The 576716-nt window shown below is 34.9% G+C and overlaps 1 protein-coding gene and 3 pseudogenes across 9 annotated transcripts; 1 reads left to right on the top strand and 3 right to left on the bottom strand.

Moving 5' to 3' along the window:
- The first annotated feature begins 39654 nt into the window (after positions 1-39654).
- On the top strand, positions 39655-52272 carry LOC149544206 (transportin-1 pseudogene; annotated as a pseudogene).
- An 89449-nt stretch (positions 52273-141721) lies between these two features.
- On the bottom strand, positions 141722-471242 carry ARP9 (actin-related protein 9). Of its 9 annotated transcripts, none has more exons than XM_089798716.1 (20): positions 471108-471242; positions 470892-470964; positions 469397-469524; positions 441010-441069; positions 440752-440817; positions 410613-410709; positions 398665-398861; positions 398316-398436; positions 365077-365141; positions 342933-343022; positions 342685-342735; positions 287079-287210; positions 282430-282519; positions 277518-277588; positions 277173-277372; positions 276974-277017; positions 276815-276864; positions 258863-258908; positions 217813-217863; positions 141722-142112 (listed from the first exon to the last, which is right to left on the bottom strand). In XM_089798716.1, the coding sequence occupies exons 1-20, from the start codon at positions 471108-471110 to the stop codon at positions 142065-142067; spliced, it is 1683 nt and encodes a 560-aa protein (XP_089654842.1). In that variant the 5' UTR covers positions 471111-471242; the 3' UTR covers positions 141722-142064. The 9 variants fall into 9 exon arrangements, 7 of the variants coding, with proteins under 7 accessions (XP_089654842.1, XP_089654845.1, XP_089654840.1 ...); XR_016355759.1 differs by lacking the exon at positions 141722-142112 and adding an exon at positions 205228-205674 and having other exon boundaries at positions 276969-277017; XM_089798714.1 differs by lacking the exon at positions 141722-142112 and adding an exon at positions 205228-205674.
- An 18887-nt stretch (positions 471243-490129) lies between these two features.
- On the bottom strand, positions 490130-491138 carry LOC149544204 (la protein 1 pseudogene; annotated as a pseudogene).
- An 11334-nt stretch (positions 491139-502472) lies between these two features.
- LOC149544203 (la protein 1 pseudogene) lies at positions 502473-503478 on the bottom strand (annotated as a pseudogene).
- Between the last annotated feature and the right edge of the window lie 73238 nt (positions 503479-576716).

The raw sequence follows: 576716 nt of genomic DNA, 5'->3' as shown, positions 1-576716 counted from the left end.
TAGATACCTAAAAGGAACACCAGAGTTCAAATTGTGGTATGATAGATCTAATGATTTCACTTTATATGCTTATACTAATGTTGATTGGGCAAGTTGTATGGATGATAGAAACAACACCGGTGGTGAAGCCTTCTTTCTTAGAGAAATATTGATTTCTTGGCTAAGCAAGAAGCATGACTGTACCTCATAAAGTGCAATAGAAGTAGAATATGTTGCAGCAATAAACAATTGTAATCAAGTTGTTTGGATGAAGTAGATGTTGAAGGCTATAAGGATAGAATTCAGTGAACCTATTGTCATATATTGTGAAAACACAAGCATAATGAATATGTTCAAGAATCTAGTATTGCATCCTAAGACTAAGCACATATCAAGTATCACATGTTGAGAAAGAAAGTTGCAGAAAAGAAAATTAGATTGGAGTATGTAAGCACTAAAAAAAAGATTGCAGATATCTTCACTAAGCCTCTTCCCAAAGAGACTATTGAGTATTTGTGAGGTATGGTAATGGTTATGCCCCTTCCTACATTAGAGTAGATGATGCAAGAGTGCATCAGTCTAGTGTAATAGAGCACTATTGTTTGTCTAGACTGAATGCTGATGCTTCTTGTATGGGGGAGTATCTATGATGAATATAGTCATCTAGGACTATTGTTTGATGTTTTTTTAATAGTTTCTTTGGATACACTTGAGTAGGTTAGAGATAGTTGTTACAAAGAGTGATGTTTGCTGAAACCTTTGACATTAATGTCAATGGGGGAGAAGTACAAGATGAAAAACAATTTGGGAGAAGTACAACAATCAAATAGTATGAGCATGGAATTTTTTTTTGATATAGAGCACATTGAGGTATATCAATAGGAAAGAATGATTGATGAAGAGGATTTGAAAAGAAAGGTTAACAATCTTTTATAGTTGGTATTTTTTGAACTAGATATTTTTCATCTATGTTGCCAACAATGCCAAAGGGGGAGATTGTTGGAAGTATGAATGCTGATGATACTTCTATAAGGGAGTATTGTAGAAACATGATTAGATCATTATCATGATGATATGTTACATTCATGACTATGCTCGTCATTGATGTCAACATAGAAGTTTTCTATGGTATCTGATAGCGGAACAAAAAAAAGATCAAGTTGGTATGGATAGATCGTTGAGTATTTTCAGTAGGAGAGGTTAAAGGGAGATACTACTAAGTGTCTAGTAGATGCAACTAACCTTGGAAGCATAAGATATTAAGTCTAGAAGAAGAAATGTAAGTTTTGATAAAGACTATTCTGAGATATAGTTTATAGAGGCATGTTTTGGTAAATTTGTTATATCTCTTAGTAGAGTTGTTATTCTAAGAAGCCAAAGTTAAAGATGTTAAGAAGACATTTTGGAGATGACATAGCTAAGCTTGATCATCATAATGTTACATGTAAGAAAAGTTATTCAAGTTACAAGGTGAAAGATTAATGTTATTACTAAGTGTAACATGTTCTTAATGAGGTCCTGTACTAATTAATTGAGAAGGTGTAATAGCTAACTCAAGTAATTTTTGTATGGATTCAATATAAAGGAAGGACATTGTGCTTTATCATGTATGAGATGTATGAATGATTGCAAGAAGAATGAAGACCGAAATGTGAAGATAAGCAGAGTAGAGCAAAGGTGAAGAAAACTTCATTGCCAAGGTTTTATTGTGTGATCTGAAGTTTGATACTTGGATCTAAAGTTCATGACCTAGTCTACAAGGTCTAACAGTGACTGGTCCAGTTGATAGGATAGAGAAGGAAGTTGAAGAATAGTACAAATGATTATTATACAAGAAATAGTTGAGAGATCAATTGGACAGTGAGTTTAGTGGTCTTGCCCCAGAAGCTATTTGGATAGTGGTGTTGGAATTAAAGGTAGGGTAATTGAGAGGGGGGGTGAATTAGTTACTCACAAAAATTAATCCACATATCCCTTAGATGTATTAAAGATCTAGTTACTGTTGATACTCAATAAACATAAAAAAATGTTGTAACTTGGCAAATGAAACTGTTACTTATCTTCAAGCAAACATGCATGCAATTGAAAAGAAGATGAACGCAAGAGACACTAGATTTAACGTGGAAACCCAATATGGGAAAAACCACCAAGTAACTAGTCACCAATTTTTCACTCTTCTGAGGTGAGCCCTATTAGGAGCCAACCCTATTAAAGGTTACAATACACACTATTAGGTGTGACCCTATTAAAGGATTTAATCACCTTGTTAGGAGTAGCCTTGCTAGAGGTCTTTATTACAATTTAGCATAACTGTCACCTTGTCAGAGGATTTACAAAATAGTTGTTAAACCAACTCTGTTAAGAGATTTGAAATCATTGCTATAATGGTTAGAAAGAAACAATGAATTGACCTAAGCAAGATGTAACTAAATTTGCTGACTACAGGTCTTTGTTCAACATTATTAGATCCTCCTTGATCAAGTATAGCTTTGCTGCTCCTTAATGATCTCTGATCATCCTTCCAATTCACTTCCACAATAATCAATCTTCATATTACATTAATTCCACACACTTCCACTACACATTTAAAATTTGCAACTTGACCTTTTAATTATACCATTCAGATTGTCAAGTCGGCCCATTTACATGTTACATTTACCAATACATTATACATCAGTCCGCTACAAATATTACTCTAAACAAATAAATGTTATTTCATAAAACAATGAAATCTTTTACTGGCCGAACCTGCTCGGTAAATACTACTTCCAAAAATTTCCTAAGTTAAACTTCTTGACTCGGTTAACATTGCAATATCCATAAAATCCTTTGGCTGCCAAGTTTACTCAATAAGAACTAAATTCATTCATGAGAGCTCGGTAAGAACTGCTTCTGCCACATTTCCTTTGATGATCGAGTGAGCTTGGTAGTAACTCTTTCTGCCACATTTCTTTTGATGACCAAGTGAGCTCGGTAAGAACTATTTCTACCACATTTCATTTCATTACTGAGTTAGCTCAGTAAGAAATATTTTTGCCACATTTCCTTTGATGACCAAGTGAGCTCAATAAGAACTGTTTACTTGGTAGATACTGCAAGTTTTCTTTACTAACCTTCTGTGCTCGGTAGATTTTGTCCTTTTACCTTGCTGACCTTTTGAGCTCGGTAGACACTATCCTTTGCCTTGTTGACCTTCTGAGCTTGGTAGACTCTATCCTTTACCTTGCTAACTTTCTAAGCTCGATAGACACTATCCTTTGCCTTGCTAACCTTCTAAGCTCGATAGACTCTATCTGATGACTGATATGAAATTCGTGTGTCATCAAAGACAACACACAATTGAACAATTGTATCCAACAATCTCCCTCTTTGGCATTGATAGAAACACAACATGTCATAGCAAAATGAAATTTGAAAACAAGTCTTTTATTGACAGAATACTTCACTTTTTTTTTTTTAATATAGCAAACTCCCTCTTTCATAATAATCTCTCCCTCTTGCACAAACTCTTATTATTTTGTAAATTTCAAAAATATATGGAAGGATACTCTCCCTCTTTGACAACACATGCCAAAGACAACTCAAAACAACTAAATAGCATTGTACTTGATATATTGATTCATATGCAATGTCTTCATTGGTTTGCTGCATCAACTGATAGATCTTCAATTCTCTTTCTATTAATGCATCGCTAGAATTGTATTTTAGTGAGCTTCAGATAGGGTAATGACCCCTAACTTACCTATTAGATACAAGAATGCATCCTTAGGTAAAGGCTTTGTGAATATGTCAACAATTTGTTCCTTTGTATGGACATATTCTAGTCTTATTTCCTTTTCTTGCACCAATTCTCTAACAAAGTGATACTTTACGGAAATATGCTTGGTTTTTTAATCCATCACTGGACTCTTGGAGATGTTAATTGCACTTGTGTTATTACAAAACATAACAACAGGTTCTTTGATTTCTTGCTTCATACCTTCTAATAATTATTTGAACCACACAATGTTTGAGCAATTTAGTGTTGCTGCAACATATTTAGCCTCTGCTGTGGATTGAGATGTACAACTCTGCTTTTTGCTTGTTCAAGAAACCAACATTTTTCCAAGAAAGAAAGCTCCTCCACTTGTGCTCTTTCTATAATCAATATTTCCTACCTAATCTACATCAGTGAACACCTTTAAATCTAGATTTCTTCCAAGTTTATACCATAATCCATATTCTTCAGTTCCTTTTAAGTATCTCATGATCCTTTTGATTGCCATCATAAGATTTTCTTTTGGTTTTTCTGAGAATCTTGCTACAATTCCTACTACAAGGACAATGTCTGGTCTTATGTGCACTACATATTGCAACTTTCCAATCAAAGATCTATACAATGTCTGATCTACTTCCTTTTATTCATCATCTTTGGTAAGTTTTAATCTAGTACACATGGGAGTCTCAACTGGTTTGTAGTCTTCCATACCAAACTTTTTCAATATCTCCTTGATATATTTAGAATGAGTGATATAGATGCCATTCTTATTCTATTGAATTTGAAGACCAACAAAGAATTTGATTTCATGAAACATTGAAATTTCAAATTCCTTGTTCATTTGTTCTAAAAATTCTTTGCAAAGATCATCATTTCCTATGAACAAAGTATCATCTACAAGTATTTCTACCAAAACAATCTTATTATCTAATCCTTCCTTTATGTACAAACTATTGTTGTCATTAGTTTTTTGAAAACCAATCTGAATAAGATAGTTATGCAATCTTTCATACCATGCTCTAGGGGATTTTTTTAGACCATATAATGCTTTATGCAATTTGCAGACCATGTCCTTCTTGTCTAGATCAGAAAAACCTTTAGGTGGTTCAATGTAAACATCTTCATCCAATATGCCATTGAGAAATGTTGACTTGACATCCATCTGATAAAATTTGAATCTTTTGAATGCAACATATGCAAGTAAGGTTCTGACACCTTCCAATCTTGTGATAGGAGCAAAAGTTTCTCCATAGTCTACACCTTCTTCTTGAGAGTATCCTTTGTAGACCAGTCTAGCTTTGTTTCTTGATACCTTACCATCTTCATTTAGTTTGTTTCTGAATACCCACTTTGTTCCAATCACATTTTTGTCTTTGGGTCTTGGTACAAGAGTCCATGTTTTTTTTTTCTCTATTTTTTCTATCTCTTCATTCATAGCTTCAACCCAACTTTCATTGTCTAGTGCATCTTTAACATTTATAGGTTCAAAATTAGCAAGTAAACAAGTGCCTTTCAACTTACTTCTTGTCATTGTTCCTTCTAATTTATCTCCAACAATCTGATTTGGTACATGATACTTTCTGACATACTTGGCTAACATGAGCTCCTTTCCTTTTGAATGACTTGCATTTTTATCCTTCTATGTCTCAACTTCTAGTTCTTGTTCTAGTTCCTTGGGCTTGGTAGATGCTAACTCAATAGCTTCTGTTTGCAACTCAAATTATTGCAGCTCAGTAGGTACTGACTTAGTTTAAACTTCTTGCGACTCGGTTAATGAAGACTCTGGAGTTGAGGATTCCTGATTAATAGGCATACTTGGCATTGTATCAAGTTTGATGTAAAAAAATCTTCTATAGTCTTCAGGTTCCTTTTTGCTTTCTTCTTTTGTTCTTTCTACAAACTCAACAACTTTCACATGTGCACTTTCTATGACTTAATGAGTAGATAAGTTCAAACATCTTTATGCTTTGCTTTTGCAAGAGTATCCAAAAAATATTCCTTCATCACTTTTTACATAAAATTTACCTTTTCTAGATTCTTTCAAATTGTAACATTTTCTTCCAAATACTTTTAGATAACTTACATAGGGTTTGTAGCCATACCACAATTCATAGGGTGTTTTGAATGAGTCTTTTTTTAACTGTACTCGGTTCAAGGTATGAACTATAGTGTTGATAGATTCCTTCCAGTATTTGATAGCAATGCCTTTCTCAATCATTAAGGTTCTTGCACGAGCCATGATAGATATGTTCCTTCTTTCTATTATTCCATTTTTTTCAGGAGTTCTAGGTGTTGAAACCTATCTTTTGATTCCCCTTTCAATGAAAAAGTTATTGAACTCATGTGAAATGAATTCACCACCTTTGTCAGTTCTTAAGCATTACAATCTTTTGTCAGTTTCATTTTCTACTCTGGCCAAATACCATTTGAACTTTTCAAATGCTTTTGATTTCTCTCTTAAGTACATGATAGTCATCATTCTTGAATAATCATCAACAAACAGAATGAAGAATTTTTCACCAGTATAACTTTCAATACCAATAGGTCCACACAAATCAGTATGCATAATTTCTAGAACTTCTTCAGTCTGATAGTTCTTGCTTCTAAAACTAGTCTTTCCCATTTTACCAATTTGACAATTCTTGCATAGACCAACCTCAAGTTTCTTTATGTTAGGAATACCTCTTACTTTTGTCAATTTACTGATCTTTATCAAGTTGCCAAAGTTTATATGACATAACCTCTTATGCCATAACCAACTTTCTTCAATTTGAGCAATGAAACATGAACATTTACCAAGTTCAAGATAAAATAAGTTACATTTTGTTTGAGTGCCTGATCCAATCAGCTTTCCTTTGCCATCCAACAATCTTGCTTTTCCATGCATAAATTCTACTTTGAATCCATTATTGAGTAGTTGTGCCACACTCAACAAATTATGCTTTAGTCCTTCTATCCAATATGCATTATCACATACAAGTTCCTTGGTTAGTGAGATTCTTCCTTTTCCTCTTATACAACAAGGTTCATTGTTACAAAGTCTTACACTACCACCATCATAGTCTTCAAAGTATAAAAACTTAGTTTTATCACCAGTCATGTGATGAGAACAACCACTATCTATGATCCATGTATCATTTTTGCTCATATGAGAAATGAATGCCATTTCTTCATCATTATTAGATTCATCTTTTACAACAATGTAGACAACTTCTTCTTCTTCTTCATCATTAGAATCATTAGAATATTTAGCCATGAAACCTATTTTCTTACCTTTATCCTTGAATAATTTGAAGTCTTTCTTGCTATTGTACTTGTGACCTTTCTTCTCATCTTTGTTCTGCTTATTTGGACACCTAGCTGCAATATGTCCAATTTCTTCACAAGAAAAGAAGATTAGAGGAACCTTACCTTTGTATTTCCCTTTGCCTCTTGAATATTTTCTTGCTAGTAGAGCTTCAACCACCTCAAGATCACTGTCTAAAATTTGTTTTGATTCTTCATCACTATCTGATTACGGATCCTTCATCTTTTTCCATTTTTCTTTGAGTGAAAGCTTGGCTTTAAATGTTGATTCAATGTTCTTGACGGCTGAAACATAATTGTCATAGTTGTCTAGCTCAAATGTAGTCAATCTTCCAACTATGGCCTCTAAATTTATTTTATGATTTGCCTCACATCTTCTTTCTTGAATTGTAGAGATTCTGATTGCATAAATGGGAAGTAGAGTTCTAAGAACTTTACTTATAACTGTCTCTTCATTGATATCTCCTCTAGATGCTTTGATTGCACTAACACATGCTTTAACTCTTTCAACATTCTTTGCAATGTTTTCATCCTCTCTCAAATTCATTTGATCAAATTGTCCTCTCAAATTTTCTTCTTTGGCTCTTCTCACATTATCATCTCCTCCATAGATCTCTTTTAGCTTGTTCCACATTTCAAAGGTAGTTTTGCAATCCTTGATGCCATAAAATTCTTCATAACTTAGAGTAGAAGCTATATCTATCATCATGTTGTTGTGAGTCTTCTTTTCAACAATATCATTGATAGATTATGTACGAGAAGGTTCTTCATATTTTTCATCGAGGTAATTTAGCCCTGTATCACTAATAGAAGCCAGATGAAGCCTCATCAATCCTTTCCATACTGAGAAGTTGTCCCTATTAAGTTTTGGAATTTTCCTTTTGTAAGGCATCCTGATCTTTAGCTTAGATCCTTGAAATCTTTTCCTGTAAGCACCAAAAGCTCTGACACCAATTTTTGGAATTAAAGTAGAGTAACTGAGAGGGGGGGGGGGGTGTGAATCAGTTACTCACAAAAATTAATCCATAGATCTCTTAGATGTCTTAAAGATCTAGTTACTGCTGATACTCGGTAAACATAAAAAAATGTTGTAACTCGGTAAATTAAACTGTTACTTATCTTCAAGCAAACATGCATGCAATTGAAAACAAGATGAACACAAGAGACACCAAATTTAACGTGAAAACCTAATATGAGAAAAACCACCAAGTAACTAGTCACCAATTTTTCACTCTTTTGAGGTGAGCCTTGTTAGGAGCCAACCTTGTTAAAAGTTACAATACACATTGTTAGGTGTGACGCTATTAGAGGATTTAATCACCCTATTAGGAGTGACCTTGCTAGAGGTCTTTAGAACAATTTAGCAGAGTTGTCACCTTGTTAGAGGATTTACAAAATGGTTGTTAAATCAACTCTATTAAGAGATTTGAAATCACTGCTACAATGGTTAGAAAGAAAAAATGAATTGACCTGAGCAAGATGCAACTAAATTTGCTGACTACAGATCTCTATTTAGCATTATTAGATCATCCTTGATCAAGTATAGATTTGTTGCTCCTTAATGATCTCTAATCATCCTTCCAATTCACTTCCACAATTATTATTCTTTATATTACATTAATTCCACACACTTCCACTACACACTTAGAATTCGCAACTTGACCTTTTAATTATACCATTTAGATTGTCAAGTTGGTCCATTTACATGTTACATTTACCAATAAACTATACATCAGTCGGCTACAAATATTACTCTAAGCAAATAAATATTAATTCATAAAACAATGAAATCCTTTACTGGCTGACCCTGCTCGGTAAATACTGCTTTCAAAAATTTCTCAAGTTAACCTTCTTGACTTGGTTAACATTGAAATATCCATAAAATCCTTTGGCTACCAAGTTTACTTGATAGGAACTAAATTCCTTTATGAGAGCTCAGTAAGAACTGCTTCTGCCACATTTCCTTTGATGACCAAGTGAGCTCGATAAGAACTATTTCTACAACATTTCCTTTGATGACTGAGTGAGCTTGGTAAGAACTATTTCTGCCACATTTCCTTTGATGATCAAGTTAGCTTGATAAGAACTATTTCTACCACATTTTATTTGATGACTGAGTGAGCTCGATAAGAACTGTTTACTCGGTAGATACTACAAGTTTTCTTTACTAACTTTCTAGGCTTGGTAGATTCTGCCCTTTATCCTTGTTGACATTTTGAACTTGGTAGACACTATCGTTTTCCTTGCTGACCTTTTGAGCTTGATAGACTCTATCATTTTCCTTGCTGACCTTCTGAGCTCGGTAGACACTATCCTTTGCCTTGCTGACCTTTTGAGCTTGGTAGAGTCTATCTGATGACTGATATGACATTTGTGTGACATCAAAGACAACACATAGTTGAACAATTGTATCCAACAAGTGGGACCTTGTATCTTCTACAACTCCTAATAGGGTTATCATAACTCCTAACAGGGTTGGAATCTTCTAACAAGGATTCAAAGTCTCTTAACAAGGACTCATACGTACTAAATTTTGTAATTGACTCTAATAGGGTCCATCCTCTAATAAAGAATATTTATATTAGTACATCATCTTGTGGGAAAAATTCCCACTAGGGTTTTTCCTCTAATCAAGGGTTTCCCTTGTTAACATATGTGGTGTAATTGTGTATATGCATCTTGTTATGGTTGTTGTTTACTTTGGTTGACTAGTTAAGATTATTTAATTGGATAAATGTTTTAATTGTTGGATAACTGATTCACCCCTCACCCCCCATCCCTTAGTTATCTTGGTGGACTATTGTTTCTAACAATGACCTATACAAAGATATAAGGTGCCTACTTTCACGCCTTTTGCTACTACTAAGGAACCTTTTGAAAATTTTCAATTCCTACCATTAAAAATAGCTCTGCAACCCTCTTCACCCAATTTTCTCACAACATGTCTTACCTCTTGTAGTAGCCAATGATTCCCATTCTACAACTTATTCTTAATTTCCCCCTTTCTAACAATCTAACAGGGTTCATTATCTCCCAAATAGACTAGCTCAAAATTCCCATGGACATAATCAAGAAAATAACTTCCATGGGGTGTAGCATGAAATCAAGCCCTTGAATCTAAAACTCATGAATCATCAACATTTTCTAAGAAAAGAAGCAAAGAATCCTCTTTGGATTTATAACTCACTATATTTTCCTCCTCGTTTCCATCTTTTTTGTCTCCTTCATTATTCTTCCAAGACCAAAAATCTTTCTTCTTTTGCCTTCGTTTCCCACATTACCAAAAACCTCTTGGTCTTCTACATTGAGACTTCTTTCTCTTTGTTTTTTCTCTTGATTTCACACAATTTTTATAGTTATTTCCTCTCTCATTTGATCGACCTTTTCTTTATGTGTTCAAGAAAATTCCTAATGTCGATCCACTTGAGATTTTCCTATGACCTTCCTCACTCAGAATAACACCAATAACATCATCAAATTTTAGGGTATTAAACCTAGAAGCATAGTTACTTACAACTATTACCAAGCCATTCCAAATTTTGGAAAATGAAAAAATAAATCAAGAGATTTGTAACTTCTTCATCAAAATTGACATTTATAGAAGATGTCTAACTTGTAACTATATTAAACTCATTTAAATGATAAAAAATAGACCCACCTTCTAACATCTTCATATTATATAATACTTCATGGGAAATACCTTGTTTGAAGTGAAATGATTTTCATACAACTTTTCTAGGGTTTTCAACTCCTCATATATCTTCACTTTCATAATAATAAATGTCATTGATTGTACCAAGCATAAATGATTACATCCAAGTTCCTTATTGTCCAAAATATCCCAGTCCTCATATGAAATATTTGCATCTTTCATGGTTTTTGCTCCCCATGGCTGCCATAAATCCTTCTGATAATGACAATCCTCCATTTTCATTTTCCATAACTAAAAGCTTCACCCATTAAATTTCTCAAACTTCAGCTTACCCTCACCTACCATTTCTCCCACTCAACTATGAGACTCTCACTAAATTGTGAGACCTTCCTATAAAAGATAACTAAAACAACCTCCCTTTGATACCACTTGTTAGGATTAGAGAGACATAAATAATAATTACATGCAAATATAAACAATATCAAGAAATAATAATGCACATAGAAGAGAACACAAGACACAAAGATTCAATGTGTTTCACACAATCCTTGGGTTATGTCTACCAGACAATGAGTCAAATATTCTTATTATCTAGCAATTTCAACAAAATTACAATTTGCAATACCTTGTAATTCAATGCCACTGCAAGAAGCTACTAAATCATCATCACAATCAAAATCCATAACCCTAAGCCATTTTATACAAGCTTTGTGCCTTAGACTCTAGTTGAGAACTTGAAGCCTTGGAATCTTATAGTGATTCCAAATGGGTATTTGGATATCCAATTATTTTAGTGGCTATTTTCTGAAAATTTTGAGTTATTTTCCAAAAACTAAAATTGGAGGCCTAATTCTACTCGGTCTATTTTAGGCCTAAGTGTTGATTCATGTTGTGGGTATTGGAATACCACCTTGTAACTTTGGGAACACTGGGTATTGGAATAGAACCCTATAACTTTGGGAATAATTGGAAATAGGTTATAAAAAATGTCAATTCCTCTATAATTCTCCTTGGATGCCTTGTGGTGGTAGTTGTGCAAAGATCCTAGGGGGGTGCTTATGAAGCTTGAGGAAAGTAAGAATTCAAATTGGAGTTAGGTGAGTTGTGGATGTGCAAGAAGGAACAAGGGGTTGGAGAGTGATTAGGTGGATTTAAAAGTGACCATCACCTATTTACTTGTGGCCTAAACCATATTGGGAAGCATTTTGGTTTTGGGAGCTTACTTAGACTAGTTTGGATTTTACCTAGTCCCTGTGCAACCTTACTAGCATCAATTTGGTATCAAATCCATACCAAGTAGTTTGTGATTAGTTTTCCAAATTGAAAAGGCAACATGCCTCCTAAAGGAGTTAAGAATTTTGAGAAGGTGATTTAATAGATGGAGAAAAGAAATGAGAATAAGTGGGAAGAGAGGTAGAAAAGGATGTTGGCCAAGATGAAGGCCAAAGGGGATAATTCAAATAGTGAAGAAGAAGAAGAAGATGAGAAAGATGTAGCGCCCTACTAAAGAACCCAAGATAAATTAACCTACAAGATGCTATGTTTTCCAAAAAATAAATTTAGAATTAAATAAATAAAAGGTAATAATCTAGAAGCAAATAAGCATACGTAAGTAAAGTAGAATGGGCTACATTCCTCTAGGGTTCCATAACAATGAATCACATATAAAGTTTCATTAAGGATTAAGTTCAAGATTAAACAAGTATACATCACATAAATAATCTCATGTACTAAAATATTTAAGAGAATATATAGGTAAGATATATGTATACTCATCCACTGCACATGTCGCAGGGTATGAGTGTTGGAAATGTAATATAGACTAGGTGAGTGAGGGGGGGGGGGGTTGGTGGTGGTGGTGAATCAGGAACCAATAAAACTTTAAACTTAATTCACCAATTAAACATTCACTATGCAATATGATCTAGTTGCATGCATGAAAGAATGCAAGCAATAAAACATTCATAAATTTTTAACACAATCCAAAAAACCTTCCAAAATAGAAAGTAAAACTGGGGTGGGCATGATACCCATAAGGTTTATGACTACAATATAAAGTTGGCCTATTAAGGCTTACAATTGACCACTTCTGGTGATCTACCTGGTTAGGAGAAATAAGGACTATTAGATCCATCTTGTTAAAGGATTTACAAACATACAATGAAGTATGCACTCTGTTAAGAGAATTGGAATAAGACTATTAAGTCCACCTTGTTAGAGGATTTGACTAATGCTCCTATTAGGATGAACTAGTGATTGATCTCTGATCTACAACTTTGATTTGTTGAATGAGATTCCTTGAATTATAATTATGACATGACTATGATAGATAGTCTCTACTATTTCTTATACTTCTTGTAGCCTTCTTTAGTTTGCACTCATCTACTTCTTACTAGTTCACATACTTGTTACTTTTTATTTTTGGATATGATATAATACATTACATATATACCAATCCAATTATTTACCTTTTGGAATTGTCTACAATATCAAATTCATCATAATTCACAAAGTCGACCCACTATTGTAACTTGGGTTTTGAAGATAACTCTGTGATGTTCTAATACTTGACAAACACTATCAACACTTGGCAGAATTTGACACTCAGTTGACATTGAAGCTTAGTCCATACTGAGTGGTAGGAACTCAGTCAACACTATATGACTCGATGAAATTGACATACTTGGTTAACACTAAAGAGCTTGGTTAACGCTAAGATTTTCATCACTTGTACTGGAAATCTTGGTAGACTCTTCTATACTTAGGCAATACTATAAACTGTCTTAGATGCTCGGTAGATACTATGAAGCTTGCTAGCAATTGAAACACTTGGTTAACACTGCTAGAAGAGTGATAAGCTTAGTAGCAACTATAGAGCTTGGTAGAAATGAAACCAACTAACTAAGTGTTAAGTTACTATTAGAAAAATTGACCTTAATGTCAAAAATCTCCCCCTTTGGCATTAGTGACAAAAAAATTATCATACATAAAATCTAAATTCTCAAAATTACAAGTCAAAACTCCCCTTGTCAACAATTTGGATCTTTGACCGATGCTTACTATTGTTTCTCGATAACCTCTTACTCTATTTTACTTTATTTTTTATTTTTTTCTATTTGTATAACATGTGTTTCCTTTCATATTACTACTCCTCCATACATATATCTCTCCCTCATACATATATCTGGAGTAGGACAATATAACAATAATCTTCTCCCCTTTTTGACATAAATGTTAAAGGTAAAAATATTTACAAGTTAATACCGAAATGTGATAAGAAAACACTATGTACCTTTAAAATGATTTCCATGGTCTTGTCCCAATTCTCTTGCAATACCTTGGATGCATGCAGTGCTATCTATACTTCTGGTAAAAGTTCCATCATGTGGTCAACAATGGAGAAATTATTGTCATGGATCAATGTCTTTGCATGTACAATATGATTTTGTAGTGCATCCATGTTGGAAAGGATCATGCCTTAAATATCTACAAGTGTGTCCCTAATCATAGCTTCTTCCCTTAATAATTCTACCTGAAGACGATTTTCACAAAATGTGTAGGGTTACAACTAGGATCAAGTGACAATTGCTATGCACTTTCCTTCATGTCCTCATCTATCTTGGATAGTTTATCCTTTATTTCCTTAGTGAAGATAGATATATCACTTGACAAATAAAGAAACAACATTATTTATATAAGTTTCAAGTGTAGCATGAATAATAGATAATTCTACTTGATCAATAGCTATCTTCTGTGCTACCTACTCCAAAATTTTATTTTCAAATTTTCTCTCTACCTTCTGTAGTAGTCTTTCTTGTCCATTCAGCTCCTCATTATGCTTGTGAATAATTTCAACAAGTTGGTCCAAAATTGGTTGCTTCTCATCAACCTCAATACTTAGTGCATCAATGAATATGCCCTTGATATCTTCAAGAACTTGATTTTTCTTTTTCTTCTCTTCTCTAAGCTTCTACTATTTAGCCCTTTTCTTCCATAGCTCACCCACGGTATCCACTTGATCAAGATTTAGATTGGAAAGATCCTAATATGGTATTATAATGTCCTCCTCTAGATCAATTTCCTTAGTAGATGCTTCTACTTTTTTTCTTTCTTTCTTTTGGATAACAGAAGGAATAGTTTATTTTCTTTTGCTAAAAACATCTATGCTCAGTTGAGGATTGACCTTAATTATCATTACACTTATTACGGATACACTCGGCAAAGAAAAATAGTAGAATCGGTAGAAAAAACAACAAAAGTAGAAGAAATAATACTAACAGCAGGAATACCTTGCTATTGCTTGGTAATGCTTGATGCTGGAAAGAATGGAGTCTGTTGTTTGGTAGATGAAGTGATAGAATCTTTATTCATAATGATACTTGGTAATGTTGCTCCAAAGATTGGTTGGGTGCTTGGTAATGCATTTTTTACCTCAACCAACTCGGTATAAGATTTCTCTAAGCTAGGTTGCACTAAGGCTTTTCTTAGAGAATGAGGAAAGGAGGCCATAACCTCTACTTCTATCATCATTGCATTAGATTCCTAAATACTCTAAATCTTAGGAAGATCTCCTCTTGTAGCTTCTTGATCTTCTTCATTTTTAGCATCAAAATTATCACTGTTATCAATTTCTTTATCATCTATTTCTTCATTATCTTTCTCAACACCTTCTTCATCATCAACTTGCACAACCTAATCACTAGGCTTGTGCAACCCATAGATGTTCTTCCATGCTATGGTATTGGACTTCATAGCTAACTCAATATCCTTTGACAAGATCAATAATGCATTGAATTTTGGTGTCAATTTTGTTTCATTCTCCTTCAATGATTTCTTTACTTCTTTATCACTGAGACTCAGCATGAGTTGTATCAAGGTCTATTCTATAATTTATTTGGAAACATTTATTACATTTTCCCATATTGGTGCAACTGCCTTGTGAATTACATCAGGAACTTGTGCTTTTAGCTCATCTAGAGAGTATTTCCATTTTACCATTTTTGCCATTTTTGCCACTAGGGCACCCTCATTTTGTTTCTTCTCCTATGCACTTCTAGTGTCATACCTAAGAGACTTGAAGTATCCCATGCCACCTCCTTCTAATCTTTTTAATCTCTTTGCAAAGGTAGGGGTAGTCTTCAGAAATATTATTCGTTCAGCTTTATTTTCATCCTCTCTAAGCTTAAGTTTCTTCCCAAATTTTGCTGCTCTTCTTGTGAACACATTAGGGGATGAATTTGCAAGTTTGGTTATAATGACCTTTCCCTTTTTCTTGGGAGGTTCCTCTTCTTCATATTCTTCTTCCTTTACATCTTCTTTGTAACCTTCTTCTTCTTTAAGATCATCATCTTTTCCTTTAGTTAGCATGAGAGGGGAACTTGATGATTTTGTGTTATTTAATAATTTATGTACCTTCTTCCTTCCTCTCTCCATTGCCTGCAGTAACTTGATTTCAAATTCTATTTGGCCTTAGCCTCCTCATAGGTGGAAAATAAGGTTCCTTGGGGTCTACTAGCTCATTTAGGAGATCCTCAACGATTTCCTTGGTGTAATCTATGTTAACCTCATATCCTAGAGGTTTAACCCATGCCACTCTAGGCCTTATTACCTGGATATAGACCTTTTCACAATCAACCAGAAAGAAAATGTCCTTCTTATATTCCTCTACCAACTTCCTTGGTATTCTGAATTTGTTTTGCATTTTCTCTTTGAAGGTCTCAAAGTAATTATCAATTATACTTTTGATATTTTCACCCATCTCTGCTATAAAATCATTGATTTGATATAACATTGGTGTATCATTTTTCCACACCATAGTTCCTTTTGAAGTGAAAAAATTTTGTACATAGAAGAATAAAAAAGTAAAAAAAGAACCAAAATTACATGGCTTGTTCTTCAAGACTCAGATGCTCTCCATGTTCTTGTTGAATTGGTTTAGCATTAGCTTAGCAATGTTGAAAGATAGGTTATTCTTCACCAAATTTAGTGCTAGGTCAACAACTTCACATGATATGTTGTTCAGATATCTTGAGCTATATATCTTATGTACTATCACATGGATGCAAAACTTCAACTCCATGTTTGTAACTCCACTTAGCTTCATGCCTCTTCCATCCTACTCAACAAGAGTTCTCTTAGCCAGTTCAACTTGACCTAGGGTTTTCGTGGTCTTTGCCTTGTTCAACATTGGCAACCTAACAATTTAATGTATCATCTTCTAATTTGGATAGGGTGATCCAACCACAAATGCATTTTGTGGACTCATCTCAGGATGAACCTAATCCACTTTCCTTGGAAACCCCTTGACATATGTCAAATATGCATCAAACCCTTCATCTCCAAATGTTTATGCTCAGTTTTCAAAACACCATCCACACATAGCTCATTATATTCCTGGTTCATCTCTAGGGTTCCCAATTCTTGAAATGAGCAATGATAAAATGACCTAATGTCATGTACAAGGAGTACCTTTGGTGGAATTTGAGATTGCACTCCAGTAGGGTCAAGTACCTTTGCAACTGTTGAACTTAACTTGAATACAAGAGCCTTGTAATCAACTCCATGACCCAACATTTTTTAACCCTTTTTCACCTTGCTACAGAAAGATGCCATTTTCTCAGTAATTTTTTGAACATGAGAGAAGTCTCCAACAACAACTACTTGAATTGCTTGAGGGATCTAAAATTTCTCTTTTCTCTAAGCTCTAAAAATTCATGATGAAATGATACATTTGATTTCCTCCTTTTAAAAAATTTTAGTCTTTACCATCGCCATTAATGCTTTGTATAAATGTTCACTCATTGAAAATCTATCCTCCACTTAGTTTGATCTTTATTTCTTAGAAGATACCTTCAACTCAGAAATGTCTCTTAACTTGGTAGGAACTACCACCACTTTTTCTAAACTTGGTACTTACTAGAGTCACCAACTTGGAATCTGCATCCAAAACTTGGTAAGGATATGAAACTTGACCTTTCTTGATTAGATCTTGTGACTCGATCTTATTTGATAAAGTCTTTTGCTATCATCATAGCTCAATGAGCCTTGTGCATATTGAATACTAATATGGATCTTTTGCTTGCTGACTAAAACTATTATGGGATGTCTTCTTCTGAATGTCAATTCTAGTAATTTCTATGGATGTCTAAGTTGAAATGGTTGAGTCACCCAACTCATTGACTTGGGTGTCAATAGTTTTAGGAGTTTGACTTGCATTCTCTGGAGATTTTTAGCACCCATTGCTACCTCAATTATTTTATGATATTGTCAGCCTTTGCTTTCTTTTCATCTTTAGCTCTTCCTTAGTTCATATAGTTCTTGGAAAGATGTCCAAGTTTTGTACATACCAAACATCTCTTTGTAGTGTCTCTCTTCCTTGTGTGATGTTTTATGTGATTTGCTTCAATGTGCCCAAATTCACCATAGTAGTAACATCTACACCATGTATTATAATCCCAATCAAATGTAGCTTTCACAATTTGTTCTGTTGGGTTCCATTTCTTGGTCTTTAACTTTGAAGATTTGTGTCCTCATTTTTTGCAATTGTGACACTTTCCTTCAAACGTAGGTTTCTTTGTTATTCACTTGCTCTATGTTCTAATTTGATACAACTGTAACATTTTTTACTAAACTTTGATTTACCATTGCTCCAACACTTGTTTTATCTATGGTATATCTTACCATAATGATTGCAAGTAGGTCTTTTATTCTTTTGAGCTCCTTGCTGAGATGATTCACCTTCTCTTGTGTATCCTAATCCAACTTTAACTTTGTTTCTAAATTGAGTTTTCTTATCCAACTGGTTCATGATTTCTTGTGAATTCGTTATCCTCTCATTGGCTTGCTTCTCTATGTTGAGATCATTCTTCAATCTTTAATTTTTTGTCCTCAAGTTGATAAGCTCTTGATTTGCATCATTGAGTTGATCAATCAAATCTATTTGCTAAAGAGATAGTTGATTAATCTCATTGTCCTTTTCTTCTATTTTTTCATTGGCTTTGTCCTTTTGTTCCATGACTTCACAAATCTTGACTTATTGGATTTCTTTCTCTCTTGTTAGCTTTCTAACTTCTTTTTAAAGATTGAGATTCTTCTCAAGTAGGTCTTTGATTGCTGCATTAGCTTTATTTGAACCTTTCTCTTGGCATAAGTCTTCAATTCTTTCTTCAATGAAAAGATTATCATTCATTTGTACTGCAATATCTTTTCTTCTTTGCAAGGATTGAGAGAGATGCTCCTTTCCTTTCTTTATTTGTCCAATGGCCAATCGTAGATCCAACTTGTCATTCTCAATAGCCTTTTCTAGCCTATATACCTCCATTGCCTCTGATCTTTTCTTAAGCTATTAGACTTTTGATGTGAGAACCAATAGCTCTGATACCAATTATTGGAATGTAATATAGACTAGGTGACGGGGGTGGGGGGGTGTGAATTAAGAACCAATAAAATTTTAAACTTAATTCACCATCAAGGTATAGTTTAGTGGCTAATATTCGCAAATTGGCTAATATTAGATTTTTTTGGCTAGTAATTTTGCTAATAACATAAGATTTGGTACAACCTAAATCATAATAGTTTTATAAAATTTAGTTCTAGAATATTTAAAATCACTCAATAATTTATTTTATTAAAAAAATTTAAATTCAAATATTTCCCATAATATTTGTTACATGATTAGATTTGAGTCACTATATTATTGGAGAAATTAAATTGAACTAAACAATAATTATCATAATTATTAGTTACTTTAAGGATATATCACTAATATTTAGTTTTCACTATTAATTTAAAGTATATGTAATGATCCTCATAATATTCCATGAGGTAAAAAAATGTTCAATTTTCATTTGTAACATTCCATGGTGATTAATGAACTTCCTATTATTATTATTATTGAGATTTGTCAATATTTTAAACAAAACAAAAAATGTTTAAAAAATAATTCCCAATATTAATCATATTTAGAATAAAAATTTGAGAAATTCGCTAATAGAAATAATTTTGTTTTTTCAAAATAATGAAAAATTTACCAATATTTTACATCCTTCTTTGGAGGCGACTTTCTTAAAGTTTACCCTGTTCACAATGTAATGTGATCTAGTTGCATGCATGAAAGACTGAAATCAATAAAACATTCATAACACTTTGACACAATATTGGTAACATAGAAACCTTTCAAATAGAAAGTAAAACTAGGGTGGCGATGATACCCACAAGCTTTATGACTACACTATAAAGTTGGCCTATTAAGGCTTACAATTGACCACTTCTACTAATCTTCACTATTGGGAGCAATAAGGACTATTAGGTCCACCTTGTTAAAGAATTTACAAACATACAATGAAATATGCACTCTGTTAGGAGATTTGGAATAAGATTGTTAAGTCCACCTTGTTAGAGGATTTGACTAATGCACATGTTAGGGTGAACTGGTGATTGATCTCTAATCTGCAACTTTGATTTGCTGAATGAGATTCCTTGAATTACAATGATCACCTAACTATGATAGATAGTCTCTACTTTTCCTTATACTGCTTGTAGCCTTCTTTAGTTCACACTCATCTACTTCTTACTTGTTCACATACTTGTTACTTCTTATTTTTGGATATGATATAATATATTTCATATATACGAATCCACTTAATTACCTTCTAGAGTCGGCTACAATACCAAATTCATCATAATTCAAAAAGTTGACCCACTACTATAACTCAAGTTTTGAAGACAAATCGGTGATGTTTTGATGCTAAAAAACACTATCAACACTCGGTTGACATTGAAGATTATGTTAGAATGTATAGTCCATTGATATAACTGGGGGTGGGGGGTAAATCAGTTATCCAACTAATATCACAAATAATAAATTTAGACAATCTTAACCATATGAGTAATGTAAATTGAAACTACAACAAGGTACTCATACATAATAACACTAGATATGTTAACTAGGGAAACCCTTGATCAGAGGGAAAACCCTAGTGGGGATGGTACCCAAAAGATGATGTACTAATATAAATATTCCTTGTTAGAGGATAGACCCTATTAGGAGTCTGTTACAACATTCAATACATATGAGTCCCTATTAGGAGACTTTGAATCCCTATTAGGAGATTTGAACCATGTTAGGAGTTGTACCAACCCCATTAGGAGTTGTGGAAGACAACTGGACCCACTGCCCAAACAACTTCAAGGATAAGACCAATGAACTCACTATCCAAATAATCTCTATATTATTCCTTGCAGAATAATAGAACTGAATTGTACTTTCTTCCTATGTCTCTATCCTATCAACCAAACTTTTTCTCCTGATATTATAACCAAATCATGAATTATGCAACCAATAATCCTTTGGATTGCTTATACACATTCAATCAAAACTCTACTCCTTTTCACACTTCACACATACAATGATCACAAAAGGTCTTATGTAATCACTGATATCATTACCTAATTGTCTTCTATCTCTGGCTGACTGTGCATCACCTCATTATATCTTAGCTAAAAGATATAATATAAACATCAAAAACTTCCAAACAAATGCTCTTTTTCTGTGCTACCCACAATAAATCAAACATAATTGCCATACATCTTCAACTTAGACTTCATCCTCTTAACCATGTAATCAAGAAACTCTTAGGAACATGTCTATAATTGTGCATCACTTAAACCTTAATCAGTTACTATGCAACATAAGATCTCTAACTACTATTCTTCCAGTCTCTACAAAAACCATTCTATGTTGTCATCAATGACAAACATAGTCATGAATGCAACATGCCAATGATATCCAATACTTAAGATATTCCCCCAAAGTAGTATCAATAGTATTCATGCTAACAATCTCTCTTTTTGGCATTGATGGTAACATAGATGAAAAACATCTAAGTTCCAAGAATACCAAAATGCATATCTCCCTCATAAAGATATCTTATTGCACACTTACACTTGCTTCTGCTCACTTACATGAATCTTTCTATAACTCTCACCCATTGCTATCTCAATAGGTGCTTCTCTCCCTATAATGTAGGATATGTTTATGTACATTTCCTCCCCCATTGACATCAATGTCAAAGGTGTCAAACAAAATACAAATTGTTATATACCAATTACTAACCTACTGCTCCAAGTCATTAACCAGATCGAGTGTCCAAAGACACTATTCATTACCAAAAGTCAAATACCAAGAGTCCTTAATGAATCAATACATACCAGATACTACCCCATAAAGGAAGCATCATTATAAAATATACTCAAATAATAGTTCTCTTTGCCACTAGATTGATGTATTCTCTGCATCAACTATTTAGACATAGGCAAGGGCATCACCCCAAGCATACCTCTCAAGTACTCAAAACTATCTTTAGGAAAGGCCTTTGTAAAGATATCTACAATCTGATCCTTAGTGCTTACATACTCCAATCTGATCTCCTTTGCTTCTACTTTCTCTCTCAATACATGATACTTAATAGATATATGCTATGTATTAGAATACAATGCAAGATTCTTAGACATACTCATTATACTTATTTTATCATAGATAAATGATAACAGGTTCTTTAATCTCAATTCTAATGTCCTTCAACATTTTATTCATCCACATAACCTGATTATAGTTGTTTGTTGCTGCAATATACTCTGCCTCAGTAGTGCTCTACGAAACACCATCTTGCTTCTATCTTAACCAAGAAACCAACCTTCCTCCATGAAATAATGCTCCAGCACTAGTGCTTTTTATGTCATCCATATAGCCTACCCAATCAACATTAGTATATGCACACAAAGTGAAATCATTTGACCTATCATACCAAATTCCATAGTCAGATGTCCCTTTCAGATATCTAAATATTTTCTTTACTACTGCAAAAATGATATTCTTTAGGATCAACTTGAAATCTAGCCACTATCCCATCTGCATTTGCTCTATCTAGTCTGGTGTGAGTTAGATATTGCAAACCTCCAATCATTGATCTATACTTCTTCTACTCTATTGCAGGTGTCTCATCTTTGTTTGATAACTTGTGACCAGTTATCATAGGTGTGCCAATAGGTTTGCAACTTTCCAAACCAAACCTTTTCAACTAATCTTTTAGGTACTTAGTTTGTGAAATGAATAACCTATCATTATTATGCACAATATGAAATCCTAGGAAAAAATTCATTTCTCCTATCATGCTCATTTCAAATTCATTCTTCATCTCTTCAACAAATTCATCACTAGCTTTATAATTGCCTCCAAAAATGATGTCATCAATAAATATTACAATGATCAATAAACCATCTTCAATTTCTTTTAGATACAAGTTACTATCTATCATACTTTTAGTAAATCAAAACTTTTCCAAGTAACTGCCAAACCTTGCATACCAAGTTCTTGGTGCTTGCTTTAGACCATAAAGAGCTTTCTTCAATTTACATACCATGACTTTATTTTCTTATAAGGGAAATCCTTTAAGCTTCTCAATATAGACTTCCTCTTCTAGTTCTCCATTTAGAAATGCTAATTTAACATCCATATGATAAACCTTAAATTTCTTATTTGTTGAATGTGCCAAGAACACCCTTACTACTTCCATTCTTGCTACAGATGTATATGTTTCTTCATAATCAATACCTTCTTGCTATGAATAACCTTTACAAACAAGTATGGCCTTGTTTCTCACAACTTCTCCTTGCTCATTCATCTTATTCCTAAAAATTGATTTAGTTCCTATCACATTCTTGTCTTTTGGTTTAGGAAAAAATTCCCATGTATCATTCTTTACGATCTAATCCAATTCTTTCTTCATTGCTTGGATCCAATGATTGTCTTTGACTACTTCATCTACGCACTTGGGTTCAACTTGAGGTATCAAACATATCTCCTCATTTATTCTGTTTCTTCTCATAATACCTTTTTCTTTACTTCCAATTATCTACTTAGGTGGGTGATTCCTTGTCAGGTTTCTATTAGGAGTAGTAGTTGACATTTCAACTCTTAACTCTTCTCTAGGTTTAGAGCTTTATTCTTCTCTATGCTCAAAAGTTAGCACATCATTATGCAAGTCATTTTTAGTCTTAAACAAAACTTCAACATTTTGTTTAGTGATTCTAGAGTTATCCTCTTCTTCATCTGAATTATAATATACCATCTTTTCTTTGGTTCCAAACTTCTCATCAATCCTTACATTTGTACATTCAACTATTGTTTTAGTTCTATAGTTGAAACATCTACAAGCCTTACTTTTCAAAGAGTAGCCATGAAACATACCTTCATTGCTTCTTGGATCAAACTTACCAATGTCATTGTCTCTCTTAATATGAAATTTTCTCCCAAATATTATGAAATATTTGACTGACAGTGAATGTCCAAACCATAACTCATAAGGTGTCTTGTCCATACCTTTTCTAATATGTACTTTGTTTAGAGTATATACTACTATGTTTATTGCTTCTCTCTAGAATGACCTAGAAACATCATTCTCAAATAGCATTGCTCTAGCTTCTTTTGCTATTGACTTATTCCTTCTCTCAAAAATCCTATTCTGTTCATGTGTTCTAGGTGAAGACAACTGTCTTTTGATTCCATTCTCTTCACACAACATGCCAAACTCTCTAGAGGTGAATTCTCCTCCTCTATCTAATCTTAAACACTTTATCTTTACACTAGATTCATTCTCAACTCTATTCTTAAATATCTTAAACTTCTAAAAGATTCAAACTTCTCCTTAAGAAATGCTACCCACATCATTCTAGTGAAATCATCAACAAAAATCATAAAATACCTTTCACCATAAAATCCTCTGGTTCATGCAGGACCAATCAAATTTGTGTGAACAATCTCCAATTTCTCTATAGTAGAGAACTTCTTACTAGGAAAAGACATTTTGCTCTTTTTATCCAAAATACATTCCTTGCATATGATGTTAGTAGGCTTAACAATCTTAGGCAGATCTCTTTCTGCAAATGTACTACTAACCTTCACAATAATATCAAAGTTTATATGACAAAATCTTCTATGCCACAACCAATTATTATTAACTTTTGCTACCAGTCATATCATCTCAGTAGGATTCAACTGAAATACATTACCTATGGATCTTGTGCTAGTTCCAATCATCTTACCATCTTTGTCTTTGATAGTACAGGTCTTCTCAATGAACTACAACTAATAACCTTTGTCCACTAACTATCCAACACTCAATAAGTTATGCTTCAATTCATCTACAAAATAGACATCATCATTGTTAGTTTTAACATCAAGAGTAATGGATCCAATTCCTATTATATGACAAGATGCATTGTTACCAACTCTAATAATACCTCCATCATGATTCATGAACTTAACAAATTTATTCATATCACCAGTCATGTGATGTGAACAATCACTATCAATTATCCAAGCATATTTCTTTTATACTTGGGTAACTAGACCTCTTTCTTCTCTAATTTCTCTATCAAGTTTGTCTTCCTTGATAGACACAAATCCTAATTCATCATCACTTTCATTTTGACCTTTCTCATTAGATTCTTCATCTTCATTTGCATACAAAAGATTTCTATCTCTATCTCTTCTAGGTTTGAACCATCCCTTATAATTCTTTTCTCTTTTTGGATATTTAGATGCATAATGACAAAATTCATTACAAGTCCAATATTTAAAGATTTTCTTACCATCCTTTTCTCTTCTCACCAGAAGGGATATTCCTTCCTCAATCTTCTTGTCCCTATTAGCTCTACTGCTGCCAACAAAATCTCCATAGGTGCTTGGAATCCTTATCAAAATGTTTAGGGCACTACAAGCTATGTTGACTCTTACAAGTTCACCAGACTATCTCAAATCTACTTCTACTAATTCTAATCTTCCAAGCAATATTTCCTTAGTGAAATCCTTAGTGCAAGGCATCACTAGCTAAATCATTTGCGCTATTGGCTTGAAAGGTGGTGAAATTTTTTCAAGATCTTCCATATGACTTCATCATCTTTGGTTCCACCATGATACAGAATACCTGCAACCATTTATAATATTCTACCAATATAACTTCTTACAAATTTACCTTCCATCATCTTAGCATCTTGATATGCACATATCCAACTTTGTAATCTCATTCTTTTTGCATGATCATCACCTTCAAAAGTAGATTCTATACTTTCTAAATTTCATGAGATGTTGCAAATGACTTTACTTGACTGTACTCATTCTCTAGAAGAGATATTTGTAGGGTTTCTCTTGCTCTCATGTTACACATGAATATATCTCTCTCTTCTTGACTACAACCTTCAAGTTTTTCTTCTTTAATGGTTGTCTTCAATCTTTTTGTCAAGAACCAATATCCTGGACCCATGCACAATAGACAAGTCTTAATTTTTTATTTCCAACTATACTAGTTGGCTCCATTGAATCTAGGACTATCTTTTTTGAAAAGATTTTCCATCGATCTCCTAAAGCTATTAAACTTATCCTTCAAGGACCTGAAACTTTGATACCAATTGTTAGAATATATAGTCCACTGATATAATTGGGGGGGGGGGGGGGGATGAATAAGTTATCCAACTAATATCAAAAATAATAACTTTAAACAATATTAACCATATGTTAAAACCACAATAAGATACTCATAAACAATAACACTAGATATATTATCTAGGGAAACCCTTGATTAGAGGGAAAACCCCAGTGGGGGTGGTACCCATAAGATGATGTACTAATATAAATGTTCCTTGTTAGAGGATAGACCTTGTTAGGAGTTTGTTACAACATTTAGTACATATGAGTCCCTATTAGGAGACTTTGAATCCCTGTTAGGAGATTCCAACCCTATTAGGAGTTGTGAAAGATAACTGGACCCACTACCCAAATAGCTTCAAGGATAAGACCAATGAACCCACTGTCCATATGATCTCTATATTATTCCTTGTAGAATAATAGAACTAAAAATTTATAATTTTTTACTCTATCTCTTTCCTTTCAACTAGACTTCTGCTCCTTCTGATCTTGTAACCAAATCACAAACTACACAACCAATAATCCCTTGGATTTCTTACACATATTCAATAAAAACTCTACTCCTTTTCGCACTTCACAAATATAATGATCACAAAAATTCTACTCCTTCTATATTCAAATAAGGAAAATATCTTTACTTTATACCATATCTTCATAATAATTCCTTGAGTCAGCATTGAGGCTTTCCTAATTAATTAAAACAAGATATATAATTAATTACAATTACAATAGAACTATTGGCTCACAGTCTATTACAAAAATTTACATGTGCAACTCTAGGTCTTGTGCACTCGCTAATATCATCACCTAACTATCCTTTGTCTTGGTTGACTGTGCATCACCTCATTATATTTTGGCTAAAAGATATAATGCAAACATCAAAAGCTACCAAATAGACACTCTCTTTCTGCACTACCCATAGTAAATCAAACATAACTATCATACATCTTTGACTCAGACTTCATCCTCTTAACCATGTCATCAAGAAAATCTCAAGAACATGTCCATAACCATGCATTGAACTTAACCCTTAGTTACTACACAATATAAGATCTCTTACTACTATTCTTCCAGTCTCCATATAAACCATACTATGTTGTCATCAATGACAAACACAATCATTAATGCAACATGTGAATGTTCTCCACTGCCCAAGATACTCCCCCAAAGTAGTATCATCAACATTCATGCTAATAGCTTAGTCTATACTGATCACTTTGAGTAGTAGGAACTCAGTTAGCACTATATGACTAAGTGAATAATGAGAAACTCCATAGATATTGAATTACTTAGTTGACACTGCATGACTTAGTCAACACTGAATTCACTTTGTTAACACTATGAGATTGATAGACATTGACATACTTGTTTAACACTACAGAGCTTGGTTAACACTAAGATCTTCATCACTTCTACTAGAAAGCTCAGTCAACTCTACTACTTTTGGGCAATACTGTAAACTATCTTAGATGCTTGGTAGATACTATGAAACTTGGTAGCAACTAAAACACTTGCTTAACACTAATAGAAGAGTGATAAAATTGATAGCAACTATAGAGCTTTTTAGCAATAAAACCAACTAACAGTGTTAAGTCACTAATAGAAAAATTGACCTTAATGTCTATAATGAGTTACATCATCATCTAAAGTATAACTTCCAAGAACATATAGACTAGTAGAAGGAATGAGACATTTGCATCAAAGGTACATACCACATTGGTATCCAAGTATTGGATCTCAATGACAAAGAATCACTACCATCCGACCTTGTGGAACCTAAGTGGCCCCACTCCCACCATGCTGAGGAGATAGTACCAAGTCCCAAATGGTTGACAAACCCAAAATCACAAAGAACTATAAGTCAAGGGATCCTAATAGCAGTCTAACTCATGAGGTGTTAAGTACAAAAGGCAATATCCATTCCCGGAGGCAACAAGATGCATAGGAAACCTAGAATGCATATGAGCAAGCGTCATCACATGAGTCAACTCTAAGGTTACCTTGGTAGTCACTCAAGACCCTGATCCCCTAGTGACTCTATGTGGCATTAGTATCCTTTCATGTAGACAAGGTATACCAATTAAGCAAGGTCGCAACCAAGCACCCTATCTATTCCCATCCTAGTATGTACTAGCTCTCGAGGCATGGGTGAGGAACACACTAACTCTTGTTAATTCATTTTAGCCCCATTAATTAGAATGTTATCACTTATTAAAAACCACCCACACTGGGTTACCCAAGTAGCCTCTTTAGGGCTCCAACCCCCATTCCAAGCCACTCCTCAACATGCACCTAAGTAACCTACCCTAGGATCATAACAAAAAGTGTCCCACAGAATCACCATAATCCCATGAGTAGGAAATTGAAATACAATTAGACCATATGTCAAAATTTAGGTCATGTCATAGAAAACACAACACCTAATAAGGGACTAATCTTCACCACTGAAACACATGAGACCAAACCACATTGGCTGAAGATGAAAAATAACCGTGACAAAAAAACATCATAAACAAAAACACTTCTCGGGCCTTTGGTAACAATCCTATTTGGTCAAACTACCTGATTTTCCAAACTCAACCATGCGAATAAAACATGACATCACAAGAGAGAAATAAACAAGTGTATAAATCATATAAAATTCCCCAAGGTTTGATTTACAAAGAGTTCCAAATTTCATTTTATAGCCTGTTCTACAATAGACTATAGGTTTCTATTTTTAGATGAGATCAAATGATCACAACCTAATCTCACATTTATATTTTCTTAAAAACCTATGTATTTATTAAAGCACAATAATAATAAGAAATTCATGTAAATAAATGCTTTATTTATTCCTCCTAAAATAATTTGTATTTAAAAGTATTATAAATTTAATAATGAGATTGATTAAAAAAAGCATTATTTTAACCATTCAAATTTTTTTTATAAAACTCAAAAAAACCATATAATAAATTAACTTACAAATTATTTTTTAATTAACTAATAATAAAAACACATTATTTAACTTTAAAAACCTACAAATAAATTTAAATTAACTAATATTAAGCTAAATTAAAACTATATTCTAATTCTTTAAAAATAAAAAATAAATAAATAAAATATATATATATATATATATATATTTAAAAATTATATAAAATAAAATTATATATTTTTTAAGAGAAAAAAAATTAATAAAGGATTTATTCCCCTTTTTGGGATTGACAGCCTAACGGTTTGCCAAGGCAACTGTTATGCTACCCTAGGTAGTTGCAGCATCGCCAAGGCAACAGCTACTGCCTTGCATAATGTGGGTTACAAGCCAAGGAGGTGGGGGTGGGGATGTAGTGGCTCACACCCCTCCTTCAATATAATAATAATAATAATAATAATAATAATAATAATAATAATAATAGTAATAATAATAATTTTTTTTTTTTACTAAAACCCCAAGAAAAAAATGCATAGTTTATTTTAGATTATTATTATTTTTTTTTTGGAAAGAACTCTAATTGATTATAATCATTTTTCCCAATAGAGATCTATATACAGATCTATTTGATTCCCAATTTATTTAAAAAACAATACTTTAACACAATTAAACCCCTAGAGATTTTTCCATATATTCAAACACAAAAAACATAGGAAAAGAGAAAAAAGAATTGGAAGATTCTTTTAAAAATAAAAATAAACAATTAAACAAAAAAACCTTACCTGAATTTGATGCTCAATCTAAAACAAATGGATTCCCTGAGCTCGCAAAATCCTGTCTCCAAAAACCTCCCTCCTAAAAAATGAACCCCAAAGCCTCTTTTATAAATTTCTAACTCATAGACAGGTTTATGTGTTTCAAAAACAAACTCCCACTAGACAAGGAAACTTCCATTCCTATCTAATACATGATTTCACTTACATTATTAGGCATGCACTTTTATACTTTAGTGTTTTTATTCTATGTAATCCAATATTTATGAACCACTATTATTTAATGTTTTGTTTAATTTATTCTCATTAGGCTTTAATTTAAACAAAGTATATTTTAAAAAATAGAGATATTATTTATATTACAATAATATTTAATTCACAATAAAGATCAATCCTACTAAATAATAATTAAATTACTAAAAATTAACTTTTGTTCAGGAATAGTTTTAATAAAATTTCATGTTAGACTTTTGATACTCATTATTTTATTTATTTATTTCAACACTATTATTTAATTAATTTCATAATTAATTAAATAAAATGAAGTAATGTTTCCTTACTAAGGTTTTCCATTTAATTTATTAATTTAATACCTTTGGCTGACTAACTACACTAAACATCACAAAGTAAACCACATACTTAGAAGAAACTTGACAATCAGGCAAACATAGAAAGTCATACCCAAGGCTTAGGTCATCAAATTCATGTCACTCTGACAAATTCAGAAGGTAAGGGAAACTTAGATACTTGTCCTTCTCCATAGGACAAAATGGTCCATGGTTGGTATTTGGACTTGAAACTATGTCCACTTGTTACCATTGAGATTTTGCGATAGGGCACACTAATCTTGGCAATTAAGGGAAGTCAATACTTGGTACTATTAGGATAAACCAGGGATAGAAATAAAAACTACGTGCAAATATAACCAATAACAGAAAATAATAGATCACACAGAAATGAACACAAGGCACCAAGATTTAATGTGGTTCACCCAATCCTTGGGCTACGTCCACCAAACTACAAGTCTAATATTATTACAATCCAGTGATTACAACCTGAGTACAATCTGTAATCCCTTACAACTCAATACTGTCACAAGAAGGAATTTCTCATCACAACATAATGAAAATACCCAACCCTAAACCCTTTTATACAAGTATTAAACCACTTTAGGGTTATAACATGTCAGCCTGATGTAGGAGCATCCAGAGGTATAAGGGCAATCCTGTGTCAACCAAAAAAATGTACTTAGACTCAGTTTTTGTTTCATGTGTTTTCATTTCTGGATACCCATTTGAGTCAAATAAAGGTTTAAACTCTCACAGTTCCATTATCAGTGTTCTAAGATAGAGTATTTGAACACCTTGGGATACGTGTAAATGTTAAAAAAATAGGAATATGTAATGGAGCTATCATTTTGGTGAACTAGAAGGTTTAAATTGGATAGATGAATGTAATTATAATTTAGAGTATTCTAGAAAAAGAATCAGGTCAAAAGGCCCCACGGTTTGAAAGTTATTGCAGTTTTTTCAATTTTTGAAGACCTCCTAAGAATGCTTCAAAGTCAGGTTAGGAGCATTAAATGACCTCGAATAGGGCCAAAAAATGGGAGATGAGCAAAGCTGGTCATAGGGCTATAAAGCACTTCAAGAGCTTTCCGAAAATGTAAATGGTTCGTCAATCGAAGCTACAGTTCAAAAGTTATGCCCCCCAAAAGTTTGGTTACCATTTTTGGATTCTTCTAGATTTGCGTCGACTTCTAACGCAGTTTCTGGAGCCTTCTATTTGGTCGGTGGATGCCTACTAGCACTTTCTAGAATGTATTCCTAATCCTTAACCCTCCGGGGTCTATTTAAGAACATTTCTGGCATTGTAAAAGGCAGTTCAGAGTGGAGTTTGAGAGGAGGTACAAAAAGGAGAAATTATCTCCAGACTTATACTATTGTAAGCCCTTAGGGCATGTTTTGAAGTCTATTTTCTCTGTACTAAATGTACTAGCATATTTTCACAATTAATAAAATTTCCCCTTTCCTATTGTATCCATTCTGTGCTTGGGTTGTGTCACCATCACGACCATAAATTAGCCATAACTTTAGTGGCGAATGTACGAATGGCGAATCTATGAATAGTACCAAATTTATTTTTTTCGAGGCGATGTTTGAACCCCACTAATTATGGAGTATGTATAGTACTTTCCTAATCAGTCACCATAATCTAACAATCTCCCACTCGGGGACTGATCAGGCTCCACACTAAACAACAATCTCCCACTTGGAGATTGATCCTGTAGAAATACCACTACCACATGGGGCTCCCACTAGATCAAACCACCCTAGACTTTGTTGTTCTTTTATTCATTTTCAGTCTAAAAGACCAACCGAAGCTGAAGAGGAGTTTAGCTTCTCCCTTGTTACAACCTTTGTCAACATATTTGCTAGATTGTCATTTGTATGTATCTTCTCCGGCTTTAACTGTCCATTCTCCAAAACTGACCGAATGAAATGGTACCACAACTGTATGTGTTTGGTCTTAGAATGAAGAGCTGAATTCTTTACAAGATGAATGAAACTCTAACTATCTATGAACAAATAATTATCCTTTTGAGGATGTCCCAATTCTTCCAAGAAGAACTGAAGCCATATCATCTCCCTGGCTGCCTTTGTAGCAGCAACATACTCTGCCTCTATAGTGGATAGAGCATTAATCTTCTGTAACTTAGAAACATAGCTCATGGCTACCCCACCAACAATAAAGACATAACCTATAGTACTTCACCTGGTATCAATGTCCCCTACCAAATCTGAGTCAACATAGCCCTGCAAATCAGTAGTAGAGCCCCCAAAGTGTAAACACTTATTAGATGTTCCTCTCAAATATTTGAGAATCCACTTGACAACAATCCAATGCTCAAATCCTGGATGACTCATATACCTGCTAACGACTCCCACTGCATGTGCAATATCTGGCCTAGTGCATACTATAGCATACATCAAGCTTCCTACAGCTGAAGCATAGGGTACCTTGGACATCTTATCCTCCTCTTCCTGTGTCTCAGGACACATCTCCTTAGTCAACTTCAAATTATCAGGTAAAGGTGTGCTGACAGCTTTAGCATTCTCCATAGAGAAACATTGCAACACCTTCTCAACATAATCAGCCTGAAATAGCATTAATGTTCTATTCTTCCTATCTCTTAAAATCTTCATACCAAGGATTTATTTTTTAGCCCCTAAATCCTTCATAGCAAATGCATGTGCTAACTGGCATTTTAGCCCCATAATATGATCCATGTTAGACCCAGCTACAAGCATATCATCAACATATAAACATAAAATAATGTAGCTATCATCATCCAACCTCTTAAAATAAACACAGTAATCTAAATGACACCTATGATATCCATGCTCATGCATAAAATTGTCAAATTTCAGATACCATTGCCAAGGTGCTTGCTTCAAGCCATATAAACTTTTCTTCAATTTGCACACTAAGTTCTCCTTACCTTTGACCTCAAATCCTTCTGGCTGAGCCATTTATATTTTTCATCCAAATCACCATGAAGGAAGGTTGTTTTAACATCCAACTGCTCTAAATGAAAATCTTCAGTAGCCACACGACTTAAAATAGTATGGATAGAAGTCATTTTAACAACAGGAGAAAATATCTCATCAAAATCAATTCCCTTTTTCTGTGCAAATCCTTTTACAACTAACCTAGCCTTAAATCTTTTCTTACCTCCTTCTTCTTCTTTCAACCTGTAAACTCACTTATTCTGTAAATCCTTTTTACCTGTAGGCAACTTGCATAAATCCCATGTCTTATTCTTTAGCAAAGAGTCCATTTCATCTTTCATTGTAGACTCCCACTGAATCTTAGTATCCACCTGCACAACTTCATCATAACTTTTAGGTTCACCAGTATCAGTAAGTAAAATAGAATACAAAGAGGGAGAAAATCTTTGTGGAGGTCTAATTTGTAATGCCCCGCCCGGAGATCCTTGGAAACAAGGATGAAAACAAGCCAAAATACATTTTTTTAAACAAGTGTAAGTGCACATGACAACAACATACACAGATCATACAGATCGTAACGGAAGACTTAACGACCATCCTAGCACCCAATGGATCTCCAAACATCACCACTAACCAAAATGCAAAAAAGAAAACATAAGAGATCGACCAAGCTAAAAGATCAAAATAGACTCCTGAAAATTGGCTAAGTCTAAATTCTGAAGTCCTAAAATTTCTTAGAATCTTTATCTTAACCCGTAGAGGTCTGAAACCCATCTCAAATGAATCGTCGCATATATTAAAATATATCTTAAGTATAAGTTGATGTAAATAAATATACATCAACTTATACTTAAATGATATATTTTAAACCCTGAAGAACTATAATAGGAACCCAAAAATTGGGTTTCAAGAGAAACCATCTGAAATCAAAATGCAACAACATAGGGTCGAAGAACATCCAAAAGGGCACCCAAATCAAATCTCAAAAAGTTTGGATCAACTCGAAAAGTACTTGCTATCTGCTCGCACAGGTTTTTACAAAAACTATGTGATACTTTAATGCAACATAGAAAAGTGTCGCACGAAATTTCTCAAAAAGGAGTATGACACTTTCAGGGATTGGGTGATACTTTTCATTAAGGTGTGCAACACTTTAATAGTCTCGTACGACCTTTCTCTAAGAGGCATTCAATACTAGAAAGTGTCACGTGACACTTATCTAAAAGGTGTGCAATATGTTGCACAACATTTCTTAAGAAGGCGTGCGATACTTTACAGTATCATATGATACAATTTGTATGGGCGTGTGATACTTTTTAAATATCGCACATTTTTGAACAAATGTTGCCCATAGAAGGAAAAAAAACTTCCAAAACTCAGAAAGGGGAAAAACAAACCAAAGAACCTCCACACCGGAGAGTACCGGATCCACACTTTGAGGCTAAAACACTCGAACAAGAACTAAGTAACTGAAATACAAAAAATTGGAATCTAACCATCTAACAAATAGAAAAGGAACAGTACAGAAAGGAAACATCACAACAACTGAAATAACATCGCACTAAATAGAATAACCAACTAAGTACGCAGTTCCTCCCAACCATCAATGGCATCATAAGACCATCGTGGGCCCTAGTCATCCCCTGCGCATAACATCCCAAGCCACCGATTAGATCATCGATGCTGTCGTGATGGGGATATCACTACTAAACATGCTACAATATAAGTAAATGAAATCTAACATCCTAGTAGAAAGCATAAGATAATTCTGTAATCAGATAACATCATCTACTACATGCTAAACATCAAAACAAGGAATGCGTTAAAATCAACATCATCTAAAGATGATAAACAACATCCCAAGGAAAGCATAAATCACAAGAAATCATACTCTGTGAATCGAAGTACCAAGTGACCACATCCAGCAACGGTCGCACTAGGATACAAGACTGTCTCTGTACACTAGTCCCTAGTAGTGGTGAAGGTAGCTATGCCTCCCAACCATGTGGCACCCATAGGTCCACACCCACCGTACTGATGGAGATAATGATCCAACCACAAACACACAAGACAACACTCAAGGCTATCACACACACCAAATAGAATGATGACTGAATCTAATACAAAGACAATGCATAACTATAGGTCTTAGTCAGACATCTCAATAGGCTACTAAGTAGGGGCTGACATCTTGGAGAGTCACTTGGCATCCAAAAGCCCAAGCTCAGATCACATGTGGCAACACTCTCAAGGGACTCCCTTGAAACCATCAAATGAATGAAGATCTTTTCATTATCTTAAGTTTTATTAACTCTCACAATTTTATTTAGTTATCACTTACTTAAAACTTCTTATCCTCCATCAACCTTCAGCACCATAATGTCGAACTGTGAGATAGAAGCCCCCTCCAGATGCCACCCTACCCTACCCATGCTCATCCAATGATGAGTGCCCGTAGGCATGCAAATTCCCAACCCAACCCCAATGATCAAAACTTCCAGAAAATACATGGAAGGTCGAGACTCACAAGTCCTCCGACAAACATACGTGCACATACTCATGTGTGGCACACCACCATCATAAAGATCATAACATAAGGACAGGATGAGAATGCAAAGAGAAATCAATCAATCGAACCATAATCGGGATGACGGATGCTACATGCATCCTAAAGTAACAAAAGATGCAAAAGTGTTCTGAATGGTATCCAAATAGATCATTCAGGTCCACGAACCACAATGTGTTGAGAAAACCTGAGAAAACATGGTGCCATGCAAAACAAGGTAAAAACCCCAAATTTTGGGAAAATTCCAAAATTAAAACCCATTTAACTTTTGGGTTCAAAAACCTCAAAAATCCAAAAATAAATGAAATTGGACATCGTATGCAAAAATGATCAGCATAACGGCTCAAAATCTCACACCCCCATCCCAAAAATAGGGAAAATGTTCATACCCAACCAACTGGGTAGAACTAGCAAACAGAAATGGAGGGGAACACTAGTTCTCAACCTCCTAACATAATGCTACACGAAATGAAAGCTGAAATGGAGCAAAAACAATAAAACGAGAAGGCCCTACCTAAAGGAAAAAGAGGCAAAAACTGAAATCCACATAATAAAATAAACCACTCATCAAAACAGTTGAAAATGATGGCAAAGCATAAACTCCTCGAGCCGAATCCAACAAGACCAACCTCACAGAGATCCCATGCTCACAACTCCCAGAATGAACAAAACAAGAATCCTTCAGAAGAGGATTTCCAAATTTTCTCTACAATTCTATTTTCAAATTGTGAGAAGTGAATAATGAATTCACTTTTTTCAATACTTATTCACTTTTTGAGTGAATAGTCAATTCTGGAAAATAGCTAGCTGGAGTAGCTAAACTCTGAATCAACCCAAATGAAAATAGGTTATTATCCGTAATGGAAATTCACCTAAGGCAAAGCTGCCAAAAATTAAATCCGAAAAGATTTAAAACTCAAAAATCCAAAATCACAGAAAATTACTAAACACTTTTGCAACTAAAGCGAACTTCTAAATGCATAGACACGCTTACTGGTCTAGTTATATAATGCAGATGAGTTTGGATTTACTAATCACCAAAAGGTTTTAAATAAAAATAATAATTTAAATAAGGATATGTCGATCACACAGGGATGACATTGGTAAATATGAATAGTTGAATCACTAACTCCATCTGCCACTGCCAGGGATATAATTCTTGCACACTAAAACACACGATCAAGTGCAATTGCATATAATATCATAGCCAAAGCAACATGTATTAAAATACCTATTTAATCCATTTACATCACTCACGTTCGCAGAAGCATAAAGAACATAAATATGGTAAATAACCATAGTATAGAATTCATCTCATAATATAATCAACAAACATGTCCAATACATCATATAACTAGATATCATCATAGATCTACTGTCATCTCAAAGTAGCATCAACATGCAAATATGATAAACTAAACAGCATAGCAATATAGCATCGATGGTACTGAATCAAAGTATAACATCCGACCCTCGGGTCATCATAAGGTACAAAATAAGAGTATCAAATATCTCTCGAATCAAAATAGATAAGGTACAGATTGCAAACACGAGAGGCACTACATAATTTGCCTTTTTGACCATCTAAGATCCACTGGTGTGTGTGGTATTTGTTGTTGCGATTGTTGCACATCATGAGAAATGGCTGGAACATCATCTTTTGGAATATCATCCAACACTACATAATCATCTTCTTTCTTCTCATGTTGCTGCAATAGATCTTTGTACAACACTTTCTAATTGAATATGACATCCCAACTTCTAACAATTTTATGATTTTCCAAATTCCAAAGCCTATAACCAAATTCATTAATGCCATATCCAACAAAGACACATTTCTTTGATTTAGGTTCTAGCTTGGTTCTATTTTCAAATTATATATGAGCAAAAGCTTCACATCCGAAGGTCTTGAGAAAAGAATAACTCACCTTCTTACCATTCCATGCCTCCTCTGGAATACCATAGCCCAAAGGAGTAGAGTGACCTCTATTAATCAAATATACAACAACATTGACAGCCTTCGCCCACGTGTAAGGGCAACCCAACATGCAACCTCATGCTCCTTGTGTGCTCCATTATAGTCCTGTTCATGTGTTCAGCCACTCCATTTTCCTGTGGAGTCCTTGGAACATTTTTCTATCTATGAATACCATTAGTGGAGCAATAATCTTCAAATTCATGATTGTAATACTCACCACCATTATTAGATCTGAGACATTTTAATTTCTTACTGTTGGTGTAAATAAGTATTTACTTATTACACTTACTTAAGTTTTACTTAGGTTAATGCATTATTTAATTATTTAGCATTATTTTATTATTATTTTAGATGATACACTTAGGAGTTTGTGAACTCTCATTGAGTTACGCAACTCTAATTAGGCACATGGTGTCTACAACACAGGAGTATGCATCACTCACTGAGTTGTCATGATGACAACACATTTTTCTGCACTCCTCATTTAGCACATGTTGTCTACTCCATTGATTTGCATGCTACACCATTGTAGTCTTATCCTCACATCATCGTACTTAATCCTGTGCTTAATGGAGGATAATCCATATCTAGTGGACATGTGCTTGGTTGTATGACATGTCATGGTGTTAACTTCTAGGCATTCTAGAAGCTCTCTTGAGGCCTTTATAATCAAGCACTCCTAGTGTACTCTTGCATCTAATTATTGAATGAATATCATCATTCTAATCATACTCTACCTATTTTGAACTACTATGTGCTTGTGTTGAGTTCTTTAGTTCTTGGGTGAATTCTGGCCTAAGCCAAATTCTTACATGGTATCAGAGCTGAGGAGGGTTCTCATCACATAGCCATTTGAGACCGTTCATGATTTAGCACCTTGATTTTAGAGGATCCACAGAAATTGGGAGCATCTAGAGCCATATCTGACCTCTTTGTTATGTCCGGAGCGCTAAATCGGTGAAGATTGACTATAAATTTGCCTATCTTGGGTGAAAGTTGATCGTGAGGCAAATTTTTTTTGCAAACTGGCACCCGAGGGCACCGATTTGCTATTGGGTATGATCATTTCATTGATTTGATTCTCTGTATTTTTCGAAATATTTGTTTGTATTTTCAAAATTATTTAGCCTAATCAAATAGGCTAGTCGCAGAGAATTTTTTTTACAGAACCAAGCTATCAGATCCTGGCTCTATATTTTGGGATATATTTATTTTGCAAGTTTTACTATACATTAACCGAAAATTGGTGGCTGCGCACACAACTTTTGGCATACACTGCACTCAAATCGGCAAAACAAATCACATCCCACCGGTGGTTTATTTTTGGCAGTCGATTCATAAATCGGAGGCCTAATCCATCCGATGACCAAATTGTAGCCTGGGTGCCGTGGTCGTTTCTAGCTGACAACACTTCATTGAATTGTCTGTGGCCTCTTCTATTTAAAAGACATGTAGACACCCGCTCCCACCAATGTGGGACTAAAACCCATTGCTCTGGTGATAGCAAACCTATCTGCGGCATCCTGCAGTGAATAACCCGACATCGTCTCCACATTTTTTGGTGCTTGCTGCAACATTCAACGTGGATTGGGAAATTCTGACTTTTGACCTGCTGTGCCCACATTTCGACGATCTTTGCAACACTACTCTCCTATGCCACACGGTGCCTCAACACTCGCCCATGTGGACAACACTTAGCACAGTAAAAAGTTGATACGTCAGCCACCTACACAGCCATGTCCGCCTCTACACAGTACTCTGCATTTCACCACGTGGCACCCTTTGCCACACAATCAGTCGCCATGTCACACTGTGACTTAGATCCTATCAGCATCCAACTGGATCACCACATCACTTGCACATTCAAATTTGTCTGTACAATCCGTATGATACAGAACTGCCATGTTAGCCAGTGGGTCCTTTTTTTGTTGATGTCATCAATTTCATGAGCTTAAAATTGATGCTCGTTTGGACATCAAAATAGGCCATTTTATAACTACTGCAATGGCTGTATGACCATCAAATTTAACCCCATATTTTGCTGGTGCAACCCCTCACCAAATTAATTTTGGTTTTGGCAGTCTGACTTCAAGAGGTCATAACTTGCACATTTAGACTGTAAATCAGATGGAATTTTTTTGAAATTGGGTAAAATTTCCTAAATTTTTTTAGTGGTGTAGCTATTTTTTAGTTTTGGTGCATGAATTGTTCAGAATTTTCATTTTTTGGCAACTATACCTGAATAATCCTACATTTTGCAACTTCAAATGCTCCGTTCGGGCACATCTAGAGTCGAAAATAGGTTTTTTTTTTTGAAAGTGCATAATTTTTTGTTTACTTTCTAGATCTAGTATCAGATTGTAGTGTTGTGTGGACAAAATTGTCACTTTTAGTAATAGGGCCTTTCTTTGCTTTGTAATGCTTCAGAATTGTAGCACATTGTAAAGTTTCAAATTTATACTCTATCAAGAAGTTGTAGCAAGAAAAATTAGAAGTCCATGAAGGCCAAATTGGCAAGTGGCCCATTGTACTCGCACTACTGATAAAGTGCCCAAAGCATCTATTTTGGGGGGTTCTGTATTTAGTGAAAAGGGGGGGTGTTCTTGGTGTTGTGTTCTCTCTTTTCTGCAGTTTGCTTTCATTTTTCTGCATTATGGGCAACTTTAAGTTTGCTAAATTAACTCTTCATAACTATGCTTCGTGGTCAATCAAAATGTTGTATCACTTAATGCATAATGGAGTTTCACAATATGTAAATGGTACTCTTCCTAAACCAGCAAGTGATAATGTATTTACAAGTGAAATTTCAAATTGGGTAGCCATGGATAGAAAAGCCCTAGGTGATATATGTTTGGGGGTAGATGATAAAATCATGTATCAAATCAAAAAATCTACTACATCCAAGGAAGCTTGGGATACCCTTGAAAGCCTTTATGGTAAAGTGTCTGAAGAAGATGTGTTCAAAATAGAAGATGAGCTAGCTTCCTTAGATCCTAAGTCGTATGACTCAATATAGGACTTCATCATTAAGGTGAATGAATTAAGGACAAAGCTTACTGATTATGGTAATTCTATTAAAGATGACAGACTAGTCTATCTCATTCATAACAAGCTACCATCTAAATATTTCACATTTGTATCTTCTTTTAACACCTCAAAGACTACCTTAGGGTCTACCTACAAGAAAGTCACTTTTGATGAATATGCTAAACTATTGGATGATGAAGAAAAGAAGTTGAAAACAATGGGGATTCTCAAATCACCTCAGTCCAAAGCATTGGTGGCCAATGAGAGTTCTCAACATTCAACTGGATAGTCTTCAAACAAAGGAAAGGGTAAGAAGAAATGGAAGAGCAAATCTGAGGATGCAGAAAAGACAACACCTCAATCAAATCAACAAGGAAAGTCCTCAAATTCCAACAAGAAAGAGGACAATAATAAGGAGAAAAAGAAGTGTGCTTATTGCAAGAAATCTTGTCATGAAGAGCATGAGTGTTATCACAAATAGATTGATGAATTAACAAACATCATGAGGAAACATAATGTTCCATTTCCTAATGCTTACAAGGAGAAGGGATCTTCTTCAGATTCAAAGGGCAAAGGGCAAGCACTCATGGCAAATGCAAACTCTTCAAAGGAATGGATATTTGACTCTAGTGCTTCATATCATATGGGTTCTTCAAAGGAGGATTTTTCTTCAATGGATCACTCAAAGGTACCACACATCTTCATGGGGAATGATATCAAAATGGAAGTTGAAGGGAAAGGAAACGTGGAGATGGAAAATGGAGAGTTTCAAGAAGTTCTCTATGTTCCAAACCTAAGTTCGAATCTCCTTTCAATCTACCGAGTCACTCACCTTGGAGATGGACATAGAGTTGAGTTCCTTCCTGACTCAGTAAAAGTGCACAGTCTTAAAGACGATTCCTTGATTGCAGTAGGGAAAGTGAATGATCACAAGAGGTTGTACTCTTTCTTGCATTTTGTACCCAAGACTCCTTCAAAGGCCTTTTTAACTCAATCTCATTCAAACATGCAATTATGGCATGAGCAGTATGGTCATCTTGACTATCTCTATCTTCAGCAACTTTGCACATACCACATGGTCAAAGGTCTACCTCAAATCAACTTTTCTAGGGATAAGTGTTCATCAAATTTAGTGGATATGCAACCAGAGGGGAAGTTACAAAGAGGGACGTCTTCTAGAGCAACAAGTGTTCTTCAAATGGTTCACATGGTATTAGTAGGTCATTTTGCATTTAGCCAGGGTTGCTACATACTTATCTTAGTTGATGACTTTTCAAGGTTCACTTGGGTCTACTTTCTGCATAGTAAGGGTGAAGTTTTGGATGCATTTCTAGACTTCAAGGCTCATGTAGAATGAAAATCTAGAAAGGCCAGCAAAGTACTCCAAATGGATAATGGAAACATAGATGTGAACAGAAGACTTAAGGACTTTTGCAGACATAAGGGCATTGATCTTTAGATTCCTTCAGCATTCAGATCACATAAGATAGATGTTGCAGCATTGAGGATTAGAACTCTTAAGTCTATGGCAATTTGCATGATTCAAGCCAAGTCTCTAGATCCATCATTAGAAGTCAAAGCAATCTCAAGTGCCACTCACATTCTAAATCATTCCCCTTATCTAGCCTTAGATGGAAAAACTCCTTTTGAGGCATAGTGTGGTAGAAAACCTATTGTGACACACTTCAGAGTCTTCGATTGTCCACCATGGGAAAATAGATCTTCCAGGGGTCGCAAGGCACAAACATCTCAGCCTTATAATTTCATTGGTTATAAAGACATGTGAAGGCAGACAGACTTCTAGATCCTGAGACACATCAAATTTTTGTGGAGAAGGAATTACATTTTGAGGAAAGTTCTCCGAGCTTGTCCTCTACTCCTCTACGTAGATCCTATAGTGTGGATACTGATAGTGACACCAATGATAGTGCTTCAGCAGATTTAGATATGTGGAGTTCTGTCAACAGATATAGTGAGAGGTCACTTCTTCAGTTCAGTCCACATGCATACATCGCCACAATGATAGGTCCAGAACAACAAGGTACATCTTGTCTTCTAGATACAGGTTCAATGATAGATTTGGGAGATAGTATTGATGATTTACCTCTACTTCTTGATGCAAAATTACCTTATTCAGTTGTCACAAGGGTTTTAGACTCTCTTGTTCATTCTCTACAAGATCAATCATCACAGGTTGAAGTGATTGTGGATACTTATGATCAACAGTTGTAGCAGGGATCTTCATCAGTTGCAGGGATAGATAGTTCTTTAGGATAGGTTCTTCAGCCAGTTGAGAAAGTTTTAGAGACATCACTTATCAATGGGATTCTTTCCATGCACAGTGGAAGCATCTCATTTGTACCCTTGGCATCATTTCTTCCTAAGGGGAGGAACACCATTCTGTAATCTTGGATCAGCTTCTTCATTAGAACATTCACTATTTGGCATTCTTCTTTGAGGGGGGGCACCCATCCTATCTCTCTACCTCTTCTCATTATTCTCTTATGTATATACAGAATGTATGTCATAATGGGGGGTCTTGATTACTCCATCCATCAATGCATCCTTCTTTATCTCTCTTTTTGGGGGAGGGTTTTTGCCATGAGGTTTTTCCTCTTTCCTCACTTTATGGGAGATTTGCATATCATTATGTACATGGGTACCTAACATGGCCTTGTAGCTGGGACCCATATTGCATTTCATCCTAGATTGCATAAGCTTAAGGGCATTCCCCTAACTTGCACTTAAGGGGGGGTGTTGGTGTAAATAAGTATTTACTTATTATACTTACTTAAATTTTACTTAGGTTAATGCATTATTTAATTATTTTATTATTATTTTAGATGAGACACTTAGGAGTTTTTGAAATCTTATTGAGTTACGCAACTCTAATTAGGGACATGGTGTCTACAACACAGGAGTATGCATCATTCACTGAGTTGTCATGATGACAACATAGTTTTTTGCACTCTTTATTTAGCACATGTTGTCTACTGTATTGATTTGCATGCTACACCATTATCATCTTATCCTCACATCATTGCACTTAATCCCATGCTTTAATGGAGGATAATCCATATCTGGTGGGCATGTGCCTGGTTGTATGACATATCATGGTGCTAACTTCTAGGCATTCTAGAAGCTCTCTTGAGGCCTTTATAATCAGGCACTCCTAGTGTACTCTTGCATCCAATTATTGAATGAATATCATCATTCTTATCATACTCTACCTATTTTGGACTATTGTGTGCTTGTGTTGAGTTCTTTAGTTCTTGGGTGAATTCTGGCCTAAGCCAAATTCTTACACTTACCAGTCTCATTTTCAACCAAGCATTTTCATTTCTTAAAAGTTTGAAATACATCAAAATTTTGTCTAAGGAAATAAACCCATACTATTCTAGTTTCATCATCAAAAAATGTAACATAATAATGAGAGCCACCAAGGGAAGATACATGAGATGTCCCCATACGTCTGTATGCACAAGCTCTAATTTCTCCTTTTTGTTTTCCTTCCCAGTCTTTACAAAACTCACTCTCTTTTGTTTTCCATACACACAACTTTCACAAAAATCTATATTAACACATTTTAGACCTGGTAAAACTTTCTTTGAATGAATTACTTTCATACCTTTCTCACTCATGTGCCCAAGTCTGTTGTGCCACAGCGCTATATCAAAATTTACAGCAGCTATTTGTTCTCCTTGCTCAACTGCAGTAATTGTTCCTGAACATTTATTTTTCTCTAAAAAAATCAAAGTAGAAGGAACAATATAACCTGTACAAAGATATAAGGTGCCTACTTTCACACCTTTTTCTACTAAAAGGGAACCTTTTGAAACCTTCCAATTTTTATCATTAAAAGTAACCACACAACCCTCATCACCGAGTTGCCCCACTGAAATTAAATTCCTACTCAGCCTTGGAACATGTCTTACCTCATGTAGTAGCCAATGATTCCCATTCTGCAACTTAATCTTAATTTTTACCTTTCCAACAATTTGATAGGGTTCATTATCCCCCAAATAAACAAGCCCAAAATCCCCTTGGACATAATCAATGAAATAACCTCTATGAGGTGTAGCATGAAATGAAGCAACAAAATCTAAAACCCATGAATCATCAACACTTTCTAAAGACAGAAGCAAAGCATCCTCTTTGGATTTTTTACCTACCACATTTGCCTCCTTATCTCCATCTAATTTATGTTCTTCATTTTTCTTTTGATTCCAATAATCTTTCTTTTTGTGCCTTGGTTTCCCACAGTACCAGCAGTCATTTGGTCCTCTTGATTGAGACCTCTTCCCCTTTGACTTTTCTCTTGATTTCCCACGATTTCCAAAGTTACTTCCTCTCTCAATTGTTCTGCCCCTGCTTTGTGCATTCAAAGCACTTCCCGATGTAGATCCACCTGAGGATTTCCTATGAGTTTTCTCACTCAAGACAACACCGATCACATCATCATATTTTAGGATATTAGATCTAAGAACATAATTACTCACAACCATTACCAAGCCATTCTAGCTTTCGGGCAAAGAACACAAAATCAAGAGAGCCCTAATTTTTTCATCAAAATTGATACCCACAAAAGATAATTGACTAGTAATAGTATTAAACTCATTTAAATGATCTGCAACAGATCCACCTTCTGTCATTTTCATATTAAATAAATGCTTCATGTGAAATACCTTGTTTGAAGCAGAGGGCTTTTCATACAGTGTCGCTAGGGTTTTCATCAACTCTTTTGTCAACTTTGCTTTTGTAATATTAAATGTCACCGATGGTGCCAAGCATAACTAAATGCTTCCAAGTGCCTTTCTATCCAAAAGATCCCATTTAGCATCTGACATAGATCCCTGATTCTTGGCTTTGCCTTCCAACAGCTTCCATAAATCCTTCTGATAAAGATAGTCTTCCATTTGCATCTTCCATAACTAGAAGTTCTGCCCATTAAACCTATCAACCCTCAGCTTACCCTCATCTACCATTGCTCCCACTCAACCGTGAGACTCCTACTCAACTATGAAACTTTCCTTCATAGGATAACTAAAAAAACAACTAGGCTCTGATACCACTTGTTAGGATAAACCACGGACAGAAATAAAAATTACATGCAAATATAACCAATAACAGAAAATAATAGATCACACAGAAATGAACACAAGGCACCAAGATTTAATGTGGTTCACCCTATCCTTGGGCTACGTCCACCAAATTGCAAGTCCAATATTATTACAATCCAGTGATTACAACCTGATTACAATCTATAATCCCTTACAACTCAATACTGTCACAAGAAGCGATTTGGCATCACAACATAATGAAAATACCCAACCCTAAACCCTTTTATACAAGTATTAAACCACTTTAGGGTTATAACATGTCGGCCATAAATTAGCCATAACTTTAGTGGTGAATCTACGAATAGTACCAAATTTTTTTTTTTTGGGGCGATGCCCCAAACCCCACTAATTATGGAGTATGTACAGTACTTTCCTAATCAATCACCATAATCTAAAAAGTACCTACAACCTCCACAAAAGCCAAGAATGCACATATGAATATATAGATCTCTAAACTAAACATGCAATAATGGGGATTGGTACATCATAAAGATCCCAACTTTTAGGTGGCTATGACACCCTCCCTCAACCGCATTAGTTATGACATACATAAATGTAAAACATACACACACACACCATACACATGCAAGTATTGGGTAAGTATCCATAATAACCTAAAACATCATCATAATCATAACTATAATCATTATAGAAAATATTATCACCTAATTAACCATGAATCAAAATCATATAAAATATTCCAAACATGAAGTATCACATCACATGTATAAGAAAAATAGGAAAATAATATCAAATCATCTAGGTAACCAACTACCACTACATAAAATAACATGACATGAGTACTAGTCTAAAAGTGTTTGTCAATAAGACTGAAAGAAAAATGGGGTAGGTACTACACAAGAAGAGGCAAAAGAATAGAATCAAGAAACTGTTGATCCAAGGGTTAGTGCCAAATATGAGGCTAGACAACAACAACAAGCATTTCTTGATGCTATAAAAAACTCAAAGAAAGAGACCTTCAAGGTTGAAGTACCTAATTTTAGTGGAAAGATGGATGGTGAAGAGTTGACAATTGGATAACAATATTTGACATCTATTTGATTTGAATGATGTGGAAGAGGATAAGAAGGTCATATATGCAAGGACCAAGATCAAGAGTTCTACCATCATTTGGTGGAAAAATATAATTAGAATGAAAGAGAGAGGAATGGTAAGAAACCTATTACCAAATGGATTAGGAATATTGTCATGATGAAGAGTAATTTTATGCCAACAAATTTTGAAGTGCAAATGATAAGGAAATATAACATTTAGGATGACATTAGTTAGTACCTAGGTGTGTGAATGGATTGAAATATAACATTCAAGATGGAATTAGTTTGTTACTTCCTAAGACTATGGGTAAGTGTTTCCAACTAGCCATTAGGGCTAAGGAGAAGCTCAAAAGAAAAGGGTGATAATAGTAATAGGGGCAGAAGAGGTAGGAACATCAGTATGGGTAGATGTAATTTTGGCAGAGGATAGCTTAGTAGGAATGATGAGAATTAGAGAAATGAGTCCAAAGGTGAGAATAATAGAAGAGGCGGATAGAATATCATAAAAAAAATAAAGCCTTTCAACATAAGTAGAGGAAACTCTAGAGGTTCAGGTAGAGGAAGTATAGACTTTTTTGGTAAGTGTTTCAATTATTTTTAGTATGGACACACAAAGAATCAATGTCCTACTACACCTTCCACTTCATCTGCAACTAGAGATAGGAGAAACAAACTACTTTTAGAGGATGAAGGTAGTTGTAGTAGTGTACATGCACTAGTTGGGAGTGTATCTCCTATTCTAGATGTTAAGAACATGATGATCAAGATGAAACTTTCGAAAGTCCCATTAAAGTAGGAGCCACCTTAGAGAAAAAATCCTTTTAGGAAACAAGGTAAAGAATATGGAGAGTTGTGTAAGATTATTGTGGATTCACAATCAACTAAAAATGGTGTTTCTACATCAATGGTGGAGAAGCTCAAGCTTAGGATATTATCCCATACATCACCACATAACATCTCTCAGCTCAAAATAAATTGGAATTATACTCTAGAAGAGTAGGCTTAGGTGGAGTTTGAAATAGGTGATATAAAGATAGGATTCTTTGTGAAATAATTCTAATGGATGATTTCCATTTAGTACTAGGTAGGCCTTGGAAATTTGATGTAAAGGCCCAACATGGTGGAGAAAGAAACACCTATTTGATTACCAAAATTGGTAGGAAATTAAAGATGGATCCTCTTCCTATACAATATTGCAAGCAGAAAGATGATTCTACCTTAATTTTGATAGGGGTAAGGAATTCTAAAGGATCAAAAAGGAGAATGATTTTCAAGGGTATGTAGGAAGTGTCAAGCTCAAAGAAGATGTAAAGAATCAAGATTCATTACCAAGGGAGGTAGATAATTTACTCAAACAATTTCCTACTATTGTTGTAGGAGAACAACTTGAAATTTTCCCACCAATCAGAAGCATAAGTCACAAAATTGACTTAATTCTAGGTGCTACATTCATTAATAAGGCTGCCTATAAGTTGACATCCAAAATAATGCAAATATTAGTAAGTTATTGATCTCTAAGCCCAATTTGCCTATTAGTTTCTAACACTTAGTCATTTTTAGGTAGTGTTGGTTGGTCATCACTACAATTGAGTCATCCAGATAAGGTCAAGCTACAAAAGACTTGTTTATACTTAATTAGTATATGCCAAAGAAGTCAAAGGTTTTTGAACACCCTAGTAGAGATCGAGTCAACATATATGTCGAGTAACATAGTAGAGACTGAGCATTGGTAAAGTTAATTAATACTGAGTGAATTAGTTTATGCCAAACCTTTAGAAGCCAAGTGCCATCATGAATCCTAGTTATGACTGAGCATCAAAACATTCAAGTGCCGAGTAAACTAGTTTTGACATATGAGTATGTAATGACACAAACACTTATGTAAATCATTTTAGCCAACTTGTACACAATATTTAAAGATTGTAGAGATAGTTAAGGAGTAGATTATGCATTTTGTCAGAAGACATTAATCCCAAGAAAAGAAGATTAACATATCAAAAAATTAGAAGTGTAAAATAGAAAAAGGATAAAATATGGATAGCTAATTAAGATCTAGAACTTTTTATGATTATCTATTTAAGAAGGGTTCTAACCCTAAATCATTGTGGTGAGTGGAAGCAAGAATAAAGGAACAAAGAAACTTAGAATAGAGAAAGGAAGGCTAAGTTTGAAAGGAGGTCAAATAGAGAAACCTAGTAGTGTAGGACATAACAAAGCATATTAGATAAGGAGATCAGTTTGAGATATTGAAGAGAGGAGACCCATAAACAAATTTCAAAGAAAATTGAAGGATTAGATACTAATATATTCTAGTAGATGAATAAGGAAAAATTTCTTTACATAATGGTTTTAATAGACATTTAAATCTCCTAATAGAGTCCTTACTTCATTGTAATTGTAAAATCCTTTAATCAAGGTAAGACCTAATAGTCTTGTAAATATTTTAATAGAGTAGATCTCTAATAGGCTAGATCACCAGAAGTGATCAAATTGTATCTCTAATAGGAAAACTTTATTGTTGCAGCAGTAAAGATTTGTGAGTTTCATCCCCACCCTAGTTTTAACTTCACCTTGAAGTGTTTCTCGCTTATCAAAATCTTTGTGTTATGTGTTTATGTTTTCATGGATGTTAGATAGATTTCATCTCAGTATTCACTACTACATTTGGGCCCAAATTGTGATGGCCACCTATCACCTGAGTGACAGTAACAACAATTGGCCCTCGTCCGACAAGCGTCAAACTTTTTTTGTAGCAAATTGTGATGGAAAGGGCATCTATCACAATGGAAATGGACAAAGCCATCACAATTTGGAAAAAAATGGGTGAAGAATTTCTCTTCATGCCACCATATTTTTGATGGTTTATCATCACAACTATGATAACATACATTTTCAGACAACTATTCCAATTTTGACTATATTGCTATAGGCTTGATCGGCATTTTCTAGAAGGTGTGTTGCAACATCGACAACATCTGACAACAATTCCATAATTGGAGTGACTACCATCTATTAGTAGTGTCCATTGTAATTATGATGATGTGCAATGACAATGTCATTTGAACAATGACTACCCATTGGACAAGCTATCACAATTTCAATAGGTTGCTACATTATCACAATTGCGACAAGTTGCTACATTATCAAAAAAAAAGAAAAAAACTATTGCTGCATTCAATGATCTATTTGAAACCTAAGCTAACTTTTATATATCTAGGATAGTATTAGGCATTACAATTATGAAGTCATTAGGGAATGAATCTGACAAGAATAAAGAGAACTTAGGGGAGACAAAGAAAAATAGAAATCTAACTCAATAAGGGAAAAAATAAATTGTAATTAGATTGAATAAGAAATGAAACCAATAACATACTTATGGAATATCATGGCTCTAAAATCAGAATTAAATATGGATAAATTTTGAGTGGAAACATTACAATATATTAGATAAAACCTCAAATTATTGTGCCAAGATTACACATCCATATCTAAGATGACAACTATGATGAAACAAGACACTAAGTAACATAATTAACAAAACAAGTAAATTGTATAAGGGAGTTTGCAAATTTGTATATCTACAATCAATAATTGCACCGTATGAGTTAAAAAGGACATGATATAGGACAAAATATAAAGAGATCCCAAAGGGGGACATTATAATCATATAAAAAGAGGAAGAGATACTCCATTATATCCAATTGATGAAATTCATGCTTGCTGATTTGAATATCAATTATGAGTCTTACATAGGTAATATCATCAATATTAGCCATGCAAGTTCCAAATTTGTGATCTAAGTGAAGTATCAGTTAGTAAGAAGTATCCTTCAATAAAATTTAAAGAAATCAATCAAAAATCTTATAGAATAGGATAGGGGATATTACAGGCAAGCAATAAGGCTCCTCTTGGAAAAAAATCTAAACACCAATTTTACATTGATCACACCTTATCAACAATACATCCAATTAGAGTTGCTTCCTTGTTTGAGGACACCAGAAAAACCTTTATTCTTCAATGGGAATTATTGTTAGTGAATTATAGTCCAACAAAGACAAGTACATGGTTGGCTGAAATTTTTGCAGGCATTGGTTCAATGGTTTGATAGAAATGATTTCAATTTGATGGAAGGTGCTCTTGATACATTATCAAAGATCAATGAAGATATACAAGAGGGGTTGGATGCTAGTGTACTAGGCTTTTAGGAGTGACCCATCAATATTTTTTTTACCTAGATTATTTTAGTCTTTTTAGTCACCATATGTTTCTCTCAAGAAACTAGCACTTAGCTCTATGAACTAGTATATTGAGCTTATCCCTAAAATATTTCTATTATCTATGGATAAGTATCTTTAGGGTCTATTTAGTCTTTCTCATGATCTGGCTATTGAAGTGAGGAAGTTGGTATTATTTTGCATTGGTTTAGCTCCTTAAGGCTCAACCTAATATTCTAAAGCCCCATATGAGAAATGTAATTGTATATATGTTTTAGGAAAATCAAGATGCTGATGAAGAAGTGGCTCTAAAGTCATGTGAATTTTGGTCTATGTTTTGTGAATCCCATCTTCATCCACAAATATTGAGGGAGTTTCTACCCCACTTGATTGTGGTTCTATTGTCAAACATGGTGTATACAGATAATGATGAGGAACTTGTTGGTGTAGAGGCTGATGAAATTATTTTTGACAGGGTTCAAGATTTGAAACCTAGATTGTTTTATTCACAAGCACAAGGGGCATATGGAACTTATGATGGAGAAGAGGAAGAAGATATCATCAATTCATAATATTTGAGAAAATGTAGTGCTGTAAAACTTGATGGTTTATTTTCTTGTGCCTCTTCTTGAGGACAAGTATCCTTTGGAGTGAAGCATCAAATGTTGGACTCTTTCTCAGTATAATATATAGATTGTTCAGATCGCAGGTCATCTAGAAGGATATGAATAGTTTATTAATTTAATGGTCTTCTTAGATGAATTTTAGAAAACAATAAGAGAGTTTAGGAGGTTTCTTGCTCTTCATTTTCTACCCTTAAAAGTCTGGTTACAAGGAGTTATTTAGAAATCTTCTTTTACAATGTTGTGGAGATGAGGCTATTGATGTTTGTCAAAGTGCTAGTGCACTACTTGGTGACCTTGCAAAAGTATGTGTAGTGTATTTGCAACCAAATTTGGCTAATTTCCTAAATGTTGCCACAAAACTACAACTAGCAGAAGTAAAGAAAATTATATATGTTGCATTTGTCATTAGATTAGGCTTCATGTTTGTTCATTTGTTATATTTCTCTAGGGATATCTCTTGAATCACATGACAAATCTTTACCATTTTTTGCTTAATTTTTTTTTGTTTGTTCTGAAATTGTGCACATAATAATGGCACAAGGATTTTTTGACAAAAATAATGTGCGATACATTAGCAACAGTAAAATAGCTAAAGAAGTTAAATCTTATTTGAATCTTACAATGTAAAAGCTGCACTGGTCATTATTGCAGAAAAAGTTCAACAATTCATTCAAATTTAACCAAATAACTGGCTATATATCCAATGCCAAAGTTGGGACCCTGAGAATACCAAACAAATCACTAAATGAGTCACAATTTTTTGTAAATCAATCAAAGGAAAACCATGACTAAATTGGTATAAATAGTTGGTAAATTGATGAAAAGAGAGAAATTAGTTCTAACTACCTGTAAAATGCATGGATCTTGAAGCAATTCAACACATTCTATATATCATAAACTGGAAGGGCCATATACAATATAAACACACACATTCTATAACACTAGAAAAATAAGTCCATCTATAAATCTTCATGTTAACAATTCATAATTTTTGTTTGAGCATTTTGAAATATATTATGTAATTTTTTTTCTTTTAGGAAGATTTGAATCAAATTCTATAATTCATTGTCATCATGAGTTATTGAATGAAATTCTACGATTTGATGTCATGATGAGCTATTCAATAAAGAAATAAATTTAGGATCAAATGCTATGATTCAATGCCATAATAAGCTATCCAGTAGTCAGTTATAGATAGTAAAAAATATGATAGAAATGTTGAAAAAAGAAAAATTACATAATCCAATTTAAATATATTCAAACTTACGCATAAACTACAGGAACAAAAATGTATTGAACATCAAAGTTTAGACAACAAATAAAAAACTAGTAGTTGTTTTTTCACGCTGATCACATTTCATTCTTATTGTTGTTTCATCTAATGGAGCATGTCATATAGTATTTTTCAAAGCTATTTCAAACAAGAACATGAACCTTATCAAAACAAGAAGATTATGGATTATGTTGTAAGGGAAAGCAAATCAGCACCATAAGCATAAATTTGTTTTATCTTGAGGCATTTGGCCACTTTGCCAACCTTAAGTGGGAGACTCTCGACCATGAGATCCCTCCATGTAGAAGTAACATATATTCTAGCCCTTTTCTATACTATGATCCATGGCCCCACATATGCATCTACAAATATGCATTTATAATCCCCACAAATCACATTCAAAAGATTCTAAATTAGACCTTCACTCATCAATCATATTTTTGTCACAATATATGATCAACATAAATTAGATTCAAATTTAGGCCTTGCACTCATTAAAAACCATATTTTAATTAGTAAGTATAATCTCAACAATAGAATACCTTAGAGAGGAATAATTTGAGGCAATCCCATAGAAAGCCATTCTTTTGAATACTTTATACGCTGCAACTAAATTTCATAAATTAATGAGTTTGACCATGGCATCCTTCTGCATTGCCTGAAACCAAGAGATTCACATAGTTAGTTGTCATGCAACCATAGGTTAATGTTGAGCTTCACTTGGTTTCAAGAATAGTTTAATGTTCTCTACTAATTATGACCAACCATGTGAAGGTGGAAGCTCATTTGACTCCACCCCCACTAACATCTAAATTCTTTGTTAACATCTAAAATTCTTTCATTCTATTAATAAATTGATAACATTCATGAATTATCACATGATAACATTCATTAACACATAAGTTTCATTAGAAAATTCACATTAACATTAAAACATAAGATTGATTAGAACATTCAGTAGAACATAAATAAAACATCTAGACATAAACACCAGTCATTATCAAATAAGTTACATAAGCTCACATGAATCATTTTATTTGTCTTTTTACTTTTTTTGTCCTTCCCTATATTGTTGTAGAGGCATATCCATGTCATCATCAATATTTCTTCTCATCGATGGACATGCACTTGCTATCCTTTGTAAAGGAAAATCCTCTACAATAACAAATAAAAGGGTTAAATTTTAAAAAGTTGACACTTTAAATATTTTAATGAACATTGTAGTGCTCTTTACCTTGTTAGCTAATCAAACACCCCTTGGCCATTGATATTATTCTTTATACATATCATCATCAGGATCATCATTATTGTTGATATCATCACTATCACTATCCTAGTCATCCTCATCGTTGTCGACATTTTCACCATCACCATCACCATCACCACCATCCTCCTCCTCCTCCTCATCATCATGATCAGTAGAAGCATCATTATCATGATTAGTAGCAACATCATTTGCATCAGAAGCATCATCAACTAACTCTCGATTGTGGTCCACTTCTTCCTCTTCCTCTTCCTCGGCGTCTTCTTCTTCCATTGAATTATACTTTATTGGCCTTCCCCTTGGATCATGTCTAACAAAAAATAACCAACCTAGTTAATGTGGAACCTCTTAGTAAAATACCTACTCACATTGTCTTAGAAGAACATAGGGCTCATCTCCAATTGGCTCAAACAATCTTGTATTAATCATTGGAAATCCATTCTCATGCTCAAATAGTTCTAACAAGATCATTTTGATTGATTTGTAGTCTATACCATTTGATGATGAAGAGAACTAATTTGAAGGAATTAAAGTCACAACCAAGTATATCAAGCAAAATGCCATAGTATCAATTTTGAGTTTCTCAAGGATGTAAGTCATTTCTAGATGAAATATTGGTCACCTAGAAGACTACACTTATCCTAGAATCACAAGTTCTCTTTGTGTTATCTAAATCTTTGATGTGAAATTTATAATGATTGCATAACATAGACTTGTGATGTTTCACCAATGATAATGTCAAATATGTATAAATTATTGCATCATGAGTTCAAAAACATATGGTTGATTAACAAACTTATAAGTACCTAGAGATCTCTTAAATCATATGCTAAATCTATTTCCTTTTGTGTAACATTGGGATCTCCATTATAATGAGCTTGTTTAACCAATGAAGAGACGTATTCCCATTTTAATCTATGACCAAAATGTTGACATTGTTCAATCCATACCACCATCCAATCTTTGATTGTTTGCAATAAAAAAATGTATTGCATCCCACTCTTTAGCAGTTTACAAAAGTAAATAGATGACTTACAACAGATTTATTTTTAAGATTAAGAATTAATTAACTACAATAACATCTCATAATTTATTACCTTTCAATTTCCTAAATCTACCATTCCTCACCAATTACTCCCCTTCAAATTTTCTAATGGAGTTGAGATCCCAAATGCAATCTATATGGGTCTTTTCTGGAAGATTGAGAAGATATTGAGTAACATACACCATCATCTGGTATACCATATATCCCTCAATCATAGAACCCTTGGGATGTGCTCTTTATCAAACCAAACCCTTCAAAATTTTCTAGTATCTCTCAACCATCCACATTGACCTAGGTTGTATAGGTCCACACAATTCATTCTCCTCAACTAGGTGTATGAGGTAGTGTTCTTGTGCATTGAAAAAAGTCTAAGGTAAACACTTTTGCATTTCACAATTTTTTTATTTCTATATTTTATATCTTCTTTATGGATTTCTTTAGATGACAACCACATACAATGGATTCAAGACACAAAAAAATATAAATAAGAGACTTTACAATATATTACTTATTTGATATATTGAACAAATATAATTGCTTACCTCATGTATTTTCCAAGATCATATATCACTTGTTTGATATTATTGTTGAAGTTGTTTGGGAGTGATAGGAATAGCACATACTGCAATAATTGTGAAATGACCATTTCATTCTTTTCTAACATAATACAATGAAAATTGAATTTAGTTTCACAAATATATTGTAAATACAAAAGACCATGACTTACCTTGATTAAGGTATCCCACTCATGCATTTTCAGCCCTGGGCCAAATTCACTCTTCTTTGATATGAGATTGTTTATATTCATAACAAATCTTGTAGGAAATTGAATTTTTTGTATGACTTCTTTTATGGCATTACTTTGCCACTTTGTTAATAACCAAGGAAGGGCACTTGCATTAATCTAATCTCCATTGCTATTTGATTCAATGATATTTTTCATTACATGATTGGAATCATGAATGTCACTACAAATTTTGGCAAGTTTTTCTTTGTCACATCTTCCATCCAATATCTTTCATAGTGTCTTTGTTACATTCTTTCCAATATGCATAATATCAAAAAAATGCACAATTTGTAGAATATAACTAGGTTATGACTTCTTTCTTTTTAAAAATATCTACTATGATATGTTTTTGTAAAATTTCTTGCGAACTCTGCCCATTTTTTTGGTTTGTATTATTTTTGTGCAGGATCTTGAGCTAAGTCACTTAGCACAGGTTGAGTGAGTTTTATTGTTTTATTATTTGGATTCTGGAATATGTATGCAATTGGATCAATTTTTCTGTTGTGTTAATATTTAATAAGCACCTTCAAAAAGATCTCTCTGTATATATAAAGACTACAAGTTGTGCAATTTTTCATGTATTACATATGCATTTGCTTTGCCATTTTTTATAAGAGTGTTTAAAGGTTGGGAACCACTTCAACATCCTTTGCATGGTTTAGAGGTAATGTCATTGTGGCAATGACTTCTGAAAGGGAATGAGCCTCATGATTATGACATTTACACATAAGAAAAATTGGCTTCTTCAACTCCTTTCACTCAACTCTTCATTTAAGTTATTCTTCTAGTAGTGAGAATAGTTGCTACAAATTATTGGGAGCCAAGGAACCCTAAACCTATACTACATTATTTGGAGACATGGGAGAAGTTACTACTAGATTCGATACTTTATAACATAATGGATGATATAGGATGCCCAAATTAACAACAATAGATACTTGGAATCCTTGTAGGGAGAGTGTGCCAATACATGCATGGTTACATCCTTGGCTTCCATTGTTGGGCCATTCTATGGAGCCTTTATATCTAACCATTCCTTATAAGTTTGGGAATGCACTTCATGCCTAACATGCAAGTGATGCATTTTTATATGCAATTTTATCACCTTGAAAATTTGTATTTGGTCCTGCTATTTGGGAACAACTAATTATTCATTTTATTGTACCTAATATGATGATATTTCTATAGGAATTTGTAATCAACCTAGCTAATCAGAAACTAGACCAATTTAACTAGGTTATGACTTGTTTCTTTCCAAAAATATCTACTATGATATATTTTTGAAAAATTTCTTGCGAACTTTGCCCATTTTTTGTGGTCTGCATTATTTTTGTGTAGGATCTTGAGCTAAGTCACTTATCACGGGTTGAGTGAGTTTTATTATTTTATTATCTAGATTCTAGAATATGTATGCAATTGGATCAATTTTTCTATTGTGCTAATATATAATAAGCACCTTCAAAAAGATCTCTTTATATATAAAGACTAGTTTATGGCTTGTTTCTTTCTAAAAATATCTTCTATAATATGTTTTTGTAAAATTTCTTGTGAAATCTACCCATTTTTTGTGGTCTGCATTATTTTTGTGTAGGATCTCAAGGTAAGTCATTTAGCATGAGTTGAGTGAGTTTTATTATTTTATTATTTGGATCCTAGAATATGTATGCAGTTGGATCAATGTTTTTGTTGTGAGCTAATATGTAATAAGAACCTTAAAAAAGACTTCTCTAAATATATAAAGAGATACATGTTTAGAAGGAAAAGAGAAGAACATTTACATAGGAACCTCTTCTCACCCTTGAAGTAAATCACAGAGCAAGGGCACATAGATCAAAAGAGCATGACACAAAAATGAAATCATAGAGCTACAAGGGCAAAATAATGAAATGCATATATTACAAGGGCACAAAAATGTAATACACCTATTACAAGGGCATGATAACATTCACAACTCTCAACCCTCATTCAGAGGTCTCCACCTCTTTCATGCACAGTTGTTCACAATCAAAACAAATGGGGAATGATTTATCTCATACAAGGGCATGAAAAAATAATGAAATAATAGAGTTGCAAAGGCACAACAATGAAATATAGAGATCACAAGGGCACATTAATGAAACACATTGATCACAAGTGCACGACAACATTCATAAATCTTCACCTCTTTCGCATGCAACTCTCCATAATTGAAACAAATGGGAAATGATTTTTGTCATTTTTTTTTAATGCTCATGTGACCATCACAATTGCAATGTTAATGCCAATATTGTGATGGTCTCAGGGATAACTGCAAAAAAAAAAATGAAAATGAGCACAAATTACACTGTTGTTGCAAATTGTCGTCGCAATATAACCCCAAATGTACTAGTGATTAGAAGTTTATGATTATATGGTATGAGATCTAAAGATATGAGATGGATTATGAGTGAATAAAATTAAATTGAGATATTTTTTTAATAGTGAAAATGTTTACATTTCTTGCTTCAGCCCCCTCCTAGTATCTTATTTCTCAATAAGACTTCCAACAATTAGTATCAGATCTTAGTTCTCTTGAAAGAAGTCCAATAGTTTAAGAGGATTAGATCTTGGAAATGAATGAATACAAATTGGGAAAGATCATCAAGAAATATATGACTGAAATTCAGATCATACTGTAACAACTTGAAGGAGCAAAAGAGGAGTTAAGAAAATCCTTAAAGAAAAGGAAAAATATTTCCATTCAAAAGAATGACACACTATATAAGGAAGTTGAAGTTAGAGAATTTATTAATAGTGGAAATATAGGTGATAGTGATGCAGCAATAGAAGATCTATTGGAGAAGAATAACATTCTAACTAAAGAAGTTAGAGAACTCAAAAGAGAATAGGAAACTCAATCAGTAAGATTGTGAAGTGACTAAACAAAAGAAGAAAGAGGAAGAAGATAAGATCATGGCTGAAGATGATAAAAGAAAAATGGCTACCAAACTTGAAGAAAGATCATTTGATGTGTAGAAGCTTACAAATACTTAGTTGGATGTGGTGAATCATTTGTTACTTACAAATCAAGAGTTGAACATAAAGGACATGGAGATTACAAATATGAGATCACATATTGACCAACTAAGGAATGAATTGATATCTACAAATTAAATTTTGGAAAGAATGAAAAAATCAAGTGGAGCTATTACAAACTTTAAATAACTAATGAGTTCACCAAGGTCATCTGGTGATACTTTTGGTCTAGGACATATCAAACACTCTTCATCTCCTGAAGTGGAAAAATCATCAAATAGTGGAGAGCAAAGAAATGAAAAATCCAAAGGAAAACCTACATGTAAACATTTTGGTAAGCTTGGACATACAATGAACATTTGCAGACATAAACATGGTATGCAACACCCTAAACCTAATTTTACTGGTAACTATTTTAATTGCAAGAAACAAGGACACTAAGCACATGAATGTAAGTCAAAGACAAGTGATGCACTCTCTAAACCTATATTTGAAGGACATTGTTACAACTATCATAAATATGTACATAGATCTCAAGAATGTAGATCTAAAGGTAAATCCAATTAGATATCTAGAAAGAAAACGCATGCACTTAAGCAAGGTAACTCTTAAAATTGGGATTACAACACATGGTATAATTGTTATTATTGTGGAGAGTTTGGGAACATTCCAGAGAATTGCATTAAGACACATTTTAGAGGAAATTACAAGAAATGGTTGAATGGAAACCTAGTTTGTTTCAGTTGTCTTAAGGTTGGACATGTTAGTAAGAATTGCAAGACCTGAACAACAATGCCAAACAATGAAAGCAACAAAGGAAAATTGAAAGTTAAGATGAGTTAATCATGGAAAGAGATAATAGAAGCTGGAAGTAGTGAATCAAGCTAAGTTGAGATCACCTTATCCAATGGATCAGGTGATTACACCATATCTAACTAAACAAATAAGGTATGTAAGGGATTGCATAATCAAATGTTATATTAGACACCAGTTCCTAACAAGAAATATGATTCAAAGTCAATACTAGCATGAATAAAGATGCATTAGGACAAATTTGAGAAAAGAATTAGGCAATGGAATAAGTTATACAATTAAGTGCTGAGCATCAGTAATACAGTCTATATTGATTAAGCATTGAAATATAGATCGAGAGCTTACATCAACCAAGCTGATGTATTGGATGAACAAAATGGTATTAACCAAGCAAAGTGATAGTGACTGAGTATTTGAATGGAAAGAAGCATGAACACAACTTGTGAAGGTTGGGACAACTATTGAACACCTACCAAAGTACAAATGCATTTTTCCATACCCAAAAATTAGGGAAAAAACACAACAATGATTTTTTTTTTTAAAAGTTAATAACCACTACATTTATCACATACTAAATTGATTATGTTACGAGAAGTTTGACAAAGGATAAAAGTGGGTTCCGAATTTTGTTTTCTAATATACACATGGAACAACATCACAATAATGGCATATTTAGGTTTTTTCCTTGCTTGATGGTTAATTCAACCTTACCAGATCATTTTTCTTTCACATTATTATGTTCATTAAATTTCATAAGATACATTAGATCATAATTTGATTCTATCCCTTTTTCACTTTACTAGGTCAATCCATTAGAAGAAACTAATTTTGAATTTTAAAGGTTAATCTATCATAACATACTAATACTTAATTCTGGATACTATCATAACCTATTTGAAGCTAATTAAAAATATTAAATACTTAACAATAGACTATTCACAATATCTAACTCATCTTCTAGCATAATCTGAGTCATAACACTTCCCAATACACTAACCACCTCTTAGGTGAAACTTCTGATTAAATTTAAATACATAATGTCCCAATACTATATTCATCACATAAAATTTAAATTCCAAAAAAATATTAATAGCATTAAAATTCTAACAAATCCATTACTTAACTACTAAGAGGATGTTATAAATTAACAACTAATACTAGTCTTGACATAATAGATTTTAGACCCCAATGCACATTAATATCCTACCCCTCAATTAAAATAAGACCAATAACCACTAATCAATATATTATAAAACTCTTGATTCACATATTTTAAATTTCACCCCAATACTATATCATCAAAGATATAACATTTTGAAATTATCTACACACTAATCTTCCCATAGTAAAACCTAGTCCATGCTTATTATTTAATTACTCAACCAATAAAATATTATTTCCTAAACAAAACTTTATCTGATACTAATTAAATAGGATAACTAATGTGCCTTGTACTAAACACAATTAATAACTACTAATTTCTATTTAAACCTAAATTTAACTACTCCTAACCCTTACTAACACCCTGCACCTAACCATGGCCACTTGGCCCACTTGCCTCCCACTACCCTATACTTCTCAGTGTGCTTTACCAAAAGAGGGCTTGATTTCAAGGTTAGATGCAACCAAGGGGAGTGTCACATCCCTACCTCCAAGAATATGGAGGCCCAAGATAAAGGAAAGGGGTTGTTTAAAGCCAAGTATTAATGGAAAGAGAGATGGGTGGTATTGAAGATATGGTTTCCCATTAAAAATTTTACTTTTGTATTGACTTGTCCTTTGAAGAGACCTGCAAAAATTTGGAGGTGGATAGGAATGTGTAAGCATGACATGGGGTTGGGGTAATTCCAATGTATGGGCACAAGTAAAAGGATGGTAGTTTCCAAAAAGGTGAGTTGGAGTATGAATATGTTTTTCCTTTTAATGTCATTTTTTACTTCTAAATCTTTCCCCAACACTCAAATCAAGGTCAGACTACCAATCAAATTTTTCTTTTAATCAACCAACTCCTTCATTTTCCATGCATTCACTCCTAGGGGACATGTCAGGTTTGACATGGGAGGATGTGTAAGGTTGGAATCTTAGACCTTTAAGTCATGTCAATGTATGTGGAGTGGAGATTTCAAAAGGGGGATAAAGGTAAGTATACATGTTGCCAAAGTTAAGTAGGTGAGAGGAAAAGGATTGAGATATTATATATATGTTTTTATTTTCTTCCGTATATTATTTTTACAAACAATATTTAATATTAATGTAATGATTGTCATGTATTTTGAAAATTAAATATTTTTTCACATACAAAAGACAACATCATGTAGGTGCTTCTTTTTCACCTTTTTTTTCTCTCTCACATAAGGTGTTTGTTCCTAGGTCTATTTATATGGTATATTTCTATTTCATTATGGGTTGAGGTGATTTATAAGGTAGAATGCAATAGTTATAATATGGTTATAATCGTATTATTCTAACAATTAAATATTATATTTAAATTTAAGGTGCAACTATAAGGAAGTGGATCATTTCAAACATAGAATTTGATTAATGAACTCAAGTAAATCTTTCCACAATTCATTTTGATTTCTTCATACAATGTTATGACTAATGTTTAATAAAAAAATCCTTTGTTCTTTCATGATTGAAACCAATTACAAGGGGATGGATTTTCAATATGATACAAATCAATAGTTAACAATCCCATTTGTTATTTCTATTTACTAACAATACTCACAATGAGAGAACTATTGAAATATTATAATAATTCAATGAAACTTTTCTCCTATAAGGAACTATAATTTTATTAAAAACCTAATTCAATGACTCAATCAAGAAGGAATAAGGGAAGAAAACTCGATATCGTTATCCTTACATATATAAAGTTAGCAATGATTTGTGAAACACTATGTTTCTACATTCATTCTAAACCAATCTATTTTCAAGGGATTTACCATGAAATCTATTTAACATGTTCTCATTTCTACTATCAAATTTTATACATCAAGATCATATTTCCTAAGCAGAAATCTCCATAATAGTGGACTCAAGAAACCATGAAGACTCTGAATCTAGTTTTGCTCCATTTCAAGGTATTATCCAAGCAATCTATAAATTTACGTAATGATAACCATGGAGAGCTCACCTCCCAACCAAGGCCTTGATGTGAGGCCCCTCCCAGAGATTAGGAGAACTAAAATCAATCAGGTGACAAATCAAATACAATCACATTGACAGACTCAACAAACAAACCTCATCTTAGGTTTGCACAATAGGTTCCATATTGAACCAAGACTAGGGAGAAGGTGAATTTTTCTAGGGTAGGAGATGTCAATCAAAAACACAAAACATATGCCTCTTCTGAGGCTAATAATCACAATGAACTTCCATTCTTTCTCTCCTTACCTCCCCAAACAAAAAAGTAGTTTGTAGTGAAAAGTAAGGACCCATAACACCTTACTTTTTCCCTCTCCTCATCATGAGGAGAGAATCTGCACCAATCCAGAATCCAACTAAGGCCCTCCTCCCATACATGGACACTTCTTCCCTATCCAAGGGTGAGTAATGCCAACACACCTTAACAATTTTTCCCATAAAAAAAATGGAAAACATGAAAGGAAAGAAAATAGAAAACCCACAAATACCCATCTCTCACATCTTTCATCACAAACACAAAATAAACACATGCAAGATATTTACATAATGAAGAACAAGGCCATGAAGAATCATACCTTCACAAAGGTTATGGAAATAGAGTTTTGAGATGAGATAATCCTCCTTCCTCCTCAATTCCAAGCTTGACTCTCTCTAAATGTAGAGAATGGATGAACACCCTTCAACTCTCAAAATTACCACTAAATAGGCTTCTAAATGAACCCACCTAAAATGGCAGTAACTCCAAATTTGACTTAAGCCTTCTAGGGTATTCCCACTTGATCCTACCATTAAGACAACTTTTTAGGAGAAGTGTATACTTGGCTTACTTCAAGGAGATGTTCAATTTTCGCACTAAAGAGAAAATGAGACATTTAAGGGGTCATAAAAGTCAACAAAAGGGTCTATAAGGGTGGAAAAGGTTCCCAACCCATACCCATACCCCTTGGTCACTTGGATTGCATTAATTTAGCCTCTAAGATAATTTTAGGACCTATATAATTGTCTTGAAATATTATAACCTTTTAAAAAAAACTTAAGAATGAATCATTTCCACTAAACCCTAATTAGGATAATTAATCTAGGTTACTAACTAATTAGTCTTAGATTACTAACTTAATCAATCTCAAATTAATGAGTTACTTTGCTAACCCTAATTAACATGTTGATTCACATATACAAATTATGACTGTCAAGTGACACCATAAGATTCACTGTTATGTAACATTAAATACCTTAAAATTACATAATGATACATACATTCAGATTACAATACAAATAAAATATGAAACAATGAGGCTTTCATCTCTTCATTAGACTCAAACTTGGTTTCACAGATAGTACATAGGGCCAATTACCAATTTTTTGATAAATTCCATGGTTAATAATCCTATACATTCAATTCACACATCATTAGTTCGATAACATCATATTCATATATTTAAACCAAATTGCATAATCACATTGATCAAAACATCAAACTTTCATTTAAATAACCTTTATCTCATTTCTGCATACATATTTAATCATTACAAATCTCATAATTGAATCATCACAACATATTCATCAGTTTGAATTAAAATACTGAAATAATCATCCTAATGAATATGTATACCCAAACATCATAACATCATCAATAAGGCATACTGAACTATCTAAATGCATATAACCTAATTATCAAAGTACCATAATTAACATCTATTGACATCTCGGTCAAGTTTGTTATTAGTGACACACGCTTATATAGATTATGTACAACTACTAAGCTTATTGAATAGTTTACAATGTTTTCCATATAATTCAGTCACCGTCGAGCTTCTCCAGTTGCTACCGAGTCCTTTGGACCAACTCCAATAGTTGCTGAGTAGATTCAATGAGTGTAAAGTTTAGCAGTTCAAACTAAGTAGATTCAGTTAGTGTGAAGTTTAGTAGTTCAAACCAAGCAGTTTTGTGTATACCAAGTTTGTCAGTGGTTATTTAGTTCGTAGTTCATGTGATGTGAAGCCAATGGTTACCATGCATTACAATGTCTACTGAGTTCTTAGTTCATGTGATGTGAAGAAAGTGTTAACTAAGCCACTCCATGGTAACCAAGTAATTCAGTGTTTTCCAAGTTGCACAGTATCTACTGAGTCACCAATGCAGACTGAGTTCAAGACTACTTGAAAGTGATTAGTATGAACCAAGATTCTACATCTACCAAGAGAATGATGATGCCAAATAGTGATAGATGTCAAGTATCATAACCTCACTAAGTCAATCTTAAGAACCTGAGTATCTTCATGTGGGTCGACTTTGTAATATTTGTGTTAACTTGTGTCATGGCCAACTTTATAATTTTGTAAATTGGATTGATGTGTGTGTGTGTGTGTGTGTGTGTGTGTGTGTGTGTGAAATGTAATGAGAAAGGTATGTGGAATGAAAGTGCAAGAATGCAAATGTGAAATTAAATGTATTATGTAAGCAACAGATAAAGATTTATGAAGGCCATATTAGTACAAGGAGCAGTAGTGAAAAATCTATCACAGAAAGGTGATTACTGCACTAAGGATTCTCTATCAGCAAAATCAGTTGCAAGCCAAAGATCTATTGCTTCATCCTAACAGGTGAACCAATCAAAAATCTCTAACAAGGTAGACCTAATAGTCTATTTTTAAATCTTTTTACCGAGTGCATACTTCATTGTATGTTTGTAAATCCTCTCACAAGGTGGACCTAGCAGTCCTATTTTCTCCTAATAGGGTAGATCATCAGAAGTGATCAATGTAAGCCTTAAGAGGCCAACTTTATGTTGTAGTACTAAAGTTTGTGGGTATCATCTCCACCCTAGTTTAACTTTCTATTTGGAAGGCTTCTGGGTCACCAAAGCTTTGTGTTCAAATGTTGTGAATGCTTTTATATTTTTAGTTTCTCATGCATGCAATTAGATTAGATGTGATGAATTAAATGCTAAATGATTTATTGAATTAAGAATTGAAATTGGTAGAAGTTTTAGAAGTTATTGATTCACCCCTCCCCTCTTTATAACTTAGCATAGTCTTAAATATTTCCAACAATTGGTATTAGAGCTTTGTGGTTCTTAGGAGAAAGTTTAATAGCTTGAGCAAAGATCAAGGACATGGAGATATTTAGACTTGACAAAGCTATTAACAATGAAAAGTTAGATCTGGAAATGACCATTGCCCAACTCAAGAAAGCTAAGGAGCAACTTTCCCAATGCCTAAAAAGAAGAAATGAACTTGTAAATCAAATAAATGATCATCTCTACATTGAAGAAAGAATTGAAGATTTTTTCCCCTCAAGCAGTTCATATGAAGCAAATGATGCAATCAAAGAACTCCTAGAGAAGAATTGCTCCCTGCAAGAAGAAGTAAGAAAGCTGAAAAGAGAACAAGAAATTTAGTTAATAAGGTTATGTGAAGTCCTCAAATAGAGAAAAAAGATAAAAGAAGAAATGGATTGAAGAAACATTGAGATCTAGAACCAATCCCTTCAGCATGCAGACCTTGTTAATCAAATCTCCAATGCAAATGAGGAGATCATGAGCCAAAGACAAATCAATGAAAGATTAAGAAATGATCTAAATTTTGAAAGAAAAATCAATGTAAGAATAAGAAATAAGCTAAGATTTGAAAAGAAAATTAGTGAAAGAATGAAAATTGTCTTAAACACTGAGAAGGAAATCAATGAAAGGATGATGAAATCTCAACCAAACACGATTCAATTGAATGAGAAAAATCTCTATAGGAAAAAAGAAAAAGTAGGAATTGAATACAAAGAAGAATGTGAATCTTCCAAACAAGGTGCTCAAAGGAATCAAAGACCTACTTGCAATTATTTAGGTAAGATAGTTCATACATCTAACAAATGTTGGAGTAATGGAAAAGCAAAATTCAATGGAAAATGCTACAATTGCAATCAGCATGGTCACAGGGCTAATGAATGCAAAGAGAAACCTAAATTTAAAGGCAACTATCATAATGTAAGAAACATGGACACAAGGCATCAAAATGCAAAACAAAGACATTGAATCCTATAGAACAAATTGTAAAAGCAATATTTGGTTGGGATTACAACACCTGGTGTAGATGTCATTACTATGGAGAATTTGGACACATTAGTATGAATCATGTTAAACTTCATATGAGGAAAAGGGATACCACTAAAATATGTTACATTTGTACAAAATTTGGCCATATTGCCAAAAATTGTATGAATACTGGTAAGATTAAAGATGAGAAGAAGGCAAAAGTTGATAACATTCAAAAGCAGATGAGATAGTAATGGATTCCTAAGTCTACCAAGGATACTAGTCTAAGAAATAATGGTCAAGTCACTCGAGTATTGAGTAACTCTATCATTTCCAATTAAGTTCTTAAGGAAGAATTGGAACCAAGCTATCAAAGAAGACATCAGAATCAATTCTAGTTGAAAGGTGTCAAAGATCCAAATTTGTATGCAAGATACAAAGGGATCACTGAGCAAGATCTGTATCAGTCATTACTGAGTTATCTTCTCTACCAAGAAAGGCCAAAAGTAATGAAGGTAGTTATGGTTACTGAATCACAAAGACTTTGCCGAGTGATCAATACAAAGTAGTGGATGACAGCTTATCAAGCATAATGGTAACTCATCTACCTCCGTACCAAGCATTAATGGAATTTTTAAAACAAAATGCATGGAAGTGAATTCATTTTTCACCGTGAATTTTTGAGAGCTATTGTGAAGTGCTATTTTCTATGCAATCAAGTGACTTGAGTGAATTTCCTACAATTATTTTTGAAGTTCTCTCAAGTTACCAAGAAAATTGGCATCCAACAACAACAAGGAAATGACAAGTTCTACTATGTTGGTTTGTGGTTTTGAATGGAAGGTGCGAGACTTCAAGCTCATGCCTACAGTTGTAGAAACCTAGACCCCAGTGGAGCTCAATCACAGATCTCTCCCAAGGTACTTCTTGTTAATGACATTCAAACTTATTTTAAATGCACAATTCAAGAAATTGGTACTGTTGAGATGGATGATGCCCTAGCTCAATTGTGTGTTGATGGAACCCTGAAACTCAACCATCAACATTTGGAAACAAAAGGACTAACTCACATTCCCCATATGCTCTGAGAGTTTCAAATAAAATAGATTATTATATCCTTCGTCAGGTGCACAATGATCTATTGTGATTTGAGCAACCACCATTGATAATGAAAAAGATGATTCATCAAAATATTGGCCTTCCAATGCTCACCAAAGCCAAAACCACCAAAACCCTAGGTCAAGCTGAATTGGAAAAGAAAACCCTAGCTAAGTGGGACAACAAAGGCATGAAAATAAATAGTGTTACAAATGCAAAACTCAAGTTTGGTATTCATGTTATAGCCCACAAGACATACAGTTTAAGTCATCTCAATAATGTATCATGTGAAGCTGTGGACTTGGCATACAAAGTGGTGAAGTATAACTTGTCTTATGACCTTGCTAAGTTATTACTGAGACAATTCAATAAGAATATGGAAAGTATTAGGACTTCCAAGAATAACCCATGCAAATTTAATTCTTTCTTAACATGTTTATTCTTTTATGTTCAAAAGTTTTTCACTTACAAAGGCACTATAGTCTAGAGAAAGGATGTGCCAATATTGTACCAAATAAATAAATACATTGCAGAAATGGGAGAAAAATATGGCAACATCATGGAAAACTACTTTGATATGTTTAAGGATAAAATGAACAATAGGTTCAGGATACCTAAGAAGTTGGTTAAGGACTACAAGGATGATGTGTGCTTCATGGTTGATTGTGACAAGGTATACATCTAGGTAGTCAAGCCTAGAATTGTGTGGGTTAAGCCTCTTGGTTATGAGGTAAACATTGATGAGACCAAGGATATCATTAAAGCCATTGTTAATGAACCTGTGGACCCCAAGGCCCCTTACATTAGTACTTATGAAGAGGTAAAGGAAAGAATAGAGTTGGAGATAAAGCTACCTCAAGCAGTTAACAAAGGAAAGAGAAGGATAGCCAAACTAAAATCTAGTGCACCTCTCATGTTAATCGAGGGCAAAGGTGAGGATGAAGAGCAGGCAGAGGATGTAGAAGAAACATAAGAAGAATAACCTTTGAAGAAAAAGGGCAAGGTGATCATCACCAAGCCTCCAAAGGCATCCACTACAGTCTTCACAAGGAGGTTCAGGAAGAAAGGAAGTGACATTGTACTTAGCAGACCTCCTCCCACCTTTCAAGAAAAGTTAAAGAAAATGGAAGAAGGTGTTGGTATAACAAATTTTAAATCTTTGAAGTATGAGACAAGGACAAAGGTAGAGCAAAAACAAGTTGAAGAGCTGGTCCTAACCAAAATGGGAAAATGGAAGTATTCACCAGACTAGATTGCCTCTCAAATCTCTAATGAATTATTGGAGAAAATAAAGCCAAGATGGGATTTTACAATGCAAATAGTAAAAGACATATATGCACAAATCCTGAGGTAGTTACTACTGAGCATATCAAATGCTGAGGGTAAAGAGTCTTTAAAGAAAAATGAAGAAAAATTGACTCTAAGGTGTAATACCTGTTTATTTTTTATTAAGGATATAGAGCATGTTGTGAGAAATGCTACTAACACTTGGAAGAATACTTATTAGCTACATAAACCAAGTGATTTTCCAACGAATGTAAAGGATGATGAAGATGAAGAAGGTAAGGATGAAGAGAATGATGAAGGATCAATTTATTATGTTACTATTGATTATGAAGAGTATAAGGAGCAAGAAGCTAAAGAAAATGAAGATGAAGAGGAGCAAGGGGAAGAAGCTACCAAGGAAGATAAGGAAAATGATGAGGAGACCAACCTAGTAAAGATAAAAGATGCAGTCATTGCCTCACTTCCTCACTCCATGAGCAAAGCTTTGTCTACATCAAGTTTAGAGACAACTTCAACAAGTTTGGTTGTGACTACTATAGATGCATCAAATGTCCAATCACTCTTTGCACCAATACAACTCAACATATCATTGATAGAAGTGACTTCCACTTCATCAACTGAGCTGTAGTCTCCCTCTTCATCTGCTGAGTTAAGTTCTTTAGTCATCTCCTCTCCAATTTTGAATTCTTTAGTTTTGAGCTCATCCATGGTAAGAACTCCAATTTTTTCTACTTTACTTTTGGATTCTACAATTTTGGCTTCATCAATTTTGGATTCTTCTAGCATCTCTGTAAATATTCCACCAGTCAGTGCTATAACAATTTTCACTACAAGCTTAGTATGTCTACTATTCTTTCTATTCCAAGCACTAAAGCAATAAGTGCAAGGATAGTTGAATCTAAGGTTCAACTGGGTAGAAAATTTTTGAAAGGAAAGGAGATAGAAGAAGATATATATTTGGATGAGGAAATAGAAATTTCCAAATGGAATTTCTACAATCTTTCTACAGACCACATGCACATAGTTGGTGAACTCTTCTAGAAAAAGGCCATGCAAAAAAGATTGAGAGAGGAAAGAGACAAAGAATACAAGATATTAGATGATGCTAAGAACATTTTATCTGAGGCTATTGGAATTGAGGTTGATTCTTCTCAACCTATTTTATTTTAACTTGGTGAAGTAGTCCAAAAGTTTAAACAGGACACCAAGGGACAAGAGAAATTGGTTGAAAAGGTAGAAAATAAGTTCAATAATAAAGTGTTGGAGCACATTGCTCAGCAAATTTCTATTAATAAAGTTGAATTATCAACAATTTTGGCCAATCTTGAGGTGTCCCATTCCAATGTGTCATCACTTTTTGCAAAGCTATGTGATGTCACCGAGTATACCAAAGAAGTTAAGAACAAATTATCCAAAATTGATACTGATCTTAAGGCAACTGCTTAGCAATTACAACTTGACCCCAGTTCAAGCTCTGCACATTTTAAGAAGATCAAATTTTTTGACAGACATGCAAGCAGAGTTGTTAAGAGAAGAAGCAAGGATCTATTTCACACTAGTTGATATACAAAATATGATCATTCCAGTCATGGACTCTATGTAGAAACACATTGTTTATTCAAAAATTATGATTCATGATAACAACTTCTTTGTTGCTGACCACATGATTGAACTATTAGCTAAAGTGGAAATTGCCATCCATAAATGTAAGGTTCTTCAAGAGAACTGGGATAAAAAATTGGCAATTACCCTCAAGGTACACTTTGAATTCTTATCTCATTTTGGTGTCTCCATGTAAATATGTTAGAATAAATCTTTGGCATTACTATCAAAAAGGGGGAGGAGAGCAGAGTTATAGGGGAGATGAGATATGAGAAGAGAAGAGTTACAAGGGGAGATATGTATATAAGATAAAGTTACATGTACACAATAGATCACATAGTATGGGGGACATATATGCTATGATGTAGATATACTCTGTATATATCTTACAAAGATCAATTTTGAAAAATCTCAAAAATAGACAAAGCTTGTATCACATGGTGATGAATACAAGGTATTCAGTTTTGGGCTAATAAGTGTTTTTGTCACTAATGCCAAAGGGGGAGATTTTTGACATATTAGTCAAGTTTGTTATTAGTGACACACACTTATTTAAATTATGTACAACTATCGAGCTTGTTGAACAATTTACAATGTTTTTCATGTAATTCAATAGCCACCAAGCTTCTATAGTTGATATCGAGTCCTTTGGACCAAATCCAATGGTTACCAAGCAGATTCAGTTAGTGTGAAGTTCAATAGTTCAAATCGAGTAGATTCAGTTAATATGAAGTTCAACAGTTCAAATTGAGAAATTTTGTGCTACTAAGTTTATCAATGGTTATTGAGTTCGCAATTCATGTGATGTTAAGCCAGTGGTTACCTAGCATTACAATGTCTACCGAGTTCTCAATTCATGCTATGTGAAGATAGTGTTAACCAAGCCACTCCATGCTAACCAAGTAATTCAATGTTTGCCAAGTTGCATAGTATCTACCGAGTCACCAGTGCAGACTGAGTTCAAGACTTCTTGAAAGTGATTAGTATGGACCGAGCTTCTACATCTACCAAGAGCATGATGATGCTAAGCAATGACAGTGGATGTTGAGTATAAGAACCTCATTGAGTCAGTCTTCAGAACCCAAGTATCGTCATGTGGGCCGACTTTGTAATATTTGTGTTAACTTGTGTCATGGTTGACTTTGTAATTTTTTAAATTGGATATATATATATATATATATATATATATATAGTATCATATCCAGTGTAATATGTGAAATGTAATGAGAAAGGTATATGGAATGCAAGTGCAAGAATGCGAATGTGAAAGAAAATGTATTATGTAAGCATCAGATAAAGATTTATGAAGGCCATATTAGTACAAGGAGCAATAGTGACAAATCTATCACAGAAAGGTGATCAGTGCACTAAGGATTCTCTTTTAGCAAACTCAATTGCAAGCCAGAGGTCTATTGCTTCATCCTAACAGGTGAACCAGTCAAAATCCTCTAACAAGGTAGACCTAATAGTCTTTTTTTAAATCTCTTTACCAAGTGCATAGTTTATTGTATGTTTGTAAATCCTCTCACAAGGTCGACCTAACAATCCTATTTACTCCTAATAGGTCAGATCATCAGAATTGATCAATGTAAGCCTTAATAGGCCAAGTTTATGGTGTAGTACTAAAGTTTGTGGGTATCATCCCCACCCCAATTTTACTTTCTATTTGAAAGGTTTCTAGGTCACCAAAACTTTGTGTTCAAGTGTTGTGAATTCTTTTATATTTTTAGTTTCTCATGCATGCAATTAGATCAAATGTGATGAATTAAATGCTAAATGGTTTATTGAATTGAGAATTGAAATTGGTAGAAGTTTTAGAAGTTATTGATTCACCCCTCCCCTCTTAATAACTTAGCATAGTCTTGAATATTTCCAACAAACATTGTCATCATATGGTGAAACACCTCGTGTCATTGTTAGTGAAAATCAATGTTTGAATACTCGAGATAATGTAGTAAGTCTCAAAACATGGAGTATTAAAACATGAATATATCAACTGATCTCAATTTCCAATAGGATACCTAAACCATAAAATATTAATTCATATTTAACATCATAATTAGTATACATGAGATAGTCATAGTTTATCTTGATGTCCTCTACATGTCTTCTAGTAAGAACAAAAAAATTTCTCCTTACCATTGCCTTGTGCTCATATATTTATTCAAATATCCTATAAAGGATTTAATAGAGAAAATTCATTATTTAAATAAGTACATATGAGGAGGGGTCTTACACATTTATTGTAGACCTAAATAGACAAGATTGAAGGTATATATCAAATTTTGGTACTCATTTTCATTTTACCAAGCAATTTTCAATACTCAAGTGATTCAAAGGTGATTTAGGTGATTTCAACAACATAACAAGAAAATTATAGTTTGCCTTTGGAAAAATTGGAAGAACTCAATAAGTAAAGTTTAAGTGCCAAGTTAAATCATTTTTGAAGTTGTTGAAGTAAATTTGATAAAACCCTAGTTTAGAAATGACATCCTTTGTATCTACATCTGCAAAGGAAATATTGAGGGAGAGAAATACACAAATTGTGAGGAGTGATATGTGTTCTCCACTAAAATTCAAGGAATATCTTAACATTGTATTGTCTTGTGATGAGTCTGGCACCCTATCATAAATTCCACCAAGAGTGTTAATGATTCACGATGTATGACCATTTTATATTTGCAAAGTGACATAAATTAGAGATTATAAACTTCAAGTAGTGTATGAAAAAATGTGTGATAATGGAGTTTTGAAGGATGAGAACAAATTATTTTCTAAGAAAATGATGACTCATGGCCTAGCCTTTCCAAAGGTTTTTAAGGTCAAATGGATAAAGATTGTGTTAAGTCAAGTTCATGATATGAAGATATGGTTAGAGGGTGGACCAATCAAGATTAACAAGGCTATTATTCACCAAGTTATTGGTTACCCTACTTTGTACAAACCAAAGACAATGAGGTGTAATGCAAAAGATGTCCCTGAACAACTAATGAAGGAAAAATAGAATGATCATGGAATGTCGATCGATGGGATCACAGATCCAATTATTCAATTTGTAGCACATGTGACTACACACAAATTCTATCAGTTGAGTCAGCTAAATAGTGTACCTTGCATTGTAGTGGACCTAGGATATAAGATTGTAAAGAAAGATCATAGTTATGATCTTACCAAGCTGCAATTGCAACAACTATCTAAGAATCTTCGAGTGACAAGGAAGGCAAAGAATACTTCATGTAAGTTTGGATTTTTACTTGTCTATATATTTTTATATGTACAAAAATTTATCCCCCACCATCAACATAGTTTCATGGGACATGAGTAGAATGACAATAGAGCAGATAAGTGGCCTAATCAATCAATTGGGAGAATATTTTGAGGCGATAATCAAAAATTACTTTAAAGAATTCAAGAATAAGATGAAAATAGGATAGGGATACCTTAGTCAATGGTAGATAAGTATTTTTATGATATATTATTTATGGTAGATAGAAATTTCATCTATGTACATGCAGTGCTACCAAGGGTTGCATGGCTAAGGCCAATGCAATATGAAGTTATTATTGATGAAGTTACAACCAAAATGACTGCATTATTATTTGAAGAGATTGATAGGAATGTTGATCCATTCAGTACCTATGAGACAACCAAGATTAAAATGTTAATGGAAATAAAAGTGCCCAAGATAGATAGGAAAATAAAGAGAATTATTAAAGATCTTGAGGGAAAACTTGGCAAAGGTCAACTTTAGATAAATGAAGGCAAAGGAGAGGATGAGGAATTTGAGGAAGAAGCTGAAGCTCAAGAATCAAAGGGTAAAGAGCTAGTTGTTGCTAAGTCTAGGGAAACAAAAAAGAAAAGAAAAAAAGTGGTGATTATTGATCCAAAGGTAATGGAGGATTTGAAGAAATTTGTGAAGAAGGTTGTCACACCACTAGAGCCAGAGCCAAAGATAAGATTTATCACAAGATAAAAGGAAACTTAGTCCCCAACCATGAAAGAGAAATAAATTCCAACAAAGAGGAAGTTGACCAAAGCACATGCAGAAGAAAAGCTTGTCTAAGAGGCCAAGGAGAAAACTGGTCATGACACCTAATGAGGAGGAAGATGAAGAAGAAATAAAGTCTAATGATTTGAAAAAACTTAAAATTGTTCATAGACAACCTCCAATGACTATTAACCAGTTATGTAAAGAGATTAGGGATTCAACTAGTTTTACAGGTTTTAAGAATATTAATTATGATTCTTTAAATGTAGATGATCAAGTGAAGCTTGAAAAAACTATGATGGACATGATGATAAAGTTTAGGTATACACCTATAGATTTGGGTGAAGGCATTCTTGAAGATTTGTTTAAAAAATTAAATGCTAAGTGGAAGTGGCCATTTTCCACTGAAAGAAAAATAAGGAGACCACTTTAGAAATGAAAATGCTTGATTTGGGAAAGAAGCATATGTCTATAGCCCTAAAATATTTTGTAAATAAATCTATACCTAAGGAGAGGGCATACAAAATTTGAAATAATAGGCTCATGAAATTTAAAAAGAGAGCATTCTTATATGGAAAGAAGCATTTGAATTGCTTGCTCCATTGGCTGATAAATAAAAAGATGAAGAAGGTAGAATGCAGTAGAGGTAGAAGAGCAAGATAAAGAAGTTGCCAAGCTAGTAGAAGAAATAAAAAAATTAGTAGAAGGGTGTGAAAAAAAAGATTTTGTTACCATTGAGGACATTCCTAATTCATCTCCACCAAATTAGAATGTATTAATTGAGGAATATTTTAAAAATGCTACACCAGATGCCTTAGATAGCTCTCTACCATGCACCAATCTAGTTTTTTTACAAATACAAGATTATCCAAGGATTGGAAGTGCAAAAATTTGATAATTTTAAAGTTACATCAATTAGAGTTACTTCTAAGATGAGTGTCAAGCAACAGGGTAAGGTAATAACTATGTTTCCATAATTCACTCATGTCATAGATGATAAACTAGATGAGAAAGAGGTAGAAGAGGAAAAAGAACTGAAAGAGTTGCAGAAAAACCCAAATAACAAGAGGCTATTTAAGCTCTTATACAACTGTCGAGTGCCATGCCAACAATGACATTAACTACTACACATGTATAATAGGTTATATCAACTCCACAAGAGAAACCATCTAGATCACTTGCAAAGGGAAAAATACTGCAAGTATCACTACATAGTGATAAAATCCCTCAATCATAGATAATGACACAGAAAGATGAAACACCAGAGGAGGTAGTGAGCTTAGATGAAGTCATCACCTTGCCTATGTATGATCTAAATAACATGACTCTGGAATAGATGCAAGATTTGAAAACTTTGCTAAGTCATAGGACAAAGCAACAACAGTAGAGAAGAGAACACACAAAAAAAAAGGTATTACATAATATCGAGGATATTTTTGTTGATTCTTTTGAGATTTTTGATGTTAATGAGAAACATCAAATTTTGGATCAATTTGTGTATATAGTTGATAAGGTTCAAATAGGAGATATAGAGAGAAATAATAAATTGATGAGATGGTTTGAAAAGAAATTTGAGCACAAAGTTTTGGAGAGAAAGTCTCAATAGAACTTTCAATTAGGGAAGTTAGCTTTCTAACCTTACCACTTAGTTGGAAGGAATTTTAAAAGTAATTCATTCTTTGCATATGAAACTTTGTGATGTTGATTTCTTCACATTGGAGAATCAATGTTCTATTGATATGATGTAGGCATATATGAAGGCTTGTATAATTCTATTGGGAAACAACACAAGTTCAAGCTCATCTTCATACAATAAATTGGTATTTGATCAACAGAGATTAGTTGAGTTAATGGCTAGAGACAGTGGCATAAGGAATAAATTTATTTCTATTCAATTCATGCTACTACCCCATTTGGAGACAATTTAGAAGGAATTGTCTATGGTTCAAAATTTAACAAGGAAAGATCCACATCTTTCAACAAGAGAGAGCCTAATTGATCTAGCTACCCAACTAGAAATTCACATTCAAGTTATGGAATCAACAAGAGATAGATGGAATAAAGGACTTGAAGCAATTTTAGCAAGTCATCAAACATTTTTGGATAAATACAAAATGACCCTTGTAAACCCCAAGCCATAAGTGTTAAAGACAAGGGGAAACTATCTTCATGACATAAATTAAGGGGGAAATCTACTCATGAAAGCCACAAAGGGGGAGGCAAACATCATTCAGACAAGGAAAATGATTTCTACACAAGAAAATCAAATGATCAAAAAAAAATTACTGGATGAGTCAACATCAAAAGATATGTATATATTGTATAACAGAGATAAGTTTTTGAAGTCTGAATCATAATCTTAGGGGGAGCACTACTTTTGATTTTGTATGGATAGCTAAGTCATGCTAGTGTTTTTACCACTAATGTCAAGTGGGGAGATTTTTGATCTCTAAGCCCAAGTTTCCTATTAGTGTCTAACACTTAGTCATTTTCAAGGCAATATTGGTCAATCATCACTATGACTGAGCCATCTAGAGAAGGTTGAGCTACAAAGGACTTGTTTATACTTCATCATATGCTGAAAAAGTCAAAGGTTGTTGAGCACCCCAGTAGAGACCAAGTCAACATATTTTCTGAGAAACAAAGTAGAGATTGAGAATTGTTTAAGTTAATTAATGTCAAGTGAATTATTTTATGCCAAACCCATAAAAGCCAAGTGAGAACATGAATGTTAGTTATGTTCGAGTGTCAAAACATTCAAGTGTTGAGTAAACAAATTTTAACATATGAGTTTGTAATAACACAAAAACTTTTGTAAATTATTTTAGCTAACTTCTACATGACATTTAAAGATTGTAGAGACAGCAAAGGGGCATATTACACATTTTTCTTAGAAGGCATTAATCCCAAGAAAAGAAGATTAACCAATCAAAAAATTAGAAGGGTAAAATGACAAAAGGATGAAATATGGATGGTTGATTAACATCTAGAAATTTATACAATTATCTATTTAAGAAGGGTTCTAACCCTAAATCACTATGATGAGTAGAACCAACCCTAAAGGAGAAAACAAGCTTACAACAAAGCAAGGAATGTTGAGTCTGAAAAAGAAACCAGACATAGAAACCTAGTAGTGAAGAAAAAATAAAGCATATTAGATAAGGAGATCAATTTGAGATTTTGAAGAGATGAGATCCATAAACAAATTTTAGAGAAAATTGAAGGATCGGGCACTAAGATATTCTGATAGATAAATCAAGGAAAATATCTTAACATAGTGGTTTTAATAGACCTATTTATATCTCCTAATAGAGTCGTTACTTCATTGTAATTCTAAAATCCTTTAATCAAGGCAAGACCTAACAGTCTTGTAAAGCTTTTGACCGAGCATACCCCTCATAGGGTAGATCATTAGAAGTGATCAAATTATAGCCCTAACAAGAAAAAATTGTTGTTGCAACAATAAATATTTTTGGGTTTCATCTCCACCCCAATTTTACCTTCACCTTGAAGTATTTATAGGTTATCAAAATCTTTGTGTTATGTGTTTATATTTTAAGGGATATTATGCTTAGATAGATTTCATTTCTACATTAAATTTTTATGATTATATGGTATGAGATCTAAGATATGAGATGGATTGGGAGGGAATACAGTTAAATTGAAATATTGTTTTAATAGTGAAAAGTTTTATAGTTCTTGATTCACCCCCCCTCTAAATATCTTGTTTCCCCATAAGACTTCCAACATAAGAAAGTGCAGGAATTGCTTGATAAAGGACTAATAAGGAAAATCTCAAGTCCTTGTGCAATACCATTAGTTTTGGCCCCTAAAAGAGATGGAAGGTGTTGGCTTTGTGTAGACTCCAAAGCCATAAAGAAAATCACAATAAGTTATAGGTTCCCAATGCCAAGGATTGAGGACCTATTGGATTATTTGGGTAGATCATGTTACTATTCAAATATTGATCTCAAATCTAGTTACCATCAAATACGAATCATACGTGAGGATGGGTGGAAGACATCATTCAAAACCAATGAAGAGTTATACAAATGGCTTGTCATGTCATTTGGATTAAGAAATTCTTCAAGAACCTTTGTGAGATTGATGAATGAGGTTCTAGTTTAATTTATTGGTAGATTTTTCATTGTTTATCTCGATTATGTCTTAGTGTCTAGTAGGTCAAAGGGAAGTACTTTGAGAATTTGAGATCAGTGATGAAAAATCTTGAGGAGAAGTTGAAGATACACTTGGAAAAGTGTGAGTTCCTAAAGACTAAACATGTTTACTTTGGTTTTTTTAATCTCTTAAGGTAGTTTGAAAATGGATCCATCAAAAGTAGATGCCATTCTAAATTGGCCAACTCCAACTTCAGTAGGAGAAGTTAGGAGTTTTCCTCACCTTTCTATTTTATATGGATATTTTATTAGGGAATTCAATAGAATATGTGCTCCTATATTTAACAAAATCAAAAGGGCTATAAAATGTAAGTTTTAATGGACTAAAGAAGTAGATGATAGTTTTTAATACCTCAAGAAAAGGGAAGTGAAATTATCGAAACTTGTATTTCCAAATTTTGATATGGTGTTTGAGGTGTTAATCCCTAAGCTATGTTATCTATTAGTGCTTAACACTTACTCATTCACAAGGAAATATTATTTAGTGATCACTATAATCAATTCATCCTATATAGGCAAAGCCAAGGAATGAAGACTTGTACATATTTTGAGTAGTGTGTTGAGTAGTAGTTACTGTTGAGCAAAATAATGATCACTAAGTACTCCAATGTTTGTAGAGATTATCACAGCTAATTAGAGTTAACAATAGATGCCGAGTTAGTCACAGTTTAGTGGAAGCCAAGCATTATAGAGGCTGATTTATTTAGTTCATGTCAAGAATAGTTAAGGCCAAGGGACATTGTGAAGAAGCAATTTATGCCGAGCGCCAATGTGATGTTGGTGCTCAATAATATGGTTTCACATTTTTGTTTGGAATGGAACTAAATCCTATGTTAATCATTTTTGTTGAGATAGAAGCATATTTTGAAGATCAAGGAAGTAATTAAGGAGGTGATATGCATTCAAAGAGAGATCATTAATTCTTAGGCATCCACCAAATAGAAAAATGCAAGGACCAGACAACAAAAATATTGATTCTAGATCATTTATTTGGATCTAGAAGGTTTACCCAATCATCTATTTAAGGAGAGACTTTGACCTAATTCATGATGAATGAGATGTATGTGTGTGAATAGGTGAAGAATGAAGTTTTGAAAGTGAATCAAAGTGTAGAGACCCATCATTGTAGTGAAGAGTTTTGAGTAGAGATAGAGGAGATCTATCTCAATTAGGTGATATTTTATTGGATAGAGGTGATATATTATCAAGCATTAAAGTGCTAACAAAAGGATTATGCAGTGAACATTATAATAGGAATTTTAGGGTTTAAATCTCTTAACAAATTAGCTTTAATAGGCTTATGTAAATCTCCTAATAGAATACTCAATTGTGATTTAAAAATCCTTTAACCAAGTTAGAACCTAGCAATTCTTTTAGCCTTTACCAAGGTAGACCCCTCACATAGTATATCACCACAAGTGATCAAATCATTATAGCCTTAACATACACAACTTTATTGTTGTAGTAGTGAAGATTTTGTGGGTGTCATCCCCACTACAATTTTACCTTCACCTTGGAAAGTTTCTACATTACCAAATTTTTGTATTAATGTGTGATGTGTTTATAAGTTTATATTTATGCAATTAGAAGATAGATTTGATATTATATTAATGCAATTAGTTTCATTGATATGGGATGTATGTCTAATGAGGGTTATTATGTGGTGATATCAAATATGTTTCATGTGCAAAGTCTAACCACTTGGGAGTAAATGATCTTGAAGATGAAAGCCTACAAATTAGGAAAGGTAATTGAGAACCAAAAGATTGATGTTCAGCTTGCATATGAACAAGTGAAGGCCACAAAGGAAACATTAAGGTAATCCTTGAAGAGAAGGAAGGAGATGGCTATTCAACAAAATGACACCCAATATCAAGAAGAAACTGTTGAAGAACTATTTGATGAAGGAATTTCCAATGAATCTAATGTAGTAATAATAGATCTATTGGAGAGGAACAATACCCTAAATGGAGAAGTTAGAGCATTGAAAAGAGAACATGAAATCCAAGCACTAAGGCCATGCAAAGTGACCAAACAAAAGAAAAAGGCTGAAGAAGACAAAGCAAAGGATGAAGATTACAAGGTAATAGATGATAAAGACAAGATGTAATTGGTTACAAGACTTGATGAAAGATCAAAGAAGTAAAGAAGATAACAAATAATTAGTTTGATATGCTCAATTAGTTGCTAAGTAAAAATTTGAGATTGCAAGAAAGGAATTAGAGATTACAAATCTGAAATCTAAAAATGACAAGATGACAAATACATTAAAAGCTAAAAAGGAATATGTTGAGAGGTTGAACAAACCAAAAGAGGCTATGAGATTTTTGAATGAATAGATGAAAGTAGCTAGGAGACCCCATAACACCTTTGGACTAGGATATGATGAGTTCTTATCAGGTGCCAAGAAAGGAGAATCATCAAAGCAAGGAGAACAAAGGAATGAGAATACAAAGCCAAAGAACAAGAAGCCTACATGCTATCACTACGAAAAACTAGACCACACAATAAACATTTGCAAGAGAAAGAATGGTAAGTCAAACCTTAAACCAAAATTCAATGGTTATTGTTTTTGTTGCAACAAACAAGGTCATCAAGCACATGAGTGTAGATCAAAGGTCAATAAATCACTAAATGTTTCTAGATTTGAAGGTGACTGTTATACATGTTAGAAATATAGTCATAAGTCACAAAATTATAGATCTAAGACAAAGAATAATTGGAGACCTAAAGGTCAAGGCAAAGCACCTAGGCAAGGTAATACCATTAATTTTGATTACAATACCTCGGCAAATTGTCAATATTATGGAAAGTATTGACACATTACAACTAATTGTGCTAGAATATATCTCAAAGGAAGATCTACTAATAAGAGAAATTTTGGACCAATATGTTTTAATTGTCAGAAGGTTGGTCATCTAAAAAAGGACTGTATGAACCATGTGTCAACACCAAATGTCAATGTAAATAATGGAAAGGAAAAGGTTAATACTAAAGAAGTAAGGAATGAAATGAATCAATCATAGAGAAATATGTCAGATAAAGGCAATAGTTCAAATAGGGAAGTTGTGATCACCAAATCCAATGGATCAAGTGTTCTCCCACTTCAAACTAAATGAAAAGGTATGTATGGAACTATGTTTCAAATTTCTATATCATACAATAATTCCTAATATTACATGCATGTAAGTCAAAATCAACATTATTGAAGATTCATAAGGACATATGTTAATATTTGAGTTGAAGATGAATTGTGGTACCAAGTTGAAGATTTGGTAGAGATTGAGTACTAGTTTTGAATGTTAGTATGACCCAAGTTTCTATATTGACCAAGCAACATTGAAGGTTGTGTATGTGCCAATTTTTATTGAGTAAGCTAAGACAACTATTGTACACCTAGTGTATACCTAATATTAGTAGATAGAATTAAATGGAAGCTCAATTCAACTATTTGAAGCTATTTAGTTGATTTGAAATTAATTTTGACTCACCAAGTTATTGAGTTTTTAGAATGAAGAATTAAGATGATTTTCAGAGGGATTTGTGCAAAGTCCGAAGAGATTCTATTATGTAGTAAAAATATATTTGAACCAAGTTTTATAGCTATGAAGTTATTGATTGAGAAACCCTAGATTACAAAGAATGACATCATTTGCATTTGCAAGTGAGAAGAATTTGGCATTGAAGGGGAGAAATATGCAAATTATTCATAACGATACATGCCCTCCACCTAAGTTAAGAGAATTCCCTAACATTGAATTGATTAGAGATTCGTCAGGAGTCTTATCTATGATTCTACCTAGAGTCATTATGGTTCATGATGTAAGATCATTTTATATGTGTAAGATTGGAGAAATATGCAATTTTGAGCTAAGGAATGCCTAAGAAAAGTTGTCTGAAAATGGGATATTGAAAGACAAGAAAAAGGTCATGCATGAGAAAGGTTTAACTCACACCCTAATATTTCCAAAAGTGTTTAGAGTTAAATAGATGAAGATCATGTTGAGAAGGATACATGACATGAAGTTATGGCTAGAGAATGAGCCAGTCAAGTTCACAAAGTCTATCATTCATCATTAGACTAGTTACCCTATTTTGGACCAAGTGAAGAGTGTTTGTTTCCAAGTGAGGATGTGATTGAAAACCTCAAAAATGAAAAGTGGAATTATTGAGGTATGTCAATAAACACAATTGGGGATCCTATGATCCAGTTTGCAGTTCATGTGATTGCTCATAAGTTTTATGAGTTGAGTCAACTAAAATGTGTGCCATGTGTAGCTATTGAGATGAGATACAAATTGGTCAAGAAGGGCCACAACTATGATTTGGCCAAGTTGTAGCTGATACAACTTGTAGAGAACCTTGGAGCTATAAGGAAATAAAATAATACATCGAGTAAGTTTGGTTCTTTCATCTTATGTATATTATTCTATGTACACAATTATTTTTCCATTGTGGGGAGATATTATTTAGGATAAGACCAAGCTAGTGACTGAATAGATAAATAAATTTATTACTTAGATAGGCGATAATTTTGAGACCATTATGCATGGCTATTTTCAAGAATTCAAGAGAAAGATGAAGAATAGGTTTAGAATACCAAAGTTGGTTGTTGATCATCACTATGATCAAATATGTTTTCTTTTTTATACAGATTACACATAAGTACAAGTTGTTATACCTAGGATGGCATGGCTAAAACCTATGCATTATGAAGTCAATGTTGATGAAGTGTCAATTGCCATTACAAATTTTCTAGATGAAGATATTGACAAGAATGTTGAGCCATTCGAAACATATGAGAAATATTTGGAAGAAGAGAAAAATGATCAAGTATAGAAATCTACTATTGGTAGTGAGAGGCCAAACGACTTTGGACCTCTAAATGAGGGAAAAAAGGAGATAGGGTAATATAAGACTAGTGAACTTGCACTGACCAAGGAATAGAGACCTACAGAGAAGCCAATAGGTATCGAGGGAACTCAAACAATTGATTATAGACCAAGTCTAGAGCTCTAGATTCAAGGTGTACAATTATCATTGTCAAGCTCTAGTACCTAGATTCTAAAGGAAAGAGGATTAAAAAGAAGAAGGCTTTGTCACCGAGGAAGCCAGTGACATTAGATGAAGTTATTGTGATTCCTAATTGAGACACTAATAACTTAACCTATGAGAAAAAGAAACCTTGCAAGATTTATTGGCAATGAAGACAAGACAAGAAGACCTGAGAAGGGAGCAACAATATAAGAAAGTATTACATTAGATTAAGGATATATTCCTCAAAGCTTTTGATGTGTAAAAAATTAATGAAAAAGCTCTTATTATGATTCAGTTAGTTCAAATTGTGGAGAAGGTCAATGACACATACATTGATGCAAATGAGAAGTTGATCCAATAGTCTACAAGGAAATATGAGAAGAAGGTTATAGAAAAAGTTTCTACTGCAGTTTCATTTAAGGCAAGTACATCTTTCAAACCTTGTAAATATTGTAGAAGTTGTCAAGAATATTCATTCTTTATACAAAAAATTTTTGTGATGTTATTTTACTAAGGAAAATCAAGAGGATATAGATAAGTTTCAAGCCAATTTATAGTATTCAAGAAGAATACTAATTGTGGATGCAAGTATAGGCTTATTTCATTTCAATAAGTTAACATTTTCCCATTCAAGGTTAGTTTTAACATTTTCCCTTTCAAGGTTAGCCAAGTTGACAGATGAATATGGGAGAATAAGGGCTAAGCTTATTTCTATTTAGAAAATGTTGATACCTCACTTGGAGGTTATGTAGAGAGAGTTTCAATCAACAAAGGAGGTAGTGCAACAAGATCCAAATATCTCAACTGCTAATAATTTGGTAGATCTAGCTGCTATACTAGAAATAAAGATTCAAATTTTTGAATTTGTAAGGACAAGTTGGGATCATGCTCTAGCCATGATATTGTATGTATATACTAAGTGTAAAGTCAGAATGTGTACAATGTAAACTAAGTGAAGGTATGGATTATATTCTGAGGGGAGTACTTGTATTTCAATTTTGCATCGAAGAGTTTTGAAAGTTCATGGCGAAGTACTTTTGCCACTAATATCAAAGGGGGAGATTGTTGATCCCTATGCCATGTTGTCCATTAGTGTCAAACACTTAATCATTCACAAGGAATGATTATTTGATCATCGCTACAACCAACTCATCCTATACAAGCCAAGCTAAGGAATAAAGACTTGTACATATTTCAAGTAATGTGTCGATCAATAGTTACTTCCAAGAAAACTAATGGTCACCAAGTACTCCAATGTTTACTGATCTTATCAAAGCTAATCAAAGTTAACAATGGGTGATGAGTAAGTTAGAGTTTAATGGAAGCTGAGTGTTATAGAGGTTGAGTTATTCAACCCATGCCGATCAAATTAAAGGTCGAGGGACAACATTAAGAAATAGTTTATGCCAAGTTTCAGTGTGATGTAAGTGGCGAGTAATACAGTTTCACATTTTTATTTGGAATGGTGTTGAATCTAATGTCAACCTTTTTTGTTGAGATGGAAGTGTGTTTTGAAGATTAAGGTGGTAATTGTAAGAATTTTCCTTAGGGAAAAATCACCCAAGATCAAGGAACTCAAGCACAAGCACATAATAGACCAAAGTATGATTAGAATAACAATATCAAAATCAATTGATGTGATTTCATGCACATACACACTAGGAGTACCTAAATATAAAGGCCTCTAGAATGCTTCTAGAATGTTTAGGAGTTAGCACACTAATAAGTCTTACAACAAGGCACATGTCCACCAAGAGTGGATTATCCTCCATTAAGCAGAGGAGTTAGTGCGATGATGAGAGGATAAGCCTAAAAAGGTGTGTCACGTAAAATTATGTTGTAGACACCATGTGCTTGATTAAGAGTGTGAACTATTGTGTTGTCTACATGAAAACTCAGTTAATTATACAAACTCCAATGTTATAGACACCATGTGCTAAATTAGAGTTGCTTACTTCTATGTTGCTCCCAATGCAGAATACCGATGAGTGATAGTTTCTCCAATGTAGAAGTTGATCAATGACTGCTGTATAATGTTCCTTCCCTTTGGAAGAAACAATATCATAGGTACATTTGAGATGCTTACCCAATCTGTAGAAATAATCCTAATGATGAATGGTGTCTCTAAAACATACTCAACTATCCCTGTGTCAATACTGACTATCGCCCCTTGCAATACTACTAAAAAGAAGAATGTCAGATCTAGCAAGGATGGATGTAGAACATATTCCAAAGAACCAACTATCTGCTCAAGTGATAAAGAGACCTCCTTTAATTGTTGTACATAAGGATCCATAATCATATCAACCTGGAAAGACTGATCATGTAGAGAATGGAAAGGAGGGTCAGAGTGAGCCCTCACAACAATTGAAGAAGGATCTTCTTTATCAAAGAGAAGATGTATATCATCAATGATGTCTCCCAAATATGCTATGTGTGACTCCATAAACAAACTTGAAATATTTGTCATATAGTCATCCCCTGATGCTGGAACTAGAAGACAAGTTGTACCCAATTGTACTGAATTGCATGGACTTATCACTGTAGCAATGTATTCATGTGGAATGTGTTGATACTATGACCTTGTTTTGCATCTGTCAATAGGATCCCACATATCTGAATCTATTGAATCACTATCAATTTCTACAATGTATGAAGCATGAGAGGATTAGAGGATAAGCTAGGTGAATTTTCCTCAAAGTGAACATTCCTCTCTATAAAGATCTCATGAGTCTTAGGATCCTTAAGTCTATATGCCTTAACACTGTCTTCATATTTGATGAAAGTACAAGGCCTTGTTGGTGGTGCCTAGCATTTCCTAGAAGATATGTTTGCCCATGCTGGACAACCAAAAAGTTTGAAGTGTTTCACAACTAGTTTTTTGCCGCACCATGCCTCAAAAAGAGTTTTTCCATTTCAGACATAATGAGGAGACCTATTAAGTATGTGATTGGCATTGGTTATAGCTTCCACTTCAAGTGATAGATCATGAGACTAAGCTTGAATCATGCAACTTGCCATTGAATTAACAGTTTCAATCCTCATTTCTACAACACTTGTCTTTTGCAGACTGAATGCTACTAGATTATGAAGATGAATACCCTCAAGTTAACAAAAGTCTCAAAGTCTTGAATTCACATATCTACTTTCATTGTCCATACGAAGAACCTTGATGGCTTTACTTGATTGCTTCTCAACATGACTCTTGAAGGCTATAAACTTATCAAACACTTCATTCTTGTGATCAAGAGAGTAGACCCATGTGTAGTGTGAAAATTCATCAATGAAAGTGAGGATGTAGTGACCTTAGCTAATTAATGTTATTGCAAAAGGACCTACTAGAACTATGTGAACCAACTCAATTGATGCTCTCCAAGACTTCCCTTTATCAATATTCTCTTCTAGATGTATATCCATTGAAAAATTTGAACATTCACCCTTAGAAAATTTGATTGTAGGTAGACCTTTGACCATATTGTTTGAGCAAAGTTGATGAAGATAGCAAAAGGCAAGATGTCCATAATTTTCTTTGTGAATGAGATTGTGTCAACAAGGCATGTGAAGGAGATTTAGGTGCAAAGTGAGAGAAGCAATAAAGCCTTTTGTCATGATTGACTTTACCCAGTGTAACCAATAAATCATCTTTAAGATTGTGCACCATTACTGAATCAGGAAGGAACTCAACCTTTATTTCCATCTCGATAGTGATTGATTTGGTATATTTAAAGGAGATTAGAGCTAAGGTTAGGAATGTAGAGAACTTCTTTGAACTCTCCATTTTCCATCTCAACTTGTCCTTTCCCTTCAACTTCCATTTTTGTATCATCTCCTACAAATGTGTGAGGTATCTTAGACTGCTTCAATGAAGAAATGTCTCCTTTTGAAGAACCCATATGATATGAGGCACTTGAGTCAAGAATCCATTCCCCTGAAGAACTTGAACCAGCCATAAGTGCTTGCCCTTTTTCCTTTGAAGTGGATGGAGTTGAATCCTTGGAAGCATTTGGCACATTGATTTTTTTCTTCCTAAGTAAGTTTTCCAACTCATCAATTCTCTTAGTCTTGCAATGATGCTCATCATGATTTGGTTTCTTGCAATGATGCTCATCATGATTTGGTTTCTTGCAATATGCACAAAATAGCTTATCCTTCTTAGAATTGTCCCCATTCTTGTTGGAAGAAGAACTGCCTTGCTGTGGGGAGGAATATTGTTGTGTCTTTGACTATGATTTTTGCTTCCGCTACTTCTTGCTATTGGTAGAACTTTTGCCTTGTTGAGTTGATTGGTTCTCGTGATTGGCTGACATTAGCAAAAAATCCTGCTTGCTAACATGGCAGGTGATGTCAGGATGATGTGAGTAGTGTATGAATGTGATGTGGCATAGTATGATAAAGCTGACATGGATGTATGATGTGTCAATGCTAGCTAAGTAGGTATAGACTTTACATTGTGCTATCAATGTTAATCGAGTAGATGATGTAACAACTCTATCAACGACTGATGTGTTCGATTGTGTTATGGAGTGAGTGTCACCATGTAGCATTGAGCTATTTTCTTGGGCAGACTGCATCACAGGTAGACACGTGGATACTATAACTTATGTCATGTGGTAGGAGCTAAAAAGAAGGACCGACAGTGTATTCTAGGCTGAAAATGATGGTCAAATGACCATTAATTTTAACACAACAAAATGCTTACATTAGCAAGAAATGGCTCCCCTAATGATGTGGTAGATGACATCAGTAGTATAGACGGGTTGACCAGGTGTATGATTATGATGACATCAACATGATGAGGACGGATGAATAGTTGTATGGCTGAGTGTGGTGGCACCTGACATGTCAAGTGAGATGGAGGACACATATTGCTGGTGACATTACGAGGTCTATGTGGCAGACTATCGACATTGGCAGGATATGCCATGTGGGTGGTCTTTTTTCATGCGGCATGGTAGGGAAACTTGTTTAGTGTGGACTAAAAAGTCTATTTTCTGTGCCAAAAATTCAAAGATGCTGGTGAGACGATAAAAAATAGTAGGCCACACCAAATTTCCATGAATAGCTAGAGGGAGCTTTAGATCGCTGGAGGTTTCCAATAGATGAAGAGAGTTTCATTGCTAGTGGTGTGGGTTAATAATCCCACATTGCCTCAAAGATATGCAAAGTGTTGTTTTAAAAAAATAGGCAACCAAATGTGAAATGAAAGAATGCCATCGAAGATTGGTGAATATTGTGGTTTGTTAGGTTTGGCCACCAATGGTTGAGTTGTGTAGTCCATCGGTACATACCAATTGCTGTGGAATATGATAAGTGGCCAAAATATGTTAAATGTCACTAATTAAAAAAAGAATATTCCCTACGAGGGTCGGGGTTTGCCCACCCAATTCCTACAAAAAACAATTCTCTACAGGCCTAGTAGGCCTAAAAAAAATTTGAAAAATTGCTCTAAAAAATGCAAAAAAAATCTGACAAAAATTGCAGAGAAAATAACACCGATATGAAAATAAATTAAATAGATCTAATAAATGATCATACTAAATTTTCAAATTGGGCCCTTGGGTGTCGATTTGTAAAATGTTTTCCCTCAAATTCAACTATGGCCTAGGGTAGGTGAATTTATAGGCAAATTTCACAAAATCAATGTTTTGGACACAATGACAAGGTCCACTTTGGCTCTAGATGCTCCCAATGACTGTGATACCCCAAATCTAGGTTGAGGTCTTCTAAGAGGTGAAGTAAGAAGATGGTCACCAATTTCTATGTTAAGAGAAATTTCCCTCAACTCTAAGACCATGTAAGAATTTTCCTTAGGGAAAAATCACCCAAGATCAAGGAACTCAAGAACAAGGACAAAATAGACCAAAGTATGATCAAAATAACAATATCAAAATGAATTGATGTAATGTCATGTACATACACACTAGGAGTGCCTGAATATAAAGTCCTCTGGAATGCTTCTAGAATGTTTTGGAGTTAGCACACTGATAAGTCTTACAACAAGGCACATGTCCACTAGGAGTGGATTATCCTCCATTAAGCATAGGAGTTAGTGCGATGATGAGAGGATAAGCCTACAAAGGTGTGTCACGTAAAATTATGTTGTAGACACCATGTGCTTAATTAAGAATGCGAACTACTTTGTTGTCTACATGACAACTCAGTTAATCATGCAAACTCTGGTGTTGTAGACACCATGTGCTAAATTAGAGTTGCTTACTTCTATGTTGTCAACATGACAACTCATAAGAGTATGCAAACTCCTAGGTGTCAAAATAATAAATAATAAAATAATGTATTGACCTAAGTAAACTTAAGTAAAGTGTAAATAGTGAATACTTATTTATAGATATCATTAATCCTTAGGCATGGCAATCCATTAATCAGAAAAAGGAAAGGACCAAATGGAAAAATGTTTGATTCTAGATCATTGATTTGGATCTAGAAGGTTTAGCCAATCATCTATTTAAGGAGGGTCTTTGCCCTAATTCATGATGGATGAGATGTATGTGTGTAAATAGGTGAAGAGATAAGTTTTAAATTTGAATTAGAGTGTAGAGATCAAATAGTACAGTGAAGATTTTTCAGTAGAGACATAGAAGATCTATCATAGTTAGGTGATATTTAGTTGAATAGAGGAGATATGTTATCAAGAATTAAAGTGATAAGCAAAGGATCATGTACTAAAATTTTAACACATGTTTCAAAGTTAAAATCTCTTAATAGAGTATTATGTAAATCTCCTAATAGAGTACTCACGTCATTGTGATGTAAAAATCCTCTAACTAAGGTAGAACCTAGTAATTATTTTATCCTTTAACAGGGTAGATCACCAGAAGTGATCAAATCATTGTAGAATTAACATGCACAATTTTATTGCTATAGTAGTGAAGATTTTGTGGTGTCATGCCCACTAAAATTTTAATTTCACCTTGGAGGGTTTCTACATTACTGAATTTGTGTGTTAATATGTGACACATTTATGAGTTTATATTTATGTAGTTAGAAGGTGGATTTGATATTATATTGATGTGATTAGTTTCACTGATATGAGATTAATGTTAAATAAGGGTTTTTATGGGGTGATATCAAATATGTTTCATGTGTGAAGTGCAATACTTTTTATAGATCTCAATTCACCCCCCCTCTTAGTATCACACTTTCCCTATTACATTTCCAATGTGAGCTTGAGTGTGATGCTAGCAATCAGGCAATTGGAGCAATCTTGAGTCAAGAATGGTACTCCATAACCTTTTTCTAAGAAAATTTGAATGATACCAAGAAAAGGTACAATTTCCATGACCTTGAACTTCATGTAATGGTGCAAGCATTAGGAAAGTAGAGGTATTACCTCCTGCTCAAGAAATTTTTGGTGTTTACAAATAACCATGCTTTAAGTTTCCTCAATAGGAAGGACAAGTTGAATCATAAACATTCAAATGGATGGAGCAACTTTTGTCTTTCATGTTTATAATTAAATATAAGAAAGAATAAAATAATAAGGCAATTGATGCTTTGAGTAGGAGGGTCTTGGAAATCCAAGAAATTCAGTTGCAAAGTCTTGGATTAGATCAGATTAAAGGTCTATACTAGGAGGATGATGATTTCAAGGAAGCCTACAAACTATGCTCTGGTTTTACTAATAATTTTCATGGCGACTTCTCTGATTTTGTGTTGTAGGAAGGCATTATATTCAAGAGATGCTGGTTGTGTATTCCCAAGTTATCTATGAGGGTAAATATAATTAAAGAAAAACATAATGGGGATCTAGGTGAACACTTTGGAGAAAATAAGACCTTAGAGTAGGTTGCAAGGTTCTACTATTGGCCTGGATGACAAAGAGAAGTTAGAAGGTATGTGAAATGTTTTGGAATATGTTAGAGGGATAAAGGAATTTATTCAAACTTATGTTTGTATCAACCCTTTCAAATTCTTAATAAGCCTTGGGATAACATCAATATGGATTTTGATTTGGGGTTGCCTAAAATTGCTAGAAATATGGATATGATGTTTGTGGTGGTAGATAGATTTAGTAAGATGGTTCACTTTGTGCCATGAGGGAGAAACAACGATGTCTCTTAAATCATTAATTTTTTTTCAAGGAAGTGGTTAGGATCCATGGATTTTCATTGTCTATTATAATTGATACGGTTACTAAGTTTGTGGACCACTTTTGAAGGACCCTATGGAAGAGTTTGGGTACCAAAATCACATTTTCGTCAGTCTACCATCCACAAATGGATGGCTAAATAGAGGTTGTTAATAAGACACTTCTAAAACTCCTAAGATGTTAGACAAAGAAACATGGAGCACCTTGGGATATGATTTTAGGCCATACAAAGTATGCATATAATGATTTAGTCAATAGGTCAACATGAAATACTCCATTTAAAGTGGTGTATGGTTACCATCCTAGAGGACTGTTATCTATTTTGCCTCCCGCCAAAATTTGATTTTGAATACCTCGGCCCACCCAATGGCTACTTCCCATCTTTAATATTATTTTAATGCCATGGAAATATGAAAAATAAATGATTAAACCTCATGGTATTTCTTATTTTCCTAATTTATTCTGCTTTCTTGCAACTTTCTACACCGTCAAATCTTGCATAGATCTACAGTGGGCGCTTCCTCGCATTTTGAAAAAGCACTACCTTTACGTAATCTAAGGAAGCCCCTTTGTGACACATGGATCAGTGGGTCCTTTCATTTTGTGTGGGCCATAGAAGGGAAGAAGGTTAGTCCAGCCAATGATTCTATTGGCACCCGCTTTCCTGCATCCTAAGCTTCGTCAGACTTTCTGACAATGCAGGCAAGTGCCTTGCTGCTGTGTGTCTCTATGAGACATGTTTCTTGTATAGGCCATAGGATGGTGCCAGTTGGATGCCAGGTTAGATGCTGAGTGTTTTGTGGGCCCAAAATTTTGAAGATCAAGTGCAATAATATGGAGATCTTTCACAATTGTTGATCTCATAAAGATCAATGTTTAGGGCTTTCTCGCATTATGAAGTTACGAGGAAGTTAAGCAATGTGGGGAAGCGCCTGAGGGACACGTGTCTTTGCAGGCCCGAGGAGATACATTATGGTTAGGGTATTAATAGAAAGGAAAATGGTTATGAGACATCATGGTCAAGGTTTTGAGGAGGTGGCGCAATTAGTAAAAAAGATATGGTCAACCACGTGGAGACTCTGCGGAGTGGCAAAACAAAAGAAAATTATTGGCCACGTGGTCTATTCTAATCGTACAGCTCAATTAACTATTTGACCTTGTTGATTCATGAGCTAGAAACAAGGGAAATCAAGTTTTGTTGCGTGATCTAATCCTTGTGATCAATGCTAACCACTCTTGGGTGAATGCTAATCCCAAGAGCACTCCACCACCACAGTTGTTTATCTATCTACTTGGTCAAAACTATTTAATGGCACTATTTCTATCTTCTCAGGGCTCTGTTCCAACAAAGATCAGATATCATTGCATCTGGATCCATGCTTAGGTCAAATTTTCCCTAGATCTGCATGACTTTCTCTATAAGATTTAATGGAATTGGTTGTGGAGTAACTTCAGTAAGAGGACATCTCAGTTATGCCTAAACTATAAAGGAAATTTTTGTAGATTTTGTTCTGGTCGACTCTTCTCTGACTTCTCTGATATCGCTCTGCAATTTCATGTGTAAATTCCCTTTGCCTCTGAACTGTATGACATTTTGCCTTATCTCCTCTAACCATTGATGTAAAGTGCAAGAACTATTTGCCTCTCATTGGTGTATTGTAGAGATCTCCAATCTTGCATGACTGTATCTCTTTTGGCCTATGAATGGTATATAAGTGAATCCTCTCTTTCCTTGTGTCATTCATTTGGGTTTTGTGATCTGCATGTGATTGTTAGATTAAAGCAAGTTTGGATGTGTATATATTTTGGTGTCATGATGGTTCAATAGTGCATGTATGGGTAGAGATTGGTTTGAACACTCTATTTTGGTGCATCACCCCCTTTGGTCAGAGTAGGTAGATTTTCTTTCATGCATTCCTTCTCCCTTTTTCTCTCCAAGAGTAGTTAGGTGCACCCTGATAATAAAGGAAGCTGACCTTCTTTGGAAACTCGACCTCACATTTCAAGTCCCACAGCTTGGAGTTTTTTTCCATGTTTCACAAGTTTGTCCTTAGGTAAAAACTTTGGACGTGGGTGCAAACTTTTGTGGCAACAGTTTTTGGCATGCTCGGTGGGACACCAAGAAGTTTCAACTATATAAGTTTGCTGGTTAGCCAATTAATCCTAATACACTAAGAATTTGGGTGTTATTCTTAGTGCCATTAGCCTTTGGAGGCATCCAATCAAACACCATGGTAACTCTAGTGCAAATCTACTAGTTTCAAGTAGAAATAGTGTTGGTATGTAAAGATCATCTTTGATCTTTTTGTGATTTTCAAGTTTTCTATGAGATTGCAATGTTTTATGAAGCTTTGTCCATGGATACAATTCATAGAAATAGTTATTATTCCCCCCATAACATGAAAATTTTATTCCTTAGCCTTCATATTGCCAATTTTAATCTCAACCCCATGTTGCTTATAGCCAGGCCACTCAAAACTATTACTCTCTTCCTATATCTCCTCCATTTGTCCCAACATCCTCATATGAGAAGCTTAAAGATATGATGTTGAGTTACAAAGGTAGACTGACTGCAAACTCTAGGAGAGAAGTATGAGAATAGACTAGAGGCTATGTGAACAAAATGAGTTGTTGTTGGACATTGATAGGTGGCTTGATGAGGTTGCAAGGCAACAAGAACTTGAGAGACAATAGGAGGAGATGGCCTACCAGGCCTATCTCCAAGAAGAAGAAGAAGAGAGGGAGAGACAGAGACGTTTTGAGGAGAATCTTGCAAGGCAAGTTGCTATAGCAAGAGAGGAGGAAATGAGGCTCCAGCCAACTCATTTTCAAGTCAAGGAGGCAAATACCACCCCCCCCCCCCCCCTCTCCAAAATATGTCATCCCAAGCTTAAAGAAGCCCCCTCCCTCACAAGAGTCTTCTATTGTAGCCCCTCCATCCCCTATAAGAGAGAGTTGGACTAGTCATGAACCCCCCAAACCTATCACTACTGTCCTATTTCTAGGTGGGCCGATTGTATGGATGCCTGATGGTCCAAATATGGAGTTTCAGGAGAGTGAGTCCAAACTCACAAAGATTCCATGTGAGGAGTTGCAATTTTTTGAGGAGAAAAAAGAAGACACTGCTAAGCCAAAGGAAGAGGACCCAACCCTCTTATCTGAAGGATTTTCCTCTTTTGTTGAGGAAGAAGAAGAAGACAATAAGGTTGTTCCTCCCCTTGAGGAACAAGTTATGGCTTTTGAGCCCTTGCCAGTGAACAAGGATCTACTGATAGAGAAAGAAGAAGATCATTTGTTGTAGTAGACAACCCTCTATGATGTGGAGGATGGACAAGAAGGCCTCAAGGATAGCTTTGTCCTTGAGGAGGAATATGCTAACCTACATGAGGTTTCCCCCCAACCTATGCATGTCTTTGCAGCTGTAATAGAGGAGATCAATGATGAGGATGATCTTTTGGATGCCATCTGCTCTTCCATGGGTATTGAATCAGTATCTCCTATATATGAGGAGCATGTTCCATAACAACAACAAGTGGAAGGTCACACCATACCAGTAGATCCAAAGGAAGTGGTTCATGGGTAGCATGAACAAGATATGGAAAAAAAACAAGAGGACGAGCCACTTCAAAACCAGTTGAAGACCACCATTGCAGAGCAAAGTCAAGTGGTCAAGGATGATTCTTCTTGCCCTACACCATCAAGAGGATGCCCCATAAGGTATCTAGCTCTATAACAAATCTACAAGTTGCCCCTAGTCATGCTCACTCTAGAGCATGAGGAAGATTATCACAAAGAGGAGCAAGTATGTTTTGCTCCACAAGGAAACACCCTAGTGCTAGAAAGTTTCACTATTTTCAACATTGGGAAAGAGGTGTTCCATGCAGCAGGGTGCTTGTCATACCTATTGATTCACCTAATTGCCATTATGCATGGAACAAGAAACCAGTTGATAAGGAAGGGTAGCTATTTCAGCAAACTAATCAATGGGTTTGTTTGAACCCTCTCTTTGTAAATATTTGTATATATTAGAGTAGTTTTCTTTTTTTTGGTTTCCTACTTTCCAAGAAGTGTAGGAGCACAGGTTTCTCTCTGTGAGATAGCTAGTTTCTTCGAAGTTTTGAAGGTTGCAGAAGATTTTTTAGTCCCCAACACTAGTTGTAGAGGAGCAAAGACAGAGCTTTAGGGTTTTTTTTCACGGAGGTAGGGTTAGGGTTTCATAGTGCAAAAGAACCATAGTTTTTATGAATTTTTAGCCCAATGGATGCATAAGGCCACTGGTCATACCCATAGCTAGCTTGCATCCCCTCTAAGTCGCCAGAAATGTTACCTATTTTACCTCCTGCCAAAATTTGATTTCGAATACCTCGGCCCACCCAATGGCTACTTCCCATCTTTAATATTATTTTAACACCATGTAAATATGAAAAATAAATGATTAAAACTCATGGTATTTCTTATTTTCCTAATTTATTCTGCTTCCCTATAACTTTTCGTGCTGTCAGATCTTGCATAGATCTACGATGGGCGCTTCCCCACATTTTTAAAAAAGTACTACATTTACAGAATGCAGGGAAGCACCTTTGTGACACATGGATCGGTGGGCCCTTTCATTTTGTGTGGGCCACAGAAGGGAAGAAGGTTAGTCCAGCTGGCGATTCTATTGGCACCCACTTTCCTGCATCCTAAGTTTTGTCAAACTTTCTGACAACGCGGGCAAGCTCCTTGTTGTTGCATGTCTCTATGGGGCCTATTTCTTGTATAGGCCATAGGATGGTGCTAGTTGGATGCTAGGTCAGATGTCAAGTGTTTTGTGGGCCCATAATTTTGAAGAGTAAGTGCAGTAATATGGGGATCTTTCATGATCGTTGATCTCATAGAGATCAATGATCAGGGCTTTCTCACATTATGAAGTTACAAGGAAGTTAAGCAATACAAGGAAGTTCCTGAGGGACATGTGTCTTTGTAGGCTCAAGGAGATACATTACGGCTAGGGTATTAATAGAAAGGCTGACGGTTATGAGACATCGTAGTCAGGGTTTTGAGGAGATGGCACAGTTAGTAAAAAAGATATGGTCAACCGCATGGAGACTCTACAGAGTGGAAAAACAAAAGAAAATCATTGGCTCACGTGGTCTATTATGATTTTAGAGCTCAGTTGACTATTTGACCTTGCTAATTCACGAGCTAGAAACAAGGGAAATCAAGTTTTTTTGTGCGATTTGATCCTTGTGTTCAATGCCAACCACTCTTGGGTGAATGCTAATCCCAAGAGAACACTCCACCACCATAGTTGATCTATCTATTTGCTCTAAACTATTTAATGGCATCGGTTCTATCTTCTCAAGGCCCTGTTCCAACAAAGATCAGATATCATTGCATATGGAGCTATGCTAAGGTCATATTTTCCCTAGATCTGCATGATTATTCTTTGTAAGACTTAATGGAAGTGGTTGTGGAGTAACTTCAGTAAGAGGACATCTCAGTTATGCCTGAACTATAAAGGCAATTTTTGTAGGTTTTTTCTGGTCAACTCTTCTCTGACTTCTCTGACATTGCTCTGCAATTTCATGTGTAAATTCCCTTTGCCTTTGAACTGTATGACATTTTTCCTTATTTCCTCCAGCCATTGGTGTAAAGTGCAAGAACTATTTGCCTCTCATTGGTGTATTGTAGAGATCTGCAATCTTGCATGATTGTATCTCTTTTGGCCTATGAATGGTATATAAGTGAATCCTCTCTTTCCTTGTGTCATTCATTTGGGTTTTCTGATCTACGTGTGATTGTTAGAATAAAACAAGTATGGATGTGCATATCTTTTGTTGTCATGATGGTTCAATAGTGCATGTATGGGAAAAGATTGGTTTGAACACTCTATTTTGGTGCATCACCCCCTTAGGTTAGAGTATGTATATTTTCTTTCATGCATTCCTTCTCCCTTTTCCTCTCCAAGAGTTGTTAGGTGCACCCTAATAGTAAAGGAAGCCGGCCTTCTTCGAAGACTCGACCTCACAGTTCAAGTCCCACAGCTTGGAGGTTGTTTCCATGTTTCACAAGGTTGTCTTTAGGTAAAAACTTTGGACGTGGGTGCAAACTTTTGTGACAAAAAGGACCTATGAAGTTTAGGAAATTCATAACATCTAGGGAAGAAGTTCCATTGGATAAACATTTTTTGAGGCTACCAAGTCTGCTCATGAAGAAGTGAAAACTTGGTTGGAAAAATTAGTAGCAAAGTCCAAAGAGAAGAAAGATTAGACAAGGAAGGAGAAAAACTTCAAAGTTGGTTACTTGGTGTTGGCATATTTGAGGAAGGAGAGGCTTCTTAAAGGGAAATATAGTAAGATCCTCATGAAGAAGAGAGGACCATGTTGGGTTCCTCATAAATATGGTGTCAATGCATATGAGATAGAGCTTCCACCTAATATTTGGGATATCACCCATCTTCAACATGGAAGATTTGACTTTGTTAAAAGAAGATAATGAGGCCAATGATCAGACCAAGATAGAGGACACCTTAGAGAATGTATAATGGGTTAAGGAATTTCCACCAAATAGACACATGAAATTGGAATGTATTCTTGACACTAAGGTGATTGGAAGACAAGGTAGGGCACCTATAAGGAATATTTGGTCAAATGGAAAGGTCTTCTTGAAGCTGAGGCAGTATGGATGTCAGAGAATGACATAATCAAACATGGAGTCTCATTGCAAGATATGACAACTCAATGAACTTGAGTTTTTCTATTATGGGGAGCATGATGCAGGTGCATCATATATGATCCTACCATTCTCATTCCAATTTTGGAATTTTGGTTACTAGGTGCTTGAATTTAGGATTTTTATGCATATGTGGGTCATTTCATGTTGATTTATAACCAATTGGCATATCCTTGCATCAATTATTCATTGTTTGTTCATGGGTCCATTGGAGTCAACATTAATCAATGGGTAGTCAAAGTTTCAATTTGGGTTGATAACATTATAAAGTTGGTATTGGAATTTTTTTGAGCCAATTGGATAAGCTTGTAAGTGTCACATGTTATTTTGCATGTAAGTTTTCACAAAATTTCAAAATATGTTGCAAAGTTGCATAATGCAACTTTTTCAAAATTGCAGAAGTTGAAGTCATAGTGGCTTTTGGTCAAGTTGGTGCATGTAGGGAGTTGAAAATCCATATCCCATGAGGATTTATGGATGATGTAAGTAATTTCATTAGGTTAATGAAGATTTGGCATGATTTTTAGGTGTGAAATTTCATGACAATGATAATTGTTAACTACATGTTCATTTGCAACATTTAATTTCATTGAACATCGATACTTGTTAATGAATTGAATTCATGGTGGATGTTTTTATACTTTTTTTACACAAATTAAGTGATCTAGGTAGTTGAATTGGGGAGTTTAGACAAATTATTTTTCTTGTTGGCCTTGTTTTGGCCTAAACCTAGGGTTTGTGAAACAATGGCCTATTTCTCTTGATTTCACTAGTGAATATTCTTGATTCTTTGTAAGAGGGACAAGAATTTATGCTAAAGGATTCCATTGTAAAATTTATTTTCATTCATTGAACATTGGTGAAATGTAGTTAATTTAAGGCTAGGCATGTGCATGTAAGTGGCTAGGAGAACATAATAGTATATAATAGTAGAAGGTTATTAAGGTGCAGGATGAACTTGAAAGGCATAACATATATATTTGGGACATCCTTGAAGTGATGAAAGTGTTAGTTTAATTAGATTTTTTTTTGGAAACATTGAGATTGTGGAAGCCCTTGTTGAATAGGCTTGAAACCCTCCTTTATTAAGCAATTTGCACTAGTACATTATAGGTCAAATTTTGGCCTAGATTTTTGACCAACTTGGATAGAGAGTTGTTCAATACCTTTTTTTAAGGTTTTTATGCTGAGTTGGTTGAAATTTCAGCCAACTTAGGGTTTCCCAAGTTGGTCAAAATTTTGACCAACTCAGGTTTGTAATTAAAAAAAGAAAATCGTGATTCGTTATTTCTTATTTCATGACATTTGTTTTTAGCAGTGCTCTGCATGCATGCGAGAGATATTTGATGTTTATTTGATTTTCTTAGGAGCTATTTCATGGCAATTTTATTTGCTTGCTACCCACACAAAGCTCCAACCTGAGATTTGGCAAAAAGGTGTTTATTTGTTATTTTTTTGCACATTGTGGGAGCAATTTAGAATCATTAGGAGTCTTATTATAAAGGATTTAGTTGAACAATTTACTTTGGTGACATATAGAGAATGTATTTATAGAGTTTTAATAAGGAATGCTATAACATTATTTACAGTTGTGAATGTGAAAGATGTTGAAGCTAGAAATAGGATTCTTATTGAGTATAATTGACAGTGTAACATATAGTTCTATTTAGTCTTAAATGGGAAGATTGGATTTTTTAGGAGTGACCAATGACTATCTTTTATCCGTAGGAGTTTTATGATACCTATAACTTTAGTTTAACAAAAACAAGTCTATATGTGATGTGATGTCAGATTCTTGATTTCATTGAGGGTAGTAGATTGATTAGTGTATTTATAAGAATTGATCTTATAGACAAACTATCATGGAAGATATGAGTGAAATACTAATTCAAAAGTCCTTTATACAATGTTGAGAGAAGAGGAATTAACTACTATGCCTCTGGCAGTTGATAATATAGACTAACTGTAATGCAAGGTTTGAGTAAAGATGTTGAATTGGAATTTTATTGGCACTTATAAATTTTTTTGCTAATGGAAAATCTAAAAAGAGAAATGTGCATTCATTTATCATTTTGTTTCTTCCATTATGTAAGTGAATCTTTTTTTTTTTTAATGGTTTGAAGTGGGATTAGTGACTTTTAAATAGATTATTTGTTTATCAATCAAAATGAGGATGAGTTTTTCAAATTTATGTATAAGTGGAAGTCACATGCATCTATAGTTTAGCTTCATTCACAACTTCTCTTTTACTCATCTTTAAAGACAATATCTAGAATAACAATTTGCTTCCAACTACTTAAAATAGACTAATGTTGAGAGTTTCTAATCTAACTACTATATCTATTGGAATCAATCTTGTAGATCAAGTGTCATCCTAGGTTTGAGTACAAAATGCTAACATCTATAAAAACAATAGAGTATTTTAGAACTATAATTACTTAGAGATGTTATAAAATAGAGTGAATATAAAACATAGTTGATTGCACCCCAAACACAATAGGGTGTGATACTATAATTCAAATTCTAAATGATTATGAAAAGGGGAGGGAATGAAATTTTCTCATATTTTCATGGATGATTAGAAATGTTGTCATTAGTCTGGAAGCACCTAGTTGATTGCCCAACAAAAGAGTTGTTTAGCGGAAGAAAAACTTTGTTAGAATTGGTATCATTGATTTAACTTATAAATATGTTTCTATTGTTATCAATTTGATATTTTTAATCTATGTTAAATGTGGTCTTTATCCATCTACAAATAAATCATAGTCCATCGGTTATGTTTCTATGTTTGATTACTTTTTGGTGTCATCATTCTTGGCTTTCAAATTGTTCTAACAATTACAATCTCCTTCTACCCCAATTAAATCATTGTAAAAAAAATTTCATGCTCAAAATTTATGAGACAAAACACAACCAAGGATTTTTTTTTTTGAAAGGTGAACTAAAAGTATTATGTATCGATCTTTACTTGTTTGAATGTTCTATTCAAACTGTGAGGTATGACCTAATAGTTAGGTAATGTTATCATATTAAAATTCACATCCTATCCTCAAAGCGAATCATTACTTATGTTATTGTGAACCACAAACTTCTGCATTAGTGTGGTTATAATGGTTTTGTAGTTATTTTTGTGAAGATGTTTTACCACGAGATATTTTAAATTGTTTATCATTTATTCATTCTCCAAATTATATGATGTATTATGATTTACTAATCGCTTGTTATTACCTGGAAAATATACCATTACTGTTTAATGAAAATAAATAAGGTAATATAAAAATTCAATCAAGAATTACAATTCTTAGATTATTCCTCCACTTAGCAAATTTATGTTTCTAATTAGCAAGCATTACCTAATTACCAACTATTTAACCATTGCTAACACATATACTTACCAATCTGTTTCTAAATAAATCCTACCATACTATGTTGATTCACTACAATCAATGAATCTATATTTCTTTAAAATATTAAATGTCTACTAATCGACTTTATCCTACTAACTACTAATTGCATTCACATCTCTTCCTTACTTACAAATATTAATTTAAAACCACACCCACATTTCTTATTGCCTACAAAACTATATTAATGCCAACCATCTTACTACTTTAATTATTACCATTACATATATTTATTCATCTAATACCTATATGTAAGTTATTCACTTTATAATTACTATATTAATTCTATAATCCAATGTCTATTCTCTATAACATAGTTACTTTATAATTTTTTAAATAATCCTAATAATCCTGATTAATTAAATGCATTCCCATTTATTCCTTTTTAATAACATACATTATTAGTTAGTTAACCCCTAATCATAACTACACCAAACTTAAGATAATTAAAACACCCAAAATAAAGTAACCTACTTTAATGTGCTACTAAACTATACTATATTTCTAACCCAACGTATATACTTCCTAACTACTAGCACATGTCACAAAACAACTAACCCTGAACATGTTAATAAAGGGAAACTCACTTAATAAAATCCATTCCTCAACCATTCTAATACTTCCATTTTATAACATACATTTTTTCCCTATATTTATTACATAAATATGGAAGTAGAAACAAACTAAATTTAATAGCATCCCCAAGAAAATTTCCTAAGTCTCATGTACCCTTATCTCTCCCTCCAAGGAATTTAACGCTGATGTTTTTACCTCCCGCACAAAGCACCTATTTGCAAGGACAAGTCACATTGATCCTAAGGTGTCAAATCAGACATGGTCATGTTCCCAAGCTTTATTTCCTCTCCCACTTTCCAAATGCCTAACTCCCTTTTTTTCTAGGCTTGATGTGGTTGAAGAAGTCAAATTTTAATTTTTGCACAATCCCAAATGTGGTAGGCACCTAGGAAGGGGAAAGAAAGTTTTATGTCATATCTAAGGGTCTCCATCATTACCCTTTTCCATAGGTTCAAGAGGAGACAAAGAAAAGACATCTAATGGGGACCACAACACTCTTCTCCCATATGTGAATATGTAATCTTGTTGCAACAAAGGTAACGCCTAGACTGAGCAATGTTTTGATTTTGTTTTAAAAATATATGTATTTTGGGTTTGGTTTAAGTGTCATATTTTTGTATTTCTTTACTCTTTTCTTTTCCCATCATCCTATCCCATCATAGACCTATGACATATATGCTTTAGCTTAAGTTTATTATATTTATTTATTATTTTATTATATTTTTTTGTGTTTAGGGGGTTGACCTTCATGGAACTCTTTTTGAGAGATTCCAAGGGATATTCCCTAGTTTAAAATATTAGATTGTAATAGGGAGGAGACTTTTTGTCTCTCCCATACAAAATCCAGAGAATAATTTATGCACATATAGGCCTATTATTTTATGAAGTCTCATACTATGAATTCCTACTCATCCCTTCTCCTTGCTAAAGTGTTTTGTGACATGAGATTATTTTCAGGTATTAAGTTTAATGTCTATTTTAACATACTAAATAATGCATCTTCTTGTGAGTTCTATGGAAGCCTATTGACTTATTGAATTTGAAACTTTATGAATCAAATTCTACAAATTTACACGAAACAATAATTATAAATTTGGTGACACATAAAATGAACTATCAAAATATGACAATTTTCTTCTATTTCATAACATATAAATTTTACAATCAACCATCTATGTTTTGAATCAAATCAACTATGTCCATAAGAATCTTCCACACATCAACTATGGAGTATTTCTACCAAGTGATTTACACTCAACATAAGGAGGGTCTCATTTCATAACCTCCCCATGGTACACCAGATTACATACTGTGAGGCTCACAATGAAAATTTCCTTACAAGAGAACTATATACAATTTCTCAATCCTTCCTTACACATTTTCAACAACATGCATTAAAATAGAAAATTTCACTTTACATCACATTGAAACAAAATAGAGATTAATCATCACAACACAATTTGTGATAACATGGGAAGGTTGGTCTCTCTACACACTTGAGATTTCAAAAATGTTAAGGGTGAAACCCTAATATCTTCAAGGAATCCATCTTCACAAAACTTGCACATACACAAACTAGGAACCATGGAGGCTCACCTTCCATCCTAGGCTTCTATGAAGCCACCCACCAAGTAGGGGAATCGAGATCCAAATAGGATACACACACACCACATTTGATAATGCATGAGAACATACAACACAACACATAACACTCACTCACAAGGTTTACACATTGATTCACCATTGGAATCATTATCACATTGGGTGAAGGTGGGCTCTTCAAAGAGGATATGCCATAATCAAAAATAAACATCATATTGCAATTGCAATTGCATTTTTCTCTCAAGGCCATCATAAAAATTTCCTTCTTCTTACACACAAAACCTCTTGTATCTCCAGAAAATAATAAGGTATATGGCTTCAATGGAGCTCATACTCCATGAAAGAAGAACAAATCCTCATCATGAGGTAAATTTTCTCAACTAAAATGTTGAGCCCAACTAATCCCTTCACCTAAGGCTTCTCTTCCCTCCCAAGGGTGAGTGAAGCATTCACACCCATGATCACTTTCAACATCCAAAGCAAACAAGAAAATTCAAAAAAGAAACCCAAGAAATTTACAAGAACATAATACACATTTACAACATCACAACACAATGACAAATTCTTCAATACAAGATTCACAACAACATTGCATGAACCCATAACAATATCTCCATACTTGTAGATTTATTATGCCAAACTAAGAGAAACAAAAATGAACATGGTTTGGATCACCAACCTTGGTCCAAGCTAAAGGAAATGATATTTGTTGTAGAGCTCCCTTAATCTCCCTCCAAACCCTAACTATCTCTAAACTTAGAGACTGGGTGAACAACCCATTAATTTGACTAAGATTCTCTAATAAGGCCTTCTCACTAACTATTTTAGCAAAGAAACCTACCCACTTCCTCTTACAAACCTGTCTCCTCTAAATTTGCTATATTTGACTTAGTGGGAATATGAGAGAAAACACATGTGACAACTCCAATTTCGAATTGATGAAAGAATGGATGGGTAAAGGGACCCCCTAGACTCTCTAGGCACTCACATGGTCAAAATTAGGTCCCTAACTTGATATACTATCATATGGGTAACTTATTTTCACCTAAAAGACACTTTGGGACCACTTAATGACCACTCTAAACTCAAATTTCTTTTGATTGTGACCCATCCCATGTCAAGTGGGTTTACTTACTCATTAACAATATAGTTAGTTTAAGGGTAAATTGCCACCATGATCAAAACCCTAAATGACATGTCAATTACACACAAAGTCCACAAGTGTCAAGTGACACATAAAAACACATTCCACATCACCATGACATGCCCCTAATGCATCTTTATGATTAAACATTTCCATATACAAGAAAACTCACATTTACAAAGAAAAATACTTTCACAACGAAGCTTTTGAATCTTTCAAAGATTCACCTTAGTTAAACCGTGTTCACAAAGGTTTGAAACTTCTTTTCCCCAAGAATTTCCACGGTTCCACTTCCTGCACATTAAACTCGAGCATCAGTAGTCCAAGGAGGTCATATAATATATATGTCATAAATGCATAGAATTTCAAATTTTACAAAATCCCTATTAGCATAATTCAAATTAAATGTCCTTTCCTAATTAGTTCAAATAAATCATTCAAGATGTTAGAATATCAAATCTGCATATCGTAAACCATTGTAATCAATTTAACATCTATCTACATGTCATAAATCATCATAATCAATTAAACATTTGTCTGCATATCATAAATCATCATAATCAAATTAACATTTTTCATCGCATTATAATCTAATACTATCCTATCATAAAGTTGCATTGTAGTGCTTGCCCCTAGGTCACATATTTGTTATCATTGTCGAACTCTTTTAGGGCTAGTTTTATGTTGATGGTTAGTAGCATTTTTTTGAGACCATCTGATATTGTGCTATGGATTTAGTTGATATGTGATGAAACTACTTAGACTTTACATTTCATATATGCATGATGATTATTTTCTGTGTTTGCAATTATTAATGATGATTAGTAAGATGATTTATTATCATATGTGTTTTCTTATGGATACTTACCACATACTTGCATGTGTATGGTGTGCATGTTTGTTCTTATGTATGGCATGTCTGATGTGGTTAAGGAAGGGAGTTGTAGTCACCTGCTAGTCAGGATCTACACGATACACCACTTCCTGCCATTGTGTTTTTAGTTTAGTGTATATTGTGCTTGTACATGCATGATTTTTATGTAGGTTGCAGGTACCGGGTATCGACTTCCCTAAATTGCCAGGATGAGCATACCCTATCACATTATCTCAATGATAAGAGAGGGGAGATAAATTCTCAAGTCCAAATCGCAACCTTTTAAGCCATTTGTTCTAATTGGAAATTAGGACAAGTATCTGAGTTGAGTACCCTCCGAGTATGTCGGATGACGTAAGTCATGATATTAACCCTTTTGGTTTGATTTTGTATGTGTTTTGCTATGATGAGTTTTCGTATTTTACCTTGTGAGTCTTTGATGTATCTTCTATTAATTAAGCTTAATTAAAAGATTTAATTAATGGTTTAATTTAATGGAAAATTAATATGATATTTTAATATTTATTTTATTTAATTAATTGAGAAATTAATTGAATAAAATAATTAAATTTGAAGATAAAAGTTATAATTTTAAAGTTGGAATGTGATAATATTTATTTAAATTAATAAATATTTTAGCAATTAAGTCTCAAAAATAAATGTAAAAGTGGAAAAGATATTAAAATTATTAAAAGATTCTAGATTTCATGGGATTAAAATATAAATATATTAAGATAAAACAAGTGGATTATTAAAGTTAGTGCATGAGATTTAATAAATTAATTAATTAAATTGAAAAGAGTAAAGTAAATATTATATTAATTAATGTGCATTATTTTAATGTTTTCTCATATAGGAGTTTGCAAATTCTCGAGAGTTGTCATGTAGACAACACAAGAGTTTGCACTCTAAGAATGCATGAGTTGTCTACACTTAGGAGTTAACATATTATTTGAGCACATGGTGTCTACAACCTTATGACTCATCTAGAAGGTTGGAAAAGACTCATGCTTAGTTGTCATGCTTATCTTCTAGTTGTTTCTAGAGATATTCTAGATGCGTCTTAGAGGCCTTTAAATAGAGGATCTCCTAGTGTGTTTGGACAAGCTTCAAAGCTTGCATGCATTTGAGAAGCTCATATGCTTCTACATGCTCATATGTTTCTACATGATCATATGCTTCTACATGCTCATATGTTTCTACATGCTCATATGCTTCTACGTGCTCATATGTTCCTACATGCTTCTATGCTTCTTCAAGCACTTCTAGTCACTTGGAGGTTTCGGTTGGCTTGAATCTTGGAGGAATTGCGAATGTTGGAGAAGGAAGGGATTTTCTATGGACTTCTGAGGCATGGCAAATTAGCATCAGTGTCCAGGTGCACTCGTGATATTCACATATTCCCTTTGCACTCTTTCTCTTTCTGTCTTCATCATGTCTGTTATGTGTCTAAATAATCTCTGTGATTGAATCTACAATTTTGAAATTGGAATCTAGTTATGTATGTTTTTATTTGGTTACAAAGAAAACATTAGAAAACCCTAGCTTCCATTCATTAAAGAAATTAGATTTGAATCGGGTTTGGGTTCGAATTGTATTGGAATCGAAGATTTGATTAGACAAGGATTTGTATTTTAATGAAGAAATTCTAAGTTAAAATTTATGATCAAACCTATTAGACGAATTAATAGGTAAATCTGAAGAACGGTTATTATGAGTAAATTTAGAGACCATTATTTTAAAAGGAAATTCTTAATTTAAAGAATTAGAAGGCCCTTTTTATTTAAAACTATGTATATGTTCTCATTTTATATATATAAATCTGCACATATATATATATATATATATATATATATATATATATATATGTGTGTGTTTATGATTGAAATACTGTAATGCTTAAATTCTATGTACATACATACATACATATATATATATTTTTATTTTTATTTTAAAATGCTCTTTTCATTATCGCAGTAGAAAAGTGGTTAATGAAATTCTTTATAGAAAATTTTGCAAATGCCGAACGTTTTAAAAAATAATAGCGCAAGGTACCCACTGCCTCGCAAGGTACCTACCATCGCAGGTATTGCAACGACAGGCGGTACTATGTAGCGCTATCGTCGCAGGCCTTGCGACAGCAAGGTCCCGCATACTAGCGGTTATCTTTGCAATAAGTTTTGTTATATATGTTATAAAAACATTTATGTTATATGTTATATGTGATTTGATTTTTCATGGGTTCGAAATTGAATTTTCACAATTCAATTTTTATAACGTTTTGAAATATTATCATTAAATATTAATAACTATATATATATATATGTATATATATATATATATGTAAGTATGTATATATGTTATTAATAATTAATAATTATTATATTTGATAAATTTGTTTTAAGAGAACTCTAATGTTATATCATTTTAAATTGATATATCATTTAACTTTTATATTTAAATTAATAATATTGTTAATGGGAATTATCTTCATTGTTGAATAAATGGAGATCGAATTTAATGAGTATGAATTGTACTTGTTTACATTGAAATTTTCCATGTCTTTCATAGAACACGATGGGGGTCTTTTTCAACATTGTATACTTTTGGATACATCTCAATATTGATTTAATTGAGTTATGGGAAGATACTTTTATTACATGGGTTATTATTAATAACCATTTAAATAATGTTTAATAAATTACTATTAATAATAAGTTCAATTGAGTTATTTAAATTATGAAAACTCTTAGTAGAGTTTCAATTAAGATATTATTAACTGATATTCATTGGGTCGTTGATATTGATATGTAATTATTAATTAAATTAATTAATTAAAGTTAATTAGATTTAATTAATAATTAAGTTATGAAATAGAGTTTTAATTGATATGCTAGTATCGATTATTTTAGTGAAGTTGCTAAGTATTTACATTGAAATTGATAAAGTCTTATTCTAATGACTTGAATAATGACTTTAGATATTTTAATGGTTATTAGTGATGATTTAATTATTGTAATGATTAAATTAAGAGACTTAAGATTTAGTAATATTTAATTGAGTTTTAATTAAATGATAAAGGTCATGGATTATGTACCTATGTTAATTGATTGATTTAATTGATCATTTTAATAAAGTTATAATCTTCTTATTCGAAGATTGATAATTAGCTCTCTTATAATTTAACGAATAATGATCATGTTGAAAAGATGAATTAATGATAAGGAAGAGTTATTCAATTAGTAACATCGATCTTAGCGAAATAAAGTGAATGATTTTATTAAGTGTCGAATGATTTAATGAGTAAATATTTATCCTTCAGTTATTCTTATAATATTATTTTAAATAACGAAAGGATAATGTTATCAAGGGAACAAACGGGTTGACTTGTAGGTCAAATGATTAATCTTATATACTTCAAGTATACTTGCAAACAGAAACTGAAACCTTCACACTCAATTTAATTATGTGATTTTAGTAAACCAAAACATGTGTTTACATTGTGTTTTCTCTATGCTATTTGTTTTGGATTTTTGGGTTTACTAGTGTTGACCAGACTTAGGTTGTTACCAGAGGCTTGGGGATTATGAGATGTGATGGCATGTTGATCTTATTTGGTCTCAATCTTTAGAAACCCAACCATGGTAATGTGATCGTATGCTCTATGAGATGTTTGTATTTACTGATTGTTATTGCTTTTCAGTCTTCTCGAGTGAAGCTGAGTTATATGTATCTGAGACACTTGACTTAACCATTTTTGAGTCATCAATCAGTTATCCTTGGATTACTTTCTAGTCACCATGATGGGACTGAAGTGTTGATTTATTTATTAATGATGTTATGTTGTGACATGTTTGACTCAACCATTTTGGAGTCTTCAATCAGTATGATTTTGAGATATATTTTGGTTATTGAGAATCAATGGATACTTTTGATTATCAGTGATACCTTCAGTTGCCAATAGAGAACTATTGTGGTCATGATTTTCTATGGATGCTTTTCAATTGCTCATAGAGATTTGATGCTTTTATTGTGGATATTTGATGATTCTTATTGTGGATTATCTTTTGGTATTTCTTTCGAGTCACTTGTATAGGACTGGGGTGATTTTATGATTCCATGAGCTTAGGGTAGGTTATCTACTTGTAGTATTGGGAAGTGGCTTGCAATGGGGGCTAGGGCCCTAAGTGGCTGCCAGGGTAACTCATTGTAAGTTTTGTTAATAAGTGATAACATTTACACACTAAAATGGGGATTAAATGAACCTAAAAAGTTAATTGTTTTAGTTCTCGCCCATGCCTCAAGTGCTTGTACAAATTAGGATGGGAGTAGAGAGAACGTTTGGTTGCGACCTTGCAGTCCATAATATGCCTCGTCAGTATGAGAGGATACTAGTGGCCACATGAGGATCAGTAGGGACCCATGGAGTTTAGATAACTGCCAAGGTAACTTCTACATGATATATGCGATGACACTTTCCCGCTTGCAGAGTAGGTTTCCTACATGTCATTGTGTGCCTCTGGGAATTAGATGTCGATTTTGTGATTGGAACCTTTGACTTAGTATACTCTTAGGATTCCTGGACTTAGAGAGTACTGTTGATTATGTGATTTGATAGCCTGTTTGGGACTTGAGATTATCTCCTCAGCATGGTGGGAGTAGACCAGTTAGGTTCCACGTAGTCGTGTGGTAGTGTATTTCCACTCTTATCATTTGAGATCCGTCCGAGACACTGTGGCTGGAGCATTCTTGGTTGGTGTTTATCTTCATTCTGTTCTTGAATCATTATGATAGATGATATACCCTATGTTGGTTGTATTTACTGGTATGTTTCTTATATTGATGATTTGCATATGTTAGATGATGTTATCTTATGCTTTACTTTGCATGTTAGATTACTTTCTGCATATGATGTAGTATGATTTAGGAGTGACATTCCTACTATGATAATACCGATGATCTCTTTGGTGATTTGGAATGTTACGCATGGAGGGATGGCTAGGATCCACGATGGTCTAATGATGCTATTTACGGTTGGGAGGAACCGTGCATTTAGATTAGATGTGTTTTATGATCATGGCTATCTTTTATGATGGATGTTTATATCTTTATGGTGATGATGTATCATGTATGCCATGTGGTTTCATTTTCTTTAATTGCATCATGGATTAATATTGGATGATGATGTACTTTATTTACATGGATGCATATTCTTTTAAGCCTTTTTATACCCTCTGACATGTACATTGGATGATTGAGCAATCTAAAATGTAATTACAAAAAGGACACTTGTATAATGTTTAAGAACATTGGATGTATCATTGTTATTTCATAAGGAGGTGATGAATAGTTATGATTAGATGTGATTCAACGTTAAGGGATCCATGAAGAATGAAACTTGTTATGTATGTTATGTTTATTTGAATTTTTGTTATTGCTTCCGTTATTATGTATAAATTGTGAATGGTTTATCTTTCATGTTTAAAAAAATAAAATTGTTTGGCAAACTTAGTGAAATTTTAGATTCATTCTTTGGATCCCTTGGCGGGGCATTACATGCATCCATATGTGTTTGATCATTCCATTCACAATATCAAGTTTATAGTACATATCATAAATGTAAAACTCTACTAAAATATCAAAATCAATAGATAAAGCAATCCACTATCCATCTAAGTCTCAAATAACTGTCAAAATATCAAAGTCTTGAATATCAAAATAATAGTAACATGTCTATGCTATGACAGATCGGGGTGAGGCCTTACAAAAATCTTCATATCATTATACTAGTCATACATGTCTTTCCGGACTTCAACCCAATGCTATACATTTTTGGGTCATTTATATGATACTACTTGTATTGTAATAAGCTGAAAATTGAGATCCTTCATTAACACCTTCTTGACCAAGTCTTTGTATAAGCTTATTTTGAAATAAAACTCTCATATGATGCCAAGGCAATTTTTTTTGAGAAGAGATTGTTGATTTCCCATAACAACAACATAATCACCCAACGTTGAGGAACATGCAATACTAATTTTCTTGCCAATTATGTAATTATGAGAGTGCAATATTATCTTTTAGTTTAGTCCATTTAGCATCATCAATAACCTCTAATATCTAGGTCACATCTCTAAGAATAATTTCTCTCAACACATAATTGGATATGAATTTAGATGCAATGTATCAATTGAATCTAGAAATACCTAACTACCTTCAGCTCCCAAGCCAATTCTCAATCTTTCAATAGATATCTTGTGTCTATGGGTGTTGAGGTGATCCATCTCCTAAAAGAAAAGGATCCACCATTTTATGGCTTTCAATCCAACTTCAATCTAACTACATTTAGGCTTCTAATTTCTCCACCTTTTGTCAAATTACTATCTAAAAAAATAATCACACATACTCATTTTTTTCAAAGCTCCCACTTTGAATGTGAAGGGATCATGCAAAAGATTTATGTAGTTCAAAGTCTCCAAATTCAACAAAATTTGATTTTTAGTGGTTCATTTGAAATCATTCAATTTCATGAGCACATAAAAAATCTATAAACATTTATAAAAAAAATTAATTCTATTCAATTTTGCACACATGCCTAATGAAATATTTGTGAAAATAACAAGTAAAAATATTTGATTTTTAGTGGGTTCATTTTAAATCATTCAATTTCATGAGCACATAAAAACTCTATTAACACTTATACAAAATTTTAGTGCTATTGCACACATGCCTAATGAAATATTTGTGAAGATAAAAAGTAAAAATATTTTATTTACTACCATGTAGTGAGGATTGAAGAAAAGTTAGCTATCGAAGAATTGGAATTCATCATTGAGAGTGCATGTGGAGGTATTTCTTTCACTTTCTTTGGTTTGTCAAATTTACAAATTTTGTTTTTATTAGTTTCCAGTATCATGATCTTCTCTTGAACAATCCTTTCTTCATTCCGAGTATAGAAATATTTTTGGCAAAAATGCTAACATAATATTGGAAAAAGTAAAATTTCATTCAAACAATTTTTTAGAAAAGATGTGGAATATCAATGGAAGTTTTATGGATTGAACTGTAAATATATTTATAATCCATATGTTTAAACTAATGCCAAATGAATTATCATTAAAATGAGAAAATAATGATTACTAAATAGTGAGGTTCATATCCACAATTCTATACTCATTATTTCCTCATTCTAATGATGAATATTAGATATAATTCAAAGCATAGATTAAAAATATATTTAATGATATGATTGATCTTCTGAGAAAATAGGAAAAAGTCATTTTAATTGGAACCATAGTTTTAAGAAGACAAGAAAATGATTTGTGTCTTATACTGAAAGAGTCCAAGTTGTGCCTTGTCGATGCCCTAAAAAAATAGAATGACTTTTCAAGAATAAGATTTTGTTACCACTTGTTATTAAGAGCCATAAGCAAATATACTCTTATCATACTAACTGCAAATATACTTAATCATTGTACATGGTATCTTCTAGTAATGACGTCTCATTATATTAGTGAAAAAAAACTAACACTTAATAAGATTTTGTTAGCACTTGTTATTAAGAGCTATAAGAAAATATACTCTTATCATACTGTCTGCAAATATACTTACTGTCTATGGTATCTTCTAGTAATGATGTCTTATTATATTAGCGAAAAAAAACTAACACTTAATAAGGAAACTCTTTTTATTATAAATATCATATCTTAGAGGAAAATATACTTGCAATAAATAATTCTTTCTTGCAATCTTGTGTGTTCTAGCTATGCCTTTTTCTGAATGTGCCTACCTTGGTAATTGCTAGCTTCAAAGGGCTTCACAGTAAATCATGGCTTCTCTGTGATCTCACATGTTTTAATATTATGGATCTCACTTATTTTTTGGAGATATTGTATTCATCTTAGGGATCTAGATTGTGTTTACATCGGATGGCTTTTTTTGGTGTCATGGTTACAATTTGAATTCTAGATCAAAATCAATGAGGGCAGCTTTTATGCCCATTTTCAGCTTGGCTCTCTAGTGTTCATTTTGTCATTAGATAATGATTGGATTAACACTTATCTTTATATGATCATTGAGCTCTTTTGTAAATCATAATGTAATCAACATGTATATTACATTATGTAGGTAGAGTATTAGGTAGTAATTTGGGGATTAATTTTGAATAGCTCCCCTCTTTTGGAGCTTTTATGTAATGAGCTAACTATATTGGGTTCTAGATTTCGCAAGCTTATTTCATAGGGAAGCCTGGAAGTATAGTTAGCCAACAGATAAATCATTGCCTCTACATTAAGAGACTCCAATTCTATATAGTCTATGGTCTTGCATTGACCCATTACCATCTTCTTGTCATCATGAAACTCTTTTGCAACTTCATTCCTCTGATTACATTATGTCTGATTCCAATATTGCTTGCCAATAATAGAAAAAAGTTTAGCCTCTCCAAGGGCCATGTCCCTATTCTTCACATAGATTGAGGTCTTTTCTACCTCTTTCACTAATCCAATCTTCAAATGGCCTTTCCCTTTGCTATTGCCATCAACATTTACAATCACAATGATAACTATTTGCTCTATGTATCCTTCATGCTTCAAGGAATTTACTACATAATCATGGTCTAACTCTCCTTATGTGTCCTCTTCACCATTACTGTCCTCTATTTTAGATATTTTTTCTCCCCTTGGATTTGTTATTTGGTCTATCTCAGTGATCATTCCTTTCCATTTGCTTGATCATTTGCCTTGACAGTTCCTCAACATCTTTATCTTCTTTACTGTCCAATTTCTATTCAGCTTCTTCCTCTACTTGCTGCCTTATTAATACCTCTAGTCTCTTTCCATTTTCTTCATTCAGCTCACAAAGATCATAAATCTCAATCAGCTCATACATTAAGAAAATACATTCTAACCTTTAGTTGATTCCATGTAATAGTTTAAATACACTAAGATCTACTTACTCTTGTATAACTAAGAGATGTGTTCAAAAATATAGATAAATGCAATATTGCTAAAGATTATGACATTGAAAAATTAAGCTTAAAAAGGATAAGGGATCCTAGCCTTCCCTTGCAACTAGTTTGGTGGATAGAAACTAGGTGATAACGAGGAGATTGTAGAGGTGGCATGTATTCGATTTATAGCAGAGTTTCCCATTTTTGGCAAGGTTAGCATATTAGCTATATTTTGATTGCTTATTAGATATCTTTATTAGATATTTTAGGGGTAATGTTTTTGTAAAATAATTGATTTTTTTTCAAGTTTCATTTAACTAGTAAACAAAGTAGTATGTAGTAGTGAGTAAATATTTAATGTGTATATGAACAAGAGTAAAATAACAGTAAATAAGTTATTTTTTCCTATAATTTATGTCTCCCACAATTCATGTCTTTGTGTTTACAAATCAAATAGGGGATGACACAACTAGATTAGGGAAAAGGTGCTTTATGATGGATTTTGAATTGGATATGGAAGTTACAGCCTAGGCTACATTATCATCAGTTGGTCAACTATGATCAACAACACATACAATTTGGATATGTAAGCACAAAAATTGTTGAGGAATATGTCGTGCTATATCATCACACTCCACAAAAAATTCATGAAGAAATTAAAACTTATTAGGTCAACATGATTAGAGGAAATTTACCACCTCTACTCAAAGTTGCTCCACATGAACCAATATTTTTCAACTTTACACAAGGTTTACCTTTCCTTGGTGACATAAATACCATACTTTGACTGCTCAACATACCAATTGCCAAAAATGATGGCTTCGTCCAATTCAACAACTTTAACCTTACTATTTTCACTTCATTTTTCTGCACTTCAACTGCATTTATTGTCCATGGATAACTCATTACCTATGTATTAAGAGATTCCAATTCTATACTATCTGTGGTCTTGCATTGACCCATCACCATCTTCTTGTCATCATGATCCTCTTCTGCAACTTCATTCCTCTGATTGCTTGTCAAAATAGTACTTGTTGTTTGCACTTATTTTTCCACCAAAAAATGTTTTATTGATTCAAATTTCGTACATCACAAAACCAAAAACCTTCCTAGGTTGAAGAACATTCAATTCATAGGCCAAGCCTCTTGACCATAATATTAAACTCTACTTGTTTGATAAAAACACAACTGTGACTGTTGACATTCCAAATTTGCAAGAAAAGTTGCATGACAACATTTTGATAATTTTTACAACTTTTCAATATTTCCAAACAAATGACTTCAAATGCCTACAAAAACTTGATAAATCATGCAATAATTCTAAAAAACATAAAATTGAAGATTTTTGGTCAACTCATAACATTGACCAACGTTGACTGACCTACAACTTACCCATAAGCCTTATAACAACATGCAATAAATTTTCCTAAAATGCATTCTAGGATGCTTGAGATTGACTTATTGCCATGTGTCAACTTGGACACTTATCAATCACCTTATCTATCCAAAATTTGATGTTTGATCATCTTGTTTAGGACCTTGGGCCCCTACACCACTACCCCACTTTGGCTTTTTGTACATCGAACATATAAGATTTCCAATTTTTTGGAAGATTTAACAATTTTGAGTTTATTGGAGCCTTGTCCAACTCTTCTGCTTCTCCATTTTGCATTTTTACAAATTCTTTCTTTTTGTTTATGTGATTGGATTTTGGGAGGTGATACTTGTAATGAAATCTTTGGCTTCTTCTAACTTTTTTCCTTGGTTCCTTGCCAATTTCTTTAATAATAAATCTTTAACCACAAATAATTGAATTTTATGTAAGTGAACAACTTTTCATTGATTATAATATGGGTGAATTTGAGCAAGGTGACCAAATTTTTCTTTCAAAACCATATGTGTAGATATAAACATTAAGTACAATATGTCCAATATATTTTTATAGATATACACATTAATTAGACCAAATTTTTCTTTCAAAACCATATGTGCAGATGTAAAAATTAAGTAAAACATGTTCAATATTTTTTGCAGATATACACATTAATTACACCAAATTTTTCTTTCAAAACCATATGTAAAGATATAAACATTAAGTACAACATGTCCAATAATTTTTTAGATATATTTTCTTGTGAAGAAAGATCGCACTTGACAATATGAATCCAGAAGAAAATAATGAGACAATTGCTAGATTGTGGTCTCAGTTCTAAAGAAAAGTTGATAAATGTAATTGTCCTTACAAAAAGTGTAAGGGTTTGAAGAATCAAAGAATTATATAATCACAACATCCCAGAGTCATTGTAGGCAACATGGTCACATTGAAGGGGGGCACGATTTTTTTCGATTGGTGAATGTGGATTTTCAATTAGAAGAACATAAAAGTTGATAAATATAATTGTCCTTGCAAAAAGTTTAAGGGATTGAAGAATCAAAGAATTATATAATCACAACATCCTAGAGTCATTGTAGGCAACATGGTCACGTTGAAGGGGGGCACGATTTTTGTCGATTGGTGAATGTGGATTTCCAATTAGAGGAACATGAAAGTGTGAACATCCAAGCTCAGGATAACACTTCCATGGAAGAAGATGATAATGTGCCAGAGGACATGATTGAAGAAGATGGTATTGGTGTAGCTGACGAAGATGCTCACGATGATGGTACTAGTGCATCTAATAATGATGATGAAGATGGTCTTGATATACCTATACTTGAGAAGACACACATGCCCCTATACCAAGTCTTCCAAACAACTCTTCTCTTTGCTATAGTGTTTTTGGTGAACTTGATGGTTATGAATGGTTTATATCCAATGTAGCAATGTCATGTATTCTAAGGTATGCCATTTTTGTCATCTTCAATGTTAGCATACCATTACTATTCATTATATTAATAATTCATAGTTGTTGCTGTAGGTTGATAGGTAAGTTTTTTTTACCATCATCAAACATTCTACCTCATTCGTATTGAGAATTATCTATCATTATGAATCAAATTGGAATAAAGTATCAGACAATACATACATGTCCCAATAATCACATTCTATATCATAAACAAAATGAATTTGCAACAAAATGCCCTAATTTTCATATTAGTAGATATTTGTCATATCAAATAACAAAAAAGGTGCCTCACAAGGTTCTTCGGTACATTCCCATTATTCCACGTCTTGAATAATTATTCAAGTGCACTAGCTTGGCATAATTTATGGATTACCATGCATGCAATAGAAGTCAATATGACATTATATGAATTCCTGCAAATGGTTCTACATTTAAAGAGATAAAATAAACATGGTGACACTTTAAAGAAGAACTTCATAATCTCAATATTTCATTGGCAACAGATGGTGTTAATTCATTTGGAGATATGAGATCTATTTACTCAATGTGGCTTGCTTTTGTTATTAATAATAACATTCCTCCTTGGATGTCCATAAAGAGGGAGCACATAATATTGTCAACAATTGTACTAGGCATTTTTTCATTTAATAATTATCTAAATTAATTTATAAAAAATGCATCAAAATGGTCATAATAATTATGTAATATTTTTGTTCATTCAATTACTAGGTAAGTATCAATTTAAATATATGAACATGTATATTGAGCCCTTTATTTGCGAGTTGTTGAAGTCATGGAATGAGGTCACCATGTATGACATCTCTAGACCAATAAGACAAAAACAATTTCAATTACATGCAATGCTTGTATGGATAATACATGATGCTAGTGGGCTAACTCATTTTTTATGTATGTTATATTATTAAGGTCACATATTTTTGGTTTGTTATAGTCATTACATATTATTTTTGTATGCTTAAGTTTTCCATGATAGTTGTACATAATATTTTAGTTCTTCAGACAAAGAGAAAATTTGCATGTTCAGTTTGTGGTCCAAAGATGAAATCTCATTATTCAAAAAGTTTAGGACAACAGGTGTTCGATGAGTTTAGACACTTTCTCCACAATAATTATAAGTATCGAATTACTGAAAAACATCTTTTTAATGAGAAAGAACAACATCAAGGCCATGAAGAATGACACCTCATCTATGGAAGTTTAAATATGATAGGCTAAATCGTTGAGGTAATGTCCAATTTGTGATCCAAAGTTTGAAATTTATATTTTGATATTGTCTTTTATTTAGTAATGATGTAACTGATGCTCATGAAGGTTGTCAAGGCATTAATGACCAACTTCTTAGAGGAATAAAAAGTTATCCTAATCAATTTAGTAGTTTGTCGTACTACAAGGATATCTCAATCATGCATTTGTTTGATATTACGCATATTGGAAAGAATATAATAGAGACATTATAAAAAATATTAGATCGAAGGCGTGATAGAGAAAAAATTGCCAAAATTTGTAATAATATTCATTATTCCAACTATGCATTAAAAGATTTCATTGAATTAAAAAGCAATGGAGACTGCATAAATATGAGTGCTCTTCCTTGGTTATTAATGGAATAACAAAGTGATGCATTAAAAGAAGTCATAAAAAAATTAAATTTTTTTATAAGATTTGCTACAAATATAAGCAGTCTTGTATCAAAGGAAAGAGATTTTGGGCCAAGGTTTAAAACACATGATTGACATACCTTTTTCAAGATAAGTCATATTCTCTATTTACAATATATTTGTAAAACTACATATATCTATTATATTATTTTATAATATATTTTTAAAATTATTTTTTAATAATTGCAGTATGTCCTACCTCTATCCATTCCATACTAGTTTGATAAAAATATTAAAGAAATTATATATGATATTGGAAAATACATGAGGTTAGAAGTGTTATTTCTTAGATCTGTTGTACATATATTATATTTATAACTTGCTTTACTTTTTATGTAATTTATTGTATATTTTTATCTGAAATCTCATTTATATGTTGTTGTGTGTTGAATCTCTTTTAGGTGGTTATCATCCAAAAAAATTTATTAAAAAAATATAATATTGGAAGAGAAAAATTTCACAGTTTATGTATGAAATACAAAATTGTCTACCTTCAACTTTTTTCAATGCTCAAGAACACTACCTCATACATCAAGTTGGGGAGATTGAATTGTGTGAACATGTACAAACTAAGTCAATGTGGATGGTTGAGAGACAGTTAAAATTTATGAAGAGTTTGGTTTGACAAAGAGCACATTTCGAGGGTTCTATGGTAGAGGGATATATGGTATACCAAACCATGGTGTACATTAGTGAATATCTTCCCAAGTTTACATCAAAGATCCATGTAAATTGCATTTGAGATCCTAACTCCATTAACAGATTTGAAGGGGAGTACTTGATGGAGAAATGTAGACTGAGAAAAGTCAGAGATAATTATAAGATATTACTGTAGTTAATTAATTCTTATCCATCATCAATATAAGTTGTTTCTAAATGGTCTAGTTGTTTTCTTTATAGTGAGTTGTGAGTGAAATGCACTACATTTGTATATTGCAAATAATCTTGATTGGATGACAATATGGATTAAACAGCCTCAAGAATATGATCACTCATTAACATTTGATGGTATTGCATCATCGGTGAAAGAAGCTCATCGTAATGGAGATTCCAATGTTATGCCAATGGTACTTGATCTAACATATAACTTAACAGATAGAAAGGTACATAGAAGATTACTAATCATAACCCATTAGTTTAATATCAACTCACAGATTGATGCAAATAATATTGACATGTTTGAATAATTGTAAATCAAACACCACAAAGCTTTGTACTAACATGGCCATAAATTTTGTATGAAAAAGTTAGACAAAAAAAAGAAAACTTGTGATTCTGAGATAAGTGCAATCTTCAAGGTCACCAATATTTTGTCTAAAAATGACATACATCCTCAACAATTTGAAAATTGATACTCTGACATTTTGGATAAAATACTTAAGTGTGACTTTAATTCATTCAAATTAGTTTTATTTGTCATCAAATGGTACAGGCTACAGTTGAATCAAAATAATTATGATAGGACTTTTATTGAGCATGATAGTGGATTTACAATGATTAATATAGGGTCATTTGAACTAGTTAGAGATGAGCCCTATGTTCTTCAAAGCCAATATAAGTGTTTTACTTCGGTGTTCTACATAAAATAGGTTGGTCATTTGTTGTTAGACACGATCCAAGAGGAAGGTCAATAAAGTATAATGTGATGGAAGAAGAATATATTGAAGAATCAAAAGATAAAGTAAATGATGATCACAAACAACTATTACATGATGATGATGATGATGAAGAAGATGATGATTCTAATGATGCTGACAATGATGGTGATGATGGTGATGAAGATAGTAATGATCAAGGTGATGATGATCATTATGATGATGGTCATGATAATGGTGATAAAGATGATGATGATGGCGATGAAAATGGTGGTGGTGACAAAGATGATCAAAGTGACAAGTACGATGATGGTGATGATGATGATGACATGGATGAAGATAATGATCAATGACATGATCAATTAAATGTCTATTGATGTATGATCAATACCAAGTGTGATGGGGTCATGATTTATTTATAGAAATTTATTTGATTTGTATGTTTTTATAATTAATTATTATGTATTAAACTCTACTATCATGAAGTATATACAATGATATTGCATAGCTACCACAAATAAATTAGAGATAAGAAATTAAAAAATATACAATGATTTTGATGAATGCACCATGTAATTTTTGTCTTCTATGTAATTTGTAGTACATAGAGCATTGTAAATGGACAACTTTTCATTGATTATAATATCCATGAATTTGAGTGAGGTGATCAAAATTTTCTTTCCAAACCATATGTTTAGATATAAACATTAAGTACAACATGCCCAATATTTTTGTAAATATAAACATTAATTAGACCAATTTTTTTGGCTAACTTAAGATAAATGATTTACATATGTAGCCTATTCAATGCCTTTGACCAAGATCTTGCACATTCACATGGATTGACATGTATAAGTCAATACACCCTATAGATACAATTTTTTATTTGCATATCTTCTTTTTACCATCAACATCAACTTTAGTCCTAGTATGTCTTTCATTTTATGGATTCCAGGTATCACCAAATAGGTATTTGTCTGATCTATCTTCCTCGAGTGAGAAAAATGCAGGAATAGAAGACAAAAGTTTGACATCTAGTAGGTCTAAAATAGGGAGATCGACTAAAGGTCAAAATACTAGAAGAAAATTCAATAAACAAATGCATTTTTTTCTTGCTGAAGGGGGGTTATGTTCTTTGTTGGAATTGTTTTAAAATAATTGAGAGGTGAGTGAATTAGTTATTCAAGGTCCAAATGTACAAATAAAACTTTTCACAATTCAGTGAACCCATAAAAAATTCATACCCATGCATGCATTCATTGTGTATCAACTAAAACTCATATTTTACTATCAAATCAACTTGCAGAAATGTAAAGCATGAAATACAACACATCCATCAACACATTTGACATAATGATTTAACGTGGAAACCCAATTTGGGAAAAACCACCAGTAACATGTTACTCATTTTTCACTCTTCTGAAGTGATGCCCTGTTAAAAGTTACAATACACACTATTAAATATGACTCGATTAAGGAATTTTAGTCACCCTGTTAAAAGTGAGCCTTGTAAGAAGACTTTAGGCCATTCAATTGGAATACCACCTTATAAAAGGATTTTCCAATTACTGTTAAGTCAACCTTATTCCAAAGGATTTACCCTAGATTGATACAATTGTTAGAAAATAACAGTAGAGGTTTGACCTAATATAACTTACAACCTCACTTGTAGATTATAGACTTCTATTCAATCCTCAACTCTACTTGGCTTCCATTCTTTGTAGCTCTAATAGCTTGTTCACCTTCAAGCATCATCTTCTTAAGCCTTCTTGCTTAGTACGCCATTGCAGACATCTTCACTTGGGTCACTTGATGAAGCAAAACCCATTTCTCCTTCTCCTTATTAGATTCTCACCTCAAACTCTCTAACTCTTTTGCTTCGTGACCAGACATTCCTATACATAGGAAATTAGAACATTTTTTTGCTCATTATTCATCGTCTAAATTAGGGTTTTTGAATGGATTAGGTAGGATACAATGTATCTACCCCATATCTTGTCTTCTCTAGAAACTTCTCTTAAAATCCATTTGAATTCACCTCCAAAACGGTTTACATAAGATTTTGTGCCACCAGCTCATCAATCTTATCTTCCTTCTAATTCACAAGTTCAAAAAAAAAACTTCGATCGACTTTTATTTGGTGAATCTTTGATCTTTGTCATAATGTTGTAGCTCGACATTATCAATCTGTTGATGCTCGACACATATTGTGTCACTCGACATCAATTGCAAAATCACTCAACATCAACTAGATTTTACTAGTGCTTGATATCAACTAAAAATTACTCGGCATTAACTGAATTTTACTAGTGCTTGACATCAACTGAAAATTACTCGGCACCTACTAACATTTTGCTCAGGTTGAACTAACTTTTCTCGGCACCTACTATCCACTTGGTCAAGCTTCACAAATTAACTTTGTTTAACTTATCTTGCTAAACTTTCTAAGTGTAGCCAACCATTTTGTAACCTCAAGTAGATCATCAATACATTATGTTATCACTATTTATCACTGTATTAACTGATTCTTGTACTTCATTACATAATCATAACTCAACCTTTCCTTTAGGTACTTTTGTTACATCTTGTTGATCAAATCTCTCTTATCAATCAACTAAGTGATATTACTTGAAACATATAAGCAATTGTCTTACTGAAAAATAGCAAGTTTGACATCAGCGACAAAACAATGATTGAAACAAATAGTCTTCTTCAACAATCTTTCTAATCAAAGATCTTTTCAATCAGATATCAACAATCTCCCTCTTTAGCATTGATGGAAAACCAAACTAATCAACCAAGTCAAACAAATGATGAACATCTTGTTCCATCAAACTAACTAGGTTAAAACAATAAGACAATACCAAAAGGAAAACTTGTTTCTCCCTCTATCAACAACTTCCATCTTCTGATTAGGTTACAAAATATAACTCCCTCTGAGTTCCTTCTATATCTTCTCTCTTTCTTATTGAATTGATCAGTAGAATATCTCCCTCTTTGTTCTGATCCTTCCTCTGATTGCTTTCTGTTTTCTCCCTCTTTCTTTCTTTTGATCTTCTGATCCTCTGATGATGCACTTTCTCCATTGTTCCTCTTGCACTTGATCAGTTTAATATACTTTCTCCCTCTTTGAAAACAATGCCAAAGACATATAATCAACACTTGGCATCTTTAGTATATGCAAATATAGGCTTTTCTAGGTTCTTCAACTTCTCCTTTTGTCACCTTTCTTGTGACTGATTTGTAGTTCCAATTCTGTGATTACTTTAGGCAATTCCTAAATTAAGATCCACTGCATCAATTTTTATTAAATGAATGTCATCTTGATTGATGCAAGGCACTCCCTCTGTCTTTTATATATCCTTTGATAGGGGTATCACCCATAGTTTACCTCTTAGATACTCATAAGAATCCTTAGGTAATACTTTTGTGAAGATATCAATAATTTTCTCCTTTGTGTTAATAGATTCCATCTTCACCTCTTTATCTTGAACTAATTCCCTTTCATAATGATACTTGATTGCAATGTGATTTGTCTTTGTATGCGTCACAAGATTCTTTGATATATTGATAGCACTTGTATTGTCACAATAAAGTGTCATTGGTTCTGTGATTTATTCCTTCATTCCCTTAAGTAACTGTTTGATCCATACGATGTTTGTGCAGTTAATAGCAGCAACAACATACTCTTCTTCAATAGTAAATTGGAAAGTACAACTCTACTTCTTGCTAGTCTATGTAACAAGTCTTTTGCCTAAGAAGAATGCACCTCTATTGGTGCCCTTTCTATCATCAATATTGCCAGCCCAATCAAGATTAGTGTAGGCTCTCAATTCAAACTTTTCATTCTTCTTATAGTATAAACCGAACTCTTCTATTCCTTTCAAGTATCTCATTATCCTTTTCACGGCCATTAACTGATTCTCTCTGGGATTAGTAGAGAATATTGCAACTATCCCCATAGCTAATGCAATATCAGGTTGTTGTGTACTACATATTGCAATTTTCCAGACATGGATCTATATAATGTTTGATTTACCTAAATCATCATTCTTTGATAGCTTGAGTGTTGTTACCATAGGTGTACTTACTGATTTGGAATCCTCTAGTCCAAATGTCTTCAATATTTCTTTGACATATTTTGACTGAGTGATATATATACCATATACAAAGAATTTGATCTCACCAAATATTGACATTTCAAATTCTTGCTTCATCTAATTCGCAAAATCTTTACACAAAGCATCTTGTCCTCCAAATATGATAACATTAACAAATATTTCAGGTAACAGTATACATTTGTCCTTATCTATCTTCATATACAAATTGTTGTTATCATCAGTCCTTTCAAATCTAGTCTTCACAAGATAAGTATGAAGTCTCACATACCATACTCTTGGTGCTTGTTTCAATCCATATAAGGCTTTGTGCAGTCTACATACCATGTTCTTGTTATTTTTTTCAATAAATCCTTCTGGTTGTTTTATGTAGACTTCTTCTTCTAGTATCTCATTCAGAAATGCAGACTTGACATCCATCTGATAAACTTTGAAACCTTTGTATGCAACATAAGCAAATAGAATTCTCACTCCTTCCATTCTTGCAACAGGGGCAAATGTCTCACCATAGTCAATTCCTTCTTCTTCTGCATACCTTTTGCAAACCAGTCTTGCTTTGTTCCTTGTCACTTCACCATTCTCATCTATCTTGTTTCTGAATAGCCATTTGGTACCAATCACATTCTTATCTTCTGGTCTAGCAACTAAACTCTATGTCTTGTTCTTCTCTATCTACTGATTTCTTCTTCCATAGCCTTGTATCAGTCATCATCTTCCAATGCATCTTTCATTGTCTTAGGTTCCTTCATGCTTAATAAACATGATTCACTTCTCAATCTATTTCTTTTCATTGGCCTTGCATCTTTGTCTCCAATGATTTGATCTGCAGGATGATGTCTTTTGACATATTTGGACAATATTGGCTCAGTCCTTGTAACTACATTTTGTCTCTTAACTTCAATGTCATTGTGTACATCTCTTTTAGGTGTTTTAACATCTCTTTCATGTGTGTTGATCTTAGAGTCAAAATGTACATTTTCCTCATTCTACAACTTGACATCTGAATGTAGCTCGATTCCTGAATGCAACTCGGCATTCACAGGTTGTGACTCGATAGTTATTGAGACTTGATATTGGTTTGCAACTTGATTTGTAGCGTCTTCTTCAACAGACATTCTTTCATAGAAATATACAAATGATTTGTATTCTTTTGGGTCCTTTGTAGGTTCAGCGTCATGTACTTCTGTAAACTCATCAAAATTCACATTTGCACTTTCCACAATTTTATTAGTGTTAGTATTTAAACACTTGTAAGCTTTAATTCTTGTGGAGTAACTAAGGAATATACCTTCTTCACTTTTTGCATCAATTTTTCCACTCCTAACATCTTTAAGAATATAGCATTTATTTTCAAATACTTTAAAGTATTTCACATTAGGTGGATATCCATACCATAGTTCAAAAGGTGTTGAATGAATACCTTTCTTGACTTGCACACAGTTCAAGGTACATACAATTGTACTTACAGCTTCTCTCTAGTATTTTAGAGCAACATTCTTCTCCATCATGAGTGTTCTGGCATAGTCCATTATAGACCTATTTCCTCTTTCAGCAATTCCATTTTGTGGAGGGGTCCTAGGTGTAGATGTCTATCTTTTGATTCCTCCGTAGTTACAAAACATCTCAAACTCATTTGAAGTGAATTCTCCTCCTTTGTCTAATCTCAAGCATTTCAAATTTTTACATGTTTCTTTTTCAACTCTTGCCAAGTACCACTTGAACATTTGAAAAGCATCAGATTTTTCTTTTAGAAACATGATTGTCATCATCCTAGAGTAATCATCAACAAATAGCATTATGTACTTATCTCCTTTGTAGCTTTGCACTTCAATTGGTCCACACAAGTTAGTATGAACAATTTCTAGTATTTCTTTAGAGGTATAAGTTTTACTTTAAAATCTTGACTTTATCATCTTGCCTAGCTGACATTGTTTGCATACTATATTATCTGTTTTCTTCAACTTAGAAAAACCTCTAACCCTTTTCATGTTACTGATATTGATAAGGTTATCAAAATTAACATGACATAATCTCTTGTACCAAAGCCATACATCATCAAATTTTGCAATGAGAGAAGTAGCATCTTCTATATCCAGATAGAACAATATAATTCTAGTTTGATCACCTTTTCTAATCAAGTTTTCCTTTGTGTCATATATCTTGGTAGTTTTATTTTCAAACTCAAATTTGCATCCCAAATTATTCAATTGTGACACACTTAACAAGTTATAATTCAATCCTTCAATATAGTATGCATTGTAACATGAAATCTTGTCTGAATTTGATAGACCCTTTTCCTTTTATCAAGCATGGTGCATCATTAACAAACCTTACATTATTTCCATCATAACAAGTTAAGGTAACAAATTTACTTTTGTCTCTAGTCATGTGATGTGAGCATCCATTGTCAATGATCCATTTGTCATTCTTGTTCACACAAGTCACTAGTGCAATTGCGTCGTCCTCATCAGATTTGTCCTTCATTGCAACATATACCACTTCATCATCATGTTCATCTGAGTCATGTTCATCAGCAATGTAGCATGACTTCTTGCCTTTGTCTCTGTAGTCTCTACCGTCATCCTCTCTTTTGTTTTTGTGCATGTTTCCTTCTTTGTAGTTCTTCTTCTATGGACATCTTGTAGCTATATGACCAACTTCATTGCAATTGAAACAAATGATGGGTAACTTACCTTTGAACTTGCATTTTCCTCTGTGAAATATTTTTGCCAACAATGCTTCCAATTGTTCAATGTCTTCCTTATCTGTGTTGTTGTCACTGGATGCATATATTATATTTCATTTATATTTTGGTGCATTTTCTTGGCTGGCTCTTTTGTTTGCATGCTTAATCCCATAAACCATTTCGATTTTTCGTGGACATTAATAATTTTATCTTATCTTATCTTATCTTATCTTCTTTACCTCCTTAGAATCCTTCAATAACAATTTTTCTTTGAAAGTTGATTCAATACTCTCTAGTTTGTAGTTGTCAAAATTAGCTAACTCAGAAGTAGTGAGTCTACCTACTAGACCTTCAAGGGTTAGATCATTTCCTAGTATACATCTTATGTCATGCCCAGACTACGAGGGCAAAAACACACACATTTTTTTTTTAAAATAAATAATAATTAAACATTCTCTAAGTTTGATATGATTGAGATAGAAGTTTTAGCACAGGTTCTTTACATTACATCCTAAGATTTTAAACATGAGGACAATAACATCATTAAAATTTTGAAACTTTTGTTATTAGATTAATATCGATAAACTTATGATATTACATCAACTTACAATGATATGCAAACAAAATTTCTTAAATAACAATGTACATGAATTCGGATTTAAAATTACTTGCATTATCGAATCAATCAAACCTACATTAAAACTTATTTAAATAGCCAATTAACCGATAAATTTAATCTACTTAATGGTTAAAACAATTAGATTACATTGAAATTAAAACTAACTAAATTAGTATTTACAAAATTAAGCATTAAATTAGATCTTTCTAAATTAGTTAAACAACTAAATTAATTAAAACTATACTATCTAAATCGAAATTTAATTAAAATTCATAACCAACTAACCCTTAATAACAAAACGACTATCAAGCTTAATACAAAAATAAATGTAATAAAATTACTATAACTAATATACTAAAATAAATTAGATTACATTTTAACTTTCTAATAAACTTAACACTGCTCATATTAAACAAACTAAATATCTAATAATAAAAGATGTAACTAGTTATACTAAACTAACCACATAATAATACACTAACTAAAGCAATGTTAATAAATTAACTAATTATACTAACAAAATAAACTAACAAACATACTAAACATAACTAAATCTTAACACTAAAACAATTTTAAATCTAACTAAAACAAATAAATTAAACAATACAATACAATTCCACTAAACTAACCTACCTACTAACTACTCTAACCACTAACCCTACGAAACCCACCTGCCTAGCCTAAATCCCACATGCTTGGGCGGCTTCCCAAGAGCAGTGTGCTGTCCCAAGTCTGCAACCGCAGACCTGGCACCCTTCTCCTCCCCTTGCGTGCCAAAGTTGGCTTAAAACTAGCGCAGGGTAAGTCTCAAAAAAAGATAGAACCAGCTAAGTTCCCCCCTTCCATAAAGGAGAAAGAAAGAGGAGCGCTCGACTCCAAAATAGAAAGGTACGGTGGTGATAAGATGGTGAACACCAACTCTTACAAACCCCACATTAAAAATTGCCAACCTAAGAAAAGGTACAGGAGAGGTGGCGACCAAAGGAAACAGGGGCCAAAGATTTGGTCAAATAACATTTCAACTTGCTCCCTCCAAAGTTTGCTCACGTGACCCAAGGTGGCTGCGAAATCCATGAGGGGTGATAAGCATTTATCATATAAAGTTTTATAGGTGAAAGGAGGATATTTAGTTTATATTGGTTTTAAATTAGGTTATACAAAATTTCAAATATCATTATTATTCTAATTTAATTTTACAAGTTTTAACATATGATTTTAAAAGAGGATATTTAAAAGAATATTCTCTGTTCCATAAAATTCTAATTGTCAAGCCCATAAAAAAGGCAGAGAATTTTCTTACTCTCTTGGGCCACTTTTTGAAAATTTTCTAAGTATAGGATTACAAGCAAAGCATGAATATATTTTTTTTGTCTATATAATTTGGAATAGAATTAAAACATAGATTTAACCATTTACTCCATAATGCAAGTTTGATTAATATCCAATAATCCTAAAACTAATTTTACATGAATGAACATAATTTTCCATTTCCAACATATATGAACAACTTGATATAATGCCAAACTGAATATCATCCATTCTATTCAAATTTTAAAAATCATCCATCTAAAATTAAAATTTACAATTAAATCACATGACCAACAATTATGCTCAAAACGCCAATTTTATTGGCAAACCTGATTCAAGGCTCAGTCGGGAAAGAATCAGGAAGAAAACTCGGCTTCGTTGCCATATACAATAAGGTTTAAAAATACAAATTTACAATAGGATCTCAATCCCAAATTTCAACATTTTTATCAAATTTTCTTCATGATCAAATCAAGGAGTTTGTAATATTTTCGGAATCTCATTACAAGAACCATGGAGGAAACCAATATCTGATCGGGTGACAACCAAGCAAAACCAAGAGAACATCAAGCATGCATAATCATACATGGTTTACAGAATAGGATTCACAACGAATCAAGACTAGGGAAAGGTGGATTCTTCCAACAGGAGAAGTCAGGCACAACACCAATTCAGATGCCCAATCGGGGCTAATAACCAAGAACTTTCATTCTTCCATTTAAACTTGTCATACTCATACCGGGTTTGTGCTGACGGGTAGGGGCCCATAACACCCTACCCTTTATCCCTCTTCTCATCCTGAGAAGAGACTCTACACAGGTTGGAGTCCAACTAAACAGACCTTTCCCAAAATTGGTCACTTCTGCCCTCTCCAAGGGTGAGTAATACCAAAACACCCATGTAAGGAAAACTCAAAATTTCAAACATAAACAAGAAAGGAAAACAACCAAAATGACATGGTTTTCAAATCTTCCCACATACCCAAAACCATACAACAGTGAAACAACAACAAGGTAACATGAACATGAAACCAAACATAAAAACTGAATAAGGGAGATGAGAATTTCCTACCTTCACAAAGAGGTAATGGCAATGAACAAGTTTGAGTAGAGTATCCCTTTCCTTCCTTCAAGCTTCAAGAAATCTTCTCTAAATGTAGAGATTGGGTAACAACCAACTAGTCCAAGGAAGGCCTCTAAATAAGCCTCCAACCAAACCACCCAAAAGGAGCAATAACTATAACTACCCACTACCAAATCTAGAAACTCCTAACTCAACCTACACCATGGTTAAACCCTAGGTGGAGATGAGGTGAGGTAACTCAAGATAGCCATGGTCAATTTTCGTACAAAGGCAAAAAGTGACTTTTTGAGTGACCTCAAAAGTCAAAAAAGGGGGCTTAGGGGTTGGAAAAGACCCCTAACCCATACCCATACCCTTTAGTTAGAATAATAACAAGTTTTAAAGCCTTAGAAAAGAGGTTTAGAGTCAAATAAAATTTAGGAATAAAATAGGTCCAACTTACTACTTTAACTTGCAAATAAGCACTAATCCGGATTAAGGGATGACTAACCTTGATTAAGAACCTAATAGAAAACTGACACTAACTTGAACCAACTTGAGTCCAAAGGTTAAACAATTAACCCTAAATAGCACACCGAAGCACATAAACATTTTACGAGTGTCAAGCGACACTGAAAGAACATAATTACGAACATTAACATCCACTGAACAAGGAAGATGCATACATACATCTCACAATACAAAAAAATGTGAATTACGAACAACAAGGTTTTCAAATTTAGCACATAGAGATCAATTTTGTTCCTCCGTAGGGTTTCTCAGCTAAAATATCTGCACACTCATTGCAAACATTAGTAGTCCCGTAAAATCACATGTACCTAAATGTATACATATTCAAAAATTCACATAAATTAAAACATACATCAATAAGGGTTTCTTTATCCTACTTAATTCTTAATCATTTAAAATCTCGTAAAACAAAGTCTCAATCCTACATTTACTGATTTCATCAACATACATATATATGAAACATTAAATGACAATCATCAAATATATCTGAAAATAACATCACACAACATGAAATAATAAAATATGTTCTAAGCATCAGATATTGTCTCGACATCTCGAGTCGTGAATAAAAAAATAAGGGTAATGTATCACTATGCTATGATGGGTCGGGGCGAGGCCTCACATCTTAGCTATTGGATTGCATAAACTTTAATGGCATACATAGGCAATAATGTCCTCGAGACTTTGCTTAGCATAGTATCATCATCTATTTTACCAGCAGCAACTTTTATTGCACTAACAACTTCTTTTATCCTAGCAACATATTGAGCAATATTCTCACCTTCTTCCATTCTCATGTCATCAAACTTACCTCTAAGGCTCTTTGACTTTGTCATGCCCAAAATACAAGGGCAAAAATACACATAATTTTTTTTTTTTTTTAAAAGCAATAATAATTAAATTCACTAAGTTCGATATGTTTGTTTACTCAAGTTAAAGTACATGTATAATGTAAGACAAAATAGGTTATCTTATGGATAACTTGACATTCCATTTAAGTTTACAGTCAATGTGTAGGAGTTGATCAATAAATTTGAACATTCGTTATTAGATTGATTTCAACATTTATTCATTTTTATAATCGACCCCAAACTAACACTCTCTCTACCTATCTTTACTAGCTAGCTCACCCTTATAAAGTTAATCTTAAATTTCACTAATTAATATTAATAAGATTAATGCCGTCTATCACAATTTAAACATTACTAATGTTAATCACATCTTACATGGTAAAAAAATATATATTTTAATAAAATTTAAATTAATCTAAAGCAATATTAATTTAATTTACTTTTTAAAATTTTATGCACATTAATCCACAAAATTAAATTATATCAACTAACTAACCATCCACTAAAAAAAACATAAATTAAAAACTAAAACTAATTTAAATAATATTATCTTAACCAATGTAATATTAGTTAAAACAAAATATTAATTAATCATGCAATTAAATTACTCTAATAACAAATTAATAAATCTAAGTCATTAAAATAACTAACTATTAATTTAACATCTAAAAATATTCTAACATTCCCAACTTAAAATTATAACTACAATATTAACACAAGAATAATAAATTAACTAATTACAACTAACACTAACCACTAATTTTAACTACACTAAACTAAATTAATTAATAAAATAATCTAACCCATATACCAATTATATCCTAACATATTCTATTTAACAATATCTAATTTAAAACTTACAAAAATCAAATTTTAAAATACTAACTAAACTTATCTAAAACTAAATAAAATTTAACTTTATATCTATCAAGAGTTGATGTGAAAAGGGAGAGGATGGAGGGCTATTTTCTTTTCAAATTAAAATTTTGAAAGGGTAAGAATTAAATGCGATTCCTCCTTTCTTGACCTTCCCATTCCAAGGTTTGCACCAAATCATGTTGAGTAAAGGCAATGTAATCTAAACCAAATTGCCTTCTTTTCTTGCATTAAGTTATGTTGACTTTTGCGCAGGGAGACAGTAAGTTGAGTAGGGTGAGAATGAGAGGTAGTCTTGGGTTTAGGATATTTGGAAATTTTTTTTACTTTATTCATTTCTTTTTATTTTTTTCTTTTTGTTTAAATTTAAAATATTTATAATATTAAATTAAGATATTTAAGAGAATCTTATAAGATGCTCTATTTCAAAAAAAAGGCAATTAACTTTTTTTTTTTTTACTCCATACAATTTTCAAATAGCATAATTGCTCTAATGTGGTAAAAAAAAATTGCGAGTCCATTTTTTTTTCTAAGTGTTGACGAAATTTGTATGTAAGTAATAACTTCAATATAAAGGGAAAAATTATATATCTATATATTTATTTTTTTAAGTTAAATTTTTTTTAAAATTATTTAATTTACCAAGGGGAATGTTATTATTATTATTTTTATGCCCTTTATTTTCTCTAAGTATTGAATTGAATTTTATTTTTTTATTTTTTAAAAATCCACTCAGTTAACCAAAAGGGACTTTTTTTCCTTTTTCTAAAGTTGATTATAGAATCGGGTTTAACATTTGTTTAAACAATGACGTAAGATTATTTTACTTTCTAATATTCACGAAAATACAATGAAGTCCAAATCAAGCATTGAAATTTCTTTAATATTCTTTGAAACTTAAATTACATAATAGTATATCATCATTCTATCTATTTTTCAATACGCACATGCATAAACTGAATTACAAGAAGAAACTCATATGAAGGAATACTATTTTTTAAAATTATTATTGAACTACCTGATTCAAAGGGTCCGTCGGGAAAGAACCAAGAAGAAAACCCACCATCATTGCCACTTCACCAATAAGTTAACAATAACGTTTTTACATAGGATTTCAATCCCGAGGAGAAATCTCCCAACATAACTAAATTTTCAATAACAATTCTAAATTTCCTTCTTGGCTCCACAATAGGGGAAACCATCACCAATTTCTACAACACATTATGGTGATCATGGAGAGAACGAAAACTGACCAGGTGACAAAAGCACATAACAAGGAGACAACAAAAGTCATTCTTTCCCAAACCGGGTTCTCACAACAGGTTTGACATTGAATCAACACTAAGGAGAAGGTGGATTTTTCCAACAGGAGATGTCAGACACAACATCAAAACAGGTGCCCAATCGGGGCTATAACTCAAGAACTTCCGTTCTTCCATTCTTACATGCCAAAACTCATACGTGATTTGTGCTGACAGGTAGGGGCCTATAACACCCTACCCTCTCTCCCTCTTCTCGTCTTGAGAAGAGACTCTACACTATTGGAGTCCAACTGAAGACCTTTTTCGAAATTAGCCACTTCTGCCCTATCCGAGGGTGAGTAATGCCAAAACACCCATACAAGAAAACTTCAAAATTCAAGAAAAATATGAAGGACAAGCATTCAAGAAATCATGTTTCAATCCTTCCCAAGCATATCCCACATACATACAAGCATACTAATGAACAACACAATAACATAAGCATGAACCAAGCATGAAACAACATGAGCAACATGAACGACATGAACAAAGGAGATAAAGAAATCCTACCTTCACAAAGAGGTTATGGTAAAATGAACAAGTTGAGAAGAGCTTTTCCTTCCTTGCTTTTAATGTTCCAAAACTTCACTCTAAAAACTAGAGATTGGGTAACAACCAAAACTTCTCAAAAAAACCCTCCAAATAAGATCCAAACTCAACCACCTAAAAAGGGAAATAACTTCCCCCACTTGCCTAAAAATCTAGAGGTTTCTAACCCAACTAAACGTAAGGTTAACCTCAAGGTGGGGTTAGGGTCATTCAACCCATGGTGAAAACATTCTATTTTCGCACTAAAGCAAAAATGGATTTTTTGAGTGACCATAAAAGTCAACAAAAGAGGCTAGGGGGGTGGAAAATGCCTCCAACCCATACCCATACCCCTTGGGTATTTAGATTTCATGATTTTAGGCCTTAGGGATTAATTAGGGACCTATCAAAAGCTAAAAAAATTTAGGGCTTCCTAACAGCCTTCAAAAAATGCAGATTAAACACTAATCTAGATTAGGAGTAATTAATCTCAATTACTAATTGATTAGTAAAAAGGTCACTAACCTAGTCCAACTTAGATCTTTAGGTTACCTAGTTAACCCTAACTATCATGTTGGAATGCATAAACAGTTCACGAGTGTCAAGCGACACCATAAAAAAACACTGTTACGAACATTAACATTTAAAGATTACAAAAATGATGCATTCATTCAATCTATGATACAAATAAAACACGAACAATGGGGTTCGCATCCTTTGTTGGATTCAACCTTGGTTTCCACAATCGATACATAGGGTTCAATTTCATCTCTCCATTAGATTTCCCAACTATAATGTCCTGCACACTCATTACACACATCAATAGTTCAAGAAATCACATGCATATATGTATATAACGTATCAAGGAAATCACATAACTAAAATATCCATCTTTCAAATAATTAGTTGTTTAATTCATTTCTGCTCACATTTAATCATCAGTAAACACATAATCAATATAACACAACTTATTCATTAATTCATATTAACATACTAGAATAATCATCGTTAGGCATGCATATACCTAACATCATAAACATCTTTAACTAAGAAATATTGAACTATCTAAAAGCATATAACCTAATCATCAGGGTACCATAATCAATGTCATCATCATCAAATGAAAACACCTCGTATCATCTTTAGTGAAATTGTTATGTTTAAACAATCGAGACACCGTAGTAGTTCTCAAATCACTAAGCATTAAAACATGGATGTGTCAACTGCTCTCAATTTTATTAGGACATTCACAATATAAACATTACTTCATATCCATTTAAATCTCTTATGATGGTTTTAATAGAGAATTCATATTTAATAATTACATACAAGGAGGGACCTTACAAACTTGGCTCTTTCAACATTTTTGTCCCCTCCATAGATGGTGGCTAGGGCATCCAACATCTTCTTTGCACTATTAAGACCTTTGATATCATCAAATTTGGCATAGCTTAGGGCAGAGGCAATCTCCAACATTACCTAATTGTGTTCCTTCTTTTTCTTCACATCTTTAGTAGTTAGGGCTCCTACTGGATCAACATACTCCACCGAAATGCAAGATTGTGCATAATATCCAAGTCTTCCAAGGTGTAGCTTCATCAAACTTTGCCATGCAAGGAAGTTGTCTCTATTGAGCTTGGGTACTTCTCTTTTTGACATCTTGATCTTTGTGCTTCTAGTATCTTAAAACTAATCCTCTTAAGAAAATGGCTTTGATACCAATTGTTGGAATTCTTTTATAATAACTGAGAGGGGGGGTGAATCAGTTATTCAAGGTCCAGATGTACAAATAAAACTTTTCACAATTCAATAAAGCCATAAAACATTCATACCTATGCATGCATTCATTGTGTATCAACTAAGACTTATATGTTATTGTCAAATCAACTTGTAAAAATGTAAAGCATGAAATACAACACATCCATCAGCACATTTGACACAATGATTTAACGTGAAAACCCAATTTGGGAAAAACCACCAGTAACATGCTACTCATTTTTCACTCTTCTGAAGTGATGCTCTGTTAAAAGCCAATCTTGTTAAAGGTTACAATACACATTGTTAAATGTGACCTAGTTAAGAGATTTCAGTCACCCTGTTAAAACCGAGCCTTGTTAGAGGACTTTAGGCCATTCACTTGAAATGCCACCCTGTTAAAGAATTTTCCAATGACTGTTAAGTCAACCTTATTTTAAAAGATTTACCCTAGACTGATACAATTATTAGAAAGTAATAGTAGAGCTTTGATATGATAGAACTTACAACCTCACTTGTAGATTACAGATCTCTTTTTAGTCCTCAACTCTTCTTGGCTTCCATTCTTTGCAACTCTGACAACTTGTTTACCTTTCAAGCATTCATCTTCTTAAGCCTTATTGCTTAGTACACCATTGCAAACTTCTTCACTTGAGTCACTTAATGAAGCAAAACCTCTTTCTCATTCTCCTTATCAAATTCTCGCCTCAAACTCTCTAACTCTTTTGCTTCATGACCAAACATTCCTATATATAGGAAATTAGAACATTTTCTCACTCATTATACATCGTCTAAATTAGGATTTTTGGATGGATTAGGTAGGATACAATGTATCTACCCCATATCTTGTCTTCTCTAGAAATTTCTCTTAGAATCCATTTGAATTCACCTCCAAAATGGTTTACATAAGATTCTGTGCCACCAACTCATCAATCTTATCTTCCTCCTGATTCACAAGTTCTAAGAAAACAAACTTGTCAACTTTTATTTGGCGAATCTTCAATCTTTCTCATAATGCAGCAACTCAACATTATCAATCTTTTGATGCTCGGCACATACTGCGTCTCTCGGCATCAACTGGACTTCAGTAGTGCTCAACATCAATTGAAAATTACTTAGCATCAACTGGATTTTACTGGTGTTTAACATCAATTGAAAATTACTCGACACCTACTAACATTTTTCTCGGCTTGAACTAAATTTGCTCGGCACCTACTATCCACTTGGTCAAGTTTGGAAAATGAACTTTGTTTAACTTATCCTTCTGAACTTTCTAAGTGTAGCCAATCATTTTGTAACCTCAAGTAGATCATTAATACATTATGTTATCACTATTTATCACTGTCTTAATTGATTCTTGTACTTCATTACATAATCATAACTCAACCTTTCCTCTAAGTACTTTTGTTACATCTTGTTGATCAAATCTCCCTCATCAATCAATTAAATGATAGTACTTGAAACATATTAGCAATTTTCTTACCAAAAAATAACAGGTTTGACATCAGTGACAAAACAATGATGGAAACACATAGTCTTCTTCAACAATCTTTCTAATCAAAGATCTTTTCAATTAGATATCAATAGTTCTTATGATAATGAGAGCGAAGGTGGTAGGAAGGTTTCTTTAAGGTACACGCATCTTCAAAATAATGGGTACCCAAGGAACTACCTCCGGTTAACACTAATTTTTCTGTTAATGAAATGATATATCACATAGCTCCATCTTTATTACATGGTTCATGCTTGTTTTCCATGGATGGCACAAAGGTCAATTACAATAAAGTTGTTGAATTGATGGATTATGTAGGACCTTGTTACAATTACAACAATTGGATGCAGATTGTACAATAAAAAAAGAAGTATGCGTAGGTATGCATTGTCACCAAATTATATACAATGCAAAGAAAATGATCAAAGTAAAAGGATCGCTATGTATATTGATGAAAGGCCAAAAGCAACAGGCAGCATTACAAGATCTATAAATAGTTCTTGACCTGTGTCAACTAATAAGTGCAGGGGAAGAGCTTCTGATAGATTACAATTTGAATTGTATAGATTCAAAAAAAAATTCTATCATGGGACTGGTAAGTATAACATTTAAAGCAATTGCCTCTAATTAATATTGACTCCAATACACAATCTACTATTTTATTAATATATTTTTCTAGTAAGTCTATTACTTTCATTTCTTTGTTGATTGCTAAGAATTACTAATCTTTTTTCACAAGGTAAAATGGATAAACCACGACACATAGGCAAGGATGTACCAACTCACACACCTTCAATGAAGGTAAACCTTAATTATTGTAATTGCAAAAATTATATAGAAATAAATATTGTATTATTATGTTCTTTTCTTTATGGCTTTAGATTTATTTTGATGGAATTTTATTGATATTGATGTCACAACTTGATACTTATTGATAGGGAAAAGTGAAAATGACAACATATCAAATGTGATCTAAAACACATGCGTCATTTCTAGATGATATCGCATGTATTGCAGACCCTGTATTCGTGGCCTATAAACTCATACAAAAATACAATCATGAAATTCATAACATTATCCTCGAGAAAATAACCAAGGAGACAAAGGCACTGAAAGAAGAATTGATACTTAGAGTCAATTCTTTGAAGGTGAGTAGTAATTAATCTTAAGAAATAATAAAAATTGAATAGATGTTTATATTTTGTAGTATATTATGGATCATGATCTAAAATATTATGTGTTCTTCTACATAATTTTGTGACACCTGCGAGACCGCATGGTCAATATGGTGAGGGTTGTAGCGCACAACCTTCATGTAAGTAACACTTTGTCTTTACAACATTATAACACTTAACTTTGATCTTTATCCATTAAAAATAAAAATAAACAATGTTGCAAATGTCTTTACTAACAATGTGACTTTCTCCTTTGGATGTCCTTGAAAATCATGGTTTTTATTTATGCTCCAAAGTCCATAAAGCAACTACTATAAGAAGAAAGAATGTAACAGTTGTACACATTGTGAAACAATATGAGCAATAATAGAATTTTGTGGCCCTACTAATGCAACATTATTTATTTTCATCAACATTATAACACTTCAATTTTAATTTTAGATGCTTCTAGCTAGTATCTCATTTAATATTTATCCATTGCAAATGTCTTTTCTAACAATGTATTCTTCAACTTGTGATGAAGTTCAGATGCCTCCTTCGGTCCTCGCTCTAATATTGCCAAGTGCATTGTCAACAACAAGGAGCTTGCAAACATCTTCAACTTGCCAACTACAACTGGTAAAACTTTTTTTTTGTTATATTTTGTAATGTGCTAATCATGCATTTTTATTTATTTTTGGTGGATTTTATACTCATGGACCTATTTTGTGCACTAATAGATAGACCTTCGACTGATAGAACAAAAAAGACCAGTACTACTGAAGCTGAACCATTTCTTGGAGCATCCCATGTCACTAGTACTAGTTCATTTGTGGGGACATTGTTGTTGAACAAGAAAACTATGTTTCCATTAAAATTATGAAAGCTTTCAGGTGCTTTAAAATTGTTATTATTTAGAGTATAATTGTAGTTTACTTATACATAACTCATTTTGGACTAATAATCCCATGATGTTTTTGTAGGAAATGATGTTTTCATTGATCATCTTTTTGATATGACATTGAAGCTATTTGGATCCACCATACGTAAAAGGTACGTAGTTTCATATCATTGCTACAATATTTTTCTTTTCTTCCATTTATTATACTATATTAAAGTTATTGATCTAACAATTTTTTTTTATTAAAGGTGGAATGAACAGGGTCATGAATTAAAAAATCAGTTCATTACATCTTTTGAGGACCTTTTTGGAAATAAAATATTTTGACACCACCTCACTTCTCAAAAGAGCATCCAAACATATAAAGGCTATGAGGAACCAATATAGAAGGCATCTAATGGATAACCCAAAATATGACCATCCTCCTATGATTCCACCAATGGAGTGGAATGAAATAATAGATGATGCAAAAGAGATAAGGCTATGTGATAATGAAAATGAACTAGAAAAGGGAAAAATAAGGTATGTCATGATAGTATTAAGTAGAATTTAATCATGCACTAATTAGTAATCTTTGTAAATATATAATCTAACATGTTTCAAACTTTTCATAGACTGCAGGACACATCAAAGGCTACAAAAGAATGACTACAAAAGATTGACCAACACAAACTTGGCTCTGGTGGCTATATGAATCTTCAGTCTCGACTTGTAAGTAGCAGTAATGAAATTTCATATAATTTTTTTTAATATAATGTTGCAAACAATTTTGTTTAATCAAATCATACATGCAAAACTGACAATATGAAGAAAAAAATACAAGGCACAAAATTCAATGTAGAGCCCACGGATGAAGATAAAAAAAAATTGCCTTGAAGGAAGGCTATAAAGTCATCGCTGTATGCCTACACCAAGAATCTGAAAGCCATACCCAAGAATCTGGTGCACCAAATTAGACATAGGTAAATTGGTCAAATGAAAAGTAAATCAAATTGAATAGTTGAAATATATTTTTTTTAAGTTAATTTTCAACATAAATTGACTGCATAACAATGCGCATAACATTTCACTGTATCCTTCATATCCTATCACTGAACTTGTGCATTATGTAGGTCATGATGTGCATCATAGTAGTGGAGGTATCAATTTTCTGTTGGAAATTAATTATGCAATTATGAATACAACTTAATATCTTCAATTGCAATTTGATTTGTAACCTTTTTTTGAATATTTTAGAGCATGTTGAACATCATGGTGAAGGAGTGGAGCATGTTCCAAGTGTTCAACATGTTGAGGTGGTGACGGATCAAAATGTTATTATACATAATGTAGAATTTTCAAGTAAGAAAAATGCATTTTATGTTCTACTGGTTAATTAAATACTTGTAACAGTTTTTTTTAAAAAAAGAGTATGTCAATTTAACCCATTTACTTGTTATTGCAACAGAGCCCCCTTTAGTGCAGTAGTCTCATGCTTCTCAAAATAGGAGGAGGCATCATAATTTGACATTACATGTGCCAAGGGACAAGGAGAATGAGGAAGATATTGATGCTCCTATCAGCCTTTACCTTAAGAAAGATAAAAAAAACAAAAAGAATAAATTATTTTTAAAAAATGCTCTTTGATAAAGCTTGTTTGATAAACTTTGTTGGATAAAGAAAGAACTTTGTTTTAAGTAATTACCTATGAATGTTGCATATTAATATTGATTTTTATGGCATGTTAATGAATATTGTTATGTGTTGATGAAATCTTGATTAGTATTGTGTATTAATGAATGCTATGTGGTTAGGAGGAATTATGATCCGTGTAAGGATCCTGGTGCAGAGGTTAAAGTAGTGGACCTTATTTACCAACTAAGTTTTCTAATTTGGCTTAGAAACCCACACTTTTCCCAAAGGTACACAATGGCTTTATAAGACTCCACCCGACCAAGACTTTTCATAATGAAAACTAATGATAGATTTGAAGTTTTTCATGTATATAAGGATGGATTAAGGTGGTTTTCAGGTTTCTAGACTTATCTTCCACTCACAATAGAAAAAGGTTAAGAAATAGTCCTAAAGGCCTTAAAAAATCAGCATTTAGCCCTTTTGTCTTCAAACACAAAACTTTCCCAAAAGATGTAACAAATAAATGGTATATTTGGATACCCTTTTACTACTAACACAACATACTACAAGATCTCCATATACTCTTTTGGACCAAGAATGATTGTCCTCACTATGTGACTTATCAAACTTTAAAGACAATAAGGACTTGAGAATTTTGTATATGTTTGCAAATAAGTAGGTCATAGATAAGAAATTTGAGAACAAGGTAGAATGGGGCATTGATTTAGCACCAGAGCATGAAAGATATGCAAAGCATAAGATTCCATATGTTTTGCTGGAATATGCTAGAATCATTGACAAAAAAAATATGATTATAAATGCACTATCCACTTTCATGAGAGTGTTGGATCCATCTTTTGGGAAAAGGTATGATATTTTTAGTTCCCAATTGTTGCAGATATTTAACTGAGGTGATATTTTAAAAGCCAATTATTGTGTACAACTATCAAAAAATGATCAAGGCAGTTTACATGCGACTTAATGAGGATGATAAAACTATTGCTACTATAGATGTATTTGTACCAAAGGTAGGTTCCTCATCTCCTAATATGTTTAGGTAGTGAGCCTTGATGTAAGAAATAAAATGCACATTAACCATGATGTGATTCTTTGGGATTGAGGTAAACTCGATGATATGTGCACTACTTCATAGGTTGGGGAGCTAATACATGGGAACCAAAGGGAGGAGCGATTGCAAGTTAGTGAGAAAAGGTATGTGGTACAATGGGTTGTCTTTTTTCGTTCTTTGTAAAAAAAATCATTTGAAAAATACTCTTTTTTTCATGCATAACTTATTTTTGATGTATGGTTGTAGCACTGCTGAAGAGCCACCTTAAGTTAGCAATCATTGACAATATCTTAATTTGAGATAGCTACATTTACTTGGTTATTAGAAAAAAAATTCATATTCCATAAAACCAATGGAAGATGAGAGCTGGACTTCTTTTTCAATCTATATGATACTTTTATAAAGATAATTACATAGACTTGATTGTGGACTAGGTCATTGCAAGAAGAAATGTTTCATTGTTATCTCTAGCTGTGACTTGGTCTAAAAATTTTCACTTGTTATAAGCATTAATATCATGTTAAAGTATATTATGTAAACTGAGTTGTATGATGTGAGAATCTCAATTTTCAGAGATATAGAGGATGATAGATAAATTAATTCCAAAATATGAAATTTGTTCAATTATCTTCCAGTACTAAAGATGCTTAGATGTTTAAAAATGCCCAAGACACAATTTTTAGGTGTGATTATATAAGTGTTGTAACCCAATGTACTTTCAATAGCATTTACAAAGAAAATTAGAGATTTGAGATGGAGCTAACAATGACATGGCCTCTTATTGTGGCAGGAGTTGCTACAATTTATGTTGCTTTTTTTCTACTAAAAAGCCTTGCAAGCTCTAATAACAAGAACTGTCTTCCTCCAAGCTCGAGCAGTCTTCCCCTAATTGGGCACTTCCATATTCTTCTTGACAGTAAAACGCCAACTCACTAGATCTTAGCTTCTCTTGCTAAAAGCTATGGGCCAGTCATGCATGTTAAATTTGGAAGTCACCTTGTTTCGACAATAAGCTATGCAGAGTTAGTGAGAGATTATTTCATAGTGAATGACAAGGCCTTGGGATTGAATCATTAACTTTCACAAGGGAAACATTTGGGGTACAATTATTCAATGGTTTCTTGGGATACATATGGCCCCGTCAAGAGAATTGCTCAAAGGATTTGTGTTCTTGAGCTTCTCTCTCCCAAGAGAATCAAGTCTTTTTCTCCCAAGAGATCTCAACGACTTTGCTAAGGAGCCACTTCTTTGTTTGAGCAGGCTCAGATGTAGAATAGTCTTAACATGAAGATGTTCTTCTCCTTCTTGAACTTCAAGATGCTCATGTCTATGATCTTTAATGAGAAGTGTTTTGGAGAGGAGTCAGGGGTCTCAGAAGAGATTATTTCCAAGGTGATTGAGGAGTCTTTTGTGTATCATGGGTGTTTTAATATTGGGGATTATATTCCCTGGTTGAAGTGGCTTGATTTGCAAGGGTATGAGAGGAAAATGATCAAGGTACAATCATATTTGGACTTGTGTATGCAGACAATACCAAAGAACCTCATCCATCTATAGCCACTTCTAGTGCCATCAATATAGGTCTGTGAAATCTCATCTTAAGGTGGTGGTAGACCCACCAAAGACCTAGAGATAAATATCCAAACGAATCATTGACCAAGCTATCGTCGGTGATTACTTTGGATATTTATTTTCCAGTAATTTTGTTTTTAAACAAATCATGTTGGTCAAAATTTCCACCAAAGATTTGTCAAAATTTTGACCAATGCATTAATTGGTCGCAAGTTTGGCATGCTAGTCGATCAAGGACCAACATTGGTTAAATTTTGACCAAACTTTGGTGGAAATTTTGAGCAATTCATTAGTCCTACATTTCGTATGCTAGTCAATCAAGGGGCAACATTGGTTGAACTTTCAACCAATATTTGGTGCAAATTTTAACCAAATTTGGTTGAAATTTTGGCCAATAGTCCTCACAACAATAGAAGTTGTTTTCAACCAAATTCTTGGTTGAACTTCCAACAAATGCAAGAGTTGGTCAAGATTTCAATGACAATAATAGCGAAAAAGCAATTGGTCAAAAATTTGACCAACATGGGTCAAAAATTTGACCAATTTTCATCAAAAAATGAGTCAAAATGTACTACTATTGGTGCTTTGTGCCTTGACTCCAGTTGAGAAGTTGAAACTATGGAATTTTATAGTACTTCTAAATGGGCATTTGGATATCCAATTAGTTCAGTAGATATTTTGTAAATTCTTTGAGTTATTTCCAAAAAATGAGATTGGAGGCCTAATTCTATTTGGTTTGTTTTAGGCCTAAGTGTTGATTCATGTTGTGGGTGTTGGAATATGACCTTGTAGCTTTGGGAATAGTTTGAAACAAATTAGAAAAGATATCAAATACCTACGTAATGCCCCTTAGATGCCTTTTGGGGGTAGTTGTGAACATAAGTGAAGATTGAGGAAGGTAAGGAGTCAAATATGTGGGAGCAAGAACAAGGGGTTGGAGAGCGATTAGGTGGATTGGAAAGTAACCATCACCTATTTCCTTATGGCCAAATCCATATTAGGAAGTAGTTTGGCTTTGGTAGCTCACCTAGACTAGTTTGGACTTTACCTAGTCTTTGTGCAACCTTACTTGCATCAACAAATGCTTGATCAAATGAGTGATTCATATACCCAATTGGGACCTTTATAACATACTTCAATTGTATTTACCAACTCCTTTCCTAACACACTCACCTAAGTAGGCCTAATAGGGCTAATTAGGCCTAATTAACAAAAGGAACCCTACTAAATTGATTGTTTGTCTAAACCAACACTTGGAAGAGTTTATTATGTATGTCAAACCACTACTTCCACCCTTAATCCTTTTTCAACACAAGTCTAGAAGCCTTTGTTATGTCAAAATGCATGTTTCCTTAACCAGTCACATCCAAAATACCTAATTAGGGCTTGATCATTCTTAGAACTCCCTTGACGTCTTGCCCTGACACCAAATGAATCTTGGAATATATTCACAAGGCTCACTTTCCACTTAAGTCCATGAATTTCCTACAATGAAAAGGGGAGTTATTTGCATTTTTATTCCAACCCCTAAGTTTGACATGGTTTCCTAGTTGCAAAGACAAAAATAACAATATCTTGCAATGGAGATTGAGTTAAAACTTCAAGCCCAAAACATTGAAAGGTTAGCTCACATATGTAACATGCAATTACAATTGATCCTTTGCAAACTCGCATAATTCTTCATAATCACCAAAAACATCTATGAATAGGAAAATCAATATGGTTGTATAATGCAGTCCTTCCAAATCCTTCAACAATATTGAAGATTCATTCCCATGGACATTCCCTCTTCTCAACTAATTCAACCAAAATCAAACAACCCCAAAGTGGTTAGTAGTTGGATTTTTAAAATGGTAACTGTTGCATTGTTTTTGCTAAGCAACTTTTGCAATTTCGCAAAGTTGCCTCAACAACTTTTACAACTTTTTGGAAATGACCCATCCCATTGTCTTATTGATCCCAAATCCATCCAACACTCTTAATTATACCTAAAAAATTTATTTCCATGATGGCATCCCATGCCCCTTGAACCTATAAGATCATATGGCACTAGGGTGCCCTTGTACCAATAGATAAGTAGAGATGGAAAGGGCAAGTGAGAGAGTGATAAGTGAAGAGGGATCATGAGAAGGAAAGACAAAGATATAATAGTTGAGAGAGAGAGAGAGAGAGAGAGAGAGAGAGAGAGAGAGAGAGAGAGAGAGAGAGAGAGAGAGATACCATAAAGGAGCTTTTCTCTTTCATTTATACATTACTTGTACATATAATTTCAATTTTTGTAAACAAGATATCATAGAAAAGATAATTCCATGAGCCCCCAAATGGTAGAAATTTCATCATCAAGTTTTATTGTGGAAGAGGGTGAATGATATGAAGAAATATATGTCCAAAGATCAAAGGATACAAAGAGAGTGAAATAGAGATAGAAAACGATGACACTAGTTTAGTGATTATTGAAATCTTATTGAATTTAAGTAATTATAAGATATAGAGCTTGGGGAGAGAGAAGAGAGTGAAATAGATAGAAGGTGAGGAGAAGGAGATTGATAGGGAAATAGATATGTCTAGGGATTGGTGGATAGACATAGTACAAGATATAATAAAAGAGCTTTTCTCTTTTCTTTTTAACATTACTTGGGCATATAATTTCATTTTTGTTAAACAAGATATCATAGAAAAGATAATTCCATGGACTCTCAAATAAGGAAATTTCATCGTCAAATTTTATTGTGAGTAGAATTTATCACCTATTGAAGATAAAACATACTTTTTTTCTTTAGAGATTATAATGTTTCCCTATATCTCTAATATTTTCAATTCAAATAATATTCAAAATATCTTGTAGTAGTCTTGAAATCTATGTATACACTTTTTTGAAAACTAATTCGAGTAATTTTTATTCAATTCATTGTTGTTTTACATTTTAGCCCTTGAAAATGTTTTTTTTGGTGAGTGTCTTCACTTGATCTACTTTAAATGCATGCATTAAGGTCGTTGGTCTCTAATTTTAGCATTTGAGAAGGCACCAAGAGTTTTTTGGTTATTTATTCATCTTTAAAAATAATAATGTGTTCTGGCAAAAAATAATGACACGTTTCAAGTACCTTAATCTTTTCACTTATATTTATGTGCTATTACCTAAACAAAACATAGTTGATGTTAAATCAAGTTAGGGTAATATTGTTGACTATGATATACGTGATTTATTTTAATGTGTATTAAGACATTGTGCTACATTAGATATTGAATTCCTTTACACTTAATACTTATGTTTGGGATGTTCATGGAAATCCTTGTAACACTAAATTCTCACTCACTCTTGTTTAAAATTCTCATTTGCCAATGATGATGCAAATAATATGCCAATTGATAATGATACTTCAGAGGAGATTGAATTTACCACAAATCATGTTTGAGTGGCTTAAATACTTGTTTACATGTTCACATTCTTCCTCTTATATTATTTCTAACCAAATTAGCATCACTACTATTGATCTCTACACCTATGTTTCCTGTTAGTGTCCAAGAACTTAGTCATTTACTAGGCAAGGATGAACGGTCATCACTGTGATCGAGTCATTTAGTAAAGGTCGAGCATATAAGGACTTGTTTATTCTACATTAGATGCCATTAAAGTTAGTGATTGCCAGGCACCCTAGTTGAGACCAAGCGCATATATAAGTCGAGCTAACACAATAGAGACTGAGTAAACTTGAAGACATTTTTTGCCAAGAAAACAATGAGAAACATGTATATATAAGCTGAGTGCCAGCATGAATGCTAGCAATGACTAAGTGTCAGAACATTCAAATGCCGAGTAGCCCAATTTTACAATATGATTTTGTAATTGCACAAACAACTATGTAAATCATTTTGTTTGACTTCTATATGATTTTTAATGTTTGTAGAGATCGTTAAGATGGAGATTACACGTAATTGTAGAAGGTAATGATCTCGGGGAAGGAAAATAAACCAATCAGAAAATCAGGAAGAAACAACAAAACAGGATGTATTGTAAACCATTGATTGTGATCTATAACTTTTGGAGAACATCTATTTAAGGAGGGTTCTAACCGTAGGATGAAAGCAGTGTCTGAATAGAGAGAGAGAGATGGAATGCATAGATGACTGAAAGTGTGAATGTACAAGTGAAGAAGAAAACAAGGATAGAACAAAGCAAGAAAGGCTAAGTCTAGAATCAGATCCGATAAGGACAATCCAAACAGTGAAGGACTAAAAGGAGATATCAAATTAAGAGATCAGATCAAGACATTGTACATAGGAGATCCAAAATAAGCTTACAAAGAAAATTGAGGATCAAATACTAAATCAATTTTTAATAGGATTGAATAAGGGAAAATCTCTTAACCGAGTGATCCTAACATATATATGTAAATATTCTAACAGAGTCCTTAATTGTAAGTGTAAAATCCTTTAGTAGGGTAGGACTTAATAGTCTTGAAGCTTCTACCAAGGTAGACCCCTCACGGGGTAGATCATATATTATAGTCAAACATTGTAACCCTAACATGTTAACTTTATTGTTGCAATAGTGAAGATTTGTGGGTTTCATCCCCACCCCAATTTTAACTTCACATTGACGTGTTTCCAGGTTACCAAATCATTTGTGTTATGTGCTGAGTTTTTCATGGATGTTATATTTTCAACATTATAGTTTTTATGTTACATGAGATGAATTAGGTGTGAAATCAATAATTTGGTTTTGTAAGTAAACGTTTAAGATCCTGGTTCATCCCCCCTCTCAATATCCTGTTTCCCATTAAATCCTTCCAATGCACTATATCAATGACTCTTAATTGAATCAATGCAACAAGACATTACTTCTCTTCTAAACACAACTAATTGGCATTCATATATGTTAGCACTTTTCCTTGTTTATAGAGTCCAATATTAATTTTTTTGAAGAATAATTTTGAGCAATTTCATCTCATTTTTCATTATTTTAATCTTTGGAGTTTATTTCAAGCCAATAGTCACTAGATTCTAAATTAACGTTATCTTGTTCCAAGATTTGAACATTTAAATAGTTTTCAAAGGCACACATGATTTGGATCTTGAGTCTTTAGTCATCCAAATTAAAGGGATGTATTCTCCTAACACTAGTGGATGTGTTTCTTATGTAGAGAAGAAATTTTTTTTACACGAAATCTATAATATAGTCTTCAATTTTATTCCATTGATGCAAGAGTTACTTTCTTATTGGGTAGATTCATATTCTCATATATTCTATTAGGGTGAAGTCTATTGTACTAATGTGATAGAAACAATCCTTCAGAAGTCACTTTATTTTTATTTCATTTTGTAATGCATCTTTTCAATCTTAAGTTTTTTAGTAAGAGATATCTATTGCATTAATGTGATAGAAACAATCCTTGAGAAGTCATTTTGTTTTTATTTCGTTTTGCAATGCATATTTTCACTTTTAAATTTTTTAGTAAGAGATTCACTTAACCATACATGCATTTGTCATTAGCAATCTAACTTCTCTCAAAGTTAAACTCAAGGGATTTTTTGAAGCAAAATAAGCATTTCATGTAATTAATTAGGCCCCAATTCACTTAAATATATTTAAATTAAATATAGGAATGTTTTTCAATATTTAGGTCAATATTTATTTTGATCCAAAATTCTTTTTCATTTAGAAAGATTGATTATTATACAATATAATCAACCAACATTCATTTTCAACAATTGCTTTTGTAGATCAATTTTCTTCTCAAGGTTACATAATATCATCAATCTCATTATGTCTCTTCATGTGTTATATGTTTTGTCTATAGATGATCATAAGAATAATAAAGTTCACCATCAATACCAATGATTTGTAGCAATAAGTTTCAAAGATTGTTGCTAGTTTTTCATTCCCTCCTTTCATTTACAATTACAAACCAAAATTATTAACTATGTATTCTATATTTATAAATCAATATTTTATAGTCTAGTGCCCATTCCCTTTCATTTGGTTTAAGAAATTTTATTTATTTATTTTGTTCTACCATTTTAGTAGATTAATTTATTAAAATTAAAATCATAGAAGTGTTTCATTTCATTGTATTCAAGTGATACTGGTTGTAAACTTCAAAAACATTTACATAAAGATAACTTTTCTAAACTAAAACAATCCATTTTTTCAAAAAGCCTCCTAAAATAATTCTAAAACTTTAGTCACTTTTTTTAATGCTTAACTAAAAAAATTAGTTGATAGGAATGTGATTCCATTCTCTTCCTAAAAATGGTTGGGAGGTTTGAAACTTTATATCCCTTCCAATATCATAAATTAAGTACTTACAAGATTACTATAGTAATAAAAGTATTAGTTGACTTTACACTTGAACAATAGTCTCTTATCATGCAACTAAAAAAAAAATTAACTTTAAAGACAACAATCTTCATGATAAGGTTCCTAATACATATAGAGGATTTTAGTATAAGCAAGTGGAATCTTCTTTTCGATCAAGCAACAAAGATATTTTATAATTAAATAAGATTGATATTACATCCAAAGTTCTTATTTGTAGAGATACTCCTATAGGAAACACCATAAACACAATTATCGACCCCATCCCTATTGGAAATACAATAGGGAAACTAAACTCTAAGAGGGGGGAGGGGGGTGAATCAACACTTCAACCATAAAATCATTCACCACACATCCATCTCACTATTGTGCATGTAAACTGAAATACCGAGTTAAGCATATACATCCATAGCATAAAAACAAATAAATATACATATGATACAAGATATGATTACCCAGAAACCCTCCAATGAGAAAGTAAAACTAGGGTTGGGATGACACCCACAAATCTTCACTACTGCAGTTGTAAAGTGTATCCAATGAATGTTACAATGTTTGATCATGAAACATGACCTACTTGTGAAAGGTCTACCCTGTTAAAAGCTTACAAGATTGTTAAATCTTACCTTGTTAAAGGATTTCAACACCTTGTTAGAAGTGTTCTTGGTTAAAGGAATTCAATCTTACAATGAAGTGAGCACCCTGTATAAGATTTACAACAACTTGTTAAGACTAATCTATTAAGAGATTTAATTGATCCAGCTATTAGAATGTCTTAGCAATGATCCTGAGGTTAGCACTCTACTACTATATAATATATCACCTCATTGCATGTATCTTTGATCCTCCTCTGATTAAATGTATCTCTTCTACCCTCTAATTCCTTTCCTCTATTCTCCTCTAACTGATTATGCAATTCATACACTATGATCACTCTTCCTTAATCACACCTAAATGCTCTGTTTGCACATGCAAACTTCTCTCTTCACTCACACCATGTTTTAGGGTTTACCTTCCTTTAAGAAAATCTAGGTAACTAGGGTTAGGTATGAATCAATGATTGTAATTGAGCCATCTAGCTGCTCAATTCATCCCTTTAATTGATTGGCTGCATGTATTGCATAGGGATTCTCAATTAAGATTCGTTCTTATCATCTAGGATTGCAAAACAATCCTTAAGTCAGCTCCAAAACGGTTTACATAGTAGTTTGTGCCATTACAAACAACTATGTCAAAACTATTTTACTCATATGTCAAAACCAATCTAAGATCAACAATCTCCCCCTTTGAGATGAGTGGAAAAAACACTTGGTCATGCATGAATGATCTTAACTTATGATCATAACTCAGATACTCACTATCTCTATTCAGCATATGTACAAAATTTCAAAATTTCAAAATTTTGCAAAACTTCACTTAACAGTCATACCTCAAAATCTTATAACTCCCACTGAGTTAATTCTATTGTTATGAATTTGAACCAATACTCCTAATTACATATGCATATTTTGAATTGTGTTGTATTGTATTTCTATCTATGACTCCCCCTTAGTTTGGTCTCCCCCAAAACTATATTCATTCTCTCCTTGGAGTCATTAACTCTTTCCTTATTTCTTCTTCTTATTTTTCCCCAAAACTTATTTCTCCCCCTTTTTGACACTTATGTCAAAGGGTTATACACGTATAGTGTGTTTGCCCAAGAAAGCTTTATGGACCTTGTTAGCGTTATTTTGAGTTGCCATTATTCTTGATTTTTCTAAGCTCTTCCTAAACATGCTCAGTTCGGTTATCAAAGTCTCCTACCTTCATCTCATGTTTCCTCGGTCATATAAAAACATTGTACAAAATTAATTGTACTATATGTTGCATCTTGTGTATTCTAAACCTCTTTGAACCCCTTTGAACCTCAATTCAAAGTAGTTCAAAGAAGTTCAACCAAAGGGATTTATACTAACCATTTTCCTACAGGTAATGTGCGCCAAGGACTACAACGTGTTCCTTTGAACTACTTTGAACCTCTTTGAATCTCGGTTTGAAGTAGTTCGAAGTGGTTCTATAACTAAGGCTTTTCGATAGAAAGTGATTATGGTTGGCTAAAAACTCATGGTTCCCAAGGCATTAATTGACACGTCAGGAGGCAATAATTAAAAGGTGCACCTTAATTTCAAGCATGAGGGAAGTCATCATCATGACTTGAGATGGGAAATCTTTCACCCGAGAAGAAGATTGAGTGTCAGATGAAAGTAATCATTGTCAGAACAGCTGCAAAGGGAAGTTATTTAATAAAGGGTCTTGTCAAAGGATTTCAAATGTGTGAGTCCAACAACAACTAATTTTCCATGAATGCCTCATTATGAGGCCATAATTTTTCCTATATGTTCCCTTTTTCCTTCAAAAAGAACATAAGTTTTCTCTTTGTTTATTATGCGAAAGAAAGATTTGAAGGAGGAGCGGCTAAGAGATAAGGAAAAGAGGTCATTTTTCTTAGCGAGTTACAGGTGAGAACATAGAAAAACCTTCTCTTTGTTCTACCATCTATGTTCTTTTGAAGATAAAATCAGTTTTGGGCTTTACTTTCTTTGTTTGAGATGAAATCTGTACTACATTTCTTCGGGAATGTTTCAAGTCTGGAATGCAAGAGACCCATCATTAGTGATACCAATTTAGAAGGTGTTAGAGTAGAAAAATTGTAATCCAATTTCCTTGAGCGAGTCGATGAAATGAATGGTTGTATGGAAATGTTGACTAGTGGCCTAATTGAAGCCGTAGCTTTCCCTCCTGCCCTGTTAAGCACTAAATTGCTTCAACTTTGTATTGATCATTATGATGTGAGAAGTAAAAGTATCTTAAACAAAGATGGAGAATTTGTGTTGTCTATTTCTAGGGAAACCATTGCCTCGATTTTACACCTTCCCAAATGCACATTTGCTGCATTTTCTCCTATCCAATCCCTAGCTGAGTATCAAGAAAGCCCAAGTAAATATCATAACATCCTATCCAAGAAGTGGACAGAAACCAATTATGGTGGAGGTTCAAGATTTCCCAAGATAGTCACTAAAGATCATATGAAACCCATATTCATGATCTTGTAGTGTTGTTGCATCAGGTTAAGGGTTTAGCTAATGTTTTCCTTTTTGAAGAATGAATGTTTCGCTATGTAGAGATCATTTTAAAAGGGGAGCAATGGATGGATTGAGCTGAAGTAATTGCAAGTTCATTAAGAAGCCAACTCAAACACGCTAAGGAGTCTAAGGAATTTTTTTACATGGCCTCTTACCTCACATATTGCATTACTTGTGTTAGTAAGATCACCTCCCTCCCACATGAAACACGGAGTGAAGAAATAACAACCTATCAATACTGCCCTCTACTTCAAAAGGATAGGGTGTTAGAAAATTTTAGAAAGGTACATGATGTGTTGATAGAAAGTGTGCACTTGGCCCTGAAAAAGGCGCCCATGCCTAGATTGTCCTCAAAAGCCCAAAAATTGGTTTAGAACTATGGAAGTTATTTCATCCAATTTCCTAGAGTAGGTGGGTTCAAGGATGAACCAATGAAGTTGCCACATTATGCGCTTGAGTGTTTTGTTTTGGCTAAACTTTGTAGACAACTGTTTTATGTAATTAGAGATAATCTACCCCAAGAAAGTTGGGAGTCAGTGTTTCCTATCAAACTCAGTTCTTTAACTTGTAGTAGCATGATTAATGCCTTAGTCATAGGGAGTAACTTGCTTGGTTTTGGTTTTGGGTCTTATCAAGGAAGAAGAGATTTTGATAGTAAAAGATTTGTAGCTCAAGTTCTTGGCTTAAAAGGTCAATCATCTACAGTTCCAACTTTTAGAAGACTTGTGGCAAGATTGAAAAAATGAGGAAGAGCAGTCAAAGAGAGACCATTCAAGGCTAACACTTCAACAAATTAATTCCCTCAAACTGAAATTTCAATTAGAAGGGGTACTTGAAGATGGTTCAAACATTATTGAACTAGGATGGGAAGAGGCCAGTGAGTTAAACTAGTTTGAAGTGGACTAGAATCAGGAAGAGGAGGATGACATAAATCTAAGAACTAAATCCATCCTCACCCACACAGACAACTGGCTAAGGAGACAAAGCATGAAAATAGTAAGTGAACCACCATTTGGAAAATCTCCAAAAATAGTTTCTTTTTCTGAACCACTAACTTCTGACATTCAAGTTTCATCTCTTATTGCAGGTAGTATATCGACTCCTAGTAGGCAGAAAAGAACGTCATCCCCTGTACAAAAGATGGCTCCTAGAACTAGATCTAAAACCAAGTCTGAAGCCCTCATGCAACAAGAACTTTAGAAGGAGAAGATGATGACCCATGGACAGGATCTAGGCGATAGTCTCAGTTTCTCAGAAAATCCTGATGGTGATGTTCAAATGATTGAAGCCCCCAAAACAGACCAACCCAGGTTCATGACTCCTACCAAAGATACTCAAGGAATCTCTACTAGTCCTATTATTCCATCCTGGCTATCCAACTCGGTTAGCAAGAAAAGGAACCTGCAGTCTGTGAGGCCTCGCCCCGACCCATCGTAGCATAGTGATACATTACCCTTATTTTGTTATTCACGACTCGAGATGTCGAGACATTATCCGATGCTTAGAACATATTTTATTATTTCATGTTGTGTGATGTTATTTCTAGATATATTTGATGATTGTCATTTAATGTTCATGTATATGTATGTTGACGAAATCAGTAGATGTAGGATTGAGATTTGATTTAAGATATTTCAAATGGTTAAGAATTATAAAGGATGAAGAAACTTTATTGATGTATGTTTTAAATTATGAAAATTTCTGATACATATACGTTTATATACATGTGATTTTACGGGACTACTGATGGGTGCAATGAGTGTGCAGATATTTAGCCGAGGAACCCTACGGAGGAACAAAACTGATCTCCATGTGCTAAAATTTGGAAACCCTATTGTTCGTAATTATGTTCTTTCAGTGTCGCTTGACACTCGTAAAATGTTTATGTGCTTAATTTTTGCTAGTTAGAGTTGTTAGATAGATCTATCTTATTCCTAAATTTTATTTGTCTCTAAACCTCTTTCCTAAGGCTTTAAAACATGTTTTTTTTCTAACCTATGGGTGTGGGTATGGGTTAGGGGTCTTTTCCAACCCCTAAGCCCGTAGCTTTGACTTTTGAGGGCACTCAAAAAGTCCCTTTTTGCCCTTGTGCGAAAATTGCAAGCGGTTGTCATGAGTTGTCTTACCCCACCTCCTTTTAGGGTTTAACCATGGTGTAGGTTGAGTTAGGAGTTTCTAGCGTGGCTAGTGGGTGGAAATAGTTATTGCTCCTTTTTGGGTGGTTGAGTTGGAGGCTTATTTAGAGGCCTTCCTTGGTCTAGTGGTTTTGTTACCCAATCTCTATTTTTAGAGAAGATTTCTTGAAGCTTGAAGGAAGGAGGGATACTCTACTCAAATTGGTTCATTGCCATTACCTCTTTGTGAAGGTAGGAAACTCCCATCTCCCTTATTCAGTTTTTATGATTTGTTTCATGTTCTTGTTACCTTGTTATTGTTTTACTGTTGTATGGTTGTGGGTATGTTGGGAAGATTTGTAAACGTTGTTATTTTGGTTGTTTTCCTTTCTTGTTTATGTTTGAAATTTTGAGTTTCCTTGCATGGGTGTTTTGGTATTACTCACCCTAGGAGAGGGCAGAAGTGACCAATTTTGGGAGAGGTCTGTTTAGTTGGACTCCAACCTGTGTAGAGTCTCTTCTCAGGATGAGAAGAGGGATAAAGGGTAGGGTGTTATGGGCCCCTACCCATCAGCACAAACCTGGTATGAGTATGGCAAGTTTAAATGGAAGAACGAAAGTTCTTGGTTATAGGCCCCGATTGGGCATCTAAATTGGTGTTGTGCTTGACTTCTCCAGTTGGAAGAATCCACCTCTCCCTAGTCTTGATTCACTGCGAATCTTATTGTGTAAACCATGTATGATTATGCATGCTTGATGTTCTTTTGGTTCTGCTTGGTTGTCACCCGATCAGTTATTGGTTTCCTCCATGGTTCTTGAAATGAGATTCAGAAAACAGTACAAACTCCTTAATTATGATCATGAAGAAAATTTGATTAAATTGTTGAAATTTGGGATTGAGATCCTATTGTAAATTGTATTTTTAAACCTTATTTTAAATGGCAACGAAGCCGGGTTTTCTTCCTGATTCTTTCCCGGCTGAGCCTTGAATCAGGATTACCAATAAAATTGGTGCTGAGCATATTTGATTTTCATGTGATTTAAATTGTGTATTAAATTTAATATGGTTGCACATTAAAAACAAATAATTAAGAATAATGGATAATGTTATGAATTATGATATTTCAAGTTTTTAAATTGTTATAGAAGAACAATTTGATCGAATGGATTCCAAGTTGATGTATAAGTATTAGATGAATCAGGATCTCTACATGGAGAATTCAAATTATCTCTTCCTTGTTTAATTTCCTTTTTGAACGAATAAATTGGACTAAGAGATTATGTATCTCCTTAAATGCTAAAGCATAAATCTGTTAGTTCTCTTTAACCTTGCTATGGATTGTTTTTCGGCTGCATTAAGTTTTATGTTGATTGTTATATGAATTATCACCTTAAACTTAAACTAGTCCAATGAATAACTCACATTATCAATTGTAATATCTTATCATGAGGAACTTAGACTACTGAAGTAGGAAACCAAATAGGAAGAAATCAATGATGCTAAATTTGGCAAATTTTCCAAGCTTTCATATATGATGGAACGAAGACTATGATCATGCATACAGTTTCATTTTTCTTTTATGATTGTTAGATCCTCATGATAAAGCATTGCTTTATTGAACGGAATGAATAATTCAACTCTTGATAGACTCTGGATGTACCAAGTCATTATCGATTTGTCTATAAAGGAAATTAATAATGTATTTAACCCTTGAATCAATCCATTTTAGAAGTGATAGAAATTGCATTGAATCCTATCTTAATCATCGAATAGATTTAAAGAAGCACTATTAATTTTGCAAGCCATAAGAAACGTTAAGAATTAATACTTGGGATAGCATTAGTAATATGGTAACCTTTCAATTTTTGATCTAACAAAAAAGAGAGTAAATTAACTTTTCATACCATCCCTTAAAAAAAAAAAAATTCAAAAAAAACATCCACCTACAGGATGCTGGAAATTGTATGGAGAAAAGATTTATTCCCTGGTTGAACAGAGAATATTTCATTTGATTCTTGATTTCAAATTTTATTAATAATCAATAGTTTAATTGTGATTAACCCAAGTAACTTATTATAGTCTTTAATATCTTATTTAATATCTTAAGTATCTAAACTTGCAACCATAAAACTTTATGGCATAAATGCCCCACCTCCTTCTTCAACGTCAGTATGGAGGGAAGAGTATAGTAATGTTTTGAATTATATATGCAAGTCTAAGTCATCATAAACGATGACGTCACCCTCGTCCCCTCATCTCACCTTGGGCCAAGCGTCCTGAGAAAAAGGGTAGCTCACGTCTTCTTTGGCTTGGATGCATTAGTTTCAAAGGTTGTTTGTTTTAATTTTCCCCCTTGTTTATCGCTGACCTTGGGGGCTCGTCCTTGCTAGATGGGACGGAGTACACTGACGTAGGTCAGTGAGCTTGGGTAGCGCGCTCAGCTCTTGGAAAGAGCACAGGCTTTGGGCAGGGGGGGGGGGTTTGGGTAGAGTTAGTAGGTGTGTAGGGGGGGAGCTTAGAATAGGGGGCTAGTTGTAGGTAGTTTCACATTTAAGTTTTCTTTTAGTTGTAATTAGTATGATTAGTTAGTTTATTAATTATTTTAAGTTGTGTTTTATTAAAATGTTATTAAAATGTTAGAGTGTTAAGAGTTTAGTTAAGTTGTAGTTAGATTAGGAGATAGTGTTTAGTTAGTTTTAAACTTTAAGTTTAGTCTTAGATTAGTTAGTTATTTAATTATTTGATCTTAGTTTCTTTATTAATATTATTTTTTACATATATATATCTAGTTAGTTTAAAATGAAACTTTAATTTGTTAAAGTGTACTTAGTTTAATTTAATAAAGTTTTAAGTTAACGTTGAAATTATTTTAAATCTTTTAATTATTAAGTTAGTTGATAACTAGGTTGTGTAATTTTGAGTTGGTTTTAGGTTATCCGTTTTAATATATTTAGTATAAATTTTAAACATTTAAGGTTTTAGCAAACTCATTATGAAACTATTATCTTGTTCCATTACATTAGCATATGTTAAACAAATAGAGAATGTTGGATTGTTTCCTTTATCATTTAGCCAAAAGTTAAGTGTAACTTACATTGTTAGTATCTTTTGATATGTTTAATTCTTAAATAGCATAACTCAAGATCGATATCAATCTAATAACAAAAGTTTTAAAATCTTAATGATGTAATCGCCCTCATGTTTATAACCTTAATACGTAAAGTAAAGAACCTGTACTAAAACTATTATCAATCATTTCAAACCTAGGGCATGTTTAATTATTAATTCAAAAAAAAAAAAATTGTTTGTGTGTTTTTGCCTTCAAGTTTTGGGCATGACACAGTTGGTGTCTACACCAGTGAAGGACATTGTAACCAAGTATGCGGCTCATGGCTCCAAAGTTAAGAAGCTAAAAACTGATGCTCATTTGATTAAAGATCTCGTGACTAGAAAAATAACAGTAGTAGCCACCTATAAGCAGAAAATTGAATTTGGCAATATTGACACTGAAGGTCTTAAGGTTACTTTTTTCGAATTAGGAACTATTAACAGGAGCACAGGTAACCAATTTTTCAAGTTCTCTATGGATCACATGCTAATCCAGTCAGATAAAGATAGTAGAGAAAAGAAGGAACTCAAGGCATTGGTAGTGACCATGGCTGCCTACATAGATTTGTTGATGAATCTCGGAGCCCTTGCAGTGGTTCAGGCACCACAGTTCTTTGATCCTAATTCTATTAACAACCAACAATTGGTTAAACAAATGCAAAAAGGGAAACTGCTTTCGGATGCAGTGTAGGACTGGATAACTTCAATCCTTAAAGAGGGCAACACATTTATTCTAGATTTCACTACTACATATGCTAAAGGGGAAACACTCTTGGGTGAAATTCAAACTCTTACACCAGGATGGGAGTCCGACTGAAACTGATGTCAAGCCATTGTGTTTTAGATTACTGAAGTTGGAAAATATAGGATACTCAAATTTCTAGGCGAAAATCCTATGAAAATCGTAGATTCTTGTATGTTGTTTATCCTAAAAAATAATATGGGCTGGAAAGAATCAATCTACAGGGAGGCTATTAAAGAAATGCAATCCATTGAAAATAAGATTGTCGGGATGCATGAAGAGCTTTTAAAGGATATGAATGTGGTAAACCCTACATGAATTTCGCAATTCAACAATGGCAATATGGATTCTGAGACATTGAAAAAAAGCTTCAATGATGAAATTATGAAGATTAAAGACACTGACACACCCACTGCTAATGATTTCACCATGCTAGCAAATATTGAATCCATGTTGTATTTGAACAGGAATGTCATGCTACGACAAAGTCTAAAGATCAAAGAGTTCAGGTGGCAAAAAGATGCTTGTAGATCCAAGGTGTTGAGTTTAAAGAACCCACACTCTCATGCGATTCAAGAGTTCATGAACACCTTCAGGAGCTGGAAGCTAGTGAGGAAAATTGTGGGTGAGGAGGATAAGACCGGCGATGAAGTCTGATCGGAACAGTTACTTTCTGTTGTTTCTTTTTGAAACTGTTTCAAAACTATTTTTATTTACTGTAATGGTTTTAACCAAAAGGTTGGACTTTAATGGAGGCCTTTTCGGATATGTTTAAAAACTATAAATGTTGGGGCATTAAACGAGTTAAGGGTTAGAATTTAGTAAGTTAGAATACACTCTAATAAAGTTAGTTCTTTTGATATAACCGAAATACCAATAGATAGAATATGTATAAACACTCTTTTGGATTACTATGTGCTGAAGAAAGTTTCTGAATATATATATATATGTATGTATATCTTTGATCGTGCTTTAAAACTTGGAGTTTGAAGTGACTTAGTCATTGTTACTTTGTGAACACATAATCTATTGTATGGGATATCTATTACTATCTCTCTGTAGTTTATGTTAATTAGTTTTCCTGAATGATTACTCTAAAGTTACCGTAATATTTAGTTTCTTCTGGTTAAGATTGTTTTTGGTGAAAGGACTATGGGATTTTCATTCTTTCTTGTGAGCAAATAAATGTACTATCACCTCACTAACTAAGAGTATGTGAGAGTACCTTATGCGCTTTCTAGTAAAAGTGCGCAATTGATTTGTGTTAATTTCCTTGAATTCATTGATAGATTTTACAGAGGGAGTCGTACCTATAAATGCAGAGAGAAAATGAATAATATGAAGTTTTCTCAACTGTTGTGAACATTATTGTGTTTACTATATCTTGGGTATAGGGTAAATTATTATTGTGTAATTGGAAAAGACAACCTGTTCACTAACAGACCTCAAGTATTATCTTCAGTGTTGCATCCCAATTATTACATGCTACCTCCAATGATTTGATTTGGATAGTTAACTCGACAGCAAGGTGAACTAAGCCTTCATGTGTGGAAAGATGGGAATCTTCCTTCATCATTGTTTCTGCAAAGGCTAGTTCCTTGTGTAGTATCTTCATGTGTGAGATCAACATGGACTAGATGTTGATTAGTATAGCCCGAATGTTTACATCTTGAGTATGTAGGGCTGCCAACTGACCTTGGGAGTTCATCAAATCTATGCAATGCTTTTGACTTTGACTTGGAGAATTGGGTAGAGTAGTACCTATTTTCTTTATATCTCTCTCCAGATTATCAATATGTTGTTGTAGTTCTTGTGTGAACAGAGTTGTATCACACAACTTGGTGTAAAGAGAGAAAATATTCTCTAATACTTTCTTTACACTGTGAATCTTGGTTGCTAATTCAACTTGAATAGGTGTGTAATGACACTTGATATCTTTTCATTGACTTTGCTTTGAAATTTCCTTTCAAACCATTCAAGAAGTTTTACATTTGAATCTAGGTCTATATCATTAATCTTTTCTACTATGCTTGTCAACTGCTCCATGATAGGCTAGTCTACTTTAGATACAGGCAGGATGCATGCATCAAGAAAAATGCCCTTCATATCTTGCAATGCTTGCTTCTTCCTATGCTCCCTTCTGAGCAGTTCTTGGTGCTTTTTCCATGTAAGAGCATCCTAAAGTATGCTCATCTATTCAATAGTGATTGTTTCAAGATCAAACTTTGGCAACATAACCACTTATCGAAGTTAACATCACCAAATGATGTAATTTCATCTACCTTGGATGTGCTAGGACTAGGCCTTGATGACTGCAATGGTGTAGCTTCTACATTAGGCCTATGAAGATCTTGTTAGAGTAAATAATTAATTGTTAATTATTTATTCTATTGCTTAAGCTTACTTAGGTCATGCATTTATTTAATATTTTATATTTAATGCATGTAGTGGTTAGTTGTTGACAACACGGGAGTTTTTTCCCTTCTAGTTGTCACACTTATCTTCTACCACTTTCCAGCTTGTTCTACAAGCTTCCATGAGCTCTTTATATTCGAGCTCTCCTCTTTGTATTATCACAATATCAAGTCATTTCATTGTAAATACATTTCTTATTGTGTTTGCATTTTTGGCTCTCATGTCCGTTTAGGTTTTTTGCCCGTGCTCCATGCTCTTCCCTTCTATGGCTTCTCTTTGATAGGTTTCGCATGCAGGTGATCTTGGCGTCTTCAGAGTTGGCTTTCCTCAACTCCAACATGGTATCAAAGCCTTCCTACTGCAGCTTTGTTGAAGAAATTTTGAAGCCGTGATTTGAAGTCACAAACCCTAGTTTGTTTGTGCTTTTTTTTCAAATCAGGGGGTCAGCAAATTTTCGGAGCATTTTCAGCCCAAACGGACATCACCAATGGATCCGGAAGGCCGTTTGCAGTCAAGATTCATATAAAGCTTTTCGATTTTGGAGACAAAGCTCCGGGAGGCAAATTTTTTTTTTTTTTTGCAGGGCTTCCGTACGGATCATACGGACGATTTCGGCATCAAAAAATATTTTAAAAAAATATTTTTCGGGCGCTCAGCCGGGCGGCCACCCAGCGGCCACTGCCGCACCACCCAGCGGCCGCCGCCGCTGAGCCGCTGCGGCTCGGCGCCGCCCTTCGGCCACCGCCGCTCGGCCAGCACGCAACCTCTGCCATTTGTTCCGCAGCTCCTCCGCCCGCCGCGTGGCGTCACGTCACCAGTCGCGTCTGACACTTTGGCAGTGACACGTGGCGTCTTCTGCCGCGTCCTGTCTTGCTGACGTCAGTGCTGTGTCATCAAACCTTGCATGCACCTCTCCTAATTTGGTTTTGGACCTACTTGTGGTTTTTTGGCCATAGCTTTTACATACGGAGGTATTTTTTCGATCTGAAAGAAGCGCCAGAAAGCTGGTTCTGAGACAGAGATTTTGGTGCAGGTATTTTTTGGTTTTGATCTTTTTTTATTGCCTTTTTTTTCTGTTAAAGTCTGAAGTCCTGTTTTTGACTCCGGCATGCATATCTTTTACATCCCATGTCAATTTTTTGAAAACTTTATATTTCTGGAAAGCTGGTTCTATGTAATTTTCAGAAAAGTAGTCCCTTTTCTTTGTTTTTGGCCTCTGCTCTTTCTCTCATAGTTTTGGCATTTTTTCTCTATGGTGGATATTTTGAGTATTTTAGGCCCGAGGATCGTTTTCCTGGCATGGTTTGCTTTCTTTTCGGCTGTACTTTCTTTTGGTTCAGCTCTTTTTCAGTTCTGATCATTGTAGCTATCTTTTTGAAGCACTTTTTATTCTCGCACTGAGATAAACTGTTACTTTTGTATTTCGGGAGTCATGAACGTTGTTTTGAGTCAGCTGTGCATGCACTATTTCATAAAGCACCATGGGGGGGATTATTTGTTTGCTGTTTTAGGCATTCTCCCTTTGTCAAGTGAGTGTCCCTTCCACGACATTAGCCCCATGCAGAGTTAGTTAGACCGTGTCTTTATCGGTGTCTGTACTTCTTTTCCTCTCTCCTCGTTCTTGGTTCGTTTGCAGGAGATTTTGGCTCACCTTCTCAGTTGCCTGTCATCACACCCCGTCTACATTAAGGGGGGGTTATGCTATGTTCTAATGCATCCTTGGTTCGATGGTTCGATAGTGTGAACTATGTATTCAGTGGTTGATCCTATGTACAAGGCGATTGCAGTGGCTGGCTACCTATGCATTTCGGTGAGATGGATCATCTACCATATAGACATGCTCGATTCGTGCCTTCTTCTTCCATGGAGGTTCTTCAGATCAGCAGTTTGGCAGATTTTGCGGCTTCTTCATGCTTTAGTGATGCTGCTTCTTCATGATCATTCCTTGTTCCTGTTTTAGGGGACAATTTCCCTAGTTGGAGACTTCTTCCGTTCTTCACTAGGTTCTTACCTCTTTTTGGGGGAGGGTTTTTCCCATGTGGTTTTCTTTCTTTCCTCGCTTACAGAGGTTGCATTCTTCTTGCATTGTACATGGGTACCTAACATGGCCTCGTTGCCGGGACCCATTATGTATTCATCTTAGCTTTGTGAGCTTAAGACATTTCCCTAAGTTGCACTTAAGGGGGGTGTTAGAGTAAATAATTAATTGTTAATTATTTATTCTATTGCTTAAGCTTACTTAGGTCATGCATTTATTTAATATTTTATATTTAATGCATGTAGTGGTTAGTGGTTGACAACACGGGAGTTTTTTCCCTTCTAGTTGTCACACTTATCTTCTACCACTTTCCAGCTTGTTCTACAAGCTTCCATGAGCTCTTTATATTCGAGCTCTCCTCTTTGTATTATCACAATATCAAGTCATTTCATTGTAAATACATTTCTTATTGTGTTTGCATTTTTGGCTCTCATGTCTGTTTAGGTTTTTTGCCCGTGCTCCATGCTCTTCCCTTCTATGGCTTCTCTTTGACAGGTTTCGCATGCAGGTGATCTTGGCGTCTTCAGATTTGGCTTTCCTCAACTCCAACAGATCTTCACTTGGAGGAGTAGCAATTTTTAACAAAGTAGCCAGTGCTTGTATTGTTAATTGCTCCTTAGGCTTGGTAGTCATTACTAACTCTTTAGTCCTATCCTGTTCTTACTTTTCAATCTTAGTTGCACCTTGAGTTTGTGTTGTAGGTACAGTAGTATCTTCCTAACCTATTTGAACTTGTGTCCCATCTTTCTCATCTTTTCCTTCATTTTCATCTTTTTCATCTACTGAGACTATTGGTACTGTATCATTTTGCACCATTGTGCTGACATTAGATGTTGTTGTCTCCTTCCTTTGATACACTACAACAGGCATTGGAGATTGTACCATTGTAAATTGAGGAGGGGCTATATATATTTCTTGTGTTTGTGTTTTCTCCCCTCTAGATGCCATGTGTGCCTTCTCAATCTCATCTACACTCACCAATACAAGATGACTACATAGTTGTGCCTTGGTCGTGGAATCTACCAATATCTTCTTCATATCTTATATTTCTCCTTCAATATTTTGTTCTCACATAATTTTCCACATAGGTCTCTAATCTCCATGTCACCTTTTCTACCCGCCTTACATGTGTAACAACATCTTACATCTTGAATCATTAAAACTTGTGGTGGTATCATCGATAGCGGACCAGATACGTCTTGCTTGTATGCAATGTCAGGAATTTCTCTAAAGTTTGGTTGTTTGGTCTCATTATTGATTAATTGAATATTTAAAACTTACTTTCCCTCTTTAACCTTAGTAGTAGAAGAACTAGACACCATATCGATTACCTAGGGTTTGCAAAAATTCAAACAACATAGCTTGGTACACAATAAATACCTTCACAAATCTGATGAATGGTGTCGAATAGTGGTTGAATCCAGTTTGCAAATGCTTGGAACAATCTCCTCAATTCGCCAAAAGATCTTTGTGCTCTCTCCAAATTTGAATGATGTCAAATGAATCGAAAATTGATCATATAGCCCTTAAAACTTCACAATTAATGCTTAATGCTTACATAGTTGTAAGCTTGGCTTCAATAGCAATTCCAACTCACTCGACTTCCATGTAATTTACTTCACGCTCGAAAAACACTATCACCTATGATAGCTCGACATCAACTAGATTTCACTCAGTAGCTTAAGTGAAACTTTTGATGCCCAGCAATAACATGAAAACTGACAAAACTTAAAGATTTATTCTAAGTTCTAAACAACACTTTGCATCTTTCTTCATGCATATATAATCTACATGTAATTTAATTCACGCTTGGAAAACACTAACACCTATGATAGCTCGACATCAACTAGATCTCACTCGGTAGCTTAAGTGAAACTTTCGATGCTTGGCAGTAACATGAAAACTGACAAAACTTAAAGATTTATTCCAGGTTCTAAACAACACTTTGCATCTTTCTTCATGCATATATAATCTTTTCAGAACTAAATCCTTGGAGCTGATGTATGGTATATCATTTAAATATAAGTCACACACATACCTCTTGATTTCTTAATTGGGGGTGGTGTGATCACCTGACCCTTTGGGTGAAGTGATCCCATTTGAACTTGATTAATTGCAATACTCCTTCTTCTTCCATGTTCTATTCATTTGCACTTTGACTTCTTCAACATCTACCTTTTCTTTGCCTTTGTTGAACACAGTTCTTGGTGCCTTTGACTTTGTTGGACTAGGAACTTAAAACCATTATGCTTTTGAACTTAACTAAAACTTTAATTGTGTAGGATGCCTCCTGTTACATGAAGCAACCATCGAGGCAGAGGTCGTAGGGCGAGAGGTGGCTGAGCGGAATAGGCGGATGGACCACCACCTCCACCACCACCCCCACCAATGAACCCGAACCAGGACATTTTGGATGCCCTCCAGACATTGATTGGCGTAGTCCAATAGAGGATAGCACCTATAGTACAATCAGTACAGTCAGGGCAACAGATTCCTGAAGGGGAAGCATAGGGTCCCGGAGGAGGCAGGGCCGGAGATAGAGAGGGGAGTAGGAGTTCCCCACTGAGGCAGGTTGAGGGACAGGGTGAGCATGAGGATGAGTCGATACATCAGAGAGGACCACCACTCAACAAACCTCCTAGGAATATAGGAGATGATATCATAGAGTTGATATGACTTGGACTACCACTCTTTACCGGTTCCACAAAGGGGACAGTAGCAGAGGCCTAGTTACAGAGTCTTCAGTTGTGCTTTGGATTACGTCCTTATGGAAGTAATCTGAAGGCACGTCTTGTAGTCCATTAGCTGAGAGGAGATGCCTCCAATTGGTGGCATCAGGAGGAGACTATAGGAGGAGTGAGCATGGATACCCTCACATGGGAGTCATTCTTAGAGAGATTCAGAGAACGATACCTGTCTAAGCACTTCAGACAGAAGAAGATTGAGGAGTTTCATTCACTATATCAGAGGGGCCTCACTGTACCTCAGTATGAGAGCGGATTTCTCAAGCTCCTTTCGTATGTTGAATACATGAAGGACGAGAAAAAGTAAGTGCATCGATTCATCATGGGCCTAAATTTCTCACTCTAGAGTCTAGTTCGTATGGCCTTTCCTACTACCTTCAGACAGGTAGTTGAGGTAGCGCTAGTTACAAAGGATACTCATAGTAGACAGGAGTCATGGGATCGGTCGTAGAACTGAAACTCCACCCAGCAGAAACCCCCTTGGAAAGGGAATCAGAACTACACAGCAGGGTCCTCTAAGGGCCAACAGTTTCAGCAGCAGAAACCTCAACAACAGAAACCCTCACAAGATTATCAAGGCTCCAAGACCAAGCAGTGGCACTCACAGGGTCCGATGCAGGATCAAAAAGTATAAGCCCCACAGTCATAGTGAGTGAAGACTCAACAGTCTTCTAAGGGTGGTTTCAGCGGATCTAATAGGTCAGGAGGCCCACAGCAGTCTGGATCTCAAGGTGCATGATCTTATACACGAGGACCATGTTACACTTGTGGTGGCATGAGTCATATTGCTAGAGAGTGTCCTTAGGGACAGTCCTCCAGTGGTTAGAGAGGGGCATTTTCAGAGCTGACAGTTGGCGATGTAGGTAGATCTCACAGAGTTTTTGCAGCAGTTGATAACTGACTGGCTTAGCATTAGGCTACAGTTATCGAGGCTATAGGTATTATACAGGGTAGCATGGTTACTATTTTATTTGATTTCGGAGCTACTGATTCATTTATATCTCCTTATGTTGTGGAGCGTTGCGGGCTGGTGGCAGTTAGGCAGGATGTCAGTTGGGAGGTAGAGCTAGCCTCAGGAGCCAAAATGTCAGTTAGTTTTATGGTGCATAATTGCTCGATTCAGATTGGAGACATGTCCACGATGTCTGATCTATGCATTACCCATCTAAGTTCTTATGATGTTATTCTTGGCATGGATTAGCTTTATGCCCACAGTGCCAAGATGGATTGTCGACAAAAAAGGGTGGAATGTGTGGATGAGGATGGTATATCTAGAGTGATCCTTGGGGTTAAGAGACCCATATCCCTTCGTATGATTTCCGCTATGCAGCTTAGAAAGTGCATACGAAAGGGATTTTAATTATTCGCTATCACCATCAGTGACAGGGACAAAGATTCAGAGGGGGAGCCATCCCTCGATGATTTTCCAATATTGCAGGAGTTTGTAGATGTCTTTCCTTCAGAGCTCCCTAGTAGACCTCCACCTAGAGCAGTGGATTTTCATATTGATCTTGTGCCAAGAGTAGAGCCAGTATTGAGACCACCATACATGATGACTACTCATGAGCTTAGTGAACTGAAGATTCGGTTGGAGGAACTCTTGGAGAAGGGGCATATTCAACCTAGTGTGTCACCCTGGGGAGCACCAATGATCTTCGTTAAGAAGAATGACCGATCACTTAGGTTGTGTATTGATTATCGGCAATTGAACAAAGTAACCATCAAGAATTGATAACCTCTTCCTAGGATTGATGACCTCTTTGATCAGTTGTAGGGTGCCCGAGTATTTTCAAAGATTGATCTCAAGTCAGGTTATCATCAGTTGAGGATTGTGGATAGTGATATCCCTGAGACTGCATTCTGTACTAGGTATGGTCTTTACGAGTTCACCATGGTACCATTTGGCCTCACGAATGCTCCAGTTGTATTCATGAGCCTCATGAATGGAGTATTTCATACCTTTTTGGATAAGTTTGTGGTTGTTCTCCTGGATGACATCCTGATATATTCTCGTAATGAGAAAGAGCATAAAGAGCACCTGAGACAGGTATTGCAGAAATTGAGAGAGAATCAGTTGTTTGGTAGCTTGTTGAAGTGTGCATTCTTTAAACATGAGATACATTATTTGGGTCATGTTATATCAGGCAATGGTGTCTCAGTAGACCCTTCGAAGATTAGGGCCATCATGAATTGACCAGCAGCCACCAGTGTCACTGAGGTGAGGAGCTTTATGGGGCTAGCAAGCTATTATCGACGCTTCATTGCAGGATTCTCTAGATTGGCATACCCAATCACATCTCTTCAGAGGAAGGGAAAGAAGTATGAGTGGACAGAGAAGTGTGATAGAGCTTTTCAAGAGCTCAAGAGAGCCCTCACGAGTGCACCGATTCCTGCAGTACCAAAGCCATCTGCGAATTTTGTGGTGTGCACTGATACATCTTTGGATGGTATAGGGGTAGTGCTTATGCAACATGGCCGACCTATTTCCTTTGAGTCTAGAAAGTTGAAGACTCATGAACTCAATTACCCTACTCATGACCTAGAGCTTGTAGTAGTGGTTAATACTTTAGTGAGGTGGCGACACTTCCTACTAGGTCATAGATTTGAGCTTCATTCTGATCACCAGAGCTTGCAATACATATTCACGCAGCCGAACCTTAATGTTAGGCAGAGAAGGTGGATGGAGTTCTTTTGTGAGTACGATTTTGATGTCCATTACATCAAGGGAAAGAAAAATGTCGTGGTAGATGCCTTAAGTAGAAGGTGTCATGAGCTATCATCTATGACTACTAGTACCGACTTGAGAGAGCGGATTCTTCAGCACTTCCCAATAGATGAGCTTTATGCAGAGGTTAGTCAGATGGTGCATTCTCAGATACCCTTGGAAATGAAGTATTCATAATGTTCTTTGGAGTCTGATGGACTCTTGCGTCATAGAGGACATATATATGTACCTTCCATTGGGGGTTTGTGTGAGCTCATTATACTTGAGGCTCACAGAGCACCTTATGCAGCGCACCCTGGTGTTAAGAAGTTACATGCAAATTTGAGACAGTTGTATCATTGGCCAGGCATGAGAGTGTGATTGCTAACATAGTTTCGAGATGCCTCGAGTGTCAGAGGGTGAAGGTAGAGCATCGTCACCCCAGTGGGCTCCTTCAACCTCATGAGATTGCAGAGTGGAAGTGGGATGCTATATCTATGGATTTTATTGTTGGACTTCCCATGTCATCTCACCACCACAATGCCATTTTGGTGACAGTTGACACATTGACCAAGGTTTCCTATTTCTCACTTGCGTGTACTACATACACAGCACGGAACATAGCTTAGGTGTTTTTGTAGGGCATTGTCAAGCTTCATGGCGTTCCTCGTAAGATCATCTCTGATAGGGACTCATTGTTCACTTCATCCTTCTAGAGAGAGTTGCAGGCAACATTGGGCACTAGGCTCAATTTCAATACAACATACCATCCTCAGACCGATGGTCAGACCGAGCGAGTGAATCAAATTTTGGAGGATATGTTACGTATGTACGTGATGGACCATCAGGTCAAGTGGGAGGAATACCTACACCTTGTTGAGTTTTCCTATAACAATAGGCACCATTCCTCCATAGGTATGCCACCCTCTGAGGCCTTGTATGGAAGACCTTGCACGAAGCCTTTGAGTTGGGACAGGATCGAGGATCGAGTATCTATTGGTCCTCAATTAGTTAAGGAGATGGAGCAGCAGGCGACCCTGATTAGGCAGCACCTGAGAGAGGCACATGATTGATAGAAGAAGTATGTTGATGTGAAGAGGATAGATTGAGAGTATCAGGTTGGAGATAGAGTTTTTTTGAGAGTGCAGCCGCACAAGAGTCCAATTCAATTTGGAAAGGGCTCTAAGTTGGCACCAAGGTTCGTTGGACCGTTTGAAATCCTAGAGAGGATATGACCAGTTGCTTACCGTTTAGCCTTGCCACCTAGCCTGTCACGCATCCATGATGTGTTTAATATTTCAGTACTTAGAGGATACATTTATGATAAGTCCCATATTATAGATTGGGATGCTTTGCAGGTGGAGTCGGACGACTAGTTAGCATTGGAGTCTATCAGTATTATTGCCCAACGAACCCTAGCACTTAGAGGTCGAGAGCTGGACTAGGTTAGCGTCCAATAGGATTGCTATGATGAGGTTATGGCTTCATAGGAGGATGCGGCATGGATGCGATCTCAGTACCCATATCTTTTTTATGAACACCAGGAGGAAGTTCATGCCTAGTGGGGGAGGATGTGAGGCCTCGCCTCGACCCATCATAGCATAGTGGATATATTACTATTTTGACTCTCATGACTTGATATGTCGGGACACTATTTGATGCACCAAACATTATTATGTTAATTTATGAGTGCGATGCTTTACTTCTAAATATTTGAGTTCGTCATTTAATGCTCTATGAACATGTATAATGATGAAGTAAATGAATGCAAAACTAACACTTTGATTATGCAATTTTAATGGTCGAAAATATAAGTAGAATAAGATAAACAATTGACTATTAAAAAAATGGATGTTTTAATTTATATGATTTTTCTGATACGTAATTTACATAATGCATGTGATTTCTTAGACTACTAATGGGTGTAATGAGAGTGCAAGATATTTAGTCAGGAAACCTAATGGAAAGAAGAAACTGAACCCCTTGTTATTTGTGCTAATTTGCATTGTCTTTCTTTGAAGGTTGTTATATAGTCTTAAAAATTCTCCTAGCTTTTGATTGGTTCCTATTAAGTCTTTAAGGCCTAAAAACATTAAATTTAAGTGCTCTAGGGGTAAGGGTATGGGTTGGGAGTACTTTCCACCCCCTTAGCCTCTTTGGTTCACTTTTAGGGTCACTTAAAAACCCTACTTTTGGTTGATTGCAAAAATTGATTTGTCTCCTTCATGAGTTAGTGACTCAAACTCCACCTTGGGGTTACCTAAAGCCTAGTTGAGTTAGGGTCATATTTAGAGGCATTTTGGAGAAGCTTTGAGTTGTTACCCAATCTGTAGTTTTTAGAGAGAAGTTAGAAGATTGAAGGAAAGAAAGGAAAAAGCTCTTCTGAACTTGTCATATTACCATAACTTTTTGTGAAGTAGGGTTCTTCACTCTTTTGACCATGTTTCTTCTTATTGTTCATGCTTGATTCATGCATAAGGCATTGTGATGATCTTTGTATTGTTTGTATGTGTGTTGAGGGTGTTTTGGGAGGGATATTAACTTGTTCTTGGATGTCATTATTATGCTTTGCTTTGAAATTTTGAGTGGATTTCATGGGAATTGTTTTGACATTACTCACCCTTGGATAAGGAGGAAGTGATCGAGTATGGGGGAAGGGCCTTAGTTGGACGTCAATAGTGTAGAGTCGCCTCTCATGGTGAGAAGCGGGAAAGAGGGTAGGGTGTATGGGTCCATACTTGTCATCACATACCTTGTATGAAAATTTGAATTCTTGAAGAGGAGAATGAATGAAAAGAACCCTTGTTATATTGGCCTCGAAAGGCCATTTGTAGAAGAATGAAAGTTCTTGAATTTTAGCCCTTAAAGGGTTATGTTATGGCATGGTGATTGACATTTCCTATTGAGAAAATCCACCTCCCCCCTATTTTGGTTCAATGTTGAACCTATTGTGCAAAACCGGGTTGGGAATGCATGCTTGAATTGTTCATCGTATTATGTTGTTTTACCTCCATGTTGGTTCTTGTCTCTCCCATGGTTCCCTTGGTGCATTGAAGATATTGGAAAAGACCTCTTGTGAAATATCTAGAAGAGAATTCAATTGAATTGTAACATTATGTAAAAATGTATTTAAATTTTGATGTATTTGGCAAAGATGTTGGATTTTCTTACTGGTTCTTTCTTAATGGAGCCTTGAACTAGGTTAATTAATAGAGAGAAATGATTGAGAAAACCTCCTTGCATTATATAATGTGTTATTTCAATTCATGTAAATGTGTGTGGAGGAATAATTCAAATGTTGATGTTTTCGAACTATGCAATTTTTAAGTTTCCATTATGTTAAGGAAGAAATTTTGTTATGTTGAAATATTTTAATTTGACTCATTCTTATTGGGAGATAAAACAAACCTCACATAGTTGATAAACAAAATTTATTCAACCCTCTTGTTAACAAAATAATTGGTGAATTCAATTTGAAGAGGAAGAAGATATAAACCTCCTTGTATAAAAATCCTTAAGACACAAAAAAAACATGCCTTGGAGAAATTATGCATGTTAGAAAATATTCTACACTAAAATAAAAAAAATGTACATACCGAGGAGCATTTTGCTCTCTGGAATTTGTATGAGAGACAAAAATTTAATCCTTGGAGACAACAAAGCATATTCCAATTGATTCCCTTTTTTTTTAAAATCTATTTTCAAATCCCTTTAAATATAAAAATAAGTAATTTTGGCATTAAAAACAATAAATAATGCAAAAAAATACATTGATATAATTCTATCCTAAAACTCACTTAAATAACTTTTTACATTTAATACCCACCCTCTATCCTAAGTCTCTAACCCACTACCCCAACTCATCATTCCATAGCCCACGAAATTAATGACGACATGGCCTTGTACCCCCCTCAGCTTTCGCATGGACCACGTGGGTGGGCAAGGAAGTGGGTGAGATGGAGATTCAACTTCATGCAAACATATTTGTTTTCAAAAATAAACTTTTTAACTCCTCACTCCCCTATTCCAAGCGCACACAACATGGAGGCATAGCATTGTACATTGTAGGGACAAGATCTGTGCCAACGCAGACTTGGAAGCAACGCCAAGGTCTTGGGTTCTACCCAAGCACTTGGGATGTGGGGGTGGCAAAGTGGCCAAGTGGGCAAGGCAGATAGGTAGGAGGGTAGTAGGTGTAGGTTAGCTAGGCAATATGTAGGTTAGTGTGATTTGTTAAGTTTTGTCATGTAAGTTAGTTATTGTATTACTTAGTGTTAGCATTCAATTTAAAAGTTTTATGTTATTGGGTGATAGGTTAGTTAAGATTTTTTTGCTGTGGGTTAGTTTTGGAATATGTTTATTTTATATAAATTAATTTATGTGTAGTTTTGAAGTATGAGCATTATGTTAGTTAATTAGTTAATAAAAGTAGTATTAATAGATGTTGTTATTCTTAATTTGTTAGAAATTCACTTAATGTGCCTTAGTATTGAATAATTTTTTAAGATATTAGTATGAGTAGAGTTTTAAGTTTCATTTAGATTTATTTTATAATATTATATGTTAACATCATTATGATTTAGTGTTAATGTGTAGAAATTTTTACTTTTAAAGACAATAGTAGGAAATGTTATTGTTGTTTTATTTAATTAGTATTTCAACTTTATCATTTTTAGACTAACATGAAGAGAAAGGAATTGGTATAAATAAAGGAAGAAATTGTAGATGATGCTTTAAATTGACTAAAACGTTTATTTAATATTAGCATTGATAAAAAAATGGTTGTTAGATTAGAGTTCTATTAATTCAGGGGCATTCAAATCATTAAATCATATAGGTTAAATGGTAATTGGCATAATCAAAATTATAATGATTAAAGCGGATAAGGTTTAAATTTATTGTAAACAATGATTTAATATTGTTCTAAGAAGGCAAGATTTTTCTTAGGGTAATTAAAAGTAAATGTGTGCTAGATCCTTCAATTAACTTAATTGGGTTTGTTTACATTAATTAATCAACTAAGCAATAAGAGTTCTAATTGTCATTTTAAGAGTGATTATAAATAATCATATGATAGGCCTTTTTAATTAATTGAATTTTTGTTTGTTTAAGTTAATTAATGGATTATCAACGAACGTTTAGGTTAGCAACCTACGTCTTCTAGGTGTTATTATCTGAATTGTAGTCTCACAGTTTTTTTTTGGAGGTTTGTATCCATCCTCAATGATCTTTTGTTCTAACTGAATTATTGTTTCAAACTTAGTAATCTTAATGTAGTAAACCTATTTCTTCACTTGTGAATCAACTATTAAACCTTAGTGAACCTAATTATTATTATTTAAATTTTAAAAAAAACTGTGTTTTCGCCCCTCGTATTTTGGGCATGACATCTGTGTGTGCTCATTGTCTTGGTTCTACATTCATGTGCCTGATGTCCTTGCTTGTTGCACTTGTGGTAGTGACCCATGAACTTTTGCTTAGGATTTTGATTTGTAGTCTTGCTCCTATAAACATTAGGAGTATGTCCTAATTTTCCACAATTATGACAAGTAGGTTTGGAGTCCTTACCTTTGTTACTTCTTTCCCCACCACTTTTAGATGATTATCCTTCTTTGGTGTTGGTGTATCCTAATCCATTAGTATCATCATTGGATATGGGGGATCTCATCAGTTTTTCAAAGTACTTGATGGCTTCACTTGGTTTGTTGAAACTTTGAGCAAATTCCTTTTCCCTTCTTAGATCATTACTCAAGTGTTCATTCTATAATTCAAGGTTATGATCACAATGTCTTTACCATTTAATTCATGATTGACAATCATGACTTGATTTATCGTCTCCAATTGCATACTAGCAATCCTTTGCACTTCTGATGTCTTTTCTTCTAGTCTATTGGTCAGTATCTTTTTTGCATCTTCAGCTTTCTTTTTTAGCTCAATCACCTCACATAGCAATACCGGTTGGACTTCTTGTTCTATCTTAAGATTTCTGACCTCTTCAGCTAGGATTTTATTCTTTTCCATCAAATCTACAATCGTTGCATCAAATTCACTTGTATTTCCATCTGCAAACAATTCAATAGAGTCAATCTTTTGGTATTGTGTGTCATTCTCTTCAATAGCTATCTCTTTCCTTCTCTTCAATGATCAATTCAACTCATCTCTTGCTTCATTCAAATGATGTAGGACAAACTAGATTTCAAGCTTATGGTTCTCAATAGTCTTTCCCAACTATAAACCTTTCCTTTCTAGAGAACTAACATTTTGATATCAATTGTTGGAAATACAATAGGGAAAGTAAACTCTAAGTAGGGGAGGTGTGAATCAACACTTCAAAACTTCAACCATAAAATCATTCACCACACATCCATATCACTATTGTGCATGTAAACTAAAATACTAAATTAAGCATATACATCCATAGCATGAAAAAAAATAAACATTCACACATATGACACTAGATATGATTAGCCAGAAACCCTCCAACGAGAAGGTAAAACTGGGTTGGGGATGACACCCACAAATCTTCACTACTGCAGTTGTAAAGTGTATCCAATGAAGGTTACAATGTTTGACCATGAAACATGATCTACCCTATGAAAGGTCTATCGTGTTAAATGCTTACAAGATTGTTAAATCTTACCCTATTAAAGGATTACAACACCCTATTAGAAGTGTGCCTGATTAAAGGACTTCAATCTTACAATGAGGTAAGCACCATATTAAAGGATTTACAAAAAACTATTAGGACTACTCTGTTAAGAGATTTAATTGATTCACCTATAAGAATGTTTCAACAATGATCATGTGGTTAGCACTCTGTTGCTAGATAACAAATCACCTCTTTGCATGTATCCTTGATCCTCCTTTGATCAAATATATCTCTTCTATCCTCTAATTCCTTTCTTTTGTTCTCCTCTAACTGATTCTACAATTCATACACTATGGTCACTCTTCCTTAGTCACACCTCAATGCTTTGTTTGCACATGCAAACTTCTCTCTTCACTCACACCATGTTTTATGGTTTACCTTCCTTTAAGAAGATATAGGTAACTAGGGTTAGGTATGAGTCAATGATTGTAATTCATCCATCTAGACGCTCAATTCATCCCTTTAACTGATTGGTTGCATGTACTGCATATGGATTCTCAATTAAGATTTGTTCTTATCATCTAAGATCACAAAACAATCCTTAAATCAGCTCTGAAATAGTTTACATAGTAGTTTGTGCCATTACAAAAAACTATGTCAAAATGGTTTTACTCCGCATCTGAAGTCCCTGATACTCATCATCAACTGCAACTTCAATGTTGTCACTCGACATCTGAATAACTCGGCACATATTGACTTCTCAAAACTTGAGTGACTTGGCACTAACTATTTACTTGGCAGTTACTGAGTAATTCACTCGGCATGCACTATCTGACATGTTATTCTCGGCATGCATTACTTGTTTGGCATGAACTAAGTTATAATTTGTAAATGACTTAAGTGTATAGACACTCATATGTCAAAACCGAATTGAGATCAACAATCCCATCCCAAAAAAGCTACATATTCTTAGCATCCCTTACCCAACTACTCTTCTATATACAACATTTCCATCATCAAAAAATGTCAAAGTAACAAAATATAAGGAGGCCATCAAGAGACATACACAACTACAAAATTAAGCCATTAACAACACATATTACAGATACAAAGACATGTATTTAATGAATGACCTTGCAACCCTTACTTCTTAGCACACATGGTCTTCACCTTCTTTTCCTTTTTGATCTCTTCCTTAAAGTTTGAGCCTTCCAATACCGACACCCCCCTTTGATGCTGCGTTTCCCACCAAGACATGACATGGGACGAGCACCCACTAACTTTCTTGTAATTCTCTTCTTGAGCTCCCTATTGCATGCTTATTCTGTCTCCTCTACTTCCTTTTATTTCACAAATTCTTAAAATCATTCCATGTAGTTCATGCCCTAGCCATCCTAATCTCCTTCTACTTAGACATTATCTACATGAGAAATGGTTGTCAATTTTGTTAGGATTAACCATGGAGAAGAAATAACAATTACATGCAAATATAACCAATATCAGAAAATAACAAATCGCATCGAACACAAGACACAAAGATTTAACATGCTTCACCCAATTCCTAGGCTATGTCCACCAAATAAGAAGTCCAATATTATTATTATTATCTAGTGATTACAACCTGATTACAATCTATAATCCTTTATTGTTGAGTAAACATGGATCAGTTTTTGCAATTGTAATTACACTACCATTGTTATCGATATGTTCCAAATGTAGACCCCAATCTCTTATAAATATAAGAGTAGGATACATGTCTCTATGATTAATCATTATTAGTTAATATATATTAACAATATAAATCACAATATAACATATATATATATATATATATATATATATATATATCAACATTGTATGTTAAGATTAAATCAATCCAACTGTAGCTATAATCTTAACACTCCCTCTTAGTTAGAGAGGATTGATATAGAACACATTATGCTCTTAAGTATATAAAGAGATATCATCTCAGTATGAAATTCTTGAAATACTATATTTAAGGCTATCAACATAAATCCATCAACACACACACACACACATATTAACATATATTATATATGGAATTTTCTACAATTCACCATGAGGCTAAATTTCTCAACACTCCCTCTTTAGAAAAGAGAAAATTAAAGCAATAATAATATAAGATTTGAGCACCACCTTAAGTGTGGTCTAAGATAAATTTAAGTTATGTTGCCCAGCAAGATCCGACCCGAAGAACCATAACAATTGATTTTCATGGTGTCCGAAAAATTCCAAGCTAAAGAACTATGATGAGTTGATCATCAAGGTGTCTGGCAAAATCTAGCCCGAAGAACCATGATAACACTTGCTCCAACACATTTTGTTTTTAGGAGAGATCAAGTATTGATAAAGTTGTCGCCTTACAATAGTGACCCCATGCATATGAAAGCTCATCACCTTTCATAACACACAATTGAAAAAATTTAATCTTTTCGTGACAACAACTTAATGAACTTTGTTATGATAAATTCGTTATCATGACTTTCAGTACTCTGGGATAACAACTTGATGAATTTTGTCATGATAATAGGTCTACCATTTATAACATTGTCATCTTACAATGATTACCTTTTGTTTATATATGTCAATGAAAGATTCTCACCTTCATTACATATCATATGCGAAATAGTAACCACCATGAACCAAGTCAGAGGTTGGTACAAAGCCTTTCACCTCAATTCTCTCTCATAGAGAAGAATGCATTACAATGAATTTCACTTAGAACTTCTCATAGAGAAGATATCATTTACAAGTGATTTCACCTCAAAATTCTCCCTCTAAACAATGATCCTAGGAAGTCAGGTTCAGTAGTCACTCCCTTAGAGGCTCTCTTCCCCCAAGGATTCTTGTCAAACTCACTCTAAATCTAATCTTTTGATTTTCTAGTGGTAAGGCAATACTTCCTCATGATGCACTCAAGAGTAGGCCCATCAAAATCATGTAGTCACACACATATTTCTAGACTCCCTCTGATTATTAATCTTCTGAGCTCCAATGTTGCCTTAGAAGAAGTGTTAGACTCCCTCGTAATATAGAAGGATACTCATAATCTCAATCATTATGGATATTTTCTTCAAGATCCCCATTTTATCCAACTTGATCATTAGAAGACTAATGAATTTTAGATCACAACTTCTTTGGAGCTACTTCAGAAGATTGAGTCTATACCACTCTTGTTTTCCTGCAAGATCATCTTTAGATACAAAGGAAAAGATAAAGGGAAATGGTTCATATGATACACATAGAAATACAAATAAGAGAGATTAAAATAGATAAATGTAATACTTAAGAATAATAAATACTTATCCTTGATACCAATTGCTCCGATGAAGATCCATATGCACCAAATCGAAAAATTCCTCCAATGGAGAACGAAACATTGGTTAAGGTAATCATTCAACTCCCCTCAATGTAGAATTCCCACATGCTTCATTATTATAGAGGTTTTTAATTACTATCAAGTCTAATGAGAGACAATTATCCATGGATGATATCAACCTCTACCTCTTGTTATTAACTTCTTCTTTCTTCTTTCTATTTTTATCCTTTCATCCAATGAAGATAAAACTTACATAAAGCTTATCAATAGAAGAAATGAGTATTATCTTTCCTCTAAACCCATCTACCATACTTCAATATCATGATGTAAAGTTCCCTTCTAGGTTCACCTCATTTCTCTCTTTTCTTGGTCAAGTAGATATACCCTAATTGATTCTTCTCCTAGTATGGTTTCTTCTCCATTTTGTTGATCAAGAATGAGTTATTCCTATGTGATGTAACTCTTCTAAATTTTAATTTTACTAGAACTTGAAATATTTGTTCATAATCATCACATCGATCTCAATGCTCCTTGGAAAGGCCCGATGAAAGATATCTTGGTGATTTCAACACTATTTCTTCCATTTGGTTTTCTTGTACGTAATATGTGATGGTAATATAAACTCCAAACTATTGTGTGATATACTTATTTGTAATAGTTGTGGTTACATGTCCCATAGGAATAATCATATTACTCATATTTTGTAATTCCTCAAGGATGCGAAAAGGGGAGTTTTAAATGTCCATGATTTTCACAAAATCAACACACTCAAACTCACATTCATGTGAGAGAGATAGTTTCCTTGTACCAATTGGTGACTTGATATGGTTGCATTAGAGGGATGCTCATTATAGCAACTATAGGAACAATGGTACTAATTTATTTGACTCATTATTATCCATATTTATGAGCCTCCCTTCTGTGTGATGAATGTTATATCGATAATCTCCTATGGATTAGTTCTTAGATAATGATGTCATCAATAGAAGAATCATCTACAGAGTAACCCATTATGGATGTTTATCCAACTTGGTGACTAATGCATCTATTACTGTTATCATTTGTTGTATATTCCTTTCACTAGAGTTATACTTCTATTGGTCGCCCCTAGTCACTGATTATATTATCTCTCATTGTTTGATGTTGTCACAAGTGAAGGCTTAGTTTGATTTATCTGTTGTTTTCAACAAGTACGGTATTCCTCCAAAACTACTTGTTGGCCTCAACATTCATTGGCCTATTCTTGTATATATGTGTGTGTGTGCGCGTGTGCGCACATGTGTGTATCAGATGCATCCTCTTAGTGGCAATTGGTTTTCATTTAATTTAGTGAATTTCTGAAGTTTGACTGAGACTTTGACTTAGAAAAGTTTCTATGCTTTCTTCTTCTTCTTCTTTTGTTGTACTTGTTCTTTTGTGGTCACCGTTTGGTGCTCCATTTGTTTGCTATTTTCTTGATGTAAGCTTCTAGTCCCATAGACCCTCGTTGTGGTCTTTTGTTGGACATTAATATTATTATCTTATCTTATCTTATCTCATCTGCATATCAAAGATTTTATTTGCAGACATGGATATTGTATCATTATATATCTTCTTCCATGGGTGAGGTATTTTCTTACATGAGATTGCTCTTATGTCTTGAGAAGTTCACTCCATTTGATGAATAATCTAATCAATGAACTAATATTCTATTAGTTATCACACCATCTAGCAATGTTTCTTATTAATTAACTCACATTACTCTTTCATAATAATATTGATTTCTTTGACCAATGATAATTAGTATCACCACATCTTTTACAAGTAAATTAATCTGATTACGCAAGCAATTAGTTACTTCCATATGTTACATTTGATAATATCTTATACATCAATTTCCAAGATGACTAGTCACTTATCTCTTTGACATTTAATGCATTGCTTATATAAGAAGTATTTCCAAGAGCTGTGAACACATGAAGGCACTGCAGAATATAGACTGGATTCCTTTCTTTGTATTTTATTGTTTTCTAATTTTTTTTTCACTCTTTCCTTGTTGATTGGATCACATTCTTACTGGTGATTGGGATGTATGAATGATGAGTTCATATATTCTACTAAATAGGATTATTCATATGACTAGTTTGTTTCCTAATTTATTTGATCTGAATAATATTCTTTACTCAATATTTTATGACACTCTGATGACTCCAAGTTGAACTAATTTGATGAATGATATCTCCCACAAAATAATGATATTATCATGGGAGGCAAAATTCTAAATTTTGTCTTAGATATTTTTGTTCGCTCTGTAATTTTTGACTGGGGATGTCTTGTTTTAATTTAAATACTCTGCTTTATGAATGGTTGTGTAAACTTCCTAACTGACTTGTTCAATATCCTATCCAATGTCTGTAGAATTTATTTTAATCTGACTCCCTTTCTCAGTCTCACTTAAGTGTTGATTCTCTGAAATTACACATTGGTTTGATAATGTATTTATGCAACAATAATGATATCATTTCTGATAGATGAATTGTAGCCCGAGTTTCCAAATGGACATTCACTCCCTCTTACTTGATGCTAGAGGTAATATGAACTTCTTACAAATTTGTCATTGATTGAGGCATTTGATCAGCATTGGTTGTAGTGTAAGGTTAGACCAATTTATCACCCTCTTTTGGTTCACCTTTGTCAACAACGAGTTCCAAGCACATATTTTGTTGGTTAGAATTTGTCATTCCTTTCCATTTACAGTAATATTTGTTTTCACATTTTATAATACACTTGCACTTTGGCTATAATACCATGTTGAGTAAACATGGATAGGATTCTGCAAATGTAATTACACTGCCATTGTTATTGTTATGTTCTAAATGAAGTTCTCAATCTCTTATAAATATAAGAGTAGGAGACATGTCTCATGAAGAGACATATGATTAATCATTATTAGTTTATATATATTAACAATATAAATCACAATATACATATGTATTATATATATGTAATATATAAATATAATATATTTATAATATTATATATATAGTATAATTATAATATATTATATCAACATTGTATGTTAAGATTAAATCAATTTGACTGTAGCTATAATCTTAACACTTATAGTTCAATATTGCCACAAGAAGAAATTATTGCATCAACCATTATGAAATCCCTAACCCTAAGCCATTTCATACAAGTATTTTTGTTGTTTTAGGGTTAAAATTAGTTACAACATATCAGCCCAAAAAATGCAGATTAAATAGCCTCAAACCCCGCCAAGGAATTATGGAACATGTACAATACTTCCCTAATCAGTCACCATAAACTAACAATCTCCCACTCGGGGACTAATCAGGCTCTAGACCAGACAATAATCACAGACAAGAAATAAAAATTACATGCAAATATAACCAATATCAGAAAATAACAAATCTCACAAAATAGAACACAAGACACAAAGATTTAATGTGGTTCACCCAATCCTTGGGCTCCATCCACCAAACAATGAGTCCAATAGTATTATTTGTCAAGGTTTGGATCTCTGCAAATGTAATAATATTGCCATTATAATTGATATTTTTCAAATGTAGATCCCAAACTCTTATAAATATAAGAGTAAGAGACATGTCTCTATGAATAATTATTATTAGTTAATATATATTAACAATATAAATCTCTCTCTCTCTCTCACACACACACACATTGTATCTTAAGATTAAATCAATCCGACTATAGCTATAATCTTAGCACTCCCTCTTAGCTAGGGAGGATTTGTTATGGAACACAATATGCTCTTAAGCATATGCAAATATATCATCTCGAAGTGACATTCCTGAAATGACATATATAGAGATATTAACATAAATCCATCAACACACACACACACACACACACACACACACACACACACACACACACACACACATTAACATATATTACATATGAAATTTGCTACCTCTATAACAAGGAGAGAATTAAAGCAATTATAATACAAGATTTGAACACAACCTTAAGTATGGTCTAAGATAGATTTAAGGTATGGTGTCTAGCAAGATTTGGCTTGAAGAACCATAAAATTGATTTTCACGGTGTTTGGCAAAATTTGGCTCAAAGAAGCATGATGAGTTGATTATCAAGGTGTCTAGCAAAATTCAGCTCGAAGAACCATGATAAGTTCATTATCAAGGTCTCTGGCAAAATTCAGCCCGAAGAACTGATAACACTTGCTCCAGCTTATTTTGGTGTTAGGAGATAGCTCAGTTATTGATAAGATCGTCACCTTACAATATTTACCTTTAATTTGTTATCATAACTTCCAACACTCAGGGCAACAACTTAATATAGTCTGTTATGATAAGAGGTCCATCTATTGATAAGATCATCACCTTTCAATAGCTCCCCTCTAAATATATACATCAATGAAAGATTTTCACCTTTCATGACATAATCACAACAACATTATGTAGTAACTCACATGATATCCACCATGAACCAAGTTAGAGGGTGGACCCACCATAGATGCTACTAGAGAGTGGAACAAGGGTTTTCACCTCAGACTTCTCTCTCATATAGGATATCATATTACAAAGAATTTCACTTAGAATTTCTTCGTCATAGAGAAGATATCATCCACAAAGGATTTTACCTCAAAATTCTCCCTCTGAACATCGATCCTGGAAAGTAAGGTCTTCTAATTACTTCCTCAGAAGCTCTCTTCACCCCAGGATGCTTGTCAAACTCACTTTGAATTTTATATCAATCTTTTGATTTTCTAGTCATAAGTAAATACTTCCTCATGATGCACTTAAGAGTAGGCCCATCAAAATTATGCAATCATACACATGTATTTCTAGACTCCCTCTAAGTATCAATTTTCTAAGTTCCTACATTGTCTTCGAAGAAGCATCATACTCCCTATTAATGTGGAAGAATCTTATAATCTTAATCATTAAATATGTTTGCTTCCAAAACCTCATTTTATCCATCTTGATCATCAAGGTCTTTGGAGCTACTATCATTTTGCACAAAATCTGGTAGCATGTGTAAAATACCAATTTTCTTTTCCTACAAGAATATCCTCATACATAAACAAAAAGATGAAGCCAAATAACTCTTCTACTATGTAAACAATTACAAATTGGAGAGAGACTACAATAAGTAGATGAATGCAAAAGAGAAGAATACTTATCTGCACATGAGGGTTAAGAAGTTGCCTTTGTTAAGGTTGTATCTTCTGTCAGGTTTATTTTATTACAAGATACCTTGTTGATGGTAAATCATCTTTAAGATAAAAATCTTATATATGTAATAAATATTATATATGTAATATATTATATATTATATATAATAACATATTACATTTATGCTTAAAGATGAGTTATACATATGGTTATATTAACTAATGATGATAAACTATAGAGACATGTCTCTTCATGAGATATTTCTCCTCTCATATTTATGAGTCTTCAAATCTACATTTGGAAGACATCAATCACATTGGAAATGTTAGTACATTTGAATAAAATGATCCATGTTACTTAACATAGTATTAGATCTAGGTTGCAAGTGTGAGAAATAACAAAAATGAAATGGAGAAGAATTCATACAAGTAGGAAACAAATAGAAAGCAACGATATAGAAAATTACAACTTTAGTGCTGTCCAAAACCAACAATTTATTAAAATCTTCTTGGAAGTGCTTGGATTTCAATCGGAATGAACTACGACGGGGGGAATGGAATACAAGGATTCAGAGAAGAGGGATAAAGCTAGGAGAGACAAACAAATTAGGGATTGTTATATATTTTCACGTCAGCGTTCATGATCTCTAGATCAACATATATTCAGACAATAATCATACAGGAATGCAAATTAGAAACTATTTACCAATAGTGCCAAATTGAAGGAATTGCTTGCAAACCATATATATTATATATTCGGAATGATTCAATAAAATTGGCGCATAAGAGTGGAAAGAATGGGATGCATTGAAGCATTACAATATGACTTCCTTTATGAACATCATGATGCCATCTACAATGGTTTCTAGGACTGGTTAGGACATATCATGTGGATGATTTCATGGGACACTGGATTCTGATTTCATCACATCATAGCCATAGTATAAGTTAAACGTGCACGTTGTTTGTTGTGGCTATCAAGATATTAGGATTCCATAGTAATAATATAAAGGCTACAATATTCAATCTATCCAGGCCTATCAATTAGTGGGTCTACGTACTTGGAGGAAATGGAATGCTAAGATTCCTTCGATGGAGATAGTATAAAGTAGTGATGTCAGGGTTTTAAGTAATAAGGCGAAGTGACTGAAACTACACACCAGAAGAAGGGAATATTTGAATAACGCATACCCTATTAAAGTCATGCATGCAAATATATAAGTTTTGAATAAGCATCAAATTATATGAGCATTTGGTCTCATTCCAAATAAAGCGGCTTTGTTTGCATTGTCTACACAAATAAGCAATAACAAAAATCAAAACATCCTTGAGAAGGAGGTTATAAATATTACTAAGAAAGGATGAAAATGGAGCATCAAAATGTGCTTTTGTTCTTTCCATAATTGAATATGATTCAAAATTGTTCGACAATATAAAAGTGGGAACTTCGGGGGGGGGGCGGAAGAGGGGGGATGATAAACAATGTTCTATTCATGTGCAGATAAGTATATGTTGTCCCTAAGTATTACATTTATCTACTTGTTGTATTCTCTCTAAAATTTTATTTCTACATGTATTATAAAAATTCATTTTACTTGATCTTTTCCTTTATGGTTGAGGAAATTCTTCCAAGAAAAGAAGGTTGGTACTTTACACATGCTACTGAATATTGCGCAGACAAGAATTCATTAGTCATCTGATGATCAAGATGGACAAAGTGAGGCTCTTGAAGGAAACATCTTTAATGATTGAGATTACAAGATCCTTCTACATTAAGAGGGAGTATGACACCTCTTCTAAAATAATACAGGAGCTTAGAAAATTGATACTCAGAGGGAGTCTAGAAATACATGTGCGTAATTGCATGATTTTGATGGGCATACTCTTGAGTGCATTGTGAGGAAGTATTGACTTATCACTAGAAAATCAAAAGATTGATATAAGATTCAGAGTGAGTTTGATAGACATCCTTGGGTGAAAAGAGTTTCTGATGGAGTAACTATAAGACCTGACTTCCCAAGATCATTGTTCAAAAGGAGAAATTTTGAGATGCAATCCCTTGTGGATATATCTTCTCAATGAGGAGAAGTTCTAGGTGAAATTCCTTGTCATGTGCTCTCCTCTATAAGAGAGAAGTCTAAGGTGAAAATCCTTGTTCCACCCTCTAGTAGCAGTTATGGTGGTTCATGTTAGATATCACCTAAGTTACTACATGATGTTGTTATGATATGTAATGAAAGGTAACGATCTTTCATTGACATATATAAACAAAAGATAACCATTATAAGATGACGATCTTATAAATGGTAGACATGTTATCATGACAAACTTCATTAAATTTTTGTCCTAGAGTGTTGGAAATCATGATAACAAACATACAAAAGGTAACCATTGTAAGGTGGTGATCTTATAAATGGTAGACTTGTTATCATGGTTCTTTAGGCCGGATTTTGCCAGACACCATAATAACCAACTTGTTATGATTCTTCGGGTCGGATCTTGTCGGACACCATATAGACCACACTTAAGGTGGTGTTTTTAAAGTTATGGAAATTGCTTCAATTGTGTAGTATGAAAGGTAAAAAATTTAGCCTCATAGTGAATTGAATATCATACCGAGATGATACCACTTCTTATTCTTCAGAGCATAACATGTTCTATAAATCCTGCCTAGTTAAGAGGGAGTGTTAAGGTTGTAGCTTCTATGGGATTGATTTGATCATGAGATACCTTGTTGATGGTAAATCATCTTTAAGATAAATATCTTATATATATAATAAAAATTATATATGTAATATAATATATATTATATATTATACATTATATATTATTATATAATAATATGATCATATATTATATATTATTATACAATAATATAATAACATCTTACATATATGCTTAAAGATGAATTATACATATGATTATATTAACTATAGACGTGCCTCTTCATGAGCCATGTCTACTCTTTAACTAATCATTAACTAATAATGATTGATTTTATCATGAAATACCTTGTTGATGGTAAATCATATTTAAGATAAATATCTTATATATATAATAAATATTATATATGTAATATAATATATATTATACATTATATATTATTATATAGTAATATAATAATATAATAATATATTATGCATTATTATATAATAATATAATAACATACAACATATATGCTTAATGATGAGTTATACATATGGTTATATTAATTGATGATGATTAACTATAGAGACGTGCCTCTTCATGAAACATGTCTCCTCCTCTCATATTTATAAGTTTTCAAATCTACATTTCAAAGACATAAATCACATTGGCAATGTTAGTATATTTGCAGAAAACGATCCATGTTACTTAACAACCTTCTTAGATTATTTGAAAATGACTTATTTCCCCTTTAAAGACGGCGAGAATGAAAAATTTGTTATTTGACTGGGTCTCTTTATTGGTCTTGTCGATCGATGTGCCCAGTATTACCAAGGAGCGTATGCAGTATGTTTATCTCCTACTAAGGCTATCAGGTAACATGCAAAAGAAGACTGTGTTTGGGATTGGTTCCTTCTGTTTGGAATGCATAAATACCAACCATCTACCGTGCATGCAAGGTAGTATTCTATTATCTTTAAAATGTGTTTGTACTCTCCATGCTTCCTATAGCCACTCTTAGAACCAGATGATAACTGGGATTTGGTCTCTTATCTTCCTATTTTCTCTTTCAACTTCTAAAGATCGCTCAATCAATGATGACTTGTACAGTAATTATTTTGTTCAACCTGTCTTTTTCCTAATTTTCCTGGTATGTATATTATTGCGTACCTTGATATGGAACATGTTTATGTTTTGGAGAGAGTAAGTATTCTTCTCCAACCATGCGACTAACTATTGCATGTTGATCACCCTGTGCTCTATTTATCAACCATGGTTAGTTTTGACTCCCAATTATTTATCAACTATCAAGATAGCACACGGGCAACCAATACTAGATCCTGAAGTTTTAAAAAAAAATCATTTATATGGCACGAACAAAAGTATAATCAACTCCAAGGAAGTTTTGTGCAAAGAAGCATCGTTGTTGAGACAACTTAAAGTTGGTGTGAAATAAATTTTCCTATTGCCTCAACCCTATTTCCAACATTGCTCACCCCATCTGTAGACGTCTCTTTCATCTTTATCATCATCGTATCTTTTTTTTCCTTTAAACAAAGTCTCCCAAGAAAGTTGAGCACAAAGAAAATCAGTGCACGTAAATAATATAATTCCTAGAAGACCAATTGTCTATAAGCCGTCTGTTTGCCTTGCACATACATGAATACTTATTATATTAATACATTATTCCTAGGTAATTATTGCTGACAGTATATTTCTTACGAATTATATGTCTGCTCCATGTAGTGTATCCAAATCCCTCTTACTTTTGATAATACAAAATCCTATATTTGATTTTATTATAGCAGAGCTTATGTATTAATGAAGATACAATTTTTCTATTGCATCTTAGGTATTCCTTCAATAAATTTGCAGCCTGGCTCTGATACCATGATAAGGTTTGGATCTCTGCAAATGTAATAATATTGCCGTTATAAATGATATTTTTCAAATGTAGATCCCAAACTCTTATAAATATAAAAGTAGGAGACAAGTCTCTATGAATAATTGTTATTAGTTAATATATATTAAAAAGATAAATCACTATATATATATATATATATATATATATATATATATATATATATATATATATATATATATATATATATATATATATATATATATATAATATATTATATATATAAATAATATGATACATAATATGATATATATAATATTATATGTGTGTGTGTGTGTAGTATATATATCAACATTGTATCTTAAGATTAAATCAATCCAACTCTAGCTATAATCTTAACATTATTATCCAATTATTAAAACTTGATTACAATCTGTAATCCTTTACAACTAAATACCGTTGCAAGTAATTATCGCATCACCCATTATGAAATCCCTAACCCTAAGCCATTTTATACAAGTATTTTTGTCGCTTTAAGGTTAAAATTAGTTACAACATGTCGACCCAAAAATGTCGATTAAATAGTGTTGAACCTCACCGAGGAATTATGGTGTATGTACAGTACTTCCCTGATCAATCACCACAAACTAAAAATATCCCACTTAGAGACTAATTAAACTCGATACCAGACAACAATCTCCCACTTGGAGATTGATCCTATAGCAATGTCACTACTCCATGAGGCTCCCAGTGGATCAAACCACCCCAGACTCAGTTGTACCTTTATTTTGTTCAGTTCAGAAGACCAACCAAAGCTGAAGAGGAGTTAAACTTCTCCTTTGTCACTACCTTTGTAAACATATCTATTGGATTGTCATCTGTATGTATCTTGTCCAACTTTAACTTTCCATCATCCAAAACTGACCAAATGAAATGGTACCACAACTGTATGTGTTTTGTCTTTGAATGCAGAGTAGAATTCTTGGCAAGATGAATGACACTCTAGCTATCTGTAAACAAACTAATTATCCCTTTGTGGGTGTCCCAATTCTTCCAAGAAGAACTAAAGCCATATCATCTCCTTGGATGCCTCCATAGAAGCAACATACTTTGCTTATGTAGTGGATAAAGCATTCACCTTCTGTAACTGAGAAACCCAACTCACCACTACCCCACCAACAGTAAATACATAACATGTAGTACTCCACCTAGTATCAATATCCCCTACCAAATCTAGGTCAACATAGCCTTGTAAGTCAGTAGTAGAGCCCCCAAAATGTAAACACTTACTAGATGTTCCTCTCAAATATCTGAGAATCCATTTTACTATATTCCAATGCTCAATTCCTAGATGACTCATATACCTGCTAATGACTCCCACTGCATGTGCAATATCTAGCCTTGTACATACCATAGCATACATCAAGCTTCCTACAACTGAAGCATAATGTACCTTGGACATCTTATCCTCCTCTTCTTGTATCTTTGGGCACATCTCCTTAGTCAACTTCAATTGATCAAGTACATTTGTGCTGACAACTTTAGCATTCTCCATAGAAACATTGCAACATCTTCTCAATTGTATCTTATGTAACATGTGATATCTAGTGTTGTATTTCATGGGTCATAGTTTTATGCATTTCATTAAGTGAGTTGTTTATATGAGTATTGATAATAGGCACTTTTCATTTATTTAGCAATATGATTAATAATCCATTAACCATCATGACATTCCTAGATAAGTGTAAGGTGCAATATTGGTTTTGAAGTATAAAAGTTGAACATGGGATTAACACTCATAATCCTAGAAATGATTTTATTGCAACTAATATTTAAATGATGCATACATAAAAATCTTATAGAACAACTTTTGAATACATTGAATAAAATCCAAGATTTCATGAAAGGACTATGAAGTATACAACTTGAGATTTATGCAAAGCAATATATTTTGAGAGCAAGGTAGGGTTTGCAACCCAATAAACTAAATCACACAACTTTCTTGTTTTCTCCTAATGACTACACTTCTATTATCATTATTGGAGTTACAACATTTGATCCATCTCATTAAAAATTCATCTTCAACAAGAATCCACAATACAATCAAACGAGAAGTCTCCAACACAAGACATCAAGAACAACTTCAATGCTCTGATTTCGAAATAGCTGCATCATGAGGCCTATCCAAAATCTGCAAAAAAACATAAAGAACTAACCATGGAGTGCTCACCTCCCATCCTAGGCCTCAAATGGCCACCCATCGAGCTCGGAGAAACCGTAACCGACCAGGTGACATTCAAGATCCAAACACCAGGACATAAACATAACATACAATTCTCATCCAAGGTATTCACAACAAGTTTCATCTTGAACCTGTGACAAGGGAGAAGGTGGATCTTTCATGTAGGAGAAGCCAATGTCAAAACATACAAAAATATGCCTCTTCCAAGGCTACAACCTCGCATAGATTCTTATCTTTCATACTCCTTTTCTCTCCAAACAAAATCAATAGGCAGTGACATGCAAGGGCCCATACACCTTGCATTTTATCCCCCTTCTCATCATGAGAAGGGACTCTGCACTAATATGAAATGCAACTAACCCCTTCCCCTTACATGGCCACTTCTACCCTATTCGGGCGTGAGTAATGTCAACACTCGCTTCATAGTTTTCCCAACAAAACAAGGAAAAGAACATGAAAAGAAAAACAAGTAAAAACCTACAATACCCATCCCTCGCATGGTACAAAACATAAACACGATACAATATAAAAGAAATTTACACATACAAGCAATGAACAAATCAATCTAACCATGGCAATGGAGAGGCTCCCTTCACAGTTTCCCCAACAAACAAAGAAAAGAACATGAAAAGAAAAACAAGTAAAAACCCACAATACTCATTCCCTCACATGGTACAAAACACAAACATGATACAATATAAAAGAAATTTACACATACAAGCAATGAACAAATGAATCTAACCATGGCAATGGAGAAGCTACCTTCACAAAGGTTATGAAAAGAGTGAGTTTTGAGATGAGTTAAATCCTCTCCTTGCAAATCCAAACTTGACTTCTCCAAATCTAGAGAATGACTGAACAAACCTCAACTCTTCAAAATGGCCACTAAATAGCTTCTAAACTTATGTACCCAAAATAACAATAACTCCAATCATGACTTTAAGCCTCCTATGGTTTTCTCACTTGCCCCTTCCATCAAGACAACCCTTTTGCAAAAGTGTAAACTTGGGTAACCTCATGAAGATGATCCATTTTCGCACAAAAAAGGAATTCGAGATATTTTAGGGATAATAAATGTTACTAGGAAGTTCTAGAATGGTGAAATAGGTTCCCAACCCATACACATACAACTTCGGTACTTGAATTACATTAAATTTGGCTTCTATGATCAATTTATGACCTATACAAGTGGCTTGAAATATTTGATCTCCAAAATCCTAAGGATGTAACCTTTCCACTAAATCCTAATCAAGGGAAGTTAATTTAGGTTACTAAATAAAACAATCTTAGGTTAACGGGTTACATTGCCAACCCTAATTGACATGTTAGTACTCATATGGTTATAAGAGTGTCAAGAGACACCATAAGATTACTTTTACATAACATTTGACACGTCACAAAATGTAGAATGATACACAAACATTCATATTAGATACAAATAAAACACTTGACAATGAGGTTCAAATCACTTTATTGGATTCAACCTTGGTCTTACAGTTTGCACATAGGTTCGATTACTGTTTCTTCGATTAATTCTATGTTTATTTTCCTACACACTCAATGCGAATATTAGTAGTTTGATAAAATCACTTATATATATATATCAAATTGATCAAAACATTATAACTTTCATTTAAATAAACTTTTCCCATTTATGCACATAGATTAACATCACTAATCTCATAATTGAATCATCGTGACATATTCATCAGTTTGAACTAAACTACTAAAAATAATCATCATAATGCATACATATACTCCAAACAACATAAACATCATCAATAAAGCATACTGAACTACCTGAGTCTGTATATCCTAATCATCAAGTTACCATAATTAACATCATCATCATAAGGTGAAACGCCTCATATCATCATTAGTACAAATCAATGTTTAAATAGTTGAACAATGTAGTAAGTCTTGAATCATGAAGTATCGAAACATGAACATATCAAATGATCTCAATTGTCATTATGACACCTAAAGCATAAAACGTTAATTCATATACATCATCGTAACCATTATACATAAGATAGCCATAATTTATCATGATGTCCTCTATATGGTTTCTAGCAAAGACAACACCATTTTGCCATACCATTGTCTTGTCGTTCTAATAAATCCATTGGAATCTCCTATAAAGGATTTAACAAAAAAATTCATACTTAAATAAGTACATACGAGAAGGGGTCTTACACTATTTACTCTGTAAATCCCTTTTACCTACAAACAACTTACATAAATTCCAAGTCTTATTATTCAACAAGGAGTCCATTTTTTCTATCAGCACAAACTCCCACCAAATCTAAGTATCCACTTACATAGCTTCATCACAACATTCAAGTTCACCAACACCATTTAGTAAAATAGAGTACAAAGAGAGAGAAAATATTTTTGGAGGTCTACTTAGCCTTCTTGACCGTCTAACATTTGCTAGGGTGTGTGGTATTTGTTGTTGCAATTGTTGCAAAGCATGAGAAACTATTGGAACATCATCTTTTGGAGTATCATCTAGCACTACATAACCATATTATTTCTTCTCATACTGTTGCAACAGATCTTTGTACAACACTTTCTCATTGAATATGACATCCATGTTTCTAACAATTTTATGATTTTCAAAATCCCAAAGCTTATAACCAAATTCATCAATGTCATATCCAACAAATACACATTTCTTTGACCTAGCGTCCAGCTTGGTTCTATTTTTAAAATCCATGTGCAAATGCTTCACAACTGAAGGTTTTGAGAAAAGAATAACTCACCTTCTTACAATTCCATGATTTTTTTAGAATATCACAACCCAAAGGAGTAAAGGGACCTTTATATACAACAGTATTGACAACCTTTGCCCATATGTTTAGGGCATCAGGCACTACAATCCTTCCTCTTTCCCTGCCTTCTACTTAGACTAATGTTAACACCTCTTCTCAGCCCAACATGCAACCTCATGCTCCCTGTACACACCATTGTTGTCATGTTCATGCATTCAGCCACTCCATTTTATTGTGGAGTCATTCGAACAGTTTTCAGTTTGCAAATATCATTAGTGGATAAATAATCTTCAAATTCATAACTGCAATACTCACCACCATTATTAGATCAATGACATTTTAATCTCTTACCAGTCTCATTTTCAACCAAGCATTTCTATTTCTTAAAGGTTTGAAATACATTAGATTTATGTCTAAGGAAATAAACCCATACTTTTTTAGTTGCATCATCAATAAATGTAACATAACAATGAGAGCCACCAAAGGAAGATACCTGAGCTAGTCCCCCATACATTTGTATGCACAAGCTTTAATTTCTCATTTTTCTTTTCTTCCCACTCTTCACAAAACTCACTCTCTTTTATTTTCCATACACACAATTTTCACAACAATCCATATGGACACATCTCAAACTTTCTTTGAATGAAGTAATTTCATACATTTCTCAATCATGTGCCCAAGTCTATTGTGTCATAGCGTTATATCAGAATCTATAAAAATTGTTTGTTCTCCCTTCTCAATTGCAATAATTGTTGTTGAACATTCATTATTCTTTGAAACAATTAAAGTAAAAGGAACAATATGACCTATACAAAGATATAAGGTGCCTACTTTCACACCTTTTTTCCTACTATAAGGAAACCTTTTGAAAACCTTTTGAAACCTTCCATTTTTTATCATTAAAAGTAACTACACAACCCTCATCACCAAGTTGCCCTGCTGAAATTAAATTCCTACCTAGCCTTGGAACATGTCTTACCTCATGTAGTAGCCAATGATTTTCATTTTGCAAATTAATTTTAACTTTTCTATTTCCAATAATCTGACCTGGTTCACTATCCCCCAAATAAATAAGCCCAAAATTCCCTTGGACATAGCCAATAAAATAACCTCTATGGGGTGTAGCATGAAATGAAGCCCCAAAATCTAAAACTCAAGAATCATCAACACTTTCTAAAGAAAGAAGCAAAGCAACCTCTTTGGATTCGTTACTTGCCACATTGGCCTCTTTGTTCCCTTTTGGTTTATCTCCTTCATTGTTCTTCCAAGTCCAACAATCTTTCTTCTTGTGTCTTGGTTTCCCACATTACCAACAATCTCTTGATCCAATTGATTAAGACCTCTTCCCCTTTGATTTTTCTCTTGATTTCCCAAAATTTTCAAAATTACTTCATCTATCAGTCGTTCTACCTCTGCTTTGTGTGTTCAAAGCACTTCCTAATGTAGATCCACCTAAGGTTTTCCTACAAGTTTCCTCACTCAGAATAACACCAATCACATCATTAAATTTTAGGGTTTTTGATCTAGAAACAAAATTACTCACAACCATTTTTGTGTCATTCCAGCTTTCAAGCAAGAAACACAAACTCAAGAGAGCCCTAATTTTTTCATCAAAATTGACATTCACAAAAGATAACTGACAACTAACTATATTAAACTCTAAATGATCTATAACAAATCCACCTTATGTCATCTTCATATTAAATAAATGCTTCATGAGAAATACCTTATTTGAAGTGGAGGGCTTTTTATACAACTTTGATAGGGTTTGCATCAACTCTTCTGTCATCTTCGCTTTTGTAATGTTAAATGTCATTGATGGTGTCAGGCATAATCAAATACTTCCAAGTTCCTTTCTATCTAAAATCTCTCAGTACTCATCTGTCAAAGTTCCCAGATTCTTGGTTTTTCCTTCCAATGGCTTCCATTAATCCTTATGATAAAGATAGTCCTCCATTTACATTTTCCATAGCTGAAAGTTCTTCCCATTAAACTTCTCAACCTTCAACTTACCCTTGTCTGTCATCACTCCCACTCAACCATGAGACTTTCCTACAGAGGCTAACTGAAAATTTAAAGGAAAAAAAAAAAAACTCACTCTGATACCACTTGTTAGAATTAACCATAGATAAGAAATAAAAATTACATGCAAATATAACCAATATCAAAAAATAACAAATCACACAGAAGAGAACCCAAGACAAAGATTTAACATAGTTCACCCAGTCCTTGGGCTACATCCACCAAACAATGAATCCAATATTATTATTACCCAGTGATCACAATCTAATTACAATATGTAATCCCTTACAACTCAATAGCACCTCAAGAAGCAATTATCTCATCACCCATTATGAAATCCATAACCTTAAGCCATTTTTATACAAGTATTTTTGTCACTTTAGGGTTAAAATTAGTTACAACATATCAGCCCAAAAATGTCAATTAAATAGCCTCAAACCTTGGCAAGAAATTATGGAGTATGTATAGTACTTCCCTAATAAGTCACCACAAGCAAACATATTTTATCCAAAACCCATGAGATGTTACCAACCCTCCTTGGCAACCATGAACTCAAGCCTTGGGACTGCATATGCAAGTTTTATTTAAAACTTTTATATATTATAAATTAAGTACTTTAAAGATTAATATAGTAATGAAAGTATTATTTTTGACGTTAGACTTCAACAATAGTCTCTCATTCATGCAACTAAAAAAATGTTAATTCTAAAGACAACAATCTTCACAATAAGGTTCTTGATACATATAGAAACTCTTAGTAGTAGCACATGCAATCTTTTTTTTGATTGGGCAAAAAAGATATTTTATAATTAAATAAGTTTGATATTACATCCAAAGTTCATATTTGCAGAGATACTCCTACAAGTAACACCATAAGCACCATTATTAACCCCATCCCATCCCAAGAAAGCTACATATTCTTGGCATCCCTTACCTAACTACTCTGCTATATACAACATTTCCATCATCACAAGATGTCAAAGTAACAAAACTTGAAGAGGCCATTGAGAGACATACACAACTACAACATTGGGCCATTAAAAGCTCATTATATAGATTTGAAGACATGTCTTTAACAAATGACCTTACACAAACCCTTGCTTCTTAGCACATATGGTCTTCACCTTCTTTGCCTTTTTGATCTTTGTCTTCTAGTTCAAGCCTTCCAATACTGACATCCTACTTTGACATCATGTTTCCCACCAAGATGCAGCATAGGAGAAGCACCCATTAACTGGCTTGTAATTCTCTTCTTGAGCTCCCTATTTTGAGCTTACTTTATTTCCTCTACTTCCTTTTCTTTCACAAATTCCTTAAAATCATTCCATTTAGTTGGTTGCCTAGCCATCTAATGCAGAACAAGCTAGGACAATCCCCAAAGGAGATGTCATAGCCCTCAACAATCAATGACACAAGATGCAGCATGGGATGAGCACCCATTGACTATCTTGTAATTCTCTTCTTGAGCTCCCTGTTTTGAGCTTACTTTATTCCCTCTACTTCCTTTTCTTTCACAAATTCCTTAAAATCATTCCATGTAGCTAGTGGCCTAGCCATTTGATGCAGAACAAGACAAGACAATCCCCAAAGGAGATGTCATAGCCCCCAACAATTAACCACACAATAAAATATAAATGATAACATGAATATTTAGGTCCAAAACACTATCAATTCTCATAATAGAATCATAAAATTTAGATCCAGCATGCCTAACTATAAGGCCTTATGGGTTATGACCAGATACATTAGTAATTAGAATAACCATTCTGCAAGACCTCGCAAGATCCAAACTCTAGCTATCCCAAATAAACAATTTGTAGAAAACCCCAAGAAGAATCTAAACTTATGCTCGCAAGCCACCAAACAACCTTCTTATTTTCCCAAGACCACACTTAGCTACTAGCTCTTGCCAATCTTCAATCCTCTCAACTACTCCACGTTGAACTCATGCTCACTAAATAATGACTCTAGACAAGACAAGACCCTCTACTTATATTAAACCAAGCCATAGGTCGGCCTAGCAAGTTACATTAAATAGGAACTCACATTAAATAAACTCTCAAGCCAGAAGTCAGCTTGGCAACAAACATTAAATAACTAAATACTTAGGATAGGCCCCAAGTTTACAATCGTAACTAACATGTAAGACCAGATAAGAGTACATGTACTTAGACATAGATCCATATGACAACCAACTATCCAAATCCAAGAGCGCATAAGCCAAATCCCTTGAATCGAAGCTCATGAATACAATTTGCAAGCTCTATCAGTAAATCAAGAACACGTTACCAGCAACCACCAAAAAAGGTCTAACTCCAAAACAATTATTCAATCATTATGTGCACTTCAGAAAAGGTTGTTGAATATGTCTCGAACATAACCATAAATGTGCAAACCACAAGTGCACAAATCCAAGCTTGATGCTCCTGCATCAAACACCCCAAGTATGAAGATAAGATGTTCTTAACAACTTGAAGAACATCTTTTAGGGTTCATCACATAAACCTCAAACTACTTCTTCACATACATGTCCTCCAAGTTAAGAACATGTACACTCTTTCCTTAATTCAACTTCTTCAAACCTTTTCTTGCAACTGTCATCTTTACATTTGTCCTCGGTGTGCAATTAGTATATTTTCCATGTCAATCTCTAACCCTTCAAGAATCCTTCAACTCAACTCAATTTGGCTATCAAAACTCAAGTTCCTCCTACCAAGCTCTATATTCTACAAACGAAAAAGGGAATGCTTCCTACTAACCTTTTCAACAATAAACACACTCTTGACACAATCATGCATTGCTCTGCAATCATACTGCCAAGGTCTACCAAGCAATATGTGACAACTACTCATGTCCACAATATCACACAACACCTGATCCACACATTGTCCACTCCAAAAATTAACAAGACATTGCTCCTTCACTTCCAAAGCATGTTCATCTTGCAACCAACTGATCCTCTAAGGACAAGGATGTCTCACTCTCTTTAATACAAGTTTCTGAACCATTTCCTCAACAACTAGGTTATCAGTATTAACACCATTCGCAACACCTTCCAATATTTACTTGCAGATTTACGAGTCCTACACAGATTCCTCTTTTGACAAGGTTCTAATATCTTCTTACCAAGCAACACTCTTTGAAACAACAAATTATCCCCCTCTATCTCAGGCTCATAACTCTCAAACCACACAATGACTTGGCAACAAACATTAAATACATGAAATAACTAAATATGTAGGACAAGCCCAAAGTTTACAATCATAAGTAACTCATAAGACCAAATAAGAGTATGTACACTTAGACATAGGTCCAAGTTCCAACTAACTATCAAAACTCAAAAGTGCATAAGCCAATTCCCTTGGATAGAAACTTGCAAATATAATCTCCAAGGTTTGCCAATAAATTAGGAAAACATTACCAAAAGGGTCTAACTCCAAGACGATTACTCCATCATTATGTGCACTTAGGACAAGGTTGCCCACTATGTCTCGAATGTTAGCTTATGGTGACTGATGAGGGAAGTATTGTAAATGCTCCATAATTCCATGACAGGGTTTTTTTTGGGGCTATTTTATCAGCATTTTTGGGGCCGACATGTTGTACTAATTTTAACCCTAAAGCGGCAAAATTACTTGTATAAAATGGCTTAGGGTTAGTGATTTCAAAATGTGTGATGTGAAAATTACTTTTTGTGGCAGTATTGAACTGTAAGAGATTACAAAGTGTAATAAGGTTGTAATCATCGGATAATAAAAATATTGGACTTTCTATTTGGTGGATGTAGCCCAGGGATTAGGTGAACCACGTTAAATATGTGTCTTGTGTTCTATTCTATGTGATTTATTATTTTCTGATATTGGTTATATTTGCATTATTGTTATCTTTGTCTCTTTAAATCCTAACATCAAACATAACCCTAACTGCGTGAACCATAAGTCCACAAATCCAAGCTCGATGCTCCTACATACAAGATTACTAACTACCCTAAGATGCTCCTACATCACCATCCTAATCTCCTTCTACTCAAATATTCTCCACTTGGGAAATGGTTGTCAATTTTCTGAAGAATGCATGAGATGTCACCAACCCTCCTTGGCAACTATGAAATCGAGCCTTGCCACTACGTATGCAACTTTTATTTCCCTTCCAATATTATAAATCAAGTACTTCAAAGATTACAATACTAATGAAAGTATTACTTTTGACTTTTGACTTCAACAATAGTTTCTTATTCATGAAAATAAAAAAATCTTAATTCTAAAAATTGTTAACAATCTTTAGGATAAGGTTTTTTATACATATAGAAATGTTTAGTACAAGCGTGTGCAATCCTTTTTTGATCAAGCAATAAAGATATTTTATAGTTAAATAAGTTTGATATTACATGGAAGTTCATATTTGCAAAGATACTCCAATAGGCAAAACACCATAAACACCATTATCTACCACATCCCATGTCAAGGAAGCTACATATTCTTAGCATCCCTTACCCAACTACTCTACTATATACAACATTTTCATCGTCATAAAATGTCAAAGTAACAAAATTTGAAGAGGCCATCAAGAGTCATACATAACTACAAAGTTTGGTCATTAACAACTAATATTAAAGATATAAAGACATGTATTTAATGAATGATACACAAACCCTTGCTACTTAGGACACATGGTCTTCATCCTCTTTGCCTTTTTGATCTCCTTCTTCAAGTTTGAGCCTTCCAATACCAACATCCCCCTTTGACATTGTGTTTCCCACCAAGACGCAGCATGGGATGAGTACCCACTGATTTTCTTGTAATTATATTCTTCACCTCTTTGTTTTGAGCTTACTATGCCTCCTCTCCAATCTACCCTAACAATAGCCCGGTGAACCCCCATTACTCCTCATGTCTTCCCAACTTCATTGCCCAAGCCATAAGTACCAATGTGATATCAACATTAACTCTACATTTGTACTCTATTTCCAAAAAATCAACTCCCAACAATGACTATTATCTAAAAAAACCTGGTTATCAACCTTCACCTAGAGATTTTCCTACAGAAAGACTACTGGGTTCTCAAAGTCTTAAGAGAGAAATCTGTTTCCATTATGTTGTCCGCAATTTTGTATTTGCAAAATTGGGAGAACACTATAATTTGTTTTTAGTTTAACTCTCTAAGATAACTTCTTGGTTGCATTGTGTGTTTTTTTATTTTATTTTTCATCTCGAGTACGTTGTTTTTTGAGTTCCACTCATTTTGAGCTATCATAGGCCTAATGCAAAGCTATATTCTAAGAGATTATAAGGAATTGACTTACCAACAATTTTAAGCCTAGCCACACATCCATGTTCTTTTTCTAAAGTTCGCAATGTGGAATCAAAAGTCCACCAAGACCTCTTAAGTCATTAAATATGAGCTTTTTGTGAATTATTACATATTGTCTTGGGTGTCAATCACTTATGATAAAGAAATTAAAATCCACCATTACATATGTGAAAGAAAAATTGTAAAATATAGTGGAATTTAACAATGTCAGTAGACCTTTAAAGTCTAAATGCTTTGCTTCTTTTTTACTCAAAATGCTTGTAAAAGTTAACGTACAACCTACATTTTGCTTGAAGTCACTATTTTTTCTAAGGCATTACCAGTCTTAATTTTAAAAGTTAATGATATAAGTGGACCTCTAAAGCCTATTTGCAATCATTCATTTTGACTTCTATAGCATAAGCATGCCTGTAGTTAAGTCTTAAAAGCCCAAACAACATATAGTTATTTGTTTTGTCTCGAAAAATGACTTAAAATATGTGACTTGTATATTCATGTCTATAAAACTCATCTATGCCTTGACATGTCGTTTTATAATGTAAATGAAAGTGAATTTTATATTGTGGATGGCCATCTTACGTTTTAACATAAAACCTTTATATACTTGCAAACACTGCATAGCACGTTATCTCCATTATTACTTTATTTTAATAACTCAAATCAGCTAACAATCAACTTCCAAAAGCTCAACACCAATAATATTAAAATAATTTTATGAATATTACATATGTGAAGAGGCATTAAAAGACCCTCACAGGTATTGGTAACACATTTCATGTTCATGAGGCAATGTTTGGAGTTAACACGTTGAATCAAAAGCCTGTACTAAGGCTTTAACAAGTTGTTTTTAAAAAACAAATGCATTTCCAACTTGCGGTGTTAATACAAAACTCCATCACTATTATTTCTAGACACGTTGAACATGTGCAACATTACAATAAAAGTCCATCTAGGGCAAATACAATTGATTTTGCAAAGGAGGTCATTTCAAGATTGTAATATGAGTCTCAAAGCCTATCTAATGGGGAAAAAAACCATTTGTAGCTTGTAATAAGCAATGCAAGCTACATTTCACTCTCACGGCATCGTTTCCTAAGTTTTGGAGAAAAGATTTTAAAGTATGTTTTTAAGTTTGTGCAAGTTGTTTTTTTTTTCTTGCTGATTGAAAAGAGGATTCTTCGCTTTAAAAGTTTGAAGAGTATTATTTGTAAAGCCCTACCAATTTTCCCAAAAATGATGCAAGTTGAAATACAGGATTTCACCCCAAAGAAAAAAATTCAAGAACGTGTATTTTCCCCACTTGCAAATGAAATCAAAATCCCTATTTGTAAATTCATTTTGCTATTAAAGAGATAAGTTTTCACCCTACTTGCAAGTGGGCTTTAAAACCCCACTTGCAAGTGCCTTCAAAGCACAAATGAAGTATATTTACCAACTTGCACGGGGGCTTTATAAACTCGTTTCCAAGCAACGAACCTTTCCAAAATGACTTGTAATCCAATTAAGCTATCGCAGTTATAAGTGCATACCCACACTTATGTCTCCGTGTGTGCACATTATTTTGACACCAAGTATATGCATTTTATTTAACTGCAATGCTCTAGAAAAGCTTTGTATTTCATCTTTTCTCCCATTTGACACCATGTACTTGTATTTCATGCATTCACAATGCTCTGGAAAAACTTTGTATTTCATCTCTCCTTCTAATTTAAGAGCTAATTCCTTATGTTTTCCCTTACGATTTGATTGTCCAACATGTATAGCTCTAGATTTAACCAAGTCATCATTTTGACACCAAGTATATGCATTTCATTTAGCTGCAATGCTCTAGAAAAGCTTTCTAGTTCATCTTTTCTCCCATTTGACACCGTGTACTTGTATTTCATTCACTCGTAATGCTCTAGAAAAACTCTGTATTTCATCTCTCCTTCCAATTTAAGAGCTAATTCTTTCTGTTTTCCCATAAGATTTGATTTTCCATCATGCATAGCTCTACATTTACCAAGTCCTAGTTTAGACGAAAGATCCACAACTTCACCTATTTTGCCCATATAATCTACTTAAGTAACAAATCATGACGTAGTCTTATTTTGCAAACAGATTCCAAGACTAATCACATGAAAGAGCCATATAAGGAAACAGATGAGTGACGAAATGATTGCGAACATGGGATGCTTTCAAGGAAGAGATGAAAAGAAGTGTTGAGAGGATGCTTTTCCAATAAAGGCTTACGTGATGCAAAATGATCTAAAATCGAAGGTTCAAAACTCTATTTGCCTTCCCTGCTCAGACATGGCTATCTGAACTACTCAATATTTTATTATGTGCAATCAAATTTTTAATAGATGGATTATGGTATCAATTATTAAAACTAGACAAATGTCTACTAAACAATCCAATTACTATTAAGTAATTCACTATTTTATGTTACTTTTATACATGAAAAATCATTAAGATTTAACCAAAAATAATAAACAATTCAAAAATTGTTTATGGTTATGATTTCAAATCAAAATCCAAATGAAGACTACAATGCCAACAGAAAAATTGAAAAATTGAGGTCTCAAGCACTCATTGCCAAATTAACAAGAGCAACATATGTTGGCATTATAAATATTTAATTTTGAGAAATTTATCTTTTTCTTTTAAATTTAGGCAAATGAATGAGAGTACAAATACATTTCTAGGCTTTTAATATATGATTCACATCTAATTATTTATATATCATGATGCTTGTGTTTGCAACAAGATCAAGTCTTTGTACATTCGACCACTCTATGAATTCCACTACACACCTAATAAATGTTAGAGCACAAATACATTTCTAGGCTTTTACCATATGATTCACATCTAATTATTTATATACCATGAGGTTTGTGTTTGGAACAAGATTGAATCTTTGTACTTTTGACCACTCCCTATATGAATTCCCCTACGCACCCAATGTTCTCGTTGAATCCATGCATCTCGACCAAAATCTAAATTACCAAGAACCTACAAAAAAAGGAAGAATTTGTAGTTTTATACAAAAACAAAACAAAATTGATGTATATAAAGAATATAAGAGGCAAAATTGGAGCATAATAAAGAACCTACATTATTTACAACTATATTAGATACATTGCAATACTAATAAAGATGGCAATGTCAAAGTGCATGCCAAATATAGGAGTAAAATATATCTTTATTTGTTCACAATTAAAGGCTAATGGCAAGAGTGTAAATAAGGACTCAACATGCAAACAAAAAGTTGTATTGTAGTTCCAAGAATCAAATTGAAGTGTGGGAGGTTACACCCCTTGCAAGGATCTGGCAACAATGCCTAGTGCATGCTCCCCATCATGATATAAGGCAAGGATGAGGGATGGAGCCTATGGCACAAACCAAATTAAGGCCTTCATAACAACATTGAATTACATGGTATACATCATTTCAGGACTAAATCCACATATGGCATTCTCAACAATGAACACATGAGAAAGCCAAAAAATGTGTTTTAAATTTGCTTGGGCATCTTAGCCAACAAGTCCTTAGCATGGTCTTGTGAGTCTTGACCCCAGATTCCTAGTTGAAGCCCAAAGACACACAAGTCTTACAATAGGACTCGCTGGTCTTAGCTCTCGAGTTTGTGGCGAGTTGACTCAAACCAACACAAGACTCACTAGACATGTGAGTTTTCCAATTACAATCCTAATTTTTATTATTGCCTAGATCACTTCTACAAATCTATGGGAAAAGAACAAAAATGCATGCTGATTTGTCCAAGCAATTGCAAAAGTAATGGAATTTCAACTAGCTTTTCATGCTACGGTTGATGAGCATCCATGTTGTAAGGACTAGGGGTGAATTTGGTTGAAATAACAAATGTATTTATGTTTAAAATGTACACAAGTGATGTCTTTTTTCCCTATAATCGGTAATGGGTCAAAGACTAGATTAATTATTATTATATGTTAAACTTGAGTAGATTTGAACCCAAGACCTTCCAGATCAGAGGTTCACAAGTTAATGTTGTGCTATAAGCTATTGCCTTATATGCAGGTGATGTTGATAAGGCTACGTGATCTACATAATTTTGCTATGGTTGTGATTGGTGTAAGGTCAATGTTATTTTCCACTTTGATGTCATTTATGTAATAGATAGTCTTGGTCGAAAGAGATCTACAAGGCTTGGTTTTAGATAAATGCAATTGTTATATAAAATGGCTATAAATGTCAATGGTGTTGTCTTTGGCTATATTCAATATAATGGAAGATAATCTTCTTCGAGTGCATCTAGAATGCACTTTCATTGACTCCCACCTCATGATCTTTGCATTTCTAACTTGCATAGCTAAGCTCAATTTTTTGGTGGATAATAATATAAACATGAAAATTAGATCCAATGATCTCCTTGCTAATAGAGTATTAGTGTCAATATTCTATTAGTTTTTACTTGTAAATAAGAGAGACATAACTTGTTGATATGGCATAAATAGAATAAACCATCTATTTATTAGATTAAATTGTAGTAATTGAAAGATCTAATTCATTAATGTTAACCTAGTCATATATATCTTATCCTATTTAAATCATCCTTTAAAAATTTGTTTTGCATTTTAGATTTGTCAATATTTAAATTCTATTAGAGAAATACTTTATTTTGAAAACTTTGTCTTGGTTAACTTTTTGTCCTACAATAGGGACTAATTCACGATTTTGCTAAGGTTGTGATTGGTGTTAGGTCAATGTTATTTTCCACTTTGATGTCATTTATGTAATAGATAGTCTTGGTTGAAAGAGATCTATAAGGCTTGGTTTTAGATAAATGCAATTGTTATATAAAATGGCTATAAATGTCAATGATGTTGTCTTTGGCTATGTTCAATATAATGAAAGATAATCTTCTTCGATTGCATCTAGAATGCACTTTCATTGACTCCCACCTCATGATCTTTGCATTTCTAACTTCCATAGCTAAGCTCAATTTTTTGGTGGATAATAATATAAACATAAGAATTAGATCTAATGATCTCCTTGCTAATAGAGTACAAGTGTCAACATTCTATTAGTTTTTACTTGTAAATAAAAAAGACAACTTGTTGATATGGCATAAAAAGAATAAACCATCTATTTATAAAATTAAAATTGTAGGATTTGAAAGATCTAATTCATTAATGTTAACCTAACCCTATATATCTTACCCCATTTAAATCATCCTTTAAAAAGTTGTTTTATATTTTAGATTTGTCAATATTTAAATTCTTTTACAGAAATACTTTATTTTGAAAACTTTGTCTTGGTTAAGTTTTTGTGCTACTAAAGGGACTAGTTCACAATTTTGCTAAGGTTGTGATTGGTTTTAGGTCAATATTATTTTCTACTTTGATGTAATTTATGTAATAGATAGTCTTGGTCGAAAGAGATCTACAAGGCTCAGTTTTAGATAAATGCATTTGTTATATAAAATGGCTATAAATGTCAATGATGTTGTCTTTGGCTATGTTCAATATAATGGAAGATAATCTTCTTCAGCTGCATCTAGAATGCACCATTATTCACTCCCACCTCATGATCTTTGCATTTCTAACTTGCATAGCTAAGCTCAATTTTTTGGTGGATAATAATATAAACATGAAAATCAGATATAATGATCTCCTTGCTAACAGAGTACAAGTGTCACCATTCTATTAGTTTGTACTTGTAAATAAAAAAGACATAACTTATCGATATGCCATAAATAGAATAAACCATCTATTTATTAGATTAAATATTGTAGGAATTGAAAGATCTAATTCATTAATGTTAACCTAATCCTATATATCTTACCCCATTTAAATCATCCTTTAAAACTTTGTTTTATATTTTAGATTTGTCAATATTTAAATTATGTTAGAGAAATACTTTATTTTGAAAATGATAAATAATCTTTTTAAGAAAAAAATGTTGGATTAATTTAATTTTTTCTATAAGTTTCGTAGAACTATTTTATCATTTACTCATGTTAAGATTATTATTTACATGTCAAGTTGTAAACATCATTTAAGCTAATAAAATCAATAATATCAATAGTCCATTGAAGTTAATACCATCCATGCTTGAGTGGGCCCCACTTGCATTGCACTCTTTTGTTTGTTCTAGTCCTCACATTCCCCCACAAAGGGTGGAATCTACAAACCTTCCCATCTGCCTCTCATTTTTTCATCCCAATATGTAATGTTTGTCTTTCTTTAACTCATAATCCTACTTTAAGTAGTTTCTATAATGGTTGCCCCTATCTTATTTGCCAATTGTACCCATTCCATTTTCCTATCCTTGAATATTCTCTCATTTTGGTTCTTCCATATCTCTCATATTAATGTTAAAGGGGCAATAATCCATATGATTGTTCTAATCAATGACAGGCTAGCATTGAAATAGGCTTAGTTAGAGATTTGTTAGGGGGAGTAATGATCCATCTTAGTTTATTGCATAGCCATTGCTTGATGTGACTAGTATACTCACAACTTAGAAGAATATGATCTATTGATTCTTTTTCTTTTTCACATAGTAGACACATGTTGGGTCCTTCGTATAGTCCATTTTGATGGACTCGTCTCCTGCAACAATCCTCTTATGTAGGTAATCTAGTTTAACAATCCTACTTTTAGCAAGCAATTCCTATCCCAACACAACCTTATTGGGATCTTTATTTTCTAACTTTGTTGTTTTTTGATTAGGTACTTATAGATGTCTTTTGTATTGTACTCTTGTTTTTTAGCGAACCCGCACCAATCTATCCTTATCTTGTGAAGATTATTATTTACATGTCAAGTTGTAAAAATCATTTAAGCTAATAAAATCATGTTGGAGTCTTTCTTCAACTCATAATCCTACTATGCCATGTTGGAGTCTTTCTTTAGCTCATAATCCTACTATAAACAGTTTCTATGATGGTTGCCCCTATCTTATTTGCTAGTTGTACCCATTCCATTTTCCTATCCTCAAATACTCTCTCATTTCAAACCTTAAGTATCTCCTATATTAATATTGAAGGGGCAATAAACTATATGGTTGTTTGGATCAATGATGGTCTAGCATTGAAATAGTTTAAGAGGTTTGTTAAGGAGAGTAGTGATCCATCTTAGTTTATTACATCGCCATTGCTAGTAGTGGTTACTATACTGACAATTGAGAAGAATATAATCTATTGATTCTTCTGCTTGTTCATAGAGTGGAAACTTGTTGGGTCCTTCATAGCACATTTTGATGGACTCATCTACTGTAACAATCCTCTTTTGTTAGTAATCTAAGTTAACAATCCTACTTTTAGCAAGTAATTCCTATGTCAACACAACCTTACTGGGGTCTCAATTTTCTAGCTTTGTTGTTTTTTGATTAGGTACTTATAGCCATCTTTTGTGTTGTACTCTCTTGTTTTTAGCCAGCCAATACCAATCTATCCTTATCTTCTGAAGATTATTATTTACATGTCAAGTTGTAAAAATCATTTACATGTTAAGCTAATAAAATAATGTTGGAGTCTTTCTTTAACTCATAATCCTACTATAAATAGTTTCTATGATGGTTGCTAATATCTTATTTGCCAGTTGTACACATTCCATTTTCCTACCTTGAATACTCTCTCATTTTGGTCCTTCCATATCTCCCATATTAATGTTGATCGGGCAATAACCCATATGGTTGTTTTGATCAATGGTGGGCTAGCTTTGAAATATATTTAGAGATTTGTTAGTGAGAGTAGTGATCCATCTTAGTTTATTATAGTCATTGCTAACAGTGATTAGTATATTGACAATTGAGAAGAACATGATCTATTGATTGTTCTACTTGTTCACATAGTCGACACCTATTGGGTCCTTCGTAGCCCATTTTGATGGACTAGTCCAATGTGACAATCCTCTTATGTATGCAATCTAGGTTAACAATCTTACTTTTAGCAAGCAATTCCTATGGCAACACAACCTTACTAGGATTTGTATTTTTTGGCTTTGTTGTTTTTTGATTAGGTAATTATAGTTATCTTTTGTGTTGAAGTCTCTTGTTTTAGAGCCAACCCACACCAATATATCCTTATTTTGTTTTATCATTATATTCCAATTGTTTTCACCCCCCTCCCCCTCGCACCACCTTTTGGGGTGTTGAGATTGTTCAATGACTTCCATTACCATCTTAGAGATAAGTTTCCTCTTGGAATTTCTCCACCATGTCCTTTTGTTGTGTCTTCTCTTTCCTATATAAGCAGGGCTCCTTGTACATTTATACACACCTCACTCAATACAATCTTGTATTGATCAATTCTATCTTTTGATGGATCTCTAGAGATTGGGTTATAGTTATAGGATAGCTTTTTCTAACACGTGCTTCTTATATTCCTTCGATGTCGTCAAGATTAGTTAGATTATCTATTGCATCATATCCCCACCACCCCAAGAGTTGCTCTAGACTAAGGTCACTTATTCCTAAATTCCCAATAAGCTCATATGCATTAATTTTTCAACATTCCAACATAAACTTCCAAATATGTAATCCTTTAGGTGGTGAAGCAATCCTAAAAATATTGATAGAATATCTTTAAATCAATTATTTGTGTCTTATAATTTTGGGTAATTTAAGATTCAATTGCTATACATTTTCCATTCTAATTTGGCCCCAAAGGCCTTACTCTATTTGTTGAGGTTCTCAATTCATAAGCGTACTTCATATTTTGGTTTGCAAATATTATCCCATGCCACTGATGATATCTTTTTCTTTCCTGTCATTCCTTGCCAAACAAGAGTCTTGAAGTCCTTTAGTATATTTTCATTTGTTTCTACTCGAAGATTATCCGAGATGGTTGATATATAGGGATGATGTCATTCCAACAATGGATAGCCACTCACCTTTCCAGGAGTTTGTTTCTTTCCCCATCTTTGCCACTACATAGTCCCATAGCTTCTTTAGTTTGTTGCCTTTATCTAGGGAAAGTCCTAGAAACACGCATGGTAGCTCACCATTCATGAATTTCAAGATATTGTTAATTTTTCTCTCTTTGCTTTGCTCTGTATTAAAAAAGAAAATCTTTGACCTTCCCTTCTAATTTCCAATCCTTATGATTGTGCACAAGTCTCATATTTTCTTTATCTCCTTGGCTTCTTACTTCTTTCCCTTTCCAAAGAGCATTGTATCGTCTGTGAACTGCTGATGTGTAATTGAGTCCAATCTACTAGTCACTATGATCCCTTCTAGTAATCCATTCTCCTTACCTTTGATAATAGCCCCACCTAATGCTTATACTATAATGATAAATAAGAATATAGAGATAGGGTCTCCTTGTCTCATTCCTCTTTAGATGTTAAAGAAGCCATTTGGTGTACTACTAACCAACAATGAGAATCTTAATTGAGATACAATCAAATATCAAATTATCCAATGCCTAGCAAAACCAAATACATCTAAAAACTTGCATCCAAAACACCAATCCATCTTATCATGGTTTCCTTATATCTAATTTAATAATCACATTTCTATTGAGGTTCTCTTGAACACAATGAATAACTTCTTGTGCTACTATCACACCAGCATAACTAGATCTTCCAAGGATGAACCCTAGTTGTTCATGACTAATTAGCTCTAGTAGAAAAAATTGTACTATGTTTGCACGCCTTTTGTGAGTATCTTATAGATAGCATTACATAATGAGATTAGTCTAAAATCATTAAGGTTTTTTGGTTTTTGTTTCTTGGGTATGAGAGTAAATAAAAAATGTACTTTCCAATGCCTCCATTGACTCATCACCTAAAAGTGCCAACATTTTTAGAAGAATACAATTGGGAAACCATGTGGTCTCGGGGCCTTATCCATACATACTTATTTCACAACTGGTTCTATTTTAGACATAGTGAATTTAGCTTTAGACACTTTAATTTGCCCTTTTGGTAATTATCTTTTGGATATTTTCCAGGATTTTCTTTTGGTGTTCTAAATATGACCCTTCCCAATTATTTAATATGTCTTCATAGTATCTTTTTGCTTTACAACAATTTGTTAAGGATTATCTATAATCACTCAATTTCTGTCTTTGATCTTTCTTATTCTATTGTTGATAATCTCCTTTATTATGTGTTGTTGCGAAAGAATTTTGTGTTCTTATCTCCCTCTTCCAATCAAGTTTCTTTGGATTTTTGTTGCCAAAATAACCCTTCTTTTGCTAATAAACTTCATATTCTGCCAATAATATTATTTTATCTATGAAACTTCTCTTGATCCATCTCTTTGTATATTAACTCCTTATTTAGCTTTTCTATCTCTTCCTTGATTCTCTCTTTTGATTCAAAGATGTTACCCAAATGATCCTTGTTCCATTGAAGGAGCTTGATATTAATTGTCTTTAATTTGGAGACATCAATATAATTTTGATCCTAGAACCTCCTCTCTACTATTGTTCCAATATCTTAATAAGATTTTTATCTCTGTACCACATTTTCCCGAATTCAAACAAGCATCTATTGGGTTTCATATCCTCATTGATAGTCAACTATACAAGGAAATGGTTAAAACTTGTGTATAAAAGAATGCCATTTGTAAGATTGTAGGAAATCTGCCCAATTCCCTTTCAAAAGGAAGTTGTGCAATATTTTAACTGTGACAAAACCCTTGCCTTCTTTTGTTCCAAGTATATGTTCCTTAATTTTATTTTTTGTCATATTATATCTACTTACCAAATTCTTGAAGTCAATTGTCAATCGTGTTTCTTTTTTGATCTCTCCCTATTTCTCTTTTGGATTTAATACAGGACTAAAATCACCTCCAACGATATATATGATTTGGGATACTCTCTAAAAATGTTCTATTTCACTCCATGCTACCCTTTCTCTTGGTTTTGTATTGGGCCTGTACATTGACTAACATAAAACTTAGATTGCTTCTAATGGTACTACACATCCAATTTTTTATTGCAACTATGCTTGGAAAATGTGAGTGAACTGGGGCACATATAATTCCTAGGCCGCTAGATGCCCCTTTAGCTAGAAACACATCCATGTTCCATACTCCTATTTTCTTTTTAAATGAAACCATTTTCTCCAAATTTATATATCTCTTGTAGCGATATCATTTATGCGTTTGATACAAAGATGCAAAATTTTATATTTCATTGCTTCTTAGGGGCATTTATGCCTTTAAAATTCCACATGTTGATCTTCATGGCACACTATGAAGGAACTTCCCCTTCTGTACATTAAATAATATTGTTATCTTGGCATAATCCTTTGCAGACCAATCTTTTAGCCTTAATTCAGTCTAGGACTTTCTTTCTCTCTTCTTGTTTATTTAGGAGTTATTTTTTACCCTAGTTGATTTTTGCAATTCCTAGAATAGTCCACATTGGTTCCTTACCTATATCTTCTAACCTCCCCACCTTCCTTCACCTGATTCTCCTCTTCCTCTATTTCTAGAATCTTGGCTATGATCACCTGCTTTTCTAATGATCCCTCAGGTTTCATCCTCCAACCCAACTAAGAGATCCCCTAAAATTTCCTTACTTATCTTCCCATGATCTCAAAAATCAACATTAAACAGAGCTACAATATCTTTCATATCCCTTGCTTCTATTTCCTTGTCTTTGTTTGCAAGTTCCTTTCATTCTTCTATTCTTTTTCACCCTCCTTTGCCCATTATCCTTTCTTGCATCCTTTCCCATGAGTTCCCTTCCTACCCTTTTTAGGGAGCACTTTTCCTCCCTCTCTACAATTTATCCTTCTCTATATCATTGACCAAATACTTGTTTTCTTGGTCCTACTTCCTAGTTGCTAACCTATTTTTATACATTTCACCAAGTGCGGCCAACTCTTTCTTGACAACTACTAAGAAACCATTTATTATGATAGCTTACCAAGAAGGCATCTAAAAATAAAAATAAAAATAAGTACCCTAAGTGGTAAATAATCTGAATAAATGGTTGGGTAGTCGATGCCCTCTTTCTCAACTCATCTTGCAAGGAACTTACCTCATTTAAAAATTAATTGAGCTTCTCTTAGCTTTCCACCACTTTCTCCTTTACATCCTTCATTTTTCTACTCTGATTCGTTTACTTCCCTATTTGCCCTTTTTAGCAAAATCCCAAATGAACCCACCTATCTCATTATTAGATTCAATTTTGTATATCTCTGATTAGGGTTGTTGTGCTAGGACATAACTTTCACAATGGAAACAATATGGTTGCACCATTCTTTCAGATGGATGGATGAATGGGAAAACCTTTATCATCATCTTTTTTTTTGTTTCTTGAAAAAATGATGTGTGGTTTTTTCTGAGATTTGTGGATGCCTCTAACAAGGTAAATATAGTTGAAACTTTGACTCTAATGTTAGAGCAACTTGTAATGGAGGTGGGAATTGAGATATGGTGAAAATCATGACCGACAATCCAATGGCCTATGTAGCAGTAGTTAGAACCCTCCAAGAACAACATTGTGTTGAAACTCATAACCGACAATGTTGTGGCCTATGTGGCAATAGGTAGGACACTTCATTGGACTTCTTCTACAATGCATGTCTTTGACCTACTTTTGGAGGACATTCGAAATTTAGATTGGGTGGCATAAAGGTTGTAGAGGATTAAAGAAAGATAACAAATTACATTTAGAAGCACCCTTGGATTCTTCACTTGATGAGAGAACACATGCAAGCGAAGGAGGTGGTTGGAGTGAGAGTCGCAAAGTTTGCAACAATTTTCTTAACGATGCAAAGTTTTTTACTTTGCCAAATTTGAAGCAATTGTTTGGCGACTTGATTCATTTTCTTTATCAAGCAACTTGCACAAAGAGCTACAAAAATTGTGAAGGTAACTTGGAAACATAGAAATTTGATTTTGGTGACTTGAATTCATTTTCTTTGTCAACCAATTTGCACAAAGCGCTAAAAAATTGTGAAGATTAGTTGGAAACTTCAAAAGTTGATTTTTTTATTTATTCTTAATATTTAAGTCTTTTATTATTAATTTGCAGCGCTAGTGATTAATGATACTTTTCTTTTACTTTTCAATTGTAAGAGTTAGAGTGCTTGGTTAGAGTTGTTTGCTTGGCAAATAGGGATCAAGCCATAATGGGTTATCATTATAAGGCCATGGATAGGACCAAAGAGGATATTAAAAATTACAAGGGGCAAAACCTCAAATTTGCCCCCATATGGGAAATTACTAGAAGGTCACACAATCAGCTCCACTCACCCATTCATGTGGTGGAGTACTTCTACATCCTTTATTTTTGCTTTTCTCCATCCTACTAGGACCCCAATGGAGAGGTCATTGAGGACCTCACTAAATGCATGTAGAGGATTACACCTAAGGTTGAAGTGAGAGACCTCAATGTGTTTGAGTTGGATAGGTATCAAGATGCAAGGGGCAAGTTATTCTCTCTAGACATGACAAAGAGGAAGAATGACTCAATCCCCGGGTATAATATTTGATGGTGACCAATCCATAAGAATTCTTCATGTACTGCTTTTGAAACCAATTGTGTAAGGGTTTTTTTCCCATCAATGTTTGGGATCACACTCTATGATCCATCTTTAGGATGAAATAGAGAAAGCAATAGGAGAGAAATGATTGATCACGGAGTGTGATCCGAAACATTGATGAAAAAATCTCCTTACACAATCAATTCTAGAAGTTTTGTACAATATTTGAGTTTTTGGAGTCTTTAACATTCATGAGAGGTAGATAAAAGCTAAAATAAGTTTTCACCTTGCTTTCTAACTCTTCAATTTGTTATTTTGTAAATGGTTGGTGGCGAAATTGGGGTGAAAATGCCCAAAATCTACAAAGACTTGTCCTCTAGATCTTATGCCAACCTTGTAGTTCATCTAGTTGTGATCACAATTGAAGCTTGTTTGGTCCTATCCACACAAAGAAGAGGAACAAATTGGCGTGGAACACTTCACTGACCTTGTCTTGTGCAAAATTACCTTCGGTTGAAAGAACACCAACTGATCCACTTGATTTGAATGACATATATCCTTACTATGATTGGATATCATTGGAACAACCTTTTCTGTTTATAGAGGATGAGATCTTTGATTTGGAGAGGCAAGTTATGGAGGGTGGATTTACAGTGTGATTGGATGACATTCAGGAGGATGGGGGCAAGGGAGATGCAACATCATTGACAGTGTCAACAACATCTACATCACCAATGGGGGTCAAGTGACAACCACTTGTGCAGAGGGAGGAGGCATGGCCACAATGGGCTTCTAAGACTAGACTCTATACTCCTCTAGTAGTTTTTACTAAAGTTGCTAGTAAGCGGAACAAGAAGATGCAAACTATTTTAATGTTGCACGTCTTTACTTATAGTTTTACCAAGACAATTCACTACTTTTAGTTTGCTTCAAAGTTCAAACTTACAACCTATGGCTACCAGCCATCAACATTCCAAACGAGGATGTCATTTTGTACCCTATTTGCATTTACATATATTTAAACTCTATTTGTTTGTTTTGTTTACTCAATTATTAATTGAGTAGATGCATCCCCTACTCGACTTTTGCAAAAACATGCATCTCTAATTAAATGTAAGCAATTTATTTAGTTCCTGATTTTTTACTGACAAGTTGTTGACTAACTTTGATTTTTTACCCTTTTTTTGGCCCTTGGTCATAAGTTGCCTATAACAATATTTTCAATTATGGTTACTTTTACTACTTACATAAACATTATCCTAAAAATGTTTGCTTCCTTTAAATTACCCACCAAAAAAGTTTTCCAATGTTATTAATTGGCAAACTTGTTTATCTAAGTTGTTTTTAACTATCCTCTCTAGTCAGATTTTGGGGATGGCATGCTAATGCTACGTAATTACTGGATTTCTTAATCACATAGTAGCAATAATTTCTTTACTTTGGAATCCACTCGAGGTCTCTAATATTGATTTTCATTGACCTTGTATATAATTAATTAATGTTTAACTGATGATTTTGGCATCTATAAAGGGAGTGAAGGTCAATAGGAGGTCCAAGAAAATCAACACACAAGTTCCACAAAAGAGGCCTTGAGAATTTCAGAATAGGTCAAGATTACAAAACATTGAGTACATGAACATAGCCTATGAGGTACATGAATATTGTTCGTAAAGAAATTGAAAACAAAAAAAGTATACTGTAACTTGGAAATACTTACAGCACCTCCTTTCCAGACGATTGTGAGTGGATCTGTTCTAGGCTGCAACACCTAGCAAATAATTAGAACAAAACTGCACATCAGTAAATCAAAATCTTTGAAGGTCATGTCTAATATTAAGGTAGTCAAAATGGACCTGAGAGCCAAAATTCATGTACACATACCCACAGGGCTATCAAATAAATGATTTGTCCAATAAAGCCTTCAGAGATCTACTGAAAGAATTCTCAAAGAACTCATTTTACCATAAAGAATAATAACTAGGGAGAAAAGGTAAAAACACAAGCTTACACATTTAAGTATCAAAATAAGATTTGATATTATGCCCATGTGAAAATTTCAACTAGTACATTTGAGTTCAGTTATTAGTTGCTCAAAGGGTCAAACTCTTTAAAATAATGTTGCATAGAGGAGATGCTTGGAGTGATATATCAATTCCCTAGAGTTACCACATTTAATTTTATGTCAGACATTTTACAACTTTCTGAATCAAATGTCCTTGTTTTTGCTGAATGGGAAAATATAAATAAATATTTGAAATACCTTGTTTAAATAAGGTGAAAAAAGCATTAATTGATTCTGAATACTCTATTTCTACTGTTAAATTTATTGTCATCTTTAGGCGGTACTACCAGGATTTAGAGGTATTCAACACACTTCCTATCAATTCCTATCATTGATTTCTAAGGTTCAAATCAATTGAATTATTATGACTATGCAAATCATTTTTAGAGCTGTGAAAAATTGATACCAATATGCTTATTGAACAAAATGATTTTGAAAATGGTAAGGAAGGTTGAAACAACTCAGGCAAGAGCCACCTATTGGTACAAGGAATTCTCAATATGATGGATCTAAAGCAACCACAAGGGTTATAACATCTTGTTCCCTTCAAGGATTTAAGAGTAATAATTTCAGTTTTTAATACTGCATGCACATAAAACTTTGATAAACAGCCAATGAAAGTAGAAGGAAAGATGCTTAATTTCCTTATCAACAAAGTTCCAATGCTGCGAAAATTAATTAATCAAGTAGTTTGCATCAACAGTAGTGATTTACAGACCACAATGAACATTCATAACTGTACACAAAGTAATGTGCAATGCAAGTTACTCTGTCCAGAAAAAAAAAATTGTAACTCTTATTGTGTAGAGGGAAGTTGTGGAAAATGATGACCAAGTAGAATATATAATTTTCAGCTGGTGAGGCTTAAGAAAATTTGCCGTGGTCAGTAGGATGCCAACAATCAAAGCTCGGCAATGGAAATTATGCATTGATTGCAGTAACATCTAAATAATGTGTGTTTTAACCTAATTCTAGGGGCAATTGCTTGTCCTGATAAATTGCAAAATCTCAAAATTCTGATCCCTACATAACTTGGAAAAGTCTTGGTCCTATCCAATTGGCTACTTTATGGAACGCCGAGCAATTAGCTGTTTGAGAAACCTTTTGGCCAAGTTTATTGTAATCACCCCAAACCTAAATGCCCCTTATCCAAAAAGAAGAGTAACAAACTTGAAATGAGATAATAAATGAAAATGTGTGTCAGTCGAAAGGGTTATGGTATGGCCTAATCTGATTACAGAACACAAACAGAAAAGAGTTTGTGCTATTGGGAGCCATACAATTTGTCACCAATTTCATTACATTGCAAAATACAGCAGCTTCATTAATATTTCTCAGGCTGATGTTAAAAGAAATTCAGAGGGTGGACTATCCTTGCTCAAGAAAAGTTAACAGGAAAAAGCATGAATACCATTTGTATTAGTTTGCTAAAAAGTGGATGACAGTTCAAATCAGCACAGAAGTATTCTTATCAATGGGAATTAATTTTCATTGATTGTTGTAAATAAATATTGTGGCTGTGGCTGTTTGTAGGACAGTACTGAGAACCTTGACTGTGTACACATGAATTGAACACATTGTGACTCCAACATGTACTATGGTTATGCTTGTTCCTGGGCAGCAATTATATTGAAACTGTTGCAACTATCTTATTTTCAAAAAGGATTTAAATTGTTTATTGTTTTATATTTTTGTCCTGAATGCTATGTTTATTTAACATTTTTTTCTTTTTAAATGTGAAATCTGTACAAAATCATACATTCCATGTTGATCTGAGTGCAAATAAGGATAAGATCACACACCTGCACCTAGATGGTAGCCTGCAAGACACATTCAACTTTAGCATTCTCAGTGGTATGCAATTTAATGAAGCATGTACTAATATTATGGTAAATCGATGTTGTATTAAATTCTCATTTACAAAGATGTTGTTTCTAAAAGAAAAAAAATTAACGAAAGACAGAATAGGAAACTTTCCTAAACAAACTAAAGACAACTAGATGACCATTAAAGAAACATTCTATTATCCTAATACCCTCCCTTAGTAGTCACCGTCTAACTACCCTGCAGAATACTTCATGTCTTGTGGTCATAAATTCATTAAAACATTATGCCATTACTAAGACTCTCCTTCAATTTGCAAAATGTTAATCACCAAAAAGCCATCGAATGTGATGTTGAAACAAAAGTATTACTCCCTTTAGCCAGAGACAAGGAGATCATACGAAACTTAAACCACGATTTTGAGGAAAAATGCCAAATCCTTTCACAAATGACCACTACACCCCAAAACAGACTATAAGCTAATTCACCAAGAACTTTTCCAAATGACCACTATGTCTCAAAATAGACAGCAAGAAGCCACAATTTTCAAGGAGAAAAATTGGAAAAATAAAACACAAACTTTGAGGGGAAAATTTGATCAAAGTCATAAACAAAATCCAAGACATGGATCAACAACACTTCATTTTTGAGGAAAAGCGGTAAAACCCAACAGATAATTTTTGAGGAAAAAATTATTAAAGCCCAACATATAATTTTTGAGAAAAAAAATATTAAAACCCAACAAATAAATTCTGACAATTTTTTTATTAAAATTTAAAATCCAATAGATATTTCTTGAGGAGAAAGTTATTAAAACCCATCACAGAAACCTTCATGTGGCAAAACATGAGACTTCACATGCTAAAACAACACATTTGATAACATGCAACTCACAAAATGCATATGCAAGATAATGCAACTCACATGCAACAAACATGCAAGTACATGAAACCTTCAAAAATCAAAGACTCCTGCTTACACCAAAACAGTGCATGATCAAAAACGTCAAGTAGGCTTGTGATTTTCAGCAAAAATCTTAGAAGACAATGAACAAAATTTTCATAAAGTGCCTCTAATGATTTTTATTTTAAAAAATTGAAAAACAAATTTCTAGACACAATTCCAGATTAGAAGAGGCTTGAATTTTCTAAATCTTTCTTCCAAATTTTAAAAAATCCCATCAAGCCACTTTAATACCATGTTATAGTAAATAGATGTTGTTGTGTTAAACAAAGGAATCAAAGTTCCTTATATAGATTTACAAAGACGTTTCTAAAATGAACAAACATTAACAAAAGACAAAATCGAAAACATCAAAAGAATATAATGGAAGCTTCTAATTAATGGTGTGTTGGTGAAGCCAAGTGGATTATAAAAGATGGCTTCATGAAGCAATGAATCATCTGATTGTCTATTTCCTTTTGTTGCTTGCAAAGAATTTTGTGAGGCTTATGATTTTTATGCCCTTGCTGAAGTATAAGGGTTTGTAGTTGAGAAGTGTATTAAATCACTGCTGAGGTATAGTGATTTAATTATATTTTGGAATTGGTTGAATCTCCTTTGCTGTATTTCTCTATGGCTGTGAGGTATTGTTTTTTGTTGAGAAACATTACCTTGCTGAGGAATCTAAGATCAGCATTTCTAAGAATTCTGGAGCGTCTTCTATTTCTGTGTTTATTGTGGCTTGGAAGACAGTGATTTGTTGGAGTTAGTCTATATATTTCACTTGCAATTGATAAGTTAGATTGATAAAGGAAGCCTGATCAAACTTTGCATTTCATTTGTGGGAGACGCCTACATTGACACCACTTATTTCATGTGTTGAGGGTTCGACCTGCATTGGGAGGGCTATTGTTTTACTTAAAGGCAGCAAATTGACATTTTCTTGGGCGAAGATTCCACCTGGGAGGCCTGTGCCTAGCCTAAGTTAGCCTGCAATCACTTATTAGGGCCTTGCGTCACAATTTCTTGGCCTGCGAACATACTTTCTACACTGTGATTTACTCTTGGGCCTGCACTTGCATTATCAGGGCCTGTAACTCATTACAGAGGCCAACGTTAGCAAGGTGGTGTCCAGTGAATTGGTTTAGGAGAACTGTGTGAGGGGTGCAAACATAGTTGGGAGCCCTACACTTGGGTCTGAAGGAGTCTACAGCCAGCTTATTCAATTCTAGGGCTGCACATTGAGTTGGGACAGTAGTTTTGAGTCAATTCCATCAAGTAAACAGGTACCATCATTATCTGTTATAATTCTTCCTTATTGTTGTAGTTGGGACTGTTATTAAATAATTGTAAATTTTCAAACTTCCAGAACAAGGTGTTGTTTGCACATTGGGAATTCAAGAAATTGAGTTGGAAACAATAAGAGCCATTCAATTAGTAAAATTATATTTGCTTGACCATTTGAAGGTGACCAATAGTTATGAATGGTAGAATATTTGAAAATTTGAAAGGTGAAACAATGTATTGCAAAACACAACTACCTTACATGGAACTATGGTTATAAAATATTCGCTCTCATTTTATCCTTGTATTTTAAGTTGGTTTAGGCATTGACAATAAAACTGCTATTTCACAAAAATCCAAATACATAATTTCCTGGTTTGTTGTGATGAGCCAGCAAGGGATATTATAGTGGTATCAAAGAGGTTTTTTGTCATCCTCTGAGGTAAGCAAATAAAAAATATTGTGCATATATAACAACTATGGCCACCAATCAGAAACAATGGGATGGTATTGTGAAGCAATTGAATGTGTTAGTGAATGAGTTGAATCAAAACCACAGACGGATAACAAAACTGATTTCATATCCAAAATTTGAACACAACATAATATCATTTTTCCAAAGAAAGAAATGTGATGGTATAGTGCACACTATTAGAGAGCCAGAAAATGTTTCCAGTCAAAACTCTAAGTCTAATTTTTACGTCAGCAGTGGCCAATGTGAGATTACAGTTGCACCTGGCGTCATAGAAAAGTTCGAAAATGTTGTCGATAGAGAATGAACGATTGTGTGCATGTTATCAATTATATTGAGGAAGATAACATGGATATTGATAGTCACATTAGTTCCGATTTGCATGACAATAGTGAGGATTTTTGGCATCATGATGATACAATGGTAGCTACAAATGCACAAGACATTCCTTTTGAGTTGCCACATGTCAGTGCTCAAGTGTTGGACACATTGGATGTGGGGTGTAATTGGAATTCATGTCAGGTTGAGTCAGATGATGTTGTTGTTGGCATGAGTTCCCACGATCGTGCATTTGATGGCGATGTAGTGATAGTGGGAATGCGAGCGTGCAATGTACTGTCATATCAGCAACTACTTCCATGATAGATGACCCATCCAGCAAGGTACCCATCAGCTATGACAGTACATTGCATTGATGATAGCACACATGATGTAGAGATGTCATGTTAAAGTATAGAACCACATAGTTATGTAGTGATGTAGAGATCTAACCTTGCCATTGCATCCAAGTGGTCGTTTCCATGAATTTTGACTATAAACTTGCTTATATTGGGTAAAAATCAAAATCGAGACAAATTTCTTTTGCAAATCAGGCTTAGCAACTCAATCTTCAAAATATGGGAAAAAAATTCAAATTTATTTTGATTTTTGGATATATTGTTATTCGTTATTATTTAGCATATATTTCTTGGCATATATTTTTTCACAAATTTTTCAGTCTTGATGAAAGAACCCCTAACCAGTTACGGACTTGTCTAACTCCAGTTGTTCTAACTATTCAGTCATTTGCCATTTGGTCAAACACTTTGCCAATGAACTTCGATATCACTATGATAAAGCCTATGACAGTTTGGCATTTAAATAAGAACCTCAAAATATGTCACCAAGACAACAAAAGCAAATAAATATTCAATTGAATGCTTTTCTCATCAAAGGGGCTCATATTTATAATCTCCAATTGGCCCAAGTTTCCCAAATGAACTTCACTTAAGAAGTTTCCTCCAGACAATATTAAAATATAATAAAGTGTCATATAATATAATTTATTAATTGTGTTTTGCTTGAAAAATGACATTTTCCACTATAACATGATATTCTAACACAGAAGGCCATTGTTTCTTGTGTGAACGATTTAAAACTTTTCGTTCTAGTTCCAAGAAGCTATGATACTAAGGTGAACAACAGACACCACCAACAAAAATAGCAACCTCAGCGTATTTAGATGAATAATAATAATAATTTACCTATCTTGTGAAAACAACTAAAAAAGCATCAAAATCAAAATCCGACAACACCAAAGAAATCCTGATGAAGAAAGATGAAAGAAGTTGACAGGGCAACTTACTATAAATAGACACTCCCTCCAAAATTCTTGGACCCCAAACAAGAACCCCAAAATAAAAACTGAGAGCATAGCTCAACTCCTCTTACTAAAATGAGTTTATCGGAACCACAAGTTTGACTTACTATAAATAGTAAGTCCCTCAAATGGAGCCAAAACAAACCATAGACTGTTGGAAAGCCTATAACCCCACAATTGAGACCCTCAAATCCCACTATCAGCTCACAAGGGTTGCAATGGTGAATTGACCAATCCAACTACAGGAATCTACTAAAAATGGGCACATTACACTCTAGGTCACTGTTTCATGTCAAAAGATAAACATTTTCATCATAGTGAGAAGGTGTAACCAGAGTTGCACTATAAACCCCACTCAAACAAGAGACACTTATCAGCTTCGTCATTTGTCAATCATTAGAGTGGGCGGTCTGCATATCTAAGGCAATTAATCAATCGAGTTACTATATGTGGGATCATTTGTGGATTTGGTGATTCCTAGCAACCCAAAATGTGCATTTTGGTAGCCAAACCACTAACATAATATGTAGCAAACTAAATCAACACGCTAGCGACATTGATCCATAGCGATCCTCAAGGTCGAGTTCACGTTTAACAATTTGCTAAGGGTTCCTTCTGCTTTGACATTGGCATCACCATATCTACGCTCACACCTAGCACTAACAAGTGGGTAGCACAGACAATAATGAGCAGCTCAACATTACACAAATCGCAACTGAGATCTAATCCGACATTCAATCCCAACTCGATCAAAACCAAATCTCACACCTTTCGAGACTTGATTCTCAGCACCTCATGTTGGATCTAGATTTGCAAGTGTCCTCTGAGTTGAAGTGCATCCAATCCGCCCATCATTTTTTATTTAAAGACTTCACAATTCGCTCACATCCAGTCATCAACAATCGTGTGTCAAGAGGGCATTCACAATCCAAGAACTGTGTGCGCTGCATTGCATCGCCACATTGCAATCTCAATCCATCACCAAGCCTGAGGGTTGAACATACATCAAGCACCGTGAAAAGGGTCCAACATTTGCGATCATTTGCTCATAGTCATACACAACTTGATCAGATTCATTGTTGCAATTCTCTAGTAATTTTATTTAAAAATGTTTTTGCATTTTGAAGCTTTTTCATTGTGTTAACTTTGATGCCTGTTTGAATGTCATCCAACATATTTTTCTTTTTTTTGTGACGAGACCCAAACCATCAATTTCAAGCCAATGAATGCATCAACTATGAACATGTTAAATTTATCGGCTGAATAAACATCATTCTTGAGTATTTTTTTTGCCACGACATTTGTTTGACCGTAAAATTTAGTATCAAAAGTTTGCCAACATCATCAAATTTTAAAATTGTAGACACCTCACCATATGCATTTTTTATTTGGCAATTCACATTTGGGAGGCCATAACTTGGTCATCTGAGCTCCAAATTAAGTGCAATTTTTTTTTTTTTGGCCTAAATTTTTAGAACTTTTTAGTAGTTTAGCTATTTTATGGTTTTGGTTAATAGAATTTGCAAATTCTAGTAACTATACCTATCCAATCCTAGTTTTTACAACTTTAGAGGCTCTGTTCGAACTCATACACATTTTTAGGTGTAATGTTTTTGAAAGTGCAAACTTCTATGTGTCTACATGATAACTAATATGAAAATGCATTATCCTAAGTAAACTTTAGTAAAGTGTAATTGGTAATATTTTATTACACCAACACACCCCCTTAAGTGCAGCTTAGGGTAATGCACTCAAGCTTACAAAAGCTAGATGACAATAGATGATGGATCTCGTGAGTTTTCCCTCTTTCTCTACTCTACGAGAGATTGAATTGAATTTGTCCATGCATGTTGTACATGGGTACCTAACATGGCCTAATAGTCAAAACCCATCATGCATTATAATCTGGCTTTTGTAAGCTTGAGTATATTCTACTAAGTTGCACTTTGGGGTGGAGAGAGTGTTGATGTAATTAAATATTACTAATTACACTGTACATAAGTTTGCTTAGGCTAATGCATTTTCATATTAGTTGTCATGCAGACACATAGGGGTTTGCACTTTATTTGAGCACATGTTGTCTTGCACCTCTCTTTGTGTCATACACCTTTTGTGTTCTTATCACAATATTCCTCTCATTGGTGCACAAGTTGCGCATACTTTGTTACACAATGGAGGATGATCCACCTTTAGTGGACATCTGATTATACCTTGTGTGGTTAGCTTATCTCTATCAGATGAATTTATTGTCATTGATGTCAAAGCAATGAAGATAGAATAGTAAATTTTTTGAAGACATATAGTTAAGCTAAAAGACTTGAATATAAAAGGAACGATAAAGAACCAAAATAACAACAATCTAGCCACAGAGAGTAACTATACACTCTTGTCATAAGACAGACGATGAACAATAGTATTGAAGAAATAAACAGCTACAACAAGTTGATATTGAAAAACTATACAATATTAACATGCAGATTTTATATAGGACAGAGATAATAGTGATGAACACAATGTATACCATTGATGACCGTGTACAAGAATTCCAACATTGACAACAATAACACAAAAAAAGTATGGATCAGTACATATAGATTTAATATAAAAATCTTAAGTATCAATAGCAAAAATAGTCATACTTGGACAGATGACAAGATGTGATGAAGTTTAGAAGAAGAATTTATTGTAGTGATTTGAAGTTATGATATTGATATATATATATCAATAAAGGTGCACTCATCTACAGTGACCATATTAAACAGCAACGATATCTCATATAATGAAGAAGCGTTCGGAGTTAAGAACAAATCATATATGGCAAAAAATTGAAGATTCTAGTTTCCACCAATATGTTAAATTCATCTTTTCTATTAAAAAAGGCAGCTATACTGGTAATGGTCAAATTGGAGCAGAGAAACATACAAAACTCAACAAAGACGTGACTAAAGAAAAGTGGAAATTAAAAACAAAAGCACTGTATATTTCAAAGAATCTATGCGGATACGTATTGTATCCCTGTCAGTATATGAATTGGAATGTGCATTCGCAAAAGCCGGGCAACATAAGAGAGTGATTAAATACAACAAAATCTCATAGTATAAATTCACGTGAATGAACGTGAATGAATATTTTAAAGACAAAGATGATACTTATGTTCTGGAAGTTAGTGATTAAATGCTCTGACCATATGCAGTGATCAAAATCTCATCAATTTGAAGTATAATGTGGAGCGTACAATACGAATCTTGACATAGAATTGAAATTAATTGAGCCATGAAATAAGGCAGCCATAAATGTTAGAAAATATATAGAGCCCAATAATTCAAAGGGTCGATGATACCAAACTATACAAAAAAAAAAGCCTGCAACTCAATATTAAAAGTCATTGATTCATTTGAAAGCAGCGACCAGGAAATGATGAAGTTCTGACGGTAATAATATGGAGTTTAAAAGCAACGAACTGTATGCAAAGAAGGCAGCAAACAAGTATGATGAATCTATTGTACTGCATTGTAGGTAACAATACGAAACTCTTTCAAACTAGACTCGCATTTCTCTAAGTTGAATTTGTTATTCAATTGCCTAATGTTGATCGATCAATCAACTTCAATTCATATAGAAAATTCTTTTACGAAAGGCTTTCGTCGAGTCTTTTTCTTTTTTTTGTCTGTCGAGCCTATGCTTGATTTTTGAGGCCTTCATTGTCCTCTTGTTTTTTGAGTGTGTTCCTTAGTTTTTGGTCATTTGGTTTTGCCCAAGTCAGTGCTTTTGGTTTTCCCTTCGATTTGATCTAACTTAGAGCTTAATCAGAGTTAGCAATCAAAAGATATGACCATTTTAGTGCCCAAAAAGTGAACCTCTTTTATGCAACTACATGAATTAAAAATATCATGTTATACTTTTAATTTGACATTCACTTTTTGAAAAATATAACTTAAACTCACTTTATGTTATGTTTTTAAGTTACTTTATCATTTAAATTTTCACTTAAAGTAACTATAGTGCACTTTATGTTATATTTTTTAATTTAAGTTTACATTTTGATTTTTCACTACAGTGCACTTTATGTTATATTTTTAAATTTGAGTTTACATTTTGATTTTTCACTTAAGTGACTATATTATCTATATAGTTCAATTTAATTTTTGATATTTAAATCAAATGCTCTACTAAATATTACTTATTAAATGATATTTACACATTATTAAATGACATCAAAAAGTTGAGGTACATGTGTTATATGCATATGCACCAAAAAGGTGAGTTTTTGCCTTGAGTTGCATGTGCATGTAACTTAAACAAAAGTGTGTTTTGCACCAAAGACATCTAATTGCACCTCCAAAACCCGTTTTAGGGAAAGAAGCATGTTTTTAAAACATGCATATGCACAAAAAAGGTGTGTTTTTGTCTTGGGAGAGCCCATTACATGTTTTTTAACACCAAAAAGGTGAGCTTTGCCTTGGAGGTCAATTTTAAAACATTTCATGGCACCAAAAAGGTCATTTTTGCTTTTAACATATGCATTTGCATCCTAAAAACCTTTTTTTGAAGATTCAAGGGCAAACAACTTGATGTTTTCTTCCTCCAAGAACACGTTTTTCATCAAAAATGTTTAGATCTATCCATATAATGGCTTCAAATCCATCACAAGAGGGGCATTCTTGAGTTTTAATGCATATATATGTGTTTGGGGGTCATGGTTTTGCATATTCAAGACAAAAATGACTCATATATTTGCATTTTTGAGCCACTTTTTTGCTAAAAACGCCCAGATTTGGGGCTTCAAATTTCACGTTTTGGCCAAATGAGGGGTCGTTTTGGAGTTTTGATATTTGTACATGCATTCCGAAAAGACGTTTTTGCATTCACAAGTCAAAAATGACTCAAAAACATGCATTATATGGCCAAGTTTTTGCAAAAACAGCCCAGATTTTTGCATTAAAAAGCCACATTTTTGTTAAAAAAACTTTTTAAATGGCATTTCAGCCCATACATTTGGATCAAGAGGGATCGTTCTTGAGTTTTAATGCATGCTATTGTCTTTGGAGACTATGGTTTTGGCATTCTCAAGTCAAATTCGACCAATGAATGCCCATTACATACAAGTATGGAAGAAATCAAAAAGTTGTTTGAAAATCCGGATTTGCGGGACAATTGGTCTTCAAGTCTATAAAACTTGCTATTTTGGCTCTTTGATCATCAAGCAAGTAGACAACTTCCTTCTTGCTAATTAATTTGTGTTTATTGTGCTGATTTTGTGCATATTTTAGCTTGATGTTTTACACTTGTTGATTTTGCTGCCATGGAAAGTGGTTTGCTTGTTTACATGTTTGAGTCTTTTGCCCAAGATATGTTTTTCTTTTCAAGTTTTCTTTTTGTGTTTTTTGTGTTTGCTTTTAGATTTTTCTCCATTTTGGAAAAGTTGCAAGTTCTTTCCCAAGAACTTGGTCATGTTTCACTTCACTCCATCTTCTATTTCATGCTAGATCATCATCACATTCCATTTCCATCTTTCCATGCCACAACACTTCACATCTCATTCGTCAAATGCGATTACATGTATTTCATCCCATTCGTCATCTACACGTACATGTAATCTCATTTTCCATTTCCATTTTCATTCATCTCACTTTCCGTACTCAATTGCATGACATGATTACATAAAAATTCTTTTACACGTAATTGCATCTCTAAAACCCATCTTTGACTAAAAGTCACTTTTTAAAAGGTCAAAAATGTCATGTGCATGTTTTCCCATGTAATTTGACTTTACTTTTCCTCAAAAGCATCTATAAAGTTAACTTTGCCTCAAGTTACACTGCATTTTCATCTTTCCATATGAACTTACACCTCCATGAGAAAATACATGTTATTCCACTTCCCTTGTCATTATGCACTTCATCTCATCCATCATGCGCACTTACGTGTAAGCTCATTCTCCATCCACATTCACATGTCATCTCACTTTCCATTCCTCATTACATGTAATCCATTTTCCGTGTAATGACATCTTGAAAGCCCAAGTCACTTTTTAAAAGTCAAAAGTTTTCATTTACACATTCCCATGCGTTCCACTTTCATGTCCCAAAGCATATCCATCACCCACTTTATGTTCTCTCTCACCACCTACCGTTTTCCATCCTCTACATATGCTTTCCGGTTCATTTACAGCCATCACATGTATTTCATAAGTATCTAATCCAAACTTCGAATACCCACTCCTCATGGATTCAATCCCATTGAAACTTTCATGTTGCAACAAGTCAAGATATGCCAAAATTTCTATAAAGAATGAAAACATCCAATAAAGAAGGTGTACTTTGAATCAAAGAAGCGGTAATTCATTTGGTCTCCATTTTCCCAATGGTTGTCTGAGAACCTGAGCTTGTGTGGGAATGTGCCAAGAACATCCAAACATCGTTAAGGTCTTCTAAGTGTTGAAGACTCCAAAATGTGTCAATCTACAAAGGAGAATTCACGTCAACTTGAACGAGAAAAAGCTTGATCACATCAAGTTTTCAAATGAAAACAGACAACTCATCAAAGAAAGTCAAAGGTTATCAAAAGACGCAACAGCATGGTTATCAAAGTGAATGCGGTGGCACAAAATACAGGAACTTCTAATCCTATGATCATCCAAGATTGCATTGCCAAGTACAAGGCCCTTTAGAACAATCCTTAAGACTGTTTCCTTCTTTCTTCTTCTTTCATGTTTGTAATAGGAGAGGATGCATTGCGTGAAAAGATGTAATTACATGTAATGCGAGTTGCATGTGCAGTTTCATGTAACCTAATAATTTCTCTTCTACTTAGACTTGGTCAAAGCTAGCTGAGTTGCTCCCACTTTTTCCTCCATCTTTTTCTCAACTTCTTTGCCTATATAAAGGAGTGCCCCCTTATGGTAAAAATCATCTTTTGTTGTATGCAAGAAAGCTTTGCCAGACCTGTGCAAGCATAACTTTGACTGTGTAGTATGAATTTGGGAGAAAACTAAATAAAAGAAGCAATTGAATTCCAAGCTTTGACTCGAAAAAATTGCAATAGAGCAAATTAGAAGCTTTGACTGTAATTTGTGCCTATTGTCTTTGATTCATGTTATTATTGTGTGTTCAATACTAGAGCATAGTGAGTTAAGAAGCAATCGGAGCTGAAGCTTTAATTGGAAGTGATTGTGGTGATACATAGACTAGAAGCTTTGACTGTAGCTTGTATTATCATCTTAAATTCATGAAAAATAGTTAGAATTCCCCTACTTTTGAAAGTCTTTGTGCCCCAATGGTAGAGGTTTTTCTTATAGAATAGATTAAAACAGGACTTAAAGTCAAACTGGTACACTTTCAGCTAGCCTTTGAGTTAGTGTTGGTTTATTGGTATCACGGTTTACAACTTTAGATAGAAGTGTACTTTGAGGTTTCATCTTTCCCATTACTCGCTCCATGGGTAAGTGGATTCTTTCTTGAAAGCTAAGAGGAAAGAATATTAGTAATACCCCTTACAAAATCTCTCAACTTCTTGCTTACCTTAAGTTGATCCAAAGAACAGTAAAAAAGGGTAGCCTTGCCTTTAAGGTAGGAGAGACCGTGTCTCACATGCTATGGCTAGTCATCCTATTTTGCGACTGTATTTTACCCAAAACTGTCGGTTGCAAAATATCCACCCAACATAATCAAACAAAGGTAAAGACTCAATAATACATTAAGTCAAAACTGGAATTTAAGGCAAACATATATATTGTAGCTTGATATAATTTTTGTGAAGGCCTGATACAACATAAAAAGGAAAAATAAATTAATGATTGTGTTTGAACAAGAAAAGGCGAAGATGGACTTCAGTTTTTCTTTGTGTGCACCCACGATATATGTGATAAATGAAATGAATCAGAAAGCATCAAAAGAACCGTATACAAAGCAGGAGAAACACATACAGTCAACGTATAAGGGGCCACACAAATGAGAAAATAATATTTATAATATATAGTGTCTCAATTGATGCGTTATATTATACATATCAAACATGAGTAACAAGCAATATGATGAATTGAACCACATCAAACAACAGCGACAATAGGAAGATGGAGCCCTTGTTAGACATAGTCTTCAAAATTCCTTGATCTTTTACTCTGTTGTTTGGTCAAGCATTACATAAGTGATCTATCTTGGCTTGCACTGTCAAGATTTCAACATTACTATCTTCTTCTTTATCAACATGATTTAAACAATCACTTTGTCTTGTCAAAGTCTAACTAATCAAATGTCCAGTGTAGCTTTCTTTTCATAACTCAACCTTTCCTCTAAGTGTTTTTGTTATGACCAACTTCTCAAACCCTCTTCACCAATCAAATAGATATGACATTTAGATCAAATAGCAAACTATCTTATCAATAGATTTAACATCAATGACAATACAACAATTGTTCCTGTTGTAGTTTCCAACAATCTCCCTCTTTGGCATTGATGGCAACACCTTGATATTTCAACATGAATATTTGCAGAAATACTTCATGTTACCATACAATCCAAAATTGTATAGACTTTGAGTAGCACTCTCAATGTATCAGATCTTTTTGATTAATATCCTTAGTTTCATTTTGAACTCCCTCAAGGTAATCAAGGTCTCTTTCTTGAGTGATCTCCCTCTAGCATTTTGTGTAATCAATCTCTCCCTCTTTCTTTCTAATATTTCTATTCAATCTCTCCCTCTTTGACAACAATGCCAAAGAAACTATCTATATACTTCATACATCTTGATTATGTACATGGGGGCATGTCAGGTCTAAATTCTTCATATGTCATCAATCTATGATAGATCCATTATGTTCTTCTTCTTTACTACTACCTAAGGCAACTCCTAAAGTAGAACTTTCTGCACCAATGTGTAAGATAAGTTGTTCAACACATTTAATGCAATGCCTCTTTGTAGCTTAAGCAACATTGTTCAGAGGAATCACCCCCAGTTTACCTCTAAGATATTCATGAGCATCTTTAGGTAAGGTTTTAGTGAATATGTCAGCAATTTGTTCTTTTGTGTGCACATATTCTAACTTCACTTCTTTATCTTGAACTAGTTATCTCAAGTACCGATATTTAATAGCAATGTGCTTTGTTTTTGTGTGCATCACAGGATTCTTTGATATGTTGATAGCATTTGTGTTATCACAATAGATAACCACTGGCTCTGTAATCTCTTCCTTCATTCCTTGCAGTAACTACTTGATCCACATGATGTTTGAACAGTTCACTACAACTGCCACATACACGGCTTGAACTGTTGATTGGGAAATATAGTTTTGTTTCTTGGTTGTCCATGACAACAGTGTCTTTCCTAGAAAGAATGCACCTCCACTAGTATTTTTTTTGTCATCAATATTTCCTGCCCAATCAGAGTCAATGAATACCTTCAGTTCAAATCTATCACTCATCTTGTAATACAGTCCATAGTCTTATGTACCTTTCAGATATCTCAATATCCTTTTCACTACCATCATATGGTTCTCCTTAGGATTTGTTGAAAATCTAGCAACTATCCCAATAGCTAATGCAATATCAGGTCTACTCTGAACAACATATTGCAATTCACCAATCATTGCTCTATATTATGTTTGGTTCACATCAGCAAATTCATCACTTTTAGATAACTTATGTCCTATAGACATAGGTGTGCTCACTGGTCTTGATTCTTCCATTCCAAAAGTTTCTAGTATCTCCTTGATATATTTGAACCGAGTAATGAAAAGACTAGATTTCATTTGATATGCTTGTAAGCCAACCAAGAATTTGATTTCACCAAACATTGACATTTCAAATTCCTTCTTCATTTTATCAACAAATGATTTGCATAATGCTTCTTTTCCTCCAAATATAATGTCATCAACAAAAATTTCACATAGTATTACCTCATCATTCTCTCCAGTCTTCAAGTACAGATTGCTTTTATCATTTGTCCTTTCAAAAGCAATCTTTAACAAGTAATTGTGCACTCTTTAATACCATGCTTTTGGAGCTTGTTTCAATCTATATAGAGCTTTGTGCAATTTACATACCATATTCTTCTTGTCTAGGTCCACAAATCCTTTAGATTGTTCTATGTACACTTCTTCCTCAAGTATCCCATTCGGAAATGCGGATTTCACATCCATTTGATATACCTTAAAGTTTTTATAGGATGAATATGCAAGCAAAATTCTGACTCCTCTTAGTCTTGCTACAAGAGCAAAAGTTTCTCCATAGTCAACTCCTTCTTCAGCGTATCCTTTGCATACCAATCTAGCCTTGTTCCTTATAACTTCAAATTCTTCATTTAGCTTATTCTTGAAAACCCACTTTGTTCCAATTAAATTGTTGTCATTTGGTCTAGGTACTAAGGTCCAAGTGTTGTTCTATTCAATTTGTTCAATTTCTTCATTCATTCCCTGAATCCAATCTTGATTATCTAGAGCATCTTTCATTGATTTAGGCTCAAATTCACAAAGTAAGCATATATCACTTCTGAGGCTCTTCCTTGTCATAACACTAGATTTTGCATCTCCAATAACATTTTCAGGTTTATGACGCTTTCTTACATACTTAGCTAGCATAGGTGGTCTCCTTCTTCGTTCTTCAACAAGTTCATCTTGAAATATAATCTCAAGCTCATTATCTCTTTATTGTTCAAGTTTTGGTTACAGTTCTACATGCTCGACATTGCTTACCTAACGATCGGCATTATCTGTCTATGACTAGGCATCTTCTGCCTGTTGCTCGGCAATCAATTGTTGCACCTCAAGGATTTCTTATCTATTGGGAAACTACAACTTGGTTTTCTTGTTCAATAGGAGTACTAGGGGCCTCATCATCCACATATATGAATGTATTGTAATCTTGAGGTTCTTTCTTACATTCAACATCATTTCTTTTTGTAAATTCATCAACTTTCACATTTGCACTTTCCACAACTTTGTTAGTGTTAGAGTTTAAAAACTTGTAAGCTTTACTCTTGGTCAACCTTCACATTTGCACCTTCCATTCCTATTATCTTTGAATATGTAGCATTTGCACCCAAAGATTTTGAAATATTTCACATTAAAAGCATATCCATAGCATAGTTCAAAAGATGTAGCATTTGTACCTTTCTTGACTTGCACTCTGTTCAAGGTATAAACATCAGTATTATTAACTTCTATCCAATATTTTTGAGACGTTCTTCTCCATCATCAATGTTCTAGCACAATCCATTATTGATTTGTTTCTCCTTTCAGCCATCTCATTCTAAGGATGGGTCCTTGATGATGACATCTGTCTTTTAATTCCTCTATCATTACAGAATGTGTTGAACTCATTGGAGATGAATTCACCACCTCTGTCAAATCTCAAACACTTCAGACTCTGCCTTCTTTCTTTTTCAATTCTGGTCAAATACCACTTAAATAACTGAAAAATATCAAATTTAGCTTTGAGAAACATCATAGTCATCATCCTAGAGTAATCATCAACAAATAGAATGAAATACTTATCTCCACAATAGTTTTGAACATCAATAGGTCCACATAGATCAATATGAACCAATTCCAAAATATCACTGGATGTGTATGTTTTGCTCTTGAAACTAGACTTTGTCATTTTTCCCAATTGACATTTTTTACACATAGCATTACTAGGTTTCTTTAGTTTTGGCAGCCCTCTTACTTTCTTCATCTTACTAATATTCACCAAATTGTCGAAGTTCACATGACATAACCTTTTGTGCCACAACCAAACATCTTGTTGTACAAACAAACAAGTCTCATCAGATAAATCTAGATAGAACAAGTTATCTCTTGTTCGATCACCACTTCCAATCAACTTGCCATCAATATCATATATCTTGGCCTTTATGTGATGGAATTCAACTCTGTAACCTGATTTGTTTAACTATGAAACACTCAACAGATTATAGTTAAGTCCTTCCAGCCAATAAATATTGCCACACTTGATTTCATCAATCAATTGAATTGTACCTTTACCTCTTATGAGACATGGAATATCATTACCAAATTTAACACAACCACCCTTGTATGGTCCAATGTCCTCAAATTTACTTCTATCACCACTCATATGATTAGAGCAACCACTATCAATTATCCACCTGTCAATTCTGTTCACATATGAAACTAAAGTTGTTTTCTCATCTTCATCAAAATCTTCTTTCATAGCAGCATAGACAACTTCATCATCATTACTTTCAGATTCAGTGTCAGTTTCTTCTCCAGCAATGTAACATTATTTCTTACCTTTTTCATTCTTGTTCTTGTTGTAGTCTCAGTCATCTCTCCTTCCTTTGTACTTGCTTTCATTTCTCTCATCCTTGTCTTCTCTGTCAAGACACCTTGCAACAATATGACCAACCTTGTTACATGAAAAACAAATTATCAATAACTTACCTTTGTATTTACCTCTGCCTCTTCCGAATCTTTTTGCAATAAGTGTTTCAAGTTCATCAAGCTCATCATCAGAACTAGCACTATCACCCTTCACATTGCATTTTCTTTTGCTAAGAACCAATTGTGACTTAAAAAAAGATTCAATGGTAGCAAGTGTGTAGTTATCAAAATTAGACATCACAGAAGTAGTAGTAAGTCTACCAATTACACCTTCCAAAGTCAAATTGTTACCTAGAGTGCATATCATCTCTTGTATTGGAAAAACCATAATGGCATATATAAGAAGTAAAGTCCTCAATACCTTGCTTATCACTGTTTCGTCTTTAATCGCTCCATTCGCACCTCAAATAGCATTAACAACTTCCTTGATTCTTGTGCAACATTGCACTATGTTCTCATCTTCCATCATTCTGATTTCATCAAATTTTCCTCTCAGGCTCTCTAATTTGGCTCTCAAAACATTGTCATCTCTTCCATATATGGTCTTCAGTTTGTCCCACATATGGTTTGCACTATCACAATCGTTTTGTCATCGAACTCGGCATAGCTCAGGGCTGAAGCAATCTCCAATATTGCCCAACTATGTTCTTGCTTTTCTTTCAATTGTTGAGCAGTCAAAGGAAGAGTTGTTATCTTCACATATTCATTGTCCACAAAGTTTCGCAGCATCACAAATACTAGATATGTGTAGCCTAATCAGCATTTTCCATACAAGAAAGTTCTCTTTGTTCAGCCTTGGTACCTCCCTTTTGTGAGTCATGATCTTTAGCTTTGAGTACCTTCAAACTTCTCTTTCTAAGCACCTTGGCTCTAATACAAATTGTTACAATGCTCAGAATAACTAAGAGCAGGGGGCGGGGAATCAGTTACTCAAGGTCCATCAGTACCATTTGAACAATCAAGAACTTAAATATTTTTCTTTCTTACTTATCTTGCTGCTCGGTTTGTACTATAATCTCAATAACAATATTAACTAGTAGTTTATTGTCTCAAAATAACACTCTTGTTGAATGTAAACATTTGAAATGTAAAACACCATAAAGACATTCAACACAAGTTTGACACTAGGATTTAACATGAAAACCCAATTTGGAAAAAGCCCCCAGCAACATGTTACAACTTTTTCACTCTTCAAAAGTGAGCCCTATTAGGAGCCAACCCTATTAAAGGTTACAATACACAATTAAAATGTGACCTGGTTTAACAATTTAATCACCCTATTAGAAGTCCTTGTCAGAGGACTTTAGAATGTCACCCTATTAAAGAATTTTCATAGACTATTAAGTCCTTAATGATTATTAGGCCAACCTTTGGCTAAAAATATTTCAATTCAAAGTGTTTACAATGATTAGAAAGAAAATAGTAGTGTTTGATCTGTATGATTACAACTCACTTTGAAGTTTTAGATCTCTGTTATGTTCATGTGTTCATTCTCTGATAAGCCTTCCTTGTCACCTTTGTCCTTGATTTGCTTGGCAGTCCTTCAGGAAATCACCCTACTCTTCATAACAAACTTAAGCCTTTTGCTTAGATTAGCTTATCAACCTCAGCAGCTTTGTTCCATCTCACTGGAAATCTTTCAAGCATGCACAATTTCTCTACTCTTTTTGCTTCTTCGCATCCTCACTCCCACACACTTTAAAATTTGTCTCTATGCCTCAGATAATTCTCATCCTTTGTCATTTTTTGCAATCACCAATGATCTTGGGGTTTGCGATTCAATTCATCAGATTCATTGTATCTAATCACCATTTTGTTTTTCTCCTTTTCTAAAAACTTCTTGAATTTATCTCTTAGATCGTTTACATAATCCTCTCCTGGAATTAAATGATCCAACTCATCAATCCTTATCGTCAACACATTTTCCATATCCCAAGAAATCAACTAAGTCAGTTGGAAATCACGATTTCTCATACGCATTCAAAATACTATCACTCGATCATTACTAAGTTCTGACAATCAATCATCACTAGGTTCTAACACTCGATCATCACTGGATCACTTGCTCGATACTTACACTGTTTACTCGGTCGATACAAATGCTCAGTCAATATTGAATTTGCTCGGCACTTACTATAGCTCGGTTGACACTAGCATCACTCAACATAGTCTTCAAAATTCCTTGATCTTTTACTCTGTTGTTCGGTCAAGCATTACATAAGTGATCTATCTTGGCTTGCACTATCAAGACTTGAACATTACTATCTTCTTCTTTATCAACATGATTTAAACAATCACTTTGTCTTGTAAAAGTCTAACTAATCAAATGTCCATTGTAGCTTTCTTTTCATAACTCAATCTTTCCTCTAGGTGCTTTTGTTATGAGCAACTTCTCAAATCCTCCTCAACAATCAAATAGAAATGACATTAAGATCAGATAGCAAACGATCTTATCAATAGATTTGACATCAATGACAATACAACAATTATTCCTATTGTAGTTTCCAACAACCCTGAAACAAGACAACGATGACAAACAGAAATCCGTATCGCAAGAGCAACAATGCCCCATTTGAAAGCTTCCCAACATACAAACCTTTGGAGCATCAGACGTGAGTTTGGTAAGGAATGATTGATATATCTAATATGAACAAAGCAAATAGTATGGACGGTGAAAATATACGAAAGAAGTAAACTTCATATAAATTTGGACTTTAATATATGCCAATCAATCTATAAAAGGAGGTTGCATATTATAAACATCATTAAGATTCTAATTAGAGGAGATACAAAGACAACGGTTTGATTACTGTCCATAGTAATTAATAAAAGAATAAAAAGGGAACCGCCAACCCTAGTCTATTAATTGATGTGATTATTATTAGAGAAGGTGTAGTTTAATTTGCAAGAGACATGACTTTTTGGATATGAAAAGACACATCTATTTATATAGAAAAATATATATAAGGGAAAAAAAACTATTCTCAAAGTTAAAAAGAAGCGAATAAGTAGAGTGAGAAAAGGGTAGGCGGCAGCCAAGAGAGATGTGAGCAGTGGACAAAAGAGTAGATCAAAAGAATGTGTAGAAGAATAAAAACACAAGAATATTTGCAATGAAAGTTCAAAAGAGAAGTAAAAGTAAAAAAATAAGGATATGAAGTAAAAAGAGGTGTAAGAGGTGAATGAAAGAGGAGTGAAAATTATATCAGAATATTAAGAGGGAGAATAAAGAATATATATTTAAATATATACTGATATTAAAGAGAAGATATAAATTGGATAAGAAGGGCTGTTGTTGTCATGAAGAATTTATAAAGAAGGGTATTTTTTGATATGAAAATGGTTTTAAAGAAAATATTTATATCCATTTAAAGGTGAAGTAGTTGTGCTCGAGAAACATCAATAATCAGTTGGGTAACCAACATTGGCAAGGTGGAAAAGAAGTTTGTTTGTAGTGAGTTGGTGCTTCCAGTAGGATAGAGCCTGCGAAGTGTGGGAGTTGGTGCTTCCAGCCTGTGGAGTGTGGGAGTTGGAGCTTTCAATGAGTCGGTGAACATAAACATAAGGTCATAACCTCTAGTAGGTTAAAACATACAAACCAATTTGTAAAGAACAGGTTATATAAGAAAGCATTTATTTGCCATGGTTTACTCCCGCATTGGGTGTCTACGTAAATCGTTGTATCACTGTGTTCATGTGCATAATTGTTGATTTTAGCATTTAAAGAAATTAATTGGATAAAAGTTTTAAATTGGCAAAAGTTGTTAATATATTGATTCACCCTGTTGGTTCCCAAAACTGCAGATTGGAAATCCAAGAGCCTGCCACTTGTCCGGTAGGACTTCTCAATCGGTTCTGGCCAACGAACAAGAATACTTTTTGATTCCCCTGCACTTCAGGCTCCACGACACCCAGGCGGGTAGACCTTCACCTTGAACAATGACTACTCAATTCAAGGGTTTTCTATAGCGAATTTAAACTTTGCGAGTTCCTAGGCTAGCAAGGTCCTTGAACTCGATTAGAATGAAACTGGATGCTAAGTATTTGGATAAAATTTTAATAATAATGAATTCGATTTTTTGTGAGAAGGATATTTTAAATTTTCTGACTTTAATAACAAAAGACCAGTGCTTTGTTAATTCGGGCGATAGAGTCAACTTCGGTGAACTTTCACGTACAACTTCATAATGTCCAATGCACTTATACTACCAATAATTTTAATAATCCAATGCAATAGACCAATTATAATGCAATCTTAAATTAGTCCAAATTGAATTTTAACTCCGCTGAGAAGGAGACAAACTGGACAGAGGTACGAAAACAATTTAATATTTCACAACACCTATGCTGATCAAATCTAAAATGCTAATTGACCATGTCCACTTATCTGATATCAAAATCATATACAGAATTCCAAAATATAATTATGAAGGACGATTCGCCTGTAGTTTAAATCTCCATGCCATTAATGATAAACAAAGAACATTTTTATTTTATTATTAAAATAAAATAATTTTATAATAATAAAATAATGAAATTTCATTATAAAGTCATATTGAGCCCTTATTCCTCTTTACAAAAATATATAAATATAAAAATGCTTCTTTTTAATATCTGAATGGATGTTCCTATATGTTCTTGCTTACAAATACATCTTCTATTTATATTCCTCCTATTCAAATGAAATGACGTGACTTTTAGCCAAAACCTGTCTTTCAAAGCTTTGCACTTCTTCAATTATTTAATCGCACCTTTTCTTGATCAAAACCATCTTTAAGTTATTTTAACAAAGTCAGCTACTTTTAGGAGGCTTCGATTAACTCAGGCACACCATGCTTATTATTAATGTGTGCTATTTCTTTACATAGAACATTATTCAAACTCACGATGCCAATATTTCCAAACTGTTCTGACATCGTCTGAGGGCTAAGTGATTATCGGGCCTTTCAAAATTTTTATTTTTATTTTTTTAAAATATTTTCAATTGCCGCTCATGTGTAAGACAAGTCAATCTTTTAATGATTAATGGCAACACTGTTTCATTGAATTATCTTATTCTGTTTGTGTAGCTGTATATTGACTCCTCTGTATCGGACGAACCTTTCTTTAGACATGTTTGATTCTTAACCACATTTGACCCTTTTATATTTTATTTCCCCTCAAATCAGGTAAGACAAAAGTCATTTGTCTCTGCTGTCTATAATATACGCTATGCTGTCAAATATGGACTGAATTTGTCTTCTCTTATTTATCATTGCCTTCAAACAAATCACATATAAATTTGTTTCTTTGCATGATGTGGCATTTTTAGCCTCTTCTTTATTTCTGTTTATAACCACTTCATAAATTATCGATAGCTGTCTTTTACTGATATTAAATTACATTAGACACAGTTTGTCTTTACCTGATAGTTTGTCTTTATTCTAATTTGTCTCATGTGATTTTTATTTCCGATACAAGGTAGTATCTTTATCACTCATGGGACTTTCCTTTTATGTTTAAATAGGACAAACTAAATTTGTCTTTTCTAATTTTTGTCTTATCCAGGGCTCGTATTATTGCTGCAGTCCATTCAATACCTGTATCTTCTGAGTATATGTTTAAGTATTCCTTTGTTTAGTATGCATCGTGCTACTGTTGATGCTTTCCATTAATACTTTGAACTTATTGTTTGGAAACTCCTTATCATTGAGTCTGATTTATATTTTTCTTTTATTGCTTCAAGCTGAATCAGTTTACTCGGCATTATGTTCTATATGGGCCATCAAAGAATTTGACCATCAGGATTGCTGCTATCTGAAACAGTCACTGCTATTATAACACAGTCAATCTGCTACCACACATTATTGTCTGTTTACTCTTATAGAAAAGGAAGTTGCCATTATTATTGGTTTTTCTTATACTCTCAGCATCGACAACAATGTTTTATGAAAACTCCAACATCAAATCTCAAGTGGAGACTCAATTTTTTGCAAAAAAATCAGAGCTCCATCACACCCTCCCCCCCTCTTAGTATATTTGTCTGCTCTTCACTGTCATCACTCCTAGTTATCGTGCATGTGCCTATATATTTAGGCACATCTACATGTATCATATCTGAATATATGATTATATCTTTATGTCTAATCATCAATGAATCAAGTCATTTGAGGATCATATCATTTTGTCTCTCTTATGCTATCTATTGAGCTTCTTGATCTTGACAGTTTTCATTCTTTGCCTTAGGCAAATTCTTACAAATATTACAGGTTTTCGATTTTTTGGGACATCCCTATTTCCCAAACGGGCAAAATTATGTCGGAAACATGTCCTCGGGTAACATTGATGTAGACAAAACATTTCTTCTTGATGCAGGCAAACATTCATTGTTAACGTATTTTGAGCTTGCTCTAATTCTAAGGAAACCATTGTTAGTAACTTAGTATAGTATAGCCTAGATATGGTTTTTCTTTATATTAAACAAGGGGCACACAAAATCTTTTTTTAGATTAACTAAGTTTATCAACAGAGTATAACAAAAAGAGTATAAACAAAGACACCTTTACAACAAGGTCAGCCAGACATTAAAATTCCTGACCACTACCAAAAAGATTAAAAGTTATAGATAAATGCCTAAACTAGAATATATCACTACAACATAGTCTTAGTAACCTGATACAACAAAGAAACTATATTATCAGTGACTTCAAAACTAGCTTAGTGGCCTAGGCTATTGCCTAAACTGTCAACTGCAGGTACCAGATCTTCAAAGTTATCTTCAATTTGGCTGATGGTTTCTCCAAATTCAGGTCCCATGTAAGATTCCTGGTTTATTCTATGCTTGTCGTCATAATAAAGATCAGTGCTGAAGTTTTCTTAAGTTGTGTGTTCCAAATCTTTCGATAAAAGCTCATGGTTCATCCTCAAGTGAAATGTCTTGTGTCAATATGTTCTAACGAATCTTGTCCAATGTTGTCCAAACCATTGTAAGTTTGAATGTCCTTTCTGGAAATGACCAAGGCTCCATCTTTCAAATGGAATTGAATCTATCTCTTGAAACATCCTAAGTAATAGTGACCTATGACATAGTGTAGAAATGTGTTAGTTTAATGTGAAACTCAATAAGCTCCTGCTTCTCCTTTTGGAAAATCTCCCCGTTCCTCCATTTCCAAATGCACCATAAAATGTGACCAATGAGCACAAACCAAAATTTGTTCAGCTTATCATCAAACCCAGCCACAAAGGCAGCAAGAATTTCATGGCAAGATATATTGTTCCTCGAATTCCAAATGAATGACTTGTTAGAAAGTAAAGTCCACCAAGATAACCTTCTCTTTTTTTGGGGGGGGTGGGGGGGCGGAGGGGGGGGTGTAAATTAGTCATCCAATTATTAAAATATTCATCGACCTTATTTATCCTTAACCATGTGAACAATATAACCAACAACCATAAGATGATACACATACACAATAACACCAGCTATATTAAATACGAAAACCCTTGATCAAAGGGAAAACCACGATGAGGATGGCACCCACAAAATAATGTACTAATAAAAAACTTCCTTGTAAGAGGATGGACTTTGTTAAGATTCAATGAAATACATTCAATACATATCAATCCTTGTTAGGAGACTTTGAATCCTTGTTAGGAGATTCTAAATCTGTTAGGAGTTGTAGAAGCCAAAAGGACCCACTGTCTAAACAGCTTCAAGGGCAAGACCACCAAACTCATTGTCCAACTGATCTTTGTATTATTCTTTGCAGAATAATAGAAATGACTAATCTCGAACTCCTCTGTTCTCTTAACTAGACCAAACCTCTTTCAGATCTCAATACTAGATCGCAAACTTCGCATCCAATAATCGCTTGGATCGCTTACATGTGTTTACCAACTTCCATATCACTTGCTCACAAACAATAGAATTCGCACTTGCATCCATACTTCACGACAAGGAAAATAACCTTCCTTTATACCATATCCTCGTAATAATTCCTTCAATCAACCTTGAGGCTTTCCCAATTAATTATAATAGGACCTCATTAAGATATTGCGATTCATTATATTTTTTCACAATTATAAAACATTGTTGGCTCTCAGTAAATACAACTTCTCACACATGCAACCTCTAACCTTGTGCACTCGCTGACATCATCATCGCGTTGTCTCTTGTCACTGTCTAACTTCGCTCATTACAATTATATCCATGTTAACAGATACAATTCAAACATCAGAAACCACTTCTAAGATACTCTATCTACACACTATCCTCTGTAATTCTTGAATAACTCTCGCATGTCTTCAACTCTCTGTACACACACTTGTCCACTTCATCAGGACACAATGTACTATGCTTGACCTCATCCTCAATACACAGTCCATACGACCTCATTCTTTGTTTGCTATTCTGCCAGTCTTCACATAAACAATACTATGTTGAGATTGATGACAAACACAATCATGAATGCAACATGTCAATCATGCTAACAAACTCTCCAATGCTTAGGATACTCCCCCAAATGAATACCATCAGCATTCATGCTAACATGATAAACCAAAAAAAGGAGACCAAATCTTTCTAGCAAAATGAAAATAAAAAAAGAGGTGTTAAAAAGTCTCTAGGCAATTACAAATAGAACAAGCAATAGGTTGTTAACTACCATTGAAAAGAAAGACCCCACAACAAGTTTCTTCAGCAAGAGGAACCATATAAAGAAAATTGTTTTTGGATCCATAGTCGAATGAAAAAATAACTCAAGGATAAAGAGCCATCTAGAGCTTAACCAGTTAAATCCCCATTTGTTATTAAAGTGATCAATGATTCCCACATCCTTTTTTAGCATAGTATATATGTGTTTTCTTTTGCACTCACTCGGTTTTCTACCATTTTCACATTCTAATCAGGCATTTGCTAAGAGTTCATCTTTTTACCTAGAAAGAACTTGCCAACAACTTTAGAAATCACGGTATAAGTCTTTTTCTGAACCACAGGGATATTGTATTTACTACTTATAACCTCCCAGAACCCCATTTTCTTGTCAACCAGTAAACCCTGAATGAGAGAAATGTCAATATTACGACAGTTTTTTGTTGAGCAACATTGAGTAAGAGCAAGAGGTTTATTATTAAGGTAAATGCCCCACCAGATAGATCTATCTTCAACATAATAATAGGGATTTCTCCCCACAACATACCTAAAACAAATCATAGGTTTAACCTAACACCAAGCCTTCCATGTCGATGAAAACACATTAGATCCAAACACTTTGATAACAAAATCCCCAAAAGCCAAATAAACTAAAGGGATATTTTTCCATCGTCTCCCCTTCATTGCAATAGAGTTTGAAATATTCTTCCTAATCAAATTTTTCCAAGGCTCATTACCATTCAAGGCCTTATAATTCATTTTGAGGCAATAGCATTACCTTGTGCCTGGAGATATCTCAGGCCTAGGCCCCCTAGGTTCTTAGGAGAGCAACAACATTCCCACTTCCCATAATGTGTTTTCTTATTAGTAATGCCCTCTGACCACAAAACTCCGTTAAGATCTTTTCCAATCTATTAGTATGAGTTTAGGCAAAATGCCAGGTTGAAGCATAGTAGATGGCATGAGAGGGTAACACTTTTTGCACCACTTGAGCTCTACCAGCAACAGAGAGAAAATGAGTTTGCTACTTGAGGTGTTTGTTCTCAATTTTCTTAAACATACAAGACCACATTTCCTTGGTTGATGGCTTCACAAAAAACGGAAACCCCAAATATCTATCCACTGTATCAGGCCCAACCCATTTCCATTCCTTCCTTCTAAACCACTAAGGGGGCTCATTAGTCCATCCCAACACTAATGATTTGTTGGGAGCAATTTTTGCCCTGGAAGCACAACAGTACAGCTGGAGCCTATTAGGAGTGTTATTGAAGTTATCTTCATCCAACTTCACAAATAAAGAAATATCATCTGCAAATTGCCAAACTGTTCAATAACTAACTCATCATTATTGGGGAGGGTAATTCTTTTAACATGAGGCCCCATATCTGCACTCTTGAGGATATAAGATAAAGCATCTGCTACTAAGACAAAAAGAGCCAAAGCCAAGGGGCATCCTTGTTATATAGACCTACCCAATGGGATTGATCTAGAGAATTCTCAATTTACCTCAATAACAATAGAGGAATCCTTGAACAATATTTTACCCCAATTGCAAAAGTAATGAGGGAAACCTAATGCATAAAGCATTTTGGTAACAAACTGCCATTCAATTCTATCATAAGCTTTTTCAAAGTCTAACAAGATCATCGCCACATTTTTCCCACTCATCTTAAGCCCAATGCATGCCTTCCCTACTAGTATTGAGATAGTCCAAGATATACCTTCCTTTAATAAAACCAGTCTAAGTAGGTGTGACTATGTGCTTAAGATAATTTGATAACTTTCTAGCCAACATCTTGGCAATGATCTTGCAAGAAATATTCAATAAAGTAATGGGCATCCAATTTTGAACGAGAGACTTGTAAGCACTTTTGGGAACCAATTTGACAATCTGAATTGTTCAATAAAGTAATGGGCCTTCATGAGGTAGCACCATCTTTCCTCATGAGTAAAAAGGCACAACTCAAACAAATATGTGAGTGTCCAGTTTAGAATTGTTCAGTGAAGCCACAGACAGACTTACTGAGAAAACTTATGCGATGAGTAATAGGCACAGGAGGTTGTTATCTTTCATGTAACTTCCAGTACCGAGAAAGATGTAAATTAAAGATTCTTGGTTTAGTTCCCCAGTAGAGTCACCAAAAATTGTTGGTTAACAATTTGCCTTCCTTGATTTGGTTTATACCCCGACTCTTAATGTTCCCAATTTTGTGAGAGACAAAGTAGTTAACAACAGAATGGGTCAATGTAGGTGTTCTATCAAAGACCCCTGAATTGAAAAGGTATAGCTCCCTTATATGCAAAGATTTGCAATGAATATTGTTTTCAGTAGATCAGCAAGACTTAGGGGTGTGCTCTTAACCAGAGAGCATAAGAGGTATGACCAAATTGCCCAAAACTTTAAACAATCCAACCGGATTTCAGATGATGACTCATAGAGCTCCACAGCTATGAATGTACATGAGTGAGTTTCAATTCTTCTAACACCTAAATGCAATCTATCCAATCTACTGAATGCAAGATGCAATAATACAAGACTATCTAATGATGCATACTGCATAAGATGAGGAAGTATGATCAACTAAGCAAAACCCAAATTGCCCAAGTTACTGAGATTTCACAACAACCATTTGTTTCCTACTCAATAGCTCACATTAACCAAATCCGGAATTTCTCACAAAACAATTAAAATGCACATGCACTAATTTGCATAGAACAAAGGAAATGAGATAATACTATGAATAAAGGAAATAAAGCTTATAACCACTGAAAAGAAAGAAACAAAACCTAGTTTAATTTCAATCCCAAAGCTTTCATTAACAAAAAATTACATTCCAAGCACCATACAAGAACTAAAGCTAGGCTAACATGAACGACAAAATCAAAATATGGACGCAGAGTCTCACAAAATAGTCTAGCTACAGGGGTTTGCCCACATCAGAATTTTGTCGATCTTATTCACTTATCAAAAAGTTACACATATAGGCCCTTTTAGAATTGGCCAGTTACATTTCATGATTACTCAATAGAGCATCTTTGAACATTCTAAGAATAGGATTGACTGGATAGTTACAAAATTGCAGCCTATGAGGAGAATGCCAAAAATGGCTACAATATCAGAAAGTCAGAGAGAGAGAGAAGGGGAGACACTTGTCATATCTTGCAGGGAAAATGTAATACTTTGTCAGGTGTCTTTTTTCTTAGGAGTTACAGCTTCGGCTTTGTAGGTCTTCATTGCATCAGTTACATTCTTCAGCTCATGGACACTTGGGATGAGAATATTCTCAGATCTGATCATCCAATAATCATGCATTTCTATCAATTCTTCTACTCAAGAGATCCTTGATTGGAGCTTCTCTGTTGCATGCCTTAGAACACAATCCACTGTTGAAAGTTCAAGAATCTTTGCTACTTGGAAATTTGATGGGTCAGTAGCCTCTTAAACGAATGCCAGAAACTTAGTTTTCATTCGTTCAATGTCTACCAACCGGCCATAATTGGTGACATATGATTCAATGTGCAAAACCTTTCAATGTTCAACTATCTTGTCCATTACTTTCTTCACTAAATCATAGACATCTTCTAGCTCAAGCTTAGACTTCACTGAGCTCTCAATTTTAAATTCCAATGATTGCTTCCAATGAAGCAAAGGTTCTTGGCCTGACTTAAGTATCCCCTGGGTCACAACAACATTAGCCTTCATGTCAATCAACGCTTGCAACAAGGCCAATTGCTCTCTTAGGCTCTCTAAAGTTTTGTCCATTGAAGTCTGGTGCCTTGACACTGCTTCTCTCAATATGTCAGTGTCTAACAACAGATTCCCAAGGTTCTCAATGAGAGGGGGGGGGGCCTTGGGCCTTCATTTCATCAATCCAGGTGTGGCCAATTTGACCAAAGTCTCTCTCTTGTTGTAGCTTAAGTAGAAAATTCTTGTTCTCCTTTGCACTTAGGTTGAATGTGCTTATAGAGGTACTTCCAAGTGCAACTCTAATGTAATCAATTCCTTATTTGAGGCTTTGAGTACCTCTTTTTCTGACCTTAGCTCCTCCAATCTAATTCTCAATCTTCACATTTATTGATTTCCAGATATTGACCATAGAATCGTCCATTGGAATGCCTATGTCAACCGTTCTAATCTGGAAATCATTAGGAGTTAATTCATGTAATTTTCCCTCCTGAGGTTTTGCAATCTCCACTAACATGTGACCAGTAGAGGAATTTGTGGCCAATGCTGCTATGGTCTTCTACTTCTTTGCCTTCTTTGATACTGGCTGAGCCGAAGTTGCTTGTACAATAAGATCCTTAGATGGGGCACTTTCCTCACATCCTCTCTTCTTTTGATCAACAGTCTCTTCCAACCAACATTTAGTTGAAAGGGCATTGAGTGATGACTGGAGAGCTGTAGGATCAAAAAGCTTCCTCGTAATTGGAGGTGTCACCTTGCATTGGCTAGCAAAAGGAAAAGAAGTTCCTTTAGTAGCAAAGAGGGCTAGAGTGTCGCCTTGCAAAGATGCCTCCTGCTCTTGGCCATCCAAAGGGTTACTGTCATCATCGAGGTTTATGACTGGCATGGGGGAGGAGGCCTTGCCTATTGATTTATCCTTCTCCTTTTCTTTTTCTTTATCTTTCTCTTTATCTCCAACCTTTGCAATATCTGGCACAGATCCCCCTCTATAGGTTGGATTGATTGGAACACTCTTCTTAGGAGGTTAGTCTCCTCCTCCACCAACAGATTGTGTTGGTCCAGCTGATGTTGATGTAGCAGTAGTAGTAGAAGTAGCGGCCGATGATTGGGCTATTTCAGAAGCTACTCCACTAGCATAACTTGCAGCTCTGGTCCACAACACCCATTTGTCTATCCTCTTGATGATACCACACATCAGGACTTCCATTGTAATGATAACAGGCCCGTTAGGCAGAGTTGACACTATAGGAGTATTCTTGATTTGCTCGTAAGTTAAGGGACGCATGTAAGAGCCATCATCTGCAAGATCACTAAGACCAACAATGTCATTACACAACTTAATTTCATTAGTGTCAACTTGGACCAGTACCTTTCTTTGGTTTGGTACTCATCATAATATCCGGCCCAATAGTCTTCAATATCTGAAACATGCCTATGAGTGTACCCTAGCTTCAGATGATCTTTTACAAAGTTAACAGGGTCATACTGGGGTCTTATCACCTCATAATCAATCAATTTAATTTTTCTCTCAAAAGCTTTAACGAAATTCCGGGCATCAAACCTTTAAGCACAAGAATAAGGTCCTACCACTATTGGAAAAGAAATCTTAACTATCTTCTTCACATTCGAACATAAGGTGTTCACTTCTAATATTTGTCTACACAATTCAACAAGAACTACCTTATCTTCAGGATATCTGGGAAGTCTAGTCGAGAAGCCATCAAATGCATCAATCTTCAAGCAGGGAAATATTATCCAAACTGGTTGACTACTGATATAGCTTCTAGTGAAAACCTCTGCTCAGGACACCCTTGCAATTCCTGGCACAACCTCATTGTGAAAGCATCATTTACCTTTACATACTCTTTGATACTCCTCTGCTATTGTAAGTGAGGATAGAATACATACACCTTGGTGTTCTCATCAAATCTTTGATACTGGAAAGACCAGGCTAGAGATGATGCGTGGCCAAGGCATATATCAAATATGACAACATAAAGAACTGCCTAAATGTCTTTGTCGAATTTAGCCAGGAGGCAAACTCTTCACATATAATTTGAGCCCAATCAATTTGCAGTCCTTTAGCACAAACTGTTTGGACCAAGAAGAGGTGATGCTCAATGAAATCTAGAATCTCCTCCTTTCCTTTTAATCTTAGCAATATTGCCAATATATCCACAATTTCCCTCTTTAGATTGGTTCCAAAAAGAGTCCTTGGCATCTTACTCTTTTTGCCAGGAGGAGTTTGAAACCATGTTCTTTGCATGTCTTCTCTCCTTAGAGTCTCTTTCTCATTGAACATCAAGGCAAAGGAAGAAAAATCGATGTCACAATACTGTTCCTTCACTGCAATTTCGAAGGCAGATTGCATCAATTCCTTGTTCACAGAAAGCATAATATATTGGTCAGGAAACAATATCTATTTTGCCTCCAAATTGTATCTTTTGATACATTCCTTTACCAATTTTGGTGTGTGCACAACCATGGGGAATCCGACAGCCTCAACTAGTTCGCTCTCTTTCAATTTCTGTGTAATTGGACAGATGGGTTGGGTATTAAATCTTCTGCACAAATCACCCAAGTCGTAAAATTTGAAGGAAGTGTCAGAAAAGTTCAGCTCACTCTCCAATCCAACCAAATGATCATACCATGTTGCTTTGATTGTCATTAGCTTATAGTTTTACACAGAGAAGACAAATTACTTTAACAAAATAGCCATTATGAGATGAGGAAATCCATTTGGCAAAAATCCGATCATATAGACTCAAAAATTCGAACATTGGCGCCACACGAACGAAATAACTCACAACTAACGATCATAACGATCAAATTTATGATAAATTAGGTAGAATAATGGCTCTTTCAAACATTTTACTTCTATCCATATGATGATTCATAAATCCGATGAACATAAAATTCATTTAAATCTCCTACAGTAGCAAGATTGTTCACTTACCGAATAGATTGGTTTTGGCTTAATGGAAGCTACCCTAATAACTTCAGAATCCGGAACAAGGGTTTGCCCTACAATTAATTATGTGCGAGGAAGGAGGCATAAACTTATATTTCCGTAAGCTTGTTTTTTCCTTAGATTCGTGATCACATCACGAGAAATACTCCTTCAATGCCCTGGATACCTTATGGCTTTCTTTTCCACACAAGGCTTTCCTTTGTTATTTATCTTATTCCTTGGAGAAGTTGCGAAATGAACTTTCTACCTTGAGGACTTGGACTATTATTTTCTTTACATCAGGTTTGCACTTCACGAACTACTCCATCAAAAACAACTTTGTGGTATTTCCAGAGAATGTCTTCGCATCCGGACGTAGTATTTCCATATTTTGATATCTTCCGGGATAGAAGCTCCATGTTTTCCTTTAGACGAAAAGTGTCATCGAGGCATATGTTTTCCGAAGATTTGAACAACTAGAAGTATTTCTAGTAATATGGTGGCTATTCCTCTTCTCTTCCCAACATTGCTTTGGAGATGAACTCAAAAACATTCATTTACTTCAAAGGGGGAAGAGCTCAGATTGATGGAACTTTGTTTCTCTACACAGAAATAGATTCTGACTTCGGATTGGTACACTGACAATTCCAAAACTGTAGATCTTTGTTCTTCTGATCTTCTCATTATGAATCAATCTCCAAATACGCCTGGAAATGTCCACATACTTTGTTCTTCGAGATTCTAACTGACGAACTACATTAGCAATGGGAATTAGACAGCACGGACTAGAATCCGAAAGGAACACCATGCTAGTGATAGGAGTTAATTGCATAGCTAAAATAGGCTTCCTTCTCGTCAAGAAGATGCTCAGACAGAAACCCACCCAAACCTAGATCACCTAACACCTTGATGCATAGAAAATGCAAGAATCTGGATAGAGGCATCAAGGGAAGTGGAGCAAGGAAAACCCGGAAAGACCCATAAGGGAAGCCTTGACGATGCTTGATGAGAAGGGAACCACCTAGTAGATATCTCGATAAGGACTCGAACATAAATGCAATGAAAATTGACCAAGCTAGAAGCTTAAAAGGGATGGACCGAAATTTGGCAACACTTCATTTGTACCAATAATTTGGAACATATTCTTCCACACTTGCACTAGGTGATCCCATTTAGTTCTCGAGGATTCCCCTATCAGAGAGAATTTGGAGAGACTAGTAGCAATTTTAATTGCCTCTTCAAAATCTTCAACAAGAAGCAGGGAGGCATTCAATCTGAAGATACTATGCCCTCTTCTTTTCATTGGTTGTGTAGAGGAATTTTTCAATTTAATGCAAGCATGGATTGGGGAGTAATCAGAAATACTTGTTCGGGTGACTATCATTGGGTTGCAACTAGGCTTTTGGTAAAGCTCGAACATGGATGCATTAATATAAATTCTATCCAATAAGCTTTAGGAAGATTATTAGAGATCCATTCTCACAGGAATGCTCTCTCTCTGTAGTCATTGGGTGCGTAGACATTGCATATTCCCATATCAATATCTTTGGATTTGATAAGCACCCAAATAATCATCTAGCAAAACACTCCCTTGTTAATGATATGGTCTACCCATTGTGGCCCAATCAGAATAGCAACTCCCCATTTGCCCATGTTGTGATTGGAATACAAACATGTGGCTTTATCCCATAAAACATTTATGGAGCTATACACCTAGTAACCTGCAACTTTAATTTCTTGAAGGCAAATAATATCTTTCTCAAGGATCTTATTACACTACTTTCTTACTATGTACTTCTTATCAGGCATTTCCAACCCTCTAATATTCCGACTATGAATGTTCATCATGGATACCAAGTTGAAGTATTATTTTGGGTGCTACATAATATATTATAACACTGAGGGAGTTCTGCATTCTTAATCTTGTTTTGCTTTTCTTTGACTTTAACATTGTTGCTTCTTTGATAGGTTTTCCTTTTCTTTTTACGTACAACTTCAATAAAACCATCTTCTATTCCTTAATTGTGCAATTGAAGTTTCTGGGTATTGTTAACTCCTAATTGTTTCTCAGTTATATGAAGGTGGTTGTCATTGTTAACTTCAATCTGATTTTTGGTATGATGTTCCTTGGCTTTCAAAGCTTAATTTTTTCATTTAGACTACGAAGAGTTATCTATTGGGCATTTAACTTAATGGCATTATCCTCATTCACTTTTTCTCTTTCAACCTAGACATGTACTGGCTGACTAGCAGTTGAGTTATTCATATTATGTTTCCATCCTGATTGGCATGTCTAACTTCAAATTCATCTTCAAACAAAGGATTAGTAAGAGAAACAAAATTATGCAAATTTTTATCCACCAAACCCACCAATGTTTCTTTATCCTTAGCTTCTGAAGCATTCACATTTTTAGCAAATTTGTTATTATTTATCATTTCTGAATTGTTTTTAACAGTATTAATATTTTTGCTCCATCTCATATTAGTGTTTGAACTGTTAAAAACTTTGTGAGTATTTTTTAGGGTTGCACATTCTTTTCTATTATGGCCATAACTTTGCAATGGAATCATTCTCCCAAATCTCTGAGTTTCTCAATACCCCGTCTATAAGATTCTCCCTCAAAATTAACAGAAATATCTTCTAGAAGAGCAACATTCAGATTCAAAGAGATGAGGATACGGGCATTTAAATGAGGCAAGGTCATTTTGGGTTCTTCAACCTGAAGGACTAACCCAAGAGGGCTTAACATTCGGGAGATGAATGCCCAAAATTCAGGTTGTAAACCTTTGATCTCTATCCAAAATGAAAAGGCACAGGTTAAATATTTATAAGAATCATTTTTTTTGAGAACAAGGGATGACTTTAAACAACGTTTGGCCTACATTCGAAAGACCTTTTTTCAAGACTTTTTCTTGCATTTCATTAGTTTTTAAGAAGATAACAAAAAAACCCTTCTGAATAATGTGACTGAATTTGACAAAATACAAAGGCTTTTATCCCCATGTATTATTTATCCAATCATCAAAGAATTTTCTTGCAGGAAAGAACTTCAAATCCATGCAAATGAAGAAAACAACAATACTTATTAACCTAGCTTGCTCATTTTTTATGGCATTTACCATTTCAACATTCGAAGAGATGAAGAGGGTCATACTTACCGACGGAACCTTACCATCCTCTCTTCTCTCACCATCGTTATTCCTTGTGTTAGCATTGTTACTGGGATTTTTTCAATTACCATTGGTGTCAGTCCCTCCGCATCTATCTCCTCCATTGTCAAGATATTTGCATAAAAGGTTTCTATTGAAAATGGCTGAATCTGGAATAGCAGCCACTGTACTTTCATTGTTAATCACTGCCTTGTACAAAGGTTTGGATGCCACACCATGATTTGCAGTACCACCTTCATCTTGGGCAGAATCGATGGTATTTACCTACATCTTCTTATCATCATCACAATGTAGAGGCCATTCAATATTAGAAATGGCATGGGATTCACAGGGTAAAACTCAAGATTGCTCTTATTGAAGAATGATTTGGGCACGCACGAGGTATCTCAAGAAAAGAATGCAGAATAAGGAAAAACAAAACGCAAAAAATACCTACAACAAGGCACACATGACCCAAGACGAAAGCATTAAAGGATAGGTTTCAAATCCCAGCCATGTGTCTCTGATACAACTGCAGACAGAGTACAGAGGAACCCATGCAGTCAAAGCACGATGCTCCTCTTGTAGAGCCATTTCCTTAATTACCAAGGTACACATGACCCAAGACGAAAGCATTAAAGGATAGGTTTCAAATCCCAGCCATGTGTCTCTGATACAACTGCAGACAGAGTACAGAGGAACCCATGCAGTCAAAGCACGATGCTCCTCTTGTAGAGCCATTTCCTTAATTACCAAGGTGGCACGGCACACATAATCTTGTAAACACTTATAAGATCTATTACCAATTCAATATTTCAATGTTAATTTTTATGCCTATTTTCTATTAAAATTACTATTCAAGTTGTTGTGTGTAATCTCTAGTTTGTTCATTAGTGAAATAATATACTCTTTCTTGAAAAGTGCAAGCTTTGTATTGCAAGTTTCAATAAAGAGTTATTGCGGCTTTCTATATGGTAACATCCAATCAGTTTTCTAATCAACAATATAACATCGAATCAGTTTTCTAATCAACAATATAACATCCAATCAGTTTTCTAATCAACAACATAACTTGTTGCAAGCCGTTCAAAATACTCCATTATGAATGGCAATTCCCACTTTTATGATGCCAATATATTTTAGAAAACCCCCAAAAGTAAATTATCTAACTATAGCACCAAATCTTAATTATTCATGGGCTATTATAAAACTGAAAACCTCATAGAAACTTCATCATTCAATCACATCTGGTAACTATGATGACAACAATAAATGACAGCCCAAGATAATTAGAAACCAATCATATTTCAACAATATTGAACCCTAGAAAAGCATTTTTATAAGTTTATGAATAATTATTGAAGAGATTGACTGACTCTAGCTCATGCACAACTAGTTATTGCATTTACAATAGACTATGATTTGTATTGAATATCTTAGACAACAATTAAGGCCTAGATATCGATCTCTTATGAAAAAACAATGCAAAAATTCATTATTTTTAGTTCTTCTATTAATAGTCATTTAGGGATTTTTATTTTCGACTTCTATTTTTAGATGGCGTCGTTTATTTTTGCTTCAGCTTAAAACTTTTTTCGGACTGCTTTTTTCGTACCCGCTTTTTCAGCCTGCTTTTTCAGTTCCGCTTTTTCAAATTGCTACTATGTTGAATCTCAAGACCATATCTTTCAATGGCGTCAAGATTTCCAGCTTGAAGGGATTTCATCCTTCAAACTATTGAGACATAATCTCCTGAAAATTCTCCAATTTCTTTGATATTTCCAACCATACTAAAAAGAAGCTCTTCCCTTTCTTTTATAGTGTTCTCACAAGAGCTCAATCCTTCGTTTTCTCAATGTGGGATAAAACATAACACCCTTTATGTAACTTATCTCTCCAATGTGTTATAAAATAAAGGGGACTCTTTTAATTTAAATATTTCCCACAAACTATAGTCTATGCATTAATAAAGTTAAATATTTAAATTTAACATTAAAAAATAGCTTTATCAATGCATAACAAATCTTATCAATGATGAACAAGTCTTCTTGTCGATTTTAAACAATTACCATCGACATACCGTTGCCACTGGATGTCCGCCCATGTCCAAGATGACTTACTATAAATAGTAAATATGCCCAAAGTTGCCTCAAAACCCCTCAGAAAGACCTGCAACTGAAACTATCTAGGCCAAATGGCCTCTAAGCCCCTTTAATGTCCTGGTTAGCCTACGGGACCGTGGGGAAATAGGCTAACGACAACATCATGCTATGAATGCTAAAAAGGGGACATTACATATTGCACACGCACCCACCAATTATCATCCAAGACCAAAGCCCTCACCTTTTGGGCTCTTTTGTATTTGAAACCTTCCACATATCCCATTGAGGACAAATGACCATTTGGCTCAAAGCATCTTGCAGCTTGAGAAGTCATCTCATAACAATAGTATGAGATGTGAAATAGGTCTAACCAACCTAAGCAAGTTATCAATATGTCAATTGACAATAAAATTATAAATATTAACTAAATTACAAATCCATGAAATTTAATAATTACAAAAATTAATTTACCTTCAGCAACTCCAATTTTGAGTATGTTCTAAAAATGGATTGCGACATGTTGTGGTTAAGTCACAAACATTTGTATGTCATCTCCCTCTTGGTATAGTTGCTTCACCCAATCTATTTGAGTGCCAATCTATTGCATGACCAAGTTGAGGGAGTGTATAGTGCATGGTGTCCAAAAAAAATGGTCATACCAACCCTCAATCAAAGCACCAGCTCCCCTACAATTTCCGGCATTGTCTGTAACAGCATAGACCACATTCTCACTACGTGCCACATCTATGGCCTCAATGAGAATTCTAGGTATCAATTGTGAATAGTGGTGTATGAACTTATTTGATGCTACACACACACGTGTGTGTGTGTGTGTGTGTGTGTGTGTGCGCGTGTGTGTGTGTAAAATGCTTGTACAAACGAGAACCAAAATGAATCCGAACCGAGCCCCAAATTGATTTGGAGCAAATTTCTAAACCGAATCTTGGACTCGCATCCGTACAGAAATCCGAACCAGCAACTTAGATATTTAAATTACACAAGCAATTGGACAGTTTCTTCTATGTATCTTCTTGGCGTAAACTCAAGAAGATGCAGCAGAAAGAGGGTACCAATCCCATTAAGTCTCTGGTGAACATTTTCAACCTTACTCCACACCTGTTCTATTCATGGATGCAACTATGCGAAGATAAGAAAATAAAAAATTTCCCTTGCATGGACTGTGAGCATGTTCTCTTATCAATTTCCTTGCACGCTCCATAAGCAACTTAATTTAAAGTGGCACTTCAATGGAATGACAACACAAGTTGAAGATCAAGGATGTACCAATTTATAAAAAGTGGCATTCTCCAAGTTTAAAAATATATATCATATCTGCCAGTTCAAAAAAGAATGCAGACCTAAGGGTTGATGAATGCTTTCCTATCTCACTTTTTATGCTACCCAGGAATAAGCCATCAATTGTCTGAACCAGTCAGAGTACAGATAAATTGCTAGTATTCATACTCACTGCAAAATTTACTGGCAACTGCAGAGCATTGTAAAAAATGTAATTGAACCCATGGATAAAAATATTAATGATATGATTGGCAATTAGGTTCAGCTAAATCTTAATAATTGCAAGCTAACCATTAGTCAGTGAAGTTGATGCTTCAGACTGACTATTATGAAAAAAAAAATTAGTTATAAATACCTACATAACACTTTTTAACAAATAGTGCACAATGTACATTACTAACCTCAACCATATCAACATCTACATGATCCGGAATAGCACTCAAGATCCTGCATATAGAATAGTAGAAGTTTGAATTTTGTGATACCTTTGATCATGTTTCTAAAAACTGGTCTCATCACAGAAAGTAAAATAAAAGCTTTGTTATTTCATTAAACTAGGTAGTGGATGTTTATAAAATTATCCATAAACTTTCCTTACATTTGTCATTTCTATAACTTGCAGCCTAGTTTATCTAGATTTATGTAGACTTTTGGATGACCTTAAAAGGAAGGACATTTGTTTTCTTTTGAAAAATATTCCAACTATTTTATATGCAAAATTCCTGTATGTAAATGAATCTCAGCAATTAATTACTGAAGGTGGAGAAAAACATAAGTTTCTAATCTAGACAAAACTAGAAAAACAAAATATTTGCAGGTTTAGGATTCCAATTTGAACTGAAACAGAAAACAACTCCTATACATCTAATGAGCGTGTATTGTATCATTTGTGCTATGATATTAATTGCTTATGTTAATTTTCTAGTTTGTGAATATTCTTTTAGAGCTGTTGACCAACCCTACAAGGGACGAAGGATCACTTTCAACTAAAACCACTGTTCACACAACCGATATGCAATGAAAATGCCATGAACACAAAAAGAATTCATTAGATAAATAGAATTGATACGACATACAGTGAGGAAACCTCTGTTATAATGACAAAGGATGAAACCTTAGGACAGACTAAGACCATGACAAGCATCTTAACTTTATGTTATGAGACACAAAAAGTGACATAAGTAAGTTTAAGTAAGCTAAGTGCAAATGGAACCTAATGAAACTAGTAAGGTAATATAAATTGTTCACATCAACACCCCACATTAAGACAAAATTTAAAAACATACAAGGATGGGTCTAAGCTACAAGGCCATGTCAGGCACAAATGTATAAACAAATCTCCAAAAATAAAGGAGAAAGAAAACCCCTCCAAAATAGAGAAAAGATCTAAACAAGTATGTACAAGAAAGGTCTCAATATGATGCCCAATATTTTTTTCAGCAATGTACAATAAATTCTTCCACAATAGGAGATAATAAGAGAAATCAGGTAATCCCCCACCCACAATGTGTCACCTACAATGAAGGTAGATGCCTGGTAGATGACGATAATGTAGATCCAAAAATTGCCAACAATGAGCTTTCCCTTGGAATGAAACAAAACCAAATATAGAAGTGACACATCTTCCCATGAATAAAGAAAGAACAAGATGCGTGATGATTTTTCTCGACTCTATCGAAGTTTCACGATGTTTACATGAACTGATACTACAATCAAATGCAAGACCAATCAATGGAGAAGGTGTCAAGCAAGAACCATGAGGAGATGAAGATAAAGTTGGTGAGACAACAGTTATGATGGGATGTTCATCAAGGAGCATATCTTCAAGCGTCCTTCCTATCTACAAGATGGACCTCACACAACAAGCCCGCTACATTTGTCAATTACTCATCCCAAAATATAATATTGAAAGACTATGTTGTACTTAAAAACAAAAGAATAACTTGAAACAAGTGATGAAGATGTGATCTCAACACACGTCATTCAAACTTGTTGGCAAGATGTCTGAATATGAAGAATTGGAGATGAATCTACCAGAACAAAAAGCATGAGTCTCCAGCCTTAAGATAGTGAATTGATGATAGAGAAGATGAATCTTTGGATTTCAATTAGGAGTCACAAAAGACAAAGCACTGGTTGTCTCTATCTGAGGAGGAACATCAAGAGAAGCCTCAATACAATAGCAAGTATTAACACCTACCAAATAATAATATGGCTCTTTTGTATCATCATCGTATGGTAGGTTAAACATTATACCAGGTAGACATATTCTTATAAATGCTGAAATCACATTTAATGATCGTGTAAGATGGAAATATGTTTTCACATGTAGTATATTAATTGAATCATATTGATATGAATACATTTGTTCTCACATCGGGCTATCTTTTTTAAGTATTGAGGTGAATGAAGGAAAATTAGTTCTTCACTTCCAGGACCAGAGGAAGAGTGTCAGCACAGAGAGAGAGAGAGAGAGAGAGAGAGAGAGAGAGAGAGAGAGAGAGAGAGAGAGAGAGAGAGGAATAGATCCAATAGACAGGCTTTGGACATCAGAAAGCCAGGAATGCTAAACCACTTATATGATGACCCAGGTATGTCAGTTTATTTAAATACTTGCACTATCGCTCAATTGACAACTTGAACATCAGCTGTCAATAGTTGTATTAAGAATTTAATTCAAAGTGCTCTGTTTGGAGCAGATTTTGAAGTGTGAGTTATGGAAGTAAAGAGCTTACAGCTCGCATTAGGAAAGACGAAGTAAGGCAAAGGAAGTTGAAAGGAGAACATGTAAAGACTAGTGGAAGAGAGAACAGATGGAACTGAAATGAGTTTTAGAAAAGGTGAGACAAAGAAGGAAAAAAGAATGGTTGTAGAATTAGGCATTTGAAAAAGTTCTACATTTTGTGGTTTGTTAAACCTTATTGTTTATAACTTGTGCTGAATAGAAATTATAGTAGGATATGGAGGTTCTGAATGTTTTTAGGAAGTAATAAACAGAGTTATTGATAGTCGCATTCTTTGATTGGGATAAAATTTAAAACAAATGGTCCTCTACAAGCTTTGTTCGTCAATGAGTTAAAAGCTTTAGATAAAGTTATAATTTATTCATGGCTACGGGGAGACCCATCTCCCCCCTAAAAGACACATCTTTGAGACAGAGACACATCTCCGAAGGTTGGAGAATTCATAACGAAATCTCCTAAAGTCTCTAAGTCTCCTAATCCAAGAAGTGAAATCTCCCCAAGGTCTCTTGATAAAAAAATTAACGTACAATAAATGCAAAAATTAAGACCAGTGTTTTTTATTCATTGTTTGAACTTTGTACGGCTTCCGTATTAACTGTTGGACAGTTCTCAGTTGTAACCATATACGAATCAGTTGACAGTTTCAACCATATTATTATTTGTTATGATGAGTTGTGATATTCTTTCCTGCATCGGACAGGTTGTGGGTGAAATGCCCACCTATAATAGCCTATTGGCTAATAATCAAAAACAAACCTTTCATTGCTGAAGAATGAGATAATAGAATTAAACAATAATTGCAACTTATTGTAAAGACAGTTGTAACAGTTCTAATTGTATAGCCAGAATTTAAACCGATCTAATACAACCAGAATATGCAGACTGATGGATTCATTTGGTGTCATTTTGGTAACCAAACTGATGCATTCACTCCTAGCCATTCTGAACAGAAAACTTCACAAATAGGTCTATTGCCACAACGAATACGTATCAAACTGATTAAAAGCATGTTTCACAATAAAGTATTTTCAGATTCTACGAAACAGAAGACCACTACTTGAAAACAAAAAACCAGCTATAGATCGACTTATGCCTGTCACCCTGAAACTTTATCAATAAAAGAAAATCTGTCACTATAAGCAAAACAGTTAAGTATCAAACGAATTTGTTTCTTCTCCATCACCAATCCAATCTGCACTTTCAGATTAAGATTTTTGCAGAATTTTTGCACCTTATCTGATATTCTAATCTATTTTGACAGCAAAGCCAGTTGTGCTAACACATCCCTCAAGATAGTGTATAGATATATGAAGAAATTAGCATATTAGGGTTTCCAATCCATATCAAGAACATGCCAAAATTCATTATCGGTATTGAGAACTATCTACACTCTATCAATTAAAAAGAGACTAAGAACATCAAAAGGTAACATTTTGCCAAATCCTTATTACATAATAAAAATGAGAAGTGACTTGCCTTACATTGCTATAGGCCTTGGGTAACCTGAGCAACTCCTACTAAATTAGGCCACCAGCATTTGCCTATTTGCAGTCTTAACATTCACAAGTATGACTATGAGATACAATAATGTGACTGTGAGATACAATAATGTGACTATGTGAGTTTTGAAATATTCGACTCTACATTAATGTGACATTACTATTATTATTTACTTTAGTCTTTTAGTTTTACAATATTACTATTGTGTATTTTGTATCACTCTTTAAACTATTAAAAAAAAATTGTCGTCTCCAAGTACCCCCATCTCCTATTTTTTTTAAATTGTTGTACCAGTTCGGAGACCTCCAAGTCTCCCCATCTCCCAGTGACCCTGAATTTATTGTGTTTGCTTTACAAGGGAATGGTGTTAGTTTTTTAATTTCTCTTCTTAATATTTCTTTTTTTGCCTCTCTTGAGTGTTAATGCTAATTCTCAACATTATCGAAATCAAATGTTGAGAGATTTTGTTGATAAAACAAAGGCTAATTGATGAAGATTTAGGGAGAGATGATTCTCAACACTTTAGTTAAACCCAACTAGGATTTTACTGCATTTATCATTTTGATTGATGTCTCGAATAGGAAATTCTGCATACAAGCTTTGCTTTTCATACATAGCTTTCTTTACATCATTTCTTATGACCAAATTCTTAATTTGAAGGAGATTTATTTTAAATTTTTTTAATAATGTTTCCATACCACCAAGTTTGGATTTCTCAAGTTTCCATCTCGCTATTCAGTCTGACAGTATCTTTCAAACTTTTTTCTAGAAAATGAATCAGCTTATTAGTTTGACACGTGAACAAGGTAACATTGTAAATAGGTGTATTTCTTTAAGTTATGGCCTTGCTTCTATGTCTGTAGAAACATGAGATTCTGATGCAGGCTTGGATGGTATAGATGCTGAAGCGGAGGCAACAGGAGGCGGAATGCTTCTAGAAGCCATCCACAGGCTCTTGGATGCGGACAAAAGCCATTCAGTCACATATGGGACCTATGGATGGCTTTTGAAAGAATCCAGGAGCTTCCATAGATATCAAACCCAGAAAACATTATAAAAATGCTCTCACTTAAACAATTTAAAAGACGTGCTCTGTTATAATTTTTTAGACTTGTTTTTTCCTCCCAAACTGTAAAACGAACCTAATAGAGGCCATTCAAGCAGTCACAACTAATTTTGTTTGCAGCTACACTCGCTCTTCTCATTTGGTCTCCACTTTGGCATTTTGAAGGTAAGTTGGTTATTTTTAAAGAGGATTGATTGAAGGGCAAGAGATAGCTTCCTCAAAAGAGTTTTAAGCATCTAAGGTAAGCATTTGATTCCATTCTTCAGTATTTTGATGAATTGTTTTGAGGTTTTGATGAATTTTTTCAAGTTTTTTCATTTTTGTTGTTTAAAAGAAATTAAGAAACAAGCTTAGCTATCTATTTTAGTAGTTTTATTTCCTTTTTTTGCACTTGTATGCTTGATGTTCATAGTTGCTTTCCTAATTTAAATTTTCTTATTATAGCAAAAGAATTAGATTGTTTTGTCAAAGAATGGCCTCCACCAGCAGCTAAAGTTCAAAGGGAGGGGAAGGAGGGCAAGAAGCTGATAATTTCAAAATTGATATACAATCCCCTTCATGGAAACATGCCACAAGAATATCACACGTTGCACGAGGTGGCCCGTATTATTGGAAGTGTAATTATTGTGAAAGCAGCAAAGGAAAGCCTTTTAATGGCTCGTATTCCTGGGTCAAGCTTCATTTTATGGGCCTTGCTAGCAAAGGATTTACAATGTACAAAGGCAAAAGTGGGCATGGGATGACTAGTGCAGAAATAGCTTCATTTGTAAAAGAACAATAAGTTGCTGATGTATTGGTTATAAAATAAAATAAAAGTTATCATCAACCTCCATCCACAAATACAAGATGCAAGCACCCACTAAACCAATTGTATCACCCCAACATCCATTCTAAAGAAGTAGAAATTACAACCAGCAAAAGAGGACCACTGCACATTGCATTTAAAATGGAGTCAAGAGATCATGTTGATGAAGCCATTGGACATGCCTGTATCCCAATGCTCTTCCTTTCAACTTGGTGAGATTACCATATTGGAAGGAAATAGTGGCACCCATCAAAGGAGCACCAACCGATTACACAAGTCTTAGGTACGAAAAGGTGTGTACCACTCTATTGTAAAAAGAAAGGGAACATATAAAGAAACAACTTCAACCAATTAAAAAATCTTGGAGAAGTTTGGGTGTAACTATTGTGTATGAAGGTTGGAGTGATACACAAAAAGGGTCGTTGATCAATGTGATTCCAATGTCCCCCAAAAGGCAATGTATTTTAAGGTGGTTGATTGTGAAGGGAAGGTGGACAATTCCCAATTCATTTGAGTTATCATTGAGGCCATCGAGATAATGGGTAGTGAGAATGTGGTACAGGTGATTACAAACAATGCAAAAAATTACACAGGTGCACATGTTTTGCTTGAGGGTCCATACAACCATATTTTTTTGCACTCCATGCATTGTACACTCCCTTAACTTGATCATGCAACATATTGGCACTCAAATAGATTCGATGAAGCAAATATACCATGAGGGGGAGGAGACACAAATGTTTGTGACGAACCACCACGTCACGATCCATTTTAGATCATACGCCAGATTGGAGTTGCCTAAGGTAAATTGTAAATTATAAAGTTTGCTTATAGATTCAATTGTGTATTTTTGAGCATCAACGTTTTGGATCACAATACATGACCATCATCACTTCTTTTTGCTACTTCAAATCTTGCACTCTTTCATCCTGGTGATGGATCACATAGTGTGATCCGAAACATTGATGCTAAAAAATTGACAATCAAATCCAAAAGCAAACTTCATAATTTACAATGGATTGTGGAAATTTGATGTGTTGAGGTATATTGTAATTAGTAAATTTCATAGGTTTATTTAATTTGAATAAATCTTATGTTCATATTCAATTATCAAATTGTATATTACTTTGTCTTTGTTTAATGATTATTGTAACATCCTCATTTCTCGGGTCTTAACTAACATCATATCATATCAAAGAAATACAGTTAATACTTAATACTCATTGGAAGATAGTTATAACAGTTATGTTCATGTGAATGAGATTAATGGTTACAAAATAGTTAAATGCAAAATTCCATAACCAACAATTTGAAAACACCATCAATGATTTTAACAAGAGAAAAATCTACATACCGTAGAATTCAAAACCAAAATCCCTCTAGGGATGCTTCTGCAAAACCCAGGTGAACACATATATGTCGCTTAGGAACAAATAGCTATACCACTTCATCGAAACACCATTGCCATCAAATAACATTATATCATTTAAGGCATCAAATACCAATGTATTCATTAGGGCATCAAATACCGTTGTATCATTTAGGACTTCAAATACCACTGTATCATTTAGGGCATCAAATACCAATGTATCATTTAGGACATCAAATACCACTGTATTATTTAGGGCATCAATATCAATGTATCAATTAGGGCATCAAATACCAAAGTATCCTTTACGGTGTCAAATACCATTGTATCATTCAAGGCATCAAATAACCATTGTATCATCCCTTCTCCTTCCTTTGCTAACTATGGCAATAACATCCAATTAGAAAAGACACTCATATTCATTACTCACATAAATGGAAGACTGAAATAACAATCCATCAGATAAACCTATCTCTTGCATATAGATATATTTCATGTTCTAGTGGAATATCAACCAATCTAACTGGTTACCAACTATATTGACGAGAAAAGTTACTTTCATTAAAGGAAATAACTAAATCAATGATATAAATCAATCCATCATATCTTCTACTTGTATAAACATCATTAAAGTAAAATACATGTTACCAACAAATGTTTGAATGCATAACTCATCTTTGTCTGGTGCACGTCTTGGCAACTTGTGGAGAGGGGAAACATTATCGGGGGCTTAAACTACCAACCGCAGACCCTAAAAATATCCACACAAATCTCATTTGAGATAGGCCCTCTCTACCTAGAATAGACATGGAACACCTTGTCCAGCCACTGACCATTCTGGTTCTTAATTCCACCACTCAACTTGGGAACAGGGTACATATAGGACAATGTAATAGGCCACCCCTTTTTCAGCTTGCTTTTTGAATCTGTCTGCTTGTGGAAATTTTGTCAAACAATTTGCAAGCAATCTGGTAGTTGAAATTTCTGATTTGTCTCTTTCCAATATGGATGAAATGTTTGTCGATATAAAACTATTGCTCACAGTTACTTTCAGCAATAAATAATTAAATAACAAGATGAATATTTCAAGAGTTACATAAACATAACTTCAGTGCAATTTTTTTTTGAAGCTTCCAACATTCAGATTTATCTCAGAAATTTGCATTTCAAATCAAAGTATCAAAGCATTGCAAACTTGGTAATTACCAACATAAGTTTCACACAAGTTTGACAAGAATGTAACAGTTACTCACAAGAAACAGCTCCAACAAAAGCAACAGCAAATCGCTTTGAAAAATGTTAAAACTCCAGACCTGGTTGTACTGGTTTTGTGCCTCTATGCAGTCACTAGATAGCCACAGCACTGATCTGCAGCCCCTCAAAATCTGATTTCCACAAGGCAGCAATTACTGTAGCCGTGTTACTGTAACTCGGCACTATAGCGCTGTCACTGTAGCTCGGCCACAATCCCATCCATGCTGAATGATGCCTTCAACAGAGACGTCCAGTAACATGTACAGCAGCTTGGGAATTACTATGAACTTCGAACTCTATCAGCAACCCAAATTTATAATTTGGCTCTTAATTCCCGACTACCAAAACTGAACTCTTCCTAACACAGTGAAATTCGACCAAAAAGAGAATAGATATTAATCTAAATTACCTTGAAGTTCCAACACAAATCTCAAGACCATGTCTTTCAATGGCGTCAAGATTGATAGCACAGAGGGTTTACATCCTCCAAGCTCAAGGAGAAAATCTTCACAATTGCCAAATTCACATAATATCCAAGCATGAATAAATGAGAGCTATCCTCTTCCTTTTAATCCCTTCCTCACTTGTTTCACGCTTCTGTCTTGCCAATGTGGGATAATACATGAGTTTTAATATTACTTCTTTTTTTTCTCTTACAAAGCCCATGTATGTACTCAAAAGGGGAACTCTTGATTTTTTATAAAGTGACTTTATGAAACATTATAATATTTAATTTAAATAGTCACTTTATCATTATAACTTCAAACATTAAAAGAATATACCAAATAAACTCGAAATCCCACATATAATAGCTCATTGGAAAGAGCCCAACAAAACGCATCTCATCCTGTCACTAAAATTGAAGGCACTGCATCCCCCTGTTCACTTATTAAGAATAGTAAGTCTTTCTGAAAACCCAACAAACAAACTCCGTTTGGCCTGTAATTAAATTTGACTAGGCCAAATCACCTCAAGATCCCTTTTTAAGTCCTGGTTAGCCCCTGGGACCATACAAGAATGGGCTAACGACAACATACATCCAGACTGGCTAAGTGGGGGACATTACAGTCCGCCCCTCTTGAAATTGCTTGTCCCCAAGCAATCTCAACTTAGGATGCTGAAGAATCTGCTCTGCCTCCCATGTCGCATCCTCAACTAGTAGGTTCCTCCACTTCACTAGGTACTCCTTGATAGTCCGCTTGCAAAGCACCCTCTCTCTGGAGTCAAGTATAGCCTCGGGAATCAAGATAAGCTTTCCCTCATTATCGAGAGGTGGCAATACTACTAAAGGCACCACATTATGCCCCAATGCCTTCTTAAGGCGTGACACATGGAACACGTTACGCACTTTACTGTCTGCAGGCAGCTCCAACTCATAAGCTACCTCGCCCACTCTCCTGATTACTTTGAATGGTCCATAGTAGCAGGGTTTCAATTTCTCTGTTCCACTCCTCTTGAGAGAGGACTATGTATACGACTGTAACATGAGGTACACCATGTCTCCCACCTCAAAAGAACTCTCAACCCTATGTTGATCAGCATATTGCTTATGCTAATTTTGTGCCTTTTGCAGATTTTCCTTCAAGGATTGCATAATGTCCTGACACTCCTGCAAAATATCCTTGGCCTTAGGCACCCTACTATCCCCAAATAACAAATCCAAGAAATTAGGAGCATCATACCCGTACAGTGCCATGAAAGGGGACATTTGAATAGACATATGAAAAGAGGTATTATAGCAGTATTCCCCTAGATGTAGCCACTTCACCCAAGCCCTCTGCTACCCTGCAATGTAGTTTCAAAGATATCCCTCAACCCACTTGTTCACTATCTCTGTCTGCCCATCGGTTTGGGGGTGGTAACTGGTACTCAGAGTGAGCTCTGTTCCACATAACCTGAACAACTCCTGCCAAAAGTGGCTCATAAATCTGTTGTCTCTGTCACTGACTATGCCCCGTGGTATACCATGTAGTCTGAATACCTCTTGAAAAAATAGTTCTGCTATTTGTGCTACTGAATAAGTAGACAAAATTGCGAAGAAATGTGCAAATTTTGTCAATCTGTCCACCACAAAAAAATACAATCCCGACCCTGTGCCTTGGGGAGGCCTGTGATGAAATCCATGGAAATGCTATCCCACTTCTTCTTTCGTATGGGTAGAGGCTGTAGTAAACCACCCGGAAAGGAATGTCCCTGTTTGTTCTGCTAACACACTGGGCACTCCCTAACAAACTGAAGCACCTCTGATTTGAGTCCTTTCCAAGTGAAGCACTCTCTCACCTGCCGATATGTCTTAAAGAATCCGGGATGTCCTGCCAATGGTGAATCATGAAATGCCCTCAAAATCTTCTGCTTCATGGCAGACCTGGGTACTAAATAAATCCTTTCCTTGTAGCTGATCAGATCGTTTACAACGGTGTATCGGCTATCCTGAATAGCCCCCTCAATAACGTTAGATGCCCAACTATCCTTAGCATATTCTGCCAAGATCATCTCTCTCCAATCATCCATGACTATCCCAATAGCAAGCAAATGAGGCCTCCTGGATAAAGCATATGGGACAATATTTTTCTTCCCTTTGACATAGACTATGTCGAAATCATAAGCCTGTAATTTATTCACCCAGTCCTGTTTCCTGTCATTAAGTTCCTTCTGTCCAAGGAAATATTTCAAGCTAATATGATCTATTTTTACTCTGAATCGGCTTCCTACTAAGTACTGCCTGAACTTAGCTAGCGCATGCATGATTGCTAGCATTTCTTTGTCATAGATGTTGTAAGTTCTCTCAACACCTCGTAATTTTCTGCTCTCATATGCGATGGGAAGTTTGTCCTGCATGAGAACAGCTTCTATGCCCTCTCCCGAGGCATCACACTGCAGCTCAAAAGGCCTGGTGAAATCTAGAATGGCTAAAACAGGGCATGTACTCATCAGCTCCTTGAACCTGTCGAAACAATCCTGAGCCCTCTCTGACCACTTGAAACTGTCTTTCCGTGTCAAGTCTGTAAGTGGTACTGCTATTTGTGAAAATCCCTTCACAAATCTGCAGTAGAACCCACAAAGCCCGAGAAATCCCTTGAGTCGTGGAGTGTTCCTCGGCGGTGGCCAATCCAGAATGGCCCTGATCTTGTCTAGGTCAACCCAAACACTTCCTGCACTAATAATATGACCTAGATAGAGCAACTTTGTCATCCCAAACTCACATTTACTCATCTTGGCATATAATGACTCCCTCTCTAGAATACTAAGCACTGTAACAATATGCTTCAAATGTTACTCCCAAGTACGGCTGTATATCAGTATATCATCAAAAAATATCAACAAAACTTCCTCAACTGATCTCTGAACACTCTATTCATATAGGACTGGAAAGTGGTGGGGGCATTAGTCAACTCGAAGGGCATGACTAAGAACTCAAAATGTCTGTACTGGCATCTAAAAGTTGTCTTCTCCACATCCACCTCTCTAACCCGTATCTGGTGGTAGCCGGATCTCAAATCAATCTTAGAGAAGTAGCATGCACTGTGCAATTCATCAATAAGCTCATCAATGCACGGGATAGGGTATCGGTTCTTGATTGTCTTCTTGTTTAGCTCCCTATAATCAATGCACATCCTCATTGTACCATCTTTCTTCTTCACCAATACTACTAAAGAAGCAAAAGGACTCTTGCTTGGCTGTATGTGCCCCATGTCAATCAACTCCTTGATTGCCTTTTCTATTTCATCCTTATATCTCTTTGGATGGCGGTAAGGTGTGATGATAACCGGCTTAGCCCCTTCCTCTAACTCAATAACATGCTCGATTCCCCTATCTGGGTGTCTCCCTAGAGGTATCTCACCAAACACCTTAGTATGTTTGGTTATTAGTTCCTGTACATCAAGTGGATACTCTTGTTCATGCTGCTTTGTTATCTCCGGCATTGCTCTGAACTCTGCTGCCCACTGCACCTGATCATGTCTAAAGAAACTCTACATCCACTTGAGTGACACCACTCGAAGTCTCCCATCTAACAAACCTCTGAGCACTATCTTTTTACCATTTGCCTCAAACCTCATTTCCATTTTCTGGAGGTTAAATGTAAACTCTTCCAGAGACTTCATCCAGTTCATTCCAAGCACCATATCCTGATCACCAATGTTAACCACGAAGAAATCTCCTACCATGTCATAATCTCCCAAACGGAGCTGCAAGTTGGAGATTTTCTTGGTATAGTCAATTTTGAAACCATCGGCAACCATCACCTTAAATCCCCTATGCTCCTCTATATGTAGCCCTCTGTGTGACACAAACTTCTCATCAATGAAGTTATGTGTTGCCCCTGTATCAATGAGTGCCACAAATCTTTGTCCATCTAAAGTTCCCCTAACTCTGAAAGTGACGACCTCCTGTATACTGAACAACTGAGCTATCGTGCTATCACTGTGTGCTTCCTAATGTGAAGAATTATCATCATCTCCATTTGATTCTGATGACTGCTCTGAATCTCCATCCACTGACTCTTTGGCTGAAAAGTACTCCATTTGCTTAGCTTTTGGTTTCAATGGACACTTATGTGACAAATCCCAAGGCTCGCTACAATGAAAACAAAGCTTCTTCTTCCTAAGATCATTAAGTGTCTCATTGTCCAACCTCTTACTTTCCTCCTTAGGTGGTTGAGCCTCTCTATGAAAAGGTTTCCTGTCCTTATCTTTCCTTGAAGGGAAACTCTTTGCTTGGAATTTATTCTTAGAAGCTGAAGAGGAATCCATGTCACGAGCCTTCTTAATGGCTTCCTGTAAAGTGGGAGGGTTGAGAGCTTTAATCCACCCTCTCAACGGATCAGCTAACCCATCCATAAATAGAACCAATATCCTCCGTTCAGATACATCTGTTACTAATACTGCAAGTTTTTGAAACTCTGAAATGTATGTTTCCAATGATCACCATTGTTTAAGCTGAGCTAACTCCTTGAAATGGAGTTCTGGATCCTTCCTATCAAAACGTTCAATCAGTCTCTCCGTAAACTCCACATATGAGGTAATGTGTGCATGTCCCATACTGACCATACCATGATGCCACCACTCGTGTGCTAACCCATCCAAATGAATTGTTGTGTACTTAATAACTTCTTCCTCAGGCATAGGGTTCAATTGAAAGTACGTGTCAAGCTTTTGAACCCAAGCTCTTGCTGTAGACTTCCCTGAGCCATCCTAATATGGTAACTCAAGTCTCCCTACTTTCTTTCGTAGTTCATAGCTCTAGTTCCTGTCATGTCCACGTGGCATATGTTTCATCCGCACATCCATATACTCCCTAAAGGTAATTGCAGCAGTAAAATCTAGACCTCCGGCTTCCCAATCTCTCCTCAACTGGTCCTGTATATCAGTGATCTGGGGCTCTAAAACGGGCTGCTCTGGGGCTCTAGGAGGAAATGTGGGAATCATGGACCTCGAACTCATTGTCCTAGCTTGCTAGGGTGCATGACCAAAATTGTTCCCAACTTGTTCGCCTCCATTATGTGTCCCATCCTGATTATTCCCATTCTGATTATTACCATTCTAATTATTTCCTCCACCCATGTTAGCATTCAACCCCATTTGACGAGCCATCATCTGCATCATAAGCTCCAATCTCTGATTCTGTTCCTGTGCCCTCTGTTTTGTTTATCGCTGTCCCTGTGCCAAGGTCTCTAATAATTGTAAGAATCTTTCCTCTCCAGGATCCCCAGCATTCCTGTCTCCCATATTGCCAATAACCTGTTCACCTGTATCAATATGATCCTCTAGATTTCCCTGTCCCTCTTGTCCTGTGTTTAGACGAGCCCTGGTTCTTCTAAAATTATAGTGATGAGTTAAAGGTTGAACACTCCAATCTGTCATATCACCACCTATTCATTGTGTTTGTACCCACTAGGATGGTAGGATAAACAAGCTCTAATACCATTGTAATAGGTCACCCCGTTTTCAGCTTGTTTTTTGAATCCGTCTGCTTGTGGAAATTTTGTCAAACAGCTTGCAAGCAATCAGGTAGTTGAAATTTCTGATTTGTCTCTTTCCAGTATGGATGAAATGTTTGTCGATATAAAACTATTGCTCACAATTACTTTCAGTAATAAATAATTAAATAACAAGATGAGTACTTCAAGAGTTACACAAACATAACTTCAGTGCAAAATTTTTTTAAAGCTTCCAACATTCAAATTTATCTCAGAAATTTGCATTTCAAATTAGAGTAACAGACCATTGCAAACTTGGTAATTACCAACATAAGTTTCACAAAAGTTTGACAAGAATGTAACAATTACGCACAAGAAATAGCAACAGCAGATTGCTTTGAAAAATGTTAAAACTCCAGACCTGGTTGTACTAGTTCTGTGCCTCTATGCAGTCACTAGACAGCCACAACACTGATTTGCAGCCCCTCAAAATCTGATTTCCACAAGGCAGCAATTACTGTAGCGTTGTCACTGTAGCTCGGCCACAAACCCAGCCATGCTAAATGATGCCTTCAACAAAGACGTCCAGTAACATGTACAGCAGCCTGGGAATTACTATGAACTTTGAACAGCAACCCAGATTTATAATTTGGCTCTTCATTCTCGACTACCAAAACTGAACTCTTCCTAGCACAGTGAAATTCGACCAAAAAGACAATAGATATCAATCTAAATTACCTTGAAGTTCCAACACAAATCTCAAGACCATGTCTTTCAATGGCGTCAAGATTGATAGCACAGAAGGTTTACGTCCTCCAAGCCCAAGGAGAAAATCTTCACAATTGCCAAATTCACATAATATCCAAGCATGAATAAATGAGTGCTATCCTCTTCCTTTTAATCCCTTCCTCACTTGTCCTACACTTCCGTCTTGCCAATGTGGGATAATACATGAGTTTTAATATTACTTCTTTCTTTTCTCTTACAAAGCCCGTGTATGTACTCAAAAAGGGGAATCTTGATTTTTTTTTAAAGTGACTTTATGAAACATTATAATATTTAATTTAAATAGTCACTTTATCATGATAACTTCAAACATTAAAATAATATACCAAATAAACTCGGAATCCCACATATAATAGCTCATTGGGAAGAGCCCAACAAAACCCATCTCATCCTGTCACTAAAATTGAAGGCACTGCATCCCCTTGTTGGCTTACTAAGAATAGTAAGTCTTTCCGAAAACCCAACAAACGAACTCCATTTGGCCTGTAATTAAATTTGACTAGGCCAAATCACCTCAGGATCCCTTTTTAAGTCTTGGTTGGCCCTTGGGACCATAGAAGAATGGGCTAACGACAACATACATCCAGACTGGCTAAGTGGGAGACATTACAGACAAACATGATCTTATTGAATAGTTCTTTAAAAATAAAGTTATCAATTCTGATTCTTGTTCTTTTTTTTTGCAGAACTTCCTTTCCACCTCTTCAACCTCTCTCTTGGCCATCCAACCAAGTTGAGTCATGGGTGTCTGTTCATAGAGAATATCAATTCATTTGTTGAACTCAACTAATGAAAAAATATTTTAGTACTGGCATGAAGCCATCCTTGAGACTTAAGGACTTCTCTCAAGAAATCAGAGAACTATAATTCAAAAATTAGAAGACAAGCTGATACGAAAATGGAAACATAACATTACATATTCATTTGGTTTCAGACTCAACATGGTCAGATAACCTGGTAAGCTTGATCGAATGAACTATTTGATAGTCTTATTTCACTTCACAATCAAGCATTGAACAAATAACATTGGAAATCCTTGAAACTCCCTTGCATCTAGATTTCAAATGCAATAAATATACCAAATAAAGAATAGAAGCTATTCACATAACCTAATCAATGATGGATTTGAACTTGGTTAATCCCGACTGGCCAGCTCTCAAAAATCTGGATTGCCAACACGGATTTCAAAATACTAAGTCCCTTTGATAACAGAAACAACAAGCTCGGATTCACTTCCAAGATCGGCTGCATGAAAGAATAAGAAAATGAAAAAAGGAAGAATGGTGAAGGAAACAATATCGATGATAGCTGTCAGACACACAATCGAGCTTAAATGTAAAACAATATAGAAGGCTTCAATAGAAGTTGCGGCTCATGATGGCAGTCACAAGAAAGATTATTGGCTTCTTGGTTCACCGATTCAAAAGAAGGAAAATCACCAAGTGTACTCATCATCTCTCATACAGACTTATAATTTTAAAAGAAAGAATTCAAAGGACTCCTTATTAAAAGAAAAACTTATAATTGTGTGTGTGTGTATTTGCATATATATTATTTTCGAATGATGTCATCATACTATTATTGTGTCCAAGGTTATACCTATTAGAATATGCATATCTATATACATGCATAATTTGGAAAATTTATTTTATCTTCGTATCCTCCCAAAGTATATATATATATATATAAGTTAATAGAGATGAGCTTGGGTAATTTAATACCATGGTGGCATTGTACCTTTATACATATGTGCATTTATATATGTATATAATGAAATGATGAGGATACCAACATAAATCATCAAAGGTACAAATTTTGATTATGTTTAAATATTTTAAATGTTTTATATGTTATCCAAGTAGCTCATGGTATTGTCCAACATAAACTCTTGCTTGCCAAGTCGTTTACCCTTAGCCATGGTGATTCAAGATTCACACCTATTTGCCCAGTGATGGTGGTGCCCTTGTGCCCAATTCTTTTCTGACAATGCTTCCACCCCTTTGATGTGCTCCCTACAAGGAATTTCTCCACAATTAAAACATATTACCATAACAAGTTATTGATCATAACGGCTAACCGCCTTTTCAATTCCCATGAATCCATAATAAATAATCAACTTCCCATAATAGCTTTAAAATATCATCATAACGGTTAACTAGCATTTTATCTTCATATGAAATTATAACAATTAACCATCTTACCATTTCACATGATTGTAACAAATTTTAACTATCAACTAACTTCACGTGAAACCTCAACGACTATACAAACATTTTAAATTTAGTCAAAAATTGGAATGTAACATTTATTGACACGTTGTTAACTCGGACCCATTTCGCATCTCATACTATGAGACAACTTGTCAAAGTGCAAGATGCACTGAGTCAAATGTTCATTTCCACTCAATGAGGCATATGGAAGCCTTCAAATTCAGAAAGAGCCTAAAAGGTCGAGGCTTTGGTCTTGGATGACAATTAGAGGGCTCATGTGGCATTTGTATTGGATTTCACAGAACCGATCATGATCGTGCTTCTGTTTTCCGATACAAATATACATTGCTTGGGGGATGTGTATGATGGCATGGACACCATGGTTAAGAATACAAAATTGTCCATATAAAAACATGAGAATGACCCCGAAAGATATGAAGCCTTATGCAATAAGGTGGAAGCAATCATCCTTCATCATTGGGAGAAGATGACTACTCCATTGCACCTCCTTGCATACGTCATATCTCCAAGGTACTATAGCGAGAAAGTACTTGCTATGCCAGATAGAGTTTGAAACTAATCAATTCATGACTGACTCAGATTATTTCTAGATGAAATTCAACCTGTTTAATGGAACTAATGGCACACTACATCAGAAATTAAAATGCTATGGTCTAAAGCCATTAATCAACAAAAACACACCTTTGTTCTACTGCATCAACTAGGCCTTTTGTTGATGCGACCCCACCTACCTGCACCAAAAACAATACCAGGACAAATTCAAGCTTCAAAATCTTAAAGATCTTGATAAAAATCAATAGCAAGATAAATAAATAAAAGTTAGATTGAGCAGAACCTTACAAGCAACACACTCGTGAACAATTTTCTGTAAAGATCAAGACGCCCTGCATATTTTAAAAGGTCACATAGGAATATAATATGATTTTACAGATAAACACAACATACTGCAAATGGGAAAGGAAAGGGGGAAGACAATCAATATGTAGGCATCTTAAACATATATACAGTGCAAATGAGGCAAACAATTTAATGCCCATACCTGTGGCAAGGATACTATTTGTGATAGCTTCAGCAAGTCCAATAATATTGACTTCCTTTTTTAATTTTGGACTGTACTGACTTGGATCTTGCATACCCAATGCATAATTACAACCAGAAAAGAAGGTTTCAGCTCCATCAGGCCTTTTGCCAAATTCACTGTGTGAGCTGTCTTCCATCATGTCTTCATAGTCATGAAACCTGATCCATTTGAGAAATAGGTTTACCATCACTGAATGGAAACATCGTTTAGGTAACCAATCAAAAACATCTAAAACTTGATTGCCACATGGCAAGTACACAACATAAAAATATATCTAGTTGGATTCACATTGTAAAAGCTTACCAAGGACGAGGAGGAGGAGGGTACTCATCTGGCATTAAAAGAAATGGATAAAATAGGCCCATGGGGGGCACCTGTCCACGCAAACAACATCATAGAAGAAGTCATTACTTTTTCATGCATCTGCAAATTATGATTTCGGTAGTTGTTGATTGTTAGAAGCCCTTTTGTTCTTGGTCATGCATTTACTTTGAAGTTAATATTATGTAATGACGACATGGACCAACCAATGGAAATATCAATCTATTAAATAGCGATGAAACCAATGGTAGTTATAAGCATAGTTCCAGGACTCCCTGAGTCCATGTGAGTCCCGAGCCGAGTGACCCTAGCTGAGTTTCAAGGGCTTGGGACTCTCCAAGAACTTCTTGAGGTGAGACATGCTAGAAACTTGTATTTGGCAAGTTTTCACCGAGTCTGCCAAGTCTTTCTGATTTCTCGCCGAGGCCCAAGTCAGGTCAGCCTTGCCAAGTTTGCACCCACACCGAGTCTTCTTTCTATAGTTATAAGTTCTAGAGAGTGTGCATTAAAACTTGAAAATGCCAAAGCAAAAAAAAAAATCACATGGTAAAGAAATGAGAAATACTGTTCAGAATGCAAGTTTGCCAAAAGATACTCTCCTCATGTAGCTTGTACTTTGTAGAATGCTTCTGTATGGCTATTCAGCAGTTATCAAGACAATAAAATTGAAAAGGAAATTAGGAAACTCCAATAGTCAGATGGTAAAGGAAAAAGGAAGAACACACTCTGAGATGCAAGTGATGTTCTTCAGATAAAACCCATAGAGCCTAGGGTTTGCAGGACTTAAAGAAGCATGGCTTTGCCCTTGCTGTTAATTATTATCATGGCTCTTGACAGTGGTGAGCACTAAAAAATAATGCTAAGGAACAATATTCTCCAGGCCGGACCTAACCAAGCTAGAACCAGGAAATTGTTGTCCTTTTGTGAGCTCATTAGCAAATACCCTTTAACCCCTGCAAGATCTGAGGTGTTTACGAGTCTGTGGAAAGCCTGGGAAACTATTAAAACTTAAAATCAAAGTTTGTAATTTTCAATTCATAAAATACTATAATACTCAAAGTTTTATTCATAGATCCATATGGTGGATCTTAGAGGATAGAGACAAACCACTGGCATTATTACAGGGACGCTCAGCAAAGAGCTGGTCTCAGAAATGTATTAATTACTCCAGCAATATAATGAATGGATGAATTAAAGACTGGTCTTCCTTAAGCTGTGAGTACACATTGCCCCCTTCAAATTGGGGAAAATATACTATCTGCAAGAAGTGTGCAAAGGTTTTCAATGACCTATTGAATGTATGTGTGATATTAATCATTATAAGGAGTTCAAATGGTAAGATGGATCTGCCCTGCTCAATGGTAAAACCCAAGTTATCACAAATCATTTTCTGAAGATGATTCAATTTATGACTTTCTTAAACATTGTTGGAATTGATATATTGCTATCGGTACTCAACAGTGTAGTCTTTTAGTCAAACTCATTGACCCATGTTTTATGAAAACTCATTGACCCATGTTATCTGTACAACTCGTCTTCAGAAAACCTATGATCTGCATCATCACAGCTGACACAATTCTATTTCAGCAAGCTTACGATCTGCATCGGTGCAACTCTCATTTTCCCATCTGCTGCTTTACTACTTTGTATCTGAAATGTTTTATATCTTGCACACTCAATACTCATTTTCAGAGATATTCTATTGTTGTTATAATATAATCAGATCTCTCAGTGCTAACAGTGATAAGTCTATTATTTCTAATATACAGCACTCTCTCACACACTTCTCCATTGAAACTCCACACTCTTTAAATACTATCTCTTAACGGTGGAGAGTGAGAGAAAAAGTTGGAACTGCTTTCAATTGTCAGAAATGTTACAACTGAAGATTCAACCACCAAATAACTCAACTATGACAAGCACTGATAACAATATTTTTGAACACAAAGCATCAATGTCAAAGATTATTAAATACATTGCCTATCAAATGATACATCAGTTTCTAACAAAGCTTTCAACAGAAATAACCAAATAATTACAGAAAAAAGCTTGCTCAATACAGCCAATTTCTCTTTCACCCAACTGAAATCTTCAGACTAATGACATAGCAGAATGACAGGTATGCTGTTGGTAAATGAACAATCTGAAACAATGTTTGATCACACAAACCGCAAATACAACTAAACACCTTCAATGAACACTTCAGAATGATATGTGAGAGCAATGCTTCTGTAGTGACATCTATATTCTATACAGAAATATTCCCCAATATACACAGTAATGACATTTGATATGTGCAAGGCTGATACTTTTGTACCGATACCAATAAACACTCCAAAACAATTCTTGTCATCAAATGTTGCTTGCCTAGACCAAGTTTTACAAACAGGATCCAACAATGATTATTGATGAAACCTTTGATACTTTCTTTCTTAGAAGTTTGAAAAAATCCAAGTGTCCTTCATGTTGATGAATGTTTCATGACCACTTGAATTTGCAGAATAAAACACTAAGTATCCTATTCTCTCTTGAACAATGAAACTTCAACTGCTAAACATTGTAACATATGAGAGACAAAATGAGGCAACCCCAAGCTTTATAATGCATACCAGTAACTTAATGTCAGATACAACTCAGTGTATATGATGTAATATGTTGGTTCTCACAAAGGGACTTATGCTATTCTTCCTAGCTTCAATCAATTCTTCTCCATAAAAGCATGAAAGATCTTTATAAACCAACTGGAACTTACACTAAGTGATTCAAACCTCAAATAAAAATGAAAAGGTAATGGATTTAGTGATTCTAAGCAACTTCCTAAGGTCAATGATAACAATGGATGATGTTTGAACTTTGGATATTAGAATTCCTAAAACCAAGCTTTGCTTCGCCATGCAAAAACACTACCACATAACTTGATGCAATCTCCAAAGGTAATAAAGGATTTTCATGTTCCAAGCATTCATCCAATACCCAATACTGGTGCAATCTATGTGAACATGCACAATCAAACTAGTGCTTAAGTGGGTTCAGACTAACCATTAACTGCAACTTGTTATCAACAAATTACAAAAGACATGAACCAAGGAATTCATCAACATCTGCACATTTCTCCATTAAAACCAATGAACTTTAACTAAACTTCTAGAAATAGAAAACCTGAAAAATGTAGAAACTGGCATACAAAGATCCCCAATCTTAAATGAAACTGTGTATTAACTTGAACATAGTCTTCGCAGCAATTCCTGATCTCCTCCTGCTCTACTTCTATTGCTACCATCTACTCTTCTAATGATCTCATCTTCGTCTAATGAATTTATAAATTATAAAGCCGCATTTTTTCTAGACCTCTCAATTACAATGAAGGGCCTAGATTGATTTGAAATCAACTAACAAGCTAATTCAAGGAAACCCTAATTAGGGTTAGTTACAACCACTGCTTTAAAACATTTAACGTAATCCAGTGTGATTATGGCATTGATTTGGAATACACATCCTTCTAAGGATGAACCAATAAGAAAATTTCTTGTAAAAATAAATTAAATGCCTTCCACATGTCCACTTGTCAGCAAGTCAAGTTGGATGAAATTGGAGATGTTGACTCGAATCTTTTGATAGGTTGAAGACCAGTGGGCACCACCTCAGGCATGTACATCTTGTTGTCTTCCTTCCAACTCCACTTTTTCATCATTATAGAGAATTCTCTGCATCTCTAGTAATATCTCTTGATCCTTCAAATCTTTTGGCTTCAAATTTATTGTGCTGATTCATGATCCCAAATTGCCTCATCTTTGTGAATGTTTCAATATATATCATCCTCTTTGTTTAGGAAATCTTCTCCTTGAATTGTTCTTCTCGATATCTTTATCTTGTAGTAAGTTGGTTTGCTTCACATTGATCTTGGATTTCCAAGACTGCAATTGTCTTCTTCATTCTGATTTTTCTCCTTAACAAAATCACTCCTGATTTCTGGTAAATTCACATCTACTCCTTAAATCTGCTTTGTTCTGCCTGCGATCTTCTTGAATTGGACTAGAAATGACGTCTTTCATCCTATCATATATGACACCTCTAACCCAAAATTGCAATTCATTGGCATGGCGAGCCTCCTTCATGTTTTGCATTTGAATTCCCATCATTGATTGAGATAAGTCACAATTCAACTAAAGACAGATTATGTATGAGATAATAACAGAGCTGTGCTGCAAAAGCTAAATATATCACAAAGAGATCTAAAGATTAGCTTCAGGACCCTCACATCGAAAGACTTAGATATAATTAACATTGCTAGAGGACGAGCAATTTTAGAAGCATGATCTGTAATATCCCCTTTCTTGAAATAGGATTTAATAATAAACAGTGACAATAAAATTAAAATATAATAGAAAGCGAATAAATCCAGGATGTCAGTCAATTCTCAGAAGTATATCCCCATCAAAAACTAATTTAAACAATGAAGATGTCAACTAAAACAAGGGCCAATTGTAATCAGCAGTATAGAACAACCTGTAAAATCATTTCAGCCTTGTGACCTATTTTCTATTTTATCTGGCTGTTATAAATATATTATGGTATGTAGGAATTGTTCCTGAATATTAAGAATAAGCTGTTATAATGCATTTTCTAGCAATTATATTTCCACTAATAGATTAATAAGTATCAGTTGATATTTTATACTATCTGTGTAAGCCCTATGCTGCAAATGATAAACCCTTAGACTCTGCTTTGTTAATGTATTTATATGAAGCTGGCTAGTCCTGTATTAATACATTGTTAAACTATGCACACAGAGGAGAAAAGCAATTATGCAGGAATCTAAAGTTTCTTGCATGATCAAGCTTGGATGATATTTAAAAACTGGTTAGCTCAAAGCCTTTTACAAACTTGTACTTACATTTAGAGCGGACATAACAACCTTGTAAACATCAGCTGGCAAGCCTGCCTTATAGTAATAGACTTCTGCATTAGCATTTGAATCTCCTTCCTGTATGGTGCATAAAAAATGATAACAAGTTAAATAATCAAGAAATTGAAAGTGAAACATAAATTGAAAATGCCTTTACTGCCAAATAAGAGTTCAAAAAATAAAAGAGAACAATTGTAATAGTTCTTACAAGTGAAGCAGGACCAAGTGAAAGTTCCAACCATAACTGAAACAAGCAGTTTCTATCTCTACTTTGCTAATGTTGATCTATCTAAATAGTCATCATTTTTTTTTCATTCTAATTGCAATTCTACATTACCCTAATCCTGAATGAACCAAAAGCAAAAGATAAATTTAGACTTGTCACTTTTCTACAATCCAAGTTTATAAGATAATTTCTGGATATGATTGTGTACGATTTTTTAACATCAGATAAAAAAAGTCTTGCACAATAAGATCCAAAAATTATCTTACAAATTTAAACTTGACAATCAAACATCGAAAAAAAATTATGATTAATTAATTACCCATGCAGGGTTGTAGTTAAACTTAGACATCATAACTCAAGGGTATCTCTTTCATAAAATACACTCAAAGACATGCACCTGGCCTCATCTATTGGGGAATACCACACCCAGAATTGGAACTGGTAGGCTACCCAAATCAAATTCAAGTTTTGTACATCTTATCATCCAACATGTTTCCTAGTGATTTGTACAAGAGCCTCCACAATGAAATCCCCACCAGTTAACCTGTCAGTATTGTCTACAACAACCAAACATGATATTGCACTAAGTCACAAAGTTAGAGTTCAAGTCCAGCAACCATAAAATTTGGATGAAGTTCGGCAAGGCAAAGAGTTTTTAAAAAAATCATAATATAATTTACTTTATACAAAAAATATTATTTTTAAATATAAATTATTGAATACTAACATATATATAATATTTTTTAACAATATAAATATGTAATTTATTTACAAATATATCTTTATTAATAAATTATATATACTATATATAAACAACAAAAATAATGTTATCAAATAACATAATATTATCTAATTATATAAATAATTATATAAATAATAAATAATGTTAATAACAACGAAAAAAATGAGATACGTGGCTTGACAATTATTTTGATTTTAATTTTTGATAAATAAACGGCCGAAGCCTTTCATAAAATCAATGAAAACTATAAATACAACTTCGGTAGAGAGGAGATTAGCACAATCAAGTTGTTCCTAGCAGGGCAATGATGCTGCTATCCCTACCGATTCTCGATTTTAGTTTTCAAGAGTGTCAAGGTCAGTTAATAGGTCCTCAACCTCCATCCCTTCTTGTGGGGGGGGAGGGGTGTGTGGAATTGTCTACTTCCTGTAGATTTTTATTTAAAATCTTTTTCTGCTGGATTAATTCCTCATCATCACAAATTTCATCCATGAACTTATCCATAAGTTCATTCACAACCATATCACTGACATATGCTGCTATGGTGTTGACTTCTTCCTCAATTTTCTTGGATGGGTCTAACATGGTTCTATTACAAGATTCACTTCAACAGTCCTCTACCATATAAACAGAGCACTCAACATTTTGAACCTAGGAGGGGAAACAAGACAGGTATCACTCCTCTCAATTCCCTTCTTTGTGGTACTCTACTTAATCCTTGTTTCCCCTTTATCACTATCTACTATAGATTGCCCTACCAAAGGTTTCAAATTGGTATTATTTGAAAGCTCGCCCACCTTAAGCACAAAGCCATCGAGGCTATCATTTTCCAAAGGAGGACAAAGATTATCTACCCTAATCTCCCCCTCTTCCAGACCCTTGTCTGCTAAGCAATTAGTTAAAATGAAGTCACCTTTATCATTATTTAGAATTACTAGGATATTAGGATTCATGGTTAAAGCATCCGAGCATGGCTTAAGGCCAAAATTGTTTGATTTGTTACCTTCTTTAATGACTACATTCATAAATCTAGGCTTTATAGCTATCAGTCAGTCATTCACAAAAATTTCTAAAGGTTTAAGTTTGCTAATTCTAATGTCCATGCTTACTATAATAATAGGGCTCGAGTGAATGAACTCATTTTCATCAAAAACTACGAACTTAACGATTTGGTTTCCTATTAATTTAAGGGTTTCGTTGACTAAAAATTCTACTAGAAGATTGGGAAGGAGGACGACTCTCTCTACACGGAAGGAATCAATATCGTTTAGATTAGAAAAGGGTTGCCAATCAAAAAACCTGAAAGGTTAATCATTAAAATTTAAGGTATTTTCGAATAAGAAATCATTTCTCAATTTTGAATTACAACAATCCATTTTAACGAAATCATGCTCAAGAATGGCTAAACCAATCTTCATAACATATGTCGCTTTTAAACATCTAGATATGTCATCAGCTTCTATACTTGATCCAGATCATCTTGCAAAGAGCCCATGTTTCTAACACTTGCATTATATATATTCCACTACACAACCTTTGATTTTAAGAGTTAGTTGCTCTGGTTTAGAAATGGTGGACATTCACACATTCCCAAGAGAATACAGATTCTTTGAAGCTCCCTTCTTGATGGTCACAAACTTGTTGTCCTTTGCAACTTCCAATAGGGTTTGGTGCTTACTAATTTTGGTTGGGAATCAAGGAGGAGAAGAAAGTCGGGGGACTCATAATGCAAAAAGGCGGAATGGGGTTCGGTCTTGGCTATGTCAACTAAGATTTAGAGTTCTTCGGACACGAACTTCCTTGAGAGGTTGGCAAGGATTTTGGGGCCCTTTGGGAGGATTTCCATAAGACTTTTTTAAACCCTGGTTGCACAGGCATAGAACCATGATACCTAGGATTTTGGGGCCCTCTGTGAGGATTTCCATAAGGATTTTTTAAACCCTAGTTGCACAAGCTTAGAACTATGATATATGGATTGTCTACACTTCACAACATTCCAACCCTCTTGCTTGGGATCGTCAAAGAGGGAGAACAGCTAAGGAGGAGACAACCTAGGAGCAGAAAAAAAAGGAGAAAGGTTGGGCATATCTGTTTATCCAGAAACAAAACATTGTCTAATAAATCTCACATGAGTAGCAGAGTCCATCACATTGTTACTAATTGTGCTCAATTATTGTATGCGGCTCAACAATTATTATTATATAAATAATACAAATAATATTAACATATATAACATTATCACTAAAATATATAAAAACACAATATAGATAAATAGCTTAGTTGTTGATTCATGAAACGAAACCCATTTGGGTATGCGAATCGAATCGGATCCATGGATTCTGGATTTTTTCTTTCGTCCAATAATGATCCGTTGAGGATTCATGTGTGTGTGTGTGTGTGTGTGTACACTAAAAACTAAGAGAAATCATTTCATAGTATGAATATATGATTCTAGTATGCATCTATGAATCTAGTATACTTGATAATTGATCTATTTTCATAATTATAAAGAAAATCAGAACATTCACATTCATGATTTTATGTTTTTGTGCCTTGTATTGCCACAGATTCATGCTGGATCCTCAAGATTCATGCTTGGATCCTTGAGGATCTGGGCAGGATCCTTGATGCTGCCTGTGGATTTGTTAGGATCCTTGGGCCGCAGATCCTAATGGATCCACAGGAAGGATCGCAGACCCTGCCTGGATCCTCACAAATCCATGTGCGAATCCAAATCCGGATCGGAACCAAATCCGGATCCGGAGTCTGCTACACGAATCTGGTAACTAAGATAAATAGTTAATAAAATGAACAGGTTTTGCGGTTCAATACAGCCTAACATTTTCAGTACAATGTGGCTTCCTATGTGCATAAGGTTGGCTCCGTTGAACTGTATGTGAGAATTATAATGGGATTTCATGCGTTTGTAATGTAATTGGAAAATCTTATCTGCCATATCTGATTATGTTTGTGAACTTGATACACACATGTAGTTGATTTGAAGCTCCATTAAATGAGATGTGTTTGATCTAATTTTAGCATGCAATTGTGAGCCAGAAGACTTTCAAAAACTAAGTTTTAAAGGACCAACATATTGATAATCTTCAGCAGTGAATGCATGACATGTGTTTGACAAAATAAAAACTAAGGACGGTGGAAATTAGGCTAACATCCATTAGGGGATATCACATAGTGTACACAAATATTATTAAAAATTATCCTGTTTGTCCTTGTAAGTTGCAAGGCTCAAGTGTAAGATGTTTGTACCTTAATTCGACGACTTAGCAGATCACAACACCACAAAGGAAAGGATATCAAATGAAAACTTTCTCTTTATATTTATCATTGTAAGTTGCAAGGCTCAAAGTAAGATGTTTGTAACTTAGCTTAACAACTTAACAGAGCAGCATACCACACATGAAAGAATATCAAATGAAAATTAGGAAAATCAATTTGAAAGATAGTAAACTCATTTGGCTATGCCACTATCACTCGACGAAGTTCTAGATTTTATGCAAGTATTCATCAAAGTTCTCATATTGATTTGCTTTTTTGTTTCGTTTCTGCCTTATCCCATTGGAACTCCATGGAATAATTCATATTATTTTTAAAAGCATGCAGTTTCATCAATAAAACAGTTATTTCTAAAAGCCACCACTGGGAGCTTACTTTAAATTTGCAGAAGGACTCCTTCAGCCTATTAAGCATAAGCAAATCTATTGGCTTTCCCATTGGATCTGTATCAATTGGTGGCCATGTTTGGCGGTGCTGTTCCACCCATAGAAGGCATCTAGATATATCCTACAAGAATGAGATTAGATAAAATCAACATATTTTGCAGTAGCTCACAACCTAAAATGTCAAAATCATCATGCAAAACCGACAAAAACTTAAATATGCAAAAGAGAAGGTGTCTTTCAGAAATAGGAAAAAATTCAATTTACTTTGGAAAATTTGGAAATTGCAATCTTATTAGAAATTCTAATAAACAAATATTGGTAGGTCAACAATAAATTTTCTGCGTTTTAAACTTTAATTGTTCACTTACAGCATTCCAACTTACCGAAGTAATCAATCATATGTGAAATCTTGAAAAAGGATGAGGATATTACTCCCAATTATTCAAAACATAATCAATGAAAATTTTCAACAAATAAGCAAACGCCTACTTTCCTTGCACAGCTGTTAAATGCTTTCGCATCTTGAATAGTTTCGAACTAAGCTTGTCCTGTGCATAATAGATACCTCTCAATTCATAATGTTAAACATCAGGAATTGCAAATACAACTACTATTTAATTCTTGTTCTTGTAAATTAACAACTATTATAAAGTTGAGAACCTGATTGTCAAAGAAAAACAAAGGTAGATGAATTGAGAGACTTGACTACTTAAAGTGGTCGAATATAACATAGAAAAGATGCAATAGTGAAGTGTTTGCCACAGGTCAAACATGTCAATGTCACATTTTGGTCTCATCTGTAATCAAATTGATTTGTAGTGGAATTTGCTGTTGGCTGTTGTCGGCTGTTAATAAATTGGGATGAATTTATGAAGCCTAAATAAAAACCAAACATATTTCGGCTGTATATTTATTTTTCATGTTTAGCCTGTCCATTTTGAGAATTGTTGAATGGAATAGGTTTCAGAATTTAAAGTGGTTCTCAGCTCGCATTAGTTCAGCTGGCCATTTCTCCCAGAAGATACATCTTTTTAGGAAACCACTACTATCCTAGTTAAGGATCTCACAAGTAGCCATTAAACCATGTCGCAATGCCAAGAAGATATTTTGGACACTTACCAACAGTATATTGTTACAGTGTATTGTTATTGTTGACACACCAACACGATGCGGAATATATCTATATTCTTGGATGTTCATGATTAGTTATGCCTAGATTTAGTAATAAGACAATATCACATAGGTAATTATTGTTGGATCTGTGACCTTACAGATTGGGGGAATTTTATGTTAAGTTTGATTAGATTTATAAATGTAATCTCTATAATATTATCTTAGGATAATATATAAATTTATAGTTAGAACCCTACTTTGTAATAACATTTTATAAAATTTGTGTGTTCCAAGAGAGGGTTCTTACTCCCCTTAAATATATGTCACAAAGATCATGAACCGATGCTTACCCAAGTGGTATGTCTCATCAAAGGACCCATCAGTTTGAAATTCAAATTAATATTGCTCATTAGACAAAGCAGGTAACATATAATACGCTGAGAAAATAGCTTACCACAGTCACGTGACATAATAATGTTTTTTATCCGATTTAAATAGAAATGATGGCGTGGACTTCATACCGGTCATATTAAGGGAAAGGAGCTACCATTGCATCGGGTTTAGAAGAATAAGGAAATATAAATATCAGATCAATTATATTGGAATGTTTATCTGACATAAGCTATAAACATTAACATGTCAAGAGTAAACAAGGCATTTCAGGGACAGATCGCCGTCCCCAAATGTCAAGGGATGTTTCCTATGGTTTCCTACTGTTTTATGAAATTGTAAATGGCTAGGAGACATTGCCTTTCATCTCACTATCCATGAAATGTTTCAGGGACAGAAACAACTCCCCTAGGGACTTGAAATGTGTTTCATGTAACATACTTTAAAATGGCTCAAATGTTAAATGTTTGTACAAATTCATATCCCTCTCAATATTTGATACAATTTTAAAAGAAACATCACATTTCAAATTCATTTGAGAAAGCTATGTCTCTGAAATGTTATTGCTCAAGGTACTACTGTTGTTACCAAAGTGCAGAAGGTTTGTTGTTGAAGTGTTTTTTGTCATCATTTTTAACCACAAACCCACTTAAATGATTGTTGTGTTATTTTGGAAGGTTGTTAAAACCCAAGGGACCCAATTAAATGATTGTTGCGTTATTTGGGCAGGTTGTTAGGGCCCAAGTATGTATAATCATCATATGTAGGCAGAGGAAATGTCTTACATGCAACTAAAACAAAACAGCAGTGGCAACTTCTAGGATTGCCTTGTCAGTTGCAACTTTGGGCATTCCAGATTGTCGAATATCATAGCCGCGATGGAGACTTCATACCTAAAGTGTTTGCTTGCATTCAACACTTCTCAAAATCTCTCTTATATCCATGCTGATCACTCGCTTACTACTGTTGTTACCAAAGTGCAGAAGGTTTGTTGTTGAAGTGTTTTTTGTCATCATTTTTAACCACAAACCCACTTAAATGATTGTTGTGTTATTTTGGAAGGTCGTTAAAACCCAAGGGACCCAATTAAATGATTGTTGCGTTATTTGGGCAGCTTGTTAGGGCCCAAGTATGTATAATCATCATATGTAGGCAGAGGAAATGTCTTACATGCAACTAAAACAAAACAGCAGTGGCAATTTCTAGGATTGCCTTGTCAGTTGCAACTTTGGGCATTCCAGATTTTTGAATATCATAGCCGCGATGGAGACTTCATACCTAAAGTGTTTGCTTGCATTCAACACTTCTCAAAATCTCTCTTGTATCCATGCTGATCACTCGTTTCCTATTCTTTATTGGACCCAGATTTGGTCTATCTTTTATGTGCATTGAGAGCTTGTGTATGAGCTTTCTCCAGCCGAGACGATAATTGGACTTCCTGCCCATCCACCGTTTTATCTCCTTTGTCTTTATCATCCGCTGACTGGTCACTGTCGATACTAGCAATTTCACTGTCCCTCACCGTCAATACATTATTAGTCATCAGATTTTACATATAATATTTTTCAAAACACATTGGTTCTGTTTCTACAATCATTGGCATTCGTTCCTATTGAGCCATATCATTGATGATTGGCATTTCCAGTTCATAACTCCCATCTTTCAATATGTTTTGTATTCCTTTGTATTTGCATACTCTATACTATTGTGACTGTCAGGAATTTTTCTGAGGTTAAGGGAGATTGTGTGGTGCTTTTATATATCTTTAGTAAATAAAAGAAATCTGGGAGTGTCTATATCTAGTTTCTCGCTGACTTAGCTGTAGTGCGTGTATTAGTGTATCAACCTCAGAGAGCAAACATGTTTGGAAATATTTTTTCAAAGAGCTCATTTGTTCGGTTATATGAGTATCTCTGAACATAATTATTGCAGTATCGTCCTTATTATGTATTAGAGAACATTTTAATATTCTCAGAAGTAACTTTTATTTAGTGATCCTGATCAGTGTGTGATATTTTATCACTGACGAAATTATACGAGATCAGAGTTTTTCTTTGTATACATTACATATATTTACTCCAAGTTTGGCCTGTCGGTCCTTGGGGATTCGTGACGAATTCATGTAAATTCATGATGGATTCGTGCAGGGTCTGGATTTGACCCTGTGGATTCGTCCGGATTTGCATTCCGTGGATCCGGACGGATCCACAGTCCAAAACAAGGATCCTGCCCGGATCTGAACAAATCCTGGCACAAATCTGGGTTGGATCTGAATCCAAATTTGGCCTCCCAGATGATCACGTACTTGCAGCTCATCCTTCCAAAGAAAAAGGGCAGAAGGGGAACTTTAAGAGGTCCAAAGACAATAGCTTTGAGTGAGTCCCTGATTTTAGGAATAAAAATGAGAACTCTCTCAAGTTCAGTGTTTCAAGTGTGATAAATTTGGTTATTTTGCAAAGATTGCATCACAAGATCAAAACTTCATGCCACTGTTGTTGTTGTAAAGGTTGAGAATTGTTCTCCTCAGAGAGAGAGTTTAACAATAATTATGAAAATTTCTTATTCATCTCTGCACTTTCTAGCAAGGTTCCTACAAATAGTGATACATGGTCGATTGGCAGTGGTGAATTGTGTCACATTATTGGGTTCAAGGATCAAATTTTTAATTTGAAGGAAAAAGATTCACATTTACAAGTCATAATTGGTGAAGGTTGTTGGTTCTAAATTGGATTATGGCCTTCCACTAAACTTAAGTGATATATTATTTGTACCAGGCCTAAAAAGAAATATGACTCTATATCAGCTTTCAAAGACAAATGCTATCATGTTGCTTTTGTTGATGGTAAAGTCTTGGCATGGAAAAAGAATACTGATTTTCAATCAGCTTGTGAAATTAGGGTACATCATGATGCCTCTACAAACTTTTGTCACATCCTATCCATGCATTTTCTCGAGATATTTCATATTCGAATGAAATATGGCACAAGAAAATTTAAATTTCAAAGCCGAATTAGAATCATGAAAGAGTTTGCAAGGGATGCACTCTAGGTAACAATTTTAAGAACTCTTTTCATAGTAGCGAATCTAGAGCCAAAGATATGCTAGAATTAATTCATTCAGATTTATGTGGTCCTATGTCTATTGCACCTCTTAAGTGGTTTTTGGTATTATATTACATTTATAGATGATTGTTCTCGAAATTATAGGATCTATTTTCTTAAGTCTAAAGAATCTTATGACGTGTTGATCTATTTTAAAGAATTCAAAGCATTGGTTGAAAATTTATCTAACAAAACGATTAAGATCTTAAGGTCTGATAATGGCAAAGTATATGTATCTAAAAAATTTCATAATTATTGTGTTGAAGTTGGAGTAGTAATGTACACAATTTTAATAATGTACATCAAATAATTAACCATACCAAAATTTAAATAATATTATTTGGATCTTTAATTATTTAATAAAGGGGCCCAATTTTTATTAATTATCCGTTGGTGTTTTTTGTGTCGGCATACTTTGTAAAACCGTCGAGAGTTTTGTCCAAAGGGGTATTCATGTGCGGCATGTAGGAAGTTGTTAGTATGTGATTTGTATTATTTCTTTGTATTGCAAATTCCTGTTGGAATTTTGTATTGTTCGCATTTTCAAAAAGTGGAAGATCTTCCCTACTTGGCTATTCCGATTTCAGTAGGATTCAACCCTCACCTTATTCTGTCTTTTATTACTTTGCTTTGGATCTAGCACATCCGGAGTGCCATCTTTGTTTTGCAAATATAATATATTGGGTTACGACATTAAATTATTACATCTCTATATTGGGGTACGCTTTTGTCTGACTATTATTTGGTGCATTCAGTGAATTATATCTTCCTCTTAGCATCTCTAGCTCACTCCCTTCGACACATTCCTCAAACAATACCGTGGCATCAAAACTTTCCCACAGGTGTTTCCCTCGAGGCAGGGACTTTCCTATAGGAACTTTCCCTCAAGTGTTTCCCTTGGGTACTCTCCCTCAGGTGCTCTCCCTTGGATACCTTCCCTTGGGTACTTTCCCTTGGGCACAATTCTTCGGATCAATTTCTCCTTCGGACGGAGCTCTCCTTCAAACGAAGTTCTCCTTCGGACCGAATTGTCCTTCGAGTCGAGTTTCCCTTCGAATCAAGATCCTCTTCAGATTGAGATTGCCTTCGGACTAATATCGTCTATGATCAAGATCATCTTGGGAACATTACATGGATTAAGAGAGAGTTTTTTATTTTCCCTATAATTCTAAACTAAACGGTGTGGCTAGAAGAAAGGACAGCACAATTGTTGAGGCAACAAAGGCAATGATTCACGTTCAAAGCCTTCAAACAGCTATATGGTTTCAAATTTACGAACAACAATTCACACTCAAAATCGTAGTCCTCATCAAATCCTTGACAACATAACACTGAAAGAAGCATTTTCAAGTATCAAACCAATCATTCATTACCTCAAGAAATTTAGATGCCCAATTTATATTCACATTTCAAAAGAGAAAAGAACAAAATCAAAACCTTCACGAAAAAAGGTATCCTTGTTCGTTATATGAAATTTTCAAAAGCATACGGGATATAATTCCAGGACAAAACAAAGTGAAATCAAAACAGATGTTACATTTGATAACGAAGTACATTGCAAGTTATCCAAAGAGGTTAATATTCAAAAAGATGATGAAAATTTTGAGCAACCTCTAGATTTAGTCATGACTAATCCAGATCCACCTTTGGAGATTTAAAGTTGTTGGATTTCAAAGGATCGTTGCAAATGTACTAAGCACTGCCGTAATGTTTGGTATGTGTTTTTTCAAATGCAACATCCTCTCACATTTATATTGAGCATAGGGAAAGAATAGACATGTTCCCTCAGGGGGTAATGTCTATTCGATAATCAGATTATATATATATATATATATATATATATATATACGATAAACTTAATATCTCGTATAAGATCAACACACAAATATAAAAGATAAATACATCCAAATTGACTAAAACTTTAACACTCCCTCTTAGTCAAGAAGGATAAATACATTTTGATAATCAAAGGTAAAGGACGATTAGTATTTTGAATAACCCAAAGATGATCAACAATTGTCATCTAACCTCTTAGTTATTAAAATACCTAGTATGCATTTATACAAACAACCCAAAGATAATCAACATGATGACATCTAAGCTCTTAGTTGTTAGACTCACAAAATGCATACATATCTCATACCCAATATGCTATTAAGATAATATATTATACTTTCTATAATAGTCAACTACTTGTCTGTAGTCCGTCTTTTAGTCTAGATAGGAATGTTTCCTATCCTATCTCTTTTGTCTTCAATCCAAATAGGAATGTTTCCTTTCCTGTCCTGTCTCTAGTTTTGTTTCTAATTCTGTCTTCAGTCTACGCTGTTTCTTTTAGAAACAACATCCTTGTAATTCTTTATGAGGAACACATTTGTTCCTCTATTAATAAATCAAAAATCCGGAAATCCGTTAATCTGCCAATTCTTGAATCTTGTAACATATGCATCTATACAGACAATTCAAAGACAGTCAATTTAATGACATCTAGGCACTCAGTTGTAAGTCTCACAAGATGCATATTCTCATGATTTAAGTAAAACACTTACTCAAAATGTATAACATAGAATTTAGTCAACTTAAGCTACCACAAATAAACACTCCCTCTTAGCTAGGAAGGCTAAACACAAGACATATATTACGCTACTGGTAGTATTAGGAATGACAAGTTTTAAAGATCTCTTTGATCAAAAGATATCCAACATTTTGATATCACATTTGATATCAGGAGTGTTGGTCTTCCAAAATATCAACATATGGTATTCACCAATTACTCAAATAGGGTTTTGATATCACATCTAATATCAAGAGTATGTCTCCCAGAATATCGACATCCAATATTCATCAAGTACTCAACTAAAGTGTGATATCACATAATACAAGTTATTTTAAGATCATCACCTTATAGTAACTTCTGCAAATACAAGTGACATCATTTGGAAGTTGTCACTTCCTTATGATGTACACAAGGGGTAGGCCCATTAAATCACATAGTCACAACATGTATTCATGAATTACAATGCTCTTAACTGCTCCAATTTACTGATCAATTGGAGAATCCATCTCATCATGGATTATTCCCTCTAAATCAATATGATCAAGATCACCAAAGGTTGACTAAATCATATCCTCTATCTCGCTCCCTCAGGTGGATGTGTCAGACTCTCTCTAAATCTGAAACATATCCTCTATTTGGTCCCTCTCTTTGTCCAAGGTTGCCTCTAAAAAACTATTATGCTCCTTGGCTCAACAAGTATTCATCTATCTAGGATTTTTATGGTCTAGATATCCTTGGTTCACATGGAACTTCATTCCATGAATCATAGTCCCTTTCATTGTGATAATTTTCTGATTAGTAAAGATACCATCTCGGCACAGTCTACTCCTAAATCAATATGACTGAGATTATCGAAGGTTGACTTAAAACATATTCTCTATCTCCCTCTCTTTCAGGGTTGTCTTTAATGAAATATCAGATGATCTTGCTGATCCAATTGATCTAGTTGATTCTATAGACACTTAAACAGGTCCTAGTATTACTCCAGCCAATAAGAAAATTTTAAATATTTTTATGGGGTAGAAACATTATGGAAGAAGCTGAATATTATGCAGCCACTCGTGGTACTTACAAATAAAATAAATGGCCTCAAATATTTGCTGGTTATGTTACATTTGTTAAAGTTTTGATAAGAACAATAGGAAATAGGAATTTCAAAATTCTAATCACTATTCTCCAATTGTATGTGCAGATTTTCTTTCATATGTTATTTTTATAACTTGTAATAGCGCTTATTGATTACTATGCGTTTCAAATTACTCCCTCAATAAATATTTATATGATATTAGGAGGCATGTCTCCCATAAAAACATGTATCTTGTTAATATCTTAACTCACATTAGTTATCACAAATGATATTTGCACAAGTTATTATCATGATTACAATGTATGATAATTATTTATAAATATATATATACATGTAAGCATAAAATGTATCTCATGTATATAATAAACACACACACACACACATCTATATAGTTAATATTTTATTATCGACAATAATAATGATGCATGATAATAACACTGAAGGATAGATATCAAATATTTAAGATAGATAGGCCATGATTTCATCGATTGGATCATCCAATCGAAGCTACCATCATTAACACTCCCTCTTAACTAGAGAAGATGATTTCTATCCAAATAAAGAACAAAGTGTACAACTATTACCTAATGGTAATAGCAGTTGCATGGTATGCCCAAGAATATCAACAATATGATGTTCACCATACTCATATCTTTTCTAGGTATCTACATTATCATCACATCCCATGATGTCTACCAGAGAAAATATATGCTCACGATTTCTCCACTGATACTGTGTCTCATAGTATTCACCATGCCATATCTCATTAAGTTACATCCCAAATTTTGTCAATTTAAATAATCATTTAACAGTTCTATATATTAAGTGTGAATGACAATTGGGTAGTTAATTCAGTTGAATATTACGATCATGTGAAATGGAAATTATAGTTGTTTGTTTTGATTCTTGTAAAAATGACTTGTTAGTAATTGTTATATTTTTTTAACTGGAATTGAATATTTATTATTTTTCAAGGAGTTATAAAAGATAGTTGTTTAGTGGAATTGGTGGTTATTCCTCTTGGATGCAGGAGAAGACGGAGGGAAGTATTGCTAAACTGAAACTAAGAATTGGGGCACCAAGGGTCCGTTGATAGGCCATCAAGTATGGGTTCTAACCATCATGGTTAAGGATTTGATGACTACGCAAGCAAGAGTATACCTTGGACAACCATGGACAACCATGAACTACCTTGTCAATTCAAAACCAAGAAAAACATTGAACATTTAAAATAACATAAAGTTGTTACCTTTTTATAATGAGATCGTCGTGTAGTCACCTGAATATAACTCTATATATTGACACCATGTTATCTTAACATCTATACTTGCACATGTATATGTATATGTGTATAGATGTGTGTGTGTGTGTGTGTGCGCACGTAAACCAATATAATAGTACAAAAGAATTACATGATTAAATTTATGAACATGTATGTGTGTGTGTACATACAAATAGAGATGGCACAAATAACATGATGTCAATATATTAAAAAACAATCATGAGGAAGGATAACCTTTACAAATATCTTTAATATTGGCTTCATATTATAGAGCATTGTCTTCGTTTATCGGCTAATAATTCTTTTAAAATTCAATCGTTGGAGTTCTTTTTGAAATTAATTATTCTTGTAACTATAGCTGGCTTGCACAGCCACCTCAGTCTCTTTCTTGTAACTGAGAGAGAGAATCTATAGTAGCTTATTTATGATCTTTCCTAGACCATGCGAGCTCTCTCTTTTCCATTATTGTCTAAGCTTTGTTTTTAACTCTGCAAAACATCACCCATGACAACAAGCCAAGTTTGATCTTATTATCGAAGACGTTCGATAGCTCTACATAGTAGTGAACCTGGATAGTGAACCTGGAAGATACTTGAGCTCTATCCAATACAATCCCAACAATTCCATATTAGCACCTCACTGTGTCTTGGCCCATGGTTTTTCAAGGCTGCTCTATGAAACACATCATTTAATAGTAGGTTATGAATTTAGTGTGTTTGCTTGCACCACTATAATTTATCTATACTCTTCATTGCTGAAACAATTAGGCAAACAATGATCTTACTACATTACCATTTGAATGCTTCGTTTGTTGTTCGTAGACTTTAGTAAGGCTTTTGACTCTATTCCTTGGGTGGCCCTTTTTGAGAAGCTCGGAGATATTGGTATTTCGGATATTCTTCTGACAGTGATTATGAGACTCTACGAGACCATGGTCAGCAGATTTAGGACTCCTGAGGGTTTCTCAAATTTGATCTAGAGTACCATTAGCGAGAAGCAGGGTTGCCCCCTCTCCCCAACTTTATTTGGTATTTATATTGATGAGCTTGAGGCCTTTCTCCGTGAGGCTTCACTCCCTGGTGATGGTTGTTACTTACACCAAGTTCTAATCTCCATTCTCTTGTTTTTTGATGATCCAACTTTGCTAGCCTCCTCTCCCGAGGGGCTCCAAAGACTTATTGATGGGCTAGCTTCTTTCTCTGACCAACATCAGCTTGTGTTGAACCTAAGCAAGTCTCGGGTTATGGTCTTCAACTATCTAACGACCTCACCTCTTCGCTTTAACTTCCAAGGTCAGCCGATTGAGATTATCTCCTCATACACTTACCTCAGGGTCAAGCTCTCTGGTCCCCGATTCAGCATGAGACTCGCCCATCTACCCCAGGTTGCCAAGGAGATGGGCTCCCTCGCCCTTCTGGAGAGATTGTTTTTGACTTCACTACTAGGACACCAAGTCCAAAATATCTCTCTTGGATTCCTTGATCAGACTGACAGTTTTATACGGCTCAGTCATTTGGGGGCCTCCCCCTCTGGATCCTGATTGGCTTCTATCAAGCATGTTTAGACCCTTCTCCTTCGTCCAATTATCAGTTGTCACTGATACACTCCACATAGTATTATTCTGGCTGAGTCTAGGGCTCATCCTTTCCAGCTTAGTGTCATCTTCGATCTGATCTGGTTCATCCACTACCTTAGAGGCTTTGCGAACTCTACTAACAGATGCCACAGATACTCCTACCTTACTACTCCTCAGTTGATAATGCCAACTCCACCAAGGGGCTAGGGCTCGCTACAGGTATACCCAAGCCACTACCTTATTGAGTTCAATCGGGATTGACATTGATCGTCTTCCACCTTATCAGTTCTCCTTGGATGCTCCAACACATCTCCTCCCCTCGTAGCAGAAGTTGAATGGGCACATCAGAGTTGACTTATACAGACAATACATCACCACGACTATGACTAACACTTTAGGGGGCTTGCACCCGCAGATGGCCTTCTATTCGGAGCACTTTTGGTTTGCAGGACGGGATTATTTTGTCGCTTGTATTTGAGCCGACATTGGAGTCATGCCCTCCCCATCTCTCTGGGGTCGTTTAGAGTCTATTCCCACCAACTTTGGTGCTAGACGGAACACCACCTGTCCCGCGAGCATCAGATTTGCCGCCTTTGCACTTTATCCGAGGATGAGACCGAGACCCATTTCATCTTCAGGTGCCCTATCTACTATGAGATCAAAGGCAAGTTCCATTTCTTATTCATAGACTGCAGATCCCTTTTGGCCTTTCTCAATTACTCCGACCAGTGGTGTTTAGCTCTTGACCTCCGCAAGACCTCCCAACTTCAGGACCACACTTTATAGCTCATGTTTCCTCAAAGCCAAGCCTCAAATCAGCACATTACTGCCTTTTTTCCGCCCATGTCTCCTTCAAGGGGCACGAAGTGACAACTAACTACACCCATCTCCGGACATACCAAATCGGTTATACCTCGCTATGGATTCCTCAGACAGCAACACCCTATTTCCAATGTTTCTCAAGGACGGACTCAGAGCCTTGTTCATCTAGGGCCTTATCCTTCGGTGCTTAACATATTTTAGCCAAGAAACAATCTATAGTCCTTTTCATCTATTGTTGTTCCCTTAATTTTCTGTCTTCCATGTTTGTTCTTTCCCAGACATCATTTGGTGTGCCAGCTGGTTTGATCTTTTATGTACTATTGTATCTTCCAGTCCCTTAGGCCCTAGTTGGTCTCTTGTTGGACATTAATATTATTATCTTATTTTATGCAAACTATGATTTTCTTCGAAACCATGTTTAACTGATGGAATTATTGCTTAGCCCGAACATCATGCTTGATGCAATGCATGTAAACATTACTGATACTGTCATAAATATTTGTTAGTTATTTTTACGATCAAATAAATAATGTGTAAATGTAACCATTGGTATCATTGTGCATGGAATGCTCTATAAGCAAGCATCGAAATACCTTATGCAAATTAATCAGCCTCAATCAAATAGAGGTGTTAATAATATACCCCTAAGATGAGATCAGCTCATAATGCCATAACTTAAATATTAAATACAGAATACTCAATCTGAAATCTGTTTTGTATACGATCTCAAGATCTCCTAGGATGCGCTCATAAGGCTAGACGGGTCGAGTCAAATGGGTGGGAGGAGAAAAGCATCTCCGCAAGAACAAAGGAAAGTCAGAAAGAAAGTCATTAAACCATAAAACTTTATAAGAAAACTGAGTCAGCTCATGGTTGTCTAGTAAGTAACTCTTGTTGTCAAGTCGAGTGGTGCGTGATTGGGCAAATTGTAGCCCACTAAAATTCTTGGCCAAGGTAGTTTAGTAGCATGCTTGTCACAATGATCACTAGAGATCAGAGTGTTAGCTGACAGAGGGGAGGTTGATGGAGGATATCCATAACCTTGTCTGTTGCTTAGTCAATACTCTAACAACGGAATGCTCGAGTGACTAGACCATGGCCCCAAGCCTAACCTTGAGGTACGGAAGGCCTTTTCTCGAATCAAGATTCTGTAGGGATAAGTTAAGATCCGTAGTTGGGAGGTTAATCCCATGTCAATGCTTCTCCTCTTCACCGAACGCCAAGGCTTGCTCAACACGGTGACTGTCTTTTGCATTATGTATGGGACTCGATTTTGTTACCCTCTTTATCTTTAGCATATGTTATATGATCATGATTCTTGGTTTTGATATTTCGTTATGTCGGTTTTTGTAAAGATTGTAATTGAAATCAGAAGAAATAAACATGGAAGTTGTAACTGATTTTCATAAGTATAAAGTTTTGTTTGGTATTATACTCTTGAATGTGAAATGCAATAACTAGATTAGTTAGTTAATGCAATAACTGAACTAGTTGTTATAATAGTCAATTTGTCACTATGTTATGAATATTGGTTTATAGTATAGTTTTAATTTAGGTATGGAAAAATAGCTTGTTACGTATGTTATCAAAGCGCTAGATTCAACTCTAAACCTTGGGCTCATCTCTTAACCACAATACTAAAACTGAAAAAATATAGATTTAAATGTTAGCAGGATGTATATCCAAAACACTCCTCGCAAGAAACCTCGGCACTCCAATTCTTTTATCCAATAAAGAACATGCCAAAGCATGATTATTCCTACTGCCCCACACCTAAGGATGATGAAACCCTAGCACAGGCCTTGCATCAAATCAAGAAAGAAAGGATCTGATGGACTCCTGCCAAGAAGGCAATGCTAAGAAACAAACTTATTAAGGCATGGAATGTCAGGCAAATTGATCCTCTTATGATCTTTCACAATGTTAGATTGTGGTTGATGTAAAAATTGCTTCTTGTGGCAATATTGAGCCATAAGGGATTACGGGTTGTAATCACTGGATCGTAATAATATTGGACTTGTTTGGTGGACGTAGCCCAAGGATTGGGCGAACCATGTGAAATCTTGGTGTCTTATGTTCTCTTTTGTGCAATCTTTTATTTTTCTGTTACTGTGTATATTTGCATGTATTGTTATTTCTACCTGAGGTTTAATCCTAACAAGTGGTATCAGAGCCTAGTTGTTTTTCAATTATCCTCTGCAACAGACTCTCATGGTTGAGTAGAAGTCTCATGGTTGAGTGGGAGCAATGGAAAACAAGGGTAAGCTAAGGGTTGACAAGTTTAATGGGCAGAACTTTCAGTTATGGAAGATGCAAATGGAAGATTATCTCTATCAGAAGTATTTATGGAAGCCGTTGGAAGGAAAAACCAAGAATTAGAGATTTATGTCAAATGACAACTGGGATCTTTTAGACAGAAAGGCACTTGGAAGCATTTGATTATGCCTGGCAACATCGGTGGCATTTAATATTACAAAAGCAAAGACAATGGAAGAATTGATGGAAACCCTAAAGAAATTGTATGAAAAGCCCTCCACTTCAAACAAGGTATTTCTCATGGAGCACTTATTTAATATGAAAATGACTAAAGGTGGATCTGTTGCGGATCATTTAAATGAGTTTAATACTATTACTCATCAGTTATCTTCTGTGGGTACTAATTTTGATGAAGAAATTAGGGCTCTTGATTTTGTGTTCTTTGCCTGAAAGCTAGAATAGCTTGGTAATGGCTATGGGTAATTATGTTTCTAGATCCAATACCCTTGTCCAAGGCGATTTTGGGCTTGTTTATTTGGAGGATAATGAACCCTGTTAGATTGTTGGAAAGGGAAAAGTTAAGATTACGTTGCAGAATGGGAATCATTGGCTACTACATGAAGTAAGACATGTTCCAAGGTTGAGTAGGAATTTAATTTCAGCAAGGCAACTCGGTAATGAGAGTTGTGTAGTTACTTTTAATGATAAAGCTTGGAAGGTTTCAAAAGGTTCCCTTGTAGTAGCAAAAGGTGTGAAAGTAGGTTGTTGGATATGGCATTAATGAATTTGGTTATAGGCTTTGGGATTTTGAAAATCGTAAAAGTGTAAGAAGTTGTGATGTCATATTCAATGAGAAAGTGTTGTACAAAGATATGTTGCAGCAACATGAGAAGAAAGAGGATGATTATGTAGTGCTAGATGATACTCCAACAGATGATGTTCCAGCAATTCCTCATGATGTACAACAACCGCAACAACAAATACCACACAACCCCGTGAATATTAGACGGTCAACAAGGCTAAGTAGACGTCCAAAAAGATTTTCTCCTTCCTTCTATTATATTTTACTTACTTATGCTGGTGAACCTGAATGTTATGATGAAGTTGTGCAGGTGGATACTAAGAAGACGAAATGGAATCTTTGCTAAAAAATAAGACATGGGATTTATGCAAGTTGCCTGCAAGTAAAAGGGTTTTATAGAATAAATGGGTTTACAAGTTAAAAGAAGAGGATGGAGGTAAGAAAAGATTTAAAGCCAGGTTAGTTGTAAAAGGATTTATACAGAAAAAGGGCATTGATTTTGACAAGATATTCTCTCCTATTCTTAAAATGACTTCTATCCGTACTGTTTTAAGTATTGTGGCTACTGAAGATTTGCATTTAGAGCAGCTTGATGTTAAAATAGCCTTCTTTCTTGGTGATTTGGATGAAGAGATATATATAGTTCAGCCACAAGGATTTGAGCTCAAAGGTAAGAACTTAGTGTGCAGAATGAAGAAAAGTTTATATGGCTTGAAGCAAGCACCTCGGCAATGGTATCTGAAATTTGACAGTTTTATGCATGAGCATGGATATAGTAAGTGTCATTCAGATCATTGTGTTTATTTTAAGAGGTTGGCTGATGACAGTTGTATTATTTTATGTTTATATGTTGATGATATGCTTGTAGCTAGCTCTAACATGGATCAGATTAAGGGACTGAAATGCCAGATAGCACATGCATTTGCTATGAAAGATTTGGGAGCAGCAAAACAAATCCTTAGTATGAAGATTTGCAAAGATAGGAAGAACAAGAAATTGATGCTATCTCAAGCTGATTATGTTGAGAAGGTGTTGCAATGTTTCTCTATGGAAAATGTTAAAGCTGTTAGCACACCTTTACCTGGTCATTTGAAGTTGACTAAAGAGATGTGTCCAAAGACACAAGAAAAGGAGGATAAGATGTCCAAGGTACCCTATGCTTCAACTGTAGGAAGTTTGATGTATGCTACGGTATGTACAAGGCCAAATATTGTACATGTAGTGGGAGTCGTTAGCAAGTATATGAGTCATCTAGGAATTGAGCATTGGAATGCAGTAAAATGGATTCTAAAATATTTGAAAGGAACATCCAGTAAGTGTTTACATTTTGGGGGCTCTACTATTGATTTGCAGGGATATGTTGAGTCAGATTTGGCAGGGGATATTGATACCAGGCGGAGTACTACAGGTTATGTATTTACTGTTGGTGGGGCAGCCATGAGCTGGGTTTCTAGGTTACAAAAGGTTAATGTTTTATCCACTACAAAGGCAAAATATGTTGCTGCTACAGAGGTAGCCGAGGAGATGATATGGCTTCAATTCTTCTTGGAAGAATTGGGACACCCTCATAGGGATAATTATTTGTTTACAGATAGTCAGAGTGCTATTCATCTTGCTAAGAATTCAACTCTGCATTCAAAAACAAAACACATTCAGTTGTGGTGCCATTTCATTCGGTCAGTTTTGGATGATGGACAATTAAAGTTGGACAAGATACATACAAATGACAATCCAACAAATATGTTTACAAAGGTAGTAACAAGTGAGAAGTTGAACTCCTCTTCAGCTTCGGTTGGTCTTCTAGACTGAACATGAATAAAAGAACAGCAAATTCCAAGATGGTTTGATCCAGTGGGAGCCTCATGCAGTAGCAGCATGGCTACAAGATCAGTCTCCAAGTGGGAGATTGTTGTTTAGTGACGAGCCTGATCATTCCCCAAGTGGGAGATTGTTAGATTGTGGTGACTGATCAGGAAAGTTTTGTACATACTCCATAATTCCTCGGTGGGGTTCGGGGCCCTATTTTCTTGGGATTTCGGGCCGACATGTAATTATCAATTCTAGCCCTAAAGCGGTAAAAATGCTTGTATAAAAGGGCTTAGGATTAGGGATTGTTTCATTATAGATGATGCAAAAATTACTTCTTGCAGCGGTATTGAGCTGTAAGGGACTACGGATTGTAATCAGATTGTAATCACTAGATCGTAATAATATTGGACTTTTGTTTGGTGGACGTAGCCCAAGGATTGGGTGAACTACGTTAAATCTTGGTGTCTTGTGTTCTCTTCTGTGCGATCTTTTATTTTTCTATTATTGTTTATATTTACATGTAATTGTTATTTCTATCTGAGGTTTAATCTTAACACATAAAACATGTGCACATCTCGATAAGCTCAAGGATGAAATTGGAAAGAATACCAGGGATTAGGGTATCTGACTTGTATTAAAATATTTTTTGTAAAATAAAGTTGTTGCAATTGCAGGCAACAATTTTTACAGACATAATAAAAATGAGCATTGAGCAATATTTCTTTTGTTGTCTTTAATCTTTCTAAGCAATCATATACTTCTGAATACGAGTATGGTATTGATTAAGAATACATCTGTACATTATAGGAAACTTTAAAACATACTTAGAAACATGGCCAGTAATGTAAACAATGTAGACAGTGAGGAGACCAATGGTACCGACCCTCAGAACTCCTTGGATCTATTGCTCCAAGTTTTGCAAGACACACAAACAAAGCTAGAAAACATGCAAAAGAAAATGAATGAAATGGCAGCCCAGATCGAGCAAGGTCGAGAGGAGACTCACTCCTCGCTTCCACCTAGAACTGAATCTAACAATTCTAACCACAGTGAAAGCGATATTCAAGCCTCACCTACCCAAATTGAGAAACAAAAGAAAAAGGAGATAGTGACTTGTCCACAAATATTAAAAAAATCAAACCACCTAGGTTCTCGGGCTCTGAATTTGGAGAGAATGTAGAGGCTTGGTAAGCTGAGATCGAACAATATTTTGAAATCCGGAGTTTCTTTGAGACTTCTAAGCCAATATAGGGAAAATACCATCTCTACGGTAAAGCAGCTACTTGGTGCAGAAACACCAAGATAGAACTCAACATTAAGACTACTAAAATCACATGAGACAAGTTCATCTCCATCTTTAAAAACCAATGGCTACCCCAGATCTTTTATGACCAAAACCTGTTAGACTTCCAAAACCTTAAGCAAGGGGATTTTACAATGCACAAATACTGGAAAAAGTTCACTCGATTGCTGAATTACATCCCCTCGTATCAGCAAGACAAGAACATTAAGGTTAGAAAGCTTGTTATGGGCTTGAATAATAGAATTGGGGGGAGTAGTGGATGTCCTTGAACTAGAAACTATGGAGGAAGCTTTGGAGAGAGCCACTAGACAAGAACATAAAATTAAAAGAGATGATTCTATCCAAAATAATAAGAGGAAAACCAGCTGGAACACAGATAGCTCAGATACAGGACCACACAAAAAGCATTTTAAGAACTTCAAAACCAATAAACCAGAATCCAACCACCTCGACCCCCATTACCCCTATAGCGGGTTGTTCAACAGTAGAGGATACAACACTAGATAATAGACAAGTCAAACTACTAGGTCCAATAGAGACTTTGGGTGAGATCTACGGAAACCCTATTTCTATATCAATTGATACAAGAGCAACTAAATGCATTATCTCCCTGAAATTGTTAAGTAGATTCCCTAAGAGATAATGGGTATAAACTGGCTCAGTGAGCATAAAGAAAAAGTAGATTGTCTTGCTAAGATAGTAGAGTGTCTAGATGATTAGGGAAACACTGTAAACATTCAAGGAATTGTGCATGACATAAAACCTCATCAAATCTCGGCGATGTAGCTTAAAAGATGTTGAAGGAAGGAGTCTGAAATTTTTGCGATAAATATAGAAGACTTGAGGGAACCTATAGAAATTACTTATTAAGATGACTACATCTTCGAACATGGGGAAATTAGAGAAAAATTGAAGGAGTCCTTTGAGGAAAAGATCCATATTCTAAGAAGTTTCAACATGTGTTTCCAGAAGAACTACCTTTACCTCCATCTAGAGTATTTAACTTCACTATAGAGTTGGTACCTAGAGCAAAGCCCATATCAAGAGCACCTTACCAAATGACCACTACTGAATTAATGGAGCTGCAAGTGCAGTTGCAAGACTTATTAAATAAGTAACTTATTTGATCCAGTGTCTCACCTTGGGGAGCTCCAATGTTGTTTGCCAGGAAGAATGATGGGACTATGAGGCTATGCATAGATTATAGGATGCTTAACAAGGTCACCATTAAGAACAAGTATCCGCTCCCCATAATTGATGATCTATTTGATCAGATGAGTACCAACCATATTTTCCAAGATTGATTTAAGGTCTGGATATCATCAGCTTCAGATCAAAGATGAGGAGATTCATAAAACTGCTTTTAGAACTCGATACGGCCACTATGAATTCACAAAACTACCATTCGGATTAACCAATGCCTCAACAACCTTCATGAACCTTATGAACAGCATCTTCCAAAACTATTAGGATAAAGTTGCGTTAGTATTTATTGACAATATTCTCATCTACTCCAAAAGTGAGGAAGAACACCAAAAGCATTTAGAAATACTCTTACAGAGGCTACGGGAGCATAAACTATATTGGAACCTATCCAAGTATTCCTTTTACCAAAAGGAAATTCAATACGTAGGGCACATTATATCAGCTGAGATATAACCGTAGACCCCGCCAAGATCAAGGCGATCAAAAATTGGTCGGTGCTTAAGAATGTGTCAAAGGTCAAAAGCTTCGTGGGTTTAGCTAGATTTTACAAAAAAATTGTCAGAGATTTCTCCAGAATAGAACATCCTATCACCTCACTCCAAAGGGAATGAAGTTTATTTGGACTGAAAAATGTCAAGCAGCCTTCGAATATCTAAAGGAAAAATTAACTACCACCCCAATACTCGAAGTACCTGATCTGCAAGGCCAATTCATAGTTATAACAGATGCATCTGGGGAGGGTTTAGGAGGTGTACTAATGCGAGAAGATCAAGTTATTGCCTATGAATCCAAAAAATTGAAGAATTATGAACAAATTTATGCTCCGCACGACATAGAGTTAGTAGACATTGTTCACGCTCTTCAGATGTGGAGGCACTATCCAATAGGGAAAACATTTGAACTACAATCACACCATCATGGACTGAAATATATATTTACTCAACCTAACTTCAATGCTCGAAAAATAAGATGGCTAGAGTTTGTAGCAAACTATGACTTTGACATCAATTATATTAAAGGCAACGAAAACAAGGTAGCAAATGCTTTAAGCCAGCAAAGGCATATATCAGCTATAGTGACAATGAATACTGGACTTTGGGAGCAAATACTGTAGTATCTACCTAGTGACGATGTTTATAATGAGGTTAGTCAAGTAATTCTAAGGCACCCTAAAGACCCCAAATATAGAGGTTGCCAACTAGAGAAGGATAGACTCTTGAGATACAAGGGTAGGATGTATATTCCTAAGAATCCAAAAATTTGAGGGATGATTTTAGGAGAAATCCATATAGCACCATACTCTGGACACCCTAGGGTGACCAAGATGTTGGTAGATGTGAAACCGTTGTACTTTTGGAAAGCACTAAAAAGAGAAATAACAGAATACGTGGTAGGTTGCCTCGAATGTCAGAGACTCGAGGTAGAGCATCGTTATCTAGTCAGTCTATACATCTAAATAAAGTTCCATAATGGAAGTGGCAAATAATTACCATGGATTTCATTCAAGGATTACCATGACTCAGATTAGACACAATACCATCCTAGTGGTTGTGGATAGATTAACCAAGGTGGCTCATTTCATACCAGGTAAATTAATTGATGGAGCACCAAAGATCACTCACAAATTTGTCAGGCAAATTTTCAAACTCCATGGGGTACCACCAAAGATTATAGCCGACAAGGATGCTAAAATAACATCCAAGTTTTGGCAAACTTTGTTTTTAGCTTTGGGAACTACATTAAATATCAGTTCAACCTACCATCTTAAGACCGATGGCAAGAGAGAAAGAGTAAATCAGGTATTAGAAAATCTCCTAAGAGTATATTGCATGGATTGACAACACCAATGGGAAATGTATCTTCCCTTAGTATAGTTTACATATAACAATTCTTATCAATCTATGATCAAAATGGCCCAATTTGAGGCCCTATACGGTCATAAATGCAAAACCCCTATAAGTTGGAACTTAATCGAAGAAAAAATCATCATTGAACCTAAGATGCAATTAGAGATGGAGGAACATGTAGTTTTGATCCGTCAAAAACTGAAAGAGGCCAACGACACGCAAAAAAGTTATGCAGATGCAAAAAGGATACCTCGAGAATTCTCAGTAGGAAAAAAGATTCTTTTGAAAGTAAAACCACAAAAGAGCACTATCAAGTTTGGGAAGAACGCCAAGTTAGCCCTAAGATACATGCAACTATTTGAGGTGTTAGAAGTCGTAAACCCAGTAGCCTACAGGATTGCACTACCTCCAACCCTTGCCAGAATGCATTATGGATTCCACATATCATATCTTAAGAAATATATAGCCCCTCATCAACATACAATTGATTGGAACCTTTTGCAAGTACAAGACCCAAGGGTGGTGGAAATAGAGCCGCTCAGAATTCTCAAGGTGAGTAAACTTTGCTTAAGAAACTAGGACATAACCCAGTGCAACGTCCAGTAGGACCTGTATACTGAGGAAAATGCTCCCTAGGAAGATTATGATGAGATCTTCCAGAAATTTCCCCACCTTTTCTCAAGGACTTGAACCATAAATAAATTATGTTGAAATGTTGCTTAGAACTTTCTATTATTTATTTAAAGTAGAATGTTGATCCTTTTTTTATTACAAAGTTCATCGGGGACGATAAAACACAACGAGGAGGGCATGTTACATTCTGAGTTTTGCCACTTTAAATAATCGTATAGCCATTATATATATTACATGTGAATGACAGTTGGGTAATTAAATTAGTTAAATATTATGATCATGTGAAAAGGAAATTATGGTTTGTTCATTTTGGTTCCTGTAAAAATGACTTGTTAGTTATTGTTACATTTTTTAACTGAAAAATGAATATTTATTGGTTTTCAAGGAGTTATAAAATATAGTTGTTTAGTGAAATTGGTGGTTAGCCGTTGTGATGATCATGAATTAATCTTTTGATTTAAATTTAAAGTGTTATTATCGTGGAAAAATTCCTCTTCAATGCATGAGAATACGAGGGGGGAAATATCGCTAAACACAAGCTAAGGATTGGGGCACCAAGGGTCCATCGACAAGCCATCAAGTATGGGTTCTGACCATCTTAGTTAAAGATTTAATGACTAGGCAAGCAAGAGTATGCCTTGGACAACCATGAGCTACCAGGTTGGTTCATAACACAAGAAAAACATTAAACATTTACAATAACATAAAATAGTTACCTTTTATATTGAGATCGTGTAGTCACCTAAATATAAGTCTATATATTGACACCATGTTATCTTAAAACCTATACTTGCACCTACATGTATATGTCCATAAACCAATATAATGGTACAAAAGTATTAAAAGATTAAATTTATGCATGCATATATGTGTGTGTGTGTGTGTACCTAAAAATAAAGATGGCACAAATAACATGATCCCAATATATATATATATATATATATATATATATATATATATATATATATATATATATATATATATCATGAGGAAGGATAACCTTTATGAATATCTTTTAAATATCGCTTCATATTATAGAGCATTATCGTCCTTCATCGACACATAATTCTTTTAAAAATTCAATCGTTGGAGTTCTTTTTTGAAATTAAATATTCTTGTAACGGTAGCTGGCTTGCACTACCACCTCGGTCGCTTTCTTGTGTCCGTGAGAGAGCCTCTTCAGTTGCTTATTTATGATCTCGCCTAGACCGTGCAAGCTTTCTCTTTTTCATTATTGTCTAAGCTTTGTTTTTAACCCTACAAAACATCACCCCATGACAACAAGTCAGGTTTGCTCTTATTATCGAAGACATTGGATAGCTCTACATAGTACTGGGCCTGGAAGATACTCCAGCTCTATCGAATACATTCCCAACAATTCCATATTAGCACCTCACTATGTCTCGGCCCGTGATTTTTCAAGCCCGCTCTGGGCAACCCATCATTTAATTGCAAGTTATGAATTCATTGGTTTTGCTTGCATCACTGCCAGTTATCTATATTGCTCATTGCCAAAACAATTAGGCAAACAATGATCTTATTACATTGCCATTTGAAAGCTTCGTTTGTTGTTAATATCGCTATGCAAACCATGATTTGCTACGAAGCCATGAATTTGTTAACAGATGGAATTATTACTCAACCCGAACATCATTCTTGATAACATTCATGCAAACTTTGTTGATAATATTGTTATAAGCAAACTGAGTCAAATAATGGCTGTCTAGTAAGTAACTCTTGTTGAGAAGTCGAGCGGTGCATGATCGGGAAAATTGTAATGTACTAAAAGCCTTGGCCAAGGTAGGTTAGTGGCATGCTTGTCACAACGATCAGTAGAGGTCAAAGTGCTAGCTGACAAAGGGGAGGTTCATGGAGGATATCCATAACCTTGTTTGCTACTTAGCCGACACCGGGTGGCTCAACCATGGCGCCCCAAGCCTAACCCAAGCTAGGGAGGGCCTTTCTCGAATCAAGATTGTGTGTGGATAAGTTAAGGTTTGTGATTAGGAGGTTAAACCCATGTTCAACACAGTGACCATATTTTGCATTATGTATGGTACTTAATTCTATTACCCTCTTTATCTTTAGCATATGTTATGTGATCATGATACTTAGTTTTGGTATTTCCTTATGTTGTTTTTTGTAAAGATCATAATTGAAATGGAAAGAAATAAACATGGAAGTTGTAATTGATTTTCATAAGGAGAAATTATCGTTTAGTATTATACTCTTGAATGTGAAATGCAATAACTGAATTAGTTAGTTAATTTATTTCTTTCATATGAACTAGTTTATATAACCATCAATTTGTCATTTTGATATGAAAATTGGTTTATAATATAGTTTTCATTTGGGTATGGAAAAAGAGCTTGTTACACATAATTTATAGTAGTATGAATGCTACTTCATTAGTTACAGAAAAGATTTACACTAACATGATCTCTATAAACCATGGTTACGGGAGACCCGTCTCCCCCCTAAAAGTCGCATCTCGGAGACTTTTCGGTCTCCGGAGACTTCAAAAAAGGTTGGAGACTTCATGACAAAGTCTCCTGAAGTCTCCCCGTCTCCTAAACCAAAAAGTGAAGTCTCCTGATAAAATATAAATGTAAAATATAATATTAAATAATTTTATATATTTTAGCCCTCATTTTAATGTTTTTAATGCAAAAATTAAGACCACCGACAATTTAAATGATTAAATCATTTAAAATATTTTATTTAATAAATTAATAACTTTAAAAACATTAGAAACACTTTTTAAAAATTATCTTTATTTGACAATTTAGATGATTAAATCATTTAAAATATTTTTGGAGAGTGGTGATTTTTTGGAGAGCATGATAGCTGAAGACCTTGAGGTGGATGATCACAACCTTGTGGAGTAGATGATAGTACCATCGACATACTAATGCTAGATATATTTATGTTTTTTGTTTATTGTACAAAGTGTTCATTTTTGTTTGCATATCAGCAATTCAGCATCAAACTATACTTTTTTGAATTTAAAATTTGAATATGTAATGATAATCTCAGCGATTATCAATCTGATATGATGGTGATCATATCAATATTCGAAAAACAAATATGTCTATGAAATACAATATTCTAATCATGTGAGTTTTGAAATCTTTGACTCTATGAGTCTATTTTAATTTTTAATGTGACATTACTATTATTATTTAATTTAGTCTTACAGTATTACTATTTTCAAATTTTGTATTTACTTTTAGTATTAGACTCTTTAAACTATTAAAAAAAAATTTAAAAAAATTTTGCCGTGTCCAAGTACCCCCGTCTCCTATTTGAAAAATTGTCGTACCGGTATCGATACCAGTACCGGAGACCTCGAAGTCTCCCCATCTCCCGGTGACCTTGCTATAAACATTATCCATGTGACATACATCATGAGAGAAGGTTAAACTATTGATAAGATCGTCACCTTACAATAGTACCCACAAGTAGACTCTATTGAAAGATCGTCACTTCTTAAGAAGTTTTTACAAGATTGTATAATAACTCACATAACATCCACCATGAACCATACCAAAGGGTGGAACAAGTGTTTTCACCTCAAACTTATTTTTCATAGAGAAGGGTGCATTAAGGTATATCTCAGGAAATCACTAATGTTGATATCCCTCGCAGTAAGGGCTCCGATTCATAACTCCAAGCTTGTCTTCAGTAATGTACAAACTTCACTCTAGCAAAAGGTTTTGGTGAAAATATCGGCTGCTATATCTTCAATGATAATGCACTCTTGATGAATAGCACTCAAAGTATTCATCTACGGTTTGGGCATTCACATAAAGGCCTCTTTCAATATACACATGGAATCTTATCTCATGAACCACAGTCCTCTGACTAATATAGTTTCTTGATCACAAGAGAATCCATCTTGACATGGTCTACCCCCTCTAAATCAACAAGACCAAGATCCTCGAAAAATCAACTAAAGCATATCCTCTATTTGCTCTCTTGTTACGAATGCATACCTTCATTCAGAGTAACATGAGTGAAAACTATGGATTTATCCTTAGGCTTGGAAACACCAGCCATTAAGATAATGTGATGCAGGAGCATCTTAAATAAAGGGGAGACATGTTGAATGTAAAATTTAAAATTTAAAAAAAAAAAAAAAAAAATTCCGGAGGAGAGAGAAAAGTGACGAAAATTAGAGGAGAAATAATAAAAAATAAAAAAAGGAGAAAAAAAGAAAAAGAAAAGAGGAATTTCTATTTTCAAAGTGCGTAGGTGGCGTAAATAGAAAAATAAGAAAAATAGTTGTCATTCCATTAATCGAGGTCTGTAGGTAGAAATTCTAGAAGATTTTGGATAAATCATGTATTTAATATTTGTTGGGTGTTTAGTTGTATTTGGGTGGGAATTTAATATTTATTTAAAGGTAGTTGTATTTACCTTTTATCCCACATTGGTTGTGTTTGTAATGTCTTGGGTTAGAAGTGCCTATTTAAGCAAGGCTTATTATCATTTGTAATCAAGTTCGGAAAATAGAATTTTTTCAAGTGTAAGCTCTTGTAGTGAATTTTCAAGTATTAATGGATGCTTTATGAAGCATTTTTGTCATCTCTATCTTCATATTGTTTCATTCTTGATTGTGAGTGGGTAGAGTGGTGTGGCCCTCCATCATAATGTGGTTCCCTTCTAAAGCTTAAAGTATATGCATCAACCTCCTGACCTCTTTGTCCTAGGTTCCCTCTGATGAAATGTCAAACTCCCTCCCGATATAGGAGGATATCATAGTCCCAATTATCAAAGATATCTCGCTTCAAGAGTAACTTGTTATCTGACATGTTTCATATGTGGTTAAAGGTGCTAGATCCAAGACCACTTTCGAGCTACTATCATAAGATCAAGTCCTAGACCAAATAGTTATATGATCATCTTGATATTTGAACAAAATCCCATTGCAATATATTCCTTCTCATTTGAAGAGCCCCCTGTCTTGATTTTGTTTTACAATCCTGAAAGTTATCACCCACAAAAAAAGCCTCAAAAACTTTCCTAATGCACCATTCTTCTCTTCCTATAACAACATCCTCAAGGAACAAAGTAAAGAACAAGGCAAATGGTTCTTATAGTACATATAGAAATACAAATAACACATTGACCACAAAAACAAATAAAGATATCACTTAAGATATAACAATTAAAAAATACTTATCTCACTATTCAGGAGCAATTGCTTATTAACATCCTGATATAAGTTGCTCCAATGAAGGTCATATCACCTTGACAACTTAAGACCAATCTAAAGTCACTTTCATTTTTCCATAGTGGACGAATCCAATCCTCGTAAAGCCTTTGTCAATTGCTTGTAACACCTATGGAAAAATCTCCTCCCGCCCAATGCTCGGGATGACCTTTAGTGTATTCAAGTTCAAGTTATTTTGAAACTGCTCACATATTACAAAATAAAGAATCCTTTCTCAGGGGTCAATAGTGATGTTTACCGATGACTTCCACAAAATATTACATCAACCTATTAATTGATAGGACTTTGAAAATAAGTTCAATAACACTTCATGATACTTTGATGATAATTGTGGTTGTCTTTGTATCACAATTATTCCTATTATCACTCCTCTTATAGATAGACTCAAAATGGTAGTTCCATTTAGAAATTACAAACAATGACATTGGCAAGCAATATCATGACGAAGTTCCATACTCATGGTGCTACCTGTAACATCTCGATTTCCCGGGTCTTAATTAACAACATATAGTTATATTTTTTTCATTTTCATAGGAAAACAATTAAATCAGTTTCGTTCATATGAAAGAGATTGACAGTTAAAAACAGTTAAACAAAATTTCCTAACTAAAAACTTGAAACACAATCAAATGAAATTACTACAGAAATTGAAATCCACATACCATGGAAACTAAGGTCGAAATCAAAATTGGGGATGCTTCTGCAACCACCCGAGTTAGTCCACAAATACTTCTATAACAATTTCACGAAACGACTTTCATCCAAAATTGTTAAATCAAAATCAAATGACAATTATCATTAAATACCACTATATAAAATTAGGGCATCACTTACCTCTGTAATCATTAGGGCATTGATTACCATTGGAATCTTTTAGAGCTTCTGATACTGTTGTATCACTTAGGGCTTTCGATACCACTGATTCAATTAGGGCTTCCGATACCACTGATTCAAATAGGGTTTCTAATACCATGGATTCAATTTTGGTTTCTGATACCACTGGATCATTTAGGATTCCAATTATCACTCAATCAATCAGGGCTTCAGATTCCTTTCCTTCAGATTACTTAACTGTGGCAGTAACTCAAGATTAGAAAAATATGCTCATAATCGATATTCATATAAATGAAAAACAATCCATAAATCTTTCTCTTGCATCTAGCTGAAATGATGAAGTAACTCAATTAATCTTAACTTCTTGCATATTAGTCATAAAAGTGGTATTACCTATTTCCAATAAACAATTGAATGCATAGCTTATCTCTCTCTTATGTACGTCCGACTTCTTGGGGAGAGGTGAAACATTGCCAAGAGCTTAACCACCCAACCTCGGACCACAACTTTATCTCCTCACAATCTCTAATGAGAAAGGCCCTCCCTACCCAGAATAGATAGGAGTCATCTTGCCATCCACTAGGCATCCTGGTAGTTACACACCATACGACTTGGCAGTAAGAGATTATAACAGCAGGATCAAGCATGAGTTATTAATTAATTCATATTAAAATGATAAACATTGATATGTCATAACTGATTCCTATTTCATGTTATTGCAGATTCCTTTCTCTCACCTCATCACCCATTTCCTTGGTTACACAACCAAGTGAGTCCCAGCTGTTTGAAATTCTCATGACAACTGATTCTATTAACTATACAAGAGGATTACATGCATCCGACATTTCACAATCTGTGATTACATGATTATGTTCTTTAAAGGTTCCAGAATTTGATTGTTTAATTCTAATATCCTTCGACATAATGACTATGGATCCATGCTATGTTTTTCTTGGCTTCTCTTGCCATGCACAGGGCTGAACTAAAGAAGTTTAATTTGTAAACTCAACAAGATATCAAACTAGATATCATCATGTTAAATGCTGAAACTTGCTACAAACTACTCTATCTTGATTTACACCTCTTCACCATTAATGGCGTTCTTGCCAGTGAATTCCTTGGTGCTTGATCATAATGCCATCATTCATACTTCTACTAATTATATGAAAAGAAAAGAAAAGTAGTATTACTGACAGGATCCTTATCTCATGGGTTTCAATATGGTTTTCCATCCTCCATATAACTAAGACAAACTCATGATTTTTTATACTAAACAAATGACATTGTTAATGTTTAGCATCAGAAGAAGCAAAACATGAATCTCGTATTCTACCAGTGTTTACTTTGCACCACTGAGATATAGCATCTGTATTTTGTTACTGATATTTGCTTTACATTACAGAGAAGATAAGCATCAAATTTATGCTACCACTATCTGATATGTATCACAGAGATATGTGCATACGTACATATATTCGTACTTACATATGCATACATATACCTCTGTCATACATATGAATTATTGACAGCAAGCTAAGCATACTGTTGACCAACTTATATTGGTTGGGCTTCATATTATCAGCAACTTATTACTTGTATCAGGTTTCATACCCTGTGCTTTGCCTTTGTTATTATCAGGCCCTTTGAGTTGTTATCGGGCGATAGCTTATATAATTTTGTTTGGGCAGTTGTTATTTAACTAAACATGCCTACGAAGAGGCATGTCCCTATATGGCTTTTGGGCCATGTAGAGACATGACTCTTCGGAATCATGTCTCTCCATGCATATATATATACTCACCATTGCCACTGGGAAAAGCATCGATTCAAGGCATCTAAGTACCTGCAGTCAAGTATTAGTATTGTTTTATTGTTATCATCTTCACCTTTTGTTATACAGTGATCAAGAGCTTTGACCATTGCTGAAGAAGGGAGACTGATAAAGATCTTGCTGCAAGTCACAATAAAAGATAAGTACCTATATTCTGCATAAATTCATAACTTATTTGCAAGCATTTTGTAATTGTTTGTCTATCAGAGATCCACTATTATTAACATGGTATTAGAGCTATACTGATAAGAAAACTCTAACAAAATATTCATTTTAAAATTGAGCCAAAGTTAAAGGAAGGAAGAGCTTTTAAAAGCATTAAAATGGTGAATCACGTAAGAATAGAAGATAGACTAGATGTAGCATCAAACTTCTCATTGTGGAAAACCAGACTATTAATAATTCTAAGCGAGATGGAATTAGAAAATCACATTGAAACAAATTTACCTATGCCTGAAAATGAATCCGAGAAAGCAACATGGAAGAGGCATAATAATAAAGCAATGAAAATAATCATAGATTCAGTAAAGGATCATATACTTCCATCAATAGCCAATCTTAAAACCACATTTGAAATGTTCTCCACCATTCAAAATACATTTGAAATTAACAATACAAGTAGATTGCTAACTCTGAAACAAGATCTACTTTATATAAAAATGAAAAATGAAGAATCCATTACCTCTTACTTCCTTAGAATTACTGAATTGAAGAATCAACTTGCTACTATGCAAAGTCAAATGGATGATAAGGAACTAAACATGATTGCTCTTAGAGGTCTCCCTCTATCATGGGAAACCTTCATGCAATGTTTAAGTTCACACCCTGAACTTCCAAAATTTGATCAACTAAAGAATGAATGCACTCAAGAGGAGTCTAGACTAGCTTCCAGAGGTCTAATTTCAAGCCAAGAAGGTGACATTCAAGCATTATATTCCAAATCAAATAAGAAAAGAAAGTTCAAGAATAATAAGAAGAATTTCAACAAAAATCACAAATCCCACAAACAACGTGACTGGTCCAAAGTAAGATGCTTTAAATGTGATAAGCTTGGTCATTCCTATTATGTATGTCCAGAAAAACAGAAAATCCAAGTAGCTTTAGTAGAGGTTAAAGAAGAAAATAATGAGAAAATGGATAAAGAAAATTATGCATTTATAGCAGCTCTCTCTAGAGAGTTAAGCACTAATCACAACACCTAGATCATAAATAGTGGAGCTTCTCGTCATGTCTCCGGATTTAAGGATAAGTTTGAAACCTTCTCAAATCATGAATCAGAAGAAGTAACTATTGGAGATAATTCCTCCCAACCTATTTAAGGAATTGGTACTTGTTCTATTCAACTAAATTCAGAAATCACACTTCAACTCAAGAATGTCTTATATGTGCCAGGGATTAAAAGAAATCTTGTCTCCATCTCCGAACTTGCTAATCAAGGGTACAAAATTGCATTTCAAGGAGATAGAGTTCTAATTTGGACAAAGAACTCTTCTATTAAGAAATCCATCTCCATTGGTGTCAGGGATGGAAGTCTTTATAAGCTTTGTAATAATCAAAATCCAAAGTTAAACTTAATCCTTAGTAATAATAAGTCAAATTCCATGAAATCTGGCATAGAAGACTAGGTCATCTTAACTTTCGAGCCTTATCATCTATAGGTAAATTTGTAAAAGGCCTACCAAATCTATAAACAGATCATTCAAATATTTGTAAAGGGTGTGCTTTAGGTAAAAATACTAAACATTCCTTTCCCAAAAGTGATCATAAATCTAAAAGCATTCTTGAATTGATTCATACAGATCTTTGTGGTCCTATGTCAGTTCCCTCCCTTAATGGATGTCAATTCTATGTAATTTTCATTGATGATTACTTTAGGAGAACATGGATTTATTTTCTAAAACAAAAGGAGTCATTTGAGATCTTATCCAAGTTTAAAGAGTTTAAAGCCTTAGTTGAAAATCAATCAAGACAAAAGATCAAAACCCTAAAGTTTGACAATGGGGGTGAATTCACATCTGATATCTTTAAAAACTTTTGTATTTCTGTTGGGATTAAGAGAGAGTGTTCTGTACCTTATAATCCTCAATAGAATGGAATAGCTGAAAGAAAAAATAGATCTATTGTTGAGTCAGCCAGAGCCATGTTACATAATCAAAATCTGCATTATTCCTTTTGGGCTGAAGCACTCAATACTGTTGTCTACATTCAAAATCGTTACCCTCACTCTATATTAGAAAACACCACTCCAGAACAAGTATTTACCAATGTTAAACCAGATTTAAGCCACCTGAGAATATTTGGATGTCCAATCTATATTCACATACCAAAAGAAATGAGAACCAAATTGGAGCCTTCCGAGAAAAAGGGAACATTCATTGGTTACAATGAAACTTCAAAAGGGTACAGGATCTACATTCCTGGGCAAAGAACAATTGAGATTAGCAGAGACGTAATATTTGAAGAAGATACCGCCTTTAAAATTTCTAATAATAGTAATGAATCCATTTCAGAAGACGATCAAACTACAGAAATTGAGAGGGAGGATAATTCTTACATCTCCTCCATGTCTAATCATACAGAATCAGAAAACTTCAACCATGCCAATAAGAAGAGACCCCTTTGGACTAGAAAAATGTTAGTAGAAAATCAAATTGAATTAGAGGATGTAATTTAGGAAAGAAAAAGGACTAGAAATCAATCCTGTTATGTTGCACTGCTATCTGAACTCATAAAATCTAAACCTACTACTGTTAAAAAAGCACTTTCACATCAATCGCGGAAAGAAGCTATGATTGAGGAATATAGCTCTATATTGAAAAATGATGTATGGGACATTGTACCAAGACCCAAAAACAAATCACTTGTTTCTTCCAAATGGTTGTTCAAGATTAAACATGTTGCAAATGGTAGTATTGAAAAATACAAGGCAAGATTTGTAGCCCGAGGTTTCTCTCAAAAGGAAGGTAGTGATTATGAAAAAACTTTTTCCCCTGTTGCTAGATATACTTCAGTCAGAACAATCCTAGCTATTTCAGCATCTAAAGGATGGAAAGTACATCAAATGGATGTCAAAATGGCATTTCTCAATGGTAAGATTGAAGAAGAAGTTTATGTTGAACAACAAGAAGGGTTCAATACCTTTGACTGCAAGATTCATGTTTGTAAATTAAAGAAAGCACTTTATGATGTTAAACAGGCTCCCAGAGCCTGGTATGAAAGAATAGATAATCACCTACTGAAATTGGGATATGTCAAAAGTGAAGCTGACCCAAATCTATACTTCAAAACTGAAGGTGATGATATGGTTATACTTGTATTATATGTTGATGATTTGCTGATTACAGGTGATGAACATCTTATAGAGAAATGTAAGCAAGATCTCACTACAGAATTTGAAATGAAGGACCTAGGGTTACTTCACTATTTTTTAAGATTAGAAATTTGGCAGCTAGAGAACTGTATTATACTAAATCAGGGAAAATATACAATTGATATATTAACCAACTTTGGAATGATGGAATGTAAACCGGTTACTACCCCTATGGAGATAAACCTACACAAATTAAAAGATGAGATGAATGAATCTGAGGATGTGGATCCTACTTACTACAGACAAATTATTGGATCCCTGATGTATCTGGTTAATACCCGTCCTGACATTTGCTATGCAACTCATACCTTGAGTCAATTTATGTGTGCACTTAAGAAGATACATTTGCATGCAGTTAAATACATCTTGAGGTATCTGAAGGGTACTATTGAAATGGGAATCAAATATGACAAAGTCAATCTTGAACTAATTGGATACTCAGATTCTGATTGGGCTGGGAGTTCTATTGAGCAAAAGAGCACTTCAGGATATTGTTTTAGTCTTGGATCTGGCATGATTTCCTGGACTAGTTGAAAACAAACTTCAGTAGCTTTAAGCTCTACTAAAGCCGAGTACATTGCGTCTTCCTTGGTGCCAGAGAAGCAGTATGTCTACAAAAGTTGCTTTCAGATCTCTTCAAAAGACCTTTGAAGCCCACCGTGATTTATTGTGATAATCAAAGTTGTATCAAGCTTTCTTCTAATCCTGTGTTTCACAATCGCTCTAAACATATTGAAATTCCATTTCATTACATCAGAGATATGGTTAATCGAGGAGTCATTCAATCGGAATATATCTGTACAAATGATCAAATAGCTGATATCCTTACCAAACCTCTTGCTAAAGTGAAACTGAAATACTTCAAAGAAAAACTTGGTATGATTATTTGTAATGGAAAATTTTTGAAATAAAAGAGTTATTTCATTTGAGATTTTGTTTCCATTGGTTACTCAATAGTATTTGATATGTAATGAAAGGTGACGATCTTTCATGGACATATTCAAGTGTAAACAAATTATTTACAAGGTGACGATCTTGTACATAATAAATCTATTTTTGGGCTTCTCTAGACATTGCTTAAGTGCAAGTAGAGATTATTTTGGGCTTCTCTAGATATTGCTTAAATGCGAGTAGAGATTTTTTTTGGGCTTCTCTAGACATTGCTTAAGTTCTCTACACATTGCTTAAGTGCAAGTAGAGATTATATGAGCTATCTCTAGAGATTGATTAAGTGCAAGTAGAGATTATTTATGGGCTTCTCTAGACATTGCTTAAGTGCAAGTAGAGATTATATGAGCTATCTCTAGACATTGCTTAAGTGCAAGTAGAGACTGTGTGTTATCTCTAGACATTGCTTAAGTGCAAGTAGAGACCATTTATTGTTCATATTATGTTGCTTATATGATGACTCTGATTTAATTGATGTTTTGCTTCTCCCTAGCTAAAGAGGGAGTGTTAATGTTTAGCGTCAAAAGAAGCAAAACATGAATCTCGTATGCTACCACTGTTTACTTTGCATCACTGAGATATAAGCATTTGCATTTTGTTACTGATATCTGCTTTACATTATAGAGAAGATAAGCATCAAATTTATGCTACCACTATCTGAAATGTACATAGAGATATGTGCATACATACATATATTCGTACTTACATATGCATACATATCCGTATACATATACCTCTATCATACATACGAATTATTGACAGCAAGGTAAGCATACTGTTGACCAACTTATATTGGTCGGGCTTCATATTATCAGTGACCTATTACTTGTATCGAGTTTCATACCCGGTACTTTGCCTTTGTTATTATCGGGCCCTTTGAGTTGTTATCGAGCAACGGCTTATATAATTTGTTTGGGCAGTTGTTATTTAACTAAACATACCTCCGAAGAGGCATGTCCCTACGTGGCTTTTGGGCCATGGAGAGACATGACTATTCGGAGTCATGTCTCTCCATGCATATATATATATACTCACCACTGCCCCTGGGAAAAGCATCGATTCAAGGCATCTGAGTACCTGCGGTCAAGTATTAGTATTGTTTTATTGTTATCACCTTCACCTTTTGTTATAGAGTGATCAAGAGATCAAGAGCCTTGACCATTGCTGAAGAAGGGAGACTTATAAAGATCTTGCTGCAAGTCACAATAAAAGATAAGTACCTATATTCTGCATAAGTTCATTACTTATTTGCAAGCATTTTATAATTGTTTGTCTATCAGAGATCCATTAACAGACATGATATCGACTTCTTGTAAGGCTCTGACTAAGGAATTTATGTTCTAATACATTCAGCCCAGTATTCTGGTCCCACAGCAGATATAACATTAACAAGAATAGAAGATCAGTAACAGAACTCAAACTTGGAGTATTCATTGAATAAAGAGGAAAGAGACGAAACAGGCAATAACAAGGTGAACTTAGCATAACCTTTAGCAAAGTAGTCCTTTCTCCCATGGCTGTAATAGATGAACTACCACGGCTTCCTTGCTCTGATCTAGTTGATGGTTAATGAGGAGGAATAAAGGATTCAATACGGAATTGTATGCTATGAATATTGGGTTGAGCTGAGTCTAATTCGGCTTGCTTAGCTACCGCCAATGTAAGGAAAAGATCACGCAGTATATAGAAAGGTTGTCCCAAAAATGATCCATGATATGATATTAATTGGCCGGCCTTGGCTCTTCGGCTTCCTTCAGTTATCAAGAAGGCCATTTGAATGTCTCCAAATTCAAAATATAAAAGAAAGAAATAAAGAGGAAAAGGAATAAGGAGGTGAAGAATTTTTAATTTTTATTTTATTATTATTATACGCTCTTATATACGTTCACATGTATATAGTGGTGAAATGACATCATTAGAATATTAAATTATAATTTATTGGTGTCACTTCATTTTTATATGTGTTTGTATTTAAGGGTTTATAATAATGATAAGATAAAATTTAATAAACAATCTTTAAAGGTGAGCATTATATTTTAATTAAAATTATTTTATGTTTTTATTTTATTGTTTCCTTAATAGATCATGCAGCTCCCACAGATGTATCTTGTTTCAAGTCACCAAGTCCTCAACCCATTTGCTCAGTGATGGTGATGCTCCTGCCTAATTCTTTTCTGACAATGCTTCCACCCCTTCGACATGTTTCTTGCAAGGAAATTCTCCGTAGTTAAATTATAAATTATTTAATCATAAATAATCATAACGGTTAACCTTCATCTCAATTCCATGAATTCGTGATTAACGATCAACTAGCATGTTATCTTCACTTGAAATCATAATGACTAACTATCTTACCATTTCGCCAGATTATAACAAATTACACTGCCAACAGACTTCATGTGAACCTCAGCGGCTATATTTCAAATTAAGTCAAAAATTGGGATGTAACACTACCAAATCTGAATTAAACAACAACCATGTTGTGAGTCTGATATTCATCATAATATATATACTTGTGGTCTCAATGTCATCACAATCCTTTGCAACTTCATGTGGAGATGTCAACCCAATAAATCTTGGGTTGCATTACATACACAAAAATAGCAATCTTCATCATATCGATTATAAGTTTTATTAGAACTCTTCACCAACTTTTGCTCCATCTCAGGAGCCACAATTATTAGTCTTCCACCAATCCAAGACTCGTGTGTCTATATTCTCAAGACCATACTTTACATATTAGAGGAGAAACTACCATACACATTTGGCCTCTTCAAATCATAAATCAAAGTGTAACATATCTAAAATGCATCCCTGCACCTTTGAACTTATTGTGAATAAAGTTTGTCACGCTACCAATAAAATTAGTGTCAAGGACATCTTCTCTCGACTATGTTGGGACTACCCAAACTTGACTTCTTGCAATGCGAAAATCCGTCTTCGCGTAGTTTACACGAACACTTCTATTATTAGCAACATTCAATAAATGAGTCATACTCACCTTACCTTTAGCTATCTTTCCTACTTACCTTGTCAAAATTGATTCATGCTATCCATTACGAGTCTTCCACAAATTCAATGCACTGATAACTAAAGCAATTCTTGTGATTGAATACAACAAAGAATTGTCTCAAGAGAGTCACCCAGTAATGACGAACACTAAAAATTGGCATCTTTTGACCCTCCACTCCTATACCCAAGGCTTTGCCATTGCAATATCATTTCTCACAATGAGATCAATATGTATATATGAACGATGAGTATTGAATATTGTCCCAACATGCAAATAGAGGCTAAGATTGCAGCACGTGTATGAAAGGCTTTCAAAGAAATTTCGTAGTACTCCAATAAGTAATCTTCGAACACTTCGAACAACCATATACTAGTGCATCAACCACTTAAAATAGGAAATGGAAATTGCTGACCTATATCTGAATCATTCAAAGTGGCATATCAATATTTGTCTTCATGATCCTATAAAGCATACCACCAAACCACTCGCTCTACTACTCGTCCTAGTCAAAGCTGGTATAATTATATTATTTAACAATAACGATAACCTATGCTTTGTGGCATATATAATCATAAATCCTTTTGATATTTGTGTATTTCCTTACGTTGGTCATGTTTTTGCCTCGTGTTTTATGAATTTATCATTCTGTGAATGTCTCTGGTTCTTATGTGCAAATTAGGGTTTGGTATTTTCAAAAATTGGCTAGCCCTAACAAAGACCCTAATTAAACCATATTCATGCCCTAAGCAAGCCCTTTAGGTCATATGTTTCACTTTTGAAAAATGAGTGGGAAAAGTCTTTTTTTTTTAAATGTATATATTTCGGGAACCTTTTAAAGAATTTTCATTTTGGCTTCATAATTCCCCGAAATGTTTCTTACCGTCAAATTTTTTTTTTAAGATCTACAATGGTTGTCTTGTCGTTATAGAAACTTGCATTCACTTTATCTCATGTGACATAGCGACCAAGCATGCATTACAACTAGGACCTAGTCAAGTAAGCATAACTTTAATGTGTTTTTCCGGCGTCGTCCGATCCTTTAAGATCTATGGTGGTCGCTATGTCACCACCGGGAATTGCAAGGTTTCTACTAGTCACGACATGGCGACCTCCCACAAAAGGGAAACACGGCAAGACCCACTTCCAAAAGATGGGGGCCAAGATTTTAATTACTATTTGTGATTTTCAGCAACATGATGGGATGTCAAAAATGTCAGGCACAGTAAAGGAGATACTGGTTAGAACGTGTCACGTTTTATGACGCCGGATCTCTGCAGAATCATGGTGGTCACTATGTCACCACCGGAACTTCTGAGATTTTAGCCGGTAGCAATATGGCGACCTCCCACGAAAGGAAAACACGGCGGAGCCAACACTGAAGACAGGTGTCGTAAAGTTTATTTGTCATTAATAAGTTGTGTCATCATTATGGAACGTCAGAGGTGTAGTAAATAAAGTATCATAACAAGAATGTGCTGATTTCATGGGGCCGGATTTCTTTGAAGTCTGCAGTGGTCGCTATGTCACCACTGGGAAATGCAAGGTCTTCGCCGGTAGCGACATGGCGACTTCCCGTGAATTAAAAATATGGTGGGACCTAATTTCAAAAGATAGCACCAAAAAGGTTGATAGTTATAAATGACTATGCCATCATGTCAAGGTGGTCTGATGTCACATACCACGTGGATCAGCACTCGGAAGAGGATTTGTATTGATTAACACTATCAGATTTTCTCAGATCGATGGTGGGCGCCATGTCACTATGGAAACTTGCCTGACCTTTAGTGCACGCGACATGGCGACTAAAGGAAAAATAGGACCCACCGTAATCGCATTAAAATGCTTGTAAGATATGCATTGTCAGAAAAAAGATGAATCAATGATGGTCACTATGTCGCATGTAGAAGTTGCTCAACATGTATGCATAGTGACATAGCGAGAGTGTGACACGTGTCCGCGAGCACCAATGGGTCTAGAATAAGTTGCCAGCAGTTGATAGAAAAGCTTACATGGAGAAACTTGATTGGGTTGACTGCCAACCTAGCAAATTGAAAATGAGTCACTCATGATTTTATTCCTAGATCGTCGAATTTTTTTAAATCGACGATGTGTTTTCAAAATTAGAAGGTGTTGCCACCCTATTTCTCCTTACAAGTCATTTATGAAAATTGAAAGCTCCCCGTGCGAACTAGAACCAGAGATATATTGCAAGATTTCACCATTTCTTTTCTATACAAATGAATTTCAGAATTACGGAGAGCTAAAAGCCAGCTGAAGAATTGTTCCTCTCACGTTTGAAATTGCAAAAGATTTTTCGTATCCACCATTTGTTGCAGAACTTCGAGAAGGATAACGAAGAGCCAAGTAAGTATCCAAATCCGTTAAACAGTGAAGAGTTCTAGTATTTCTATGTCACTAGTGAGCATGCCTCCAAAGAAAGCCTTCTCAGGAAAGGTAGATTATGCAAGTAGAAATATACATGATGACCTTCTTGTATTATTGCCCGAGTCTACAAACAAGTCTGCCCAAATAAAAAAGCTAACTTCTGTAAACCCTAGGCTCAAGATTGCAGATGGGTTGTATGATAGAGGGAATTAGGTTAGAGATGCTACCACTACTAAAACAGGGCTCCATCTTTTTAAGAAGTGGTTCTCAGAAAGAAAATTGTTTGCTCCCCATGGAAACATTTGGAATTTTGATTTGGGAAAACTAGTGGTCACTGGTGTTTTTATGGATTCTGACCTACTCATGGCCATTGCCCAAAATTATGACCCAGATGCCAGGATAGTGAGAAGAATGGATGGGGAATGCCTAGTAAGAATAAATCCTGAAGAAATTCGAGAAGTTTTTAGCTTAGAACCATTTTCAGATTATCATGTAACCATTGACCTGCTAGGACTAGAGAAAGAATACTTATCAAAGAAGGATAAGATCAGGCAAGGTGCACTAAGGGCACACATAAGTTCAATTGGAAATTTGCCAGTAGTCACAGCATCTACTAAAGAGCCCTTTAAAAAGGAATTTTTCACTTCTAAAGCCATAGAAATATATATGACTCTATCTAGGGTTTTTAGTGAGGATGAGCAAAATTTTGTGCCAATAATATTTATGTATATGTTGACTCAAATCTCCTCTTTTGGTGTTGATATTATTTTTTATTTTGCTTCCTATATAGCAAAGGAAATCCATATAGGGTTAGTTGGAATTGTGAAGAGCAAGGTGGAAAAAACTTTTGGCCATTATTCACTGTTAATGCACATGTTCCTATTTAAAGGGGTTACATATTTTGAAAAGAAGATGGTTTTAAACCGAAAGTATGAAGAAGATCTGCCAGTCCAGTTGTGGAGTGCAGACATGACCTGGGATGCAAAGGAGGCCAGCTTTGTCAAATTTGATAGGTATTTTGCCTCTAGGTTAAGATGCCTCATATTAAGGGACAATCCCAAAATCCCCAACGCACTGATGGATTTTATCATACCCATGGATAATCCTTCTGATTTGAAAGTATCACATAATTGGGCAGATATCACACCATACCCTGTTTCAACGGTTTTTAGGGTTTATGGTTTCCGAGGGACTCCCCATGTACTGCCCTACCAAGTGCCTTTGAAGGTAGGGATAGCTGAGATGTTGTGGCAGCTAGGAGGATTGGAGGAAGCAAATTGGCTAGAAGGGGCAGAGGCTCAATTTTCCCCACTTGTATTGCGGCCCATCATTTCATAATTACAAAGGGTGGTTGGTTATTCTTGTATAAATTCCTGGACCAATACAAGATGGCTGTGTCTCATCCCCATTTTTGTGACACTGAAGGATTTTTTGATGTGTTCAAAAAAAGAGCTAAAGTTGGTGCAAAAGACCATCAATTTTATTTCCTTTAAGGCATAATAAGGAATGAGTTCTCTCTACAAGAGCAAGAGATCAAAAAGGAAAAATGGAGGGTTTATTCTAGGGTTTTAGAATTCATTCATTGTTTTGTTAATAATTATATGCCTCTAAAAGATGCCAAAACAGAGGCAGACAGATTGAATAAACTCATGACTAGTTTTTTTGAAATCATGGAAGTCATGTATGAGAAGAAACTATTCTTTATCAATTCTTTTCCAGAAAAGGCCAAAGAGGTCATGAGGAGGTTATCTTTTACTCCTACAATAGGGTCAGGACAGTTAGTTGTTCAAAGGAGACCTGGCTACAGTATAATTCACAATAAAAGGGCCATTATAGATGAAGGAAAACAAATAATGGGATCAACTAGTGTCATTCTTGTGGAAAGGGCTGATGAGCCCTCGCCCAAGAGGTAGAAAATAGCAAAGGAACAAACAACCCAAATTGAGGAGTATTCACCTACTCAATCCCCATTACAAATAGGAGATAAACAACTCAATAGGGAGCAAGTGGAACAATTGGGATCCTAGGGGGGAGTGTTCATTACTCAAGCAGAGTTAGAAGAAGGAAATCCTCAAGAACCTCCAATGCCAAGCCTTGAATTAACAGTGGCAGACTACAGAGGAAGAGAGTTCGACCCTATAATGGAATAGGTTGGCCATGAATTCATCTCTAATGATAATTTTGTCAAATCCAGAGCCTTCTACCAATTTGCTTGGAGAAAAAACATGGGAATGTTTGAAGAAAGATGCAATAAGCTGAAAACAGAGCATCCAAAAATGGAGGAGGCAGATGTGCAAAATCAAATAAAGGAAGAAATGATGCAAGAATTCAAGAGCTTGACCCCTGTAAAAGGGTGAAAAATGATAAAAGCATCTGGTGTTTTGTTGCTACCCAATTGGAATATTGCAGATTCTTAGGTTTTGAATTTTGCTACAAATAAAATGAGTATAGAGGATCAAGGGAAGAAAGAAATGAAAGATGCCAAATTTAGTGAGGACCAGGCTACATTGGTCATTTGGTCAGTGAGGAAAGGATCTAGGACTGGCTCTTTCCAACCTAATGATACTAGGTTGATAGGCAACCTAATTGTGAAAAGAGTTGAAGAAACCACTACTGTAGAAGCTGCACATCTAGGTGTTGGATCAGCCCACTTTACCTTAGCCACAACTCTAAGAGACGAAAGGGAAAGGTTGGAGTTACACGACAGGTATGAGAAGGTTTTGGATGCATAAAATAATGAAATTCAAAAAAGAATTGAACTTGAAAATAAAGTGATGGGATGATCCACTAGGCCAAGAATCACCTACCCTTGCCCACTAGTGGAGCCTTTTAAATTCACTCCCCTCATTGAGATCCCAAACACACCACAAAGGCCACAATATTATACTGCAGAAGATTTTGAAGAAGAAAAGAGCAAATTGTGGGCATTACATGTGGAACTGAATGTACAATATGAGGATAAGCTAAGAAAAGCCCTCATGTACTTGGTTGATAAAATTGATTGGCCCTCATTTTATGAGCAATTAGCAAAGACAATAAATATATGGGATGAGATAAAGGCAAATGATGAAGCCTTGAAGCCAATTGTCAACAAGTGGAGTAAAAGGAGAAAAGAGGTCACTTTTTTATTTTTTTCTGTCACCAATTTATCACATGAACATATAGAAAAGACTTATGATATTGCCAATGATCTTTCAGAATTTGATGATAAAAGAGTTGAGCTACACAGGATAATTGTCATTTATCTGGACAAGTACAAGAGTGTTAAATTTGATTTGTTCCCACATGCTTTAGATAAAAAGAATAAATTGAAAGATAAGGAGGAATGCGCCCAAGAATTAGATAACCTATTTTGTTTAAAGATGAATAGAGTCATAAATGAAAAAGGAAATGCATGCTACGCAGCTACTATTGAAAAAATTGTAAAAGCTTAGCTATTCTTTGATTCTTTAAGATATGATTTTGTTGAAATTGACAAAATTGCTGAATATGTGATTAAGAAACAGCATGATATTCTACAATTTAATTGGCCAGATGATGGCAGATATCGCTCATGGTGAGCAGTTAGAAGATGTTGAAACTGATGATGATGAGGAAATGGAACAAGATGAGGTACAAATAATTGACATATCAGCACAAGATCAAAAAGAAGAAGAGGAAAAAGGTGGGAAACCAATTGCAGTTGCTAGCACAGACATCCAAACTAATGACTTGGCAAAAGAGAAAATAGATATAACTGTTGTCTCATCAGTCCATGATGATATAAATGGAGATCCTCGAGTTGAAGTTAGTTTGCAAGAATCAAAGCCAGAAACATCACTATCAATTCCATTAACCACATCTTCTGAGGAGCCACAACAACAATAAAGCCAATCATCAATTTTTTCATCAACAAGAAAATGCAAAAAATGATGCAGCAGAAAATGGTCCCACCAAAAGAATGTTTATGATGAAAAAAATTTCTATTGCACAAATTTTTGTCTTTTATGACAGTAACATTGTATATATTTTCTGTCTTAAGGACAGCTGTCAATTCTCTATGCTTGAAGCTTGTTGCATCTCATACTACATAAATGAGATTCCAGGGTTAGAGAAGGGCTCCGAATCATTTAAAATTTTAGTATTATTCAGTATTGTTCGGTCCAGTCTTGATGCAAACTTTGTGATGTATTTTCTCTACAAGTATCTGAGAATACATTAATCTTATAGGATATAGATGTTTTATCTTTAGTTATTTTGAGTTCTATTACAGTTGTTATACAATTTTCAAAGGAAATTAATATAAAGCATGAGCTGTCCCCATATGTTTTCTTCCTGAATCTTGTCTCCAATTGTTATTACCTGGATATTTTGAAATTGTATAAGCAAAGCTTGTTCAATTGAATCCAGTTATGTCAAAATTGTATATCATTTTCACTGTTGCTTTTAATTCAATGAATTAGGTAAATGTGTCAGTGAAGTTGATAGGATTTCCATGGTAGTAGGAAGGATGTCTATAAGAATAAGTTTCAATGAGAATTGCTGATAATATTGATTGTAATGCATGCAATTAGGTCTAGAAATTCGATAGGCTCTGAATCCCAATGGATGAGGTGCTGAACTATTAACTCAGTCTGCAAAATGAAGAAACCATAAATAAGCATCAAGCTTAATTTCAAAATAAATTTTACTTTAATGTTTGAAGAATATCAAAGCTGGTCATCACTTGTTTATATTAAAATTTTGAGCCCTAGTTAGCTGTTATTGCCTAGAGTTACTTGTAAATCTAAGAAGAATTGTGACCAATCTGTTATTGTTATTGAATGTCATAGAATGAGTGAAGTGTATATGTAATATCATGTTGTAAGTCTTTCATCCCTTAGGTGCACCCGCCTTGGTTTTGCAGTGCCTAAAGAGTAGAAAATCTTTCTAATTTTGTTGAAGTTGGGTCCAGATCTGAAGTACACATGATTGTTTATGGGAATTAGCTAATCCTTTGGTTGTTGTGATCTTTTTATCTTGATATTAAGTATTTTGTTGCTTAACAGTGTAAAAACACCAACACCTTAAATAGCTGATGGTAATAAGTATCAATCTATAGGTATAAATAAATCACCAGCTATACATTTGACAATGTAATCCATGTTTCAGGGAAATATATAGTGTTGATAGATTTTGCTCAAATCCATGAGTAATAGGCATGGAAATCATATTTAAATTTTGGTAAAATTCCAGCCAAGTATAGATTTGATACTTTCCTTGGATTCCTTTCAGAACACTTGCAATACTGAGTCAAGTCACTGCTATGCTAACTTCCAAGAATGCATCTTCAGCACCAAATATTGAGTCTTCTCCCATTAATATTGTTTGCATCCCACAAATTATCCTTTATCATATTGCTGACAGAGACGACACCAATCCTCCAATCCCTTAATCAATTAAACAATTCCCATGAATTTTTATTATTCTTCATTGATTGTTAAATGCTACCCAAGCAATTTGAATGTTGTGAAATTATGAATTTCATATTCGATGAAAAAGTTTTTGTTATATATACATCAACCTTGCTTTTGACCTTTGATGTATTTCAAAGACCAATCATATACTCATCACCATCATCATTTAAACAAACAAAATTCCACTTTCTATTATTAATTGAAATTGTGTCTTCCCATTTCCTAATCCTTAGGGAGCTCACGACCTGAACATATCATCATGTATCATGTGAAACATCAAACTCCAAATAAAATTGATCTTTGAATTGCAATCACTGATCTCTCTTCATTTAGTTCCATAGCATATAATCATTTGTGTTACTGCTGATATATGACCACCACGTCTAAACTCCTTGTGATTACTTTATCACTGGCTTTTTATTTTTATTTCAATACTATTAAATCTCACAAGCCTCTAGGAAAGCATATTGTTCTGATACAATGTTTATTTTGCAAATTGTGAGCATTATTAAACTATGTTTGCAAGCAGTCTTTATAGTATGCCCAACCATGAATACTTATCGTATGTTACGGACTGCTAAAACACATTATCCCATGTTTTACTTTTTCCATCATTATCACACTAGTCATTCTATTTATTTCCCAATAAAACATCCTGCTCTGATACCAAATTAAAGTTTTGATCAGATTTATGAGCAATAGGAATTTCAAAAAAATTTCATCAATATTCTCTAGATGTATGTGCAGATTTTATTTGATATGTTGCTGCTGTAACTTGTAATAGCACTTACTGATTTCTGTGTTTCAAGTTACTCTCTCAATCAATATGTATATGATATTAAGATATTACGACACTAGATAGTTTCTATTATCTCTGTTTAGTATCTAATGGTTATCTATTATAATCTTTTGTAAATATTAGAATGTTTCTACTATTTAGTTTTTTGTATCTAGAATAGAATGTTTCTATTCTTTACGATAGTTTCTTAAGGAAACATCGTTCAGTCTCTCATATGAATTAATCTATTGATCACTGTTAATAACAAGCAAATATTTTCCAATTACTTCATAATATGGTATCAGAGCCAATACTCTTTTTTTTCGAAAATAATTAAAATTTCTTGGTTGAAATTATGTCTTTTATTTTCGAAATTATTTACATGCATATTTGTTCCAACTCTCTCTATAATTCGACTAGGATTTCCATTTTGAGAGATCTGAATTCGCCAACTTCTGATTTTTGGTGGGTTTTTTAAGAGCTCAACTGGGTTGTCATCAGATTTTTCTAGGTGCCTCGATTTTTGAGCTAGCTGATCCAAAAAAACCAACAATATATTCTTTTTGGGTTTTTTGAACACTCTTCTGGGTCATCCTTCAATTTTTTTAGGTCTCTACTTTTTTAGGGTTGCATGTATTTGCATGTTGTTTGCATGTGTTGCTTTACCATGCAAAGTCTTGTATTTTTGCCTCCCTTAAAAATTCTGGTGGGTTTAAATTTCTGATGGGTTTTTCATATTTTTTCCCTAAAAAAATTCTTATGGTTTCTATAAATTTTCCCTTAAAAATTTATGATTTTATAATTTGCAAAGTTGTGTGGGATTCCTTTGTGGGTTTGTAATTTTTTCCTCAAAAATTATCTATTGGGTTTTACCATTTTTTCCTAAAAAACAAAGCTTTGTAATGTCAGGTTTTGATCAATTTTCCACCGCAAAAATCATGTTGGGTTTTGATTGTTTTTTCACTTCGAAAATCATGTTGGGTTTTGATTGATTTTTCACCTCAAATATCATGGCCTTTTGCGGATTGTTTTGGAGCATTGTGTTCATCTACAAAGTTTTGGAGCATTATCCAAAGTACCATCAATAGTCTTCTCAACAAATATCCTCTGCTCCAGATTCAAAAGGCTTTCGAAAGAAAAACATTCAATGCAACTATTGCCACAAGTTTGGGCACATGAAAGTTGAATGTCGGAAGCACTTAGCTGCCCTATGTAAGCAAACTGGTTCGCAGCCCACAACGAACAGTGCAAAATACCTTGAGAAAATAGAATTTGTCTGTTAAGCTTTTTGACAGCTTCGTGCTTTGGATAGATTAACCATTAAGGGAGGATATTATGATAATAGATAGTTTCTATTATCTCTGTTTAGTATCTAATGGTTATCTATTGTAATCTTTTGTAAATATTAGAATGATTCTAATATTTAGTTTTCTGTGTGTAGAATAGAATGTTTCTATTCTTTACGATTGTTTTTTAAGGAAACATCGTTCAGTCTCTTGTATAAATTGATCTCTTGATCATTGTTAATAACAAGCAAATATTTTCCAATTACTTCATAAAATAAGAGACAAGTCTCCTGTAGAGGCATGTCTCTTGTTAATATCTTAACTCACATTAGTTATCACAAATGATATTTGCTCAAGGCATTATCATGATTATAATAATTTATATATATATTTATATATGTACACTTGATAATTTCTTATTATAACAATAATGCTCCATGATCATAATAGTGAAGGATAGATATCAAATGTTTAAGGTTGATGGGTCATTCAAACATTTCATTTCATCGATTGGAATCATCCGACTCAAACTACAATCATTAATAGCATTAACGAGTCACAAAATTGCATCTAAACCTTCTAGTATTGAAGAAGCTTCAAATCAGCTAGTGTGGAACGAAGCAATGATGGAAGAGTATCAGTTTATCCTTAAAAATGATGTATAGGATATTGTTCCCGAACCAAAAGGCGAATTTGTGGCTTCTTCTAAATAGTTATTTAAGATTAAACATGATGGTAGTATAGAGAAATATAGGTCAGATTTGTAGCTAGAGGTTTCTCATAAAAGGTGTAGATTATGAAGAAATCTTTGCTCCTATAGCATGTTATACTTCCATCAAAATAGTCATTGTTATTGCAGTTGTGAATGGTTGGAAGCTACACCAAATGGATGTAAACACAACATTCTTAAATGGAGTAACTGAAGAGGAAGTTTACATTGCGCAGCCTGAAGAGTTTGTAATTCAAGATAGAGAGTCACATGTGTGCAAGCTAAAAAAGGCTTTCTATTCCCTTAAGCAAGCCCCTGTGGCTTAAGTATGAGAGAATTGATAACTATCTTCTAAGTTTGGTCTTTCAAAAGAACGATAAAAATCTGAATTTGTACTTTACGGTAATTTATAACAAAGTATTGATCCTTGTTCTTTATGTTGGTGACTAATTCCTAATTGTGATGATGATCTTACTATTACGTGTAAGAATGAACTACTTCAGAATTTGAAATGAAAGATCTTGGATTGTTCAATTATTCCTTGGGCTTGAGGTATGGCAATGATAACATGAAATTATTTTAAGTCCAGGAAAATATGCAATCGATATCTTGAAAAAATTTGGTATGCTTGATTGTAAACCTATGGTTACTCCTATGGACGCAAATTTGAAAAAATTACAAAAGGATGCAATTGTTTCAGATTTGGTTGATCCTACTAAGTACTATGTATAGGCAACGAATTGGTTCCTTAATGTAGTTTGTTAAAACAAGATTTAATATATGTTACGCAGTAAATACATTGAGCCAATTTGTGTGTCAACCAAGGCATATTCATCTTGTGGCAGCCAAACATATTTTTAGATATGTTTGTGGTATATTAGCATATGGTTTAAAGTATTCTTCAGATGCCGAGCTGAATTTACAAGGTTTCTCTAGTTCAAATTGGGTAGGCTATGTGCCTGACAGGAAGAGTACTTCAAGATGTTGTTTCAGCTGGGTTCAGCAATGATTTCCTGGTGCAACAGGAAACAATCTTGTGATACCTAGAGTGTTGCTTAAGAGGAATATGTTGCGACTTGTGTGCCTGCAAAAGAATTCGTATGGCATCAAAAACTACTTGGTTTTTTTGGACAACTTTCTAACTACTATGTTACGTGTAATAATCAATGTTGTGTGAAACTTTCAGTTAATTCGGTGCATGACAACAAAAAAATGTGGAAATTAAATACAATTATTTTAAGGATATGGTTCAAAGAAAAGTCATTGAGCTTAAGTATATTTCTACAGAGGAGCAGACTGCGGACATTCCCATCAAGCCACTTTAGAGAGTGAAATTTTGTTACTTTCTTGATAAGCTTGGTATTGTGGAGAATGATGCTCTTGCTGAGAGAGAGAGAGAGAGAGAGTCAACTATAGTAATTCATTTCTTGTTTGAGGTGAAATCCCTTGCTCCACTCTCTGTGAATAGGTATGGTGGATCCACCCTTTGCGAGTAGGTATAGTAGATTCACCTTTTGCGAGTAGGCATGGCAGAAGTCATGTGAGTGACTCCACGATTTTATTTTCGCTTATGTTGTTCTGATTCATCCTCTACGAGTAGCTATGGTGAATATTGATATGTTGAGATAACAATTTATCTATGATGAGATTTTGTTTTGACTTTATCCTTACTTGCAGCTTGTGTACTTGATGAGATGGCTATCTGACAATCTGTCTCTTGCTAAGGAGTGATGCAAATTATAGCTGTGATAGAGAATTCATACCTATACTGTTTGTTTGGATTCAACACTTCTCATAATTTCTCTTTTGTTCGTGCAGGTTTCTTGTTTCCCATCCTTCATTGGAACCGGATTTGGTCTATCTTTTATGTGCATTGGGAGCTTATGTGCATGGACTTTCTCCATCTGACACGCTAACTGGACTTCCAGCTCATCTGTTGTTTACCTCCTTTATCTTTATCTTCCACTGACTGGTCATCATCAATACCAGCAATTCCATTGTTCTTCACTGTCAATACATTATGAGTCATCAGATAATAAACAATATTTCTCAAGGTTACCAGGAGACTGGGGTACTTGGAGACCTTGGAGACTAGTACGGCTAATTTTCAAAAATAGGAGACGGGGGTACTTGGAGACGTTAATTGTTGTTTAATAAAGAAATAATTATACATCATTGACAAGTCTTTCTAGAAGCAATTAAGCAAATTGATTGGAAAACTATAGTGGCTATCATTATAATTACTAACATATATGATATAAGTAATAACAATTTTTTAAGGGGTGATGATAGAAGATAAGATTTAGGAGTTTTATGATACCTTATGCTCAATATTTTTGGTGGGAGACATCAATTGTTGGTTGGGGGACTTTGCAGATGGCAACCAAAACCTTTTGCATCCAAACATTTTTGGGGACGTCTTTGGTACCTAGAGACGTGTCTCCGGTACTGGGGGTCTCCGAGACGCGTCTCCAGGTGTAGGAGACGGGTCTCCTTGTAACCATGATATTTCTCAAGGCACTCTGATTGCTTAGTTTTCTACCATCGTTGGCATTCATTCTTATCGAGCCATTTCATTGATGACTGGCACTTCAGTTCACAACTGCCATCTTTCAATATGTTTTGTATTCCTTTGTATTTACATATTCTATGTCTGACAATCAGTAGCTTCTGGATTAGATTGTGTATATATTTTCTTATCATCAACGTTTCGGATCACACTTAGTGATCCATCACTTTCATGCATCCTGATGATGGATCACTGAGTGTGATCTGAAATGTTGACGATAAAAAAATATATACACAATCTAATCCAGAAGCTACTGTTTTCCAAATAGAATCGATTGTGGAAAACTGATTACACTGATATTCTATGTTATCGAGTTCCACATTCTCACTGTCAGGAATTTTTCTGAGGTTAAGGGAGTTAATTCATGAAGGACAAGATATTTAGATTGTGTGGTGCTTTTATATATGTTCTGTGTTAAAGAAGTCTGGGTGTGTCTATATCTAGTTTTCTCTGTCTTAATTGTAGTGTTGGTATTCATTTATCTAACTCAGAGAGCAGAGTTGTTTTAAAGTATTTTTTCAGAGTGTTCATTTGCTCTGTTATATGAGTATCTCTGAACAAATTATTGCAGTATCATTCTTATTGTGTATTAGAGATTACTTTCATATTCTGAGAAGTTACTTTTATTGAGTGATCCCGATCATTGTGTGATCTTTGATCCCCAAAGAATTACAAGAGATTACAGTTTTTCTTTGTATCAAGTTTTGCACCCTTCAATAAAGGAATTATTTTCTGGTGGGCTAGGTCGTTTCCCTCGCTGAGGGGGTTTACTCCCCAGGACAATTGATTTGTATTGTCTGATTACATTGCATAATTTGTAATAATTTTGAGTACATTAATTCTGGTTCATAAATTTAACACAGATCTATGTCTTTTCTTCTCCTTTGTTATAGTCTTTTCAGTGTCTCTGGAAGCTATGTCCAATCTGGTAGAGCGATGTATGGATTGATTGGGAGCTCTTTGAATCTCATAACTCATGAATCTGAGCTTTGCGAGTGACTAACTCTAATTTCTACATATATATAGGTTTATTTGGTCCCTGCTGTATATGTATGTATGTATATGTATATGTGTGTGTGTGTGTGTGTACATGCAGGGCCCACAGAAACCTATATATATGTATATGTGTGTGTGTGTGTGTGTGTTTATAGGTTTCTGTTCTTCCATATAAATATATATATGCTTTCTCATATTGTCAAGTATATTTTCATCCAGTTTGATGGTTTCTTTTCTGACAAAGGCCTTCAAGCTTTCACACGATTTATGTCTTGACTCATATGGATACTTACTGGCCAACCTGCATGATGGGCATATGGTTATTCCACAACTCAAGGCAGAGTGTCTTTGATCTGCTTTTCTTGGTAGTTTCTGTATTGGACATAACCTTGCTGGGCTCTTGCTACTATTAGTAGTGGCTGAATTACTAGAGGTTTTTCGGCTGATCTTTTAAATGGTTTGTGAAATTCCCCAGTAAATTAGTAAACTGGGGACAACAAAGTTTTCCTGTGCCCTCTCCCGAGGCCTGGTGATATTCATTAGATCTGTGTTTATGCTCTACTTTTTGTGCCCTGTTGTGAACTTTTACAAAGTGTTGGGTTGTTTTGTTGATTTGTTTATCTTGTTGATATGTTTTATTAAATGGAAAAAGGTAAGGTAAGCTATCTTATTTCATTAGAGGAGATTATGGTTACTGCATTTCTACTATTCACATGAAGTCTTTTGTTGGACAAATTAGTTGATAAGTATCGGTACGGTATATCTATCATGATTTTTTTGATTGGGTTTGTATGGGATGAAGCGAAATGCATCCTTTTCACTCCATTTAAGCCAGCTCATTTCATTTATAGTGTTATATTTCAGCAATAATATTTCTTGTGTATTCACAGGGAAAATATGAACAAAATTGATGTTTATTAGTGTATCTTAACATGCTACCACATAGCCTAGTTGTTTGGAAGATGTTTTTGTTCTGTCGGGTTGCAGGTTGAAAACAGCATAACAGAAATAATGAGAGGCTAAGAATGTTCTAGGAAAGGTCTAATGCCTGGCTTCAACTGTATATATCCATGTGTTAAGATGGATAATCAGATATGCATCAGATGTTGTAAATAAGTAATTGCTATATAGGTTCGCATGTGGAGGGCTTCGGTGGGATAGAGAAAAGATAAGGGATAATTTTGAGGGATCTATGTGTGGACTATTGATCTGTTTTGCCCACATTCAACAGGGTTCTCAGATGAATTAACAGATATGATTTTAACCATGTAACATGTATCAAAAGGGGACCCAAGAATGTAAATTTTAGTAGATATATTCATGCAAAACTAATTCGCACAGATATGTAAATGAGGAGAACTAGCTCTTCATCATTACCTCATCTAAGAATGTAGACATGTGTAAATAAGATTATAATTCCATTTCACGTGGCAAGATTGGAAGCTTTCTCACCCAGCTCTTCCCTACCAGTGCCCCTTGTGAGCTGGATTGTAACTAGGATTAGAATTAATAAAATATCATAGTTTCAGGACTCTGTGAGTCCTGGCAGGACTCTGCCAGTCCCAAGCTGAGTCAGGCTTGCAAGGTTTTTTCACTCTGCTAGTTGACTCAGCCGAGTCTTGGAGAATCCTGCCTTGACTCACAGAGTCCACAGACTGTGCTCACTCAGAAAGTCCTGTCAAGAAGATTCTGTCATGGCCAGCCAATGCACAAAAGCAAGAAATAATATTTTCAATTGTTTTTAATTATTCTTTTTGGGTTATATGCCTTGTCTAGGAACTAAAAAGGTCATCCCATCAACACTTAGAAGAGAGAGAAAAGGCTTGGAAGAAGTATGGGGGTTTGAGAAAATAGATCAGCAAATCAATTGATTTTTAAAATTTATTGTATCAGATGCAAGGTGTGAGATGTTTGGTACTTCAATGCCAAATTTACAGAGGATTGTAGTTAGTATCTTGAGCCAGCCATGTAGTAATTCAGGTGTGAATGCAACTGGAGTATTTTTGAGCATCTACACTCGAAGAAGTGCAATAGGTTGGCAGTGAAAAGGACAAATGATCTTGTGTTTGTGCATTACAACATTTGCCTTTGTCATACACAGATCTTGGGCACCGCCATATCTACTATCAAATTAGAAGAGGTTAATCTAGAAGCAAAGTGAAACACTGAGATTGATGATCATGTCTTCAGTGCTGAAGACTTCGAATGAGTTGTTCAGGTGTATCAAGAGGCAGAGGAACTAGCGATGGGACACGAGGAGGCTAGAACACAAGGAAACCCAATGGAGGAACCTACCGCTAAGAGTAAGGGATATGACTCTGAGGATGATGAGCATTATGACTTGGGGATGATGGGAATGCCACTAAGATTAGGCCTCAGACACAAGGCCTGAAGATGGTTGTAGAATCTTCCATGACCTATATTACGTTTACTTGTAAGAAGACATAGGCTATTATGAGCCTTAGTCTCCTAGGCTCTAGCTTTTATTTTCATATATGTTTTGAACTTTTGATTCTATGGATTTCAAAGCCCATGAATATTATAGACATTTGACAGTGACACTATTTATATTTCTAATGTGTTATTTAGTTTTGTTAATGTTATAGCTTCCATCGGACGTCAATTCAATATGACTAATTTAATTAAATGAATATATAGTATATTATATTGTATATATTTGTATCATATATATATTTATAAATATATGATATATACATTATACCTAAAATAATTATTTGTTATTACATATTAATCTATATAGTTTCTAACTCTATTCTCTATGTCATAAAGACACAGGCTCAGGTACATTATAAGAGGCCTTCCTATGTGTGACTAAATGCTCACCTTCTTCTCCTCATTGGTCAGAATGTCTGGCCACGTTAACCTGAGGTGGCACAGGGATGTGTGAACCAGCGTTGACCAAGCATGGTTAATATTAAATCTTTGCAATTGTTATCCGCCCCAACCTTGTTGGTAATCATTGTGTCGGTTGTATGTAGGGCTACTCAAGTGGTCACGTCCCCTCTCTTTTTGCTCCCCACTTACTATATAATAGAGTACATGCCATTACTTCAGATACATATGCTATAGCAGATCAACAAAAAAAGTTTCAGATATTATTCGTGACTTGCAATTCAAATATAATTGTTACCAATATTATATAATAAACATTTAAAAGTGTAAACCGAATTACACAAGTGTTATAAGTGTTGAATATAAATCATATTCAATATACTTACTAATTGATAATATATTTGAGATCATTTATATATTGACATATAAATCTAATACAAGGACTTATGAATTCAGTTTCAAATTAAAATAAATCCGATCACTGATTTTCAACAAGTTTAAATTGTTTCCTTCTGAAATATGCATTTATACTTATCTATGTAAACTTGTGTAGGTGTGCAAAGTAGCTTCTTTTATCTCAATTATTGTGTATTTGATGTTAATTGACTAAATGATGCATGAAAAATAAATTAAATCCTTAAAAATCTTTGAACTTCTTGGGTTGTTCAATTTGCCAAGGTTGAGGCCGAGACCGAGCCCAGAACCAACTTGCTGAGTCCGAGATGAGTTTGAGTCTTGTATATAAAATATTATGGCTTCGGCCTTTAACCGAGAAAAACAAAAAGAACTTTGTAAAATTTATATAAATACTCAATTTGTTCTGTATAAAATATTTTTTAAAGGTTACATTCTTGGGAAAGCATTGCAGATGTAATTACTATTTGTAAGGTAGGATCCAAAAGCCCTAGCGATAAGGAGATAAAAGGTTCTATTTCTAATATCATATATATTCATAAATGTTGTTTACTTCAGCTAAAGTCTATTTTCCTATTCAAAAGATCAATGCATACATGTACATGAGATCAAAGTACGTGTTACTTGATTAGCCTACTGTCTTTAAGTCTTGAATGTTAAAAGCATATTATAAAAGGTCAGTATCTTTGCTAATCTCTCCTTTTCATGGTGTTTACAATTTATCAAGTTTTACTTGAATCTTGACCCAATCTAAGTGCTAGGGAAAATTCCAAGTAAGATAAGTATTCTTCAAAAACTGGCTTGTGAGTCCATGCCAAGTCCAAATCTTGCAGCTATGGTTATAAAGTAACTTTTCAGTTAGAGGAATATTTGGGTTTCTTCTTCAACTCTTCTAAAAAATCATTCTTATTAAAAACATCCAAGAAAGTTTGTTCCAATTAGTCATTCCAGTGCATCTCATAGCAAGTTGGCTGTAAGGCTTATGTTGTTTCAGCCTATGAGTCTTGGAGAGTTGTAACAAAGATCAGCAAAACAATATTTTCAATATAACTGATTAAATTCCAAGTTTGTACCATGTATAATTTGCAATAGAATAAGATACATGTTATTTTCTAACAATAAGAGAGATATATAAATATATCAAAATAATCTACCTCTCCACCAAATGTGAGTGTAACTCCTGTCGTTGGCAAAGCAACTCCATCCTGAATATAGCATAATAATATATATGAGGGCAACAAATATATGCATCATGAATGGCAAAAGGAAAACACAAAAAGAAATCGACTTGAAATCCTAAATCTCTCTATTTGAAAGTTCACATATACTGCACTTTTCCGCATCAATCATCATATTACCAGACATGCACTGCCAGCTGAAAGAAATCAATTGAACTTCTTACCTCAATACACAAAATGGACACAGATTGAGCACCTATATTCACAACACACGCAGAAGCTACTCCATTTCCAAATGTTGCTGCAATACTTTCCTGTAATATGCTAGATATTAGGAAAAAGAAGTCCGTGAATACTAATTTTTAGCTCTAGAATAACTTATGTCAGAAAAATCCTAATAATAATGTCCTCTAATTTTCTAATCAAATTGTATTTTCTTGTTCTCTTTTGATGATTAAAAACTCCAATACTAATAGTGCAAGACCTGTGAAGCAAAGCTAATCAAGATAACAGTAAGATTGTGGTGAATACTCAAATTTATCTCACGGCAATAAAGCAACCCATAACACAAGTAGGCATGTAATGAAACTGTAGTGCAACTAATCTCAGGGACATATGAGCAGGAACCAACTAATGGCTGGTTTATCTCAACTATCACAACTTGCTTCCAGATAACCAAATCTTACACCTATATTCTTCCCGATATTTTTTTTTCTTTCAACATAGCATAGGATCTACCAAATTCCAATATATCTAACTTCAATCAAACCATTACGGCTTATTATCTCATTTATCACATGCTGTTTCCAGCTGAAAAATTCTTACACCTACCATATCTGTACATTCTTCCAGATGTTTTTCTTTTCTTTCGACACAGCATGGAATCTACCAAAATCCAAGGAATCTAACTTTAATAAAAACTTCTAAAGTAATTCATCTTTGATACACCCTATACGTACTATGGCATTGTTAATGATCCAAACTTGAAATTTCATTATTTACTAGAGGTGTCTTGCCTTGCAGTTCCTGTAATTCCCTTAGGGCCCGTTTGGTGAGCGGAATAGGAATACGCATTTTGGAATACGTATTCCAAAAATTTTGAATTCCTTGTTTGGATGCATCAAAACGGGATTGGAATACGAGGTAAAATAGGAATACGTATTCCAATTTTGGCCCAAAAATGGGGTTTTGCAATTCCATCCAAATAGGTCGTATTGGAATACGTATTCCTATTCCATTTTTTTTAATTTTAGAAAACATAAATTTTCGGGTCCGCGAATTCCCATCAAATATTGGCTGAACCAAACGGAGAACAGGAATACATTCTATTCCAGAATACGTATTCCGGAATACATATTCCAGAATACGTATTCCTATTCCGCTCACCAAACAGGCCCTTAGTGTAGGATAAACATGGATTAGATCTGTTTGAAAAAAGTATGTTGTATTAAAAACCTTTCCCTCCAGGCAGATTCACTAATGATTTCAAGAGGATGACCATACGATCTCATCAAGTTGTTTTAATGATCTTTAATGAGAAAAACAAACTGAAATACTAACTCTGGATTGGAATGCAGGTAACATCAAAGACATACAAACTGTAATAGACCATCCAGTGTAAAATTGTACAAGGAAAGTCCATCGATCACGGAAAGGGAAGCAAAATCAAAGGGAAATTACCCCTTAACAGGGTTGATTTATATCTATGAAGTAGTCTGTATTGTGGCTTAAATTTTAGCCTCCGTAAGGTGTATCTTATAAGGCTTATGTTATCTGTCTGTAGAATTTCTGACCTGTAGTCCAGCGCAGGAGACACAATTCCACAATATTGATTAGATGCTACTGATAGATAGTTAATTATAACACATGTAAACCACTGCATCTTGTTCCTAGAATTCATTATCATCTTAGTAGTTAACCAAATTAGAAATGATTTGAACACGTCAAAAATTTAGTGACATTAAAGCATCACATTAAAACTGTATGTTACCTCAGGTTTCCAAGAGATGGATGGCAGAAGACAGGGAATGCATTTTGGGACATGACAGAACCAGAGGGAGACATTTTTTGGGGACACCAATGGGACGGATATTTAAAAAATACAGGAAATTTTTTGAATTATGAAAAATTTCATGTATTTATATGATAGCATTCATAACGTAATCATCATATACATCATAGAACCTTAACACATAATATTAAAGTTTAATCGAGATTTTCATTTCCTAAAAAAGTGACAAATAAAATGAATTTTTAACAAATTTTAATTGCATGCACTGACAATTTACATGCATATTATAACAACAAAATGCCCAAAGGCTACAAGTTTTACTATAAAATGACAAATATATAGAAATATGCAGCTGTCTCTAATCAGTATTTCCTAACACTACATCAAAATCAAAGTTTGAGTCACTGCCAGTACAAGAGGTTGTCTCATGGTAATCCAATGCAATTCCAAGCAATAAATCATGTCCTTCCTCATCATTGACTCATATGGTATCTTTTGATCAACATCCTAACATGCAGCTGGAGCCTGACACTTCTCAAAAGTCTGATAGTACTAGAACCACCAGGCATTGTGCACAACCACCAGCTTCTTCAATCATCTAACGACAGGCCTATTTCTCTTGATGGATTGGATGAAATTATATCTCGACCAATTTTTTATTGCATCAAAGGAACTAGCAACTTGCAAAAATGACAAGCATCCTCAACTCTAGTGCATCTTCGCCATACCATGCCAACCATCCAATGGAATTGTTTTGAGCTAATGTAGTTCTATCCAACACCAACTCTAGCATATTAAAATTTGTATGACAAAAGTTGACAAAATCTGTCTATTGTGATCCAAGTTTGCTAGACGTCTCCTCAAAATACATTTTTGCAAAGGGCTTTCATGAAGCCTTCTTACATCTTGTCATCATCAAATGGAAGCACTCTCCCAGTTCTAGTTGCATACCATTTGGGATTTATAGCATAAATTGTCATATAAAATGGGTGTCACATAGATTAAACTATCACAGATATCTTTACAATAAGTTCACTTATTACAAGAACTTATCTACAAAAATAAATTCCATAACTTTCGCGAATGAAATCACAAAGAATTTGAAAAAAAATATCGCAGATATCTTGTCAAACTATCTGCCATATTTATCGCAATATCGCAGAAACTTATCAGCCGCAGAAGCATATAGACAATGACAGCCTAAAAAGAAAGGTCAAAACATAATTTCTCAATTGCATGCAAAGGATGGTATCCCAAGGTTGAGGTAAGAGACCTAATTGTGGCCAAGATGGAGTGTACCAGAATGCAACAAGCAAGCTCTTCTCTTTCGACTTTGCAAAGAGAGAAAGAAACACTCAAATCCAAAGTAAAATATTTCGATTTTTGGAGTCTTTTATATGCATGCTAAGTAGATAAAAACTAAGTTACAAAAATATGTTTTACTTTTCACCTTGCTTTCTAACTCTAATAGTTCATTTTGCATATGCTTGCTGGCAAAATTGGGGTGGGAATGTCTTATGTCTGCAAAGGCTTGCGCTTTGAATCTTATGCCAAGCTTGTAGTTCATCCAGTTGTAAGTGCAAATGAAGGTTGTTTGAGGTCATTCAAATGAAGAAGAGGAGCAAGTTAGCATAGAAACACCTCAATGACCTTGTCTTTGTGCAATAGAACCTTAAGTTCAGCATAAGAAAGGTAGAGTTAGCACCAGTTGGTATACGTGATTTGAATGACATAGATCCTTACACTAATTGGACATCACAGAAGCAGCCTCCATTGTTCACAAGGGGTGACACCCACAATATGGAGAAGCGGGTTATCAAGTAGGGTGGAATCATAGTGGGATTAGATGCTATTTAGAGGAGGATGAGGACACTAAGAGTAAGGAAGATACAGATGATGAGTCGTTGCCAGCACCAGCACCATCTATATGTAGGATGGAGGTCGAATCGAAGCTAGTTGTGGAGAGAGAATAGAGGGTTGGACCTTGCCACTCCCATAGTTTTTACTAGAGTTGTGGGGAAAGGGAAGAGGAAGATGTAGACTGTTTATATTGTACTTGTATTTTATTATAGTTTTACAAAGACCATTTGTTAATTTTAGTTTTCTTCAGAGTTCAAACTATCACACCATGGCTACTAGTCAGCAAAATTCCACATGAGGATGCAATTTTGTGTGTGTGCGTGTGTATCAGCTTGTTTGGTTTGTTTACTCATTTACTAATTCATTAGATCCTAGGATATTGATTTGTGTAGAATGGTCTAGGCTTCTGCATTCAATGCGGACGGATGTCGAATGGCTTTCGAACGCATCCGCGGGCCCAGCTGCCAAGAAAGGCAAAAAAATCATTAAAAAACTTTTTAAACTTAAGTTGCCCACTCAACACATGTTGCAATTGCATTTTCTAGATTATCTTTTGCTATGAAACCCTAAAAGGACCCTAAAGGTGAATATTGAACCATTCACAACTCATTTTGAAACTTTGTTTGCATCTACAGCCACTTCTCATTTGGTCTCTAGTTTGCATTGTCATTGTGAAGCCAAGTTCAGCATTTTCGAAGAAGATCATTTGAAGAGGGAGAGATAGCTTTCTCAAAGTTGTTTAAATCATTAAAGGTAAGTGATCAATCCCATTCTTGAGTATTTTGATGAATATTTTCAAGTTCTTGAAGATTTTTTTCAAGCTTTTTTTCAAAAAAGAAAAAGAAAGATATGTAGAAGCAAGTTTGGGTATTTATTTTAGTAGTTTTTTTCTCACTTCTTTTTACTTGTATGCATGATGTTCATAGTTGTTAGGACCTAATTAAAATTTATTTATTTTCTTATAGAATAGGTTGCAAAAAACTAGGCAAGAATGGATACCGGTGGTAGTGCTAGTCAAAGTTCAATGGGGGGCCAAGAAGGGGAAGGGACTGATAATTTCAAAACTGATATAGGTTCTCCTTTGTGGAGACAGACAACACGGATATCACAGGTTTGAGGAGGTGACTCATACTATTGGAAGTGCAATTATTGTCAAAGTAATGAAGGAAAACCTTTCAATAGCTCATATTCCCGAGTGAAGCTTGATTTTATGGGCCCTGCTAGCAAAGGATTTGGAAGTGCAAAGGCCAAAAAGGTATTGGGATGACTAGTGCAGAAATATTTTCATTTGTAAGAGAACGAGAAGTTGATGCATTGATCAATAGATCAAAAAAACACTACTATCAAGGTCAATCCTCAAAGAGCAAGCTGCATGCACCCACTAAACCAATTGCATCCTCCCAACACCCATTCTTGCAAGTACTTCTACTAGGAGAGGATGAGGAAGAAGTGGGAATTTCAATCCGTAAAAGAGGCTCATTGCACACTGAATTTAAAATGGAGGCAAGAGATTGCGCTGATGAAGCTATTGCACATTGCCTTATGTGAATAGGCTTCCTTTCAACTTGGCGAGATCGCCATATTGGAAGGAAATGGTGACAACAATAAAAGAATCACCAGCTGACTACACAAGCCCAAGGTATGAAAAGGTGCGTACGACTCTACTACAACAAGAGAAGACACATATAGAGAAAGACCTTCAACCAATCAAAAAATCTTGGAAAACTTCAGGTCTAACTATTTTGTTAGATGGTTGGAAGGATACAAGAGACCGGCCACTGATTAATGTGATTGCAGTTTCCCCCAAAGGGGCAATGTTTTTGAAGGCTATTAATTGTGAGGCGCAAATAAAGGATTCCGACTTCATTTCTATAATTCTCATCGAGGCCATCAAGATGGTGGGTATTTGAGAATGTGGTACAAGTGGTTGTAGACAATGCCAAAAATTGCAAGGGTGCGGGTGCTTTTGTTGAGAGCCAATATGAGCATATTTTTTGCACCCCATGCACTATTCACTCCCTTAACTTGATCATGCAAAGGATTGGCACTCAAATAGATTGGGTGAAGAAAATATACCAAGAGGGGGAGATCACACAAATGTTTGTGACCAACCACCACATGTCACAATCCATTTTTTGAACATACTCCAAATTGGAGTTTCTGAAGGTAAATTCATTTTTTTTAATTACTGAGCTTCATGGATTTGTAATTTAGTTAAAGATTACCATTTATAATTATATTGTCAATTGACATATTGTTAACTTGCTTAGGTTGCTGAGACCCATTTTGCATCTCATACAATTGTTATGAGATAACTCCTCAAGGTAAAAGCTGCATTGGGCAAAATGGTCATCAGTAATCAATGGGGCACATGGAAGATCTCAAATTCAAAAAGAGCACAAAGGATCAAGGATTTGATCTTGAATGAGAGTTGGTGGGCTCGTGTGGCATATTTATTGGATTTCACCAAGCCCATCATGACTATGCTTTGTTTTGCTAATACAGATACACCTTGCTTGGGGGATGTGTATGATGGCATGGACATCATGGTTGAGAAGGTAAAATATTCTATACAAACACATGAGAGTGACCCCACACAATGCAAAGCCTTATGCAAACAAGTGCAAGCAATTATCCACCATCGCTAGAATAAGATGACTACCCCATGGCACCTCCTTGCATATACCTTATCTCCTAGGTACTATAGTGAGGAGGTAGTTGGTATGCTGGGTAGAATTGCACCATTTGCGGATGAGGAGGTTACTAAGGGGTGCCAGAAAGGACTCTTCCTACTGGAAGAAATGCATGAAAAAGTGAGGGAAAAATTTGGGTTGTTTGCTTTGGGGTTAAGGCATTCTCCATTTGCACTAAAGGACCAAAATAGAATGGGAGCTATCAAATGGTGGTACATGTATGGTCAACCTTTCAATCATCTTCAACCTCTTGCAATCAAGGTCCTATCACAAGTAAGTTTTTTATTTTGTTTTGTAAATTTGTTTTAAACTTTTATGATTACACTTGCATTTTAGAATTTAGTGTTTCACACATTCTTTAAAATTAATTTTCTTTTCATTTGTATGTTTTGTGACAACTATCTAGGTTGCTAGTTCTTCTACTGCTGAAAGGAATTGGAGTACATACTCCTTTATCCATTCAGTGAAGCACAACCGGTTGGGCTCCAAGAAAGCTAAGGACTTGGTCTTTGTCCACACCAAGTTGCGTCTTTTGTCACGTAAGAATGATCATTACAAGGGGCAACAAAGCTTTGCGATGTAGCCCCTAAGTGTGCAGATTTGGATGCAACACTTCATGATCTTATTATAGTTGGAGACGGTGATGATTATAGCATGGAATGTGGTGCATCTAGCATAAGTGGAAACATGTTTGGTTCAAATGATCTTTCAGCAGTTGGAGATGATGAAGAGAATGTGGATTTTCTTGTGAATCCCTATGATTCAGAGTCAGACTCTGATGCAAGTTGATTGCATCTTCAATCATTAATTGCATTTTTATTTTGTTGGTATCTTGAACATGACCTATTTGAACTTATTGTCTAAGACTAAACTCTAATATTGGACAAGCACATATTGATATATCATATGAATTTTGAAATATAATTTTGATAAAGGATAAGTATCATAGATTCATAGTCATACTATCAAATGTTTTGTTTTTGTCATAGTAACATGGAGACGCGTCCCCCCCCCCTTTTGCCCCACGTCTTGGAGACTTGGATGCACCCGGGACTTAGGGACTCCGTCCCCCTGTCCCCAATGGCGCCACCAAGTTCCACCACCTCCACTGAGGATGAGGGACGTCCCAATGTTGACTATTTGTTGATTCAACTATTTATGTTCAATGTTCAATGTTCCAATTCCATCCAATGTTCAAGTATTTACTCTTTCACATCTTTACATCCTACATTGCAATACATCTTTTGATAACTAGCAATTTAATGTACCATATGTATATATATATATATACACCCCCTCCTATCCCCCACCACCGTCCCCCCACCATCCCCCCACCGTCCCCAAATTACCGTCCCAGAAACTTGTCCCCCCGTTCCGCCGTCCCCCCGTCCCCCAAGGTGGTGTAACTATGATTTTTGTATATTTCTTGCATTTCTTTGCATATATAGTCACAAGGTTTATTCATCAATCACAATACTCTTGACTGCTACAATTTATTGATCACTAGAAAATCCATCACAGCATGATTTACTCCCTCTAAATCAATGTGATTGAGATCACTGAAGCTTGACCAAATCATATCATCTATTTGCTCCCTCTCTTTCAAGGTTGCCTCTAATCAAATGCTAGGCTCCCTCTCAATCTCAATCTCCCTCTTCCTGCAATAACATTCTTGGAGGCAATGATCAAAGCACATAGCTCTTTATAAGAAATAAAAAATAAGGGAGAGAGACTACAATCATACTCTAGAATAATAAACAATTCACATTATGATATAAGATCATTTCAATATATAACATAGATAAATATAGTATACATATATTCAATATTTTAATCATGTTTCCTATATATTATTTCCTCATTATTAAATATATGTTGTGATGCTTTCTTAATATACCAGTACTCATTGATTAAAAATATATTCATAATGAGTTCGATAGGTACTTACATTATTGTTACCTTATATATTATTGTTATTGTATAGTGGGATGGGAAATGAGGAGTCATTGTAGAATACAAATCTAAACACACCTTTTCGAGGTGATCCTACTTACCCTGTGGTTTTCTACTTCATCTAATTTTGTAAGCCATTGATTAAGCTCCATGCAGCTGCTTCCCTACATTTTGCGTTCAAATCTCTTTTGAAATGGTGGGCCAAGTTAATACTCCTCAATTTATATTACGCTTATGTAGTGGTTTGACCATTCATATATCGCATACAAACCAACCTCGACTGCAATCGTTCAATTTTTGGCTGATATGTCACAGGGACGGTATTTATAATAGTCTTACCTACCATGTTACACTTTTTGACTTTTCCAAATGTGATTTCTACGTTATATATTTCTTTCTAATAACTCTTGATTTGCTCAAAGCCCAATGTAGTTGAGGGATCTCTGATAATCGTTTGGTATTATTTGTACAGGTATATCCCATGTTTTGTTTTATCTATTGTAAAGTTGCCGTGTAATCCTGATAATCATTAAGGTATTTTAGCACCCCAAATTCTCTTTCATTTTCAACTTTATATCTAGTTGTGGTCTTCACTGTCTTGGTGATATACAAGTGACTCAAAGTGCATGTCAAGGGAACTTCACATAGATATGTCATGATAATGAGTGGATGTGCTATTTTATTAAGTATATGCGCTGAAAGAATAAATGTGTCAGTGTAATACACAAATGTGCCTTACTGTTTGTAGAAAGAAAAGATGTAACAAAAGCACAACAGTAAGGAAAAGATGTGTAGTTAATAGGAACAGATGCGCAAGCTTTTGGATTCCTTGTCATGATTCCTTACTGATCGATACATTCTGGTCAATCTCTCGAGTCGGTATGATAATGGTGCCTTTTTTTACTATTTAAATGACTTCTTTGAGATGCATTAACCTATGTTATTTATGTATGACATGATATTTGTTTGTGGAGTAGAGTAGGAAACCCTAGGTGAGTGACTCACCATAGGTGTTCGGGCCTAGAAGTAGCCATACAGAGGATCCTATGCATAGATACGAGTGCCTGCGCAGGTTGGCTTTATAAGTGAGTCGGATAATATGTGATATCATAATAAAATGAATGGGTCAAGTAAGGATTTCTCACATTAATCAAGATAAGGAAGGAGTATTGTTGGAGTACTCAAAGTGGGGATATTCTATGCAGACCATGGTCCCTAACTTAGGCGAAGGATCCCAGCATTACTAGCCCATGCATATCCCGTGTGAGTACTCTAGGAACAAACATTTTGTGCGGCACGATGGTCTTTGGCTCAAGGGAAAGATCCCAACACTGTGGGAATATATAAAGACACTCACCTAGATTCGGTTGAATCCCTCACAATTATTTTTATACGTAGTTGCTTGGGTTTTGTTTTTTACCATTCTTACTTTGCTTTGGGGTTGAGTCCTAGGTCTATCCTTTAGCCTATTAGGATCATGGTTTTGTCTCCTGGCTTGAGGAAGTGGTTCCTTACAGTTCCACGTGGTTGGATGGCAAAACTTGAGGCTTGTACATAGCTCGATGTTAGAGTTCTTTTATGAAGATACTTATCATATACTCGAAGATGATCTAGATTATTGTACCTGATAAAAATGTATATTTTAAAAGGGAATTTGTTGGTGTAATTAAAGGCAATGTAAAAGGGGAAAGGGTATCTCTAGGAGAAATAAAGGGCTATGTGAACATATTTTACTATTCCAAAAGATGAATGAAGTTATGATGATATCATGACATTGTATATTTCTTGCATTTAGATGAATGTATGATATAATCAAATGATCAATCTATGATTAGATTTACATGTGTAGTTGATTATTTAAATCCATTTCATGTATCTTTATCGCATGTTAAGTAGATATAATGGATTATAAGGATTAGGACATTAATTCCTTATTGTAAATGGATATTAGGATGGATAATTCAACAAAACAATAACAAATAAACATCTTAAGTAGAGAGGATAAAATGTTAGAAAGAAATATTGTTTGAAGATGACATTAGGGAACCTATTAGGACCATTACATAAACGATGTAGTAAGTGAAAGCAATTCAAAAATATGTATATTCTCAAAACATCGTATCAATTTGTCTTATCTTTTCGGATTCCCTAGCAAGGCATTACACTATCCTTCAACTATCGTGAGTGACTACGTGATCATCTCCAGCAAGTGAACTTGGTTCAGCTACTATGGCTACGATTACCACTACAACTGCTTGCAAGAGCTTAGTGACAGGCCAATGGCTTTTCGTATTCCCTTATTGATTGCATGCTTTTGTCATCTTTGTCGATTGTTGCTTTATCACCTCCATCATTATCTTCATTTGTCTACCTGCTAGATCTCTCTGATGTCGCCGCTCGTCATCTCCTATTTGCTTGTCATTGCATTTTTTGTGGTTACCATGCTCTTCTCCTAGTGATGTGTGTGATGCGTGTGGTGCCTAGCTTGTTTTGTTTTGGTGGTTGTTGTAGTGCATTGATCATGTTTGCAAGCAGTAGGGTTGATTTTTTGTTCATCTTTTGGTTTCATGTTTATCCGTGTTTCTTTGGCTTCCTATGTGCAGCTCCCAGTGCAGGTTGTTTGGAAGCTTTTGGCTTCATTTCACATTTTAGTAGTTTGCTTTTGTTGACAGGTGTCATCCTTGTCACTTGAGATAGAAATTCTATAGTTAACATGTGTTGTCCTATTTTGGACAGCACCAGCTGGTAGTTGTGTTGTTATATGCTACCATAAGCTGATTTTGGTTACCGTGTGTTGTTCTAGATGTTCTAGACGACACTAGTTCGTGCAAGCCTCTACTATTCGTTTTGTTGGCATGAGGTGTTGTTGCATAGGCCTAGTCTTCTGGTTATCGTGTGCTACTCTAGATGACATAAGTGCCTCTTTTGCGGTGTTTGTTCTACGTCTTGCTATCATGTGACCTCTCTATGTTTACCCAAATGAACTTAGTTGCTGCAATGACAGAGCATGGAGACGGGTTCCATGTGTTGGATCCAACGGTTTGCTTGACCCCTCTCCTCACATATCGACACTCGAAGCTTCCTGGCACCACACTTAATGAATTGTTGGAACGACTTCTACAACACAATCTCAACAATGGTGTTTTCAAGATTACTGCCACAAACCTTAATGTCTTAGTCTCAAAACTTGTTACCGAGAATGCAGATCTTCGTCAACAGATGGGTTCCAACATCTCACAAACTATGGCCAAAGAATCATACATCTCTAAACTAAAAGATAAACAATTTAAACTATGTTTTTCCTATGACAACTTCATTGTTGAAACTAACAAGAACATATAGTCATGGGCATCAGTTTGTAGTACCAATAGCTCAATGCCCCTTTCTGGTGTTGAGGAGTTAGTTCAGGCTAGACTGAAAAATGAGTGGGTTAGGCAGGCTGTCGAGCTCAATCTGAGAGTTCAAAGCCTCCCACTCAACATCACGCTCAACAGGGCTAGGTTGGCCATGACAACACCCTCTTCCTCTGGTTTCCTTCTTTAGTTGACTGCCTTCGAACTCTTAGGGCAACGAGAAAATGTTTTCCTCTTCCTACTAAGATTTATCTTGCTGAGGATCTCACTAAATCACAGGTGACAGAGTTGAAACACTCCCGAGGACTCGTTGTGGAGGCTAGGCGCTTAGGGAAGTGGGTTGTTATCAAGAACCTCAAGGCTATCATTTGAAATTCTCCTCCGAGTTGGATGGGAATTGAATTTACCTCCAAGACCAAATAATTGTTATTGTAGAAGTTAGGTATGTAAGAGCCTCATAGTTGTTTCCTACATTTCAACTGTTGAAATGAAATGCTACTTTATGGTCCTTCTCGAGTCTTCTTTAGGATGCTCTTGGTTCTGCATACATTCTCCTTGTTACAAAGCCTCATGAGAGCCTTGCTTATTCTCTTCTTAGCATCTCCGACTACCACCGACTATCTTCTTTACGAACAAGGTCGGGTGCTTGTAATGTCCCCTTTCCAGCATTCATAGCATGATGTTGTCGTTAGCCTATTTCCCCACAATCCCGTAGGCTAACTAGGACATTAAAGGGGCTTAGAGGCCATTTGGCCTAGACAGTTTCAGTTGCAGGTCTTTCTGAGGGGTACTGAGGCAATTTTGGGCATACTTACTATTTATAGTAAGTCATCTTGGACATGGCCGAACATTCAGTCACAGTGGTATGTCGATGGTAATTGTTTAAAATCGACAGGAAGACTTATTTATCATTGATAAGATTTGTTATGCATTGATAAAGCCATTTTATAAAGTTAAATTTAAATATTTAACTTTATTAATGCATAGACTATAGTTTGTCGAAAATATTTAAATTAAAAGAGTTTCCTTTATTTTTATAACACATTGGTGACATAAGGTACATAAAGGGAGTTATGTTTTATCCCACATTGAGAAAACGAAGGATTGAGCTCTTGTGAGAACACTATAAAAGAAATGGAAGAGCTTTTTTTTTGTATGGTTGGATGAAGATTAATGTTATGTTGCTGGATATCTGATTATCGGGCTTGGAGGACAGAATCCCTCTTTGCTAGCATTCTCTTCGCTGTTGGAAGACACAGTCAGGAGGATCAAGGGTGTTTTCACTTTAGGAAACACACTGGGTTTCATTTGGGGCGTTTGCATAAAGAAATTTACAAGGGTTTGAGGTGCAGATCTGAAGTTAGTTATTGCTATAGTGTCGCATGAACAATATTTTGCTACAGTCGGCATGAACAGTATTTTGCTATAGTACGGCATGAACAGTGTTGGTATCAAGTTTACTTGTTTTTCCGGCTGATTAGAAGTTTGGAGGGCTGGCCGACTACATCTACAAAATACTACGGCAACTAATTCTAGGTTTCTTCTGTCAAATTTTGATATTTTGCATAATAATTGTTGAATACAAGTCTGAATAGTTGTTGCAGCCTTTAAGGCAGCTGTAAGTGCACATCTACATTTAAAAATCACCCTTTATTAGCAGATTGAAAAAGTTTCCAGATTTTTCATATACTATTGAATGTGTGCCAAGTGTTTGTGAAAATGTTATGATGTGTATTATGCATTTTAATATCACTTCATAGTTGTTCGTAAATCTACTCATTGGAAAGCAATTTATTGAGGAAATCAGCTTTATGAGTTTGCATACAAAGTGTTTGACAATATTCCTTAAGTTAAATTTCTACAAGTCAAAGTTCAAATCTAGGGAGGATATTACAATGGTATCAGAGCTATAAGTCCTGCCATCTTGTGGAGGTCTTATAGGAAATTTGGAACTGGCGGATAGAGGGGAAAGTGTTTGATGAAATGTCAAAACACTAAAATCAGAGCATTTATGTTTGAGCATGCGACAGGAGCCTTATAATTTCCACAATACCAGAGCAAGACAAAGTAGGAGTTCAGACCTGCAAAGCAAACAGTCTAGTTCATCCGTACAGGGGGGTATAGAATCCAGTCATACAGACACAGCGGAGGTATTCTTTGATCAAGACAGCATGACCGAGATGACAGGAATACAAGATTAGGTGGAGGCGGGAATGCCGGTCCAGAGCCTGGAGAGGAAAGATTCTTACAGTTATTAGAGACCTTGGTACAGGTTCAGCGAGTAGCAGAACAAAGGGCACAGGTACAGAATCAGAGATTGGATCTTATGATGCAGATGATGGCTCGTCAAATGGGGTTGAATGCTAACATGGGTGGAGGAAATAATCAGAGTAACAATCAGAATGAAAATGATCAGGATGGGACACATAATGGAGATGAACAAGTTGGGAACAATTTCGGTCATGCACCCCAGCGAGCTAGGACAATGAGTTCAAAGCCCATGATTCCTACATTTCCTCCTAGAGCTCCAGAGCAGCTCGTACCAGAGCCCCAAATTACTGATATACAGGACCAGTTGAGGAGAGATTGGGAAGCCGGAGGGCCAGATTTTACTGCTGCAATTACCTTTAGGGAGTATATGGATGTGCGGATGAAACATATCCCACGTGGACATGACAGGAACCAAAGCTATGAGCTACGGAAGAAAGTAGGGAGACTTGAGTTACCATATTATGATGGCTCGGGAAAGTCTACAGCAAGAGCTTGGGTTCAAAAGCTTGACACATACTTTCAATTGAACCCTATACCCGAGGAAGAAGCTATTAAGTATGCAGCAATTCATCTGGATGAATTAGCACACGAGTGGTGGCATCATGGTATGGTCACTATGGGACATGCACACATTACCTCATATGTGGAGTTTACAGAGAGGCTGATTGAACATTTTGATAGGAAGGACCCAGAACTCCATTTCAAGGAGTTAGCTCAGCTTAAACAGTGGGGATCATTGGAAACATACATTTCAGAGTTTCAGAAACTTGGAGTGTTAGTAACAGATGTATCTTAACGGAGGATACTAGTTCTATTTATGGATGGGTTAGCTGATCCATTGAGAGGGTGGATTAAAGCTCTCAACCCTCCCACTTTGCAGGAAGCCATTAAGAAAGCTCGTGACATGGATTCCTCTTCATCTTCAAAAAATAAATTCCAGGCAAAGAGTTTCCCTTCAAGGAAAGATAAGGACAGGAAACCTTTTCATAAAGAGGTTCAGCCAGCTAAGGAGGAAACTAAGAGGTTGGACAATGAGACACTTAATGATCTCAGGAAGAAGAAGCTTTGTTTTCATTGCAGGGAGCCTTGGGATTTGTCACATAAGTGTCCATTGAAAGCAAAAGCTAAGCAGATGGAGTACTTTTCAGCTGAAGAGTCAGTAGATGGAGATTCAGAGGAGTCATCCGAATCAGATGGAGATGATGATAGTTCTTCACAGGAGGAAGCACGCGGTGATAGCACGATAGCTCAGTTGTCAAGTATACAGGAGGCCGTCACTTTCAAAGTTAGGGGAACCTTGGATGGACAGAGAGTTGTGGCACTCATTGATACAGGGGCGACACGTAACTTCATTGATGAGAAGTTTGTGACACGCAGAGGGCTACATACAGAGGAGCATAGGGGATTTAAGGTGATGGTTGCCGATGGCTTCAAAATTGAATGCACCAAGAAAATCTCCAACTTGCAGCTTCGTTTGGGAGATTATGACATGACAGGAGATTTCTTTGTGGTCAACATTGGTGATCAGGATATGGTGCTTGGGATGAACTGGATGAAGTCTCTGGTAGAGTTTACATTTAACCTTGAGAAAATGGAAATGAGGTTTGAGGCAAATGGTAAGAAGATAGTGCTCAGAGGTTTGTCAGATGGGAGACTTCGAGTGGTGTCACTCAAGCGGATGCAGAGTTTCTTTAGACATGATCAGGTGCAGTGGGCAGCAGAGTTCAGAGTAATGCCTGAGATGACAGAGCAGCATAAACTAGAGTATCCACCTGATGTACAAAAAATTATAACCAAACATACTAAGGTGTTTGGTGAGATACCTCCAGGGAGACCCCCGGATAGGGGAATCGAGCATGTTATTGAATTAGAGGAAGGGGCTAAGCCAGTTATCATCACACCTTACCGCCATCCGAAGAGATATAAGGATGAAATAGAAAAGGCAATTAAGGAGTTGATTGACATGGGGCATATACAGCCAAGCAAAAGTCCTTTCGCTTCTTCAGTAGTATTGGTGAAGAAGAAGGATGGTATAATGAGGATGTGCATTGATTATAGGGAACTAAACAAGAAGACAATCAAGAACCAATACCCTATCCCGCGCATCGATGAGCTTATTGATGAATTGCATGGTGCATGCTACTTCTCCAAGATTGATTTGAGATCCGGCTACCATCAGATACGGGTTATAGAGGTGGATGTGGGGAAGACAGCTTTTAGATGCCACTATGGACATTTTGAGTTCTTAGTCATGCCCTTTGGGTTGACAAATGCCCCTGCCACTTTCCAGTCCTGTATGAATAGAGTGTTCAGAGATCAGTTGAGGAAGTTTGTGTTGATATTTTTTGATGATATACTGATATACAGCCGTACTTGGGAGGAACATTTGAAGCATATTGATACAATGCTCAGTATTCTAGAGAGGGAGTCATTATATGCCAAGATGAGTAAATGTGAGTTTGGGATGATAGAGTTGCTCTATCTAGGGCATATTATTAGTGCAGGAAGTGTTCGGGTTGACCCAGACAAGATCAGGGCCATTCTGGATTGGCCACCGCCGAGGAACACTCCACGACTCAAGGGATTTCTCGGGCTTTGTGGGTTCTACTGCAGATTTGTGAAGGGATTTTCACAGATAGCAGTACCACTTACAGACTTGACACGGAAAGACAGTTTCAAGTGGTCAGAGAGGGCTCAGGATTGTCTCGACAGGTTCAAGGAGTTGATGAGTACATGCCCTGTTTTAGCATTTCCTAATTTCACCAGGCCTTTTGAGCTGCAGTGTGATGCCTCAGTTGAAGGCATAGGAGCTGTTCTCATGCAAGACAAACATCCCATCGCATGTGAGAGTAGAAAATTACGAGGTGTGGAGAGAACCTACAGCATCTACGACAAAGAGATGCTAGCAATCATGCACGCGCTAGCTAAGTTCAGGCAGTACTTAGTGGGAAGCCGATTCACAGTAAAAACAGATCATAATAGCTTGAAACATTTCCTTGGACAGAAGGACCTTAATGACAGGCAACAGAAATGGGTGAGTAAATTACAGGCCTATGATTTCGACATAGCCTATGTCAAAGGGAAGAAAAATATTGTTGCAGATGCTTTATCTAGAAGGCCTCATTTGCTTGCTGTTGGGATAGTCATGGATGATTGGAGAGAGATTATCTTGGCAGAATATGCTAAGGATAGTTGGGCATCTAGCCTTATTGAGGGAGCTATTCAAGATAGTCGATACACTGTCGTAAATGATCTGATCATCTACAAGGAAAGAATTTATTTAGTACCCGGGTCTGCTATGAAGCAGAAGATTTTGAGGGCATTTCATGATTCACCAATGGCAGTACATCCCGGATTCTTTAATACATATCGGCAGGTGAGAGAGCGCTTCACTTGGAAAGGACTCAAATCAGACGTGCTTCAGTTTGTTAGGGAATGCCTTGTGTGTCAGCAGAACAAACAGGAACATTCTTTTCCGGGTGGTTTACTACAGCCCCTACCCATACCAGAGAAGAAGTGGGATAGCATTTCCATGGATTTTATCACAGGCCTCCCCAAGGCATAGGGTCGGGATTGTATCTTTGTTGTGGTAGACAGATTGACGAAATTTGCACATTTCTTTGCAATTTCGTCTACATATTCAGCAGCACAAACAGCAGAACTATTTTTTCGAGAGGTATTCAGACTACATGGGATGCCACAGAGCATAGTCAGTGATAGAGACAGCATATTTATGAGCCACTTTTGGCAGGAGTTGTTCAGGTTATGTGGAACAGAGCTCACTCCGAGTACCAGCTACCACCCCCAAACTGATGGGCACACAGAGATAGTGAACAAATGGGTTGAGGGGTACCTTCGAAACTACATTGCAGGAGAGCAGAAGGCTTGGGTGAAGTGGCTACATCTAGGGGAGTACTGCTATAATACCTCTTTCCATATGTCTATTCAAATGTCCCCTTTTATGGCACTATACGGTTATGATGCTCCTAATTTTTTGGATTTGTTATTTGGGGACAGCAAGGTGCCTAAGGCCAAGGATACTTTGCAGGAGTGTCAGGACATTATGCGATCCTTGAAGGAAAATTTGCAAAAGGCACAAAATCAGCAGAAGCAATATGCTGATCAGCACAGGGTTGAGAGGTCTTTTGAGGTGGGAGATATGGTGTACCTCATGTTACAGCCGTATAGACAGTCCTCTCTCAAGAAGAGTGGAGCAAAGAAATTGAAACCACGCTACTATGGACCGTTCAAAGTAATGAGGAGAGTGGGCGAAGTAACTTATGAGTTGGAGTTGCCTGCAGACAGTAAAGTGCATAATGTGTTCCATGTGTCACACCTTAAGAAGGCATTGGGTCATAATGTGGTGCCTTCAGTAGTATTGCCACCTCTTGATGATGAGGGAAAGCTTATCTTGGTTCCCGAGGCCATACTTGACTCCAGGGAGAGGGTGTTTCGCAGGAGGACTATCAAGGAGTATCTAGTGAAGTGGAGGAACCTACCTGTCGAGGATGCTACTTGGGAAAATGAGCAGATATTGCAGCATCCAGAGCTGAAATTGCTTGAGGACAAGCAATTTTGGGAAGGGTGGACTGTAATGTCCCCTTTCCAGCATTCATAGCATGATGTTGTCGTTAGCCTATTTCCCCACAGTCCCGTAGGCTAACTAGGACATTAAAGGGGCTTAGAGGCCATTTGGCCTAGACAGTTTCAGTTGCAGGTCTTTCTCTTTCTGAGGGGTTCTGAGGCAATTTTGGGCATACTTACTATTTATAGTAAGTCATCATGGACATGGCCAGACATTCAATCACAGTGGTATGTCGATGGTAATTGTTTAAAATCGACAGGAAGACTTATTTATCATTGATAAGATTTGTTATGCATTGATAAAGCCATTTTATAAAGTTAAATTTAAATATTTAACTTTATTAATGCATAGACTATAGTTTGTGGGAAATATTTAAATTAAAAGAGTTCCCTTTATTTTTATAACACATTGGAGACATAAGGTACATAAAGGGAGTTATGTTTTATCCCACATTGAGAAAACGAAGGATTGAGCTCTTGTGAGAACACTATAAAAGAAATGGAAGAGCTTTTTTTTTTGTTTTCTTGGATGAAGATTAATGTTATGTTGCTGGATATCTGATTATCGGGCTTGGAGGACGGAATCCCTCTTTGCTAGCATTCTCTTCACTGTTGGAAGACACAGTCAGGAGGATCAAGGGTGTTTTCACTTTAGGAAACACACTGGGTTTCATTTGGGGCGTTTGCATAAAGAAATTTACAAGGGTTTGAGGTGCAGATCTGAAGTTAGTTATTGCTATAGTGCCGCATGAACAGTATTTTGCTACAGTCGGCATGAACAGTATTTTGCTACAGTATGGCGTGAACAGTGTTGGTATCAAGTTTACTTGCTTTTCCGGCTGATTAGAAGTTTGGAGGGCTGGCCGACTACATCTGCAAAATACTACGGCAACTAATTCCAGGTTTCTTCTGTCAAATTTTGATATTTTGCATATTAATTGTTGAATACAAGTCTGAATAGTTGTTGCAGCCTTTAAGGCAGCTGTAAGTGCACATCTACATTTAAAAATCACCCTTTATTAGCAGATTGAAAGAGCTTCCAGATTTTTCATATACTATTGAATGTGTGCCACGTGTTTGTGAAAATGTTATGATGTGTATTATGCATTTTAATGTCACTTCATAGTTGTTCGTAAATCTACTCATTGGAAAGCAATTTATTGAGGAAATCAACTTTATGAGTTTGCATACAAAGTGTTTGACAATATTCCTTAAGTTAAATTTCTGCAAGTCAAAGTTCAAATCAGGGGAGGATATTACAGTGCTCTTGTGGAGTCGAGGGTTATAATGGAGTTGCCTATTTAGTCTGTGATTGCCTCTTCAACACAACTTCAATGGTTCATTATTACAATTCAGCTAGATTTATATGGGTCTGCATTAGTCGGATGACGGCACCTTGCAAGGACATCTTCATTGAGTTTGTTATTTTCTGTTGGCTTCCCCATACTATACTGTATTGCATTTGCCCACCTCAGACAAGAAATAAGATCTCTTGAATTGGGAACATTTAAGACCTATAGAGATCAGTAAGTAGAGGACGAACATAATATTGTCTTAACTGCAAACACTAGGAAGGCAAGAGTAATGAAAGTCAACGAAAGGAAATGGCAAATACGAAGCATGACGGATAAACCTACCAAACCTATCACTATTTCGTACGTCTGAAGCAAAAGGACTGCAGGCCCCAGATTCACCCTGAAAATTTGCAAAAGGACAAAAAGGTTGATTCCAAGGCGGGCCCTTTAATTTGACCTTAAGCAAACTCACACTGACATACCCTATGATATCAGCAGAACAGCTGAAATAGTGCATGGAATAAGATGGAGTAGTTTAAAAGAGTAAAGGCACCCCAGTTATTGGTTCAACCCAATTGAATGGAGGACAACACAGATCAAGACTCAACTATACACATGGTTAATAATGTGTGGAGATGAATCTATTAGTAAGAAAACCCAATAATGCACAAAAGGGGTCACATCTTGTGTTATATAATACTAACAACCCACACAAATTATAAGAATTTTTTACATAATAATAACGTCAACGCCAAAGATATATTTAAAGACATTTATTAATTGTCCATTGAACAAATGATAAGGACAAATATATATAAAATCATCTTGCAAATGTTGAAGCAAACTTCACCGTCAAGGCTACATTCGACCAATGTATGCGGAGAATGTGTACAAAATATAAAAGATATATATAGTTTAGAATTATAACTTCAGAGGGAGTATTGATATTGGCATCAAGAGGATGAGCCAAGAAGTATACAAGATTGCATCATAAATGTTAATGTGAAGATAAGTATTTATTATTACTAAGTATTACATTTATCTATTCATTTTTTTGTATTTCTATACATACTATAAGAGCTAGTTGCCTTGATCATTTTCCTCTGAGTATGTTCTTGTAGGAAAAGGGAGATTGATATCAGATTCAGAGGGAGTCAGATAGTTCTTCAAAGGCAACTTTGGATAAGGAGCTTAGAAGATTGATATTCAAAGGGAGTTTGAAAGTCCAGGTGTGTGACTACATAGTTTTAATGGGCCTGGCCCTTGTGTACATCATGAGGAAGTAACGACTTCCAAATGATTATCACATGTATTTACAAAAGTTATGGAAAGGTGACGATCTTACAATAACTTAATTTTATATTATGACGGATATCTTACAATGACTATGCAGATCATGATAGATTATACTTTGCATGGTGGATGTTCATATGGTAAGCATTATGAGAATGTGTGTGCACATACCTTATGAAAATTTTGAGTGCCTGGTGAGTATTATGCAAATTGCTGTTCAGCAGGCCATTACACAAAGAACTTGGTGAATATCATTTGTTGATATTCTGGAGGTCAATATACATGGTATCAAATGTGATATCAAAATCTTGAATATCTTATGATCAAAGATATTCTTATATTACATGTAGCTTGGTGATAAAGCCGGTAGCTTCAATCAGACAAAAAACAGTGTGAATAACAAAGCTGAACTATATACCGATTCAATATTGTGCATTGCCCGCTCATAGAACTTGCATGATCGATAATGATAAATCGACATTATTCAAACAGGCCAATATACATATGAATAGACAATAATTGGCATCTTCAGACATGCCAATAATGATATCAAATATATGTGAACTTGTCTCAATGAAATATATATGGAATGCATCAGACATTCCGAATAATATCAGAATAGCATCGAACATATAAATGAACAGTATGTATATAAACTGTTAACCAATTTTAGATCAATCAAACAACCAATGACAAATATTCACATTGCTAATAGCAGATATTCAACAGAAAAATTGTCTTTAGAAAAATCTTATCATCTCCGCTTCACTGAATCAGCAACGATAGGATGAAAAAAAAATATTATTATTTTGTGTATATGGATGCCATATGAAATAAGAAATTTAGGGTGATGGAAAAATTAAAATTTTAAACTGTATTGTTCACATTATTAGTTCAATTTTGTTGAAACAAATTCAATTATATATATTCTTGGATCAGTGAAAACATACTCTTTAAAGTCATATAAGAACTTCAGATCAAGAATAGCAAATAAATATCAAAAAATATCAAAAAAGTAACTTCACAGAAAAGTAGATCGTGGTTTAAGAATAAACCTGATGGATTACAGCAGAACTGAACCCCAAATCTTGCAAAACAACAGACAACATCTCTTTGATTTCTGCATTGAAATTACACAGATGCACATTTATGACAGTATACAAAAAAGATGAGGAACAAGTGAATTCATTTTTACACACGAAGCATTTCTTGGTTGAGCATCCTATTGTGAAATCAAACGACAACAATCATGAAAGTCTTCAAATGGAAAACATATCTATTACATTAACCCTTGCATGAGCATTTGAATAGCCAATAATTTTATTCTAATGGCCATAAAATATTTTGTTCCCATCCAGTTTCTGACTAGAGCTCATGTAAAACAGTTATTTAATGATTTACAATTTACAAGCACACAATGATTGAATATCATTGAGAAGGTAATGCCGAACACATCAATATATTGGAACGACTCTATACATACCGGTATCTAAGTCTCAACCAATATAGTTTGTAGAATTGGATTTGAAACCTATGTACCATAACATATATGTTATTGTTCCAATCAATATGAAGACAGTAAAACAGAGTTTCAGTGTATCCCAGGAAGCCACGACAGTCACAAACAACATAGCGATAAGTAATATATTCACATTGATTAGGCGGCATGAATGATATGTGAATCGATGGGTAAAAATGTATTAAGCATCCCCACCAAACTGTACACAAGAAATGTGTATCTACTATGTGCTATGTAACGATAACAAATGGCAGCGACAACAGCACAATGATCAAGATGAACAAAAGCTTCGGGTTTCTGATGGTACCATCGGAAGTTATCAATTTAGCAACATCATATATGCAGAAGAACGTGTATATGCAGTAGCAATTAATAGAGAAACCTCAGATAAGGCAAACGTATACCCAGTGACAACAAAATCATTGATATTATGTTTTAAACATACAATATGATTATACATGTTAACAGTGATTATTTTAGAAGGCACCAGAAATCATTGGAAAGCTACGCAAGTCAGAGACCAAACATATCGTGCAAGCAATACCGAGGCCGGTTCAAGCAGGTATTATCCATGTGCGGTGAAAGTGAATAAAGCGCGTTATGCATAATAGTTGATGGCAAGGAAAGATGGCTATGATTGTGCGTACGTCTGGACAAAGATTATTTGTGGATTCACAGTGGTATCGAAACAGCATTAAGATAGTTTCCTATGTGATGTTGTATCAACAGTGTCTTAAACAATACACAAATTCGATACACAATCAAAGAAAAGATTCATACAAACAATAAAACATTACTAATTTGCAGATTGGAGAAAACTAGATAAGTGTTGATGGCTGTAGGTAAATCATAAGAAACAAACCGATTGAGACCAAAATGTTCACACCATGGAAATCAGATAAGAAGCATTAAATAATAATTGATTTTCAGTATTGGTCAAACCATGACTAAAATAAAACGTTGGATGACAACAGTAAAGATGTTTGTAATTTCATTATGTGCCAAAATGAGTTATTTAAAAGGAAAGTGAAAAAGGTAGTCAAAGGTTATGCAAGAGAATTAATTAAAAAATATGATACTCAAAACATACGTCTCTTTCCAAGAGACATAACTCTTGTCCAAAGATATATATATAGAATGAATTACTCATAAAAAAGAGGTGAGTGTGATGAAAAGAAAATGCGTGTGTCGTGAATGAAAATATAAAAAGAGATATAGACAATAGTAAATGAGTGTTTTTTATAAAGTATGAGACAAAATGTAAGCAGTTAATATGTGAGTGGAATATCTAAAAGTGCAGTATACATGTATAAATAAATACAGATTTATTTATCTGATTGAAAACATGAGATAGAAGGGGACAGTCAGATTATGAGAAGAGTGTGCTTTGAAAATAATAAGCTTTTAGACAAAGGAAGAAAAAGTATTCAGATTTGGGAAGAAAATGTATTCAGATTCAGATTAAGCAACATTGACAAGGTGAAAAATCAGTTTGCGAGCGGTGGGTTGGTGCTCAGGAAGACAAGCAATGGGGGTTGGTGCTTCCAGTAGGTTGAAGCCTGTGAAGTGTGGGAATTGAAGCTTCCAGGGAGTCGATGCTCATTAGCATTGGGGTTGGAGCCTCATGTAAGTTGGAGCCTACAAATTTATGTAAAAGTACAAGTTTATTTAGAAAGCAATTATTTGTCATGGTTTTCTCCTGCATTGTGTTTCCACGTAAATCTTGTGTTATAGTGCTCATGTGCATAATTGTTCGTTTCAGCATTTGAAGTTAATTGTTTGGATAAAAGTTTTAAATTGGCAAATTTCTTATTATGTTGATTCACACCCCCCCCCCCCCCCAAGTATAACTGTGTGCTCTTCAAAATGTTCTCCAATATTTTGGAGCTACTTGTGTGCGGAGCACTTCCAAATACATGGCTATGGCATGATGAGGCATGTAGAAGGTTTTATGCCTTAGCTCCACAAATTCATTCAATCATTCTGAGAGGAGATGAGCCCAATTAAACATCATCCCCATGTTCAGTCCACTCACCAAGGGTAACATTGATAAGGCTATATCAGAGGTTTAGCTCCCTCCTGTAAGCTTACTCTTGACCAAATCCACAATACATCTCCATTCTATATTAACTATAAAATTCTTTTTCGAACCTCGGCTATTGCTTTTACTCATAATGCTCTCTCACTCTTTATCTGTAAGATCATCCCAACACATTAGTCCCAACGATTTCTTCTTTTCTTCCATTGTCATTTTTGTTGGAGTTTTTGTTGGGTCTTGCCCTCGGTTGGGAACCCCAAATACCTTGCTTCTTTTGCAAAATAAAAAATTGTAATACTTTGTTGAAACTAAGTACTAGATTACCGATCTGTGCCCTTTCTTATCATACCAAGCAATCATAGTCCTAAGTACAAGCTCAAAATCCTTCAAATCAAAAATAGGCATAAAAATAATTTTATCTACCTTTGCTTTGCATAATGCCTCCTTCGACACATGATTCTCTTTGGCATTGTCCCACTAGGTTCAGTACTCACTTCCAGAAATGCTCTCAAATGTGATATTTGTAGTTGTAGTCTTCTCACTCCCCCTCCCCTTCCCCTTCCCCTTCCATTTCATTTTAGAAGACCCCATATTTTGTACCTAAAACCTCTTATCTCTTCCAAAATATATGATTGTACTCTTGCAAGGGTTGCCCATACTGGTTTCACCATATTGAATTAATCAAGTACCACTACTCTCCTATCAATCAGTTTCACTACTTGCCAATGACTACTCTTTGCATTTCCTATTGCCTTTGTGTGTGGGCTTTTCTCAAATTTTCTATTACTTAGAGTTGTACAGTCACCTTCTATCCGGACGGCCCTACTATCTTTTCGCTTCGGTCTTCTACTCCGTACAGTACCACAAATGCAAGAGCATCTTGCATGGAAAAATTATTGGCAAAAAAAAAAAAAAAATTAATTTTTATTTTTTTTGGAGGAGAGAGAAAGTGACGAAAATTAGAGGAGAAATAATAAATTTTAAAAAAAAGGGAAAAAGGAGAAAAGAAAGGAAAAGGTGATTTCTATTTTCGAGGTGCATAGGTCGCATAATAGAAAAAAATAAAAAAATAAATGGTTGTCATTCCATTTATCGAGGTGAGTGGGTAGAATTCTAAAAAGTTATGAATATTGTAGAAAGTTTTGGAAGTTGTAGAAGGTTGTGGAAGTTGTAGAAGGTTGTGGAGGAATTCTAGAAGGTTGTGGATAAGTCATGCATGGGGTGGTAAGTGCCTATTTAAGCAAGGCATATGAGCATTTCTAAATCAAGCTCAAAGAGAAGCTTGAAGAGTGGAAGCTCAAGGAGTAGCTTGAGAAGTGGAAGCTCAAGGAGAAGCTTGAGAAGGAGAAGCTCAAGGAGAAGCTTGAGGTGTAGAAACGTGAGAAGAAGCTTGAGAGGTGAAAGCTTTGGAAGGAAAAGCTTGAATGTGTGAAAGTTGGAAAGCTTGGAAGGCTTCAAGGTGTGAAAGAGAAAGAGGAAGTGAAGAGTGAATTTTTCTGAGTCTGTGGACAGAGCGCCGAATGTGAGGCAGTTTACAGCAGGATTGTGATGGAGTTGTGAGTGTAGACAGAGCGCCGAATGTGAGGCAGTTTACACTTGGATCTTGGATAAAGTTGGAGAAGAGCTAGTGGCTGCAGTTTAGAAAAAAAAGAGGTTGCTTGGTGGCTTGCAAGTACAAGTTGAGATCTCAGAGGTTTCTAGCAGAGTGTGGATTTGGACTAGCTTGGGTTTGGATTGGATCTTGAGAGATCTTGTTGCATTCTTTGTCATGAGTTAGTAAGGGTGGTGTGGCCCTTCGTCAGTGGTATCAGAGTGTACCGTCATTAACCATAGTCACCCACTATCCTTTCCATTGTTCGTATGTCGTACATTGTCTGCAAACACTATGTCTGTTACGTGCGATGGTTTTCGTACACTGTCATTGTCCCGCGAAGCTACTCTCAAGTCATGTGGCGCTTTCGTCTTCTACCTTTGTACATTGTATTGTGCCTTGTCCTTGTGCATTGCGTACAATTGTCCTGTCTCATTTTTGTATGACTTCCTTCTCTCCTACACTTGTACATCATATGGCAGCTTCCCCTTGTATGTTGTTTACGTTTGTCTCTCTTCTCGTTCATACAGATTCCTCAATTGTGATAGTGCCCTCTATCTTCTTTCCTTCGCATTCCTCCTCAATGAATTTATGGGCTTCGCTCAACTTCCTTTGTCCATTGCTTCTCAAGCCTTTTATTGCCTTATCTTTTTTATTGTCTTTTTTCTATTTTTCCTTTTATTTCCTTAAAGAAATTTTCCCTTTCTATGTACAAGTCTCTTTTGAGTCCCTCTTTAATTTCTAATGAATTTATATGAAATGTCTCTTTCCTTTCCTTGGAAATCTTTAACTTTGATCCATTTTTAGGATCCTTCAAGGGATTATTGTCCAAACTGGATAGCTTTACTACCCTAGTTGCTCCCACTTCTCTTATTTTATAAGGCCCCAACCAATGGACCTTATATTTTCTTGGTCATAATTCATTCTAGCCATTATACTTGAGTACCAGTTGTCCTGGTTGAAAGTTCATTCTTCGTAAATGGTTGTCATGCCAAAACTTTCTTCCGATTATGCTACCTCAATAGCCCATTGTGTCACCATCCAACTTTAGTAGAGTATTGAGCCTCTGCCTCAAGCTTTCTGTATCTCCTAGTCTGTGTTCAACTAATATCCTCAGGCTTGGAATTGTGTATTCTGCCAGGATTACAGCCTCCTATCCATACATTAATTGCAATGGAGTTACTATTTGTTCGTATAGAAATCTAGTCGTACTTAATGTTGTGTTGTCAAGAAGGGCTCTTGCTTCCACCCACTTTGTGAGATACTTTTTGGCAACTAACACATATTTGCATGTTGCTTACCTTCAGATGTCCTACAAAGTCCAATCCCCATCTTTCAAGTAACACATGCGGCTGTGATGGAAAAAGAGGCATAAAATCCCTCTTCAAGTGTTTTCTTGTTCCTTGGCATGTGTCACAGCTTAATACCCATTCTTGGGCCTCTGTATGTAAGGTAGGCCACCATAGTCCGTCTAATAACACCTTCCATGTTGTAGTATTAGATCCCATTTAGCCTCCCGCAATTTCTTCATGGAATTCTCTAAGTATTCCTGGAATCTCCTCCATTACGCATATTCGTAATTTCGTAGCACTTCATCCAGCCCCATCTTGTACAGTAATTCGTTGATAAATTTAAATGTCTTTCTTTTCAATGCAAGCCTCCTCCTTTCGCTAACTGACATGTCTCTTGAAAAGGTAGAAGTTGTCAAATATTGGCCAATTTCTTCATGCCAATGAGGTAGTATGGCAATCTGGAAAAAATGTGTCAAAAAAGTCTTCATTCACTCCATCCTCTGCAAGTTCTCCTTACCGTTTCTGAGATAATTGATATATAATCACATGGTTCCTTCCAAGACATATTATGATTTTAAAAGTAAACTCCTGGAGGAGGATTAGCCACCTACTTACCCTTGTATAATAGGCTTATTTACCAAGTGAATGGTGTGGTTAATAAAATGGTGTCTAAATTTTTGGATAGCATAAACCATACCTAATGCCTCTCTTTCTATTGTGCCATAGTTTTGTTTAGCCTTTGATAGGAGTCGGCTTGCAAAGTACGCTGGATGGTCCAATCCCTCAAGACTTTTATGGGGTAGTGTGGCTCCTATTGCATGGCTACAAGCATCCACATGAATGTGGAATTCCTTATTCCAATTTGGATACACGAGGACAAGTGCTCCTACCTGTCTTGACTTCAGTTTCTAGAATGCCTCCTCCTGTTCCTTTTGCAAAGCTAATGGCTCTCCCTTTCTAGTTATCTTCTCCAATGGTAAGGACATTTTTTACAAATCCTTTTATGAGCCTGTTGTAGTATCTAATGTGCCCTTGAAATGATTTGACGTTGATTACATTTGTAGGCCTATCCATATGACTGATAACATTGACCTTATCCAAATCTGCTTTCAGTCCTTCCTTCCATAGTATGTGGCCAAGGAGTCTACCCAACGGAACCACAAACTGCCATTTCTTCAAATTTAGAGCCTAGCTCGCCCGTCAACATCTTTCAATGCACTCCCCCGAGGCTTTCACATGGCGATCCTTTCCACTATAAATTGACTAGTCATCAAAAAAAGCTTTGATGTTCCCCTCAAACATCCCATCAAAGATATGTAGTATAATCCTTTGAAAGGTTGCTAGCGCATTTGGTCCAAGGCACTATACATATTGTGTTACATCCGCCCTAATTTTTGATTTGATCATAACTATTGGTTCAACGAATTATTTCTTTTCCTGATCATGTAAAACAAGTTAGTTATTATATACGTTGTATCAATTGTTAACAAACTATTTCTTTTTCTTGATCATGTGAAACAAGTTAATTAATTATATACGTTGTACCAATTGATAACGAATTATTTCTTTCATGATCATGTGACATGAGTTAGTTATTATAGACGTTGATGAAAATAATCAAGCAATCTATAATTGTCATTAGATGATTGACAATTGTTTGATTGGAATTAACGATCAATATATTTTTTAATTAATGTCTTGGCAAGAATGTTTTGCTTGGGTGATTGCAGGAAGAAGACTGAAGAGAGAGGAAGCATTGCTAAACGGGATCATTGGAAGGGGATGGTCATTTGGTCTAGTCATCAGGATCGACAAGTATGACCTAAGACTACCTTGGAAAGGATACAAAGATTTAACCACAGGTTGCATTATGGGATCACATGAGCTATTAGAAAAACAATGTAATAAAAACTTAAATAATCTAAATTAAAAAAATAAAATTCATACCTTTGAAGATTTATTATTGGAATTTATTATTTTAGTCATTATTATAAACCCTTAAATACGAACACATGTATATAAAAATGAGGTGACACCAATAAATTATAAGTTTATAATCTAATGATGTCACTTCACCAATATGTACACAAATGTATAAAAGAGCGCACAATAATAATAAAATTAAAATTAAAACTCTTCAACTCCTTATTCTTTCCCTCTTTATTTCTTTCTTTTATAATTTGATTTGTGAGGCATTCGAATGGCCTTCTTGATAACCGAAGGTAGCCGAAGAGCCAAGCCAGCCATTTAATAGAGTATCATTGATCGTATTTGATATAACTCTTTCCTCTATGCATTTCCATTACCCTTGTATTCACCTGCTAATGCGTTCAAGCAAAATCTAGTGATTCTGAGAATATTATCGGTCTCATAGCTTGCCATCCCGTTTCTTTTCACCTTCACATCTTTATCCATCCACAAGTTTAGAGCAAGGGAAACGCAGGACTTCATCATTTCCGGCTGCGAGAGGAAGGAACAATCTATTACGAGTTACGTGAGTCATGCTAAGTCCAATTGATACGTATTTGATTTGTCATTCTCTCTTTTCTTACTGTCATACCAGTCGGTGTTCTCTATGTTCATCTTTCCATGTTAAAGTAAATACTGTTGTCAGATTTATATACAGTCTGAATGGAATATGCATATATAAACATAGCTTCCTTAGTCGGAATTTCACAGGGTCTATTATCATGTCACCTGTTGTTCATTCACCATGAGATTGCCTCAGGCATGGATATGAAAGATGGAATTTATAATGATAACCATGAATTAATGATCTTGTCCGAATTTATTTCTATTTCTTTTATTCATCATGCAAAGGTGTAAATAATATCATGAAGTCCAAACACCGAGGAATTCACCGGCAAGGATGCCATCAATGGTGAAGAGGTGTAAATCAAGATAGAGTGGATATAATCTCTCATGCACCTAGGATTCACCAGCATGGAAGCCATAAATGGTGAAGAGGTGAAGATAACCTGCCAGAATCAAGATTGAAATCAGATAACTAAGTAACAAACACATATAATAGCTCATACATGTCCTAATGATGAAACCTCTTGTCAAGTTGAGTGGTGGAGATCGGGTTTGCGAACCCAATTTGAAATCCTTGGCCAAGGTAGATATAGGCAGATGTGACAATCATCAGATCTTTTTGTTTGTCCAAAAGCTTCAGTTATTTAGGAATAATTGGTGGGACACTCAAACCATCGGGTAGCTCGGATGGCTGGACTTAAGAACATCCCATGCCCAATTCCAAGGTAGGGAGGGTCGTTCTATTAAGTTCGGATGTGTGGGGATAAGTATGGTCCACAGTTGGGAGGTTAAGCCTATGTCAATGCTTCTCCTCTCACAAATGCCGAGGCTTGAACAACATGATAAAGGGATTTCTCCATTAATTTTTGTATGTTCTTTGCACCTTTACCTTTAAATTCGTAGAAGATTAAATAGATAGATGTCACTTTACTTTCAGCTGAACATGATATCAGATAGATCAAATATAATAGTTAGTTGTTACTTTACTTTCAGCTGAATATGTTATCAGATAGATTGAAGATATTAGTTGTTACTTTATTTTCAGCTGAACATGTTATTAGTTAGATTGAAGATATTAGTTGATAGTTGTACTTTACTTTCAGCTGAACATGTTATCAGTTAGAATGATTAAAAATGATAGCAGCATATTCATTCATTTATTTAATTTCAATAGATGATTATAATTTGTAAACTGAATAGGAAGCAATTACTCACTTCTAGTTAAAAATAGTTAAAGGAAGTTTTTTTCATGTGAAATGGAATCAGTTATTAGATCATTAGAAGTTTTAAATTGGTTAGGAAAATTCGTTTGTTACATATTGATTAGCCTCATGTACGCAAAAAGTGTTTTTTGTGGAATTTTGCTTAGTTTTAATTAAATAATATTTTGTAGGGTCATTTTAGACATTTAAATTTATTTATGACCATTTCCAATCATTTTCCAAAGTTTCGAGACTTTATGCTTTAAAATGGAAAAGTTGCTCAAATTGGCAAGTATTAAAAATCAATAGTTTTGCAAAAAGAGGGAAAGAAACATGGAAAAGAAGTGGAAAAGCCACCTTACAAACATGGATCAGTTACATTAAATGACTATAGACTTAAAAAAGCCATTTGGGCTTCATTTGTAAAGACCAATGAAGATTTGAAGTGAGTTCTGCAATTAAATTTCTCTAGTTTTCTACTTTTTCTGAGTGTAAACAGTCTGAAAATAGCTCATTTCGATTCATTTTCTTCATCCCCGTGATTTCACAATAATTGGAGCTGATAGTACTCTGAATCGGGCGTTGGTTTTAAGTTGATTCATTTAGTTTTGACTAAGATATCATAAATTTTTCGTTGAAGGGTTAAAAACCATTCCTGAGGCAACCTGTGAGCTTGTCAAAATGTAAAACTTTCATTTGGCTCAAGGAAAAATGTCCAAATGTCATATATTAGTCTATTTTTATATGTTTTTAATTTTCCCACAGGTAAAGGACGTGAGGGGTACATATTTCATATTTATCAGTCAAAATAGTGAAGATGTTCAGTTTGCATGTGAGTGGTAGATATATAATGAAGGTTTGGGGTATGCATGTAATACAATTGGAAAGAGTATTGGGCCTACTTTCGCTTGGTTCAAGTTTGACTCGTTTTCATCAAGAAATGAGCAAGTTATCCCCACTTTTGTAAAACTAGTCTGTTCAGAATTTAGTTTCCCAAATCTGCAGTCTAAAGAATATTTTGTAACAGCTATGTATGGTCAAATAAGGATCTAAAAATTGGCGGGTGTATAGTTTATCATGTTTTGAACAACTTTAATTCTTACCAGAAAAATTTATTATGTGATTGGATGGGTCAAACAAACCGATTTCTAAAAATTGTCTTGTTTATGTGGTTTCATCACTGTTGCTACAGAAAGGTGGTAAAACTTTGTTATATGTGTATTTGTGTGCTTGGTGATCATGTATGGTTTTGCAATGTCCCGTTTATCATTAAAAAGGTTCCTCGAGGTGTCATATTGTGTAGGTTAAATACCCAAATCAAGTTTGATGTGTATCTATTTGTTGGGAAGTATGCCCATTTGGCATTAGATTGTTTCCAAGTTCTGTGTAAACCTTTCCCTCTGCATCAAATTGATATCAGAGCCAGGTTTGGCAATGTCCTGAAAATAAAGCTGCAAATCATACAATGGAGAAACAAGATATCAGATTGTCAAAGGGGAGGAAAGTGAGGGTGTAGCTTCAACTAGCCAAGAAGTTTCTCCTGAGATGCAAGAGTCACTTCTAATGAGAAGAACATTGATTAAAGTGCCAATAGAGAATGAACCACCCCAAAGGAAATCACTTTTCAGAACCACACGGAAGAGACAAGGAAAATGTTGCAAAGTAGTGATTGATTCGGTTAGCACAGTTAATTTGGTCTCTCTAAATATGGTAGAGAAGCTCAAACTGAAAAGAATACCTCATACAACTCCATATAAGGTTACATGGTTAAATAAGGGGCAGCAAGTATTGGTTAATGAGCAATGTTGGGTAGATTTTCACATTGGAGGCTATAAGGACAAAGTACTATGTGACATCATCCCTTTGGATGTTTGTGATATTTTACTTGGTAGACCAAGTCAGTATGACAGGTATGCAAAACACGATGGAAGGAAAAACACACATGTGATTGAAAAAGATTGAATTAACTTTATTCTTACACCATTCAAGGATGAAGAAACTATTGCACAAGCTGGAAGTAGTGTGATATTGGTAGGAGAAAAAGAATTTTGGAAATCTATAAAGGAAGAGAAAGTGGGGTTTGCTGTCCTAATCAGACCCAAGACTATAGCAGCAACAGAAAAGGTGAAAGATGTGCCACAAGAAGTCCATAAGCTCTTGAAGAAGTATGAAGACATAGTGGCGGATGAACTTCCAAGTTCACTCCCACCTATAAGAGACATAAGTCATTGAATTGACTTCATTCCTGGAACTACTCTACCTAACATAGCAGCGTATAAAGTGACACCACAGCATTATAAGGAGATCAACAAACAAGTAAAGGAATTTCTTGAGAAGGGGCTAATCAAAGAGAGCCTAAGCCCTTATGCAATACCAGCTGTTTTAGCAGCCAAGAAAGATGGTGGATGGAGAATGTGTACCGACTCCAAGGCTATTAACAAAATCACAATCGATATAGATTCCCAATTCCAAGGATTGAAAATCTCATGGATTGTTTGAGCGGAGCCCACTTATTTCAGCAAGAAAGACTTAAAGAGTGGATACCGCCAAATTAGGATCAGAAGTGGAGATGAATGGAAAACTGCATTCAAAACCAATAAAGGACTCTATGAATGGATGGTAATGCCTTTTGGCCTTTCAAATGCTCCTAGCACTTTTATGATACTTGTGAATGAAGTATTGAAGCCTTTTAATGGGAAATTTGTAGTAGTTTACCATCTTTCTTGATTTATAGTTCTAGTAAGGAAGAACATCTACACCATCTAGATTTGGTTTTGAAAAGATTGGATGAACAAAAACTAATGAACAATTTGAAAAAGTGTGAGTTTATGAAAGTAGAGCTGGTGCATCTTGGATTTATGGTGACTAATGGTTCATTAAAGATGGATCCTAGCAAGGTGGAAGTTATTTTTAATTGGCCAACTCCTAAATCAGTTTTTGAGGTGAGAAGTTTTCATGGTTTAGCAAGTTTTTATAGGAAGTTTGTAAGAGGTTTCAGCCATGTGTGTGCTCCTATTTTGAATACTATAAAGATGAGAATAAAAAGAAGTTTATTTGGACTTCTCAAGCTGAAGAGAGCTTCCAAATTTTTAAAAAATAGAGTTGCAGATCAGATTATTTTTCCTTTACCTGCTTTTAATAAAGTATTCACCATTGAGTGTGATGCAAGTGGTTATGCTATTGTGGCTGTCCTTAGCCATGAAAATAGATAAATTGCCTTCTTTAGTGAAAAACTAAATGATGTTAAAAAGAAGTAATCATCTTATGATCTAGAGATGTATGCTATGGTCCAAGTTTTAAAAAAATGGAGACACCATCTTCTTCCAAGAGAGTTTATTGTTTATACTGACAGTCATGTAATTTAGTTTTTTGAATAGTCAGAATAAGCTCTGCCATAGACACATGAAATGGGTGGAGTATCTCCAAAGCTTCACATTCACTTTCAAACACAAGAAGGGGCAGTCCAACAAGGTGGCAGATGCATTGAGTAGGAGGGACATAATCATTCAAGAGATCAAATTGAAGAGTGTAGGTAATGAATCTCTCAAGGGTATATATGTTGTTTATGTTGATTTCAAATATATCTATGCTTCTTGTAAACAACTTAATGTTGTTTATCATGATGATAATTCTGATTTACTGATTCAAGGGGGTTTATTGTTCAAAGGAGCTTGATTATGTGTGCCCAAGTGTTCTATGAGACATGATCTAATCAAAGAAAAGCACAGCGGTAGTCTTGCAGCTCATTTTGGCCTAGATAAGACTTTCGAGAAGCTAAGGAGGAATTTTTATTGGCCTAAAATGCAAAGTGATATAAGAAAGTTTGTAGAAAGGCGTGTTATTTGCTGTGTTACTGGATTCGTGCCCTAGAGGCTGGATTCATCAGGATTTTTTGGAAAAAATATTTGAAATTATTTTTTCGATTATTTTACTATAATCATTATGGATTTGATCCAAAGATTCATACTATGAAATGATTTAGAATCATAGATTCATACTTTGAAATGATTTAGTTTTAGAATTTCTGTGTATTTCTCTCATTTTTTAGTATATATAATTCATATATATATACACACGAATCATAATTGAGAAAAAAAATCATGAATCCACAGATCCAATTCACGTGCTTGAATCGGATTCATTTCACGAATCGGTAACTAAGGTTATTTGTCAAAGGGCCAAAGGAACTAACACAAATGTAGGTCTATATCAGCGTTTACCAATCTCAAGTAGGCCATGGGAGTCTATAAGCATGGATTTTGTACTTTGTTTACCTAGAACACCTATAGAATTTGATTCTATTTATGTTGTTGTAGACAAGTTTTCTAAAATGGCACACTTTATACCATACAAGAGCACTAATGATGCTTCCTATATTGCTGGTCTTTTCTTCAAGGAAGTGGTAAGAAATCATGACTTCCCTTCGAATATAGTTTCAGATAGAGATAGCAAATTTGTTGGCCATTTTTGCACAACTTTATGGAAGAAGCATGGTACTAACTTGTGTTTCAACTTATCATCCTTAAACAGATGGCCAAACAGAAGTGGTCAATAGGAGCCCTAGAAATCTCCTAAGATGCTTGACAAAGGAGCATTCAACACAATGGATCTGATTTTACCTCAAGCTAAGTTTGCATACAATGACTCAATAAATAGAAGCATTGGTAAGACTACTTTTGCAGTACTTTATGGTTTACAACCTAGAGGTGTGCTTGAATTAAAAGATCTCACTAGTATCGATAAAAGGAGTGCCGAAGGAGAACAATTTTCTGTATCAATGCAAGAAATAGATCAACAAGTCAAGCAAAATCTCCAAAAGACCATTGAGAAGTATAAAGAAAAAGCTGATAAGAAAAGGAGAGAACTTCATTTTAAGGTTGGGGATTTTGTCATGGCCCCTCCTAAAGAAAGTCCTATAATTAGATAAAATTTAATAATTCATATACTCTTATTGATTACTCACAAAATAATAATAATAATGATAAACTATATGAACCAATACTTATGATTTATTTTATATTATCCACAATAATTATAATTTATAATTATTATTATTATCGGCAAATAATTCTGTTTAATTATTTATATTATTCATAAATCAATATTATTCATAATAATAATAATAATATATAAACATTATTAGTCATATAAATAAATAAATTATATAGTATACATATTTTTATTACTAAGTCTAACCGATGAGATTTACATATAGATATTTAATTATAATGAACAAAATACAAAATAAACTAACTATAAAGTCGATACTAAGACATAATGCATAAGTAGCGATACATGAGTATTATTAACTATAAATTATATTCAAATTATATATGGATTGAATATATAATAATAATAAAATAACATTTTAAATAATCTAGCCTTTCCCCAAAACACGCCCCCTCACTCGCACCTTTTCAATGCCTAGTTGCGATACTTATAAAGATAGGAAAAAACCAATAAGAGGTAGGGAAGAAGATTGAAAGAGCAGAATACCAAAGGCGTGAAACGTGGAACAAAGCACGCCATTGGCAGGGGAAAGACGAGGTATATAAGATATACAAACGCGTACATAATAGATACGTGGAATCAGACTGAAAGAAAAGATACCGCCGAAGCACACTGGGAAATCACCTAGCGAAAGCACATTCAAGGAGAAGACAAAACTTTCAGAGAGGAAGAGCAATCACGGTGGAAGCATTACGTGGAGTGTAATGTCCCCCACTTAGCCAGTTTGGAGGTATGTTGTCGTTAGCCCATTCTTGTATGGTCCCGAGGGCTAACCAGGACTTCAAAAGGGATCCTGAGGTTATTTGGCCTAGTCAAATTTAATTACAGGCCAAACGGAGTTCGTTTGTTGGGTTGTCAGGAAGACTTACTATTTTTAGTAAGCCAATAGGGGGATGCAGTGCCTTCAATTTTCAGTGACAGGATGAGATGCGTTTTGTTGGGCTCTTTCTAATGAGCTATTATATGTGGGATTTCGAGTTTATTTGGTGTATTATTTTAATGTTTGAAGTTACAACAGTAAAGTGACTATTTAAATTAAATATTATAATGTTTCATAAAGTCACTTTATAAAAATCAAGAGTCCCCGTTTGAGTACATACATGGACTTTGTAAAAAGAAAAAAAGAAGTAATATTAAAAGTCATGTATTATCCCACATTGGCAAGACGGAATCGTGGAGCAAGTGAGGAAGGGATTAGAAGGAAGAGGACAGCTCTCATTTATGGAGGCTTGGAAATATCAAAGAAATTGGAGAATTTTTCGGAGATTATATCTCAATAGTTTGAAGGACGAAATCCCTTCAAGCTGGAAATCTTGACGCCATTGAAAGATATGGTCTTGAGATTCAACATGGTAGCAGTCTGAAAAAAGCAAATACAAAAAAGTAGCCCGAAAAAAGCGGAACCGAAAAAGCAAGTGGAAAAAGCAATCCGTAAAAGCAGTTCAATAAGCGGAACCGAAAAAGCAGGCTGAAAAAGCGGGTACGAAAAAGCAGGCCGAAAAAGCAATTCGAAAAAAGCAAAGCAGAAGGGGCAGCATAGAAGGAAATTATTTCAGCCATCTACAACCAGGTTCTTTTGTTAGTATTGTTTTTAGGTTGTTATAAGCTTTCAGCTGTAAGTGTGCATTATACCAGCATTATCATTTTGTAATCCATGTAAATGCCAAAGTCTTGGCCATATTTCATGAGCATTGTAATTTTCATTGCAATTAAGAAGATAATAGTTGCTGGTGTCATTTAAGCAATTTAATATTATTATTTATCAGCTAGTTAGTTTGCATACCAACTGTTTGTAAAAATGCCAGTTGGCTGTAGGTGTTCATTTCTCATGCTTAGACCATATATATGCACTGAATATTGTCAAAATTAGTAGCACACTCATGTTAGGTCATTTGTGTAGTCCATTGTAGTCTTCTAGCACAAGATTTTCATTGATGAAAATTGTAAAAAGGTCATTTGAAGCTAGCTGAAATACTACATCAGTCATACGTCCCTTGCATGAGAATTGTTTGATGAAATTTCTTGAGCTTTCATTAGCATTTTTGAGGGCAGATTTGAGGAGGGTTATTACAGTGCTCTCAGAGCTATAAGTCCTGCCATCCTGTGGAGGTCTTATAGGGAATTTGGAATAGCCAGATAGAGGGGAAAGTGTTTGACGAAATGTCAAAACACTAAAATCAGAGCATTTATGTTTGAGCATGCGACAGGGGCCTTATAATTTCCGCAATACCAGAGCAAGAAAAAATAGGATTTCAGACCTGCAGAGCAAACAGTCTAGTTCATCCGTGCAGGTGGACATAGAATCCAGTCATACAGACACAGAGGAGATATTCTTTGATCAAGGCGGCAATATGGGAGACAGGAATGCTCGGGATCCTGGAGAGGAAAGATTCTTACAGTTATTAGAGACTTTGGCACAGGGACAGCGATTAGCAGAACAGAGGGCACAGGAATAAAATCAAAGAATGGAGCTTATGATGCAAATGATGGCTCGTCAAATGGGGTTGAATGCTAACATGGGTGGAGGAAATAATCAGAATGGTAACAATCAGAATGGGAACAATCAGGATGAGACACATAATGGAGGTGAACAAGTTGGGAACAATTTCGGTCATGCATCCCAGCAAGCTAGGACCGTGAGTTCAAGGTCCATGTTTCCCACATTTCCTCCTAGAGCCCCAGAGCAGCACGTACCAAAGCCCCAGATCACTGATATACAGGACCAGTTGAGAAGAGATTGGGAAGCCGGAGGTCCAGATTTTACTGCTGCAATTACCTTTAGGGAGTATATGGATGTGCGGATGAAACATATGCCACGTGGACATGACAAGAACCAGAGCTATGAGCTACGAAAGAAAGTAGGGAAACTTCAGTTACCATATTATGATGGCTCGGGGAAGTCTACAGCAAGAGCTTGGGTTCAAAAGCTTGACACATACTTTCAATTGAACCCTATGCCTGAGGAAGAAGCTATTAAGTATGCAGCAATTCATCTGGATGGGTTACCACACGAGTGGTGGTATCATGGTATGGTCACTATGGGTCATGCACACATTACCTCATATGTGGAGTTTACGAAGAGACTAATTGAACGTTTTGATAGGAAGGATCCAGAACTACATTTCAAGGAGTTAGCTCAGCTTAAAAAATGGGGATCATTGGAAACATACATTTCAGAATTTCAGAAACTTGCAGTGTTAGTAACAGATGTATCTGAATGGAGGATACTGGATCTATTTATGGATGGGTTAGCTGATCCGTTGAGAGGGTGGATTAAAGCTCTCAACCCTCCCACTTTACAAGAAGCCATTAAAAAAGCTCATGACATGGATTCCTCTTCAGGTTCTAAAAATAAATTCCAGGCAAAGAGTTTCCCTTCGAAAAAAGATAAGGACAGTAAACCTTTTCGTAGAGAGGGTCAGCCACCTAAGGAGGAAAGTAAGAGGTTGGACAGTGAGACACTTAATGATCTCAGGAAGACGAAGCTTTGTTTTCATTGCAGGGAGCCTTGGGATTTGTCACATAAGTGTCCATTGAAAGCAAAAGCCAAGCAGATAGAGTACTTTTCAGCCGAAGAGTCAGTGGATGGAGATTCAGAGCAGTCATTAGAATCAGATGGAGATGATAATTCTTCACATGAGGAAGCACACAGTGATAGCATGATAGCTCAATTGTCCAGTATACAGGAGGCCGTCGCTTTCAGAGTTAGGGGAACTTTGGATGGACAAAGATTTGTGGCACTCATTGATACAAGGGCAACACATAACTTCATTGATGAAAAGTTTGTGACACGTAGAGGGCTACATACAGAAGAGCATAGGGGATTTAAGGTGATGGTTGCCGACGGCTTCAAAATCGACTGTACCAAAAAAATCTCCAACTTGCAACTTCGTTTGGGAGATTATGACATGGTGGGAGATTTCTTTGTTGTCAACATTGGTGATCAGGATATGGTGCTTGGGATGAATTGGATGAAATCTCTGGAACAGTTTACAATTAACCTCCAGAAAATGGAAATGAGGTTTGAGGCAAATGGTAAGAAGATAGTACTCATAGGTTTTTCAGATGGGAGATTACGAGTGGTGTCACTCAAGCGGATGCAAAGTTTCTTCAAACACGACCAGGTGCAGTGGACAGCAGAGTTCAGAGTAATGCCTAAGGTGACAAAGCAACATAAACAGGAGTATCTCCCTGATGTACAAAAAATAATAACCAAACATACTAAGGTGTTTGGTGAGATACCTTCAGGGAGACCCCCGGATAGGGGAATTGAGCATGTTATTGAGTTAGAGGAAGGGGCTAAGCCAGTCATCATCACACCCTACCACCATCCAAAGAGATATAAAGATGAAATAGAAAAGGCAATCAAGGAGTTGATTGACATGGGGCACATACGACCAAGCAAGAGTCCTTTCGCTTCTTCAGTAGTATTGGTGAAGAAGAAGGATGGTACAATGAGGATGTGCATTGATTATAGGTAACTAAACAAGAAGACAATCAAGAACCGATACCCTATTCCGCGCATTGATGAGCTTATTAATGAATTGCACGGTGCCTGCTACTTCTCTAAGATTAATTTGAGATCCAACTACCACAAAATACGGGTTAGAGAGGTGGATGTGGAGAAGACAACTTTTAGATGCCACTATGGACATTTTGAGTTTTTAGTAATGCCCTTTGGGTTGACTAATGCCCCCGCCACTTTCCAGTCCTGTATGAATAGAGTATTCAGAGATCAGTTGAGGAAGTTTGTGTTGATTTTTTTTGAAGATATACTGATATACAGCTGTACTTGGGAGGAACATTTGAAGCATATTGATGCAGTGCTCAACATTCTAGAGAGGGGGTCATTATATGCCAAGATGAGTAAATGCGAGTTCTGGATGACAGAGTTGCTCTATCTAGGGCATATTATTAGTGCAGGAAGTGTTCGGGTTGACCCAGACAAAATCAGGGCCATTTTGGATTGGCCACCGCTGAGGAACATTTCGCAACTCAAGGGATTTCTTGGGCTTTGCGGGTTCTACCGCAAATTTGTGAAGGGATTTTCATAGATAGCAGCACCACTTACAGATTTGACACGGAGAGACAGTTTCAAGTGGTCAGAGAAGGCTCAGGATTGTTTTGACAGGTTCAAGGAGCTGATGAGCACATGCCCTGTTTTAGCCATTCTAGATTTCACCAAGCATTTTGAGCTGCAGTGTGATGCCTCAGGAGAGGGCCTAGGAGTTGTCCTCATGCAGGACAAACATCCCATCGCATATGAGAGCAAGAAATTACGAGGTGTTGAGAGAACTTACAGCATCTATGACAAAGAAATGCTAGCAATCATGCACGCGCTAGCTAAGTTCAGGCAATACTTACCAGGGAGCTGATTCACAGTAAAAACAGATCATAACAGCTTGAAAGATTTCCTTGGACAAAAGGATCTCAATGATAGGCAACAGAAATGGGTGAGTAAGTTACAGGCTTATGATTTTGACATAGTCTATGTCAAAGGGAAGAAAAATATCGTCGCAGATGCTTTATCCAGAAGGCCTCATTTGCTTGCTGTTGGGATAGTCATGGACGATTGGAGAGAGTTGATCTTGGCAGAGTATGCCAAGGATAGTTGGGCATCTAGTGTTATTGAAGGAACCATTCAGGATAGTTGATACACTGTTGTAAATGATTTAATCATCTACAAGGAAAGGATTTATTTAGTACCCGGGTCTGCTATGATGCAGAAGATTCAGAGGGCATTTCATGATTCACCATTGGCAGGACATCCCGGATTCTTTAAGACATATCGACAGGTGAGAGAGCGCTTCACTTGGAAAGGACTCAAAACAGAGGTGCTTCAGTTTGTTAGGGAGTGCCCACTATGTCAGCGGAACAAACAAGAACATTCCTTTCCAGGTGGTTTACTATAGCCCCTACCCATACCAGAGAAGAAGTGGGATAGCATTTCCATGAATTTCATTACAGGCCTACCCAAGGTATAGGGTCGGGACTGTATTTTTGTTGTGGTAGACAGATTGACGAAATTTGCACATTTCTTTGCGATTTTGTCCACATATTCAGCAGTACAGACGGCAAAGCTATTCTTTCGAGAGGTATTTAGATTACATGGGATGCCACGGAACATAGTCAGCGACAGGGATAGTAGGTTTATGAGCCACTTTTGGCAGGAGTTGTTCAAGTTGTGTGGAACAGAGCTAACTCCGAGTACCAGTTACCACCCCCAAACTGATGGGCAGACAGAGATAGTGAATAAATGGGTTGAGGGGTACCTTCGAAACTACATTGCAGGAGAGCAGAAGGCTTGGGTGAAGTGGCTACATCTAGGAAAGTACTGCTATAATACCTCTTTCCATATGTCTATTCAAATGTCCCCTTTCATGGCACTGTACGGGTATGATGCTCCTAATTTTTTGGATTTGTTATTTGGGGACAGTAGGGTGCCTAAGGCCAAGGATATATTGCAGGAGTGTCAGGACATTATGCGATCCTCGAAGGAAAATTTGCAAAGGGCACAAAATCAGCAGAAGCAATATGTTGATCAGCACAGGGTTGAGAGATCTTTCGAGGTAGGAGACATGGTGTACCTCATGTTACAGCCGTATAGACAGTCCTCTCTCAAGAGGAGTGGAGCAGAGAAATTGAAACCACACTACTATGGACCATTCAAAGTAATCAGGAGAGTGGGTGAGGTAGCTTATGAGATGGAGCTGCCTGCAAACAGTAAAGTACATAACGTGTTCCATGTGTCACGCCTTAAGAAGGCATTGGGGCATAATGTGGTGTCTTCAGTAGTATTGCCACCTCTCGATGATGAGGGAAAACTTATCTTGATTCCTGAGGCTATACTTGACTCCAGGGAGAGGGTGCTTCGCAGGCGGACTATCAGGGAGTACCTAGTAAAGTGGAGGAACCTACCAGTTGAGGATGCGACATGGGAGGCAGAGGAGATTATTCAGCATCTTGAGTTGAGATTGCTTGGGGACAAGCAATATCAAGAGGGGCGGATTGTAATGTCCCCCACTTAGCCAGTTTGGAGGTATGTTGTCGTTAGCCCATTCTTGTATGGTCCCGAGGGCTAACTAGGACTTCAAAAGGGATCCTGAGGTCATTTGGCTTAGTCAAATTTAATTACAGGCCAAATGGAGTTCGTTTGTTGGGTTGTCAGGAAGACTTACTATTTTTAGTAAGCCAATAGGGGGATGCAATGCCTTCAATTTTCAGTGACAGGATGAGATGCGTTTTGGTGGGCTCTTTCTAATGAGCTATTATATGTGGGATTTCGAGTTTATTTGGTATATTATTTTAATGTTTGAAGTTACAACGGTAAAGTGACTATTTAAATTAAATATTATAATGTTTCATAAAGTCACTTTATAAAAATTAAGAGTCCCCCTTTGAGTACATACATGGACTTTGTAAAAAGAAAAAAAGAAGTAATATTAAAAGTCATGTATTATCCCACATTGGCAAGACGGAAGCGTGGAGCAAGTGAGTAAGGGATTAAAAGGAAGAGGATAGCTCTCATTTATGGAGGCTTGGAAATATCAAAGAAATTGGAGATTTTTCTGGAGATTATATCTCAATAGTTTGAAGGACGAAATCCCTTTAAGCTGGAAATCTTGACCCCATTGAAAGATATGGTCTTGAGATTCAACATGGTAGCAATCTGAAAAAAGCAGATATGAAAAAGCAGCCGGAAAAAAGCGGAACCGAAAAAGCAGGTGGAAAAAGCAATCCGTAAAAGCAGTTCAATAAGCAGAACCGAAAAAGCAGGCCGAAAAAGCAGTTCGAAAAAAGCAAAGCAGAAGAGGCAGCATAGAAGGAAATTATTTCAGCCATCTACAACCAGGTTCTTTTGTTAGTATTGTTTTTAGGGTGTTATAAGCTTTCAGCTGTAAGTGTGCATTATACCAGCATTATCATTTTGTAATCCATGTAAATGGCAAAGTCTTGGCCATATTTCATGAGCATTGTAATTTTCATTGCAATTAAGAAGATAATAGTTGTTGGTGTCATTTAAGCAATTTAATATTATTATTTATCAGCTAGTTAGTTTGCATACCAACTGTTTGTAAAAATGCCAGTTGGTTGTAGGTGTTCATTTCTCATGCTTAGATCATATATATGCACTGAATATTGTCAAAATTAGTAGCACACTCATGTTAGGTCATTTGTGTAGTCCATTGTAGTCTTCTAGCACAAGATTTTCATCGATGCAAATTGTAAAAAGGTCATTTGAAGCTAGCTGAAATGCTATATCAGTCATACGTCCCTTGCATGTGAATTGTTTGATGAAATTCCTTGAGCTTTCATCAGCATTTTTGAGGGCAGATTTGAGGAGGGTTATTACATGGAGCCAAAACACTGCAAGTATTACGTGGAGCCAAAACACTGCAAGTATTACGTGGAGCGAGTACGATCACATTAAAGCTGTCACCTTTAAATCCGAACCATAGATGCTATACGTAGCATAACTCTTGCTGAATAAACACCGAAGGAAGTTACTTAAACCATTAATGGTGAAGGATAAGGGTAACAAAGAGTAACCGTGGGTATAAAGAGAATTTATAAGTTGATATATTAGGATAAGACTCCTAATCCAAATACATGTTTTATATATAAAGATATCATCTCATATATATACTTATATATGTGTGTGTGTGTGTGCGTGTGTGTGTGTGTGTGTGTGTGTGTGTGTGTGTGTGTTAACTAAATGAAAGATTGGAAGTTTTATTGAAGATAAATACAAACCCTATACTCACAAGATCTTAAATTGGACAATTAATAGTCATTTGAAGTACATTCAAGAAAAGGATAAGACAATACAAATATATATATCCAAGTGTAGAGCGAACAATTGGAGTCATTCATTAAACCTTAGATTAATTTCTGGAGTAAATTAAAGTATTCTCAAAACGGGACATTACAAGTGGTATCAGAGCATCGTTCTTGCCAACCTGTGGAAAAACAATTAATGCAAAAACACCAACGTGAACACAGAGCATTGGAGAGGGAAAGAAAGAAATAGTCCACCAATATGAACAACCAGATAAGTGATGAATTAAAAGCTTTCGTGGAACAGACGAACCGAACCACTCAAGCACTTATGGAACAAACTAAAAGAAATGCCCGAGCTATAACTGAGCAAAGTGAAACAAATCGGCTCCTCTTGGAAGCTCTTCATAATATAAACAAAAATGGAAGAGATACAAATTCTCACCAATCTGAAGATGATAATAATCAGTGGCATATACCAGAAATAGAGCATAGACACACAAGACCCTCCTTCCTACAGGGCAAAGAACAAGAAGACGAGGATGAGGTAAATGAAGTAAATAATATAAATGAAATCATAAATGAATACTCAAGAATTGATCCTGAACTTAGAAGGGAGATACCATTTAAAGATGATTGTGATGCTCAGATGAAGTCACTAACAAGTAAGAAGAGACAAACACACCAAGAGAAAGGACTAAGAGAGGAGATAAGTAAAGTAAGCCTTCCAAAATTTGACGGAACAGAAAGAACTACAGCACGCTCATGGGTACAAATGTTGGATACATATCTCTCCTTAAACCCTATGACAGAAAAAAGTGCTATTCAATTTGCTGTCCTTCGTTTAAGAGGAGTAGCACAAGATTGGTGGCAACATGACCTAGGCAACCAGGGACATAAACAAATAAAGAGTTATGATGAATTTACTCAAAAACTCATAAAGCGATTCGATCGAATAGATGCAGAATGGTACTTCAAAAGATTAACCCAGCTTAGGCAAGAGGGATCAGTGATGGAAATTGCTAGGGAATTTGAAAAGTTATCAACCATGGTACCCGAAATATCACAAAGAAGACTCACCTATCTGTTTATAGATGGATTGAAGGAATCAATCAAGAGCGCAGTGGGAGCACATGAACCAAAAAGACTAGAAGACGCCATCCAAAAGGCGTTAAAATTTGATTCACACCAAGTAAATGATGGATCCAAGAACCATGCACCTAGCACACATTCTAGACATTATGAAAAGGGGAGAAATCACTCCAAGGACTTCCAGAAAGATGAGTTATGTCACCATTGCAAGGAACCATGTGAACGTGGCCATAAATGCAGAAGAGAGATCAAGAGCTATCATGATGAACTAAAAAGAAAAAATTTATGCTTTCATTGCAAGGAAAGATGGGAACCAGGACACACGTGGTAAGAGAGGCCAAGTTCGAAAAATGGATGCTGCACTTAATGAGGAAGCAAATGACAAAGTAAATAAGAGACCTAAATATAATCAAGAACATGATGAAAATGCAAAGGACCAACAAGGGCTAGATGAGCTGCAATTTTAGCAGAATACATATATGTATGTAATAAAATGAATTATAATATTAGTGAATCAAATTACCTCCTAAGTAGACCACCTTGATGGATGTCACTGGCTGCCATCAAGGCCAAGAGGGCCAAAGTTCCGCTCTTGGACTTAGGTAGGATATTTAAGGAGAATAAGATTACCTCCTAAGTAGACCACCTTGATGGATGTCACTGGCTGCTATCAAGGTCAAGAGGGCCAAAGTTCCGCTCTTGGGCTTAGGTAGGAAGAATAAGATTACCATCTAAGTAGACCACCTTGATGGATGTCAATGGCTGCCATCAAGGCCAGGAGGGCCAAAGTTCCGCTCCTGGGCTTAGATTGATTAAGACTTGACATCATGTCAACTCTATTCAGTTAAGAATTTGCCAAGTAGACCACCTTGATGGATGTCAATGGCTGCCATCAAGGCCAAGAGGGCCAAAGTTCTGCTCTTGGGCTTGGTAGGATATTGGTTTAGAACTATTTTATCATGACTAAACTCTTCTTTGGAGCTATTATATATATGTACATGCTAATAATTGTTTGTGTTGCAGGATCTATGATCAAAAGATGTATTGGGGAACTATATGTTATAAATCATTCTCTTTACTCTACATCATTGTGTAAAATTGTAAAGAATGTATGGTGTGTCTGCATCATGTTTGCTTCGTGTCTTCATCTGTCTGCATCGTGTCTACTCCATGTTTTCATTCATTAAAGATGTATGTTTATAAAATCTTCTAGGCCCTTGTATGATGATATATTTCTTGTCTGTAGGAGAGTTATTGTATAAGTGATATTGCTTGAGGACAAGCAATTTTGAGAAGGGGAGACTATCATGGCCCCTCCTAAAGAAAGTCCTATAATTAGATAAAATTTAATAATTCATATACTCTTATTGATTACTCACAAAATAATAATAATGATATACTATATGAACCAATACTTATGATTTATTTTATATTATCCATAATAATTATAATTTATAATTATTATTATTATCAGCAAATAATTCTATTTAATTATTTATATTATTCATAAATCAATATTATTCATAATAATAATAATATATAAACATTATTAGTCATATAAATTAATAAATAAATTATATAGTATACATATTTTTATAACTAAGTCTAACCGATGAGATTTACATATAGATATTTAATTATAATGAACAAAATACAAAATAAACTAACTGTAAAGTCAATACTAAGACATAATGCATAAATAGCGATACATGAGTACTATTAAATATAAATTATATTCAAATTATATATGGATTCAATATATAATAATAATAAAATAACATTTTAAATAATCTAGCCTTTCCCCAAAACACGCCCCCTCACTCGCACCTTTTCAATGCCTAGTTGCGATACTTATAAAGATAGGAAAAAACCAATAAGAGGTAGAGAAGAAGATTGAAAGAGCAAAATACCAAAGGCGTTAAACGTAGAACAAAGCACGCCATTGGCAGGGGAAAGCCGAGGTATATAAGATATACAAACGCATACATAATAGATACGTGGAATCAAACTGAAAGAAAAGATACCGCTGAAGCACACTGGGAAATCACCTAGCGAAAGCACATTCAAGGAGAAGACAAAACTTTCAGAGAGGAAGAGCAATCACGATGGAAGTATTACGTGGAGCCAAAACACTGCAAGTATTACGTGGAGCGGGTACAATCACATTAAAGCTGTCACCTTTAAATCCGAACCATAGATGCTATACGTAGCATAACTCTTGCTGAATAAACACCGAAGGAAGTTACTTAAACCATTAATTGTGAAGGATAAGGGTAACAAAGAGTAACCGTGGGTATAAAGGGAATTTATAAGTTGATATATTAGGATAAGACTCCTAATCCAAATACATGTTTTATATATAAAGATATCATCTCATGTATATATATGTGTGTGTGTGTGTGTGTGTGTGTGTGTGTGTGTGTGTGTGTGTGTGTGTTAACTAAATGAAAGATTGGAAGTTCTATTGAAGATAAATACAAACCCTATACTCACAAGATCTTAAATTGGACAATTAATAGTCATTTGAAGTACATTCAAGAAAAGGATAAGACAATACAAATATATATATATATATATATATATATCCAAGTGTAGAGCGAACAATTGGAGTCATTCATTAAACCTTAGATTAATTTCTGGAGTAAATTAAAGTATTCTCAAAACGGGACATTACAGATTTGGTTTTGATTCACTCAAGGAAAGAAAGACTTCTTAAAGGGCAGTATACTAAGCTGCAAATGAAGCAGATAGGGACTTGCAAAGTGGTCCATAAATTTGGAGCTAATGCTTATGAGATAGAACTCCCTCCTTGGGTTGCTATCTCACCTATTTTGATGTTTCTGTCATTTACCCTTTCAAAGGGGCTGTGGTTGCAAGTGAAGATATATGTACAGCAGCACCATCAGATGACAATTGGATTAGAAATCTATCACCTAGCCAACCAATGGAATTAGAGTGGATTTTGGACAAGAAAGGGCTGAGTAAGACAAGAAGGAGAACCTACTACCAGTACCTATTAAAATGGAAAGGGCTACCAATGGAGGATGCTACTTGGATTACTGAGGAAGACATCATCAAAAATGAATATACTATAGCAGATCTTAACTCAATCAGAACTCGAGTTATTTTCCTAGGGGAGTATGGTGTAGAGCACTATACATGTTGATTACGCTTATATAGGCAAAAAGTGATTTTTGTGGAATTTTCCTTAGTTTTAGCTAAATAATGCTCTGTAAGATCATTTTAGACATTTAAGTTCATTTACGACCATTTCCAATCATTTTCCGAAGTTTCAAGACTTTTTAGATTTTAAAATGCAAAAGTTACTCATTGGCAAATTGTAAAAATCAATATTTTTGCAAAAAGAAGGAAACAAACATGGAAAAAAAGTGGAAAAGTCACCTTATAAACGTGGATCAGTTACATTAAATGATTGTGGAATTATATAAGCCTTTTGGGCTTCATTTGTAGAGACTAATGAATATTTGAAGTGAGTTTTGCAATGAAATTTCTCTAGTTTTATGCTTTTTCTGAGTGTAAACAGTATGAAAATAGTTCATTTTGATTCATTTTCTTCATCCCAATGATTTCACAGTGATTGGAATTGATAGTACTCTGAATCAAATTTATTTTGGCATTAGTTTTAAGTTGTTTCATTTAGTTTTGACTAAGATATCATTAACTTGTTCTTGAATGATTAAAAACCCTACCTATAAGCTTGTAAAAATGTAAAACTTTCATTTGACTCAAGGAAAAATGTCCAAATCTCATATATTAGTCTCCTTCTTTTATACCTTCCTTGTATTCCTCCTAATATCTTGGATACTCTTCTACAGGTTTTGTTTCCTGAATTTGCAGCGTGTTACATTCCAGTTGGAAGACCTCATAATCTCTCATTTGCCATTGAAACAACCCATTGAGGGAGCTAGTTTCGTCTTCCAAGTAATTCCTTCGCTGCAATATGCCATATTTGGCAAGTTCTACTACTCCACCTTCGTCTCATTCATCAAGTGCAGTGTCTTACACTTTATCTTCAAGAGGCCACCCACCTTCGGGAGAACACCCTGCAATCATTCATACCTTAGGAACATATCTCAAACCAGCTCATCACCGCCTTTTTCTCTCCCTTGTCTCCACCACGGGGTTTGAAAAGGCCATCCAATACTCCTCATTCCAAATCAATCAGGCACTGCACCTGTCTTTCTAGGCAGCAACGCTCCAACGGTTCTCGACAGCGGTCTAAGACTATGGATTGTCCACGATTATATCCCTCTATTAATGATTTCTTTGTAACAAGGAAGGATCATTGGTCCTTACCTTGTTTTTCTCTAGTTTTGTGTCTTGTTTTGTTTCTTCTCAGTCACCGTTTGGTGCTCCTACTTTAATATTATTATCTTATCTTATCTTATCTTATCCCCTTCTGCTTTTGAATATGAGGCAAGCTCTCGACTCACCATTTGGTTTTGGAGGTCAATTACATACTTTTGTCCTTCTGCTTCAATGGAAAGAGTAATTTTCTTCCAATTATTATTTGCTTTGGCTGTGACAAGCCAGCCTCTCCCTAGCGGTGCATCATACCTTTTCTTTTCTAAAGCAATGACCTCAAAATTGAGGAAGAATTGTTGCGTACCAATCACCACTTTTTGTCCCATCAATGTTCCAATGGGCTTAATTTTTCATTGGTCGGACCCTACCAACTGAAATGTGGCGACTAGAGGATTGGTTCTTCGAGGGCCTTCCAAGTTTCTTCTGAAAGGACGTTCACATCCGATCCTCCATCCACAATGGTGTTTGCTAGTTTAGAGACCATTATTTCCATTTCTACCATGGTAGGTGTCCTCCCTATCCCTATAGTGAATAGAGTACTTGTTTCTCCTCCTTCTCACTCCATCCTTGTGTTATAGCCACCCTCAATTGAGGTAAGGTTTCTAACAAATCTGCTACCCTCACAAGTAATGTGGCTTGTAAGTTTGTAACATTTGCTACGTAATATTACTTTTTGATATTGATTTTAGAGGAAGGGGTTGGGGTACTCACTTGTCCTTTCATCATGGCTTCCTAGAAATCTCGCTTGGTTTCCATAAGTTTCTCCTTTTCCATACTTGTAGTAGGGTAAGTGAGTTTGTGATATCCCGATCAAAATAAAATTTATATAATCAACCATTATTGAACAAGAATAATATAATTACAATATATACGGTGATACAATTATAATATAATATTTTAATCATATTATAATATCATTTAATATATCAAATTAGGATAATAATACTTAAGTATGAAAATGAATGAACAATAGAATGATGATTCAATATAATTGTAAATAATAATATTACAATAAATAAAATATATTTAATATATAGAAAAGCTATATCAATTTAATATCATAATATAACCAACATTGTTCCTATATAAAAATCTATGTTTGATACCATACAAAAATATTAAAAATAAATAAAAATTAAATAATAGTCTTCAGATAAATATGTTGTTAATTTAATATATTATTAAAATAACTTATATTATAAATTAAAATAAACATATGATATACAATATAAACTAAAATTGTTATAAATAAATCTATTATAAATATATTTTATATATAATACATAGGGAATATATATAGTTGATAAACCAAAAGTTGCAAACCTTTGGCACCAAATGACACACCAATTGGGAATAGCAATATAAAAGTATCAACATTTGATTAAGGACAGAGAAGAAATAGAAAATATCTTTTATAATTTTGATATTTAATTTGTCTGCACAAATTCATATGGCTTAAAAAGCAACTTATTTAAAATTCCAAAAGGAGACATTACAAAGTTTCCTCACTTGGGTCCTTGTAATGGCTAGAACTTCCCTCCCTAGTTCTGAGATATCAAGCATGTTCACGCTTTTCTGTCTGGAACAGTCAGCATCCTTATGATTGTCAGATCTACACCATTTGCATAGCATCCCTACACTTTGTCCTCCACTTTGACAGTCAAGAGCAAAATGGCCCCATTCATTACATCTTTTGGATTGGATCATGGGGTGTCCCCTACTATCGTATTAGATGCAACTTCAAGGTGTATTAGAATTTCTATTGTTATTACTTCCCCGTCTATTGTTATGATATCCACCTGGCGATGCCTCCATGTTTGTGTTCCTTGGAGGTGTAGCGGGGGGTGAGGCTTGTTCATGTTGAATGAAGAACATTTGGGCACTCCTTGCCTTCAAGTTATAAGGGCATTCCTTAATGGAATGTCCTAATACCTGGCATATATCACAAAATGCATTCTTTGGATAGTTGGCTTTTGAATGTCCTTCCCTCCTTAGGTCAACACCATTTGCATAGCATCCCTGCACTCTGTCCTCCACTTTAACAGTCACAGACAAAATGGCCCCATCCATTACATCTTCTGCATTCGATCATGGGGCGTCCCCTACTATCGTACTGGATGCAATTTCAAGGTGTATTGGAATTGCTATTGTTAATACTTCCCCATCTATTGTTATGATATCCTCCTAGTGATGCCACCATGATTGTGTTTCTAGGAGGTGTAAAGGTGGGTATGGCTTGTTCACCTTGAGTTATAAGGTATGGCTTGTTCAAATTATAAGGGCATACCTTAAGGGAATGTCCTAATACCTGGCATATATCACAAAATGCCTTCTTTGGATAGTTGGCTTTCATATGTCCCTCCATCTAATGCTTCGTGCACCAAAGTTCCTTGCCTTCTTTTGTGCCTTCCTTTCCAACTGTCATTTACTTCATCATCTGCATCATGTCCCTAGTTAGTGCTTGGATTGTTTTGGATAGTTGGCTTTTGAATGTCCTTCCCTCCTTAGGTCAACACCATTTGCATAGCATCCCTGCACTTTGTCCTCCACTTTACAAGTCACGGACGAAATGGCCCCATTCATTACATCTTCTGCATTCGATCATGGGGCATCCCCTACTATCGTACTGGATGCAACTTCAAGGTGTATTGGAATTGCTATTGTTAATACTTCCCCATCTATTGTTATGATATCCTCCTAGTGACGCCACCATGATTGTGTTTCTAGGAGGTGTAAAGGGGGGTATGGCTTGTTCACCTTGAGTTATAAGGTATGGCTTGTTCAAGTTATAAGGGCATACCTTAAGGGAATGTCCTAATACCTGGCATATATCACAGAATGCCTTCTTTGGACAGTTGGCTTTCATATGTCCCTCCATCTAATGCTTCGTGCACCAAAGTTCCTTCCCTTCTTTTGTGCCTTCCTTTCCAACTATCATTTCCTTCATCATCTGCATCATGTCCCTAGTTAGTGCTTGGATTGTTTTGGATTCTTCCCTACTCTCTCCTTATGTACTATTATTGTCACTCCCATGCTTTCTTCCTTTTAATGTTTTACTTTCATTTTGGTTACCCATGGCATGTGTGCAAGCATCAGCATAGGAGGATGGTGGTATCACTTTCATCTTATGCCACAAGGATGGAGTTAGCCCTTCGATAAGCCATCTTTTCTTCAATCCGTCCACTAGTTTGTTTTCCAATTTGCCTATTAGTTCTTTCATTCTCATGTTGTAGGCTCGAACTAACAAATTTTTAGCCTATCTGGTGCCATATATTTCTGTAACTATCTCATCATCATCCTGTAATAGTATGCATTCTTCTTCAAAAGTTGTTCAGGGGTTTTTCCATGTTTCTTTCTTACCAACCTCTAACTCTGTATACCAATCAATTGCAATCCCCCTCAGAGTGGTCGAGAACACTTTTAGCCACTCATCTTGATCGTTTTCTCCATTTGTTTGCCATAAAGTTATGCACGTCTTGCAGTGACGTGTCGGATTATTTGAACCGTCACCTATGAATCTAGGGAGTTTTTGTTTGTCTACTACTCCAATCATCTTAGTTCTCCAACTATTTCCCTGAGTATTTGCTCTTGGCAAGGTTACTCCTTGAGTGCTTGCTCCTAGCAAGGTTACTTCTCCCCCTCCTTGTGCTTCTTCTTCTGTGTGACTAGAGTTTTCTTCTTGGCTTGGTTAGTAAACTATGTTCTAGTGTTTCCAAGTTTGGCCACTCACCCCTTATTTTTGGTTCTTTCGACATTGCCAAGTTTGCTATTCCTCTTATAGTGGTTTCAATCAAATATTCTTCTATTTGGCTTGGTGATTTGATTGATCAACAAGACCTTTCAAACGAAAAACGCCTTTCCTACTGCTCCTTAATACGTAAAGCTCGTCGTAGGGGTAGCTTCCCCCTCAATTTCTTCTTCAAGTAATTGCCTCGGATCTTTGTTTGGAATTAGGGGCATTAATTGTTTTGCTGCCTAGGCATCCTACGTCTTGGAATATCCCTCTCCTAGTTTTTAGGTTGGCTTCTCTCGGAAAAATGGTGGAGTATTAATTGCTCTCATTGTACTTCGGCATGTTCCTCTTCCAAGCATACTAGATTCCTTGCCAATAACCAAGGTTTTTGTCCAAGGAGATCGTACACTATTGGTGCAACTGCAGGTTTGTCTGTATCGTGCTCATAGGAACCGTTGTTTCTCAGGCTTCCTTTCGCACATATTGGTCAATGGAGACTTACTACTCCACCAAATCTAGTGTTACTTAATCCTCCCTTGTTTCTTCTTCCTCATCCCTGTCACTGTTTGTAACTAGTACTTGTTGTAGGAATGGCTCACCCATTACTCCATTGCCTTTGTTGTCATGAGACCTCTAGATTCGAAACTAGGCAACGACACCAAAATGTAGATGAATTATACCAAAAACTACCAGTACATATATCTACTTTATTAGTATCCAGTACCATCTACAATACATAACAGAATCAATACCATATTAATGTGAAGGAAAAAAGTTACTTGATTTATTTCCAAAAATAGTTCATACATCTTTCATGTTCAAGAGTTCTTAAATATATCCTTGGTTAAGAAAACCAACCAACAAATCCCTTCGCTATCTAACTGCCCGAACCCCTTATTAACTATACTTAATTAAACTAATGTTTTATTATGGCTCTACAGCAACCAATGAAATGACAGAAAAAACAAGAAGCCTCCTTGCCCTTCATGAAAGCCTGATCGTTGTGGTTAAAACTATCTCCGTTAGTGACCCATCTTTGTGTCTAAGAAAAGTAAAACCTTTGATTTAAAAGTAAAAGGCATCTAAACTAAAACAGGAGCAAAGAGAAAGCATTTAAGATCTATTAAAAAAAGGGGGGGAAAATAGCTTTAGGAATTCTAAGAAATAATTGAACATACCACGATTGTCAAATGTCTCTGAAATAACCAAAACTGCAGAGAACATATGACGATCATGTGAAGAAAGGTACAACTTTTCCCATAATATCCAATCCCAGATGCGGTAAAGATCTTCAGATACCTACCCAAAAAAATATACTCAATGAACCATGTCAAATTCTCAATCATGAATTCATTTGCTATGTTGTCAGCAGTTTTGAATACACAGCAGGCAGATGTTAATTTAGTATCTTCTTTTTGCCACTTTTCATTTTATCTCTTTGAATGGTAGAATACCAAAATAAAAGTAGCAAGCAGCCATTTCATTTACAGCCAAGAAACAACCATGTAAATATTGATAACATTGTACCTGCTGCATTGAATAATTTTGAGAAACATTAAGATGGCCTCGACGAACAGGATGCCTTAAGAAATATGGCTGATCAGGAGAAATCTTTAGAGCCTCATCACCACATATAAAACGTCTAAAAGTACTTGATTCAGTAGTACTAGAGCGAGTAGATTCTTCAGGACTGCCAGCATTTAGTTCACTGATGTTTGCATTAGCTGCACAATTTGAATGTAAGAAACATTTTCATTAACTGCAGAGAGTAAAAAACACCATGAAAAAATATTTAGTTTGCTTCCATTGCCTAAACTAGAAATGAAATGCACATAAACATATGCTTCCCCACAAAATTAATGAATCAACTTGACTAAGTATCTAGTATCCTGTAGAAAATATTCCTTCTGAAAAATAAACAATCATATTTAGTTTAAACTAACAGAAAATTGCTATTCTTATTCACTCTTTTAGTTGTACATTGAATTCTGGCTTCTAGGAGATTGAGGCTGTCTTACATGCACATAGAAAACTCAAGGATTGTAATAATATCTCTTGAAGCTTGAAACCCGTCAATGGGTCAATGTGCATTTCTATAGCGTCAACCACCACATTGTATGATATTTCTTGAAGCACAAGTGGCCTTGATCGAATTACTTTAAATTACATGGAATATTAGCAGATCCAGAAGGCTTCATATTTTGCATTAATATGATTACTCTGAAGTTGCGTAAAATTATCTAACTCGCAAAGAAAGGTCCTTTTTAATTGAGCTCAGATCTTAATTAGTCCCTAAGTAGAACTCTTACAGATCATGGTGACTGTTAAAGATGACTAGATTTATTGCCAATTCAAATATGTATATCTTTTCAAAATTCTCTTGAACAATATTTCTGCTAACTAATTGTTTCTATTGCAGATTATAATCTGAATGCAGATAAGCATTAATTTCACAATGATTCTAAAATTATATTAATAAGTTCTGTTTATTATATGAAGATTGGATATAGATAATACTGAATATACAGATGAAAATCCAATCCAAGTAAAGGCTCTGCACTTGTGATATTGTGATTGCCTTTTGGTCGGATCAGGACTGATTATATATATCTTCGCTTGGACACATGACATTGCATAGTCATGTCTCCATGTCCCCATGCATGCAGAAACATGCCTATTCATTGGCATGTAGTTTAACATATAACAACCCTTTTCCTTTAATAGTGCTGATTCAAATTTACACTAATGCATTAGTGACCAATGCAGATTGTTATTGATAATCAGAACATATCAAGGTTGCATGGGTACTCGTACCCACACCCCTGGTACTCGTACCCACCGAGTACCCACGTACCCAAGTACCGGGTACACGTATCCCACGTACCGGGTACTCGGTGGAGAGCATCATAGCTAAGGACCTTGATTAAGATTCTGATTTTGATTTTTTATTTTTGTATTAGCTTGTTTATCAAACTTAATTCAATACCAAATCAGTTTGAAACTTTGGTACTCATTAACAATAAACTTTATCACTGTTCAAGTCATAAGTTTATCAGTTGCAATATGTCATTGTTATATGATTTAGGATCCTCTTGTTCATGTTTAAAGTCTGCCTTCTTTGTTATGCATCTAAGCATTTATTATGTATTATTATTTCAAACATATAGCAAATCTGAAACTGAAAACAATAAATTACATTTGCAAACTTTATCACTGTTCTTGTTTTGAAAAACCATTGTCATGACTCATAATTTCAGATTTTTTATAAATATAAAGGTATAATTTTTAAATAAGTTTGACATACCCAAGTACCTCCGTCCCCTATTATGAAAAATACTTTAAACATTAAACATTCAGCAATAGCATATATATATATTTCAAATTTCTTGTTTTGAATGCTCAATGTCATGACTCATGACATATATTTTGATTTTTATATTTTCTATAAAATATTAATAATATAGAAAAAATAGGCATACACACGTACCCCCGTCCCCTATTTTGAAAAATATGCGTACCCGTACCCGTTCCCGTACCCGTCCCCGTTCCCGTACCCACGTACCCGTGCAACCTTGGAACATATGTATAAACAAACAAATGTAAATCGGTCATTTACACTATATGTCAATCATTTATAGATCGATCAACAACGGGCAATTTAAATTGATCATTTACAAATTGATCAACACAGATTTATACTTGGACAATAAATGATGTTCTGTTCTGAGTTTATGAATGATAGTTGGTTTCAAACATAGGATCGATATAATGATGTAATTTCAAGCAATTAAATGTGAGTGTATATGTATCAATATAATTATATCATTGTATTGATGATTTTCATTCATAAGCATCTGCCCGAAGCTATCAATTTCAACACTCCCTCTTAGCTAGGGAAGATAAAGTTTTAACCAAGTAAAGATCACAACAATATCCCCTTACTCATGATTTTAGAAGTTACGATATGTCTAAGAATATCAAGTCACATGACATTCTTCATAACACAAATATCCATATTATGGTACATGCACTGAAATTAAGTCTCATGATACCATTATTATCTCTTAAGAATCATAATGAACTTCGAATGATATCAAGTCTCATGATAGCTATCAAATGTCCCAAGAGATACTAACTATAATGACATCTCCATGGATATCAAGTCGCATGATATCCATTATGATAGTGAAGCAAATTATTGTAGAGTCGTCACCTTACAATGTCAAATACAAGTGTTCATTACCTAAAAGATCGTAACCTTTCAGTAATGAACCCAAGGGCCCATAAAGTCATGGAGTAAAACACATGATAAAAAAAGAGTTTACACATTAAACATCTTTATATATTAGTATATTTTTGAAATTCAATCTCAAGTTTGACTCACATTTGCAACCAAACCAAGTTTATTCTGAAAGTGTTCAACTTTCAGCCTGAATAGAGGCTTGGTAAGAATGTTTGTTGTTTGATAACTTGTACTAATATACTCCAACTGCATCACATTCCTTTCTACCATATCTATCACATAGTGCTAAGGAATCTCTATGTGTTTTGATCTATCATGGAACACTGGATTCGCTGAAAGCTTGATACAACTCTGATTATCACAGCAGATCATCATAGGATTGAGGGGCTCACCAAATTATCCCCCAAGCAATTTCTGGAGCCATACAGCTTCTCTTGCTCCCATAGATGCTTCAATGTATTTGGCTTCTATAGAGCTTTGTGCAACTGATGATTGTTTCCTGTTGATCCATGAAATCATTGCTGATCCTAAACTGAAGCAACATCCTGATGTGCTTTTCCAATCAATCACACTTCCAGCCCAATCTGAATCAGACTATTCATGTAGATCTAGGTCGACATTTTTGAATTTAAGACCATATTGATGATTTCTCAAATCTGGTTTGCACTTTGAGTTGTCCCACATTGCCAATGAATTGGTGTCTTCCTGATCTGCATTTCTATGTGAAGATTGAGTGTTTTGCTGTGAATCAATTACTCATTACTGTTGCGATTTGAAGACAAGAGGAAGGGATTCTTTGGCATCTTAATTCTCTACAAGATTCCACAAGAGTTAATGTCATTGGAGGCAATATATGGTGTTGCAATTTAAAGTGTTGTAGCAGCATTTACAATCTTTAAATCTGCAATTAGATTACAAAGGTGGCATGAGACTCCAAGTTGTGGCAGCATGCACTAATAACTAGCTGTGTTTCATTGATAGCAGCACTTTATTCTAATCACCCGCCGTGACCCCATACTAAGAGTTGCGATCAGCATAGAGCTAGGTGTGGAATGCATACAAACTTCTGCAAATTGATTCCTACTCCACAAAATATCCAACGTCAATCTGCAAATACCAGCTGCATATTATCGTAACAATTGAGCTTCCTTCCTTCTTACAGATGGTGATTATTTCTTCTTGTTAAAAAGGTGCACATTTAAATTTAATAATTATTTTCATGATCTTGTACATATTTGCAAGGAGAAATAAATTTCAGAAAATGAATTTTTGACTTTCTGATGCATATTGTTCAATTTCAAAAACAAACTCTTGCATACACACAAAAATCAGAACTTGACTTTGCCAATTGTTTGATAAAATGTCAAACCAGCAAAATAGAGGCTAGAGCCAGTGTTTACCGTACAGGTTAATTAAGAAACAGACAATGAATACGAACAGGAACAGCAAACAGTAGAACTCTTATTATTATTCGCATATGCCAAACAGTATATTATGCTTCGATGATATCCTCTCTTGAATACAATGCTTCCCGAAGGGGTTATAAATACTTTCCGAAGAACTTTCCCGAAGGAGTCCGTCGGACACATACATGTCGTTACATAAAAACCTTCCTGAAGGGATCCGTCGGCTGATACACAATTTCTTTCCCGAAGGGACCCATCGGCTGATACACAATTTCCTTTCCGAAGGGACCTGTCGGCCGATACACAATTTCTACCGACGACATCATCCTCCCCAAAGAGAAAAGTCGTCTCCTGACGACTACAGAACAAAACTCAAACAACTAATACAACAATATTGATCTGCCACATCACTTTCACATTCATCTCGTTGCATCTATAGCCTTTGCTAACACAATACTGACTCCTCAAGCTGACCTTGATAGCCACCTGTGCTGCTTCCTCTGCTTCCAACTCCTCGGTACCCTGAGCCAATTGTCGCTGCACTGCCTCCAACTGGATGATCAGCTCCTCTCGAGCTCTCTATGCATCCACCAAGACAGCCTCACGGCCAACACCTACTCTCAGTGCCTCTAGTAGACAGACACTCCATGCCTGCAGTAGCTCCAAGTCTTCTCAACTGGTCAGACTCCCACGATTGATATCCGCAACGACTGGGGGTCCAGGGGGCAACGCCCCGGCGGGTCGCAGTTTAGGGTGGGGTCGAGGGGCAGCGCCCCTCGTCGCCAAGACCAAACTAGCACTCTGAAACTCACACAAAACTGCACGGAACACACCATTTCTGTCATTTTCTGCCGATTCTACATTCTTTCTAGCAATTGTTGGTTCTTCCTCTATCCTGTGGCATCATCTGATACTCATTCTGAGCATTCTTGATTTGTCGACGGTTTTTTTTTTTCCTTTCTTTGTAGAAAACCTCCTGTCACCCTTCTGTGCTACCAAATAGCAAGTAGAAACCGTACGCAAAAACCCCTCTTCAGAATTTGTAATCTTGCAATCCAAATCCGTATACATGATATGCTTGAAAAATCCGTACAATTACCTCGCATTCCAAATTGTAATTTCTGTACGCTATCCTTACTTCCAAATTCTGTACGCTACCCTTCTTTATTAAAATCCGTACGGTGGTCCCAATGTTACAATATGCAGCTCTTTATAAACCGTACACCTGCCTTCAGTTACGAAAACCGTACCTTGTCTACAAAATCGTACTTCAAATTTGAAAATCGTACTACACATTAAATTATCTGAAAAACCGTACATCATCCTTCAAATGTGAAAAACCATCTTTTCTGGAGTCCATCTGCCGGCTTATTCTCCATTTTACTGATTAAGTCCTTCAATCTCCTGGCGAAGACCCGTACTATTTCATTCTTCTTTTGCTTGGTATTGAATATCTCGGCTACAATTTCATTATCATCACGCAAAAGTTGAAATTTTGCGAAGAACTCCTTAATATTATCCCAACTATTTAATTTTTGTGGATCAGCATCAGTAAACCAATCAATCGCAACACCCCATAGGGTAGCGGGAAATTGTCTGATCCATTCGTTTGTATCTGTTATGCCATTTGCCCTCCAGATTGTTTCACATGTTTTACAATGTCGAATGGGATCAGCTGCTTCATCACCATCAAATTTAGGCAACTTTTCCTTCGGACTTGCCATTATCACCGTATGCTGAGTGTTTTGTTGTGTACCTGCGCTGTTTTGCAATCCCGCGCTGTTTTGAACACGCGCGCTGCACACCCGCATTGTTTTCTGCTTCCGCGATGTTTGGTGAAGAAGAGGGTTCGTCAATCGAAGCTGTTCCTGGAAGTATATCTCGGACAAAGAGGTCACTCCACGCTCGTGCTCCTTCGGCACTCCGAGCCGTGCGAGTCGATCTCCTTCCGTCAGGATTCTCTTCCCGTGGCGTATGCAGGTTCAGAAACTCCTCCCTCGCTTCTTCCACCAAATCAAGCCGTTGTCGAGTCTCCTTCAACAATCCTTCCGTGCTCTTGTTTCCGTCAGGAATCTTCTGAAATCTCCTTCAACGCTCTATCTACTAAGCCAAAATTAAATTTTCCTGCGCAACACGTATGTCATCTTTTTCCTTCATCTTACTCTTATCTTTGTTCAACTGATTCGGCATTTAATTCATATCCACCTGCCTGTGTGCCAAGTCCATCGAGCAACGGCGCCAAATGTTTACCGTACAGGTTAATTAAGAAACAGACAATGAATACGAATAGGAACAGCAAACAGTAGAACTCTTATTATTATTCGCATATGCCAAACAGTATATTATGCTTCGATGATATCCTCTCCTGAATATAATGCTTCCCGAAGGGTTTATAAATACTTTCCGAAGAACTTTCCCGAAGGAGTCCGTCGGCCACATACATGTCGTTACATAAAAACCTTCCCGAAGGGATCCGTCGGCTGATACACAATTTCCTTCCCGAAGGGACCTGTCGGCTGATACACAATTTCCTTTCCGAAGGGACCCGTCGGCCGATACACAATTTCTACCGACGACAGCCAACAGGGCTCATTACATACAAGCATTAAGATAAACTTAACTATTCAACATCTGGTTTACTGTTTATTCTTTGTGTCAACTTTCACCCTGAGCAAGCGAAAATCTGCAATTAATCGGCAGTCACAGTAACTCCCCATTTTTTCCCCAAATAATTGAATAAAATAGGTCAACTTAAGTCAAAAATTTAGCAGACAGATTAATCTGGAAAAAACATCACAAATTCATGATGTATCAGGATTAATTGCATCTATCAGTTGGCGCCAAAAACAAACCTAAATAGCGGCAAACAAAACACATCGTTTTCCCTATTTAGCAGCGCGAATAAAGGAACCATTCGAGCATTCCATTAATTGTCTGAGCATTCCATTTTGGAATCCAACCAGTGGGAGCATTGTCTGAGCATTCAAGTCTGCATTCAACAACTTTGGAATCAGACAACTGTGAGCATTGTCAGACCATTGTCTAAGCATTCAAGTTTGCATTCAATCTTTGTGGATTCCAATGAGTGTGAGCATTGTCTACATTTCCAGGTATTTTGTTTGTTCTGGAATCGAAAGTCTTTCCTTCATACCGTATTCTTTCCTTCATGTGTGGAATTATTTTGGATGAACTTTCCTTCATAACAATTACAATAAGATGTAGATGAGCATCTACATCTCGTGTATGTCCTTGATAGGAATATTATGAATGCTTATAGGTGATGTTTTTCATACAATCATGCAGCCCTGTAAATCCCAAAGTCAGCATCTAGTTTGCAATATGAATTTAGTTTAGTTAACTTTCATTGTTATCATCTAAAAATTAGCATGTTGTGCACGCATATGATCCTAGGTATATGGAAAATTTCCAAATTAAACTCCAAATCCCTCTATCATAGTTGCAATGGACTATAAAAAAAGTTTGTAATCCTTTCCTACGTGTGCAATAAAATTATGCTTCTCTGTCCTCGAAATAAAACAGAGCATACAAACAAACGGAGCATTCAATAATTGAAGGGATTTATAGTTGTGTGTAACTGTTGTTTGTATTTTCTTGTTTATCTGCTATTATAAAATACTTACTGCTTTTTTAAAACATATTTTTTATAGATAAAATAATTACATATGTAATATTAAACATAGTTATCTGATGATTTTGTTGTTCTTTTATTAATGTAATAACAGTTTTTGTTAGATAAGTAATAGATGAATTTGACATATTAATTTAGGGTTTCAATGGTAGTTTGAGATAATTTATTTTTGTAAGTGATATTCATACAAAATTACAAATAATTTCGTAAAATTCTTAGCTAATAAATGGCCTCTTTTTTTTAGAATACAAGTTCTTTATTATTAATATATTATTAACATTCAAATCTTGTTTACATGTTTAAAGGTCAGTGTATTTGTAAGTCTTGTATTTCTAGGAGGTCAAGTTACTTGCAAGTTTGGAGTCAATATGTTTACAAGTTTAAGCTTTCACTTAATCAATATACTACTAGGATTTGTATTTTTGTTAATCTTTAGACCATTGTGCTAGTAGACTCGATGTCCTTCTTTAATGGAGATTAGAATCAACATGCTTACAAGTGGCAAGGTTACTCTGGGTTTGTATTTTTGTTAGGTCCTCTCTGAACCATACTTCATGTCTTTGTCGTACCAAGCTTAGAGCCAACCTTCTTACAAGATCAAAATATTGCTTAATCAATATACTTACAAGATTTGTATTTATGTGATGGCAATTGACTAAAGAACTAGATAGTTATGTGATGGTTATGTGATTAACTAATCCCACTTGAACATTCCAATGTTAAAGGCTGAAATAAAATGCTTCCACAGATTTGATTCTCAATCACAATGCCGCGTGAGAAAGACTTTGCATGGACTTGTTGTACACCAATTGTCGGTAGCACAACAGGGTTTAGTGCGATTGGTGTTTGAATGCTGTCAATGGTGGAACTTACATCTTCAAATGGCATTTGTCAAAAGAAAGGGGAAATAACACTACAATATGCAGTCAATGCCCTGCGGATGTTACATACCAGGCCAAAAGAGCATTTGATGGAATTTCTGAGAACAAGGCAAAAAGGGCAAGAACAGGGGTTGAATTAGGTTCTTGTTCTACAGGAATTGGGAGGGAATCAATTGGATGAAGAAGATGATAGGGGAGAGGATTTCACAAAATATAAGATCAGTGGGAGAATGTCTATTATGAAACATGGTCCAAACAACGGTGGCGGAACATCAATGATTTCTTTGCACCTCGTACAACAGCAAGAACACAAACCACTTTGGAGAGTACAGGGTGGAAGAAAGTTGGTTATGAACAAGTACTGAAGGGGATTTCAAATTTGTATTTCTCCTCTACCTTGGCATTCCATGCTTGCAGCTCTCGATATTGGCAAGCTATGATGGATGGTGTACAGCAGTAGGGGTTTCGGTTTAAGGCCCTATCTTACGATATGATGAGGGTTGGTATGCTTGATGATACAGTAAAAGACGTTCAGCATGTTGTTGATAAGCATTGGTTAGAGCAGACTAGTATAGGGTGCACCATCATGTCAGATGGCTGGACAGATGAGAGAAATCAATCCCTCATCAACTTCCTCATGTTTCTTACAGAGGCACTCTATTTTTGAAATCTGTGGATGCATCACATGTAATGAAAACTACAGCTGCGTTGTTCAAGATGTATGACTCGGTAGTCATAGATGTGGGACCAAAGAATGTGCTTCAATTTATTATAGGTAATGTTGTTGCTTATGTTGTTGCTGGGAAACTTCTAACAAACACATACCCCTCTATGTTTTTTACCCCATGTGCAGCACATTGCCTTGATCTAACCCTGGAGGACATTAGAAAAATTGCATGGGTCAAGGAGGCATTTCAAAAGTCTCAAACAGTTACCAAATTTTTCTACAATCACACAAGGGTATTGAGTTGGATGCGCCAATTCACAGGTGGCAAGGAGCTGGTGTGACTGAGGGTGAGAAGGTTTGCAACACACTTCCTTGCACTGCATACTCTAGTTCAACAAAAATTGAACTTGAGACACGTGTTCGTTTCAGCTGAATGGATGGAATTACACTTCTCAAGTCGAACAGATGGCATGAGAGTGGCAGAGTATATGTATACTCTCTACTTTTGGGATGCAATTGAGAAGGTGGTAGAATTCTCAGAGCCTCTTGTAGAAGTATTCAAACTAGTGGATGGGGATATATCGCCAATTGGATATTTGTATGAGGTTGTGGATAGGGCCAAGGAGGTGATGAAGGCTAGGTTGGAAAATGACAGGACGAGGTATCAGCCATTATGGGACATAATTAACAGGAGATGGGATAGACAGATGCACTCTCCTCTGCATGTTGCAGGATACTTTCTAAATCCCTCATTGTTCTACAACACAAAGTTCTCAAATATTGATGCTGATATCACAGAAAGCTTGTCCATGTGCATGGAAAAATGTTTCAAAACACACAGAAATTGAAAGATGCTATGTTAGAGCTGCAAATGTATAAAAGGGGAAAGAGTTTTCTCTCTGCTAGAGTCGTTGAGGAAGGCAGAACATCCTTCCAACCAAGTACACTCTTATGTATGAACTTTTGATGGTCCATTTTTTTGGATGACACGATCAACAAATTTCTTAAGATATAAAAATATTGTTCCATGGTATCATCTCCCCATGATCTATTTTTCAGCTCAATGGTGGGAATGTTTTGGTCACGAACGCAAAAATCTACAGGGGATAGCACTATGCATTTTGACCCAGTCATGCAGCTCATCTGCCTATTAGTGTAATTGGAGTGTTTTTTAATACATACATTCCAAGAAATGCAACCGTCTAACACAAAAACAGATGAATGACTTGGTGTTTGTCCACCACAACTTAAAACTAGAGTTGAAGAGTTTTATTATCTTGCATTCAATTGAAGATGTTTTCATTATGTTTTAAATTTATATTACCCGGAGAATCGCACCCCCCTCCCAAACCTTGAAGTACTCGTCCCTGAGGTGTCCATGCACTAGGTACTTGAGTACCCAAGCACCCCACCTCCACCATTCCGCAACCATGCCGCCGCTAGGATGTGTACTTGAATTTCTATTTGAATTTTGATTTTTGAATGTTACTATTGGGTATGTAATACATTACCATGTTGAATGTCAATGATTCTAATTCATGTTGCAATTTTGCCATGTTCAAGTATTTTAATTTGGTATGTTCTAGTGAACTACTGAAACATCATTTCATAACTAGCATATCAAGTTCTATATGTATACTATACAACACCCCTCTCTGGCCCGTCCTCCTCTTGCCGCCATCCCCTAGCCATCCCCCCACCGTCCTAAAAATAAGGCCCATTTTCCCCACGTCCCGGAAACTCGCCTCGCCATCCCAAAGTACCCCCATACTGGTGTAACACTGAAAATAACAGGAAGTATTGAGGATGACCCCCAAATGATCTTGACGAGATAGATCCAGAGTCTAAGTGGATCGCTGCGCCTGAAAGTGATGATGATGTTTTTGAATATGCTGCTGCTGCTGATGATGATGATGCTATTGAGCCTGCAGATCTTCAAATCTTGGAAGTGGTAAACTTATCTCAAAGTTTTGTTAAAGGACTTAAGTCGGGGACTCCCCGAGGAGAAGCATCAGTGGGTCCTCCTGCCCCCTAGCACGTCATTGCCTACTTTTGATTTTTTGGAACTTTGTACAAAGTCACAAACTATATTGTAATTGACATTTGACAAGTGTCTCCATCTACTTATCTTTTATGCTATTGTGCTATGTTTTTTGCAATGAAATCAGTAATATCTATATGAAATTGTAAACAGTGAAAATCTATTTTCTACAATCTACTAGCTGAACTCTATATTTTATTTATTCTCAATATATCTATGATGTGGAAAGGCTCCTTAATTTTTTTTTTTTTTTTAATTTTACCGTTTTACTCCAAGTTTATTCATTTTTTAACACATACAATTTTTTCCCAATTTTTTCAAAAAATCCAACTCTTTTGATTTGCTGATTTTTTTCCCAAAACGATTTTCGATTCTATGACCCTGTCGATTGGGAAATATGGTACAAGCTAATGTAATTATGATACCGGGTTTTTTGTTCACATTATAATATACATCAAGGGTCAAGGACCCAAAGATGAACAAAAAAGCTAATTCAGAAGACTAATGATTTTGCGATAGTGATTTGTATGCTGTTAATAAACAACATAGTTTCAAGCCAATAAAATAATAATTAAAAATGAAAATTACCTTGGTGGTCTGCATTGATTTCTGTGGTAGGGGAGTTAAAATTCTCTGTCTCCTTCACTTCAGTCCAAGGAAGAGAACTGCCTTCAGAATAATCTGGCTGTGCAATGATAATAACAATAGACATGTAGCATTGTCCAATTAATGATAATTGCCTCTTATACAAATAACAAACAATCCAGGTTAAATCTAAATGTGATTTGTATCCTTCTTGAATGACGACAGAATATGTAATTTGAATCACTCAAAACTGGTCAACGATAAAAAGTCCCAACTCCCTAAATTATAGACTATTTTATGAAAGAGAAAATGCAATGAAACTAGACTGATAATTTTGTCAACAAATGCTCAATAAAAGAAAATAACATGTTGTTTGGTAAAAAATAAAAAATAAACTTGGATCAGTGAGTTCATGCTAGTGTACATTTTCATAGTTTTCTTAAATTTAATTCACCTCTACTAGCATTACCACTTCTAGGTTCTAAAATCAGATTCAGTTAGAAGATGCATTATATACCCCTGATGTTTTTGACTAAACAACACAACTGCTTTGGTTTCATCATTCCCCTTGATTAAGATCTTGAAGCCAATTTTTTCTCTCTTCTGGATATCACATTTCTATTCCTCTCATAAATATACTTTTTATAACTGTTTAACACTCTGACCACATATTAGAACTGTTAATGCTCTTGTAACGATTTTCATTCTAACATGTCTAAACACTTTTTCATGTTCTTGAGAGAATGCTCCTTTCAAATCCCATTGACTTACTTTCATCAGTTTGGTGCATTGATAAGTTTTCTTCACCTAATGCATTTTCCAATTCATTGGCCCCTCTCAGCCCTCCAAGAACATATATTATCAGTTTATTTTCATTAAAATAGGCAGATTGTTGCAAATAAACATTCAGATATTTATAAAGTTTTCCCATTTCACCTAGATATTTCATTGAGGCACATAATCTAATGGCAAATTCATCCAAGAACATAATATCAGTTCACTTTACTTTCATAACAATATGCAGATTGCTGCAGATAAGCATTCATGTGTTTATAATGTCATCCCATTTCACCTAGATGTTTTATTAAGGCACAAAATTCAATGACCAATCTCATTGGCAATGTTGAGTTAGATGAGAGGGATAACGGACAGCATAAAAATAGCATAGATGAAATGAAAGAAAATTGCTTTTATTGTCTTTACAAACCAACTTTATATCTACTAGGTGGGCATACCCCTTGGTGGCCCCCTTTTATCAAGTCACTTGTTAAATTATTTCAAAGTAACTATTAAATAAAGTACTTTAATTTATTTCACTAGAACATTAAAGTTTAATATTTTTTAGTTCTTATTTGAAAACCATCTACCTGACCTCTTCAACTGAAAGCTAATGATGCCATGATCTCCAAGTGATGTCTAAAAATAACAGGCCACCTCCCACTCCCCTCCTAAAATCTAGGAGTCCATCTCCAAACATCTGAAATGGCAAATAAAGTCCCCTGAAAATCTCCATCAACAGCAGTTGGGTCCCCTATACACAAACCTTGATAGTAGGCCACACCCAGCTAAAATATAAATAATGGGACATTACATCCTCCATGTAGAGTGAATTGTTGCAAGAGAAGAAATAATATTTTGCAATGCCAAAAGGATACAGAATGGTTTCAAGCTCATTCAAAAGCTTGCAGAGTTATAAATGATTTCCTTAATCATTCCAAGTGCCTATTGAATTGTAAAAGCTACATCAGATCATCAATACGACATATGTACTAGCACCTATATTCTTTCAAAATCATTATCTTCTGAGCTACAATGGCAAGAAGGTTGTTTTCTCACCATATAGTTGTGCAAAACCGTTATAGAACCCAAAAAGACATTATTGTTACTTATACCATACAAAAGACATTATTGTTGCCAAAAACTCTATATAAATAAGACTTCAAAGTAGAACTCTTCAACATAATTACTCTGCTCAATCAAATATATGAACAGCATAAGACAAGGACATATGAGAACAGAATGGTTTACATCATGAGCCTGATATGTGGAGGAAAGGCCTATGATGCTTGCAGGCACTTAATCAGTAATTCAATCCATTTTCAAATCACCTAATTCATTGATACAAAGACCTTCCAAATGGTAGATTCCCCTGAGCAAGTAAACACTTCTCCATGCTTGGAGAAGATGCATATCAAAAGAAGATTTTACTTGTAGTATCCACACTTGCGGCACAGTAGCATTGAAACATTTTAATAGGGTAAACAATGTGTTCATGATGAAGATTTTGTGAGATTTGTGCAGCCAATGCCATTTTCGTAATCTAGAATGGGCACCAATTATCTCAGACTGGGTTGGTTGTTTCATACAATTCCCTACATTTTCCTACATCAAAGTATATGGCTTCAATCATTAACCAAACAGGCTTCCATGAGCCAAGTTTGGACCCTGGAGCTCGGGTTCGGGTTCAGATTCAAGCTCAGGTCTGCTGCGAGTCCGAGTAGGCTCCCTGTTAGGGACTATGGGTCTGCGCCCCGTTGCAAACATTGGGTCTGCCCGGGTCCGCACCCACGGTCCCCAATAGGGGCCTTGCCCAGACCCACCATGGACCCAGGTGAATCCGCATAGACCTGAGAGGTAGACCCACTACGATGGGGCCAAAAAAGTGACAATAAAAACACTTAAACAATGAGTTTTTTGGTTTTTTTTCTCAACCCTAAAAGAAGCCTAATAAGAAACTTTTTATTCATCTAATCTCTCATTTTCTTTCTCATTTTGCTCTGTCATTTTGGTGTGCCCATTTTGCAAGTTTGAAGAGAAGGTTGTAGAGATTGTTTGTGGAGTCTCAAATCCTTCCAATAATCAATGTTGAGTGTTTCAAGTATGCATTTGATCCTTCCCTTTGTTTCTTTGATAGTTTGTTTTTAGTTTTTTCAAATGTTATAAAATCTATCATGTTTTTGTATGAGTTTTGAAATCTTTATTTTTTTTGTTTAAGATTGCAAGAATGAGTAGTCAGAGTTCAGTGGATGGGGAGGGATCCAAAGATTTAAAATTGATAAAAGTTCTCCTTTGTGGAAGTATACAACAAGAATTGAACAATGTGTTGGAGGGGGAGGGGTAGGGGTATATATGGAAATGCAATTTTTGACTGACCCAATATAGAAGCTCATATTATCGAATTAAACATCATTTCATAGGCCCTATCGGTCAAGGGATTAGCATGTGTAAGGGGCCCCAAGATGGAGGTAGGAGGGTTGCTAGCTTCTCAAATTGCAGGCATGTTAAAAGAACAACAAGAGAATGATAGGCTAGTGTCAAAAGGAAAAAAAGAAAGAACAAAGCACAAACCACCAACGCCACCCTCTCAAACAGCCACTAGACAACATCCCTTCCTACCTAACACTTCTACGAATGAAAAAGAAATAGAAACACCCCTATCCACCACCCACAAGAGAGGCCCATTAGATAGGACATTTCAAAATGAATTGAGAGAAATTGTTGACATAAAGGTTGGGAATTGTCTCTTTCCGAATGGTGTTTCATTCAATCTAGTAAGATCACCTCATTGAAAAAGATGGTTGAAGAAATAAATGAAGCTCCTTGTGATAACCAAGGCTCTGGGTATAAAAAGTTAAAAACCATCATATTGCATGATGAGACAAAGAATGTAGAAACCCTCCTCAAACCAATAAGAGATTTTTGGATCCAAAAGGGGATCAATATTGTCTCTGATGGATGGAAAGATTGCAAAAACCGTCCATTAATAAATGTGATTGTTGTCTCCCCCAAGTGGGCCATATTTTTTAAGGCAGTTGATTGTGAAGGGCAGATAAAGGATGCAGATTTTATTGCTTGGATTCTCATAGAATCCATCGAGTCCGTGGGAGCTGACAATGTTTTCCAAGTAATAACGGACACTACTAAAGTTTGTAGGGCTGCAAGTGCTTTGGTAGAAGCATGCTATGATAATATCTTTTGGACACCATGCACCATCCACTCCTTGAACTTGGTGATGAAAGAAATTCGCACCCAAACTAAATGGGTGAAAAAAGTGTATTAGGGTGATGAGATCCAAATGTTTGTAACAAACCACCATATGTCGCAAGCAATTCTCAAAGCTTTCTCCGCCTTGGAATTATTAAAGGTAAATTTTAAACTTCATTTAGTTCCATTTATCATTTTGTGTCATACTTTACATAATTGAATAAAATGGTTTTTGTGTTGTTTACGTATCTGAAATGTGTTATTAACTTACAATTTGAATTGACATGGTAAAAGGTTGTTGAAACAAGGTCTGTTTCACACACAATTGTCCTTAAACGACTTATATGGGTGAAAGATGCAGTCTCAAATGGTTATTAGCAACCAATGGGGTGTGTGGTAGCAATTCAATACAACAAGGGCTAAAAATGTAAAGGGTATGACCTTGAGTGATGATTGTTGAGGTAGCGTGGAATATGTATTAGAATTCACCAAGCCCGTCATGTCTATGCTTCAGTTTGCTGACACTGATGAGCCTTGTTTGGAGGACATATATCATGTCTTGGACTCCATGCTAGAGACAATGAAAACAGTAAGTTTTTTTTTTTACACAATACTTTTTTCTTGTTTATTGAGAGAATTTGATTTTTAGTTTTAATTAACACTACATCATGATAACTAACATGAACATCATTTGACATCCCAGGTCATTTAGACGAGAGAGGAGGATCCTAAGGAAACCTTGTACAAAAAGGTGGAGAAAATTGGTCTACATCACTGGAACAAGATGACTACACCTTTACACCTCCTGCCATATGCACTTTCTATCAGGTATTATAGTGGTGAGATACTTTATATTCTTGGTAGATTCGCACCATACAGAGATCCTGAGGTTGCTAGTAGGTATAAAAAGGCATTTAGTAGGCTCTTTAGCGGTCCTAACATGGCATAGAATGTTAGGAGAGAGTTTGCAAAGTTGTCTCATGAAAAAATACAGACCCTGATGCAATCAATGACCAAAGTAGAATGGATGTCATTGGATGGTGGCACTTACAAGGGGAAGATTACATTTACCTCCAACCTCTTGCCATTAAGATCTTGTCAGAACCATTTAAGTTTATTTTTTTCTTTTTTTATGGCCACTTAGCTTGTAGAAGTAGCACTCTTAAATTCCTATTGTATTATAATTTACAATTTCTAATTTTTTTATTTTGATGGTTGTTAAAATAATCGAAAGATTATCTTGTGTATTGAATAATCAATGAATAAATTACAACGAGCTTACAAGCTCATATATACAAAAAGGAAATACTAAAAATAGAAACTAATAGAAAATAGAAACTATCTACATACGATAGATAGAGCATTATTAGAAATATTCTAATACCCTCCCATAATGCTTAATCTATCAATAACACCAATAGCCTCCCTGAATTTTACAAATTTATCAGAACCGAGAGACTTGGTGAAGATATCAATAGACTGCTCTAAGGTGGGAACATACAGCAACTGAATAGATTTGTCTTCAACCAGCTGACGAATGTAATGACAATGTGTTTCGACATGCTTGGTTCGTTCATGGAGGATCGGATTCTTTGCCAGTTTGAGTACTCCCTGATTATCACAGAATATAGGAGTCGGTCCTGATTGAGGAACATGCATATCTGCAAGCAGCCGTCAAAGCCAAACTACCTCACAAGCTGCCTTAACTGCTCCCCGATACTCTGCCTCAGTCAAAGACAGGGCCACCGCCTATTGCTTCTTACTAGTCGATGTCACAGCAACAGATCCTAAATTAAACACATATCCAGCGGTACACTTACGATCATCAACAGAGCCGGCCAATCTGAATTTGTGTAGCCACATAGTGTAGAATCAGACTTCTAAGTGTATAGAAGACCATAATCAAGAGTACCACTCATATAGCGTAGGACACGCTTTGCAGCTGTCCAATGATCAATCTTGGGTGCTGTCATAAAGCAGGAGATATAGCTTACTGCAAAACTAATGTCAAGTATGGTGGCAGTAAGAAAAATGATACTACCCACTAGTTGTCTAAACAAGGATTCATCTACAACAGGTGAATCAGATTGAGCGAATAATTTGAGCCCGAGTTCCATAGGAGTGAGAGCAGGTTTGCAATCCTACATTCTGAACCTGTCCAGAAAACTTCTAGCATACTTGCACTGAGAAAGAAAGATATTGTGTTTAGTCTGCCAAACCTCAATTCCTAGACAATAGTGCAAGAGTCCCAAATCTGTCATATCAAAAGTGCTGCACAAATCCTGTTTGATTTCCACAATTAAATGTGTTTAACTTCCAATGATGATCAAATCATTGACATAAACAACGATAAACAAGACATCATCACCTACATGTTTGATATATAGGTTTAAATCTGATGGACTCCGCTGAAAACCATGGTTGGTTAAATATTTATCAATTTTCATGTACCAATCCCGAGGAGCTTGTTTCAAACCATAAGACTTTGTGTTCCTAACCAACAACCTTAAATCCATAAGGTTGCGTCATGTAGACCTCTTCCTGTAAGTCACCATTCAAAAAAGCACTTTTGACATCCATCTGATGAACTTTCCAACCGAATTGAGCTACTAGAGCAAGAACAAGCCGTATGGTACTCATTTTAGCTGTAGGAGGAAACGTCTCCTCGTAGTCAATACCTTCCCTTTGTGAGAACCCTCGAGCAACAAGACGAGCCTTATACTTGTCTAAGGTGCCATCAACTTTATATTTGACCTTGTATACCCATTTGTAGCTAACGGGCTTCTTCCCTGCACGAAGATCAAAAAGAACCCAAGTTTGATTTTTCTAAATGCTCTGAAGTTCAACTTCCATAGCCTGTTCCCATTCAACAATACCTTTAGCCTCAGAATAAGTCTGAGGCTCATAAACACTATGAATGTTAGCCATAAGAGCAAAGTTAACTATTTGTTTGCACTTATTTCAAGAAACTCTACCTTCGATGAGCTCATCATCCCTTAGATCACTAATAGTTTTAACGCACCATTTGGGTCGGAGAGTGGAAGAGCTGACCTCTGGAGGGGCCGGAAAAGGTTCAGGAGCAACAACGGGAAGAGGATCATTCGCAGGAGTCTCAACAGGATCAACATCAGGTGTCCCAGGGCAAGCATTATCTGTATCATTCTGCTCGTCAGATGGTGCTAAAGGAAGGGAAACACTATGAGGTTGTTCCTCAAAACATTGCTCAGAAGAGGACAGAAACGGTCCTCAAGTTTCATCAAAAACAACATCACGACTACAGATAAGATGATCAGTGTCAATATCTATCAATCTGCAGGCCTTATGGTTGTCATTATACCCTGTCATCACGAGTCTTTGAGCCTTGGAATCTAAATTGGAACTTTTAGCATTAGAAATCCAAACATAGGCAACAGAGCCAAAAATCTTTAGGTGGTTGATCTTGGGCTTATGACCAGACCACAATTCTTCGAGAGTTTTGTTCTTGACAGCCTGAGTAGAAGAACGATTCAGAAGGTAAACAGCAATAAACACTACTTCTGCCCAATACTTATTAGGAACACACCATTGTTGTAACATAGAACGAGCCATCTCGACAATCGTACAATTGCGATGCTCAACAACACCGTTTTGCTGAGGAGTGTAAGGTGTGGTGAATTGGCGCTTGATGGCATGTTCAGCACAAAAACCGGAGAATGCATGAGAACAAAATTCCCCCCCATTATTTGTTCTAAGCGAAATGATCCTGCAACCAGACTCGTTTTCAACCAACAACTTAAAATTCTGAAATGTACTAAAGTGCATCTGATTTTTGTTCAAAAAAGTACACCCACATTTTTCTACTAAAATCATCAACGATAAGCAAAAAATATTTGCAACCAGTAACTGAAGATGTATTCATAGGACCACAAATATCAGCATGAAGTAATTGAAGTACCTCAGAGGCACGCCAAGAATCTCCATCTTTGAAGGGAGTCCAATGTTGTTTGCCAGCTTGACAAGCATCACATACTCCAAGATGTTGTGGCTGAATCGGTGGTAATCCAAAAACAAGTACCTCCCGAGATAGCTGAGAGATACTAGATGTTGAGATGTCCATATCTCTGATGCCACAAAGTGCTAAGAGATAAATCATGGGCTGCCATAGCTATTTCAGGAGAATCACCAGTGTCAGTAAGCCAATATAGGCCATGATCCTCTAGACCAGTAGCAACAGTAAGACGAGTCTCTCGATCAATAACGGAGCATTTGTGGGCACTGAACACCACATCCAACTGAGGAGAATTACTCATAGAGAGAAGATTGAGTGCCATACCAGGAATGTAGCAGACATTGAGAAGGATGAGTTGACACCCACCAGATTGTATCTGAACATTTCCTCTGCCAATAATTTTGAACTCCTCTCCTCTGCCAAACACAACTGAATCATTGTATGAATAGAAATCTGTAAACTAGTCACGTCGATGAGAGAAATGACGTGAAGCAACAGAGTCAATATACCAAGCAGAGGATCGGGCTGAGTCGGAAGGACTTTTAGCCATAAAAGCATAGAACACAAACTCCTTTGTCTCAAAATGTTCAACAACATTGGCCTGCTGATTGGACCCTCCCATAACAGTTTGTTGATTGGACCCTCCCAGCTTCTTCTATTTGGAAGCGAGTCGCTGACGACAATCTTTCTTCATGTGGTCGTACTTACAGCAGTAATGACACTGAACACTCTTCTGCTGAAAACAGCCTAAGGATTGATATGAACTACCCTATGGAGATGACTGAGATGGCTAAAACTTAGCTACAAATGCTTGTTCTAACGAGGGTGAGGAAGCACGGTTGCCAAACTGTTGCTTCCAGTGATCCTACTGTAGGAGTTTAGTGCACAACTCTGGGAATTTCATATCAACATTAGTTGAGGTAATGTTGAGAGTCTCTATGAAATGCTCATGAGATGTTGGTAAGCATTTCAGGGTAATAACTACCATATCTTCTTCCTCCATTGTCTGACCAATGGCTTCAAGCTAATCACAAATGTCCTTAATCTTCGTGAGATGTTCCTGTAAGGACATACATTCATCCATCATATGGAAAACAACTGATTCTTCAGAAAGAATGCTCGACTCTTGTCAAATGTTTCATGCAACTCCTTTAAATATTTCCACATCTGCAATCGACTTGCTAGAGGGAATTTGAGGTAGCTAATCATCTGTGACAGAGAGCTTGAGAAGCATAACAGCTTCATGAACTACCCTGTGGAGATGAGTGAGATGGCTAAAACTTAGCTACAAATGCTTGTTCTAACGAGGGTGAGGAAGCACGGTTGCCAAACTGTTGCTTCCAGTGATCCTGCTGTAGGAGTTTGGTGCACAACTCTGGGAATTTCATATCAACATTAGTTGAGGTGATGTTGAGAGTCTTTATGAAATGCTCATGAGATGTTGGTAAGCATTTCAGGGTAATAACTACCATATCTTCTTCCTCCATTGTCTGACCAATGGCTTCAAGCTAATCACAAATGTCCTTAATCTTCGTGAGATGTTCCTGTAAGGACATACGTTCATCCATCATATGGAAAACAACTGATTCTTCAGAAAGAATGCTCGACTCTTGTCGGATGTTTCATGCAGCTCCTTTAAATATTTCCACATCTGCAATCGACTTGCTAGAGGGAATTTGAGGTAGCTAATCATCTGTGACAGAGAGCTTGAGAAGCATAACAGCTTCATGATTCCGATCATCAAACTTATCCTGATCTGTTGTAACAAAGGTCCCACTGGGCATGCCAATGGGTGCAGGACAAGTTTTTGTACCTAGAACAAGTGCATCCAAACAATGATACTCGAAGATGGTTAACATGCGTTGCTTCCAATGGTTGTAATTGGTGCCATTAAACCGTTGACTGTTTTCCAACATCAAGTTGGTCAAGGATGCCATTTGCACGAAGTTCGAGGCAATGTTTAGGCTGACCCAAAAAAATGAGAAGTACCCAGAAGAACCAAAGAGTGACCCCAAAGAGAGCTCAAAAAACCCAGAAGGAATATGTTGTAGATTTCTGGATCCGATAGCTCGAAAATTGAGGCACCCAGAAAAAACGAACAGCAACTCAGTTGAGCTCTCGAAAAACCCACCAAGAATCTGCGATCAAAAAAAAGTTGGACCAAAAAGATAAGGTTTCAGGCAAAACCCTAGCCATCAGCTAGAAAGGTCGAATCTACAAAAAACTGAAGTTTTTCCAAAGAGAAAACGACTGGTTTGTGTTCACAAAGAACTTCTTGTGAACTTAGACACGTGGTGGGTTGTGAATAATGCCCAATAAAGCACGAACATGTAGGCTCGGAGCAAAAAAAAATAGACAGATCCGTTTTTATGAAAACATGTCACCAAGAAATCGTGATTTCTACAATCTGGGCATGAAAATCTCCACGAAAATGGACGTGGATGGGATCAAATACCAGTAGAACCTCAGATCACGTGGACTGGGCTTGATTTATGGCCACGGTTTTTCAAACAAAACCCGCGTTTTCCCAAAGTTGGACGCCAAAAAAAAATGCATTTTTCAGATTCGACCACGATTTGTAGAAATTGGACCATGATTTGCAGAAACCCTAGCCAGGTTGTTTGTGAAAGCTCAGAAATAGTTTCGAAAAATCTTAACAAATAATTTCAATAGAAATTATAAATTTTTCGAAAAAATTTGAAGAATTTGCTTTGATACCATAAAATAGTCGAAAGATTATCTTGTGTATTGAATAATCAATGAATGAATTACAACGAGCTTACAAGCTCATACATACAAAAAGGAAATACAAAAAATAGAAACTATCTACATACGGTAGATAGAGCATTATTAGAAATATTTTAATAGTTGTCTCTCTAGGTTGTGAGCTCTTCTACTACTGAACGGAATTGGAGTACATACTCATTTATCCACTCAGTGAAGTGTAACCGGTTGATTTCCAAGAAAGCAGAGGACTTGGTATATATTCACAACAACTTGTGCCTCCTATCACGCAAGGATCCCAAATATAAGAAGGGGCCAAAGAAGTTGTGGGATGAATTACCTGAGTCTCTAACTTAGATATGACCGTCCAAGATCTAGCTAGACTTGCCTTGCTAGATGTTGAGGAGGAGGATATAGCAGCATCTAGAGCTACTCGAACCGGTTTGGGTTCCAATGATAAGGATCTACATATAGTTGCAGCCGGGGATGAAGCCATTGATCCCTCATTTTTTTATGACCCATTTGACCCTTGAAGGGCATTTGAATCTTTGATACTGTGAGTCTATAATCATTGATAAACTATCAAATATTTGTCATTTATCATTATGTTTCAAACTTTATTATCTGATGAACTAGTCTATGTTTTGAAATTTCATTTTGCAATTTAGTAATTCAACGTATGATTTTCTTTACAATCATGAACATAGATTAATGAGCGAGTATTTAATGTTTATCTTTCACATTTGACATTGATCAATAATCAAGCAACATATATTCATACCATGAAATGATGAATTAGTTAGGTTAGTTTTACAATTATGCATGTTTCTCTTATTTTTTGTATATATAATGAATATATATATAATGTTAAGGTTGTAGCTTCAGTCGGATTGACTTGATTTGAAATACATTATTGTTATTGGCAAATCGTCATTGATATATACCTATCAAAAATATATATATTATTGCATATAATATATATATATATATATATATATATATATATATATATATATATATATATTGTTATACATATTATTATTTTTGTTAATTATTATTAATTAAATTATGATTAAACCATAGAGACATGTCTCCTCTCATATTTATATGAGATTCAAATTTGCATTTGGAACACACCTATAACAATGGCAATGTTAGAATATTTGCAGAATACGATCTTTAAACATCAACACAATATCAGAGTCAAACTGCAAATGTACCATGAGAAATGAGGACAAATAATCTGATAGATGGAAGGGAATAAGGCATACAATCCCACGAAAATATATCAAGCAAATAGAAGTCACAAAAGAGCAGGAGGAAGCATTGGGAGTCATATGGAAGGAATTATAGAGTGTTAGAAACCTTTTGCCATATACAACAAGCATCATCGTCGTCAGCATTATAGTTAGGAAGGAGGCATCAATCAAGTACAATAGACGACCAAAAATAAAACTCAATAATGGAGGTATACAAAAGAAGATTTCAAGAATCAATGAACACTTCAGAATTCGATGACATAGGCAGTCAAATTGGGGCAGATATATGTTGTTCAATGCTTCAGCAACCAAGATCTTAACAAGATGTTATAGATGTCGAACATCCAAACAAGATACCGATCGAGGGTATATACATTTTTGGTCTGAAAAGGCTCTAGTTGTTACTATCGTAGACCATTGGAGGTAGTTGACACTTTGGTCGGAAGAATACTGACTGCCAAAGTTGACATGGGCATCCAAATTATCTACAATGCAAAATAGAGAGTGTCATCTTTACCCTTATTAACAAGAACAAGATTAGTTTATCCACTGATGTTTTCTAAGAACCATATAACAACCAACTCAATGATAGAGAAGGACTCAACACAATAAAAGTTGGCATCAGTCATTACACCATACAGAAGGAGAACATAACAAAATTATTATAGAGAATAGGGCATCGTCAACAGCTAAGTGTCGATTCATCATATGGAACACCATCCACTACTCCAATACTGATAAACAATAACTAGAAATAATTATGCAACAAATTTACGATGAGATTATTATTCGAACAAGATGATTATCGTAGGAGATGGAATGAATGTCTTTGGAATGCGTCAGGTTTGTAGACCAAATGGGCAGTGTTACCAATCTTGATACAACTTCACTCTACTTTGGCTTGCACTTGGTAATCTCTATTGAACATAGGGAATATGAAATAAGAAAAAAGGGTACCTAAGAGCATACATACAATGAAAATGGCTAATAACAAGAAGCGTATGGGATATAAAATAATTAGAATATGAATTATATGTAGCATACATAGTTACAAGAGAACATTTGAAAAGGATCTACGTCGAAACAAGACATTGGAAACCATTAACAACAAAAGAATTAATTCCTTATCTGTAGCGATAAATCAGGAGATTGTTCAATAGCGATGAAGAGAAAATATGCTTAATAATGAATAAACATTAGCAACGATTGCATAAGAAATTACAATCAATAGAATTCAAACAATACCAATTATATGATCGAGCAATCACTGGATCACCTAATAAATTTTATTATCTGCAGAGGATAATTTGAATCATATATGTAGACTAAGCCACAATATTGAAAGAAAGAATCATCATCAATTCTCTTTAGTGTGACAGACAATGAACACCAAGCCCTAAGACAGCAATAAAAGAGAATAGATAAGAATTACAAATAAAGGGGTTTTAATTATATAAGATAGATCAGAAATCTATATATTGGATATTAATTAATGTTGGCAAATGGAAATATCTAAGAAGGATGAGACATGCTCACTCAGAAATAGACAAATGGAATATAATACGATGTTTAAACCAGAGATTCTTCACCAATTAATAACAGTTCCTTTCAAAATAATATTCAGAATTCCAGGCATATAGAAATGCATTACAAAACTTATAATGTTAAAACCAAAAATTTCCATACAACTCTGCAAGTACGTTATTGTATTATACAACAGCAATACAATAACCAGTACACAAAACCCCAATCCTAAATACACAATTAATAGTCAAATTGGAATGCTAGGATAAGAATCTGTAAGCACGAATGAAACACTTGAAGTGATGTTCTCGGGACAATGGGTTTGTGTCCACTGTCTGCTAGCACGAGGGGCTACGTCCTCCAACAAATTGAAAGCTGCAGCTTTCTGAGACTCTCACATGAGAGAACTAAATTGAATCATAAAATCAAGCATACCCAGCCATGGGTCTCTTTCCCCTTTTAAAACACAAATTGAGACTCTTCGACTCCCCTCTGGCCTTTGTCCTATTCCTTGTGACTCTTCAACTTCACTCCGATAAATCATCTTATTCCTCCTCGTCCTCTTGTAACCACATGGAATATTAATTTGACCTTTAATAATAAATCTCCAACTTAATAGTCAATTTAATATCGTAATTTCGTTCCCTCTTAAAATTCTAATGTCCCTAAAGAAGGGACATTATAAATCTCCCCTCCTTGAGATTGCTTGCCTTCGAGCAATATGTACCAGGATCCCATATAAATCTGTAGTTAATCCAGTAGCCCAAACTGACAACAATGCCAACCAAACTGTGCAACACGGTACCACTCAGCAAAACACCTATCCACTGAATTCTTGGATCCCAGATTACTCTTCGAAGAAATGTTGCACCTATAAAATGATCAACACTGATCATCACCATAATCAGCTTCAAACTGAATAGGACCACAATAAAATCCTCGTCCAACCATAGATACAATCTGCTAACACCTAGATCCCAAACTCTATTATGCTGCCTCGCTGCTATGATGATATAGAAATATATCTAGGTCCCATGTATAATCCAGTACCATGTGAAGACCTTACTTAGATGGATGATGTAAGAAAAGAGTTACTCAAAAGCTGAAACCATCATCCTATGGACATCAGAATTCATACTGTCGTCATAAACTTGGAGAATTCCCCAACGCGTGGGAGCTATGAATATGAAGAATGTTGAGCATCTACCTACAAACCTCACATAAATACTCCACAGAGAATTGTTCAGAGGCCGATGAAGAAAATTCACCCAACTCCTAAATGGAATGAAATCAGAAAATATGTTGGGACTGATCAAATGATAACCAACAGAAGTTGATTCATCATTCCCATGCTGAGATCCGGATTCACTGCTAGAATCTGAGCCAGGATCCAAAGGTCTGAAATCAAACTCTTCCTCTTCATGGAAAACAAGAGATGATCCCTCATTTAACACAAAAAGAGGATTGTTGGATGTCCAATCAGCAACAACTTCAAACAAAAGGTTGTCAACAAGCTGAAATTGTTCTCAAGTTTTGCTACTTACCCATTTGGGGCAGCTATCCAAGTCATACATCTACTGAATGCTCTCAAGTTAGTCAATGACTTCCTGGAAGAACTCCTACCTCATTCTATTCTCATGTTCCTGAGAGTGTTCCATGAGCTTGATTTTATTTTTTGCTTCCTGTAGAGATAATTGAATTTCACTCAATGTCTCGTGAACATATCTTAACATCCTACTGAGATCCTCACTCTCCTATTTTTCCCTATTTGACTATGCTACATAAATCTCAGCAACCTTAAGAATATAATCCCTGTTGGACAACAAATATAAGTAATTTGATTTCATAGTCTCTAGAGTTTTTTTGACCCTTTGTAAATCGGCCACATGCCAATCACCTTCCTCTTCCCTTGGGACATTCCTGTAGAGCTCCTCAACCAACTCATGGGTACTGTCATACTGCACCAAGGATGCCAAAACCACGTCTTTACTAACTTTCAGTTGATTCTATAAGGCATGTGTTTCATTGTCTCCCTGCTGAAACTGTTCACTATGTTGCAACGTCATCCTAGGTTGTTCTTCTAAATCCACATTTTCAGTATTATGAATATATGGTTCATGATGCCAAGGTCCCAAACTGTTATTACCTTGTGTGCAATCCACTTCCTTATTCTGCTTGACAAAGCACACCTCCAAGTCATCAACGAAGAAGCCTATACCTCATGTAACATCTTTTATGTGATCGCGAGAAAGCCGACCATTTCTAGTAGCTGTCTACTCTTCTATTTCCAAATCATCCAAATGATAATTATGGTCTATCAGAATTTCTTTGTGCACCCCTGTTTGTTGTTCGTTTGCAAAGAGATCCTGGGCCAACTCTAGATACTTACGTTTTGCCATATCAGTCATATTTAGCTATCCTAGATAAAAATCCAAGTAGTCATTAAATGATAAATTATTCTAAATTCGCGTAGGAAGTCCTTTGTACTCTCCAAAAATGTCGATTATTTCAGCTTTTACAATGGAATTTAAATTCCGGACTAACTGATCTTGTGGCTTCATAGTAGATTTCTTGATATAATCCAAATCCTTTTCAAATGTTTGGTTTGCACATCAGATTTTTAACATTGATGGTGCTGAATTTAAATCCAAAACAATGTCACTGCTGCTCAATCCAATTCCTGTTATTAGTGGCAGGTATGATGTGAAATTCTGACTGTGTTGTAAGGCCCTACTTGGCATCCACTTCCAGACACTTAGTCACTATGTCGTTTGCCACTATGGAGTCTGCTCAGCCGGACTACAACCAAACTCCTCTTCACAATCTCTCGATTTCATGGCCAACTCCAGATACTTTCATTTTGCCATATCAGTCATATTTAGCTGTCTTAGATAAAAATCCAAGTAGTCATTAAATGATAAATCATTTTGGATTCGGGTAGGAAGTCCTTTGTACTCTCCAAAAATGTCGATTATTTTAGCTTTTACAATGGAATCTGAATTCCGGACTAACTGCTCTTGTGGCTTCATAGTAGATTTCTTGATATAATCCAAATCCTTTTCAGATCTCTGGTTTGCACATCAGATTTTTAACATTGATGGTGCTGAATTTAAATCCAAAACAATGTCACTGTTGCTCAATCCAGTTCCTGTTATTAGTGGCGGGTACAATGTGAAATTCTGACTGTGTTGTAAGGCCCTGCTCGGCATCCACTTCTAGACACTTAGTCACTATGGAGTTGGTGTTGAAATTAAATCCAAAACAAAGTCACTGCTGCTCAATCCATTTCATGTTATTAGTGGCGGGTATGATGTGAAATTCTATGTTGTAAGGCCCTACTCGACATCCACTTCCAGACACTTAGTCACTATGCTGTTTGCCACTATGGAATCTGCTCAGCCCGACTACAACGAAACTCCTCTTCACAATCTCCCGATTTCATAAACTTCCCTACTTTTAAGATAGCTAGTAATCTGTCTTCCACCTTGGACAGCGAGTTAACAATTCAAACAACTGAACTGTATTCGATCACAAATTTACATTACTGACATTCCCAAATTTCCAGGACACGAAAACTGTGAGTTAGCTGAACACTGGGAAATTTGACTTGTCAGAATAGATAGGGTTAACTAGAAAAATTACTGCCTATCTGTACAATGTCCAAAAGGACAATAAAATCATACATGAAAACCACCAACATTTGGTGTGTTCCAATGAAACTACCAACCGCTGCTTAAGAAATGGTGAACAATGGTTTTAAAATTATATGGCTCTGACTACAGAAGCCCACCCTATTTTCCATCAATTTGGCCTTCAATGCTGCTGCCTTACAGATGGGTCATTCATTTTTCTGCAAAAGTCATTTCTTGATGCACTCTGTATGGTGATCATGTCCATATTCCAGAGTCCCAAGCTCCCCATTATCCTCATATTCTTCTTGACAGTTTTGAACGCTTGTCATGCCGACTGTATCTTTTGTCAGAAAATATCATCATTCTATAATCTGCTTTTGATTGAATTTCATGACCAACACATTGTGTTGCTTGTCTCACAGCATCAAAAGTTAGAAAATCTCCTTTTATTTGAAATGCCTCCCTTAAATAGTCCAATCTAGCACGTAGAATCTTGCTCAAAGTATATTGGAAAGGAACTCCAAACATAATCACAAGGCGCCCATAATGCTGATCAAAATCAATTTCTTCTACCACTTTACCTTTTGCAACAAAAAAGAATACAGCACCTCGTCCACAATCACACACCCTACGGTAGTTATCCAATGCCAAAGTTGTTTCTACAACATCTTGTGTCTCAATAAAAACTAGCTTATGTTGCATGATATCCTGTATACATTTCAACAGAAATGGAATGCTTCGGACTTCTAACTCCTTGTTTTAATATTTGCAACATATTTCTGGAACACGTAACATAGCTCTTGGAGATTTATCATCTACTTGGAAAAACCTCACCAATCACCAATCTTAATGGGATTTTAATATCTTAACAGTTTCTTTGTCTTAATGCATGCACAACATGTTGCATCAATGTTATTCCCTTGCCGATCTGGCTGTTTAGTTATAATTAACTAACAAAACCATATGCGTATGCCACATTTCTTGACCGTTGTTACAATTTCAGATGCATTACTTGCTAAGGTTGGAAGTAAAACAACTTCGGCAGCCTGACTCCAAGGCAATCATTTCCATAATCCACACAATGGCACCGTCTCGCATAGTTACAACATTGTCTTCAAATTTTTAAGTCTCAGCATTTTAAACACTTAGTGGACCATCTTCCCATAACCGTTGGGCATTACAACCAACTCCTGCCAAGATTCGTCTTATATTAGCGAAGACGGAGTATGAAAAAATAGACGTCAATTCAATTCCTAGGCGGGGGCCCAACTCCTACTCTGACGTTAATGTTCTCACCGTCATTCCTCAAGAGGCAACATTTCATCTTCCACATAATCTCGCCATTATTTCAACCTGTATATCCTTAACACCTGTAAATCTGCTACCAAGTAGCTTCCAACCTTGGACATAGATTAATGCCCAGCAACAATTACACATTCTGTGTAACATGAGAGTTCATCGATTAAACACAATGCTTATAACACGACACCTATATCATAAAATGCAAGGCTTCCTTCAAAGAAAGTATGACTTCCAATTCAAGTCTGTGCAGAAGATTTCTTCGGCCCAAATTATTTAGTTACTCCACCTTTTGTCGAATGTTGCAATCGCTTTATTTGCTCAAACTTCAAAGAGGCTAGAACTATATGAAAGATCACCTTTGAAAAATTTATTCTTTGGCTCCTTATTCTCCAGCTCCTTGCTAGTCTCCCACTACAACATGCTCCAAATCTCCTTCAGAAGCTGTCAACGCCAAGCACTCCTCTGTTAGTACTGACTAGTGAAACTGGCCTTGGCGTGAATGCCTTCACCCGTGGTCTCCCTGACGTAATGTTTTTCCAGTTATGTGTGGCCGTCGATTAGAAGAGAGGGTGTTTGTGTTGCTATGTTGTGAACTACTGTTATGAGACTTAGTTACCTTCAACCCACTACGTGTTGTTCCTATTGTTAACTTCTGTCGTCACTACTAGAGTGAAAGTATCCGCAAGCAGTATTAACTAAGGAGAGAGTCTAAGCTGCCATCCAAATGCTCCTCTCTAACACGAGTTCTACTACTGCTATTTGGAGCTAGGAAAAATCACTGACAAGACATAACTATAACTATGAAATGATACTCATGGAATATGCTCCTCTTCTGCTACGGAGTGGTTTTCCTCCCTGCTTACCGTCGGAGCATACTATCCTATTCTTCTTCCTATTGTCTGAAACTCCAACTTCTTGTAGCTAAATATATATATATATATAACAATTCGAATCTCGGTTCTGAAAAATGCAGATGAAAGTACTAAGTTTTACCAGTCCTTCCTGTAAGCACAGGCTATCAGCTCTACCTTCTTGTGCCCCAATACTAAATTAAAGAACTAATTCTTATCAATATTATGAATTTAACACATTGATCATTCTAATAACGACTTTATAGATTCGTCTTTGATATCAATCTCACAGACTGGCAAGAAAACCAGCTCTGATACCATTGTAATATCCCTTGCAAGATATTAGCTGATATCTCTTTTGAACAAAATAATCAAAACTAGAACATTCCAAATGTATTCCAGCACAAACGAATCTAGTACAATAGCTGACAGATGTTTAACCAGCTTCTTCTTATTAATAATAATATTCAAACTCAAAAATAGACAAATGGAATACAATACGATGTTTAAACCATAGATTATTCACCAATTAATAACAGTTCCTTTCAAAATAATATTCAGAATTCCAGGCATATAGAAATGTATTACAAAACTTATGTTAAAACCAGAAACTCCCATACAACTCCGCAAGTATGTTATTGTATTATACAACAGCAATACAATAACCAGTACACAAAACCCCAATCCTAAATACAAAATTAACAGTCGGATTGGAATATTGGGATAAAAACCTATAAGCGCAAATGAAACACTTGAAGTGATGTTCCCGAGACAATGGGTTTGCGTCCACTGTCTGCTACCACAAGGGGCTACATCCTCCAACTAGTTGAAAGCTGAAGGTTTTTGAGACTCTCAAAAGAGAGAAAACTGAATTGAATCATAAAATCAAGCATACCCAGCCATGGGTCTCTTTCCCCTTTTAAAACACAAACTGAGACTCTTTGACTCCCCTCTGGCCTTCGTCCTATTCCTTGTGACTTCAACTTCACTCTAATAAATCATCTTATTCCTTCTCGTCCTCTTGTGACCACATGGAATATTAATTTGACCTTTAATAACAAATCTCCAGCTTACATAGTCAATTTAATATCGTAAATTTGTTCCCTCTTAAAATTCTAATGTCCCCAAAGAAGGGACATTACACCCAAGCAATTTCAAGTTTGGAGGTTTAAGATCTCGTCTCCTTCCCATTTAGTGTGTTCCTCTATTAGGCCCTTCAATATGATTGAGAGTTTGAGAAAGTCTTATTCCTCAATTGCTCCTCTCTCATGTTGTGATCAGCTTTTGGTTCCAAGTAGTGATGATTGGAATCCGGTACTTAAGGCCACAGCTTTATAATTATTTATGTAGTACAAAGATGTCTTCACCTGGACCTACAAGGATTTGAAGGAGTGCCTTTGGAAATTTGTATTTATCGCATTCCACTGGTACATAGAGTATAGCCTATATGAAAAAGACTGCACTAAATGAACAAAAATTATGTCATGAGGGTGGACGAGAAAATAGTGGATGCTAGAAGCAAGCATTGTTTTTTGGGTTCAAACCAACGAATATGTATCACCCATCATGATTTCACCAAAGGAGGCAAACCAGATCTGTATTTGTGTGGACTTTTAGTACCTAAATGCAATTACTATTACAGATCCATTTACCATACCATTCACAAATAGTTCTCTCGTCAAATAGTGGGGATATTTTACATGTGGAATGACTTGTTGCTCTACACTTTCTTTAATCAAAATATGTGAAAGATGTTGTGGATATTATTGTTCTTGGGAAATTCAAATTTATAAGCTACTTTGTGTACCTTCCTCAAGATAATATATGGTCCACAAAGTCAAGTCTTTACTTATACTTCTCCACTTAACTTTTGATAGAGGATTGCTTATATGGTTGTAGCTGACAAAGATACTAATTCTCCAACTTTAAATGTCCTCTACATGCAATTTTATTCCGCATAGATCTTTGTTGATTTTGTGCTTGATGCAAGTTGTATTTAAGGGTATTCATAACGTACATACTCTATTGTGAAAAATGTTCTACCCCTAATGCTTAGCTTTCTTGAGAAATCAAAATTCCAAAAGTAGTTAGTTATTACCTATACAATCCTTCCCTTGAACTTTGGATAGCCCTATTATAAAATCCTTGGAGGTACTCCCACATTTTAAGTCTAGTATGAATAAGGGTTGTAAAAGACCTGCTGGGTGGCTTTGCACAATTTTGTTTCTCTGGCAGATCATACATTCTTGTGTGTGCTTCAAAACATCTATCTTGAGGCCTTTCCAAAAATACTTCTCCCATGTTTGCCTATAGCTATTATAATATCCTTGGTGGTCTACCAATAGATTGTCGTGGTACTCCCTAATGATTTTATCCTTCATTCTTGGGTTGCACATAAGGAATATCTTGTCCTTATAAAGGATAATCTCTTCTACTTTGTACTCTTTATATGAAAAAATCCCTTTTAGTATCATATTGATCTATGGATCTTTGGCATACTCTAGCATGATGTCATTTTTTCAATCTTCAACAATGCTTTTTATGGTGTTCAAATGGGGTCATTTGCACAAGGCATTTGCTAAGATACTATTCATTCCCATGATGTTCTCTACATCAAAATCATAAACTATGTTTTGGCTTACCCACTTCTAGTAGCAGTCATTTACATTTTTCTGTCATGAACCCTAAAACTATTATGATATGTCTCGGCATCAAATTTTCCACAAACCAAGTATTGTCTAATTTTGGCCACATAAGAACCACTCAAATTCCTTCACTAAAAGCATCACACCGCAATTCAAAGGATGACATGAAATCAGGGATAGCTAGAACAAAGAGCAAGGTAATTGCTTCCTTTTGTCTTTCAAAAGTGTGTCCAGACACTTCACTCCCCACAAAGGCTTATTCTTTGATCATGTAATGTCCCCCAATTTAATAGGTCCCTAGAGCTAGGATTTGTCAACTCATCATTGCGACCCTCGTGAGTTGACGATTGGTTTTGGGGGGTCTCTCTTGCACATTTGCTATTTTTGGCAAGGCAATGTTGGCAGTGATGGTTGTCAATTTGCAATCTTGAGCTCAAGACAAGATTACTTATTGGAGAGTCATTTATTGCATTTATCATAAGACTTTATAATTATTAAATGCGCCTATTATTATTAATGTGCTTTAGGGCCTGTTTGGTTGCTGGAATACAACTGGAATAGGAATAGGAAATTAGAATATGATTTGTATTCTTTGTTTGGTGCGTGGAATAGGAATAGGGAATAGGAATACGTATTCTCATTTTAGCCCCAAAATGAGCTTTTGTCCATTCCAAAAAATACCTGTAATTGGAATTGCTATTCTTGCATTCATTTTAACTTTCTCAAATTTGATTAAATTTTCAAATCCACTTTGACCTGGGGTGAGCGCTGGAACTTTGTTTTCAATATTTTCAAATATTTTAACGATTTTCCAATGGCGCCGATTGCATCTTTAGAAATATTTTCAAATGGCACTAATTGCAAGTTAACCCTATTCGAATTTAAGCTTGCATAACCAAACAAGGGATAAACAAGATTAGATTGCATTTTTCCATTCCTATTCTTCATTCTCCATTCTCATTCAAATTTTCTATTCTAATTCTCAATTCCTACACTTGCAACCAAACGGGCCCTTATATTATAAAGTAATTGCACTTTATATTATTAAGTAATGCCTTAAATGAAAAGTGTAATGGAGAAGATAGGTTGCACAAGAGCATTATAAATATGGCTCTCATTTTGAGAAAAGCATCCTTGATTATTATTTTGCTTTTACTTTTGAAACCAAACGGGCCCTTATATTATAAAGTAATTGCACTTTATATTATTAAGTAATGCCTTAAATGAAAAGTGTAATGAAGAAGATAGGTTGCACAAGAGCATTATAAATATGGCTCTCATTTTGAGAAAAGCATCCTTGATTATTATTTTGCTTTTACTTTTGATATCTGGCTGAGGATTTCTGAAAGTGTTGAATTTGTTTTGAAGATTGTCTTGCAAATCATTGCTGAAGTATAATAATTTGCCTTCTCTTCCTCGACTGTTTCATTCTATTTCTAAGGAGAGATATTGGTGAAAGGAATAACAATTGATTACAAGGAGATTGTGGTTGCTGAAGTTGATAATTTCCTATGTTAGCTATCTGGAGTCACTAATTGTGCCTTCTAAGGACTGGCGATTCATTCTTTTTGCCTAGAAAGGACTCCTAGTCCTTGTCTTCACCGCTCTTTGTTTCTTTTCTTCTTCTTGTTCTTGTTGCTGGCTTTTCTTGGACACCGTTTGGTGCTCCTGCTGTTGTTAGCTCTCTTGTTGTAATCTTCCAATCCCATAGACCTTTTGGTGGTCTTTTGTTGGACATTTATTATTATCTTATCTTATCTAGGCAGCGGCTGAACATAGAGAAGCTGCATTTCACTGGACGGGCCTGTATTACTTCCTCAAAGGCCTGCATGAGTAATTTCCAGGCCCTGCATTTGATATTCAAGCACCTTGATCTGTGGCTCAGGCAGCATTTGAAATTTAGGAGCCTGCCATGACTTTAATGAGACCTGCGATTTCATTTAGAGGCTCGCACCACATATTTCAGGCCTGTGTTTCACCTTTTAGCTGACCATTTTGTTATCTGGAAACCATACAGTGTTTCGTAAGAATTACAATATTGCTAAGGCTGCGATTATTGGATTGTGGAGTCAAGTTTTAATGTGCATGCTGCTGCACATATTAGAGGAGGATATTTTGCAATTATCGGGTTCCCTCTCTATTCTTAATTTATTTATAAATGCTGAATTACGGAATTAGATATAATTCTAATTGTGAGCAAATTCCCTTGCATTTGTGATCGTGTTCCTTCAATATTTGACTTTGTCATTTTCTTCAAGCATTTGTTATTTGGAAAAAATCAAAAAAAACATATATTCCCAAAAAGAAAAAAAAATCAGAAAAAAACATTGAAACACAAAATATTTATTATTTTCATCAGCATTTCAATTGGAGACTAGACAAGATCTTTATAGATCAGGCTCATGAATGGTGTAGCTAATTTGGAGAATCATTTTACAAAGCATCTAGTGTAACTACATAGTCCCAAAATACCCCTTAGTTTTGTTAGGGATTTGGGTTTTCGCCATTCCTTAATGGCTTTAATCTTCTTTTCATGTATACTTACCCCTTGTGCACTAATCTTGTGGCCCAAGTAAAGGCTTCAAGGCCACACTCACATTTTGAAGCTTCACTATACAAAGGTCTCATTCTTGTTTGAAAATCTTTAGGCCTTCCTCAATCTATTTGAAAAGTTATTTCCATGTCTTCTTGTAGATAAGTGTATCATCAAAAATGAGTAGGAACTTCCTTAGTTGTTTCGAGAATATATGATTCGTACACGACTAAAATGTTGTTGGGGCATTTGTTAGTCAAAAAGATAGGACTAAGAACATTATATGCCCGTAATGACATTGAAAATCAGTTTTACGAATGTTTGTTTTCCTCATAATTTGATGATACCTTGATCGTAAGCCAATTTTGGATAAGTATCTGAAGACTAGCTCCATGGATTTCGTTGATTAGCTTGTCAATTCTTAGCATAGGATATTGGTTTTATATAGCTTTTTTGTTAAATCCCTCTCCATAGTCTATACAAATTCTTATGATACAATACTTTTCCTTGACTAGTACAATGTATGATGCAAAAGAACAGGAGCTAGGTTGAATATGACCTATTTAGAGTAATTCCTTACTAGTTTTTTGATCTCTTCTTTGAACTTATGGGGGTTTTGTTAAAGTGTTGTGATTATTGATTTTGCGCCTTCTTCAAATTCTATTATATGCTCAATCCACCTTTGGGGAATCTCGTCATATTTTCTTCTATTTACTCAAAAGATCAGTTTGAAGTCAATGGAGATTGTTTGCCATGGGTGGAGCTTATCAAGGATCATACACTGAGCAGCCAATTCTCCTTTCCCATCTATAAAATAAGATTCCATTCTTTTGCAAGAGAGTACTTTTGGGGGTCCGTCAAGTAATCCATGCTAACTCCTTTTCCCTCATGCTCAAGCAACATAAGGAGTAGGTCCAAGGAGTGTCGAACATTACATCAACATCTAATGCTACTACATAAAAATCTTCTTTTATGGGGTGTTACCCTAATGAGATTTCTAGTTGGGAAATTGTTTCGGGAAATCTAACTGGAGCTTTCTAGCTCTAGTTGTTATAATTCCCTTAAAGCCTTTTAGTTTCAACTTTATTCTTGCAAATTTCATCAATGAAATTTTGGGATGCCCCACTATCCACTAGGGTGATAATCTTTGTCCTTTAAGGGTACTTTTGAATTTAAATGGACAGCGCTTGAAGCCTTGAGCAATGATGGCCAAAGTTCAATGCTCTTCATCTTCATACCTTATCTTCTGCTAAGGTTTTCTTTGATCTCCTCATTAGTGGTCGCTTCCATTTTATGGGCTCGGCCTCCCTTCCAAATAAGTGTCCACATTCCCATGGTACTTTACATGTCAAGCACAAATTCGTCCTTTTTAGTTCATCTTGTCATTTTTGGGTGTTTCTGTCTCAACATATATGTTGAGGTTCCCAAATTTCATTACAATGGAGGCATGTACTTCTCTAGCATCCTAGCTGTGCTTTTCATCTTTACAAGGATACTTAGAATGTGAATTGGAGGTAAATTCAATGTACTTATCTTTTATGGGTTAATTTCAAATTTCATTGCCTTCTGAATTTCTTCTTCCAAGTTTTTTGGGTGAATGGTACTCACCATGCTTCTAATAGATTCTTTCACTCCCTCTGCAAAGAGATAAGAAGGGCTTTCTTCAGAGATTTCTCGTACCATGACCGTAAAATTTAATTGATCGTTTATTGGAGGAGAATGACTAATTATATTTTCAATTTGATGCAAGGATCTTGACCAAACTTCAACTCTGATTCTGAATATGAGTTTATTTATACATATCTTTATCCTATAATAATTCTTGTCTTATGCATGCGGACCTTCCTTCTACAGTACTGATGCAGATTTATTTATCCAAGTATATATTGTTCAGAATCTGCAGACTGAGATCTTTATGCCTTATATTGATATTGTTCTGCAGTTGTAAATAATGCATATATATATAAGCATTGAGACATGATCATATAAGGGCATGACCCCATGTGGTCATGCCTCAATACATATTGAATTAGTCAGATATAACAACGCTTCAAAAAAACAAATCAGTGTTAACTCAACCGATACATATTAACAAGATCAGTGATAACACAACCAACACATACTAATGTAATTAGAACCAATGCATTTTTAACATAATCAGAACTGATACATATTATGTAATCAATGATAATGTTTGTTAATCAGAATACAACTAATATATATGATAGTTCACTTTGACATTTTGATAATATAAGTTTATGATATATAAATATATATATATTTGCTTCAATTTACTATGAGGCTAATATTCTCAACAATGACAACTAAATTTTGCAATTTGGTGGGGAACTCTTCAACTATTCCTTGTTGCTTTAGTTGACTTAATTTTTTTTAGTGTCATTACAGATGTCTTCTATCAAATCTTTTGATCAGTTCTTGTGTGAATTCATCATAAGTGGTTACCCATTGGTGACCATCATGGGTTGTTCACGTCAAATAGAGCAAAACAGATTTAATAACATTTTCCTTTGCCATGGGGCTTAGAAAAGATAAGTGTCCAATTTTTGGACCTGTCAACTTGCCATGATTTTTCCTAATCCGTCAAAGTTAAGAAGGGTTATATTTCTCACACTTCCTTTTTATCCTTATCTAGTTGTTCCTTTCTTTTCTTATTAGGGGCATCTTTCATTTTGTCACATTAATCCCTTAAACACACAATTCTCTTGAATTCAGGGTCAAGTTTCGAGTGTGCTTCTACAATTTGATCACCACTATTCATAGATGGAAGGTTAGCTTCTTCTTCTTCCATGTGTTCCTCCCTAGGTAGAAAGAGAGGTCTTGTTCGCCTAAGGTTCGATACCCTTGGGAAGATATTATTATTATTCTCTAGTGGTTGGAGTTAGTATTTGTCCCATTTGTCCATGAAGGTCCTCTACTTATTGCTCAATTGTTTGCTCGTGGAGGGTGTAAGCTTCCTTCTTTCTCATTCCAAAGCCCTTTGGCTAGTTCGCATCAATTGTCTTTTACCGGATGACAAGAAAGACGATCTAATACCAATTGCAATGTCCCCTTCCTACTTTGCCATAGAATTTCCCCTAGAATCACAATTGCAACAAATTAGAATTAGGTACTACATCTTACCAAGTAAAATATCTCCTTAAATAATGAAACTAGATTTGAATCCTACAAACACATGTAAGAAACATATGCAATATTCTAATATAGATATAAAATCAATCATCAATATTAGCAAAAACACATTTTATACTTCATACTGATGGAAAGACATGATGGGTCTGCCCGAAGTCATTTCTACAACAAGCCTAAGAGTGGATATCTGCCACAGCCCTCTTGCTTGGCCACTTGTACATGCTTTTCCCAATCATGTCTTGACTCTATAAAAACAATTGTCGTCTTGTGGAGTCGGGTGAAGGTTGTAAGCGTTACTTAAATCTATAATTGCCCTTTGACCTAGGCCGCAACAGTCCTTCTAGGACAGCCTTCTTACAAGCCTTTTGCCACCCTTTTCTCACACCTCAGGCCCTTCATTTCAAGATGGGATTCAGACAGTCCCACTTTACATAATTGTCATCATAGGAAACAAAGATCAACAATGATATATGAAGATCAACATAGTCTTAGGCATTATCCAATATATGTATAAAAACAACATATATTCAATTAATAATAATGATGGACAATCATAATAGATATACTAGTAGATATGAGTTTAAAGATGTATTGAGTTTATTGAACAATGTACTTCCTGTATGGCCTCCTTGCTGAATGTGGTACCACTGTTATAAGTTGTACCAGAAGTACATTCAGTTGCCTCTCTCAGATCATTGTTGTCTTTTGCTATATGGTCAGTGTCATTGCTGTCTATATCTTTTTTACCACTCTTGTAGTTGACTCAAATGTATTCATATCTCCATTTCTTGGAACAGAAGGGTTTTGACTTTTTCTGAGGTTATGACGTTCTTGGTAGGTAGTGTCTCTTCGTATTTTAAATTCTTAATTAATTGCCTCCAAACCATTTGCTGTTTGCAACACGTTTAACAGGTTTAATGAGATTGCCACTCATAAAAGGATCATAATTGTTATTTAGCACATATCCTCCACAGGGAATGCTTCAATTCTTGCAGTAAATTTGTGAAGACAATTTCCTAGTTTATTGAATATCTTGTTGATCTCTTATTGTGGGAGCATGACATACATTCATACATACATTATATATATGTGTGTGTGTGTGTCTATATATTCAACAGAACCAACTGAATCTTCTACCTTTATATATTTCCCCTTAATTTGCTGATCCTGTTTAGCTTCAAATGTTTGGAACTGATGAAGGAACGATACGCTTAGATTCAGGTTTTTCAAATTGATTTAGGTATTGTGAAGGGTACTCATGCCGAGGACCTAAGAGATATGTGAAGGGTGCATAACTGAACCATCTGGAAAAACAGATTCCTCAAGAGAAAAAGGGTGACAGGAAACATTGATGAAAAATTGAATCTATCAGAAGATTTAAATTTCAATTAACCAAGCTGCCTCCTACATGTGGCACTTCATTTAGCACAACAAACATCTATACCTGTTTATAAAAATCTGACTTGGAGGAGCAGCATGGGCTTTCCTCAGAAATCTTCATTTATACTAAGCTAGACCTGTGGATCAGTCCAAGCAACGGGCACAATCCTCCCTTTCAAGGAGGCTGATGTCTTATTGCACCTAAATATCCAATGGTTTTATCATTTCACAAAATCACAGTGAAACATATCTGTACATATACTCATTTGTTGTACCTTAACTTTTATGATTACCAGGCATACAAAGGTTCATTTTTTGTTCTTTATTAGTACTTTGTATTGCCTTATTTGTAAAATGCATTATTATGGTTCTTTTGACAATCGGACACAAAAGATAGATGAAGTATAATGAGTGATGTCAGCAAATAAACATGGATATTGAAGTATGCTAAATTTGGGAATGATTGCATCTAGAAAAGTGCTATGATGCCACATGAGGTAAACAGAATAAGTTATTTTTAACAATGATGCAAAGACATTGGGGGAATGGATATCACTATAGCCCTGGAAGGTTAAACAATGTTCAATGATGGTAAGGTCCAAGCACCTTTGTCAATATCATTACTCATCCTTTAGCCTTGTCACATGAGCTGGAATGGGAATTGTGAACGCCAAATCATTAAAATAAATAAATATTAGAAACATATTCATTCTCAAAGTAAGAGGTCAATATAATGGATAAGATCACATCCATAAGCACTCATGACGTACATGAAAAGTTGGCACATGACAGGTTGTGATATAAGGTAGTTAAATCAATGATCAAAAATTATGGATAAGCAGCAACATTCTGCCAAGTTTTAACCTCAGTATGAGAAGCTCTTTGAATAAATTACAGGATAGTAGTTGGACAAGAATACCATATTGGGCATTTTGGGATAGAGGTACCAACAGAATCAAAGATGTAATGAGCGTAAAGGAAGGAATAATGAAAATACCAAGTTTGGGAGTCATGGTAAGTACCAGCAAGAATGCTTACCACTTGTGAATCTATCTTAAGCATACCAAAATCTTCATTTCATCTTCCGCGCATTAGACATTACTATTTCCTAGAAAAACTAAAATAAATCATTTCATATTTGATAAATAGAAATGGTTCCCCACAAATTACCTTACGGAACCAGGGCTCTCTCCCTCTTTCAAAGTTTGTAGGTTGCACTTTCAAGTGTGATGTAATCTGTGGCACAATTTTCATTTTAGTCAGCATATAGCGATTTAGTTCAAAACACATAACCATAATTATAGAAAAGTTGCCAAAATAGTGCAAATTCCAGATTGCAATAACAAAACAGAAGCCCTGTTGCAATGCAATGTACATGATCAACACTTGACCAAACCTAAGGACTGATCCAAACAATGCTCTTCTTACCATCTCATAGGTTTCTTCACGCTCCCTTTGTCGAACAGGTGATATGGGAGATGTATAAATCTGCACGTGCAAAGAGTGCCAAGAGCAATAAGTAAATTCACCAGCGAATTAGATTCATGATAGCTTGAATTCAAATTGTAGTTTTAAGCCCATATTAACAGAAGCAGAACTGCAAGGGGCCATCATAATCTGAAAACCTCATCACAAGAACATGATGTTTCTTAGAATGTCCAGGCCAGTGAAAAATGGCAGGTTAACATAGAACTTCATATTTTAAAATTAAAAAATTGAAAAATCAATTATTTTTGTCTGTTATCACATTCTCCATAACCATTTCAGCATGATCCATAAAATGTTGTCTTTTCCTGGTTCCATTGTCACAGTAAGCCCTCACTTGAGATTAACCTGTATTCAGTCAGTCTCTTAGTGAAGTGTCTCTTTTTGCTTTTCCTATATAGCTTACTTTTTCCAACAGTTTGATTTTTTAAGTAGATCTCCGTGAGTTAAATATGATGTGTCTGCTTCTAGAGAGTTATAAGATTTGTAACTCCTCTTGGTGTGAAAGTTAAAATTCAATATTTCTTACATTAGTATAAAATATCACAGAAATTCAGTTATCTATAATTTAGAAGGAAAGCAGAAAGAAACCTTGCTAAATACGATCTCTGTATTTGGCTGTAATGGCAAGTTAATGGTTAATGATTGATTTACTTTAGGTACTATAATATTATTAGAATTCTTTTTGCATAAATCTCACCGACAGATCGCAATTCATTGGACTATGTAAAGATATGGTCCAGTGAATAACAATCTGTTGGTGAGATACATGAGGAACAAAAATAATATTATATCAATAACATTAAAACCCAGTGGAACATTGTCCAGTGACATGGTCAAGCAACCATTTAACATGCTCCATCTATTGAAAAGTCACAATAATATAGCCTCCTAAGTCACTATCAGAGTTCTGATCAAGTCTATGTATCACGGGGATGAATCCCCTTTATTTTCAGACCCTATAGAGAACATCAGGTGAGCTTAGCATCGGGGATCCAAACAAATGTCGTGGAGCCAAAAACTTATGATTGATTATGGGTTTACAGCCAAACCAGGCATCTTTCAGAGTTTTCTTTTTGACAACTCCTATAGGAGAGAGATTGATGAGTCCATCTTGTTTTATGACTTCTGCTTTTTCACTTGTTGTCTTGGGCATCTTTATACTGTATTGTCCAACTTTCTTACCTTTATCAGTTACCTTTGTTTCAATTTCAATTCTTTCTTCATTATTCTCAGTTTTCTTCTTTTTATTCGTGCTAGTTGACTTCTGGTTGTTCTCTGATGTTGCGGTGTACCAACGTTGGTTGTTCTAGCTCTTGTCTTCTTCACAGGTGTTTGCTCACTTGTTTCTGCTACCTCAACTACTCCACCAATAACTTGTTGTGTAGGGGTGTTGATTTGCTTTGTAGTCCTCTTTCCTTTGATCTTTGCATATGTTTCAGGTATTGCTTTGGGTTTCTCTGTCCTAATTAAACTACTTCCTTCTCCTGTTGCTTGCTTACCTTTTAGATTTTCCATTAGTTTTCTTTTCTTCCTGTAAATCTTATGCTTCTCAAATTCTAACGTAACTCTTTTATATACCTATTCATAGGTTCCAAACCTCTGTGCTTCCTTATCCTTTGGCAAACTCAACAAATGATCAATGTTCTAGATGAGTTCCTTTTCATGTATCTCATAACCCATAGGTGGTATCCATGATGTTCTAGGTTCTACTGTTTTGATCTTGCAGGTGTTTGTGTCTACTAGGAAACATATAGTATCTTTGTACTTTTCTACAATATGAGGTGGAATTGTGTATCTCTCATGCATTTTCTCTTGGAACTCCTTAAAGTATCTCCACATTACTGAATTAAAGTTCTCTCCTAATTGACTTATGTATTCATTAATCTGATAGATAGCAACGCCTATCTGATTTCCAAACTACTTTACTGATACCAGAAAAGAAGTTATGTACATAAAAATATATACATACCAACAATGATTTGTACTTCATTTGTCGAGTTGAATTCTCTTCAGATTCACCAGCAATTGACTTCTAACCATATCAACTAGATTGTAGCACTTACCCAATGTAACTATCTCATAGGTGGCTTGCACCACTCCTCCAGGCATACTGTTCAACTGACTTGACTGATAAACTTTGTAACTGATAATCATTGAGGCAAAATTCACATCTTGCTCTTTGATATCACTTACAGTCATAGCTCTATGATCTTACTTGGAACTTGTTAAATCTTTAATTTCATCTCTAGAATTCAACCTTAGGGCACACTCCTTGCCAACAGTCAACAATCATGTTATTGCATGAATGAGCTCCTCTGTCACTTCAATTGATTTCTCGCCTTCCAGCCAGATGCATTTCTCATGAAATCTTCTGAGCACATATCCAATCCACTCTTCATCAAAAACTTTAGGTAGGTTCACAATATGCGTTAAACCTTTTGTTCCCAAATGCTTGAATTTCTCCTTCAGCTTTCCATTTTCATCACACATCTTCTGATATTCTTGGTATATATCTGCATCACCTAACGTGATCAGCATGCAATGTATGAAGATCCTAACATCCTCAGTTAGCATCACTATAGGTGGAATAGGCGATAGGGAACCAACTTTATCAGCTTCAGTCGCTTTCAACAGGTGCAATTTGTATTCTGATTCAGAATCCTATAAAATCTCAATTACTACTGGGATATCCACATTTATAGCCAAAATGATCTTTTGAATTTTGTTCTCCAAGCTTCCAATTTCCTATTAAGTTCACTGCTTGACACAACTGGGATTTGTGACTTATTCAATCCGATTTTTCATGAATTCTTCTGAAGTAGCGATTCGCACAATATATAGTTGTATTTACTCAAATTTTCTCACTCGATCACTCTTCAAGATAGTAAGCTAATAATGAAATAGAATAACCATGCATTTATCAACCAAAAAGTGTTTAAATGGCTAGTTTAGTATTTGATGCAATTTCACCGATACACCCTTCACCGACAGTCACCGTTTACCAACAATAACCTTCTTTAGCAATAGCTATCTCTACTTCCAACTGACAGTGTGAATGTATACTTCTTGGAATATGTGACTCTAAAGTAGCCAGATTTATCTTAATTCTTGTACTATATGAGTATTATTACCAATACATCTGATTATGCTAATAGGTGTTGTAGCTCAAGTAATCTAAGGGACTGATAGATAAATCAATGAAATTCTAAGCCCCTAAGCAAATACTTACTTGCTTAGTTAGAGGATGAACACCTGTGTCAGAGGATAAATGTTTACCTTTTGTAGTAATGCTTTCTTCCTTCTTTACCCAAACTTTCTTCATCTCTTCCCTGCCTTGTTCTTGATCAACAATTCTTGTTCCTTTGCTATCTTTATTGACAGAGAATCAGTATCTACAGTTATATGCAGCGCGTCCAAACTTGTGACATATGTAACATGGCAAACCTATTGCTTTCCAAGGTTCATAAGTACTTCAAATATTTCTCAGTCTACAATTTGATGATAGAAGTCTAAGTTTTTCACATGTAAAACACGTAACAAGATTGTCAACTTACTGTCTCATTTAGTTTACCGATTTGTAGGATTTCCTTAATGACTTCCTTATTCTACATTACTCGACCTTATGTCCATAGTGATTGCATGTTCAACAGTATCTAGCAAAACTTCTCTCAAATGTTCTACTAGTTGATTTAGATTTGCACTCATAAGCTTTATGACCATGCTTATTGCAATTGTAACAATAACCATCAAATGATATACCTCTTGGAATGTTCACCTGCCTAGTTCTACAAACTTTTGTTGTGTAACCAAACTTTCCACAACTATAACAAGTAGGCTTATTAGGCTTCTTACATTGCATGATGATAGCATCTTTAGGGTTTTGCACTTGTTGTTCAATTCCAAATTTGGATATCTCTCCAACTTCAAGTTTGTTGTTACAGATATATCCTAGTCTAGTAATATCACCAGGTTTCCTTTTGTTACATCCCAAATTTTGCCCTAATTTTTTATTTGATCATAACTGTTGGTTTAATGAATTATTCCTGATCATGTGAAACAAGTTAGTTAATTATATATGTTGTATCAACTGTTAACAGATTATTTCTTTTTCCTAATCAAGTGAAACAAGTTAGTGAATTACATACGTTGTATCAACTATTAACAGATTATTTCTTTTTCCTAATCATGTGAAAGAAGTTAGTTAATTATATACATTGTATCAACTGTTAACAGATTGATTCTTTTTCCTGATCATGTGAAACGAGTTAGTTAATTATATATGTTGTACCAACTGATAACGAATTATTTCTTTTATGTTCATGTGAAATGAGTTACTTAATATAGACGTTGAGGAAAATAATCAAGCAACCTATAACTGTCATTAGATGATTGACAATTGTTTGATTGGAATTAACAATCAATATATTTTTGAATTAATGTCTTGGCAAGAATGTTTTGATTGGGTGATTGTAGGAAGAAGACTGAAGAGAGGGGAAGTATTGCTAAACGGGATCATCAAAAGGGATAGTCAATTGGTCCAGTTATCAGGATCGACAGGTATGACCTAAGGCTACCTTGGAAAGGATACGAAAACTTGACCACAGATTGCATTATAGGACTGCATGAGCTATTAGGAAAACAATAAAATAAAAACTTAAAATAATTTAAATTAAATATAAATCATACCTTGGAAGATTTATTTTTGACAATTTCTTATTTAATCATTATCATAAACTCTTAAATACGAATATATATATATATATATAAAGATGAAGTGGCACCGATAAATTATAATTATATAATCTATTGATGTCACCTCATCGATATACATATATAAACGTACATAAGGGCTTATAATAATAATAAAATAAAGATTAAACCCTTCAACTTTTAATTCTTTCTCCCTCCTTATTTCTTCTTTTCAAAAATTCAAATTTATGTAGGAATCGAAAAACTTTCTTGATAATCGATGGTAGCCTAAAGGTCACGACTGACCATTAAAAGTCCATTATGAGATCGTTTGGGAGCATCCTCCTCCTTTCTGTGTTATCCTCTTTACTTCCAAGATCTACTACATTTTTTTGTAAATCCTGAGAATCCTGTCCTCTTTGATAATCCATTCTACCCCTACAATCTATGTTCCCCCAAGTTTCCGGTATGGGGACGGTGGGGGACGGCGGGACGAGTTTCCGGAACAGCAAATTTTTTTGGCGATTTGGGGACGGCTATATATATAGGAAAATTTTAAAATATAGTATATACATTGAAATTTGTAAATATACATGTCATTCATACGAAACTAAGCACAAAGCATGTCATTTAAACATTATAGAACCATAACATACAACATTTGAATGCCATCTATGAAATAATATCTGATTTTAGTATTTTACTATTTAGTGTTTTAGTATCCAATTCTCAATATGAATATTAATACAATATCAGAGAACACTGAACAATGAACGTTAAGTTATTAACCATTGTCAATGTCATAAGACTCATAATGATAAGCATGATAAATCATAAATCTGAAAATCAAAATCAAAATATGCCCAAAGCTATAGGCTGCCATAAAGTAATAAGTATCATATAATCAATGTATCATAATCATGTTCATGTTCAACATAAAAAGCAAAACATAGAAAATGAAGCAGATTGCTGCTCCTATTCTGCCTCTACTAATCCATGACATCAAAATCAGAATCCTCCTCACTGTCATCCTCCACAGGAAGCGTAGTCTCATCTAATGGAACCCCAACCAGTCCTGGTGCTATGTCATCCTCATCTATCTGGGCCACATCCTCAGGCTCAACATCCCATCGCAAAGCTGGTGTCTGCCTATACTCTGGAGTCTGGCGATCGGCAAGTCGAAGAGCATGATGCACTGTCACTAGCTTCTCTGCTCTTTTAGAGGTAAGTCTATTCCTCTTGATAGAGTGGATATATGAATATGTGGACCAGTTCCTCTCTGCAGCTGAAGAACTAGCAACCTGTGAAAGGAGGCGACCGGCAAGTATCTTTAACTCAGGTGTATCTCTCCCATGCCAAGTCCACCATCCAATAGGATCCCTCTGTGCCAAAACAACTCTATCCAACCTTGCTTGTGGCTTACCCAAGTTTGGGCCACGAAGGTTGGTGAAGTCAAGGAGCTGTGCACAAAGAGTAGAGGCATCTTGAGTTGAATACATCTTATCAATTGCTTTTGTGAAGCCATCCAAAACCTCAGGATCATCACATGGGAGGCCCCTTCCACTCAACTGTGCATACCATTTGAGATTTAGAGCAAATGCTGCCATATGAAGTGGGGTATTCATTATGTTCCACCTCCGCGTCACAATAGGCCTAATATGCTCCTCATAAAAGCCCAATGTAGGATCCTTTGCCGCAACAATTCTCTTCATCTTACCCAACATGTTGTCAATAGTCTCATAGATCTCTCCTAAACTAGGAGCATTAGTATCAGCATATCTAATGACATCAACAATGGGTGCTATGATAGAGCAAATGTATCTGCAAGATCAAAATGCCAACAAAAAAAAAATCAGAATTAAATTTTAAGAATTTTAAGATTATTAGTAGGAAAATCAGCAAGCAAAAGACTAATAGTAAATTTAAAAACCAACAACTTACTTCATTGGGGACCACCAACTCTCATCAAGGATCCTTTGCCTCACTGTTTTTCCTTCAGTGGACTTAGAATGAGACCATCGTCCCCACTCTGGATTCACCACCATCAATTGAAGGGCCTCATACACCTCAATCATCCTCTCCATCAAGATGAAATATGTGCAATACCTATAGCAACAATTTAAAATTTAAAATTTAAACTTAAACATTAATGATTAAAATTTAAAACAAAAAGCATCACATGTAAGTAAACTTATAAATAATTTTTTTAAATAACTAAAAGTAAACTATAATTATAATTGACATACCTTGTCTCGGCTGGTTTGAGGAACTCCTTCTTAGAGAAGGACCTGAATAGAGCAAGTGAAGTGTGGTAGTTGCAAATAAACATTTGCACTTCTCTAGCTTCTAGCACCGCTTGTTAGCCGACTGGATGGTTCCGGCGGTGTTTCTGTAGCCGACGGAATGATGGTCGTCGGTGTTTTGTATTCTCTTGCCGACAGGGTGATGTCCGGTGGTGTTTTGTATTTTGTAGCCGACGGGGTGATGTCCGGCGGTGTTTTGTATTCTGTAGCCGACGGAGTGATGTCCGGCGATGTCTATATTCTGTAGCCGACGTCGTCGGTAAATAGTTTGTAGCGGATAGAATATTTGTGGCCGACGGACTCCTTCGGGAAGGTTCGGCGGTAGTATTTATATCCTTTCTGGGATCATTGTAATGCATCTGGTGATATGATATGCTCTGTATATAAGGTCTAGCGTATGCGAATAATAATATAATTATGTTGTTCATGTGCGTGTTCATTACCTGTGTGCGTTTCTTAATTAACCTATGCGGTAAACATTTGGCGTCGTTGCCTTATGAATCTGGAAGGTGGGAGGAATGAAGATTAATGCCAAATTAGCTTAATAAGGATCGAAATAAGACGAAGGGAAAAGATGGAATCCGTACTGCGCAAGAGAATTTAATTCTGGCACAGCAAACTGAACGCCAACGGAGATTTCAGAAGATTGCCGACGGACACCAGAGCACGGAAGTATTGTTGGAGACTCAGCAGCGGGTGGAATTGGTGGAAGAAGCACAGGAGGAGTTATTGAACTTGTGTTCGCCAAGGGAGGAAAACTCTGACGGAAGAGCATCAACTTGCACAGCTCGCAGTGCCGACGGAGCATGAGCGTGGAGTGATCTCTTCGTCCAGGATAGACTTCCGCGGGAAACAATTTCAAAGGATCCTTCTTCTTCACCAAGGTTCGCAACTGTTGACACCTCCAGTGCAAAAGTGCCGACCGCCGGTGTGGGAGTGCCAACTGCCGGTGTGGGAGTGCCGACCACCGGTGTGGGAGTTCAGACTGCCGGTGTGGGAGTGCCGACCGCCAGTGTGGGAGTGCTGATTGCCGATGTAGGAGTGCAGACCTCCGGTGTGACAGTGTAGACCTCCAGTGTTGTGATGGCGGGACCCAAAGAGAAGCTGCCGAAATTTGAAGGCGATGGTACAGCCGACCCCATCCGACATTATAAGACGTGAGACAATCTAGCGGGCAAATGGAATCACAGATGCCGACGAATGGGCCAGGCAATTTCCGGCAACCCTACGGGGTGTCGCGATTGATTGGTTTTCGGATATGGATCCGCAGAAGATGGATACCTGGGATAAGATTAAAAAGGAGTTCCTGGCGAAATTTAAACTCTTACGGGACGATAATGAAATCGTAGCAGAGATTTTCAATATGAAACAGGGGAAGCACGAAACTGTTCGCGTCTACGCCAGGAGATTAAAAGACTTAATAAACAAAATGGAAAGCAAGCCGGCGGACGGATTGCAGAAAAGGTGGTTTGTGGACGGCCTATGCTCGCAGTTGCGGAGGAAAATGAAAATTGTTCCACCGTCGTCATATGTGGATGCTTATAACAGAGCACTGGACCTTGAAAGTGCGAACAAGACAAAGAAGAAGAAAACTAGCTCCTCTGACTCTGATGACGACGAATCTGCTGAAGATGATAGCAGCAACGACGAAGGTAGTAGCAAAAAGGTTTGTGCCTTACAGAAGGATATGGTTCAAATGATGGAGTTTAAAAATATGCAGAAGGAGCCAAAAGGTAGTGAACTGTGGTGCACGGAATGAAAGACCGACGGTCATACTAAGGGATCGTGTTCGAAGAACCAATTCTGTGACATCTATCAGATCATGGGCCATTCGACAAAGGACTGTCCCTTTAACATGAAGACAAGAGGATCTCCGCAAGTGCTTCTTACGCAACAGGCTTCCCCGTCGGGCAGTAACGAAAATGCAAACATTGATGGTGCCACATCCGGAGAGTATAGGAATAATAGCAGAGGGCAAAATAACAACAATGCAAACAATAACAATAATAATGGAAGCCGAAGTCGAACCCAGTATGATGCAAACGGATGGCCGATCGTTCAATGTTGAGTATGTAATTTGTGGGGTCATTTTGCGCGGAATTGTACAGCGGCAAACACACCGAAATTATTATGCAGATGGTGCGGACCCGGCGATCACGAAGATTCCAAGTGTCCAAAGTCTAGAGTAAACTTAATCACTATCGACACGGAGGTAGAGGAGGTTCTGGCAATTACACAGAGGCAAGCGGAGGAAAAGAGATAATTGGGGGAAGCGCAAGCAGAAATTGCAAAGGCATCGTCAGCAGGGACATCTCAGTTGAAGGACATCACCGGCACCTTGGCAAAGAACTTCGCAGAACAAAACATTGTACGGCAGATCTTACAAACGGAGATACCGGTCAAGATAAGTGACCTTCTCACAATGCCCCAGTTACGGACGGCCATTCTGAATCATACACCGTTTTCGAAAGCACCGGAGGACACAGGAAGGAATAGTAGGGAAGTGATGACAACAGACCCAATGCTGCTGGCACTCACCTCCGGACGGCATCCGGCGGTCGTCGAGATGGGGATTTTGGGAAATGTTTTGACAGAGACAATTGTTGACGGAGGATCCGGCGTGAATGTCTTACCGGAGGATACCTGGAAGAAGTTGGGAAAGCCGATGCTGTGGCCACCTACATTCCAGTTGCTCACGGCGGACCAGCACGGGATCAAACCGTTGGGAACCTTAAGGGCGCAAACGGTAACTATTGGTACGCAACCATTTTTATTGGATTTTGTGGTTATTCCATTGAAAAGAAAAGGATATGATGCTATTCTGGGACGAGATTGGTTGGTGCAAGCAAAAGTAAAGCATGATTGGAAACGAAATACCCTATCAATGGAGGGCGGAGGCAAAAGATTCACAATTGACCTACACACACAAATGGTCGGCGAGGAGGCAGCATCGTCAGATTCAGAAAGTGACGGCAAAAGTGACGACGAAGCAAAGAGGAGAATGGAACCAGACAAAGGAGTATTGAGACTTGACGGAGGATCGAATGATGACAACCTGGACTCGGTGAATGACCTATTCCACTGGCAAATAGAAGACTACAAATTGTTTCCGAGTTGCAATATGTTAACGATCGACGAACGTGACAAAACACAGGAAAATGAATGTCCGGAGGAATGCAGGGAAGCAGAAGAAGGAAAAGCTTCCATGGCTGAAGCTGAGGGGAAGAACATACAGTCTGAACACAGAAAACGAAAGATCCCACTGTCCGATACATGGTGAATGGACCGCGCGGAAAGAAAAGGTTACACCGCAGCATAAAATTAGTGGAAGGGCACTGACAGCAAAGAAATAATCTAGTTGCGCGACGACCGCAGGCACATTGGGTGACGGGGGTGGCACAGAACAAACGTAAGCCGTACGACGGTCAGAATGAAATCAAAGTGGAAAAGTTTAAGGGCAGATGGGTTGGACCATATCAATTTCGGAAGGTCGGCGACAATGGAGCAATCAAACTGGCGACCTTGGACAGACAGTAGATGGCTCAGTCAGTTAACGGATCTAAGTTGAAACTATATCGCGCAAGAAAGTTCTCGCCGTCGTTGAATCCTCCAGCGTAGTCATTAAGGACTCTCTCGCGGCGACGTCATCTGGAGGTACTGCTGTTATTTGATGTATTAGAATTAGAAAAAAATTGAAAAAAATAAAAATTTTAAAAAAAAATTTACAAAAAATAAATAAATAAAAATAAAAATTTTTAAAAGAAATTTACAAAAAAAAAAGAGAACGGGGGCCCCACGGGCAAGTCTGTCCGCGGGCGTAGCAGATAGAGGACCTGTGGGCAACAAAGGAAAGGCCCCGCGGACAGTCTGTCCGCGGGTTAATAAAAGCACCGCGGGCAACCTGTCCGCGGGCTCTTAAGACAAAAACATTCTTCGCCAAAGAAAGCCCGCGGGCTTTAAATCAGTATTCGCCGGTAAAGGAATGGTCCGCGGGCATAAAATAAAGAGCCCGCTCAAAAAGAAACATAACGTCCTCTATCAAAGACTTAGCAAACTCCTCCGGCCAGCAGACTTCTCCGCGGGAATACAAGACTTCCATTTTTTTTCCTCCGCGGGCTCTAATCTGTAGCAGACGCAAACCTTCTGGAGGACGAGGAAGTAATAGAACAAGGTCCATCAGGAGCATGCTGTTTTTTGCAGGCACTTTCTTGGGTTTTCTCTGTGCTTCAGTTGAACAACGTAACAGGCGTCGGCATACGAGGGAAGGTTGTTCTCATTTTTCGGGTAGTTGGCCATCATTCTTTGGCCATTGACGGTTCTCAATTTGTGCGCTCCGCAGTTTCCATCTGGAGGATTAGGATTTTCGCCAAGAGTTTCAAGAGGCACACCAATTTCGTCAAGAAGGAGAAATTGCAAAAAAAACAAAAAAACAAAAAAAATGACGACAGAATAAAGTTGTTCCGAATGAGTGACAGATAATGCCAAAGGGAAGGAGAAGCATCAGTGGTTGCCAGAAAGAGCGCAGATTCGGCAGATAATGACAGAAATGGTGTGTTTCGTGCATTTCTATGTGGGTTGTGAAGTGCTAATTTGGTCTTGGCAGCGAGGGACGCTGCCCCTCGACCCCGCCCTGTACTGCGACAGGAAGCGCACCCGGGGCGCTGCCCCAGGACCCCGCAAGGGCACTGCCCCTCGACCCTGCCAGGGGTGTTGCCCCCTAGACCCCCAGTCGTTACAGATATCAGTCGTGGGAATCTGACCAGTTGAGAAAAGTTGAAGTGGCTGCAGGCATGGACTTTCTATGTACCAGAGGCACTGGGAGTAGGTACTGGCCGGGAGGCTGTCTTGGTGGATGCGTAGAGAGCTCAGGAGGAGCTAATTATCCAGTTGGAGGCAGTGCAGCGACACTTAGCTCAATGGACCCAGTGTTGGAAGCAAAGAAAGCAGCACAAGTGGCTATCAAGGTCAGCTTGAGGAGACAGTATTGTGTTAGCAAAGGCTATAGGCACGGGACGAAGTGAAGTGATGTGACAGAAGCAAATTTTTCTTGTTGTAGTCACTCTGATGATATATTTTGTTTGTTAATTTGTCTCAAATATTTTGTAATTGTCGTCCGGAGACGACTTTTCTTTTGGGGGGGATGGTATTAGCCGATTGGATGGTTCCGGCGGTGCTTCTGTAGCCGACGGAATGATGGTCGTCGGTGTTTTGTATTCTGTAGCCGCCGGGGTGATGTTCGGCAGTGTTTTGTATTCTGTAGCCGATGGGGTGATGTCCGGCAGTGTTTTGACGAGGTGATGTCCGGCGGTGTTTCTGTATTCTGTAGCCGACGCCGTCGGTAAATAGTTTCTAGCGGATAGAATATTTGTGGCCGACGGACTCCTTCGGGAAGGTTCGGCGGTAGTATTTATATCCTGTCTAGGATCATTGTAATGCATCTGGTGATATGATATGCTCTGTATATAAGGTCTGGCGTATGCGAATAATAATATAATTCTGTTGTTCGTGTGCCTGTTCATTACCTGTGTGCGTTTCTTAATTAACCTATGCGGTAAACACCACTTGCTTCACCCATTCAATCTTCCCTATGTCCTTCAATGCATTGTTCAAGGAATGAACACAACAAGGGGTCCAAAATATGTGCCTATAAGCACCTTCTATCATCAAACCTGCTGATTTGCACACAGGTGCAGAATCTATGATAACTTGTACAACATTAGAGGGCCCAATCTCCTCTATGGCATCTCGCAAAATGGTGAACTGAAAATCTGCATCCTTCTTCTTTCCTGAGCAATCTATGGCTCTCAAAAAATAAAAGCCAGCAGGGGATGTGACAATGATATTGATGAGTGGCCGATGTCTAACATCGGTCCACCCATCCATTACAATAGAGCAGCCTGTCCTAACCCAAGTGCGTCTCATATCCTCAAATAATAAAGCAACCTTTCAGTACTCTTCATCTAGGATAGTGGTTCGTAGCTTATGCTCACCAGGGGGCACAAATGAGGAATTCATGCTCATAATATCTTTCACCATTTGTTTATAATAAGTGGAACGGGCTGCATTATATGGGATACCATTAGCAACAAAGAATCTACCAATGGATGCCTCACACTTCTCCTTTGCCTGTGCATTAAACATACTTTCCACCGAGCCCTTCTCACTACTACTTATCTTTCTCTTCCCTCTAGACCCACTAGGGCTGCCACTAGTACCAATGGTGGATGAAATATGCCTAGATAATTGTGAGGGAATGGATGGTGATGTCACTGTCAAATTTTGCCCCTCCATTTCAGCCTCTAAGTGCAATCTTTGACATTCTAATTTTTGTTCATCGGTTAGGTTAAGACAAGCTTTGACTCCTTGGCATGTAACACCTAAAAAATGTGACTTCACTCTTGTATAGCTGCCCCTAAAATCATCAAGAGAAACATGACAATCCCACACCCTAGTCCCTCCCGAATTCTTTTTATCTTTTGGCCTAGGTGTGACATATTGGAGAAGAGATTTTTTTCTATTGAAAGGACCTTTTGCAAAATTCTTCATAATGTAGGAAGGGCATTTAAACAAATCAGCTTTAGGATTGGGTTTTTGCCTAGTATCACTACTAACAACATCAACCTCTACATTTTCTTCTTCACTACTACTACTTGTACTCCCACTGCTGCTCATTGTGTTTAAATATGCAATTGAATAGATATATGAGCTGAAACAATGAAAAAAAAAAAAAAATCAGACTTTGCAAGCTACAAATTTATTAAAAAAATGATAGATGAAAGCACAAAGAGTTTTATACTTACTTGATGGACAAAATAGAAGATCAAACCCTTGGTCAAGCTCTTGGAAGCAAAACTATTACCTCCTCTACTTGCAAAATGAAAACTTCAGCCGGCTGCAACATAAAATGAAAACCAAAGAATGGTTAAAACAATTTAAATGTGTTGAGTTATATACATTTTAGGGTTTTTGGAGGAGTGGGGCCCACTAGCCGACCAAAAAAGACAGAACAAATATTTTTTTATGTTTTTTTTTTAATGTTTTGAGCTTGCAAAAAAGGGGGACGGCCGGCCGTACCCGGTACGGTCGAGGGACGGCTAGACATCCCCTTTCCGTACCGGGGATGGCTAGTCGTCCCCCTTTTGTCTCCCCCACGTCCCCAAGTTTCGGGGACGTCCCCTGCAAAAAAAGAGAATTTGGGGACGGTTGGGGGACGTCCCATACCCGTCCCCCCGTCCCCGAAACGAGGGGTTTTAGGTCGGGTACGCGTCCCCGAGGAACATAGCCTGCAATCCAAAATCATTCTTTTGATTTCTTTAAAAATCCACAGTAATAGAACCCAGATCAAGGCCATATTCGACGGGGATCAAGAATACCAATTGGTGAAGAGAGAAACCCGAATTGGAAATCAGGTCATGCAATTCTTGTTTTTATTCTCAATTGGCTTTCATTATCGTTCAATCTGAAAACTATCAGTGCCTCTGTACAAGTCGCAATTTTCATTAAGAAACCTTGATGTTGTAGATGTTATTGAGCCGAACATTGAATAGAGAATATAGTCAAAATCGTTTTACAAAGCAGTCCAATGTCATGTTCTTGTTTTACATTGATTAATCAAATTCTGAATATGGAAGACAGAGATTTCGAATGAGTAGTAAATCAATATCTATTCTCATACATATTCCATCCATTATTTTTAAATCTTCTTTCTCAATCTGAATCTACATAATCACCTCGGTTGGTTAAGACTGAAATATTAGAGATGATCCATTATGCCATCTACTGATATATTAAGTATTTATGATTTTTCAATTAATGAAAAGACCCTAAGTTTACACCAATTATTCAGCCTTTGGAACTAAGATAATTATGTATACTGGAATGTATCCAAATGTTTGCAATGCTTAAACATGCTACCTTGCATGGAATTAGAATATATTGACACCGAAGAGTTCACCTGGCAGAAAGGCCAATGATTGGTGAAGAGGTGTAAAATCTAACTTGCAAACAAAATCAAGATTGAAATAAAATAACTAAGAAACAAACACATATAATAGCTCATGCATGTCCTGATGATAAAACCTGTTGTCAAGTCGAGTGGTGGAGATCGGGTTTACGGACCCAATTTGAAATCCTTGGCCAAGGTAGAAAAGGCAGATGTTTTTGTTTGTCCAGAGGCTTCAGTTATTTAGGAATAATTGATGGGACACTCAAACCACCAGGTTGCTCGGATGGTTGGACTTAAGAACATCCCAAGCCCAATCCCGAGGTAGGGAGGGTTGTTCTATTAAGTTAAGACGTGTGGGGATAAGTATGGTCCGCGGTTGGGAGGTTAAGCCTATGTCAATGGTTCTCCTTTCACCAATGCTGAGGCTTGAACAACAGGACAAAGGGATTTCTCCATTATTTCTATATGTTCTTTTGCACTTTTACCTTTGGATTCTTGGGAGCATAAAAAGATAGTTTAGAAATATATGCTTATGTTTAAGTTGGTAGTTGCTACTTTACTTTCAATTGAACATGTTAGATTGATTTAAATGATAGCAACGTAATCATTTATTTATTTCATTTATATCCTTGAATTTAAAATGCAAGTAGATTAGGTACCAGTTACTTCTTTTTAGTTATAATTAGTTAATGGAAGTCATTGTCATGTGAATGGGATTAGTCGTTAGTTAAATATTTGTTTTATACTGGTTAGGAAAATTCGTATGTTACACCTTTGATCCTTTAATTGCTCATCAATCTTTTGCATGCTCTGCTCAAAAAGTCTTTCATTAACTTCCTTCTCAACTTTCAGATAGTTCCTCAGTTGTTCATTCTCTTCTTTCAATCTTTTATTTTCTGCTTGTATCTGCAAGCTTTCATAACCTATCCCTCTACCTACCCATTCAGTGTGTGAATCTCCTGTTGTTGTCTCTGTAGGATAGAGTCTTTGATTCTGATAGTCTCATCAGCATTTATGTTTTCTGATTCAAAGGATCTCTTCTGCATTTTCAGCAACTTTCATCTTGTCAAGTATTTTTGTCAATCTTAGGGCTTGAGTTTCTTGCTCTCTTTTCATTTTGGTCATTTCTTCAAGCAGTGCATTGTTTTCGCTCAACAGATTTGCAATGGCAACATCAACTTCTCTTTGGTTGTAATTGGTTGTAATTGGGTACCTAACATGGCTTTGTTGTCAGGACCCAAGTTTTCTTTCTAGCATCGCAAATGCATTTCGCTTTCATGCACTTTGTTTGTAGCTACTCCCTAAGTTCATCTTGGGGGGGTGGGGATGTTAAGAGTAAAAGGCATTTCACTTAATTGTTTTAATTAAGTCATCTTTTATTCCTTTCTTAACATTAACTTAGTTATACTTTCCTGGGATTATAATTATTAAATGCACTCCTTTAGGTTTTCCAATAGGGTTTTGTGTTGGAAAGATAGGTACTGGGGGGTGAATCAGTACGATAAACTATTCTACCAATTCAACCTTATACACTTTCAAACATAAACTGATCTACTTTAACTATTAGCTTGTTGTTGTGAAATGACAATTTACCTATTTGCTGAAATGTAATATTGTAATGCAATAAACCATAGTTACAGGACTCGGACTCGCCTCTGACTCGGAAAGGTCAAAATCCAACTCGGACTCGGACTCGGTGACCGGACTCTGCAAGGACTCGGAAAATTGAAAAACCCATGAAATTCAAAGATTTTTAAGGATTTTAAGATTGTTTCACATATCTTTTAGTCAATTAACATCAAATACATAGTAATTGAGATAAATAGAAGCTACTTAATACACACACAATTTTGCATAGATCACATAAGTATAAAAGCGAATTTCTGAAGGAAAAAAACTGAATAACACAATATAAAGTTATGAACCATAAAGTAATAAACATAGTGTCACTCCAGTGTCAAAGACTCAAATGTTTACAATATTCATGGATTACAAATTCCATGGTATCAAATTCATAAGTTCAAAACATATATCATAGTCAAAATAACAACTAGTAGACTAAGGCTCATAGTAGTCTATGTCCTCCTACGAGTGTGCCTAAGATAAGTCATGGTAGACTCTAGAGCCATCCTCTCTCCCTATGTCTGTGGCTGAGCCTGAACCTCATCCTCATCCTCATCCTCATCATCATCATCATCATCATCCTCATCCTCACCCACATAATCCTCGTCATCAGACTGGGATCCATCACTCCTAGCCTCAGGGTCCTGCACTCTATCTCCTCGCACTATAGCCTCCTCAATTGCCATCGCTACTGCCTCAACCTCCCGATCCACCTGATCTACCCACTCCACATCTTCATCACTGAAGATAGGATCAGCCATCTCTGTGTTCCACTCTGCATGAGGACCAACATTCTCTAATACAATCGGTGATGTATCGGTGCCAAGGATCTGTCTATGGCGAAGGCGAAGGTTGTAGTGAACAAAGACAAGATCATTTAATTTTTTCACTGCCAACCTATTGCGCTTCTTTGAGTGTATGTGCTCAAATAGGCTCCAATTACGTTTGCATCCTAATGCGCTAGATGGCTAGCTCAAGATGCAAATCGCAATCCTCTGTAAATTTGGCACCTTTGTGCCAAACATCTCCCACCATGCATCTGAAACAAGAAAATTTTGAATCATATCAATAACTTTGAACTTATCAAATTAAAATGGTAATATCGTAATAAAATTACCATTAGAAATTAGGAATCTAGGATGTAGAATCAAAGATTTTTAGTATTTACCAGGCATCAATTCTATCCTACTTTTCTTCCACAATTCTTGTGCAAATAAGTCCCCTTGAGCTTTCTTAAACAGCTCAATCTCACGGACTATATCTGTTCCAACTGCTGATTCAGGTGACATTCTCTCTATAACATCGTAGAGGCCGCTCCACACCTCATCATCAGCCTTGAAATGTGGGCTGAATTGGTATGCTGGATTAAGGAAGTAGGCCGCTGCATGTATAGGCCTGTGAAGTAGATTGTGCCAATGTCTATCAATGACATCCCATATAGGCCCATATCTATCTCAATTCCCTGCAAAAAAAGAGCAAATGGCCTCCTTCACCCTATCCATGCCCTCATAAATGTAGCCCATTGAGGGATTTTCTCCATCAGCAGTTCGTAGGAGAACAACAAGTAGCTTTACAAACTGCAATCATTATGAAAGTTGGAAAAGAAATAATCAGCTTTAAGTTTTTCTTTAAAAAATGAACAATAATTTATAACATAATTTCACAAACAAAATAAAGTTGAAATGAGGACAAAAAGGAAAATTACCGTCACAATATCAACTAAGTTGCCGGTTCGTGGTTTGGTTCCGGGTTCGGGTTCGAGAACCGGTTCGCTAGTTCGACGAAATTTTGAAAAGGGGTTTGGGTTCGTTTGGGTTCGTTAGTACAAAAACATGTAAAAATTTTATATATATATATATATATATATATATATATATATATATATATATACATTTTTATGAAGTATGAATTAAAATTAGAATGTAGCATAGTACCATAAACACATTTAAAACTTTAAAACAGCATAAACAATAACATATCAATGTATCATGGTGAGCATACCATCATATAGTAACATAATTCAATCAACTTCAACATCAAAGATGAAAGATTCAAAACATTTAAAATATCAAGTTCAAGTGTCATTGTTTCACGTTCAATGTTTAACAGTAACTAATAGAATGAAAATCTATTAAAATTCTGAGTTTCTAGTTCTAAGTTCTTCATTCTTCATCTTCATCTTCTTCATATTCATCTTCTTCTTCTTCATCTCCTCCTTCGTCGCCTACGCTATTACTTGCACCAAGGCCAATGGGATCAGCAGCAGAATCAACAATAGTATTGGCATCAAAGTCATCAAAATCATCAATTGTAAGCGCAGCAATGGAAGCATCCAAGTCCGCAATCTCTGCATCTACATCCCACTTCTTTGTCTCCCCTTCTTTGTATTCTTGACTCTTGTCCGAAAGAAGGCGCAAGTTGTTATGCACAAATACCAAGTTCTCGGCTTTTTTGATTGCAACCTATTGCGCTTCACCGAGTGGATGAAAGAATAGGTGCTCCAATTTCTTTCTGATGCAAAAAAACTAGCAACCTATAAAGACAACATAGGGTAGGCAATTAAAAAGGAATTAATTCAATCTTATTAAAAAATTCTTTTGAAGATAAAGTGAGCTAATTTAAAAGAAAATAAAACTTACTTGTGATATAACTTTGATTGCAAGGGGCTGCAATGTTCGGAATTTTTGGCCATGGAGGTACCACCAACCATGAGCATGCTTCTTGAACCGATGACGAAGAGCATCATTACTTAGACCTGTAGCATTGACAAATGCTATGAACTCATCCATGATTACATCTCTTATATCATCATCAGGAAATATTCTTCTAAATGCTGCCTGGTACCCGTCAAACACTTCCATATCTCTGTATGGTGGCAACCTTCCTAGTAGATCACAATATTGTGAGCTATAGTATTTGGGGGTCAAGGCATAGGCAAGCAAATGTAATGGAGTGGTCATTTTGTTCCATCTTTCATCAATAATTTTTTGCACTTGTTTGAAAAAGGTCTCTTGCGGATCTTGCTCCTGCTCATTTATAACTTCCCTGATCTTCTCAATCATTGAGTCTATGCCATCATAGATCTCTCCAAGGCAAGACCTATCCATGTCAGTGTACCTAAGCATGCTCATAATGGGCTCGGTGATCTTAAGGAGATATTCCACACGTTCCCACCATGAGTCAGCCAATAGCCTATCCTTTATTTTGTTTGCCCTTTCAATGTTCTTTTGCTTCCATACACCCCAATTGTTGCTGATTACCATACCTTGAAGTGCATCTTTCACTTGCACAAGTCGTCTTAAGATGATTATATGTGATGCAAAACGGGTCTCAGCAACCTGTGACATAAATTAGAGCAAAAAACAACTATTAGATACACATTTTAGAAAACTAAGAAAAGTATACACATTGGCAATTGCACAAGTAAAATATGAAAAATCAGAAATTGTCAAATATTAAAAATTAAATTACTAATTTGAGTTCAAGTTCATTTACCTTCAATAGCTCCAATTTTGAGTAGTTCCTGAAAAGAGATTGAGTCATGTGGTGGTTTGTGACAAACATTTGTATGTCCTCAGCCTCTTCATACACTGTTTTGATCCCCTCAATTTGGTTCCCAATCTTTTGTACCATAAGATTGAGTGAATGGACTGCACAAGGTGTCCAAAAGATATGTGGATATCGTGATTCAACCAACAAACCTGCTGCTCTACAATTCTTTGTGTTGTCCGTTATGACTTGGACAACGTTTCTTGCACCCACTTGTTCAATGGCCTCAATTAAGATATCAGCAATAAATGGCCCATCTTTTACTTTGCCCTCACAATCCACCGCTTTCAAAAACATTGCCCCTTTAGGGGACACCGCAAGGACATTGATCAAGGGACGGTTCCTAGAATCCTTCCAGCCATCTGAAACAATTGTCACCCCTGTCTCAACCCATGAGTCCCTTATGGGCTTCAATTGATTTTCAACCCGTTGGACCTCATCATCCAACAAGGTGGTGCGCACTTTCTCATAACCGGGGCCCCAATACCCTTTTGGAGCTTCATTGGCACCCCTCAACATGTCCTTCCAAAATGAAGAGCGGACAACATTAAAAGACAACCCATTTGCATAGAGGCATCTTCCCACCTTAATGTCAGCAATATCCTAGGCCTTGTTTTGAAAAGAAGTTTCTATTGGCCCCTTTCTTTTGTGTACAATGGGGACAGATTCAGTGTCAGTGTCCATTGTAGTATTGAAGAAGGGGTGGTCTTGTACAATAACATCTGAAGGGGGTTGCATTCCCATAGCTTTTTTACTTTTATTGCTACTACTACCGAGTTCTATTGCCCTGCGTCCTCCTCTCTCTTTTGCTGCCTCATGCTCTTCAATATATTTTAACACGGTGTGATTTGGTATAAGGACATCATTTTGGCCAGGGCATTTCTTGACTCCTCTTCCAGAATAACCACATAGATGGCCTACCACACGATAATAAGAACTATTTCTTTCTACATCACATCCTCGACATCTCCAATGGAATGCACCACCTCCTGGAATGGGTTTTATAATGTCTACATACTTCCATAGAGGAGAATCAGAGTTGGTTTCCATTCTTTGTTCGGTGTTGCCTATTGATGAAGAGGTAGATGACATTACTTTCGAATCTTTCCCTATGGCAATAAATTACTAATTAGATATATGTTCATAATCTATATGCAAGAAAATGACGAATTTTGAAATAATGGAAAAGATTCAAGAACTTAGAACATATGAAGATTGAAAGAGAAATGAAAAAAAATGGAAAAACTAGAACAAAACAATAGTAAATGCCAAATGGAATAAGATCTTACCTCTTGGTCCTTTTCCAACCATTGCAAGTTTGCAAATGTGTATAAATGATGCACAAACACTTCAAGAACACCAACAAGTCAATCTTCAAACTCCTCCTTGCACAACCGGATGCTTGCTCAAAAACTTATGTGCTCTCCTTCAAGGCAAAACAACCTATTTAGAAACAACAAATGACTATGAGAGAGCAAAAAACCAATTCATAACACCTTTTTAGGGTACGTGGACCCCAAAAATTATTTAAAAATGCAAATAAATCACTTTATTTCCGCGTTCGTGGGCGGGTTCTTGGCTGGGTTCGAACCTGGTTCGATTTTCCCAGCCTGATCCGCCCGGGTTCGAACCTGGTTCGATTTTCCCAGCCTGATCCACCCGGGTTCGAACCAGGATTCGAAAATCGAACCCTGGTCGAACCGGACCAGAATCTCGAACCGGTTCGAACCAATTCGAGGTCCGGAGGGGGAGGAGGGGTACCCGTGTAATTTAGAATATCAACAATCGATGTCCAAAAAGAAGCCTCATCAAAAACATAATCAGCTGCAACAATCCCCGCAGTGCTCTTTGCATATGATGATGCAATCCACTCCTCACTAACAAACATGCATCTCAAACCTCCTTTTGAATCAAGCAAAGATTTCAATGTGAGAAAATTGGTTGCAAATCTAGTGACCCCTGGACGAGACAACTCCTTTTGCCCATTGTCTTTCCTCATAAGGTTGAGAACCCATGTATGATTATATATGAATTTGCATACACTCTTTCCTCGCTCTATAACTGTTTTTATCCAAGGTATTTTAGCAAGATCCTCTAACATGAGGTCAATGCAGTGAGCAGCGCAAGGGGTCCAAAATAAGTGAGGGTGTCTCTCCATAAGAAGTTTTCCTGCAGCAACATAATTTGTTGCATTATTTGTAACCATCTGCACCACATTCTCCTCACCCACGTCCTTTATCACTTCATCCATTACCCCACAAAGATATTCAGCATTCTTTGTTTTTCCTGAAGCATCAATTGATTTCAAAAAAACCGTGGCACCTGAAGAAAAAGAAACAAATTAGTTTAATGATTAATGATGAATCATGAATCATAATTTATAAATTCATAATTTATAAACTTAATCACTTAAGTACAAGTTCTACTTCTAAATTTATAATGTCTAAGACTCTAAGTACAATTACGGTTTACCTGATGAGAAGACAAGAAAGTTGAGGAGTGTTCTACTCCTTCTATCAATCCAACCATCAGTCATGATGGTGCAACCCTTCCTCTTCCACACCTCACGTTGCTCCTTGATTTCAACTTCTACATCAGCCACCCTTCGGTTCAAAATAGGGCCTCTTAGCTCTTCAACACTAGGGGCTTTGAACCCCGGACCACAAACAGCAACAGTATCGATTCCAATTTGCCAATAAAGGGACCTAAAACAAATAGAATAAAATTTTAACTAAGTTAAACAAATTAGTATATTATAAATAAATTTGAAAACAAAATACAAATCAAAATAAACAAAATAAGCATATTATTGTCTCTTGAAAGTTGAAAGTTGAAACTTGAAACTTTGAAAACAAGAGAAGACATAAATTCAATTTTAAATAAATAAGTACCTTGCTACATTGAATGAAATGTTGTTGTAGATGAAGAAGTCTCCAAGTGCCAATTTTGCATAATCATGTTTATCCTTGTTCCAACCCATGCCTTCAAGCGATGGTTGTGCACTTGGAGCCGAGCGTGGAGCAAACATGGAATCAAGTGTCAATCTTTGCTTACAAATGCGAAGCCCAATGGTCCCGCTCGTAGAAGTAGTGGCCTCCGTAGGTGGAGTAAGGGATAATGGAGAGCGAAAACTAGAAGATCCCTGTTGGGCTCGGGCTAGTTGTGCCATTTCTTCATGTTGCTTCTTTTTCAATTCTCATTTCTCCATTTTTTCCTCTAAAAGAGCTTGCATGTCTCGCATAACATCTCGGAGTACATCTTTGCATTTTTTAGCATCGCATCTAGGTATATGTGCTAGGTGATACTTCAATCTATTTATTCGTCCCCCATTATACACTACACCGCAATGCCAACATGTAACAACTCCCTTTTTGTGCCCCGGGATGGCATGTTTCCAAGCCCTATCCCTTGCTATTGCACTTGGGTCTGCATTAGGGTTAAATAGAGGCCTAGTTCCACTTTCCTCACCCTGAGACATAATGTCAAAATTCAATGTGTTTGCTGCTAGCCTGCTACAATACGAATGTAAACAAAATTAGAAGTAAAAATAGTAGATAGTAGTAGGCTAGTAGTAGAGAGTAGAGACCAAACAAATTTAAACAAAATGAGAAGTAAAAATACTAAAAAATACGAATGTAAAAGTTTAAAACATAGTACAAAACAAGTTAAACAACACAAAGAAATGCAACTTGTAGCTTACCTCTTCAACTTTGCACAAACAATGGAAATGCAAGTTTGTAAAAACCTCCTCCAAATGCTCCCTTAAGCTCCTTTCAATGCTTTAATGCAAGCTACAAAGATGCACAAACCATTAGCAATCAATACGGGAGAGCCCACCGGTTTGCTGATTTCTCTCTCAAAACCCCAATATTCTTCTCTAACTCTTTCCTCTCTCTTGTGAGCACAAGCAAATGGTGGAATGACCTTTTTAGGTCAATAACATGTTATAAGAACCAAAAAAGTCAACATAAAACAAAGCATTTTTTTTTTTTTTGCCTTTTTCCTTCTTAGCCGCCGGCGAGAGTCCTGGCATCAGGACTCGGCGAGTTTGGCAAGTTCGTGTGGACTCTGCCAGGACGTAGCCAAGTCCGAGTCCAGAGGCAAATTGCCTCGAAAATCAGGACTCTACCTCGGACTCGCAGAGTCCTGGTCTAACTTGGCGAGTCCTGTAACAATGCAATAAACATCAACTTGGAGCATGTACACACATGACACCAAATTTTTGGTCTTGGAAAAAACCCTTATTTAGAGGGAAAAACTGCAGTGGGAATGCACCCACAACTCATCACTGCAGTAATAAGGTTGCCCTATTAGGAGCTACAGTGTTGTCAACTTCTAAGTGAGTCACCCTCTTACGAGTGATTGATACCCTATTAAAAGGGTCTACAGTTCTATTACAGACTACTGTATTAAATGATTTTATCCCACTATTACAATGTTTGCCTTTTTAGAGGATTTACAATTAGTCTTCTAAAAAGACTTTCAATCTTTTTAAGAACTACCAAATTAAAGGATTTTACTAACTTGTTGCAAACTTTTAAGTGAAAAACAACAAGATAATGACTTGTAAATGCTTTCTTTGAAAGCTTGTCAGATCCTTTACGCTCTACTTCTGCCTTCCAAATCATTTTCTGATATGCTCTGTGATTCGTCCTAGATTCTGAACTTAATTCCTTCTGATATCACTTCTCCAACAACATGTGATAACTTTGCTTGATCTCCTTTTCATCTGATCTTGCCTTCACATATAGAACCTAATTAGGGTTTCTAAATCTCCTTTAGCTTCTTTTCGAATCTTCCTCAATATCGCACTATTACAATGTTCGCCTTTTTAGAGGATTTACAATTAGTCTTATAAAAAGACTTTCAGTCCTGTTAAGAACTACCCAGTTAAAGGATTTTACTAACTTGTTGCAAACTATTAAGTGAAAAACAACAAGATGATGACTTGTAAATGCTTTCTCCAAAAGCTTGTCAAATCCTTTACGCTCTACTTCTGCCTTCCAAATCATTCTGTGATGTGCTCTATGATCCCTCCTCAATTTTGCACTTAATTCCTTCTGATATCACTTCTCCAACAAAATGTGATAACTCTACTTGATCTCCTTTTCATCTAATCTTGCCTTCACATGTAAAACCTAATTAGGGCTTCTAAATCTCCTTTAGCTTCTTTTCAAATCTTCCTCAATATCAGACTTTCTCAATTCTTTGACCATGTTGGTTGTGTGTAATCCATTATGTCATTCCCGAGGTGGTAATTAACCTTATTTCCATTCGCTAAAACTTCTTCAAATTCATCACTTTGATCTTTTCACAAATCTCATTAAACAGTTTCCTTTGATTCTTCGATTAATGTCATATGTTTCATCTTTTGTCCAAATTCAACGTATCTTGCTCCTTCATGATCGCACATCTAATTTATCAAAATTGTTATTACATTTACCTGTTCACTCCATTCTATTTTTACCAATAATAAACTTTGCTCCTTTATACCAATAGGTCTTGTCCTCTAGTTTACCAATAATACTTTGCCTGTTTGAGTTTACTTGTCTATCCTTCAGACTAATAGTACTTAGTGTACCTATTTACTTCTATTCACTGATAAGCTGTATCTGTTTACCTATTGTGTTAGTCTATTTACCTGTTGATCTATCTTCTCAATACTGATCTTTACCTCTTCGATAATTTGCCAACAGTGACAAACATGCTCCAAAATCTTTATCAATAACCATGTTTAAGATTTTCAATCAACAATTTGATCTACTTTATAAGGATTGACCTTATTGCAATAATTCATATCAATACTTGGATTCATTCTGATAAATTAATTCATTATCATTCCTTCTCTACAATAGTCTCCATTTTTCTTGCACTCTCTTGCTTTCTAGGTTTTCTCTTGTATGTGGTATGTATTTGCATGTGGGTGGCAAATTTGATAGCTTTTTCAAGCACAAGATTTAGCGAGAAATTTATATTCAATTTCTGCAACCATGCCCTTGCTAATGGGCTTCCAAATCCATCAAAAGTTGGAGAGGTGATCTTTCCCTATCAGTGTTGAATAGCCTTCCTTTATACCCTTTCCTCCCATGCCATGTTGCTTTCTTCATCTCATAAAAGTCCCTAAAATTCAGATGTGTGTATGACCAGTCTTAAGTCATAGTATTCATCATCAAATCTTGATACGTCCTTAGATCCTCCTCTATATCAGTTTGTTCTTCCTCCACAACCACTCCTTCTCTAGAAATTTAGTCCTGAAAGTTCTTTTGTTGGTTAACACTTTCCGCTGCCTAGCCTACTCACTTGTGCTTTCTTTGTCTAGGTCCATCCGTGTACTGTCTCTAACCTTTTAATAGTTGGACCATTTCCCCCATACTAGCTCTTATGCTAGTCAACATTTCTTTAATCTCCTTGATGAATTCCTGAGGATGTTCTCCTTCTCTGTCCCTCATGTCGGTTCCCTTCTTATCACACTATAGTGATGTTCCCTATTATCCATAGAGTAATCACAGGCTGGCAGTTGGGAGTGCTCTAACACCACTACAGGATACCACACAGATTCTACTAAATTCAATATTGGAAAAAAATGAAATAAAGAAAGTTATTGTAACATCCACAAGCCTAAAGATAGCCTAAAGTTATTCATTGGGACTGATCACCTCCCACGCAGATTTTTGAATTCCAGCCATTTTCTTGTATAACATGATAATGAGTGCCCCCAACTGCTCAACTGTACCCTCGTTGAATAAAACAACCCAAGAATTAGCTGTCAAGGTATTAACATAGCTATCCTTGCTGTCCTTGAAAGCATCACACTCTAAAATGAAATGACTTTTCAAAGAGTAAGACAGCACTCAAATATCATTTCTCATTCAGCCTAGAATACCATTCACTCAAATGTAGATCAGAATGGTATTCAGTTTACAAGCTGTGTTCAGTCACAACTGGACAAATAACTTAACTTGATGTGCATTCAGATTTACAACAAATAGAATACAAAACTCTTTAAAGAACCTGACCAATCTGCTCCTGATTTACAGTCTGCAGAGTGCCTGGACTGTCTTGATTCTTAGTATTAGATCACATGACTAAACCTCCTCAAGCCATGCTAAAACAATGATCACTCTCATTAGTCACTGAATAAAACCTCTGCTTTGCTGTGTTGCGAGACAACAACAAAGGTGAGAGTCAAGATCCACAGGCATTTGTACTCCCTTGTCTTGGTCAGATCCTCCTCCTAGGGTTGCTCAGAGTATTTGAACTACTAATGGGTGCAATTTTCCTACCCACAATACTCTGCTCCTGCGTGGCAATGTGACTCAGGTAATGAATAATGTGACTGATGCAAATGTAGAGATTGTGCAATGGTGAACAACAAATTTTTGACAGTGATAGGAGCTACAACCTACCACAAACCAGAGATCCACAGTTGCATCTAGACTTCATCAGCATTCATTTAATGCCAGATTGTTGGAAGGTACTTCGATGCCTCCTCAGGCTAAAACAACCTATTTATATACAAGTGCAACTGGGTCTGTTAAGAGTTTGCTTTCATCAGCAACAAATCAGCCATAGAGCCAACTTATTTAAATTATTAAGATTTATTTGTTTAGTTTAGATTTATTTGTTTAGTTTAAAAAATCTAAATAAGCCCAAAACATTATTGAATTTTTTTTAATAATTTCATTTATTAGAATTTTAACTGGGGCCATTGTATCCAGTATCAAGTAAAAAGCTACAGCCTTAACAGCCCACACATGACAGCAAAATCGACTTAGCAAAACAAAAGCATAAAAAACCTGAACACACAAACAAAAAATAGAACAAACTGAACAGCAAGATTGTCAGTGACCCAAATGCTCCTGCATCAATGGTAATACCTTGTCATTGTTATCAAAAGAATAATTGAAATTTTCTACATTTTAAATTTTTCCTTCATTTACATTTGTCCCATCATCCCCAAAAAAAGAGACTTCCCAAAACAGCTATCCCAAACAAATATCCCCCCATCCACTGCTGTACTTCTCCCGAGAAGTTCAGGTAACATAGATTGAAGACCAATGCCAATTTTGGGGAAAAAAAACATTGATCAACTTATTATCCTCAAACTAACAAGCTCTCATTTTCTCAGTAGAATCATTCTAATCTTCCATTTATGATCAAATAGATTCAAGCCAACAAAATATTCGCTCTAAAAAACTAGCAGAACTAGGTCACTTACTTGCTCCCATTTTTTTTTGTTTATTTGGGCATGTTCATCCATGGGCCCATTCATAAGATGTGCAATGCAATGAGGAATCACCACAGGTGTATCCGATGACGCCAGACCAACTTTAATGTTTTCAGAACCTTCAAAACATGATCATAATGTAATCAGAATTAGGGAAACTTCTAACAAAACACAAATTATGTATCAATTTGCAAATTTTTCCATTAAATGCTCAGCTGGAAAAAGGGAATTTCTCAAGGTTTTTTAAATTCAATATAAAAAAAAGACCAAGAAAGTCTATATCGCTCAACTAAAGGGAAAAAAAGACACATGTATTGGATTTGTTTAACATAATATTAGAGTTGAATCCTGATAGCAAAAACTACATAGTTGAATCCTAATAGCAATATCACAATTTGACTATTTATGCAAAATATCTCCTACTTATCAACCGATGAGCTTAAGGGCTTTCTAATGAATGGTTCATAAAGCACAACACTTGTTGAAGGTTTGGCAGATGGGGTTGCAATCAAAGTGGGCTCAACCTTGGAGGAAACTTAGTGGTTTAGCACGCTTGAGCTGGAATAGTATTGGCAGAGAAATCCTAGTGCTTCACCTCGACATGCATCACCTAGATGCAATGAGTGCTAAGTGTTCCGATCATCCTCATGAGAGATAGGTTCTTGTAAACCACTACTCATGAAACATGGGTCACTAAATTTGACTCAAAAACTACATAGTTGAAAACTGATAGCAATATCACTATTATATTAGAGTACTTGTGTGAGTAATTAACCTGTTTGGGAGAGCATACTCAGTTGAGGATGAGCAGAAATCAAAAAGGGGTTTGCCAATTTCAAATAAGACTTGTAATCAACTATATATATAATAAGAATTGAAAGGTTTATTCATATGCTTTTATATTTTCTTACGAAAATTCTATGTATTTCTCAATCTGCGAGCAATTTCATTGATCCATTTGACTGGATAAGCGACTTGAGTGTCTTCTTTAAACTTCAAGCGAAAAAGGACAAATATATTTTGAATGTTAGTACAAACACCTTTCAAAGTTAGGTTATATCACATATGGTATTGGGGAGCTCCTAAGAACACCATTTATTTATTCGCAACCAATTCCACTGGATAATTTACCGACAAAATAAAAAGTCGAAAATGCATGTCTACTGGAAAATATGCATATTTTTGAAACCTAAACGAAAAATAATCAAGCCACCGTGTAATGTGCATCATGCGTTTTATCTTCATTGCGTCCAAAAAAAAATGCAATGCGCACCGGTACAGATTGTGAAACTGTCTCCAAAAACGATTGAGTATAAGAGAAACTTGCTAGAGGCCATCAATTACTTACTTATTTCAAGAATTTTAGACATATCATTTACATGGCAAAAGGGAAGTATGTATTTACTGAAACTTTTCAACTCACTTCAAAACCAAATTAAGCCGAATATTAACCAAATTTACAATGTGCATTGATAGATAAAGACACCTGGATTGATGACTACGATGTTGGATCCTCTTTCTGCAATCAGCTGAGAAGGCACCGCTGCTTTTAAGTAATCCTGTGGAAGAATACATTTTCAGACATGTTTCTATTGATCTCTTCCGGATTTTGAAGTCTACGAAGTTGAATTTCTGAATCAAAATTTAGGAAAACTACATGCGAAGTCGTCGTTTCCAATCAAAATTAAGGAAATTGGCATACCATTCCGAAATGCCGCCACCAGCACTGTCAAGGCACTACTTCCAGTTGGTTCTTTCGAATGAATTTTCTCAGAATGGCGGTAATAGTTGTTTCTCAAATATCTGAACCATTTTATATATTGAAGAAAGACACCCAGCATCTTGTTTGTTTTTTATTTCGGTTCGTCGGTGCCGATAAGCAGATTAGGCTGGGGTCCTATGGGCACGAGCTTGCTTAAAAATAGAGCGCGTGCCGCTGAGCTTTTTTAAGAATATTTAAAGAGCAGTCTCATGGACATTACATATAAATCTATTTAAAAAAAAAAATCGTAAATTGAATGAAATATTAAAAATATAAATTGTTGTTTTTAGAAGTTTTGGTAGGGTGATTTCAATTTGGAGGGAAAATGAAAGGTAGGTTCTTGTCAAGTGGCAGAATTCTTCTCTAAATAGTAGGAGCTATTTACAGCACCCCATCTGTTCCATCCGCTCAACTAAAAAGTAGGGGCTCCTAGTTAATAGGAATAGATTCCAAATTAAGCTTTAGCCCCCCGCCCCCCCCCCCCCCCCCCCAAAATATTATCATGGGACCTCCAGCTCCTGAAATATAGAGCCCAAGCCCTCTTCATGGGACCCCAGGATAATGAGGGTAACTAACAAGAGGCGCAAGCGCCAAAGTTCTTGCCTTTATAGATGTACATAATATGAATAGTAATATTAGGGATATTTTTTAATTTCAAAAATAAATTCAAGAATTAATAGCATCATAGAAATAAAGCAACTTCTGCAAAACATAATTGGATAGATAGAAAGACCATCATTTTGAAACTTCAAGATTTGTCGCAAAAAATATATTTACAAAATTCAATTTTATACAAATTTTAATGTTAAAATATATTAGTAAAGCATTATATTCTTAATATGACCTATAAAAAAAATTATCTCTAAAATCTAAATATTTGTTAAAATTATTTAAAGTAAATGTAATTTCTTTTATTCTACAAAGTTTTCTTGGTCAAACGAATAATAAAATTCGGCAAAATTTTGTGTTTTGCCACATTTACAATTCGTGTCTACTAGGGCAATCACCACTAGATACAAAACACACTTCATGTCCCTTCCGTTCACTTTCATAGTTTAACTCTTCAAACCGGAATGTCATAAATAGCTAAGCTCTTGTAGCGTTGGACGTTGTTTCTCAAAAAATGGGGAGATTCACTTTTTCTGCTTAAGTTGAAACGAATATTATCTCAAACTCGTAAATCTGGTGAATCAGAATATGAAAGGTTTGTTGCGTATGACCTACTATCTTAAATGTTCTCTATGTCAAAAGGACAAAACATTTAATAGTAATAACTTTGCATCATTATGTTCGCTTGTAAAGTACTCCACATTTTTTTCTCGAATTTTCTGGTCTAAAATTGATTTTTACTCCTTGCCTTTTTCGATAAGAAGCAATAAGACATCAAATAAATAGTATTTTTTTACTTTTAAAAATACATTCAAAATTCAAACTTCTAAAACAGTTTGAAGGTTAAAAAATTCTTTAACTTTATTGGACAATAACAAGTTTTTAATAGTTTTTAATGAAACTCAACGATTCTATAAGATTTCCTGCCTACGGCAAGAACTAAAAATCATGACATTAGTGGAGTTGTCGAACTTTTTAAAACAAAAAATATATATATAATTTTTTCAAAGAGAATAAAAATATATATCTTTGTGTTTGTTTATAGTTTTCTAATATAAGATCTTATATTTTTATAAGATTGTTTGAGTCATTAATAAATTTTAGATTGAAATTTATTTGTTTAAGAATCAAGGAATTGGGGGTATTTATTTGGTTGGAGTCATCTTTAATATATGTCTAGTTTTATTTTTTAATGTTAAAAGAATTTTACATTATATCAGACATGACACCTTACTAACAAACTAAAATCTGACTAGTATATATATTCGAATATTTGAAAAATATTAAAAGTACATGTACTTAATTAGACTTTTTTAATGAATTGTGTCATTTCTATTAATTTATAATATTAAGTGCATATTCATTAAAAAAAGGTCGGGGAATACAGTATCACCTCACAAGAGTTCAAAGAGCTAAGCTAGAAATAGTTACAAATATCAACTATTCATCAAAAAAAAAAAATGGGCACAACTTAGAGAAAGTCACCTCAAGGGAACAAAGCAGTATCAACTGAGGGGGAGGATCTTAATCATCTTTCTTGCCCCAAGTGTCAAGGCCAAGGGTTGGATCACGAAAGGACCATTTGTCTTCTTTCTCTTTCTCTTATGAATATGTTGCATCTGGCCTTGTGTTCTTTGTGGTTCCATTGAATTATATGTAGCTTTTGTGTGCATCTTTGAGCAGGGTGGTATTGGAAGGTTTATATTGAGTTTATTCCACATGTTGTTCTTGAATCCTTGTCCCTCCCTACGTCAGGGGGTATCAGATCAATTTCTTTCTTGAGGCTTGGATCGTGGAGAACCTTGTTTAAGTTAGTTGTAGGGTGGCAAAACTGAAATCTGACCTATAACTTGCGGAAGGTTATAATCTTGCAGGAACTATTGTCAAGATGGTTCGTGGTAAAGGAAATGTTGATAATGTTATTATGGACATGTTGAGGTAGATTCCAGCAAGGCTTGAAGTTGCAGGGACAATGCAAAGAAGGGGTATACATCTTGAAGATGTTAGTGATGATGAAGAGGGAACACTAAATCCTAACACTAAACCTAGGGTAGAACAAGATAAAGAAAGGCTTCTGAGAGTTCTGTCTAGGGTGAATGTTATACTTGTTGGTGAAGTTGATTGCTATGATGGAAGCCTTGAGACTAATGATGTATTGAATTGGATAACTGAGATATGAATAAATACTTTGAGTATGAAGGTACTCCTAATAACAAGAAGGTTAAATAGCAGTCACAAAGTTGAAGGGTCATGCTTCACTTTGGTGGGATCACTTGCAAACTAAGAAATAGAAAAGGGGAAAAGAAAAGATCAAGACATGGATGAAGATGATTGGAAAGATGAAAAGGAAGTTTCTCGCTGCAAATTACCAAATTAATTTGTTGATGAAAATGCAAAATTTTAGGCAAAAGGACATGAGTGTGAACAAATAGACTGAGGAACTCTACAATTTGGATATCAGATCTAGACATGTGGATGATGAAGTTGAGAAAGTGACTAGATAACTAAATGGTTTAAGGAGATTAATTCAAGATGAGATCAGTTATGTTAAAATGGATAGTGTAGAAGAAGCATATTAGTACGCTTTGAAGGCTAAAGAAAGATTGGTGAAGAGACATGATCAAAGACAGAGAGAAAGAGGTGGCAAATTTTAGAGAAATAGAGGTAGAACATATAGAGAAAGTAGCAGATCTAACTATGAACTACAAGATAAAGGAAAATTGGAATGGAAGGAAGAACCTATTGGTAAAACAGGTAATTACACTAGAGGTAGCTACATTGGTTCTAGTAGGAATAATCATGGTGGAAAAAAAGAAGATAGATCTTGGTTTAAAGGCACTTGTTATAAATGTGGTGAAGTTATAAATGTGGTGAAGAAGGATGTAAATCCTTTGAATGTACTAACTCTAGAAAGAAAATTGGAGAAAACAGGAGAAACACTTTCAGCTTGTGAGGAAGTTGTTGAAACACCTAATGAACTTAAAAATGGTGAGAACCTGGTGTTAAGAAGGATCTTGTAGAATGAGGAAAATGATGGAGAACCTGACTTGAGAAGAAGTTTGTTCAAAACTAGATGTAGAATAGTTGGAAAATGTCGCAAGGTAATCATTAATAGTGGAAGTTATGATAATTTGGCATCTAAGGATCTAGTTAACAAATTGCAATTATGGAGATTGAAACATCCTAAGCCTTATTATGTTGTTTGGATCCAAAAGGAGCAAAAATTAGTTGCAAGTGAGCAATGCCTTGTTAAATTCAAAATTTAGAACTATCACGATGAAGTCTTATGTGATATTATTCCTATAGATTGTTGTCATGTTCTTTTAGGTAGATCTTGGTAGTATGATAGACAAGCTTTGCATAATGGTAGATTGAATCACTATACTATTTGGGTACATGGAAAGAAACAAGTAGTGTTTCCTTTGGTAGAAAAAATTGATGAGAATCATTGTACCATAGTCAAAGTATGCTTGGTTGAAGGTAGTCAATTTGTTAATGATGTGAAAGAACATAATGTTTTTTTGCTTTGATTCCTAGAAGGACTGAGAAACAAGATGAGTTAGAGCATGCCCCTAAGATTGAATCCATGTTAGCGAGGTTTCAAGACATAATTTGTGATAATGTACTAGATGGTTTACCACTTGTGAGAAGCATAAGTCATTGTATAGATTTGATACATGGAGCTAGTTTTCCTAATAAAGCACCATGTAGATTGAGACTCAGTGAAAAGGCTAAATTGAATAAACAAGTGCAAGATTTTCTTGAGAAGGGTCTGATTGGAGAAATGTTGACTCCTTGTACATTACCTGTTGTGTTAGCACGTAAAAAGAATGGAGAATGGAGAATGTGCACTGATTCTAGAGCTATAAACAAGATAACAGTGAAATGTAGATTCCCTTTGCCTAGGATGGAGGACATAATTGATAGTTTGAGTGGAGAAAAGTATTTTACAAATATTGATTTGAAAAGTGGCTATCATCAAATTAGAATTAGAGAAGGAGATGAATGGAAAATCGCTTTCAAGACTAATGAGGGTTGTATGAGTGGTTGGTTTTGGTCTAACTAATGCACCTTACTTTTATGAGGCTGATGAATGAGGTTTTGAAGAGATTGTTGGGTAAATTTGTAATTGTATATCTTGATGACATTTTGATATTCTACAAGACTGGAGAAGAACATCTTTAGCATGTTAGACAAGTATTGCAAAGATTGAATGATGAGAAATTGTTGATTGACTTGAAGAAATGTTTATTTATGAAGGAAGAAATTATGTATCTTGGTTTTGTCATTTCATCTAATGGTTTGAATATTCATCTTGGAAAGTTAAAAGTTATTCTTGATTGGCTTACACTTGAGAATGTTGGAGAGGTAAGATCATTTCATAGATTGAAAAGTTTTTTATAGGAAGTTCATCAGAAATTTTAGTTCTATTTGTAATGCTATAATTGAGACTATGAGAGGAGATAAAAAGGATTTCAAGCGGACACATGGAGTACAAAAGAGATTTGAGCAAAATTGCCTACACTTGCTTTGCCTGATTTTAGTAAATTTTTTAAAGTTGAATGTGATGCTAGTGTAAATACTATAGGATATGTTTTGAGTTAATAAGGAAGACCTACAACTTTCTTTAGTGAGAAATTGAATGATTCTAGGAGATAATATTTTGTTTATGATCAACAATTCTATGCTATTGTTGGAGCTTTGAAGAAATGGAGACATTATTTGATGCCTAAATATTTTGTGTTGTACATTGACCATAAAGCTTTGTAATATTTGGGAAGTTAGAATAAGTTAAATCAAAGACATATGAAGTTGGTTGAGTTTTTGCATAAATTTTTCCTTTACATTGAAACATAAGAGTGGACAATCAAACAAGGTTCTTGATGCTTTGAACAGAAGAAGGAATTTTCTGACAGAAATGAGAGTTGAGGTACTTGGTTTTAATGATTTGAAATATTTGTATGAAACAAATTGTGATTGTGCATAACCTTGGAAAGCTTGTAAATAACATATGGTGAGAGATAAGTGGACGAATTATTTCATTCAAGAAGATATGTTGTTTAAGAGAATTTAGTTGTGTATACCTAAAGGATCTATGAGAGAGAATATCATGAAGGAGAAGCATAGTGGTGGACTCGCTCGATATTTTGGGATTGATAAGACAGTGAAGTTGATTATAGATAAGAACTTTTGATCACAGATTTATAAGTACGTGCAAAAGATGGTTAGAAGTTGTAGAATTTGTCAAACAACAAAAGGAATTAGTCAGAATGTGGGAATATATTCACTGTTGCCTGTACCCGATAAGCCTTGGGAATATATCAGCATGAATTTTGTTCTTGGTTTGCCTAGAACTCAAAGAGGTAATGATTCTATTTTGTATTTTCAAAGATGGCTATTTTCATACCTTTTATGAAGACATCTAATGGTGTACATGTAGCTGAGTTATTCTTTAAGGATGTGGAAAGATTGCATAGTTTGCCTAGAACTATTATTTCAGATAGAGATAATAATTTTATTGGTTATTTCTGGAGGACACCTGAGAAGAAGTTGAATGCAGAGTTAAAGTTTATTTCTACATTCATCCACAAACAAATGGAAAAGCTAAAGTTGTGAACAAAATTTTGAGTAACTTGCTAAGATGTTTGGTTGGAGATAAGCTTACTAATTGGGATTTGATTTTGGCATAAGAAAAGTTTGCATACAATAATTATGTGAAAAGGAGCACTAAGAAGGCACCTTTTTAGATTGTCACTAGAATGAATCCTAAGGGAATTAGTGAATTGAGAGATCTGAATCTTGAGACAAAAAGAAGTGTTGAACTTGAGGAATTTGCATATTTCATGAAGACTTTACATGAGGAAGTAAAAATGAACTTAGAGGATAGTAATTTCGGATACAAATAGAGAGTTGATAAAAAGAAGATACATAAATCTTTTGAAGGTGGTGATGAGGTTATTATTCATTTGAAGAAGAAAGGATTTCCACTTGGTACCTACAACAAGCTAAAGATGAAGAAATTTGGTCCTTGTAATATTATGAGGAAGTTTGATAGCGGAAATGCTTTTGAAGTTGAATTGCTAAAAGACATAGACATTTGACCTATATTCAACATTGCAAATATCTTTAAGTATTTTAAATTATATGATGCACTAAAAAAAACCTAAATTATCCTAAGAAGAAGACATAAAGCATTGAAAGGATTTTGAAGAGTAGAATAAGCAAGAGCACCAGAGGAAAAGACTACATGGAACACCTAGTTTAGTGGAAAGACAAACTAGTTGAAGACAGTATATGGATTACACAAGTTGAGTTGGATCTTAATGATTCATATCAGATTATCAACAATGTCTGATGTGGACATAATTTTTTTATTAACCCCAATGTGTGATGCATGATCATCTTGGGTCTTTGAGCAATCTTGCATTGACCAATAATATTTCTTATTTTTTGTAGCAACTTGTTGTTTGTGAAGTAGTCATTGCTACTTTTGTTTTCATGTTGTGAACAGTTGTAATCATGGCATGGACCTATCCTAGATCCTCATCCCAGGAGCACGATTTCTAACATTTTATATTTCTCAATTTTTGTGTCATTCTTTGTGGTCTCTTTTTCCTTATGCTTTCCTCCTACAAAGTGTGTTGTTTTAATTGACACGGTTTTCATTGATTAGGTGGCATCTTGCATAGTTAGGAGCTGACTCCTAACACATGTGTGGACCTACCTTTAAGTGTGCATGGTTTTATATTTTCCTTTCTATGGATTTTGGTTTACTCTTCCAAATATGGACCTATATTGTAATTAAATGCTTGACTAGTCAACTTGTGGCTTAACTAGGTATAAAATAAGCTTGAATAGTTGTAGGAAGATATAAAGAATCAGGTAGAAGGTAGAACAAGATTAGAAGATATAAGATAGAGGATGTGAGATGAGGCTCTAAGATTGTAATTTCATTTGTGTAAGGCTACAACCTAGAAATCTTCATAGTGGGGCATGTTGTGGTTCCTTTTATATGTGAAATAAAATAAGTACACCTATAAATATGTTGATTTTGGCCTTATGTTCTCTATGGTTTCATTAAATTAGATGTAGCTTCTATGTGCATCTCTAAGCAAGGTGGTATTGTAAGGTTTAAGTTGAGTTTATTCCACATTTTTTTCTTGAATCCTTGTACCCCCTATGTCACATGATCCAAGACACACTATAACTCTTCAAAAGAGATCTTTAGGTGTTTTGATGTTATATTTATGAAAATACAAAGCAAGAACACTTTGGATCTTAGCAAGAGGCAAACTTTGGGTATTGAACAATGATGATCACCAAATATTATATTAGTTGAAAGATAACCCATCATAAAATCCATCTCCATCCTAGTGAAGCCAAGGCTCAATAGATTACCAAGCTCTACGTAAGCTTTTGGCAACAAAGGTGCCTTGGATTTAAGTTGGGTCTTTCACAGTAAGAAGATTTTAAAACCAATCCCCTTTAATGTAGGCCTAAGAATAGGAAATATAGAAGAAATACAATGCCTCAGAAGAATTTTCTTGGCTTCATTGCTAGACTCTGATGACCCATTTGGCACAAAGAGTCAAACCCAGCTTTGGGGTAAACAAAAGATCATTCCCTCTAGAGTCCTTGGGAAGGAAACAATACTCCTAAGCTAGTCAGTGAAATCCATGATGGTCAGCTCCAGAGGCCTAGAGAAAATTGCACAAAAGATTTTTCATTTTCATGTATGAGGCTTTTGAAAGATCCCAACAAGAGGATTAATACGCATTGGTATCCACTAATGCTCTAGAGTATATCTATAACTTACTAGCCAAAGAGAGTTGCTTCTCAATATGAGCAAGAATATTATTCCATAACTCGACTGGAAAATCTTTAAAGGCAAAAGGGATGCCCAAAAAGTGAAAAAATTCTCTATGTCAAATCCATTTCCACTAATACTAGAGAATCCAAGGTGGCACTGAAATAAAGGACTACCTATAACATTGTATTTTATGTCATTGAATGGTTGACCCAAATTACAAACAAAGGGTATCCAAACATTGGAGAGTTTCCTTAATGTTTTATTCTTCCTCAATCAAGGTGAGGAAATAATCATCAACAAATTGGTCAATGACAAGTTAAGAGAGTGACTCAAGAAGGGAAATTCCTCTAACATGACCAATAGAAATTGTAAAGGAAAGGAATAACCCAAAGCCTTCAACAACCAAGACATAAAAGGAAGGTGTTAGAGGACACCCATGGTGAATACATCTAAAAATCCCAAAAGCATAAGATTGACATCCAATACTAGTGATGCAAGAAGAAGTATCCCCAAAAATCATATGAATAGATTGAATAAAGTGATGACCAAAAGCAAGGGGTTTAAGCATCATAATGATGAATGGCCATTCAATGCAATCATAGGCTTTAACAAAGTCTATTTTGAGAAAAAAACACTCTACTTGGAATGTTTGGCCTATTTCATGCCTTCCTATACAACAATGATGTTGTTCAATATATAGCATAGTTTGATTAATTTAATTTTCTTAGGCCAAATAACGAGAGGCAAAATATGTTGAATCTTGAGAGCCAAAGCTTTGAAAATGATCTTGTAAGAGACATTGAGAAAAATAATGGGCCTTCAATTGAAAATATCCTTTGGGCCCCATCTTTGGGTATGAAATTAATGTTCCCTTAATTACTGATTTGTCCAAGTGACAATGGGTGAAAAGATTCCAAATAGACCTTATGCAGGTCAAGGCCAACACAAGACCAGAATGCTTTCTAAAATTCACAAGGAAAGCCATCACAAAAAGGAGTTGTATCATCTACTATTAAAAATATAGCTTCCTTGAGGTCCTCGAGAGTGAACATCTAATCATAGAAAGTGCGTTGGGCATTTGAAAGCTTGTTAGGCACAACCACAATACAATCCTTCGAAGCTCAGTCCTTCATAGAAGAAATTTCCTACACTGTGAACACCTGCTCATAATTTCAACAAAGGCTCGAAGAGTGTCACAAAGTTCAATAAAATGGATTGTCCTTTCTTAATTCTCTTGACACTTGAAAAATTATGACGAGCTCTAAGAGACACGAAAAAATTATTTGGATCTCTATCCCCCACCCTAAGCCAATGCAACATAGCTTTACTTTGAGATCCTCTAGCAGAATGTCGATCAACAATGTACCTCTTGTGCCTAAGTTGAGTCAGTGTAACTTGAAAGTCCACATCAAAAGGATTCATATCTAGAGGTTCAATGGCAACACATAAATCCTTGGTATTGGCTTCATAGTATTATTAGTGGTAGATAAAAGTTGTCTATAATTAATGTGGAGAAATCTTGTAGTACCAATGACAATGTCATCCCACCAAGCAATCCATCTAGTTGGCTGATATGACCTAGGCTTTAGGTTCCAGACCCTTTTAATGTAGATCATGATTGGTTGTGATTGGTTGATGATGAAGCAAAGATGTGTTCAAATATAATTATGTCTTAGATGGAAAAATCCTATTTGTATATCATTCAATAAATAACTTTATGCGAGAGTGGTCTAACAAAGGCACATCAACCAGTAACATGACGAGTAAATCATGATCTTCGAAAAATGAAAAAAATATTGAATTGTGATCATGGCACGATCAAGCCTTTAAAATATTTTGTCAAATCCATCTCTAAAATTACACCAAGTTTTCCAAACCCTAATAGGATAATGGTGATTGATATTGGAATTTAAAAAGGCTTAATTTGTTATCTATGTAAAATAAGACCTCCCTTTCTACAAATATCCATCAAAAAGGAAAAATCCCATCCTTGTCTGGCACAACCTCCACCATATTGAAAGCCCTACACATGACCAAAGTTGCAGATGGAAAAGAATCAACTACTCAACACCATAAATGTGATCTTTCAATACAATCATTGAGAGCATAAACATTAGTGATCTCGATAGAATGGTTGTCACTTGTAAGTAAAAACCATACAACTCTTTGCATGGGGTTGAAACCATGAGCAATAACTAAAGATATCTAATGAGGGGGAAAATGTGTAGTAACTCCACCTCAACTAGCTTCATGTTGGGAATAAAAAACAAGGCATTCTAGCTAAAGAACATGACATGCAAGAGTAAGCATGAAACCAAAAATATTAACTTCCCAGAGGCAAAAACCATCCAAGTCATAAACATAGTGACAAACATCTAGACCTCATAAATTTCATAAAATCTAATTCATTAATGAAAATACTACATTTCATCCTCCTCCCCAAGAGAGGAGAAACTATTATGAAAAAAGTTTGAAGTGGGTTTGAAGCTAGTGAAAAAGTCACCATCTGGAATGGCTCTTCACTTTTTTGGGCCATAATTTTTTTTCTCATCACACTTGGGAGGAATGAGAGAATGATCCAACTTCAATTGAGCTATAATCACTAATGCATATTGAGGAGTGTCAATCCACAAAGGATGGAAAATAATCACAATCACAATATTCACCTATTGGTTAGGATTTGAAATAGAAGATGGAGGAACATCCTCTTGAGCAAGTAGAGCTTGAAAGGAACCCCCATCAATGGTTGGTAATTCAAACCAACAATATTTTTTTGAATAGAAGCCAAAACATTCTTTCTTTTACAAACCACTATAGTTCACCCTTCTTTCTTTTTGACACCCTTCATAGGCCAAAAAGGTAACTCCTTAGGAGGGGATTTCATTCTTGGCACTGCCAAGGGACAATCCTTAACATTATGCTTAGTCAATTAGCACTAGTAGCAAGTGTTAGAAAAATTCAGATAAAGAATTTTCTAGGTTGAATTGGTAGTACTGAGTTGAATATGAATGGTTTCCTTGAGTTCACAAACCAAGTTGATTGTGACATAGACTTGTCACTAAGGAGGAGTATTGAAAAAGTAGTTTGGTTCAACACAAAAGATCTTTCAAATATGTTAGGAAATGGTTTGAAAAAGTAACCAACAAGGTAGAGGAAGACTAGGGAATTCAACCCAGATAGGAACCTTGAGTTTTGTTTTTTCTGAGACTATGAAGTGTTAAGGACAAGGTTAAAAAATAAAAAAGCAACATGGAATGGTCCAAGGACTAAGTGAGAAGATAACCTCAATTTTGGTAGGATTCAAGAAACAAAACAACAAAAATCTTAAGTGAGGCTTTTGACACCATCAAGGTACATCTTATGGGGAGTCCAGGCCTTACAAACTCATTCTTGCAACATTCGTTCAATAGGAACAACCTGTCTCATTTTTATTTGATCTAACTATAGCTTGGAAAGAAAAGAGTAGCCTATGCACAAAATAATCTATCAAAGTGTTTTTTTGTCAAGTCATTTATAGGCATTATCAAAATCTTGAATGAGAAGCACAACATCATGGGCATATATACCTCATGAAATACCTTTGACACAAACTTGTGAGGTCATTTATTTGAGGGCTCCATGAGCATATGTTACCAAAGCTTCAACAATAGCATCAAATGATGAGCTAAGGTTGGTTGGAGTCATTATGACCTTAGTAGAGACTCCTGCAATAAATGTGGTATGACATACATATATGCAAGATTCAAAATAGTAAGATAAAACCCAAAACCCTAGCAGAGCTCCTCATCACACCTAAAGGTCTCAAATATACAATAGATATAAATATTCAAATAAAATAATTTATAAAATTATAAATTATAATGTGTTGAAATCTAAGAAAATGTTGTATAAATTTGTATATTATTTTATAATAAAACTTATAAGAAAATAATGTAAATAATTTATAAATGGTATGTGGTATGTGGTACAAATGTGGACTAGTAAGAAGGTGTTGTGTAACTATTAATTAAATGTTGTTTTCCAAACAGAACCGAAATAGAGATCAATAATTGTAATTATTTAATTTATTTTCAAGAAAAAAAAGTTTGTGACTAATATTAAATTGTATTTTTTATGATTGTAAAAATCTTCAAGAAAGGAAATTAACATTTACAAATCAATCAATGGAGAACAAAAAAGGCTATGGAGATTGACAATGGCCATTGCGCCCTCCTCTACAATGACATTTTTCAATGGATCCAACAACAACTTGCAATGGAGTTATCAAGGTAATAGGACCCAATGGGCAGATGCATCCAAAATAGGGGGCTTTACTCAGAATGAAAAGGGAAGAAATGATCAAGGTGTTAGAGGTTCAAAGGGTTTTGAGTGTTGGCCCTTCAACAAAATCTATTTTACACAGTTTGATACCAAGACTAAGCTTCCAAGGAGCCCTCGTTGGAATCCTTCCTACAAAATTGCTCGAGGTTTCGAGTTGCTAGGAGGAATAGTGGGAGTAGGAAGAATTCTAATTGTTTCTCTTTAAGACAAGAAGATATGTTTCAGTTGCCAAAGAACTTCAACTTCAAACAGATTGAAAAGAAGTTATGGCATCCTAAGGAGGGGGTGCGACTTTGAATACCAACAAAGTGGTGGGTTCTATTCCCAAACCCAACAAGAAGTTGTATAATATTGATCATTTTAGGATTTCCTCTTTGTTAATTGATAACCCTCAATCGATGGAGTCTATAAATCATTTGCAAGAAAAGACCTTTCATATGAAATGGTTAGCACCTTGGTCGTTGATAACAAAGTTACAAAGATGGATTTTTAACCATTGGGATCATTTTGAGCTCAAAACTATCACCAATAAATTTATTGTGGTGATGTGTCCATTAAAAAATTCATAACCCAACATTAACATATGAAAATATAAATATCTTCAAAACATACAAATATATGTATTAACTACACCACCCTTATTTTCAATATTTCAAATAATCAATATTACCTAATAATAATATTGAATATATTACTAATAATATTATCCAAAAAAAATCTACATTCTATAAAAATCAATATAAATAAATCTAGATATAAATAATATTTATAAATTAAATAACAATAATTAAAAGGTAGATCTAACATTAATTAAAAAGTATCAAGGGTGTTAGCCGATTTTAAAAAAAGGTGACACCCATTTATTTGTGAGCCACAAACCAAATATAAAGGAGGGAAAATATATAATAAGGGGAAGGGAATTAAGAAGGAGAGAAAATGAATATAGATCTACAAATAATAAAATTAGAGAAATAATATGTCTCTATCAAAGTAGAGAGTGAGAAGTTGCTAATACATTTTTCATTTGATAAAAATAAAGATGAACAAATGCATGAATAAAACTAAACATGTCTCTATTTAATATCAAATGTTGAGAGGATGAAACATAAACCACTTTCTTAAGGAATATATATTAAATGAATATTAGAAAGGAAATTTATTTCATTTTTGACTATATAATATATATAGCAAATATTAGATGAATATTAAATGTTTGTTTATTTCTATGTAATAAATATGAATGGATTTTATAATCATATAATAATATACATAATAATGAATTATTGCATTGAAATATGTTATCTAAAATAATATTTAATAATTTAATTATCAAATATTAGCAATTGGTTGGTATACTATAAGATAATAATAAAATTCTTCTATGAATCTAAGTAATTGATGAAACTTCTTATGAATGGCTATCATGCTAGTACGAGAGATGAGTAGCCATGTATGAATGACTAGATCAGAAATGAATAATATTGTGCCAGTCCATTGGAATGACACCATGGAGATTAAGGGAATCTCTACCATAGGGTATGTGAGGCATTAAGATTCCATTGGACCGCCATTACTAGGATTCATGTGCTAGAATACTCTTATGATGTCAACATATGCATATGTGATTAGCCTTGGATAGAGGATGTCTCGTCCAAAAAGAACCTTACTGGGAACACTCCATGAGAAGATGACATAATAGTTAATGGTTAGGAAGCTCGATTTAGAGACATCATTAAGGTTGGGTTGAATTAGAGGGTAGAATAGTATAGTTAGATATTTTATTGTTACGATCCTAACAATTTTTTGTAGGTATTATTTTTCCCAATTCAACTCTAATAGTGGGGACATTACAGTGGTATTAGAGCATGATCCCACCATCATATAGGGGAAAAGGATAAAAATGCAAAACCATTTTAAAGAATGTGAACATATATTCATGTATACTTAAAATTATCAATAACAATTATATATATTTATAGTAATGTATCACTTATATAAATGTCCTCAATTATATAAACATGGTGTTAATGAAAATTGAATAAGCACCATTAGGCAATGGTCCAAAAGTTAATTCTCTAAAGGTGAGAAGAAACATGTCTTATGTTCACTTGATAAATTTTATTAAACTTGAAGAGAATAATTGTTTGAGGAAAAGCAAATTAGGAAAGGATGGACTATCAGAACCCCATATTAACCTATGAAAATATAAATATCTTCAAAACATGCAAATATTTGTGTTAAATACATCACCCTTATTTTTTAATATTTTAAATAATCAAATATTAACTAATCATAATATTGAATAAATTACTAATAATATAATTAAATAACAATTAGTAAAAGGTAGATCACTAATGTAAAAGATACTAACATTAACTAAAAAATATTAAGGGTGTCAATCAAATATTAAAAAAAAAGGTCACACCCATTTATTAGTGAGCCATGAACTAGATACAAAGGAGGAAAAACATATAACTAGCAATCGCACCTTAGGGTGCAATGGGGTACGTTGAAGAGTTAGAAATTGTTCAAAAGTAGGATTGAAGAATTGCTCTATAATTGAATAAGAATAGTCTCAAATAGGAATAATTCAATAAGAATAGTTTTGCTTTGTTCAAATCTTTTTTGTTTGATTTGTGTGCCATAGGAAGGCAATGGGAGTCTATTCATCCACATGGAATGGAGATGACTAGGCTGCAAAGGGTAGACTAGTGAAAACTAAGTGGAGCCATTCCCCTTTCATTACAAATTATAGGAATTTCAGCATTGATGCTTGTGAGTACACATTTGCAAAATTTTTTGTTGAATGCATGAAACAAAATATTCCTTAGCAGTGAGCTCAATTGTAACAATTTATGCAAAAATCACCACTTGCAGGAATGCTCAAGGACAAATTAAACTCTTTAGGCCAATTTTCAAGTATATTATTTGGATATGACATAAATTCAAATTAAACTCAAAAAAAAAATCCTTAACAACGAGTTATGAGTGGATGCATTCCCCTTTCATTGAAAATTACAAGAATTTCAACATCGATGCTTGTGAGTACACATCTAAAAAATTTGTTGTCAAACACATGAAATAAAATAATCCTCAACAGTGAGTTCAACTGCAACAATTTATGTAAAAATTCACCATTTGGAGGAATGCTCAAGGATAAATTAAACTCTTTAGGCCAATTTTCTCGCACCCAAGAACTGAAGTGCATTATTTAGATATGACATAAACTCAAATTAAACTCAAAAAAAAATCCTTAACAGTGAGTTCAACTGTAACAATTAATGTGAAAATTTACCGTTTGGAGGAAAGGTATACTAAATTAAAGCTGTTAGGCCAATTTTCTTGCACCCAAGACCTAAAGTACATTATTTAGATAAGACATAAGTTCAAATTAAAATTAAAATACCACCATTGATGACATACAATATTTAGATAAGACTCAAAAGTTAACTTTAATTTATGATTCCATTGCACCCTTTAAATTCTATACAATTAACCTTGGACATCATCACAAAAAGTAAACAAAAGTCTTTGAAATAAAAAAAAATTATAATATAACATACATTATAGTATAAAATATAAGTTTGAAAGACTAAATACAAAATTATAATATAACATACATTATAGTATAAAACATAAGTTGCAAAGACAAAAGTATCAGTTGATGTGCACAAAGAAACTTCATTGCCTGCAATTGAGGTGTTCCTCGAGGTTTTTCTTGTCTAAAACTTGTAGGAGAGCTATAAATCTTGAAACTTGGGGCAAGAATACAAGAATACTATTAGGAGAAAAGATGTGATGTTATGATGTACATTTTGGCAATGTAGGAGAGTTATGTTATGTCGACATCTATCACAAACTGCAAACATAAGCCTTTAAAGTACAAAATTATATATATTAATATACATCTTAATATAAAATATAAGTTTCTAAGACAAAACTATCATTTGATGGATACAAAGAAACTTTTTTGCCTACAAAGGAACTTTGTTGTCTATAGTTGAGGTGATCCCTGGGGTTTTCTCATTTAAAACTTGCAGGAGAGTTATGAATCTTACAACCTGGGAAAATAATACTATTAGGGGCAATGATGTGGTGTTATGATGTATATTTTGGAAATGTTGTACGTTTTGGCAATGCTTAGTGATCACATTTGAAGATGTCAATGCTTTCTAATCAAAGTTCTTCCTTGTGGAATCACTTTCTACTATTCCTTGACCTCAATTTCATGTATCCAAACTAGTAATAGGTGTGCTTGGTGGTTCACGTAATGTCTCCTATGTGTGCTTGGTGGTTGTTTCTTCATCCTAGTATTTCCAGCACTGGCAAAATCAATTCCTACATAAAGTTTCAAAGAGCAAGCACATAGATATTATTGTTAAGTTTCAAGATTTGCACCCTATTGAACTAGTAATGTTCAGTAACCCTTACTTAACGTGGGAGTCATTTCACTACGTGAGATTGGATAATGAAATGAAACCTATGGATTCTAGGTTGGCTCCTATTGGATTCTTTAGTGAAACACTCTAAAATTTAATAAAAACTAGCAGGGAAAAGGTAAGAAGTGACTAAAAAACAACCTAAAACCTAAAGTTTAAACTAAGGAGGTGATACACCAGAAGTTACTATGAAGATGTAACACACACATAACAGAGAGGATAATATAGCTTTATGAAATATCATAAAATAAAACTTCTTATAAAGGCTCGCACAAATAATTTGTAATAAGGTTGCAGACTGAAACTATAAGAAGGAGGATAAACTAATACCTCTCTTTAACTAATTTCACCTATAAACACATATCACAACCTGCAAGCAAAATTACTTTTCTACACAAAGGTGTTGGAATGAGACAGAAAGATAAGGAATAATGAAACATTCACAAGTTAATCTATCAAATCATTCAAAGATGCACACAGAATTGCAGAAAGGAAAAGGCTTCAATTAACTCCACAAAGCATGATCACAGTGTTGTTACTGATATTGTATCTCCAAAATTTTGAATTATAGACCCTGTAACAAAGCTTAGGACCCAAAATGATGTCTCAAAACTTCATCATAAAATCATAAATCCCTAAAAAATGAGTTACAAACTCAATAAGTACAATTCCCCACTTTTTTGGGTAGTATGCCAATGGATAGCCTCCAAAAAAGGGCTTAGAAACTTCCAAAATGAAGTTCCATAATGTCTAAGACTCCATTCACTCATAACTGCCCCCCATGACTCATCAAAACTACCCTAAAAATGCTCTAACAAGTCATAAAGAGTCATAAACTAACATGCCAAAGTCAAAACCAACCCCAAAAGGCCTATTTTCCCTCTCAATGCTACCAACTGATTTTAAATTTAAAGACTATGATAAGGAGAACTTAATGACTCATATTTTTCTTTTTGCATTTGTAACAAATAAAATTAATATTCAATGATTTATAATTTATCATTAAATATTAATTCTTTACAATATTGACTTCATTGCAAAAAGAAAAGAAAATCCTTTATTTTACATAACAAATCATTAAAAATGGTTGCTCATTTTAATGATTCATATTTAACACCTATGCAAACTTAATAAAGGATTATCAAATACATACACAACACATTTATATCCTTCACTTCAAATGTGAAAATGAGATAAAAATCCCATTTCTTGCAGACTTCAAATCTTTGTTCAATTTGGTAAAGGAAATAACGTTGAAGAAAGCCAAAACTATCCCATTTTGCTCATTCTGTAGTTCTCGATTGAGGGTTTCTAAGAACTTGTAGAGATCTTGCTATGAAATTGATACTATCTTGTTGGAGGATTTGTTGGGTTTCTTCATACGCAGAGATTTTGAGAAGACTTGAAGGTATGTTTCCTTCTATACTCCTAAGATTAAAGCACTTTGAAACCCAAAGAGGGTTTACTTTTTGTTGCTGGAGTAACTTGTCATTTGTATTTGATATTACTATGAAGTCTTATTTTGCCTTTACAAATACTCAGATGGGTTTCTTCGAACAGCATTATTTTGTTGATTGAAAGCATACTAAGGAGCTTCTTTTGAATAACATTATACAATGCTTTGTTTTATGAGAAAGCTTTGCGCAGGGTGTTATAGTCTTCTCAAAATGACATAATAAAATGGCTTTTCCCTTTGCTTACCATGACTATGCTCCCTGTTGTAACTAGGTATTGTGAAACCCAAATGGGGTTTTTCACTCTTTATTTTTGAGTTGGCATTACTACTATATTCTCTGGGTTTTGTTTGGTCATTCATCTTTTCCAAATTCGGTACTCTCTCCACTTCACTTGTGTTTGTTCTCCTTGTTATACGAATTTTGATTATGAAAAGATTGTCTTCCTCCTCTGCCACGTCCACCTCTTCCCCTATTATTGCCACTACTTTCTCTCCTCTTTCCTTGTAAGCCATGAAGTTTAGCCCAATAGTCCCTTTTAGCATCACCATCAACTACTTCTAACACAGCAACAAAGTTCTTCACGATCAAGCCACCTTCTTCAACAAGTACAACTGCTGCTCGTGCTTTCTAAGATTCTTCAGGTTGTTCAAAATGGACATACCTAGAATCTTTCCCCATAGAATAATCAACATACTTCACAGTTCCATATTTTCATTATCTGTTTCAAATCTTCACGAGTAATTTTCTCCATGTTCTCCTTATTTTCTCCATCTCCAAACTTCTTTCCATCTATAACCTCCCCAGGATTAATGTCTATTGTTGCCTCTACAAATTTATCATCCTCTGTAGCCTGCTTAGGACTCTTCTTACATTCTTTTAGAGTAGAATCATTTTGTTCCCTTGAATTTTTTTGGGATAATTTCCTCAAAGTAAATGCTATGACCATACCTTTTGGATAACAACCATTTTTTTGCCAATTATTCCTTGTGGACCCATGCTCACCACTGTGAATTTCTTCTAATAAAGCCTTCCTTTCAGCATCAAACTCCTTCTTTGACTTAAACTCCAATTTTGCACCACCATAGGCTACCTTTAGTTTATAGATAGCATTAGCTTCTTCCTCGGATGAGAATTCTATCAAAGCACAACCACAAAATACTTTAATCGCTGCAACATGACGAGACAATCATACACTATTAACCTTTCCATGCTGGCCAAAAAATTTCTCAACATCTTCAATTTTTGCATCATAAGGAAAAGGACTTGGAGTAATAGTCCTTGTCTCCACCTGTTCTATAATCTCCTCAGATTTTATCTGTTTATTGATCCACTCCATTGAGACTATACTTGCTTATGTAGCCGCCTTCCACCTATAGCCTTTGTTCATAGTTATGATCTGGTTCTTTTCTTTTCATTGCAATAATTAGTGTTTGATTAAGACCATAAACATTTCTGTCATTATGTCTATCTTCTATACTTTCATTTGCATTTGGATAAATTATTTGATCCACTGACATCATTCGTTTGCAGTTCATCCTAAATTTGCATTTTTTTCTTGTACTAGCATATTTTGTTGATATATTAACCAGTAGCATGTTTTACATTTACAAATGAAATTCTCAGTGTAGCATGAAATATAGCTTGAAGAAGTATTTTCCCTTAATTATCTCTCATGCTTTCTTGCAGTAGTATACATGTTTGCAATTTGTGATTAGCAATCATCATTTGTTTGTTGTATTCCTGAAGCATCTTATTCTGTGAGGTTCGGGCACGAGCTCGTGACACTCACAATAACTTTTATTTCTTTCTTTCAATTTGCATTCTTTCATGATGAAATGCATCGATTGATAGAGCATGTATAGCTGTAGAAATAGGTGGTCATTGTTTAGATCCTTCGGGATCTAACATCAGTTGCTTTTTATGTTTTTTGCAGATGCTGAAGATCATGGAGCTCGGAGTTGGACTTTGTTGCACTAGGGAAAGAGTGCATAACCAGTCAAAGCAACAGGTAATGACTGGTTATCTCTACTTTTTATTTCTTTCATTCATATGTATCTATTCATGTATTTCCTTATAAAAGAAATGTAGTATAGTGAGCTATACTCCCGGCTTGTGTGAGATCTTTTTTCGTTCAACATATGAATTCATTTCATTGCTTGAAAACATAAATGTATATTTGAAAATAAATAAATACAAGGACATTTCTATTGCTTAAATGAAATGAAGAGCACTTTTGTTGCATGCATACTTAAAATTTTACACGTGCAAAATTTTAGTAACATTTTTTTGTGACTTCTGCTATATGTCTTCTTGCTTGACATTTGACCAGTGTTTAATTTGTCCTTATTCTTTGGGCACAGAGTCTGATTATGCATTCCTAGCACCTAAACCTAACACAAAGTGACTTCTAAAGTTGCTGGTTCAGTTTTTAATGTATGTTCATGAATTTAATAAGATTGGAAACTCTTATTAAATTGACGGGTATGCAGGGTCAGAACTCGAGTATCAACTTTAGGAGTTGAACTATCATAGTCGACCATTGGGTTGGCGTATGTATAGATGTATGGACTTACCTAAATGTATGTATGCAACATATGCATGTGTATGTAGATATGTATGGCTGAAAACCAAGCTTATTTAGTGTCAGTGATATGTATGTGTGTATGTGTGCGTATGTTGGATATGTGCATGCATTTAGGCACACATATCTATGCATGTGTGAATATAATGGGCAGATATGATTACAAAACAACATAAACCAACAACTTAACTAACCTAGACTACCAAACCCAAACAAGATAGAAAACAAAACAAAACTAAATGCAGAGGCATTTATTGAAAACAAGGGAAACTTTCCTAGTATGTACAAGGTAGGACTGAAACTCATACCTCAAAACATGGTTTGAGGTGGATCCCGTTCATAGGGATCGATAGTACGTCTCCTTCCATGGTAGCCAACTGATAAGCATTATGTTGTTTACACTGAGAAATCTAAAATGACCCAACCCACATGTGATCAAATTTACTTTGCTAGCCTAGCCTGCTCTTCAAAACATCCCATTTCAATACCATGTCACCAACATGGAACTCTCGAGCTTGAGCTCTTCTGTCAAAGCTCCTCTTGATTTATATCTACTGATACTCCATGGTTTCCATGGCCTTTTTTCTTGTCTCCTCCAACTCCATCAGTTGGGCACACCACACCAAAATAGGGTCACCTTCCTCAAACAAAACTAGCTGTGTAGCAAGATTGAGCACTGGTAATTCTGTCTCAATGGATAATCTGGCCTCTTTTCCATAGAGAAGCCTATATGGGGAGTTTCTGATAACTTGCTTTAGAGTAATCCTATCAACCCATAAGGTGGCTTTCAACTTTGAATGCCAATCTCTTTGATTTTCTTGCAAGTTGTGCTTGATAATTCTGATAAGGTTCTTGTTTGAAGATTTTGCTAATCCATTACCCTGTGGGGAATAATTTGAGCTTGTGCTAAGATATATCCCATGATTAAAAGCCCAATCACTGACTTTCATTCCTATGAAAGCAAGCACATTATCAAAAAAAATGGAATTAGGTACTCCAAACCTATTCATAATATCATCATAAAAACTTAAGACTGCTGTTTAATTTGCATCCTTTAACGCTGCTGCTTCAGTCCATCACATGAAATAATTCATGGCTGTGATATTCCACTTGTGATCTGCACTTAAAGGAGGGTTAATGGGCCCTATAAAATCAATGCCCCACTTTTGAAAAGGTTGTTCTGTTTTAATTGGCTGCAAAGGCAAAGCTAGAAGCTTTTCTTTTCCTGCGAACATAGCGCATTTATTGCATTTTCTGACATGTGCATGCCAGTCTTTAAACAAATCAGGCCAATAATAGCTTGCTTTTAGAATCTTATAGGTTGTAGTCCTTGGAGAAAAGTGTCCTTCTGAATGTCCATCATGAAACTTGTGCAAAATTTGATCTGAATCCACACACTTGAGAAGAACTCCATTGAAGTCTTTCTGGTATAGAACGTCATTAATTAGCACAAAAGGGATTGATTGCAAGTGATAATATCTTCACTTTTCTCGATCTAAGGTAGCTAGGCATTGAATGGTTTTCAAAAAATGTATCATATTTTGCAACCAGCTTGATGTTCCATTATCATTTCTAGCAGCTCCAATCAACAAAATTGAGTTTGCTTGCTCCTCAAGCTCTGAAATATTCTTATCTACAATTTTCTTGCACAATCCCTTTCCTCTAACCAGCTTAGTTATCTAGATATCTACATCATATTCCATAACGCGTGTGATCCAACCAACTCTTTTCTCATTCAAATCCTTACTTAGGAGGAACTCTTTGGTAGTTGGGTGTGTTACATGCAAAATGACCTTGTTATGTGTTAACAAGTGCCTGAATTTCTTAAGGCTTTTTACAATAGCAAGAACATGTTTCTCAATGAAAATGTACCTTTGCTCATACTCTTCTAGTCTCGTACTGAAGAATGCAATTGGTTGTTCCAATCCTTCTACATTTTGTTGTACCAACATGGTTGAAATCATGTCATAGCCCCCATATGCATAAAGCATGAAATCCTTACTAAAATCAGGATTGATTAGGACAGGTGCTGATGCTAATGCATTTTTGATGGCTTGAAAATTATCTTTGGCCTCCTTTGTCCATGTGAAAATGACATTCTTTTTAAGCATAGTTGTCAATGGCTTGAGAAGTGCTATAATATCAGGCAGAAATCTTCACACAAAATTGATGCGGCCAATGAAACTTTGAAGGCCTTTCTTGTGTTGTGGTAAAGGCAGCTCCAGAATTGCTGAAACTCATTCAGGGTCCACCATGATGCCTGCCTTAAATACAATGTATCCAAGTAATTTCCCCTCATGCATAGAAAAAAAACTCTTTTTAGGGTTTAATGAGATGTCGAACTCTCCACAATGCTCAAAAATTTGCCTTAAGTGATCAATATGATCTACTATTTTCTATGAGTAGACTGTGACATCATCTAAATAGACCAAGATGAACCTGTACATCAAATTGCTAAAAGCCATCTCCATGGCTTTCTGAAAGGTAGCTCCAGCGTTGGATAATCTGAATGGCATTCTTTTGTACACCATTGTTCCCCATTTTGTTGTAAATGCTGTTTTATATTGGTCCTCTTCCTTTACCAGTATTTGATTATAACCCGAATAACCATCCAATAAAGAAAATCTTTTAGCCCCTGATACACTTTGTAAAATATGTTCCATTGCTAGAAGTGGATGCCTATCTTTCAGTGAGACTCGATTCAAATCCCTGAAATCTACACATAGCCATAACTCCCCATTCTTCTTCCTTATAGGGACCAGGTTAGCAACCCAGCTAGTATGTTTAATAGGAAAAATAATGTTACTCTCGATCAGTCTGAGAACTTCTTTCTGCATCAAGGGTTCCAACTTTGGATTAAAAGGCCTTTGCCTTTGCCTCACCGGTTTAGCCGCTGGTTCTAGCTCTATTGTATGTTGTGCCAATCTCAAGTTAAATCCTTTCAAATCACTATATTTCCAAGTGAACACATCACTGAATTCTTGGAACAAATGAAGAAAAGCTTCCTTTTCTTCAATTGAATTGACTTTGCCAAATTTTAGGAATTCACCTGGTGCAATTTCTAAGTCTACATACTGGTTTTCTTTAACCCACAAGTTAGCCTTTTTGGATTTGAGCTGATCATCTGAATTGAAAATGCTTTCCAACATTACTAAACCCTTTGGTAACTTGTTTTTTAACTGTATCACCTGATCACCATACTTATCCTTATACCTCTATTGATTAGAATTAGCAAAAACATCTTCTTCTAGCAAAAATTGTAAAATTTGTTCATCACTGTCAAAAACTTGCCAATTAGTATCATTATCAGGAACTGAAGGCTTGGTAATGATCGTGATATGTTGCTGATCAGTATATGCAGAGACGGTGTTAACAATATCATATTGGGCTCCTACAACTGCTAGCCTATCAGCATGTTGGTTTTTGTTTCTAGGAATAACCAGTATGTTAAATGCATCAAAATCTTTAAGTGAATCCCAAACACGATGCCTATAAGACTTTAAAATGTCATTTTTCATAGTATTCAGACATTTGATTTGATTTACTACTAATTCACTATCACCATACACTTTTAAACACTTGATGCCACATTTTCTTGCCCATTCTAACCCTTGGATTAAACCTTCATACTCTGTTGTATTATTGGTACAAGAAAAACTAAATCTGAAAGCGGCATAATATTTCTCATTATCAGATGAAATCAACATAACACCCCCACCAACACCTTGTCTACCCCTCAAACCATCAAAAAATATGCTCCATAGCTGATCTTGGGATTCTCCCAACTCACTTGTTGGTTTGACCAAATTGGGAATGACTTTGTTTTGCTCATGGATAATATAGGTTCTTAAGTCAGCATTTGTCATATGATAAAACTGATTTTCATAAGTTTGACTAGATGCCCATTCATCAAGAAGAATATCTGGGATGTTATCTAGTTGGGTTCGATTTTCAGTAGTTGTATGCCATTCCTCCTCGTCAAATGCAAGCAGATTTGCATTGACAGCACTAGGTACATAAGGCTCTATGTGGTTTTTTGCAAGCAACTTAGATTTAATGGTTACTTTAGTGCCATATCTAGTCCTAAAGAGCACGTGAGACCAATCAGATGATAAATAACCACCGATCTTTGCTGTGAAGTCCCTAGACAAGCAGATAGCAAAGTACAGGGGTAAATCTATGACATATATATCTTGCTGAATGGAAAAATTGGGACAGGCATGAAGGGTGACACTTGCATCTTTAATCACACCTATGGTACCTATAGATGTGCCATCAAGTTGGACAACACCCTTTTCAATGGGCTAGTATTTTAGTCCTAACTGGTCAGCTTTCTTTTTTGGCATGACAGAGCTTGTAGCTCCACTATCTACCATACAATTATGGACTAATTTGTCACCAATAATCAAGGAAAGGTAGAAAGGAGGTGGTTTTATTACCTTATTTGATTCCTTGACAATATTCTCGCTGTCCTCCTTCTTTTCATCAACATTGATTAACACTGCCTTTGTTGGTTCGTCCATAATTTTTGTGGGATTTACTTCATCCAAGAGAGCCTTTTGTAGGATATTCGTTTGACCAAGAATAGCCAAAATCTCCCGCATTGACATAGACACGTTCATCTTCTTCATATTTTCCACTATGTTGAATGGCACAACAAAGTGTGATTTCTAATGTATTTTAGCAGCAGCATGTTCTGCTAGTTTGTGAGCGATTTCCTTGGTGACAGGGACATGAGTGTTCCCCACCATGTTTGTAGCACTTGATGATGGCTTAGCTGTATCAGTTGCTTTACCCTTGTTTGTTGTTTGATTTGATTCAAGAGCTCTTTTCTTAGCTTGGGTATTCACTGATATTGGTGAGTCATTGTTGACTACGCAAAACTCATCTCTCTACCAGTTGAGGAAGGTGGTCTCAAGAGTCGGTGCATCATGCTGCTATTCAGGTGCATCATTTGTGACATTTTTCTATCTCGCTACTGTATTTTGCACAATTAATGCCTAATTTATAACTCCATTTGTGCACATAGCCTGATTGTGTGGTTCATTATAGGGATAACACCACTCAAAGTCCTCTGCAAGATTATTTTGCATGGGCACAATGTCTTTAACTGGATTAGAAAACTTGAGAGGAACTAGATTATATGGCCAGAAAGGTCTTTGATTAATATTCTACCTATAACCCCTCGCATTACCCTAAAATGGCAGCCTATTTCCTTGAGGCTGGCCTTGATTTTGCTGCTGGTAAGGTGGATTTATAGCTGGATTCTACTGTTGGTAAGACAACCTAGGCTGAATATGTTGCTTTTTGAGATTAACTAGCTCATTACTAAAAATTTGCATCATATTTTCAATTTTGAGCTGACTATTCTTAATTTCTTGTAGCTTTGGAGAAGGGCCTGTGGTATTTGAAGGACCTTCCATGGTAATTTCTTGGCTGGGAACGATAGGTGATGGGTTAAATGATAGAATTACCAATGGTATATGTGACTGAATGTCCAAAAAAATGGGCATTGGAGGCCTAGGGGCTATTTTACTAGCCTGGATAAGACTATTTTCAGCTCTAATAGCTATCTCATAAGCTTGAGGTAGTGAACCACCTCCCATAGACTGAATCATTACTGAAATATCACTATTTAAACTTCTCAAATAATAAAAAAAAGCATGATCTGCTGAAGGTCTTACCGTATTGGGTATTTTGGTCTAGGTCCTTTGAAATCGGTTATTAACATCCATCATTTGTTCTTGTGGTGCATGCTTTATGGTTTTGAGCTGCTCTACAAGCGATAAAAAGTCTGACTTATCCTCAAAATGTCTTGTCAAAGCGTCACCCAAAGCATCCCATGAGCCTATAGAACCAAAAGTTAGGCTTCTAAACCACTGAAGTGCTTTCCCTTTTAATGATGTTGCCAGTAACTTAGTAGCTACATCCTCCTCTGTAACATGATGTACGTTGTACAAAGTAGCAACATCTCTTATGTGTTCATAAGTTGTAGTCTAGTTTTCTCCAGTAAAATCTAGCAGACTCTTCAATGTAGCCAGTGGTATGTCATGATGTTGGGCAAAATTCAAGGGACTTCCTTGATTAAAAGGCACAAGAGCATATGCCCTCGCCGTTGGTAGCGGTCACTATACAGGCTATTGTACTAGTCACTGTTGTATAGGTTGCTGTTGAAAACTTGTTGGTGCAGGAGCACCTAGGCTAACCTCTACTAGTTAGTCAATTTTGGCTTGTACTTGACTCTAGCCAAGTCAAGAAGTTAGTGTAATTTGGTTGAGGACCTTAGAAGGTCTTTTTTTATGTTGGCTAGGTGAATTAGTCACTAAGACTAAGGTCACACAAATAGCCTTTGTTAGTTGTTATTTAAATTCTTAATGTTAGGAGTTAGGAAGATTGAGTCATTAATATGTCTTAGGCCTAAGAATGGTTAATGGTTATTAAATAAATATGATGATCATGAATGATCTTGGATCCTCAAAATATGTGAGGATAAGAAGCCTATAATATAGGATTAAGGCATCTATCAAAGTTGCCAAGTGTTGTAAGAATGTTGTCATAACAACATATTGCACTTATTGCAAATATTCCATGCAACATGGATAGCCTTGGATTCCTTTGATTGTGGGAGGTTATTTTCGACCAAATAGGCCCTAGAATGGTGGAGAAGACACCAAATGGAGTGATGTCTTTAATCTCCAAGCATTGTTTGCATATTGTAAAAAAGTTTGAGTTAATGAAGTGTTTGGAAAACTCTATTTTTGAAGTGATATTTTTGTTTTTGAAGGAACAGTCATAATTGAAGCCAAAAACGTGTTGATAGAGTGGTTGAGACATGTTCTATAGTCATTTTGAAGACTTTTTCATTTTATGTGTTAAGGGTTTAGAGTAGTTTTATCATAGTTTTCAAGTTGTTTTAGTTCAGGACTTTCTTTTGGTCACACTGTGACAAATTTTGTAAAAATGGCTCCCACATGAGTTTCAACCATGGAAACACTAAATAAGTGGTTGAATCTTCAAGTGGGGCCTCTATACATATTGTATCTAAATTTAGGAAGCATCATGAGAAAGGAAGTTAGCTTTATGATCAGGCCCTAGGCGAGTTTGACATACCCAATTAGAGGCTTGACAGTGAGAAATCAAATCATTTCATGTGGGGAATGGGAAGTAAAGCACGTCCCCAAGAATTTTTATGGTAGTTTTTCATGTTAGTTATCCATCCTAAGAATTGGAAGTTGTACCAGTCCATTAGGATAGGTTTTGAGCATTTTTCATCAATCCTAGACAAGCTGTCTTGGAAACTAGGCCTCTTAGCCTTGTTTCTCCTTGATATTAGGAAGGAGGTGTACGATCACTTTGAGACCCAGAAACCTTAATGAAAGTTTTAAAACTTCCAAAAGGGTATCCAAATCGTGTTTTATTTTTCTGAGTTGTTTGGGAAAATATTTCTAAAAAGGGGAAAAACTGATTGGTGAAGGCTACTAGAAATAGGCCTATTTTTAATATCTCTTTTGGATGAAATCTTGAATATGATAAACCTAAGAGCCAAGAACCTTCCCAAATCAGTAAAATGGGATGGAATATGAATTAATTCAATGTGAAGAAGGTCCCCACAATGAAGTTTGAAATTTGTGATGTTTTAGTGGATTTTGCACTTAGATCCATCTAAGTGAAAGTGAGAAAGAGAACCAAAATTAAGGTGTGGATCATCCAAGGTGGAGTTTTCAAGGTGTGACTCTTGTATTAAAGAGTGAATAGGATTTAGTTAATGATATAATCCTATTAGGAGATCCTATAGAAGCATATGATACTAGGAGATAAGAGAAATCTCTTGGTGGAAGTGGAAAACTAAGCCTAGGAGTTTTATCTTACACCACTTGTATTGACTGTACTTACTAGTATAAACCAGTACTTGCCAAATTTTTAGTTGAATCAATAGATATGTCAAAAGAATCAGCTCTTACTAATGGACTTGCTGAATGTCTAACTTTTCTTTGACATGTTCTGCAGTATACACAAAGACCAGGGGTTGAAAGTTTCCTCCTTGATGCTGGCTTTGTTCTAGCAAGACTCCTTCCATGTCTTTTTGGAGTTTCTAATTGCAAATATTCAAAAGAAGTGGAACTTCGTGTTTGAATCTTTCTCATAAATTCATCACCCTCTACTACTTGGTTGAAAAATGATCATCAACTATACTAGCATAGTTGTAAAATGTGCTCGTGTCCCACCAGGCGTGCTAAAACTGTTAAGTTTCAGGATTTGCACCCTACTGAACTAGTAATGTTTAGTAACCTTTACTTAACATGGGAGTCATTTCATTATGTGAGCTTGGCTAATGAAATGAAACCTCTAGATTCTAGGCCAACTCGTATTGGATTCTTCAGTGAAACACTCTAAAACTTAATAAAAACTGGTAGGGAAAAGGTAAGAAGTGACTGAAAAACAACCTAAAACCTAAAGTTTAAACTAAGGAGGTGATACACCAAAAGTTACTATGAAGATGTACACACACATAACAGAGAGGATAATATAGCTCTATGAAATATCATAAAACAAAACTTCCTGTAAAGGCTCACACAAATGATTTGTAATAAGGTTGCAGACTGAAACTATAAGAAGGAGGATAAACTAATAACTCTCTTTAACTAATTTCACCTATAAACACATATCACAACCTGCAAGCAAAATTACTTTTCTACACAAAGGTGTTGGAATGAGACAAAAAGACAAGGAATAAGGAAACATTCACAAGTTAATCTATCAAATCATTCAAAGATGCACACAGAATTGCAAAAAGGAAAAGGCTTCAATTAACTCCACAAAGCATGATCACAGTGTTGTTACTAATATTGTATCTCCAAAATTTTGAATTACAGACCCTATAACAAAGCTTAGGACCCAAAAGGATGTCTCAAAACTTCATAATAAAATCAGAACTCCTTGAAAAACGAGTTAACAAACTCAATAAGTATAATTCCCCACTTTTCTAGGTCGTATGCCAATGGATAGCCTCCAAAAAAGGGCTTAGAAACTTCCAAAATGAAGTCCCATAATGTCTAAGACTCCATTCACTCATAACTGCCCCCCATGACTCATCAAATCTACCCTAAAAACACTCTAACAAGTCATAAAGAGTCATAAACTAAAATGGCAAAGTCAAAACCGACCCCAGAAGGCCTATTTTCCCTCTCAATGCTCCCAACTGATTTTAAATTTAAAGACTATGATAAGGAGAACTTAATGACTCATATTTTTCTTTTTGAATTTGTAACAAATAAAATTAATATTCAATGATTTATAATTTATCATTAAATATTAATTCTTTACAATATTGACTTCATTGCAAAAAGAAAATAAAATCCTTTATTTTACATAACAAATCATTAAAAATGGTTGCTCATTTTAATGATTCATATTTAACACCTATGCAAACTTGATAAAGGATTATCAAATACATACACAACACATTTATATCCTTCACTTCAAATGCAAAAATGAGATAAAAATCTCATTTCCTGAAGACTTCAAATCTTTGTTCAATTTGGTAAAGGATATAACGTTGAAGAAAGCCAAAACTATCCCATTTTGCTCATTATGTAGTTCTTGATTGAGGGTTTCTAAGAACTTGTAGAGATCTTGCTGTGAAATTGATACTGTCTTGTTGGAGGATCTATTGGGTTTCTTCATACCTAGAGATTTTGAGAAAACCTGAAGGTATGTTTCCTTCTATACTCCTGAGATTAAAGCACTTTGAAACCCGAAGAGGGTTTACTTATTGTTGCTAGAGTAACTTGTCATTTGTATTTGATATTACTACGAAGTCTTATTTTGCCTTACAAATACTCAGATGGGTTTCTTCGAAGAGCATGATTTTGTTGATTGAAAGCTTCATACTGAGGAGCTTCTTTTCAATAACATAATACAGTGCTTTGTTTTGTGAGAAAGCTTTGCGCAGGGTGTTATAGTCTTCTCAAAATGACATAATAAAATGGCTTTTCCCTTTCCTTACCGTGACTATGCTCCCTGCTATAACTGGGTATTTCGAAACCCAAATGGGGTTTTTCACTCTCTATTTTTGAGTTGGCATTACTGCTATATTCTCTGGGTTTTGTTTGGTCATTCATCTTTTCCAGATTCGGTACTCTCTCCACTTCGCTTGTGTTTGTTCTCCTTGTTATACGAATTTCAATTATGAAAAGATTGTCTTCCTCCTTTGCCACGTCCACCTCTTCCCCTATTATTGCCACTACTTTCTCACCTCTTTCCTTGTAAGCCATGAAGTTTAGCCCAATAGTCCCTTTTAGCATCACCGTCAACTACTTCTAAAACAACAACAAAGTTCTTCACAATCAAGCCACCTTCTTCAACAAGTAGAGCTGCTGCTCATGCTTTCTAAGATGCTTCAGGCTGTTCAAAATGGACACACCTAGAATCTTTCCCCATAGAATAATAAACATACTTCATAGTTCCATATTTTCATTATCTGTTTCAAATCTTCACGAGTAATTTTCTCCATGTTCTCCTTATTTTCTGCATCTCCAAACTTCTTTGCATCTGTTTCCTCCCCAGGATTAATGTCTATTGTTGCCTCTACAGATTTATCATCCTCTGTAGCCTGCTTAGGACTCTTCTTATGTTCTTCCAAAGTAGAATCACTCTGTTCCCCTGAATTTTACTGGTATAATTTCCTCAAAGTAAATGTTATGACCATACCTTTTGGATAATAGCCATTTTTTTGCCAGTTATTCCTTGTGGACCCATGCTCACCATTGTGAATTTCTTTTAATAAAGCCTTCCTTTCAACATCAAACTCCTTTGACTTAAACTCCAATTTTGCACCACCATAGGTTACCTTCAGTTTATAGATAGCATTAGCTTCTTCTTCAGATGAGAATTCTATTAAAGCACAGCCACAAAATAATTTAATTGCTACAACATGATGAGGCAATCATACACTATTATCCTTTCCATGCTGGCCAAAAAATTTCTCAACATCTTCAAGTTTTGCATCATAAGGAAAAGGACTTGCAGCAATAGTCCTTGTGTCCACCTGTTCTAGAATCTCCTCAGATTTTATCTGTTTATTGATCCACCCCATTGAGACTATACTTGCCTATGTAGCCACCTTCTAGCTGTAGCCTTTGTTCATAGTTATGATTTGGTTCTTTTCTTTTCATTGCAATAATTAGTGTTTGATTAAGACCATAGAATTTTCTATCATTATGTCTATCTTCTATACTTTCATTTGCATTTGGATGAATTATTTGATCTACTGACATCATTTGTTTGCAGTTCATCCTACATCTGCATTTTTTTCCTGTACTAGCATATTTTGTTGATATATTAACTAGTAGCATGTTTTACATTTGCAAATGAAATTCTCAATGTAGCATGAAATATAGCTTGAAGAAGTATTTTCCCTTAATTATCTCTCATGCTTTCTTGCAGTAGTACACATGTTTACAATTTTTGATTAGCAATCATCATTCATTTGCTGTATTCTTGAAGCATCTTATTCTGTGAGGTTCGAGCACGGGCTCGTGACACTCACAATAACTTTTATTTCTTTCTTTCAGTTTGCATTCTTTCATGATGAAATGCATCGACATATAGAGCATGTATAGCTGTAGAAATAGGTGGTCATTGCTTAGATCCTTCAGGATCTAACATCAGTTGCTTTTTATGTTTTTTGCAGATGTTGAAGATCATAGAGCTCAGAGTTGGATTCTATTGCGCCAGGGAAAGAGTGCATAACTAGTCAAAGCAATAGGCAATGACTAGTTATCTCTACTCTTTATTTCTTTCATTCATATGTATCTATTCATGTATTTCCTTATGAAAGAAATGTAGTATAGTGAGCTATACTCACAGCTTGTGTGAGATCTTTTTTCGTTCAGCATATGAATTCATTTCATTACTTGAAAAAATCAATGTATATTTGAAAATAAATAAATACAAGGACATGTCTATTGTTTAAATGAAATGAAAAGCACTTTTGTTGCATGTATACTTAAAATTTTACACATGTGCAAAATTTTAATAACAATTATAATATGAGCTTCTTTTTTTTCCATCCATAAATAGTCGAAGCTTGGATTAATTATTATTATTTTTTAGAATTAATTATTATTATATGTTAAGCGAGGGTAGATTCGAAGCCAAGGCCTACCACATAAGAGGCTCACAAGTTACCATTGTGTTGTAGGCTTTTGACTATAATATGAGCTATATTACCACAATAGGAATTTTATCATTTTATCATTAATAAAATACCTATCTTAATTAACAACACAGAAATATGAAATTGTGCCAACACTGACAAAATCAACTCTTGCATAAAATTTCAAAGAGTAAGCACACAAATATTATAATATGAGTTTTATTACTACAATAGAAATTCTATCATTTTATCATCACTAAAATACCTTTCTTAATCAACAACACAAGATCGTAAAAGCAAGTTCATAGAGAGTTGTCATATATGGTGCAAAGTGACAAGCCTAAAATGTAGAAGTTGTTAGGACTAAACCACGAACTGAAATAACAACTACATGCAAATATAAGCAATAACATAAAATAATAGATCACACATAAAAGAACACGAGACACCAAGATTTAACATGGTTCACCCAATCCCTGGGCTACGTCCACCAAACAACAAGTCTGATATTATTACGATCTAGTGATTACAACCTGATTATAATTTGTAATCCCTTACAGCTCAATACTGCCACAACAACCAATTTTTACATCACAACTCAATGAAAATACCTAACCCTAAGCCCTTTTATACAAGTAATTTTATCGCTTTAGGGTTATAATTAATAATTACATGTCGACCTAAAATCCTGATAAAATAGGGCCTAAATTTTTTTCTGGGGTGATGCCCTAAGCCCCAAAGAATTTATGAAGTATGTATAGTACTTTCCTGATCAGTCACCACAAAATAACAATTCTACTATTTTGTTAATCATTTTTAGTCTAGAAGACCATCCAAAGCTAAAGAGGAGTTCAACTTCTCCCTTTTTACTACCTTTGTCAACATATCTACTAGATTGTCAGCTATATGTATCTTTTCCAGCTTTAACTGTCCATCCTCCAAAATTGATTGAATGAAATGGTACCACAATTGTATGTGTTTGCTCTTTGAATGTAGAGCTGAATTCTTGGCAAGATGAATGGCACTCTAACTATTTGTAAACAAATAATTATCCTTCTGAGGATGTCCCAATTCTTCTAAGAAGAAATGAAGTCATATCATCTCCTTGGCTACCTTTGTAGCATCAACATACTCTGCATCTGTAGTGGATAGAGCATTAGTCTTTTGTAACCTTAAAACCTAGCTCACAACTGCCCCACCAATAGTAAAGACATAACCTATAGTACTCTACCTGGTATCAATGTCCCCTGCCAAATCTGAGTCAACATAACCCCTTAAATTAGTAGTAGAGCCCCAAAAGTGTAAACACTTATTGGATGTTCCTCTCAAATATCTGAGAATCTATTTGACTATATTCCAATGCTCAATTCCTGGATGACTCATATACCTGTTAACCACTCCCACTACATGTGCAATATCTGGCCTAGTACATACCATAGCGTACATCAAGCTTCCTACAGCTGAAGTATAGGGTACCTTGGACATCTTATCCTCCTCTTCTTGTGTCTTGGGACACATCACCTTAGTCAACTTCAAATGACTAGGTAAAGGTGTGCTGACAGCTTTAGCATTCTCCATAGAGAAACATTGCAAGACCTTTTCCACATAATCAGCTTGAGATAGCATCAATATCCCGTTCTTCCTATCTTTGCAAATCTTCATACCAAGGATTTGTTTTGCTGCCCCCAAATCCTTCATAGCAAATGCATGTGCTAACTAGCGTTTCAACCCCTTAATATGATCCATGTTAGACCCAACTACAAGCATATCATCAACATATAAACATAAAATAATGTAGTTGTCATCATCCAACCTCTTAAAATAAACAAAATGATATGAATGACACCTATTATATCCATGCTCATGCATAAAACTGTCAAATTTTAGATACCATTGCCGATGTGCTAGCTTCAAGCCATATAAACTTTTCTTCAATTTGCACACTACATTCTCCTTACCTTTGACCTCAAATCCCTGTGGCTGATCCATATATATCTCTTCATCCAAAGCACCATGAAGAAAGGATGTTTTAACATCAAGCTACTCTAAATGCAAATCTTCAGTAGCCACAATACTTAAAATAGTACGAAAATAAGTCATTTTAACAACAGGAGAAAATATCTCATCAAAATCGATTCCTTTTTTCTGTACAAATCCTTTTACAACTAACCTGGCTTTAACTTTTTTCTTACCTCCATCCTCTTCTTTTAACCTGTAAACTCTCTTATTTTGTAAAGCTCTTTTACATATAGGCAACTTACATAAATCCCATGTCTTATTCTTTAGCAAATAGTCCATTTCATCTTTCATTGTAGACTCCCACTGAATCTTAGTATCCACCTGCACAACTTCATCATAACATTCAGGTTCACCAACATCAGTAAGTAAAATAGAATACAAAGAGGTAGAAAATCTTTCTGGAGGTCTAATTTGCGTTGTTGACCATCTAACATTCATTGGTGTGTGTGGTATTTGATGTTATAGTTGTTGCACATCATGAGGAATGGCTAGAACATCATCTTTTGGAGTACGGTCCAACACTACATAATCATCTTCTTTCTTCTCATGTTGCTGCAACATATCTTTGTACAACACTTTCTCATTGAATATGACATGCTTGCTTCTTACAATTTTATGATTTTCAAAATCCCAAAGCCTCTAACCAAATTCATTAATGCCATATCCAAAAAATACACATTTCTTTGACTTAGCTTCCAGCTTGGTTCTATTTTCATAATCTATATGAGCAAAAGCTTCACAACCGAAGGTCTTGAGAAAAGAATAACTCACCTTCTTACTAGTCCATGCTTCCTCTGGAATATCATAACCAAAGAGTAGAGGGACCTCTATTAATCAAATATATAGTAGTATTGATAGCCTTCACCCACATGTGTAAGGGCAACCTAGCATGTAACCTCATGCTCCTTGCATGCTCCATTATAGTCCTGTTCATGCATTCAACCACTCCATTTAACTGTGGAGTCCTTGGAACAATTTTCTATCTACAAATACCATTAGTGGAGCAATAATCTTCAAATTCATGATTGTAATACTCACCGCCATTATCAGATTTGAGACATTTTAATTTTTTACTAGTCTCATTTTCAACCAAGCATTTCCATTTCTTAAAAGTTTGAAATACATTAGATTTCTATCTAAGGAAATAAACCCATACTTTTCTAGTTGCATCATCAATGAATATAACATTATAATGAGAGCCACCAAGGGAAGATACCTAAGTCGGTCCCCATATATCCATGTGCACAAGCTCTAATTTCTCCTTTTTATTTTCCTTCCCAGTCTTCACAAAACTCACTCTCTTTTGTTTTCCATACACACAATTTTCACAAAAAATCGTATTAACACATTTTAGACATGGTAAAAATTTCTTTGAATGAAGTTCTTTCATACCTTTCTCATTCATGTGCCCAAGTTTGTTGTGCCAGAGCACTGTATCAGAATTTACAGTAACTATTTGTTCTCCCTACTCAATTGCAACAACTATTCTTGAACATTCATTTTTCTCTGAAACAATTAAAGTAGAAGGAACAATATGACCTATACAAAGATATAAGGTGCCTACTTTCACACCTTTTGCTACTACAAGGGAACCTTTTGTAACCTTCCAATTTTTATCATTAAAAGTAACTACACAACCCTCATCACCGAGTTACCCTGCTGAAATTAAATTCCTACTTAGCCTTGGAACATGTCTTACCTCATGTAGTAGCCAATGGTTCCCATTATGTAACTTAATCTTAACTTTTCCCTTTCCAACAATCTAACAGGGTTCATTATCCCCCAAATAAACAAAGTCCAAAATCCCCTTGGACATAATCAATGAAATAACCTCTATGAGGTGTAGTATGAAATGAAGCACCAAAATCTAAAACCCATGAATCATCAACACTTTCTAAAGATAGAAGCAAAACATCCTCTTCAAATTTGTTACTTACCACATTTGCCTCCTTGTCTCCATCTGGTTTACCTCCTTCATTTTTCTTTCAATTCCAACAATCTTTCTTTTTATGCCCTGGTTTCCACAGTACTAGTAGTCATTCAGTCCTCTCGATGGAGGCTTCCTCCCCTTTGACTTTCCTCTTGATTTCTCATGATTTTTGGAATTACTTCCTCTCTTAGTCGTTCTACCTCAACTTTGTGCATTCAAAGCACTTCTAGATGTAGATCGACCTGAGGATTTCCTACGAGTTTCCTCACTCAAAATAACACCAATCACATCATCATATTTTAGGGTACTAGATCCAGGAACAAAATTACTCACATCCATTACCAAGCCATTGTAACTTTTAGACAAAGAACACAAAATCAAGAGAGTCCTAATTTCTTCATCAAAATTAATACTCACAGAAGATAACTGACTAATAATAGTATTAAACTCATTCAAATGATCTGCAATAGATCCACCTTCTGCCATTTTCATATTAAATAAACACTTCATGAGAAATACCTTGTTTGAAGCAGAGGGCTTTTCATACAATGTCACTAGGGTTTTCATCAACTCTTTTGTTGTCTTCGCTTTTGTAATATTAAATGCCACCAATGGTGCCGAGCATAATCAAATGCTTCCAAGTGCCTTTCTGTCTAAAAGATCCCATTCGTCATTTGACATAGATCACTGATTCTTGGTTTTTCCTTCCAATGACTTCCATAAATCCTTCTAATAAAGATAGTCTTTCATTTGCATCTTCCATAATTGAAAGTTCTACCCATTAAACCTGTCAGCCCTTAGCTTACCCTCGTCTGCCATTGCTCCCACTCAACCATGAGACTCCCACTTAACTGTGAGACTTTCCTGCAAAGAATAACTGAAAGAACAACCTTGCTCTGATACCACTTGTTAGGATTAAACCATGGATAGAAATAAAAACTACATGCAAATATAACCAATAACAAAAAATAATTGATCACACAAAAAAGAACACAAGACACCAAGATTTAACGTGGTACACCCAATCCCTGGGCTATGTCCACCAAACAACAATTCTGATATTATTACAATCCAATGATTACAACCTAATTACAATCTATAATCCCTTACAGCTCAATATCGTTGCAAGAACCATTTTTTGTATCACAACTCAATGAAAATACCTAACCCTAAGCCCTTTTATACAAATGATTTTACTACTTTAGGCTTATAATTAATAATTACATGTCAGCCCAAAATCTCGATAAAATAGGGCCTAATTTTTTTTTATGAAGTATGTATAGTACTTTTCTGATCAGTCACCACCAACTAACAGAAGTTCATGAGATCCCATTAACTTTGTGAATAAAAGATACACTCAAAGACTTCTCATAAGGAATAGATTATATGGTGCAAAGTAACAAAACTAAAATGTAGAGGTTCATGACATTCCATGAACTTTGTGAATAAAAGAGACACTAAAATATTTCTTAGCTCATAACATATAAAAAAACATGAAAGAATGAAGATTTTTCATAAGGAATATAGTATATGATACAAAGCAATAAAACTAAAATACAAAGGTTTGTAACAATACAAGAAAACTTATTAGCTTATGCTTTGTCTTGGCTTGCTCTGCTCCAATGCGTACCTTTGTCTTGGTCTCTTCAGCATTGGCATGGAAGTTGGAACTCAATCAACAGAGCTTCAACTAAAGAGAGAAAATTAATTGGTTCCCCTAGCCCCATGTCGAATAGTAGGGGTTCTCAAATTTAAACATATGGATTTACGGTAGTAGCCTTGAGCGAGATATAATTTCATTAGTGAAACTACAATAAAATCTTGCAACACCATTATTTCTATACACAATTGAATCAATTGTCTCTACCTAATGCCCATGATAACTTTGTTACCTTTGATTGTGGTGTTTGTACTACTTCCTAATTAGTTTATTTCTTCATAATCTAAAGGTGGCAGTGGATTTGAGTTGGACTAGGTCAATGATCAATTAGATTGACCCACGAAGGAATTAAGATGAAATTGTAGAGATAATGATAATGGCCCTTGTATAAACTTATTAAGTCAAGATCTTCTTACAATTTTAGAAGTAAAATGGTTGATTTTTAGAAATATACTATTACACATTATTGCATCCTTCTAAGTTAAATACAAAGAAAAAAATGAAAAAATAAAATAAAATTAAGAAGCCCATTTCATTTTGTAATTTTTTTTTGGTGAGTAGACGTAGATGAAGATGCACGCAACATCTTTATATGTTCATCTCTATATTAGCAATTTTAAAGGCCTCATAAAATGTCATAACTATGGGCTTAGGAATAGCATGGCACGTCTAAGCTAGCGACGTGAAGGCTATAAGATGAAATAACACCTCAGGCACAAAGTATATATAAACTAAGCATTTATTACATGCATTATTTACATCTTAATGAATGGTGAAAGTAATGGCGAAAGAATTTGGGATCTTGGAATTTAGTACTTACTGATGACCTTTTTCTCCAAAATACTATTAATCTTTGTAACGAACTTGTACAAAGAATCAACTTCACAGATATTAATTGCAAGAAATTTAGGAAAAATATTATCTAAAAATGTTACAAAATATTTACATATTGAGGAAAAAATTTGCGTACTCTAAAAGTTTCTCTCATAAAGTTGTATGCAATGCCAACTTCTATAGGAATTGAATATTGCCTCTTAAAACTGATAGTAAGAATTCAAAAATGTTAGTACATGCACATTACTATATTTGAACACGTCCAAGGCATAAAAGAATACAACTTAATCAAATAAATAAGGGCACACAGGAAAATCATGCGTAAAGAGAAAACCCATTGAAAGTAGTTTGTCTTATTTAGAAAAGGGTGCAAGATGTGCAAATATGCAAAATAACTCTAACCAATCCATATGCAGTTTTCATGTTATGCAATTTATCAAAAATTAGGGAAAAAATGTATGAGGGATACATAAGCATCCATATTTGAAAAATAAGAATTTTTCTTTTAAGTATCAAATTGTGTGCTCTGAAGGAGAATCCTAGAGTTGAGAGGAATAGCATGTGAAAAGATCTCAAAGCCAATCCACTCAATACTTTGGTAAAGATTGATCCCTACTAGTGTTTTTAAGTGGGGGTGAGTACCAGAATGATAAAGCCAACATGTATTCTTTCTAATTTTAAAGGGGATTGTGTTGATTTATGCACCATTCACCCATGGATATGTAAATATATAAAACAAGACAATTGACAATACAACTGATCTAGATTCGAAAGCAATGGTCTACAAATTTGAAAACATGAAAAATTCTACATACCATAATGAAAGTGTAAAGTTATCCATACAACTCTAGCAAGCCTAATCCTTGTAATGAATGCTATGTAACAAATTTTTTTTCATAAATTATAGACTATTTTAAAAATAAATTTGAGTTCACAATTATTTGAAAAAATATATCTTTAAGAGCACTACCATTACACAATTATCAAGGGCCAAGCCACTACAACTGTTAAAGATAGACATTTCTCAATTCAGAGACTCAATTGTTTAGGCCCAATTTATAAGATTCTACCCTACCATCAATTGACTACAAAGGTAGAAGTAATAACACTTAAATATAATGTCTATCCTGGAACTTGATAGTGGATAATAGTATAAATAAATTGATTAAATTTAGTGTGAAAATAATCTAAACAAGGAAAAGAACATAGTAGTATCATCTCACCCGATCCCTTATTGTTGTGTCCAACAAAAATATTTTCATGGTACGAAGACTCTGGTTGAAGTAGCTATACAAAATACAAGAACATTTTATTTCAAGTTTCCAAATTACATACCAGAAATTAGAAAGTTGGGAACCAACTTCCTCCTCCTGTTGACAATAGGAAAAAACACTTGAAATTGTATAATCTTGTAGCAAACGAAGTGGTGGCAGGAACATAAAATATTCAATTTGCCTCACACAAAACCTCTATCTACAACTTTTGCAAATATATTTCAAGACCTCACAAATTCAAACTAAAATAGAGGAAACCCTCTTATACATAGAGTGTTTAGAAAAAGAAAAAAACTAAACAAAGTGCACAACCAGGGTAAATTTACATGAAGTAATAACAATGGAGTGAGAAAAAGTTAAAATTTAAAAAGACAAACTTACTATGTAAGACCAAAGATATAAATTGGTGAAGATTTTGGAGTAGGGACTACAAAGAAAGGTAGAGAATCATTCCTCACTTAATGAAAATTGAGACTTTGAGTAGAGAGTTACTAATCCTACGAGAGGATGTACAATTCAAAATTACCTACAAAATATCCCTCCACAATCTCTCAGGAAAATATTCCAAATCTAACACATGTTCTAAAAGAAGATTCTAAATGAATCTGTAGATTAAATTTGTGCATACCTTAAAGCCCATATTAAGTGAAGGTGTTGCAGGTAAATCAAACTTCTAAGTCAAAGAAGAAAATGGGTCAGTGTTTGTTGGGTAGCCATAGACACCATCCTTTTTGTATAGCGTGTTGAGGTAGTCATCATCAGTGGTAACTAGATCAGTTGTAGTAACTATTTTTACTCAGCATGACAATGTAAAACCCTTCTTCTCATTGTAATATGATAAACCCCTTCGTGGTCCAATGAACAACTCAGTGGCCTTGGTATGTACAATGGATGAAAGACCTAGACTATGTCACATGGTTGTTTTCCCTCAAGTCAAATGGGAAAGGAGTAGTTGACGAAGAAGATGGTGGCCTTCGTCTTGCACAGGCATAGAACATTGACGACCATCAATGGAAAATTGAATTGGAAATGTTGAGAAAGGGTACACCTTCAACATAATAAGGGGAGGGGAATTAAGAATGGGAGAAAATGAATATCAATCTACAAAAAAAAAATTAAAAAATAATGTCTGCACTAAAGATAGAGAGTGGGAAGTTGCCAATACATTTTTCATTTCATAAAAAATAAAGGTGATCAAATGCATGAATAAAAATAAAAATGTCTCTATTTAATATCAAATGTTGAGAGGATGAAACATAAACCTCTTTCTAAAGGAATAAAGTGAAGATGATGACATGTGAGTAATAAAAGGTAAATATAAGGTATGTGCATTATTAATTTCTATTCAAATTAAATATTCTAAATATATGTTATAAATTTTAAATGGATGTTAGAAAGGAAATTTATTTCATTTTTATTTATATAATATATATAATTTTTTAAAGATTAATAATAAATGGTTATTTGTTTCTATGTAATAAATATGAATAGATTTTATAATCGTATAATAATATACGTAATAATGAATTAGTGCATTAAAATATGTATTTATTCAAAATAGTATTTAATAATTAAATTGTCAAATATAAGCAATTGATTGATGTGCTATAAGATAATAATAATAAAATTCTATGAGTCTAAGTAATTGATGAAACCTCATACGATTGGCTATCATGCCAGTGCGAGAGATGAGTAACCATGTATGAATGGCTGGATGAGAAATGGATAATACCATGGATATTTAGAGAATTCTTACCATGGGGTATGTGAGGTGTTAATGTCTCCATCTAACCACCATGACTAGGATTCATAGACAATCTCCATGTTCCATAATATTATGATGATGTCAATATATTCATATGTGATTAGCCTTGGATAGAGGATGTCCAGTCCAAAAAGAACCTTAATGGGAGCACTCAATGAGAAGATGAAAAAATATATAACGGTTAGGAAGCTCGCTCTAGAGACGTCATTAAGGTTGGGATTAAATTAGAGGGTATAATAGTAACATTAGATATGTTATTTTTATGATTTTAACAATTATTTGTAGGTATTACTTGTCCCAATTTATCCCTAATAGTGGGGACATTACAAAAAATGCACAAGGATTGCATCTTTAATGGTTTCCCTTATATGTTGGATGGGAAAGGTGTTTATGTTTGTGACTAAAGGCCTAATTTCAATTTGGATGTTGAAAAAATCAAGGAAATTACTGTGTGGTTGAAGTTTAAGAATTTTCCAAGGAATATAAGGATATTGGTAATAGTCTCGACACTTAGTTACAATATGAGGGGGAAATTGATACTAACAAATTTTATTTGTACTCTAAGGCGCTAGTTGAAATACAAGATTATCACAAGATACTAGACTATATTGTCTTAGTTTTGACCAATGGTGAATGGAGATTGAAGATAGAAGTAGTTTGTATGGATAATGAGATAATCTCAAAAAATGATGATGAAAGTTTGAAAGGTCTAGGTGCAAACAAAAATGTGGGGTTGATCAAGGAAATAAAAGAGATTCTAGACTCTAACCCTTCTTGGTAAATTTGAGATAGAAATGATATGTAATCTTAAATCTCTAGGTGTACTAGAGTCTCTTAGTGGGGATATGAATGAGTGTGACCTTTTACATCAAGCAAGAGTAGGGAAAGTTGGTTTGGCCTCTCATGATGATGCTAATGATAGCCTTAAAAAAACAAAAATTGTGAAGGAGATTCCTTTTCTCAACTTAGGGAGGCTTGAAATCAAGGTGGTATGGTGGAGTAGGGCTAGGATAGGATGATTGAGGAATATCTTATTGTTCTAGATTCTATGGATGAGAGTTAATCAACCCAAAATAAAAAATAATGGTTTTTATAGATAGAGGAAGCCAAATCTAATAGGGGAGGTTTTCCTTAGGTCATAATTTTAGGAGGTATCCCCTTTGGAAGATGATATTGGGATCCATGAATTTTGCAAGAATATTTAGATATCTCCAATAAGGAACTTGGAGAACTATATGGATGGTCTTGGAGATAGTGGTGGTAACAACATGAACATCGATTCAGATTATGAATCTCAATAAGAGGGCAAAGGGCAAGAGAAATTGGAAGTACAAGATCAGATTGATATTGTAGAAGGAAAGACTATAAGTCAAACCCCTTTTTAGGTTTAGAAACTCAACATTATAGAGAAAAAAAGAGAGGTCTTAAATCAGTTAAAGTCAAACTTGCAGTTGTTGGTAGTGCAATAGACTAGGAAAAATTGTTGAGATCAGGAAGGGACTATACCTCTTCCCAATAATAATAAAGCTCCTTTCATGGAATGTTAGGGGCTAAAATTCCCTTGACAAAAGGAATTTGGTCAAACACTATCTTGACCAAACCCAACCAAATTTGATCTTTCTTTAGGAAACAAATTTGAGTGGTCATGGTAAGTTGAAGTTTGCGAGGAAGTTTTATATGTGGGGGTGTCTTTTCTTAGATGCAAAAAGAGTTTCTTGAGGTATGGTATTTTATGGAAGGATGTTGTGATGAAAGTTTTTTTAGTTGATGCAAGTTGTAATTGGTAGAGAGTGAAGTTACATCATTTTAGCTAAGTATTAAATTGTTTGCTTTTGATGTGTATGAGCTTTGCAATCAAGCTTTATAAAAGCAATTATGGGCCTCTTTATCTTTTAAAATTAATAATATCAAAGATAGATTGATAGTGCTTGGAGATAATTTCAATGCAATCCTCTCCCTGACTAAAAAATTGAGTGGAAAGGTTCGTTAAGTCAAAAGCTAAAAGACTTTGCAGATTAAATTTCTTCAAATGAACTTTTCGATATGATTATGAAAAATGAGGAGTTCACATAGACTAATAGAAGATTGGGATTTTCTAATATTGTTAAAAATGTTATGACTAAGCCTGAGTAGATTAATGATAAAGCTACTAGACATTTTCCCTCTATTTTTGCAAAGAAAATTGAGAATGGTAATGTGGATAATTCATTCCTAGATGATATTCCAAAGGTTAATTTTAGGGAACAAAATGAATTGTTGATGAAGAAAATGTATGAAAAAAGAGGTTGAATCTTCTCTCTTTAGTCTTGGGAGTGATAAGGCCCTAGGGCTAGACGGGTTTCCTATTTTTTTTAAGGCTTGACATATCATTGGAAAATATTTGTAAGAGGTGGTGGAAGAATCTAGACAAGGTGGCTTAATTTTCAAGGACTTCAGTAATACTTTAAGAAAAAAATCTTTGATCCCAAAGAAGGGTATGAAATATTCCTTTTATGATTATTGGTCTATTAGTTTATCCAATATTGTTTATAATTTGTTAGCTAGATTCATTGTAAACACTTCGGAATAGATGTTATATTTGATCATTTCAGTAGAGATAAGTGGATTCACTTTGGGAAGATCTACCTATTAGGGAATCATAATGGTGCATGAAGCTACTCACTCTATGAGGATGACTAAAGAGGCAAGGATGAAATTGGATATAAAGAAATCTTATGATAATGTTAACATGATTCTTTTGAGGATGGTTTTGATTATATGCACCTTTATCTTATTCAATTGTGCATAACTTTTCCTTTTTAAAACATACTTTTTTTGCCTCGAAACTCGTCAATCCTAACGGAATTAGTCGGGCCCCAAAGTGGGTCTGACTAAATTTTTTTTTATTTTTGAACAATTGGCATTCCACATTGATCTGATGAACATTTGACAATGACTAAAAATATATTTGACCACTAGAAACAAAATTGAAACTCATTTCACACCTATCTACAAATTGTCAACTTCATGTTAGGAGGTCCTTTGACTATCCTTAAAAACTTATCCAAATGCCTGATCAGACTCTGAAATCAAACATACTAGTTCTTTGTTCCGCATACTTACACCTTGTCAAATCTTGTGTCATGATAAATTCTCAATCAAAATATATTAACTATTGAAGTTGCCCTTTCAGAACTGCCAGCAATAAAATATGTCAAAAAAACATAAAACATGTTCTGATTTAGCTTCGAAAACTGGGCAAACTAACACTTGAGGGCACAAAAAAATGGGACATCAATTCACTGTCATGAGGAAAATATAAATTTTTAATTAGATCTCATGATGAATAACAGGATGCAAATGGAAAGCTGTCAAAGTAGGCTACTCAAAATTTGTATCTTGGAAACAATGGCAGAAAAGCATTATTTGCAAATGGAATGGACCTAGGAAAGTGTGTAGATGGATTCATCAAGATTTGAAAATTGGAACTCTCAAAGTATTTTTAGAGGAGAACACAATGGTACAATCTATTCGATCTCACCTATTATAGATTTTGAGATATGACATCACGAATAGGGGTACTAACTAATCTGCACTTTATGACACCAGTAAAAAGTTGTAAATTGTATTTGGAATGTTATTTAAAAATTAATCAAATGGATTCATCATAAGCTCAAAATTGAAACATATAAAGTACCTGACCTCTAGACTGTAATGCAAAAGGAATTTTCTCATTTTGGTCAATTGGGTCAAAGTTATGACAAGTCAAATAGGGCTTCCTAGAATTCAAAATAATTCACATCACCATGACATCAATAAAGGACCAACTTTGAGGGATTCAAAACCTAGTCAAATGGATTCAAAATGACTCAAAATATAAAACATAGGTTCTTTAGTGTGGAAACTAGACACTCCCAAAGTGGCTAGTCATGAAACATTATTGGTTGCAAGATATTCAATTGCAAACATAGCCTCATGTCGTTGTTTGACACTTAGGCAAAAATGTAGATTTAGAAATTGCTCAAAATAGGACTTCACGAAATGGCTCGAAATGGAAATTTATCTTCATGGGATGAGTAGACATATTGAATGCATGGTGTTTGAAGCATTAAACACCTCTTAGGCCTCACAAGTATAGCCAGGTACACATGCATCAAAAAACACTTAAAGGCTTAAAATTTTCAATGGTACTCAAATCGAGAAGGCGATTTTGAGTCCGAACAGTGGCTTTGTCTAGGGATGCATGTCCCTTGTGGGCATGGCATAGATTCAGATCTCTAGAAGAAGTAGACCACACACCTGACAACAAAAACTTCTCTCGAACAACTTTATTGAAAACCATGAAACTACACTAATTATGTACAAACAATGGTCCTAGGCCACCGAACTTCAACAAAACTTCTTACCTCTATCATATATCTGATTCTCATCTAAACTTTCATGAGCTAAACTGTAAATTTGACTTTCATTTGTTCCACCAGTCAAATTAGCATCTTGAAACAAAACACTTGGCAAAACAAAATTCACACATTCATTCTCATAGTGCATGCACATATCAGCATTAAACTCTTCATCATGCTCGGTATGAGAAAACAAATCAGCATTCTCATGTAGATTGGAATCATTCTGAAAATCATCATCCACATATAACTTATGCATGCTCTCAATTGGAAACACAAATGATTCATATTCTACTTTATTCAACAAGTTGCATATGTCAAAACTTTGCAACTCACCTTGTGTAACTGGGTGTGAAGAACATTTAAAATCTAATCGTTGCCTACTTGCAGTCATGTTATTTATTAAATCAGATTTATCTTTTTCTAAAACATCTTTACATTCAAACAATTGATTAGTTACCAACTCTAAAAAACTATCATGATAGTGCTGACATAAATTATGTTGATTGTAATCTTCATTAAACAATTCATTAGAATGAACTTTGAACTTGTCATTAGCATATAGTGAAAACTCATAATCAGATTTATCACTTCTAGCCTTTGCTTCTTTGTCATATTTTAAACCAATTTTAGTATAATCAACATGATAAGAATCTGAAACAAAATGAAACTTCTCCCTATTGGTAGTCTCCTTTTTAAAAAAGTTGTCATGTGTATTGATACTTGATCTATTATCAAATACACCTCCAAAACTTGACAACAAATATTTTGATTCTATATCAAATTCAACATCAAACCTTGGGGAAATAACCTCACCTTGAGAAGAAACACCACAAGGGACAGCATGAGCATACGAAGAAACAATTGCATATCTTTCGAGATCATGAGCTAGTAGCTCTAAAATCTCATCAACACTCAACAAGACTTCACCACAAGTTTGTTCTCCTATGTTCTGATCATAAACTAGCTGATCTGAAAAACTTATAGTAGTAGTACCATTAACATGAAAATCTAAAAAAACAAAATCCATACTACAACATATTACCTCTTCTTTGCACAATACCTCTTTACTAGGTGTATCATTCTTATCTTTACCAAAAGAAGAATTATCCGTACTACTATTAAAACTTTCCACACTCTCATGCATACTATCACATAATTCATTTTCAGTCACATAACCATCTTCATCCTGCTGACTAAATCATCTAATTCAGCAGATCTAGAATCCATCTCTTCATAATCACAAGAAACGTTGTCATTATCTATGGATTCACTAGACTCACTATTACTTTCAACATGTTCACATTGGCTATTTAAACCATTTTCAAATTTCTTGAAAAGACTATCAACATGAAAGATCTTTTGTAGCCTTAAATGTGATGGCCAGTTAATTGAATTAGGCATAAAGACATCTAAGAAAGAAATAGGCCATGAAGATTCATTGTATCTTAAAGACACATGCAACTCCATAAGTGTTGATTTAAACCTTTCATAGATCTGATCATCTTCTAAACCTTGAACACTTCCTACCACATTTCTTATAAATCTAACAATCCGATTGCAAAGATCTTTCTTAATTTCTACCACATTTTCCAGCACATCTTCATGTCTTGGTAAACTAATTTCAAATCTTGGTAAACTAATTTCAAATCTAAGATTTGGTTCCATTATAAAATAAAACTTCTACCTTCTCCTTCTAGTGCTAAAAATCATTGAATAGAGGCAACCTTTTTAAACACTTGACTTCCATGAAAGAGAAACATGAAAACCAAAATACCCCAAGTGCTAATGCTAAACTTCGATATGTCGATTTGGCACAAGTGCAAGACTAAAATTCCTTCACACTACTAGTCAAAACTTTGTAGAGATGCCACCTCCTTGCAAGAGGATGAACAAATCACTGTTGTGATTTTACCTTTTACACTTCAATTTCTTATAATAGAAGATTACAACAACACTTCAAAAAACCTATCAAGAATTTAGAACTTCCTTTTCAAGAGACTATCAAAATTTTATGATCTACCCACACAACTGAAAATCCTTCAATATGATGCAACAAAATCAACTAGAAACAAACTAGTATAGAGATTTGAGAGTCACCACTCACACTTTTTGAGAAATAAAACATGATTTGTCACTTAAAAAATATGAACTAGACCTTCATATGTAGGAGAAATGCAGAACATCAAGCCACTCTTATAGATTTACAAACTCGAAAAGGGAACACAAACTTATGTTCATTCTTGACTCTAATTTTACGACAACACTTTCAAAAAAAAATCTGGCTTAATTGATTGGAGATAAACACTCTTAGCAACACAATTTAATCTCAACTTCAAAGCTACTACTACAAATGGATAAAACCTTACTAGGGTGCATGATTTGGAGCAAGAAACTTGAAAGAACATCAAAGAACTTACTGCTGCAACTATTTTATGCACTTCTTATGCTGTATTGAATCTCCTTTCAAATTCTCAAGGTTTTTCTACCATTTAGATTTAATACAGTCCCCAATAGAGTCGCCATTTTGTTGGTATTTTGGATGGGCAAAACCATCCTGAAAATAGGACTGAGATATTCAATTCACACCAAAGTTTCATGTCCTTTTAACAAGGTGTATTGCCATCTTATCTCCCCAATAGAATCATCATTTTGTTGGTGTTTTGAAATGCTACAGGTTTCAAATTACCTCGATGAGAACAAGATATATCTAGGGGTAGCTACTTCCCATCCTTAACATATCATTTCAAACACTGGGCCAACTATAAGGCTAGGCCCTTCTTCTACTTCAGGCTTTGCAAAACCCAAGCGGGTGGATCTCAGATTTAATTTATATGGTACTAATGCTAAACATATTCTTGAATCTATTATAAGTGAATTTAGCCCTTATTTCTCCTATTGACTCATGTAATAACATGGATCTGCAATAGCTAAATGCAAGACAATGCAATTCATAAGCTAAGTGAGGGTAACACTTTCTAGCTCTTCAACATAAAAGGGAAATACAATTGATTAATGATGTTGAATATCAGCACAACCCCAAATATGTAGCAGTATGAACAAGTGATCATGTCACTAATCAATGCCTTATGTATTGGGAAATTTCATTAATTGAATACGTACATCTATGATATCTAAGACATATTTCATATACCCAAACATTAGATCTATCCTATCACTTTGTGAATCAGACATCGATGTTCATAAAAAACCTCATTCTTATGAAGTATCCTTCTCAAATAATCACCAATCCTGTCAAACACATCAAGCATTTACTTGGCCCTTTGTTCTAATAGCTAAATACATCAGACATACAACCTTAAGGGGATGCAAATGGGTCTCAGTTCCTTGTCCTTAAACCACATAAGATTGCAGATTACAGAAATAGGAGACGAGAAGAATGAAACTAAGAGATTCTTGCTCATTTGTATTCATTTCTTTGAAACTATACATTCAAATGCATGAAATTAAAACATAGAAACACCTAATAAATTTGAACTTTCTCTATTATCTTCACTACTGCTATCATACAAGAGAAAATATGTTGAAGAATGATGGTGGAATCATAGTTCTAGATCCAAAAAAGTGGTCTCACACTAAAAATTACCAACCCTTCTTCTGAATGAGAAAAAAGAAGATATAGAAGGAGAGAATTCCCAGATTTTTTGTGCATTTGACATGCGTCCACTTGGAAAACATCTTTTTGAAGTTAAAAGCATCTCTCTAATCTCTCTCTGCAATTGCATATCAAATCCTTAACCATTTTGGTCTGATTTAGTTTTCATCACTATCCTATAACAAACTTGGAAATATCTCTACTGAATGATGAAAACATTTGTGTCACCAAAATAACTGAGCTACATCATGAAATTTTGGTAAAAATCTGGGTTTAAACTAATTTGAAAGGTGACCAAAATTGACCCTAACTACATTTTTACCATGTTTTGCCAAGCCTATAACTGTGTTTTCAATTTTTACCAATTCCACTAAGAAGGCTCAAATTTTACATTTCTACCTCTAACTTGAACTAGTAATTACCTATGCAAAAACAAACTCCATAATTAGATAGTTCGTCTTCTCCTAGTTTCGATGATATATAATATGCCTATGTTTGCTTACTAAGAACTCCCAAAATCTTGATTTGAAGAATCAACTCCTATTATGGATTTGTAATTGCATTTGGACAAAAATTTAAGTTTTCAAAAGTTAAAACTATAGCTTTAAATGAAATTTATTTAAAAATCTGACCATGTACATGATTTTTTGAGAGAAACATAAAAAAATAATTTTATGACTTTTGATTTTTCCTTTATTTTTTCATTTGGGTCAAAATTGGTTTGACTGTGTTGACATGTGTCATGCCTCGATTGGCTGACTGTTGCTTCATCATCTAACCCTTGTCACCTAGATGCCAAATGGCATCATCTCATTGGCTACCTACTTTGCCATGTCGTCATTCCACATCACCCTACCACATCATCATTCACTATGTCACTATCTTAGTCAGCATTCTTCCATGTCATTGCGGCATAATGACCTGGCGACATGTGTCATTCTCTACCACGTAAGCACGTTGGGAAGCATGCCACATTTGAAGCCTCTGCTACATGTTAGTTTTTGACTTGTCCACCTCACCGCTAGCTCATTGCCATGTGTCAATTTTTGATTGGTCACCGTGTCGCTTGGTTAAAGATCTAGCAACTTCACTTTGGCGACATGGAAACTACCATCAAATCTATGATGTGGCATGATCTAGTGACCTCTTATCTCAGATTGCCACATGCTACCACTTGTCATCATGCTATTGGTTATCTCAACTGCTAACTGGGTCCACACGTCTCACCAATTTTTTGGTTTTCTAGGAGTTTTCCATGTCGCTTGTTGGAAAACTTCTCATTTTTTGGTGGCAACATGGTGACCACCAAATTCTTCAACTTTTTGATGACTTTTTCCATTCATGCATTTGTTCAAAAATACCTCAATCATTGCGCCAGCCAGCTGTCTTCATCGTCTGACCAAGTGAGGTCCTTTCATGTGTGTTTGTGGCTTCAAAAGCCATGTGTCTCTTAAGACACTTACAAAGTGTGTATTCATATATTTAAACATTCAAAATCCTCCCTGACTCGTGAATGTAGGATAAATTCCTTTTGGTGATTTTGCCTTTGCTCATCCTTTCCAAATAGCCTCCTGCCTTTCGGTGTCAAGCTCCTCTGTTCTTAGTGCAGGAATCACTATTTGCTGTGAGCAGCTTTCAATGTCTCCCTCCAAATATTTAATTAGAACACCACGCATCAGGTTGTGGACAGCTTCTTTCCTCGTTCAAATTGTGGGGAACTTCTATGTAATGTCTTTGAAAATTATAGCTGCGTCTTGCACTTTGAAAACAATCAAACTTATGCATTCTATTAAAAGAAAACTTTAAAAACGTGGACTCCTCCTTAACCCCACCTCCATCGTCAATATTCTTTTCAAAAGGCATGATCACAATTTTTTTATTCTCCTCCAGCCTGGCAAGACTCCTCCACCAATTTAAAAATGACTACCCCTTTTTAATCATCAAGTTCTTCTATAGACATATTTTCATTCCACTATGGCCTTCTTGGAAAAGTTTAGTGCATAAAAATCCTCTACTGTAGATTCAACTTGGCCCCTATTGTTGACATGGGCGAATGGTGCTTCCTTCTCCTTTTCTAACTCCTCTGGCATCTTCCTTCTATTCACATGCTTCCTCCTCTCTACATGTCACCTTCTCCCTTCTGGCATGGACTTTGACCATTCCCTGCAGCTTCCTCTGCCTTTTACAAGTGTGCGGCTTCTTCTTTGATTGCTACAAATGGTGGTCTTCATTCCTTGTTGAGGCCTCTCCAAATTGAACAACATTCTATTTATGTTACATGACAATTAGTTGAGGACCAATCAAGCCACATATTGCAATATTCCTCCACTCTAAGATGCTTAAGTACTCCAAGATTAGTGGAGAAAAATGGAATTGGTGGAGGTTCACAAATAGACTCAAGGACATGTAGTTTGTGATTAAAATGGTCATCCTCATCAATTATACACATTTTTGAATCTTTCCATTCTCCTTCCTCTCCATTGCTACCATGTGGAATCCAGATTCTAAAAGAATTAGGTGTCCACTAGAAATAGCTTAGATATTTGTAAATCCCAGTTATGGCCTTGAAATTTGTATGCATTTCAAAATATTTTACAACTACTTCACACCCATCTTCAAATTTTACAACCACCCCTATGTATCAAAGGGCACCCTTGAATACATCCATAGATCTCCCATAGAATGACGAATCAACAAAAGATAGATCATTTGATTACAGACCGGCCTGTTGCCCACTCATCATCTAGAAAAAGACACATGTTTGGAGACATATATTCTCTAGAAGTTTTCAACCATTTGGCTACCATGATAATTGTCTTGAATTCTATAGAAAGTGACCTACTAATTTTTCCACATCATCTACAATTTTTTGGGACAAATTGAAGCAACAAATACACCACATGCTTGAGACCCATACTTGATTTTCCTAAAAGTGTTGTACTCTCACTTTGTTAATCAGTAATTTATAAGGTTTATAATAATTAAAGTCATTAAAATCATTACTTTTAAAACCAATGCCTCATCAATCTACTCAGTCTACAGCTTCATAATCTCATGAAATTCGAAACCTGGGGGTTTTATATTGTTTCTTTGATTATATGCACCTTTCTCTTATTCAATTGTGCATAACTTTTCCTTTTTAAAACATCCTTTATTCACCTCAAAACCCGTCAATCCTGGCAGAACTAGTCGGGCCCCAAAGTCGGTCCGGCTAAAAAATAAATTGTTTTCGAATAGTTGACATTCCACACTAATCTAATGAACATCTAACAATGACTAAAAGTAGATTTGACCACTGGAAACAAAATTGCAACTCATTTCACACCTATTTGTAGATTATCAACTACGTGTCAGGAGGTCCTTTGACTACCCTTAGAAATTGATCCAAATGCCTAATCAGACTCATAAATCAAACATACTAATTCTCTGTTCCACATACTTGCACCCTATCAAATCTTGTCTCATGATGAATTCTCAATAAAAAGATATTAATTGTCAAAGTTGTCCTTCCAGAACTGCATGCAATAAAAATATGTCAGAAAACCATAAAAAACGTTCGAATTTAACTTCAAAAACTGGGCAGACTAACACTTGGGGGCACGAAAAAATGGGGCATCAGTTCACTGTCATGAGAAAAATATAAATTTTTGATTAGGGCTCATGACAAATAATAGGAAGAAAATGGCAAGCGTTCAAAGTAGGCTACTAAGAATTTGTATCTTGGAAACAATGGTAGAAAAGTGTTATTTGCAAATGGAATGGACCTAAGAAAGTGTGCATATGGATTCATCAAGATTTGAAAATTAGCACACTCGAAGTATTTTTAGAGAACATAGTGGTACAATCCATTTGATCTCACCTATCATAGATTTTGAGATATGACATCACAAACAGGGGTACTAACTAATTTGCACTTTATGACACCAGTAAAAAGTTGAAAATTGCATTTGGAATCATGTTCAAAAATTGATCAAACAGATTTGTCATAAGCTCAAAATTGAAAAATGTAAAGTCTATAACCTCTAAAATGCAATTCAAAAGGAATTTTCTCATTTTAGTCAACCAGGTCAAAGTTATGACAAGTCAAATAGGGCTTCCTAGAATTTAGAATAATTCACATCACCATGACATCAATAAAAGACCAACTTTGAGAGATTCAAAACCTAGTCAAACAGATTTGAAATGACTCAAAATCTAAAACATAGGTTCTCTGGTGTGGACACTAGACACTCCCAAAGCAGCTAGCAATGAAACATTACTAGGTGTAAGATATTGATTGCAAACATAGCCTCCTATCATTGTTTAACACTTAAGCAAAATTGCAGATTTTGAAATTGCTCAAAATAGGACTTCACAAAATGGCTCAAAATGGAAATTTATCTTCATGGGATGAGTAGACATACTGAATGCATGGTGTTTGAAGCATTAAACACCTCTTGGGCCTCACAAGTATAGTTGGGTACACATGCATCAAAAAGAACTTAAGGGCTTAAAATTTTCAATGGTACTCAAATCGAGAAGGCGATTTTGAGTCCCAACACTTCCTTTGTATTTTCTTTCCTTTCTCTCATCCTTGTCTTCCCTATCCAGACATCTTGCAATATTATGACCAACATTGTTGCATGAAAAACAAATCATAGGTAATTTTCCTTTGCATTTACTTCTGCCTCTTCCAAATATTTTTTCAATAAGTGCTTCAAGTTCATCAAGCTCATCATTAGAAGAATCATTGTCACTCTTCACATGTTTGTCTTTTATTTTGTTGAGAATCAATTATGACCTAAAAGCAAATTCAATAGTAGCAGGTGTGTAGTTATCAAAGTTGGACATCTCAAAAGTAGGAAGTCTACCAATTACACCTTCTAAACTCAAACTTTTACTTGGAGTGTATCTCAACTCGTGTATTATAGAAAATTTAATGGCATATATAGGGAGTAGAGTTCTTAATACCTTTCTTATCACTGTTTCATCTTTTATTTCTCCATTTGTACCATGAATGGCATTGACAACTTCCTTGACTCTTGTACAATATTTACTATGTTCTCACCTTCCATCATTCTCATTTCATCAAATTTACCTCTTAAGCTCTATGATTTGGATCTCAGGACATTTTCATCTCCTCCATATATATGGTCTTCAATTTGTACCACATCTTTTTTGCATTGTCACATTTTTTATATCATCAAACTTAGCATAACTTAAGGCTAAAGAAATCTCCAACATTGTTTGATTGTGTTCTTTCTTTTCTCTTAGATATTAGGCAGTCAGTGGAAGAGAAGTTATCTTCACATATTCATTGTCAACAAATTTTATAGCACCATCACTGATACTGGATATATGCAATCTCACCAATGTTTGATATGCAGGAAAGTTCTCCTTATTTAGCTTTGGTAACTCTCTTTTGTGAGTCATGATATTTAGCTTCAAGTACCTTCAAACTTCTCTTTATAAGCATTGTACTCTGATACCAATTGTTAGACTGTTTAGAATAACTAAGAAGGAGGGGGGGGGGGGGGGGGGGTGGGTGAATCAATTACTCAAGGTCCATAAGTACCATTTGAAAAATCAAAACATTAAATATTATATGCTTTCAGCTTAACCTATTGTAGCTTGATCTCTACTTTATACTAATAAACAAAAGTACTAGTAGTTCATTGTCCTAATACAATAGACTTGTTAAATGTAAACATGTAAATGTAAAACACCATAAAACATTCAACACAAGTTTGACACTAGGATTTAATGTGGAAACCCAAGTTGGGAAAAAACCACTAGCAACATGTCACCATGTTTTCAATCTTTTGAAGTGAGCTCTATTAGGAGCCAACCCTATTAAAGGTTACAATACACACTGTTAAATGTGACCTGGTTAGAGGATTTAATCACCCTATTAGGAGTGGCCCTGTCAAAGGACTTTAGAACATTTCATTAGAATGCTGCCTTGCTAAAGGATTTACACATAATGTTAAGTCCTTCAATGACTGTTAGTTCAACCTTTGATTAAAATAATTTCAATACAAACTATTTACAATGATTAGAAAGAAAATAATAGGGTTTGATCTATATGATTACAACTCACTTTGTAGTTTTAGATCTTTGTTTAGTTCTTGTATTAATTCCTTGATAAGCCTTAGTTGTCACTTCTTTCTTTGTTTTGCTTGGTAATCCTTCAAGCATTCATCCTTCTCTTCACAAAAAACTTAAGCCTTCTACTTATATTTTCTTATCAATCTCAATAGCTTTATTTCCTCTTACTAGAAACATGCACAAATTCTTTGTTTTATCTCTTTGCATCTCACACTTCATACTCCTATGCATTCACCCTTGTGCACCTCTGATCAACCTCTCTCTATGTAAATTTTGGCTCTATACCTCCTTAAATAGGTAATTATGATCCTTTGTCATTTTCACGATCATTGTAGATCTTAGGGTTTATGATCTAATTCATCAAGTTCATTTTATCTTTTCATGTTCCTTCTTTTCTAGAAACTTCTCATCAAATTTATTCATTAGGTATGATACCTAATCCTCTCCTTGAATAAATATATCGAACTTATCAATATTATCTTCAACATGGTTTTCATATCCCAAGAAATCAATTGAGTCCTGACACTCGATCATCACTGAATTGCTTGGTCACTGTAGAACTTATAGCTCAATTTTAATACTATCACTCTGTTGATACTTATGCTCAGTCAACTCTAAATTTTCTTATCACTTACTATGTCTTGGTTGACACTAGCATCACTCACCATTAATTAATCTTTCACTCTATTGCTCAGTCAAGCTTTACATAAGTGATATATCTTGATTTGTACCGTAAAGACTTAAACATCAACATGATTTAAATAATCACTATGTTTTGTCAACATCTAATGTCCATTGTAGCTTCCTTTTCATAACTCAACCTTTCCTCTAGGAACTTTTGTTATAAGAAATCTCTCAAATCCTCTTCTTCAATCAATTGGATATGACATTTAGATCAGATAGCAAAATGTCTCATTAATAGATTTGACATCAATAGCAATAAAAAAATTATTCCAATTGTAGTTTCCAACAATCTGGACTAGGCTATATCAAGCATTCTACTGTCAAGAAAGGAGAATAATCTAAGAAACTTGAATAAAAGAATCTCTATAGAAATTCCAAGCCAAAGAAGCCTACATGCTATTACTATGGAAAGCTTGCACACATAGAAAATGTTTACAATAGCAAAACTAGCAAGTCTAATGTTACTCACAAGTTTTATGGTTATTGTTATAATAGTAATAAGTATGGTCACCAAGCATATGAATGTAGATCCAAGTTCAGTCAGTCCCCTAAGAAGTATGCATTCAATGGTTACTATCATACTTGCAACAAATTTGGACATAAGTCTAGAGACTATAGATCATAGAAGAAGTTTAACTGGTCACCGAGAAAGAAAGGTAATACACTCAATTAAGACTATAATACATAGTATTATTTAATTGCATGTGGAAAATATGGTCACATTGTTGATAATTCCATGAGATTACATTTTGGAGGAGGGTCTAGAAACTAGAGAAATCATGGTATGGCATATTATCATTTTCATAGGGTCGATCACTTAAGAAAGAACTATAGGTACCGAGTTTCAACACCTAACGAGGATAATACAAAAGGTAAAGAGGAAATCACTGTGGATGAAGTTTGTGAATAGATGAAAAAGAAGTGGATAAGGAATATAGAAGAGAATGAAACATCAAATACAACTGAAGGTGGCACCTCATCCAATAGATTAGGTGAAACCTCTACTTCACAGTAAGCCTTATAAGAGGTTATGAAATTGCACTACTAATGATATATCTTACATCATTTCCTAATACATAATAGAAGGAAGTACATATATGTATAATGAATGATTCATAACGACAACTCTTGAAGGTTGGAAATTAACTTAGTTGATAAGTTATATCGAGACGGTCAATAAAAAAAGGTATATTATTAACCAAGTAAGTGAAGTTCTTAGTAGAGTTGATGTATTAACTGATCTTGAAGATGACACTACAAAGATAACTGAGTAGGTGATGGAAATGAGTATGATCAAGTCCTCTATGGTAAGTGAATATTAGGTATGGAGCATTTAATATACCCTAGTTAGAATCAAAAGCTATTTTTCGTATTAAATAGGGAAAGTATTATTCATTTGGTTACCCTGCATTCTCAAGAGCAAAGGAGAAAATTTGAGAAATATGTTTGTGAGATTGAATTCAAAATATTGTAAGTGCAAATTTGTTTGAGAATCTTAAGTGTAAAAGTGAATTTGGAGATAAATGAGTAAAGTGCAAAAGTTTATTTACCCAAATGCTAACTTGCAACAATGGCATCAAATTCTGCATCAACAAAGAGAAAGATGAAGGTAAACATTGTGAAATTAGATCTATGAGATTTCCAAAATCCATGAATATGAGTTTTAGTTTCTGGATTTGATTGTGTGTAGTTTTTTGTCATCACCGTTTCGGATCATACTACATGATCCATCATCAGGATTTCAAAGAACATGAAGAACAAAAAATGATAAGATGCAGATCTAGCAGACCCCTGATCTGCATCTTATCATTTTATTTTCTTCATGTTCTTTGACATCTTGATGATGGATCATGTAGTATGATCCAAAATGTTGATGAAAAAAAACTACACACAATCAAATCCAGAAACCAAAACTCATTGTGAAATTAATTTGAAGTGAAATTTGTGAAGATTAGGAATATAACTTTTATCCTAAAGTGGTAACACAAATGGATAATGTGGGTGCAATATCATCTATCCACCTAGTGTTTACTGATAAATGATATACATTCATTTTATCATTGCTAAATTGCTTAAGTTGGGGATCATAAATTGCATGAAGTTTATGACAAATTGTGTGTTGACAAGGTATTCAAAGAAGAATACAACCATTTGGAGATAAAAGATTTCATCCATGCCCTTAATTTCCCAAAAGTGTTTAAAGTGAACTAGATTCATATGGTGTTGAGCAGAATCTACAACATGCAAATGTGGTTAGATGAACCTGTTAAAATTATAAAGGATGTAATTCACATGGTCGTAGATAACCCCATTACTAAGAAGGTAAAATTTATTCAAATGTATTTAAAGAATTAAATTGAAACCAACACTAAATCTCAGTGGGATGGACGTGGTTTGAAGATTTCCCCAATACAAGATTTGGAAACAAAATTTGAAGTATATGTCATTGCATATTTTTTTTCCAATTGAGAAGACCCAATGGTGTGTCATGTATAACAGATGACTTGGGCTATAAAATTGTGAAGAAAGGTCATAAATATGACTTAGCCCCACTAAGGCAACTTACTAAGAACATGATGAAAATCAGGGTTGCAAGGACTACTCTAGGAAAATTTGGTTCATTACTGGTATGCAGTTTCTTTTACATGCAAAAATATTTCCCCTTAATTGGTTAGGTGAATTGGAGAACAAACATCCCTGTTATTTATCAAATCAAGGATATTATTCAAAGTTTAGGTGATAATATTGAAAGTGTTAAAACTAAATACTTTGACAATTTTAAGGAAAGAATGAATAAAAGGTACAAAATCCCACCACAGATAGTTGAATAGTATTATGATGATATTTGTTTTCTTGTTGATACTGACACCGCACTTGTGAAAGCAATGAATTTGAGGGTTGCATGGCTTGAACCCCTGGAATATGATATAAATATAAATAAGGCTAGTGAGGCTATAAAAGAATTACTTAATGAACTGGTGGACAAGACTACCAAAACATTTGGTACATATAAACAAGCCAAACAAGGATCAAAATGGATATTGTCACACCTGAAGTGCATAAGAAAACCAAAAAGATGATTGACACGTTGGAGAGTGCACTTTTTAGAAGAATAAAATAGAATGAACCCTTGATGATTACTGAAGGAAAGGGTGAAGACACTACTCAAGAGGAAGACAAAGGAAAAACAATTGTAGTTGTAGAAACTGAGAAGAAGAATGGCAAGAAGAATTCATTGGCTACCCCCATAAGCCCCAATAATACTAGGTCAAGGACCCAAGAAGTTTAGGAGATTACACCACCTATTAAGAAACAAACAAAAAGGATAACCAAACCTACACAACCTCAAGTCAAAAATTATCAGACGAGGAAAGGTGTGCCTGCATCATCTAGAAATTATTCTAGCAAACCAACCAAAAGGTGAAGAAGGTTAATTTTTAAATATGATTATGAGGTTGAGGATAGTGAAAGAGTTGAATCTAATGAAGGTAGTCATTTTAGAGTTTTTTTTACATAAGACACCTAAGATTATTGATGAAATGGTTGAATCTATCAAAGAAAGTAATGGTCTATTTAAATTTAGGTATTTGAAGTACAACACTATGAATAATGAGGACAAGAAAAAGATAGAATATGCTTTAATAATTATGATAGAACCAAATACACACCTCTAGAGATTGGAGACTGAATTCCAGAAGATCTTTATCCAAGAATTTATAATAGACGAAAATATGCATTGAAGACAAAAGGAAATAAAAGGTAGCTCACTTACTAGAATAATGCCTAACTTTCGAAAGGAACAAATAAATGATGCATTGGAAAAATATAAAACTAGATTTATTTAAAAGAGAAGAGCTCTCTATGTTATGTTAGGACACATAGAATATGTTGATGAAGATTCTCAAATGATCTAGAAATAGATATTCAACATCAAAGACCCAGAATAAGTGATTCAAATTGATAATACTGAGCCTGAGTAGAACATTGAACTAGATAATCAAGAGGAAAAACATGAAGGTATTTCCTTGCAAGAAGTTGTTTATTTTGTACATAAAATGGTAAAACATAGTCATGAGAAATGAAAACATTACTATTGAAGACCTAATGGAAGATGATCTAGTTGAGGGATTTAAGAAGGATGAAGATGTTATGATAGATACTAAGTTGAATACTGAAGGTTTGACATATACTAAGTCAGCTCATGATCATATACTAGGATTTACATGAGTTATTGTTCAAATCAAAGAGTATCCTAATCCCAAGGCAATGAAGGAACCACAAAATGAGAAAGTTATACCCATTGGTTCATTGCATATTCTAGCTAACACTATTCCAATGGACATTGATGGACATGAGAAACAAGCTCAAGAGACAAAAGGGGGAGAAACTACAAAGAACTTCTGACCCCTCATAACTATCACACATGGAAGACCTTGATGACACATCTTCTCCATTCAAAAGGGTTGTGGTCTTGTTTAGATGTCATGCAACCAATTTTGCAGAGGCCTTTTGAGGTCATGCAACATAGGAATAAGATGAATGAGGCAATGGGGTTGATGTATTTACAAGTATCTAATAGTCTACAGTTTCATCTTGATGAGTGCAATACCCCTCTAGATATGTGGACCAATCTTGATGGCTTGTTTGGTACACTAAATGAGTTTAGGGCACTTCAGATTGAGTCAGAGCTTACCTCTCTTGTATCAAATTCTTTTCCTTCCATTGATGATTTTTTGATGAAGTTCAAACAACAAAGATCTTTATTGCAAGGCTGTCGTAAAACCAAGATTCATACTGAGTCCATCTACCTGATTCTTTCTAAGCTTCATGGAAACTTTTAGATTTTTGCTTCTACCTTCTATTCCAAAAAAGATGCTTTGGGTAATAGATTACCATGCCATCCTTTGAGGTTTTTTGTGATCATTTGACTCAAGATCAAGCTAAGCTCTCTCAGATGAATTCTTTCACAGGCTCACATACTTATGCAGTGGTAGCTCAACCATCTTAAGGGATGAAGTAGAAGACACATAAATCTCATTCTACAAAGTCTCGAATTGATTCTAGCACTCACATTTCATCAGGGCCACCTCCTCCTAAAGGGGGTAAACCAAATCTAGAAAGACTGAAGTGTGCTTATTGTAAAAAAACCTAATCATGATGAGTCACATTGCTTTGAGAAGAAGTTAAATGGTTGTGTCAAACAAGTTTTAGATTTGACAACTCTCCTTCAAAAGAGCAACATTGATATTCCTTCTACTTCTCACAGATCTTCTTCATCATCATCATTTTAGTCAGATGGTAAAGATATAGGAAAGAGCCCTGCACTATGTGCAACTACTATTCCTCATTCTTCTAGATGGTTACTAGATTCAGGTGCTTCACACCATATGGCATCTTCTTGGGATTTGTCCTCTTCTTTGGAGGCTTCTCCAACTCCACACAATTTGATGGGGAACAACACTATTATGATTGTATGTGGGAAAGGTTCTATTGACATTGATGATGGTACATTTCATGATGTGCTTTGTGTTCCATCTTTGTCCTCTAACCTTCTATCTATTTATTAGATTACACATAGTGGGACAAGGAAGACAGTTGAGTTTGCAAAAGATTCAGTTTACATCAGAGACAGTGAGACAAGCAATATTATTGCTATAGGGATTGTTGATCATGCTTCCGACCTATATTCCTTCTCACATTTTGGTCCACCATCTCCACTATCAGAGACTCACTCTTTTTATTCATGAGAGTCTACTAAGGTAAAGTCAGGTCACTTGAACTTATGTGTTGTTCCTAAGACCAATATTGTGAGTTCTACACCTCCACCTCCTATTCAGATAACATATCTTGCACAGGATTACACTTCAAAGTTGCCTACTATTTCAGCTCCAATCATCGAGCCACCTACTGTAGTTGTTGAGGATATATCAGAGGATACACATATCCTCTCAAATGACATATCCAACACACTTGTTATCCCACCTCAATTAGAGATTCTATTTCAAGATTCTCATGCTTTCTCCTTTGAGTATCAGCTAAGACTTCCAATTGCGCCATACATACATGGGTTTTATCATCTTTGTCCACTGGCTTTGTTTCCTTCAAATTGGATCCACATTAGTATGTTCATCAACACAAGAGTTCTTTCATTCTAGGGGGGGCTATGGAGTCTCAAGCTTCTATCATGGAGGCTTTCATTGTACTTATGCTCTTGAGAGATTCTCTTGAGATGTGTCATTTGTGCATCCTTTTCTATCTCTTTTTGGAGTAAATTTTTTCCCACTGAGTTTTCTCTATTTCTTCATTTCATAGAGATTTGATTGTGATTGGGTACATCATCAGGCCTTGTTTTCAAGACCTGGGTTTGCTTTTTGTATTGTATTGTAGTTTCCTTGCTCTTTTTGCATTGTTTGTAGCTGCATTATTGCTCATCTTAAGGTGGGGTGTTAGAGAAAAAAGGTTAATTTAATTTTATTTATTAAATTACCTTTTCTCCCTTCTTAAGATTTCACTTTATGCACTTATGCATTCACATTTAATAATTAATAAGTAATTATTAAATGGATTTTCCCTTCTATGTTACTCTTTTTTTGGGTTTCGATCTCCTTCTATAAGGATTGATATTTTTAAATTATCTCTTATCTTTTTCATTTCTAAGAATATAATTTGCATATTTTTAGAGCAAACCCTTGCCTCTTCTTGTCTTTTTCTTCTCTGTGACAAGTTTTTACATGCAGGTGTTCTTCGGGCTTTGTGGACCTTTTTTCAGGTTTCGATCTCCTTCTATAAGGATTGATATTTTTAAATTATCTTGTATCTTTTTCATTTTTGAGAACATAATTTTCATATTTTCAGAGAAAACCCTTGCCTCTTCTTGTCTTTTTCTTCTCTGTGATTGGTTTTTACATGCAAGTATTCTTTGACCTTTGTAGATTTGTATTGCTCAAATCTTTCAATACTCATACAACAAGTGTCATTTTCTACTCACATTATCGAGCTGGAGAGTATTGTGCAAACTATTTTAATATTGTTTCATAAATTGTGTGATATTCTACTCCTTACTAGTGAAGTCAATAATAAACTACAGAAGGTAAGTTATGACATGAAAGCTAGTGCAAATGAATTGAAATTTGATCCAAGTATATCATCACTACACTATTCTCGAGTGAGATTTCTAACCAGATTTCAACATGAATTATTGAAAGAATAGAGAAAACTTAGAATTGAGATCAATGAAAGTCAAGTGTTGTTGTTACCTCATCTTAAGTCATGCAAGACCATATAAATATTTCCAAGGATCTTATAGTTTCCCTAAGCCTATCCATTGAAGACTACATGATAGATCTCACCAAAAAAATGATGAAAGAGAAGCAAACAATTTAATTGATCAAGATCAATTGGGACAATACAATGGCAATTATGTTGAAGAATCATCAAGAGTTTCTTGATCACTTTAAATTGCATCCAAAGTATTTTTCATGTTTTAAGTTGTTTTGAAATTAGTTTAAAAAGGGGGAAAATTGTATGAATTTTTCTATATGTTTATATGTATTATTTTTTAAGGAGTTATAAGGAGATGATATAATACTACAAAAAAAATAATTTTAAAAAAGATTTTGAAAAATATAGTTTCTTCTGAGGAAGTATATGTATAGGGGAGGTTGTATAAATTTATCTGCATATTTTTTTTTCCATTAATGTCAAAGGGGTAGAATTTTACTCCCATAAACATTCATGTTTTCAATTAGTGTCAAAAAGGTAAGTAAAGGAAAGGAGAATGATTTAGTTGATGAACACTATCATCGAGTGTCACTATATTACCCGAGTAATGAAGAAGGAGATGTATGAGTTTACTGTTATACCCGAGCTTAGTATTTATCGTAAGCCCATATTGTCCAAGTAGAGACACTTTCGAGCAAGTAAGATATATATGAGGAAAGTTATCACCAAGTGACAACATTTCTGCTAAGAAGGAACAATATATCTACCGAGTGGAACAGAGTCTACTTAAATATTTGAACTAGCACTAAATTCTATGTGTAACAATCATATAGAGCGGGTGATAAGATTCCCACATATTGAGGCAAAGATTTGAAAATATTTATTGGTATGAGAGCATTGTTTATTGTATGATTTCAAGGTAGAAATAGACTAATGAAAATGGAGAAAGGAAAAGTATGGAACACAAATTATTCTAGATTATTGATTTTGATTTGTGCTACATTCTAGAGAGATCCTAAATCCTAATTAGGTTAGAAATCAAAGAGGGAAAATAAAATATAAAAGGACTTATAAGGAAACATTTTAAAGTTGTTGAAGTGAGAAGGAGGGGTGTTGTTTCTATTATGAAGATTTTTTATGTCAGAATAGTATAGTGTTGAGTAAATCAAAGATCAAAGGTTCAAGCAGAGTTAAAAGATATTGAAGAACAATCATAACAAGGTGATATACAATTGTGTAAAAGAGAAATCTAATTGGAAAAGTAAGTTGAATTCTACATATTAGTTTACTATGCACTATTTTCTAACCATTGTAGCAAACTAAACCCTTTCACAAGGTAGACTTAACAATCTTATGTAATATCTCCTAATTGAATACACACTTAGCATAGTGTTGTAAAATACTTGAAGAAGGTAGATCTTACGAGATCTAATTGTATACTTTCAACAAAGTAAGTCACCATAAGTGAAAAAGACATTGTAACTCTAAGAAGGTACCCTCTAACTATAGGAGTGATGGATTTATGGGTACCATCCCCACTGTAGTTTTCCATCTAACCAAGGGTTTTTGCATGACCAAATACTTGTGTTATGTGTTATGAGTTTATGTTTATGGTTTAATAATTGATGAAAGATAGATTAGACAAAGTTATTTTCATTTACAAGTATTGTGATTAGTGATAAGTAATTAGCAAGTTGTAAAAATGATAAGGGCATCACTGAATTTTTTTAAGGTCAAAGTTTTAGAGGATATTGATTCAACCCCCCCCCACCCTCCAACATGCTACCTTTCCTAAAATTCCAATAGTGTCATGCCACTAATGATATCTTATCTTCCTCTTACCCCCCATTCCAAAAAAACTTATGCAATTATTGTTCAATGTATTTTAGAACTTTGATTGGAACTCTTAAGCAGGTCATAGAAAATATAGGGATGGAAAACATTACTGACTATAACATAAGAATACATCTTGCATATGTAAGAGAGATCCTAAATCCTATTTTTCCTAGATCACTAATTTTGATCAGTGCTACATTGTAGAGAGATCCTAAATCCTAATTAGGTCAGAGATCAAAGAGGAAAAATAAACTATACAAGGACTTATAAGGAAACATTTTAAAGTTTTTGAAGTGAGAAAGAGGGGTATTGATTCTATTGAGAAGTTTTTTTATGTTAGAATATTACAGTGCTAAGTAAATCAGAGATCAAAGATTCAAGCAGAGTTGAAAGGTATTGAAGATTAGTCACAACAAGGTGATACACAGTTGTGTAAAAGAGAAATCTAATTGGCAAAGTAAATTGAATTCTACATATTAGTTTATTGTGTGCTATTTTCTAATCATTTTAGCAAACTAAATCCTTTCACAAGGTAGACTTAATAGTCTTATGTAAAATCTCCTAACCAAATACACACTTAGCATAGTGTTGTAAAATACTTGAAGAAGGTAGATCTTACCAGATTTGATTGTATACTCTTAAGAAAGTAAGTCACCATAAGTGAAAAAGCATTGTAGCTCTAAGAAGGCACCCTCTAACTATAGTAGTGATGGATTTGTGGGTACCATCCCCACTACAGTTTTCCATCTAACCAAAGGTTTCTGCATGACCAAATACTTGTGTTATGTGTTATGTGTTATGAGTTTATGTTTATGGTTTAATGATTGATGAAAGATAGATTAGAAAAAAATATTTCATTTACAAGTATTGTGGTTAGTGATAAGGAATTAGCGAGTTATAAAAATGATAAGGGAATAACTAAATTTTTTTAAGGTCAAAGTTTTAGAGGATACTGATTCATGCACCCCCCCCCACCCACCAACATGCTACATTTCCTAACATTCCAATAGTTTTATGCCACTAATGGTATCTTATCTTCCTCTATCCCCCCATTCCAAAATAACTTATGCATTTATTGTTCAATGTATTTTAGAACTTTGATTAGAACTCTTAAGCAGGTCATAGAAAATATAGGGATGGAAAACATTATCAACTATAACATAAGAATACATCCTGCATATGTAAGCCACTTAACTTTCCATCTTTCCATCCTTTTCACAAAACTACCAATAAAATCCTTCCAAAGGTTCACCTTATTAGTTCCTCCAAACAATGAAATCCCCAAATATTTGTTAGGGAGAAAGCCTACCTACATACCAAGAATTTTTCAAATATACTCTTGCATGGTAGGAGAAGTGTTAAAAAAGAAAATCTTTGACTTTGCCTAGTTGATAAATTGCCCAGTTAATAAATTTTCTAGAAGCATTACTATATGCATCCAAGGTTGATTTAATAACCCTAGCCTCTTGAAATGATGCATTCCCCATTGAATAAGTATCATCTAAAACTTGTAGATGAATCATTGGATCCATACCTCTTACCACCTTGATCTCTTTCCAAGATCCATTACAACCTTCTCTTTTGATAGTTCTCCCAAGAGACTCAGCAAGAATAATAAATAAGAACAATGAAAGTGGATCGCCTTGTTAGATCCCTATAGTTGTTTCAAAAAAATATTGATGGTTTTCATTAAATAAAAAGGATAAATGAGGAGACAAGATATAATTATAAACCTGATCGTACTATTGATTGTCAAATCCAACTCTTTCAAAGAAACAATATAAAACCTCCAGGTTCCAAATGTCATGAGATTATGAAGGTGTAGACTCATCAGATTGATGAGGTATTGGTTTTAAAAGTAATGATTATAATGATTTTAATTATTATAAACCTTATAAAGTTGTTTATTAACAAAGTAAGAGTAGAACACTTTCGTGAAAATCAAGTATGGGTCTCAGGCATGCAGTGCATTTGTTGCTTCAATTTGTCCCAAAAATTTGTAGATGATATGGAAAAATTAGTAGGTCACTTTCTATAGAATTGAAGAAAATTATCATGGAAGCAAAATGGTTGAAAAATTCTAGAGAATATCAATCTCCAAACATGTTTCTTTTGCTAGATGATGAGTGGGCAGCAGGCCAGTTTCCAGTCAGATGATCTATCTTTCATTGATTCTTCATTCTATGGGAGATCTATGGATGTATTCAAGGGTGCCCTTCGATACATAGAGGTGGTTGTAAAATTTGAAGATAGGTGTGAAGTAGTTGTAATTTTTTTGATATGCATATAGATTTTGAGGCCATAACCAAGCTTTACAAATATCTAAGCCATTTCCAGTGGGTGCCTAATTCTGTCAGAATCTAGATTCCACATGGTAGCCATGGAGAGGGAGGAGAATGGAAAGATTCAGAAACATGTAAAATTCATGAGGACGACCATTTTAATCACAAACTACATGTCCTTGAGTCTATTTGCGAACCTCCACTAATTCCATGTTTCTCCACTAATCTTAAAGTACTTAAGTATCTTAGAGTGGGGGAATATTGCAATATGTGGCTTGATTGGTCCTCAACTGACCATCATGTGACATAAACAAAATGCTATTTAGTTTGGAGAGGCCTCAACAAGGAATGACGACCTCCATTTTCAGCAATCAAAGAAGAAGTTGCACACTTGGAGAAGGTAGAGGAAGCCATAGGGAATGGTCAAAGTCCATGCCAAAAGGGAGAAGGTGGTGTGTAGAGAGGAGGAAGTGTGTGAACAGAAGGAAGACGCCAAAGCATTTAGAAAAGGAGAAGGAAGCACCATTTTCCCATATCAACAATAGGGGTCAAGAGAAATCTATAACAGAGGATTTTTATGTACTACACTTTTCCAAGAAGGCTATAGTGGAATGCAAATATGTCTATAGAAGAACTTGTTGATTAAAAAAGGGTAGTCATTTTTAAATTGGTGGAGGAGTCTTGCTAGGCTAGAGGAGAATAAAAAATTTGTGATCATGCCTTTTGAAAAGAATATTGATGATGGAGGTGGGGTTAAGGAGGAACCCATGTTTTTAAAGTTTTCATTTAATAGAATGCATAAGTTTGATTATTTTCAAAGTGCAAGGCGTAGCTATAATTTTCAAAGACATTACATAGAAGTTCCCCACAATTTGAACAAGGAAAGAAGCTGTCCACAACCTGATGCATGGTGTTGTCATTAAATATTTGGAGAGAGACATATAAAGCCACTCACAGCAGATAGTGATGCCTGCACTAAGAATAGAGGAGCGTCATGCCGAAAGGCAGGAGGCTATTTGAAAAGGACAAGTAGAGGCAAAATCACCAAAAGGAATTTATCCCAAATTCATGAGTTATGGAGTATTTTGAATGTTTAAATATACAAACACATACTTTGTAACTGTCTTAAGGGACACACAACTTTTGAAGCCATAGACCCATGCGCAAGGACCTCAGTTGGTCGGACGATGAAGACAGTTGGCTTGCGCAATGAGGGAGGTATTTTTGAACAAATGCATTGATGGAAAAATTTATTAGAAAATTTGAAGAATTTGGTGGTTTCCATGTTGCCATTGAAAAATGGGAGGTTTTTTGACAAGCAACATGATGACCTCTTGAAAAACCAAAAATTTGGTGAGACGTGTGGATCCAGCTGGTAGTTGAGATAACCAATAGCATGATGACAAGTGGCAGTACATGGAAATCTAAGATTAGAGGTCACTAGATCATGCCACATGGTAGATCTGACGATAGTTGGCATGTCGCCAAAGTGAAGTTGCTCGACCGTTAACCAAGTGACATGGCGACCCAATCAGAAACCTACACATGGCAGAGGCTTCAGACATTACACACTTCCTAAGGTGTTGACATGGCAAAGAATGACACATGTTGCAATGTTGTTACATCATGATGACATGGTAGAATGCTAACTAGGATAGCAACATAACAACTGATGATGTGGCATGGTGATATGGCACGATGATGTGGCAAACTAAGTAGCCAATGAGATCATGCCATGTGGTGTTCGGATGGCAAGGGTCAGATGATGAAGCAATAGTCAGCCAATCAGGGCATGACATGTGTCAACATGGTCAAACCAAGTTTGACCCGAATGAAAAAATAGAGAAAAAATCAAAAGTAATAAAATTAATTTTTTATGTTTTTCTCAAAAAATCATGTACATGGTCAAATTTTTAAATAAATTTCATTTAAAGCTATAGTTTTAATTTTTGAAAAGTTAATTTTTTTTTCCAAATGCAATTTCAAAGTCATAACAGGAGCTAATTCTTCAAATCAAGATTTTGGGAGTTTTTGATAAGCGAACATAGGAATATTATATATTTTCAAAACTAGGAGAAGACAAACTATTCGATTATGGAGTTTGTTTTTGCACAGAAAATTATTGGTTCAAGTTATAGGTAGAAATGTAAAATTTGGGCCTTCTTAGTGGAATTGGTAAAAATTAAAAACATAGTTACATGCTTGGAAAAACATGGTAAAAATGTAGTTAGGGTTGATTTTGGTCACCTTTCAAATCAATTTGTACTGAGATTTTTACCAGCATTTCATGATGCAACTCAGTTATTTTGGTGACACAAAGGTTTTCATCATTCAATAGAGATATTTCCAAGTTTTTTATAGGATAGTAATGAAAACTAAATTAGATCAAAATGGTTAAGGATTTGATATGCAGTTGCAGAGAGAGATGCTTTTAACTTCAAAGAGATGTTTTCCAAGTGGACACATGTTAGATGCAAAATAGACCCAAGAATTCTCTCCTTCTATATCTTCTTCATCATTTAGAAGAAGGTTTGGTAATTTTTAGTGTGAGACCACTTTGTTGGATCTAGAACTATGATTCCACCATCATTCTTCAATATATTTTGTCTTGTATGATAGCAGTAGTGAAGATAATAGAGAAAGTTCAGATTTATTAGGTGTTTCTATGTTTTAATTTCATGCATTTGAATGTATTGTTTCAAAGAAATGAATACAAATGAGCAAGAATATCTTAGTTTCATTCTGATTCTCATCTTCTATTTCTATAATCTGCAATCTTATGTGGTTTAAGGACAAGGAACTATGACCCATTTGCATCCCCTTAAGGTTGTATGTCTGATGTACTTTGCTATTGGAATAAAGGGCTAAGTAAATGCTTGATGTGTTTGACAGGATTGCTAATTATTTGAGAAGGATACTTCATAAGAATGAGGTTTTTATGAACACTAATGTCTGATTCACAAAGTGATAGGACAGATCTGATGTTTGGGTGTATGAAATATGTCTTAGATATCACAGATGTATGTATTGAATTCATGAAATTGCCCAATAGATGAGGCACTAATCAATTACAGGATCACTTGTTCATACTGCTGCATATTTGGGGTTGTGCTGATATTCAACATCATTAATCAATTGTATTTCCCTTTTATGTTGAAGAGCTGAAAAATGTTACCCTCACTCAGCTTATTAATTGCATTGTCTTGCATTTAGCTATTGCAGATCCATGTTATTACATGAGTCAATAGGAGAAATAAGGGTTAAATCTACTTATAATAGATTCAAGAATATGTTTAGCACTAGTACCATATAAATTAAATCTGAGATCCACCCGCCTAGATTTTGTAGAGCCTAAAGTAGAAGAAGGGTCTAGCCTTATAGTTGGCCCGATGTCTAAAATGATATGTTAAGGATGGGAAGTAGCTTCCCCTAGATATATCCTATTCTGATCGGGGTAATTTGAAACCTATAGCATTTCAAAACACCAACATGAAGGAGAGATGATTGAGATTACAAGAAGAAGAAGGATGACAAAGGTAAGAAATCCTGTTATATTGGTAAAGAAGAAATTGACACTGAATCTAAAAGTAATGATGATGAAGTTATGTATGTTGATATGAAAGAAGATTTTGATGAGGATGAGAAAACTGCTTTATTCTCATATGTGAACAAAAGTGATAAATAGATGATTGATAGTGGTTGCTCTATTCATATGATTGGTGATAAAAACAAATTTGAATATATTGGACCATACAAAGGTGGTTGTGCTAAGTTTGGTAATGATATTCCATGTGTTGTGAAAGGTAAAGGAAATATACAATTGACTGAAAAAATTGGTAGTTATGCTAAGTTTGGTAATGATATTCCATGTGTTGTGAAAGGTAAAGGAACTATACAATTGATTGACGGAATCAAGTGTGATAATGTTTACTGGGTGGAAGGACTTAACTATAATCTGTTGAGTGTTTTATAGCTAAAAAAATAAGGATACAGATTTGAATTCCATCACAAAAGGCCAAGATATATGATGCTGATGGTAGGCTGATTAGAAGTTGTGATTAGAGAAAATGCAACTTATTCTTTCTAGTTTATCTAATGAGAAGTGTTTGTTTGCACAAAAAGAAGATGTTTGGTTGTAGCACAAAAAGTTATGTCATGTGAATTTTGACAATTTGGTGAACATTAGTAAAATGAAGAAAGTAAGAGGGTTGCCAAAAATAGAGAAGCCTGATAATGTGATGTGCAAATAATGTCAATTGGGAAAAATGACTAAGTCTAGTTTCAAGAGCAAAACATACACATCTAGTGATATTTTGGAGTTGGTTCATACTAACCTATGTGGACCTGTTGACGTTCAAATTTATTGTGGAGATAAGTATTTCATTCTATTTGTTAATGAATACTCTAGGATGATGACTATGATGTTTCTTAAAGCTAAATCTGATGTTTTTTAGTTATTCAAGTGGTATCTAGCCAGAGTTGAAAAAGAAACAGGGAAGAGTCTGAAGTGTTTGAGATTTGATAGAGGTGGTGAGTTCATTTCCAATGAGTTAAACACATTTTGCAATGATGGAGGAATTAAAAGACAAATGTCAATACCAAGGACCCCTCCTTAGAATGGGATAGATGAAAGAAGAAATAGATCAATAATGGGAAGTGCTAGAACATTGATGATGGAGAAAAATGTATCACAAATATATTCGAGAGAAGCTATCAGTACTGCTGTCTATACCTTGAATAGAGTACAGGTCAAGAAAGGTAAAAATGCTACACCTTTTGAACTATGGTATGGATATACTCCTAATTGGAATATTTCAAAATATTTGGAAGCAAATGCTATATATTTAAAGATAATTAGAATGGAAAACTTGATGTAAAGAGTGATGAAGATACATTCCTAGGATATTCCATTAAAAGTAAAACTTAGAAGTGTTTGAATTCTAACACTAACAAAGTTGTAGAAAGTTCAAATGTGAAAGTTGACAAGTTTGCAAAAATTAATGATGATGTAAAATGGAACCCAAAGAATACAATACATTCATAAATGTGGATGATGATGCTCCAAGCACTTCTACTAAATAAGAAAATAAAGTTGTAGTTCCTCAGCAGATAAGAAATACCAAGATGCAATGACAGGTTGTTGAGCAGCGGATAGTGGGTTCTGAGCAACAAATAGATGGTGCTGAGTCAAAGATAGGGAATGTCGACCATTAGGAAAACAAGTGTCAAGCATACAAAATTAGAACCAAAACCTAATCAAGAAAGAGTTAATGAGCCTGTGATTATTTCTCAAGATGAACCTATTGAAGAATAAAGAAGGAGACCACTTGTGCTAGCCAAGTATGTAAGAAAAAATCATAAATCTAAAAAAATAATTGGTGATGCTAAATCAAATGTTATGAAAATGAAAAGATTCAAAGATGATACATGCTTACTTTGTGAATTTGAGCCCAATCAATGAAAAATGCTCTAGACAATAAAGATTGGATTTAGACAATGAGTGAATAAATTGAATAGATTGATTAGAAGAAACTTAGACCCTAGTACCTAGACCAAAGGATAAATTTTTTAGTGGAAAAAAGTTAGTTTTCAAGAATAAGCAAAATGAGAAATGTGAAGTAACGAGGAAAAAAGCTAGACTGGTATGCAAAGCATATGCTCAAGAAGAAGTAGTTGACTATGGGGAAAAAATTTCTCCTATTGCAAGACTAGAAGGAGTCATAACTCTGCTTGCATATTCAACCTACAAAAAATTCAAGGTATATCAGATGGATGTCAAATTTGCATTTCTGACTGGTATACTTGAGGAACAAGTGTACATTGAACAACTTGAAGTATTTGTGGACCTAGACAAGAAGAAATGGTATGTAAACTATAGAGAGCTCTATACGGATTGAAACAAGCCCCAAGAGAATGGTATGGAAGACTTCATAATTACTTAGTGAAGATTGGTTTTGAAAGGACAAATGATAATAGTAATCTATAATTGAAGATTGGTAAGAATGATGAAGTATTGCTATCTAAAATTTTTGTTGATGGCATTATATTTGGAGGAAAAGAAGCATTATTCAAATGATTTTCTAATGAAATGAAGAAGGAATTTAAAATGTCAATGTTTGGTGAAATCAAATTCTTTGTTGTATTGCAAGTATATCAAATGAAGTTTGGTATTTGTATTACTCAATCCAAATATATCAAGGAGATACAATTTTTTTTTGGAATGGAAGAGTCAAGACCATTGAGCACACCTATGTCTATAGGACATACGTTATCTAAAAATGATGAATTTGCTGATGTGAACCAAACACAATAGATTAATGATTGGAAAAATGCAATATGTTGTTTATAATAGACTTGATATTGCATTAGCAGTTGGGATGGTTGCTATATTTTCAAAAAATCCTAAGGAGAATCACATGATGGTAGTGAAAAGGATATTGAGATATCTAAAAGGTATAGAAGATTATGGATTTTCTTACAAAAGGAGTGATAGATTTGAACTCAAGGTATTCACTGACTTTGATTGGGAAGGAAATATTGATGACATAAAAAGCACTAGTGGAGGTGCATTCTTTCTTGGAAAAATATTGATTTCATGGACAAGCAAGAAACAAAATTGTATTTCCCAATCAACAATCAAGGCTGAATATGTGGCAGCTGGAGTGAACTGTTCAAATGTTATGTGAATCAAACAAATGTTGAAAGGAATGAAAGAAGAAATGACAGATCTTGTGGTTATCTATTGTGATAGCACAAGTACTATCAACATATCAAAGAATCCTATGATACACACCAAAACAAAGCACATTGCTATCAAGTATCACTACTTGAGAGAACTAGTTCAAGACAAAGAAGTGAAGTTAGAATATGTACACACCAAAGAACAAATTGTTGAGATATTCACTAAAGCCTTACCTCAAAATGCTCATGAATATCTTAGAGGTAATTCCCTAAGCAAAGAAACTTAAGGAAAAATGATGGACTAAATAAAATGTGCAAATCAGAATATCATACACATCGATGCAGATAATTCTACTTTAGGAGATGCCTAATGTAGTCAAGTTTAGTAAAGAAGAAGAAGAACATAACATAATAGTAATAGACAGATGATATAATTCAGTCAAACATGAAAATATCTACATAATCAAGATGTATGAAGTAAATGAAGCCAAGAAAGCTAGTATTTTTTGCATTATTGTCAAAGAGGGAGATAATTATGTAAGAAGGAGAGATATACTAGAGAAGGAGAAAAATACTAAAGAGGAAGAGCTACATAATGAAAGAGGGAGATATTTGAATAAGAGGATGTCTATACTTAGAACTTAGAGGGAGTTTCTAAAATTGTAAGGATGAGAATCAGAATGAAACTAAGGATATTGGTCACTCATAGAAGTGAAATCTTTTGGATTGCATGGTAACAAAGAGAGAAACATTATTCATATAATTGAGGCATTTTAAGGTGTTTCCATCAATGCCAAAGAGGGAGATTGTTGAAAACTAAAATTGGAAGAATTGTTGTATTATCATTGATGTCAAATCCACTGATGAAACATGTTTCTATCTAATCTAAATATCATATCTACTTGATTGATGAAGAGGATTTGAGAGATTTCCCATAAAAAAAGGCACCTAGAGGAAAGGTTGAGTTATGAAAAGGAAGTTACAATGGACATTTGATTAGTTAGACTTTGACAAAATAATTTTTTTGTTTAAATCAAGTTGATGTTCTAGTCTTTACAGTACAAGTCAAGATATATCACTTATGTAAAGCCTGATTGAGCAATAGAGTGAAAGATTAAGGAATTTTGAGTGATGCTAGTGTCAAACAAGCCATTTTAAGTGTCAACAAAATTTAGTGTTGACCAAGCATAAGTATCAACCGAGTGATAGTATCGAAGCCAGGCTAGATGTTCTACATCAACTGAGCAATTCAATGATGATCGAGTGTCAAAATTTAGTGATGTCTGAGTAACAATAGTTTTGAATGCGTATGAGGAATCATGATTTCAAACCAACTTAGTTTATTTCGTGGGATATGGAAACCATGTTGAAGATAAGATTGATGAGTTGGATCATTTAATTCAAGGAGAGGATTATGTAGCATACCTAATGAATGAATTTGATGATAAGTTTCTAGAATAAAAAGAAGATGGATAGATACAATGAACTTGATGAATCAAATTGTAAACCCTAAGATCTATGGTGATCAAAAAAATGACAAAGGATTAGAATTACCTTTTAAGGAGGTGTGGAGCCAAACTTGACATAGAGAGATGTGGAGTAGAGGTGCACAAGGGTGAATGCACAAGAGTGTGAAGTGTGAGACACAAAGAGATAGAACGGAGAATTTGTGCATGTTTCTAGTAAGAGGAAACAAAGCTACTAAGATTGATGAGAAAATCTAAGAAGAAGGCTTAAGTTTATTGTGAAGAGAAGGATGAATGCTTGAAGGATTACCAAGTGAAGCAAAGATAGAGGTGACAATTGAGGCTTATCAAGGAATCAACACATGAATTGAATATAGATCTAAAATTTCAAAGTGAGTTGTAATCATATAGATCAAACCCTACTATTTTCTCTCTAATCATTGTAAACAGCTTGCACTGATATCCTTTTAGTCAAAGGTTGACCTAACACTCATTGAAGGACTTAACAATCTGTGTAAATCCTTTAGCAAGGTGACATTCTAATGGAATGTTCTAAAGTCCTATAACAAGGCCACTCCTTACAAGGTGATTAAATTCTCTAACTAGGTCACATTTAACAATGTGTATTGTAACCTTTAACAGGTTTGGCTCCTAATAGAGCTCACTTCAAAAGATTGAAAATGTGGTGACATGTTGCTAGTGGTTTTTGCCAAACTAGGTTTCCATGTTAAATCCTAGTGTCAAACTTGTGTTGAATGTTTTCTAGTGTTTTAAATTTACGTGTTTACATTCAACAAGTTTGTTATATTAGAACAGTGAACTACTAGTATATTTTTTATTAGTATACAATAGAGGCCGAGCTACAACAGGTTAAGTAGAACATATAATGTTTAATGTTTTGATTGTTCAAATGGTACTTATGGACCTTGAGTAACTAATTCAAACCCCCTCTTAGTTATGTATCTTGGTCGCCTCTAATCTCTAAGTTGTTCATCCAATATCTTTATGCTTTCCTTTGATCTCTTCAATATTTCATTAGTTTGCTTCTCTAATGTTAGTTCAAATTTCAACTTTTCATTCTATGTTCTAGTTCCAAAATCTCTTCCATCTTTCTACTAATCTCATGATTTGCACCGAGTAGTTGAATTACCATGTCATAATGGTTCTGAGTCAACCTTGTGATTTCTCCATCCTTGGCATCCAATCTTGCCATGATTTGTCTCTTATCTTTTTCAATCATTCTTTTCTCATCTTTAGTTTTCCTCTTTTATACTAATAGTTCACACATCCTTGTAGATCTTAGTTCTTGTTCTCTTTTCATTGATTTTATCTTCTTGATCAAGCTATGAATTTTCTCTAGTAGATTAGCTATGGTAGCATTGGATTCATTAGACATGTTTCCATCAAACAATTCTTCAATCACATCTTCCTGATATGTAGTTTCATTCATTTGTTGAGAAATTTCCTTTCTTCTATTCAATGAGTGCTTTAGTTTTTTGTTCATTTGATTGATTTGATTCATGGCCATCGTTAACTCCAACTTTTGATTCTCAATAGTTTTGTCAAGATTGTACCTCTCCATATCTCAGATCTATTCTCTGAGGTGGTAAAACCCTTAACAAGAGAATTGAGCTCTGATACTAATTATTGGAATGAAAGGAAAGGATGCTGAGGGGAGGGGGTAAATCAATATCCTCTAAAACTTTAACCTTAAATTGATTTAGTGATGCTCTTATCCTTTTCACTACTTGATAATTACTTATCACTAACCACAATACTTTTAAATGAAAATAACTTTGTCTAATCTATCTTGCATCAACTATTAAACCATAAACATAAACACATAACACATAACATAAGTATTTGGTCATGCATAAATGCTTGGTTAGAGGGAAAACTATAGTGGTAATGGTACCTATGAATCTTTAACTAATGTAGTAAGAGAGTGCCTGGTTAGGTTTACATTATCTTTGTCACTTTTGGTGACTTACTCTATTAAGAGTATACAATCAAATCTGCTAGGATCTACCTTCTTTAATGATTTTATAACACCATGATAAGTGTGTACTTGGTTAGGATATTTTACACAAGACTATTAAGTCTACCTTGTGAAAGGATTTATTCTACTACAATGATTAGAAAATAGCTGTAAATTAATCTATAGAATGCAATTTACTTTTTCGATCAAATCTCTCTTCTTCACAACTTTTTATCACCTTGTTGTGACTGATCTTCAATACCTTTCAACTTTTCTTGAATCTTTGATCTATGATTTACTCGACACTATACTCTTCTGGAAAAAAAACTTGTCTCAATAGTGACAATAACCCTATTTCTCACTTCAATGACAACTTTAAAATATTTTGCTATAGGTCCTTTTATAGTTTATTCCTGCCTCTTTGATCTCTGACCTAATTAGGATTTAGGAACTCTTTGGAATGTATCACTAATGAAAATCAATGATATAGAATAATTTGTGTACCATACTTTTCCTTTCTTCCTTTTCATTGGTCTATTTCTACCTTGAAACCATACACCAATCAATGCTCTCTTACTAATAAATCTTTTCAAATATTTGACTTGATCTATGGGAATATTGTCTCTTGCTTGGTAGGATCATTACACATAGTATTTAGTGCCAATTCAAACAACTGAGTAGCCTCTGTTCCACTCGGTAGTGTTAAGATTTTGTATCTTTACTCAAATAATTACATCAAGATATGTATATATATATATATATATATATATATATATATATATATATAAAACTAAGAGCTTAATTATGATAATGAACATACATATCACATGAAGGGACATGTCTATTCTCTCTCTCTCTCTCTCTCTCTCTCTCTCTCATAAATACAAGGGGAAGCTATAGTTGGAAAACATAGACCAAAAAGGTTTAGTTCATAAAGTGTTAGTGTGATCTTAACACTTGAACAAGGGTTCCGTTAGCGGCATAATTTATCTTCAAGCCAAAATTTTGAGTGATAATATTACAACATTATGGTAACTTAAACAAAAATAAATAGAGCATCAAATGTTTTGTATGCATAATTAATATTTGAATTTATCTATTATGAATTGATAAGGTGCAACTAAAAGTAATCAAAATTTGAGCGATGGGCCCACCCAATTATATAAAGGGTGTAAAATGGGTGACATTTGGGAGTAAGGAAAGGGGTCAAACCCATAATTAAAAAAAACATTGATTTGTAATAATCATTGGTAAAAAATGATTAGAGGAAAGAGATTGCAAGTTCCAAGGATGGGACAGGTCATGTGGATGACAAGACCAAAAAATAAAATATAGACCCCACCACGTGGGTGCATAGAGATAAACACCAATACCTAATCAACATTAGCAAAGAATGTGAAAGGTTACTGGAAAAGTAAACCCACATCTAAGCCTAGTCACACACCATGTGGCATGCAAACCTAAAAGATGTTGAAATTCTTTATAATAACTCTAGGGGGGTTGTGAATTAGTTATCCAAGGTCCAAATGTACAATTGAAATGTTTCACAACTTAGTGAACCCATATCCATAAAAAATTTTCATCATGCATGCATCCATTAGATTATGTAATCACTTTAAACTTGTAGGTTACTGTGAAATCAAGTTTGCAGAAATGTAAACATGAAACATAACAGATTCAATAACATATTTGACATGTTGATTTAATGTGGAAACCCAATTTGGAAAAAACCACCAGTAACATGCTACTCATTCTCACTCTTCTAAAGTGATGCCCTGTGAAAGGACAACCATGTTAAAGGTTACAATACACATTGTTAAATGTGACCTGGTTAAAGGATTTCAATCACCCTGCTAGGAGTGAGCCTTGTTAGAGGACTTTAGATCATTCACTTGGAATGTCACTCGGTTAAAGAATTTACAAATGATTTTTAGGTCAACCTTAATCCAAAGGATTTACCCTAGACTAGTACAATGATTAGAAAGTAATAGTAAGGCTTGATCTGATAACAACTTACAACTCCATTTGTAGATTACAGATCTCTATTTCAATCCGCTATTCTACTTGGATTTCACACACTTCAACTCTGATAGCTTGTTCACCCTTCAAGCATCCATACCCTTCAACCTTCTTTCTTTGCTTGCCAATGTAGTCTCTTCTCTTAGGTCACTAAGTGAAGCAATACCCTAGGCTCCTTTTCTTCCTTAGTTCTCACACATGACATCCCTTGCTTTTGACCAACCATCTCTATAAATAGAGAATTAAGATTTTTTGTCATTTATCCTTCATTGTCCATTTTAGTGTTACGTTGGATTAGGTAGGATTCAACGAATCTACTCCTCATTTCATTTTATTCCCTTCTAGAAAATTCTCCTTCAATCCTCTTTAAATTCACCTCAAAATGGTTCACCATGAATTATGTGCCACCAACTCATCAAGCTTATCTTCCACATGGTTCACACAATCCAAGAAATCAAACTTGTTGGCTTAGATTGATCAAATTCTCAATCTTTCTTATAAAGCTGATACTTAACATTAATTGGCTTCTAGTGCTTAACACAGACTGCGTTGATCGACATCCACTATCAAAAAATTTGACACAAACTAAAGTTTATTGGTGCTTGACATCAACTAAACTTTACTCAGCTTACACTGTTTCACTTGGCTTACACTAAAATTGACTTTTCTTAGCTCCAACTAGTTTTTTGCTTAGCTTACTAACTTTGCTCGACACCCATTATGCAAATTTTTAAGCTTGGCAAACATACTTCATTTATCTTGTCCTTATGAACTTAATCAGTGTAACCATCCTTTGCAACCTTAAGTAGATTATCAATGCACTATAATATCACTGTCTTAACTGATGTTTGTACTCCTTTTCTATATCATAATTCAACCTTTCCTCTAGGTGCTATTATTACCTCATTTGACCAAATCCACTTTATCAATCAAATAAATGATAGTACTTAAATCTCTTAAGAAATTGTCTTACCAACAAGTAGCAGGTTTGACATCAGTGACAAAACAATGATTGAAACATGTTATCATACTTGCATCAATTTGTTTTCAACAATCTCCCTCTTTAGCATTGATGGAAAACCAAACTGACCAAACTTAATCATTATAACCAACAAAATACCAAAAAGAAAATAATTCTTTACATTGAAATTTCTCCCTCTATCAACAACTTTCATCTTTTGTATAGGTTACAAAAATTCTATTCTGATCAACAAACAATCAATCAACTCATCCTTTTGACTCCCTCTAGATCACTTCTTTTATCTCCTTTGACATTAATTCCCTCTTTCTAGGTATGCCATGTTTCTTTTGTGTTTTCTTTCTCTCCCTCAGCAATTAGAATTTCTTCCTCAGTAGGATAAGGATTTCTCCCTCATTTCTCCCTCAACTTTCATCTCCCTCTTTGACAACAATACCAAACACTTGTAATCTTAATATGCAGATATGAACATTTAAATTTTCTCCCTCAGTCACTTAGCTTATGACTGATTTGTAGTTCCAGTTCTTTGATTAGGCAACTCCTAAAGTAAGACCCACTACATCAATGTGTAACATATATCAATCATCTTGTTTGATGTAGGGAACTCCTTATGCTTCTTAGATAGACTTTGATAGGGGTATAGTTTACCTCTTAGATACTCATGAGCATCCTTAGGTAATACTTTTGTGAAGATATCAACTATTTTCTCTTTTGTGTTAACATATTCCATCTTCACCTCTTTATCCTGAACTAACTCTCTCAAGTAATGATACTTGATTACAATGTGCTTAGTCTTTGTGTGCATCAAAAGATTCTTTAATATACTTATAACACTTTTATTATCACAATAAAGTATCATAGGTTCATTGATTCCCTCCTTCATACCTTTGAGTAGCTATTTGTTCCATACAATGTTTGTACAATTTACTGCAACAACAACATATTCAACTTCAATAGTAGATTGAGAGATACAATTTTGTTTCTTTCTAATCCATGTAACCAGCCTTTTGCCTAAGAAAAATGCTTCTCCATTGGTGTTCTTTCTACCATCAATATTTCTAGCCCTATCAACATCAGTGTAGGCCCTCAATTCAAATTTTTCATTTTTCTTTAAGTATAGACCATAATCTTCTGTTCCTTTTAGATATCTCATTATCCTCTTAACTACCATCAAATGATTCTCCTTAAGATTATTAGAGAATCTTGCAACTATCCCTACAAATAATGCAATATTAGGTTTTCTATGTACTAGATATTGTAATTTGTCAATCATAGACTGTATAATGTTTGATTCACCTCAACTAAATATCATTCTTTGATAATTTATGTCCTGTCACCATAGGTGTGCTTACTAGCTTTAAATCTTCCAATCTAAAATCTTTTAGTATCTCCATTACATACTTTGACTGAGTGATGTATATACCATATTTCATCTGATGTACTTGCAAACCCACAAAGAACTTGATCTCTCCAAATGTAGACATCTCAAATTATTTCTTCATTTCATTTGTAAAAGCCTTACATAAAGTATCTTGACCTCTAAATATGATGTCATCAACAAAAAATTTAGATAGTAAAATACCTTTTCCTTTCTCTGTCTTCAAGTACCTCTCACATCCAATCTTCACAAGATAATTATGAAGCCTTTCATACCAAGCTCTTGGTGCTTGCTTCAAACCATATAAAGCTTTTTGTAGTTTGCATACCATGTTTTTATTATCACCATCAAAAAATCCTTCTGGCTATTCTATATAAACCTCTTCCTCTAATATACCATTAAAAAATGTAGACTTAGCATCCATTTGATAAACTTTTGGAACCTTTTAATGCAGAGTAAGAAAACAGAGTTCTTACTCCTTCTATTTGTGCAACATGAGCAAATGTTTCTCCATAGTCTATCCCTTCTTCTTGTACATATCCTTTACAAACCAATCTTACCTTGTTCCTTGTGACTTCACCATTTTCATCTAACTTGTTTCTATATACCCACTTGGTACCAATCATATTTTTATTTTTTGGTCTAGAAACTAGAGTCCATTCTTATTTTTCTCAATTTGTTCAATCTCTTCTTTCATGGCTTTAATCTAGTCCACATCTTCTAAGGCATATTTTACTATTTTAGGTTCTTGCATGCTCAAAAAATATGTATGATTTCTTAACTTGTTCCTTGTCATTGGTCTAGCATCTTTATCTCCAATGATTTGTGCAGTAGGGTGATGTCTCTTGACATACTTAGACAATCTTGGTTCTACTCTGGTTTCTTCATTTGGTCTCTCAAATTCTAAATCAATATGTACATCTCAATTAGGTGGTTCAACATCTCTTTCATGTACACTAATCTTAGAATCATAATGTGCCTCAACTTAATTTTGTAACTCGGCAAGTGAATGTAACTCAATTCCTGAATGCAACTCAAAATTCATAGTATGTGACTCAACAATCACTGAAACTTGTTGTTGGTTAAAAATATGATTTACAACATCTTCTTTGGTAGGCATACCTTCATAAAATTATAAAAATGATTTGTATTCTTCTAGTTCCTTCATAGGTTCAGCCTCAAGTATTTTTATATATTCATCAAATTTCACATTTGCACTTTCCACAACTTTGTTAGTGTTAGTATTTAAACACTTATAAGCTTTAATTCTTGCGAAATAACCAAAGAATATACCTTCTTAACTTTTTGCATCTAATTTATCATTCTTGAAATCCTTGAGAATATAACACTTGCTTCCAAATAACTTAAAATATTTTACATTGGGTGAGTATCCATACCATAGTTCAAAAGGTGTTGAATGAGTACCTTTCTTGACTTATACATGGTTCAAGGTATAGACAATTGTACTTCCAACTTCTCTCTAGTATTTCAAAGTAAAATTTTTCTCCATCATGAGTGTCCTAGCACAATCCATTATAGACTTGTTCCTCCTTTCAACAATTCCATTTTGTGGAGGGGTCCTAGGAGAAAATGTCTGTCTTTTCATTCCTTTGTCATTACAAAACATCTCAAACTCATTTGATGTAAATTCTCCTTCTTTGTTAGATCTCAAACATTTCATACTTTTACTTGTATCCTTCTCAACTCTTGCTAAGTACCATTTAAACATTTGGAAAGCATTAGATTTCTATTTTAGAAACATTATTGTAATCATTCTAGAATAATCATCAATAAGTAGCATAATGTACTTATCTCCTTTGTAGCTTTGCACTTAAATTGCTCCACACAAGTTAATATTAATAATCTCTAATATTCCTTTCGAGGTATGAGTCTTACTCTTAAAACTTGACTTAGTCATTTTGCCTAACTGCCATTGTTTGCAAATTATATTATCAAGTTTCTTCAATTTAGGAAAACCTTTGACTATTCTCATGTTATTGATACTAACCAAGTTGTTAAAATTAATGTGACATAACCTCTTGTGCCATAGCCACACATCATCAAATTCTGCAACTAAACAAGTAGCATCCTCTATATCAAACTAAAATAGATTACCTCTAGTTTGATCACCTTTTCCAATTAGTTTTCCATTAGTATCATATATCTTATCAATCTTATTCTCAAACTCAACCTTGCAACCCAAATTATTCAATTGTGACACACTCAAAAAGTTATAGTTAAGTCCTTCAACATAATAACCATTGTCACATAAAACCTTTTCTATAAGTTTGATAGAACCTTTTGATTTTATTAGGCATGGTGCATCATTACCAAACCTTACACTATTTCCATCATAATAATTCAAGGTAATGAACTTACTTTTATCTCTAGTCATGTGATGTGAACACCCACTGCCAATGATTCATCTGTCATTCTTTTTTACACAAGACATTAGTGTAGTTGCCTCATCCTCATCAGATTCATCCTTTAACGGAACATACACCACTTCATCCTCATGATCATCATATCCATCTTTTGTTTCCTCTTCAGCAATGTAGAAAAACTTCTTGCCTTTGTCTTTGTAATCTTTGTTTTCTTCATCTCTTATACTTTTGTAATTCTTCTTCTCTGGACATCTAGAAAAAATATGACCAACCTCATTGCAATTGAAACACATAATAGGTAACTTACCTATGAATTTTCCTTTACCTATATGAAACCTCCTTGCTAGTAGTGCTTCAAGTTGATCTACATCTTCCTCATCTATATCACTCTCATTGGACACATATTTTTCCTTTTTCTTCTTCTTCTCATTAGGTTCATTCAATGACAACTTAGATTTGAAAGCAAATTCAACATTTTCAAGTTTGTAATTATCAAAATTAGATAGCTCAAAAGCAGTGAGCCTACATACTAGACCTTCAAGAGTTAGATCATTCCCTGGTATACATCTCAGTTCTTGTATTATAGAAATTTTAATAGCATAGATGGACATCAGTGTTCTCAAAACTTTTCTTAGTACAATATCATCATCTATTTTACTAGTGGCTCCTATTATTGCATTAACAACATCCTTTATCCTAGATCAATATTGAGCAATATTCTCGCCTTCTTTCATTCTCATATCATTGTACTTACCTATAAGAAATTCAGCTTTGGCTCTTAGAAATTTTTTTCACCTCCATAGATAGTGTGAAGAGCATCCCACATTTTCTTTGCACTATCACAACCCTTGAATAATCAAACTCGACATAATTAGGGTAGAGGCAATTTCCAACATTGCCTAGTTGTGTTCTTTCTTCTTTTTCAGATCTTCAACAGTTAGGACTCCACCAACATTGACATGCTAAAAAAAAATGGTAGTTTGTGCATGATCTCCAAGACCTCCTAGGTGTAGCTTCATCAGAATTTTCTATACAAGAAAGTTATCTCTATTAATCTTGGGTACCTCTCTTTTTGACATCTTGATCTTTTGCTTCTAGTACCTTCAAACTAGTCCTCTTAAGCAGATAGCTCTGATACCAATTGTTGGAATTGTTTAGAATAATTGAGAGGGGGGGGAGGGGGGTGAATTAGTTATCCAAGGTCTAGATGTATAATTAAAACTTTTCATAGCTTAATGAACCCATATACATAAAATATTTTAATCATGCATGCACCCATTAGATTATGAAATTACTTTAAACTTGTAGGTTACTATCAAATCAAGTTTATAGAAATGTAAATATGAAACATAACAGATTCAATAACACATTTGAAACAATGATTTAACATGGAAACTCAATTTGGGAAAAACCATTAGTAAAATGTTACTCATTCTCACTCTTCTGAAGTGATGCCCTGTGAAAGGCCAACCTTGTTAAAGGATACAATACACATTGTTAAATGTGACCTAGTTAAAGGATTACAATCACCTTATTAGGAGTGAGCCTTGTTAGAGGAATTTAGATCATTCACTTGGAATGTCACCCAGTTAAAGGATTTACAAATGACTATTAGGTTAACCTTAATCCATAGGATTTACCCTGTACTAGTACAATGATTAGAAAGTAATAGTAAGGCTTGATTTGATAACAACTAAAACTCCATTTAAAAATTATAGATCTCTATTTTAGTCCTCCATTCTACTTGGCTTTAACACACTTCAGCTTTGATAGCTTGTTCACCCTTTGAGTATCTATACCCTTAAGCCTTCTTGCTTTGCTTGCCAATGCAATCTCTTCTCTTAGATCACTGAATGAAGCAATACCTTAGACTCCTTGTCTTCCTTAGGTTCTCACACATGACAACCCTTTCTTCTGACCAACTATCTCTATAAATAGAGAATTAAGATCTTTTTTCATTTATCCTCCATTTTCCATTTTAGGGTTAGGTTAGATTACATAGGATTCAATGGATCTACCCCTCATTTTATTTTATTCCCTTCAAGAAACTTCTCCTTCAATCTTCTTTGAATTTTCCTCAAAATGGTTTACCATGAATTTTGTGCCACCAACTCATCAAGCTTATCTTCCACATGGTTCACACATTCCAAGAAATAGAACTTGTTAGCTCTAATTGATCAAATTCTTGATCTTTCTCATAATGCTGATACTTGACATTATCTAGCTTTCAGTGCTCAACATATACTGCATTGATTGACATCCACTATCAAAACACTCGGCATGGACTAAAGTTTACTAGTGCTTGACATCAACTAAAATTTACTTAGCTTACACTAAAATTTACTTTTCTTGGCTCCAACTAATTTTCTGCTTGGCTTAGACTAACTTTTCTCAACACCTACTATGCAGATTGTTAAGCTCCATAGACATACTTTGTTTATCTTGTTCTTTTGAACTTAATCAATGCAACCATCCTTTGCAACCTTAAGTAGATTATCTAATATCAATGTCTTAACTGATCCTTATACTCCTTTTTCATATCATAATTCAAACTTTTCTCTAGGTGCTATTGTTACCTCATTTGATCAAATCCTCTTCATCAATCAAATAAATGGTAGTACTTAAATCTCTTAAGCAATTTTCTTACCAGCAAGTAGTAGGTTTGACATTAGTGACAAAATAATGATCAAAACACATTATCATACTTGTATCAATCTATTTTCAACAAAAGATAAATTGGGCTAATATTGACAATTAAAAAAAAAAGCCCATGCAAGCATTTATAATTATTACTGTTATCACCAAAGTTTGCACCCTCACCTAAAGTGTGACCTAAAGGAAACTTTGTGTAACATGGAAATGACCTCCTAATGTGGGACTTGCACTTTGAGGTTGAATCTCTAGAGAAGGCCAACTTCCTTACAATCAGGATGCGCCTAACTACTACTTTGAAGGAAAAGGGAGAAGGAGATGTAGAAAAGTAAATTGCTGAAATTGAAAGAGGGTCACACACCTGATTGAAATGGTTACAACTCTGCTCCTATATTCTGAATACATCAATGAAAAGCCAAATACTCAACTCTTGTCTCTATTCTACCTTCTAAGAAACCACATGAGGGTTTGGGGTTGATCGAATGCAGAGGGAAAATACCTTTTACAATACATCAAACACCAAGGAATCCAAACTCAACATATAAATCTAAGGAAGCAAAAAAGAAACATTCAAAGCAGGCAAGATACTTGCACAGGCTAATGAATGGCAAGAGAGGGTAAGAAACCAGCTATTTCATTAATGGAAGGCAAGAACTACAATTATAGAGCACAAGGGTACTGCAAGTAGACATTATCATAATAGAGAGGAACCCAAAAAAATTATTTACAAATTTCCTTTATAGAATTTAGGCATAACTCATATCTAACTTGAAGTTCAAATGCCAACCAAAGGTGGAGTCAAGTTGCAAAGAGCAACAATAAATAAATATCAGAACTAAATCTGATCTTGAAATACAATCTGCTATAGAAGTGACAAGAAGGAACCATAATCAAAGCATCCAACTATATGAGATCAAATCCAAAAGATCTGATCATTACATATAATAGAGAGGCATGAAGATACATTAACGTCATGGAAAAAGGCCTAAAATGTTAGTTTACATTGAAGAAATGATCCTTGTAACATGTCATGGCTGTAACAAATGAATTTGCACCATTGTCAAAAGAAAATGCTGGATGGGATAAAACACAAGTTAACCCACCACAAAAATTATAGAGTTGACATGTGTGGAAAAAAAAATTGATTTTCCCCCAATAAGATGAGTCATTGACATAGATCCTCTTGTAAATTAGAAAACTTAGATGCTACAAGAAATCTCCTCAGCAAGTGATTAAAATTGAATTGTAGATCAAGATTTCTTCATTCTCCAATGAACAACTGTAATACACTTCAAAATATCTAAATATGTGTACAAATCTGATGATCAAGAGTAGCTCAAGATAAGAAGGATCTACCATGTGGCATGAATCTATTGGTCAGTACATTCCCAAATGTATGGTGGAGGAGGCATGCGATTTCACGATTTTGCGAAAGCAAAAAAAATTCACTCCCCAAAATAGTGAAAATGGTTCAAACAAAATGTTAACCTCGGCAAAAAATGCATGTTAACTTGCTACTTGGCACATGAAGGAAAAATGAACCAACGCGGCACATGAACAAGTTGAACTAGCTCAACACATGAGGAAAATGAACTAGCTCGACACATGAAGAGACCATGTTAACACAAGATGTTAACCTAAAAAAAAGTGTGTTAACTCACATCAAATAATCCAACCCATTGAAGATCTCTTAGATCGGTTATCAGTGATGGGCTGAATGGGGGGCAAAAAATAGCCAAAAATTACACCATCCAATAATAATAAAGGAGCTTGATTGTACCTAAAATTATTAAAGACATAACACGTAGACCAAGTGGTCCTAAGGTGGGAATGTGGCAATAAAAGAATAATAATATAGGGAGGTAAAAGCATGGGTCACCAACTTGTTAAGAAAACTAATGATAAATTAAGGTAAGGACTTGGATATTGACCCTTCAAGGTAAGTAATGGTACACTAATTAAAATTTTCTTTTCATAAATAGATTACATAAGCTTGTTATACCATCAATATAGTAGCATATACATGGTAATATAGAATCACACACACATATAAGGATGATATTTTTATCCAATTAATGAGTTGTGATAAATTTGACATTATGAAATTGATGTGCAGATCAATATTTATCATCCTTGAGTATTTTATCTAATAAAATGTAGTCACTCTCTTATTTCTATTTGTACTATAAGAGTTATTTGTCTTGATCTTTCTTTTCGAGAATGTTATTGTAGGAAGAGGGAGATTGAGATTGTGAGGGATCCAAACATTTCATTAGAGGAAACCTTGAAAGAGAGGGAGTTTGACACTTGTTCGAAGGTAAAGGAGGATTGATATCAAATTTAGAGGGAGTCTAAAACTCCATTAGAAGCATCATTAGATGAGGAGCTCAGATGATTGCTATTCAGAGGGAGTTCATAAGTCCTTATGTGTGACCAACCTATCTAGGTCAAAGAGTTCACATATCTAGACAAGGAAGGATAGACCAAGTCCACAATAGGGATGGGTTAGATGTGTTTGATCTCTTAGACTTTCATTAGATGCCTACAATTGGAGAAAGGGGAATAAGAGACACACCAAACCAAGATCCACAAGGTGATGATTTGGTCACAATTCCCCTATTCCCATAGTGTCTAGTAGGAATACCTCCTCTACCTCTAGGAAGGCCAAAAACACCACCTCTACCTCTATAAAAAGAAGAAGATGCCATTCCAATGCCTCCTCCAATTTTAGAAGAAAAGGGTCAAGCCACCATTGAGGAAGAGTTGTATATAGTTCATACAAAGGAAGTTCCTAAGGAAGGACAAGTGGTTACAACAGAAGAACAAGATCCCCCTATAGTGGAACCACATTCCTTCCCTCCTAGGACCATAATGGCCAGTGCTGTGATGGAACAACCAAGAGTGGAAAAGACTCTAGAGATGATAGATAAAGGGAAGGGACTAGCATCAATAATGACTTCATCATCTAGTCGGTACATATCTCTAATTAGCACCACTCTGATATGGTTGGAGCGAGTGTTAGAAACCCATAAGAGGAGGTACATAAAGACTCCTAAGAAAGGAATGACAATTTTGATAGGGCTCATACAACTAGTGGTACCCCTCTAGAGGTCCACTTCAAATTTTATTGATAACAAAGAATAAGCAAAAGGGCTTGGTTGCACATATAGTCATTCCTCCACCCCATGCATATCCAGAGACTATAAACCCCCTAGGATTACCAAATGCAAGAGATTATATTGGGGAAAGCTGCCAAGGATACATCCAAAGTATTGAGAACCATGATCTTCGATAGGTATATCACCAATTGGATAAAGGAAAAGAGGAGATCCAAGTTTTTTGAAAAAATATGAGATTTTTTGGGAGTTTTTGAAAGAGGTAGCGGGTCCCATTGATCCTACTCACCTAGAGATATCTCTAAAGGTTGTTCTTGAGAAATGAGCTCTGGCCCCTACACCAAGTGACTCATTTTTGGATGCTTAAAAAAGATGAAATCTCAATTTTGAAGAATAATGAGTAGAGATAATAGAGGAAAATATGCATTTATTGCATAGTATACAAAAGAATGTGGATAAGCTGGCAACTACAATTAACTAGGATTTTGGGTTAGTAAATGAAGTGTTCAGTTGGACCAATTATTTGGAGACATTATGGAAAATTAAGGGGTAGAGGTGTAGAATGTTGCTTCATGTTTACATAGGGGAAAATATGGACAAGATTGATGACTTGATTGAGAAGATACATGTTGGGAAAAAGGTCATGTTGTGTACATATGAAGACATCTAGGATATGCAAGGGAGAATTCATGCCCATTTATTAGAAGTAGATAATTACTATAGTATGACCAGCCTAGATATTTTTTATGATGACTCCAAAGAACACTTATGCTCAATAGAAATAGTAGTACAATTATTCTAATAATATTTTTCATTAGTGTCCTCCAAGGATGATTTTCAATACATATTCAAGCTTGAGGGGACACTAAAGGATTTGGATTTGAAGATGGGTGATTTTGTTGAAGTGATATAAGAGGTTTATGATTTTCAAGGAGAAGTTATGAATAAGAATCAAGCCTTATATTTTTTTGATCCCCAAGAAATCAACATAGCTATACAAAAATTAAAGGTAACTCATCTAGACATCATTTTGGTTCAAAATTAATAAGACCCAGATGCTGGAAATTGAGATTTTGGGACCTGAGATCTCTGAAGGTGTACATCTTTGCAACTCCACATTTTGAAGACTTGGTAGAAAATAAAATTTGATCTCCAAAGGAGTGTAGGTGCACAACTTCACAACTCTGTAGGTGTGGTGATTTCTGATGACTTGTAGTTATGTTGACAATAGATTTCAGTTTCAATTTTTGTGTTTCATGCATCGAAACCGTAGGTTTGTGAGTTTGATGGTAGTTTAATTGATGAAAACACATGGATAAGGTTGAGTTCTCATTTTTAGAAGTTACCAAAGCTTGAGTTCCACCTGGAGTCCTCTCTCTTCTTATCTTCTTCTTCTATGTTAGTTCTAAGTCATGTAAAGGCTCATGCACCATTTAATGAATAAAAATAAGTGTGTACGTCTACTTAACACCATATTAGGAGTATTTTTGTACATAGTTTTTATAAAATTAATATTTTTAGCTTTTTTTTAGAAGGAAAAATCCTTATCTTTGAAAATTTGATGGAGAGGGTTTCCTATAAATTCAAGGATGTAACATGTATTTATGATGATATTTTGATGCAATAAAGTATGTTATTGGCACTCTCGATATATGTGTAGTTTTCCTTATTGGAATGTGTGTTTCTTTAAGAAATTCATGTTCATGAATAGTGATGAAGCCAATAGTATTATTGTGGTTTAATTCTTGTCCAATCAGTCAGTTTTGGTGTTTTCCATATTTAGTAATATAATTCCTTTGTTGTGAGAAATTGGAGAAAGGATCACTCTGTAGCTTTGCATAGAGAATTGTGTCGTGTGTGCACTTCCCATGGTTATACAATTTGATGAATCATGAAACATCATTTTTTTAAATTAGTTCCTTTTACAATTGCCTTAGTGGAGTTAACGACATGTTGCTCCAAATTTTCGTAAGGACAAAATAACAATTTTTAGCACTCCAATGTAGCCCTAAATAATAAAAATTATGGACAAAATCACACTAAAACTTTTAATTCTTATAGGAAAAACACTGCAAGAAATAATTTTAGTATCATAGATTGCAACTATGGACCTCTCTGACAGAATCGACAATTGAATATTCACTTGAAAAATGAGAGTATTTATACTGATAGTAACAACAATTATTAGTTTAATGAAATTAATCAGGTAGATGTAAACCATAATAGCTCTAATGACAACAACAAAATCTACTTTGGGGTAATCAAGACCCAAGACAACATTCTCAAGATGCTAATGACATGCCTCCCTTGTAATTCAATATGATACTAGTGGAGTCTTATGAAACCCTGCTAAATGCAGTGGGAGAAGACTTGGTAAATGAAGAATTTGTATTCCCATTCAACCAAGAAATAAAAGCCAAACTAGCAAAAATATTTTCCTTCTTCAATGACAATTGGAACACCTATAATTTGCACAAAATGAAAGAACTTTTGATAGACAAAATTCCTTAGGGCTTACAGCCTACTCCTCCTAATCTATGGGATAGTAACAACCTTACACCCCACACATGCTTGTGGAAATGAGGCACTCCTAAACGCTCAACAACACCCCATTGTGATGAAAAACTAAGGATGGTTCGTTGAGAAGTATAGTGCAATAGAAGAGTTGAAAATGACTAAGGAAAATATCTCAATGTTTTGCATGTTACAAAGCTGCCCTAGCCAAAGGGAAGCCTTGTTGAAAATATTGGATCACACTCAAGCAACCACCAGCACAAGAACCCAAAAGGTACCAACCCCTCAGGTCAATATCACTGAAGCTATGCCCACCATATTAAAAGATAAGGTGGAAGTGTCATCCTTCCTATTAAGCATCAAAATATTTAGAAAAAATCTCCATAATTTCCTCATGAATTTTGGTGCTTCATGTAATCTCATGCTACTTTCAATATTGCAAAGGCTAAGGGTCACTCCATTGCCTACCAATTGAGTGGTAATCTAGCTCAAAAAAGTTGAAGTGAAATTCATTGGTGTATTGAAAGTTATGTGTATCCAACTGAGTAAGAATCCTAGGATTCAAGATTTTATTGATATATGTGTGATAGATATCCCTAAAACCTACAACATGCTTCTTAGTAGTTTATGGACTAGATGTGTAAGAGGGTGGTTATCTTTTGACTTCATTTAAAAATGGTTTTCATGGAAATGACTCAATAATCAAATTAAGATCGATGCTGAGCCTAAATTAAAGATGATTATAGAATATTTCACTCCTAATGAAGTATTGTTTCTTTAATATGACCTGGGATCCTACAAAGTTTTGGCATTTGATGTGTTAAAGGTAGAAATGTTTGACAACATCCCCACTATAGACTTACGAGAATTTTCCCTAGGGGATGAACTCTATACTCAGTTCATAAGAAATATGGTTGCTAATTTGTAGTATCTATGGGAGGACATAGACCCAAACATCCTACTACTCTCTGAGTTCTTTTTAATAAACCATGCTAACCATTAATAATTCAAATGCTTAAACTATTAAGATGTCGTCACTAGAGTATTGGTCTAATTGACACAACTAGCGAGCATGAAACTGGATGCACTCCTAGTGGTAGATGATGAAACAAAATATGTATCCAATTTTCCCCTTAGAGAAGACACTTCCAAAGATACCACGATAGACCAAAGTACTTACAACCTTTTGATTTATCAAGAAGGGTCAAACATGGTAAAGGATGTCTCCATGGAATAATAAATCAAAGACAATCTTAATGCATCTTATAACAATACATCTTTGAATCATGGGGCCTTGTCCTCTCCCCTTAAGGGATTAATCACTATTCATAGGAGGTGACATTTTGTGAAAGGTCAAGGCTGGGTCTCAGTGGTGGTGCATCCAAAGCCTCAGACTTCCAAGATCACAGAGTTGAACAAAGAAATATAGAATAAACAATGTGAACATACTATTTCTATAGCTAAGACCCCTGCAAGTTGCACACATACGCCAACTTGAGTGAAGACATAATGGGCAGCATGGAAAGGTCTTTCAAGGATCAAGTAAAGGAGAAAGTTAAGATAAAAAAATGCAAATACAAAACATCTAAGCATGTTAGGATCTAAACTCTGTAGTTTGATGGCTCCAAATGCAAACAAGGAGTCAAAGCTAGGATTGAGCTGGTCAGATGTAGAGGTAAATCCTACTATGCTGCCTACTACATATAGTTTATATGCACTAATAATTTGGTATAATATGATGCTCTTGTGTGAGGTCTTCTTTTTGCAATTGCAAAGAATGTCAAAGTACTTATGGAAGAAGGAGATTCACAGTTGGTAATTTGAAAAGTCTAGGATTTGATTGATGACTTTGAGGCACTCAACATGAATTCCATTTCTAGAAGGAGAAATGTGGTTGTAGATGCACTCATTTTATTTGATAATGCACTACAACCCATTGAAAAGTCAAAATTAAAAAGGTTCTCCATTGAACTAGTGGCTGCCCCATCCATCCCAAACAATATCACTAATTTCTAGGTCTTCTAGGATGGTTGACACATCCTAGAATTCATCATGTGCAATGGTTTGTTTGAAGGGAAGATGATTGATGAAAAATCTAAAAATGACCAAGAAGAGGAGGATGAAGATCAGGATGACATCATAAACCTAAAAATTAACACTATTGCTAAAGGGATGGTAGAACTAGATTGCGTATTTGACCAAGATGAATCAACATGCCATAAGAGGACCCCCAAGGAAGAAGGATGCAATGAGTATGATGATTGCAAATTGGGCACTGAAGATGATCCCAAAATGGTCAAGATTGGGAAAACATGTAATGACTAAGAAAGAGATAAAATGTTATGTCTCCTCATAGAGCATAGGGATGTTATCACATGGATCTATGAAGAACTTAAAACATATGACCCGAATGTCATTATGTACAATATCCCTTTGAATCCTGATGCCAATAATTTTTGTCAAATAGAGATTCTTGTAATTCTAATCATTGAACCATTAATAATGAAAGAAGTTTAGAAAATGTTAGATGCCAAGATCATTTTCCCTATTTGACATTCTACCTAGGAGGCCAACTTAGTGCTAGTAAGGAAGAAGAGTAGGGAGATTCAATTCTACATAGATTCCAAGAATCTAAACCTTTTTCCAACTACCCTTACTTGATCAAGTACTAAAAATTGTGAATGGATCCAAGATGATGTCATTCCTAGATGGGTACTCATAATACAATCAAGTGATGGTGGATGAAGATGATAGATAAAAAGAAACATTTATTAAAAAGTGAGGAAGCTTCATGTATAAGTGCATGCCTTTTGGGTTGATCAATGTCAAAGCCAAATTTTAATTAGATATGGATGAAGCTTTCAAAGGATTAGTAAACAAATATATTGTGATATACATGGATGATCTTATTCTCTTCTAAAAAAATAGAGGCATTCATATAGAAGATTTGAAATAAGTACTCAATCGGTGTAAGAAATTTGGTATCTCCCTCAACACTGAGAAGTGTCCATTTGGGGTCATGAAAGGGAAACATCTAGGCACATCATCTTTGAAGATGGTATTTCCAGTGACCCAAAGCAAGTGAAAGTGATATTAAAATTTTTACTACCCAATAACCACAAAGAATTAAAATCATTCTTGGGGAAGATTAAATTTGTGCAAAAAGTCATCTGTGGCTTTGTAGAGATAGTGCTCCCCTTCAATGACATGCTAAAAAAAGGAATGAAGATTGAATAGACCCTTGATGTCAAGAAATATTTTTAAGACATCAAGGTATCCATTTCCATTGCTCTTGTGCTTGCAAGCCTTGATTACTAGTAACCATTCAAGGTTTTCTATTTTGCATCAAAACACTCATGCATAAGAATTCTCACTCAGAAGAAGAATGGAGAAGATGAAAGGCAAATTGATTTCATGATTTGTCCTCTAAAAAAAGTTGAATTGATATACCCCAATGTAGATAAGTAGTTACTCACTCTTGTGAAAGTAATCAAGAAGTTTAGACACTATATACTACAAAGAAAGGTGTGTGCCATTGTGCTTGATCCCATAGTCAAATCATTATTAATGCAAAACAAGTTGGGTGAAAGAAGAGGGAAGTGGATGGCTATCTTGGAAGAACTTGTTTTGGAAATCCAATCTATGAAACTTGTAAGAGGGAAAGGCCCAACCAAGATAATGGTTGACAACAAAGAATACTATGTGGTTTCTTCTATATACACAAACAAAGGAATCATATCAAATATCTAGTATCAAGACATTATGCATTACCTCTTGCAAAACTGATGTCCTAAAGGGATGAACAACTTGCACTGTAGGGCTCTGCAAATGAAATGTGAGTCTTATATGTTGAAAGATGGGAAAATCTATAAGTGAAACTATGAAGGCATATATCTAAAGTGTCTTAACTATAAGGAAGCCAAATACCTTGATAAATATGACATCAAGAATTGGTTAGTAGAAGCTACATCCCATTAGATCTTGAGATCAAGCTACTATTGGCCTACCCTTTTCAAAGATACCTAGGAGCATGTTCACTCCTTTCAATTTTGTTAAACCAATACTAGCAGGGAGAGAAACCCAACCATGCCTTTGCAACCAATGTTTTAAGTTGATGAAGGGTGTTCCCCTTAATACCATAAACACAACATAAATAATGAAACAACAACAATTTTTGAGAGTAAAATATGGGCTTCTTATTATTGTTGCAAATGTAGAATTACATAATTCAAATTTACAATATGCTAACCCACATGGGCACCTTCATTATAGTAATTTGCAAGATAAAGCTACCAACTATCACCTAGAGGTGTCCTAGAAAATATTTGGCTAACTTAATACCTAGGGCCAACATACCCTAACAACACATATAGAGTCAGCCAAATACACCTTTGACATTTATTTTAAAATTTTTGGGTAGCCCAACTTTGGAAGGCCATAACTCTCGAATTGTTGCTCCGATTGGCTATTATAACCACTTTTTGGAAACCTCAGTTGTTGATTTATAGGCTCTAATCTATGCATGCACCCATTTGTTGAGTTTTCAAACCTCATCCTAGGCCTCTAAGGTCTTCAAAATTGAAACTTCAATAACTGCAATAACTTCACAAATACATATAATCTGGCCATGAAACTCCACTACCAAGTTGATATATCTAAAATGAACCTTCACCTTTGAAATTAAAACATTCCAATCTTGTATAACTAACTTAATAAGTAGAAAGCCTCGACAGACAAAAAATCTATATTAAGACAACTCTTATTGAAACAATTGAAAGGATTTTTTTTTGGGTGATGCAAGATTGCTCTTACACCTAGGATGCTCCTGCATCATAAGTACACCCTTTTGCCAAGTGGGGACTGGACTTTAATAGGACTATAAACTTGCCATCTTCTACTAGTTACACATTCATCTTGACAACCACTGATTATTACACAAGGTGGACAAAGATGGAGACATTTCAGAATTGCACCACCCAAGTGGTTACTAACTTTCTTGAGGAACAAATTGTCACTAGGTTTGGGATGCCCTATTTTCTAGTATGTGATAATGAATCCTATTTTGTATTAATTTTTCTTACACAATAGACACTAGATAATCAGGTAGTAATCAAATTCTCATCTAACTACTATCCTCAATGTAATGGAGCCACTAAGTCCACAAAATAAAACCTAATAACTGTCATAAAATACCTACTCACTGAGAACCCAAGGGATTGGTACACACAATAGAAATATTCCTCATGGACTCAACAAAGTTAGAGTTAAGAATGGGTTAGGAATATCTCCCTACTTTTTGGTCTATGGTTAGGAACCTATATTTTTAATGAATCTAAAAACTCTCGTGCTAAAATTCATGAGAGGGTATGTTGATAATGATAATAAGGTCTAGGTCAAGTTGACGAACCTTTTGGAATTAGATGAGAAAATAATAGTTGCATTAGAATACATGTCAAAACACTAAGTTGTTGTCAAGTGCTGGTTTGCTAAAAGGGCCACAATAAAAGCCTTTAGAATCTATGATCTTTTCCTCATGTGGGATAAGGAAAAAGAAAAACCATGCAGTTTATTGGAACTACAATTGGAATAACTTTTATGTTGTCATTGATGTCAAACCTTACTAGTAAGACATTTTCTAATAGTGTAGAGTGCCATATTATTTGATTAATGAAGAGGATTTGAAAAGAGAGATAACAAGATGAACTATTAAAGTGGTTGAGTAAAGAAGAGTAAGTATGATGGAACTAAAAAGGGAAATTGATCAATTAGTATTTGACAAGATAATATGTTGTTTGATCATTGTATTAAGTGGAGAAGGAAGATGCGTTAAAGTATAGAAGAGATTATTGATAGAATTCAAGAAGTTAAGTAAACACTAGGTTGACCGAGTAACAAATTACTAGGTCAATGAAGAAGTTAAGTATTACTAAGAAAAATATTAAGGAACTTAAGTATTAGTTGAGTGATGGTTGTGACCAAGCATAAGATGAAGGAAACTAAAGTAATTGTCAACAATTTGGCTAGGGTATATAGTAAGAGGTTGTCATTTATTGAAACATATACTCATTATGAAGTGAACAGATGTATCGATGAAGGACTTAGAAATTTGTCTATCATGAAGGTTATCTATCATCACAGGTACAATTGTAGTCCCATCCAAATATTGCCTTTACAAGTTGTTTAGCTGGATCAGATGATTTGGATTTTCATTGAGATGCCTTGTGACCATGCTTCTTGCATTTGTGACAATTATCTTCAAATTTTGGTTTCTCCTTGCATTCATTGGCTTTGTGACCATGCTAATTACAATTATAGCACTTTCTATTGAATTTTCATTTTCCATTTCTCCAGCATTTGTTTGATGTATGACCAATTTTCCCACAATGATTGCATGAGGGTTTTAGATTCCTTTTTGCACCTTGCTTGGAAGATTTACCTTGTTCTTCATTGTTGCTTTACCTTTTTGCTTATGAAGATTTTGCTCATTTTGTTGAATTAGTTGATTCATGTCTTCTTGTGATTTCAACATTCTTTCATTGATTTGTTTTTCAATATTTAGGTCATTCTTTAATTTTTCAACAATTTTCTTTTCACATATTAGTTCTCTCAATATTCTTTCATTAATTTCCCTTTCACAATTTAGATTACTTCTTATTCTTTCATTCTGTGCTTTGAGAATCCTGATTTCTTCATTTGCTCTAGAGATTTGATCAATGAGGTCTTCATGCTGATTGGATTGATTATTTCTTGCCTCCAAGTCTTCATTTGCCTTATTTCTTTGTTCCAAAATTTTACATAGCTTGATTGATTGGATTTCTTATTCTCTTTTAAGTTTTCTTACTTCTTCCTACAGAGAGCCATTCTTTGCTAGGAGTTCCTTGATTGTCTCATTAGCTTCATCTAAGTTGCTTGATTGTAAAAGGTCTTCAATCTTTTCTTCAACATACTGATGGTCATCCATTTGTCTTGCAAGTTCCTTCCTTCTTTTTAGGGATTGGGAAAGATGCTCCTTTTCTTCTTTGAGTTGAGCTATGACCATCTCTAGATATAGCTTTTCATTTTCAATTGCCTTGTCAAGTCTAAATATCTCCATTTGTCTTTTAGATCTTTTCTCAAGCTACCAAACTTTTATCCTGAGAACCACAAAGGTTTGATACCAATTGTTGGAAATATTTAAGATATGATAGGTTACCGAGAGGGGAGGGGTGAATCAGTAACCTTAAAAATTTTCATTAATTTACTGCACATCCATCTATGCTACTGCATGCATTAGTTCTAAAACATAAAACATTCATTAAACAAAAGAACACAATATTTTGGTGACCCAGAAACCTTCCAAATAGAAAGTAAAACTGGGGTGGGGATGATACCCACAAAACTTCAATACTGTAGCATACAGTTGGCTTGTTAAGGCTTACATTGACCACTTTTGGTGATCTACCCTATTAGGAGCACAAAGGACTGCTAGGTCCACCTTGTTAGAGGATTTACAAACATACAATGAAGTGTGTACTTGGTTAGGAGATTTATATAAAGAATGTTAAGTCTACCTTATTAGAGAATTTAGAAAATTGATTCACCTATTAAGATGAAGTAGTGGATCTACTTACAACTAATTGTTGATAAGATCCTTTATGCATTGATCACCTTATTGGATGAATATAACTTTTTTGCCTCTGCATTGACCTTGCTGTATTTCTTGAACTGCTATTGAAAATCCTTCACAGATACTTTTTAAAATTACTTCACATTACTTCGCTATTCCTTTCATATATATTTTTGATATTTTACAATACATCTTACATATATACCTTTCAAATTAAAAAAATTGCAAGGTCAGCCAAAATACAAGTGAATAAATACATTACAAAGTCGGTCCAATAGTAAATAACTTGGGTTCACTGAACTAACTCAATGACCTTCTGATACACGACATCCACTACATTACTCGACATCATCATGCACTTGGTAGAGGTGAAGGCTCGGTCCATACTAATCACTTGATGTAGTTATGAACTCGATAACCATTGGTGACTCGATAGATGTAGTGTCACTCGGTAGATACTGTACACTGAGTTTACCTTGCTTCACTTAGTAAACATTGCTTCTTTCAATGCTCAATTTACATTGAATCTCCATCACACAAACTTACTGCTTGGTAGACACTATGAAGCATGGTAGACATTGAGAAACTCAATAGACACTGCTAGTCTTCACATTGCCAATATTTACTTAGTAGCTTCAAGAATGCTTGGTGTAAACTACATAGCTGCTAAGCTTACAAGGTAACCACTGGATGCTTGGTAAGCATTCAGAATTGATCATAATGCCAACAAATATTATGGCATAAAGGAACGATTTGAAATGTGAGGTTAAGTCTGGTTATTGTCATAATCTATGCTATTGTTTTGTGATGCAAATTTTGTGATCAAAGTCATAAGAGGAAACATATGTGAAGTTGGTACAACAAGCTACATAGATCATATTAGATATTAAAGATATCAATAGTTGTAAAGAGGTTTTTGTATATGTACTTTTGTATACTAAATATCATTTTATATTGAATGTTTGGGGAGTGGGATCATCTTGCATGCATTCTGTAATTGTAATAATAACTCCTAATAGGGTTGAGGCTTCTAACAATGCCTAGTCCTCTAACAAGGACCGTGACACTATACAGATGTAATATATGTGGGGATAATTTCCTTGGTCCCTTTCCCTTTCTTTGGAGTGTATATTGCCTTCAATTTGGGCACATTTGGTAAGGAATCTAGGTGGAAGGGCTTTCGTATCCATTCCCTTGTCAAGTTGATGACATATTGGGCTCAATTTTGTATGTCATCACTCTCTTCTCTATTCACTTCTATATTCATGATGGGGCATTCAAAGATCTTGTCCTTGTTATAGGCAAGATCTAGGACATTGGGGCTATCCTTACTCCACACCTTGAGAAGTATCTATAGGTTCAAAACCTTTTCTGCTAATGCTAGTTCCATCCTACAAACTTCCCTTATATGGAATTCATAGTCATCAACATCATTCAACCAATGATCTTCAATGGATGTGCGTGGAATAAAATCTTTGCCTACAACATGCTTAAATATTCCTATATTGACAAGGTAGGGGCAAGCCATCAGGTAATCCTCAAGAGGATATTTATCTCATTCTACCTCAAAGGTGCATATGTCTTGCTTCCATTTTACTTCATAAGGCTTGATGGTGATATGACACACCCATGTCTTTCTATGCTTGTCATGGATTCTATCATATGTAGAGCTTAGTTGTTTGGAAATCTCCAATAGTATGAGTCTATCTGATGGTTATAATGGTATCTTTTCAGGGTGGAGGAGGGTTCCATCCATTTAGATGTAGGTGAAGCTATGGTATTCGAGTCAAATCCTCCCACTTGTATGACCCTAGTCACTACCTTTACTGGTAACCTTTTCACATAATTCCCTTCAATGAACCAAAATATTGGGAAGATGAAGGTATCATTCACTAATGTATATTCTAGGCTCCTGTTCGAGAGCTTCTTCTACACCAATTGAGGGTACACAATATGTGGCCAAGCATTGGCATCCTGTACACTTCCTCTCCTTATGATCCCTATATATTTTGTAGCCCTTTCTACTATCAAGTATACTATTATGAACTCATGTAGAATAGGGGGTTATTCTAGAACGGAGTTAATTGCTCATCTAAAGTGTTGCTAATGATGGTGCCTCAATCAATCAAATGGATGCTAGTTCTAATCTTCTCTATAAAATGAACTATCCATGTCTCCAGATGGCTTGTTGTAGAAAGTCCCATTAATTTACTCAAGAGAATTATGCAATAATCAATATCTATAATCATGTATCCCTGAGTCATGTCAACTTTGCCTGGTTTGTTATGCAAGGTCTTGGAAATCAAGTATTTATCTTGTACTATTTCCTTGGTTTCTTTCTAATTTTTTCTATACCATTTTTCTTCACTCTCATATGTGATCTCCTAGTATTCATCGATGATGGGTAGATGGAACACTTTTTCTATATTGTCTGGCCTAATGTCCAAGAAATCTCCCCAGTAACAATCTTCACAACTTTCTCACCAAGGACATAATGCTATGCCAGAGTCATGATCAACTTTGAAGATTGTATCAATACTAGATGTGATGCAACATTAACTAGTCCACTCTAGATGAGTATAGATATCATTTTGATATCTCATGGGGATTATTGTAGAGTACCAAGAACTCAATCCAATCAATGTATCCCAAATCCATATCCCTGATCTCTGAATGCAATTCTATGAAGTGTGACTTCTTTAGTAGCCCTTAGAACTTGAAAGTGACCCACTTGGGTGAAATCTTGGCTACAATTGATGATGGGGAAACCATGATAATATGTACACAAGGACCAAACACCAATGAACTTCATTGCTTGGAAGGAAAAAAGATGCTTGATGACTGAAGTAAAAAATGAAAAAATAAACTAATTCACTAAAAAATATAAGAAAAAGGGAAAATGCACAACTTCACTACTACATAAGTGTGCAATGTGCACAATGTGCATAGGATGATAGGTAGAAGGAAAATGGAACACCGATGTTTCACACCTGTGTTAGTGTACCATTTGAACAATTGTACACCTAGAATTAAGAAATTTTATGTGGGTTCCTTGTTTAGGGACATGTGGAGATCATGCACATGCACACTTGCATAGGTGCACTATGCGCAACCAGTGGTTTAACTTGTACATCTGAATGTGGATGATTGAAGGCTATGGATTTCTAGAGGTGAGAGAGTTTGCACTTGGAGAGCTCACTAGAAACAATGTGTAGACTTAGGGAAGTTTTCAATGTTAGGATTAAACCATGGACAGAAATAACAATTATATGAAAATATAAACAATATAAAAAAATAATAGATCACACAGAAAATAACACAAGACACCAAGATTTAACGTGGTTCACCCAATCCCTAGGCTACATCCACCAAACAACAAGTCCAATATTTTTATGATCCGATGATTACAACTTGATTAAAATTTGTAATCCCTTACAACTCAATACCACTGCAAGAACCAATTTTTGCATCACCTTATGAAATAATCCTAACCCTAAGCTATTTTGTACAAGTATTAAACCATTTTAGGGTTATAATTAATAATTACATGTCAACCCAAAATCTCGATAAAATAGGGCCCAATTTTTTTTCCCCCAAAGAATTTATGAAGTATGTATAATACTTCCCTAATCAATCACCACAAACTAACAATCTCCCACTTGGGGACTAATCAAACTCCACACTAGACAATAATCTCCCACTTGGAGATTGATCTTGTAGCAATACTTCTACTGCATGGGGCTCCCACTAGATCAAACCACCCTAGACTCTGCTGTTCTTTTATTCATGTTTAGTCTAGAAGACCAACCAAAACTG

This window comes from Cupressus sempervirens, chromosome 8, assembly GCF_028749045.1.
Source record: "Cupressus sempervirens isolate cs-2001-9-10 chromosome 8, ASM2874904v1, whole genome shotgun sequence".
Classification (NCBI taxonomy): Eukaryota; Viridiplantae; Streptophyta; class Pinopsida; order Cupressales; family Cupressaceae; genus Cupressus; species Cupressus sempervirens.
Note: the sequence above shows the minus strand (reverse complement) of the source record. Positions and strands in the feature narration are given on the sequence as shown.

What these genes read in the sequence shown, in the direction of transcription:
- ARP9 (XM_089798714.1), bottom strand. An exon ending in AATCAATGCAGACCACCAAG is followed by an intron (nt 398,862 to 410,612) that starts GTAATTTTCATT and finishes CAAATTGTGCAG; the next exon opens with CTAATGCAAACATCAGTGAA. An exon ending in TGTCCATTTTGTGTATTGAG is followed by an intron (nt 342,736 to 342,932) that starts GTAAGAAGTTCA and finishes TGCTATATTCAG; the next exon opens with GATGGAGTTGCTTTGCCAAC.